The sequence below is a fragment of the Lycorma delicatula genome, chromosome 3, assembly GCF_047948215.1.
Source record: "Lycorma delicatula isolate Av1 chromosome 3, ASM4794821v1, whole genome shotgun sequence".
In the NCBI taxonomy this organism is placed as follows: Eukaryota; Metazoa; Arthropoda; class Insecta; order Hemiptera; family Fulgoridae; genus Lycorma; species Lycorma delicatula.
In genome coordinates this window covers 46,456,705-46,967,897 of record NC_134457.1, presented here as the reverse complement: position 1 = coordinate 46,967,897, position 511,193 = coordinate 46,456,705, and the positions used below count along the sequence as shown (strand labels likewise).

Below are 511,193 nucleotides of genomic sequence, written 5' to 3'. Positions count from 1 at the left end.
ATATTGCATAATATTATTGTAGTACATGAAAAAAGCATATAAACTTGGTTTAGAATACAAACTCTAGGCTATATAGGGTTCAAATCTGGATTAACATTTATTTCTACCGCGAAAATCTACCCGAATTATAGTTTTTCAGGAATATAATATACAAATAGGATAAAGGGTTCAAATTAGGGGCTATTACATTATGATTTATTTTTAATTATTAGCAATAAATAAACATTCGTTTATTATCATTGTAAACCGAATGAGAAAACGTACAGCACGTTTTCTCATTCGGTTTACTAATAATCATTAAGAAGTTAATCAAGTTTTTAATTATTTGCCAGAAATTTATAACGGTAATGCATTCAATAAATAAGATAATATATATGTATGTATCTAGGCTATATAAAATGACAAGTCACCCGTTTATGTATTAGAGGACCATCATTTATTACTTTTATGTAGCGCTTCGGACAAGTAGTTTTACTCGTATAATGAATGGTACAATCACTGTTACTGCATGTATACGATTAGGTTATGTCTAAATAAATCATTATTACACAAGTGAAAGCATTTTATATATATAAAGCAATAAAAAAATTTTATTTTTCATGTAAAATACATGATTTATTAATTTGTTTTTTAATTATGTGAAATAGACGTACGCCAGATCAATAATTATATTGATAACCTTAAGTAAAATCGATTGATATTGATTTTTTTTTAAATTGAGACTTTCCCAAAATCATTAAACATAGTGAAAATATTAATTTCATAATTAATTTACTTATTACACGACTGCTCAGAAAGTAGTGTAATATATTTAGATTCGGAGACCGGAAGCTACACGGGCGACGACGTTCTCCGCGAACACGATGCTCTTCGCAGCATGGAGAAGAAAAGAAAAAAAGGATTGCCGAAGGGAAAACCTAGGCTATAATTTAATTTAAAATCAGCAAGTCGATTGTACAATGGAACATCAATGGATGTTTTTCAAACATCCATGAGTTCCAACGCTTGGTACATGATGTAGACCCGATTTGTATATGTCTGTAAGAAACGCATTTCAGCCGAAATGAAAATTTTAAACTAAAAGCATACGATATATTTCGGCGAGATCAACCGCCAAATGTAAGAGTTAGAGGTGGAGTAGCCATGTTAACATCGACCAGAGCTACCACCGAAGCTGTTGATCTAAATAAAAACCTACAAGGGGTCACCGTTAGAATGAAGCGTCCGCTTCAGGTCACTGTCTGCAGCATATACTTACCGAATTTTGATTGGAAGGAGGATGACATAGCGCTATTAATATCTGAGCTTCCCCCACCTGTCTTATTGGTGGGTGATTTTAATGCTCATAATTTTCTTTGGGGATCGGATCGAGTAGATCCCCGCGGAAGAGAATCCCCGCGGAAGAGAACTGGAAAGGTTCCTGATAAATTCTGAACTTATTATTTTAAACGACGGATCAGGTACCTTTTTCAATGCCAGAGATGGATCGACGTCCTGTATAGATATTGCACTTATAAGCGGATCGATAGCACCGAGGTACAGCTTCCATGTCTTAGACGATTTGCATGGAAGTGATCATTTCCCGGTGCAAATTGTAACTGATGTCACAAGAAAAACACATCCCATCTCTAAAAGATGGTTGTTTGAAAAGGCAGATTGGACGAGCTTCACGGCTAGAACAATAATCCCTGAAACAACTGGAATTATCGGGGACGATGTCGACGCTATAACAAATACGATACTTGAGTCGGCATCGAGATACATTCCCAAAACATCTGGGAAACTTACCAAGAAACCCGTTCCATGCTGGAACGATGAAATTAGTGAAGCTATTAAAAGAAAGAAAAGTGCGTATAACGCCTTTAAAAAACGTCCAACCATAGAAAATCTTACTGGCTTTAAAAAATACAGGGCGTTTGCAAAACGTCTTATGATAGATTCAAAGAAACGATCCTGGCATCAATACGTGTCATCCATTGACAGAACTACTACTGCAGCAGACGTTTGGAGGAAAGTGAAGGCGATTTGTGGGCGTAAAAACTTTGCTTCCATAAATAGCCTTCAAGATGAAGATGAAATTAAAGACACTCCAAACGAAATCGCAGAGCTATTGTCCAATCAATTCGAGAAGGCCAGCAAAACGGCCAACTACGAAGAAGGTTTTCGGACCAAAAAAGAACAACTTGAAGGTCTACTAAATTTTAGAATTGAGAATAATTACTCATATAATGTACCATTTAAAATGGAAGAATTCGTGAAAGCGTTGGAAAAAGCAGGCAACACAGATGCTGGTCCGGATGAAATCCATTATAATATGATCAGGCAGCTGAATACCACTGCAAAACGCAGATTATTAGAATTGTATAATCAAATATGGCGGGATGGAATGTATCCGCAGCAGTGGAAAAAAGGTCATGTTGTTCCAGTACCAAAGAAAAAGAAAAATTTAACAGATCCTAATAGCTATCGTCCTATCTCCTTAACGTGCGCTATGGGAAAAATAATCGAAAAAATGATTAATAATCGACTCGTTTGGGTTTTGGAAAAGAAAATCTGATATCACCATATCAAGCAGGTTTTCGTCAATACCATTCTACCACTGATCAAATGATTAACTTAGAGAACGTTATATATAACAGCTTTATTACAAGGAAACATTGTGTCGGAGTCTTCTTTGATCTTCAGAAGGCTTTCGATATGACCTGGGGTCATGGTATAATGCTCCAGACACATGAATGGGGCATTCGTGGCAAACTGCCAATCTTATTGAACAACTATATGAATGACCGTACAAGTACGTGTCAACAACGAATATTCATCTGTAAAAATCTTGGAAAATGGCATACCACAAGGTCCACCGTTAAGTGGTACCTTGTTTATGATCGCCATTAACAAATTGATATTAGCAATTCCAGTAGAAATCAACAAGAGCGTCTATGTTGATGATTTGGCAATTGTGTATGCCAGCAACAAGACTGCTATGGTGAAATACAAATTGCAACGGGCGATCGACGCCTTAAACGAAGTTGCGAGGAATAATGGATTCCAATTTTCACCAGAAAAAACGTGCTGTGTACACTTCTGTAGGAAGAGAATTCCTCATCAAAGTCCTACGTTGACAATCGGCAATGATCCAATACAATATAAAGACAACGTTAGATTTTTAGGACTAGTATTGGATAAATCCCTTACGTGGGGATTACACATACAGGACTTAAGGGTTAGATGGAAAAAAGCCCTAAACATTATAAAATGTTTATCGAACATTAATTGGGGCTCAGATAAAGACATATTATTACGATTGTATAAGTCATTGATTCAATCGAAACTCGACTACGGATGTATTGTATACTCATCCGCTAGGAAGAAGCATTTAAGAAAGTTAGACGTAATTCACAATAGCGGAATAAGATATGCGACAGGCGCTTTCCGCACAAGTCCGGCGACTAGTCTAATGTCTGAAGCCGGAATACTGCCACTACATTATAGAAGAGAGATCCTTTTTCTAAGATACGCAGCAAATATATGGGCATTTTCTGCCCATATAAATAACAGACTTTTCAACAAACATCCTATGGCTGCATTATACGAACGTCGTGCTACCTATTCCAGACCAGCCGAAATTAGGTACCACGAGTTAAAAAGGAAATACGAAATTGCTATTCCAGAGACACTAGCAATTTCTACTAGAGAAATACCGCCATGGCTTTTGCCAGCGGTAAATACAAGGTTAGATCTCTCTCAGGGAGAAATAAAAAAGAAGCCAGCAGTTATCATCCAACAGGAATTTTTGGCAACCGTCAGTAGTTACGAAGAACATATTAGAATATTTACTGACGGTTCTAAAACCGAACACGGACGCTCCATATATATAAATAGAGAAGCTCATTGTTGGAAACTGCCAGATATGGCCAGTGTCTATACGGCAGAACTTACTGCCATTCAGCAAGCTCTTCGCTACATAGAACATTATTGCGAAGAGACAGTGCTAATATGTTCCGATTCTTTTAGTGCACTTGTTGCAATTCGAAACAAGAACATTAATGATGTCCTAATTGCAAACATCCTGTCCATTTTATACGTTCTAAATCAACGAGGACAGCGATGCGTATTTGTATGGACTCCAGGACATGCTGGTATTACAGGTAATGAAAGCGCAAACGAAGCTGCCAGAAAGGCAACAGTCTGCGATAATTTGAATGCATTTCCTGTAAGAGTGGGAGATGTTAAAAACCGTCTAACTAACATAGTAAGAAACAAATGGAGTATAATTTGGTATTTAAACTACTCCAATAAGAACTCGGTGAAAACTTCTCCATATAAATGGAAAAGCGACTTTAAGTTGACTCGCCGTGAACAAGTAGCTGTGACCAGACTTAGAATCGGTCACACGCGATTAACAAATTCATATTTGTTAACCGGCGAAGAGAGACCAATGTGCGGAGTTTGTAATAAAACACTGACAGTCAAGCATCTAATAGAAGAGTGTACCATATATGAGGACCTCAGAAAGAGGTTCGGTCTTAGAAATGATATTAATGCTGATCTGGATAATGGAAATGAAGAAAAGATAGTTGCATTTTTACACGCCAGTTGACTTCTTAGAAGTCTGTAAAAGTGAAAAAATTTAAAGCTGTGATAAAGAATCTCTAAGAGGTAGTTTCATTTATTTATATAAGGGAGTCTCGAAGCGTGGCACGTATAGTGACGGGAGGTAGCCCTCTTGCCTAGGCCACCCTGGCTTGTCTGCATTTAAGAGCAATGAGTCGGGGTGTGTCCGATGATTGCATGGGGGACTCTCAAGGGTGGACTGAAGGCGCGAGGCTATGGGTAAGCGCAATGGATGCCTGTAGTCTGTTTGTAAGGAGTCAACTGCCACGGCATCCTGGCGCGACTAATATACTGCTTCACGGCGGTTCTTGTCGCCCCGACGGTGCTAAAATTAACAACTAAACGAGACGTGTATAAGAAAATAAATGGAATGGTATGGTATTGTTTTTATAGTTTAACTTTTACCTTCTTTGAGAATTTTATCTCAAATTTTAATTTTGGGGCCCTTTACACCCCATAAGTGTTGCTTTTTTTGTTTTTGTGGTGTTTTAATGTTTCTGTGTAGTTTGTGTTTTTAAATAAAATGTAAGGGCCTTTACACCCTTATATATGACGATCCCGATGGTGATACTAATTTCCTTTAAGAATGTGACGAGGGCTAATGACCTTAGTAGTCGATGCCCGTAAAAATTCAAGAAAAAATAATAATAATAATGATACGTTAATGAAGTTTCTACAGTTCAAATAAAGAATATATGTTTCTGAAAATAATTGCGTAATAAATAATTATACAAGAAATCATGAAACAGTACAAAAATACATAATCTACATCATTTATGAAAAATCCCAGACTATTTGTCATGGTCAGATATTACTATTAGGTACGTCAGATTTGTTTTAACTAGTTTAATTCTCCTAAAGGCTGATTTGCCGACTTAACTTTGCCACGTAGTACTTAAAAGCTATTAGTAACTAAAAATAAGTTTTTTTCTGGTGGACAGTATGTCTAATAGTGTATTAGAAACATACTAGTATCATTAAATATTCAGGATATATTATAATGTGATTTTCCTAGGATTTTAGAAAGAGAGTGTAGTGAAACAATGAATACATTAAGCATATCGATTTATCTATCTTAAACCGTCAATAAATCGAATGCTAAAACTATCCATTTTAAATTATAGACAAAACATCAGTCTTTTACCAAATTACATAAGAGAATTTCTATATAAAAAACATTACAAAGATTTTGTTAAATTTATTATTGTATGAAATATTACATTATGCTCCGGGCAATTTTAGTAGAATTATTAAAAGAAACATAAATTTGTTTACTGAATTATTTCTTGTGATTTTACATACAGTTTTCAAAACTTTTACCTACTGAATAAATTATAAAAAAAACATACTTTAATGTAAAGTGAACTAACGAGGGAAAAAATAATTATTTTTCTTTAAATTTTGAATTTACGTCAAATTAAAAACACGAAACTACTGACAATTTAGAATTAGAAAAAGGTGTGACAGCTCTAACCCAGTGAATCGAATTGAAATCGTTTATTATAAAATCAAGCCCTACTATTTTACTTTTAAGCGCTTTTTATCACTTTTAAACGCGTAACTTATCATTATTAAATATTTATTATACTTCCGTACATTCTCGTCTTAAATATAATATCATACCTTGGGACTCGTTTAAAAAAAACAGAGCAAGTCTTCAAAACAAAAAAAATAAAATTGGATATTAGTTCATTGTTCGAGGTTCATAAATATGAATCATGCAGACGGTGTTAAGAAAATTGTAAATGTTAATTTATACTTTTATTTAAATTTATGAACAGAATTATTTTACTTCCCTTGACATTTTTCGTAAATTACCGTACTATTTAAATGCAAATTAAAACTGATTTGCAAAAAAATATTATTCTGTAAGTAAATTCTTAAATAGTTCAAAATAAAAAAAAATTTAAAACCCTTAATTTTCTGCATTCAATTCAATGTGTTCACAAATTTTTGCCCAAGAAGGGGAAAATGGAAAAAAGAAAAAGGGCAAAACGGGGAAAAGGAAAAACGGGAAAAGGGAAGTAAAGGAAACAGAAACGGGAGAAAACGGGAAGGGAGAACGAAGCGAGCCATGACCCTCTGATCGTGACGGGAAGCGCAAGTAACCATAGAGCACGGGCGAAGCCGCGATGGGAATGCTAGATTTGGGATGTAATAAATTTTTTGTTTATCTTTATTGGATTTTTATACTGAACTATTTTAATTCATTCATAAAATGGATTGGTCTAACAAATATTGCTCAATTTTCTTATCTTCCTTTTTTTGTTTTCCTTTATTTAAGTTTTGGGCAACAGTTCATTGGTTATCGTATATTCCTTCAGTATTTATAGTAACAATTTTTATTTACCGTTTTATCAGGATTTAATGAAAATTTAAATATAATATTGTTGATTAAATATATTTTATTTATAAAAAAATAATTTTGCTATTAAAAAGCATTGCAAGCGAAACTACATATATTGTAGGCGAAATCGCGACGGGGTACGCTAGTTAATTATAAATACATGAACTGTCTTGTTCTTATTCATTTGTAAAAGTAGATAAATTTATTTATATTCAGCTAGCCTATTTTACCAACTGATATTTTATATTTATCGTTTTAGTAATTATTAATGTATTGTTCAGTGTAGATTTACTTTTCATTCTGTCATCATACACTCTCATCAACTCTATCCTTGAGCTTTATAACTATTATTCATTACATAGTAATAGGTACAGTACAGGCTGATTATTAATATTGCATGAATAATGAATGTGAATATAGTTAACTACTTATGTAATAGGCTAGATGACAGTAAGGAAAAACCCGATAGAATTTAGTTTTCTACAATTGACCTTAATCTAAAAATAATGAAAATGAAATTAATTTGTTAATTTATTTAAGATATTTAATATTTTCAAGAAATAAATATGTAAAAATAAACCCCGTTGGTCACGTGACATAAAACATTAATTAGAATGCAGATTATTGTTTACAGCCGTCTATGTAGTCCGTTGATTTTGTACTCTAAAACACGTTTTTTCGCGTGTTATACGATTTTCTGTAATTGTACTACGACTACAAGTCTTTGCAATGGAAAGTTTGGTTAGATTATATTTATTTATTTATTTTCTTATTTCAATACAGCGTTTCAGTGACGACATCTAAGAACTAACTAACTAACTAATTATTGGTCGACGGGCTATTAAGCGAACGGCTATTAAGTAGGCATATAACGAATTTTGACCGCATTGTTTTTGAGGTTGCATTGCTTTGAGAAGAAAAACGTATCTCATAATTTTTAGTTATAATAATGGCTAAATTTGACTTTAGGTCCTCAAGAGAATCGTATGGAGATGATGCTGTAAGCTACGTGCAGCTAAAGCGTGATGGCAAAATACGTACAATAAAATGTAAATTATGCCCGGAACCTAAAGTTCGTACGAAATTGTATACAGTTTGTTGAATAAACATGTATACAGTTTAATAAACAATTTGTTTTGAGTTTTAATGGTAGTAATTTTACATTGAGTCACTACACAGTACTTGTAAAACTTTGCTATTAATTTTAGACTTAGTAATTTTCGAAACACCTGAAATACTCCACTCAACATCTGATTGTTTTATAAGGCGTGACGTAATACGAGAGGCCATGGCAGTTTGGAGTTTTTTGCGGGAAAATTTTAATTGATTTATAAAAATGCAAAATATATCGTGTAAATGATTGTTTATGTGTTACAATGTTTAAATTTTAATAAAATAGACGTCAGGCATAATATAAACCGGTTTCTCAAAAACAGTCAACTAGCATATACTTGTATAAATAATATACTATTATTTATTTAAGCGATATGCATAATTAAACTCTTGTTTGTTATTATTTGTTAAGATACAACATTATAGGTTATATTAGTTACTTATTATCCACAATTTTAGTATTATTAATTACACGATCATCTATATAACTTAATATGATTACAAATCAATGATTACTAATATTATTATTTTCATGTTATTGTTTGTTATATGTTCACTTTCAATAAAATAAAAAAAAATCATTTGATTTTTTTTCGGGCAGTTATGTTAAGACTCATCCTTTTCTTTTCATTAATTATAAATAAAATTTAATAAAAGTATATAAATTTGTTTATATTCAGCTAGTCTCTTTTACCAGGGATATTTTATATTTATTATTTTAGTAATTATTAATGTATTGTTCAGTCTAGAGTTACTTTCATTCTGATCATCACACACTCTCATCAACCCATACCTTAATGAACAATGTAATATTCATATAATATACAATTTAAAATAAATATTAAAGATGTAATGATCATTACGACATATTACAAATTATATTTAACCGTGAAATGGACAATGACCTTTATTTATTCGACATTTGAACCCGGATGAAACCCTTGTATACAGTCTCAGGTCGAAAATTCCTGAGATGTTTGGAAACCCAACCACCGAAGAACACCAGAATCCATGATCTAGTATTTAAATCTGTATAAAGGTTGGATCTGAACTTTAGAACTCTCGAATTCGAAATCAGCTTATTTGCGATGACTAGTTCTCTATTGCTCTCTTTTTCCGTTTACCCTCCGGAAACCGTAATGACGTAATCCTCTGAAATAATACCTATGATGATGATATGTATGAATGTAAATGAAGTGTAATCTTATCAGTCTTTGGTACTCACGTCATGACGAGTTTACGAGAAAGAGCGAAGTGGTTTCCTGTTGTTTTCTTTATTAAGTCGTTTAATTCTGATTTTTACGTATTAATAGATTATACAGATCACATCAGCGACTGGTAGATATGCTTCTCCTCGAATAATAAACAAACTAAACCGGAATTTCCTATTGGATAGAATCAAGGGAATCCGCTGTAAACTTAATCGGACCGGCAGCACGAATAATCAATTAATTATAAAAACGATTATGTGATCTAAATCATTATTAATTATTTGAAATATAAAATAATGAAATAACGTTAAGGTAAATACATTACACTTAAAAAATTTACTAAAAAATGAATCACAATGTAGAAGCGGTAATGAAAATTATTTAAGTATACGTTGAATGTAATTCAGAAAATATTTAAAAATCATTAGTAGTATTTGAAAATTCATCAACAGAGTAATATTATTTCTGTAAAAGAAAATCCTTTATTGTATTTTAAATAAATTGGTAAAAAATTATTACTTTTTTAATAACTTTTTAGTTTATTTACTGATAACGGAAGTACGATAAGGTTCTTTCTCGTAAACCGAAGCGAAGTGTTGAGTTACATGAAAACAGTTCTGTTGTACGGTTTGATAGACATAGATATTTCTATTTTTTTTTAAGAATTAAGAACTATTCTTTTTATTAATGATTCAAAACTCACAAATGTAAATACAAGGATAAGTATATTTTATTTTATAAATATCGATTCACCAAAGGAACAGGTTATATAATGAACACCATTACTCGCAGAGAAAAGAACCCCTTAATTCATACTACTTGTACTTCAGTTACTTTATCTGCAATACGACCATTAGAAATTAAGTTAGTTATATTAAATTTTAATTAATGTAAATTAAAAAATAAGTACTCTTTTATTAAAAAAAATAAAGTAACAAAATACGTTAAAAGATTTATATATGTTCCATCCTTCCTCTTTTATTTCTTTTAATAAAACTTACTTTCATTATCGCATTTTTACACTTAAAATATATATATATATATATATATATATATATATATATATATATATTTTCTTTTTGGTTCATTCGTGAGTAAAACTGATAGAGGAAATAAAAAAATATATAAATAAAATGATAATAATTTTAAGTTTTGGTGTACATTTTATAAAATGGAAAATCTTTTAATTTTTTATAAAAAGATTTGGACTTTTATTAATATTTTGTAGTTTTATAATTCGGTATATATATAAAAATGTTATAGATAACGCTCACGCATTCAGGATATAAACGTAACATAACTACATGTAGTAAAACGTGCCCACTCGCACATATATACATAAAAGTTATATTAACTCCAATAAAATATATAATGTATCGGATGTTCACATGTGCCCATATATAACTAATATGAATGTCGTAGAAAGGTAATGACATAGTAAGCGAGTAGTATACAGAAAACACCTGTGGGAGGAGATATCTTAGTTTGTTTGTCTGTTAATAGGTGTTGGAGGGAGAGAGGTGGGAAGGAGAATGAAATTAAAGATGATGAGGGGGATGGTGCCGCAGGTGGTGTCTGTGCTCTGTCTAGACTGGATAACCTCGAGGCTGGATTGTTTAAGGCGATCCTACCTCGGCCATTTCTTTTTGCGTGTGAATTCTTATTTAATGTTTCCTTCTTTTTTTTAACAGAAAATATTTAAAAAAGAGAAATCATCTGACATAATATAATATTCACATCCATGTGAATGTAATTATATTACACGATACACGGTACAAGGAAAAAGGTCACATTATAATTATTGTTTAATTCGTTTCAAGAAAATTATATAAATTAATACGTAACTCTTCGTGTATAAAATTTAATTACATGAAGAAAAATTAAATATTCGGAATTTAAAAAAAATTAATAAATATAAAACAAGTATTCTTACGTACAAGTAATTTTTAAATCAAAGTATTCTTTGGTAAATTTTAAACGTAAAAAAATTACTTCATCCTTAGGCAACCGGTATATTGCAGTATTATGCTAATAACCCGGCTTCTGAATCGATGGAAATCTCCGTAATGATGTTAAATATGATCTTAAATTTCATGAATATCGATCGATTTATCTTACAACAGTTAAAAAACAATAAAATGGAGCCGCAGTAATAATAATATAATTTCAATGATAAGAAAAATATTATTTTTAAGTAATAATGGAATTTTAAGTCCAGTTTACTGTACTTTTTTGTTTAAGAAAGATTCATCAAATTTTATTGCTAGTTGGTACTAATAATTATTATCATCTTCATTATCGCTCCATCCTTTTGACCAGTAGTAACATATTAAAGAATAAAAACTCAACATTGAAATTATTTTTCAGTATAATTAAGAAATCTGATGATATTTTAAGCTAAATTAATTATTATTACGAAAGATGATATACGAATTCGTTAAAATCCGGCTAAAATTGAACAGACGTCTTGATGTTTTAAAATTACATACTATAACGTAGTGTTCATTATAATTACGCCATAATCAGGATAATGCAAACTAAAAACGCCGTGAAGCTTTAAATTGGAAACATTTCCTAGATTTTTAAGAATGTTAAAAACATTCTTAAAAATCTAGGAAATGACTTTATTCCATTCTTGGGCACAAGGAAATCTTCATGCGATTATGCACACGATAATTAAGCAATCATTTTAATTTCTACCTTTGGGGGAAAAACAAAATGTCAGAAAGCTTAATTTTAAAATGGCAGAAAACTGTGTTATTAATAATTAAGTTAATTAACATTTTTTTAAAGAAATTAAAAGGTCTCCATGTTACAGTGTAAATTATTCTTCAGAAGTTAATTTATTTACAACTAGTTTAATTAACCAATATTTAGCAACGACAGTATAGAAAAAATGTAAGCTTATTCAAAATAATTAATTTAATTAAATTAAAATAATTCAAATATTAATTTAAATGGAGATAAAATCTGGGTGAAAATTATGTAACCGATTTTCTGTATTAATTCGGTTGTTTATTGATTGATTTTCAATAATAAGGTGTCATTTTGTTTGTTAAGAAAGGCTTAACACTACAGAAAAAAAATTATTTTGATAAAAATTAACGATTACCGAGATATAAAGGATTAAAAAATTGAGGTAGTGGCCATTTTGAAATTTGTATAAGTGTTTACATCCCAATTATTCATTTTAAACAAACGCTAATGTAAAAATGTGTCAATTATTTATTATTATGTGTATTCAATTATTATAGTGATTCCTCAATCCGATCTTTAGATATAAATTCCCTTTAAAATAGCCAATACTTAGAATAAGAGAAAATGAAGAAAAAAAAATCACCATTTTTTAGTACAATATTGATTGTTCACTTAGAATCCGAAAATGAATAGCTAGGAAAATTTTTTGTTACATTGTATACAGATACACGTTTGCTTGTATCTGGTAAGACATGGTCTCTTCAATTAAAGAGACGACTGTTTTCTTTCTTAGCTTTCTTTTATATCATGTACTATTACCGGGTGAACTGTTTAAGACATGTTATGTATGGTTTCATTATTTTTCTAGGTAGCTAGTTACGTAATTTATGATCCAAGAACTAGAAAATAGTTAACAAGTTTTATTTGTATAATGACAATGCGATTTAGTTTTATCATTTTTTTTTTCTTTTCACATAATATGAAAGAAGTGTCAATTATTTTAATTATTTCTGTTTTTTTAGTTCATACAGAAATCACAAGACTTAGCAATAACTCAATTGAAATCATGGCGATGACATTAGATCAACCTTTGAAATAATTCCATTCCTTCGCATGATGAGCTTTTTTACTTTTATTTACTAGGACTATAATTCTGAGTAAACCTCAAATGTACACACACACACACACACACACACACACACACACACACACACACACACACACACACACACACACACACACACATATATATATATATATAAGAAAAAATAAATAAATCAGGTTTCCTTGTAACGATGATTTTTTTTTTATTCCCTTAAGATTCATTTTGGGCAAACTTTCGCAAATAAATAAATCTTTTATTCTGACTGGTACAATAATAGATTGTATATTCATGTCAAGAAGTAGGTAGATATGCTACTCCACAGATAAAAAACTTTTGCAGTATATGAGTCAGAAGGACGGATTTCCAGTTTTAGTTAACTATGAGAACGTAATCAAAAACCCAGTTTTTTGCGTCTAACTCTGGTTCCTACCAACCGATTTGCTTGAAAATGAATAGAATTTTATTTCTAATAGGTTTACAGAATCCTCCCAAATTTCATCAAAATTGGTTAAAAATGTGCCCAGTAGAACGATAAAAAGCTGAAAATGTACCCAAAACTCGTTTTTTTGACTTTAACTCCGGTTCTTGTGAATCGATTCGCTTTAACATCAATAGAGCTCTAATCCTGATAGGTTACATCACCCCACAAGGTTCATCAAAATCGGTTAAGATTTGCATTCGGTACAGCGGATAAAAAAATCTTATACATACATTCATCTATATATATATAAAAATGAATGTTTGTCTGTTTGTATGTCTCTTATGCCTTCCTGAACCGTTCATCCGATTGCGATGAAACTTTGGTAAATTGTTGTTGTGCACACGCCCACGAAGGTTTCTGAATTAGTTTGGACCCGCTAGGTGGCGCTGTGATCGAGATATTTTGAAAAAAATGTATTTACGGTCCTATTTGGCTCATATTCAGAATATGTTTTACTTACATGGAAAGAAATGCCTCTGCAAAACAATGGACACGCTAGATGGCGCAGGGGTTGAGATATTTGGAAAAATTATATTTATGGCTCGATTTACCTCATATTAAGACTATATATTAGATACGTGAAAGGAAATATTTTTACAAAAAATGGACCCGCTAGGTGGCGCTGGAGTTGAGATATTTGGAAAAATTGTATTTATGGACCGATCTGGATCATATTCAGAATACATATTAGTTATGCAAAAAGAGAATTCTTTTGCAAAAAATTATATCCACTAGGTGGCGCCGGTGTCGAGATATTTACGAAACAAAGAAAGAAACATACAGACTTTCTTCTTCTATAGATATAAAAGGCAATGTTCGTATGTGTGTCCGCTATAGACTAAAAAACTACTAGACCGATTTACGCTACTGGTCCGATTTAAAATGAAAGAGGGGAAATGGGTAAAAAGAGAAGAAGGGAAAAGGGAAATAAGGGAAAAGGTAAAAAGAGAAAAAAATTGAAAGGGAAGAAGGGAGATAGGGAAAACGAGATATAGTGAAAGGTTAAATTTTAGGAAGTTCCGTAATGTTAATCTTTTTAATGTTTTACCAAATTTTCAATTGTATTCATTTAATATATATATATTTGTATCTTTATATTGTATCTTTATATATATATATTTCTTGTGTGCGTGTGTATGAAAGTGAAGTATGAAAGTCCTAAACGGCTGGACTGATTTTGATGAAATTTTGTGTGTGTGTTCAAGGGGATTTGAGAATGATTTACATTCACAATTTGGTCCAGTGGAAAATGTTTTTTTAATTAATTTTTTATTTACAAGTAGTTGTTGATTTTGGAATGTTTTACATTGGATCCGGCAGACTGCACTACCATCGCAGTATCGAATATTCAATAATATTGTGTTATAATAATATTCAATAGTTATAAAAAATCACGAGAAAACAGTTTTTTAATAAATAAGAGGCTAATAAATCAGATGGAAATGTAAACAAAGGAAAACCAATCAGATCAATGCATGATGACCGCTGTCAAACACAACGACCAATCACAAAGAGCCCGTATGGCCGTTGCCAATGTAAACAAAATCACAACTGATTAAGTAACAAGTAGCAGCACTGCGATCGCGTTTTAGAATTTTTTTTTAATTTTTGGTTTATCAGTCAAACCCGGTAGTTGGTGCTGCGATCGGATTCTAGGAATATTTTTTATTTTGTTGCTTTTTCGATATCAGTTACTTGCGTCGTAGCTTAGTGTTGTTCTTACATTAAAATTCGTATTTAGAGAATAGTTTGAATTAAATCCGATAGGTAGTGCTGTTGTTTTGCAATTGGATTTATTTACATTCTGACTTTTATAAAGTGAAAGGTTAAATTTTGTTAAATTGCTAATGTTCAGTTTTTTAAGGTTTTATGAAACTTTCAATTGTTGTCATTTAATCTGTATGTATACTCAGATCTAGTAATAGCAAAGCATTGCCGAGTCTACTAGAATTGCGCGCTTATTGAGAATATTATATTATATTATTATTTATTGAAATAACGTTTTAAAGTTTAATTAAAAAATGTACATTGTGTACATTTGTAAGGTGCAGTATTGAAGTGAGTATTTTACATGATTTTTCATGAATTTTAATGATGTATACACGTGCATTCAATAACAATCTACTTAACCTACAAATTTAAATTGTCAGTTCTCATTTGATTCTATGCAACTAATGAAGTATTGAAGGGCTCTTTGAAAATAAAAATTTAAGTTTGTAAAATAAATTATAACATTTATAAAATTAAAATATAAGTTACCTATAATATAGTTAAAACTATATTTAAAAAATTGAACTTATAATGTTTTAGCTGATTAATTTTATAAAAAGTTTTCTAAAATTATTTTTAATTTACAATTATCTAAAATTTGGTAAAATAGTTGTTAAAATAAAGAATGATAAAAATTTCTACTAAAATTTTAACTACGTTGCTTTTTTACAGTGCTTTAGTTTTTTTATTAATTGATTAATTAAGCTGTTACATGGTTATGAAACTTCAAAATTATTAAATAAAAAAAAAAATATGTAGGAGGTATTTTTAGAATGATTTTAAGTGAAAATTAGTAGTAATGTGGTTGAAAATTTATTAATTACACTAATTATTAATTTTACGACGTTTTGATTTTTTAATTCAATTTTCATCAGACATCTCAATATTTAGTGAAAATAAATATTAACCATACTACACATAATCAATTAATAAACCCATTACAATAATCCAACAATCACAAACTAATAATATCACACTAATAGTCATTTTAATGAAATTAAGAACACATTCCTGCCAATTTTAACTTAATTAAGTTACTTATATTTATGTGTGTGCATTTATTACAGAATAATGCCGCGTCAGGATAACGTCTGTCGGGTCCGCTAGTATATACTCAAATCTAGCAATAGCGAAGCATTGCCGGATCTGCTAGTATGTATTTAAAAATAACCGATCGCAATAGAGATTTCCAATTTTTTGGAAATCCGCAAACATCTGTTCCAGGATTTTTATACGGACTGATCAATGGAAATCAAATAATAATAGAAATAAAAAAATAGATTTGATTGAAATGTCTATTAATTATGTAATACAACCACATGGAATATTATTAATGTAAATTTGTGAATATTTATAGAATATAAAAAAAATGATTGCAAAATAATCCACAATTGAAAAGGCTTAATGAAAATTAATTGGGTTCATATTTAACGTTAAAATTTCAGCGTTTATTTAACATTATTTAGTTAGTATTATTTAAACATGCATCGATAAAATAATAATGTTGTTTCTATTAAATAACATTTTTTAAACTAGTGAATGATTTTTTAAATGGTTTGCTAATTTGATTTGATAATTGATTTGTTAATTTTTTAAGAGCAAGGAATTTGTTATTAAACAATGCTTGCATATTCATAAATATAAATAAAAGGATAAGATTACATTTTTAACTTTCTAAATATCGGTCTATATGATTCTTACTTATGGACCCCAATCAATGATTTGACAGCCCACGGTTGTATTTTGAAAACTCATTCTGACTTTTCGAGGGAGCACAAAAATATGATACTTAGTCGGAAATTTACGAAACCAGAATAAATATTTAATGATGTGGCAAGCCTGACATTTTATTAAGAATTTTCAAAACAAAACAGTACGGTTTAATTTTGTTACAAACGAAATCACTTTGAATATCCCGTGGTAATTTTTCATCTAATAAAATAAATCAAAATTTTGTTTTATTGGCAACAGAAATACTATTTTTAACATTAATCGGAATTCTATCAACGCGGTCAGAAATGATACGTCTGTTAGAGATGAAAAATGCAACGGTTTTATTCATATTTGATGTTAAACGGTTACAGTCAATCCAATGTAGAAATTTTCATTTTGAATGTGTTCCACTCGACTTTCTGCTGTAAAATTGGTTTTATGATTTACTAAGACAGGATGACTTTTTAGTAAAAGGTTTGAAGTGATAGAGTAATTATTAATTAGGAATTATAAAAAAATTCACAGATCTTTTGAATTTTTTTCAATTTGATGTTACGATAATAGTTTTGTGTGATTTACTCGCTGTAGATTTATTCTATTTTATATCAGAATTCAAGGGAAAAGAGATTTTTAAAAAATACTGAATTAATTCTCATTCAAAAACTTTTGACGGTATATTCCGTTCCAGGTAACATAAGAAATGGGATTATCGTAGAAACAATGGATAGTTTAGCTCGTTAGTTATAAATGTAGGTTAAGTACTCTTTTTAATTAATTCTTACCTCCACTCTATTACTTCCTGACCGATTTGGTTTTTCAGTTTTAAATAATGGTATTTTCTATTTTTTCTTTCAATTATAATTTCGATTTATTTTTTTGTGTTTATAACAAGTAAATCTATATTTACTTTAAATCAGGTCTTCATGTTTTCCTTCAATTTATTAATTGCTATTAAGAAATATTTTCTTAATTAATCCAACCATCTTCAATATGTGATCTCCACGAACCTTCAGCGCAGCCCTGTTTCTCTTTTGATATTTCAAAATATTAGATATTGGATAACTGTGGCGATTTTTTTCAAGACATTAGAAATATATCGTCATCTAGATAATATTTTTAACTTGTTCTTAATCTAAATCGCCTAATTAAGAAAAAATAATGAGAAAAATCGTTCCATGACTTTTGAAAGTACAAAAAATTAAAAAAAAGTTATAAAAAAATCCTAATTTTAGGGATGGGGATAGTCTAAATTACCCACTAATATTGGGCTTTGAAAATAGTTCTCGTACTGATTATGCCTCGTTTAAAGAAAATATAATAAACTTAATGAGATGTCAAAATATCGATAATAGCAAAAAGTTTTTAGAGGTGTGTAAATTTTGATAGATTGCAGTAATTTTCCTTTTTTTATTGTATTAAAACAACGGGGAAAGTAAAAAAGATTTATTTCTTATTTAAAATATTAATAAATAAAAATTATTTCAAAACAGCTGATTTTTTAGAGCTTCTAATTGAATGAAAGATGGGTAGAATGACAGCAAAAAAAAATATTATACAAATTTTTTTTTTGTTCACAAAATTATCCAATAAAAATTCGTGTTTTTGTAAAATATAAATCACATTTATTCTGAAAAATTTGTTGAGGTTTACTGAAGTCTGATAAGAAAAATAATTGCAGGAAATTGTTTTTCTTCCTATACACATGTAATTAGAACAGAATTTCTGAATTTCTTTACGTTTTTATTTGCTTATTTACTAAGGGAATTAAACGATTTTGGCCGGAAACTGATCTTTCTCTGTTACCTTAAAGAATACTTCGGTTAAAATACTAATTCTTGTCCGCTGAATTTTTTTTACTAAATTCCATACAATGGGTTCAAAAAGAACAACTTTCCCGAGAAAAGTTGTAGACAAGTTGGTTATGAAGGAATATGAAGTTTACATAAGGGTCTGGTACCCGTATCTAAAATTTAAAAAAATTACTCCTTTAAAGATACTTAAATTCTATTTGCTTAAATTTTTTATTTCTTCAATTTTTTCTTTTTAGAATACTCTTTCAGTGAGTAAATATACAAAACTTTTTAATGACTTGAAATACTCGATGATCTCTTCAAATTGAAAATAAAAAATTCTTAGAAAATTGTTTGAAAGTTTACTTGTTAAAAAAAAAAAATTGTTTGAAATTTTAATATTTTGATAAAGTATGTGTTAGATATATCGTTTTGTTTTTAAATGGATATTACTTAATCATACAAACTCAAACTTACTTTTACGAATATGATATGAAATAATTTTCACGTATGAAATACGAGGCTCGGCTGATAAATTCTGCACATATATGCGTAGAATATGAATGAAAAGTAACATTGGAATGAAATAAAACAATGAATATAAGTAAAATACCTTAGCTACAAAATGCAGCATTTATTTTTTAATATAATCCCTGTTTGTTATGATACAATTTTATCAACGAGTGACAAGTTTTTGCATTCCGTCACTGAAAGGTTCTGGAGGTCTTTCTCCGATCCAAATGGCCACAGCTTCCTTCACCTCATCGTCGGTGATGTAATGATTACATGTGACATACCTCTGGATGATGAGCGAAGAACTGGAAGTCGCAAGGAGCCAAATTCGGCGAGTATGACGGATGCAGAATAGGTTCAAACTTCAGCTTGCGGAGAGCCACCAGAGAGTTTGCGCGGTACTCATCGTGCATAGATTTTACGGCAACCTAGTTGCTCGATAATATGACCTTTAACCAAATAGCGGTGCGTTGCTGGGTGATTCGCCGGTCATTTTGAAGCAAATCGTCCATCTCCTTTCGATGTTTCTCGTCAGTCACAAAAACTGGTCGTCCGGTGTGAGGTGCGTCCTCAATTGGCGCTTTACCAGCTTCACAATCGCAAAATTTCAACGCCCACCTATTCACAGTACTCCTGAACAGTTTCACTACCTTACACCGCTTTTAAACGATGAAAAATATATGTAGGATTCACATTTTCTGCTGTTAAAAATGTGATCAATGCGCGCTGTTTTAACTGCGTTGACATATTGACCGTACTCGACTCCATTTCAACTGCTACTGAAAACAAACAGGTAAACGGATTTCAACGCATTATCGCAGGTTTGTAGAGGAGGACTTTTTGCTATCATGTGCTGCTACGCCCAACTCGATCGTACCTTTTGTCTCTGTGTAGCACGCTAATGTGCAAGATTTATCAGCCGAGCCTCGTAATTTCAGCGTATGTGAAGAGATCCTGTTTTGAAATTAAAGTTCTATAAATATCGATTCAAATTTGTTTTTCGAAAGAATGAAGATTTGTAAAAGTTAAAATAAAAAAAAATATGACTTGTGGCTAATTTTAAATTCTTTAAAATTGTTCGAGTAGTTTTGGAAAAATTAATTTTTAATGGGTAAATTGGACTGTCACTTTTTCTTAATATAGGGAGAGTCCCAGAAAATATTTTATAACATGAGATTTTAGTAAGATTTTAAGTTTTTCTGTTAATTTTTTTAAACAGAAAGGACGATTGTGCATGCTCCTCAGACAAAAATTACAAACTCTCAAATAAAAAAAAAATAATGAGCAGTTATAATAATGAAACTTACAATTTTTTTATGTGTAGATAGAATTCGGTCACGAAATTATATAAATTTCTACATCCTAAAAAAAGATTATAAAAAATATTTTATTCGGTATGTTCATTAAATCACGTAATCCAAAATGGAGGCCGTTAGTTCACTTGTATGTTTATTGCTATTAAACTGGCGAGGCAAATATTTTGCTTCGACTACTAAAGCTCAAAAACATAGATTATGGAAAAAAACAGATAATGAGGGATGAGTACTCATCCCTCCATCTGTCAGAAGTACAAGAAGCATGTCGTTTTCAATGCCAGCGTCTATTTATTGTAGAGCATTTTTTAATACTCGGTCTTATTCTGAATGCCAGAATTTTCTAATGACTAATTTTCTAGATCTGCAGTAACCAAATAAATCAGTTGTGTTTCATTTAATATCTAGATTTCGTGAAAAAGAAAATCTAGCTGATCGTAAAACGCAGTGGTCGTCTGTTAGTCTTATATGAGGATAACTATCACGACATTCAACAGTATATTATGTTCTCCAAGAAATTCATTCAGGAAACTTTCTCAACAGACTGACTTTTAGTCGTGGTCATTCACAAGGCTACGAAAACCTCGAACTATACTTGTCTCCAATTCGATAAGTGTAAGTACTTGGAGAAATAGATGACTTCGGTAATAGATGACTTTCTCTTTAATAGATGACTTCGGTAATGTAGATGGTTTAAACATTTTATTCGAGAAGCTGTGCGTGTTTTGGACAATGTATTTTATTCATATGAAGCATGGTTCATCTTTCTGGATGCACTAATCGTCAAAAACAGTAAAGTGAGAAGCTCTAAGAATCTTCCTGTTTTTCACGAATAGTCATTGCAAACTAAATAAAAAAATCGAAGTTTAGTTTTGCCACAAACAGTAGTCGAAACCTATTTCTTCAAAACAAAAACATTATTTGCAAAACTTTATTCAGAAATTTTTACAAATTTCATAACCTTATTCAAAACGAAAGAGCGAAACTGCTGGTTACAAATGTGATATATATGCTATACCGTGGATTTTTTACGTGAATTTTTCGATAACCGTGTAATAAACACAATGGGTTCCAGAACCCCCAGATCTCTCACTAACCGATCTTTATTTATTGGTCATTTGAAAGAAACTAAGATCGACTAGCACACTTTGGACGAATCTTAAGAAAATATTGGAGATAATTAGCATCTTTGACACGAATTAAGCAATTCTCTCATTTAGAAGGTAGCCCTGAGCATGAAGAAACAAGTTAGGATCTGCATCAGTGCTCAAAGTTGACATTTTTAACATTTACTGCGGTATCTTAGTGTAAAAAAATTAAAAATATTACCTGCTTCCTTTCTGAATCATGTAATTAAGCTACTCTTGGCATTAAATAAACAAAATTTGTTTATATACATCAGTCGGGTGACTTTTATAAATATCCTGTAATAAATCAGATCGATATACCAAACTTTGTAAATTAAAAACCAAACCAATTTGTAAATTCCACTCCAGTTAAACGTATACCTCTCTTTTTCGGTACTTGATTTAATCGGAATCTTAATTCCACAACTGCAAATATTTTCCTTTCGAATTATTTAGGGAAAATAAGATTGTAGCATTTAATTATATATAAAAATATCATTCGGATCGAATCACGATTAAATATATTTAAACAGGACAAAATCTTAATATGTGTATGAATCTATTTTATATTATAAATTTATTTTATAATAAATATCTTGTATATTATAGTGTCTCACGAAGAAACGAAGTGATAAATAAATAAAAAGTTCACTAACATATATTTTATCAATGAATATATATATATATGGGTTTGGAAATCTATCTTTTTTTTTTAATTGCAATCTAAGAAAAAATTACTTTGATTTCCTCTACAAGGATAAAATGAAAACAGTAAAATTCTTGGACCTGTGAATTAATGGGTAAATTTTATTTTCTGTTTCATATCGTTTTTAACTTAAAATATTGAATAAAAACTGATCGAAAACCTACATTTTTAGCATTATTTTTTTTAAAATTATTGTAAAACAAATAATTATTATTATAGAACACAATTTTTTAGGTTTGACATCTTCATTAAATTTCAAGATAAAACAAAAATTTGAACAAGGTTTGAAGAGAATTTTATTCTAAGAAAATCTATGCAACTGATTAAAATAATGTGAAAAACAATTTAAGAAATTTGACTTTGATTAAAAATAAGATAGAACGAAATGTGACAGAAAAATACTGTATTATAATTTTAAATCAAAAGAATAATCATTTCAGTACTGGAAATAGCTAGAAACAAAACAAATTATTAAAAATAAATAAAAAGGAAAATGAAATAAGATGATATTGATTAGCATTACTTAAATTTTATGTTAATATTAAAAAACGAAAAATTCATTATTCAGAAATAGTTTTGGAAAAATAAACTGAGAAAATTTTATTTTATAAGTTGACGTATCCTTGAACCTACATTTTAACATCAAACCTTCATTTTAATTTACGTTCTAAGAGTTGTAGTTAGCCTTAATTTTACCTTTGGAGGAGGAATCAGAGGAAATTTTTTCGCCTGCTATAACTTAAAAATGAAGGTTTCCAGACCCATGTTAATAAAAACTTTATTTTCATTTGTACAAGTCCTGAAATTTTTCGTTTCTTTGTTACATGTTGTATATAAAACAGAACGCTTTACATTTGTATTTTTACTTTCCTGATGTCATAGTTCTAGAGCTACGTTGCAAAAAGGAAAGCATGATAATCAATCAAAATATGGGGTATGATTTTTTTTTTATTTCTCAACGTTTCATGACCCAGACATCCAAAAAAAGTGGGGGTAATGTTATGTACATGTTTTGGCGTGTTTGAAGGTTAATAACTTTTTACTGATTAACCGATTTTGATCAAATTTTGTACAGAAAACTGTATATAAGGGGCAATTTGTTGATAGAATTTTGAGGTCAACATCTGCAGGGATGGGATAGATTTTCGCAAAATTTTGCAAACATCACCGCTATATATATTAAGGTCAGTACTTGCATGCGTTTTTATTACACATTTTATCTATTGCACATTTTAACCGATTTTTTTATACGTCTTTCTAGACATAGTAGTAGTGCATGTGACAAAGAAAATTCTTTAGGGACAATATTAAGGATGGGGAGAGTCGATCAATGTTTAAAAATATCAATTTTTAAAAGATTTTTGATTTATTTTCATATATCATTTTTTTCCAATATATAAGAATAAATAACTAATGCCAGGAAAGTATTACAACTCTGTTGTCTTATTATTTTTCTGCCTTAAAATGATTTTTATTAATCGTACTTTTTATTAGATACAAAGTAAAATATTGACATGAATTTCCGTTCAAGTCTAATGTCCTTGAAATACCACAAAGTTCAGTTTATTTAATGATAGCCGATAATTAACTAAGGTATATAAGTTTCTTTTTTCTTTTTCATCAATAAATTGACATTTTATTCTCAAAAATCATAATACCGTTTTATTTAATTAATAAATAATTAAATTTATATCATTACAATAAATGAAGGATTTTTATAACTTAACTTCCATTTTATAATCATATAACAGAAATTAACCAAAGTTATTTTAATTTTAAAGAAATTAATTAAAAGACTGATTGATTTATTCTATTATATTTAATCTACTTCTCTCTTTATTGTTTTTACATCAGTTGTAATAAATTTAAAAAGAAATTATTTTATATTTGTACGTTTAACAAAGAACATTGTTTTGTTTCAATAATTTATATTTTTTTTATAAGAGTTTTATGTTTCATTTCTTTTTTTTTTATGAGTAACTAAGTAAACATTTGTTGAATAAAATTTAAAAAAAAATTTTTATAACATATTTTGTTTCCTGTTATTTTATATTTTCTTATAATAAGACGAATAATTAATTTAAAATTTTACTTTTGTTTGGTAAATGTGTTTATTAATTTGGCATTAATTCAAATAATAACATACCGATGATGCAGTTGGCATATTACATTCGAATCATAAAATTGTTTTCAGAGCAGTATCTAAGACTCTAAACCTTTGTTGTAACAAAAGTTTTGCAAGAATATTTATCTTGCCAGTCTTCATTTTCAGAAAAATAATTCTTTAAACTTTTACAAAGTTCTCTATTCAACTTTATATGAAAAAATAAAAAATAAAGCAGGTTCTTTTTTTTTTTGAGGTTTGTAGGAGCATCGACTACTTTGGTCATTAGCCCGATCAAACTTCAAAAAAAAAAAAAAAAAAAAAAAGGTTCAATTATTCACATTCTTATGAATAAAAAAAAAAGGTTCAAAAATTTACGTTCTTCTAACTTCGAATCCAGAATATTACTTTCTAGGCTTTCCTTTCGGCCATTCTTTCTTGCGTTTCTCCATTCTTCTGACGGCCTCAACCTCTGATGACAGCGTATCTGAGACCTCAGACATGGCATCGTCTTCCTCTATTTCGGATGCCAGTGTCGTTCTGCGGCTGACGTCAGTTGATGAAGGTTTCGTCGGTGCTGTTAGCATCTTTGCTAAAGAATCTAAACTAATAAGCGATGATGTCTCCGCGGCGGATAAGCCGGACTCTATCTCTACTGCAGTACTGGGTCCAGCTGAAATAGATGCTCTCACCGAAGCTGATCTTTGCGCTTTTGGAGGCTCTATTGGTACAGGTTTTATATTCTATACGTCTGGTGGTTTCTCAATAAAAACTTGTACCTCCATTTCCGTAGATTCAGATTTTCTTGTCACAATTTCTTTAAGCTTGTGACTAGACGACGGAGTGATCCGTTTCTCTTTGCTAGATAAGTCAAGATTTTTTATTCTTACTTCAGTTGGTGGCTTAGTAATCGCAGGTTTAGCTGGTGATTTAAACTGTGCTGGTGGGTCTCTCATATCAACGGCGTCAGTCCGGGGATGAGCCTTCTCATCTTTACTTTGTTTTCTCTGATGAGTCGACTCAATCTTTGAATCAATGATTCTTTCAATCATCGTCGTAAGACTTGGAGCCATCGTGTTAAGCAACTGCTCCACATTAATTTTAGATGTGGAAGGGGCAGCCGCTGCTTCTGTGTAAGAAGTCGATGGTCGTGGTGTACGTTGATTAACAATTTTCTTCGCTTCAGGATAACTGACCTTCTGAAGCGTTTTAACTTCCTGAATCGCTGTTTCTAATTTATATGTAGGGCAGTTTCTTGAACGACAATTGTGATGGCCTTTACAGTTAACGCAGGTCGGAGGGTCTTTACATGGGTCACCCTCATGTGTTTTTTCTCCACATATACATATTTCCTGCGCTTCACATCTAGCTGCTGTGTGTCCGAATCGTTGACACTTAAAACATTTCATCGGCTGCGGAATGAGTGCTCGTACATCAAGCCGATGGATGCCAGCTCGCACTTTTTCAGGAAGGTTCGGCCTATTAAATGTTAAAACATGCCAGACCAAAGGTAGAACTTCACCATTTCTTCGCATGGTTAGTCTGCGACACTGAGTCATTCCTGACTCGACATTTCTTGTACAATTTCTTCTTCTGTACAATTTAGAAGATCGCGACAAACAACAACTCCTCTGGATGAGTTAAGTGTGCTATGTGGTTGGACAGAAACCGCAAATTCACCGATCTTCTTTAACGCCTGAACTTTCTGGCTTTGCATGTCGTTGATAGTTTCGACGTGCAATCTATTAAAAGTCTTTCGGATTTCTTTAACGGGACTACCAGCACAATTAATAAATAATCTCTCTAGCGATTAAGAATGGACTAACTTTTTGGAAGTTTCCATTCTCCTTTGTAATAATTAAAAATCTTGGCTTAGGTACGTTATAGCCAAATAAACTTTTATTTAAGTCTTTACTGATTCTTTCAGCATCTTTCTTTATCTGATCAGATTCCTTACTTTTTTCCTCTTCGCTTGTGGCGAATCGGAGGTTTCTAAACGAGGGTGTTTACGTGCACCCTCTGCCACGTTTGTTTGTTCATGTATGTTCATTGTGTTAATCCCTTCTGTAGCAAGGCTAGCCGCCGGGGTACACCCCCACTCCAGGGCTACTAACCTTGGAGGTCCGATTCGGTACTCCGGTGGAACCGGCATATGTCCTGGCAGAGAGCGGATGCGCAGTCTCTGCACTGACTGCAGGCTCCTACTCACCGAAGCTTTCCGAGCTCCCATGCACCGACATACATGGGCACCATTGCTACATGCTTGCCATCGCAGGAGGCATGTGGACAACGGAAGGGTCTCCGTTACACCTGCAATAACATTGACCCTGGCCGCCACATCGCCAGCTCTAAGAGTGGTATGAGTCCATTTCCAAATCGTTTATTATTCCATTTCCTGCAGTTAGCCGAAAAATCCAGTCCGTTTAGTGACCTGAAGTTGGAAACAGGTCAAACTTAAAAAAACATAACCAAGGAATTTACTCGGAACCACGTTATTCAGCTATATGTAATGTACGTAAGTACAGCTGTTGCCGCCCTGGACGTGGAACATAGATGTTGTGTTCCGGACGTGGGGATTATCTACTTCAGGGCAGCAGGTTCTTGGTAGTCGAGTTAGAGATTCTGTCGCGTTCGGACGTATTTTTGTACGCTCTGCTAATATTCTGGTTTTATCGGTTCAACGGTGTTTGTTTCTGATTTGGAGGATTGGCAATTGTCGGTGGAAATTTACTGGAAGCGTCTTTTAAAGTTTATGATTTTTGGATACGGACTGACCATTTTATTTGGTGTTTTTTAGTTGATTAACCTTATTGCCTTTGGTAATAAGGTCTATAGTCTGCTGGTTGCAGTAGCAAGTTAGTGGGGGTTGTAGTGTGTCAGTAGATTAATTTGTTTACCGCTCGGGGAATTATCTTTAGTAGATAGTATTGTTACAGCTGTTATCAATTGCAATAGTGGATAGGGAACTATCATAGCTTAGACTGACAAGCGCTGTTTGAAATTAATTTTATTAATTACTATAGTAACTGTTAATATTTTTAAATTTAAATTTTTTTTTTTTCTTATAATATATTTATTTTTATTTATTTAATTAAATTTTATTTAATTTTTATTAATCACTCAGTGACACATCATGAGAAGACGGGGATCGCTCCCGCTGGAAGCTACAGCCACGCAAAGCACTAGTGCACAAAAGTTACCTCACGTCAAGAAAACTGACGTTAAGGGAAAAAAGAGGGCGCGGCAAGGGTCCACAGATGAGGAGGATCCTTTGCCAGAGACATTGGGTAGTCTGGTTCCCCAACTAGGACTCACGATGGCGGTACTTAAGCAACATATAGGACCCGGTTTGCCTAAGTATATAGTAACCCATGAAATGGAACTCAAGAAGATTTATGAAGGCTTAAATGCTTTGACCGAGCCGTCGGCGCCTGTGACTTTAATCACGGAGGCCACACAGACGATGTCCACCTATAGAGAAGATGATATAGAACAAATACTCACAAAAGAGCTAGAGGATGAAGAACTCATTGAGTTACTACATAAGAGATGGCCGAACGTACTTAGGGCTAAATTGAGTTTGGTTTCTGAATTACCCGCTGGAGTAGGAGATACTTGTAGCCTGAGAGATGTTTGCAGAATCCGCGTGAGTGAAGATGACACAAGGAGCCCCAAATATAAGGCGGGAGATATTATGAGGGATGAGCAAACTGTCTTCGGAGAGGAGACAGAAGGGAAGCGGAGGAAGTATAAAATTTTCTACGACTCTAGCGTAAAAGAGAAGAACACTATGCTTACTATACTGAAAGCTCTGAGAAGAATTAAAGGAAATACTAATGAATTAGCATATATACTGCCGAACAATAGTATAGGAAATTATACTAAAAAGATATTGTCGTACCTCTATAGGGAAAGAGAAGAAGCTATTAAAGTTCTGACTCTACATACAGACGGCGCAGACTCTCAGGTTAGGCCTGGGCAAATGCGTACTAAGAAGTCAACCCCTCCTGTGGAGGATAGTAGAACGTTAGTCGTCAAAGCTGCGGGCAAAACATACGCTGAGCTTCTGGGTGCCATGAAGACGGCGGTTGCAAAAGATGATGCTAAAGATGTAATTTCACTGAAAAAAGGAAGAAATGAGGAGGTACTGGTAAGAATACAGGGTTCCAAAAGTGCTGAAGAATTTACGAGTATTCTAAAAAATAAATTTGCTGACCTAAAAGTGGATCTTAAAACAAGAGCCGGGTGTCGCACTATTGTACATATTAGAGACGTCGAAGGAGACACCACTGAAGAAGAAATCTTAGCGGCTATAACGGCAAGAGTTAGTGATATGGAAGATGTCAGGATCTCTTTAATACGACCCGGATTCGCGGAGACCAGGAATGTTACGGTGATCACATCCTATAGGGCAGCCTGTAGGATGGTGGAGCAGCGTTTACGTATCGGGTGGGTGAACTGCCGAGCATTCATACGAGAAGATGGTGAAAAATGTTACAGATGCTGGGGTACGGGTCACAGTCGTCAGGATTGTAAAGGTCCTGCCAGATCTGAATTGTGTTTTAATTGCGGGGGCAGAGGCCACTTTATTGCGAATTGTCAGGAGCCCGATCGATGAAGTTAAAAACAAGGCAAACGCTGCATTAGAGACAGTTGGTAGATGGCTCATTGATAGGGGATTGCAGCTTTCGATTGAAAAATGTAAATACATTAAATTCACTGGAAAACGTGTATTGCAGGCAGTAGATATACGAATTGGAGACTATAATATTGAGGAAGTAACAGTATTAAAATATCTTGGAGTCATCTTACAGAAAAACTGCAGATTTACTGAGCAGGTACTAAGAGTGCGGAGAAACTGACTAAATGCCTAAATATAATTTTGTCAAAGCAGAGCGCTCCTCAGGCATCAGAAAGAAGAGTTTTAGCGACAACCGTAGTGTCAACAATGATGTATGCCGTGCCGGCATGGAGTTGTGCTCTCACTATTAGCAGAAATAGAGACAGGTTGAAGAGAGCACACAGGGGGATACTACTGGGAGTAGTATCTGCCTATAGAACTGTTTCTTACGAGGCCCTCTGTGTGCTCTCGGGAATGTTACCGATTGACCTTATCGCCAGATATAGAACTGACAGGTTTTTAGGGAGAGCAGAAAATGAAGTCAGGGAAAACATACATAGAATCTGGCAGGAGAGATGGGCAGAGGCTGGAGTGGCTGGATGGACAAGAACCTTAATTCCAGAATTAACAGGATGGATAAACAGGCGGCATGGAGAAACTGACTATTGGATTACCCAGTTCCTGACGGGACATGGGTGTTTCAATGGTTATCTCCATAAGGTGGGAAGAAGGAATGAACCCACGTGCATGTACTGCAAACAGGACGATGATTCTGAGCATACGTTTTTAGTATGTAATAAATGGATAAGACTAAGACACGACGCGGGTATTCATGGAAAAACGCCGAAGGAAACCATGGATTTCATGCTCAGCAGTAAGGAGAACTGGAGGAAGATCGCTGATTATATAAAGATAGCACTAAAACAGAAGAATGAAGATGAAAGAAGTATGGGTTTCTAGAATGTTAGGTTGGGTGCACAGCCTCAGCGGTGAGAGCCAGCATGCTTAGGTGTGCTGGTTTCAATGATCCGCTGAGGACTTCTTGGGGTGTGCTGTAAGGACAAGAGAGTATTATGAAAGATTCGGGGGGTCACATCACGACTTGTAGGTATGATGTGGTTCCATAGAGGACATAAGAGTATAAAAAATCTCAAAAGAGCCACCGGTAGGCCTGACCTGCCATGCCGGTATATAGCCGGTAGGCGGGGAGGGCCTATTAGAGTAACGGACACTCCCCTGGGTGGCGTAATACCATCAAGTCGGTCCGGCCCAGGGGAGTAGAGAAAAAAAAAGAAAAAAAAAAGAAAAAAAAAATTTGATTTCTAGAGATTTGATTGGTGTTAATGACTGTAGCCATTATTTCCAAGAAGGAAGTAAGTCATCCTTCTTGGTGGCTTTTCTTTTTGTTTTGGTGTTTTTTTTTTGTTTTTTTTTAATAAAATACAGATGTTTTAGCTGTTAAATATAATTCAAAGAAATTTGTTACTTAATCAGTGATTTTGTTTACATTGGCAACGGCCATACGGGCTCTTTGTGATTTATCCTTGTGTTTGACAGCGGCCATCTTGCATTGATCTGATTGGTTTTCCTTTGTTTACATTTCCATCTGATTTATTAGCCTCTTACTATTTAAAAAACTGTACAAATTAAAAATAGATAGATAGATTTATTAAAAATAGATGAAAACAATCTTTGATGCGGGTTATATATCGTGCTAAAATTTGAGCTCAATCGGTGCAGAACATTTTGAGTTTTTGAAGCCGTACACAAACGAACTTAACATTTTTATATATATAGATTATAAAATATTTAATAGCGATTCCGCTAAGCATCGAGTTTCTTCGATGCTTTATTTCAGTAGATGAAACATAGATTCATCTTTACACTCAGACCATATAGCAGTCCAAACACTGAGTAAGAGTAGGTGAAAGTAAGCCCAAAAAAAACGATAAACGTTTCATCTGCAGGAAAAGTCATGGCTACGGTTTTTTGGGATTCTCGTGGTGTGGTGCTTATAAACTACCTGGAAAAAGGCAGGACCATCACCGGGGATAACTCTGTATTACTCTTTACTATTGGATCGATTGAAGGGTGCTACGTCAACATTTGGCCAAAAAGAAAGTTTTCTTTCACTCCGATAATGCACCTCAACATACATGTGGGGCTGTTGCTGCAAAACTCCATGACCTACACCTCAAAGTGAGGAACTGAGGAAAAGGCTTGCTGGACAAATCCATTTCAAACGTAAGGTTAAAGCTGAGACATCCAATTATTTTGCAGTGTCGGACAAATGACATTGTATTGAAAGTATTAGAAGTTGAAAACTCGTAGGTCTAAACGTATTGAATCGCAAAGTTCATTGAAAAATAAAAAAAAATCTGTCAAGCTGAAAACTTTCTGAACCACTCTTATAAATAGTAGATTCACCCATTTTCCCCTGAATGTAACAAAATGAATTTTATAATACGACTAAATTTGAAATAAATTAAAAGAAAAAAAAATTCTATTGTAATTGGTTGTAAAGTTTTATTCAGTGTCAAGATAATGACATACGAGTACATTAGCGATATGGTGAAACCTTTAACCATAGATACGACAAACAATCACGATTAATAACTGTCGAGAAAATACTTTTAATATATCCCAAGTTTATTAAAAAAAATACTTTTTTGTACATTTAAAATTATTTGTTAAAAGATGGCGTCTAAGGTAAGAAAAAAATGTTTATGGAAAACCACAATGAAAGTACATATGTTTTACTACTATTGAGGAAGGCACAATATTGTACAGTAGCAAGAAAATGGTCTTAAACAAAAAAAAACGTTAGGCTAAAAATATAATAATTTATAAAATATTTATCGTTGAGCCTATGGGAGTCAAAACTGAAAAAATAATGGGTGTTATGATGAGTGGAAACGAAGTCGTTTATTCATCACTTATTAAATAATTTATTGATCACTTTTCCACTCTACTTAAGGAATAACAGCCACTATTATGAATCGAAAACCTTTATTATGAATCGAAAACCTTTCTCCAGCAATAATGCACATTTCAATTTGATAATTTATGACCTTCTTCAGCATTCTTGAGCTGTTTTTGAATTTTTGGCACTTAAATATGATTCTTTGTAAAACCTGATTTTCATTATTAGATATTTTGGTCCTATGTGCCCTCGTATAAGGAAATCTAAAGGATTCAGTCTGGAGGGTCTGGCCGTTACATTTAGTGGCTTGTTATCTATGATTACGTATTTCACAGTAATAATCTACATTTAAAGTTTTTGAGTAAACTTTTGAGATGTAAAACACATAACATCCATGTTACCCTCTCTCTTGATTGACTCTAACCCAAATTAAATGGCATAAATGTCCCACATAAGCGTGTAAAAATTAATTGAAATCGATCCATCTAGTCTGGAGATATTAAGGAAAAAACAGGTCACTTTACATATATATGTACCTACATACATCCTTTTTTTCAATGATAAAATTGTATTTTTTGTTAGAGAGGGGTGTCATGAAATGTTAGTATCTACAAAAATTCTGATATACAAAATTTGACTCGATTAACATACTTTCCCTTTCATGGTATAACTGTACAGCTGGAAGAATAACAACTTTTTCAAATATAAACTTTTGACACATAAGTGGTATTTTCCAAACTGTTTTAAAACCTATTTAGAAATGAAAAAGTTAAAAAAAAATTAGCTTTAGTTAAGAAAATATAAAATAATACTGTAAGTTTTAGGTCCGGTTCAAGTTACACTTTGGTTTTTAACACGAATGCAAAGAATTTACATAAGCTTATTTATATTTTTTTTTTTTTTGCCGGAAGGCTGTCAGAAATTAATCGACTGCTTTTATGTTTGTTTCTAGTCTTAGATCGGAAATTACTAATCTTATTGCAATTGTTGGTGTGGTATCAGCCTGTATTATAACGCAGTATAATCAAGTTACACAGTACTGTGTGTATATCGTGCGTGTTTTATTCAAATTCTACCCTGAGGAGATATTTTTTCCCCTTATTGCGCTCTTTTACTAGGATTAATCTTCAATTCCATGTTATGTAGTACATGAATGCAACATCAGGTTGATTATTTTTTAAGAGCTTTTTTTAAATCTCTCATGTAACTATGCATTTCATATCAATCGGTTAAAGAAGCGTGCTTAAACTAGTGGGCGTGCTAGCACAGATACAGCTGATGTACTTTCCGCTGCATTCCTCCGGGTACCATTCTTATCTATTACCCGGAAGAATAACTCTCGGTCAATATTCTCAATAAAAAGTCTTATCTTTCGCCTTGAAATTCAAGAGCACGTAATAGGTTATTGTAAAAAAAAACAAATTAATAAATGCATCACCAATTATAAAAATTACAATATTTGGATTGGGCAAAAGGTTTCTTCGTATTCTTCCGATAGATGGCTTTAGGACGCATAATTCTGATAATATTAATCAAATGTTGCAACAATTTCGTCATTTTGAAAAGTGACACATCACTGATTGTTATTAGAAAAGTTTGATTAAACATGTTTGTTGAAATAATTTATTAAAATGAGTGAAAATAATGAAGAAATACGATACATTTTTTAATTTTTACAAAAAAAGGAAGAAATGCGACTTAAGTTGATAAATTGTGATGTTTATGGACGTGATACAGTATCATTAGGTATGGAACAAAGCTGGTTCAATCGTTTTCAGTTTGGAAGTTTTGATGTCAATGATATACCTCGTATATATTGGTATAATGATATACCAAAAAATTGTGAGGGACCGATACATTAGCAGTGTTGATGTCAGTAAAAAACTAAATACCGACCAAATAAGTTTTACGCCGTTTAAAGAAAAATAAAAAAATTTCGCTATTTGAATGCCACATGATTTAACAATGAAAAATTTAATGAATTGAATTTTCATCTGCGAATCGTTAGTAAAACGGAACGAAACCGAACTACTTTTGAAACAGCTCATAAGGGCGTTGAAAAACGGATCATGTACAACAATAATCTTCGAAAAATGATTGTGATCGAAGCGAGGTAAGCTTTGCAAACGGTAGCAATACTAGGATTGACGCCAAAAAAGTGGTAATGCGTGCGTGCACTGACGCGCGTGTGTGTATGACATAAGAAAAGAATTTTTTACTATGAGCTGCTTTCCCGCGATCAAACGATTTATTCTAACCTCTACTGTCAACAAATGGCAAAATTACCGTAAGCGAGATAAATCAACCAGAAGTAATCAATAGGAAAGGTGTCGTCCTCCATCACGACAACTCCAGATCTCACAATCTTTGGAGACTCGGTAAAGAATGGAGAGAACTTGGCAGGGAAGTTTTGATGCATCCATAGTATAGTCCTGATATTATACTGTCAAATTACTATTTTTTTCAATCAAAACACAACTCTCTTAACGGTATAAAGTTTGCTTCAAAAGAGGTTTTTAAAAATCAAAGTTTTTCTGTCACGAAAACGTAGAAGCTCTACAGCGACGGGTTTATGATTTTACTTCAAAAATGGCAAAAGATTGTCAATATCTGGTGTAATAAACTTTATTTATAATATAAAAAATATACGTTAAAATGCTTTTGCGTACATTTTTACTTCCTTTTACGAAGTAAAGGAAGTATTGTGATCGCGAAAAATCTCGGTTTTCAGATTTCAACGGAAATATCACTTTTGACCATCCTTGAATCCATTTTGACTAGTATCGGCGTGAGGTTTGTGTCTTGCATAACTCAAAAAAGAATAGCTGTAGAATGTTCAAAATTTTGGATTTAGGACTGTTGTAACATCTAGTTGTGCACATCCCCTTTTGATTACAACCAACTGAACCAATAGTGTCCAAAAAAAGCCCAAAATCCAAAACATTTGTGGATTGTGGACTTATTTTCTTAATTGCAGTACTAAGACCTCATTGAGAGCTTTTCAACGATGTGTCATAATTGGTACTTATTTTAATCGGTTCCAGAGTTATAGCCAAATAAAATTTTAATAAATGAAATTAAAAAGAATTAATTTAGAATTCTAATCTTACTAGGGGAAAGCTCATTGGTTAAAATCCAACTTCATCTACTTTTTTCTTAACTTTTTTTTTAATATAAGTATATTGATTTATTAATAATTATTAACCTCTGATTGTAAAAAAAATATACAACAAATAATAATTCAATAATATCAATAAAAAAAATACGAAAAAATATGAAAAGTTATTAATGAAATAAAATTTTACGTACTTTTAATTTGAAAAAATGTCTATATGTAATTTAATAGTCGTACAAGGAAGTTATCTGGTGTCCATACTGAATTTTTTACTTTTGCATTAAAATACTAAGAAACGTTTTCTCCAAACTTATATTTTATAAATAAATACATATACAAAAAAAAAAAATTAAAACAAAAAAAAATCATATTTTATTTAAATCTAAATTATATTAGAAAAAAAATATATATCCTACGTACAAATCCAATCTCAACTCGTTCTTTTTTCCTGTTTAGCCTCCGTGAATTACCGTTCAGGTATTACTTCAGAGGATTAATGAGGATGATATGTATAAGTGTAAATGAAGTGTAGTCTTGTACAGTCTCAGTTGGACCATTCCTAAGATGTGTGGTTAATTGAAACCCAACCACCTAAGAACACCGGTATTCACGATCTAGTATTCAAATCTGTATAAAAGTAATCCATTCTCACCTATTTAATTATGGAATGGTTCCGACGGAACTGTATTTGCGGATATAATATTTATTTTTTTATAAATAAAATCCCGTAAACAGTTACTTAATTTTTTTTTTCTTTTTTAATATTGTGTAAAAAGGGATGTGTCATACAAAACGCATAATTAACTGATAAAATTTAAATATGTTTAATTTTCATGCTCAAACAAAAAGCCAAGTCAATAATACACCTACAAACAGCTGATTCTGTTTTTACTTTGAAACAAGTAGTATATTAAATCATTACTTTCAGTAGAGTTGTGTTGTGTATTAAATTTTAATAATATTCTAATATTTTCCTTTTTATTCTTATTTATTTAAAATAGGAAAGAGAAAATAGAATGCAGAAAATGATTCATCAATGCACGGTGTAACACAAGTTAAATTGGCAAAGATAGAAACATGTGAATTTGGCAGTGGCATTAAGTAATTACTCTATTAATAACTTTAATTTCTTACAAAAGATATAATAAAGAAAATAATTAATATATAATTTTCAATCAAATCTATGAAATAAAATTTATTCATAACTTTAAACTTTCATCTTGACTCTCACAACTGCTGACCGAATGCACTACTCCAGTAAACATGAATCAGACCGAGCATCTGCGAATATAATAGTAAATCAAAAAAAGCGCTCTATACTACACATTTTAATACACAACTATATAAAAATTGAGTGGATCGTATATTCTTCTTTCATTTACTTAGGTATTTTATTATATAAAGAAGCAAACGATTACAGTGGATCTTTTCAAATAATTTTTACGTAACTCATCTTTGTACACTCTTATTTCATAAATAACAGTTTGTTGTGATGTCCCATTGTACCATTTCTTCTCTATCGAGTCGGTTTGTAAATAAATGACTTCTAATGATTATTTTCTAACTGAAGTCACAATTAACGTGACCTAACCACACATTTTACATTTATGTGTAGAATAGATAAACAAAATATTTTATAAAAGTTTTTCCTAGTATCGTATTTATCATCGATGTATTTATTGATGTTCTAAAAACATTGCACAGTTGTTTTAATACCATGTTATTGCAGCGGTATTATTACCTAAACCGCGCACTGAGCAGTACTGGACTGTGTACAGAGAGATATCTGTCGGTTTACGATTGTCTATCAAGACGACAGTTACTCAAGTAATTCTCGGAAATGTATTTTTTTCTTGTCGTCACCAATTATATACAGATTCTTTCAAAGTAATGCCTTACAACACTCCCCTGTAAACTGGACTGGCTTTAGTAATTCTAAGAATTCATTTTTTGAAATCGTTTTAAGAACCTTTGTCGCAACTTTGAGAGTACAACATTACCTTTTTGTCAATTAAATGAACCCCAATTCTTTACTTTAATATATAAATGGATCGTTTAAAAAGTTTTGTGCTCATATTAAACGAATTAAAAATGGGTATTAGCATTTAAATATTTGGTTGTGTAATGTAGTACTGATTTTTACACAAACTATACTAAATTATAAATTATTTTTGCATTATTTTATGTTTCAGTCTCATTTCAAATCTGTTATTTATATTTTTTAAGCGTTTTATTCTTTTAAATCGAAATAACGGGCTGAAAATGGAAGCGAATGTGGAACGCTCAGAGAGGATGAACAAAATTTTACATCAGTTTACGAGAAAGGTTTTTATTATATTTCTGATGTCATTTTAAATAAATTGCTGAACGATTTTTAAATCGTTCGGCAAATCGTTCTTTTTACAAATTTATTTAAAATACAAGTTTTTACAGAAATAATATTATTCTGTAAATGAATTTTTAAAATATACTTAGTAAATATTTAAAAATAACCATTAAAAAAAACGAAAAAGAAAGATAACTCTATGCTGAATTTTCTACATAGCGATCAACTCATTTTCATTAATGTTTCTTTCTTGCAAATTGTGTTTTTATATTTAATATCTTCATGCACCTAATAATACCTTAATATCAATCCTTAATATTATTTCCTATGTTTACATTTTAAGTAAATAATGTGGGCATTTATCACATTATTACTTTCCAGTCCATAGCTCTATTGCTGTTGCAGCAGCAGAGCTGTTAAAGGAAAGCACAGCGATCGGAGAAAATTTTGAATTTTTATAAAGGTTTTTGTTAATATCGACTTTTAAACACCCACTTAGTCAAAAGATATAAAAACATTTGTAGAAAATTGAGCTTTAGTGATAAATGTACTTATTAAGTTACTTAACATTTCAAAGATTTAAGTCGATCGGATTTAGGGTTCGGGATTATTCAAGTTATTTCTAAAAGTTTTGAATGTGTCTCAAAAATTCACTGACCAAAAGAGTAGAAATTTAACTGTATGTATCCCAGCATTTAGTTTTTCCCCCTTCAATCGGGTTTTGTTTTTAAGTAAATTATAATTTTTTTATCTTTATTGAATAAAATTGTTCCAAATTGGGCCAGTTTATTGAAGTAAATAATTTCTCCAATAAACAAAATTTTAAGGTCCCCCAAAAACAAACAAGAAGTTTGAATGGGACATGAATTTAAAATACCAATATTTTTAATCTTTTGTTTTCAAGATTGAAAATCCAACTGTATGTAGTTGGATTTATGTAGACGTCACGGGAACGTTTTAAAAAAGAAGGTCTCGTGCGACTCAAATTACGATTTTAAAAATTTTAGCAACGTTCTATAATTTCTGATATTTTTTCTATTTTTTTTTTAGTTTTGGTTGTTATTAAAAATTACATAAGGTAATGATGACGGGCAAAGAAGTCAAATAAGACCCGAATTTTTTTGCTCAAAATTTTGATTTTTTTTTTTTTTTTTTTTTTTTTTTTTTTTTTTTTTTTTTTAGCAGTCATACTCTAAATACAGAGGTGCAAAAGTAGGTATTAGTTACTATGCTCAAATGTACTATAATATTAATATTATATATCTGTTATTGTTCTATTCTTTTGTTCTGTTATTGTTGTTTTCTTTCCTTTTGTATGTCTTAATTGTATTAACTTAATTACAATTTCTATGTCATCCTTATTGTGACTACATAAAGCTATTGTTTTTTTTTTTTTTCATAATAAAATCTGCATACCTACTGTATATCTACATTTGCACCACTCTTTTTCTAAATTTTGATTTTTTCATAATTATATTTTATACTGCATAATTTTTTTGGTAAAAAGTCATTTGATTTTATTTCCTCGATTTCTTATAGTTCATCTTTGTTTACCACGCGGTTAAAACTTCAAAAATAAATCACTGAGATGTCCTGAGGATAGAAGAGCCTTACTTCATTTAAATTCACCCGAGTCTGATTTGGAATTTTAAAGTGAAGGCTAGACGTAGAAAAACTTAAAATATGTTTAGCTAATTTTCAGAGCAATCCATCTTCTATAGACGAAAATCTTTAGTTATAGTGAAACAAAACTTTTTTTTTATCCGTTTTTTATTCTCTTGTAAGAAGCTCTTTCGGCCGGATGCCGAGATTTTCACAAGACTCCTCCGAGTCATACTTTTTCTTATATCATTTATCTTATTAGAAAAGGGATATATCGGACATCATATATTGATAAATCTGTCTTTATTTAAAATAAAAATCTTTTTTTTTGCACTTCCTTTAATTTTTTGACGTATGTAAAGTTCGAAAAATAAAAATATATATTGTGTCATTGCGGTTGATGAAAAAGGACCCTCTCAAATTCAGAAGTAATTATTAAAAAACCCGTTTTTCAAATATTTCTCAATTTACATCGCAGGAAATGTTATTACTTTAATTACTGTACACAGTTGAGATTACGTAAACGAATACTTAACTTTTTTCTCAATTACGTCTTATGAATTGTAACAAGGATAGTGTTACATGAAAGAAATTCCTATTATATGAAATCATTATGAGTCGCAAATATAAACATGAAAATTAAATTTTAATAAAACAAATCGTAGTATTAAAGATGAAAGATGTAAAATTTGTGTGAAACCAATTTATAACTTCCTACTTAATGGTCCCCCTCCCTACACCCCATTTAAAAAATTACCCTTAGATTACTTAGTAACCCCTTTAGTCACTTTTAAACGAGCTTTGTGAACGAATATGTTGTCAGGTTGCAATAAATTTAATGTCACAGTAGAAATATTCTGAAATAATATAACAACGAACAATTAGTGGCAATAAAATACACATGTGGCGATTTTTAAAAAAATGATGTTTTGATTTCCAGAATCTTGCGGTTATGCGAAATGTGTAAAACAGAATTCAAAGAAATGAATACATTACAATAAATTACAACACAGATAGAGAAGATGCAGGTCATATCGACTGAATGAGTTAATGTGTTAAAAGAGCGAAAAAGTTATGCCTCACGGAGGTTTCGAGTAGGTATAGCAGTCTAGAGATCTCGCACCGTTGTCAGTTGACATTAATGTCACAGAAAATTATGTAGATATAGAAATGTTAGATTTGTTTACACAACTCGATGTGATGACAATCGATCAAGAACATGAGTTTAAAATTAAATGGTCTTATTGAAATAGACACTTCGAAAATGAGCTTTTAAAATATGAATTCTGTCAAGGATGGGATGTTTGTCATTTTTAGATTCATTTTGTCATTTTTAGATGGGATCCTTTTTAGGTTCTCAAACCTTATTTACCTAAATACTTGCGGGTGTAGCCTATCTCAATTTACTACTTTAAAAAAAATGATTAGTTAAAAATGGCTGATTAAAATAATGCGATTGGTTAAATTCTTTAAAATTGGGCCAGGAAAATTCGTTATTAAGGAATTAATAGGAAAAACTTTTTTTTTTGTTTGTCTAGCATCTATGTAAAATCATGTTCGATTAATAAGTAAGGATCGAAATAGAGATTTTTATTTTTTTTATATTTTGATGAAAGATTCCTCTAACGAAATTAATAGCTTAGATTAACCGTAAAATAATTGAGGGTTAAAATAACCCTTTTAAAATCTTTATAAATATTTAAAAATTCTGTAGGTGGTAAATAATTAAAAACTTTTCTAAAGTTATGTGTCTGTTAAGTTTTAATTAATTTGTTTAATAAAATTTAAATAAAATGTTGTTATTTATCGGTTAAAAGCGTTTATGAAAATATTTTCGAAAAATTAATTATTCAGAAGTAATTACAGAAAGGAAGGTTAACGTATAATCATAAATTTCATGCAGTGTAAACATAAAATACGACACGACTTTCCTTTCCTAAGAAAGGTCTTAACACAATCTTAAGTCGAGCATTCAATACGAGCTAAATTTTCGGGTCATGACGACGGTGAAGTTTTCTCAATGGTGCAGTCTGTAAACTTTTCCCGATGAATAGAATTTGAAATTATACGGTCATTTAGTAAAGAACCGAGGAAGATGAAGGGGTTAAAACCGGAATAGTTGTATTAGTATGCGAGTGAGAAATAGACGAAGGGGAAATAAAACGAGATAAAGGGGTATGCTCGCTAGGGGATAGAAGTTTTCCAGATAAATTAGAACAAGATGAAATAAAAGAGACTTGGCTTCATCACCGAATGCATTGTCTGGTTCACCTTACTGGCAGGGGATCGTTTTTCTTACGGCAACGACCTCATATGTTAAAATCCAGAACTAAATAGGCCATGACCGTACATCATTAACGCACTTTTAAACTGCTGCTATTCAGAACATACATAAATACACCTAAACTGTACCAACACTGAATAATGTCTGTACGATACAGATTAATGTAAAATTAATCTCGTTGCGCATTCAGTCTTTTACACCAACTATGCAATTGTAAAATAAAACGTGGTTTAGTTTTTATTGAATCATTCATATCTTTACATAAAATATATACATATTTGTACCGAAGGAAACCTTAATAACCGCTGGGGCGATCGGAAAATTATTTTACAATTTTATTTATTTTATTTTTATTTATTTTACAACTTTGAGAAAGGTTTCAAATCTAAATTTATACAGATAATTCCACTATTGAGTAAGTTGCATCTACTTACTCGATACGTTGCTTGAAATGCATTGATTATCGTGTTATAAAATGTTAATATAATAGCCTAATAGATTAGGTCGCTGATTAATTCACGAGATAGCGTTAACTACAAATAAAAACTATAAAATAGGACAATTTTACTTCGGTTTTTTAATTATCTGTTTTATATTTATATGTTTTTTCTCATTTTTAGTATCTGAATATCCTATTTGAAGTATACAGGGTGTGCAAAAAGAGACGCAACCTGATTGGAAACTCAGTAAGGTACAATAGTTGTTGAAAGTGACCTCCATTATGCGATTCACATACTTAATATGACGTTGCATGCTTTTAAACCATGTTGTAACGTTTGTTGAGGAATTGCGGCGACATATCGTTCAATTTTGCTTTGTAATTCGGAAATTGTATGAGGATGAGTTTTCTAAGCAGCATCCTTAAAGTATCCCCACGAGAAAACGTCCGGAGGGGATAAATCAGGAGACCGAGGGAACAACAACCCCTTCAAAATCACTTGTCCAAAACATTGATCCAAGAAAGTCATACTGTTATGGGCTGTATGAATCGTAAAATTGTCCTGCTGAAACCACATGTACTCTATCCGACGTGCAGGTATAGTATTCAGAAATTGTTGCACCAACGTATGAGCGCTCACTGTTCATTATGCCATGAAAGAGTATCTTGAAGTATTGCCTACGTGAAATTGAACATCCACTTTTTGTCCGTGGAGAGGAGACTGGTGCAACTGATGTGGATTTTTCGTACACCAAATGCGGGAATATTGTGTATTTTCGTATCCATTAAGATGGAACCATGCCTCGTCAGACTAAAATCAATAGAATTCTTTTCCATCTGGCATTAGGAATGACATGAACGCTACACGTTTTCCAGTGTCTGCAGATAATAACTCGTGAACAACACGAATTCTGTTCGGATGCATCTCTTGCGCAATGTCGTGTGGGCACTACCAACAGAAAGATCAGACTGGCTAGATAGGCGCCGCACAGACTTCTTGGGACTAACAGAATATGCAGCTTGCACGTCGATCAATTTTTCTGGTATTAGGACTTTTCATCGACCACTTTTGGGTACATCTACCACATTCCCTGTCTCTTGGAACTTGTCGTTCAGCCGCTTGATGGAGGACTTGTTTAGTGCATCTACACATAATTTTCTGTGAAGGCATTTTGGATCTGGGCATAACTGATACATCTAATGTATTGGGAGACAGTGAATATTCTCTGCTGTAGTGTATAACCCATTTATTTTTCCTCATTTAAACCTGGAACAAAAGGAAACATTCTTGCATAAGGTGCGTCGCTTTTTGAACACTATATATTATCGCTTAGGGTTTTCTCAAAAAATCAAAATTGTTTTCAAGATACAATAATGGGCTACCAAATCGTTATTATCTGGCGCCAATATGAATCGTGATATGATTCACAAATATGAATCGGACAATTATTTAGAAAATTAAAAATGGTAATTTATCTTTGTGTTTATTTATTTAAAATGAACCATCTTTGTTAAAAAGCAATAGTTACTTATTCTTAAAAAAATTAATATCAACTAATATTAAACCAAACAAAATGTTTTTCGTGCAACTGAGCGCAATACTTAAGCTTACAAGGCCAGTGGCTGAATATGCTTCCGTTGCCATTATTAATAAATTTCCGAACCATTTATTAAAATCATTCTACCAATCTTAAAAATAATTGAAAGAATTTCTTTTAAAGAAAATGTATGACTCTGTCGATGAATTTTTAAATAACTATTAAAAAATGTAAAAAATCTAATGTGGACATCACATGACTTCCTTGTACGCCTATTAAATTACATACACAATATTTTTTTCAAAATGAAAAGTACATAACATTTTATTTCATTAATTAGTTCTGATATTTTTTCATATATATTTTTTTTATTGTTATTATTATTTATCGTAAAAAATTATTTTACAGTCAGTGGTTAATAATTATTAACAAATGAATATATTTAAATTAAAACAAGTTAAAAAAAAGGAGGTGAAGTTGAAAAATAATTAAGAAAAACTATACCCAATCTTGTTTCAGTGAAAAGTTCCTTTTTACACACTTATAACCCACAAAAATTTGAAAAATCTTTTCTTGACTTTCCCAATCATACTAAATAAATATTTATATATATATATTGTATACCTATTCAGTATTCTCTATAATGGAAAGTATTCTAATCGGGTCAAATTTTGTGTCGGGTTTTTTGCGTATTTCATGACCGCACTAAATAAAAAACAAAATTTTTGTATTTGAAAATTTCGAAAGGATGTAGATATGTTGACCTGTTTTGTACTTGATATTTCCAGACTGGATTGAGATATTTGCATGAAATTTTTCTAGAATTATTCTACACGTAAATAGATTTACAGATGCCATTTAATTTTGGACTCAATCGGCGAAGGCGGCTCTCAATAGCTGAGTTGCCACTGTTTTAGGTTCACCGGAAACATTATGAAACTCTTTTCCGAAATTTTTTCATTTCGAACCAGGAACGCAGTTTGCCAAAAGGAGAGGGGTTTTTCGTATGTTTTTCTAGCTGAAGATGGAGAATAGAGAAAATTTTCAAATAATGAAAAGTAGAAGTTTAAACAATATTCATCAATTCTTCTTTTGGCGGGAGAAGAAATTAAAAATGTTAGGAGAAATTAAATTTTTTTTTTTATAAACTTGTGATTTACTTTCATAAAATACTCGTATCTCACTGGAAAAATAAAAAATGTAGAAGAGCAAATAAAAACTGAAATAATTTTCTTACGGAATATTTTTCGTTATTTTGTTCTAGGGTTAGCTTCCAAGTATAAATAGCGAAAATAACTCCCAAAGAAATTTTGAATAATTTAGTTATAAAAGCCCTCCCCCCGTTATAATATAATGCTGATAACGAGAAACCCCTCATTTGTATGCTTATTATTAATTGTACTGAAATTTTTAGAAATCTGAAATTTAACATAGCTACTATTTAGTGTAGGGTTTTTTGAAAATGAGAAAAATTCATTTCTTTTAATAAAATCTCCAAGAGGTGTAAAAAAAGGATTCATAAAATTATTAATTCAACTACGATCGTTCGGAAAGTTTTCGGTCTGACAAAGAAAACACAAGATTTTTCAGAAATGTTTTCTAATTTTTCAACATAGTCACTTTGCAATTCAATATATTTAGACTATCATCTCTCCAAATTTTAATACTTACAGTATAATGCGATTTTTACAACTCCGAAAAATCAGCTGTGATCTTTGATCTCATCATTTGAAGGAAAACTTTGTCCTCCGACCCTTGTCGTGAATACGTAAGCATTTCCAATCATAGGTTACGGAGTTTTGCAACAATCCAGACGTGTGTACAAGCCTATTATTGTATTGAAAGGACGCTTTTTTCTAACCAAATGTGGACTTTAATCTGAATAGCATCCTTCAAATCACTATTTAAACCTAGTACTCCATGGTGATAGTCCTGTCTTTACCCTGGAAATTTATGAGCATTACATTACGAGTATCCCAAGAAAACCGTAGCAATGACTTTTTTTGCAGATGAAACCGTTTCCGCTTACTTTGGATCACTTTCACCTGTTGCCATCCACTGTTTGGTCTCTGGCATATGATGGTGAATCCATCTTTATCTAATGTTATAAAACGTCGAAGAAACTCAGCGAAATCTCGTTTTATCGTTTAAATACATCTAAACACCCTCGAGAAATATTCAGTCGAATGAGTTTTCGGTCGACTTTTAACAAACCCGGCACCCATCGAGCAAAAAGCCTTTTCATACAGAAAACCTCGTGTAAAATATAGACCACTGCCTCTCAAGATGATTGCGATGTCGGCAAGCTCGCGTATCTTCAATCAGTGATCATTTAATACGCCATTGTAGATCTTTGTGAAGAGGTCATCGGTCTTAGGACGTTTCGAGCGTTTATCATCTTGAATGGACGTACGACCACTATTAAATTCAGCAACAAACTTTTTTACCATGGAAAACATAGGAGAAGAGTCCTTAAAGTGAAATCTAACGCCTTTTATTATACGCCAACAGGATTAAGCCTTTTAAAATAAAGTGTTTTATTACAGCTAGAATTTCAATTCACCCAATTTTCAGAAAATTAAATTTTTTTTTTTTGTTTTACTCGAGCCCCACATTGAATCAACTAAATGCAAGCATCTGAAACTTCGCATCCCGTCATCTAAAGGATCATGCTTGCAAATGTATAGTGATTTGTGAATACTTGTGCCCTCCTCTCTTTGTCAGATTGAGAACTTTCCGAATGACCCTAGTATAAAAATTCTATGAAAATCTCTTGAAAATTTTTTGGAATTTGCTATCATGTTAAAAAAACATGATGGGAAAGATATTAGAAATTTTATAAAGCTCACATTACCAGAGTAGTGTTTCCAAAAAAAATAATTTTTAGTTTCACTGATCTTTAAGTTGCTGATCACAAATGACACTGATTCATAATAAATTAATATCTTTGAGAAGCTATTTTACCTTTGAAATTAATTATTTATCAAAATTGTTTTAATAAAACTATTAGAAATTTAAATTATATTACTGTTTAACAATCAAAAAGTCAGTTAAGGATATTTCTTCTACTTGCTAATTAGCTATATGTTGTAATCTGCCTAATCAACATTTTACGTTAATTTTACGTCATAATGTGGGAGGTGAACGAACCAATTTACGTATAAATCGTATTTTTATTTTTAAAATGTAAAAATCTAAATTATAGAAAAATAATTTTAGCAGGTTTAGAAATTCTAAAGGATAACATTACATCTGAAACAATATAAAATAAGTATACATATTAGTATTAGTGTACAACAAAACAAACTTTAATTCATTAATATCTTTTTCGATATTTAGGCAATTGAGTAAACGGGGTTCATTAACTTACCACTTGAAGCGCTCACGTTACGTTCTGTGTCACCACCATTCAAAATGCCGGTTGACAGAACATTCATTGTTTTTTATTTCCTTTTTAACTATTACATAAACTCTTAATTACTCTACATTTTTGTTAATCTTTTTTTTCTATAAATCATATTATCTTTAATAGCTGAAAAAAATATTATATTTTCTAAATTTGAATAAGTAAATAAATATCATCGTTTATTCTAATGCGGCAGATTAAATTCATCACTTCAGGAATGAATAATGTACTACACGAATAAACAAAGGAACTGTCACAGCATTTGTCTGGATGAATCAAGAGAAATACCATGTGCAAAACAGCCTTACAAAATACCCAATTTATTATAACCTAAAAATACAGGTGATTAAACACAATATTAATTATTTAAAATATAAACACAAGAAATAATGTTAATCCAAATAAAAAAAATAAGTAAAAAATAATTCACAACTTAGAAAGCGTTAATGGAAATTATTTGAGTACATATTTATATACATGAAAGAAACAGAAAATTCAGGGGTTTTTAAACATTTTAATCTATATTATTTTAAAATTCATAAACAAAATAATATTGTTTATGTAAAAAAAAAAAAATCTTTTAAATGTGTTTTAAGTAAATATGATTTTTTAAACGGTTTGGTAATTTATTCAAGATCCTAATGGAACCGTAATAAAGCCATTTCTAGAAAGCTGAAATATTGTGTTGATATTCACTAAAATAGTTCTAGTTCTAGTTCTATCTGGTTTGGTAGAAGTGGATATTGTTATTTTTTTTAAGAATAAGTGAAAAGTGAGTGATTTTTAAAGAATAAGTGTTTTTAAGAATAAATATTGCGTATTGATAAATATAAATATATGGATAAATTAGTATTTTTAATCGTATCGGTATATTTTTAATAACTTAAAAGTTCGCTACTGCTTTTTTGAATAATCATATTTAAATTAAAACTTATACATTTTTAAAGTTTATTTATTTCCTAATGTGTACGTTGCAATCTGTTCAAATAATGGGCAATAAACAACCTCCCCCCCACTTATTGTGATGATGTGTAACACTCATTGTGTTCATTGACATGTAAATGAAGTGTAGTCTTGTAGAGGTTCAGACTGACATCCCTGAGATGTGTGGTTAATTAAACCCCAACCACAAAATTACACCGGTATCCACTGTCTAGCATTCAGATCCGTAAAAAAGGAACAAATCTTTACTAGAATTCGAACCTGAGAACCTTCGATTTCGAAAATCAGATGTTAAGCAAGTGATTTGCGTCGACGAGTTTACCACTCAACAAAACTTTCATCACTCATCCAAGATGAATTTTATATTATTTTAATTTTTATTACCTTATTTGATTTTGATATACAGAGTGTGTCATATAGGAAAGAAAAAAATAAATTCAGTAAAAATTAAAATAAAGAAAAAGTTAATATAAACATGAGTCCGGGTACGAGTTATTTTTTTGCGAAAAATTACGCCCTGATTTCTGTTCCAAGGGTAAATTTAACTACACAGAACTTCTTGGAACTTATATTGAGAGATAAATTTGATAATTGCCTGTGGTATTTGACCTAAATTATTGAATAAAAAAAGCTCCACAATTGTATTTAATAATTTTTAAAAAAATTCATATTAAACACAAAAAATATGAGCCGCAAATACAATTTATTTTAGGTTCAACGTAAAATAATTTGAAATTTCCAGTGAACACATAAAATTTTTAAAGAACTTAAATTTGAGATAATTAATGTAAATAAATTAAATATGAGAAACAACTTAAGAAATTTGAATTTGTTAAAAATAAAAACGTGGCAGAAAATATTGTATTTTTACCAAGATTTCAAAACCAATTTTTAATTTTGATAATTAACAAAATGTCAAAGATAGAATATAAAATCAACTTTAATAAAAATAATAATAAACTTAAGTTATTATTCAACAGTCGTATAGCCGTAGACAATAAAAACCGAAAATATGATCTTGTCTTACTGAACATTTAACATCGCTTAGAAAATATTCTGCAGAGAAATTTCTTGCCCAAAAAAGGAACGAAAAACAATTATTTATTTATTTTAATAGTTTTTAATAGAAGCTTGAAGTTCAAGGTACTACTGTAATTTAGTAAGTATTTTCTTTTGATGTTCAATTAGAAATACTTAACAGTTCAGTACCTTTTTTTCTCGTTTTTCCTTAATATGCGGTTTATATTTCGTATTAAATTAAAAATGTGAGTAATTTTTAAATGTTAGTAATTCATTTAAACGACGTATTGTCTTTATTTTTGTATTTCTTAGAGTGCTCATTTTAAATTTTCTCCAAAAGCCTTTCCTCGATTTTTAAATGCATTAAAACTACTCTATTAATATATTTAAGATATCCGGAATTTTTTCATTATGCCGGACAACTTCATTTTATAATGAAAACCTAAAATTTTTATATTTTCGGATTCAACAATTAATTTTAAAACATTCTTGGATATTTTCCCTTAAATGCAACTGTTCAGAATCTACACACCTCGTTTCCAGTTGACAATACACGTATTATATCATTAAGATGAATATAAGTTCAAAATATTGAAATTTTACTCTTTTATTACTGTTTAAATGGAATTGTATTTTCGTAATATTTCTTTATTTTGGTTATATTAAAAAAATATATATATAATAAAATAAATTTTTTCAAAAAATTCTTTTAATAATTCTACACCTTAAATCAGCGATCTAAATTCAGTAATAATTTGTTATTCTAGTAAATTAGTAAAAAAAAAGGTAAAAAACAACGCAATATTAATAAAATATGTATGATTTATTTCATTTTATAAAAATCATTAAATATTAATTTAATAAAATTTACATTTTTTTTTTCATTACAACTTACGAAAAGAAATATTTCTTTAGACGAAAAAAGAAAAGAAAAATATTGGCAAATAATATTTAGTAAATTACAATTTAGGAAAATTAAATAATGTTGTTACTTTTCAGAAAAAAACATTTAAATATTGCCAAATAATATAATTGTTACACAATTAAAATTTATCAAAATAAATTTAGAATCATCTATGAAAATTTGAGCAAGCTTCACTTTCGAAAAATGTGCTCTAGTATTACATATAGTCGATAGGTATAACGGGAGATGAGATGTAGCTCTAAAACAGTTTACTTTAGGAGAAGATGTAGAATAAAATTGAATATCTATTATATACGAAAATGCTGTAAAAATGGCAAAGGTTTTTAAATAAGCCAATCGATTATTTTTAATAAACAAAAACATTGTGGAAAGATTCCCCATTTAAAGTACTTCATAGTTTTTTTAGTTTACAAAATTCTTATAACAACAAACTTAAAATGAACTCTATGTATATTACTGGAAAAAGTACAACCGAACAAAATTTAAGAAAAACAAATATTGTACTAAGAAAACTGTCGGGAAAATTTATTGACCGATTCCATGCAAAGAAAATTGTTTCCCAACTTATAAATATTCTTATAGAATAAGAATTCTTTTATCCATTATCTCATTACTTTATTTTATTAGTTTGAGTCTTAAAAAGTGATATACAAAGCATCCCGGAGGATGTTGGCTAAACTTAAACGGATTGATTCAAGACATCAATATAAACCAAAAGCATTCATATGGACAAATCCCTATCTCGCTTCATTTTGCCTGTCTGTTATTTTGTTATTTCAATAAAAATATATTGAGTTTGAATATCAATAAAAAAAAAAGGATTGAGATATTTCAATAAAATGTGATGTATATGTACTCAACAACATCTTTTACAAAAGAAATAAGATTAAAAAGTTTACCGTTGAAAATTCCAAAATGGAATTATATTAAAGATTTATAATCATAAATAGCTCCGAAAGTATTAGGTTTATCTTATAAGCTTTTTATATTATGAACAAAATGACTTCTCATTTATTCAAATCAGAAATGGTAAAACAGCTATGATGCAGCTGAAATTATTGAAATGAAACGCAAAAATTATGCAGCCTTAAACTTTTTCCTGTTCTACTATTACTAATTATAGAAATTAATTTTAATTCAATTGCTGAAGGAAGTGAAAACAGGCAAAAAATTGATGGTTCAGATAATTAGTGCAACCATCAATTTTTTGTCTCTTTCCGGCTGTATTTCTTAAGGTCGCCTATTATTTCTTTCATTATTCGTAAAATAGGGTACCGTCTCTAACTCCATCAACATAAAAATATATAAATTATAGATTCCGCTTACCAACCGATGTAATTAATTATTTATGTACTAGTGCTTTCGAAAATTATTTTCCATCTTCAGGAACACGTGATGAACTTGAATATAAGTATTTACTTCACATATTAATTTGATATAGATTAAAATAAAATAAAATAAAATCTCTATAAATATAACAATTGATAGTCAAATTATAAAATAACTTATAAAACGAGTATCTTAGAAAAATTTCACATCTACTTAAATAACAACAAATTGATAAATGAACAAACGAATTTTGAAAACGATATTTTATTCAAACAAATTTTAAGTAATAATTATTGATTCTTATGTTGACCAAACTGCTTGAGACGCTTTTATCGTCTAGACGTACAAATGTATGACTTATTTTATATGTTACATTTAGAGAATTTTTATTTTATTTTAATCTATATTAAATTAATATGTGAAGTGAACACTTATATATATATATATACACACACACACACACACACACACACACACACACACACACACAAGTTCATCGCTTGTTCCTGAAGACGACTAATAACTTCCGAAAGCGCTAGGAAATAATTAATTACATCGGTTTGTAAGCGGATATTATAATTTATGCATTTTTATATTATATATACCACGGCCATGCTAAATAAAATTAATCTGTTAACATAATTTACGAGTATAAATGTTATACATAAGAAAGTATTTGAATAACAAAGTAATATGCATTCAGATATATGAATGTCTTCAAACACATCGGTAAATATTTTTTGAGACGTTCAGAGTGAGCATAACTTCTTTATTATTATAATTAAATGTATAAATAAATATATATATGGGGAAAGCGGAGGCCATCGCCCTCTGTGATCAAACTTCCTCAATTTGATGAGGGACATATTGTTCCGATTTGTTGGAAGAAGCCATACTCTTTTACATGATTTGTTAACTGACAATAGAATTCTTGAAAAATTGTGTACTCATAGACTTGTGTTTTGACAATCCAATCAAAAAATACTGGCCCCGTTTTACGATTACCAGAAACAGTGCAAAATTTACCGACTTTCTCATCGGGAAGTGGACGCTCAAACATCCGGTAAGAACTTTCAGTTATCTGATATCTGGTATCGTGCAAATTAATATGTCCGGATAAATGAATCGTGCCTAGCCTGAAATGAAATACGGCATCGAGTCTATCTCGTAATCGACAATGTTTTTGAGAAGCCAGTGGCAATAATTAAGACATTTCGCCGTTTGTTTGTTGCTTAATTTCTAAACGATATAGTTTCAATCTTAAATTATGAAGAATCTTACTGTAAGATGTGTATTTTACACCGCTTTGCTGTGATAACTTACGTATAGATTTTTTCGGAAGACAGAGATTCCTCTTTGAATATCGGCTCTAGTTCTTAACAGAAGGTCGTCTATTTAGTTTTGCGTTTGAAACTGAGCCCGTTATATGCCTTTTTAGTTCCTTTTACAAAGTAAAGCAAGTATTGTAATGGCGAAAAATTACGGTTTTCAGATTTCAACAGAAATATTCATTTTGACCATCCCTGAATCGATTATGAATAATTTCGGCGTGAAATCTGTACGTACGTATGTGTCTCACATAACTCAAAATCGATTAGCAGTAGAATGTTGAAATTTTGTAAATTTCGTAATTTACGCGTAAAACTACGGTTTTACGCGTTTTTAGGTAAGGATTTTTTTATTGTAAATGTTTCTTGTAAGCTATTTCCAATTTTTTGTGTTTTGAATTTTATTCCTTCTTTTTCTAAAACATTCCGAATAATATTTCACTTAAATATTTAAATTTTTGAACTCTTTTAATTGATCCATCGTATGAAATTTTCATTTTATTTTTGTAATTGGAAATCCATTTTTTTTTTTTTTTTTTTTTTTTTTTTTTTTTTTTTCGTATAGTATTTGTTGATAAATCTTGCTTGCACATTCTTCTAATTCTTAAATTTTGATTTTTATCGTCTCTAATGTCTTTCGCCTAAATTCCGATATCATCAGTAAATGCTAAAACGTTTATTTTAAAGATTTAGATTTTATCTCTATTTAATAATTTTAATTTATTTGTTTTTATAATAAATATTTTTTTAATTTGATGAGGTGATAATAATAATAATAATGATGATGATGATAATAATAATAATAATAATAATAATAATAATAATAATAATAATAATAATAATAATAATAATAATAATAATAATAATAATAATAATAATAATAATAATAATAATAATAATAATAATGCCCTGAGGTAGATAATCCCCACGTCCGGAACACAACATCTATGTTCCACGTCCAGGGCGGCAACAGCTGTACCTTTGTACATCACATATAGCTGGCTAACGGGGTTCCGAGTAAATTCCTCGGTTATGCATTGTTGAGTTTGACCTGGTTCCAACTTCAGGTCACTAAACGGACTGGATTATTGGCTACCTGCAGGAAATGGAGTAACATATGATTTTGGATATGGATTCATACCATTCTTAGAGCTGGCGATGTGGCGGCCAGGGTCAATGTTATTGCAGGTGTAACGGAGACCCTTCCGTTGTCCACATGCCCCCTGCGATGGCAAGCATGTAGTTAAGGTGCCCATGTTCGGAGCATGGGAGCCCTGAAAGCCTCGGTGTGTAGGGGCCTGGAGTCAGTGCAGAGACTGCGCATCCGCTCTCTGCCAGGACATATGCCGGTTCCACCGGAGTACCGGATAGGACCTCCAAGGTTAGTAGCCCTGGAGTGGGGGTGTACCCCGGCGGCTAGCCTTGCTACAGAAGGGATCCATTGTTCATGAACATTGAACATTCAAACGTGGCAGAGGGTGCACGTAAACACCCTCGTTTAGAAACCGCCGATTCGCCACAAGCGAAGCGGAAAAAAAGTAAAGAGAGTGATAGAATTAGAAAAGATGCTGATACAATCAGTAAAGATTTGAGAAAAGCTTTGTTTGGTAATAATGTTCCCAAACCAAGATTTTTGGTCATTACAAAAGAGAATGGTAACTTCCAAAAGGTAAGTCCATTCTTAATTGCTAGAGAGATTACAAATTGTGCTGGTGGTCCTGTCAAGGATATCCGTAAGACGTTTAACGGATTACATGTCGAAACTATAAACGACATGCAAAGTCAGAAAGTCCAGGCGTTGAAGAAGATCGGTGAATTTGCGGTTACTGTCCAACCGCATAGTACACTCAATTCATCTAGAGGAGTTGTTGTTTGCCGTGATCTTCTTAACTGTACTGAAGAAGAAATAGTGCAGGAAATGTCTAGTCAGGGAGTGACACATTGTCGCAGACTTTCTATGAGACGAAACGGTGAGATTCTTCCTTCGGCCTCTCATGTATTGACATTCAATAGGCCAAGTCTTCCTGAAAAGGTACGAGCTGGCATCCATCGGCTTGATGTACGGGCATTTATTCCGCAGCCGATGAGATGTTTTAGATGTCAACGTTTCGGACACACTGCCGCTAGGTGTGAAGCGCAGGAAATTTGTATATGCGGAATGAAGACACATGAGGGTGATCCATGTAAAGACCCTCCAGTCTGCATTAATTGTAAAGGGCACCATAACTGTCGATCCAGGAACTGCCCAGTATACAAATCAGAAACAGCCATTCAGGAGGTTAAAACGCTTCAAAAAGTCAGCTACCCTGAAGCGAAGAAGATTGTAAACCTACGTACACCTAGACCATCGACTTCATACGCAGAAGCAGCTGCTGCTCCCCCCACACCTAAAATCAACGTGGAGCAGTTGCTTAATACGATGGCGCCAAGTCTCGCGACAATAATAGAAAGAATCATTGATTCCAAGATCGAGTCGACTCATCAGATACAACAAAGTAAACATGAGAAGGCTCAATCCCGGACTGACGTCGCCGACAGAAGACCCGTACCAGCGCAGTTTAAAAAACCGGCAAAATCCTCGATTATAACTCCAGCAATAGACGTAATGAAGAAAAATCTTGATTTATTCGACAAAGATCTAAAGATCATCCCGACGACGAGTCATATAGCTAAGGATACTGTGACAAGAGTACAGGAAAAATCTGCGTCAACCAAAATGGAGGTGCAAGTAACTATCCAAAAAGCACCGGACACAGACGATATTAAAACTGTACCTACAGAGGCCCCAAAAGCTCAGAGAACAACTGTGGCGAGAGCATCTGTATCAGCCGGTCCAAGCACAGCCTTAGATATCGAATCGAGTTCATCAGCCGCCGAAAGTGCATCGGTTGCAAGTTTAGACTCAATTGCAACGATGCTCACAGCACCATTGAAGCTTTCATCGCCTGATGTAAGCCGGCGAACGTCACTGGCGTCAGAAAGAGAAGACGAAGCCATGTCCGAAGCCTCAGACACTCTGTCGTCGGAAGTTGAGGCCGTTCGCAGGATGGAAAAGCGGTGTAAAAAAGGTTGGCCGAAAGGAAAGCCTAGGCGGTAATTTGTGGATTCGAAGTTAGGAGAACATAAATTTTTGAACATTTTTTGATTCAAAGAAATGTGAATAATTGAACCTTTTTTTTTTATTTTTTTTTGAAGTGGGATGGGGCTAATGACCAAAGTAGTCGATGCCCCTAAAAACCTCAAAAAAAAAAAAAAAAAAAAAAATAATAATAATAATAATAATAATAATAATAATAATAATAATAATAATAATAATAATAATAATAATAATAATAATAATAATAATAATAATAATAATAATAATAATAATAATAATAATAATAATAATAATAATAATAATAATAATAATAATAATAATAATAATAATAATAATAATAATAATAATAATAATAATAATAATAATAATAATAATAATAATAATAATAATAATAATAATAATAATAATAATAATAATAATAATAATAATAATAATAATAATAATAATAATAATAATAATAATAATAATAATAATAATAATAATAATAATAATAATAATAATAATAATAATAATAATAATAATAATAATAATAATAATAATAATAATAATAATAATAATAATAATAATAATAATAATAATAATAATAATAATAATAATAATAATAATAATAATAATAATAATAATAATAATAATAATAATAATAATAATAATAATAATAATAATAATAATAATAATAATAATAATAATAATAATAATAATAATAATAATAATAATAATAATAATAATAATAATAATAATAATAATAATAATAATAATAATAATAATAATAATAATAATAATAATAATAATAATAATAATAATAATAATAATAATAATAATAATAATAATAATAATAATAATAATAATAATAATAATAATAATAAACAATTATTAAATAATGTATAATTTAAAAGAACAAAACGACAGGTTATGTACCAAATTTTACTTATAAACAACCTTTGTCTAATTTAATCGATTAACCTGTAATGTACAAAGTACAGTGCATTACCATAATATGTATTTTGCCGCCCTATATCTGTCAAGGGGTGCACCCTTTTAATAACCGGTTCATTTGTCATTTAGACAAGCAGTGATTGTTTAACGAAAACTAATGTTTCATTTCCATTTATCTTTAGATTGAGGTTATGCCAACGAACCCCGACGAACGGTGTAACATCACTTACTGCATATGAAAATAATTTATTTTTCATACTGAAATATACAATGGAATTATTGTGTATCATCCGATATACAAACACGAGCACAATATTATATTTAAAATACGCAATATGCTAAATGTATTCCGACTGCATTATTTACATGAATTAAATTCAAAAATTATCTAGCGCTAATTTAACTTAAATATATTTCTCATGAATTTATGATAACTGAAAATACATTTAATTTCATAAGATAAAAATACAATATAATATTTATGTTTAAGTAGAATTATTGTATTTACTTTTTACAAAGTATTTTCCTATTTTTTTTAAATCTCAGTGCTTAGACTAGTTCAATATTGTTTTCCATTCATTTATATTTTGCGTTAATCTTTTAACTTCAAAATATAATGACGAAACGTAACATAACGAACTGTCACAAGAGTATAAATAAATACATTCAGAAAATTTCGACGATACAAAATCAGGATTTATTTGGGTCGTAAACCTAACAATGAAAAATTAAACTTTAGCAAAACAATTTGTATATCCTTTTAAAAATAAACGATAAAAGATTTTTTTGAAACCAGGTTCGTACCTTCCACTTCCCTCCTAACTCTCACGCGCTTCACAAATTCGATCCGTTGTTCGATTGGAGTAAATTTACAATAGGAAAACTCTGAAATATAAAAAATAACAAATAGTGAAAATAAAATAAGTTTTATGAGTTTTTTGTAATTTTCACAATTTTTTTTTTTTTGAGAATGTCACGATATATGAGCAGTGAATACAATAAAAAATAAAGGAAACGGACACAGGAAAATAGATTACGATTAGACGAATCAAGAAAAGCAGCGCTTGCATAGACTGAACGAATTAGAGCTATTGACAGCGAAAGAAAATGAACTCAAACAGCTGAGTACGTCTCGCATTTATGTTAGTTGACAGTAATAATACTTCTTAATGTTAGTTCTGTTCACATAATCCGATGAGACGATATTCGATCAAGAACATGAGTTTAATACTCGTATTAGATAATCTCACAGTAACAGACAATTCGTAAATGTGTGTTTGATATCCGAGCGTTACATTTTATATACTGGTCTGATGATTTTGCGTTTACGTGTAATAGGATTAATATATAATACTTTTAAATGCGCACCGGTAATCGGAAAATGTCATTAATGTGAGAAAAGTGTTGCATTTTTAAAATCAATTCCAAATATCGTTCAATATGGGATAGATCGATCACAAAAAAGGTTTATTTGTATCGATCTAACAATCTGGTAAACCTACTCGTATTTATTTTTTTTCATATCATAATGTTTAATTATGTAAAAACACTAAAAAATTTTTAATTCTCTTATAAGTAAATTGATGATGGGAAGATCTTTTAAATGGTTTGGTAATTTATTAAAAACGGCAGTAGAAGCATAATAAGATTCTTTCTCGTTAAGCAAAAGTACTGTGCCGACATAGAATAAAATAGTTGTATTGTTTGATATTTTAAAAGTAACATTGTTGTCATTTGCAGAATAAACGACTATTTTTTTTTTTTTTTTAGCAAAGATTATACATTTAGAAAACGAATCGGTGGATAAGATAAAGAGAATTGCAAAACCTCAAAGTGAGCTATTGATCTTAAACGAAAAGATTATTTTCTGAAATCTAGAAATAAAGAATACTGGATGGGGATCAAAACTTTCAAGGAAATAATAATAATAGTAATAAAGTTATATCAAGCATGTTATTAAATAGGTGATTTCACTTACGTGATCGGTGATTTCACTCTTCTCGACAATCTTTCCAGGCGATGTCATCAGGTACTGGAAAGCATCAACCATTTAATATCAGGATTCAGACTCCTTGTTCAAGTTGACTACAGAGGTCAGCCCAATTAATCTTTTTTTTCTTTTTAACTTTTTTTTATATAAATACGTTGATTTATTAATAATTAATTATTAACCCGTGATTGTAAAAATAAATTTTACAATAAATTAATTCAATAAAAACAAAAATATAAAACAAATCTGAAGTTTTCAGTGAAATAAAATGTTACGTACTTTAAAACAATTGTGTGTATGTAATTTAATAGGCATTATTACATATGTGTATATGTAATAGATTTGTTCATACTTCTGATTATTTAATACTAATTGAAAATTATAATTAAAATCGTATTATTTTCGGATTTTCTAGTTTAATTTCTGTTTAATTTTATCTACGTTAAAGTTATTTTCAGAGAAACTGAAAAATAGACCTTCACAACAGCAACATGTCCTGAGCCATACATGCCTGATCTTTAATAAATTTCTTATGTCTTAGTTCATTACTTCTCTGATATTGTTGGAAAATATTCTTCCTAAATCAGAGTTGATTATTTCGTTTATTTGTTGCCAATCATTTAATCGCTCTTTGGTTTGATATAATTCTTCTGATTTTAGTTTGTGTGCACGTTCTCTAGTTTTCAAATTATCTCTCTTTATATTCATCATCCTCTCTTAATCTTTTTATTCTTTCGTTTGTCAACTTTTTCTTCCTCTTTATATTGATCATCTCATCTTAAATCTTTTATTCTATCTTTGATTTTAGCATTTTATTCCTCTTTATATTTATCATCGCTTAATGTTTTTATTCTTTCTTTGTTTGCAACATTTTCTTCCTTTTTTTTTTCTTTGGTTTTAACATTTTCTGATCTAGTAATACGAATAATAAAGGGACTTACTCTGTCCTAATATTTCATGTAAGATTGTTGAATTAATTATTGTATAAATATTTGATGTTAATAAAAACTTATATTTCAGCAATTGTGTAACTGTTCTCTTTATTAAAGAATTGGAGGATCGTATCTCACTTTCAAATGAAATAAGTTTAAATGAAGTGCAGCAAAAAATGTGTATATGTAATTTAATAGGCATGCAAGCAACTCATATTGTGTCCTCATCAGATTTTTTTAATATAATAAATTTAAATTCGTTACGTAAAAGTTCTACAAGCCGAAAAAATTCTTAACATAAATACTCTAAAAATTATTTACATGGTTGTAATTCAATCTATTTTGCAATATGACATCATCAGAAAAATTTTTTGTTTAGAAAAAACAAATAATAAAAATTCCTATTCCCGAGTTTATATTTTTTTTAAATTTTGGAAGCAATACTGAACTACATAATAAAACTTCATTACATTATATTTAAAATCATTTTTTTAGTTTTGTGCCCGTTCAAAATGAAATCTATAGGTTGTATAAAACCTGGAAGTCGAGCGTTCCAGCGTTCAAGTCCAAGTAAAGGCAGTTATTTTTTTACGGATTTGATCATTAGATCGTGGATACCGGTCTTCTTTGGTGGTTGGGTTTCAATTAACCACACATCTCAGGAATGGTCGATCTGAGACTGTACAAGACTACATTTCATTTACATTCATACATATCATCCTCTGAAGTAATACCAGACAGTAATTCCCGGAGGCTAAACAAGAAAAAGGAAGGAGGTTGTATAAAACCATAAAACATCGGACTGTGTTTTTTATAAATTCAGCTCAAATAATTATATTATTTCTACCAACATTTTAGATATGTATAGTTAAAGGGAATTAATTACTAAAATATGGATAGTCCGACTGTGTAAAATATTAATTATGACCTCCATTTCCTCCCGAACGGACGTTAAGTAAATCGGATTAATTTTTTATTTTCATTAATAAATACAATCCTTTGTAATTTTACATATTCTATTATATTTATCAATATTTCTATAAAAATACCAATCAGGTGGTAGAAAAATATATTTAGGATATGTTTCCTTATTTTCTTTCTGTATCTAGTAGTATTATATTTAATTTTTGTGTTGAAGTAACGTTTATAGTTTTCTTTCTTAATTTTTTTTCTAATTTTAATTTTGTAGTTTATTCTTATTAAAATTAAGTTTTTAAACTTTACATGACTGAATTATGTAAATAGTGAAAACAGTTTAATTTCACTTGGTAACTTATTTATCAACTAACAATAAATTAAAGGCTGATTGCTAACACCGATTTACTGTTCGAAAGATTTTTTTTAATAAAACTACAAACTTCCAAAATAAAATTTCAGTTTTCTAAAGTAAAATCAATCGTAAAATTTTAGCGTAAAAGAGCAAGAGAAAGAAAAAAATAATTTAGTAAACTTTACTACTGCCATTAGCATATAAGATTTCTTTTGCTAATTGTCCCAAAAACTTACTTAATATTCTACATTATATTACTCCGCTTAAACAATTTAATATACGATTCCGTTTATAATTTTTTTTTTTTACTATGTTATTGTTTATTTTGGGGTCATAAAATTTAAATAAATTAATAAATAATGTTTAAGTAAAATTTTATTGGAGAGATTTTCTTGTAAATTTAAGAAAAATAAAGAATCATTGTTTAACTCCTTTTTTTTAATTTGACCTAATTCTATTTTAAAATAGTGTGAAACACAATTCAAATAATCCAACAATATTTACTAAAAGCCTTACAATTTTTATTTACTCTCATTCTTCTACCAAATTATATTTTTTCACCACATAACCGAAGCTTTTCCAGTTATCCATTATTTTCCATGAGTCAGTTATTTAGGTTAAGAATCTTTATTTTTGAAAATTTGTGTGATCGTTTAGGTAAACCGAACAAGAAAATCTGTTTAATAATGACAAACAATCATCAAGTCGTCCGGATTGAATTGATATTTGAAAATAAAAACGTAATAATTTTAGTAATAATTTGAAAATAAAAAATACTTTGCTTCAAGAGTCAAATTGTCAATATTAACACTGATATTCGAAAAATACAAAACATTGTTTTTTATAAAAAATGTAAGTCCAACGTAAAATTTGAAAAAAAAAATAACTGAAATTAATTAAAGATTTAGCGTAATAGAGCCAAGAATAAAAAAAAATAATTTTCACTACTGTCATCAGCGTAAAAGATTTCTTCAAGTGATTGTATCATAAATTTATTTAATCTTTTTTATTTAGCACACCGGGCTGATCTAGGGGTTAAACGTGTCGTCGCAAATCAATTGGTTAACAGCTGATTTTCGAAGTCGAAGGTTCAAATTCTAGAAAAAAAGAAAAATATTTGGTTGCCTTATACGAATTTGAATGCTGACAGTGGAACAGGGGTACTTTGGTGGTTGGGGTTCAATTACCTACACATCTCAGGAATGGTCGGCCGAGTCTGTAAAAGACTACACCTCATTTACATATGATTCTCATCTCATTGGACCGGGGGGGGGGGGAGCAGGTTGCTTATTGTCTACTAGTTGAACAGACTTCAACTTACACACCAGAAATAATAAAAAATAAATCTTTTTTATTTAAATTGCTTATATAATCTCATTTACAATTCTGAAGTGAATTTTTTACTTTATTTTGACAAATAATTTGTGTTAATTTATTTTAAATTACAGGATTACTACGAATTCTTCTGTTATTCCTTTATTTGTTCTCAGTTAGAACACTGAATATTCAAATAAAATAGATATATTACATTTTTGACATTATTCGTAATCAGATGGTTAAATAAAAAAAAAAAAACATTAAGGTTTTTATTTTACTTTTTAAAGTAATTCCTTAGTATATTCCGATGATGATCGTTTAACAACAAAAGTAAATCTAATTTTAGATTTTAGTTACATTTTTTTTTTTTTTTATATAAACGGTTTTTTGAAAATTTTTAATTTTTAAGATTTAATCAAAATTATTTATGAACTCACCAGAAGCAATTTCATTCATTGTTTTTTTTTAAACAAAATATTTTAATTTAATTTTAAATCATATGATAGGAATATTATCGCCAAGTAATTTATTAAAAACAGAAAGTGAAATATAATATGTTATTTTCTTGCAATTATGATATTTTATCTGTTTAACACAAAATTTCTTAATGTAATAAGTATTGTTACATTTTCTAAGAATAAATTACCTTTACTTTCCTGGTTGTATAATTATACTGCATATCTATATTATGTAAGGGAAAGTACGCTAATCTTATCAAATCTTATATGGCGGTGTTTTTACATATCTTGATATTTCATTACTACCACTAACATAAAAAAAAAGAAATACTTAGAATTGAAAAATTCCTGAAAGATTTATTAATTGCTACCTCCATGCTGGATACCGATCTGAAATTAAAATTGATTGAAATTTGACATTACTGTACACACGGATTATTGATGTCACACAGAGGAGTGCAAAAGTAGGTAAACAGTTATACAATTATAATAAGTATTATTTGATTTATTATTTGTTACTTAATTACTTACATATTAGTATTTTTCAAATAATCATGGCTGGTAATTTAATTACTGACCAACGGAAGTGTATAGTCAAACAATACTGAAATACTGAGAATGTTGAAATCGTTCGATGAAAATGGGCTACAGAATTTGATACACCTCCACCAAGTAGACTAACAATTTACAGATTACGCAATAAATTTGATGCGATTGGCTCCATATTTAATGTGCGAAATAGCGGTTGACCTGTCAGTTTAACTACCCAAGACAATGAAATGTTAGTTGCGCAGGCATTTATTCAAAAATCAAAAAATATCAAAGAGGAGAGCTTCTCGTGAGTTAGTCATTCCTCGAAGATCTTTGGGGCATCTAATGCAACGTTTAGATTTGAAAATGTATCGGCCAAGATTACTTCATGGATTATTAGAAGTTGATCCAGATCGACGATTACAATTCTGCGAGGTAATGTTGAATGCAGAAAGACAAGGCGATAGCATCATTCACAAAGCGTCTTAGTCCGACAAAGGGATTTTTAAACTTGCAGGCGCTGTTAATAGGCATAACTGCATTTATTACACAGGAAACTTCATAACAGACGCATGCCAAGAAATTAATAATGATAAAAAACTCTGTACAAAAGTGAGCTTGAGTGTAGAAACTACACTGCTGGAATGAGTAAATGCTGAAGGCCGGCAATTTGAATATCTCACAGATTGTACCTAATTGTTATTGTAATTCTGATCGTGTCCTCCTAAAAGTAGTTTTTTCATAATAAATAACGCATTATGTATAAAACATTACAAATACTAATAAAGAAAACTTTAGACCTCTACAACTGTATACCTATTTTTACACCCTCCCGGTATAATTTTGGTTACAATCGATGAAGAGGACAGGGAGAGAAGGACGGATCCCATATATGCCATATGGAATGGGTCCCATATTTTAATATTTTACTCAAGAAGTAAATAGATATCTTCACATGATTTAATGCCCTTCAATAGCTAAGATACTTTCTGATGGTGTTTGGTGTTACTGAAACCGCCAAAAAGGGGTGGGACAAAAAGCACTTTTCTTTCTTTTTGTCGTTTCAGGATTCAAGATCATATTCTGGTATTGATATTTCCATTACATTAGTATGTCATTTATAAATTTGGGCGATTTCATTCATGGGTAGGGGATAATAAACCCTCCCGAATATGAGTCAGACATCCCATGTAAGTTTAGTTATAACTGGTGAAGGGAAAGAGAAGATGCAATTACCATGGGTTACATATCTCATAATTTTACTCAAAGAAAAGAATTATTACTTTATAACATTTTTTACTTTATACCTACATTATTTTCTTTTAATATAAACCTTAATTTTTCACTTAATTTTCCTACTACGAAGTAGTAGCAAGAGAACGCCTTACCCCTATTTTATTTTATTTATTTTAAGGAAGGAATAGTTGATTTTTTTTAAATTTAATAAATGGAAGTGGTAAAAATCTTAATTTGCTAAAAATTAACTGAAGTAAGTAATAAATATGACTCATATTAATTGTTTGTTAACGCTAAATAGCGGTAATTGATAAAATAGTGGGTTCTGACTTTTAAAAATAGCAGCAAGATGAAATATTATATAATAATCGTTAATATATGTTGGTACAAGTATGTGCTTATTTTTTTTTCTTGGTTTTTTATACAAAAATTTCACTTTTTTGTTGTTTTTTTTATTTTAGATAAAACTGTTATTTTTCTAACAATATTTCACAAGTATCAGTGATACTTGTGAAAACTGTCAATAATGTTGCATAACTAATTCGTCATTTATATACAGCTTAAAATGTAATTATCCGCGGTAAAATTAAATAATTATTTCTGTTGTCAATATTCTAGAATTAATAAAAACTATTTTAATTTGAATATTTTTTCAATATATTCGGCCTAATTGTATCAAAAAATAAAACTGTATGAAATATCTAAATTAAAATATTGTAAGTTGTTTATACAAAAATAGATTTTTATAAATGTTCAAACATTTTATCTTTAACACTATTATTAGATATGAAAATATTTCCGATTTAATAAGGCTTCATTTAGAAAACAAAAAATGTTTCTGAAGTTTGGAACGTCCTGATCCTCTAGTGGGAAGATAGGAAATGTGACGATTCCGTTCATCACATTTCCTTAAACGCTGATTATCTACTGCAGTCATCGTCTAAACCTTTGTCAGTATACACGCTTTGCTTACGATGTCTCGGTAATCATTAATATCAGTTACTTGTTTCAACTTTTGTCTTTGCTAAGGCAATATCTTTTCTACCTCATAATTATTAACTCCAGTACCGGAAGTTCTAACCACGCGCCTGACACTATTTAACTACTGAAGAGAATTTCTGTCTTCTTTAAGGTTTTATGTTTTCTTAAAGATTAATGAATATATTTAATTAAATAACAATTTTTATTGCATTTGAATAGTTTTTATAATTATTACTTTATTTAACTTTTGTCATATTTTAATAAATAAAAGGTAAAATATTTATAGAAGTGATAGCATTTAGCCTAGAGAAGGATCAGTTAGAATTATTTAATCTAATTTAATCATTCAATAAAAAAATAAGTGTTTTTTTTTTTAAATATGTTTTTATTTAATACGTGTAAAATAATGTATTATCTCTAGTAGATAACTTTTATAATATATATCATAAATTATCATTAAGGACGCTCCACGCTTTTATTATTCATGAAATAAAACTGACGATGGATATCGTAAAGAAAATTAATTAATCCCTCGTTTCCATGAACCTAGATGATTTTCATAAAGAAAATCATTTCAGATATAATTTTATATTAGTATAGGTGAATTTTATAAAGAAAATAATTTAATATTTTCTTTCTATTAAATTTAAATGACATTACTTTTCACATTTTAGTGCATACATTGATTTATAGATTTTAAATAAAATTATTTTTTTCTATTTTAAAATTTTAGTCATACTTCCTTATGACATTAAATTATTCAGTAAAAAAAGATTTTTATAATAAAACTTTTATGATCAGTCATAGTCTCTAACCCTAAAGTATATAAACACCATATTCATAAATAAGATTATTGCGTTACATTTTTCAAATGGAAAAAAGCGAAATTAAAAAATGAAGAATTAAAGAGCATGTGAACCGAATGAACAACGCGAGAGTAGATTACAACATTCAAGAGAATATTTTTCAAAAACTTGAAGCAGCTTCAGATTCAAAACACTAACGTAACGATAGATTAAAACGTGTTCGTTTATTTCACTCACAAGTAAGACCAGCAGAAAAATCAGATCAACGCGAGCTACGAGTAAATTGGAACGGGATCGTTTACGTAATTTTCAAATTAGACTGAATGTACTGTAAAATTCAATTCAGACAAACTGTTTGGAGAACTTTTAAAGAAAACGAATTACTTATCGACCTCAGATTGAGATTATATGTGGAATTTAAGTAGCTTATCTAGCGTAACACCATTAACACCAAGAACAATCATGGAACTTTTGCAGTGACATGGAGCTGACCCCGTAGGGAAAACACCCTCTGTTACCCACCCCCGTTCCAAGCCCTTATGGACTTTACCGGAGATCATCTTCGAAACCTCGGCTTTTGACATATTCCAGTCCGCCTCGGCCAGGATGCCACCGATGCGAATGCCACGAGTGACATTCCCATCGATATACTACTAATTAATGAACTTAAAACAATGTCACACAGCTCACCAAGTCTTAAGTAACACTGAAAACACCTAACAAAGGAAATTAACTACCTACCCGTAGACGGGAAAAGTGAGTTCAACACGAAACATAAAATATTTAACACATAAAACAAGAAACATAAAAATATACATGGAACCATAACAACCCAGTAACATTAAAACAAGACAAAACAAGGACAAGAACAATAAAAACATAATTTATAAAACAAAAAGAGAATAAAAGAGAAATCCAAGCAGAGCTCTAGATCCCCTCAGCAATCCTTTCCTTTGCTAAATATACTACAAAACTCATCACTATTGCCTATTCAAGAATGGGAAATAGTGGAGAATGCATACCACTTGAATGCACACCATTGAGTAATAAAGCAAATCAATATAATATCACACGAAACATATTGCAAACAAACATTTTGCATATTGCACCATAGTATGATAGCACATGAAGTATGTTGCATGATGCAAACGTCAATCTAACTCTTTCTCTCTCTCTCTCTCAGCCAAATTCGAGATATTTGAAATCGTAAATCTTTGAAACAACTAATTTTCGACTGAAAAAAATTTATTCGTAAAAAAACTTGTGTACCACATTTCGCTAATATCCACAATGAATGTGTATACCAATTTTGTTAGTTTATCAGGAAGTAAATTAAAAATTGATGGCAAAGTTTTGATTTGCCATCAGTCCGCTGACGGAACGACAGACACGAAAAGTGAGTTAAATAATATTATTTAATAACCGATAATATTTCAAATATTTTTGAAATTTACAGGGAGTAATAAAGTGCCAAATGATTGTATTTTAAAATAATTACTTGAAATAAATTTTTAACAGGATATTTTAAATTAAAGAATTAGTCGGTGAGCCTTTTATTAAGGAATCAGAATTAGGTAGTAAAATAAAAAAAAAGGTATTGACAGATCGGATGTACGAGTAAAAAATAGTTGAATAAGGATTTGGTAGATAGAATTTATTAACGAGTCTTTCAAAAAGAACGCAACCCTAAAATTAAGAAGGTAAAAGTCATGCTTAGGTAAATTTTATTTCTCCCTCCATATCAGTTGGCAACACTGTACTCAAGGTTAGCTGGTTATAACAGTTGAAATGTCCTTCTTATGCACTAGTGTTATACCAGTTTCAATTCGTCTCTATTGTGTTAACTACGTCGTTTTCCAAGGACGAACGAGTGATTATTATTGAGACTTATTGCGCGTATAAATCTTACGAACGAGTGAAAGACTAATTTCGGATAAAATTTCCCAATTCTTCAGTCCCTAATAAGTCGAAACTATCGCGTTTGATTAATAAATTTCATGTGACTGGAAGCGTACATTATCGGAAATGCACAGGTCAACTATCACTGTTAACAATAGAACTTCTGGAGGAGATAAAATAACGTTTTACTCGTTTACCCAGAAAATCTACCAAAAAGTTATTTTCACAGACTGGGCTTTTACTATCTACATCTTTCAGAACTACTAAAAAATTATACTGCGTGCTTATGGAATCGGTGTCGTTCAAGAACTGAAAGAAGTAAACCACGGAAAGCATTTACAGTATTGTCGTCGGTTCGTTCTCGTGTAGATGACAACAGTATTGAAATTTTTGAACGTGTTTAGTTCAGTAAAGTGGCATAGTTTCACTCGAATGGTTACATTAACAGCCAAAACTACCGAATATGGAACGCTGAAAATTCTCACGCGTTTCATGAACGACCATTAAACGCACAAACAATTGGTTTTTGGCATGCCATCTCCCGGCGTCGTGTAATAGGCTCTTTATTTTTTGATAAATCTTTAGACGGTGTGATTTATCGCAACTTAATCGAACAGTTAATTGCCATGTTAGATTTACACGAGCGAGACTGTCGGTTCCAGCAGGATAACGCAACGCGTTATAGTTTTTGACCATTGTTTGATATCAAATGGGTTTTGGCCTCCAAGATCCGCAGATCTTCAACAGCACACATTTTCCTTTGGGTGGTATTTAAAAGTGTAGTTTTTAAAAACAATCCTCATATACTTGACGATTTGAAGGCTAACATTGAAATTGAAATTTCAAACATTACTGAGCAAACATTACGAAAAGTGGCAGAAAATGTTATGAAACATGTACGAACCTGTATCGGGATCACAAGAAATCATTTTGAACGTCTATTGTAAAGTTATTTAAAGTAATTTGAATATTATCGTGTTAGCATTTTATTAACATTAATATTTTTATAATAAATTCACGTCGGCAAACAAAGGGGTGCTTCCTTTTTCAAACATCCGTTATAAATAAATAAAAGAGTGTATCAAACCAGTCAAATACCTGACGAAAGAAGATGAATTGATTTTATTTCAGTTTAAAAAGGAAAATCATAATTCTAATCAGATCTTATATTTGTTGAATTTGAATTTTAATAATTCACTTCATTATAACGGTAAAAAATCTAAAATGGCGATAGAACAACGATTTTTCAAGTTTTGAGATTTGTTTCAGATAATACCTATATGTTCAGGAACATATATTTAAAGAGAGAAAATATTTTTACGTTCGTTTTGTTAAGGTGAATAAGAGAATGTCTATTGTAATGAAAAGTGAGGAGGAGGTTTTATTACGTCACGATGTTGTAGTAACACTATTTATGGATAATTATAAATAAAAATGAGATTAAATGTTTCCTTCTACCATGTACACTGTACCGTAATTCAAGACAAGAAAAAGATCCGTCTGCGTATTTTCTTATAAGCACCTGTCCACAATAGCAACTATGTAGCCTATGTTATTACGTGTACGTGAAAGTTACAGCATTTTTTTCTCCCCATAACAGTTAAATATAGTAGAATTTTGAAAGAGTCTTTTTTTATCTGTTTCATTCTCAGTCCATTAATACCAGTGACGTACGTTTTTTGTAATTAAATTTTATCAAAACGAACGTAGGCCTACCAGATATTATTTCATAAACAGAAATTAGAATTCTAGACTAAAATAGGTAGACTATAATTTTAAAAATTACCGATAATTGGAAAAAAATATTGGTCCAGACATACTAACAGTGTGAAGAAAATGAGATAAAATTTATTATTAATCACCTAATAGGATAGATTTTTATTTATGTTGTGCGTTCACACGGGTTTAAAATGGAGTACGGCTAAAAAGGACACACATTTAATCGATTTTGCTTAATTTTTTTTTACTGCAGATTTCATTAAAAAAAATTGTATTAATCAACAGAAAATAAATGGCGAATAAAAAAAAAGATAGTTTTCGATCATTTAAGTTTACATTGAAGTGATTTACTAAGAATAAAGCTCTTCCAATAGGGTAATTGCTATAGGTTATTTTTATTTTGTTTTTAATAAAAATTTCAGTAACGAATTAAAATTTAGAAATGTGTATGAAGAAAGAATAAGATCACTGAAGACGCGTAAAGATAAAAGTCGGTAAAAATAAAATTTCATTTTTTTCAGCTTTTTTTTATCAAAAGTTTCAATAAAAAAATTAAACTGTAAAGGTTAACAAAAAAAAATACGATTATACTCAAATCTTTACCGATATTATGAAGCAATTTATGAATCTTCAAACTCATTTGCAAAGATAAAACGCGGCTAATATAGATCTGGACATAAAATAACCTTTAGTTCTCCCGCATAATAAAACTTTTTTCGTAATAGACTACACTGGATCGTTATAACATCTTAGATACATAAATTTAGAGTTTTTTCATTATCTTTTGATTAGATTTCTTAAAATTGTTTATGTTTCCACATTTTTATAAGTCTATAATCTTACTATTATATCATTTCCTGTCCTTTCAATTTCTTATAGCCTATTTGTCTTTTCTAAGATGTTATTTTTTGGTTATTTTATATTCAAGTTATGTGCCAATTGATTATTTGTTTTGTATGTGTACATATACCTATATATATACTTCAAACGGGAGGAAATTGGCGTCCTAATACAAGCAGGTACTATTTTTAAATTTAACGACATCCGGAAAGAGAATTTCTTCGTCTAGAATTTTGAACGGTGAATTATGTTGTTTCACATAATATATTATTTCTTTAAAAAATAAATTAGGAAAATTTGTAATTAATCCGAAATAATTATAATACGTTATTCGTTATAGTTAATTAATAGGTAAATTAATTATAAAAAATTATTTATTTATAATATTTTCAAATCATATTTTCGGTACTAAAGTAAAATTGTTAATCTATTCGTAAATTCATACTAATTCTTTTTTTGTAAAAAATATCATACTTAGATCTGTACTCTATATTACTTAACCTGTATTTAATGTCTATTCGCGTTTCATTCATAAAAATTAAACAAATTACTAACTGTTGGATTGCCTTATCAACAAATCATTCATATCGATTAAACTGACTTTCATTATATTTTAATAATGTATTTCAAATATGTTTTCTTCCATTCGGTTGATGGTGGATACATTTTACCAAATTAATAAAATATAACAAGTATTAAAATTGTAAATGCTATTTATTAAAAAAAAATAAAAGTTAAAACAAACTACACCAAAAATTTAGCAAAATATTTCACTGGAAAACATTGTAAAATAAATTTAAAACTTTCAGTACTAATCACAAAAAACCAATCTTAGAAATTAAAAAATAATAATAAATAAAAATACTTTCGCAGCTCTTTTTTAAATTTAGATTTCGTAAAGTCACTGTCAATTAGAAATTAAGTACCGACAACTTATAACCCTTAATATATTGAAAAATTCAACTTATTTTTTTTTTTTTTGTCTTCAGTCATTTGACTGGTTTGATGCAGCTCTCCAAGATTCCCTATCTAGTGCTAGTCGTTTCATTTCAGTATACCCTCTACATCCTACATCCCTAACAATTTGTTTTACAATTCAACTATTTCCTAACAATTTCATTCAACTTATAATTAAATAGAAATTTATCGCACGATATTTTAATTTTTGAAGTACCTTTTATTATGATTTTAATTATTTATTTATTTTTTAAATAGAAGAAGTTTAAAGAACTTTAAATAGAAAACCTTCCATTGATTTTTGAAGCTTTAAAAATATCCTATTGCCATGTTTGAAATTAAATCATTTAAACAATTTTTCCAGTATGGTGACCAACGTTTTGTTTTTTAATGAAAATCCCCAATTTTATAACATTTTCAGTTACAACACATAATTTTAAGATGTTTTTATTCTTTGATATTTGCCTTTAAGTACAATAGTTACGGAGATATATCTTATTTCCAGTTGTACCTACTGTCAATTTATTCAAAATGTTGAACCTAAATTTCTACAGAGTGTCATCTTACCCTTTTTTATTGTTTCAATTAACTTTACTTCGTAATATTTCGTTACTTTGGTAAAATTTTAAAAACTGTATAAGGTTTTCAACGTAACAGTTTTATAACACTTTAAATTAGCAGTCCAAATTCTGTATCAATCTTGTTACTTTAATAAGTACAAAAAAAACGCAACATTGAAAATATTCACTAGTAATCTTATTACAATATAGAAAAAATGAATAATTTCTTTTTAAATACAATTTAAAAAATTTATTACACAATTAAAATAAATTCCCAGCCATCTGTGAAAGTCTATTACAAGTCTCTCTATTTAAACATTGTGTTATATTTTCCACAAATGTGTTATATTAAACTGTGTTTTTAATTCACCCTGCTTACCACCACTTTAAAAATTAAAGGCACACTTAAAAAACCCTATAACGTTTTAATATCGATAGGGACAACTGGAGATGAGATATAAGTATTCAACTGCTGCATTTAGGGGAAAATGTGCAAGAATGCAAATGTCTTATAATTACATGGTGATCTCGAAACCGTTATAAAATTGGGGTAGGAGTTAATTAAAAGAATGGAAGTTTTCTGCTGGAAAAATTACGGAAATTTGAAACATGTAACTAAGGTATATTTTGTATTCAAAAACCAAGGAATAGTTTCACAATTTAAAACTCTGTGTAGCTTTTCTTGTGGTAATACTTTGGTGATTAACACCAAAGAATAAATCATTTCAAAACAAAAGGTTTAATGAATTTCATTTCATTCTATGTTTAACAGTTGAAAAGCTATTTAAGGGTTTCCATACTTTATTAAAACTCTTTATAATATAAAATTCGATATACGGGTAACTAAGTATTGCATTTTCACCATCCGCTGATATTAAAACTAAATAATTAGTTTGATTGTCACTCCATTCTCGTCATAAAATGATTAAAACTTCTTTAAAAAGATTTAAAAATAATATGTGTTACTGTAGACGAAAAATTTATAATATGAATCCACAAATTAATAAATCTTTATATAATAATTTGAAGTTCATTTCGTATAAATTTTATAAACTGAGTAAAATTTTAAGTACTTAAGATTGAATTACTAAGTACACATGGAGGAATATTAAATTATACTTTGGTAACTCCGGGGTGATCCACTTTAGAATGGTAATTTTTTTTTATTTTACAAAACTGCTAAAATCACTAAAGCTCGAATTCGAATTAAAATATAAAATAAAAAGGACAAAGAATTTAATAAATTGTTTTAATAGCTTACATAATTATTATCAGTTTATTACATTTTTACGAGTAGGCTGAGATCTACAGAAATTTTTTGACGCAAATTTTGTTAAAATAGATTATAGAAAAATTGATATTTTAATTTTTATCGAGTAATTGTCACAATTTCATAATACCTATTATTGAACGTATCATTTATTAATGTACAATAACTATTTTTTTTTATTTTTAAGCAGCTTAATAGGATCAAAATCATTACTTTTCTAATCTTTATTACTTTTATCTTAATTACTTTTCTATTCTTTTTTATATTTTATTCATTTTGTCGTGTGAACACTTCTATCTCTTCTGGTATTTTTTCTTCCTTGGAATTTTGCGTTATACACATTATATCTCTGAACTTCATTATATCCAAACAGTTCTCCTCTTTTATCCTTTGGTTTTGAAGTTTCTCTTCCATTTGGTTTATGTAAGCTGTTTGGTTTTTTAGTTTTCAACATTTTTTTCGAAAACCTGTTTGTTTAATATTTTTGTTTGTTTGTTTAATATGTTTGTATAGAAATTTTAATCTTCTTTTTCTAGTTGTGGGTTTTAATTCTTCTTAGGTTTTTTAGATTTTAGTCTGTACCGTTCTTCTGGTTTTCTGGGACTGTACAGTCTTTTTAAGATTTTCCTTTTGATTTTGAGGAGATTTTCTTGTCTGGTAAAATTTGTTGCTTTAATTCCGAAGAAGATCACTGTACTGACTACAGTATTGTAATCACTCAATTTTCCATTTATAGAAAGATTTTTTTTTTTTTTTGTAAATTTCTTCGGTTAGGAAATCTAATTAGGATTTCCGATCTGTCCGTTTTTACTGATTATTTCTCCTAAATATTTTAATCGGGTTGTAACATTTTGCCATATTTTATTTCTATTGATTTTTTGAGATAATGTTTGAGTTTTGTAATGATTTATATTTTTGAGAAGGAATTTGAAAACCTGGTTTTTTTATGTTTCTTTTACAACGGCTATTTGGAAACTGATTTCCCGATTTTGCGAGAAATGTTAGATCATCTGCGAAAGTAAGACAACTGATTTGTGTATGAGCAATATTTACTTAGTCTTAAAAAATAACATTATCCACCATTGTCAAAAAAATAATTATTTTCGTGTAACTCAATATATAATTTGTCTAAGCAGAAAGGGTCTTATTATGTTTATGCTGCCTGTTTTTAATAAATTACAGGAAAAAGATTATTTAAAATACAACTAAAATTTCTCTTTTATAGAAACAATTTTACTCTGTAGACGGATTTTTAAAGAAAATTAATTGATTTTTTTAAAAAACCTTAACTGTTTGCATTCGGTTCAACCTGTACATAAATAGGAATTAAATTATTTTTATTAACGCCACATTAATTGTGTATTATTTTCTCCTCGTTTTTACCTTAATATTATTTAAAAATTTTTTTTTTTTATATTTAAATAGGTAATATGCACTTTAATCATATCTATTTTTTATGTTGTAATTAATTGTGTATTTTATGATGCTACATTGATCAAGATTTTACCACGGGTTCTTTTGATCCATTTAAGCAAATATCACTTCGTTGTACGAAATAAAGGACGTATTGTAATCGCGAAAAATTTCGGTTTTCAGATTTCAACGGAAATATTTATTTTGACCATTCCTGAATCCATTTTGACTAGTTTCAGCGTGACATCTGTACGTAGTATGAATCTCGTATAACTCAAAAACGATTAGCCGTAGAATGTTGAAATTTGGGATTTAGGACTGTTGTAACATCTAGTTGTGCATCTCTCCTTTTGAATGCAATCGACTGGACCGAAAGAGTCCAAAAAAGCCCACAATCCAAAAAAATTTGAATTTTGAACTTTTTCTTAACTACAGTAATAAGCCCTCATTGAGAGCTTTTCAACGATATATCATTAGCGATACTTATTTTCATTGGTACCAGAATTATAGTCCAATACAATTTTAATTAATAGAATACCTGGATATTACAAGGGGAAGGCACATCGGTTCGAATCCGACTTCATTTTCACATATCTTTTTTTAACTGTTTTGTTTTAATTTAAAAATTTTGATTTATTAATAATTATTAAACTCTGTAAGATAATTTTTACAATAAATAATAATTCAATAATAACAATAAAAAAAAATCAGAAGTTATTGGTGAAATAAAATTTTATGTACTTTTCACTTTAATTCATACATTTTTACAGAGGTTAATAATTATTAATAAATTAATAGGTTGAAATGAAAAACAATATATATATATATTCAGTCTGATTCGAAGTAATGAGTGCATGGTTACGGATCCGACACGTTCTCACTTACACCACATTATTACGTAAAACAAAATTAATATATAAACTAATATAAAATGCTGATAAGAATACCTCAAAAAATGTGTCCTCCACAATGCCACTGTATAACTGTCCACTTTATTAAAGAATTGGAGGATCATATCTCACTTTCAAATGAAATAAATTTAAATGAAGTGCAGCAAAAAATGTGTATGTAATTCCATAGGCATACAAGGAAGTCATATGGTGTCCACATAGAATTTTTCCTTTAAGCATGAAATAGCATATCTATCCGTTGGTGACAAGATCTGTGTAATGTATTATTACATCCCGATCAGAATAAAATATTTATTCTTTTTTTTTTAATATTTCTCTTTATAGTCGCATGAAAAATTAAAGTCATTAGCGACTTATCAGTGAAACGCAAAAGTACCAGTAAATGTGTAATCTTGAACAAACTCAGGCCAACCATTTCTGAGACGTGTGGTTAGTTGAATTCCACCACCAAAGAACACCTGTATTCACGATCTAGTATTCAAATCCCGATAAAAGAAACTTCCTTTGTAGGATTTTAACCTGAGAACTTCGACTTCGAAATCAGCTGGTTTAAACTAAATCAGCTGATTTAGTTTGTGTAAGCTGATGTGTTTCTAAACGACGAGTTTACTTATTTTTTGGATTGTTAATATGTAACTTAATTACAGGATTCTTTATTTTTGTATTATTTTGGAAAATAATTGTTTATATAAAAAATAATAAATGAATGCATTTGCCAAATTCGTATCATCTAAATTTATAATTTTTAAATGAATAATGAAAATTATTATTTTTATCGCAATATATTTGGTATAAATTTACTAATAAATAATATAAAACAAATAGATATCAAAACAAATTTAAATATCTTGTTATAATGGAAAGTAATTCCTGATTTTTTTTTGTTTTAATAAAATATGGGGCTAGTATATTGTTATGATGTAAGTGATGTTTATTTTAATAATGAATTAGAAAGTAGTTTTAACATAAAATCAAACTTATAATTGCAGGTAACATGTTTATTTCCTGTAAACAAGAAACTATTTTAATTAGTCATTACTAAAACAATATCATAAATAAAATAAAAATATCTCATCTCATTTTATGACCTAATATATCAATAGATATTACGTCATAAAATTTGTGCGATTTTTTTTTTATAGTATAACATTTATTTTGTTCAGTTATTATTTCCGGTCAACATGAAGCCGGTCCGTGTGACATGAGGTAATGCGAGGTGGACCGATAACGCTAAGGAAGCGGTTATCGCAGTTAGATCATAGAGACTCATATGCATATATGATCTACATATATCGTCTGAATGCGCTGGTAGCCGCTGGCCGAAGGTGCAGCATGCGTAATAATAGTGTAGCTGCGGCTGTTATCCCGTCCGGTCCGTCCAGAGATCGTCTCGGGCTTTAATGGTCCGAGACATCGCAATTTTCATCGTTGCATTCCGCGTCCGCAAAAATAAAAAGGAACTTAGCAACAATAATCTTGAACGGAAATGCACCGACGGCTCGGCTAGGCCGGATAGATTGAACAGCTCGGCGAGCCGCCGCACGATATCCCTAATTATTACGTGCCGACCGAGTATACGTTCTTTCTGAAACGGCGAGCGACGTACACGTCCTGTGGCTGGCCAGAGATATCCGAGCGAGCAACCGGTCTGTAATTCTAAATTAACATTCAACAAATAACATCGCTAGTTAATAATTCAACCGCTTCTAGTAACTCGGTAAAATGAAAATAAAAAGTTGCGACAAATTAATGTTGATTAATATTTTCGTAATTAATGATAGAAAAGTTGTAATGAGAGATAAAGAAAAAACTTATCTACCCACACGCGCGTGCATATATATATATATAAAATTCTTGTAAGACCTGTGTATCGATGAGAAAACATTTACGTGCACCCATACCTTCTATTATAACCTGTTATTAATAGAAGGTACATTTCTTGAGTAAGATAAACAAGAAATTTTTCAATTTTATTAAATTTATTAGAAAATTTTTCATATAAATAAAACTTTCATACAATTAACAGTACAAACCGTGAAAACTCCATTTCCTTTCTTTTTTTTAATATCAATCAAATATCATTGAAGTTTAAAAATTTTATTCATCTGAAATAAAAACACAAAATATTGATTCAATATTGTTTAATTTATAATATAATTGTACTAGTATGAATATCGTGATAATAATAGAATTAATGTGCAAAGAAAATCATAGAATACAAAATTATTAAATAACTGATCTTTATATTAGAAAAAAAATTGATCTCAATTAAACAATTCATAAAATTATAGTAAAATATTAGGATTTAAAAAATAAATTTTCTGAATTACATTGCTAATCGAAATTGGAGAGCTAGTGGTTGCGTAGATTATCTTTATTAGGATAAACGGTAATTATTTATCTTGTATTAATTTAAAAAAAAAGGAAGTAGATTAAAAAAAAGCTGTTAACGATGCTGCTTTTTTCTAAAGAGTAGCGTAGAGCTAAAAATTTAATCCACCTTCTCTTAATAATATATAAAATTATTGTTAATATTTGGACCTTGCTTGTCTTCTCATTTATTAAAGAATAAATAAAAATAAATTAAAAAAACAATTTATATGGAGTTTTTTAAACGATTAAATAGTCACAAAATTAGTAAAAATTACCTGCTCAATAGCGTGTTTTGATATTTAAAAGTTAATTTAAAACATATTTAAATACGATTTGACAATTATTCTATACAGTCGGAGTTCAAAAAATTACTCACTAAATGGATTACAACCATCTAATATTAAATATGGATAAAATCGTTACATTGTGCTGTTCAGGTAGACGTAACATCGTTCATGGCATGGGTAGAATGCCCATTAATGATATCATCACAGTATGTCTGTTACACTTAAAGGGAAATTTCGTGGTGTTTTATTAGATGGCAAATTCTATACGAAAATAAAATTTATTCTTTTGCAATAAAATCAAATCGTACTGGTTTGCTTTGAAGCGTTTTATAATAAAACGGTAACCTTGTAATGATTAGTAAATATTTATTATGCTTATGTATTTTTTAATCTAAACAATAATATAATTTTCTTCGGTCCTCTTAAAAGTCAGAACATATTTACCCGTATGAAGGACGGGTAATAAGCTAAAACTACTATTTATAAGATGGATACCAACAATTTTGTCTCGAAGTTTTCAGATCACTCAATGTTTCGGGTCCTGTAATGGCCAAACTGTTGCTCCAAAGAAATTACTATGCACTGATAGTTTGGATAGGCTTAATTTTATTTATCACTACTATTTTTACAAGTGGTGAGAATTTTTGTAGCGTGTGAAAATGCCTTGCCTGACTGGGATTCAAACCCGGGACCTCCGGATGAAAGACCGGGCCGACACCACTCGCGCCACGGAGGCGTACGCCCATTAAATTACATTTATTCATTTTTTTAAAGTGAAAAGTAGATAAATTTTTATTTCATTAAAAACTTACATTTTTCATTTTTTTTTTTGTTATTGAATTATTATTCATCGTAAATTTTTTTTAAATTAGAGGATAATAATTATTAATAAATCAATATATTTAAATTAAAAGCAGGAGATGATGTCTGATTCGAGCCGATGTGCCTTCCCCTAGGATTCAAATAACTCATTAATTAAACTTTTATTTGGCTACAACTCTGGAACCAATGAAACTAAGTACCACTTATAGATACATCGTTGAAAAGCTCTCAATGAGGGCTTATTACTGCCGTTAAGAAAAAGTCCAAAAACCAATTTTTTTGGATTTTAGGCGTTTTTGGACTAGTTCAGTCGATTGCAATCAAAAAGAGAAAGGTGCAGAACTAGATGTTACAATAGTCCTAAATCCAAAATTTCAACATCCTACGGCTAATCGTTTATGAGTTATGCGAGATACGTACGTACATCCATACACGTACGAACATCCCAACCCCGTAGGGGAAGACACCCTCCTAGTGACGTTCCGGTCGCCACACCAACCCTCCCCTTCATTGCTCTGAAGGGCTTTAACGGGAGTCGTCTATGCCCTCTGACTTTTTACATCTCATAGTAATAAGCCTGGCCTCATTGGAATGCCACCGATGTAAATGCCTCGGTAGACATTTACATCGGTGATTTATTAACTCAGCTTTTGCCTTCGCTGTAGGCCTCGTCCGGACATCTTGAATGTCATACACATACGAACAGACGTCACTCCGAAACTAGTCAAAATGAATTCAGGGATGGTCAAAATGGATATTTCCGTTGAAATTTTAAAACCGAAATTTTTCGCGATCACAATAATTCCTTTACTTCGTTGAAGGAAATAAAAATAAACTGGGTTTTTTTTTAGGGTGGCGGAATGAGGCTACATCAAGCAACATTTTGCATTCATTTCTCTTACTTTTGGGCGTTTCTTTTCCTGGTCTTTGAACGTTCATTCTTTAGCTTTATATTTTTTATTTACCTTCTCCTCTTCTGACCAGACATTCTTTTGTCTCTTCTTTAAAACTCTTTGGAAATCTTGTAAAAGTTTTCTGAACGTTATTCTATCTTATACTATTTCTTCAGATATTTTCATTTCTTTTATTTCTTTTTAAACCATTGATTTCCCTTCTTTTCTTATAAATACGGTTGAAGACTTGTTTTGTGAGCCTGTTATCATTTATTTTCATAAGATGGCCAAAGAATTTGAATCTTCTTCTTCTGATGGATTCTAATATTTTCTTAGTTTCATTGATTTTGAAATATCTTTATCACGTCTGAATTTGTATTCGTTTTCGCCTATTTTATTGGTCCTAGGAAATTTTTAAGATTTTCTTTTATTTTTTTCCCCCGATTTCATTGTAGCTGCATTCTGATGAGTACAACCTTCTGGTTTGATAACCGTATTTGTAATGCCTGATTTTGACTTTAGCTGAAATGTTTTTTTTAAAAATACCTTTTGTTAGTTTTTAGGCCAATTCCATTTTTGTAGTTCTTGATTTATCGGCTTATTTATCGTTGATTTGGATTTCTTGTCTCAAATATTTAAATTATTTTGTTGACATTTTTCATATTTCGTATTTAGGGAACAGGGAAATTTTTTATATGTCATGAATTCTCTTTTTTAGAGGGATTTTTAACCCTACTAACTTTGCGATTTCGTTTAGGTAATTTATTTGTTCTACTGCCGTTTTGAGATTTTCAGAGAAAATTGTAATATCGTAGTCAAATACTTGACAGATTCCAATTCCTTTCAATTTTGCACCAAATTTTTTTTGGTGTTCCAATTTCTTTCATCTTCTTTTTGACAAAGTTAAAAAGAGTTGGTGATAAACCAATCATTTGTGTTACTATGTTTTATTTTTATAGTTTTTTTTTGTTTTTAAGGAAAATATTATCAAGTTAAATCAAACCCGGGGATTCATTTTAAATATTTTGGTCTTTAAAAAAAATAATTCAAAATGACTAGTAATAACATAATTTATCACATATAGTATTATTTTAGAAAAATGTACCCTATTAAATTAATTTTAAATTAGTATGTAATTATATACATTTTTTTTTTAATGGAGTCGCGAGAAATGCTGTTGGGTATTATTTATTCATTAATACAGAAAACCCAGTGACTATGTAGGTATGCAAATGAACTGTATAACTAATAAAATTTAATAGATGAAATAAAAATACTGAAGTTGCGCATGAAATTTATAGTGAATGAGACACTTGCTTTAAAGTCTAAGGCGTGCCTTTATTATATTTAACAATTTACTCTCGGCCTGCCAGTGTCACTCGGCTCTATGGTGTAACTGTGTTATACATTGATAAACCGAAAAAGGTGGGACTTTTTCCTTAGACAAGGACATAGGCTACCGAACCTCATCGGCTTCTCATTTTACTGCTTTTACAATATTAACCCGGGATAGTAGGTTTTATAATATATATCCATTTCTTTAAAAAAAAAGAAGATATTTAGTCGTCTAGGCCGTTGTAAATAATGTAATGTAACCTTTTATACTTTACCTTATTCATTTTAAACTCTCTTATTACTTTTCGCTTTTATCCACCTCATCTTATTAAGGTCTCATTATAGACTCGATATTTAAATACTTTTTAATTTATACCGAAATTACAATTTTATTCAAATATTTATTTCTAATTCCTACATAATTTCACATATTACCTTATCTCCTTCATAAAGTTAAGCTTTAAGTGTTAGAATTCCTGTTAATAAGCATAAAGACTATTTTTATTTTACAATTAAAAAATCTTATAAAAAAAACTGCTCCTATTACTTGATATAATAAAATATTTTTTTCCCAAAAAAATTATCCTGTAAAAATCTTTTATTTAAAAAGCCGACAAAGGGTTACACAACTTTTTAGATTAAACTGTCGACAAATTTTTCTTTCAAATATGAACATAGGGTTTATTGTTTTTATTTAAAATCGATGTTATGAAATACAAAATGAAATCAGTTTCACATAACAAATATAGTATGCGATTTTAGAGAATGACTTTATAAATCGATTTCTAAAGAGTGCTTCTAAAGGTTCTGGCTAAATTTCATTAGAAAACAGAGTGCACCAATTATTAGAAGAAAACTATTAAAGTATGAAATCGGATACCGTCTTACCAACTCTTCTGTAGGGTCTAAACCCTAAGACAATTAAAATATCCTGCACACAAATTCCATGGCCTAATTTGTTCCTTAATTATTAAGCCGGTTTATAAATTTTAAGAAAAATCTCAAAAACAAGCTATTTCGGGTACCTAGTTTTTGGACCGAGAACAAAATATTAACAGATGTTAGAGCTTCTAGACGAATATATTTTTCCAAGTTCAGGAGGTTTAGGTGCTGGCTGAAAGGGAAATCGCTGAGCGGCTCTAGAAGGAAATTTCGAAGAAAATGCAGGGCGTCACGGTGACGGCGGGAAGAGGCAGTAGGCGGCTTCACATTTTGGTGAAGGATGTGGATCCCCTGACGACTGAAGAGGAATTTGTACGGAACTTCCGCCGGGTTGCTGGTGAGACCGTGACGCTTGAGGTGATTTTCATGCGGCATTGTCACTCATCCTGGTCGATACGTTATTGGCGGATAGTCGGGTCCGCATAGGGTGGGTGGTCTGCAGGGTGTTGGAGCGATAAATGGAGAAGCAGTGCTTTCGCTGTTGGGGTGTGGAGCACCGTGCGAGGTCCTGCAGCGGTCTGGATAGGACCGGACAGTGCTTCAATTGCGGAGAAACAGGACATTTGCAGAAGGATTGTCAGAAGGAGGCCAGGTGTCCTTCTTGTAACGAGATAAGGCACTCGATCGGGGGCTTCGGCTAGGAAATGAGAATCGTGGGCTGGCACTCTGAGAAACCAGGAGGTATAGAGCTGGGACAGCCCGTTCAGAAGAGATGGGATGCTCCGGTATCTTACCTTTGATGATTGAAAAGGGACTTCTTGGGGAATCAGATGGTGGAAAAGAGAAGACCGTAGTCCCGGTGAGGGATCTCCTTGGAGGCTCCCCTATTTGAGGCAGGGCTGTTAAAGACCATAATTCCGGTGGGCGATTCCCTCGGGGCTCCCCCACTTGAGATCAGGCTCTGGAAGACCATAGTTCCAGTCGGGGATCCCTTTGGGGTCCCCTAATTGATGCATGGCAATGTAAGACCGAGTCCCTGCTCTTAGAGTGGGGATGCTGGAGACGGCTTTGTCTGACCTTGCAGAACTACATAAGGGACTTAATATCATTGCACTTCCCAGGACTGTGTTAATGCTTCATTGCAGGTCCGGCCTTGGGAAGCGGGGAAAAAGTTCATGAGGTTTTAAATTCATTTTGTAACTACATAAGAAAAACTCTGAAATAATTAAATTAATTGTGTGTAATTACCATACCTCAAAGTCCGATCAACCTAAAATCTCAGTATTTGAACGAATCATACAGTACTACCACTGTATCGAATTAAAAGTGCTTATGATACTCCTGCAGAAAGTTTAAATTTTAAATGGTAGCAAATAATCTACTGTATTTTCCAATTAAATTGAAAATTAATTGGCATCAATAACCCAAACATATTAATATTTGAGTAAAATTTCAAGTTTTATCATGCATAAGTACGTACCGAAATTTTCTGTGGGTTATTTTTTGTGTTTTTCAGTTAGAGAAGCCATGAAAAGTCGAGATTTGCAAATACCTCCTCTGCAAAACTGACCGATCAAAATTACTTAATTATTTTCCTTAACACCTATTGGAGCAGCTATATAGTTTTGCCAGTAAAGTAAAAATACTGTTTTTAGGTTTCATCAAGAATAATAATGAAAAAAGTGTGTTTAAAGTGTTGGTATCCTGACCCCCGTAGGAAAAGATACCCTCCTTGTGACGATCCCAGTCGTCACACCATTCTCTTTGTTCTTACCCCTGATGGACTTCACCGTAGGTCGTCTAAAAAAGCTATCTTTTTTTATTGCATCCTTTTTAACCGAGTATTTTTAGATTTCTTCCTAGGCATAGTTGTAGTATAAGCCACCAAATAAATTAAAAAATACTTTGGGGCAGTACTGCGGAGGTGCGGGAGCCGATCAAACGTTAAAAATTTCGATTTTTTTTTTTTAAATTTTTCAAAATTTTATTGAGTTTATTTAAACTTTAATATTAAAAAAAGTTTAAGACAATTTAAAGTTTAAACTTTTAGTAATAATATTACAATAAGTTTCATCATTATTCAAAAAAATGATAAGTTTCATCATTCATTATCGCCAAAAAAGAAATCTAAGGTAACTTTTTAATGGTTGTACATTTTTTTAGTAGATTTTTTTTGTTTCTTCCACTTAACATAGTAAAGATAGTAAAATCAAAATCTTTCTTGGAATGTGATTTTGACGGTTGGTAGCAGAAAAAATGGATACCGAATATTTGAATTTTTTAAGCCTTTTTGTTTATTTAAATATATATAATGATAATTTTACAATAAAACTTCATCAGACATTATCCCCGGCCCCAAAAAATAAACTTAAGTAACTTTCTCGGGTGTAATTATTTTTCCATTATATATAAGTTAACAACCAAACCAGAAAAATTTTACAACCTTTTTATGTTTAACTACTGAAGTTATTTAAGAATGGCTATACTTTGTTAACAGTTAGTATATGTTCAAGTAAGGTATATCTAAGGACAGAGTTTTTTTTTTTGTTTAACCTCCGGGACCAATCACCGATAGGTATTGCTTCAGAGGATGAGATTAATGATTTGTAGCGTGTGTGAAAATGTCATGCCTGACCGGGATTCGAACCCGGGACTTCCGGATGAAAGGCCGAGACGCTACCACTCGCGCCACGGAGGCCAGCTATAAGGACAGAGTTAATTACTTCTAACGTCTGTAATCATAATTTAAGTGAAACAGTAATATCTTCTTTATGGATGATCTTATTATAAGAACTGATAGAAAAAATTTCAATAAATTAAATGAAAATTTAGATTATTTTATTAATTTCAGTTGAAGGAACTTTATAACTATCTTTAACCGAACCTTGTTTATTATTACGAGAAAAATTATTCTGTAAATGTGATCAAGCGTAACTTAATCTGAGAGTTTTCTTGATTTAAACCAAATATTTCTTGTGATTTTTTATTGAATTATCAAGATAATTAAGTATTTGTTTATTAATAAATGTTCGTTTAATCATAAAATATGTTTACGATATTAAAAAAATACAAAAAAAAAGATAGTTTTTATATCTGTTTAAATTATATCACGTAAATATTTAAAAATAAGAAAAAATTTAACTAAGTAAATTGCTTCTAAAACAAATAATAAAATAATAAGTAAATTTAATTATAGAATTTTTAATAAAACAGGAGTTTATTATTAGAATCGAAGAGAATAATTATTAAAAAATAAGTACATAAATATAATAATCAGAAATCTAATTATGTTGATCACATTAGAGACAAAAACAGACATTTTCCTATATAAATTAATACATGAAAATATGAAAAATAATTATTTATATGATTACTATCGAGAAAATATATACTACAAGAAACAGCAACGAAAATATAATTAATAAGCAAGTAAAATTTGAACAGGATAATTTTATTATATTTAATTAAAATAATTAAAACCCGTATTCAAATTAATTGGGTTATCTGAGTAACAGTTGTAGTTCGTTATCAGACATGTGATAAATATTTTTATTATGCTTTAGTGGGGAGTCTCGCGCCCTTCTATTTCTTTCCGTGAACTTTTTATGCTTCTGCTTTGTTTATTTCTATTTATATATTTTTTTATAATGTTGTAGATTCTTTTACAGTTTGTTTTTTCACTACACTATTGCGATCTCTTGAATCTTTGCGATCCCAATTAATGCAAGAATATTTATTTATGTAGGCGTTTTAGGTATATGTAGTTTATTTATAACTAATCTTTATACATGTACATTTTGTTGAAGGTGTTCTCTGGAAACCAATCTTCACGTGCTTTTTACAATGAAATTAGCTTGAGGTTCCTTAATCGGAACCGATTGTAAATACGCGATTTTTTAGACAAAACGAATTCAAATTATAATCACGATAACAATAGTTTTATCGGCCATCAATCCTAGTAGAAGTAGAAGCAGAATAATTCTTTTTTATTATCATTTATTCTGATATAAGTGTTATGGTATGTATACTTTGCATAGTTTAATTTTTTAAAACACATTTTTAATTTAAAATATATAATTGTATACGTTCTGATGAAACAGAAATTTCTGTAAAAGTGTTGAGAAAAAGAGAAAAGGAAAAGAATATGCACTAATTATATGAAAATTAATTTTTATAAATAATTATAATCTATTGCTAGGAAGTAATTTGCTAAGATATTTAAATATTCATTCTTATTATATTTTGTATAGAAAATCTGAAAATGGCTTAATATTGTAACAAGACGGGGTATAGCGGATCTGAGTAACGGATTCCTGCCAATTTTTAAGAAAGTAGTAGAAAATATAATGAAAGGATTCAGAAAGGGGCTAAAAGAAACCCTTTTATTACAGGTAACAGCTCGTTTAACAATCATCTTTTGTAATACTGCCCAGTGACACACTAAACAGATGTCGTTCCGTAAAAAGAGTTATCGGACCAAGGCTTGGAATTTCATGGAAAAATGCGAGGGCGGTCGATCATTCTCACGCTTCGAGTTGGGTCCGGTCCGGCAGGTAAAGATGATAGGAGTACAAATACTCCGGGAAAGACCAGTTAAAAATCAGTTCTGCGAAATCAGTCTAAACGAGACCTTATGACGTCAGTTTGTCAAAGTGCAAGATGTCAGTCTGCGAGGAAAGTCTACGAGATGAATTCTGTGGGAAAGAGCTACGATATAGTTCTGCGAGAGTACTACGATAAGAGTGCTACGATAGGAGTTATTATTAACTCCTTTATCGCGATTAGGTTGACGTTACAAGTAATTCCAGTGCACGAAAACAAGAAATAATTCGGTGAATAAGACCATAAGTGAAAGAGATAATGTACTAAATTTCATTCATAAATTGTTAGGGTAGATCTATTGTGAAACAGCAAAGGTATTTGCAACAGCAGAGGTATTTGTGAACAGCAAAGGTATTTGCAGTTCAAGAACTTTATACTTGTCTTATCTATTGCACTATTGTTGTTAATACAAGACTAGTGGTAAAAGTGTTAAGTCATGCAATTTCTTTTGTCAATGGGACTGAATTCTGCTTTTTATTATTCATTTATCTGTGAATAAATTTTGACAATTACTTTAAATTCTGTTTTTATGTAATCACTGTTTATTATTATTATTTTTATTATTGTTATTGTTGTGGCTATGATTACTATAATTAATGTTTCTTTATTATTGACATTTATTATTATTATTATTATTATTATTTGCTGTTTTCATCATCATTATCCTGATTATTATTGTGGTTATGATTACTATTTTTGTTACTCTTTTTATTATTGTCGTTTATTGTTACTGCTCTGTTCTTGTTTTACTTATGTTTTTAAACCAGTAAACTGTAATTTTATAAACATTTTCAATTGTAAATTTCACAGTATACTGATCGAGCCGCGAACACGCGACAGTATTACAAAATTGTATATGACTAAACTGTAAAAAAACATTCTGATCTGTACAGGTAAAAAAATTCTTTAAAAAAAAATTGAAGTAACTGTCTGCTACTTTTAAATCGCCCCATTTTGGGTAAACTGTTTTTTACTTTCCCGGGTATATAATTGTAGTGTATCACTATAAAGTTTATTATATAAAGGAAAGTGTAGGAAGGTATGTTAATCGAATCAAACTTTGCATGTCTGAATTTTTTGCAGATCTTGACGTTTCATGACGACTAATAAAAAAAAAAATCACTATTTTAGTATTGAAGAATTCTTTTATATTAATGTGTCATTTTGGTTTTCCCTAACTATACTTGTAATATAGGTTACAATTTGTATGTACAATAAAGAATCCTATGATAATTCATCTCATAAAACGGAATAATTTATTTTCCGTAATTTAAATTAACTTTGTTCAAGATAATTCAACTGTCAATTGTTGGTGCTTGCTTATTTTTTTAACCTATACTTTATTCATTAATTACCGAATTCCGCTGCTTTATTTACACATCTGTTATTTATTGCTATAGAAAATTTAATAAGTGATCGATGTGTCTTAATAAAATAATAACGACCCGGGAATAATAACGGGAATGGTCGAACTGAGACTACACAAGACTAAACAGTTCATTTACATTTACACATATCATCCTTCAATAAATACTTTAGTTTTTTTTAACCTCCGGGACTACTGTTAGGTATTGCTTGAGAAGATGAAGTGAATGACAATTTTTGTAGCGTGCGGGAAAATGCCATGCCTGACCGAATTCAAACCAGGGACCTCCGAATGGAAGACTGAGACGCTACCACTCGCGCCACGGAGGTCGGCTGTAGTAATACCTTGCGGTGGCTCAACAGAAAAAAGGCTAAACAAAAAAATAATTTGCATACGCCTAATGAATTCTGAATTTTTTTATTTATTCATGTATTTACCCTAATATTATTTTTATACTTTTTTTAATATATGGGATTACATGGTACTTATTCGCACCAATTTTGTATTTTATAATTTTTAACGTTCTGTACGACATTATTCTGATCAAGATTTATCGCGGTTTCCCTTGACACATCCATTTAAATGCTTCAGTAGTGTATTTGTTTATGAATTAGCATATCTACTCAGTCCTGACATGATCTATGTAATGTATTATTATTTACCGATCAAAATAAAATATTTATTTATTTATTTTTTTATGTTATATATATATATATATATATATATATATATATGTGTGTGTGTGTGTGTGCGTTTCCCTTTTTCCTTAAAGTTTCTGGAATGTATAAACGAATAATCATCAAGTTGGTTTCGGTGGTACACGGGACGTTTATGTAAATAGATTTTTATGAAAATGGTAAAATTATATGGGGTTGTTTCCCTTCAACCCTTGGAGACTAGCACTACCATTACTAGGTGCAATTTTGTAAAACTTCAACCTAAGAAAGTTTGAAGATTGTAATTAACAGTAATAATTTATGTTTTAAATCATCCAACTCACTATTCTAACGCATAAACAAAAAAAAGGACACGAAGTTTGGGGTGACCGCTTTATTTTTAGTTCATGATAGGGATAAAAAAACCGGGATTGTTTTGCAACCAAGTTGCCAGCTTTTTTCTCTAATATTCTTGGTTAATTTTTTTTTAAATGAGCTATCTGGAACCAGAATTTTTAAGTTCATTTTAATGGATTTTTTTCATAAAGAGTTTACGTTGCCTTGCTTTAAGGTTAATTAAAAATTAATTATTTTTATAGTTTGGTATTGTTAAGCGGTATAAAATTAATTTAAGTTAATATACTGTATATATAATTCGTGTGAATGTGGTCGTTATTATTTTATTAAGACACATCGATCACTTATTAAATTTTCTATAGCGGTAAATAACAGATGTATGAATAAAGCAGCGGAATTCCGTAACTAATGAATAAAGTATACGGTATAGTGTAAGGTAATACAGTAATTGTGTAGAACCGTATCAAAAGAGGATGTTGTCCTCTTTGCAGCCCTGAATTCCAGAAGGGATAAAATCTCCAGAGAGGTGCTTTGTGTCTTTATAATCAAGCTTTTGATAGTCACTTATAGCTTCTTCCATAAAAATACCAGACGCGAGTTTATAGCTGCGCTAAGTAGCACTATAAACATTACGGAACATTTAACCACCGTTCTCTTCTATACTCCATCTTCTAACACAGATTATGTCTTTTTTTTATTTTTTGTTCCTCATTTCTTAATACTTTCTTTGGTATAAATAAAGTAAATTAAAAAGTCTAGCAGAGAGTAGTTAATGTCATACGATAGACTGTCGAAATAAATAATAATACTTCTCGTAAATATTCAAAACATTAGTATTTCTGTTGAAACTTTTCTAATTATTACTAATCACGATTTAACTGAATAAACAAGCAAGCTTTGTATAAAACCATGTCCTTATTTTAAGTATCACTGGAACATTAATAGTATAAAATTAAATGTACACACACACACACACACCGCACACACACGCGCGCACACACCACACCACACTCACATAGATGTTTGTTATTGAACAGAATTTAATTTCGTAAATTTAATCTTCTTATTGTACCGAGTGAGCAATCGAACCGCTACAGACTAAAGATAGTTGCGATATGTAACATTTTATATATGAAATGAAAAAGTAAATTACATTGAATTCTGTATTTACGAAGGATATCTCTAAAGTAAATACCACTGGGAAATTTCTGTCCTTAAGGTTGGCGAACCTGTGTCGTTCATGGCCACGCTAGTAATGTATATACTACATTGGTGTCTGTAAGTTGTCGCATTGTAGTATCTTTGATTACGTGTGAGTTATTACGTTATAAAATGAATAACAAAATCGATGTTGCCGCCGACTATGAAATAAGTGGAATCGTTTTTTAAACCATCAAAAATTTAAGCCGGCTGAAATTCATTAGCAGTTAGTTCTGTGTACGGTGATAATATAATGAATAAAAGAAACGTCCGAAAATGGGGTGAAAGGTTTAGAAATAACAGAATTAATGTGCACGATGAAGAACGTTCGGGGAGGTCCACGATAATACCGAGAACTTGTTGAAACGCGTTGACGATGAAATCAGAAAAGATAATCGCTCAACGATTTCTGACCAGGCTCTTCTTTTACCTGATGTTTCAAGAGCTGTTATTGGTCGCATTGTTAATGACCATTTAAGCTTCAGAAATCTTTGTGCACGTCGGGATCCGCACGTCTTAACGGAATGTCACAAAAAAATCGGAATGGGATCTGCTTTGGAATTTTTGATACGATACACAGAAAAAGGTGATGAGTTCCTTAATTCAATTGTTACCGGCGATGAAAAATTAATTTCTTATTATACGCCAGAGAGAAAACGGCAGTCAAGTGAATGGCGTCATCCTGAATCACCAACCAGGCCGACAAAGGTCAAGCCTCAGTCATTTGGACGCAAACTGATGGCCACAGTCTTTTGTGATCGGTTTGGTATACTGTAGATTGATTTCATGCCGCGTGAAACTATAAATGCAGAAACCTACTGCGAAACTCTACGTAAGTTACGGCGCGTCATTCAAAATCGGCAACGTGGGCGGTTGTCCGACGGTGTCATCCTGCTGCACGATAATGCACGTTCACATGTTGCGGATCCGACACATGATTTACTGAGAAAATTTGGATGGGAAATTTACGATCGCCCATCTTATAGTCCGGACTTTGTTCCTTCTGATTATCATTTGTTTGGGAAATTGAAAGAATCTTTTAGCGGTAAGGAATTCGCGGGTGACGATGAACTTAAAAATGCTGTTAAGCAATGGCTAAAATGACTGGTGGTAGAAGAATACGATGAGGGTATATTAAAGCTGGTTTACATTACAATAAATGTCTTAATTTACGTGACGATTATATAGACTAGTAAAATGTATATAGTTTATGAGAAATAAAAAGTATTTCTAAAGTTTTCAGAATAATGTTTTTTATTATGAAACAAGCGGTCTTTATTTTAGAGACTATTATTTATCACAGATTTGACAGCATGAAGATGCATTTGCGTGAGATAAAAATTCAGTTGGCGAAGAATTTCCCGGAAGATAAAAATAATTTCTCGAAGAAACGTAAAATGTAGCCGAACTAAAATTCTTGGAACTTAAATTGTATGATTTCAGGTAGTTTGTGATTTCAAAAGTTTTAATAAAATACATATTTTTGTCACATTGAAACGATTATTGTTTTAAAATAATAATATATCATTTTTATGCCACGTTTTCGGTGTGCTTTGTTCTTAACAAAACTGAAACTTCTTAAATTCTTTTTCATATTCAGTTGACATTACTTAAATAACTTTTCTCAGAATAAAATTTTTTTGCAAAACAAATGACTTGTTTCCACGAAATTTAATATAGTTATTGTATTTCAAACTATAAAATTGTGTTTTATGACATAAAAATTTTGTACTTTACAATAATTTTTTAATCATTTTCTGGAAATATAGTTCTGGGACTTATTTTATTAAATTTTTTCGGGTCAAAAACCGTACGAAACCGCATAATTTAAAATGACTCCTCTTTTTTTAAATTCCAAGAATGCAACTTCACTTACCCTTGGAGCAGAAATCATAGCGTTTATAAAGAAATTTATAAGTATAAAAAAAATTTTTAAAAACAAAAAGTTTTTTTTCTCTTTAATTTATGACCTGACTCCTCCCTTAATCATTTTCTATTTTACTTTATTTTAATTTTTTTACGAAGTACATTTTTTTATATTTAATTCAGTCTTTATAATTTATAGATATTCATAGAAGATGAATTCATCTTTTTTACATATATATTTTAAAGGAACGTATTATTATGAAAATAAATCATGATGGGAGATGGATTTTTTTTTTAATATAAATAGGAATAGAACTTGATTAATAGAGTATAATGTTATAAACAATTGAAACCAGGTTGTTATCTTAAAACGTTATCAAAATCTGTAACAAAATAGTTCAGCATAATATAAGTAACTTAATAATGTATAAGAGAATGGTTGTTAGGTCAAAAATTACAGTAAGAAGAAAAAAAATCTCTTATTAAATATATATCGTATATTACCGAGTGAAATAAACAACAGGAACAAGGATTGGAATTTGTGAACTCTTTTTAACATAAAAGAATACAGTTTGTAATACATATTAATTTATACTTTTTCTTTTTAATTTAAAATTCCTTAAACTTACTAAATAAATAATATATACTAAATTTTTATTTTAAAATTCGTTAAATTTATTGGGATTTTAATTTTCATAGTCGTGTAATTAATTTTACAACAGATACATAGAAAAGCCGGAGAAGGACTGCATACCCAGTCAAGATAGATTTTGATTTCAATTACGCCATAAACTTTTAAAATATTAAAAAAATAATTATTATTTCTAAAATAATTGATCAAATCTGTATATCTAGATCTATAAAGCAAATTATTCTAACTGACTGACTGATTCAGTAACACCCAGCAAAAACCGCTGAAGATAAACTGATGAAAATTTGTATACCTGTTCTTCTTACGGTTTAAGTACTCATTAAGAAAGGATTTTTTTGAAATTCCGAGTTTAAAGATTAAAAATTGAGTAAAAACGAAATTTACTATCTTTTTAATTTCTCGATAACAAATGATGATATCAACTTAATTTTTGATGTGTGTAAACTCGTGTGAACATTTAAAAATTATTTCTAGATCTTTGAAATTTCTAGATTTTTCAAAAATTCGACCTTCACATTCGAGTGAAGAAAGATAAAAAAAATATTTGAACAATAATTGCAAATTTTCCCCATTTTCAACTATACTAAACGAAATATTCACTCGAATTGTGCTTATAAATACTCTTCAGAAAAGTATCTAAAAACCATTTCGGGTTTTTTGAATTTCACTTTTTTAAGGGGTGGCTCAAAACAACACATCCACTGCCTCTATTATTATAAGTGCGACGCGATTAGCTGCAACTGTCTTCGGTTACTTGACTAAAATCATACAATAAAAAAAAAAATTATACTTTAAAAAAAGAGAAATAAAGTACGGCCACTTTCCACTGGTGCTTGTCGGGTACCGCTAAAAACCGGGCAAAATACATTTTTACCCGTACGAAGAACGGGTAACCAGCTACAAGTAATAGAAAAATTAACAATTAATATAATCCATCTTATTATCACGTTGATACGTTCTCTAGATCTTTCGGCTTACTGGGAAGCCATCATCAGTAGTTAAAATTAATGCGTTAAAGTCAAAGTTTAAAAATCATAGTTAAAATTTAGACCAGCACTATCCCGGTCCTACTAGTAAACACAAAATAATATAGTATACTAGTAATAGTTTTAAGATGGAGGCAGACCATTTTGAAACGCGCATTCTTCAGATCATTCAAAGTTTCCGTCCTGTACTGACCAAACTGTTGCTCTAAAGAAATTACAATACACTGATAATTTTTTTATAAATTGACCAGGCTTTAATTTTTATTTATCATTATTATTCTCACAAGCATGTGTTTAAAGAACACAGGAGATTCGAGAGGATAGACCCTCTGGCTAGACGGGAACTGTTTCCTGACTTGCTAAATATCTTCTGGCCGTGACGGGAAGCGCTAGTAACCACAGAGCACGGGCGAAACCGCGATTGATTGCTAGCAATCATATGTAAAACAAGTAAGTTAGCTATTAAAAAAGTATTGCGGGTGAAGCCACATTGATATTGCGGGCGAAGCCGCGACGAGGAAACACTGGTATAAACATATACGAGTATATAAAAAACTTCCTGACTGAGTGATTCATCAACACTCAGAAAAAACTACTGACGGTAAGTTGATGAAAATTTGTATACACATTCTTCTTACGGTGTAAATCCTAATTAAGAAAGGAGTTTTTGAAATTCCGAGTTTAAAGAGTTAAAATGGAGGAACATTGAATTTTACTACTTTTTTTAATTTTTCAGATAATATAAAGAATCAGCTTGAATTTTGATGTGCATAATCTTCATGTGAATGTCTAAAAAGCAATTTCTAGATTTTTTGAAATTCGATTTTGTAAAGAGAGAAGAAAATTAAAAACGTTTTGTAGAATGATTGTACATTTTTCCCATTTCCGATTATACTATTCGATTATGAATTATTCCGGTAGCTATTCCATTGTAGAAATGATTATACTAGTCTATTACCACGACGAGTTGATTTCAAAGTCGAGAGTACTAAGGCTTAAATACTAACAAAGAAATAACTTTTATTCGGATTTTAATACTAGATCGTGGGTATCAGTATTCTTTGGTGGTTGGGTTTCAATTAACCCGTACGTCTCAGGAATTTTCGGCCTAAATCCATTCAAGACTATAAGTTTGCTGGCACATTTATATAGCTATTAATGAATCGGTAATGACTTTAAATTGTTAATGCGGCTATAAATAAATATTTTTAGAAGTAAAATTTATTACCCTAAAAACCCGTTTGAAATATATTATTTTGTTGTGTAGAGTGTCCCATAATGATAGACAATTTTAAATACAAATATATGAAGTTGCAATAATAAGTTTTAATGCAAACTGTGGTGAATACGTAGGTGACATGCAGGAGTTTTGCACAATATATTAAGTTTTGAAAATCACTTTCTTCAGATGGCCACCACTACAACGAGAACATTCTTAGGCTCTGTCTTTAAGCTGCAGAATGGTGCGGGGACAGTGTCAACTGGAATGGTTGCAATTTCCCTTCTGATTTTTTCTTTATTCCATCAATCGTTCGTGCTTTGTTGGCATATACTCTCACCTTCAGGTAACCCTTCGGAAGAGTCTGCCGGTGATAGATTTGATGATGTAGTTGGCCAATTAATGTCACCAAATCGTGAAATGAAGCGCCCTGGAAAGTGTTGGCGGAGAGTTGCCATAGGCTGTCGTACTCTGTGACAGGTAGCGTCGTCCTGTTACATCCACATTTTTGACAGACCACGATGTTCAAATTCAGGAATGAGAAACGTATTGAGCATGCGGTTATAGCGTTCACTATTACTGGTGACAGTAGAAACATGTCTCTGCTCAAAAAAGTACGGACCGATGACACATGCATGAGTGACGGCACACGAAACGATAACTTTGACACTTTGCAAAGGTTTTTCGTGCACATTGTGAGGGTTCTCTTGACCTCAAAATCTACAGTTTTGCTTATTAACGTAACCAGATAAGTGGAAATGGGCCTCATCTTACGATATTATGTATCAAGAAATGTTTCGTCCTGGTTGGACTTATCGAAGCGCGTATCACACAAGTTTTACGACTAAGTCCATCTGGCGGGAGCTACTGCTGTGCTAACTGTATCCTACACCAATACAGGTCTCATAATCCTTTGAACGCTGCTACGGGGAAAACTCACTTCCTGAGACAATCGACTAATAGACTTGTTTGTACATTTTTGAATGGCATTTGGAACACGTCCAATGGGCATGGGAACAAGACTGTCGAGGCCATCCAGGGTACTTTTTTCTTGACATTTCCTGTTTCCTTCCTCTCTGCACGGAGGATCACTTTCCGGGATGGTGGATCTTGATCACTGAAGTATTATCTGAATTCCTTTGTGCAACATTGATCGAGTTTTGAGAAACAAAGTACGCTTCTAAACGAAGCAATTTCCCTTTGGGTCCACGACATCAACAAAGACTAGGCACCTGCAAAAAATTTCCCATCATTATTGGCACTCTCTATTTAGCAATATAATTGTTAATCCTAAATGTTTGATTAAATTCTTTTTTTCAACATGATTGACGAGAAAAAATATCGGTTCAACAGGTTAATTGGGTAGGGTTTTATATGAAAATAAATAATTTTTGAACGAGGTAAGGACAAAATGTTTGTTTTAGATTCAATATAATTTATTCATTTTTCAGATATTATATTTTCTGGTAGTATACTTTGTGAAATATGAAACCGGATTTCTGACTTATAAATCATGCATCATTCTTCAACAATTAACAAAATTCTTTACATTTTTCTAAAAAAAAAAAATGTGATAAACTTACTACTGCTCATAAAGTATCAATTAATTAAATTTTAGATAAAATTCAAATAATATTAAATTTAATCACCCATACTTCTGGAACAAGTTCATATTACATCATGAAAAAAAACTCTTTCCGGCCTACTATTGATTGTTATTGTTAAAAATTAAACTATTATTTTTTCTTTTCAAAATGAATTCAATAGTTATCGTTTTTAAATTCTATAATTTACATAGGCGTGTTTCTGTTCCTTAACTATATATAAACATTTATTGACCTAACTTTAACTAATTGTATCTATTTACAACAATAAATTCGTTTTAAAAGAAATACTAATTTGGAATCTTTCTTTGATTTTTAATCTTTCTTAATATTATTTTAAAGTAATAGAAATCTTTTAAAAGATAAACAGGAGATTTTTTCGTGATTAACTTTTTTTTATAGTTTCTAATATTTTAGATATACACTAATACGTTAAACAAAATCGAAAGAATCCCGCAATGAAATCGAATAGGTATCATAAAATTAGGTCTTCCGTAATAAAAATTGATGTAAATTATTATAATTGATTTCATTAATGTTGAGGATTATATACGTAGACTAAGATTAAAAAATTAAGATAATAATGAATTTAAGTTTAAATAAAATTTGATAGCCCATAAACTGTTTTTTAATTAATTTTATTTTTTATCTAGTTATTTGAGTTAAATATAATGATTACAGATAACTCTAATTACTTATTAAAATGGTCAAAGTTATTCAGGTAATTTCATTTATATTAAAGTAACATAATTTTACACAAAGTTAATAAAAATTGAACGAAATGATATTTTTATTTTTTATTTTAGTTTAATCACAAAATATATTTTTAAAAACTTTCAGAGATAAAATTAAAAGAATAAAAACTTTTTATTTTATTGTAAATTAAGTATTATTTATATATATCTCATCACATTTAATTGAATTTAATTATTCATTGATCCGAAACCGTGCTGGAATATTTTTTAATACTCTACTAATTACAAATTCGCTTCGATTACAACAAATCACCCATTTTTTTTTTCATATACTTCGTATATATAGAATTAGGTTCATATTTATTAGTTTTGTTTTGCGATCTGACCTCCTTAGGACACGTAGTCCTCACTTCTTGCTATTTCAAAATTATTTCATTCTTCCCGTAAAAGTTTTACTCGTTTCTTCGGTCCATCCATTGTGTTTCTTTTCTATTTCTCTGGTAGTTTAGATTCATGACTAATTTGTTTTTTTCAGATTGCTGTCGCAAATTTTTTCTTTGGAAACATTTAATAATTTTACATTTTTTCAATTTCTTTATACCAGCTTATTTTGATTTTCAGTTTTGCAAAAAAGTTAAATATTTGTTTTGTTAGAAGTAATATATTTTTTTTGTTTTGTTATTTTTGGGTGGGATTGCAGGCATCGACTACTATAGCCATTAGCCCTTGTCCCAAACTAATACACTTGCATCCTGCTCAAAGATAGCGACAAAGTCAAAAGAACAATCTTGTCAAACAGATGATTTTGAAAACAGACTTGTCATAAACCATTTAAGCTTAAGATCCAAAAGAACGCTAGATGACGAGGGTATATAGGGCCCTTACCAATTAAAAATATATAATCCATTTCTAAAATAAATGTTGTCAAAACTATCAAAATGGCTGTTAAGGGCCCCCAATTGTTAAAAACATATTTTAAAAATATGTTGGTCAGTAATTTAGAAAAATTTACTTTATAGCATTTACAGCCAAGGTTTTTCGTAGGTCAATCTTTTAGGTAGATTTCATAAGAAAGCTACCTATTGTAATGGGTACCATGATTCAACTTCCGGAAAATTTCGACATATCTTCGCGTTTCACATTCCCCAGACCCCAAAACTACCGTCAGTTCAAATGTTTATATATACATTTATATTTATATATATATATATATTTCACTTTCTTGTGGACACGATAACTGCCGTAATTTTGCGGCAATCACTTTCAAATTGATAAATAAAATAAACGACGCAAAATCACGGTCGATTCGTTAATGGGCAAAATCAGACTATGGGCATGGAAATGAGCGGGCTTTTTCGAAAAAAACAAAATATCGCTAATATTTTCTTATCAAGTAAAATATCGAATTCATTTAAAGTTCTTACTATTCTTTGGATAAAAGTTTAACCCTTATTAAAAAAAAACAAATTTTTTTATATCACCAACCAGGGGGTGAAAAAATAGGGTTTTGAAGACAAATAAATCATATCTCTCATAATAGACACAATATTGAATCGTTTTAAAGTGGTCGTTAGTCCTCCAAATATTACCTAAAACGTTTGTCTGAAACAATTTTTGTTATATGCATGTGAAATATTTTTTCACGTGCAACCATTGTCGTATTGAGTAAATTTGAAATTATTCTTAATTTTAAAGGGGGAATCTTTTTTATCCACTACCTATCACTCGCGAAATCTACCTCCGCCTTCCGGCGTGCTAAAAGGGATTTTTTATGTTTTTCTCGTTCCTTCTTACGATCTCCACCTGTGATAATAAGATATCTGCACAGCCTTGGAGATGGATGAAGATTCCATCTCCAATACCATGGAAGATGTTTTGCGCTCGGCTTCGGATGATACCTGCTTAAGTGGAGCGGGAAATATTCCAAGTCTAGACTGGGTGCACTTCCCGCTGAAATTTTTGGGATAACTAAAATGCTTATCCTTTGGAATTCTCTGTGTTTTCGGAAGCTCCATGCTATTCAGTCAACAGTCTCTTTATCTACTATCATTGTTTCATCTTCTTTCTGGAATCCCTGAATTAAGACTTTCTCTATCTAACCTTTGACCTGTGGTGCATTAAGTTCAGTCTTCTTCTGTTATGGTTTGATTTTCCTTCATCTTATGATTAATTTGAGGCTCATTTTAGTCTGTAACGCACTCTTTTGTTTGGATGCATCTGTTTTGCCGGTTTTAGGCTGCTTTTTCTGCATGGCGGAGTTTTCAATTTCTCATTGAGTGTAGGTTCAACCAACCATATAAGTTAGTATAGGGCCAGTTGAGAGATTATATCTATTGGTTTAAAGGAACCTGCAAGAGCCGCAGTAATATATAAATAAGATGTAACCTATGGCGGTTTGCTTAACACAATTTTCCTAGTAAATATTTTTGGTTCGATTTCCATCAAACCAAAAGGTTCCACCAAAGGTTCCAACCTTTTTTTTTTGTAGGGAATGATATTTGTTACAACTATGGATTTCCAGGCAAGGATGTATTGTAAAGGAGAATCAGAATGAAGGCTGGGCTATAAATATTGGGGGGGGGGGGGGGATACAGTTAAAATTAAAGTAAAATAAATCCTTTATTCCGATCGGTTCAATAACTGGTTATACAGAATATAAGAAAATAATATTAAAAAAATATTGTTTTAAAATCATTATTTTAAAAGAATATAAAAAAATTATTCTTTTTGGAACATAATAATGTTATATAAATCATGTAAGTGGGTTGATATGATATTCATGAATAAAAAGAGGAATTTTTCTAAAACTTTCTTGAATGAATCAAGAGAACAATTCCAAAACCTTGATCAGAGCAGCATCAAGAAGTAAAAAATGAATTATAAAATAAAAAATAAATTAGTTGAAGTCTATATTAATTATTAAAAATACAAACACATTAAATAATGCTAAGGTGATTAATCATAAAAAATATAGAGACATGGAGATTAATCATAAAAAATAACTACAAAATAATTCTCAGTTGAGAAGGCGTTAATGAAAATTATTTGAACACGTATATATGGGCTTAAGATATAGACACATCTTTTATTTCTTTATGCGGGGAGATTTGCAAAGATATCTTCATTATCACTAAACGTCTTCATAATTTTTCTAATAAGATTTGCACTAATGTAGCGTTACTTAGATAAGGTTTAAAGTGTTATATTTGCCGGCCTCCAAGGCGCGAGTGGTAGCGTCTTGGCCTTTCCTCCCGAGGTCCCAGGTTTGAATCCCGGTCGGGCACGGCATTTTCACACATGCTGCAAATCATTAATCTCATCCTCTGAAGCAATACCTAACGGCGGTCCCGGAGGTTAAATGTGTTCTCGGAGTGTTATATTTATCTCCCTCCTACATTGTACAGTTTTTATTTAAAAAAATTTAGGCAATCAATATTTCTTATACATACATAATCATATCGATTTTCATACTTGTTCATTTGTATGAAAAATAGTCTCCAACCAAACTCTAAACATACACGTATATAATACAAACAATACATAAAGAATGGTTGTGAAAAATGGGCTACATGATGTCTACCGGTGTAACGCCCCTGTTCAGCAGGACACTTCCTACACAGAAAAGCGGACTGGCCTATGTTTACTAAAATTCTATCGGCTAGACTCCGAGAGTCGGATCGAAGTCTGAACTGTTGGAGGACATGGCAGAGAAATTTTTTTTTGCCATTTGTGGATTCCGATGAAAATTCCATTCCTCGAAGTACTATCGAGAGACAATTGCTGCTTGTTGAACTCGGGAATTAATAGCAATGAACCAAATTCAGGTATGCTGCTCAACATTAGGGTGATCCTGACCGGCGAGCAGTACTAATTGTTGATTATCATAGGCAAAGGACTGTGTATTTTCATAAAAAAGTTCTAAGAGAGATTAATGGCGATTATTTATCAAGAAGGAGGGAAATAAAGACCAGTGGGCTGTTGTGTATGCAGTCCTTGGACATAAAGAGGAAGAAAGACATTTTCCGTTGGCTGTCACTACCTTTCTTTTCTGTTTAGCCTCTGGGGCCACCGTAAGCTATTACTTCAGAGGATGAATGATAATATACATATCTGAATGTAAATGAAGTGTAGTCTTGTACACTCTCAGATCGACCGTTCCTGAGATGTCTGGTTAATTGAAACCCAACCACCAAAGAAAACTGGCATCCACGATCTAGTATTCAAATCCGTATAAAAATAACTAATTTTACTAGGATTTGAACCCCTTAGCTCTCGACTTGGATGTCAGCTGATTTGCGATGACAAGTTCACCACTAGAATAGAATGCTGTCTGTTGGTTATTTTTCTTCTTTGTTGGTTGGAGGGTAATGTAAACGTTCTCTTTAAAGGTGGAGATAAGAACCTGGCCGTAACTTCTTCTTATAGGCCTCTGACACTGTTGCCAGAAGTTGGTAAGATTTTCTAAAAAAGTCTAAACCTTCGTATTAATGAGAGATTGACTTCTGATAGACAATCAGTATGATTTTTGCCAGCCAAGGACAGAGAGAACGCTATTCTCAAAGTTATAGATACTGCTGGCTTTGTCAAATTTCTAGCCCTGCGGAAAGCTTGTGAAAGGGTTTGATTCTCAAGTAAGTGATGGAGCATCAAATTTGAGCATTAGTGATCAAGCTTGAGATAGAGCAGTGAATGGAAGGACGAAGGCATTGTCCTAGCTTCCGAAAGAGAACTAGATTGGAGATTTTTAATAAATTAAATTAAACTCAGTTGGTAATTTTCTTGGAATAATTGGAAATTTTAGGAAACGAGTTCACGAATTTGTTTGGAAATTAATCAGTTGGTGAACCATGGGGCAGTTCTAAATCAAAATTTTCGCTGTTGCAACAAAAAATATTTATGTGGTATGAGATTGGCATTTATTCAAACACTCAGTTAAAGTAAAGTTTGTCATTGCAGTCTAATTGGTGTTGCAGTTTGTATTAATTATGAAGTCTTCTTCGGTAATTCAGAGCGAGGAGTGAGGTTCGTGCTTCCGCGAAAACGGTTATTAGTTAAGAGAGTGAATTAAGACAGAAGAATGAAGGTGTTCAAAGAAGCCTAAAACGAAGGCAAAAGCTGAAATATTTTTCATGACTTTTATATCAGTGATATCCTAACAGAAACCTAGCTGATAACTACAATATGTAATCAATGTCTGAGAATAAATAAGACGAATACGAAAGCTTATCTGGGCTAGGAACAAAGGGGGTGGTGTAGCGCCCGGAATTCCTACACGGCGGGTATCTTCCCTGTAGATTATCAGGATATAGGAAGAGGGGAGATACAGTCACCATGTGTCTTCTATCTCAAAATTGTAATATATTTACACATATCTTTTAGGCTTATATACTTTTTATTCAAGTTTTTTGTCAGAATTGAAGAAATAACGCCCCGTATGTGAAAGGAAAATACAATTAATTAAAACGATTTAATGATTAAAACGATGATGATGATGATTAAACAGCCAACTCTTTAATAATCCGTTTTTAATCAGTTGTGTATATAATTATATTTTCTTATTAAGTAATGTTCATTTATTGCCTCCTCTTCTTTGATCGCATTCTATATCTACAACTTTCGATTCCAATATTTTGTAAGACTTTTTTTGATCTACTTTACAATTTTCGTCATCAACATTTCCAATTTATTCTTAATTTATTTATGTATAAATAGTGATATACAAATCCGTATCTAGATTTTTTTTTTGGGGGGGGGAGGATTATTTTTATAGTGTTTTCACATTATGATTCTATATCAGAAATCATTTAGAATAGTTTTTCTTTATAGATTGTATAAAATAAAGTAAATAAGTTGTTTATTTTCAAGTAATTTATTACTTGTGTAAATATTTTTAATTTCAGGCATACCCAGAATTTAACAATTAAAATTTAACTATTCTTCCCGAGTATAATTAATTAAAGATTACAAAAAGTTTTTACTCTTCAATGAAAGACTGCTTGACTGTTGCCGTTTAGTAATAGTAAACTTTGTAGCCGTGATATAATAATATGTAAGTTAAATTTGTAGTCTTTGCAATTTGTGATTTCGTTTTTCCACGAATCTAATTTACATGTCGAGAATTGTAATATAATGATAATGATTTGGAACATGCCGTGGTGTGTTGTGGCATGGCATGGCGTGATGCCGATGTTCTAATTTGAAGACACCGCAAGCCTGACTAGTACAACAACAGATAGATAGATAGTTAGATAGATAGGTAGTAGTTTAGCCGCTTTATGGTTGCGGCACGAACTAAACTTACTATCCGTTGAGTTACATTCTACATTAGTACACGATGAATCGCGCGAGCTAAAAACTGGAATTTTATTATTCTATTTAGATTCCTTTTTTCTATTACAAGCCGACAGCCACCAACCCACTTAGAATAATCAATCAACGCAGATTATTTTTAAAAAATAAGTAAAAATGTTTCTTTGTATTTTGATATAAGATTTTCAAAAATTCATAATAATAATAGCACAAAATATGAAATAAAAAAGCATCGTTTCATTTGTTTATAAAACAGTTTTTATAATAAAATACTTCATCGGTAATATAATTTATAAGCGCTAAACATAATCTGCTCTATGATGGCCAAAAATAAATCACTTAATTTATGATTATAATAGGAGAAAGATAAACAATCGTAAAGATGTCCTAAAAACTTCCCGGCATTTGTGTCTAGCTTAGCATTTTCTTCCTTCGGTAATAAATAAATATATCCTTTATTCTGATCGGTACATAAAAATACATTAAACAGAGAGTCGACCTCTAGTATAAGGTTTTTTTTATATAACAATGGTTTTAATTACCTTTTTTTTTTTTCAGTAATTTAATAACATTCTTTAAATATAAATTTAGTATCTACCGATAGACAAAGTTTCTTTTTTCATACCTGTGAAGTCATTTGTTTCTTACATTAATATTTTCATCTTTGCCACTTAATACCATACATTTTGTTTTCTTTTTATTAATTTTCATCCCTAGATTTTCACAAGCCTCATTCAGATCGCTAAGCATTTCATTTAAGTTATACTTTCTGCCAGTACCACCATGTCATCCGCAAATCGTATACATTGCATTCTTCTACCACCTATTGCCACCCCTCTATTATTCTTCAATCCACTGTTGATGATTTCTTCTAGACAAATATTGAATAGTGTAGGTGATATGCAGCATCCTTATCACACTTCTCTTCCTATTTCTATCTTTTACGTTGTCTTACTTCCTATTCCTACTTTTATTTTCTGGTTCATATACAAATCTTTCATAAGTTTCCTATTTTTCCAATCAATTCTTTTCTTCTTCAAAATTATCATCAATTTATCCTATCTTACTCTACCAAAAGCTTTTTCAAGGTCTACAAATGCAACATATATCCTTCTTCTCTTTTCTACATATCTTTCACCAATAATTCGAAGCAATCCTGTGGCATCCCTAGTTCTAACTCTCCTTCTAAAACCATCTTGTTCTTATATAATGTATATATAAGCCACATTGTTCTTATAAGTCATATTGTTGCAATATTTTCATCTAATTTGTTTTACAACCTCTGGTTCAGAATTCTTAGTAAGACTTTTGCTGCATGCAAAATTAGACTAGTAGTCCGATCTTCTTCACACTTTGTAGCACTGAATTTCTTTAGTAACGCACCATTATTGTATCCAGATAGTCTGTAGACCATCTACTCTCATAATGTATTTTATTGCACCGATCCAACAATATAATTTCTTCATTCTCTCTAAGAGCTTTAAATAACTCAATCTGCAATTCATCATATCCTCCAGCGTTTCCATTAGCCGTCGCTTTCATCGCCATACCTACTTCACATTTCAATAAATTTGAAATTTTGATCTTCATGAACTTTGATATTTTCTTCTATGTCTAGATCTACTTCCTTTGGCCAATCATTCAGCGCGTATAAATTCATAATGCATTTTTCCCATATCTTTTGTACATTAAATCGTATCTCCCTTCTTTTTCTTGTTTTTCTATTGCAGCTAACTTTTCCTGCAACCACGTTTTTATTGCTATTTCGGTTGTATTAATTCATTATTAAGCTTTCTTTAGTTCTTTACCTTCCTCTGTCAGAAATTTTTTCCATTTCTCCTTTCATTCATTTTTTCTATCATTTCTTCACTGACCCACTCCTTCCATATTCTTTCACTGTTCTTAATTACTCTCGTTTCCTCAGCTGCTCCTTTTATACTGTTTTTAATTTTTAACCAATGATTATTCACATTATTTGGCTCCCTTCCCGTCCTTTGTTTTTTCAAGTATTTATCTATAGTCTTTGTATCTAATATCTCTTTCTTTCTTAGTTTTTCCAAATCATAGGTACTTTGTTTCTGACCAATCTTTATTTTCTTGAGCTTCAAGTTGATTTCTGCTACTACTAAGTTGCGATCGGAATCTATATTTGTACCTGGGTAAGCTTTTTCATTTTTCATACAGTTTTTTTATCTTTGTTGTATGAGCATGTAACAATTTGATACTTATTTCCATCCAATCTTGACTCCCATGTACATCCCTTTCTTTTATTATTTTCAAACCTTGTGTTTCCTACTATCATATCATTTTCCATGCAGAACTCATTTAATCTTTCTCCTCTTTTGTTTCTATTAGCTAAACCATATTTTCCTATTATCTTGCCTTCTTGTCCTTCACCAACCAAACAGCATTCCAATCTCATATCATCAATACACATGCCTTTTTCCTTTCCTTCTCTAATATATTTTTCAGCTTTCCGTATTACTCTTCAACTTCTTCTTCAGTAAATTGTTATGTTGGCATATATACTTTAATTGGAACAAGATCTTTAACTCTACCTTCTATTCTTATCATCATCAGGTGATCATCAACATATTCCACCTTAATTATCTTTCCTACTAGTTTTATTTTTATTAATACACTAACTTCATTCTAATTCAATACATAATTAGCAAATGAATTAGAATCAATGAATCCGACCATTTGTGGACGGTTTAAAGATTATTAAATGTTTAATATTTCATTTTTAAAAGTACGAGAAAATTTACTCTTTTCTGTGACCGATGAGAAAAAAGATTATTGGACTAAAGTCAACATAAAAATTGATGAGTATCCATTTTCAGCGGATTTCCAAAGAATTTGAAAATCGCAACTGCGCCAGGTCATGTTTATATACATATGTACGTAAAGATTTTTGGTCCGCTCTACCGAACGCAAATCATAACCGATCTTGATGAAACTTTATGGGGTGATATAAACCAATTTGGAGTAGAGCCTTATTGGTTTTCAAACGAATCGGTTTACAGGAACCGAAGTTAGAGGTAAAAAACTGGGTTTTTAGGTAAGTTTTCAAGATTAACTAAAACCGGAAATCCGCCCTTCTGACGCACTTACTGCAACAGAATTTTTTAATCTATCACGCTGACGAAAGAAATTTAATTATTATTTATTTATTTAAAAAATTTTTCTATTTCTATATTGAGTAATAAAAAACAACTCGTACTAAATTTCAGTATCTTACTTTATATATTAAATTAATCAAAATTAACCTAATGAACATAGATTTATAAGTAAATAAATTTACATTTTAATGCCGAACATTAAGATAAAAATTCAAAATTTTAATCTAAATGAAAGTAGATTATTTAAAAATTTTAATGGCAAATTTTTTAAAAACCAGTTTAAAGAATTTTTAATGCTTAAAATATAACACCTCATTTATTATAGTGAATTAATTAATAAAAACGATTTCAATTTTTTTTTTTTACCAAATATATACATTCCAGTTTTTTTAATGATTTTCACACAAATCAAGAACACAACAGGTAATCTCATTAATAATGGTAAAATATAAATTATAACATCATTAACATTTTTTCCCCATAAATAATTATTAAAAGCAGTCACGATGTAATGTACAATTTCCGATACGTAGATTAGATGTAATATCAGTATTTAATTTTAACAAATAATCTGTCTTCCGAGCAATGTTATACGCGTAGTTATGTTTTCAAGGTTCGAATTTGTGATTAATTTTTATAATACGTGGCTGTTGAATTACAACACATTATATCATAGCAACAAATAATCAGCTTAACCCAGTAATACCCAGTAACCCTAAGTAACACACACACACACACACACATATATATGTGTGTGTGTGTGTGTGTGTGTGTTGTAATTTTCAATAGGATTTGATCTATAAACTTTTATACTTTTAAGTTTTATTTATTTTTATTTTTTATAATCAATTAATTTGTACTTTTTCCTATGCATTCTTATAAGTACGCTTTTTTTGCACCGAACATGATTTATAAAGGTAATTCTTTAGATAAAATTAAAATTTAAAAAATCTGATATAGACGCTACTTCCTAGTACGCCTATTAAATTGCATATACACATTTTTAAAAAATTGAAAGTTCATAAAATTTTATTTCATTAATAACTTCTGATATTTTTTTATTTTAATTTTATAATTGTAATTACGGAATTTGTTCCGTTCCATGCTCAGCCGGTTGGTGCTGCACTCTAGCATCTACTAGCGCTGGCTGGGCGAGTTAATCTAATATGACCATTCTACGTAACAACCCCTCACAGTCATGTTTTCATTTCAGTCCAAGGGGACTCATAGTTTCTTGATAATGTTCAAGTTCAATTATGACTAAAGTGTCATACATTTTTAAGTTTAATGTAACTATTGTAATTCAATCAAAATGTCAAGGGTGACAAGAAATTAAATATAACGATTCAAGAAGAATATGTTTTAGTTAATTTCATCATCTACCATTTCATCAAAAATACAGTTCACACCAGCTCTAAATTCTACCAGAATTATTATTTATTGTAAGTTTTTTTTACAATCAGAGGTTAATAATTATTATTAAATCAATATATTTAAATTAAAAAAGGAGATGAAGTCGGATTCGAAACGATGTGCCTTCCCCTTGTAAGATTCAAATATTTCATTATTTATAATTTTATTTGGCTATAACTCTGGAACCAATGAAAATAAGTACCACTTATGATATATCGTTGCAAAGCACTCAATGAGGTCTTATTACTGCAGTTAATAAAAATGTCAAAATCCTGATTTTTTGTTTTGTTTTTGGGCTTTTTTGGTTCAGTCGATTGCAATCAAAAAGGGAGGTGCACAACTAGATGTTATAACAGTCCTAAATCCAAAATTTTAACATTCTACGGCTAACCGCTTTTGAGTTATGCGAGATACATGCGATATACGTACATATGTACCTACAGACATCACGGCAAAACTAGTCAAAATGGATTCAGGGATGGTCAAAATGAATGTTTCCGTTAAACTCCGAAATTCGAAATTTTCCGCTATCACAATACTTTCTTTACTTTGTACAAGAATGTAAAAAATGACATATAATAGACTAAAGTCCAGAATACTCATTTTAATTATGTCATCATTGGAAGTAGCAAACTAGAAAAGCTACAAAGAGTTCTAAACGAGGAACCTTTCCTTGATTTTTGATAAATTTTTCGGTGCTACTAATAAACAATTGGCACTCGAAAGAACATTGAATAACCTCATTTGTATAGCTAACAGGTCACTAAAAGAACTTGTTACCTCACTGAAAAAACATTTTTCTCTTGTACGCTGTTTATCTTTATAACATGGATAAAAATGTATTTAAATAATAATAATAATAATAATAAAAATGTTTTCTGAGAGAAAACATTTTTCTCTCAGTATAATATTTAATACTGAATATATTCTAATATGAGTGATATTTATTTATTTTTATTTTTTTAATAATAATAATTTTTATGATTCTAAAAAAAATCAAAATTTTTAACAAAAAATATTTTATAAATTATACATTTTTCAATATTTTATTAATATTACATTTTTTTTATACATGACTGGAAAGAATTTATGATGACTTATGAGTTGAACGGCCCCATTAGCAAGTTCATCCAGCGTGAATAACGAACACGGATTTATTAGGTAAAGTCCCCGCAGGATTCTGATTCAGTAACATTATCTCTGTTTATTTATTTTTTAATAAATGACCTAAATCTTATTTTAAAAATCAACAAATTTTCATTAATTTTTATCAAAATTAACGATTATTATTTATAATATATCAAGTGTGGATCTCGGATAATAAATGTAATCGCATGATATACTTTCTAGCAATCGCATGTTCTAACTTCACTTTTTTAGCTATATATGAGAAATGTTTCTAATCCAAACTGGATTCGTCATAAAAATAAATAAATAAATAAAATTTCAAAACTATCTATTAGGATACTCACTTTTTTATGTACACCTTAAGTTATAGTACAGAATTAATAAAGAAATTTAATCTTTCAGAAAGAAAAATAAATAAAAAAACTTTGTTGACCTTTTGGAATCAAAATCAGCCTTCAGCTTTTATTTTGCTTACTATTAAATTATTTATTTTAGCAATTATATATACTAATCACCCTGTTATAGAGATACCAATTAATAATAATTTTGTAGCATTTGATAAATGTCAATCCTGACATTCAAGGACCCTGTTATTCGATCCAAAACCTTCCGAATAAGAGACACCACCACAGAGGCAGGTGAAGTGGCGTGGTTAGTGTAATATTTCTTTGATTCATATCCTAATTAAATTTAAATAATTACGTCGTTTGATTGTAAGTATAAACCTATGAACATTTGTATAGGTAATACTTGGCTTTAACTCAGGCAACTGTTGGTGTTATTTATTTTTCTATTACAAATCCTTTTTTTCATATTTATTTTTATTGTACAAAAATTTGTAACAAATTAAATATCGTATCTATATATATATTGCATTGTGCCCAACTTCATCCGAAATGGTTAATCCAGCCTGAGGATAACGAACAAAAAACAGGTCTACATATATACAAACATACGTGCATACTTCCCTCCGGAATATCTCAATCCAAAAATTGAGTGTTTGTAGATTGGTTAAGATATGCTAAAAAACCCTACTTGTAAAATTTTATCCGATTAGCATACCTTTTCCGTACTTAGTATAATGAATAGCTATACATACTACAACTATTTAGTAGAGCAAGTAAAAATAATTCAAAACTCAAAAGACGATAATGAAAATTATTTAAGCCCGTAAACGTTGAACGAGATATAAAAAAAAATTCAGGGCTTTTTAATTTTTAGAAGTAATATTATTTAAAAATTCATTGACTGATTAAACCTGTTTGCGTAAAAAAAGTCGTTTAATAACCTGGTGGAAAAATTTTTTAAATTGTTCGGTAATATATTAAAAATTTCAACAGAAGTATAATAATAGGTAAGGCTCGTCTCGGATTGTATCGAGTTATTCTGTTAACTGGTTTTTATACTAGAGGATATTATTGTTTAAGAATAAGTGACTGCTCGTTTTAGCAAAGTTGTGCATTCGTAAATATAAACACAAGTATAAATTAACATTTTTAATATTTATAAAAATTCGTTAAAACATGATTAAATTTTTTAATTTATTAAGTATAAATTAAAGCATTAAATTATTTGAGATTATATAAAATCAACTGTGGTTAGATGCTAAATGAAATAAAACAAATTTTTATTCCTTAATATTTTTTTCGATATTTAGGCAATTCAGCAATCGGGGTTCATTAACTCACCACTTGGAGCGCTCATGTCCGTCTTATATTTTCACCGAAAACACTTCCTGCCAAATTAGGAGTAGGAATAATCATACCATTATGCTTACATGTTTTATTATTTTATAAAATTATTAAATACATCTCTGACGTTGTTTAGTTGCAGTAAATAATTTCGTTTACTTTTAAAAATTCTGATATAAAAGCGAATTATTTAAAAAAATTCAAATATTAATATTTCTGAACAAATCAAGTTCTATAAGAGATAGCTTCTTGAGATTTCATGAATGAAGCATAGATAAAAATCCTAATTTAATTCTTATTTATTAATATTGGAAAGCAGAGAAATTTTCTTTTTATGTTAGTTAAAAATTATTTCTCAGCGACTTTTAGGGAAGACTAGTGTAGATAGCCGACTGAGAATTAGACGGGGAAATAAAAATGAATCATTACTTAAATAAAACTTAAAGTAATTAGTTTACGGACTTATGCCGAAAGGTCCATTAAAAAATTTAGTGTGAGGATAATAATAAAACTTTTTTTTGTAGCATTTATTAAAATAGCTTTAAAAATTAAAAGAAATCATGTTGTGTTTTTTAAACAAAATAAGTGGAATTTAATTTTTTAATTTGTGTACTATATTTTACTACAGGTTGACTCCCGTGGAATAATTTTTTTTCAATTTATTTCATGTAAAATAGTAAAGTATATTTTTGTGACCCACGAGGGACAGAATATTCCCTCATCGTATGCTGCCAATAACTTTTGAAAAACTTATTCATACCTCATGCACTGTTTTAATTCACCTCCTGTGGTACAAATTGTGTGCTCGGTTCCACTTGACTTTATATAAATTAAAAGCAAAAGGTTTACTGAATGTTTTGCTATAGATAGGCTTCCAAATAGTATAGCAGTTCGTTTTATACAATAACTATCTTGTTATACCTGCAATTCTGTGTAGTTACAAAAAAAACTGAAATAAAGGAATATAAAACTGCGCAGAAAAAAATGCACAAAGCAGAATAAAGATATAAGTTATATTATTGTCTGGAATGTTTTCTTTTAAAGATCATAGAGCAAATTATTATTTTTTAAATAACTGGGTCAAATGTTTGAATTTATTTATTATTTTCCCTAATCATTTATTTTTTTTTTTTATTTTAATAATTGTACTTGCCTGTATTTTTGTAGTAACATAATTTTTTATTTGTATTTTTATTACTTTATTTCAACTTAGATGATTATTTTAATGAAGTACATCAGGTAGAACGAAGATATTTGTATTTTTTTCCTGAACGACTGTACTGATATAAATCAGGTAAAAACTAAAAAAAATAAGTTTATATCGAGGTAATTTTGCTGTCATAATTATGTCAATTTTCTTTTATTTTGTATTATTTTTCAAAAATTGGAGTAACGATAACAGTGAAAAGTAGTAATAATTTTATCAAATACATAAAATAATTAGAATTAAATGTTTTTTGTTTTTTTTTAAATGCGAAAACAGTTTTTAAATGCGAAAATAATTGAAAAAAGAAAAGTTTATTGTTTTTCTTTTCGATCAGCACATTAGTCATTCAGAGTTCATTGCATAAAAGTTATAAATAAATTTTAACACTTGAAGGACAGATTTATCCCTCTTTGAAGATGGTAAATTAACATTTTTGTGGTGTTTATATGTACAGAATCTCTCGGGAAGTGTTGGCCAAAGTTAAAAGACTGATTTAGGACGACAAAATAATCAAAACATTCATGTATTTGTAAATGAATTATCTGGCTTCGATTTTCTTTAAGAATTTAAGCCATTTTTCAGATATTTTATGAACCGATTTGAACAAATGAGGTGAAATTTTGTTCACAATAAAATTGTCTTAATATTTTATTTTAAAAACATAATTCGATAAAAATAATATTTACGCTAATATTATAAATAAAAAACTTTAATAACAGCAATTTCGGACTTTTAAAAAATAAAATTTCCAAGCGTATATATTTTTAAAAAAATGATGTTGAGTATATGTAAAACAAATTTCATTAAAATACCTCAGTTTGTGTTATTTATGTACAATTATACACTGAGCGCTAATTTTTTTCGTATTAAGATGTAACTAAAGAAAGTTTAAGTTTAAGTTTAAGTTTTAAAGAATAAGTAGTAAGAGTCGGAGATATGGAAAAAGCATTAATTTTTTCACAAACGTCGTCTTTGAGTGTCACTATCCTGGAGTTGATCGTTCTTCACAGTTGTATATCTCGCCGAAAACTTTAGATAAAATATGAAAACGTAATTTATATTCAAGACTTCACGATACAATTAAGCAGTTTAAACCATACTGCTTAAGTGGTTCAGCAGTATGACCACTTAAATGGTGCTTTCTGTTGCCGTATTTTGGTATGGTTCCCCGTACCTCTCACCATGTCCTTTCATTGGTTTGTTGGTTTGTGTATGGATTATTTACATGCATAACGCCATTTATACGCTGTAACTAACGATTCCGTTTATTTAACTTCCTACAATATCATCAAATATAACTTAACGCTCGTTTCGCTCGTTAACCTCTCCTAGACAACCTTAACTATTAAACTGGTCGATTGTTAGGCCGGTGTTTACATTTCCGATCTTTAATAACTCTTCCTACCTCATATCCGTAATCCTCTAATTAATACATCTTAGCATGAATGATATTGGAAATGACTCCTTTTTAGAATGAACTGTATATAATAACCCAATCCCTTCCTAAGATATAAGTTTTGTTGAAAAAATACAAAACCGTAGACAGAGGGAAAATGAAACGATATAGAACATTTTTCCACACCAACCACATTTAGCTCTCTTAAGTAGTGTGACCTTTGTTCTCTTATTTAGTGTGAACAATTGTCCATAGTGCAAAAAAGGGAAAAAATTCTTGGAGGTAGTAAAAACACTTTTCAATTAAAAATGGAAAAGTTTTATTTTTCTTTAAAAATACCTTTTTATCATTGCAGTTACAAATATGATGTGATAATTTTTCTACATTGACCGTATATAAGATAGCTAATAATATATTACTCCTCTAAATTTAGAGAGTAGTCTACGAGGGTAACTGAAGAAGTATCGCGACTACTAATAGTACAATGGTGGGGTGGCGCACTGCTATAGGACGTCCTAGTTAACAAAACCCAGTCGTCGATCCAGCAATCCTATCCCAAACCTGCGCGTTAAACGAGCTGAGTGAACTTTAACGAATAATAACTTTATGGAATTCTACTAACCTATTTGATCCGTTTCTAATGTTATAATATTAAATGTACAAATTTCTTTTAAAATCTGTCTGCTTGGAATTAATTATTTCTTCATAAATAATTCTTTTAGAATGATCAAGCTAATTTCGTTTGTAATAAAATCAAACTATACTATTTTTATTTTAATAGCCCTAATAAAACGGAAGACTTGTCATCATTGTTAATTATTTATTATACTTACATACATTCTCGTTTAAACCATAACATCATTTCTTGAGTCTTTCTCTAAAAGCAGAATGATTTTCAAGATATAAAAATTGCGACAACCAGATTGTTTGGCGCCAATAAGTATGACTTGTATAGACCTACGTTTAGAAAATTAAGATTATTAAAATGAAACTATATATTAAGAGAATCAATTAATATAATTATTTTATATATATATATACATATATATAATAACATAGCAACTCACCTAATTTTACTGTAATGTAATGTCTGTTAATAGGAAAAGCGCTTCAATTTTTTTTTTAAATCGTCCAGATTTCGAGGTTTTCTTTGGTATATACAACTTTTAATAAATCCCAAAGGAAAAAAGGCTAAAGGAGTAATATCTCGAGATCTAGGCGGCCATGCAGTTGGACCTCCTCGTTGGACATTCCATTCAGTTTGTACACGCCGTTGAACACGCGTAACTGTTTAAAACTCTGCTAACCAAAGCGTACACTAAACCTGTTGTGAGGTCCATATCTTACAACTGACTACAATTACATTGCAAGTCGGCTTGCCTGCGCATGCATATTCCGCTGACCTTGAGACTGTAGAAACAAATCTTGGGGATATTTCCTGTCGACTGAGCCTACGTTTAAGAGATTATGACGACTGGTTTTCTAAATATAAGCCATTATTTATGTACGCTTTTAGCCCGGATACTATTATTTATGTATTTTTTTTTGTCTTCAGTCATTTGACTGGTTTGATGCAGCTCTCCAAGATTCCCTATCTAGTGCTAGTCGTTTCATTTCAGTATACCCTCTACATCCTACATCCCTAACTATTTGTTTTACATATTCCAAACGTGGCCTGCCTACACAATTTTTCCCTTCTACCTGTCCTTCCAATATTAAAGCGACTATTCCAGGATGCCTTAGTATGTGGCCTATAAGTCTGTCTCTTCTTTTAACTATATTTTTCCAAATGCTTCTTACTTCATCTATTTGCCGCAATACCTCTTCATTTGTCACTTTATCCACCCATCTGATTTTTAACATTCTCCTATAGCACCACATTTTAAAAGCTTCTAATCTTTTCTTCTGAGATACTCCAATTGTCCAAGTTTCACTTCCATATAAAACGACACTCCAAACATACACTTTCAAAAATCTTTTCCTGACATTTAAATTAATTTTTGATGTTATATGTTTATGATGCCATAATTATTTATGTATATGCAATCACTAAAAAGAATAATCTCTTTTCTTAAAAAGTAACAATATATAGGAGTATCTCTATCATAAAAACAACGGGATTGTTTAAATGCAACATGGTGCGATACTTGGGCTTGATATAATAGGACATTATTATTTTGCGTACCCATTTTATTTATTAAAGAATCATTTAAAAAATCTTCCAGAAATTTATTTAAAATAAAGTTACAAAAAACTTTTATAGAATCAGTATTACTCTGTTGATAAATTTTTAAAGAACTCTATCAAAAAATTTGAATTAAAAACCCTACATTTTCTGCAATCCGTTAATTCAATTTATGCATAAATGTTTTAAAATAATTTCATTAACGCCTTCTGATTTGTTATTTATTTTGTAGTTATTGTTCATATTCAATATCTTCATGTATTTAATGCATTTAGTTTAAAATTTTTTCGTATGTAAATGAGTTACAACGGTTAACTCCTATGCTGAGCGCAGTATGTTTTACAAAAACTTGTTTTCTTTTTACTGTTAATAATATTAATAAAAAAATAACATCATGCTCAAAAGCTGTTACAAAAATTTTCCTGAAAAATTCTAAATCGATTTCTAAACAATCATCAGTAGACGCTGAAAAAAAACATAAAAGAAAGAGTAAATAATTTTCAATAAAGTAATAATAATAAACTAGTGGCCCGTTGTTGCTCTTCAGTGTTATTATTACAAATGGTATACATTCGAATTTTAAAAAAAAACCAGCAAAAAACCTAGTGGACCCGTGCTGCTTCACAGTGTTATACAAAGTAATGTTATTCCTTTTAAAAGGTCGGCTAAAAACCGACTAAAACCGGCTAAAAACACTTACAACGTGTCTCACTCTCAACCGCATTGTTTTTTCTCTTTCCTTTCATATCACAGGTAAAATGTAGCAGGAAACTCTATTTTCAGTCTGTCCAGACGTTCTACAGAATGGATCGGACAGATTTTTTTTATCCTGCTCGAAATGGCTCGCAGATATGTCATACATCTCGGATGTTCAAAGTGATTTTCCTTTGAGTATTAACCTCGAAAAATTCCTCAATTAAGTAATGGATGAAGATTTTTTGAAAAATTCTCGGATGAGACTAAAGTTTGGGGTCCGATAGCGCTTGATGACGTATCTATGGAGCATTCTAAGCAGAATAAAAAAACATCAGATTAATTCGTCCAGTAGAACGCCCAGACGGACTGGAAAAAAATGTTCAGCCTAATTTTTTTAATATATAAGATAATATATGTATATATAAAAAAAATTGGTAAACAGATTAAAAACCTAGTTTTTCTGCAATTACTCAGCAACTAATTTACTTACATTCGGTGGGGTTTTAAAATACTCATTACATCAGGCCAAAGATAACCAGAATGCACTCAATACGCTCACTCAATTGTGAGAGGAGTTTTAAGGGAAGATAGCTTTTCTCATACTCAAAACTTTACCTTTATGGTCTTCAACAAGCAGGGTCCCATCAGGCATATACATGCTAGACCAAAGACGCTAGCACTGATAGGCCTTCAGAGAACGGACTGAAGGGGAATAGTGCCGAGAGAAAGATGCAAATATATTGCTGGTCTTCTAAGTAACGATTTTTTAGGTTGATCTGTAAGGATCGGAACGTAATTCACAATTCTGTTCATATAAAAACTAATAAATATTCGATATTAAATAAACAAATACCTGCCAGATAAAAAGAAAGACCCAGCAGCAAGGAATTGTTGTCTAGGTTCTGTGATTAGTATGGGGATACTTCCGCTATCCTAGCGTTTCGACCTGCATCTCAATGGAATTCAAATCAAAATATCTCAGCAACTAATTAAGGTATAGAATTCGTATAGGTCTTAAAATACTCACCATGTCAAGCGTCATCAAATTAATCTACACTGACTTCGATCACTCAATTTCTAAGAAAGTTTTAAGGGAACGTTAATTAAATTAACCAATAAGAAAGTACGTACATTTGCTCTCTAATTAGTTTAACGGATTGAGAAATGACATAGCAACTTTGTCTCTTTAAATATAACAATGTTATACTATATAATATTATATCATAGATACCGGTGTTCTTTGGTAGTTGGGTTTCAATTAATCACACATCTCAGGAATGGTCAACCTGAGACTGTACAAAAATACACTTCATTTACATTCATGCATATTATTGTCATTCATCCTCTGAAGTAACACCTTACGGTGGTTCCGGAAGCTAAACAGAAAAAAGAGAAATATAACAACACATATGAATGAGGATAAATATGATACGGAGTTTAAAGAATAATCGATATGTGTACATCAAAATGGGGAAAGAAGAAATCCGTATTACTGTTAGTTATCGTTTAAGCATTTACCATTAACGCCTCGTTTTCTAGAGGGTCCTATAAAGTTTCCTAAGTTTTAAAGATATTTACTAAAGACCCCCCCCCCCCACTGAAGTCTGTAACTAAATAAGTTAGTGACTAATTGCAGAAAAACTACATTTGTTTAGTTTATTTACCAAAAATGTTTTAATATGCAGATAATTTATTTACTGATCCTGGAGCAGTACTGGTTCCCTAGTATATTAATAATATGTATTATGACATAATTTGTACTTACATATTAAATTCTTCTTTGACAGTAAAAGTATTTAGTTCTATGTAAATGATCTTATTTGTAATGTACCTTGTACATAACTGGGCCCGTAATTCTTGGTAAAAAATATATTATTCGTTCCTAATACCAATAAAATTTTAATAAAACATTTTATTGTGTAGTGATAATTTAGAAACTTATCCAAAGAGCCAAAAGAATTTATTGAATTTTGCATATGGTTGCTTTCGTTTATGTCGGAAGTGTTTTTACTATTAAGTCTTTTATCCGAGTGTAAACCAAGATATTAGCGGTGTCTGTGTGTGGAATTTTTACTTCGTAGAAAAATATATTAGGACTCTTATCGTGATGGAGAGTAAGTGCAAATTTTTTACTCTTTGCTTCGTTGATTCTTAAAAGCCATTTTTTCATGCCAGTCTTGAAAATAAAATTTAAAGTGTTTTATAAATTTAAAGATATTGGTCTTTGTCTACAGAGAGAATGGCAATATCATCTTCTAAAGTCACTGTTGTTTTGTAAATGCGTAGTAGATTAGAAGTAAATACAAGGTACAACATTTGAGCTAATAGGCTACCATTAAGGACTCTAGCTAGTATTTACTGCAAAATTGAGTGGCTGGTCTGAATTTTAACAATAAAAGCGCGATTACAAAAAAATTATAAATATTCAAAAAAAGAGTGAAGTAACTTTTTTTTTTTTTAAATGTTCGTGTCTATTAATGATGTTTTATCATTCGAATGTTTTTTTATCAATCGAAATGACCATTTAATTTTAAATTTTAAGTAAAATTTTATAAACGGTTTTTGCGAGTAATCTTGTTTTCAAGTTTGTTACTTAACATAAATTGTTTGTAATTATTTACAATAATAATAATAACTCGGTTATAATATAAAAATCTATTTACATTTTTAATTTTGAGCTTCGCCTTTATTATTATTTTTTTTTGTTAGACGGACATCGACTTCTAAGGTCATTAGCCCTCGTCACATCCTTTAAAAGAGGTTTTAATCATCATTAGGTTCGTCATATGTAAGGGTGTAAAGGGCCCTTACATTTTATTAAAAAATAGTTTAATTTACAATACAAAACATTTAAACACTCACATATATTAAAACACACTAAAAACACTACAGAGTGTAAAGGGGCCTGATATTAAATAAAGCATAAAAGTAAAAAGAATGACGTCACAATACCAATACTCTTTTTCCCTTTTCTTTTTTTAGCATCACCGGGGCAACTGGAACCGTCGTTAAGCATTACATCAGTCGCCCGAGAACTCTGTGGCAATTGACTACCCTCCTATAAATCATCCCGTAGGACTTAACCTATCGGGTTCCCCCCCCCCCCCCGCGTCATAGGAACAATTCAACCACCTGTTCAGGACGGCCAAAGAACCCCTTGGCGGGGATACTGCCCTTACCGGTCCTGACCTACCTGGCTCCAGGCATGCCCTGCGCATACCCTTTATCCCGCGCCCTCCGACTACCTTCGAGAAAACCCATATTCCGTATAGTTCAAAAATGCTTAAACCACAGTTATATGAATTCGTAAAGTTACATAAAACTAAAGTACAAAAATATCACTTGGATAAACTTTTAAAAAAACATGGACATCGTGTTCTTAGACTCCCACCTTACCATCCTGATTTGAATCCGATTGAGATGGTATGATCAGTCGTAAAAAGATATGCGCCGAGTCATAACACTTTTTCTTTCGCAAATGTTGAAAAGTTAACAATGGACAAAATTAATTACATGAATGATGATGACTGTAAATCCTACTGTGAAAAATTAAATATATTGAAAAAAGTATGAAAAACTGGAACTATTGATAGATGAAATGACAGAAGTTATATTATACGTGTAGACTCTGTGATAGTGAAAATGAAAGTGAAAGTGACATTGATAAAGATTCGTTTAGCGAGGATATGAACTTGCTAGAGGTTTGAATTCGATGCATGAAGAAAATTCAAGTAAGCTTTTGTTTATTATTAAAAATTAATAATTTAGTACAAATAAAGATTATAAAAGAATTCATTACGTATTTTTTTATAATAAGTAAAGGTAAATATGACCGTTATTATCGCGTACAGTATGATAATAACTAATACTTCGATTTGATACGCGGAGTTGAAATTTTCAGGCAAAGTAGTAATACGTAGTCTGCTCGTGACTTCAAAAGCTCGTACATTGGCTGGGCCAAGTATAACTATTGGGATCTGTTAGATTTTTATCTTTCTTTGGAACTGGAACAATATTTGCTTTTTTCCACTGCTCCGGGTATATTCCATCCCTCCATATGTGATTATATAGTTCTAACAATCTATGTATTCAGCTGCCTGATAATGACATAATGAATCTTATCTGGATCAGTAGCTGTGTTGCCGGCTTTCTCCAATGCTTTCACAAGTTCTTCTATTTTTAAAGGTACATTATATGAATAATTTATTTCAGTTCTGAAATTTAGTAGACCCTGAAGTTTTGTTTTCCGCGTTCTAAAATATTCATCGTAGTTAGACTTTTGCTGGCTTTCCCGAAATGATTGGCTTGTAGCTCTGCAATTTCGATTGGAGTATCTCTAACTTCATCTTCATATTGAAGGCAAGTAATGGAGCAAAGTTTGTACGCCCACAAATAAATAGCCTTCACTTTTTTCCAAATCTCTGATGCAGTTGTGTTTTTTTTAATGGTTGACACGTCCTGCCAAGATCAGGTAATTAATTAGGTGTTCTAATGTTAGACTTTCTTAAAGCATTATACGTTTTTTTCTTTCTTTTAATAACTTCACTTATTCCATCGTTCCACCACCCACAGCTTGCTTCTTGAGATACCCGTATGTTTTGGGAATATATCTTGATGCCGAGTCAAGTATGGCATTAGTTATAGCGTCGACATAGGCTTCGATAACTCTAGTTTTTCAGGGAATATCGTCCTAGCTATGAAGATCGTCTAATCTGCCTTATCGAACAGCCATCTTTTGGAGATGGGATATATTTTACTTGTAACGTCAGTCACAATTTGCCCCGTAAAATGATCGCTTACATGTAGATCCTCTAAAACACGGAAAGTGTATCTCAGATCTATCAATGCATTTATAAGCGCTAGATTTATACAGGATGTCGATCCATCTCTGACACTGAAAAAAGTTCCTGAACCACTATTTAAGATAATGAAATCAGAATTCAATAGGAACTTTTCCACTACTTTTTCTCTACTTCCATGGGGATCTACTAGATCCGATAACCAAAATTTCCCCACCAGCAGTATACGTGGGGTAAGTTATGCAATTAATTGAGCGATTAATTGCTTAGGAGTATGTTATCCTCCTTCCAATCAAAATTCGGCAAGTATATGCTGCAGATAGTGATCTGCAGCGAAGCTTCATTCTGATTGCGACCGTATGGAGATTTGTGTTTATTTCAACCGGTTCGGTGATAGCTCCAGTCGATGTTAATATAGTTACTCCACCTCTAACTTTTATATTTGGTGGTTGATCTCGCTGAAATGTATTATATCCTCTTAATTGGAAAGTTACAATTCGGCCCAAATGTATTTCTTGCAGACATATACAGATTGGATCTACATCATGTACCAAGCGTTGGAGCTCATGTATGTATGACAAACATCCATTTAAGTTCCATTGAAGAATCGACTCACTAATTTTTAAAATTATTTAATCTTTTGGTTTGCCTCTCAGACATCTTTGTTCCTCTTCTTTTCCATTTTATCGAACATCTGTGTGTTCGATAATTATGTCATCGCCCGTATAGCTCCCGGCCTCCGAACCGAAAACCATAAAAGCCGCGGACGATGACGGGTATTAATCGGCGCTTGCTTTAGGCGCCGATTAAGAGGCGGGAACCTGGGAGACCCCTGCAACAGGAGTCGCACCAGTCACCGCCTCAGGCAGAGGGGAAACAGGCCTCCCTGTGTGGTTTTTTGTGGCTTCTATGGTTTAGAGGCCACCTCAGTTGCAGGAGGCTTGGGATCCTACCTAAAAGACTGAAAATCAGTCACTTTCTTCGCACCATCCAATATTTCACTCAAACGAACTTGGACCTCTGGCTTGGTATCTATTTTCTTCTGATCAAGAGCACCACCTTTCTTCTTAGTCGAAGTATCATCAGGAAGCTGCATTTTTATCGTTGGCTCGTATATTTTCGAGTGAGAGACTTATTTTCGAGCCAAAGTGAACGTAAGTTTTCCAAGAAGTTGATTTGCATCAACAACAACTGAAACAGAAACCTTTTTTTTTGTTATTGATAAGTCGCAGAGAAATTCCATTTACGCACGCGCCATGAATGGGGCAGTGTGAGACTTGCACAGGCGTCTGCTAGATGTTGTTAATAGCGTATGTATACCTGCACCCTACCGACTAAAATTCCTATCTCACCACTTCTCCTCACCAGGGCCGGGTCTCAATGAAGCACACTCAGTCCCGAGAGGTGCCTTCAGGTTCAGGCGTTCGAGAGTCTCAAAGGTTCGTGCATCATCACCGTAGCCCATCCACGCAAGCGCGAATGAACTACGACTCCGCAGAAGGCTGTTCACCCCCCCCCCCCGCTAACGGTCTAATTCTTCACCTAGAAGCTGAAATATTTAGGACTTTCTCAGGCTATTCTGTCTTCGCATCTGACTACATACTCCTAATATTACATAAGTTGCTGTTGTTCTAGGCTTGTGGTCATTTACAATCTTCTTTGCCTTAAAATAGATGACTTTCTGCAGGGTTTTGACTTCCTGCACAGCTACTTCATCTTTGTACACAGGACAATTTCTTGATCTGCACGAATGCTGTCCTTTACAGTTTACACATGAAGGAGGATTCTTACGTGGTTTCCCTTCACCATACATGCTAATTTGCGGTCTCTCGCATCGGGCTGCGATGTGGCTAAAAGGTTGACACTTGAAGCATCGCATTGGTTGTGGTACAAAAGCCCACACATCCAATCGGTGTATTCTTGCACGGACTTTCTCCGGCAGGGTTGGTTTATTAAACGTGAGGACATGAGAAGCAGAAGGTAGAACTTCGCCGTTTCTTTTCATGTTCAACCTGGGGCACTCTATCACTTCTTGTGGTGTCAGTTCCTTAACTATTTCCTGCTGTGTGCAATTAAACAGATCCCCACATATCACAACACTCTTTGAGGTATTGAGTGTGCTGTGCGGATCAACGTGTACAGCAAATTTGCCAGTATTCTTAAGTCCTAGAATCTTCTGCGACTGTGCATCATTAGTCGTCTCTACATACAGACCATTATATGTTTTCCTGATTTCTTTAACTGGGCCTCCAGCACATTTACTTATATCTCGAGCAATAAGAAAAGGACTTACTCTCCAAAAATGTCCATCATCTCTCGTAATTACCAGATACTATGGTTTTAATAGATCTCTCTGCAAACTGTTAACCTTCTTTTTCATTTTTGTATCAAAGTTCTTTCTCCGTTTCGCCTCAGGTGAAACGGCTAGTTCAGAACGAGGGTCTTTACGTGTTTACGTGAACCTTCTGTCACGTTTGATGATTGTTCAGGCTGCATGATATTTTATCCCTTCTGTAGCAAGGCTAGCCACCGGGGTACACCCCCACTCCAAGGCTATCAACCCTGGAGGTCCAGTCCGGTACTCTGGTAGAATAGGTGGAAAAGGGTGTGGGGCTACCCCCCATCGCGGGGGGCATATAAGCAGAAGGACCTCCGTTACACCTGCAATCACTTCAATCCTGGCCGCCACATCGCCAGCTCTAATGATGGTGTGAATCCATTTCCTTAATCATTAAAGTTTTTCATATCTGCAGAAGGCCAAAAATCCAGTCCTTATATCACGGCCTGGTAGGTGGAATCAGACCGAAGAAAATTCCACCTACGAGGGAAAACACTCAGAGCCCCGTTAGCCAGCATAGTACTTATGTACAGCTGTTTCCGCCCTGGACGTGGAACGTAGGTGTTGTGTTCCGGACGTGGGGATTATCTACCTCAGGGCATTATTTTTATTATTTCTTTTTTACTATAATATTTTTTAACATAAAGGTTAATTTCTATAAAAAATAAATCATTAGCTTTCGCTGATGATATGGAAATTCTAATCCAAAACATGAAATCGTCAGATATTCAATTTATTTTTCTAAAGAAATAGAGGAAATAGAGGACCCACAACGTGTACGAAACCTGAAGAATAAAAAAATATTCCTTAGAATAACAATAAAAAACAAAAAATCTTTCCGATCTATATATAAGAAAGAATCGATTAATATTTTACGGGCATCTTTCAAGAATGGATAAAAATAAATCAACAAAAAAATATTCAAATTTAAGAATTAAAAATTACTAACTGATTCTCGTAAGTCAGATGAGGTATGAAAGAAAAACAGATCTAAAGAAACAAATCAAGCATAGGGTGATTTTTAGAAAAAAATCCAAAAATTAAGATTCCAAACCAAATTAAAAAAACTACGAATTAAAATCCAGTGTTCGAAAGAAATAAACGACATAATGAAGTGACAAAGAAATATTGGAAAAGAGAACACAACAAACAAATTATAGTGAAATAAAATTTGAAAACCATAGTGGCCAAATCGAAAAACAAGTGTATGTTGTAATGCAGTTCTTATTTTTAGCGATCATGAAAGGTGAAACAATAATATTATATACGTGTATAAAATGTTACGTTGCCCTTGAATGAAGTTTTATAAACCAGATATTCTGATAAACAAAAAACATTTTTTTTAACTTAAAATTCTTTTATTAGATATGACTCTTCTTTAATTTTCCATAATGCAAAGTCCACGTAGGAAAATCATTTTTGTATAATGATATACTTATCATTGTATAGCCTATATGAGTAGACCGGGTTAGTTATTTCATTTCATAAAATAAGAGTAAGATTCATCCATAACTTTTACCCGAGATCTCGTGACGAGGCCATAAAATAAAATTGGTGGTCATCAAAATCATTGAATGTAACCCTTCTTTGTCCGTTTATTTCATTCTAAAAATTATTTTACATTCCTCTTGAAGTAGTACTGTTCGTGCTTATGCATAAAGAAATACAGTGAATTTTGGTCGTAATTATTTTTTATATGTTCATTCTACCAAGATTAATGTCATAAAACTATTTTATAATTACATACATTAAAAAATAATAATAAAAAAATGACAAAATGCGTAAGTTTTTTCCTTGATCGGTTTCATTTCATGAATTATAAAACTATATGAATACTTTGTTGTATAAAAATATTTTTTATTGTTTTATTTCTATTTTATAAAAGTAAAATAATTTCCACTGTGTACTAATAACTTTAAAATTATACTTTAAAATACATGCAATCATACTGATATCAATAATTAAATAAATCAGAATCCTGTCTCAAAAACAGAATGGAGATAATATAATAAAATTAGTTATTTTATTATATTATCCACATCCCAACTTCTCTGAGGACTTGGGATGAGGTGATCTATTACCGAAAAATAGATCGTTTTAAAGTATGAGAATTTTTAATTTTAATTTTTCTAAGTTTAACTTTTTGAAAGGTATTAAAGGGTTGCCATAATACATTATTATTCTTATTTTTATGAACACTCATTTTAATCATAATGTAAACTGTATTGTAAACCTTTTGAAAATAAAACTGGATTTCCTACGCATTCTGTAAAAAAGGTTTACTTCATTTGTAGTAGCGTAGAATTGTTTTTGAAGCGGAATAAATCTATAACCGTCTAATAAGATCGATTTTGATCTTGATATCATTTTGTTTAGTAATTAATTTTTATTTTATTTATTTAATTTCACTGTATGTTTCAAATTATTTCAGTTCTCTACAAAATAATCAGGGTCTACAGTTCACAGAATTACAACATACAAATAAACTTTTTAGAGACCTACAGACGCACGAGAATTTTTTCAAGTAATAATTGCACAGGCCAGGCCTAAGGATTTCTCAACACGCCCTCAGTTTTCGACACACGTTTAGGAAAACTTCTCAATGCTCCTAGTCAGTTCAATCTATCATGGCTTCAGATGAAGATTTACTGGCTGCTTTCGGATGTTTATTTACAAAAAATTGTTTTACAACTCGCTTTAAGAAGAATATTAGAAGTGTATGGAGTTAAGATTGGTTAAAAAAATCTGATGCTATTTCTATGTAAAACTGCTTTCTGAATTAAAGTTAATACTTAGATTGGCGAGACTAATTTTAGAGTAACAAAGAAATTTATTTCAATCTGTTATCACTAATTATAATAATTATAAAAAAAAATACTATCATGCGAGCAGTGATATCACCTCACTGCAACATTAAGATTTTTGACAAGTGAAAGATCGATGATTTAGTTTTTTGTTTTGTGCCCTAAATGTACTTCTCAAAAAATTATATTTTTAGTTACAGATTCTGTAATTATTGAGTAACTAGCTCAATAATCTTTAATTGTTCAATTAATACCAAGAAGGAGGCTTCTTTTTGATCCTATCGTTCCTTTTTAAAACCAAAGATTTATAAATCACATTTATAAATTTTGATAAATTTTTTAAAACCTCAGGATTATTCAATGGTTCTTCGTTTGCATTCTGGCTGCCTGTGTAGCCCTTCATTTGTACCAGATTGTAGTATTTCTTCTCATACACGTTCCGAAATACCTCAAGGCCTGGCCTATGCAATTACTTCATAAAGGATTTACCATGTGACTGTGTGCCGCTTTAGACATTTACATAACCGGCATATTTTATGGCGGTTTAATTTTGATCTAACTTAACATTTAATCTAACTTGATAGATTTAGTCCAAATACAATATTTAATTTTACCAGTTTTACACAGATTACTTTTTGGGGAAGGAAGAACAGTTAAATGGAAAATATAATGATATAATTTAGAAGAAGAAGGTTGCTTCAGAGGATGAGATGAAATGGCAATTTTGTAGCGTGTGAAGATGCTATGCCCGGGACCTCCGGATGAAAGGCCGAGACGCTACACTCGCGCCACGGAGGCCGACGTATAATAGGCAACAGATCTAGCGATAATATGATTTTATTCATGATTTTTTTTTTATTTTTTTTTTGTAGAGTTATAACATTTAAATTTATAAATAATTACACAAAAAGACTTTTAAAGCACAAAATGAGGTTGTTAAATGTCATTACTTTTTTCTTCTTCATAATTATATATACACATTCAGATACAAACGACCAGTACAACGTATTATAAAATGCATATAAGTATAATATTTTTATTCATATCAAAGAGAATGCATTAAAATAAGGAAGTATTTGCAGTAAATAATAAATACAAGCATCCAGGAGTATACTTTTTAATTTTATCAGTTTCATCATCTAACTTTATAATTAAACTAAACGGAAGGATTAGAACTATAAGACTGATAAAGAATGTGTTTTATGAGACTAGATAAATTCATTCTCATTATAATAGTAGAATGGCAAATAGCAGCTAATTATCAAGGCCATAAGAACCGCCCTTCAAACAAAATTACTAAGAGATGCAGACAAAAACTTACTAGCTAATTACAGTATTCTTTAATCTCGTCACAGTAATTTAAAACTACAATAATAAAATTAACTTTTTCAAGAAAAATTAAAATTAATTAGATCTATTTAATATACCTCTTATAGAGAATATAATATGAAGTCGGATTTTATAACTACATCGGTACAATACAGTATATATATATATATATATATATTTATCGTTTCGTTTAAACATATACTTAATTAAACATCCACAACACGCTCTTTAAAATTTATCTCACAAATCTTTTATTCAGATCGGCGGTTCATAGTAATAGATTATATTATTTGATCACGTCAGAATTGGATAGATATTATGCTACTCTATGAATAAAAACAGGAACTGTCCTAACAATTGCTTATACGGATCAAGGAAAATTCGTAGTAAAACTTAGATTATAGTAGGAGCTTAAAAAACAAAATTATTAAAAAAATGAATTATGTCATTAAAGTTCATATTACTTTTTTAAAGTATAAACACATGAAATAATATTCAGGTAAACTTACGAAAATACCAAATAATAAAAATAACTACAAAATAATTCACAAGACACTAATGAAAATTATTTTGAACACAAATTTATGTACATGTTGAATGGGTTGTCAAATAATTTTTTCTTAAATTTGTTAGATGTTGTTTAAAAATGTATTAACATAATAACGTTGTTTCTGTAAAAAAAATCTTTTAATTTTAATTCAAATAAATTGATGTTAATTTTTTTTAAAATGTTTTGTTTATTAAAAATGACAATAAAATTAGTGTAATAACAAGAATGTCCTTTTTCATAAACTGAAGTATTACTTTGAATTTTAATTACACAAAACCACTGTCTAGTTTGATATAGGTGAATATTGTCATTTTATGTAGATTTCATAAGAAAGCTATCTATTGTAATGATTCAACTTCCGGAAAATTTCGACATATCTTTGCGTTTCATTCCAGACCCCAAAACGACCGTCAATTCAAAAGTTCATACCAAAAATCTCGAATGAGTTCGTTAATGGGCAAAATCGGACCATGGGGGTGGAAATGAGAAGGAGACGTTTTTGAAAAAAGAAAATATCGCTATAATTTTCATATTAAGTAAAATATCGAATTCGTGTAAAGTTCCTGCTATTCTTTGGATAAGGACCTAAAACGTACCTAAATAAGGTTTTTTGATAACACCAACCATTGGGCTCAGGGGGTGGAAAAATGGGGTTTCGAAGAAAAAACAATTATACATCCCTTAATAGGCTCAGTATCTAATCGTTTTAAAAAGGTTGTTATTTCTCTAAACATTACCTAACACTTTTGTCTGGAATCATTTTTGATATGACCAACCCTTACCGTAAGGGATGACGAAAATGTTGCTGGAATTGTAAGAAGATGGGGCTTGTCATATGCTAAACATGTGAAACATTTTTTCACATGCAACCACTGTCGTATTGAATAAATTTGAAATTTTTCTTAACATTAAAGTGGAAATCTTTTTTATCCCCTACTTAGCACCGGTGAAATTTCTGCCTTAAGGCGTGCTGAAAGGGATATTTTTTAAGAATAAGTGACTAAAAATCTGTTTAACAAAGTTTAAAAAACTATATATTCATAAATAATAACTCAACGATTATTTAACATTTCTAATTTTCTAAATAGGAGTATATATGATTTATATTATGGATTACAAACAATGATCTGTGGTTATTTGATAACTTGTCACAGTTACTAAATGTAAAAAATACCTGAGTTCTATTTCAATTTTCAAATAAGCAGATATACAGAATAAGTAAAATGAGTGGATTTCACAACTATCTCATTTTATTGCAATCGGAATGTGTAATGTTAAAACAATATGTCTCCATTTGTACGAATGTTGAAAACTAGCGCTACAGATTTCATCAGCTTCAAATCGGCAGCGATATACACGAAAATACGGAGGCATGTTTGCTGATTTATAAAATGGTAGTAGTACGAGTACATTACACACCGCTCACCGATGAAATGCAATCAATGAAGTATTCGATTCTTCTGCTTGTATTTTTTTTGTGTTTATCAAATTGCCGTAAAAATCAATATATTTAGAAACAACGCAAACGATATTTTTCATTGAATACTTCTTAATGTAAAAGGATACTTGTAACTGTTCCAAAGGAATAATTACGCTGATATACTATTTCAATACTTGCATTTGGTTACCCGAAATTAATAGCTGCAGCAGGAGCAGTGCTATCACAAGCCTTAAATAGATTAAAAATACGCTGATATTTCTTCAGGAATATTATTACAATTTGGCAATTAACGGAGAGATTAATGATGAAACGGGGCTGTTAATGAAAATCCCTAGAGATAGTGTAACTGATAACCTATTACATTATAATCCTCAACTAATTGTTTTGGTACCATTGTTTTTGTAATTGTTTGATACCCTAACTTGTCTTGGCACTATGGTTAAAAGTTATATTCTGGATATCGCCGGAGAAGTATTTAATATCTGGCCGGAAAATTAAGGTTTGTTGTTCTACTACGAAGCGAATAATTCAGATATATTGATATCGAAAAGTAGGCAAAATCACAGAATTTGTTCAATATATCCTCCGTCGAATTTCAGACAGATCTGCAGGTTGAATTTCAGGTTGTTTAACACCGTAATGATTGTCTATGGCATCTACGTGCAGTTTATTTTCTATGTCAATGTATAATTGTCTTATGTCTATGTACAGTGTGAAGATTTGCCAGGACTAATGCATTAGTCCTCAATCCTTGGGCATAGGTGGGCCCCATCGCGAATCTTCATACTATACACCGGTGACTTCAGATACCTCTAGAATGAAAAGTCCATTGGATTCAAATCTGGCGACCGTGGACCCCATTCAACAGATCCTTCACGACAAACCCAGTGTTCAGGAAAGATTCCATCCAGCCAGTGTTGTACAGCACTCGCATAGCGTGGTTAGCTCAGTCTTCCATGAACCATTAAGAACGTTCCCCAATGATATCCAATATAGGCATCTGCCAATCTCTAAGCATTTCACATTTCCTTCAAAAAGTACGGATCAAAGAATGATACGATCATTCCAGGCGGCACCACACTATTGCACGGTCAGACCTCTGCTGTATGGATGAATTGTACAGATGTGGGTTGTCCTGTGTCCAGTAATGCAGATTTTGTCTCTTGCCTTTACCTTTCACATAAAAATTAGCCTCATCGGAAAACAGTGCAGAGGCTAGGAATTCCGCATTCTCCTGAATCCTTTTCAAAAACTACCCATATATTCCATCCTACAATCAAGATTATCTTTCAACAAGTATTTGAGGAGTCAGAGTTTGAACGGGTGAAACTTTCCTTCCGGTAGGATACCGTGGACTAAGGATATTTCCAAGCAAGTTCGCCGGACTGACTTTTTTGAACTACCGTAGACCTTAGCAATCACGGCTTCTTAAACAGCGTCATTATTTCGTGTCCGGGGAAAAATTGACAGTATTATCCGAATCTTAAATTTTCAAGCAATGTTCTCTTAATTCTACATGATACTGTCTGGCGTTCAGGATGACGTCAATTAGACTCATTATTAACATAATGTAAATAACTTTTTATGGCTACACAACAAGATGATTTCTATACTGTTCTTCTAACGGCAACACCATTACCTGCAACCAGATAAACGAAATAGAAATATTAGAATTTCGACTCTAGTGCTGGAATTGTCGGACTTCTGTAGACTAGACTAACAAAAATATATAAGAAGAAAGGATTACATTGCTCCTGGCACTTTAACGACGACGGAAACGTAATGGCTCAGGAATACTTCCCCAACACGCAGAACTCATTGAGAGAAATCAATTTAGATTTTGCAAAGAAATGGGACTACATTCTGAATACCAGGGACAGTTATACAGTCAGTTTGAATTCGGTTTTGATTTATGAAATAGAAAACTCTGCGGGACTAGCTCGTCCTAATGAAGAACATTTTGTAATGTATCCGCATTATTCTGTAAATCGGAAATTAGATCAAGATGATGTTTCAGGATTATAAAATCATTGTAGCAGACTTTTTCTTCTTCTATCAACGACCATCGAAACTGAAAACAACAAAAGAATCGGCAGCGTACCAGATTTTTTTTACGGAGTATACGTTAAAACTAGCTTAATATTCATACTTCTTCAAAGAGTTTAGTATTATTCACGTCATCAGTTTGCGAAAATCGTTCAGAATTAACGTATTCAATATAAACTGTCGTCGTAGATCATTGGAAGATCGTCGTAGATCAGATCAAAAATTTTATATTCAAATATATAATGTCACAAAAGACGTGAATATTGACAGCAGTCTTACTAGTTGCTTTCAAACGACCAGTGGTTAATTTTTTTAGCAGCCAAATTAGGCCATTATTTTATGAAATCTTAATTAATTTACGATAAAATCTTTCGCTATTAAATTTTATTTAATTTTGCATCAATCGAAATTGCCCTATACCGACAAGGGGTGACATCATAGTTGCCCTACACCGCCAAGTGATTGAATAAGGTCAGGAGGGTAGAACAGAGTCAAAGGTTTTCAAAGTTGTCCTACACCACTAAGTAAATTCGTCCTACAAGAGGTCATCTACACTACTTCTACATCCATCTCTTGAAACCTCAACATATTTCGTGCATCCTATATTCTCAAGCATTTCTTTATATATTCTCTATTCCTTTATCTTCTTTAGTGTCATTTTTTCTGGACGATTGTAACGCCGAATCGTTTATCACCCTAAGAAAACAAAAAAAAAAAATTAGCGTTTACCTTCTACATTTAGTTCTAGAAATGAGTTCACTAAGCCTGGATGCCTTAATATATATCCCATCACGCTTATTCTTCTCTTTTAAACATACTGTTTTATTATAAAATACAAAAGACAAGTTTGTCTTCGTTAATAAATATTTATTATGCCTATGGACAATATTTATTACATCTAAAGTATAGTGTCATCTCTTGGGGCTCCCTCAAAAACTAAAAACGAGTTTTTAAGATACAAAAATGGACTATCAGATGATTATCTGGCGCCCATAACTATGAATCGTGTAGACAGATATTTATCAAATTAAGTATGTTAACGTCTCCTTTTGTTTAGATTTATGAATGTGTAATCTCTGCTAAAAAGAATAGCCAGTTAATATTAAAAAATATAGTTTGTTTCCGTTTGTAATTTTTAATAAATTACTGAACCATATTATTTCTTAATAATCTTCCCACAAATTTATTTAAAATACACTTAAATTATTTCCTTTGATGGAAACAATATAACTCTGACGATGAATTTTTAGATAATACTATTAAAAAATAATCATAATAAAAAAAACCTGATTTATCTGCATCCAGTTCAATGTCTACACAAATATGTGCTCAAAATAGTTATATTGATTTCTGAATTGTGGTTTATTTTTTATGTTTAATATATTAATATTATTTCATTTTTTTGATTTAAATAACTAATATGTACATTAATCAAACTTATTTTTAATCTTATAATTTGTTATAAGATTATGTATAAGAATAAAATATATTTTTATTTATTTACTTACATATTTTACCAGAAAAATTGCTTTTTCCTTACTCGTCTTTAAGAAATCTATTCTGTACATTAACTACCTAATGAATTTTCAACATTATATTTTTGGTATTTTTAACGTCAATTTTGTTCGTGTTTTGTTGCCGTTCCATAAAAATGAATATTTTATTCTGATTCCTGAATCTATGTCTCATACCATCAGAATTATTTTTTGGCTAATTTAGTAAAATTACCCAAAACAATTATCAAGGTTCTAAGACAGATGCTTAACTCTTCTACTTTTAATAAAATTTTTCTACGGCTGTGTTATAACGTTTGAATTACGCGGCTAGAACCTATATAATAATAAGAGTCATTATGAAATAAATTTTTATTATGGTACAGCGGTTCAACCAATCAAATGCCTACTCTTTTCAACTACTGATCAACCAGAAGCAGGTATTGTTTAATGTATCAGCTGGTGTTTTTTACTTTGATTTCAATCCGATTTAGTAGTTACCTTACAGATGTTAATTTGAAAGTACACCAATAGATAACTAACTAGGTTTCTATATTACACTGTTTATGATTTTGTTAATTATGTCGGATTCTGAGGAAGAAATATGTTTAACACAGATCGATATTAAAAAAAGGCAGAACTTATGACTAATAACCTATTGCTGACTATAACGGTCGTAGAAAACTTAGCTTTAGTACGATAAAGTTAAGTTATTTAAAATTCCATTATTATTTTTTTATTTCTATTATTCAAGTGGATCGGATTTAGGGCGGGGAGATTGTTTCTAAATAGTTTTTGCCTCGTTGACAACCCATTGACCAAAAAAGTGGAAATTTGCTACAAATATTTGGCTATATATCAACTTTGGCCTGATTTTTCACCCATCGGACAAAGGAGCATCGTAGTACCTTTATTTCTTTGCAAAGTATAACTTTTATATCTTCGTTGAATAAAGTTAAAGAAATCGGTGTGGTGTATTGAAGTAAATAATTGCTTTGATAGTTAATTAACATTTTAAAATGTTAATAAAGTATAGATGTTTTTTAACTTTTTTTTAAATTTATTTTTAATATTCAAAATCCAACTGTATCTGGTATTAATGAATACGAGATTGAAATTTCTTAAAAAAGGGGAGACTTGAAAATTAATTTTTTTTTAAATTTTTTTATATTTTGTTACTTTTTAAATTTGTGATTATTATTAAAAACTTTGTATGAGATAACTGTTGAGGAAGTTTATCGAATGGAACTCAAATTTGATTTTTTTTTAAGAGTTCTCATAATACTTTAAATAATTTTGATGATGAAATATCATATCGTCAAGAGGTTCAATTAGGGTTTTTTTATTATTAAGGATTAATTTATTTTTCAGTACAGTATAATTTTTAAGGTAAAAACGAAAATTGATCGTCGGTGTTAAATCGGAGTCAATTTTTTGTCACTATTCACGTTGATGTTTTTCTCAATTGTACTCTAAATATTGCATAATTAATCGATTAATATTTAGAAAACCTATGACACACATTTGAAACAAATATCTGTCAAGTGCACAGCCGGGGAAGTTATAGAACACATTGTTGGCTCTTTTTTTAACCAGTGAAAGGATACATTTTTTACTATTATATAAAGAGGAAGAAGGTTTTTTTTTGTTGGGGATATTCAAAAATACTACTTGATCTATCGCAACCAAATTTTTATCCACGTTTCTTGGTGTAACTGAAAAGGTTTTTAAATATATTTCAATTCGATAAATAAATAAAAAATCTGATGTGGACACCGCATGATTTCCTTGTACGCCTATTAAATGACATATACGCATTTTTTTTTTTTTTTTTTTAATGAAAAGTACATAAAATTTTATTTCATTCTTAATTTCTGATATTTTTTTTTATTGTTATTGAATTATTATTTATCGTAACATTTTTTTTACAAACAGAGGCTAATAAATTATTAATAAACCAATATATTTAAATTAAAAAAAAAGAGATGAAGTCGATTTGAACCAATTGCCTTCCCCTTGTAAGATCCAAATATTTCATTAATTAAATGTTTATTTTGCTATAACTCTGGAACCAATGAAAAGCTCTTAATGAGGGCTTATTACTGCAGTTAAGAAAAAGTCCAAAACCATTTTTTTTTTTTTAGCTTTTTTGGACACTTTTGGTCCAGTCGAATGCAATCAAAAGGAATGGTGCACCACTAGATGTTACAACAGTCCTAAATTCAAAATTTCAACAGCCTACGGCTAATCGTTTTTGAGTAATGGGAGTTACATACGTACGCACATTTGTAAGTATGTACGCATACACTTGATGTCATACACACGTATGTATGTACTTACGTATAGACGTCACGCCGAAACTAGTTAAATTGGATTCAGGGATGGTCGAAATGGATATTTCCGTTGAAATTTTTCGCCGAAATTTTGAAAAAAACCGAAATTTTTTGCCGTCACAATACTTACTTTCTTTACTTCGTACAAGGAAGTAAACAGCGGATAGTGGAGATTTGCCGGTTTAAGCACAAACTTTAATTAATTGAATTAATGAACCGTGAACTGTGAGCCTTTATCACTACGTTAGCTGGGCTTAAACTGAATGATTCAAACCAGTCAAATGAATAGTATTAAAAAAGAACGTAATAGAATTAAATTTACGTTAAATAAAATAATATTAAATAAATTTAAAAATTTCTATTTAACAATAATGGACTTCCCTTGGGGGCTGTGTGTGAGGCTAGAGTGGTGAAGTAGCCGAGCATCTCGTGGAAGGCTAGACCGATCAACCGTCAACTGGTAACAAACGGCGTACCCCTGGACCGCTATTTTGGTAGGTGCAAAGGGGTGCTGTTGTAATATCTCTGCAAATAATCTTCTGATTTTCAAAATTCAAACGGTGATTTGTTAGTAGGTTGAAGACTAACTTTTGCAGAGGTACTCTCTCGATCTAACAGAACATGTTATCTAAAAGTTAAAAATTATTTATTAAAACGTAAAAATAATAAATAATCCGTTACCGTGCTGCACTTATCATTCGGGCCGCTAGGTGGCGAACCCCTAAATTCTAATGCTCTTTTCTTACAGCGAGCCGTTTCCAAGATATTTTTCGGTAGAAATATTTTACATAGTGGTCTTATTGAAATTTAAGACAACATATCGTAAGTTCATATGAATCATATCGTTGATTATGAATCAACGCTAAGCAAAAGCTACTGAAGATAAATTGATGAAAATTTGTATACATGTTTTCCTTACGGTGAACGAGCACACTAAAAAAGATTTTTTGAAGTTCTGAGTTTAAAAGAGTAAAATGGAGTAACAATGAAATTTACTATTTTTTTTTAAATTTCTTGTAATAAATGAAAATATCAACTTGATTTTTTGTGAAATCTTCTTGTGTACCTCTAAAAAACCAATTTTTAGATTTTTTGAAATTTCGAGTTTCAAGAGTTAAAATGGATTTTTGAAACTTTTTTGAATATTTTTTTTTTTTAATTTCTCGGTAACAAATGAAGAAATAAACCTGATTTTTGATGAGTGAATCTTCCTGTCAATAAATCAATTTCTAGATTTTTGAAATTCGACCTTGAAAGGGGCGAAGAAAGGTAAAAAATTGTTGAACAATGATTGTAAATTTTCCCAATTCCGAATATATTAAACGAGATATTCAGTATATATGGGCTTGCAAATACTCTTCAGATAAATATTTAAAAACCATTTTCTGGATTTTTTGATTCCGATTTTTTTTAAGAAGTACGAAGTTATACGGCGCTGTGGCTCAACCAACACAACTACTCCCACCGTTACTGTGTATTTTGTGACTGGTTGTACCTGTCTCCGGTTACTAGACTAAAAAGTATAAAATAAAAAGATTGACCGCTACGGGAAACGCAAGTAACTATATAACGCGGGCGAAACTCCGACGGGGAGCTAGTCAATAATAATTTAAATATTATTATTTTAAGAAAATCTCCTGTTATTTTCATAGCACCAAGCTAACCAAATCTAAAGTCCAATCAATTGTGAGTCGAGGTTGATATTTTTTTTCTTTTTTAATTGTTTATAAATCTCCTTCTATCTTCGTGTTACTTCTTTTTCTGATCCCTTTCTAAGTATTAGATTTTCCAGTATTCATCATCAAGTACTATTCCAACTCATTTTAGAATAAATATTGAACTTTATTATTTAATTTTATTCTCCTCTTATTCACATGCAGCAATACTTTTTATTTATTTAATACCTTTTCTTTTTATCAATTCTCCGAGCTCCGAGTATTTTTCAGGCTGATGATCATTGTTAATAACAGTAATGTCGAGCTGTTCCCAACTTCAGGTTACTATAGGATTGGACTTTGGTCACCTGCAGATCATTACTAAATGATTTTGTATACGGACTTAAACCATCTTTAGAACTGGCGATGTGGCGGCCAGGATTGATGTGATTGCTGGTGTAACAGACTTTCCGTTGTCCACTTACCCCTCGCGATGGCAAGATGCCATGTATTTCGATGCATAGAAGCCCTGATAAGCTTTGGTAAGTAGGGGCCTGGAGTCAATGAGATTGCGCGCCCGCTCTCTGCTAGGACAAATGCCAGTGGAAACAGGTCGAACTTCCAAGGTTAGTAGCCATGGAATGGGGGGATGTACTCGGCGGCAGCAAGCCTTGCTACAGAAATTTCATGCAGAATCTTGAGAAACCAAACATGACAGAAGGTTGACATAAACACCCTGGTATAGAAACAACCGATTCGCCAGAAGCGAAGAGGAAACAAAGTAACGATACAGATAAACTTGGAAAGTAGTTGAGAAGTCGACAAGCAATGTTTAGTAATAGTGTGCCAAGGCATGTTATCATTATGAGAGAGAATGATAGATTCCACAAAGTCAGCCCATTTTTGATTGCTCGGGAGTTAAAAAATCTGTGTTCATGGACTTGTCAAGGAAATACGTAAGGCTTTTAACGTTCTGTATATTACAACCCATGAATGACGGTTAAACCCAAAAAGTTCAAACTTTAAAGAAGGTCAGAGAGGTCCTTGTGTTTGTTCAGCCTTATAGCACTCTTAACTCATCGATGGAGTTTTGTTTGCTGCGATTTTCTTATATGCTTGTGAGAGAAAATAGTTGAGGAATTGTCAATTAAAGGCGTGACACAATGCCAAAGGTTGACCATGAGGAGAAATGATCAGTTTCTTCCTTCTGATTCGCATGTGTTACCGTTCAACAGATCTAACATGCGCGAGAATGTACGTGATGGCATAAATTGTCTAAACGTGCGTGTGCATTTATATGGCAATCTATGTAATATTTTAAGTACCAGCGTTCCAGACACACTGCAGTAAGATGTGAACGGCAAGAAATTTGCTTGTGTGATGAGGAAACTCATGAAGGCGATCCGTGCAAAGATTCTTCAGTTCGTGTAAACTGCAAAGGGCACCACGACTGCCGTTCAAGAAACAGTCTGGTTGAAGAAATGGAAACGGGTATTCGGGAGGTTAAAACCCTGCATAAACTAAGTTACCCTGAAGCAAAGGAAATTGTTAGCAGTCGAACCTTGAGCGACAACAACTTGTGCAGAAGCAGTTGCTGCCCTAAAAAAAGAGCCAGTAAAACCCGTGCAGATGCAGCCATCGATAGATATTGTACACAAGCATTTTAAGACATCTGAAAAGGCTAAAATCAACAGTCCTTCAACCAGTTATAACGTGATGGAAGATGTGGAAAGGGAGCAGAAGAAGTCTGAGCTTGGTGCGGTGCAGGTTCAAGTTACGATAGAGAAGACCTTTGATACAGAGATTGAACAACATGCAGCTTTGGGACCTCCAAAAGCACAGAGAGCTCCGAGGAGCTCTCTGGGTTCCGCCGGAGAGGGCGATTACTTCAGGCGCCCCAAAAATGTCACTGGGGAGTACATCAAGTTTGAGCTCTGAGACAACAATGGTTAGCATTGTTGTTCCATCTAGGTCGCTATCGCTTGATGCCGGCCGCAGAACCTCCCTAGTATTGTAAAAGGATGAAGATGCCATCTCTGAGCCCTCAGACACCCTGTCATCCGAGGTCGAGACCCTCAAATGGATGAAGAAAAGAAGTAAGAAGAGATGGCCTAAGGAAAAAACTAGGCGATTAACAACTGTGATATGTTTTTAATACAGATTTACTAACGTTTCTAATATATTTTATTTTCAGAAATGTTTTAAATAATTGTTATTTTCTGCTATCAGGATGGGAAAGTTTTTCCCATTTTTATTTTTTTGAGAAAAGGGCTCCTTACCAAAGTATTCGATGCCCGTAACCTCCTCCTCAAAAAGTAATAATAATTGCAGTAGTAGTAGTAGCAATAGTAATAATAATAAAATTGAAAGTATTCTGTTCAAGTAATTTATAAAATTTTATTGAACAACCCACTATATAAATTACGCATTTATGTAATGTTTTATGTCGCTGCCTTATGTTTACTTTAGGTATAAACCTTTAATAAACTGTTTGTCTTTTAAAAACTGTCTATAAGCACTATTCTAATTTTAGATCGTTTAAATATAGAAAAAGTTTATATATAAATAAATATAATGTATTTTTGTACATCTTACGTTTATTTATCTAATGTTTTTCCTGCTCATTTTATTAGATACTTAAATTGTACTCACTGATAGGTAACAGCAGTACAAAATACTTTTAAAAAATAAATAATAATAATAAATAAAAAATTCTTGGTAAGGATTCAACTTTTATTTGCTTATAAAGTCAGCTGATGTAACTACCTTTTCTCGGAATAGAAAACTTGTGTATAAATTTAAGTAACATTTTTTTTGAAACGATATGCAGTTTGTGATGAATAATACTTCTTTTTTCACGTATGGAATGAAACGTATATCAGTGCTACTACTGCATGATAATGATGGTGATGTTGTTGACAGGTTGATATAATTAAATATTTGTATAAATATATAAATAAAATGTACCTAACATATATGTTTGTAGTACGTGCATTATTTTAAACAAGTTTGAATGCGTTACTTTTATATAAAATCACTCAAAAAAATAAATAAATAAACAAAATATGTAGAAATAAAAAGGTATAAATATTGATAAATTATTTATTTTTTATGTTACATCATCTAAGTAACTGTAAATTAAAAACACTCCAAGTCAATAATTTTTTTTACAGTTTTTTATAGTTTATTTTTTCAACTCTCTTGCTGCTACAGCAGGAGAGCTATAAAGGAAAAGTTTAGGGATTTGCGAAATTTTACGTGTCGAGGTTTTTGTAAATGTCAACTTTTCAGTATTCCCTTAATAAAAATAAGCAAAAAAATGTAATAGAAATTTCTGGAAGATTTAATTTCTGTGTCGGCGTGTATTTTAATTTATATCTTCGGACCGGTTAAACAAAAAAATCTTAGAAAATAGCTCAAGAAATTGTTATACGAATATAAAATAATAATTTAGATGATATGATGGCATTACATTTTGGGCAAAATTAAAAAGGTTGGAGTAATTTTCACCATTTTTAATTTTTGACATTTTATTATAATGGTCGAAGGAAGTTCAGGTTTAGTATGATGTAATTATATATTAAGTTATTTAATTTACCACGTTGTTTTTTTTTCTAAAAATATAATTTTTTTAACTTGCTTTATAACGCTACATCAAACTGAGCCAATTTATTAAAATAGTTACTTCGATAAATAAATTTCTAAGCCCCCCAAAAAAGGGGATTGAATAGAACCCGTAATTAAAATATTAAAAATTTTATTTTATTTTTTAAACTTTGAAGACTGAAAAACTAGTAGTATCTGAGATTAATGAAGACGACAGGGATTCGCTTACGAATTCAAAAATTAGTTTGAATTTTCAAAATTTTTTATTCTTTATTTTTTATCAATTTGTAGCTGTTACTACAAGCTTTTTAGCCCAAGGGGTTCAAATTGCGCCATATATATTTTTTAAATTTGTTTTTTTGTACTATTTAGCAATTATGATCTGTATGCATACGCTCTGTATACATATGCCATACTTTGCAACTTTTATAACAACATTATAAATGGTTTTGATGTTAAAAACTTCATTTGCAGGTGTTGACTGACTCTCAAAATATTTTATAAGAATTTAGTTTTTTTTTCAATTTTACTTTTAATACTGCATAATTTTTAATGTATAAATGACAATTTATTAAGGTGCCAAAGGGGTAGGATCAAAATTCAATATTTTTTTTTTACAGAAAATTAATCCTTTTAGAATTACAATAAATACTGCATAATCATTAATATTTAAAAACTGTTTTCAAAATAAGAAATCCATCGTATTTGAAATAAAAGTCCGTTAAGGACAAATCTGTAAGAGGAAGGATAGAGTTATTGTTATTTTTTTGTGGTTTGCTGTTATTGTTTCTAGTATGGTTATAGATTTTTTTTGTTTTTCGTTAGTTATATTTTATGTTACATTATTTATTGTTATTTTTAGTGTTTTTGAATTGCGTTATATGATTCCTTGCGTGTCGAACTCATTTTTACTTCCTTGTACGAAATAAAGGAAGTATTACAATCGTGAAAAATTTCGGTTTTCAGATTTCAAAGGCAATATCCATTTTGATCACGCCTGAATCCATTTTGACTAGTTTCAGCGTGACGTCTGTATCTCACATAACTCAAAAACGATTAGCCAAAGAACATTGAAATTTTGTATTTAGGACTGTTGTAACATCTTATTGTGCATCTCCCCTTTTGATTGCAATCGACTGGAACAAAAATGTGATTACAGTCACACCTCTAACTAAAGCGGAGTTTCAATTTTGGAACATTTGGATTTTGGACTTTTTCTTAAATGCAGTAATAAACCCTCGTTGAGAGCGTTTCAATGATGTCTCATAAGTGGTACTTATTTTCATTGGTTCCAGATTTATAGCCAAATAAAATTTTAATTAATAAAATATTTGGATCTTACAAGGGGAAGGCAGATCGGTTCGAATCCGACTTCATATACATATATTTTTTTAACAATTTTTTAATTTAAATATAGTGAATTATTACTAATTATTAACCTCTGATTGTAAAAACCGTTTTGACAATAATTCAATAACAAAAAAAAAAATATATATATATATATATATGAAAAAAATAATCAGAAGTTATTAGTGAAATAATATTTTACGTACTTTTCAATAATTAAAAAAATTCTTACAAAAGAGGCTAATAATTATTAATAAATCAATGTATTTAAATTAAAAAACAAAGTTAAAAAAAAATATGTACACGAAGTCGGCTTGCAACCAATGTGTGCATGGTTACGAATCCGACACGTTTTCACTTACACCACGTATCTACTTCAGCGGCGTGAAACAAAATTGATATATAAACTAATATAAAATGCTAAGTAAATTTTTACCAGCAAAAAATGTGTATATATAATTTAATAGGCGTATAAGGAAGTCATGTAGTATCCACATCAAATTTTTTCGGGTAGGTAGAGTTCAGTTCCTTCGTTCTTAGAAAGTCATTCAGTCTTTTTGAGACTTAGCTAGATGTATTTTGTTTGGAGTTTATGTTTGTTAGTAGTACACCGATAGGAATGTCGTTCGTGGCATTTGCATCGGTGGCAACCTGGCTGGGACTTGACTGAAAAATGTCATTGCCGAGGTACTGAAGATGACCTCGGTAAAGCCCATAAGGGCGAGCGAGATACGGAGGAGTTGGCATGACGATCCGAAATCGTCACATGAAGGGTGACTTCTCTATGGGATCAGGATGTCACAAACCAATACTTTCTATTTAAAATTTTTGAGTTCCTTCTCCATCATGGGGGTCTGAAGAATTTAATGGTTCGTACAAAAAAAAAGTCATTTCGAGGTCGGAGCATTTGCTAAATATTATTTTTCTATGTTAAAACAGTTGAAAAGATATTTAAGTGTTACCATAATATGTTAACACCCGGTATGTTATGAATTAATGAGCGAAACATTTTTCTGTAACGGTAGTTTTATTTGACGGGTGCAATGCACTGTGCGTAGTATTGTTATGCTCTGCATTGTTTTACCATCAGACAAAACAATTGCTATCGTATCGGTAGAGATCTTTTAAAACAAAATAAAACACATTCTACTTCTATAAGATGGAAGTTTAACCGCTCGACTCGAATTACGGAATTATTTATCTATATTCAGTAAATATAAACGTAAACATAAGTTCTTAATTATTTTTACTAACAGTATTTTTAGTGCGTAAAAATAGTAGTCTTTTGGAATGCGGTTTTGTCGTGTGGAAATACAATGTATAACGACGTGTTGGAATAACAATTAAGGCAAAGGAAGCATGCGTTAGCGGTTAAAGTAACCATTTGACCGGATAGGATCAATTTGTGTAAATCTCGCACTATCTTCGACCACACCTGGAGCGACTTCTTTATTGGCACGAACTATGTTTCATACCGTGCCGTACACCTTTAATCCGATCTCCCTCTATAAAATTATATATATATATTAAATGAGGAGATAAAGAAGGTGTTAAAAAGTAGAGTAGGCTGTAAATATATTTTTTATCATTTCATGTTCTGTTTATTAATTCGTTAAAAATAAAATATTTTATTTTAATTTATATATTTGTCACCTTTTTAAAATGAACGATATTAAATCTAGAATATCCTAAACAGAAGTACGTTCCATTTTTTTTCTAAATTAAATTTAGAAAACAAATACAGTTACATTTTGGCATTTCATTTATAAAAATCGAGTAAACTTTTCTACAGATATCAAGGATTTAAAAAAAATTTGTCTGATTCCAGTTTGTCGTAGATAGACCAGTGACATATTTTTTTTTAATTAACAATATGAATTATGACAAATAAATAATTAAATTTACTCTAAATTTCCATATACATCTTACGGTCATGTTATCTTTACTTTTCTTAGCGTCCTTTTCAAAATACCAATGACCATATCAATCCTTTTAGAAAGTACAACGAAGTATTGTAATCGAGAAAAATCTCGGTTTTCAGATTTCAACGAAAACATCCATTTTAACCAGTTTAGCATGACGTCTGTACGTACGTATGTATCTCGCATAATTCAAAATCGATTAGCCGTAGAATATTGAAATTTTGGATTTACGACTGTTTTAACAACTGTTAACAACTGTTTTAACAGTTGTCCCAAAATCCAAAAATTTGGATTTTGGACTTTTTCGTAACTGCAGTATTAAGCTCTTAATGAGAGAGTTTTTCAACTATATATCATAAGTGGTACTTGTTTTCATTGGTTCCAGTGTTAAATTCTAATAAAATTTTAATTAATGAAATATTTGGATCTTACAAGGGGAATCCGACTTCATTTCCTTTCTTTTAATTTAAATGTATTGATTTATTAATAATTATTTATCTCTCGTTAAAAAAATAGTTTTACAGTAAATAATAATTCAATAATAACAACAACAAAAATGAAAAATGTAATAGGATATAAAAATATATGTAATTTAATAGACGTACAAGAAAGTCATGTGGTGTCCACTTAAATTTTTTAATTTTAAGTTTTATCATTAAAAAAGATATAGGAGAGTTATAGGGGCTAACAATTTGTTTTAAAAATCGGTTAGTGTGAATTTATTATTATTAACTTATGTAAAATAAAATCATAAAAAAATCATTTTTATCCAATTTAATATCGGCTGAAAACAAACAGTTGGAAGTTTTTTTTTTTTCATTTAAATCAATAAACCGATTCATGAATTGATCTGCCAAGAAAATATGAAAACAGTATATTGAGAACCTAACTGATTCATTTACTGTACTAGTTTGTTTTCTGACAATATAAAACAGAAAATATGCCATGCAGATTTTCTAATCTATTGTTTTATTCGTTGTTTATTATGTTTAACATCATCATTTATTGTGTTTAGATTATACTGTCTATGTATGGCCTTATGGCCTGTTATATATTTTCTACCATCCTTTATTGTTTTTTCTACTATTTTACTTATTTCCTCTTAATTGTTATTTATTAATGTTTTAACTTGTATTTCATATTATAAAGGTTTCTACCAAAAATGTTTTTATTTGGGGAAATGTTTCTCCAATTATGAACTAATATTTGTGAAAATATATTTAAATACGCCCTTCTGGTACGATAGTCCCTTCGTAATCAGATAAAGCTATGATATTTTTATATAATAAATAATAAATTACACTATTACGCTACAATAATTTCATTTTTCCTCTCTACAGGCATATTTATTAAGTAAATAAATAAAAGGATGAAATATTTATTTATTCAACCAAATATATCAGCAGCATTTGACGCTCAAGGACTAGCCTGGATGGATCAAGGGAAACTGTGGTAAAACATTGACCAGAGAAGAATCACAGAATAAATAACTATTTATAAGATAAAAAGTAGATGTGATTTAAGTCCTTATTAATTATTTAAATATAAACTCATGAAATAATGTTAAATATATTAAGATACTAAATATAAAAAATATAGCTAAAAAATTATTGAGAAGGCATTAATTAAAATTATTTGAGCAAATATTAATGACCACATTGAGAATGAGATACATAAAATTCAGGATTTTTTTAAAAATTAATACTATTATTTAAAAATTCATTCACATAGTAATAGTGTTTTTATAAAATCTTTTTTTTTAACTGCATTTTAAATAAATTTGTGGGAAAATTTTTTAAATGGTTCAGTAATCTATTAAAAATAGCAACGGAAGTTGGAATTGAAAAATAGCATAATAAGGTTCTTTCTTGTAAACCAAAGTATTGTGTTTCCGAGTTACATAAAAAAAAGTTTTATTGTCTAATTTGACAGAGAAGGACATTGTTTAATTTTTTTTAAATTAATAAATTTTTCTTCTTTTTTTTAAAAAAGACTGCACAGTTAAAAGTTTTAAACTCAAGGATAAATTAACATTTTTAATTTACTAGTTATCAGTCTCTATGATTCACGCCTATCGAGACTGATTCACGCGTTAAACAAAGAACTGACACTTAAATTTTATATCTTGAAAATTCGTTCTGACTTTTTGAGGGTGCCCTAAGAGATGACATACTTTAGATGGAGATATAGCATAATAATGATGACAACTTAGCGTTTTATTAAGGCGCTTCAAAGTAAAAACGGAACAGTTTGATTTTTTGCAATATTAAACATTAATTTGAATCTCTGCCAAGACAAGGTTTTATTTAATTAAACGTCAAGAAATTTCGCTTTATCATTAATGGGAATTCAATCCACGCGATCAACAATGTTACCTCTACCTGAGAACAATGTAACGGTTTTACCGAAGTGGATATTATGAAAAATAATAATATCGATAATCCAGATGAAACACAATTTGAAATTCTAAAATATGTATTTTTTTCAAATTACCAGTATGGACTACATTACGTGAAAGTAACTCTTAATATGTAAGTAAAATTATTTTTTTTTAAGTTTTGTTTTTATGTTAATTTGTAACAAGATTTATAATTTTTTTCATTTAAAAGAAATAATTGACCGATTCATTTTTATATCCGAAACTTTTGAAATACTTAATGCAGCTTTATAAAAAGAGACCCGTAAGCAGCTGCATTCATTATTATTGCCTTAGTGAATGTATAAGAGCTTCTTACATTGCTAAACTACTACAATAGGATGTATAAAGGTTGTTGCATAATTAAAGAAAGAAATAACTGTAGAAATATTATTATTTATGAAAATATTATTATTATTATTAAAAGTAATATTACTATTAATGAAAATGAAACTAACATTACTTTTCAAGATAATAGTCAGCTACATTTAAGTGCTTATCAGTGGAATGGTAATGCATTTTTCGAACCATTTAAGTACCTTCGATGGTCACAAATATATTTTTAAATCCTATCTAATGTACATTACTAACCAAAAACAAATTACTTATTTATTAATGTTTGTAAATTTTAATAAATCATACAAATTACAGAGATTCGATTATAAATCAAAAGTGGTTACTTTTGATTTATAATTCGATCGGTCGTATGCAAAAGAGAATTTTGTAAACTTTTTAACTGTTGGTAAAAATCGTAAATCAATCGTTAAGACGTTAACGTACGATTTTAAATCCCTAAGCGATCGTTCTTAAAAACTAAAAGTTTAAGATTAACAAAAAAATAAATAATATTAAAAAGTACTATACTAATCACTCTTTATAAAAAAGGGTGTTGCCTGGGTTTGTTTGTTTGCTAAGTGTGCTCACATTTTTATTTTAGCTTCTATTTGCGCAGAGCGGACCAATGGTGGTGCGCTGAGCGACTGCGCACGGCGACTCTCTCTCAGTCGACTCTTTCCCGCTAGAAGCAGTTCGTTGTCAGTTAATCTACATATTATTTAATCTAATTTCTAAACGTAAATTATTTTTATTTATATTTTTTATTTGTATTTTATATATTTATTAATATTTTTTAATTGTACTTATTTAATTTTATTAATAAAAGAAAAGGATTATTTGTTAATATTTAGCAGTAAAAAAAAGGATTCTTTATTTAGCGGGAGAGAGTTGTTGCGCGCACCCAGCCAGCCCATCACGTGGTCCGCTCTACGCCAATAACAGCAGCTCGACTGGCAACTAATGCAACCTCACATGAACATACACAAGATTAAAGGAAGAAGTCGGTGTTCCCAAGCCAATTAATTCCCTGTTATCAATATGGCTAGCGTTAAACGTTATATTTCTATTAAAAATTATTAAAATCTATATCTACTCACCCATTAACCCTATTTTAAATATAAAAATATTCTCAGAAAAATATTCTCTACACACTAATATTTCTTTCTTAAAATATTTCTTTGAAATACTTAATATTCTCGCAAACATGAGATACGAACGCGTTTTTTACTATTTTAAAATAGTAAAAATACGATGAGTTTTCTCCTAATAAAATATACTGTACTGAAACGACTATTTAAAAAGGATAACAAAGAAAACTGTAAAAATGTATTATATTCTAGTAACACCTTTATCATTTGCATAGGATAAAATGAAAATAGAGAACCGGCACATTCACAGACAAGGACAAATTCCAGCGAATCTACTATTCCATACAACTGCCAACTTTATGCAACTTTATTATTTAATTTACATATACAATTTTAATTTAAATATAATAAAAACAGCAACAAAATTACAAACCATAGAAAAGTGACTTATAAAGAGTAATATTTATTGCCTTACTGATATTTGTATTATGGAATGAGTAATTTAAACCTTTCTTTGTTTTGTTCTGTTACTTCTTTTTGAAGCTGGACCTGCTTTAATTACGGACACAGCCCCCTGGGAAAATTACGGGTATTCATCCCTGAACTTCTTTCGCCATCTTTTGCGGATAATTAACACTTACATTCTTGACACGCGCCACACCCGTTTGTTTTGCAGCATAATCTCCATGATGTTATCAAAGGTTAGCATATCAAATTCTGTTAGGCATGTTTTCCTTTGCCGCACAAGGTATCACATTTAAACAGTGTGATTAGCGGTAATGTGCCTTCCACAATAACCACATTAAGCGAAGGGTTTCAATGCTAGCGCATTACCTACGTGCTACCGCTTCACAGTTTAATCATCTCTGGAGATTCAGGATCACTCTATGGTTCATATTCCCTTGGTCGACTGATCCCATCTCTCCTACCATCTGCAAATGCCTCCGGCTTACTTTCTCCCTGGTATATTTTCTATTCCAAGCAAGGAGGTTCAGGGGTGCCCGACCACTACCCCAACGGCAACGCCCGAGGTGGTCCTGAAGACGCAGCATACCCGTAGGGAGACAACCGTATGACTTTTCCCTTTTCGGACATAACAAAGCAGGCTGGTGCTTCGGTAACAACACTTTAAAAAGCATTATCTGTGAGACGACCTTCCGCTTTGTTCGGGAATCTCGTTGTTGGTCATTATCTGACAGGATGGCGGAAGCCTTTTAATCGGCCTTCTAAGACACCTCGATCAAGACCCTTAGAAACGTGGCGATTTTATCTATCCACAAACTTCACTGCAGGAAAAGAAGGGATGACCCATGTCTCCAGCCCTAACTGAAATCGGAATAAGCTTCCGCTTGCCCGAGACGAAGACCAATCGGGTCTTCTAGACCGGAAGCTGCAGTTCGACATCCTGCAAGCTAGAGAAATGTAACTAAATCTACACGTACCATTCATTACTGTCTAAATAAAAAAGTATAAATTTTCTATTTTTGATTTTCATCTCTTTTTATTTGTTTTTAATTAAACAATTAAAATATGTTATATTTTTTAAGTATTTGATTAAGAACATTATACACAGACTTTCCTTATTTTTTTACTTCTATTATTATTTCTTTGAAGTTCTTCACTAAGTCAACAAACCAATAAACCTATCTTGAAAAGTACAATGTTTACTCTCTAACAAAATCTCCATCGTAGTACCACAGGAATGGCCATCAAATTTTACCAGCGACTTTCATTTCTTTGGGAAACCTTTATGCTTAAATATCTTACAAACACGCTTTCCTTATTTTTCGTAAATACTATTTTTTTATTTCCTTCGTTTTTTACTGATTTAATAAAAGAATGAACGTCTGAAAATGGAAACTACGTAAATATTTCTGAAAATGTATTATTCGGTCAGAGCCGGCATTAATTTATCATATATTTTATCATGTAAAAATAATTTTTTTGACATTATATAATAATCCTCTTCTGGCCAATATAATAAAATATTCTAGACTAATAATTTACGTTAGAATATACTTTAAAATATTTATTATTACTACCGACTACCCTGTATCCATCGTACCAGTTTTAACATCTGTCATCATTACACCTTTAATGTAAATCTATTGAGCAAACTGCATTCCTCATTTTTTTTTTAAAACCAAATATGAAGAGGAAGGATAATAGTCTGGAAAAGAAAAATCATCAATATTATTTAAGCCACCCTGTAGCATTCCACTAAATCTTACGCAGATATTTATAAATGCTCGTTCAACAAATTAATTTGATTTTAGGAAGTTAAAAGTAAATATGTGAATGATATTTATAATAAATATTATGTATACATCTGTCCTAGAAGATAAAATCGCTCTCTAGACGGGAAAATATAATTTATCTATAAGGACAATCTTATAAAATATTTCTTCGGGCTTTCTTACATATATAACTATTGTGCGTTACGTTTGGAAAAAAGTGTACAATATTTCCGTTTCATCATCTTTATCCCGACATATTCCATGTTCAAGTAAATTTCTTTCAACAATATTATAGCGTATTAAATATATTTATTGTAAAATAAAATGGATATTACTGCTTGTTATAAAGAAGAAAAAATAAACAAATTTTTCCAAAACTGATGAGAGCTCAGTCAATCAGTAACTCTAGAAGCGGGGAAATTAATTTTTCATTAAGAAAAAAGATATACAGTAAAATACTATGGGTTTGCAAGAAATTTTTTTTTAGAACAACAGAATAGAAAAAAATATGAAAAAATAAAATTTATCACCAGTAAAAAAAAATTTATCTTTTTTCAAATGGTGAAGATTCCTGTTAATGATTAAAAACTGAATTTTTTAGTTGTATTTAATGATTGTATCACAGCAAAACAAAAGAAAAATCAAGAATGTCATGTAGGTCCGCGTTATAAGAAAATATTCTGTATTTATTTTTGTTAGAATTCGCAAATGTTGATATACAACTTATTCGAGATAATTTAAACTTCTTGTGAGTTTTCAAACACGATTACTACATTCAGAAGAAGATATAATGATTTTTTTTTGGATAGGTTATGCCTTATAACGAATTCAAATATTTTGATAAAAAGAATTTTAGGATGATGATTTCGGGTTTATAACGATCGATATGACAAAAAAAAACTGCACAATTGACATTATAAATGTATGTTGAAACGTTCTTTTAAATTTCAAAATTACGTTGGTTTACGTTTGACGTATTTTTTTTTTTAAATGAAGATGAATTTAGTTAAAATTATTAACGTTACAAATAAATTTACTGTGCTTGTTAGAGGTGTTAAAAATATTACTGAAATTGATTTGCCAACTGGTTGAAAATGATAAAATTGTTTTGAAGTTCACTGATGGAATGAATTATTTAAAAATATTGAATCTATTAGCACAAAGTTATAAAAGCGATTTAAATATCAGTAAATTAATGCTAAAATTGTTTTTCTAAGTTTCGTTTTAAAGGAATAAGTTTTAAAATACACATTATAAATTTTTAGAATAAATATTCAATTTTTTTATAAAATTTTCAATTCCTCTAACATAATTTTGTAATTAAAAAAAAATTATCTGATGTGGACAACACATAACTTCCTTCTACACCTATTAAATTACATTTACAGATTTTTTTTATAATTAAAAGTAGATAAAATTTTATTTCATTAAAAATATCTGATGTTTTTTCTTATTTAATTACTTTGTTATTATTGAATTATTATTCATCGTAAAACTGTTTTTGCAATAAGAGGTTAATAATTATTGATAAATCAATATATTTTAATTTTTAAAAAAAAGTAGATGAAGTTTGATTCGAACCGATATGCCTTCCCCTAAGATTGCAATACTTCATTAATTAAAATTTTATTTGGCTGTAACTTGTTAATATAATTTGGCGATACATCGTTAAAAAGCTCTGAATGAAGACTTATTACTGCAGTTAAGAAAAAGTCCAAAATTGCATTTTTTTAAATTTTGGGCTTTTTTGGTCACTTTTGGCTCAGTTGAGTGCAGTCAAAAGGGGAGATGCACAACTAGATGTTACAACAGTCCTAAATAAAAAATTTAATTTAATCAAGACCTACAACTAATCGTTTTTGAGTTATGCGAAATTCATACGTACACGCATACATACTACATACGTACTTACAGACGTCACGCCGAAACTAGTCAAAATGGATTCAGGGATAGTCAAAATGGGTATTTCCGTTGAAATCTAGAAATCGAAAATTTTCACGATCACAATACTTCCTTTATTTCGTACAAGGAAGTAAAAAGTAAAAATTTTTGAATGTTTTTTTAGGTCAAATGGTACTCCCATTTTAAAAGTTTCCCATGTCGTCTACATTAATTCTATACACAGTTTGATTATCAGTCTTGGAAATTAAAGATAAAAATAGTGTTTAAAAAAAAATTAAGTGCGGGTTTCATTCAGCCTACTTGTTTCTTGGGGCCTAAAATTCTATTTATTGGAGCGAGTATTGCTTCATTTATTGCGATTATTGCTTCTTTTTTTTTTTGCTAAAAATATTATAACTCATTTTAAAAAAAAGGAGTACTGTTATATCCTTTATCCGATTAAGAATCAGACGGAATAGGATATATAAAGTTTATTTTTACGAATATTATACCAAAAGTCAAAAATTAAAAATGGGAAAAATCACTCCTCCCGTTTTTTTTAATTTTCCCCAAAATTTAATGCCATCAATTCTCAACAATAGAGATTCTTTTAGCCATTTCTGAAGAATTAATGTTGAGCTAGTCCGAAGATGTTAATTAGAATACCGGCCAATACATGTAAGAAAGTGTATTCGGAAATTTCTATGATTTTTAAAAAATATTTTTTCGACTCACGAAGTCGTGAAACTCTGTCATTCGCGAAATACCAGTTATAGAAATTTTTTACTCATCTGTATACTTTCCCTTTATTACTATAGCTGCAATAGCAGCGATAAATTTATAGCCGGAAAGTAAAAATCAATATCTCATCAAAAATGCACAATATGTATTATGTTTTTTAGTCGAGTAACAGGAGGCAGGTGCAGCCAGTCACGTCGCGCAGATAGTAACAGTGGAAATGGCTGTGTTGGTTTAGCCGCGTTCGCTATATACTGTCGCACCCTTCAAAAAATCGAAATTCAAAAAACCCGAAAATTGTTTTTAGATATTTATCTGAAGAGTATTTGCAAGCCCAGATCTACTGAATATCTCGTTTAGTATAGTCGAAAATTGGGAAAATTTGCAGTTATTGTTCAAAATTCTTTTATCTTTCTATATCCCTTTCAAGGTTTTTTAAGAAATCTAGAAATTGTTTTATAGATATGAAAATAAAAATTATACACACGAAAAATCAAGTTGATATCTTTGATGACATTTTTACCGTAAAATTAAAAAAATATTGGAGATTCAAAAAAATGTAAAAACAATTTTAACCTTTTAAATTCGGAATTTCAAAAAATGTAATAAAACTTTTAATAAAATCTTATTATCTTAATTATCCAACCTTATGATAGTTTGTTAAACCCTTTTTTTTTTTAATTTTTTACATTTTATTCACTAATACACTGTTTCACAGTTCTTTTTCTGACCACTTAATAAAACGACTCGGAGCTTAGTTATCTTTGCCTGCGAGATCTTCAGGTTTCTTTTTCTTGCTTACATACGTTTTTGCTGGCGAGATCTTCCGGATGAGTTTAAAAAATGTAAAATTTTGTAATATGTATCTTGTACGCACGGGTAATCTTCTATAATCTATATATATATAAAGAAGAATGTCTGTTTGTATATTTTTTTTTGTTTCGTAAATATCTCGACGCCGGCGCCACCTAGCGGGTATAGTTTTTGCAAAAAATTTTCTTTTCACGTAACTATTATATATTCTGAATATGAGCCAAATCGGAACGTAAATGCAATTTTTCCACCTTACGTTAGCGCCATTTAACGGGTCAAGCTTTTGCAGAGGTATTTCTTTTCATGTAAGTAACATATATTCTGAATATGAGCCAAATCGGTCCATAAATATAATTTTTCTAAATATCTCAACCCCAGCGCCACCTAGCGGGTCCATAGAATTTTTCGAAATATCTCGACCCCAGCGCCACCTAGCGTTCTATTTTTTGAAAAAATATTCGTTTTCACGTAAAAAATCGGACCATAAATAGAATTGTTCGAAAATTTCGACCCCAACGCCACCTAACGGGTTCAAACTAATTCAGAAACCTTTGTGGGTCGTGCGCACAACAACTCACCAAAGTTTCATCGCAATCGGGCGAATGGTATAGGACCGCATACTTCCTCCATTTTTACTTCCTTGTATGAAGTAAAGGAAGTATTGTGATCACGACAAATTTCGGTTTTCAGATTTCAACGAAATATCCATTTTGACCATCCCTGAATCCATTTTGACTAGTTTCGGCGTGACGTCTGTATGTATGTGTGTGGTGCGTACGTATGTATCTCGCATAACTCAAAAACGATTAGCCGTAGAGTGTTGACATTTTGGATTTAGGACTGTTATAACATCTAGTTGTACACCTCCCTTTTTGATTGCAATCGACCGAACCAAAACTGCCCATAAAAGCCCAAAATCCAAAAAAATTGGATTTTGGAACTTTTCTTAACTGCAGTAATAAGCCCTCATTGAGATTTTCATCGATATAGTGATACTTATTTTCATGGTTCCAGAGTTATAGGCAAACAAAATTTTAATTAATGAAATATTTGAATCTTAGTGGAAGGCACATCGGTTCGAATCAGACTTCATCTCCTTTTCTTTTATTTATTTATTTATTTTTTTTAATATATTGATTTATTAATAAATCAAAGAGGTTAATAATTATTAACCTCTCATTGTTTGAAAATGTTTAAGTGAGTAATAATTCTATAAAAAAAAAAAAATATCAAAAGTTTTAAATTAAATAAAATTTTATGTACTTTTGATTTAAAAGAAGTGTAAATGTAATTTAATAGGCGTACAAGGAAGTCATGTGTTATCCACATGAGATTTTTATATATATATATATATATCGTAGATTACCTATAACTAAAATTTACATAAACTTATTAGACAAAAGTGTGCTACATCACTCATGAATTCTTTTGAATTTAATTCAGTTTTAACAATTTTGTGTTTGGAAACAAAAAATAGTTATTTAAGCTTTTATTCAGTAAAGGACTGAGTTTGAGGTTGAAAATTCAGTTCAGAATTACGGTTGTATAAAACTTTATGTAATTTGGCAGCATTTTATAGTAATATTTTCTTTCGTTCTTAGAATCATAATGTTATTAGATTAACAACTTCTCCTGAATCTTGTAACGTCAAAAAACAGCTACATGATTATCTTAATGGAATTTAAACTCAATTAATTTTCCCTTTTTGAATTAATGTTTTTTTTTTATCAATTAAATACAAAAAAGCGCAAGATAATTATAAAAATTATGATAAACATAAATATCCAGTAATTTGCTTAAAACCTATTGAAATTACAATTTTTTTAGCTACACTTGCAAAGTGTAATTTGAGCGCAGATGGGATGGAGCAGTCTAAATCATCGTATAAAAAATTAACATCGTTTAAACAATTCAGATAATAAATAAATAATAGTCAAACATCAAAAGAAAAATTAAATCAGATGATCGGAAATGAAAAAAGTACTACGATTTATACTCAAAGAACTTTATTAACAATCCAAAACTCATAAACATAAATAATACAACATTCTTCATCAGGTTGCATTAGTGAAGAAATGACAGATTAAAATAAAACATTTTACAAACCCACTTATTTATTTCTCGAACTTAAATAAGCTGCGAGAAGCTACCAATCCGTTTTCTGGTAATAAAATCACCACATATAAAATTCAACACAGAATAATTTATAACACGAGCATCGGGTCTGCCTGCGGCATATAGATAGATCGATACGAAGTACGCCAAATGATTCAGTTATCTGAGATTTCAAATTATATGGGGGACACCCTGAAAATTAACTTTATTTGCGTTAAAAGATTAAGTTTTCTAAACTCTAACATAAAGTTAATAATTAAAAATTCGGCATATATATTTTTAGATATAAAATATAATCTTGTTTCCACAAAATTTAGCTAAAATATGTTTTTTTTCAAGATAAATATATTGTTAAAATGGTATTTCTTCCATCCCTCTGTTCATCAATACAAAATTCCATCCTCGTTCGGAAAGCGTTTGGCTTGACGCAGACATGACCTAAATCTGAGCAAATGACACTGATATTAATCAAGTATGATTCTTTAGATGATATGTTGCAAAGTTGCAGACGAGTGCTTTAGTTGCTTTTTTGTGGCGATCGAGTAAACTCGAAAAAGTTTTCGCATTTTCTGATAAATGAATAAATTGAAGTTCGAACTGTTTACTATTATGTAAGTGTTATAAAATACTTTGTCTACTTTATTACGAAAGTAGTAATAAGTTCACTTTATTACGAAAAGTGTTATAAAATACTTTGTTCTAAAATGTTTAATCCTGACGGATATACAAAAATAGTTAGATTTCACTTTAAAGGATTTTTCCCCTTTGATTTTGACAGTAAAAAAGTGAGCTGCTTAATTTAAACACGGCCGTATTTTTTCCGTACAGTATATTTAGTATTTATATTCATATCGATTGTTTACCTGTACGGGAAAATAATAAAACATGTAAATTAAGCGATTGTGGGAAAAATATTATAATTGTTGATATTATTGTAAATATAAATTGATCCAAAATATTGGTTGCGTGTTTGAAAACCTTGGACAGAGATAGTTAAAAGAAAAGAGAAACTTTGGGGTTTTTTGAAAGCTCATGGTGAAAAATTAGATGAATTAGAAAAATATTTATCGAAAAACGTTTTTTATAATTTACAAGCAAAAGGAGTTAGAAAACTAACTATTAATAAATGATAAAAGTTATCGATGAGAAAGTTTTTTAAAATGGTGAATTAAATCATTTAAGTAATTTTAAGTGAAGGTCCCAAAAATAACTGCCGTCAAAAATCTAGAGTGGGGACAAAAGTTTCTTTGTTACTGCTACTTCTGGTAAGAGGAAGAGGAAGGATTTTAAAGTACGAAGCGAAACGAAAAAACGATTACAAATATTTATATATAATAACTTTTATTATAAAAACGTTACTGTTTTTAATGCCAGATTAAAATAATTGTTTTATTTATTTTTTTTAATTTTATTTATTATTACTAGTAAAAATTTAGAAATTTGATAAGCTTGATGGAGACGAATTGCTGGTCCAGTGACTGACTTTTCACTAGCTAGACGTTTTATTCCGTATACAATACCTTTAATTACATTTTAGCAGTATTAATACTCCTTCAGACACTCGTGGTAGAATTGCTGCGCATCTATATGTTTACGCTTCATAAACTTCGACGAGTAATACCTACCTAAGTTTGGTTAAAAAATATAGTAATAAATATAGTAAGTAATAAACTGCAGGGACAGTTTCTTTAGCCAAAATCTAACGCAAAATTTTGTATTCAGCTTATCTGTTAATTTAAGCGGAATTTTATTGGTACTTAACTCCCCCGAGTACGTAAAAAAGCAGTGAATATCAAAACAGGGAAAATTATGCAACTTTGAGTAGCATAATTTGCCAGGTTTCTTCTATGAAAAGACTTCACCCTTGACAGACTACTACTTAGGAGGACACTTATTCTGCATGTAAACTGTAACCTATATTACACGTATAGTAAGGGAAAATTAAACTGTACATACATAAACAAACTGAAATTGTATTCTTTTTAATTTGTACAAGTATTGTAACCGCGAAAAATTTCGATTTTCATATTTCAACAGAAATACGAATTTTAACCATCAAATCCATTTTAAACCATCCAAATTAGTTTTCGCATATCATCTGTGTTATGCAATGTATCTCGCATAACATAAAAACGATTATCCGTAAAAAGTTGAAATTTTGAATTTAGGACTGTTGTAACATTTAGTTGTGCACCTCCCTTTTTGATTACAATCGACTGGACCGAAAGTGTCCTAAAAAATCCAAAATCCAAAAAAATTGAATTTTGGATTTTTTCTTAACGGCAGTAACCAGCGCTCAATGAGGGGTTTTCAACGATATATCATAAGTGCTATTTATTTTCATTGGTTCCAGAGTTATAACCAAATAAAATTTTAATTAATGAAATATTTTGATCTTACAAGGGGAAGACAAATCGGTTCGAATTAGACTTCATCTCCTTTTCTTTACCTTTTTTTGTTTATTTTTTGTTTTTTTAACTTTTTTCTTTAACTTAAATTTACTGATTAATTAATAATTATTAACCTCTGATTGAAAAAAAATATGTAAGTTATTAATGAAATAAAATTTTGTGTACTTTTCATTTTAATTCAAGAATTTTTACAGAAGTTAATAATTATTAATAAATCAATATATTTAAATCTAAAAATAAAAAGTTAAAATAATATATGAGTACGAAGTTTGATTCGAACCGATGTGTGCATGGTTACGGATCCGACACGTTCTCACTTACACCATATAACTACTTCACCGATGTGAAACAAAATTAATATATAAACTAATATAAAATCCTGATACGAACACCACAAAAAAATGTGATGCATATGGTGTCCACCACGATCCAATTGTGTAACTGTCCATTTTATTAAAGGTCTGAAGGACTGTATCTCACTTACAAATGAAATAAGTTTAAATGAAGCGCAGCAAAAAAATGTATATATGTAATTTAATAGGCGTACAAGGAAATCATGTGGTATCCACAACAGATTTTTTTTGTAAGGAATGATATGTTATTACGAAAAAATTCAGTTTTAACTTTGTTATGTTTGTGTGTTATATTCTTGTTTCACGTGCTAGTGGGTGTATAGCCGATTCAACTGTTGACGAGTTATTATGTCAGTGAAATTAAGATGTGACCTATTTTCCTTCTAGCTTAAAATTCTAAAGATTACTAATTCTATAATGTGCCAACACCAATATTGGTCACACACACACACACACACACACACACACACACACACACACACACACACACACACACACACACACACACACACACACACACACACACACACACACACACATATATATATATATATATATATATATATATATATATATATATATATATACATACATATACACACACACACATACACACATACATACACACACACACACACACACACACATATATATATATATATATATACATACATATACACACACACACACACACACACACACACACATGAATATACAAGAATAAGCTATTTATTTTTTATTCTTATATTGTAAACGGCTAAAATTAAATGTTTTTTTACCACTCAAAATAAATCAAATTATATCTTACTTAAAGTAAATAAAAAGAAATTAGATATCACTCTGTTCTTATAAATAAGCAAACCCTATGAAGATGCAGATTAATTCTAAACCTACCGGTCTAGGCTTCGATTCCCTCCCAAAATTAAGCAGTTTCCCTCTTCTCTTCAATTCTGTCTATCTGTAAATGGTTATATGAAGCCGATTAAACATATAAAAATATGTAAAGAGTATGTCATGGAGAAAGGTATTTCAGGATATTTTCTGTAAGCGAGAACAAAGAAAAAAGTTATATATTCGTGGGTCCAGAAACTCTTCTTTTTTTTATATTGGTTAAGAAAAAGTTTGGTCTGATTTTCGCTCCGAGGGTTAAATGAAACCGTACTGAAATTCTTGGAAATTAAATTAAGGAGTAAATCTGATGATTTCGAGTGATTTTTGATCTGAAAAGTTGAATAAATCAACTAACTACATCTATAGTAATTTTTTTAGAAAATTACAGTAAAACATAATTTTTAAGGTTTGAAATAATAGCTTCGTTAAATTATAGGTAAACAAATAAAATTGTTACAACAAAATGTAAAGAGAGTTTAATTGTGAGAAGATTTAAATAACACAAAACGGGAAATGAAGAGTTTTAAACACTTGATTTTTTATTAAAAAGAAAACAGACGGAAACGTGGCAATTAAATACTGTAATTATCTGAAAAAGAAAAAGAATAATTTTTACGTTGGAAAATATACAAATAAAAGTAATAATTAAAAAAATAAATAAAAAGAAAAATTAAATAAGACGATAGTTTAATAGCATTATTTAAACTTCATTGTGTTACGTTAAAAATATTTTTAAAAAAATAATTACTTATAAATTGTTTTTGAACTCAAAAATAACTATTTTTCTAAGGATACCGGACTTAAGTCGTTGAAGACTACACATCCACAATAATCCACACATCCAAAATAATCATTCTTTTTTTGTTGTATTTTTCATCTTTTTAACTATATATGAAAAACAATACTGCATTTAATTACATCTGATTGATACAAGTTCTATTTCTTTTTTCTTTCTTTTACAAAAAAGGAATTCAATTTTTTATACCAGACGACAGCCAGAAGCCTACAGATAAGTGGGGTGTAGATGAATGATGCTACATTTGAATTTTCTAATTAAAAATTTAAAAAAATAAGTTTACATTATTACGATTTTTATTTTATTTTACAATTTTTATCAGCGGAAAGTACTTTTGAATCTAGCTGCGCGCCAGCAAAGTAGATGAGCAGTTACAGTAGATCTCCAGTTGCAGAGATAGATACGATGTCCAAAAATTGTTCAGAAATAGGGCACACCCATCAGGCTAGGATGTAAACAAAGAAGTTGGTGGGGGTCCGTCGGAAACGTGGAAGGGAGAACGCTCGTATAGCGTACAGCTCCGCGAGACAGTTAGCCCTGTGCTGTCAAGCGAGCAGGTTCTGCTGGACGCTACATGATGGGGTCGTAGATGCCACGTGGTTGTGAAGACAGCATGTCAACGCTTCCCATAGCTCTGGCTATCACCACTCTCCTGCAGACGGCGTCCGTCCTAGGTCTGTCTGCTGCTAGTAATTCAATCTACTAATTCACTCTTCTCCTACTAACCCATCGTCTAAGATATAAAATTAATTTGCTAACAAATATAATTCACCCGTCTTCTTCAGTACAATTCATCAACTGTTATTCGATTAACCCGCTTCTATATAAAAAAGTTTCTCTAAAAAAAGAAAATACAAATTAAATATACAAGTTTTAATTATTTAATAATAAAATAATTTTTTATTAAATAATCGTACAGAAATTTTCAAATAATAAAACTGATGCTCGATTTCGTTTTCAATTAAAAAAAAAAAATTAAATTTAAAATATACAATAAATCATTTAAATATAAAATAATAATCAAATTTTTCTTTAGCTGAAAAATTAATATTTCTATGTATACTTTTCATTCATAACCAATTATTAATTAGAACAACGTTTAAGTGAATATTTATTTAATGAATATAATATTTTTATTTACACATTCTTATGAATATATACACGTTTTATTACTGAAAAAACTTTAAAAAAGAAAAAAGGCTTTTTATTTATATTGGAAACAAGAATTACGCATTTTGGTTTAATAAACTTGTTTTAAATAATTATTTATATTATAATTAAATTTTATTTTATTATTAATTTGTATTTTGTTAATATTTTTAAATTTCATTAACATTTAAACGAAATATTTCTTATATGTTTCTAAAGGAAATTCATGAAATAAAATTTATTTTTAATTCTACAATATAATTTTAGTAGTACATTATGACTAATAAAAAGTCCCACTTTAATGAATTAATTAAACAAATAAAAATATTAAAATTATTAATAATTAAATACGGTAACACGTTTTTATTTTACCACACTTTTATTTGGTTTATTTGGATTGGAGTTATATATGTAGCATTAAATAATCGATGAAAATGTTTTATTTTTCTTTTGAAAATGTTTCCAATGAAATTATGAAATCTTGACTTCTCTTTTTTAAATGTCTTATTACGAAGGTAACACTTTTTCTTTATCTCAAGATACATTTACATCTTTAGATCTCTCCTTTTAGTTATAAATAACTACAATATATTTTTAATGTTATTTCAGATCTCTTCGTTTTTATTTATTTATATTTTGTAAATATGTTTTAAGTATTTTTTCTATTCACAATATTAAAAAATAACTATTTTGCAAAATTATTTTTTTTAATTGTAGCATTCCAATCTTTGAAGGTTAATACAAATATTTAAATATGCCGGATAAATTAAATTAGATGCTTTTTTTATTTTTATTTCTGAAGATAATAAAAAGAATATTTGTATATAAGCAACAATTTTTTCCAAATTAATGGTGACATAAAATATTCGTAAAACGTTTATGCCCTAAAAATAGTTTTTACATACTAAGTAAAATCTGACTTAATTTTTTATAAAAAAAACTTTTTTTGAAAGTAAATACACAATATCTCTATTCTAATAACTAAACACTTATAAAATAGGTCGACATTCTACTTTTTAATATTATTAATAAAAGTAAGTATTATTAATTTATGTTATGCTTTATTATTGTCATCAAATTTTCTATTATTTATTTTAGTGTTGTTGTTTTAATATTAATTAATTAAAGGTAACTACAGTTATTAATTCCTCTCTCTCAACTGATATCTTCTGATGACCGTTTAAGACCTGAAATGCGCATTTATTTTTTTTGTATATTATTTTTAGATATTAAGATATTTTGGTTAAATTTTGTTAGATTTAAGTTTGTCATAAGTTTTATAATAATGTTTTATTAATATTAGAATAACTAATTCAAGGTCGTTGATTTTGCATGAAAATATAATTTAAAAAGTTTTTTTTATAAGATATTAGATGCAAAAAAAAAAAACATTTTTACGTCTTTAATTGTTGTTGTAAGAGGTATCATAGTGTCTTGGAAATTTGACATCGGTAATCAAAAAAAGAGCTTACCTTTTACGATAACTAGTGACATAAATATTTATTACGCGGTTTGATTTGCTTTAATTTAGCTCTTTTTTATGTACTCAGTAATCTTATTACATTATAAAACCAGTTATTATTTCTAGAAATGTTTACATATTTGGTAAATAGTTCATTATCAGCTCTTTATGAAATTTTTTTTCAATATTTAATTTATTAATATTTTGATAAATTCATAGATATATAAAAATTTCTACGCATATTTATTAGATTTAATTAAACAACATTTTGATTTTTTATGATTATTAAAATAAATATAATTTTTTATCAATGATAAAACCTAATCTTTTAATTAATACAATATTTAAATTACGTTAAATTATTGAAAAATATTACAAAATTTCTTTGAACATTATAACAAACTGTATCTGAAATAATAATTAGAATAAGAAAGTATGTCGACGTAATATTTCAGTGATATGTATTTGTTTTTTTCCTAGAGATAACTTGTATTTTAATTAAAAAATAATTATTTTTATTCAAAGTTTTATTTTATATAAAAAATGGATAACGGTGTTTTTTTTAAATGGTGTTAAGATTATTTAAAAATTAATTTAAATTATTGTTTTTTATGTTCGATAAAAAAATGAGAAAATATTCCAGCTTTATTTTTCATTAAATGGAAAGGAATTTTATCACATTTCTTTAAAAACGTTCTACTAATAATTCCTTTAAAAATTTTGATCGAAAAATTAATTTATATTAAAATATAATTAAGAGAAAATTAACATTATTTACATAGACGATTAGCATATACATTTTATTTTATTTTTTCATCGTCGTAACTTAGTACTGAATTTCTATCAAATAATGATATTTTATTGAAGTTGAATACTTTGGGTAAAAAATTTATGCATATTCTCACATTCAGAAAAGCTGCTTACTCTTGGTAATGTTATTTTATAATTTTTATAAAATTATACATTTTATTTTATATTTCTGTTAGTTTTTGATTACCTAATGTTTTCTGCATTTCTTTTCAGATTTTTATTAAGATTTTGCCGAAATTTTTGATTTTAAAACGATTGATTTTTGGGGGGGCGATTAAAAATAAATATCGTTTAGAAATTAAAAAAAAAAAATTATTTAGGCATTTTTACTTCCTTCCACGAAGAACAAGGAAATACTGTAATCGAGAAAAATTTAGGTTTTCAGACGAAAGTATCCATTTTGACCATTCCTGAATCCATTCTGACTAATTTCGGCGTGATGTCTGTACGTACGTATATATCTCGCATAATTCAAAAACGATTAGTCGTAGAATGTTGAAATTTTGGGTTTAGAAATGTTATAACATCTAGCTGTGCACCTTCCCTTTTAATTACAAAAGGGGAAGAACTGAAACAAAAGTGTCCAAAAAAGTCCAATATCCAAAACAATTTGGATTTTGGACTTCGTCCTAACTACAGTAATAAGCCCACATTAAGAGCTTTTCAACGATATTTCATAAGTGGTACTTATTTTCATTGGTTTCAGAGTTATAGCCAAATTAAATTTTAATTAATGAAAAATTGGGTCTTACAAGGGGGAAGGCATCGATTCGAATCAGATTCATCTGGCTTTTTTTTATTTTAAATATATTGATTTATTAATAATTATTAACCACTGATATAAAAAAAATTACGATAAATAATAAAATAATAATTCAATAATAACAATAAAAAAGTTTATGAAAAATTAGAAGTTATTAATGAAATAAAATGTTGTCCTTTTCATTTAAAAAAAAAAAAATTGTGTATGTAATTTAATATGCGTACAAGGAAGTCATGTAGTGTCCACATCAGATTTTTTTTTTTTTTTTGTAAATCGATTTAATTGTTACAATTATTTAATGGTAGTTTAAATAATAAAATTACTAAATAATAATGTTGCAGTAACAAAAAAATATTTATTGAAATTTTTCTGATAATTAATTAAATATTTTAATCTGAAAATAATTATAATTTACGAAAGGCTTTTTTTTAATTAGCCAATGTTTTAGCTAAAGAAAATAAATTGTTTAATGAAATGTATATTGGCACACAAAAATTTTCATTCAAGGTTCTAGAACCACGTAAGAGTAAAATACGATGCGATTAAAAAATACACACATACACACACACACAAACACACACACACACAAACACACATTTATATATTACTAGCATCCTCGTCTCGGCTTTGCCCGCTGTATATATTTGCGTTTTCCCGTAAATAACTTGCGGTAGCGGTAAATATTCTTTAACTTCTTTTTTTTTGTAAAGTAATCGGAGGTAGGTTCAGTAAAGTTGCTGTATATGCGTCGTACACACAGAAAAAGTGGCAGTGGATGTTTAGTTGAGACGCCGAGCTGAACAACGTCACACCCCTTAAAAAAAATCGAAATTAATAAAAATCAGAAAATGGTTTTTAATATTAATATGAAGAGTACTTTCAAGCTCAAATCTATTGAATATTTTGTTTATCGGAGTTAGGGAAAATTTGCAATCATTGTTCAAAATTGTTTACCTTTCTTAACCCCTATTCAAGATCAAATTTCAGAAAATCTAGAAATCGGTTTATAGATATTCACATGAAAATTACACACAAAAAAAAAATCGAGTTGATATCCTCATTTGTTACTGAAAAATTCATAAAATAATCGGTTTCCAAAGAAAATTCAAAAATACATTTTAACCCTTTAAACTCGGAATTTCTATAAAATTATTTCTTATTCTCTACTTACATCGTAGAAGAACGTGTATACAAATTTTCATCGTTTTATCTTCAGTAGCTTTTGCTGGGCATTGATTACGAATGACTCACGAAATGTTATTTTATATGTGTAGATAGAGAAAAATGAAATTTAGCAAATGCTCTAAGTTCGAAACCATGTATGTTTCAGTATGAGATCACTGTACCCTAAACGAAAATTTTAAATGAAAGGCGGTTTCAATTTAAAAAGCTTTGATAAACTAAAAATTCAACAAAAAAACATCAGGCTACAACTCTAGCTAAAATGGCCATTCAATATTTTCATTGCTAATTTCCGCAGTGATCTACAGAACGTAGAATAACGTCATGTTATTTTATATAAATAGCTATACATAACATTATGTTCAGTCATCTTATGATTTAACCCTTAGCGTTTAAAGTTGGAGGATTTTTTAAATTGTCATTATAATTGTTATAAATTTAAAATATTCAAAAATTTTAAATGTTTTAAGGATAGTTGTCTTTTGTCTTTTTTACATAAAGCCTAATACGTTATTAACACATCAATCTGAATTATAATTATTTATCAATACTATCATTATTATTATTATTATTATTATTATTTTTTTTTTAGAAATAACAAATCACAAATATTTGAAATATTTTAATATAAAAATTTACTTAAGTGTTTACCTTGTACAATACTCTCTTTGTACGAGTATATATATATTATATATAGTCTAATCAAGGAAAAAGCGGCGTGGATACATAGGTTCGAGTCTAGAAGATTTTAATCGCGTGTTCTTAAAGAAAAAATTCTTTTACAATAAACCTGAAATTTGTCAAGAATATTACGGGTTTATTTTTTCCAGTAATTACAGCTAATTATTTACTCTTTTTGTATGATGATAAATTGATTTGTTAACGAGTAAAATATTCCAACTTTAATCGAGATTCGAGCCAAGAACCTTCCAGATGAACGATAAAGAAGCTACCATTCCGTCAAGGTCAGCATTATGCATCCGCCCAGTAACTTACAATTACATCGCCTACATTTACATTAACCTTAACATTTTTATCGTCTAAATATACAAAGCAATTGTGGAAAATGAATTTAACTAATATAAAATCTAACTATTTATGTATAAAAATAGAACAGTGAGCATTTTTTAGTGTTTTTCTTTTATAATCATATCGGTTAATATAGAAATAACTTTTATAATTTTCGTATTTCTTTCTTCCTGTTGATTTTATAGATTTTATTCATTAATACCTCTGATCTGTGATCGGTTTGTGGTCTTATATGTTATTATCTTCCCTTACAGTCTGCTCCCAGTAATTCCTGCCAATTGTATTTTCTTATTTTTCGGCCACCTTATTCTTCCATTCATTAGAATAGCTATGATATTCTCCAGTTACCATTTCCCTTCACCGACCCAAATTATTTCCTTGACAATTTAATTTCAAAGGATACGAATTTTGATTTCAATTTTTTTTAATGTTCAACTTTGTTCCCCACAAGTATTAACACTGATCTTATGATTATTTTGTAACATATATTTAATATTGTAATATTTTACTTATTTCTCAAACTAGTTTCTCATTTCTTTAAAACGAGAATCGTTCATTACTTGGACGTTTGGAAATGAGGTCTTCCTTCCCTTTTTACTTCATTGTAAAGTACAAGGAATTATTGTAATGGGGAAATTTTCGGTTTTCAAATTTCAACGGAAATATCCATTTTGACTAGTTTCAGCGTGACAACTTTACGTACGTATGTATCTTGCAAACTCAAAAACGATTAGCCGTAGGATGTTGAAATTTTGGATTTAGGACTCTTGTAATATCTAGTTGTGCACCTCCCCTTTTGATTGCAATCGACTGAACCAATAGTGTCAAAAAAAGCCAAAAATCCAAAAAAAAATTGGATTTAAAGCCCTTATTGAGATCTTTCAACGATATATCGTAAGCGGTACTTATTTTCATTGGTTCCAGAGTTATAGCCAAATAACATTTTAATTAATGAAATATTTAGATCTTACAAGTGGGTACATCGACTCGAGTCAGACTTCATCTCCTTTTCTTTAGCTTTTTTTTTATTGATTTATTAATAATTATTAACCTCTGATTATAAAAACAAATTACGATAGATAATAATTCAATAACAATAAAGAAAAAAATATGAAAAAATATCGGAAGTTATTAATGAAATAAAATTCTATGTACTTTTCATTTTAAAAAATGTGTACATGTGATTTAATAGGCGTACAAGGAAGTCATGCGGAGTCCACATATAAATTTTTCAATAATTTTTCATGAGTATTTTATTTAATCACGTCATAAATAAGCAACAATTAATGTCCATTTAATCTCTGATAACTCTTATTATCATTATTCACAATCTCAAGACAGAAGTTCTGTCTTTTGCTCTGGCAAAACGGTTGAATATCTTTTTCATTTATTTTTCCTTTTATAAAATAAAAGTAGATAAAAAAATTAAAAAAAATATAATTTAAAGCACCTTCATTCCTAGGTTCGACATCTGATGCCAGTCTTTGTGGCACGAATGGTAGCATCTCGGCCTTTCATCCGGAGGTCCCGGGTTCGAATTCCAATCAGGCGTGCCATTATCATACGCTATAAAATTGTCATTTCATCTCATCCTCTGAAGCGATATCTAACGGTAGTCCTGGAGTTAAAAAAAAATTATTTTTTATTTGTTTAAATATTTAACAATATAAGCTTATTTTAAAATACCTGTTTCAAACAATTTTTTTCGAATAGATTCCATAACTATTTCGATGTGCACCTTTAATTAAAAGAATAGTCACTTAAAAATAACAATATCCACCTTTATAAAACTAGAAAACATAATTGTTTGTTTAATTCAGCACAATACTTCGGCTTACATGAAAAGACCTTATTACGCTTCAGTTGTCATTTTTTGAAAATTTACCAATTTATTTAAAATTTAATTAAAAGACTTTCTTTTAAAAAACATATTACTCAGTCGGGGAATTTTTAAATAATACTAATTTAAAAACGAAATCTCTGAATTCTCTGCATGTCGTTCAATGAGTACAAATAAATTTTCATTGTCACCTCTTCAGTTACGAATTATTTAGTTGTTTTTTTTTTATTTAGTATCTTCATGTATTTATACTAAATAATTAATATGAATATTAGTTACATGTATTTTTATGTTTTTTATTTATAATTAATTATGTTTATTTGTAATGGGGGCTTTGATCAACATTTTTTCGCGGTTTCCTTTGTGATCAATCCAGATAAATTTTGGAGTAACGTATCTATTTATTCCTGACCAAATATATGCTATGATGAATTATTATGTACCGACCAGAATAAAAGATTTAATTGCGAGATAATATGCCGATTATACTTATTTCTCATGGTCCAATTTTTAAATGTATATTAATGTATCTCAATAATACTTTTGAGTAAAAATTAATCTTTGCCCTACAAAATAAAAATTCTCTTTGATTGACATAAATGTCAACAAGTAACTAATAAATATATGTAATCACTAGGCGCGTAATACATAAATATGTTTATAATATTTTTGCTTTGTTTTGCATTAGACTGCGGGAATAAAATAACCGAGTGGTTTTAGGTGGAGTCTGATGCGTTACGTAGGAAGGAAATTTTACATCTTGAGAGACGAGAGTTAACAGTCAAATTAAGTTAACGAGATCGATATAAGAAAAGCAATTGAACGTTAACTAGATAATCAAGAGAAATAGATTTATAGCCGATTAAGAAAATTCATATTCGTTACCGACTATAAAATTATCAATCAATATTTTTAAAAAAAATATTAAAATAGAATTATATGAGAAAAAAATAATTTGATTCGCAATATAAAAAATGAGGAGCACACTATTATCATTTAATTAGTCATGAAAATATTAATTCTATTTTTATAAGGAAATGTTATTGGGCATATTCATTTTAATTAGTAGAATGACCTACATTAACCCATTCTGAAGTAATCTAGCTTTAATAAAATGACTCTTTCTCTCTCTCTCTCTCTCTCTCTCTCTTTCTCTCTCTCTCTCTCTCTCTCTGTGTATATATATATATATATATATATATGTGTGTGTGTGTGTGTGTGTGTGTGTTATTTCTATCTACATACCAAACATGAGATAAGAGGTTAAATGCTTTGAAACTGTGGATAAATTGTTTAAAAGAAAAAAGATGTTGGATAGGTATCACGTAATACATTAAAACAATTGTATCATATTGTTATGAACATCTAATAATGAAATACTAACACTTTTCATAAATTCGTCGCTTTTTTATATAAAATGAAATACTGTTTCCTTCATGGGACAAGTCCCTCTTTAAAATTATAAAAAAATTCCTTACAACATTTATTTAAACTTGGCTGCTGTGATTTTTACTGATTAAATACATACATCCTTTCCGAGTAAATCATACAAAATTTATGCTAAGCGATCTAATCTATTTTTAAAATTGTAAAAAGGAGAGGAAGGATGAATCCAAAAATCCCAATTTAAAATTTAAAACTGTTATTTCTATTAAGTGGATTTAAATTTTTTTAAATTATTTATTACTTTGACGGCTATGTAGTTATATTGCATAAATATAGAGTGAGATACAGTAAGCACCCCCCCCTCCCGTAACCATTGACAATGAGAGGAGATTGATACGTATGATTTGTAAATAGGTAAAGTCTTGTACAAACTCAGACTGACCATTCCTGAAGTGTAAGGTTAATTGAACCCCACCCAACAAAGTACACTTGTATTCACAGCCTAGTATTAAAATCCGTATAAAAGGAACTAACTTTTACTAGGATTGAATCTCAGAAACTTCGACTTCTTAAATCAGCTGTTAAAAGGTTATTTACTACGACGAGTTTACTATTAGACTAGCATGGTGGGCTTCATGGATACCGCTGTTCTTTGTTGGTTGGGTTTCAATTAACCACAGATCTCAGAAATGTTGATCTGAGACTGTACAAGACTATACTTCATTTACATACATCACATATCATCCTCATTCATCCTCTGAAGTAATACCTTACGGTGGTTCCGGAAGCTAAATAGGAAAAGAGAGCCTGGTGAGTTATATAGTATTTAAGGATCAAATTTAAAATACTAGGGTCAAATTTTGTACGTCGAATATGCAAAAACTTGATATATCTTCACGTTTCATGATACCGTCTTACCAAAAGACGCAATTTTAGGATTTCAAAATTCCAAAAGGATGTATTTAATTATGTATTTTTTTTCTTTAATATATTCAGAGTGGATGATCGATCAGGATGAGATTTATACAATTCGGAAAATTTCTGTATATACATTGACATCATTTAATTTATGTCAGGGGGTTTTCCTATCAGATTTTGTGGGTAGGGAAATAAGGATGACCTTGTAAGTCTCATTATCATTTGGTGTAATGAGACGGCTGATCCATTATGCAACCGTTGTCACCATCCATCTCTCTACCAAGACTTCTCATTCATCTCCATGTAGTTTGCAATCTTCACATCATCTATTCTTCCCTCTATTCTTCCCTTCTTCTTCCTCGCTTCCTTTATCCTTCTACTGACTCTTCTGATGGCGTTATGAAGATTCCACTTCCTACAGTTGTGGGTTCCGTTCTCAAAACTATGGGAATAAAATTCTCAAAATTATACTGAAAGAGTAAGTACATTTTTTCATATAATTTAATGTCTCTTAGGTAGTTAAAATACTTTCGTAGTGTTTAGTTTAATTAAACCCTCACGTACGGGAGAGAAATAAACCCTTTTTTGTCGTTTTGGAACTCAATCACATTCTTGTACTAACTAGATGTTACATTAATAAATCAGTTTGATTATATATTCGGGGAATTTCATTTAGTGGTGAAGGATAATAAGCATAATGTTTTTTCTTATGGTAGTCATCGGTTCCGTATCACAAAAGTTTACTTAAAGAGAAGCAAAAATTGTTTTACAAAATTCTTTACTTGCATTACTTTACATTATTAATGTTCCACTTAATTTTCTTCCTAATTAGTAGTCTGTCAAGGGTGAAGCTCTCTTTCGCCGGAAGCTCTTTGCCGGCTCTTTTTTCTTTGATGAATTTTAGCAGTCGATCAAAGGAAAAACTGGCAATGATGTTATCGAATATTTCCAGATTCTGCAAAAAGCTTTAAATTTAATTTTTCTGTCAGTGACAATTTGAAAGTTCTTTAACCTTACTTGTTTTCCTATCTATTTATTTCCTTAATTAATGAAAAATCTTTTTTTAAATCTAGATAATTTTTAAACTAATGAATAGTTATAATTTATTTTAATCTTGACTATAGAGAGGGCTTTAACCTTCGCTTCTTAGATATATATGTCTCATTTAAATTTAAAAACCCCATACCTTTTAGGTGGGGCGTAATGTCGTCGCCACTAGTGGTGAAGTTAGGTAACCCTGCAAACGTTATTGAAAATTTTATGGTAATTATTTGCTTTCTGATTTTTTTCTTCCATACCCTGTTCAGTTACCTTTTTTTCTTTTGAATGAAAAGAAATAAATTTTGTTGCTTATGAAAAATTGCTTACTCTAAATGGGTAATCTAGCAAACCTTCCAGATAAAAGGTAGGACGATATTTATTACACCTTCTCGGAAATAGGCGCATTGGCAAGCGGTACCTACTGAGAAATTTCTACTGAGAAAAACAATTTATCAGCAAAAGGTGAGTGGGACCGCTGGAAATACTTTACATTGTGTTTAGCTTTAGAACTATCGTATTGTTAAAAGATCGATTCATATTTAGTTTGAAAAAAATATCGATAATAAAGACCCAAAAGATTTGGCAGTAAAATAAGGATTGACAGCTTTTATTACACAACAATATGTAATTCCTATACGGAAAGTTTAGAATGGTTATGATTCCAAACCGAGTTAAATTTACAACACATAAGATAGTTTTCGTGTAAAATTCAACGATCTTACGATGTAAGCTTGTTCTGAACGTTATATAAGCAAAACATTAATTTATGTATATATATATATATATATATATATATAATTTCTAGTATTAATTGGAGAAAATGTATTCATTGTTCTCACAGAAAGGAGTACATTTACCTCTTCATACTACAGCACCCAGCGTTATTTATGGCAAGTGTAAATCAACTAAAGTACCATTTGCAGCAATCACAATTGCTTTCTCTTAGAGTACTGATGTTCACTGTAAAATCTCTCGAACAGTGAAGATAATGAATCTTCTCGAAATTATTATTGAGTACGCTTACATTGCGGAGGATATTCTCATATGAAACACTGTACTTGATTCTGTGAAGAAGACAATTAAAAACGACTTCACTCTTTAACTTTGCATTGGATTCTTTTTTATCTATTTGATATCTTTTATATACATCGATGCCTATATATTCTGATTATAAAATGATAAACATATCTGATCAAAGTATTTATATATAATTTATTTTCTTGTTTTAAGTACTTAATTATTCAAAAAGTCGATCAGCTATTGGTGATACTAAGCCGTACAAGCTACACTTACTTTTTACTACACGTACTGACTGTTTAATTAAAATAATTATTCTCAGAGAAAACAATTGATAAGTTCTATTTATACTTACGTATTATATTGAATAGTCAGTTTAACGGTTATGCACACTTTTTTGTGAATTGATGACGTGGATATTAACTGAACTTAGATTGTATAGGAGAACTATGAAAATGTATTTTTCCAACATGTAAAAAAAATAGTTAATATATAAACATAATGAAAATATCTCTATGATTTTATAATCTCAAAAAAAAAAATTATGTATGTACTAGCATCCCCGTCGCTGCTTCGCTCGCTATATGTGGTTTCCCGTATATGAGTTTTCCGTCGCGGTCAATCTTTTTATATTTTGTATTTTTTACTCTAGTAACCGGAGACAGGAACTAGCTAGTCGCGTAGTACACACAATAACAGTAGCACTGGCTGTGTTGGTTGAACCGCCACGCTTAACACCGTCGCGTCCCTTAGAAAATCGAGATTTAAAATATTCCAAGAATGGTTTTTAGATATTTATCTGAAGAGAATTTGCAAGCCTAAATCCAAAGAATATATTGTTTAGTAGAGTCAAAAATTAGATGTGGACACCAAATGATTTCCTTGTCTACCTATTAAATTACATTTACACATTTTTTTTTTTTTTTTTAAATGGAAGGTACATACAATTTTATTTCATTAATAACTTCTTATATTTTTTCATATTTATTTTTTTGTTAATTTTTATTATTGAATTATTATTTATTGTAAAACATTTTTACAATCAGAGGTTAATAATTATTAATAAATCAACATATTTAAATTAAAAAAAAGTTAAATAAAAGGAGATGATGTCTGATTTGAACCGATGTGTCTTGTAAGATCCAAATATTTAATTAATTAAACTTTTATTTGGCTATAACTCTGAAACCAATGAAAATAAGTACCAGTTATGATATATCGTTGAAAAGCTCTCAATGAGAGCTTATTGCTACAATTAAGAAAAAGTCCAAAATCCAAATTTTGTTGGATTTTTGAACACTTTTGGTTCAGTCGATTGCAATTTAAAAGGGAAGGTGCACAACTAGATGTTACAACAGTAATAAATCCAAAATTTCACCCACCTACAGCTAATCGCTTTTGAGTTATGCGACATAAATACGTACGTACAGACGTCACGCCGAAACTAGTCAAAATGGATATTCCATTGAAATCTGAAAACCGAAATTTTTCGCGATCACAATACTCCCTTTACTTCGTACAAAGATGTAAAAAGGGGAAAATTTGCAATCATTCAGAATTTTTTACTTTTTTTCACCCCTTTCAAGGTGGAATTTCAGAAAATTAAGAAATCGGTCTTTAGATATTTTGATGAAGATTGCCTACCCAAAAATCAAGTTGATATTTTCATTTGTTACCGAAAAATTAAAAAAAAAAAAAAAATAGCCGGGTTTGAAAGAAATTCAAAATCCATTTTTAACTTTTAAACTCGAAATTAAGAAAATCAAGAAATTAGTTTTTAGATATTCACGTGAAGATTACACATAACAAAAATAAAACTGATATCAACATATTTTTTAACAAGAAATCGAAAATTTCATTGGTGCTGAGTGCTCATTTTAACTCTTTAACTCGGAATTTCAAAAATACCCTGTGTACATTTACACCGTAAGAAGAACGTTTATACAAATTTCAGTAGTTTTTGCTTGGTGTTGATTATGAATGACTCACGACATGTTATTTTATATATATATGTATATATATATATATATATATATATATATATATATATATATATATATGTAGATGGAGAAAAATAAAATTTAGTAAATACTCCAACCACAAAAACATATATGTTTCAGTATGAGATCACCATACCCTAAGCAAAAATTTTAAATAAAAAGCGGTGTCAATTAAAAAGGCTTTGAGAAACTAAAATTTTTAGGTTATGACAACTCTAGCTAATATAGCTATTTAATATTTTAATTCCTGATTTCTGCAGTAGTCTACAGGACTTCTTAAATAATTACTTTAAAAATAACTAATGTTCCTACCTAAAACGATTTATTCTTAGGTGATAGACCACCACACCGCAAGCCTCCACCGTATGAACTCACTATTCTACATGGAACGGAAGAGGTTATGACATACCATTTTAAAAGGACATTAATATCGCTGTTAATTTTTAATTTAAAACACTTCAGAATATGACAACCCAAACCAAAAATTTAAGCAATTAAATTTTTGAAATAACCACCTCCAAGGTGGCTTGGGTTGTAGTGCTCGGGTTGTAGAAAAATATAGTTTTCGAGATAGGAGCATTTAATAAATTTAATTTTCTGTATTTAGTTGGTGAAAGGATTCTCATCATTTATTAATATCCAGCATACATATCCATTAATGAAAAACGATTGCGAAACGAAATCTTATATTTAGAAGTAAAAATATCTCCTTATAAGACCTTTCCTACTGGTGTATTTTTATTTGAAAAAGATTATGTACCGTACACTATATAATATTACATTTAATCACATCAATGGATGTTTGATTAATACGAACGCTCAACTAATAACATCTGTTTTCATGGTTATCCGTTGTTATTTAATGGAATATGACCCTGATTCATATCCAGCAGCTCTATTGCTGATGTGTTTTATCATTTTAATTGGGGTTCAATTAACAACATCGATTACGAAATTTGTCGTACTGAGATATTTAAAGATTAAATATTTAATTTAATATAATATACATTTTAAATATGAGTAGTAAAAGTTTAATTTATATCTCATAAATTCCATTGAAAAATATTAGTTTTCTGATGATAATCTCTTTGATGCCATTTTTACCTAATACGTTCAATAAAAATCGCCTATACAAAGAATTTTTACAATTAAAAAAGAAGAACGATAAAAGAGCTCACAATTATTCTGCTAATAAAAACTTTTACGATATTTACACACTTCTTAGACTTTAACCCTTCATACAGTGATTTCTAGTAAATTATTTTTAACCCTTATGAATTATTTATTAACTAAACTAATTAATAACTAATTTATTTTTACATATAAACAATAAAAATAATTACAGAGTGATTAGTTATGCAGATGAAAATTATTTAAATTCAACTGCGTATAGTAGTAAATTCATGAATAGCTGTGCATTATTAAAATTCCATGCCTGATCGAGATTCGAACCCGGGATTTCCTGATGAAAGACCACAGGGCTCGAAATTTATCTTTCGTTATTTTATTATCGTATAATATTATTAATAATAAACTACTGTAATTAATTATAATCAATTTTTTTTTGGGTCGTTTCAATAAATTAATTTTTTTTAATAATTTTTTAACGGTGTTTTTTAACAGCTGATAAGGATAAAAGTAGAATTTCCTAATATTTCACACAAGTAAAAATTTTATCTTTATCCTTGTGATAAATTTAAAAATATTAACCTCTGGATATTAATTAATTTATTTACTAATTACCTTAATTAAAAAAAAAAAAAAATTTAATTTTAAAATGTTTTATTAATCAAGGTAATAGTTGTAATTTTTTTATATTACATCTCCCCCCAAGGGTACATCAAGGATGGATAGTGTACCCCCTACGGCACATACATAATTTTTTATATAAATCGAAATTTAAAAATTAAAAAACACATTTGAATTTTTTTTTGTTTTGAAAGGAATGAGAGAGGTTAAGGAAAGCTGTTCAATTTTTTCACACTGCTGTAAATAGTTTTTAAAAGTGTTTCATTGCACTGTTTATTAAAATTGCACTTGGACTGAGATATTAGTACGGGTCCCAAAAGATTACCCTCTCATTTTTCCCTTTCTATGTTATGTACTATAATCCTGGAAAGTAAATATTTAGCTGTGATACAGCCTTGTTAAATCCTAATACAGCCTCGTTAAATTCTAATGAAAAGATATAAAATGTAGCAAATTTTTTTTTTTTTTTAAAAAACTTCCGCAGGGAATTATGATAATTATTTTTTCCATAAATTATTGATTTAAGAGAGCATTAAAAGATTTGATTGGCAGAAAGGCTCCTAGAACAGACTGAATACCTGTAGAATTACTGCGCAGTGCAGGTGAGGAAGCGATTGATAGATTATATAAACCGATGTGTAATATTTATGAAAACGGGGAAGTTCCGTCAGACTTCAAAAAGAGTGTTATGATAACAAAGAAAGCAGGAGCAGGTGAAGAATGCAGAACAATTAGCTTTACTAGCCATGCATCAAAAATCTTAACTAGAATTCTGTACAGAAGAATTGAGAGAAGAGTGGAAGAAGTGTTAGAGGAAGACCAGTTTGGTTTCAGAAAAAGTATAGGGACAAGGGAAGCAATTTTAGGGCTCAGATTAATAGTTGAAGGAAGATTAAAGAAAAGCAAACCAACATATTTGGAATTATAGACCTAGAAAAGGCATTTGATAACGTAGACTGGAATAAAATGTTCAGAATTTATAAAAAATTAGGGTTCAAATACAGAGATAAAAAAACGATTGCTAACATTTACAGGAACCAAACAGCAACAGTAATAATTGAAGAACATAAGAAAGAAGCCGTAATAAGAAAGGGAGTCCGACAAGGATGTTCCCTATCTCCGTTACTTTTTAATCTTTACATAGGACTAGCAGTTAATGATGTTAAAGAAGAATTTAGATCCGGAGTAACAGTACAAGGTGAAAAGATAAAGATGCTACGATTTGCTAATGATATAGTAATTCTACTTGAGAGTAAAAAGGATTTAGAAGGAACAATAAACGGCATGGATGAAGTCCTACTCAAGAACTACCGCATGAAAAAAACAAGAAAAAAACGAAAGTAATGAAATGTAGTAGAAATAACGAAGATGGACTACTGAATGTAAAAATAGGAAGAGAAAAGATTATGGAGGTAGAAGAAATTTGTTATTTGGGAAGTAGAATTACTAAAGATGACGAAGCAGGAGCGATATAAAATGCCGAATAGCACAAGCTAAACGAGCTTTCAGTCAGAAATATAATTTGCTTACATCAAAAATTAATTTAAACGTCAGGAAAAGGTTTTTGAATATATATGTTTGGAGCGTAGCTTTATATGGAAGTGACACTTGGACGATCCGAATACCTGAAAAGAAAAGCTTTTGAAATGTGGTGCTATAGGAGAATGTTAAAAATCAGATGGGTGGATAAAGTGACAAATGAAGAGGTGTTGCGGCAAGTAGATGAAGAAAGAAGCATTTGGAAAAATATAATTAAAAGAAGAGACAGACTTATAGATCACATATTAAGGCATCCTGCAATAGTCGCTTTAATATTGGAGGGACAGGTAGAAGGAAAAAATTGTGCAGGCAGGCAACGTTTGGAATATGTAAAACAAATTGTTAGGGATGTAGGATGTAGGGGGTATATTGAAATGAAACAACCAGCACTAGATAGGAAATCTTGGAGAGCTGCATCAAACCAGTCAAATGACTGAAGACAAAAAAAAAATTACTGATTTCATCACTTATTGGAAAAGTATGTTTTAATCAAGGAGGGATTAAAAGATCTGAATTTACCTCGTAGGTACGTCAACAATTTGACTGAATTAAGCAACCAGCCGATTGGAAATAGTGTTTGCAAACAAGCCGACGAGCAGCCACTCCCCCAACCCGATCGCAAGCAAACGTGTAGAGATTTTTTAATTCCTTACATCCTTTAATAAATTTAGTACATCCTTAACTACTACATAGAATTCAATATGCTGAAGAATGAGTCAAAATAAGAATAATGAGGGTGCCGTTAAAATTTATAACAGACTTCCGTGGGATAAACTTAAGATCACTCTAAGCAACAGTACTTATCCCGTCGACAAAACTCTGAAAAGGTAGAAGCATTGTTACCTTAAAATAGAATCTTCATTAATATTTATGGGAAAATTTCCAGCCCCATTTATAAGAAATTTTTCATTTTTTATGAATTCTTTGACGAGTCTAATTTTTACAACAGATTTCGATAAGAAAAATTAATAAAGTTTCATACGAGTAGGAACTCTGTGTATTTCATTTAGTTAGGCATGACCAATCTGTTTAAAAACATGAGGAATCTTGATAACTAAAAATACAACTTTACTAAAAATATATTCAGTTTTTAAAATAAATAAATAGATAGATAGTTAGATTTTAGATGATTAAAAACCTACCTTAGATACTCTATAAAGTGTTTATAATATATGTGCACGTGTTGGAGCAAACACGTACCCCGTCAAGATATTCATTGAGATTGACTTAATATTTTTATAAATTTTCATAAAAAAGACTCGACATTCTGATTGGTATTTCTAAAATGGGAATGATAGTGATGAGAAAAACGTTAATTTATGAAATGTTTTTACGTAATTACGTAAAAAAAAACTATTTTTTCCTTGCTTTTATTACTGCCTATTAATCTTGAACAATTCTCATTGTTTCTCACTCCGTTGACGACACAATTCTATCTACATCTGAAGATAATTATTTTAAAACATTTGAAAATGTTATGTAAATAATTTAAAGCATTTTTCACTGGATGGTCTGTAACCATCTAACTTTAAATATCGATAAAACTGTTTTATTATGATTCTCAAGTAGACGGAATTTTGCTGATAGCGTGTATAGAATTTCCATTAATGATAACGATGACATTTCTATTGCCCACATAGCAAAATTTTTGAGTGATTTATTAGTTGATAAAAGTTTTTTTGGGTTGATTAAAATGATTGTATTTGCAACTAAATCGAACCGTACTGTTTTACTCTAAAGTCCCTTAATAAAACGCTAAGTTTGTCATCATTATTAAATATTTATCATATTAAATATTATATTTTATTATAATATTACATTTTCCCGTTTGAAATATAATATCTCCTGGGATCCTGCAAAAAAGTCAGAATATTGTTTAAGCAAACAAGAATAGGTTGTCAGAGCAAATTATATTTTACATTTAGTATTTGTGATTTTAAGTAAGAATCATGTAAACTGATATTCAGAAAATTAAACTGTGTTAACTTTTCTATTTATTTTTATTAATGAGTGCAATCTTCGCTAAAAAAACGAAAAATTAGATATGTTTTCGTTTAGCACAATACTTTATCTCACAAAAAACACTTTATTACGCTTTCGATGCCAGTTTTAATAAATTACCGAATCTTTTGAAGAATCTTTCAACCATTTTATTATACAATTATATGATTGATTTCCTTTTACGGCAACAATATTAATCTGTCGATGAATTTTTCTATAATATCAATTAGAAATAAAACCTGAACGTAATACGTGTACGTAAATATATGCTCAATCGATTTTCACTAAAATCTTCTAAATCGTGAATTATTTTCTGGTCATTTTTTTGAAGCGAAGCTACTTAACGCAAGCTTCGGGATGGGGAGTCAACTGAGAAAAACGAGTTTTACCAAAAAACGTCACGCACTAATTGATAACACAGTTCTTTCAATTATCGTGTTCAAAGAATGATATATTTACTCTTTTGTGAACGGTTTTTGATTACATTCGTATTTGTTATTTCTATTTTTAATAACCGATACATTCTTTGTATTACACAATTTTTTTTTTGTATACAATGCATTTCATTGTTAGTTCATATTTCTTATTAATAAACATTAAAAATTTTTATCGTTTGTACATATTGCGTAAACGCTATTTTATTAATAATTCATATAATATTGCGTAAGAAGCTTCTCTTCCGTCGAATGTCCACGCACCGACGCACTCGTTTTTATTTTTTTACATTTAGTATAATTAATATTACTTTGAATCATATCTATTTTTTTTTAGTATATAATTGATCGTGTGTTTTATGACCCTGCTCTGATAAAAGGTTTACCAGATTTCCCTTGATCCATCCAAGTAAACACTCTGGCAATTATTTTTTTTTATCCGAGGAGCAGCATATATACATCCCTGAAATGATTTTTATAATATATTATTATGTACCAATCAGAATAGAATTTTTTTTTTTACATCGGTGAACCTTAAATCATTAGTCATCAGCTGAACGCGCACAAAAATTGTACTGCCATTCCCAAGGCTAACTATATATATCTAATTAGGTTTCTTCTAGAACTTAATGGATGAAGTGGTTTTTGATTGACTTCTTTCCAGGTCGGAATCTATTATATCTGCATGCTTAATCCTTTAAAATGGAAAAAATATTTGGCCCCACTAGCAGTATCATTGTTTAGTTCAAGGGCAAATTATATACATCATACATAAAACTATCATTGCTCTAAGAGCAACTTTTAACTTAGGTAATACTTGTATGCATCAAAGTCATAAGATAGACATTATTACAGTAAAACAAAAAATTAGCGAACTTCTTTTTTTCTAAATTACTCTTCAGTAATGTATTTTATAAATAATACTGAAAATATCGACTGTAATCTTAAGCAAAGCGTGCAGCCATTTATAATTCTACTTGAAAACATGAATATTTAAAGTTTTTGAGAAATTCAGTTTTTAATCTGTAATTTTTGTTCTCAAAAACAGCAGCCAATTTTTTTGTATCTTCTCAGAAAACGGTTTATTTATTTTGAGACGACCAAACACAGAATTTCGTTAATACGGGTCAGTTTTAAAAAAGCAATTTCGGATGATGTGAAAACCTTAGTTGAGTATTCAATAGAAAGTTCATATGTATATCTGATTCTCTTTTCTAATCCTGATTAACTATTTGAGATCGATTTTCATTTGTTTTTTCTTTGGCTCTTTTTTGTTGATTGAATTTACATCGAATCAAAATAACTTTTTTCAAAATAATATTTTTAATAATTAATTTTACAAAACAAATTTAAAGTGAAAAAGCGAATTTGTGGGTGTTTTTTATAATTATATGTAAATGCTGGCGAATACACTCCAAAACATTCATCATTCTACATAACAATAAGAATTATATATTTCTCAAAATCAAACGAGCTTGTTTCAAGCATTTAAGCTTTGAAAGTTTAATATTTGTACTTACATTATAGAGCAGTAAATAAATATTGCGGTTAACTTAAGCACGTGATTAGGTTAATTATAGTTAACCCACCGGGTTGGTCTAGTGATGAACGTGTCTCCCCAAATCAGTTGATTTGATAGTCGAGAGTTCCAGCGGTCTTATCCTAGTAGAGTCAGTTATTTGTGCACGGATTTGAATACTAGATCGTGCATACTGGTGTTCTTCGGTGGTTTGGTTTCAATTAAACACACATCTCAGGAATGGTCGAACTGAGACTGTACAAGACTACACTTCATTTGCACTCGTACAAATCATACTTATTCATCCTCTAAAGTATTATCTGAAAGGTAATTACCGGAGGCTGAACAGGAAAAAGAAGAAGAGGTTAATTATAGTTGTACAAAAAATTGGTTGGTAGGATTTAAAAGTATTTTAACTAATATAATAAATGAAAACATTGATTATGTGGGAATGTTTAAAAAACAAGTTATAAAAGCTCTTATCATTTTACTAACTACATTTATTTTTAGACATTTCCTTTAAAAAAAGTCACGTTATATTATATCATTTTATTTAGCACTAATGAAAACATCCTCTGCTGGGATTATTCTCAACTAATATCTAAATTTATCATGTCAGTATATGTTAATGAATTTCCGCTAATTCAAGGACATAATCTCATAAAAATGTAGACTATAATTTTCTTACCATAGTATAAAACATTATGCTACATTAAGAGGTGATCGTAATTAGCTGTTTCAATATACAGAGTGTCCCAACAATTTCCATACTTAGTAAAGTAAACGAAATTTTTTAATGAAAACCACTTTTATTTATATATGTTCTATAAACTACCATTACTTTGAAAAGAAATTTTGATGGGTTTTCACCACTGCTTAAAAATAAACATTTTTTATGAAGGTCATGGTGTATCAGGAAGAGCTACAAAACATAGATCATCTCAAAGAACGTTTCTTGCAACTCCATTACCAGAGTACAGCTGGAGTATACTTGTTGATACGTTTCTTGAGATGATTTATGCTTTGTTCTTTTCCTGATACTCTACGATCTTCATAAAAAAATGTTTAATTTTCCTTTGTATGAAAACTTATGGGACACTGTATTTTGGTAAAACTACTATTTTATACAATTAAAACTAATTCTATAATTTTATTGTATTGCATCTAATTCAATGTTTTTGGTTTTATTTTTTGTTTTTCTTTCTTGTATAAAAATGTAATACACAGAGTGATTCCAAATTGTACGGCAATCTCTCGGAAAATGATTCTATAATCAAAAATAGGAAAAAAGAAGTTCATATAAACATAAGTCAGAAAACGGTTCATTAGCGAGTTTCGGCACCCGAAATATTTAACCCTGTTTTCTGCTCCCTCTGTGAAATTAAACTGTACTAAAAATTCTTAGAATACAAATGAGGGGATAAATTTGGTACTTCCTTATGGCTTTTGATCTAAGAAATTGAATTAAAGTGGTCCCAGACTTCTATATTACTTTGGTTTTATGAAAAACGGGGTAAAACATGAAAGTTTTTGTCGGAAAATACAATAATAAAATAATTAAATCTGGAATAAAATAATTTTGTTTGTCAATAAACAAATAAAAATTTCTAGTTAATTTTGTAGAGAATTTAATTTAATTAAAAAATTGATGTAAATAATGTCTATTAAAATTAAACACAAATTTGAGAAGTTCAACTTTAAAAAAGAACAAAACTCACAAACTGGATTAGAAAAGTCATACAACTTTAAAAAGAATAATTTTTATCAAGGTTTGAGAAAGATCGTATAAATGAAAACAAATACAAAACTTATCAATAACAAAAAAAATGAATAAAAGATAGATTTAAAAGAGCTGACGTTACAGTTGTAGGTTTTTCCCGTCACGCGGCTAAAGCCGCTTAGGGAAAGTCCTATAACAATGGATTGTTTCTTATGCACGGCTTGCATACACAACTTAATTAAAAATATTTAAATATAATACTTTTTCGTTTATTTAATTCGATGATTCTAACTAAAGCGCGCGCGTACACCGTATTTAATTCTCCCGGATGTGGCGGTACTAACGGTGACGGTCGACAGTAACTAAGCTAATGTAATTTCACAATTTACATAGAACAAATTTCGCTTGTACGGTCGGCAGACTGGTGTAGCCGCGAGGCTTAACGCATCAGGTTACCGAATCATCTGGGCGATCAAGTTCGAGACCCAGCCAGACCGAATACTTTTTTACACTTTTAATATTATTCATTTATTTAATTCTACCTCTCACCCGTGACTTCACAACATAGCAGACGACGACTACTGTACGTTACTGCTAACAACCTTTAAAAAATGAAATAAATAAAATAAATAATTAATATTTAATGTGTACAGAATAATTGGTTGGCAACCCTGTGAAATTTTCAATTTCCTGGTCTAAGAGGACGAGGTAAAAGGAAATTTCCCCCTGGGGAAAAGAGAAATTCCAAGATGGCGGACTGCGACACTAGCGCTTCTTTTGGTGACAGTGTGTACTATTCACGCATCATGCCCACTTAAGCACCAGTTTAGAGCATTTTTTGGGATGGGTGCGATTTTGCAAAAGATCTTTTGAAAATAGTATTATTTTTTAATTATTAACAAATATGCCTAAGAAAAATATGACCTTAATTAGGCGAAATTTCGAGATACTGAGATATTTCAACTTAAAATATTTCAACTTTTAAGTTGAAAATTTAATGGCATCAACGCCCCTTGTATAGAAGTAATCTTACCAAGTTTGGTCAAAATTGGTCTAGTAGTTCTGGTGATTTAGAGTACAGCACCGAACACACACACATGAATACGAACATTAACATCCGGAAAATTTGCATCCGGTTTTTTGGGTTCCTTAGGTGTCAAAACGTCAAGATCCGGTGAAAACTGCATATTAAGATTAAAATACTTTCTCTTCTAGAGCTCTGCTATAGCGTTATCTAGACGAAAAAAGAAAAAAAAAATCACATACTTTTTGGTTTTTTCAAAAATTATTAAATATCAAAATGGTTACCCCAAGAATTTTACTACTATTTAATTTCAGAAGGAGCAGCAAGGAGGGCAAAACGTTTTGCGAACCGAAACTCACTAACGAACCGTTTTCTGACCTATGTTTGTCTGAACTTTTCTTCTTATATTTGGCTGTAGAATCATATCCCTAGAGATTTCCGTGCAATTTGGAATCTCGGTAATAAGTAAATGGACCAGTGGTGTTAAGTAAAAAATTATGATTTACATGTGTAATCAGACTACCCTTCGATGAAGAGTTTTATAAGTCTAAAAGTAAAAAGGAAAAATTGAGTCATATTCATGCGCCCGTTAAAGAATAATAATAAAATTAATTACTTGATAACACAAATTTTAATTAAGAAAGAAAGTAGTTAAAATACAATGACAAAAACTGGAAGGGGAATCCTATAGAAGTTATTAAAAGAAAGATTATGTAGGCAAATTACTAATCTTATACATTAAAAAAATTGAGCTGAAAACCTATTTTCAGTCCATATGGGCGTTCTACTGGACAGATCGGACTGAGGTTTTTTATTCTGCTCAAAATTATCCACAGAAATGTCATCTAGCGTCATCGGACTCGAAACTTGAGTCTACTCTGAGAATTCCTCTACAATCCTCATTTATTACTTAATATTGAGGAATTTTCCGAGGTTATTACACATAGGAAAATCACTTTAATGGTCTGTCGATGTTTGATGCCCATTCGGAATAGGAAAAAAATCAGCCCCATCCGTCCAGTAAAACTTCTGGACGGACATTGGTTTTAAGCACGCATTCTACTTGTAGTAGGGAAGGTAAGAGAAAAATGTTGAGGTTGAAATGTGTCGTAAATACAGTAGGTTTTTAAGTGATTTTTTAAAATATTTAACATTATTTTGTGTAATAATGCTGTGGAGCAGCAAGGAAATTTATTGAAAAGCGTGGGGATCATGTAATCACAGATACTACTTTTCTACTTAAAGGTGAGGAACCACCGTTTGAAGGAAAAAAATATTTTCCACAAAAGTTTAATTAAATTTTGTTTTATCCTTTCTAATTTTCATCTCTTTTAAATTTGTTTTCCCATAACAACCAGATTAATTAAAAATAAATAATATACGATCGACGTATGTACTGCTGAATCACTCTTTACAAGTAAATCATCTAATTTCCAAATAATGGCTGCTCCATTAAAATAATCATTAATTGCATTACATTATTACAATTGCGTTACATCATTTTAATACTATTCAAAAAAATAAATTTATGTCAAATTATAGAAATGTACCAAGCGACAAATGACTTGGTGAATGACTTTGCTGTGTGCTATATCGTCAAAAAAATTTGTATAAAAAATTTAATTACACCGTTAGAATCAACATTATTATGTGGGTCAAATATAAAAAAAATAATAATCGCGTATTCCGTTTTCTTTTATCGGCGTAAAAAATTAAAAAAAAAATTTGTTTTTTTAGGAAATTACTGCCATTTGCCATTTTGTAATGACAATAAAACAAATAATAAAACCATGTCATCAACACTCAAAAAGATATAACAGATTTCAATATTTAACAACTTGGATTGCACTTTTTTCAGTAGAATTTCATATCAGAAATTTCGTATAATATATATATAAATGTTATTTTATAGTAAACTACAAAAAAATAAAACAGTAAAGATCGTTTTTAACTGGAAAGAGGAAAATTTCATCGAAGTACAGTCAATTTCTGATTATCAATGAGCGGTTTAACCGTGATGCCTCTAGGAAAAAAATTATGTAAAAAACTTATAAAGAAATTAAAAATTAAAGGGTTTTTTATCGGTAATTTTAAGGTAATATATGTGTGTAAGTTTAATGTTTACATCTTCATCAATGTGAAACGTTAAAATCCACGTATGACGCGCGCAGGATAATTTTTCAGCCGTCATTCCGGACAAAGTGTTGCACGTATTTATTACATGTGTGTGTGTGTATGTGTGTGTGTGTGTGTGTGTGTGTAGTATAAGTTTTGAAGTCTGAGAAACTCGAGGGATACGGAAGAAATCACAATTCGAATAATTTTGCCGTCGCAATCGAAGAAGAATGAACCGTGCATGGTGAAATAAAACTACTTTTTTACTGACAGAAAAATTTTCAAAAAAAGACACCCATTTTGTGAACAGTTTTCGCATATTTACATATTCATATAAAATATGATACGCCGTTTAATTGAGATTTGTTTGTTTTCTGTCTTAGGGATCTCACACACTCGGGCTTTACTAATCTCCATCACCGAATAATGGATTTTTTTCAATATTTTGTGCACTTGTAATTTTAATAGACAGTCTGAAAAATTTAGCGTTCCCCACTGAATGCTCATATAAATAAGCTTAAAAAAAAATCAAACCGCTTGTAAACTATTCTAATCGATGAAGCTAATTTATCCAGTTCGGCTTTATTTTTTTATGCGGTTTTACATATCACAAAGTAATATTTGATCACTACACTAAATTTTCTTTCGCCTATCTTTCACAAATCAAAATACTTGATCCACTGAAAATCTGATATCTATCAGCATAATAATAAATTTATCTGACTGAAAAATTGGTATATAATCTTGGCGGAGTTGGAAGCTACTACAATAATGAATTACAAGAACCATCGCTTGACTTAGTGAGCTTATCAAATAACCCTAGCAAAGAAGACATTCAAGAGGTGTTTTTTTTTTAATTAAAATTTTCATTAATTTCCAAGTTACATTTTAGCAGTTTGATTTACTTTAAAACGTTGTAGAACAAAAAAATATGAACACTTCTATTTTCTTTTAAATGTGCATATTTTAAGGCGTTTTAAAAATATAAAAATACTGTATGTTTGTTAAAATATTAAAAAAGGCCTAATTTTGTCTTCTTCGGTGACATAACTACAGAGTACATTATTTTTATATTTTTAATGAAGGTTCAGTACTCATTTCTGAGTATAAAAATTGTTCTTTTCATCACCGTAATCAAAGAAGCTTCTCTCTAAAACGACATATACGAGTAAAAAGTCGGGCCACTTATTTTATATAAAATTATATACCGCTTATTCTGTCGTAGAATATTTACATCATACTAGTTTTCAGCTGAAGCAGATTATCTCATTACAACGACTTGCATCTACTATACTCGTCTTTTTCCGTACATCACGCAAGAATGAACAAAACTCGTCGGTTGTACTTATTTTAATCTTGAATAAAATCTAAGATTTTATACTTCACTTGTGTGATTCTTAAATTTCCATGTTCACATGGTACCAAATCGCATCTCAGTAAATAAACAAATTTATCTTTTATTAGCATAGGGTGAGCTTAAAATAAAAAAAATAAATAAAAAAAAAACTATACACTCTTATAGGAAAGATTTTTCTAGTAGCAATAGTTTTTATGATTTACTTACTGAGAATGCACATTTTCAGCTTCTTTTTCTTCACCCTCTTCTTGTGATTTTAAAAATAATAGTTACACTTTTCATCAGAATTTAAAAAAGTAAATAAAATAAAAGTTTGTTGTTTTTATCTTATCTAAAAAGCTTTCATCGATTCTCCTTATTTTTATTTGCTTGTTTTTCCTTGTCTTTTTAATTTCTTCTTTTACTTTCTTTAAACCATAAACCCCCATTAAATACGGTATTGTGATATTTATGTAATTTTTTAATATTGTTTATTTAGAAGGTTATTTTTTACCGTTCCTTTAGAAAAATAATAATAGTAATGGATTTACGTTTTGAGCATCGATAGGCTCTAAACTTCAAACGCTTATTAAAATATTCTTTATTTTCCCGGCTATTAAGTTATTACGTAAGCAAAAAATGCAAAAAAAAAAAAAAAAAAAAAAAAAAAAAAAAAAAAAAAAAAAAATAAAACTTAAGAATATTACTGCATAAAGGAAAATATGCTAGTCAGGTCAAATTTAGCACGTTTTTTGTATTTCATGACCCCCTCAAATAAAAACACAACAATTTTACCATTGAAAAACTCTTGAAAGATGTATTTATGTTGGTCTGTTTATTATTTTATATCTCCAGAGTGGATGAAGCGATTGATATGTAATTTGTCAAGATGATTTCGGAAATGGAATATTGATACCACTTAAGTTTGGTAAGTTTGGTCAAAATCAGGCAATAGGCAGGGAGATTTTGATATTATGGATCCCGTATCTCAATATTTTACTCAAAGAGTAGCTAAACTTTTTCACATAATTTAATGTCCCTTATGCAGCTAAGATAAGCTGCATAATGGTGTTTTTAATAATGTTTTGTGGTATTTAAACACAAATTCATCCGTAAACAGGTGGGGAGCAAAAAATCTTCTTTTTTCTTTTTTTGTTTCTGATTTAATATTAGATTCTTGTACTAAATAGATGATTCCATTGTATCAGTACTTTGATTATGTATTTGAACAATTTCATTCAGGTTAGAGAATAATAAAACTAATTTTTTTTTCACTTTATGACATAATAATCAGGAATTAATGAGTTAGATTAATAACTACAAACCCCGGGTCTTAATCCAATAGAAAATTTGTGGTCACATTAAAAAATCCTATTGCTTACGTGCAGCCAGTATCACAGATCAGTCACTATCATATTTTTGTAAAAAATATCAAAGATCAATGAGATTCCAGTAAATAAAATACGTAATAAAGTAATCTGAAAATATACTGTAGCGAATCAACTAGATTATTAAGCTAATGACTTTTTTTTTTTGTTAAATTTTTACGGGCATCGACTACTAAGGTCATTAGCCCTCGTCACGTTCTTAGAAAGAAATTAATATCACCATTAGGATCGTCATATGTAAGGGTGTAAAGGGCCCTTACATTTTATTTAAAAGAACAAACTACACAAAACATTAAAGCACAAAAGACAAGGACAAACACAAACACTTACGGGGTGTAAAGGGCCCGATATTAAAAAAATTGAAATAAAATTCTCAATGAACATGAAAATAAAATTATATGTCTACAATACCATTTCCTTCTCCTACCCGTCTCGTTTGTAGTTTGTTTAAGCACCCTCAGGGCGACAAGAACCGCCGTGAAGCAGTATATTAGTCGCGCCAGGATGCCGTGGCAGTTGACTCTTTATAAACAGGCTACAGACATCCATTGCGCTTACCCATAGCCTCGCACCCTCAGTTTACCCTTGAGGGTCCCCCATGCCATCATTGGACACACCCCGACTCACCGCTCTTGAATGCAGACGATCCAGGATGGCCTAGGCAAGAGGGCTACCTCCCGTTACTACATTTGCCACGATTCGAGACTTCCACATTTAAATGAAACTACCTCCTAGAGATTCTTTAACACAGCTTTAACATTTTTCACTTTTACAGACTTCTCGGAAGTCCACTGGCGTGTAAAATGCATCTTTTCTTCATTTCCATTATCCAGATCAGCAGTAATATCTTTTCTAAGACCATATATGGTACACTCTTCTATTAGATGCTTGACTGTCAGTGTTTTATTACAAACACCGCACACTGGTCTCTCTTCGCCGGTTAACAAATATGAATTTGTCAATCGCGTGTGACCGATTCTAAGTCTGTTCACAGCTACTTGTTCTCGGCGAGTCAACATCACGTCGCTTTTCCATTTATATGGAGAAGTTTTAACTGGGTTTAATTTTGTATTTAAACGCCTCCATTCAGTATTCCACTTGTTTTTAACTATATTAGTTAAACAGTTTTTAACATCTGCCACTCTTACAGGAAATGCATCCAAATCATCGCAGACTATTGCCTTTCTGGCAGCTTCGTATGCGCTCTCATTACCTGTAATACCAGCATGCCCTGGAGTTCATACAAATACGCATCGCTGTCCTCGTTGATTTAAAACGTATAAAATAAACAGGATGTTTGAAATTAGGACATCCTTAATGTTTTTGTTCTGAATTGCAACAAGTGCACTTAGGGAATCGGAACAAATTAGCACTCTCTCTTCGCAATAATGTTCTGTGAAGCGAAGAGCTTGCTGAATGGCAGTAAGTTCTGCCGTATAAACACTGGTCATATCTGGCAGTTTCCAACAATGGCCTTCTCCATTTACATATATGGAGCATCCAACACCATGTTCGGTTTTAGAACCGTCAGTATAAATTCTAATATGTTCTACGTAACTACTGACGGTTGCCAAAAATTCCTGTTGGATGATCACTGCTGGCTTCTTTTTTATTTCTCCTTGAGAGAGATCCAACCTTGTATTTACCGCTGGCAAAAGCCATGGCGGTATTTCTCTTGTGGAAATTGCTATTGTATCTGGAATAGCAATTTCGTATTTTCTTCTTAATTCGTGGTACCTAATTCCGGCTGGTCTGGAATAGGTAGCACGACGTTCATATACTGCAACCTTTGGATGATTCATGAAAAGTTTATTATTTATATGGGCAGGAAAAGCCCATACGTTTGCTGCATATCTTAACAAAAGGATCTCTCTTCTATAATGTAGTGGCATTATTCCGGCTTCGGACATTAGACTTGTCGCCGGACTTATGCGGAAAGCGCCTGTCGCATATCTAATTCCGCTATTATAAATTACGTCTAACTTTCTTAAATGCGACTTCCTAGCGGATGAATATACAATACATCCGTAGTCTAGTTTCGATTGAACCAATGCCTTATACAGTCTCAACAACATCTCTTTATCTGAGCCCCAATTAATATTCGATAAACATTTGATAATGTTTAGGGCTTTTTTGCATCTAACACTCAAGTCCTGTATGTGTAATCCTCATGTAAGGGATTTATCCAATACTAGTCCTAAAAATCTCACGTTGTCTTTATATTGTATTGGATCATTGCCGATTGTCAACGTAGGACTTTGATGAGGAATTCTCTTCCTACAGAAGTGTACACAGCACGTTTTTTCTGGTGAAAATTGGAATCCATTATTCCTCGCAACTTCATTTAGAGCGTTGATCGCTCGTTGCAATTTGTATTTCACCATAGCAGTCTTGTTGCTGACATACACAATTGCCAAATCATTAACATAGACGCTTTTGCTGATTTCTACTGGAATGGCTAATATCAATTTGTTAATTGCGATCATAAACAAGGTACCGCTTAACGGCGAACCTTGTGGTATGCCATTTTCCAAGATTTTTATAGATGAATATTCGCTGTTGACACGTACTTGGTAAGTACGGTCATTCATATAGTTGCTCAGTAAGATTGGCAGTTTGCCACAAATGCCCCATTCATGTATCTGGAGCATTATACCACGACGCCAGGTCATGTTTTAAAAAATACCATGACGCCAGGTTTTAAAAAATCGTTTAATCACTAGGATAGAACGATAAATAAAGGTTACACAAAGATGAAGTAGAATACAAAACTTTTAATATTGTTGATTTTTATTGTATTATCTAAATTTTACTTTCCCAAAACGTTTTTGTAAGCCCGTGTTATTTTTCAACTTTCTTGTCGATTTTTTTATTAGCGATTCTATTTCTTTTTAAATATATCAAATTACAGCAAAGTATTTTTTTAGGTGATTATAATGGTGCGGTTTTTTTTTTTTCACTGCACATTAACAGTACAGAATGAAACCTCATAGTTATATGGTGGTTAGTATAGTCGGCGTATTTTTGTGTTAAGCTGCAGTGTCACAATGACAACAATGTAACTTATATTTATTATTCGTAGATGTTTACAAAGCGTAGTGGATTTACCTGGAGTGTGTGAAGTATTTTTGATAATGAAAATCGTACAACGGATGGGATAGTGTATTCCGATAAGAGGTTGCAGGTTGCAAGAAGCCAGCTGTCGGTCTGGCAATCCATCACCATCCTCGCGTTAATTGAGAGCTTTCTAAATTTTGATAGTAAGAAATAATGATTTTAAGGAATTATAGATAAAAGATTGTCGTATTTTTTTTTAATTTTTTATTTTTTTAAATAACTGTAAATGTTGTTATCAAGATAATAATTACTATTATTTTTTCTGCTAACATCAGTATAATTACTTTGGTAAGTACTGTTTACCTTTCTTAGCTTCATTCTTTTATTATATGTTAACGCGTATCGGAACACTCCATTATCAAAACTTACTGGACGGGTGCTTTTAAATTTCTGTTAATCTTTATGTAGCGTTTAGTCAACAGACCTCCCTTTATTTGACGTCATTTCTTATCTTGCCTTCTTCTTGTTTATTTGTTATTAACGGATTATTTATGATTATTTGTAAATAGTACTTAACATAAAAATGACTGTAATTATATTTAATATAAAAATATACTTTCTTATTCTATCCACCACTTCTTAGCTAAAATAAAAAAAAAACTATTTCAAATGAATATTATTTCCCGAGACATTATATATCAAAATAATTGATGATTATAATTTTTATTTATTTTTTTCCAGTTATGTAAACGAAACAAATATTTTCCATATTATGATACGTATTATAAATAATTTTAGAGGAGGAATTATTACATAAGACTTTGGCATTCATCACTTTATTTTAGGATTGTCATTTCTACTGCATTCTACTAGAATAGTTATTGTATCCAGAAAAATATTTTTTTTCTACAAGATAAAAATATTATTTTTTGATCTCTTTTATACTCTGAAAATAATAAAATATTTACAATTTTTTTGAAACGAGTTTACGTTATCGAGCTCTATTGTAAAAAAAAACCTAGGCTTTATTTTTTTCTAAAATTATCTGTTTTTTATTAACGATTATACATATTTTCTATTCACCTTAATAAATTGACCAAGCTGCCCCTAGCGAAGTAAAAAAATGTACGTTTGGGCCAAGATATATTGACAGCCACTGTCGTGTATAAATAACAATAACGGCAAGCCAAGGTTGGTTTTATATACACGCGCTGTGTATTATTTGACAAGGTGCCATTTTTTTAAAAGTACTTTAACCCTATCAACTTATTCTGACAAGTTAAACATTATACGATTTTAATAATTTTAAATTTAAGTTTTAAATATACAGAGTGTTTCTAAAACGGTGGGCTGGCTACACTTTTTCTGATTCTACTTGTAAAACTAAACAAAAATTATCCTTGGGAAAAATGATAGATAATCTCTCTTTCGTTCTCCTCCTGTCCACCATTTTGTTATTTTTATATAAAAATTTACATCTCAAGTTCAGATTTTATGATAAAATATTAAAGCTTTTTATTTTGAACAAAAAGACTTTTCTTTAAATCGGTTAACAAATAGCCGAGTTATGGCAGAAAATTGGTGTTGAAACTTGTTGTCTGTTTTCATGTCCGCCACCTTACGTTCAGTTCGATTAAATATTAACTGTTTTTATTTATTGTTAATTCTAGTATTGTAAATTAGTATCAAATTAAGTAATAATTCTCTCACAATAATAGACCTAATAATTAGAATAATAAAACTACCTGTGTCAATCTTACGTTAATCGTTGTAGAATAATAGGTGCACATTTTTTTAATAAACAGTTAACAATTGTTTAGAGTTATGAGTTGTTCAAAGTGCTCACCATTAAAAATTACACAACTCTCCAGTCTTTTTCTGAGAAATTATCTTAACCGTTCAAAAATTCCGGAAATATTCCTTATTATTTGATATCCATTTTGATTCCTTTGTTGAAGATCCTCAATGTTGAGTATTGGAGTTGAATAAACAATATGTTTCAAATGGCCCCATAGACAGAAGTCAAGAGGGTTTCAATCAGGTGATCGGGCAGGCCGGGGCCTACCCGCTTTTCATGGAACGTTTCACGCAGGAAATCTGATACCAACTGACTGATATGTTTTGGAGCTCCAACGTGGTGAAACCACATATTTTCTCTTAGTTGTAGAGGTAGGTCTTCCAACAAATGTGGTAGATTTTCGGTCAAATGAGCATGATAATTTTCTCCATTTAAACGATTTGGTAGAATGACAGGACCCAAAAGATAGTCATTAAAAATACCTGCCCATATCTTCTGTGAAAATTATTGTTGATGTCTCCTTTGGAATGTACCATGAGGATTCTCGACGCTCCAGATATGCTGGTTGTGATAGTTTTCAACACCTTTCCTGTTGAAAAAAGCTTTATCTGTGAACAGAATCCATGCCGAAAATAAAGGGTCTTCAATTAATGTTGTTCGAAACCAGTTACAGAAAGCCAATCTACGTGGAAAATCATCGGTAGTCAGCCCCTATACCCGCTGCAAACGGTAAGGGTAAAGACAGTTATTTAAAATTCGCCACACAATCTCACGGCTCACAACCTCTTGTATTGCAGAGAACGTGTATTTTTATCAGGGGATTCTTCCACTCGATTTACAACACTTTCATCTTATTTAGTAGTTCTAATTCATAATTATACTCTTTATAATATTAGTTAAGTTTAATTAATATATGTAAATTTTATTTATAAAATTTTAATTTTTTATTATTTTCATTGCTTCATAATAACGATTTTCCAGCATTAATTAAAAACATGATATCACTGGCATTCAAAGTTTTATCGTACAATTTTATTTAAAAAAATAAATTTTACATGAAATGTTAACATTCTTAATTTTATCTAAATTAAATTTTTTAAATCTTGAATTTAAATAAAATTCAAGATCTATATGCAAACGTGCAAAACAAATTGGATGTAATGAATGATATTTTTTTATTTGTTGTCTTGCATTCTTAAAATTAATTATAGAATTATTAACTGAATTCATATAATCAAATCCCCGCAGTTCTTTATAAAAAACCCTTTCTATTTTGTTAATAGCTATCATTAGATTTTGTGTCTGTTCATCTAAAAAGTTCTGTTCATCTAAAAGAATCTGTGACAAAATAAAAGAATGTAAATATGTATTTTTACTTTCCCAGCTACATAGTTATACTGTATAGCTATATAGTATATTGCATAAAATAAAGTATACTAATCGAATTGTATATCGCATGTCAGGGGTTTTTCACATCTTCACGTTTCATGATCCTTCCTAACCGAAAAACAAAATTAAAAAATTTCGGAAAGATGTTTGAAAGTTTGTACGTGTATCGGCCAGTTTTTGACTTAATATTTCCAGACTGAATCATCGATTTCGATGAAATTTGGTACGATAATTTCAGTATATAAAGCATCGATGTCATATAACTTTGGTCACAATCGGTCAAGAGACAACAAGATACGGACCTTATGGATCCCATATCTGGAAATTTTACTCAAAGGATGGGTAAATTTTTTTCACTTTATATAACACCCCCTTAGGTAACTAAGATATTTCTGATGATGTCTTGCCTATTCAATATCTCATAATGGGGAGAAGATAAAAAATCTTTTTTGCCACTTCTGGACTCAGAATCACATTTTTGTACAAATTAGACGATCCCATTACATTAAATTCTCACTTTATTTATTTAAGCGATATCATTCAAGGTTGCTGAGGTTAAAATAATCCTTCTTTTTTTTTGTTTATCTTGATATCTTCAGACCGATTAACTGATTTTTATGAAAAATTGTACGATGACTTCTGAATAAGGGTCATTGATGCCATTTAATTTTAGTTAAGGGGTAGGGAAATAGCGTGGATCCAGTATCTCAAAATTTTATTCAAATAGTAGAATAATTTTTATACAATTCTTTTTTTGCATACTTTCATACTTTATGAAAGATAGTATGTAAGTGCTGTCGTACATTATTATGATGCAAAATTTGCATCACAATGCCTAAATTCTTTGTTATGCATCTCTTTGCCTGTTTTTTATTGTAAAACATTAAAAATACATTTTTTCTTTTAATTAAATATACGAAGTTCTTAGGAAAAATTTATAGCACTTCAAATGTAAGCATAATACGGGTATTAAAACGAATCAATTTTTTTTTTTTATTTTTAATTCAACTCCCCTTCCAAATGTAGACAATGCTTTTTTGATGCTTTATAATACATTTTTCCTAAACGCTTAAAAAAAAAGTTCTAAAAATTTAAGCGACATTGTTCAAAGTTGATTTTCAAAGAGTAGTGATACAATACATTTAGTCCCTATAATAAACAGCAACGAAGATGACGCTGACTAGATTGAGCATCACCTGTATGTCATCGGACATAGGTCGATGTCAATACAAGTATTCCTGATTTCATAATGAATACAAGGATGAACAATTTCACTTCTAACTTTTCCTAGTTAACTTGACAGGCATAATTGTTATTCTTGGAAAATAGGTGTATAGATTTACGGGTGATTTGCATTTCATGGCAGGTCATTTAAGATATTTTAGGCTACTTTTGGTATAAAATGTATGTATTTCAAATTCAAGTAGAAATACTTCACCTTGTACTGAATTGAAGTTTTTATTTTCACCTGAAATATGTATACTCAGTACTTTTCTATAAACATGATGTCATAAAATAATTTTATTGATTTTATATATGGAATTATAATTATTATTATTTCCCTAACCGGTGGAAGAGCGGGTGGGGACACTTTGTTATCTCGTCTCCGGAACTACAGTTGTAGAAACTCCACAAAAATCTAAAAAAGAATTTTATTATATTTTATTTCTGTTGAATGGATATATTTTAATTGGCAAAGATCAAAAGCCCAGACTTTATACGATTTCTCCTTCCTCAGGTTTTTTTGACTATACTCAGATGGAAATACCGCGTTAAAAGTTTTGCGTTGACCGGCAGTGCAAGAAAAAAAAAGTTATATACAACTATAACTTCGAGAGGGAAGGATGACCACAATAATGTAAAGCCCCAGCCGTACCCGCCAACCCTTACCATACCTAATCTTCTGGCCGTAACATAGTCGTGATTTTTATGGCATAGTGGTAGGTAGCCTTCAACTGGATTTCGAATCCCGGTCAGGTTGCCATTTTTTCACACTACAAAATTCACTTCTGAATAAACGAAATCATTCATAATAATAAACGTTTTCTTGCTAAATAAATCTCAGGAAAGGTTAGGTAACCCATTAAGACTAGATTATAAATACATTCCTCATCCCTTGATCAAATACGCATCTGTAATATATTATCGCTAGGCAGGAAGAACAGGAATGAATCCTGTTGAGGTATCAATAGAATATCCGATCGGTACTTGCAACAAAACAAAAAAAAAGTAGTTGATTAAATATGTTTTTAACCGGATATTTTGGAATTAATCGTTTTAGATAATCCTTAAAAAATTAATGAAGAAATAACAGCATAATCCTGCAAATAAAAGAAAACAGTGCACATAAATAGGTTAAATGGAATGTAAAATTTCAGGTTAAAAAACTAATATTATCTAAAAATTATTCGAGAGAGTAATATTGTTTTTGTAAAAGAAAAACTTTTAATTTCACTTTAAATAAATAGATGAGATATTTTATGTGGTTCGATAATTTATTAAAAATGAAAACGGTAGCATAATAATGCCCTTTCACGTAAACCGAAGTGACTATGTTGAGTTACACGAAAATAGTTCTGTTATCTGATTTGATAGAGCTGGATATTTTTATTAAGAAGTGATTATATATATATATATATTTTTTTTTTCTACAGTCGCATTAACAATTACAGTCATTAGCAACTAAAGTAACACTATCATGTATTGTTACATAAAACAACAAACATAAACAATAAAGATTAAACATAGACAAGCAACAACAAAAAATACAAACTAAAATACATAAATCAAACAAAAATTAATAAATCGTATTGTTTATTCCACTGTAGGAGAGGAACCGACAGACGTTTTACATCTTTCTGGTTTAATAGAAATTTCATATCTGAATCTAGGTCTAAGTTTTGTCGGATGGTTCCAAAGATTAGGCAGTCAAAGGACAGATGGTGCACAGACCATTTGACCTGGCAAGCCTCACAGATCTTCTGAGGAGAGCCAAATAAATGAGCGTGGGTAAGCCTGGTGTGTCCAATTCTTAGCCGAGTTAAGATGACTTGGTCTCTTCTGTCGCTCGGGGAAAGAGGTTTCTCGAGCACATTCTCCCGGATGTTATGTAATGCCGTGGGAGAACTCCCAAGGTAGGAGTTCTCCCACGGAGTAACCGTGGAGAACTCTCCACGGTTCTGGAATAGCCAGAACCTATTCCACTGAGCCCGCAATTTTACACGGACTGATCTCGTGAATTCTCTCTCAGATGTGGATTGGATTCCATTTATTGCAGTTCTCTTGGCAGCCTCATCGGCCCATTCGTTCCCGAAAATGCCAAGATGGCCAGGAACCCATATCAGTACCACAGTCTTATTTATCCTTGAATGGATATCATGAATAATCTGGACGATGGATTCAGAACATCTGTAGCTCAAGCTCTCAAGTACACTCCTAGTGTCAGTAATTACTAGGAAGCTGTCATCGCTACGGGTTTCGATAACTTTCAAGACGGCGTAAATTGCATACATCTCGCAAAAGAACACAGAACAACAAACATTAACATAATATCTTAGTGTCAGGGAGTACAATAGAACTCACATCCGGCGGCCGAGACAGAGCCGTCTGTGTAGATGAGAGTGTATCCATTGTACTTCTTAGCCATGTTGTTAAATTGGTCTCTAGCAGACTGGAAACCTCGGTCCTGTTTAGGACTTCAAGATTGAAAGTATACGATCTCTGGAGACACGCGTAACCAAGGGGCGCCGTATCCTATTCCCTTTTCAAAGATCTTTGGGGCAGGCAGATCTAGTTCTTGAAGATAGCGAAGCAGCCTGAGGCTGATAGACTGCGGTAAGGATGCCCTTCCTTCAAGTATCGAAGTGCGAGAGTGTCTGGTCATTTGCCGTGAGCAGTTGATTGCGTATTTGATAGTCTTGTATTTCTTCCTGTAACGCAATGGGAATTCGTCGGATTCCACCAGTAAGCTTGGTATAGGGGAAGTAGCGAATGTCCCTATTGACATGCGAATGCAGGTGTTGTGTTGTGCAAGGGGTCAAGTATGCCCTTAATTATCTCTTTCTCCAGAGTCCTATAGTACAGACCCGTATTCTAGCTTCGAAATAACAATGCTTCTATCCTTTTTTTTTTAACAAAGATTGCACATTCATAATAATATAAACACAAGGATAAGTTAATTTTAAAATACATTTTCAATTTTATAAATATTTATTTGATTCATACGTACGAGCGCTAAACAGTGATCTGACAATTCATTTGTGTATTTTGAAAATTCGTTCTGACTTTTTGAGGTGCGCCAGGATTTCATACTATACTTCAGACTGGAATATGCATAAATAAGAACAGTGAAAATAAAATGTTTTTTGATGGAGGCCCCAGAGATGATATTATATATCAGACGGGAAAATAAGTAAAAATAATAATATTTAATATTAATGACAAGCATAGAGGTTTTATTAAGGCTCTTCAGAACAAAACAATACGGTTTGATTTTGTTGCAAAAGAAATCAATATGATAATTTCAAGAGAATTTATCATCTAATAAAACATCCAAAAATTCTCCTTTATGGGCAACAGAAATACTACCGATATTGCTATTGGGAATTCTATCCACGCGTTAAACAATAAAAATTACAGACTTAAGTCTGGTGAAATATGAGACAAATTTCGTATGAAATATTTTTTTGGGGGAATTATGAAGAAGAATTCTTTCTGTGTATTGGTAAACGTTTTAACAAGATTAAAACCCTATACATCTGCTTGTAATTGCGAACAATTTTATTTAACCTCAATAGATATAAAATAGTTCTAACATTTGCATTACACTGTAAATTTATGCGGAACGGAGGTTATTCACACTGTATTTATAAAATAAATTCTTTGAATATAATATTAATGGCATAATTGTCTAAGAAAGAGAGGTAATCGACAAATAGGTGAACTCAGTAAATAATTGACAGTAACAGTTTTAGTTGTACTTATTACCCCGCCTCCTCTGTAGGAACTATTTCGCACGTGTTTTCTCTGTTCATTTCAAAGCCCAGATGTAATTCCTTTAACAGTCTCCCCGGTTCAGTGTTCTGTCTATGTGTAATCAGCACAATAACTACAGTTTCCAAGAACGGCAAAAGATGACGCTGCCTATGATACAACACAACGTACTCCTGTAATATTTTGTTTTCTTTTTACATATTAAATAAAATCAGCAATTTTGTATGTACGTATATACACTCAAAGAGTTCTCTTGAAGAAACAGAAAGAATTTCAGGTCAATTTCTATAAATAAAAATAAAGTAAAATGGTCCGCATCAATATGGGTCCGGAAACGCTTCCTTTTTGAGTTATAGCTTGCAAAAACTTTTTGCCTTTTTCTATGCCAAGGGTAGAATGAAGGGTAATACTGATATTTTTTGAACGTAAATTAAGGAGTAAATTTGTTTTATATGGTTTAGACCAGGAAAATTAAATAAAATAAGACCAAGAACAGCATATTTAGCAATTTTTAAACAATTATTGTAAAACAAAAAATTGATAAACACAAGGATTACAGATCGTTCTGTACACTGATTCGAAACCTCCTAAAATGAAAAATTTTGTTTTATTCTGCCTTCAAGTGACACCGGTCTGGTCATGACACAGACTGGTTGTATAATGAGCACCATTACTCTCATAAAAGATCTGATGTGGACACAACATGACTTCATTGTACGTCTATTAAATTAGATATATACATTTTTAAAAGTACAACAAATTTTATTTCATTTATTACTTCTGTTTTTTTTTCTTTTTTTATTGTTATTGAAATATTATTTGTTGTAAAAAAAAATTATAGTCACAAGTTAATAATATTTAATAAATTAATATATTTAAATTAAAAAAAGTTAAAAAAAAGAAATGAAGTCGAATTCGAATCGATATTCTTTCCCTTGAAATATTAAAATATATCATTAATTAAAATTTCATTTGGCTGTAACTCTGGAACCAGTGAAAATAAGTACCACTTATGATATATCGTTGAAAAGCTCTCAATAAGAGCTTATTACTACAGTTGAGAAAAAGTAAAAATCCAATTTTGTTTTTATTTTAGCCTTTTTTGGACACTTGTGGTCAAGTCGATTGCAGTCAAAAGGGAGGTCCGCAATTAGATGTTACAACAGTCTAAATCCAAAAATTTCAACATCCTACGGCTAATCTTTTTTAGTTATGCGACATATATACGTACGTACAAACGTTACGCCGAAACTAGTCAAAATAGATTCAGGGATGGTCGAAATGGATATTTCCGTTGAAATCTGAAAACCGAAATTTTTCGCGATCACAATACTTCCTATACTTTTTACAAGGAAGTACAAAACACTTAAGAAAAAGTATATCAGGTAACGTAAACAAAAATGAATTTACTGATTAATTTTTATCATTAATTCCACGCTTTGGCAAACAACTTGTTACAGGCATTGTCTCCATTCATCAGCAGAAATGAGTAAGTTCTAATATTATGAATCCACATATTATTGTTTTCAAATTGAAATAAATCGGTATAAGATTAATTTTATCATTTCAAGAGTCGAAAAAGTAATATAATTCATTTTTTCTCTGGTATCAGTATGTACGTGCCAAGTTCTCCACCCGGTACCATTACAATCTTCATTCTGTATCGGGTCGTGGCTTTGAGAAATTACGACCCCATTTTTGCTTGTGGCAATTACTAGTTTACTTAAGTGATTTTGTCAGACAAACCAAAACTAAACCGCTTTCTATTTTCACATCGGAACTAAGCGGTGCTGCACAAAATGCGGTAACCGAGTGTTACTAGTAAACGTTGGGATTTGCTGTAAGAAACGCTTGATGATAATAAACAGCAAACGAACAAAATTTCCAAACATTGTGCGGTTTTGGTAAAATACGCTGTTCGAAAAGCACAACTTAGTTTTCAAAAAATAAATCAAATTGTAGCGTTGTAAACCATGCGACCAGCTCCTCGACAGAATTTTCTGTGAGCGAGTTAAAAATATTGATGCCGGCTTATAGACTAGAATACTACTTATGCCAGTTATTTATATATTATATACGCGAGTATTTTGTGATATGAACATCACAAAATCATGTAAAATAATGTAAAATGGAAGGTACCGGTAAAAAAGATGAGTTTTAAAAAATCGATAAAAAAAATTGTAACCGAGGAAAGATAAATCGGGGTATTCAGAGGAATTGAACGCTAAACGTGAAACTTTGTTTTAGTGTGGGTACCAGATCGAGGAACCGAGGTATTACTTAACATTATCACCAAGCATATACGTACTGGGTTCACAATAATAATTAGTGACTGTTAGCATTTGATAATTGCATAAATACGGTAAGCTTCATTTATCTGAGAGTTACTCTCAGATAAACGAAGCTTACTTATAATTTCTTTAATTTATTTATAATTTTCTCTATCAGAGTTTATTCACATCCAGATTACCGAGAGGTTATGGTTTGAAATACTGTCGAAAGTGCCTCTATTTTGTGACGGAAAATATTCATTTTGAGGGTCACGTTACAGAACCTATGTTTAAAATGAAATATCCTGAGATACGATATTCGTATACATAACCAACTAGTTCTCAACTATGCAATTCCTAAACGTTTAGTTCACAGCAACCATGGAAGTGGATTTATCATCAGACACTGTCGTCTCATCAGTCTAATAGTACGCGTAATATTGTTATTATGCATTGTGATCTACGAAATCATTATAAATATTTAAAAAGTTGTCCTTTTGTAATATATTTATATTTAAATTTGAGTAGAATTGATTAATAATAAATAAGATAACAATAATATAAAAAATAAGATATAATAATATAATTATTATAAATTATTCTTAATTTATAAAATTAACAAGAATAATGTAAATAGTACATAAGGTTTTTATGTATATCTGCAAAATACTCGGTGAGATAAAATGCATTATGACTAATTTGGATTGATTTATTTGATTTTGATTTGATATTTATTTGATTTTAGGAGAAATTATACAGATATTCTGTGAACATTTTTTTTTTCTGTAATTCAGATAAAAGAAAACTTTAACAAAATCTACCTTTTACAAAAAAAAAAAAACTTTTCATTATTTTGCCATCATTTTTTCTTAACATTGGGTTATACCGTAGCCATATATTCAAAGCATTTTTGTTATATTTTATAAGCATTAGGCTTTATAATAATGAAAAAAGTTCATATCAACACGTCTGGAAAGCGTTCTTTTCGATTTACGGCTTGTGAAATGTTTCGCCCAGAATTCTGCTCTAAAGATCATATAATGTTGAATTAGCACTACTAGACGGACACAAATATTGAGCAATATTTTTTGGTTTTTTATATACAATCTTACATGAAAAAAATTTAAAAAAATGAGTCAAAGAACTTTATCTTCAATAATTTCTGAAAAAAATGAAGTAAATCCCAGAAAATAGTAAAAAAACACGCTTTTTTAGGTTTGGTATAAATTTTACTTCGTTAAATTGCCAATAAGCATTAAAAACTTCAACATAAAATTTTTAGAAAATTTAATTCTGAGAGAATTGATATAAATTATACCGAATACTTACCGAATAACATTTTTAAAAATCCATTTTTATTGAAAACTAAACAAAACAAGAAAAAAAAACTGTGTAAATCTTGCACCATAAATGAGAAAAAAATTCTGTTTACTTTGCACTATTTAATTTTATATTTATCGTTTAGTTCATTTTTTTTAGCCACTGGAAACTCTAATCTGTATAATATTAGCGATCTATGTTCCATTTCAAAAAATCAAGTAGTTTAACATCTTAAGCATTGTTGTAATGAACTCATGTCGATTAGATTAAAGTTTAATGTAAAATAAAAATGAGAACAACAGTAATGGTTCCCACAGTTTTATTTTTTATATTCTAAAAAGTACTTTCACTGATTTGGACTAATAACAGAAAAATTTCGAATAAAATCATAAACGAATAGATATATATACAAATATTTTACGTAACCGTAGTGCTAGAGAAACTGTAGAAGAATATTCGATCTTTAGATCAGAAATTTTGGTGAAATCTTTCGCTAGCCGTAATTGGAAATCAAAGCGTTTTTGAATTAGATTTATTTTTACATGAACGGTTTACATTATTTTGGTGAGACGATTTCACCTATAAAGTATGAAAAAAATTTTGAAACATTCCTGTATTTGTCTGTATGTTTGCATGCGCCTGCATATGATCCTGATGAGATTCAAATATTCGAAATATTTATACTATTAAATAGTAAGTATTTACACTATTTTCAGACAATAATCCCAGAGAAGTTTGAAAAAAAAAAGAGAGTAAAAAGATATCTGCACATTTCAGTATAGCTTTGATTAACGTTCAGTAGGATTCATATAGTTGATTCTTTACATTAATTTTCTTATTTTTATCAAGATCAAGACAAGTCCTTTTTAGAAGCAATTCATTATTTTCATTAAAATTACTTTCTTTAAGTAAATTAAAGTAAATGAAAATTAAAAGTCTACGTGTAATTGAGGGTTAATAAGTAGTCGGATTTTTTTTTTTTTTTTAATTAAGATGATTTGAAAAAGAAGTTTATTATATTTTTTCTTATGCTAATTTTATATTTATATATTAACTTTAATATCGTTACGATGAACAATTTTAAGATCGCCTTTGTTCACATTCATTCATTTAATATACTCCTATATAAGCCTTTACAGAATTTGATTTGAATAAGATTATTTTTTTCTCTTTTGTAATATTTTTAACTAGTAATATATATAATTCATAATAATAAAAAAACAATAAAAGCATTATTCGAAAGATAAATCTAATTTATTAGGAACTATCTTTTATAAAAATTTTAAAAAAGAATATTGTATTTCAAAATAATAAATAAATTTAATTCTTCCCTTTTTTTAAGATCGTATAGAATTAATAACTTATAAAGTATTTATATACATATAAAACGCTTTTATTGACTATTTCCTGTCTTAAGGTCAAACGATGTAGAGATTAGAAAAAAAGGAACACTAAAATGTAAAGTAAAACAAGATTTATCGACTGACTCTCCGCTCTTAAAATTTGGTTACGGTATAAAAACGTTTGTTCTTTATTTTTATTAGTTATTATTATTACTATTATTTTTATTATTATTAATTCTTCTTTAATACTTATTTTAAGCGTTTTGTAACAGTAACGTCCTTCTAAACTCTAATATACTATATAATCAAATTTCATATGAAATAATAATAATAATAATAATATCTTTAAAATATAAAAATTAAGTTATACCCTGAAACTCATAAACGTGTTATATATGAGTGCGGTAATGAAAAATAATAATAAAGAATAGTTGTAAGCTACGTAGAATTCAGGTTTCCTAAAAGTACGTAGTAGTCTGTCCCTAAAATTATGCGGCGCATGGATGGCGCGGCGATTCCTAAACCCGTTCGGCCAAACCTCAACTGGAGGTTCGATATTAGCATATACACCATGTTTATAATCCACTATAATTAGCGGTAAAAATCTGTGGTAATTATTCTTTTTTCTAGCAGATTATCGGTCAGAAAATGATAATAAATTATTGTTAATATTTAATACGAATCTTTTTTTGTCGAGTACCTAACTCGTAATAATTATTTTTATTGTCTGCTGCAGTTATTTCATACCGTTTAAAAGTTATGCTATTGTTTTACTGTATACTTGCATTAAAGGTTTAGAAAATATAGGTTATACATATAAAGAGTGATATTAAAGTATAAAAACGGCTTCATATTTCAAAACTGAGGTATACTGGGAATGCGGATCTAGATAGTTATAAAATTACTACTTTATGGTGCGTTTGAGATTTTTGTCTGCCATATTGAAGGCAGATTTGTGACACATTGTTTTCATTGTAAAACTTTATGAGAAAAACGGTGGCGAAAACCGTATTTCGATAAATGACTTCGTTTTCAATTTATAAACAATCAAATTTGCAAAAACGGAAAAATCATGGTAGTAATAAAATAAGTTAAACGCTCCGTTGTAACTATTTTATTTCTTATTACCTTCAGAATTACATCCATTATCAAACTTTAAACAATAATATTTAATAGCCCAAACGCTAATAGTAATAATAACAACAATAATGGCCTTCTCAATAATAATTATAATACACAATAACTAATAATTTGCAACACTACTGTAAATTAAATGACTAGATCAACCGATATTTTTTAATTTAATTAACACAATATTTTATTTCATTTTAAAATTCAGTTAAATATTTTCGATCCTAAATTAGTTAATGCAACAAATTTTGAAAATTATTTAAACTATTTAATAAACTGGAAATTTAAAAAATGTATTACATATTTAGAGTAGTAAGTATATCAGTTGAAATTTACAGTGCAGTTTGTATTATAACAATGCATGTTATTAACTTTTTATTTTGGCATCTTATTTCAACCTAAAAGTAATTTGATTGTCTCTAAATTAATTACGTATAAGAGAATTAAGTTGAAGTAATTCAAATCATTGTTTAATATTAAAATTTACATAATCTGCAAAAGTTGTTATTCGAGAGGTCAGAATCCGTTATGTGTTGCAACATCAACTGAAATAAATCGCTGTCTACGTGCCGCCTCCACCGTAGTAGGTATTCGCACAAATATAAAGAATCTACTAATTCACGGAATTTCCCAGTTGCTCGAGTTATCTTCGTACGGCAGACGCCGTTAAACCAGATGTCCTTCCTTTATTCTATCTCTTGCCTGCGGACCTAACATGGCACTTCCAACGTCTTGTTTGGTCGGACAGCGTAACAGTTATCGGGTGGATATTTTCAATACACACCTTTGGTGAAGATTATCGTAATAATTCAACGGCTTTTTTCTTCGACTCAATTTTCCTTAGTTAGTTTAAACAACGGCATTTCTTGAATGACATTTACAACTGGCGTACACAGTATCCCGATAAGAATAAACATTATATCGGTTAAATAATTTTCTTTCGATAAAGTATCAGTTGTGATGCTATGTTGGATACGCGACAAAGGAAAAAATAAAGGTTATCTTTAGTTAATTAATTTTTCTTCAGTAAGTAACCGATAAGATAATAAAAAAAATTAAGAGAATCTGTAATTGTGTTATTATTTAATTACAAGATAAACAACAGATAAGACATAATAACATAGTGTAGCAGGGATATTTATTGACCCCCAATACTTTTCCGGCACTGAGAAATTGAAGTTGTATTTTGAAAACTGGTTTTCCGAACGATTTCAAGATTTTCCCTTACAGCTATTTTTATTTAAAATGATTTTTTTTTAAATGTATTACACATATTTTGAAATAAAATTATGAGTTACATCATATAATCAAAAAATTAAAACAATGATAAATTTTTAGAAGAGGGGTGGTGAAGTTTTTCCAAACTTTTATTATCTTTCCTGATTTTGAAGCGTACACTTATAGTACAGTAAAACTTGGATTTAAATACTTTTAAAATTTTGCTTAAATTCATCACAAAATATTTTTGAATTATGATACGAATATTCGGAGGTCAATAAAAATTTTCAAACAGGAATGACAGCCAATTTTATTAAGAGATTCCCTGTGTGATTTTTTAAACGTAATTCCGGCTGAGATATTCTAAAAACAAACTAAAATTGTACATTTACAATTTTTGTAGAAGAGGTAAAAACTTTGAACATTTTTATGTGCATGTTATTTTAAATGGTTGAAACCTCCACCATTTTTCCAGTAACAGCAGCAAATTTTTTTAAATTACAAACCCCAAATTTTTATAACATTTTTACACACAAAAAATAATTCTGAGACATTATTCATAGATATTTTCCCTTAAAACGCAGCCGGTCAGGAGCTATACACCTCATTTCTAGTTGAAAATATGTAATCGTAAATTAAATTTAATTCCAGACTGTGATTTTACGGTTTTATTATTTTTTCAATGGAGTTCCATTTTCGTAATATTTCATAACTTTTGTTAATTTTTAAAACTGTAAACGTTTTCCATCTTTAAAGTTTTCATCACCATCTGGTGTTTTGCCTGGCTGCAGGTCCCTTATGTCACCGGTGTCTCGATCAATTTTTGTCCAAACTTTCTCCTTGGTCCTCTTGCAGTCTCCAGTCTTCACCTCATCTGTTAACTTCATCCTTCTTCTTCTTCTTCCCTTCTTTTCTTCTTCTACTGACCCTTCTGATGCAGTTGTCAAGATTCCACTACCTCAAATCAAATGATCTAACCGGTTACCTTTTCTTTTGTATACCTTTCGCATGAAAACCCTGTTCATTATTTACTCATTACTCAAATTACCTGTTCACCTTACTTTCTCCACCTTTCTCCAGATCCACATCTCAAAAGCACATCTAGTTTCTGTCCCTCTTCTTTATCGTCCTCTTTGTTGTTTATTTCCATTAAATGTATTTTTCCTACATTTATTTTCATTTCTTACTACTTAATCCTTAAAGCATATGTTTGCCGAGAGCTAGATTTGCCAAATCATCAGCAAACTTTTATATCTTATATTTCGTCCCCCCTATACTTATTCCTTCTTCTCTTTCTTCTAATATATCCCTTATAATATCTTCAGTATAAATATTGAACACTGCCGCTGAGAGGCAGCATCCTTACCTAACACCTCGACCTAGATCCATTCCTCAGTCATATTTTTCTTACTTTCATTTCTACTGTTTGTTTTATTTATAATACGTAAATTAAACAATTTTGTCTTTCTATTTTTCTTTTTTCTCTTTAAGAATCTCCATCATTTTTTCCAGTTGACTCTATCAAATGCCGTCTCTAGACCTATGAAACACGTACTCATTTCTTTTCCTCTCTCTAAATATCTCTCCCAATATTCCTTTAGTAGCCCAGTGACATCTCTAGTTCCTTTCCCTTTCCTAGTCAACCGGTTCCTCACCTGAATTCTCTTTATTAGTTTTACTGACATCGGTTTAGTACTTTTAACATAAGAAGCATGGGCTATTAAATTTACTGTTCTGTGATGTTCTGTACATTTAACAGTTTTATAGCATTTTAAATTAGTTGTCAATTCTGTTATTAAACTTTTTACTGATCCAGTCTAAAGAAGATTAGTATCTTGTTTGTAATATGTGAAAAAAAACACAACATAAGATTTATAGTTGTTTTACTTCAGTTTATGAAGAAAAAATCGTAATAGAAAATAGTTTGGGATTTTGTTGAAATTATAAACTGATAATTTATTATCATTGAAATAAAACAAAGAAATGAAGTTTTCCGCTAGATTGGAAAAACAGCGGGGATTTCAAACATGCAAATCGTATCTTTAACGCACTTAAAAATCGAGGAAAGATTCCTAATCTAAAAATTCCTCGTAGCTTTCCTACCTTACCAGATATCAATGATTACATACTTAAAATTAATATCTGACTTTATCCAGGTATCATTATGATATTTAAACTGGCTCTTTGCAAAAATAGAAAGAATATTACTTGAAAACCTCATGGTAAAATGTAAAGGCTCTATGAAATCTGGAAAGTTATATTTGTTCACCCATCAGCATAGATTTAAGATAGTAGAAAACACTTTACCTCTTTTTTCTGAATTTTTTTTAGTCCCCATGCAAGTTACTCACCTTACCTTGCAAACAATTTCTTTTCTTATAGGAAGCGTCTTTTTAGATCTATTTATATTTTAAACAGATAATAAAATTAAATCAAATAGTATTTATTTTTAAATAAAACTTCAAAAGTTCTTCAAGATTCGACTGTTTGAACTGGGCACCACGTTAAGTATTAAAATAAGGTAAAAAAAAGATCAAAAATTAAAGTAAAGTTTAAAAAAAAATTATTTATGTTTGCATTTACATAAATGATATATGCTTATTTTTCAACACAATTCCTTGTTATTTCTTAGCACGTTCATCTTTTAACAATTCGTCTTTTGTATTACTTCCTAGGAGAAAATTTTCGACCTGGTACCTAGTTAATATTGCACCACTTCCATGATTTCTTCATGAGAATAAAAATAATTTCCAGTAATTTAAATATTTGAACATTATTTATTATATTAATCTATTTTATTAAATGGTTGAAAAATTAAAAAAAAAAAAACAATTTATTTTTTTGGGTTTTTTAAGGATTATTTTGCTAGCTTTATAAAGTCAACCTTATCTTGAAGCAAAATCACATTTTTTTGGGCTTGATTTTTATCTATATTTTTGAAAATCGTCATCAACTTTCCTGCAAATATGTACATTTAAATTTTTTTTTTTCTAGTTAGAAATGAAGATATTTTCAGACTAAACGTTTTATCTTACTGTTAGATGTAAGGTGACAGGCTCATGTCTTTTTTTTTCATTGGAGGAGGCAAAATCAGCAGCCCGTACTGCTGGGTGTATGGGGTTTCCTGCCAAAACAGGGACCCACAAAACCCCTCCACCACACACGACGTGGTGATGGAACCATTGCTAGGTATGTCATCATCATCACGTGTTTCTTCGGGATCTCCCAGTGTCATCCTCAGGTGACAACTTTCAGCGTCCCCCGAAGGCACCCAGCAGCGAAAATCCTGTTGGACCTACGTTGCCCCCGGAGGCTGGCCTTCCACCGCCACCGTAGAGCTTACTCCTTGTTGTCAGTTTCATTCTTCTTCAAGTTTCTTTGCTAGGGCTCTCCTGAACCAGCTCCCTCATGGGTTTCATCCTCATCCGAACCAAGCATGGCATCCATTATCTTCTCCGAAGACATTTCCCTCTCGAACGGGCTCTCTGACATCCATCTAGAGCATTTTAAAAATGTATGCACCATGTCATCATCCTCTTCGCAATATTGACACACCGGCGTCTCACGCCTCCTCCTGGTGTGGAGATAGACATTGATCGCCCCAAAGCCCGTCAGCCACTGGGCTGTAAAAAAGCCCCCCCCCCCCCACCGTGCCACCTCTTTAACCAGGTCCTTATGCACGGGATTAGCCGTTGCGCTTATCTACCTGTGTTATCACCATCGCATCTCTCTTGTCATCGTTCTATCAACGCATTCCTGGTTTCCTTAGGATCTTTACCCTGATGCCTTTCAAGACGCTCCTCCGCCATCAAATCTAATGGTGGAATGCCATTGATTACTAAAGCTGCCCCAAGTGAAGTCGATCGGTAAGCCTGTGCTACCTGCAGCGTCAGTCTCCGGTAGACGCTATGATGGCCGACACGGTCAAAAGATGGAGGGGATCGGATTTCGGAATAGATCCGGAAGGATTTGATTATATGAGGAAGGGATATGAAAATACCAGAAAAGGAAATTTCCCCCTTGTAACAGTGGCTAGCACTTAGAAAAACTTATAGCTAGCTCACATGAGTAAAATTCGTAAAAAAGTTTTGAAATCCTTGTTTACTCCGTTCCCTGTCGTCACAATTCTGCCTAAACTGGTCAAACTGACTTAGAATATTTTTCTACTTTACTATAGCTTATATTACATCTATACAATGCTATTCTTATGAAGTAAACACTCACTTCACCAAAATCTCAATAAAATATATGTTCGTCGTCCAAAACTCTTAATACTTCACAGGAGTGTCAATTATATATCCGCCTACAATAATCGTATATCCCAACCGAAATAAATAAAAAAAAATAAATCCAAAAAACGCAGAGAAAAAATTACACTACTTCACAGTAAGAAACCTACAACTCGACTCCAGGTTCATGTCTTGTCAGTGGTTATTATCCGCGTCAGAAATGAGTCTTCTTTATCTTCATAACGTTTTAATCGTTTTCAAACGATTCTTTATGTGGATGCCTGTCAGACGATGTGGACCCAGCAAGCATAAATTTTTCGAAAGTTTAAAAAATCGTAAAGATTGAAAATGTCGAGCAATCGCTTTCATACAAGTTCATCAATTATTAGCTCGTCGGTTACTATGTTATATAGTTTGTATAGTTGCTTCGATTTGTTATAATTCTTTAAGTTGAAGACCTATGATTACGTTGTTCATCCCAGAGAGAAATCCAACCTTTTGTAAAATAGTGAATCCATTCTTAGATCTTGCTTCCATTCAAACTATTTAATTCTACGAATAATATCTAGTAATTTCACAACTTCTGAATTAAAAAAACCCCATTGCTGCTAATATTTTTCCCCCATATCGCTGCTCATACGTTTTCCTTGGTGCAATCCTTGGAACAAAGGAACCTTCATTAACTTTTAAGTCAATCACAAACAGTTAATAATGAAACAATAACTCGGATAAAACTGTATAAAGCGCCGGAACCTTACCAGTTTTATCAGCTTTAGTTTTAAAAATTATACATAAGACATTCTTCCAAATTCTAATCAAGAACAATGCCGTATTCAGTATTTTTATAATCTGAAGGGTGAATAATTTATTGTACCTTTATTGTTTTTTTTTTGTTTTTTTTAATTAAAGCAAATATCGAACAGCATAAAGAATGGCCAGTAGTAGTTAATATTAATTCTGTAAATCTTATATATGCAGAGCTTCTATTTTGTAACTTCTAAAGAATGAAAACATTTTCAGTAATATCGATCACACCGCTTAAAATCATAAAGAAATAGACAGATAAATATTGTGTTTCAAAACGATTATCGGGGTTTTAAAACTATGTAATATTTATTTAGTGTTACATACGTACACTGATAAATTATATATGAAATAAAAGAATAACTCAAACAGTTTTGTCAGTTATTGTTCAATGTAAGCACCATTCGTTACACGGTACACAGCCGATAGAAGAGTTCATCCCGTACTTTAATCATCAAGTCTTAAGTAGTTGATGCGACAGCTGCTTCAATCCTGTGCCTCAAGTCGGATAGGTTAACTGGTAACGGTGGCACATACATTTGATCCTTTATAACCCCCAAAGAAATAAATCGCACGGGGTCAGATCGGGCGAACGTGAAGGCTACGGCAAACAAGCCCTGTCATCTGCTCTCCGGCGACCGATATAGCGGTCGGGAAAAATTTCATTCAACCGACCAATTACAGCATTATACCAAGGATTTATTGCCAAATAAAGCTCTGTGGTTTGTATTACAGTCGAGGAAATAGCCATAGTTATAGCATATCAAGGTAGTTTTTTCCAGACACACTTTCTTCTGCGAAAAAGAACGGCTCGTTAACTTGCCGTTGGAAAACGGCACAAAAAATATTCTGTATTGGAGAGTCTCGTTCGCACTCCAATATTTTGTGAGGATTTTCTGATCCCCAGATACGCACATTATGAGTGTTTACTTTTTCCATTAACATGAAATGCTGATTCTTCACTGAATACGGCACGATAAAGAAATTATCGTCACGGTACATCATTTCATTTGCAAAAATAGTACGCGAACATAAACTTAAGAAATTGCACACAGCTAAAACTGTTTAAGTCTTTCTTTCATTTTCTGTATAACTAATGAAGGTACGTAAAGCTTGAGAAATATTACATAGTTTTAAAACCCCGATATTCATTTTGAAATACACAGTAAAAAAACATTAACAAAAAAATTCTAATTAAAGACCAAAAAATAAATATAAGTGGGAAGGATAAGGTAAGTTTGGAACCGATGATTAATTATACAGAATTGAATAAATATAGCTTAAGAATGATTTAGATAAGGCAACTTCTTCCAGAAGTTATTTTCTAACTTCGAAAAAGGCAAGTTTTAGTAATGATATAAGTTTTTAAGGCAAGAAAATTAAGCGATAAAATTTTACCTTTTCCTGCAACAATGTGGAAGTATAATTATATGTTATCAGCGAAAATTTTGGGGTGTGGGGTTCTTTGCAAATATCGACATTCCATAATAAAAACGAAAAACACATAAAAACCTATAGAAAATTTTGAAAGGATGTAAGTGTGTACGTACTTATGTAAGCTGCTCTGTATTTTAATAAATATATCAGGCCTGCTTGAAGAAAAAACTTGAAATTTGGCTCAAATATTTCTATTTATGAGGCATAGATTTTGAACTTTTGAACTTAATCGGATGGAGAATTTACCTTCAATTTAAAATTGTAACTATCTGTGAGGGCATGTAGGAACTTGAAATTCGGTACTGTGGTACAAGTTTACGATTTGTTTATAGTACTGAAATTTTAATTATTTCCTACTTAGGATTGGATATTTAATTAGCTTAATTATTTAAGCTTTGTTACATATTTTCAAAACGGATTATTAAAATTAGTAAAATCTCATGAAACTCTGAAAAAAATATTCGTCAACGTATAGTTCTAATTTCTGTTAAATTATACCTTCGATCCAACAAGGGAGTAAGCCGTACCTAAAATAACTGCTTTTTTTGTTTTTTTTTTTTTAACTGCCGGGACCATCGTTAGGTATTGCTTCAGAGGATGAGAGATGAATAAGTAGCGGGTAACAAGAAGCGTGTGAAAATACCATACCTAACCGAGATTGTATACGTTGCGTATGAATCACTGTTTTGCTGTCATTGTAGTCAGTAGCTGATTAGCGCCCGTGAAAGTAAAACGTGTGAAAACTGTTTTTCATGTTTTTATTTCTGTTCAAAATGACTGACCTGGTTGTGCAGAGAATCTGCATTCTATTTTGCCAGAAACTTGGTGACACGTAAGAAAAGACAAGAAGGAAGATTCAAACAGTTTTTGACGATCAAGCTATGGGTGTTATGCAAATTGAAAAGTGATATCGCCGATTCCATGATAGCCAAACGTTTGTCGAAAGTAACGAACACTCTAGCAGATCTTTTACCTGCAAAAATCTCGAAAAAAGCGACCAAGTTCGACAGATGGTGATGAATGATAGTCGAATAACAGAGAGATGGAAGATAAAGTAGGAATTTAATTTGGCTCAATACAATCGATTTTGACTGAAGATCTCGGAATACAGCGAGTATCAATAAAATTTTCCCAAAAATTTCTCACTTCTGATGAAAAGGAAAACCGGCTTTAGGTTGCGCAAGACATGCTGGAATGTGCTAATAGTGATTCTGATTTTATGCATAAAGGAATAATCGGAGATGAAAGATGGGTAAATGCCTACAAACCTGAGGCAGAGGCACAGTCATACCATTTGAAAACTCAAAGTTTTCCGTGGCAAAAGAAAGCCAAGCAATCACCAAACAATGTGAACGTCGTGCTCGTAGTTTTTTTGATTATCAAGGCATAGTTCATCAGAAGTATACTTCTCAAGGTCAAACAGTCCATAAAGAGTACTACATATATGTTCGTTGACTACTAAGAGACGCAAGAGACCACAGTTTTGGGAAAATAGAATTGAAAAATTCATCATGACAACACTAATGCATTACAACTTATTCACAGATTCTTTGCAAATCACGAGCTTGAACAACTTCAGCAGCTCCTTACTTACCAGATACGGCTTTCTGTGATTTTTGGCTCTTTCCTACACTTAAAATTCCGCTTAAAGAAAAGAAATTTGAAGAAAGAAAAGAAAGCAAAAGAAGTACAAGAGACTTTATGATGCTCACTAAAACTGATTTTGAAAGATGCCTCCAACAATTGAAATATTTCTAAGAAAAGTGTGTTACATCAGAAAGGGCTTACTTTGAAGGGGACAAGTCGTTGAACTAAATATGATAAGTATTTTTGTTTTTATGAGCCAAGGTTGGATACGTTTTGATCACACCTTTGCATAAGTATGTATTTTTTTTTTTTATATAAGTTCCGCATATGAAATATTAATGGCTGCTTCTTACGTTTGAAAATATTCAAACTTAAATGTTTAAAAATAACATCTATTTATGAATAGAAAAAATTATTATAAAAGTAAAATGACAATTTATAAATAAATACTATTATTAATATTATTATTATTACGTATACCATCTGATATATCAAGTTGCATTTAATTATTCAACTAACGCTAACGTTAATTGCCAAACCAAGGAGATAAAAAAATTACTTCATTGCCAAAAAATATCACTTTGTTTAGAGTCGTAGGTCATGATGTGTTGGCATCAGTTATTAATACATTACAATCGTAAGAAACGCACACTTCACAACCTCTGAATACATTTAAATGAAACTTTAATGTTGTTTCATGCGATGTTAAAACTTTTTCTTGCCAATATTTTTACTAAAATTAACTTTTTTTTGGTTATTTTTTTTTACTGCTATTATTGTTAGTATTCTTAAGCATGATGACTTTTTTTATTAAAAAAAAATCAAATATAAATTAAACAATACAAAATACCGCAAAGAACTGCTTAACTTTTCCGGCTAAATCGGAGAGGTTATATAAATCTGCTACGGAAGACTTTGCCTCCGATAGACTACTACTTAGGAGGAGAAATTAAATGAAACATTAAAATAAGGAAGTATGCAAGTGAAGAATTATATAAAATAATTATTCTACTCTTTGTTTAAACTTTTGAGATGCGACATCTGTAGTGATCCTATCTCTCGACCCTAAGACCAGTTATAACCTAAATTAAATGGCATCATCGACCAGTACCCAGAAATCGTAAAAATTTGATAAAAATCGGTCAGTCTTGTCTGAAAATTTCTAAAAAAACGATAACTGGTAAAAAAAATTTGGCTTATTATTCCCCATCCTTGAATGAAATCGCCTGAATACGTAACTAAAATGGCATATTAATGTAATTGAATCACCTAATTAGTACAAGAATGTGGTTTCCAGTCCAGAAACGAAAAAGAATAAAAAAAAAGTTTTTACTCTTACCCCTTTTTAATAGTTTTAATAAGGAACTATCAGAAAGTATCTTACCGACCTAAGGAGCATTAAATTATGTGAACAAATTTAGGATATCCTTTGAGCATAATTTTTAATTACAGGATTCGTAAAATCCGTATGTCCCTGCCCCCTAGACCTATTGTGACCAAAATTAAATTGCGTCTTTGGCTCGTGTACAGAAAACATCGTACCAAATTTCAACCGAATCAGTCCATCCAGTCTGGAGACGACATGCAAAATGTACGAACAAACATACATATTAATGTGTGTATTATATAAAAAGGAAAGAAATAATTTAAGATACTTGTGTTACTTGATGAGAAAGTACTTGTATATGTACCCAAACAATGTGTAATAGATTTTAACCAACTTCAAAAAATAAGGAGATTATTGATTTAAGCAGTAAATAGCCTTTCAATGGTCGAGTTTAACTGATTACCGAATGAACAATTTACAAAGATTCTTAATTTAATTTAACGATTTCTTCTTTCTACATGTCGTTTTTTTTATATTCTTCTATACTATATCTTTGTTGAGATTAACACTGATATTTCTGTTCGCCAATCATTTTGAATTAAATCCTTACAAGGTCATCCTTTCAGTTTTCTTAAGAAATCTTCATTTCCGCACGTTCCCGATAAAAGCAAAAACTCTCTTGTTAATATCTAAATAAAAATAAAAATGTTGAATAATATTAAATAAAAGCTAATAATAATAATTATTAATTATACATATATATATATATATACTAGGGTTATTTTTTTTCAAGGTCCGATCGGTCATGAAATTAAAACCACAGTGAAAATAAAATATTTTTTATGTAACAAGTACTTACATAGTTACGCTATTTCTCTTCATAGTCGCCACTCCGATTTAGACATCTGTCGTAGCGTGGTACCAATTTTCCAATACCCTCGTCATAGAACGGAGCCGCCTGTGTTTTTTTCTACGCTGGTCTGCAACTCGCTGTCTGTGCCAAAATGTTGTCTTCCTAGCCTGCGATTCATGAGATCAAAGAGGTGAAAATCGGATGGAGCCAAGTCCGGGCTGTATGGTGGGTGATCAAACAGTTCCCAACGAAAACGCTGCAGGAGCTTCTTTGTTACAGTTGCAGTGTGCGGCCGACAATTGTCATGGAGAAAGACAATGCCTGATGACAACATTCCTCTCCGCTTATTCTTATTCACCCACCATACTGCCCGAAATTGGCTCCATCCGATTTTCACCTCTTTGATCTCATGAAACGCTGGCTAGGAGGACAACATTTTGGCACAGACATCGAGTTGCAGACCAGGGTAGAAACATGGCTGAAAACATAGGTGATTTCGTTCTATGATGAAGGTATTGGAAAGTTGGTACCACACTGTGGTATTAATTTCGTGACCGATCGGACCTTGAAAAAAAATAACCCTAAAAAAAATAACCTTATGATTGGTTAAAAAACAAAGAATACGATTGGTTGGAATTTTGTGTTTGATAATGATAAGAATTACTCTCACCTTATGATTGGTAAAAAAACAAAAAATTCGATTGGTTGGAATTTCGTTCAAAAAAAAATTATTTTCACTGTCGTTTCGTGACCGATCGGACCTGAAAAAAAAATAACCCTCTTATATAAAACATAAAACAACATTTCCTGAATGACTGTTAATCAACGTCCAGCAAAGGCTACTCTATATAAATTGATGATATATATAAATTGTATACACTTTCTTCTTACGGTGTAAGTGCACACGAAGAAAGGATTATTTAAATTCCGATATTTTTAGGGTTAAACGGAGTAAAATTAGATTTTACTATTTTTTTATTATTTCGGTAACAAATAAAGATATCAACTTGATTTTTTGTGTCTATAATCTTCATGTAAATATTTAAAAACCAATTTCGAGATTTTCTTAAATTCGATCTTGAAAGTAGTAAAGATGATATAAAAATTTAAAAAAATTTCAAATTTTCATCATTCCCGACTTACTAAACAAAACATCCACTCGATTTTGTTTTGAAAATATTCTTCAGATAAATATCTAAAAGTCACTTCCGGTTTTAGTTGAATTTTAATACTATAAGGGGTAAAAAACATAAATTGTTTATATTTTTGCCATTTTATGTATCCGTTATTGAATCAATCTTTATGAAATTTGGTAACATTGTGGTGCTAATTTATGTTTTTAATTCTGATTATTTATCTATTTTACGAGCAAAGCCGCGACGCAAAATTCTAGTTAAAAATATTAGTGAAAATGTAACATAGATACACAATGTATAAAAAATTACAAAAACTACAAAACGTTTTTAAAATTCTTATATTGGGACTTATACCACTTTTTTAATAAGTTTCCATATCGCCTACATTAATGTTAGGTACAATTAGATTTCCAATCTTAAAAAATAAACAATAAAAAATTGATACTTCAAATATGGGTCACGTTTAACCGTTTAATTTTATGGGATTAAAATTTTATTTATAAAAACGAATTATTTGCTCAATAAGTCGGCCCGATTCAATGCAATGTGATTTTCAACAAGGTTTAAAAAAATTATAGTTTTCTAAAAAAAAAGGTACCGTAATGACTTCTTGTCCAATGGGGTAAAAAAATCAGACCGAAGCATGAATATATATATATATTTATATATAGGCAAATACGGATTCCGTATTTAAATATCTTTGGTTAATGGGTTTTCGAAATATGAGGCAAAAACTGTTCCAAAAATTTGGATGTTAAATAATTAAATAATGTTGGATAGTTAAATAAATACGATAAAAAGTAGTTTTATCGTGCAAACGATCAATTTCCTATGACCACCATACAAACAGTCAAAAATTAAAAATCACGAAAAGAATTCCTTCCCTTTTATAATTTTGACAAAATTGACATCAATACGTAGAAATTTGTTAAGCCAATTTTGAATAATTCTTGATGAGCCAGTTAGGAAATATTATTCAAATACAAGCTAAGACACGTACGTACGTACATCTGGAAATTTTTTTGTCTGGCTTTTGGACTAAGGGAGTGTTGAAATTTAACAATCGCAAAAACTCTTTTACCCAAAAACTAGCCCGATATCTTTATACTACTTACCTTTTATAATTCTGCTGCAGCTGCAGCAGCAATTGAACTATAAACGGGAAAATAAAAATTAAATAAATTAAAATAAGCATAATAACAATTGTATCATAAAATGAACGTCGAATAAGAAAACGTTGTAGGTATTAATGTACTTTGTAACTTGAGACAATCCATTCAAGCAAATATGATAATTGTTATTTACAAAGTGTTTTTAACATCTTATATTCTGTTTACAAACAACATTAAACCATGTTTACATTATCGATCCTTACTTACGTTCGAAAATTATTTTTTTTTTTTAGTTATGAGAGTTCATTCGCTTTTAAGAGATAATATTGTAATCTCTCATACAGAGATAACGGATTGTGTAGGTGTGCACGTTTACCTGCGTGTATGCAGAATAAATAATTATTTTATTATGGTGTACTAATGCATAATTTTTCAGTTTACATAGTTTTCTTAGATTTTGTATTTTACGGGAGAGGACATAAAATATGGTTAAATCTCTATCATTGTTAAAACAAATAGAAAATTTGTAACCTTACTGCTTACACGTTTTTGAGTAAAGCATATAAAACTACGTGCAATGATGATGCATCTTTCTCAAAATTAAAAAGAAAAATTATTTATAATTTCACCTGTGTATTACAGATACTACTATACAAATGCAAATGATCAATTCAAAATGGCCACGATTGGTTACTCAGAAACATAAGTTTTATGAGAAACATTAGAGAACCTTCCCTAGATTTTTCCCTAAATTAAAAATACAGCAGTATCATTTTTGAAATCTTCGCCCGTTTTCCTATATGGCGGCCGACTTCATTATTTATAACGGAAAATTTATGATTTTATTGCATTTTTCAATAAAAAATATTTTTTTAAGACTTTTTATTCTTACCTATTTTTCTCTAAACGCAGCCTTTACAGAGTTCCGATTACAGGCAATTATAAACTTACAAAAATATAAATACTAATTCTAATGCTAAATAATTAACAAATGTTTTCCTCATTTTGAAAACTTTTTCGAATTTGACAGTACACACATTGATGGTTAATGTGTCAATCCCGGTCAGGCATGGCATTTTCACACATGCTACAAATCATTCATCTCATCCTCTGAAACAATACTCCGGTGGTCCCGAAGGTTAAAAAAAGTGTCATTCTTATTCATTAGTTCTTTGAATTGCTGTCAAGAGGTTAATACTGTACTTAAGTTTTTAATACTTTTTATTTGTGTTGTCATTTTCAAATAGTTTATTTATTAGTTGTTTGTATAATTTTTTTTTTACTAATACAGTTTGTTAATAAGGAAAGAGTGGATATGTTGGAAATAAAATTTTTAAGTAACAGGAATTAAACATTCTTAAGAAATAGATACGTATAGTGACCCTTTTTTCCCCTCTATTCCTCTAGGTCTGTCCGGACTGATGGGTATAACTCCACCCAGAGGAGTATCTGATTACTCTAACGAACCTTCCCAGCTACCGGCAGTGTATCCGGCACGGTAGGTTAAAATAAGTCTTATCAACTGTTCCAAAAGAATTTCCATTACTATAACGTCTTCTGTTTATTTCAAAATATCGGTTCGGCTTGAAACGTATATCGTGGGATAATATCATTCTGTGATAAGTTTTTATTTTCTGAAGGTGTAAAAAAGAGCTGAAATTCACCTGCGGATGTTAAAACAATATGATAAAAAGGTTATTAACCGTGAAAGTTTTTTTAAGTAGATCGAACAATTTAAATTGGGCAGGACAAGTGTCACCTATTTTTATCGCAGCGGAAGACCGACGAAAGTTTCGACTGACGCTCTGTAATATCACATTAATCACCTTTTTTGCAAGGACAACAGCACTAAAATTTGAGAAATTCCTGAGATTCGTAGTACGACTGTTGGCACTGTTCATTCCATTATTCATGAAAGTTGAGTTGCCGAAAAAAGTGTTCAAGGTGGGTTTCGAAACGGTTGAAATCATAGACAACTTTAGCAGAAGATAATGTTTGTTTGTAGGTTGTTTAATGATGATACTTGATAAAAGTCCGTTGTCATCTGAGTCGGAAATCAGACGTCAGAATATGGAACGGAAATATCCGAGTTCACCGACCAAAAAAAAATTCAAAACCAAAGATTCAGCTGCTAAAACCGGCTTAAGGTATTTTGGGACTACAAAAACCAAATTTACTGCGATTGAATATTTGGAAGAACAACTTACATTCAACAATGAGTATTATTGTGACATGCTATAAGATAAAGCGAAACCCACAATAAGGAAAACCCCAGGACGTTCCTCCTTATTGTGGAACGCTTTCTCTTTTAAAAAATTTAATTCTTCTACATGATAATGACCGCCTTCATACCGTTCAAACGAATCGGTAAGCTGCTCAAACGTCTGGTCAGGAGGTGTTGTCACATCAACTTTATAGAACCGATCTCGTACCTGTTTTTTTTTTTTGGTGCAACAATGAGCAGGATAAGTGTGGTACCAGAATGGTTTACACACTTTAATAATTCTGTACTACTGGTGTAAGAAAGCGCACAGAAAGATGAACAAGTCCTTACGTAAAGCAGTGGATTACGTTGAAAAGTAGCGTTAGTTTTATTATTATTGTTGAATAAGTAATAATGTTTATATAATCATTTGTCTCTATTACTGAATGACCCTCGTTTTACAGACTGTGGTCACATCTACTCTTGGTTTTGTAATTGTGTATTCTGTGATGTTGCCCTGATCAAGATTTTAACACGGTTTCCCTTGATTCATCAAGGAAAATGAGAAGATTTTGTTTTATTCGTACAGTAGCATTTATTCACTCCTGACGTTTATTATTATGTACAGATCAGAAAAAGATATTTATTTTATTTAAGAAGAGTACTTTCTGTTAGTTTTCTTCTATGTTGGAAATGAAGGAACCAACTTATTTTCTTAACAATGTCATTGTTTATCACCGATCTGATCACATAATAATATCCTTATTTATTACTCCTCAAAGATTGGAAAGCTTACTTGATGCGCAGGGTGGGGATAAATTGTTACTGCGACATCCTATCGCGGTGCACTATTCCTTCCACTGTACTATTAGCAATGACAACAACGCTTTAAATATCCCGGTGAAAACATCGTTTGTTTACCCTTTCTAAACTTTTACTAGTAATATAAAGGTTTCCTTCAAGTTTTATAAAGAATACCTTGAGTAAGAAACGAGATTGCAAAAATTGAAAGAAAAGCGATCGGGTAATAAGATATAGTGCAGTCTTGATTTTTTAACTTTATTATGAAGCGAATTATTAATATTAAAATTCATAGACAAAGGACTTCTTTATATACCACATCGAGAATAAAATATCTTCAGATTAATTTTAAAGATTGTTTTAAAAAAAATCTCTTATCAACCAAATGTTAAATGTTTCTAAGGTGATAATCAGTGTTTTATATGGAGTTCAGAACTGTAATAATTTTGCTCAAAAGTTTATGGTTTTTCAGGTTAATATAATTAAATGATATTAAAAAAAAAAAACCTTTAAAAATGGTACAAAATTATAAATTACATACTCGTAGACAAACCGGTTTTTTTTTATGAAGGAATTCTACATTATCTGTTACGATGTTCACATAAAAATAATACATTAAAATGAAATATGTCTACTATTTTAATAAAATAAAGTATTTTATGTACCAACAAGAAATACCGCGAAAGCGGCCAACATCAGGAATTTTATTCTTAAAATTATATTTTTTCAAATTACATATCTAAGAAACACATTTTATTACGTTTCTGAAATATTTTAGTCATTAAAATTATTTTATTTATATTTTAACAAATCTTTGTTCAATTACATTTAAATAAATTACAGCGCGAATTAGATTTCTTGCATAATTTTACTGATATTTGATTTATAAAACGGTTGATAAAGTTTCAAATAGTCTTTTAGAAATTTAATATAAAAAGAATGTTTCTGTTTCTGAAAGAAAATAATAAATCGCAAACAATGTAAAGAATTTTTAAAAGCAAAATTTTATAATACTGAGGTATCTTCCGTCAGTCCTATAATAAAATAAGAATTTTTAAAGTAGAAAGATTTTATTGGTATCGTTTTATCTAAAATTAAATTAAAGATTATATTACATTCAGAACAATATTAGTTGTTTTTTATCTTTGCTGATGAGTTTAAATTTTTATTATTTAATTTATAATAATGATGAAAAGTCAAAGTCTCCTTTAATTCCAAATTATATTTTATTCTGCGCCATGTCATTTCATAACTAAAATTTTTCTTCAAAAATAAAAATAAATAAAGTAAAATATCCTTTTTTTACTACTTCAACCGAACATTTTACGCTTCAAAATTTGTTTACGCCCTAAAAAAATAAAAATCTCATGTGGGCACTACATGACTTCCTTGTACGCCTATTAAATTACATATACACTGTTAAAATGAAAAGTTCATAAAATTTTATTTCATTAATAACTTCTGATATTTTTTATATTATATTTTTTAATTATTGAATTATTATTTATAGTAAACAATTTTTTACAATGAGAGTTTAATAATTATTAATAAATCAATATAATTAAATTGTAAAAATTTATTTAAAAAAAATGAAGATGAAGTCCTATTCGAACCGATTTGCCTTCTCTTATGAGAAGGCACATCGATTCGAATATATTTCACCAATGAAAATAAAAGTACTACTTATGAAATATCGTTGAAAAGCTCTCAATGAGGCCTTACTACAGTTAACAAAAAGTCCAAAATCTAATCTTTTTGGATTTTGGGCTTTTTTGAAAACTTTTGGTTCAGTCGATTACAATCAAAAGGGGAGGTGTACAAAAGAGGAGATGTAACAACAGCCCTAAATCCAATATTTCCACATCCTACGGCTAATTGTTTTTGAGTTATGCGAGGTACATACTTACGAACATATATACATACATACATACGTACAGACGTCCCGCCGAAATTAGTCAAAATTGATTCAGGCATGGTCAAAATGGATATTTCCGTTGAAACCTGAAAAACGAAATTTTTCAAGATCACAAAACTTCCTTTACTTCGTGCAAGGAAGTAAAAAATTATCTGGTCAAAACGTTTTATCTAATGTACATTTCATTAGTACCTTCACCAAATTTGGGAGTTTTTAAACACAAGTTTTTCCAGTTTTTGACCATATGCAAGTAACAGGTAAAGTATGCTCATAATGTCACGCAACCCGCGCGTTAAATGAACTACATTTATTAAATAGCAAGATTAATTTAATTCATCAGAATATTTTTTTTTAATTTTTTACACTTTTATTTCACAATAACTATTTAAAATATTCACTTTGAGTGTTGATTCAGACGTCAAGTCGTTTTTCCATTTCTCTTACAGTTGCTGCACTGATGTTAAGAGATGCTGTTTTCTATATATTCTTTAGGTTCAGGAAAAGTGTGTGAACTGTTCTTAAAGACAATATCCTTCAGATGATCCTGTAAATAATAATCTGGTGGTAAGAGATCCGGAAACCGTAGATGCCATGGGAAATTGAAAAATTTCAAAGGTCACTGAAAAATTCGCGTATCAACCGCATAATGGAATCGAAAGTGCAGCATACAGCTTAAAATGCAAGCTTGCTTTAACCGGCAGTTTCACTCTTCAGTTTCTAATAAGTCTTCTTTATAATAATTTCTGAATAACGTTTTGCAATTAATCTTTTTGTGAAAAAATATTTCGATCGTTCTTCGTCGCAAAATCGTTCAACAAATACTTTTAAGAATGCGATGTCCTTTCATGATAAATTTTAGGATTCTCAGAAGACGATACACTCTTTTGACTTTTAATGTAACCAGAAACATGAAACCATACTTTAGATGAATAAAAAACATTGACCCACACACACGCACCAGCTTGATGAAAAATATCTGTACCACCTACAGCATTGAAGTCGTCACTACTCGATATGGTTGTAACTTGGATTCTACAGCCTTGTGAACAATTCCGACCGAATGTCCAGTCTGTTGAGTAGGTTTCCTGCGCGACTTTCCTGGCCATCGTAAAAGCGACTGCAGACCATCATCGTTAACACTGTCAGACGACCACTAAGTTTACTACAAAATATTTATCGTTGAATGTTAAATGATGTATCGTTGAATATCTAATTTGTGGATGAAACATTAGAACTATTTTACAAAATCTAGACCTTAAAGAAAAACAGTCGATATTTGGTAATACACTACCGGAAAAATTAGCCATAAAACAATATGGCACTAAGAATAAGACCGAGTAATTAAATATTGTTTCATTACAAATATAAGCTGCGTTTGTGAAAACGGCATGCTTGTTTTACTGCTAAATAACTACCACAGATAGTGGGAGGACGAGTCATGTGATCTATACATTTTAGCCCTTTAGTTACAGTTTCAGACAAATGTATTATTTTAAAAGTCTTACAAATTTTTAATTACTAAAAGTATCACAATGGTATTTAAACGGTATTCCTTTTTTTAATATATAAATTGTGTGCTTTATGATGTTTTCTGCTCCCCGTAAATCCATCCATGCAAATTCTGTAGCAGCTTCTTTCTTTTATCCGTAGAGTAGAACACCTACCTATTTCTGACGTGGTGTATTATTATTATTATTATTATTATTATTATTATTATTTATTACTACTACTGCTATTATTACAAATCTTTAGAAGTTTGAATAAAATACTTATTTATAAATGTATAATATATTTGACTAATAAATAAACAACTGAAAGTAAGCTAGGAATGTATGCTGATTAATGCATGGCACGAGCTGTGTAGAACCATTGCTACAGTCTGATTTATAATATTCAACTCGTCAGTTTGACAGAATCCATTCAGTTCACAGTCGATGTATTACAACTAACATAAATATAAGAAAAAGAAAAGTTTGATTAGTAATGAAAATAGTATGTAACAAATTTAAAAGACAGCTTACATTCGTGTAGGCTAATAAACTTGTTCTTTCCAATTCAAATAAATAAAAATCGATAAATGATTGATATCTGCAATTGTCTTCGCTCATAACTGCATGACTGCATCGGAATATTATGTATTATTTATAAGAAACCAATAGGTTACACGTTCAGGCTCCCTCGCTTCATGGTGAAGTTAATATTCACAAGTCATGTCACGCCGTGCCACAATTTTTATCTTTTCGGTACCTTATTGTTTATGGCTTTTTAATTTACTTATTACTTTTTGATTCACAATATTTACTTTTAATTTTTCGGCTAAGTAGTTGTACTATATATTACAGTACACATTACATAAGGAAAATTTACTAATCGGATTAAATTTTGGATGTCGCGGTCTTCGCACAGTGTTACGTTTCATGAACCCCCTCTAAATAAAAAATACAATTTTGGCATTGAATAATTTCCAACGGTTGTACGAAGTATGTATGCATGAATGTAGGATTCCTTTTCTTGATATTTCCATAACAAAAGAAGCGATTTCGATTAAATTTGGCACGATGATTTCTGTATGTGGAGCACTGATGTCGTTTAATTTTGATCAAATCGATATAAATGAAAACGAATCTTATAGATCCAGTATCACAACATTTTAATTAAGGCGTAGGTAAACGTTTTAATTAATTTAATGACCCTTGCGTTATTAAGATTTTCTGATGATGTCTGATGTTATTCAAACTCCCATAAAGGGGTGAGGTTAAAATTTTTCTTCTTTAATCTAAAAATCATTTACGACAATTATATGATTTTTCTATTCTGAAAATTCAGTGATTCTGCTCTGAATTAAAGGTTAACGCTAGCTGGAGATGTTCCTTTTTTCCGTTCATTAATTGTTCGTTCATATAAACGTGATCTACATAACGTACATTAAGTACTGATTAGAATAAAATATTAATTTATTTAAATGAAATCCTTTTGAAAAAAAATCTAAAGTCTGGTGTATTATGTTATGATGTCAATAAATAATATCTGGCGTTATAAAAACAGTGAGTGAGTTAACCGACAACGAAAAATATAAATACAGTATGTCAGTGCAAAAGAAAACAATTCAGGTAGTGCACCAAAGAATGGATGAAGAGGTGGGGGAGAACAGACCTGTCTACAGAGCAACTTTTGTTACCGGCAGTATTCTTACGAAGAAACACAGTCTGCGGAGGTGGCGGGGCTAAGCAAACCTGATGGGCCCACATTCCAAGAACGTCGTCATAAATCTGACAGCATACATTACTCCCAGTTTCTTCATATCATCATTGGATCTCTGTTCTGCTGTACTTAACATTACTTCCTGGTTAGCCTTCGTATAAGGCATTGCGGATCCATTCCAAATGTACACACACACATCTTACTGATGTAACAATTAAAAGAGAGCACTTTTTATATATTTATAATTGTCCGATATGTATATACATATATAACTTGTAAAGTTCTCCTTTTAATTTAAAATATTTTTAATTTATTTTTACAATTATTATTTACATTTTATTTTACAAAAATTACCAATGACACTGCATGCTGTTAACGGTAACAATCTATAATTAAACTGGAATAGCCTTTTAAAATCTAAAATTAATAAAAATAATTAGAAATTTTTTTAAAGAATAATAAACAGTTATCTCTTGTATTTTTCATTGATCGGATAACGGCTAATCCTTTTTACTTCATTGTTCGACGTAAAGGAAGTATTGTAATCGGGAAAAATTTCGGTTTTCAGATTTCAACGGAAATATCCATCTCGACCATCCATGAATTCATTTTAACTAGTTTCGGAGTGACGTCTGTACGTGCGTACAGTATGTATCTCGCATAACTCAAAAACGATAAACCGTAGAATGTTGAAATTTTAGATTTACAGCTGTTGTAACATCTAGTTGTGAACCTCTCTTTTTGATTGCAATCGAGTTGATCAAAAAGTCCAAAAAAGCCCAAAATCCAAAGCAATTGTATTTAGAAATTTTTCTTAACTGCAGTAATAAACCCTCATTGAGAGCTAAGTGGTACTTATTTTAATTGGTTCCAGAGTTATAGCTAAATAAAATTTTAATTAATGAAATATTTGGATCTTAGAAGAGTAAGGCACATCGGTTCGAATCCGACTTCATTTCATCTTTTTTTTACAATTTAAATATATTGATTTATTAATAATTATTAACCTTTCTCATTGAAAAAAAAAATATGAAAAAATCAAAATTTATTAGTGAAATAAACTTTTATGTCTTTTCATTTTAATTCAAAAATTTTTAGTGAGGTTAATAATTATTAATAAATTAATATATTTAAATTAAAGGTAATAAAAATATATATATATGAAATCGGATTCGAACTGATGTCTGCATAGTTACTGATCCGACACGTTCTCACTTACACAACTACTTCAGCGGCACAAAATGATTAATATTGAGTGAAACAAAATTAATACATAAACTAATATAATATGCTGATACAGACACCACAAAAAAATATGATGCACGTGGTGTCCACCACAATGCAATTGCGTAACTGTCCACTTTATTAAAGAATTGGAGGATTGTATCTCACTTTTAAATGAATTAAGTTTAAATGAAGTGCAGCAAAAAATGTGACGCTGTGACAGTGTTCCATGGAAAGTATGTAAGCTTCCGTGAATTATAAACGATTATAAAAACTAATATTTAACCTGGAATTATTCATCAAGTTGAAATATGTTTGAAAATCAGAGCGCAAGGTTGTCGATCTTGCATATAGCGGCAGATAATTTTTAAAATTGCAAAAAATAAAATTATCGTTACAAGAAAAAAATATTACAATTTTCAATACAAAACATAGAATTGTAGCCTTAAATATGAAATTACAATTCTGGATTTCTACCAATGAATAAAATAATTTGATTATGTTCTCACCTCCCATGAATTTTTGATCGAAGTAAATTCTAAAGTAGATAAAGAAACTACTAACTATTTTTTTAACATTTTAATTGTTTTCAAACAACCCTTTAACTAGACCTCACTAGATGTTTAGTAAGTACAACTAGATAGATTGAAATCCATTTACAATAAACTCAAGTTAGCAGCCTTTACTGTAAGAATTATTAAAATCTAATCGAGTTAATTAGTTACCGTTTACAACAAAAATACAAGGAATTGCCTTTAAATAATTTCTATACAAATTAAACAGAACGTTGGCTATTCTAGCATATCAAAATTAGCTATTTATGTTTTATATTTTTTACATGAAACGTCTTTAAAATCACACCGAAACATATGAGTACCAGAACGGAAATTTGAAGCGTAACGAAAAGGTCTATATCGTTCTGCCATATTAACTCCCTAACTATTGGTCTCAGAGACGTAAATATGTGTCATTTTATAACTTACATGGTCAGATCGTCGATATGACTTTGAGTTTGCGCCATTGGCAAGCGGGTTGGCGGGGTGGGGGACAGCCCAGATCGGCCAAAACTGGCGCTCTCGCTCATTTCCATTCAGTGTAACTGACGACTTAGACGTGATAGCGCAGTGATTCGTGTGTTTTTGTTTAGAGTTTGTCGAGATAGATCGATTTAAGTAATAAGTATATTTTAGACCACATGTATGTGTAAAAAATTAAAGTAGACATATGAAAAAGTATAAAAATTCAATGTGCCAGCCTCAGCCCGCGCAAAAGCTAGCCGAAAATATAAATTACGCATATAGTTGGAAAGGGGAGGTTTATAAACCACGCACAAGTACCCCAATGTCCAGTGCCGAGCGAGCGAAACTGTTTCGGGAGCGTCGCGAATGCTTTTTTTTTAAGAATAAGTAAATTTTTTTCTTTTTAGAAGATATTGCACATTCATAAATACAAGGTTAACATTTTTAATTTTTTAAACAACTTGATTATATTGCACTTCAGACATACATAAGCATAATAAATATCTAACAGTGATGATAAGCTTAACCTTTTATTAAGCCGCTTCAAAACAAAAAACTTTATTCTGTTTCGTTGCAAAACAAAATCAATTTGATCATTTCGAGAGAATTTGTCACTTAATAAAACTCCATAAATTTTACTTTATGGGCAATAGAAATGCTATCGCGATTAGTAATATTACGTTTACCTGAGAAGCATTATTTGACGGTTTTATCCGTAATTAAATTTAGATGGTTACAATTTATCCAATGAATAATTTAATAGATTGAATTATAAAAAATAATTAATAATATTAATTCAGATTATATAAACGAGTGATTTTATAGACTATTTAAAAAATTAGCTAAAATAACTAAAATCACTACTTAAACAAGGTCTACATTGATGGTATCGGTATGTCGATATGTAAAACGTTATTTATTAATGGACACAGGCTTATTAAGCACGGCAAAAGATTGTTTGAACTAAGTTAGAATTATTTATATGTTGTAACAGATTTTCGGTTGACAATTCTTGATGGAAAAGTTTTATTTTTTTATAATTTGAATTTACTCGTCTGTTTAAGAAAAGTAATGATAAAGTTTATGTCTCTTGCTTCTAGTCCACCCGTATACTATTTCTGTGTTTTTGTGGGTGTGATCAGGTGATTTACATTTAGAAATGGTACGTGCAGACGTTACTACATTAATACATGCATTATAATTTTATTACAGTACTGCTTTTCCTGTTTAAATTGCAGATATTACTGCTTCATATGACTGTAGTAATTTTGCATAACTAAGAAATTACAGAATATATACGTACATATGTGTTTATGTATATTTATGCATAAACATGCAGCTTAGCTCGATTACCGTGTTAGTCATTGTAGGTGAATATATACATAGATATATTGTATTTTATGATTACTTGCGTTTTATAATAATAATACCCATCAATATTTACGCAACATATATTATTCTTTGAAAAATTATTGTCCTTGTCTTTAAAAACATAAAATTATTCGTATTCCTTGATGTGATTACTGAATCGTAAAATTTATTTTTTCCATGTTTGTTCAATCGATCTTTGATCTGGAGGTAGATTATTAAAAATTAAGATTTGGTTTTAAAATTTAAATATAAAATCTTCGTTTATGTACAGTTTAAAATTTAAACTTCCCTGCTTATAAAGACTGAATTTTTTGTATGATGCACTTCAGGAAAGACATTTTAACTTCAGAAAAATGATATAAAAATCTTAAAAAGTAACAGAAAACCAATGACAGAATCTCTTGTTTGAGAAAATGAGAAGTGAAATGTTTTTCCATTTCCTTCTTTGTTAAAGAAATGTATGACTGTACTATATCAGCATGCCAACAACAACAAAATGCAAGCTACATTGAACACTATAAATAACACCCTCATTCTCTTCACCACGGAGATTTGTTATACAACAATGCAACTATACCTGATGCCTTCAAATACATTACATAAAGCAACAGGTTAATAATGCATTCTTTATTTCTGGTGAAAAGATAAGTTAATAAAAAAAAAAAGTTGAAAATAAAATAAGTTAATCCACAATTATTTAACCGTTATGGGAAATGAAATCGGTTAGAAGAAAAATTACGTAATAATAATTTTTAATTTTTTCATCAGCAAAGCAATGATGTTTATCAGTTAGTTTTTCAAAAAATTAAATTAAAATTATAAAAGGTGTCCGTAAAATAATGGCTGGGTTTATACAACCACATTTTTGGAACAAAGCATAGCAGAAACTTGAATTATACGTCAAAATGAAGAGAATCTCTCTAAAATCCTTTCCTGTTTCAACATGCGCTTCTTTAACTGCCCTCCAGACATCAACGGGGTATTCAATACATCATCCCATTCACGATAATAAACTCCGTTGTAATAGACGAATTAGTCTCTGATCGAATCGGTCCAAATATCTTATTTAAACGCTACAAACCCACAAACGAAACTCCATAGGAGGTAAGCTCTGGAGACCGTGGAACCCGGATTATCCGTCCTCGTGTAACCCACCGCTAAGGAAATATTTCGTTTAGGTAATTCTGAACAAGTTTAAAAAAATGTGGGAGGAACTACGTGTAACTGGAGAATGGGTTTCTCCAATATTTGTTGTACACGGTACCACATCTTTTGAACAAATCGAGGAAGTTGATTTCCCGTTATAGTTTTTCCGACAAAAAAGGGACCGATAACTCTTGTCTCGTTCACACTCTCGCAAACCACACATTAATTTTTAGGCGGTCACACTGATTTTCCATAATGACATTTGTAGGTTCAGCACCCCGAATTCGAATATTATCTTCATGTAGTGGTACCAAAACATGCTATATAGTTTTATCGCTGAAAATATATTATTAAAAACTTCCCGTTGCGACGTAACGTATTTATAATGTCTGTAATATACTCATCGTTTATTTTTTTCTTATGGATAAATTCTATGTATTACCTGAACCATACAACGGATTCCCAAAAAACCAAACCTTTTTTTGATTTTTGTGAATTTTTAAAACTTTGAAAATTTCCTTTAACGAAACAAAACAAAGAAGCGTAATCTCGTTTTTTTCTTCGAAATAACCTGTCCGTACGGCTTCTTCAAACACGGATGAGCGTCCTGGTTGTGACCGTTGTCAGTTTCTCTGTATCGTTTGTAACATCGGTGAATGTTGTTTTCATACGGTGTCCTTAATCGAGCACAGAAGGTTATTCACGTCTAACAAACGTAACTGAATCTAACTTATCAAGCCACAAAACAAATTAGACTTTCCTTTGCATCGTAGTCATGGTGGCTAACGAGCTTCATACAGCTATCGACCTTGTAACATTACGCGCATCGCTGGTACTAAAACTTGTTTACGTATTAAAAGCCTGGACTGTCTCTTCACCTTTAAGTATACTTCATTCATGTCTCTATCATGCTTTGCTCCAAAATCATGACTGTTTGAAACCTTACCCCATTTGTGTGTTTGTATTATTTTACGAACACATTAACCATAGTTAAAAAATATATTTTTTAACCATTATATATATATGAGGTGTGTTTTTAAAGTAGTGTCCGTTGTGAATTTACCGCATATATACGCGATGTAAACTGCTGGCGCTTGCGTAGCTCCGTTATTTCAATTACTTTGAAATATAAATAGATGAAAATATTGCCACTAACAGCAACAGTAGAAATAACAGTTTAGTAATGTTTTTGTTAGTTGTTTATATTTATCCATTTACAATGAGTATTATAAATCGTGATCCCGCCGAGTGTGAAGTACGAGGATTAATCTAATTTTTGATGCCAAAAAAAAATTCTGCCGTTGAAATTCACAGGCAAATTTGTAAAGTTTATAAGCCGAATGTTATGAATGAAGCTAAAGTAAGACGATGATACCGTTCAATTTGAAAATAGCGAACGATCACTTATGATAAAGAACGTAGCGGCCGTCTACCGGTGATAACAGATGATTTGATTGAAAAAGTTGACGAAAAAAATTCGAGAAAACTGATGCTTTACCATATCACAATAATTGTATTATGTTTCCTGGTGTTTCACGATCTTTGATTAATGAAGCTTTGACTAAAAAATTGAGCTATAAAATATTGTGCTGCCGGATGGGTGCCGAAAATGTTAACCGAACAGTTGCTATAAGGCCAGAGTGGTATAAAAAAACAAACGACATGGGATGCTATTCCATGGGATTTTGTTTTTACAAGACATTGTCCAGCCACACACAGAAAATCAGACCGATCGAAAAAATGCTAAAGAAAATAAACAAATATGTGAGTTGATCTTCACAAAATTATTGAAAAACCCAGAATACCTGAAGTAGGAATTATGTACCGGTGCACCTTCTTTAGATGATTCAAACAGAATAAGCTGTTTCGTTTTTTTAATAATAATTTTGTAAAAATCAAATAACGTATTTGTCTTTTCTTTTATTGATATGGATTTTCATCAAATAGTGGCTTCATCCATCGATTATTCGAAAAACATTTCGTTGAAAAGACTTCTTCAGTCTTCCACCCTACAATCCTTAATTAGCTCCCGGCGATTATTATCTTTTTCTTCATCTTGAAAAAAATGGCTTTTATCACAAAGGTTTTACAAGACGTGACGAATTTAAAAATGGCGTTACTGCGAGGTTTAAGTCACTGGCATCAGAATTTTTTGGTAAAAGTTTTCAGCTAGCAATAATAGCACCTCAGATGAATTTCACCGGTTACGACATCACCACTGTGCAGTTTTTTCTGCTCAATAGTCAGTAAGGTATTAGGGAAATATCATCCAAAAGAATACCCTGGAAGAGAAGCGAAAGATAGGGAAGGGATGTTAGCGTTAAGGCAGGGAGGACAGCCCCGTTCAGGAGGGGTGGGATGCTCCGGTGTCACACTTTCAATGAACGGGGACTCCTCGGGTCTTTAGATGGGGAAAAGAAAGACCGAGACCCGGTCTGGGGTCCGGTAGGGGATCCCGGATTAGAGGCAGGCGATTATTAAAAGACCGAGACCCACTCACTGGGGAGTGGTGTCAGGAACGGCATAGCCGGGTCTGGCACGGCCTCCCAGGGGTGTAAGGCAACTGGCACCCTCAAGGCCGTGTTATACGAGATCTTAGATAGGGCCTTGAGGAGAAGGAAATTATGAAAAAAAGCAAAATTTTTGAAGAGGGAATGAAGAAGCTAGTGAAACGGCTATGTAAAATGTGTTAAGTTAAAGGTACTTACGTGGAAAAGCAATAAATAAATGTAGTTTTTACGTATATGTAATAAATTTTATTCATATTTTTCAGTATTGTTCTTATTTTAAAAAGGACTTTACTTCAAAAACACGCCTTGTATGTATTATTTAAACAATCACTACATTTTCTTGAAATAGACTTATAATTAACATGCTACAATTAACTGTTAACTATTAATTTTTTAATTTAAAACTGATTATCTGACTTGCGTTGAAATGCGTTTTTAACATATATTTAAAAAATAATTTAATTTTTTAAAATGGCATTTTTAAGGTCACAAGATTCTGCGATAGACGGTTCTTAAAAGGCAATTTAGTATAAATTATACATTAATTAAATTGTTTATTTAATTGAAATTTCGTAATAGTTTTTTTTATCGGTTGCATAAAAAGTGAAAGGTTACACTTACTGTATGCTTTTTATAAATATATATTTTTAGCTTTCAGTCGGTAATAATAATATTCTATAATTATTGTTCAAGTATTATAAAAGTGCAGTATTAATCGGGTTAGAAGAGTAGAGTGTAATGTTCAATGCTTTCTCACTCGATTTATCTCTTTTTATCATTTCATCCTCCCCCTATTTCGCTTAGTTATTACTGCACGTTGCCAGGACTACGTTCAGTCTACATCGTACAATTACAAGAATAGCGAAGGTCTCGGTCTTTCATTTCATCAATCATCGGTCGATCCGATTTATTCTGAACTAGATAACTACGTAAAAATAAATATTTCACTTAGCGCAAAATAATAATAACACTAATACAATACGGTACGGTTTACATACGCCCGCACGAAAGGCGCACTCTCCTATATGATATGTGTTCTTTGAGATAACTTAAAATTTTGATTAAAAAAATTTACCAAGTAGAACCGTAAAATATTATGACAAGCAGGAATACCGATCGCTTGTGTTTATATCACGCATCTGCATCTAATTTTATTTGTTGCCTGAACGTGTAACGTCTGTTATATTAAATTTTTTTTAGATTATCTTACCGATTAATAGATTTTACACTCTGGGTTATAGTTTAGTGTCATCCGATCGTTACTTTAAGCCCGATTAATAAATCAAAACAGTATTACATAATTTGATTCATCAAAAATACATATTTATGAAATTGAAGAAAACAGGTTTGTTAGTACATTAAAAGGCACCTATAATTCGATCGGCAGATCTTATTTAAAATAAATCGTCTAACTTCTTTAGGGACAAAATTATCTGTTCCTTTCTTATCCCGATGAATTATAGGTATGTATCTATTTATGGCCTGATATACTGATCTATAGTCGGCCTACACGGCTTAGCAGAGACAAAGGATTTTCCTATGAAAAAAGATTCCTACTGTTATAGTCGATGGGTTGGTTCGGTGAATTACAGCTGAGTTCCGCATCGAGTTACCCCGAACATAACCCAAAAATGACAAGCAGAAGGTCGGAAGAAGGATCTTTTATGACTACTGTCCAGCTTTTCCATACGACTCTGACCGAAAAATTTACCGATCGATAGGCAATTATCTATCATTAGCTCTTCTCCATACACTTTAGTCGTACAGAGTGTATTTAGTATGTATCGATCGATAAACTAAGGATCTCATCCGGTGCATTCCTACAAAATCATCCCGAGTTCTAGCACTAAAATAGGCCGAAAGGAAATCGCACCGAGAGAATGAAGCTATAATTATAACTCTCTCAGCGGATTCCATCCTACTCGGATCTCAAAAAGATCCGAACCCAATCCTTCCTTAAACGCATTCAAATATTTAATACCCGTTAGTATTAAAATGTATATGATAATTACCATCCCGTATTAACGATCCGAAGGCAAGATACAAAAATCTAGGTTGTGCAATACGTAGAGTGGTAACACTCCTCCGACATACTTGCGTTCCGTTCCGGTCAAGTTCTTTCCTACAACGGTTGTCTTTCTCTTCTGTATTATATAGGCAAATGTAGACGCTATACTATTTAAAAATCTATTATAAAAATGATTTATTTGTAAAAGTTGTATAAAACTGAATTTCATTTCTCTTTGAAGATCATTTATTTATTTTTTGTATATATTGTTTCACACATCATTTAAAATAAAGTAAAAATTAGAACGAATCGATCGATGTGCGTAGAATCCAAAAGGTGTGTAAGTAAAAATTCTTTTAAATAAACTGGGGAAGAAGGAATCTACAATGAAATGAAAATGATATAACTCCACATAGATTGCAAAATAAGACAAACAAATGGATATAAAAATAAATTCTTCAAATATTTCCAAACAAATAAACACCGTTCTGCCAGTATTCCTTGAAAGAGACGGATTAATTTTACACAAAATGAGTGCATTCGAAAATTAAAATTTTTTTAGTAAACAAAATCTTTTATTCCAGTACGAATAAATTAAAGATTTTAAATATCTTGAGATTATTTAAAGGAGTCTCCGAATAAAACATTTGGAAATCTGTGATACGGGTATTTTTTTTTTTAAACAGAATGGCTTTAAATGAGACGAAAACTATTTAAATTATTATTAACCTTTAATGAAATCATGAATTCCTATTGGTATGCCGTTTTAAACGTAAATCTTTTTCAATGTACATAGATAATGGAAAATACAGTTTGTGTGTTTGTGTAATATATATATACACGAGTATAATTATTTTTAAACGTGTGGTTCAAAATAGTGTATAATTAATCATTGAGATCTGAGTATTAACTAAGGCTCAGATGTTATTTACGCTCGCAAAGAATAGCCGAATATTCCATTATTTGAACTATTCACATTGCTGAATATTATATTAAAATTAATTTTGACAAAAAATTTGTTAGAGAAGATGCAAACAATATGTGTCCAGTATCTCAAAATTTTACTCAAAGAATATTTCTTACATAAGAAATATCTTTTTTTACATTTTTCAATACAAAGAGGTTTGTTTATACGTTTAAGTTTTTTTAACAGGATAACCACCGTATTATAGAAGGAAAGCACAATTAATAAAAATCTTTTTTATAAAAGTTAATTTAAAGATTATTATTTTTTTTTATAGCGCGCGTATATAATTAAGTTTTATTTTCTTATTAAGCCACCTTCATTTACTGCCTTCTCTTGTTCGACCGAATCCATATCTTCCAACTTTGGATACCAACACATCGTTAAAAAATTTATTTTTATCAACAAATCAAAATAAAATAAAAAAATAAAAAATCATTAATAAATAAAACTAATAAGATATATGTATATATATAAATTAATCAAATATTAATAAATGAAATTCATTCTGAGCAAAATGGTAATTTTCGTCATGAAGTTTTACAGGATTTTTCTCAATTATTAATTATTCGACCGACATGTTAATTATAAATGTTTTAATGCACGATTAAAAAATGTGTCAGAAATGATCGATGGAATTTGACACACTTGAACTAGTAAAAAAAGAGGTATTTACGTGCTTCGTAAATTAGAAAATGTTTTATATAACGGAACAAAAAAATCATTCGTTTTAAACTGTCTTATAGTAAACAATTTAAATTTCTAATAGGTTTAATTTTGATTTTTTGTCGATTAGAATCATAACGCTTTCTTAAATGTTTTATTTTTAAATGCTAAATCGAATTTCTTAAACTTGTTTTTATTTTCGATTAATTATATTTACATTAATTTTCTAGGAATTTCGATTTTTAACAAATGTTGAAAAATTGTATTTGTTTGTTTGTAGTTTAACGAGGTTAATTTATGCCAAACTTAAATCAGTGTTATTTTTTCTGACTTCAATTTTTATACTTATAACAATCTTCTAGGACACAATGGAAGATAAAGCCTAGGGACCAAATATTTAAAACTTCTCCAATTAAATATTGCGTAAAACCACCCAAAATTTATATTTCAAAGATTTTTATATAGTTAAGTAAATAATATTAGAGAAGAAACTTACTGAAATTTTCGACATCTATAACTAGAAAACAGATCATTCCTGATTTATGTGAACGTCTTCTTTTAGATAATCACAAGGAATCCATTCAAGGATTGGGGTGGAATTAAACTTTGTAGAAAATTCTATAAAATCATTAGTTTTTGTTTTTATAAAGATTAAAAAAAAGTAAATAGGTAAGAGAATTCGATAAACCATATTTCATCGAGTAAAAGTGACCGTAACGTTCAAAAATTAAAAAAAAAAAAAAAATAGCCATAAATTGTGTTCCCTGTAATGTACGATAAAAAATTAAGATAAGTTTTTCATAAATTTTTTGATAAAATTCAAAATAAAGATTATGGAAAATACTTTTTTTTTATTCTCATCAATACCATCACACCAAACATTAACATAAAATCTGGGTATTGGAAATTACACTTGCCACGTACATTTTCGAAACTCCCTCCAATGATACAATTTCGTGAATTATTAACTCTGCCTCTTGAAAAAAAAAATAATAATTTAAAATTATGAAACAATATTTTTCTGTCCCATTTTGTTATTATTAAAAGTCAATTTTTGTAAAATTTTCTTGTTTAATCGGTATTATTTTCTCACAATTAAATTCTTTATTAATTTTGTCGCAAAATTGTATTTTTTTATTGATAATTTAACCAAGATATCATTCATCATATCTAAAAAATTGGGTTTCACTATAATTTTTTTCCAAAATTACTAGAATTACAGGTCTGGAGCCTGTTGTATTCATTATTTCTGATAAAAACCTTATGAAACTATCAAATTTACCCCCTAATTTAAGTTTCGTAAATTCCTTTGTCTTCATTTTACCTTTGAAGCAGACATCAGGGCAAAATTTTTCGAAAGTTATAATTCTAAAACAAACCGTTTCCTGGTCCATGTTTAATGTTCTTTCTTTTTTATTTGTGGAACATGTTCTGAAAATCTTTTGGTTTCTTTGAAAAGGACCTGTATAAAAAATGAATTATTTAATTACGAAATCTATGAATACTTTTTCTTTATTTATTTAATAATGATCATTAAAATAACAGTTATAAGAATTAAATAAAATCACAAATAAAAGATAGAAAAAATATATAAATTACAATCAGACTTGCTCTGTTGTGACTAGAGCAGGAGTTTATTTTAGAAATTAAATCTTTTAATCTAAGAGAAAAAGTACAATACACTTTCAAATTAAAAACTGCAGCAAACTATATCAAAATTTTAAATGAAAAAAATAAATCTACATTAACAGCTGAATTAAATACTTCAAATTTGCAAAAGTACAATTTAAAAATCAAACAAATAATAACAATACCAGAGCGAAATCTGAACAATGATCAACCTTCAAACATCATTACCCAAAATAAAAAAGAAATTAACAGGTCAGTATCGACGACTTGATTTAAACAAAATCAAAAAATCTGATGTAGGCAGCATATGAATTCCTTTTACGCCTATTAAATTACATATAAATATGTTTTTAAAATTAAAAGTACATAAAATTGTATTTCATTAATAACTTCTGATATTTTTTATTTATTTTTTTTATTGTTATTATTGAATTATTATTTATCGTAATAGTTTTTTTACAATCAGAGGTTAATAATTAATAAATAAATATATTTAAATTAAAAAAAAAAGTTAAAAAAAAAGATAAATGTATATGAAGTCAGATTCGAACCGTTGTGCCTTCTCCTTTTAAGATCCAAATATTTTATTAATTAAAATTTCATTTGACTAACTCTGGAACCAATAAAAACAAGTACCACTTAAGATATATCGCTGAAAAACTCTGTATGAGTGCTTATTACTGCAGTTAATAAAAAGTTCAAAATAATATTTTTTGGAGATTTGCTTTTTTGGACACTTTTGTTCAGTGGATTGCAATAAAAAGAGGAGGTGCACAACTAGATGTTACAACAGTCCTAAATACAAAATTTCAACATCCTACGACTAATCGTTTTTGAGTTATGAGAGATACGTACGTACAGACGTCACGCCGAAACTAGTCAAAATGATTTCAGGGATGGTCAAAATGGATATTTCCGTTAACCAAAATTTTTCGCGGGCACAATACTTCCTTTACTTCGTACAAGGAAGTAAAACTTATCAAATAACAATAACAGTATTTAAGTGACATTAAAAAAAAAGACATTAACACCTCAAGTGACAGTATTTAACACCTCATGTTTTAAACCGTAAGTGGTCAACAAAATAAGAGTGAAAAATTAAGTAAACAAAAAAAAAATAGGAAATATAGAATAAAAATTTAATAAATTAAAAACGTTTTATTAGACAAGGCAAATTTTACTTATTTACTTAATCAATTATTTGTAATTTACTTATTTATTTATTTTGTATTATTATTCATCGGTCATGAAGAATAATATATTCAACAGGATTTCTAAAGAACTTTCAAGGTCAGTTTAATGCATCTTTTTTTTTTTACAGAATTAAAATTATTCCCTTTCACCAGTTTAAAGAGAAACACTACATATCTCCTTCTCTTATAATTGTATATTGTTACAATAATCTTCTGACACGTACTTATAAGCGGTTTCTTGATTTTCCTTTTAACCTTAGTTGTGGTTATTATAAATCGTTTGGTAAACATTAATTAATATAAAAAAGGAATTAGCACGAATAAACGAGAAACATAACTTCGGGATAAGATTCAGGGAATTAAAATAAACAAAAAAAAAAGGTCTTATGAAAATACATACGTAAACTTCGTTTTTCTTCAATCCCCAATTTTACGTTTCTTAAACAAGAATTCATTTTTTTAAAAACACAAAAAGAAATCGTATGTTGAGATTAGGGGTCATATGTTTAATCGAAAATTCTGATGAAAAAATATGTAGAACGAGATGTTTGTTTAGTTTCTGAGGATTTTATTCATACCACTTTACTCAGAATTAAATTGTCTACAGGATTTCTTTAAAACTTTTATGTGTCTCTTACTTATCTAACAAAGTTATTTTAATCTGGTTTAATTTTACTGACGGCCAAGAAATCAGGGCGAATTCTTTCACCAGCCGACATTCACCAACGAACCTTTTCCAAACCTATGTTTCTATGAACTTTTTCTTCTTTATTTTCACCAGCTGAATATGTCCTGAAAGTTTTTTTTTAAATTCTTTATGAATCGGTCTGTATAAATCGTATTTTAATAATTTCACAATTATAAGATCGTTCACTCTAATTAGATTTTCGTTATGTATAATGTGAAATGTTTTTCTAAAAAAAAATACAGTCTTGTGAATTCGAATTGTCTCGAAAGAAAACACCGTAAAATTAGAAGGGTAAATTATAATGTTATTAAGCTACCAATATTACGAAAAGCTAGTTTAATTAGTGAAGTACTAAATGATATTTTTTTAAATATATTTAAAAGTAGAATGCTATCCTAAATCTATACTATCATATAAAAAAGGAAGAGGATTTTTCTAAAAAAAATCTCGATCAATTGCAACCAAATTTTTAGCCATGTTTTTTGGCATAACTGAGAAGATTTTTAGGTATATTTCATTTCGAAAAATATTGAAAAAAATATATATATATATATATATTTATATACAGATTGTTTCTAAAATGATGGGCTGGCTATATTTTTTCGGATTCTACGGACAAAATATCCTTGGGAAAAATGGTAACTTCTCCTTCGTTATCCTACCGTCCGCCATTTCGTTATTTTTACATAAAAATCTATATCTCAAGTTCAGATAGACTAATCACATTAATATTTGGTAAGCGTCTTTGTAATAAATTTTTAAAATTAAAAAAAAATTAGGACTTAAATACTTTCGCAGATTACAAAATGGCGGTCATGTTTATTTTTCACTCCGTTATATCTCCATAAATATGTTTTATCAAAATGCATGTTATGGTAAAATATTATTAACCCTTTTATTTTGAGCAAAATGACATTTTATTTTTCAAAATTGTTTAACAAATAGCAGAGTTACGGCAGAAAATTTATATAATTTTGTGTCTGTTTTCATGTCCTCCACTTTATGTTCAATTCGATTAAATATTGTTTTTTTATTATTATTATTATTATTAATTCTAGTCTTGTAAATTAGTATAAAATTAAGTAATAATTTCTCACAATAAAATTTAATATTAAAAAATAATAAAACAATTTATAATAATTTTCCACTTTTCAATAGTTTATACAGCGACTATAACAAAGTAAAAATGCAATCCACATTATTTAAAAATAAAACCATACGATTTTAAAGTAATTTAAACTCATTTTTTACTTGTTAGTTTTTTTTTTTTAACATTCAGTGTCATTGTTTTTTTTTTTTAACTTTTGTTATTTTATCATCATGAAGTTTGAATATTCTTTTTCGGAAATGTGTGACATGGTTTTACTGTATGGTTTTGCAAACTGCAACAGAGCAGAAGCAAAATGACTGTATGAAAACAGGTTTCCTAATATATGTGTGCTAAATGAAAAAACTTCTGAAAGACTTCACATACGGCTTAGGGAAACAGGTTCATTTACATCAGGGATCATGACCGTGGTAGACCAAGTAGTACTAGGTCTACTGAATTAGAAGAAAGTGTTCTAAATCGTGTGAAATAATCCCTGATAAAAGTACACGTTCTCTGGCAACACAAAAAGGTGTTAAGCCACGTGACTGTGTGGCGGATTTTAAATGTCATCTCTCTTTATCCGTATCACTTGCAGCACGTACAGGGCGACATCCAATGATTTTCCTTGTAGGTTGGCTTTCTGTAAATGGTTTCAAAGAGCATTAATTAAAGTTCCTTTATTTTCGGCTAGGATTCTGTTCATAGATTAAGCTTCTTTCAACAGGAATGGTGTTCAAAACTACCACAACTAACATATCTGGAGCGTCGAGAATCCTCATAGCACATTCCAAAGTAGCCATCAACAAAGAATTTCCCTGAACATATGGGAAGGTATTTTTAATGACTATCTTTTGGGTCCTGTCATTCTACCAAATCGTTTAAATGGAGAAAATTATCTTGCTCATTTGACCGAAAATCTACCACATTTGTTGGAAGACCTACCTCTACAACTAAGAGAAAATATGTAGTTTCACCACGATGGAGGTCCAGTACATTTCAGTCTGTTGGTATCAGATTTCCTGCATGAAAAATGGATAGGCCGCGGAGGGCAAGTGTCCTCCTGGCCTGCCCGATCACCTGATTGAAACCCTCTTGACTTCTACCTGTGGGGCCATTTGAAACTTATTGTTTATTCAACTGCAATACTCAACATTGAGCATATTCAACAAAGGATCCAAAATCGATTACAAGAAATTAGGAATACTCCCGGAATTTCTGAACGATTATGACAATTTCTCAGAAACAAACTGGAGACTTATGTAATTTCTAATCGTGGACACTTGAACATATCTTATATATAACTTTTAACAATGTTAACAGTTTATTCAACAAAAAAAGTACACCTATCATTCTACGACGATTAATGTAGATTATCACCGGTAGTAGTTGTTTTATTCTTTTAATTATTAGGTTTATTATTGTGAGAGAATTATTGCTTAATTTGATACTAATTTACAATACTAGAATTGACATTAATTAAAAATTAATATTTAATCGAATTGAACGTAAAGTGACGCACATGAAAACAGACACAAAGTAACATCAATTTTCTGCCATAACTGGGCTATTTGTTAACCGATTTTAAAAAATAAAATGTCTTTTTGTTCAAAATAAAAGGCTTATTATTTTAACATATATCTTGATAAAACTAATATTTATGTAAATATACGGATTGAAAAATAAACATGGCCGCCATTCTGTAATTTGCGAAGGTATTTAAGTTCTGATTTTGCTCTTATTTTAAAATTTTATTACCAAGACGCTTACTAAATATTAATGTGATTCCTCTATCCGTAGTTGAAATGTAAATTTTTATATAAAAATAACAAAATGGCGGACAGGGTGAGAACGAAGGAGAAATTGCCATTTTTCCTAACTATATTTTTTGTTTAGTTTTACAAGTATAATCTGAAAAGACCAACCCATCGTTTTAGATACACTCTGTACATTAAGTAGTAGTGGATATTTGCCGGTTGGAGTACAAACTTTGAAATCATTGGGTTCCAATTAACCACATATTTCAGGAATGGTCGACCTGAGACTGTAGAAGACTATAATTCATTTACATTCATACATATTCTTATTCATCCTCATAAGTAATACCTAACGGTGGTTCCGGAGGCTAAACAGAAAAAGAAAAACCAAACTTTGGTGAATTGAATTATTGATGAACTATGAGTCTCTATCACTGTGTGAGTTGGATTTGGACTGAATGCTTCGAATCAATTGAATGAATAATATTGCAAAAATAATATAAAAAAATTTACGTCAAATAAAATAATATTAAGTAAATGTAACAAGTTTATGTTTAACAACAATGGGTTTCCCGCGGGGAGTGCGTGTGAGGAAGAGTGGTGCGCAAAGCAAGCACCTCGTGGGAGTCTTGACCAATCATCACCATCAACTGATAGCAAATAGGATGTCTCTGTGACGCTGTTTTGGGAGGTGAAATGGGGTGCTCTTATAATATCTCTGCAAACATTCGTCCGATTTTCAAAATTCAAGCAGGGTATTTGTTGGTAGGTTGAAGGCTAACCTTTTGTATGCATCAGGTACATTCTCGATCTAACAGATCACGGTTATTCGGAAATATGTGTATATAAATATAAATTTTGTCTGTTATTTTGTTATCGCATCACGCGAGAACCAACCGACCAATAGCTTTTAAATTTTCAGAATACATTCTTGTTACCCCAAGGAAATTTTTAAGCCACCGGCCGATGCTCTAGCTTCTTTGAAGGTTAAGATATTAGGGTGTCCAGAACGCCGGTCCCCCTGGAAAATTGGTGGTGGTGAGCGAAGCGAGCTCTGCGCCATGGGGTAGGCCCCTTTTCCTTGGGAGGCGCCGACGAACCCCTGAGTTGGTTTCGAGATTCGTCTAGGTTGAACTGAGCCCCGAGGGTCCAGATTCTGGCTAGATGGGCTGGCAGTTACATAAATAAAATTAATTGTAAATTTAATAGCACCTTAGATTTTGTTTTTTAGATAGTTCATTGCAACGGTTTGTTTTCTGGAAGAAATACCGCTTCTTTGCTGCAATTTAACTTCCTCTTTCAAAAAATAAAATTTGATTTGGTTTAACGTCCAGTTGCTGCGTCAGTCCAAAGAAGACGCTGAGCTACATGTACATCCACACCAAAGAACGTACAGGATAACTTTCTTGATCTCGTTTTCCCTTTATGTTTCTAGATGTTCCTTATTTGTTGCAGTAATGGAAAAAAAAATTGCTCTGTGTTTCCTATTTTCAAAAGAAGAGATAAAGATCAAACGAATTATATTAAGTAAATATGTTAGAAGTTTCATTGATTCGGATGATGGACCCCTAATCCCTTTATTTTCTTGACAGCTCATAAAACGTAGGTCGTTCCGGTTGAAGTTACTATAATTTCGCCTGAAAAAAATGAGATTACAATAATTTCTTTCACGTGGATCAATGAGAATATTATAAATTTTATAGATAATACAAATTCGGAGTGTTTCTTTGGAATACCCTACTTCGATTACAAAGTTCTAAACAAGAAATATGATCCGCAGATAATGCGGATCATATTGCTTAACAAAATCGATGCAGATGTGAATGAAATAAAAAAAGAGTAAATAAACGTTGTGGTAAAATTTCACAGAAAATGATTAATATCGGACATAAAAGAATTATGTTGAGAAATAAAAGTAGTTGTATTGGTGATGGACAGAGCAAACAATAAAATTAATTACTTCATTGCAGACAGATTATTTCTGTTTCTAGAAACATGTCGCAATAATTAAAAACACGTGAAAACAAAATATTTCTGTATGTTTCTTTTGGTTTGGACCTATCTTTAAGCGTATACGTTACGTAAAACGATTTGAAATGGAAAAATACTTCGGTCTGAAAACAATAAGGCAAATAGTGATCTTAGGTTAGATTTATGTGTTAACTGAATATTTAAATATACAGCCCGCTATTTATCGAAACGATATTTATAAAATGTTAACTAAACTTTGATTTTAGTGTGAATTATGCTTTACGCATGTACAGTATTGCATCGTCCTTGTCAATCCTTTCATTCTATTCTACAGGATTTCTATTTGCATAATTATAAGGCTGTTCAAAAACGAAACGAAAAATTCTATATAAAAGTATTTCAGACTTTGAATGTTTTTCTATAGACTTGTAGCGATCTTAACTGACCTAGGTGAAGTCGATTTGGTGAGTCCGTTACATATCATTATTGGCGAGAGACGTAGAATGTTTTGCTTATAAATTTATTTGTCCTTGAAATATTTATTTACGTTAAATCTATAACTAAACTCGTTTTGTAAATAGTTTTATAAGAACAGTACAAAAAAAAGCTAAATAAACACGGTTTATTTAGCAACAAAGAATTTCGTATATATTATTTTTTACAAATAATATATATGTAGTTTTAACCTTGTGCAAATATACAGTAAACAATATGGAAACAAATTGTTAACCGCCCACACTTGTCTACAAGCGGTAATATAAAGACTTTCCATTAAGCGAGCCAAAGAGCCGGAGCATACATGTTGATGATCTCTATCTAAAAATATCTCCAATATTACGTTTATTTCAATGATTTTTTTTTTTGTCCTAATTTCATATCTACAAATATCAGGGAGCACTTTGTCCATCTGCATTCACGCATATCTATGTACATAATATTGTTTTTTAAACCTTTTGAAGAATTTAACAAAATGTCAGTATTAACAATAAAATTAAATTAAAAATAAAAATATGAAACGAAAAAACAGTCCCAAAATTAAAATTAGAAAAAAATTTTAAAATATTGCTTTTTTAGATAGTGTTCCATGTCTATTTAGGGTGGGTGACCTTCCTAAATTATAAGTGCCAGTTATTATTTTCTATTATGGAATTCTGTTATTTAAGAGAAGTGATATTTTCAACTGTGTTATTGTAACTTCTGTTTGGATCTCTTTCGTTCGATCTAGTTCTTTGCTCCTTCTCATCCTCAGGACTTTTGTTAGTCCTCACTATATTCATTGTTTCACAAGAACGAGTCCTTTTCCAGTACCTCTAAATAACTAAGAAATAGATTTTTTTAAATAAAATTTCTATCCTTTATCCAATTAAAATATTTATTTTATTAAAATGAGATATTTTAGTGAAACGGATTTTATTAAATTAGAACAAGCTTTTTTTAACTTTTATTAGATTTTCATTCCCATTGGAATCTTCCGCCGATCTTGTAGCGAAGAAATAGCGTCAGTGATTTCATTTGGAAATTCCGGGTTTGAATCCTGCCCAGACATTGCATATTTCACAGGCTACATGGTTCATTATCATCCATAAGAAACTGTAGCTGCGTAAATATATAAATACTCGTAAATAGAATCATTTGGGAAAAAAAAATCAGGAAGTTGTTTTTATCCAAAAGTGGGAGATCACATTTCAAATTACAAAAAAATATATTAAAATAGATATTATGAGTAATTCATGTAACTTTTAGTTTAATTACTATTCTGTGAATCTATTTTTAAAAGCGTATCCTTAGGTAGTACATCATAAATGACAGTTTTACTAAAAGGCAGGTAAATTCATTTTCAAAATTTAATTAATAAAAAATAAAGCAAATTCTCAAGAAACGAAATTAAATTTTATTTACTTTTTGCTCATTGAAGTAATTTTTCCCTATATGGGACTCAATTTTCATACATTAAAACATTTAAAACATTTTCATACATTATATTGTTATTTTTCTCTGAGAAATCTTTAGAACGCAAAAAAAAGATGAGTTACATATCTTTCCTGGCGACACGTGTCTCCACGTGTCGCCGCCACATGGACAGGGAATGGGGAGACACGTTATATAAGATATGTAACGTATCTCCCCACTCGATCAATTGCAAACGAAATTACCCTATTCAGAATTCATCGTACAAAATTTCATAAAATTATTTCCAACTTTGAATGAAATTGCTTAAATACATAACTACTACCTACCAATATAGTGAATTCACTTAATTATTTCAAAAATTTCACTTTGAATCTAAAACCTAAAAAAGAATGCAGAGGTTTTACTACACCCCTTTTTCGGTGGTTTAAATAAGATCAAAAATAATTAAAGATATCTTAACTACCTAAGGAGATTAAATTATTGAAACAATGTACCTAACTGTTGAGTAAAATTTTGAGATTCGGGCCCATGTGTTTTTATCTCCTAGCCTCCTTGAACGATTGTGATCAAAGTTAAATTGAATTAATGCTCCATACACAAAAATCATCGAACCGAAATTTTATCCAAATCGATCGATCAAGTCTGAAGATATTAGGTAAAAAAGTTATACAACATTTATACAGTACATTCTTCCGAGATTCTTCATTGCTAAAAATGGGTTGTTTTGATTAGAAAGCTCATGAAATGTTAAGATCTGCAAAAATCAAAACATGCAAAGTATAACCTGATTATAATACTTTCACTTATATAGTATACTGTATAGCTACATAGTATAATTAAAAATTCGGAAAAGTAAAAAGCAGACGTGTTTGTCTTAATTCGTAGTCTCGAATCTCCGTTTAATGTAATAACAGTTACTAAAAATTTCTAACAAATTTTGTATATTGTTTTTAATTAATGGTTTTTATAAATTTTATCTTCATTGAAAATAAACTCCATGAAAACTTTCATCGATAAAACGGGGGAAAAGTTTATTTGTCGATATTTTAAGTAAAAATACAGTTACCAATTCAATAACAGTAAAAATAAGTTCACACAGTAAAAGTAATCAAAATCTGTTCGATCATTCATGCGTAATGCTCAGGGAAACAGATGGATATGTTGAAATAACATGAAACTAGTTTGTTTCGGTTTTATATAAAACTCAAAATTATTACGAACCGTAAAGTTTCCTCGGTAATTTAAAGACAAAATTTAAAATCTTCTAAATTGAAATTATTTTTTTCATGTTAATTTTGTTATTGAAAAACGTATAATGCAGTAATATAACCCAAATAATTAGCCACAGTTATATTTTAGTAAAGCTTTAACTTTTTTCCAGCGACTAATTACATATTCAACTTAGTCATCCACTTCTTAGAAAATATACTTTCTAAGAATATAGGTTCCTGTTTGAAAAATGTAATAAAATATAATTGTTTTATAAGAAAGTTACCACATTATAGTACTTTGCACAATAAAAAAGTCTGAAAATTTGTCCTTTACCAATAGTTGAACCGTCTTACCCGTGTGGTTCGATATTTTTCTTGAAAACATATTATTTACTAGTCTGCTGAATAACAATTATTATTAATAAATAGTCTAGCAAACTGCATCCTAGCGGCAGAGTATAATTTTATTTTTTGTTTAACTGCTTATTATTTTTTTCTTTACGTTTAGCGCTTTCCGGCAATGCCGGCAAAGTTATGCAACTCTAGCTACCAAGGGCTTTGTCCTCGACAGATTACAACGTAAGAGGAAATTTATTAATAAGATCTTAGTCTAAAACCTTATCAGCAAGCGTAAACGATTACAAATAATGCTTTTAATCGGTTACAAATATTGACAGGATTATTATATAAAGAACATTTTGCTCTGGTGGGAAAAGTATATAATAAGGCTTCTAAAAGATATTTATATTGAATTATATAAAATAATTATTCTACCCTCTGAATAAAGTTTGTAGATTAAAGATTCACTGTTCCATAATCTGTCAGTTTCAATCAAAATTAAATAGCATCAATGACTCTATTCAGAAGTTATCGTACAATATTTCATAAAAATTTATTAAACCGGTCTGAAGATTTCAAGCAAATCGATAACTGATGAATAAAGCAAAAAGATAAGGATTTATTATCCTACACCCCTGAATGAAAGTTCAAAAATACATAACCGAAGTGACATACTAATCTAATTGAATCATCTAATTATTATAAAAACGTGATTTTGAGTCGGAAACAATAAAAAAGATAAAGGGTTTTTATCCCCTTTCATTTATGGATGTTTGAATGAGACCAAACACCACCAAAAGGTAAATTACCTAGAAGTTAATTTATTTATTTTTTTATTTCTGGACTTAAAGTCATATTCTTTACTAATTAGATGATTCCATTACATTATTATTCATTTTGTGATGTATTTGAGCGATTTCATTCAGAGATGTAAGGGAGGGAGTAATAAGCCTAACTTGTTTGCTTTTTTCCGTCATTTATCATTTTGCTTGATATCTTAATGTCCGGATCAACCGATTTTTATAAAATTTTGTACGATGTCATTTGAATAAGGAGTTTTTTTTTATACCGTTTTCGTTTAGTTAAAATCGGTCGACGGAATGAGAAGATACGGTCTCACTATGATTCAATTAATAACATTTTAAAAGACTATAATAATTTTTATATATTATTCTCTACTCCTCGCATACTTACATACGTTAATGTTCCACTCAAAGGTAGTCTGTCAAAAACAGAGCCCTCGGTAGCTAAACATAACTTTCATGGCTAAGTCGAGCGGTAAAGTTATGCTATATATATATATATATGCCTTTTTTTAATACAATAAACTATTTTTACTATTAAATTAAGGACTGATAAGAATAGATTGTGCTAGGTGTACAGTGGGTATCAGTTAAATCTCTAAAATGTGTTAAAAGGTGAGGGATAGACCAAATGTGAAGTAAGTTACAGGTAAATTGAAGTAAGTTACAAGAGAATCAAAAATAAGCGACTTACATTAGGGATCGAAGAGAAGCGATCCTTGGAGCGTGACAGATGGAGGATGGTGGTTAGTGTAAGCTAAAATATTAAGAGCAATCCTGATAACGATGAAAATGATGTTTAAACCAAATTAATGAGTGTATTAATGTCATTTTTAATAGGAAAAAGAGTTCCTTTTTGTTCATAATATGAATAGTTAAATAAAACATCAAAACGATTATTTAAGAAATTTAAATACAGCCAAAACTGAAATAGCGTATAAATAATAGCCTACTTTTCGGCAGAATGATATTTTCTAGTCGTTAATTTAATTTTAAATTACTCTATAAATAAAATTAAACTAACGAAATAATTTGGGAATCCAAAACGTTTTAGAAGAGTATATTATAAGTAGAATAAAGTGGTTTCTTACGGTGTCATCAGAAGACTACTGGGAGTAATGTACGGTTGTTTGCATTCACAAGCACCTGCCTATCAAGGTCGTTAACCTTTTCGTGAGATACAATATGTTATTATAGAAATAAACGACCGAAAGAAGATAGAATTTACTTTTGCATTCGTACAACAACATTAAATGTTTTTATAAGTATTCGTATCTAGGCTAAATTCTGCATCCGTGTGTATCTAATACGAGTACATTACGTAGGTAATGTAATAATGATTTCGTAGGTCATCGAGCGATTAACAAAAATAATAAATGTCGTTCTTCACGATTTATCACTTCTAAAATTATTTTATTATTATTATTATTATTATTATTATTATTACTTTTATTATTATGCTCTTATTATTTATTAAAAAATAAAATAAAAATTGGATAAAAGAGAGACTAGTCCCACATCAAATATTAAAAAAAAGTTATTCTGCTCAGTACGTAAATTAAATAGATTATGTCAAGAACGAGTAGATAATGTTACTCCGTTGATAAAAGAGTAACTCTCCTAACATTTACCTGGATGGACCTAGGGAAAATGTGGTAAATCATCAATCAGATCATTTTAAAATATACAATTAATTATAAAATAATAAAATAGATGCGATTAATATTTTTAAAGTATAATTAAATGGAATGATTTTAAATTAAATAAAGGTGATTAAATAAAAAATATAATTCACAATTAGAAGGAGTTAATAAAAATAATTCCGCACACACGTATACTGAACGAGTGCAGAATAAATTCAGTTTTTTTTTTCTACTTTTTTAATTAGTATTATTTAAAAATTCATCGTAAGAACAGTAATATTATTTCTGTAAAACAAAATTGTTTAACTATATCTTAAAGAAATCGATGGGAAGATTTTTTAAACGGTTTTGGAATTTATTAAAAATGTCATTTGATGTGTAATAAAGCCCGATCTCGTAAGGTGAAGTATTGTCTCGAGTTAACATGAAAATAGTTTGCTATTTGGTTTGATAGAGATGGATAGTACTAATTTCTTTTTTTTTTAACTATAAGTAACTACTCTTTTTTGAAAAATTGCACATTCATAAATATAAATAAAAGAACAAATTTACATTTTTAATTTTCTAAATATTGGTGTAAGTAATCCACATTTGGGGGTACCAAACGATGATCTAACGATCCATTTCTCTATCTTTAAAACTAATTCTGACGTTTTAAGGGAAACTCCAAGAGATGATATGTTAAAGAATGAAATATGCAAATAGCCATTATGATATGCGATCGTATTTTTAGCTCGGTGAAGGAAACAACGCGAAACCAATTCACACTTCAATTTATTTATAATAATCAATTATGTTAGTATATTTTATTAAAATAATAAAATTCGGTAATTTTCAAACCAAAAAATACTAAAAAAAAACTAAAATAATAAAATTCGATAATATCAAAACATAAAACTAGATCTAATTATGAAAATTACTTTTCATGCGAAATAATTTATTTATTTGTTTTTTTTTTAGCAACTATAAGTTGACTCCTAAATTATGAAAATGAATCTTAAAATAATTGAAAAAATCGAGCCTGACCGGGAGTTGAGTTCAAAAATTGTTAGATGAAGCACGGTGACGTTACCTCTCCACCACGAAATTTTCAATTAAATAAAAGAATCTTTTATTTACTATCGTTTTCAATAACTATTATTTTTTTAAAATACCTCCACAACAATAACCAAACTAGACTTTTACACTAAAATCTAATAATTTTGTACTCTATAAACATTTTTCAATAATTATTTTTTTTTAACACATGTTGAAGTTTTTATTAGAACAGCTGTTTTTGTTAGAAGTTGTGTTTATATAATGTTCCATGAATTTTTTTTTTTTTTATTAGAAGATAAAACAGTGTATCGTTTGTGTGGGTTGTTATCTTGCAAACTTAGAAAGGTATTGTTTGATTTTGATTCTTAATAAGGCTATTTTTTAGTCGGTCTTTTAAACGATTGTGCAGGTTAACCTCTGGGCCTGCATTGGCAGATACCATCATGGATCAGCTATCAGCTGATTTAGGCGATGAAAATGAGAATTATAGTGGTGATAATTTCCTATCTAACAGAAAACGTGGCCTGTTGGTGTCTTCAGATAGGAACCCCAGGAAGCTTTCTAGCCGAAAACTAATCACAAATAGTTTAACCTTTGACATGGGTGACATATCTGAAAGCGAAACTGATCCTGAAATTACTGATTCTCAGACTACGTTTCTGCCATGGCAAACAATACCACTCCAAAGTCGCGTCGTCCAAGGGAGAACTATGTTAAGCACCCACTAATTGCGCTACACGGAATAACGGATGTAACGAGGCTTTACGAGCTACTTGAAACAGTCGTGACCAAGAATGACTAGTGCATAAGAGTAATTATTGCTAAGAAACTTACTAGTTTCTTGTCCTGAGGGATGTTGACACTTACAAGAATAAAATTGATTTGGTGCGTGCGCAAGGATTAATTGGGCCCGAATTATTTCAGTTGAGATGTGATCTGCAGTCTACTGTTCTCCCCGACGTGTGATCCGGATGACTTGTTCCTTTCGACGCTGGGTACCCATTTTATAGCAGAGGGTGGCTGGAATGCGAAGCATCCTCTCTGGGGCTCACTCGCTCAGGTCATCACTACTCAGGGAGAGCTCTAAGGAATTGCATTATCAACATTTGCCTGAATGTCATTTCTGGGATGTAACCCTCGTATTGGCTTGGATCCAATGAAGGTTCCAAACTTTTTTTTTTTTTTTTTTTTTTTTTTTTTTTTTTTTTTTTTTTTTTTCCCTGGGCAGGACATCCAGTTAAGTATACTCTGCCCAGGGACGTGTCCATAAACTCTAAGGGGGTCTCCCCACCCACCGGCTGTATGTCCGGCACGGCAGGTCAACCCCCCCGGTATCGGATCTTAACGTGCCTGCCTCTAATCCCTGCCATGGGGCAGCATGGCCCGACTATGCCGTTCCACGCCCCCCCCCCCCCCCACAGGGACCGGGTCTCGGTCTTTATGCCATTGCCTCTAACTGACGAAGCCAACCCCAAAGGACCAGCACCGCCAGCCGGGACTAGGTCTTTTTTTTTTTTCCCACAGTTGACAAAGTCTCCCTGGAGTCCCCGCCCCATCATCGAAGCCAGCACACCTCAGCATGCTGGCCCTCCAGGACGAGGCTGTCTGCCCTACCCCGCACCGACGTCACTATCTTTCGCGTCCCCTTGATTCCCTCTCTTTAATACGGAGAATAGTGGCTGCAAAACTCCTGAATCTGTCCCAGTTTTGTTGATTCGCTATCAGCCATTCAACCAGGTTATCTGCCGTCAAGTTATCTATACCCGATGCAAATCTGTGCTGTGCCCACCTTTGACACTTAAAAATTGTATGTTCTGCATCATCGATTGCTGGGCAGTAATCGCAGTTCGGGGTCTCCCGCTTACCTATTCGGTTAAGATATTGACCGAAGCAGCCGTGTCCCGTCATGAGCTGAGTAATGTAGAAATCTATTTCTCCATGTCGACGGTCTATCCAGGCGTCCAGGTCACCGATCAGGCGCCTGGTCCAAGCAGCCACCGTCAAGCCGGCCCACCAGGTTTTCCACTCCTGTCTTATAATTGCCGCTATTTCATCCTTGCTATGACCCTCATCCGTGAGCCTTCTTCCCCTGACCTGAAGGTCTATAGGCGGGACCGACGCTAGGACACACAAAGCATCATACGATATGGTGCGATATCCCGATACCACCCCCAAAAGGGCCATCCTGTGCATACTCTGCAACCTTCGTCTGTTACGTTGAATATTCATGGCCTCAGCCCAGACTGATGCCGCATATAATGCAGAAGATACCGTTACCGACATGATCAATCTTCTTGTCGAGGTTCTGGGTATGGAGCGTCCAGCGAACAAGCCCCTAATGGCTTTAATGGTGGGCACCACGCGCTTACACACCGACTCAATATGACCGCCATATTTCAGGTGTTTATCGATTATCACGCCTAAGTATTTAGTGCTATTGACCTCAGCAATAACCTCACCCCGGATCCTGACATTGACTCCCCGAAGTCTCCGTCTCCCGGTGAACAGGATACACTTGCTCTTGCCGGGGGACACCTCCATATTGTTGCTTGTCAACCAGTCATCTATTATTTGTAAGGAGCGATTGGCCTTAACCTCTACATCATCCAATTCCCTGTCCTCGACCAACACCGCCACATCATCAGCGTACGCAGTTACTTTAACTCCATCTGGGTAATCCAATCTGAATATTTCGTCGTAGAATATATTCCATAATAAACTTCGAATTATATTCCAAACTTATTAGACGTTTTTGTCACCTTATGTACTTCTCCAATGTACACTAAAGCTAGGCTTTGATTCGACTTCTGATTATTCAGCCGTACTTCTTACCATTAGCACGGTTGTAGTAAAAAAAAACAAACTTACTGTCCTACACAATAACAGGACCGACTGAAGCTCCTGGTAGAGCTGGATCGAGGAGGACAAACAAAGTGTGTTTGTACGGTTGAAAAGTAGTACTGATAGAGATATTGTGACGCATTACTTGACCACAATCCTGCAGGAGGCCGTTTGGCGGTCAACATCACTGGTTAGACATGGTGGAAAGGAAGGCACTACCTACTCTAACGAGAGGTTATGCATCTTATTTCTACCAAGAGGAGACTTAGAAGTAGGTGGCATTATTACAAAAGACGTGAGGATAAAACATATTGAACAGGCTGCTGTAGATTAAAATGGCTACTAAGTTTATTAAATCGAGACGTTTAGAAACTTCTTTGAGAATCTCTCCCCTTTGCAAAAGGAATTATTACTCACTATGGAAGGCCACGAAGGACTTCAATAGACCACCACCACTGTCCCCACATTTGAAAACATTGGATCGGTCGTGGGCTCGAAGCGACAACGAGTTTGCCTTGTATTAGCAAGGCAACTTGGGTCTTTCATTCAATGTTTTGACATATGTGAGGCTGATGAGGGATTCCTGAGTAACTCGATTCCTATGTGTTCAATCCTGGCTATCCAGGATGGAACACATCTCTTAAAATGACATTCTTTGAACTATGAACTTTCAACGGAATGGAAGATGTCGCAGATGTTAAAAGTCCCGAAACCAGGTAAGCCGACCCATGATGTAGCCTCATACAGGCCGATAAGCCTATTACCTGTTCTACCAAAGTTATTTGAAAAATTACTTCTTCTGACCGATTTTGGAGGAAGAGCGTGTTATTCCTGACCATCAGTTTGGCTTCAGACGTAGTCACTCAAAAATCGAACAAACACAGGATTCTCAACGTTATCAGCAACTTCCTAGATGTCCTTTCTTACCTTAATCCTTCTCAGTAATATTATTTTTATGTTCCTGATAAAGAACCATTGTTTGATCCGGCAACTAAAATTCACAAATGAATAAATTTCTATAACCAATGCAAAAATAAAAGATTTGAATAAAAGTCGGCTAAGAGTCGCATAATTTTCTTAAAGTTAATATGAAAAAAGTAAAAAATAATTTTTGCTCTTATCCTTTTAATTAAAAATCTGATGGGAAACAATACGAACCAAAAGTAAAGAAGTCTCCTTAGAGATGAGTAAAATTTTTTAAATATTAAGCGTGGTGACCTCATCCCTTACACCCTTGATCGATTGACTGAAATTAGATGGCATGAATGATCCGCAGTATTAATCGTAAAAAGTTGAAAACTGATTAATCCGGTCTGAAGATATCGCTCAAACGCAGATGATTAAATCATCTGGGCTTATTCTTCCCACCACTGAATGAAATTACTCAAATAATTAACCTATGTGATATACTCTGTAATGGAATCATCTAATTACTACAAGAAAGTAATTTGAAGCTCAGATATAATAAAAAGAAGAAAAGGTTCGTTTTCCACTACAAATTTATGGGGATTTGAATAACATCATCAAAAAATACTTTATTACGTTGGAATTAAATTATGTGAAAATATATTCCTACCCTTTGAGTAACATTTTGGGATAAAAGACCTTTCCTTGACCCATTATGACCAAAATTAAATAGCATCAATATTTCATACCTAGAAATAATTGTACCAAAAAAAAATTGCAATTTTTTTTTATGTAAATCTGCGTATCCAGTCCTGAGGTAACAAGTAAAATCAGGTAAATATACATTCATACGTACCATTCGTACGGACACGTGTCCTTTTACAATACTAAAATTATGTTTTTGGCATGAAAGTCAAGATCAGTAAAAATACCGACATAGAAAATTTGACCCTATTTGTATACACGTTTTCTCATATAATATTCAAATATTAAAAAGATTTCATAACGAAAGAGCGTAAAAGCAAATACAGTTTGAAACTAAATTTTATAATTATAAAAATTATTTTTTCAAATACAGATTGTATAAATTTCTTTTTTTTAATTTACTTCGAATAAAGTTCTATTACATATTAAACTATCTTATCTTTAATTGAACTCAGCGTAACTGTGAGTAAATTATTATTTTTTACTTTCTTGTGGGAAGTACTGTAATCGCGAAGAATTTCGGATTTCAGATTTTAACGGAAATATCCATTTTGACCATCCCTGAATCCGTTTTGACTAGTTTCGGCATGACGTCTGTACGTACGTACAGACGATTAGACGTAGAATGTTGAAATTTTTGATTTAGAACTATTGTAACATCTAGTTGTGCGCCTCCCCTTTTCATTAGAATCTACTAGACTAGAAGTGTCCAAAAAAGCCCAAAATCCAAAAATTTGGATTTTCAATGATATATCATAAATGGTACTTATTTTCATTGGTTCCAGAGTTGCAGCCCAATCATATTTTAATTAATGAAATATTTGGATCTTATAAGGTGAAGGCACATCGGTTCGAATCAGACTTCATCTCCTTTTTTTTAATTTATATATATTGATCTATTAATAATTATTAACCTCTGATTGCAAAAAAAAACCTTTACGATAATTAATAATTGAAAAATAACAATAAAAAAAAAATTATGAAAAAATATCGAAAGTTGTTAATGAAATAAGATATTGTTTTATCATTATAAAAAAAAATGTGTATATGTAATTTAATAGGTACAAGAAAGTCATGTGATGCCCAAATCAGATTCTTTTTAGTTTATTTATTTTAAAATTAGGGAATAATTATAAACTAAAAGAATTGAATCAATAAAATTCAATCAAATTTTGTCAATAAAGGATAGTTTGTTCTCTGTAGATATTTATGACTATGTGCAGACGTGTGTGTATTTATTATAAGAGAATCTTAGAGCCCGTTTTTATTTTCACTAATACCCTTATTAACTTTCTTCACATCACCGATTAGTTACACTTCAAAAAAAAAAAAACCAGTTTAACCATCAAAACTGACAATATCGTTAAAAAATACGTTAAAAAATATTTTTATTTTGTTTAGTATACAAAATAATTTATTTAAGAAAAAAACTAATGTATTGTATTTATCTAACTTTGTTCTCATATCATGGATTCTATTATAGTAACGAACGCATTCTTACGCATACAGACAAGAAAAAATTAGAGAATGACGAACCATATAAATCCTTTTTTTTATAATGAATTATTTGGAAAAAGAAATTCAGAGTAATGTACATGTTGGAAAGTTTTTTCGTTTTTATTATTTAATCTGTGCATTCGGTAAACGATCAAAATTTATCGGTTAATTTTTTCTCTTAAATCATTCCCTCTTTTCTCGGTATAAAGAGTAGACGCCCTCCCTAAAGCCTTCGTTCCAATTAATATCTCTACATGCATCTTCGGTATTCTTTTTCTTTTTTTTTCTAAATCGATCACTTCTGAGAAAATTAGCCTTTTAATATTCGATCGAATTAGCAACTGCTGTAAGAACTGATGTCAATGTCAGTTTTTCTTTCGATGGCAGCGTAAAGAAAAACATATTTATATACATACATAAAAATGCTGTCTATATCTTCTTCAATTCTATCCGGTGTAAGACGGACAAAACAATCCAGGACCAGTTTTTAAAAGGTTCATTTTATTATTGTCTTTTTTTCTTAATTACAAAACTTTTTATCTTTTATGTATCTGTATTATGAACTCATACTTTGTGTAACCTGGTTTAAAAAATAAAAAATACAGTATTTTAGTGAAATTTATGAATACATTTTTTTTTCATTAGCAGAACATACCGGTTCCTAATAAAGCCATTTATAAAAAGAAAATCATACAAAAAATTATTTATTAGACTTCTGCCTCATACTCTTAAATATACGCATTCTACACGTAATATCTTCTAAACTAACAAAATTGATGAAATAAGTGAATAACTTATACAAATCGATTCATTATAATAATAATAACAATAATAATAGTGTATTTTATTATTCAGTTTCTCACGAAAAACCTGAAGAAATTTATTTTGCGGGTTTAAAGTGAAGCCGTACGTACTAAAATTCTGGTAAATTTTATTGTTGGGATAAACCAAAAAACATGGGATAGTCAAATTCAATATTAATGCTTTAAAAAAAATAATTACGTCAATTAACAATAAAATAAAAATAATAAATAAATTAATAATTACAAATAATAAACAATTTTGAAAGTTTTAAAAGAAATTATTGGGAAAATATTATTCGTACACGACAAACAAATAAGAAAAAAAGGTATTTTTTTAATTAGTACTCTTATTTATGCCATGATTTTAACCGTAGTAAATAGCTTTTTGTATGCTTTTTCACTTCCTTGTAAAGAAAGTTCACTCACGAAGTAAAGAAAGCATTGTGATTGCGAAGAATTTCAGATTTCATTAGAAATATCAATTTTCACCATCCCTGAATCCATTTTGATTAGTTTCGGCGTGACGTCTGTACGTACACGTACGTATGTATTTCGCATAACTCAAAAACGATTAGCCGTAGGATGTTGAAATATTGGCTGTTGTAATATCTAGTTGTGCACCTCCCCTTTTCATTGGAATCTTTTTTCCTGTTTAGCCTCCGGTAACTACCGTTTAGATAATTCTTCAGAGGATGAATGAGGATGATATGTATGAGTGTAAATGAAGTGTAGTCTTGTACATTCTCAGTTCGTTCATTTTCATTTCATTGGAATCTACTAGGCTAAAAGTGTCCAAAAAAGCCCAAAATCCAAAAAACTTGGATTTTCAATCATATATCATAAGTGGTACTTACTGTCATTGGTTCCAAAGTTATAGCCAAATAAAATTTTAATTAATGAAATATTTAATTTGAAATATGCCTTACAAAAGTAAGGAAGGCATATCGGTTTGAATTAGACGTCTCCTTTTTTTTAACTTTTTTTTAAGTATATTTATTTTTTAATAATTATTAACCTCTGTAAAAAAAAAGTTTTACGATAAATAATAATTCAATAATAATAATAATAAAAAATTAAAAATATCAGAAGTTGTTAATGAAATAAAATTTTATATACTTTACGTTTAATAAAAAAATGTGTACATGTAATTTAATAGGCGTACAAGAAAGTTATGTGGTGTTCACATGAGATCTTTTTATTAACATTTTCGTAGATGAACGGATCATTTTAGAAAATTTTAATTTCCTTTAAATCAGTAAATTTTTCACGTGGATGACCTTACAGGTTTCGTTTAACAAAAACGTCAAACACTTAACATAACAATTAACGTCACTTAACATAACGTTTAACAATTAACGTCAAAATTATCAAAAATTGTTAAAAAACAAAAATAAAGAATAGTTTTATTAATATTTAAACATTTTGATATTTTCATTTTTGTCCTACAATGATTTTTTTTTTTAACGGTAGGAAGTTACAACAAAACAAGTTTTACAAAACAACAAGTGTATGTTGCTGTGTATGTGTCAACACACACACACACACACACACACACACACACACACACACACACACACACACACACACACACACACACACACACACACACACACACGCACACACACACACACACACACACACACACACACACACACACACACACACACACACACACACACACACACACACACACACATGTACACGCGCGCACAAAAATGTGAAAATATCTCCATATGCGAATATTTTTATTGTTTATACCGCTATCAAGCATAGTAACAAAAATAAATACGAATCTACATCGCACTCCAATTTCCTCCTCCCACCACAAAAAAAAATGATCAACAATACTATAAACGTTGGTCAAGGTCACGTTCATTCAATTCATCAATTCACGATGTAAGCGTGCATTTTAACTGTTTTTTTAGACCTAAACGGAAGCTGTTGACAGTTGATTCTTTAAGAACAACCTCTTCTTGATGATAAAGATAAACGCTTCTTCATGTTCTCAAGTACTTCTGACGATTTCATACTGACGGTCGATCTTTGATTCTGTACAAGGTTCTTTGTTAAAAAATAAATAAATCTGATAGTTACATAATACAATAAATAAATCATATAAGGAATGGAAAGGTATGCTAATCCACGGATAGGAGATTTCCCCAGCGTATGCCTGGATAGATTATTAGAAGCCGTGGTAAAAACCTTTATCAGAGCAGCATCACAAAATACACAATTAATTAATGTATTCTGTTATCCGGTTTGGTAAAATCGGAAGTTGTTATTTTTTAAAGAATAAATGTCTACTCTTTTTAGAAAAGATTGGACTTAAATATAAACACGATTAGTTAAAATTTTTAACTTATTAAATATTAGTTTATATATTTGTAATTACGGGCACCAAACATGAATTGGTGCCCAGTTTTGTTTTCTTCTTGTTAAAAAATTTATTGTGATATTTTTGAAGAAGCCCTAAAAGATATTACGTATATTTTAGACCGAAATGTACGTAACCAAATAATGAATTTAACCTACATTAAGTATAATATCTTAAACCCTATTTTATTTTATTTTTTTTAAATTATTCTAAGTGTGATATGTATGACAAGTTAAATAAATTCTTCATTTTATCTATTGTAGCTGTGCTAATGAGATGGGTTTTTTTAGATTTTCTCTCTAAGTGCGCGCGTGTAATTAAATTAGAATAGTCTTTCTTTACGAAAAAATCATTTTAATCGTGTCAGAAAATTTAGCTTAAATTAAGTATTATTTTTTGAAAAATATATATAACATAATTTTACAGTTACAAATAAGTTCTAAATAGTTTAAATTTAATATATTTATAAAAAAATCTATATATATAAAAATGTTAAGTTCGTTTGTGTACGCTTCAAAAACTGAAAATGTTCTGCACCGATTGAGCTCAAATTTTAGCACGATATATAACCCGCATCAAAGATTGTTTTCATCTATTTTTAATAAAACTATCTATCTATTTTTAATTTGTACAGTTTTTTAAATAGTAAGAGGCTAATAAATCAGATGGAAATGCAAACAAAGGAAAACCAATCAGATCAATGCAAGATGGCCGCTGTCAAACACAACGACCAATCACAAAGAGCCCGTATGGCCGTTGCAAATGTAAACAAAATCACTGGTTAAGTAACATATTTCTTTGAATTATATTTAACAGCTAAAACATCTATATTTTATTAAAAAAAAAAACAACAAAAAAACAAAAAGAAAGGCCACCAAGAAGGATGACTTACAGTAAATAAATTAAAACACCCAACTTTCTTATAGCCCAGCTAGACTTAAGATTATATAAACAAAAAAACTCGAAATAACCAAATACACAGAAAATAATATCTCTACATAACGACCAAAAAATTTTTTGTTAGGTTAAATATTCACTTTTGTCTGAATTTACAGAAAGAATTTACAACGAAGCATTGATAAATATTGAAGACAAGTGCTTAGCTAATGCAAATAAAGTTCTTAGTCAATTGGGAATGCCAGCACCCACCCGAGCTGCGATTGCTTCATTTGATGTGGATTTACGCCGTGAACAGAGTTACAACATTGGTAATCTTCAGTCATATGTCCAATCAAGCATTCCCAAATTAACGCGTGAACTGAAAGGCATTTATGATCGCATAATGCAAATGATAAATGACGGAGTTGGGGGGACCTTCTTCTTGGATGCGGCAGGAGGAACTGGGAAAACATTCCTCATTAGATTGATTCTAGCAACGGTTCGATCAAAAAATGACATAGCCTTAGCTCTTGCTTCGTCTGGAATAGCTACGACATTGTTACCAGGTGGAAGGACTGCGCTTTCAGCTCTGAAGTTGCCATTAAACATGCAAATCATCGAGACTCCCACGTGCAATATTTCCAAAGCATCCTGTATGGGAAAAGTATTACAAAAATGTAAACTCATTGTTTGGGATGAATGCACGATGGCACATAAAAAATCGCTTAAAGCTCTTGATCGATCGTTACGAGATTTGCGTGGAAACGTTCAACCATTCGGGAATGCTTTGATATTGCTCGCAGGAGATTTTAGGCAAACATTGCCTGTAATTTCTCGATCGACACCAGCAGACGAAATAAATGCTTGCCTGAAATATTCAACACTGTGGCGACACGTACGTACATTGCAGTTGACTACGAATATGCGTGTCCAGTTGCAGAATGATCCATCAGCTGAGGTATTCTCACGACAGTTACTGGACATTGGAAACGGACAGCTGCCAGTCGATGAGACGTCTAGACGTCATTTCCTGATAATTTTTGTAATTTAGTAACATCGAAAGAAGAACTGATCGAAAAAGTATTTCCTGATATTCAAATTAATCATAGAAATCACGATTGGCTCTGTGAACGAGCTATCCTTGCCGCAAAGAATAAAGATGTCTATCAACTTAATAATGTTATTCAATCCAGCATTCAAAGTGAGGAAATTACATATAAGTCGATAGACACCGTTGTGGAAGCAGATGAAGTAGTTAATCATCCAACGGAATTTTTAAACTCACTTGATCTGCCAGGGATGCCACCACACATATTAAAATTGAAAATAGGTGTGCCAATTATCCTGTTGCGGAATATTAATCAGCCAAAACTCTGCAACGGGACGCGACTTGCAGTTAAGAAATTGATGAATAACGTAGTGGAAGCAACGATTTTAACGGGGCCTTTCAAAGGTGAAGATGTCCTCATTCCTTGAATACCCATGATCCCGACCGATACACCATTTCAATTTAAAAGATTGCAATTCCCAATTCGATTGGCATTTGCAATCACAATCAATTTAGCTCAAGGTCAATCTTTAGAATTGTGTGGTTTAGATTTAGATGCGGATTGCTTCTCACATGGACAACTGTATGTGCGTGTTCCCGAGTCGGCAAACCAGATAGCCTTTATATCTACGCAGACAGTGGAAAAACAAAAAATATCCTAGTCCTAAAGTCCTAGTCCTAAGATAAAAAATGTCCTAGTAAAGTCAGTTATTTTTACACGGATTTGAATACTAGATCGTAGATACCGGTGTTCTTTGGTGGTTGGGTTTCAATTAACGACACATCTCAGGAATGGTTGAACTTAGACTGTACAAGACTACACTTCACTTACACTCATACATATCATCCTCATTCATCCTCTGAAGTATTATCTGAACGGTAATTACCGGAGGCTAAACAAGAAAAAGAAAGAAGCTTATCGGGTCAAATTTTCCATATATTTGGAAAATACGGATGTGGGATTTTGCACGTTTTGAATTTCTCTATGACTATTCTTTTAACAAAAAATTATACAATTTGCAGTGAAAAATTTCAAAAGAATGCATGTAGGTAGGTATGTATTTAGTAGGTGGGCGTATTTGTTCCTTCACATCTCCAGACCGGATGGATGGAACAAATAAATAAATATTTTATTCTGATCGCTACATATTAAGTACTTAGATCACGGTATTATACGATAAATTATAAATATAAAAACAAATTATTAGAAAAAAAGTAAATGTGACTAAAGTTCATATTATTTATTTAAATATAATCACATGAAATAACGGTTAGGATAATATATTAAATATAAAAAATTATTTCAAAATAATTTACAGTTCAGAAGCCGCAACTGAAAATTATTTTGAGCGTATATTTACGTACACGTTGAATGAAATGCAGGCAAATTATGTTATTTAAAATAAGATTTTTTTTATAATTCATCGACAGCAGGTTTTCTCATCGACAGAGTTTCTATAAAAGAAAATCTTTTAATTGTGTTTTAAATAAATAGCGGAAGATTTTCTAACAATTCGACAATTTATTAAAATGATAACGGAAGCATAATAAGGAACTTTTTATTATGTCGAAGTACTGTGTAGAGTTATACGAAAACAGTTCGTTATTTGATTTGGTGGAGTTCGATTTGGATTAAATTTGGCACGATTATATATCTGTATTGGGGGATCCATGATACTTAATTTTGGTCGCAATCGATCAAGGGGGGCAGACATATATCTATTTTATTGGTTCCGTATCCCAAAAACTTTCTACATAATTTAATCCCCCTTATGCAGCTAAGTTAATTTCTGTTAGCATTTGACTTTATTCAAGTCCATTAAAGGTTTTTATGAAGGTTTGGAATAAAGTTGATTTGTTTGTTTTTTATATGTTTCTGGGCTCAAAGTGCGCATTTTTTAATATTAATTAGATGATTCCATTACGTCAAATCTTTGGTTATGAATTTGGGCAAATTCAATTAACGGTGGGGAATCCTAAATATTTGCTCTTTTTTCTTCAATTATATCTCTTTGCTTCATACTTTCATAGTGTCATCACGAGTTTCTATCTCAATCTTTTATCAGAAGAGTAGAACAATCTTTTTAGATTATTCTTTATTTACGTATTAAATTTTTCTTTATTCAACGATTTTCCTCCTTTGTAGTAAGCTATATAGGGCGAAGCGCTCCTAACCGGAATGGCATGGAACTCTTTGCCGCCTTTTTGAAGTAATACTATTGTATGTAAATTACTTAATTAAGTAATTTTAAGTAAATTTAATATGCGAATAAGGTTTTCAAAGATTACATGTTTAGTTAGCAATTTATTTTAATTCTTTAAAAAAGAATCTTGATATTATTTAGAATTATTTATCCAGTTAAGTTATTATATTGTCGTTTTTTATTTTATTTATACATTTTCCTTTATCATCAAGTAAAATTAAAGCGATTATGTACTGTAAATTAAAAATAACATTACTTTTATGAAAAATTTGTTATAAATTATAACTTTAAAAATTTTTGTCTCATCAAGTTTTATCTATATAATGCAATATAATAGCGCTAATATTGTTAAAAGTTCTAAATAATCCAAATTAAATTTGTAAAAAATATCTGTTTAGACGCAATTTCGCAATATACGGGTGTTAAACGAGTTCAAACGTATCGCAAACTCCTACGGAAGAGTAAAACAGATTATGGCAATTCTAAAGCAAAAAATGACCAATGCCGAACGTCAGAGAGTTTAACGACAATGTCTGAAAAACAAGATGTTGTCACTTGAGCATCGCGTGCTGCAAACGAGTACCACCGACCCGCAACCAGTATAACTGCTGCTATTGATGTTTGTACGGAAGACGACGGATATAACGTAAATGACTTCGAAAATGATGCTGTGGAGTTTATGAAAATAAATACTACTACCGAGTTAGACTATGAAGTGCGCCCCACGTTACAAGTGAGAATTGAAACAAAACGTAGAAGTTAGCTGCAAATCACATCCACAAAACGTTCTTTAATAATGAATTTGGACAATCGTGTGATATTTATGACAGATTGTCGTTCCAAACGGATCTGACAACAGTGACTGTTAAGGTGATATCGGTGCTTAAGCGCAAATTTCCCAACGAAGACGTCGCAAAGTTTCCACAGTGCTGTTACTGTGTCATACGAATTTGTTTAAGAGCAAAATATTACCGATGTCGAGATCAAACGGGTGTAGATATCTACCGTAGTCAGATTTTCCGCCTCTAGATCCGATAACTGAAAGATTTACATTGCCACGATTATATTTATACAACTTCGTCGACTGTGATACATTAATATCGCCCAATGATAAATGTGCCTGTAGACGTGAACAATATTGCTTCTCTGCCGCAACAGTTAGATGATTTAGATGATGAATAACGTTAAATGTGAATATTAAGAAGAAGCTTGTTCACAAAACTGTTTATTTGAGTAGATTCGGTTAGAAACGAGTTGTGAAGGCTTGGTTGAGTTATCTGGTTGACCGGCAGTTATACAAAATGTATAATGTTCAAGTTGACATGGATAAACTTGATCGACGCTATAACACTGGCAAACTAATACATAATAAAACTAGTACAAGCACTGGTGATGCTATTGACTCTGGAAAAAATTATTGATGAGATGATAATTTAGGCGAGATTGAAGTATTAGAGTCCAAAAGATGTTGGATCTGAAGCGCTGCTCGCCGAACCTTAGAACGTAGTATATTTTTAAAGGTTTGCGGCCGTAGTTCCGACACACCTGCCGCCGATGTTTTTTCACTTTCACTCACAATTTAATCTGTTGAATTTTATTATATATTCTAGTTGTGTTAATAAAATCTGTTATAAAAAAATAAAATTTCCGATTAGGTATAAGTACATATTTTATTCTTATTGGTAAGTAATAATAAATTTTATAGATCTCTTGGGTAGATATGCTGCTGAACGGGTAAAAGAAAGCAACTGCCCTGAGATTTCCTAAAGATATCAAGGAAAACCGTCATAAAACCTTGAACAGAGCAGCATCAAAAAATAACAATCATAAAATAAAAATATTAATTGCCGCTATTGCTCTAATATATATATATATATATATATTAGAACATATGTATATAAAAGAACATGTCGTGAATGATTCATAATCAATGCCAAACAAAAGCTAGTGAAGAAAGTTGATGAACATTTTTATATATGTTCTTACGAAGTAGGTGCTCATTAAAAAAGGATTTTTTTTTAAATTCCGAGTTTAATGGCTTAAAATGGAGTAACAATGATTTTCTTTTCATTTCTGAGTAAAAAATTAAGATATCAACTTGATTCTTATGTAATTTTCATGAAAATAATTTAAAACCAATTTCTAGATTTTTTGAAATTCCGAATTTTAGGAGTTAAAAAAGATTTTTGTACTTTTTTATTAAACTTGGCTATTTTTTTTAATTTCTCGGTAGAAAAAGAAGATATGAACTTGATTTTTGGTATGTGTAATTTTCAACTTTAAAACAAAAATTAAAACTAATTTTTGGTTTTTTTTTTAAATTCGACTTGAAAGAAATAAAGAAAGGTAATAAAATTTTGAACAATATTTGAAAATTTTCCTCATTTTCAGCTATACTAAATAAGATATTCACTAGATATGTGCTTGCAAATACTATTGAGATAAATATTTAAAAACCAGGTGTTTTTGAATTTCGATTTTTTTTAAGGTTAAGTGAAGGTGTACAGCGCGGCTGTTCTACCTACGCAAGCGCTGCCTCTGTTACTGTATGTGTGACGAGACTGTATATGCACATGCCTCCGGTTACTTGACTAAAATTATAAAATAAAATAAAAAACGAAGTATGGGTCACCTCTTAGTGGTATTTGTTGGGTAACACTAAGAACCGGGAAAAATACATTTTTACCCGTACGATGGACGGGTAAGCAGCTACAACTTCTGTTTTTAAATTGGAGACCGACTATTCTGAAATCCGCATTCTTCAGATCATTCTTGAAAGAAGTTTCGGGTATTGTGCTGACCGACCTATTGCTTTACAGAAATTACAATACACTGATATTTTTATAAATTGAACAGGATTTAATTATTATTTATCATTATTATTCTTATAAGCACGAGTTTAATGAACATAATGGGGTCCAGGGGGGCAGAGGCCGTGGCTAGACGGGACGGGCGAACGAAACGAACCCCGACCTGCTAAACGTTCCCTGATCACGATGGGAAACGCAAGTAACCATATAGCTTGGGCGAAGCCGCGACGGGGATAGTAGTTTATATGTTGAAAGGATTCAGAAGAAAGTTCAGCTTTTTTTTTTTAAATTTTTTACTGGTAACATTAAAAAATTTATCGACAGAATAATATGCTTGATTAAAAGAGAATCTTGTAATTAGATTTTAGATAAATTCGTGGAAAGATGTTTGTAGACGGTTCGGTAATTAAAAATGTCTAATGGTAGCATTAAGCCTCGTTCTCCTAAGCTAAAGAATTGTATTGCGTTGCACGAAAACAGCTGTATTTCTGATTTTACACAGGTGGATATTATATTTAAAAATAAATAACGATTCTTTTTGGCAAAAATTGGACATTATTATATATAAACAAAAGGATAAGTTAATATGTTTAATTTTCTAAGTATCGGTCTACGTAACTTATAGATACCAAACGATCATCTGAGAACCAGTTTTTGTATATTGAAAACTCATTTTTGACTTTTGAGGGAAGCTCAAGTGTTGAGATAATTTTACAGAGAGGAATATACGTAAGTCTAATGAATATTTAACAAAGTTAGTATTATATTAAGACGTTTCAAAGCACCTCAAGATAATTTTCATCTAATTAATCATCCCTAATTAAACTAACTTTATTCTCAGCTTAGTAATACATTGAAAAAGAAATCATTACGGTGACCGAATAAGAATTTTTTTAAATAAGGTGAGTTTTTACTAAAAAATAATATTTATATAAAGTAATAAAGAACTTCGCAAATGGACTTTCAATCATTTTTTTTATTTCACAAAATATTTGTGGAATAATTTTATAATTAATTCTAAAGAATTATAGTATTTTGTTCCTAGCAGGTTTTTTGGTCATAAAAAACACTATCGTATTCACGTCGGGTTGGAAACTGAAAAGTTTTGCTAATAAAATTTAAGGATAAATCTCCCTATTTTTTTTTACTAATGACGCATTGAAAATCGATTTACTGACACGAAGAAATTATTTCAAATATGATGCCTACTAAAACTTCTTCAACCATTTTTAAACTTTAATAAATTTTTTCGCAAAAAAAAATATTTCATTATAATAAATTTTACTAAAATAATTGTATTTTTAAAGAAAAAACTAATTCTACAATTAGCTGTTCTTTCAGCTCCAATAGTTGCTATTTTCAGCATTCCACTGCATTGCGAAGTCGTAGTCGCGGTCGTATGCCAAAAGTGAATGCACTGTGCAGTTATAAATTTTAGTCGGTAGAAACACAAATCATATCCAAGGTTTTAAATTCTAATTTATATTTCAAAACTTTGTGCACGAGTGGTTTTAATTATTTATTGTATATCTATGTATATATGTAAACAAAAACCAACAAAATATAAACCTACTTATATTTATTTACCTATTATAATTCCTGTGAGATTACCTTTAATAATATAACTTAAGAAAAGTTTTACACAAAACATTTAACAAAAGTATATCTCCTGTAACAACATACTGTTTAAGCATTGTATTATAAAACTTTACATCGTCCAAATAAAATAGTTAAAATTTTAAAATTAGATTAAATACCCAATAAAAAAACTCGTATTTTAAGAATGATAGTTATTAAAGATTATATGCTACATAATAAAACTTTCTACCTAATTTATAGACTAATAGAAAGCAAGTGTTAAATTAGACTCACAAGATAAAAAATAGTTTTAAACAAATCCAAGTTTTATGCAGTCTGATAATTTTATTCCTGTTTTCACACTGATAATAGAAATTATTAATTATTTTTAATTCAATTAGTGAACCAAGTGAAAACAGCCACAAATTGTCATACTACATACTTTTTGACATTCATTTTAACAATGTCAGTCATATTTCAACAATTTAATAACTGATTTGAATAAATAAGATGTCATTTTGATTACAATAAAAAGCCTTACATATTATTTAATAAAACATAATTCGATAAAACTAGTACTTATGGAAATATTAGTGTTTAAAAAATTTTAATGGCCCCTATTTTGTAATTATCAAAAGAAAAATTTTCAAACTTATTTATTTTATATAACATGTTTTTGGATACACATACGCAAAATTTAAAATCTCTGTCGCTGTAAATGCGTCAGAAGGGCGGTTTTTTCGATTTTAGTTATAAAAAAGAAACTTGCACTCCTGTAATGATTTTTGAAAATAATATTACCTTCGTATTTTTTTTGTATTTCATGTTATGTTAGTATCATTTGTTCTTTTATAATACTTACAGTTACTGTGTATTCCAATAATTAAATTATACTTGTGTATTTGCGTTTTTTCTTCCTCCTTTTCACATAGTTGTTGAGTTGTGACTGAATCAACTGCTTACCACTGATCCAAAACGATTAAAATTATTAAAAAATTGATTTATTTGACTCCAACCTCTTTCATACACACACACACACACACACGATGTGTGTGTGTGTGTGTGTGTGTGTGTGTGTGTGTGTGTGTGTGTGTGTGTGTGTGTGTGTGTGTGTGTGTGTGTGTGTGTGTGTGTGTGTGTATAACAGGAGATTCCAAAACGTAAAGAAATATTAGTCCCTTCTCCTCCCGACAAGGACTTAGAAAATCTGACCAGGCGCAGTAACAAATTTTACGGAAACCCGTTAAAAATATCTCATATCTTTCTTAAAATGTAATTTTTTATTGAAATAAACACAAAATGGCGGACAAAGGAAAAATTAAGATAAAAAGGGCATTTCTCCACATGAACACTTTTTTTATGTTGTCCTGAATTAGTCTCTTAAATTTTTCGAAATCTAACGGGACACTCTCTGTACTTGTGTAGCTGGGGGGTGGCTGGGAACGGCATAGTCGGGCCTGGTTCTTCCGTCGGAGATTAGAGGCAGGCAATTAAAAGATCCCGAAAGGACAAGTCTCCAAGCCGAGTATACTTAATTGGATGTCCGGCTTGAGGATGTAAGGGGAAAAATGTACAAACCTTTACCGCATTCAAACGAATATTTGTCAGCCCAGGCCGTCGTGTACTCAAAATTTATTATAATTTTTTAAATTATTTTTTAATAAACTAATAAAATCGGACATTTTTAAAATAATTTTAACCTTTTATGGATAACAAAATCCATGAATATTTTTTTTGGAAAAGTATTAAAATAAAACGGATAAAATTTTATTGAAATTTATTCTCAAAGCAAAATGTATTACCGAGCAAACATCTAAAGTGCTTTGTTTTTGTTTTTTTTTTTTTAATTTTTATTATAAATTAAATCCATTCAATTTTTCATTATTAAATCGTGTGCAACCAAACATCGATATTTTTTCGTATCCAGCCTTCTACAGTTTAAAACTGGTTCTTTGTCGATGTTTAGTTCGTTACTGTCATCTCGACTGTCAATGTTCTTTCTGGTTTTGCTAAAGTTTTTCCATGATTTAATCGAAATTTTCTGTTACGGCTGACCAGAGAGCGAGGTGCATCATCGATATGAAAATTTCCAGTTAAAAATCATTTGAATCACCTTTCTGCCGCACGCACTAATACTGCATCATGTCCGTAAATATCATACATTTTTTTAGCAGCGTAAATCGCATTCTTCCCTTTTTACACCACTGCCCAAAAAGGAGTTTAATGTATTTAAGGTGTATATATGTACTCGTATGTTTGTTCAACCGCAGCACCTCAACGGCCTAACCGATTTAGATGTATGGCTCCGTGTTGGAAACCTTATGTTACTAGGATTTTCATAGGTTGTATTAATATATTTACGTATTCGTATATATATATATATATATATATATATACGTATATATATATATATATATACGGTTTAACAAACGGGGTGTTCCTGGGGCACTGTTATGGGAGTGTAATGGGGTGCTCTTATAATATCTCATCAAACAATATATATATATATATATATATTGTACATATAGGTGTATATATACACCTATATGTACAATATATATAGTAGTGGAGGTTTGCCGGTTGAAGCACTAACATTAATGTGTTTTTTTTTTAACCTCCGGAACCACCGTTAGGTATTGCTTCAGAGGATGAGATGAACGAAATGGAATTTTCACATGAAGATTCCATTTCATGTAGCGTGTGTGAAAATTCCATGCCTGACCGGGATTCGAACCCAAGACCTCCGGATAAAAGACCGAGACGCTATCACTCGCGCCACGGAAGCCGGCAATTTAATGAATTGAATTAATGTATTGTGAACTGTGAGCCTCTATCACTGTGTGAGCTTGGTTTGAATTGAATAAATCGAATCAAATAGAATGAATAATATTATAAAAATAATAGAATTACATACGTTGAATAAAATAAAATAATATTAAATTAATTTAAAAAATTCTATTTAATAAAAATTTCTGTTCAATAATGACGGGCTTTCCGTGGGGACTGCGTGTGAGGCTAGAGTTGTGAAGTAGCTACCTCTTGCGAAGCTAAACCAATTATCACTATCAACTGGTAACAAACGGGGTGTTCCTGGGGCACTGTTATGGGAGTGTAATGGGGTGCTCTTATAATATCTCATCAAACAATCGTCCGATTTTCAAAATTCAAACGGGGTATTTTTTAGTAGGTTGAAAGCTAACTTTCGCGTGCATCAGGTACACTCTCGAAGTACAGATCACGGTTATTCGAAAATGTTGTTACATTTTTGCAACCAGTTTTCCGATTTTCAAAATTCAAACGGGGTATTTGCTAGTAAAATAAAAAATCACGATAAAGCCAAACCAGAAAAAAAGAACAATGTCAGCAATGTTTTTTCGGCAGTCGTGTTTTGTAAGTTTTAATAGTTATCTCTTGTTAATAAAAAAATTTCAAAATTTATTAAATTTAAAATAAATCAACTTCAAATAGCATCGATGAAACAAATAACATCGTGAATGTAAAAATACGCTTTCTCACATTCTAAATTATGTAGTTTTTTCTTATATAATGAGAAAAAAGAATTACAAACCTTATTTCATTTGTTATTGTTAATCTGATTTCATCCATTTTAAATATTTACAGTAAATCTAAAAAAAAAGAGAAACGACATATTTGTATTGAATAACTAAAATTCTTGTGCTACTGCACGTAGTGTGTTTTATATATATTAGTATTACATTAGTAAATAAATAAATAATAATAGACAACTCCTTTTAATTTTTAAATCTGTACGTGTTAAGAATTCTTTTTGTTGTTATCAAAGAATTTATTTATTGTACGATAGAATTTTAAGAATTAAGGTCAATGAGTATACATGTATTATAGAATGTGATTAAATTGTATGTTTCAGGAAACTTCACTTCACAATGCAATTTACTTTTAATGATTATATTTATTATGTAAATATGTGTGTAGAACCTGCAAATCGTATATCAAATAAATATTTAATGTATCCTCGACTATCGCTTTTTAATATAGGGAACATAAAATCATTCCCTTGGTAAGAAAAAACAGTTTCCTATCAAAATCATTTTACATTTTATCATATTATTTTATCTTTCTTACGCATATTGCTTTTTATTAAAAGGATTACGCCGAAATGTAGCTACATCTCACCGTGAAAATCCAGACCCTTGCCGGTAATCGTACTCGGGACCCCAGTTTAATATTCAAAGATGCTACTGAATAAGTATTTGTTTATTTATTTTTTTATTTTTATTTATTTTTTCCCGATCCCCGTTTGAAATATAAAAAAAAACTTACGAAAAACTGTTTCAAATTGTATTAACTATATTTTTATAGGTAAAAACAGATAGTTTTATTATGATATTTTAGATTGAAAAAATATGCATACAAAATTTTCATAAAAACGATAAATTAAAAAAAAAATTAACTGATATGAAATATCATGGGGAGCTTAGCATTTTATTAAAATACTACACTTTAATCAAAACTCCTTTTTTTACTATTTCTACTAAAATAAATTTAATGATTTCAATTAAGAGTATTTCTATTTACAAAATAAGACCTAATAAGATAAAAAAATTAAAAAAAACATTAAACTAAAAAATAGTCTTCGGACTATCCAGTCTGAACATATCAAGCAAAAAGGCCAACATCCTTCGAAATTTTCAATGACAAAATAGTTAGGAAAGTCAAGATGTGCTAAAACCTAGATATGCAAAATCGATCCAACAACATACTTTCTGTTATATAGTATACTGGATAGTTATACGGAATTGCCGGGAAAGTAAAACATTAAATTAAATAATATTTTTTTTAAATCATTAAACCGATTTAAAAAAAAAATAATCTAAAAAAAGTTCTACTTTCGGCTTTATATACCTTACCTTATATTCGGCCTTATACCGTATATAAAATAAGGTTAAATTTTTTTGCACCGAATTGTATGTCAGAATTAAATAATTTAAAAACTATTTTCTTTTAAGTGTATTTTTTTTTTAAATCGGTTTAATTTATTATTTTTTTTATTTATTTAATTTTATTTTAAGCCTTACGATCGAATGCAATCATTCTATTATTTTTATAACTACCTGATATAAAAAACGGATAATTTTTAATTGATAGATTATATGGACAGAAAAAACGTTTGGCAAAAGTTACTAAATTTTCCCGGCAATGAAAAACTGAAGCACTGTATTTTGAAAACTGGTTTCTTTACCAATTTTATTTTTTCTTTCAGCTGTTTTTATATAAATTATTGTTTAATGAAAATAAGTTAAAAAAAACTTTTTTTTTTAATTTACTGTATTTTATTTTACAATAAAATAAAATGAGTTTCATTATAAAATCAAATAACTAAATTTAATAAAAAATAGTTCAATAACATATGATTTTTAACACTAAATTTCCCTATATGGTTGTTTGAAACATACTGCAACTTACAATAAAGATATTAAAATAAAATAAATGAAAAAGTAAAATTTTATACTTCCAGATTTTGTGGTTGGAAATAGTAATTTTGAAATTTTTTCTATGTATTACCTAAGAGCTACATTTTCTACTAAGAGAATTTTTTTCTAAACACTTATGTAAAAAATCAAAAATGAATGATTCGCAAATTTTCAATACCCTTTGGGAAAATTTGTACTCAAAATTTTAACACGTGTGTGTGTGTGTGTGTGTGTGTGTGTGTATATATATATATATGTATACAATATAATATATATATATATATAATATAATTTCAAAATAAAGAAATTTCGGTAAATATAATGTAATCTGTTAAGGTCATTTCTTATGACCTATTATTTAAAAATCATTTTTTAAATAACTTATCAGACAAATGTGTTCCATTATTTTCAATACACTGTTCTAGACTTTCCCACAGATTTTGAATCCCTGCTTGCACTATACGTTTTGTCTGTGTTCGCTCTGATTTTTTTTTTTTGTATGGATGCTTCGAATTTTAAATGTTATTAAGTCTACTAATGAACATTCTTGATTAGAGATAACCCCGAAGAAAATAGTAGCATACTGAAAGGTCTGGAGAAAGTTTCGGCATGCAACACGCTGGCCTGAGAAACATCTCTCTAATCACCGCCATGAATGCTTTGCAGAGTGGGCTGTTGCTCCATGCTGTTGAACTGTTCCTCTTCGGAGAAGTAAGGAAATACGTTCCAAAACTTACCGTAGCACATCAAACAGTTATCCGAGGACTGTAAAGAAGACAAATATATATATATATACAAAGAGAAGGTAAAATTAACATATATTTCCGGATTCCATAAGAACTCGGCTTACGTAGTAGGTACTCAGCTTGCGGCGGTAGTAGGTACATTAATTCACGTTAATATAAGTTTATTATTAAAGACCATTCTATTCCTGATCTTTATAGAATAATTTATTGGATGTAAATTTTTTTTCCAGAAATTGCATTTCAACCGAGCAATTTATTTTTCCAGTATTATCCAGACATACCCATCGGGCTGGTCTACTAGTGAACGCGTGTTCCAAAATCGATTTGGAAGTCGAGAGTTCCAGCGTTCAAGTCCTACCTAGTAAAGGCAACTGCCTATTAGAATTTATGCATATAAAAGTAACTACTTTTGTACGGATTTGAATACTAGATCTCTTTTACCGGTGTTCTTTGATGGTTGGGTTTCAATTAAACACACATCTCAGGAATGGTCGAACTGGGACTATACAAGACTACACTTTATTTACACTCATACATAATATCCTCATTCATCCTCTGAAGTAATACCTGAACGGTAATTCCCGAAAGCTAAACAGGAAAAAGAAAGAAAAGCATTATTCAGACATAAAATTTAATACATAACAACGAATTCAGTCAGGATTAAATAAACTTTATATTTTTTATTAAAATCAATTAAGCGATTGCATTTATCCAAAATAAAAATAAAACCGCAGCACATAGAGATAATAGAAATACAGTTTTATTAAAAAAGACAAAAAAAGCTCATAAAAATGTATGAAATATCTTACAACTAAACAAATCATTATTGTTGAAATACAATAAACTTCCCTTCAGGCTGATTTGATCATGTTAAGATTATTTATCAATTAATATTTCTAGTAACTTTCCTCACCGTAATTGGTTAATAGCAGAATACAGACTTCGATATCTAGATTTTTATTCTGTTTGGTGTTTTTTCCTCATTATTCTAAAAAAAAAACTTCTCTTTTTTTCATAACAAAGTACGAGATTTTATAATCAGGTTATTTATATTCATAGAGAGATTAGAAAATAAATAGTAAAAATACATTAAATAAAGTAATAAAACAGTGTAAATTACTGCTACAATCTCATATTAATTGATTTTCTGATTAATTATGAAAGAAATTATTAATCTGAAAAAGTAAATAACAAAACTGCAGGTATTCTATAATAATTTAAAATATGTATTATTCACTCAGATCACGAAGTCATTCTGTTTAAATGTCGGATGGGTTGGAATTTCAATTACATATAATATAGTTATAGTTGCAAAACTATACAAATACACGTACACACATGCGCGCGCATATATATATATATATATATATATATATATATATATATATGTATGTGTGTGTTTATTATTTTATTATTATTACAAGGAAAACTACATGATAATATTGACGTACGGAAAACCGAACAGTTGTAAAAACCTTCAGAATGGAATTTGAAGGGCAAAAATATGCTTTGTTATCACAACGATTCAAAAAACCTGTCGATTTTAAAAATGAAATAAAATTTCAAAATAAAGAAATTTCGGTAAATATAATGAAATCTGTTAAGGTCATTTCTTATAACCTATTATTTAAAAATCTTTTTTTAAATAACTTATCAGACAAATGTGTTCCATTATTTTCAATACACTGTTCTAGACTTTCCCACAGATTTTGAATCCCTGCTTGCACTATACGTTTTGTCTGTGTTCACCCTGATTTTTTTTTTGTATGGATGCTTCGAATTTTAAATGTTATTAAGTCTACTAATGAACATTCTTGATTAGAGATAACCCCGAAGAAAATAGTAGCATACTGAAAGGTCTGGAGAAAGTTTCGGCATGCAACACGCTGGCCTGAGAAACATCTCTCTAATCACCGCCATGAATGCTTTGCAGAGTGGGCTGTTGCTCCATGCTGTTGAACTGTTCCTCTTCGGAGAAGTAAGGAAATACGTTCCAAAACTTACCGTAGCACATCAAACAGTTATCCGAGGACTGTAAAGAAGACACATACGTCACTCAATAGCAGGAAAATTTCAACGATAAACACGTTAATAAAATTTGCACAAATGTTACCCGATTCGCTTTATCACGCTCATTCAGATTTTGCACCATCATCACTTTATACGAATGAAAGATCAAATCCTTTTGTAAAATTCTTCTGTAAGTGCTGTGAGATAAATGAAGAACCCCAGCGTTATTTCTAGCGTGACGCTGAGGGCCGCTCATCATCACCTGTCTAAGTCGGTCAATTGGACTTTAACGGATACCAAAGGACCTAATGCTCAGGTTAAAGGGCCAAAGGCTCAATAATGCCCCCTCTCATAACCCGATCCAAAGTTATACAAAATTTGAGTTGGAAGATTTCGCCCTACATGCTCGATCTCGCACCATCAGATCTGCTTTTTTTTGTCCTTTCTAAGACTTTTTAAGCGGCAAATCAGGATGTGAAAAATGCAGTACAAGGTTGCTCAGACACCGAGATGATCAACTCTTTACTACTGACATGAGAAACTTCCAGTAAGATGGAAAGAATGTCTAAATATAGTTTGGAATTATATTAAAAGATAGCGTTAGTTTCAAAATTTCAGATTTCAACGTAAATATCCATTTTGACCATCCCTGAATCCATTTTGACTAGTTTCGGCATACCGTACCTCGCATAACTCAAAAACTATTAGCTATAGAATGTTGAAATTTTTTATTTAGGTCTATTGTAACATCTAGTTGCACATCCCCTTTTGATTGCAATTGACTGAACCAAAAGTGTCCAAAAAAGCCCAAAATCCCCAAAAATTTGGATTTGGACTTTTTTTGCATTAATAAACCCTCGTTAAGAGATTTTCAAGGATATGTCATAAGTGGTACTTATTTTCACTAGTTCCAGAGTTATAGCCAAATAAAATTTTAATTTATGAAATATTTGGATCTTACAAGAGAAGGGACATCGGTTCGAATCAGACTTCATCTCCTTTTTTTAATTTTTTTTTAATATAATTATATCGATTTATTAATAATTATTATCCTCAGATTAAAAAAAAAAAAACATTTACGATTAATAATAATTTAATAATAACAATAAAAAAAAAAATATCAGAAATTATTAATGGAATAAAATTCTATTCTTTAAAAAAAATGTGTATATGTAATTTAATAGGCATACAAGGAAGTCATCTGGTGTCCACATCAGATTTTTTTTTTAATTTTGTCGGATGACTTCTGAGTACTGGTCAATGATGATGACATCTGATCTCGGCTACAACTTATTAACGAGGTGAGGAGATTCTCACCACAGCGATTAATTTTGTTACATTTTCTTTATTTGAATACTTAATTTTCCGTCTAATCACTACTCTGTTGAGGGGATAAGCCAGAATTGTAAAATTTTACCGATGAAGCCTGGACAGTTATGCGACTCATTACCGGCTTTTTTTTTACCTTCAATCGTTTGATGTAACATTTTTCATTCTTTTTAATTTGTTCTTATCACTTAACGTGCTTATTACATTCTACATTCTTAGTTACAGGTTGTAATTATTGTCTTTCCCTCCCCTTTACTGTTTAATGTTATCCATAATTTTTACATTGTAGAGCAAAATTTATATATGATTAAGTAATTGGGTAATACTTTAAGACATCCATCCTGGATAAATAGTATTCACTTTTTTTTTATCTTTAAATAACAATTAGAGAAATTAAAACACCCAAATTTTCTGTATCTATTCAACGTGTATAAATATGTACTAAAATATTTTTCACTAACGCTTTTTGAACTGCGAGTAATTTTTTTAGTTATTCTTTATATTTAGCATCTTCATGTTTTACCTTAATATTGTTTGAATTCATATGGAATTTAATCGCTCTAATTTTCATTTTATAACTGACTGTATATTTTTTGATGCTTAGATAAAATATTTATTTTATTTTCAATTTAAAAATTAACATAGCGGGAGTGACTACATCTTTTTGTTTTCCTTTTTTCTGTAATACGGCTTATCTTATCTAATTTTGATGAATTAATTCATCAGACAAAAAAAAAGCTTAAATATAAATCTCTTCAAATATATAAGAAAAAATTCCATATTACATCTAAATGACACCGGTACAAGTTGTAAATAACTACTACTTTTACGATATTTTAAATAGTTTAAACGCTAAGCTTGTTATCGTTATTGTATTGTATTCTATCTATTGTATTGTATTATACATATCTATTGTATTCTCATCTCAAATACTATGATATCTCTTGAGGCGCCCCTAAAATAGTCAGAACGAGTTTTAGGGGAAAAATGGCGATACAAGATCATTATCTGGCGCTTATAAGAACGAATCGTGTAACCGATATTTAGAAAATTAAAAATGTTAACTTATCTTTTTTTATATTTGTAAATAAGCTATCTTTGATAAAAATAATCTTTTTATTTTAAAAAGTTTCTGATCTGCACAACACATGACTTCCTTGTACGCCTATTAAATTACATTTACGCATTATTTTTTTTTTTTTAATGAAAAGTACATAAAATTTTATTTCATTAAAAACTATCAGATATTTTATCTTTTTTTTTTTTTGTTATTGAATTATTATTCATCGTAATTTTTTTACAATGAGAGGTTAATAATTATTAATAAATAAGTATATTTAATTAAAAAAAAAAAAAGGAGATTAAGTCTGATTCGAACCGTTGTGCCTTTACCAAACATTAAATTTTTCATTAATTAAAATTTTACTTGGCTATAACTCTGGAACCAATGAAAATAAGTACCACTTATGAGATATTGTTGAAAAGTTCTCGATGAGGGCTTATTACTGTTATTAAGAAAAAGTTCAAAATTTATTTGTTTTGGTTTTTGGGCTTTTTTGGACTCTTTTGGTTCAGTCGCTTGCAATTAAAAGGAGAGTTGCACAACTAGATGTTACAACAGTTCTAAATATAAAATTTCACCATCCTATGGCTAATCGTTTTTTGAGTTTTGCGAGATACGTACGTACATACGTCACGCCAAAACTAGTCAAAATGGATTCCGGAATGGTCAAAATGGATATTCCGTTGAAATCTGGAAACCGAAATTTTTCGCGTTCACAATACTTCCTTTACTTCGTATAAGGAAGTAAAAAAATAACAATATTCAATCCTACCGAACCATACAACGGAATTTTTTTCATGCAACTTAGCATTCGGGCTTACAAGAAAGGGCTAATTATGTTTCCATTTCCATTTTTTCTAAATAATTGGACTTTTTTAAAACTTTTTTCACCAATTTATTTAACATGCAATTATTAGATTTTCTTTTACGAAAAGAATATTATTCTGTAATGAATCTTTAAATTACACAATTTTTTTTTTAATTCCAGATTTTTTTTTTTCATTCCGTTTAATATGTACTTCAGATGTGCTCAGAATTATTCTTAATAGGCTTTCTGTATTGTGAATATTTTTTTTATTTTATTTATTTATTTACTTTAACGTTATTTTGTTTTTTATATTTAAATAATTGATATGGACTTTAATCACATCTTATAATTTATGTTTTTATATTTACAATTTATATTACAATGACGTTATCTATATAATATATTATTATGTATCGATCAGAATAAATATCTGTAATTTTTTATTATTTTTTTAATAGATTAACTCTTATTGAATTTACATTTCACTATACATAAAATAAGCATAAAGAATCCTAAGTCAAGATGTGTATCTTACCGCTACGACACTAAACAGGGATTTAATTTCATCTATATTTTTCTCACACCAAAACAATGTTTTCTTCAATACTTTTGATATTATTGTTGTTCGATGCGCTAAAAAGAAATCAGAAAGCGGATAGACGTAGTGTGTAAGCTGAAAATAATATTATTGTTATATATACATACATACATATCACCGACCTTTGCGTTGACAGAAAGGTGCATTACAAAGCGCCGTGCTGTGAATTCACGACCATTCATTCTATTCCTTGACATAGGTCGAGTTAGTTTTGTCCCTTCGGTCTAGTTTATTATTTGTTTCTATTGTCCGAAGATCTGTTATATTTTTCTTAGAAAAACTAATACTTTACGTTCGTTCAAAAACGAAATCTTTGACTGTATTTTTTGTTTACGATATCCCAAATAAAAACGAAAGCATATTATTGTGATAAAAATTTGTTTATTCTGAAACCGGCATACAGGCCGTACTATATTCAAAGAAAAAAATTCACACCGTTCTATACCTACTAGGAAAAACATTTTTTTTTTGGCCTCCCTTTGTAACTTTTAACATTTAGGTGAAGAAAGAAAGATATAACCAGAAAAAATAATAAGTAAACTACTTTAATCTTTTAATTTGGATTAATTTAATTATATTTAATGAAAATTTATTGATATAATTAAAAAGTCCTTGCAGAAGCCCACAGTATTTATTATCGATTTAAGTTTCGTATTGCGATCATCACCGAGTCCCTCAAGTGGCCTCTTTACTTTTTCCATTCACTCTGGTACGCTCTAATGAGCGTTTATATTCTCAAGGATATTTATCATTTTCTATCGACCCTTAAATAATTTTTCAACAGGTAAATTTAAAAAAAAAAGAAATTTAGTGAATTCTCCTACCTAGAAATGATCTAATTTTATGGTATGAGACCATATCATATTTCCAAGTCCTTATAAAGAGAAGGCGACACAAACTTTCTAATAAAAAGAGTAGAGTTGTAAAAAGATTTTTTAGAGACATTAAAATAATATTTTGACGTAAAACGCTTTAAATTTCAATAACCCTAATCGAAATGGCGGTTATTTAATATTTTTAACAGCTACTTTCAAAAGTAGCTCCCAAAATACTCCCAAAAACTGGTCCCTCACTGAAAACTGGATCGTTTCCAGGTAAAATTATTTTCTAATTTTATTCCTTTAGTGTTTCACTTTGAGCAGTTATTTAATAAATACCGTAGACTACTTCTGAAACTAGGTTTTACAATATTAAACGGCTGTTGTTCATTATTATTACTATTATTTTGATTGTCACAACCCGATGTGCTTTAAGTCAAAAGTTTTGTTTTTCAATGTCTTTTATAATTACGTATCACACAATTCTTTCCCTTTCCATTTACAATTTTTGAGTTGTTTCATGTGAGGGCGTGAGGTGTGGTTGTCTCATACCGGGAAATAGATTCAAGATAGTAACATTTGTTTAATTCATCTTTTTATGTTTAAGGGTTGAAAAGTTATTTAAGGACTGCCATACACGTTAATATCCTGTAGAAGCGATAATTAAGTAATTACTTTCACGTACTCTGGTACTGAGTAACGCATGCAGCAACTTCCAAAAAAAGAACGAAGTTCGCGTTGTAAAAAGATTGTCACTACTAACAACAAATACTGAAAATCAAGTAGAATAAAAAATTCATTACACAAGAGATATAAATGACTATGATAGTCGTAAAAAAAACTGACGTACATGAATCACCAATATTTGAGGAGAAAGTGGTGTGGTCAGCGAAAAAATGAAATGAACAGAAAATAAATAAAACGAAAAATTTTTAAGAAATTCGATTTCGTCCTTATTATTACCTAAAACAACGATTTTTGTGCTTGTTTAGCTAGCAGCTCGTTACCGTAAAACGTAAATGATGAAATAGAAGTTGATGCCTGCTTACATGGGAGTAAAATATTTGAAAACCTTCAGATGACATAAGGAATCCAAGCATTACCGTGGACTGGAACGTAGTCGACAAAGGACAATTTCACGGTAACCATCTCTCACTGTCGACTTCCAAAATAAAAACAATTTTAATACGATACAACTTATTGTCGACGACAGTCAGTGGCTATATAATTAATGATAATTATATAAATAATAAGGTAAACCGATCGTCACATAACCACCAAACAAAGTAATTTGATTTTTCGGTTCAGAAGCGTATCACCATCTTAGGTTAAAACATTTCAAACACTCGTAATCCCTCCTCTGTTCTAAAAATTTACGTGGGGAAAATTGAAATATAGCAAAATTTAAACTACTTTTTTTTTCAAAATTTGTCCTACTTCATAAAAAAATTAGCAACTATAATGATGCCCAAGAGTTTTAAGCCCCCATTTTCAACATGTACTATTCGAGCGATACAGAACTAAAATGCGAGTTGCAATACGTATGACGATATTTAAGCTTCTCTAATGCCCATCCGCTACGTTGCTATGAAAATCGGTTTATTTATAACGCCCGACTTGAAGTTAATTTTTAAATACCCTACATAAAAATTTATTATAGTTTTAAAACGCCTATTAGTGACTGACATACCCATTTCTTGAAAAATAATCTATAATTAAATAAAACTGATCGATAACGAATTATTCAAATTTGCGAGAAAAATAAAAAGAGATTACTCAGTCATTAGGCAAATAGAAGATGTATTATTTAAATAAATAAATTTTTGATGAAAAAATTTCAGCAATAAAGATATATTTTTAAAACGAAGTAACGACAGTAAAATTAAACTTCGATCGTTTTTTTTTATTGTTAATGTGAAGCGATATATTAAGTTTCAAACTCATCAACAAAGATTTAATAAACGTTTTATGGTTGTTATGCAATTAACTCTGCGGTTACTATTTCATATATGAAGAATTTATTTTAAAAAATAATAATATATATATATTTTAAAGCTCAATGATTTTTTTTGAAACAGCAACTCAACAGAATCACTTTGAAATAGTGGTAAGAAATCGATGGTGATTTTGTGAATATGAAACTTGAACAGTAATTTTACATTTTAAATAATTAAACACGTGTGGTGTGTGTGTGTGTGTGTGCCTTCACACATGTGAAGGCTCTTCCACTAACAACAGGTGTCACTTAAAATTAATAATAAAACATATACTATTATGGAAAATTGTTTGATTTTATTTCAATCTAAATTATAAATTTTACAATTATCAAAATGGGTATCTCGGTTTCAGTTATAAATGTTGATTTTATGAAGCAAGTTCACAGAATCAGTTTTTCACGTAATTGAGCCGTTAGTCTGCGAATAGCAGCTTGAATATTCTCTTCAAATGCTTGAACTATTTTTATATTATTGGGGTAAACCTTTTTCTTCACAAAGCCCCATAGGAAAAATTCGATAGGTGTTAGGTTGTATGATCTAAGCGACCAACTGATGTTTCTTCGTTTCAGGAGGCAAACAATCCTGGAAATTTTTCACGTTGAACATTCGTAGCGCCAACCAGGTGGAAATAAACACCGGCGACGTCCATTTCGTCCAATATAGTTCATAAGAAGTGAATTAGCTTGCTGAACGTTTTACACCGTACACATACACATACACCACATCACAAACACTACACAAATTACAACATATACCTTTACACAGCAACACAAAAACATCTTACACTGTTTCTTCTTATACTTATACCTTACGAAACGCAACCGTAACCCAAGGTGGAAACTTTCGTGCTGATGGGTGAATGGCTTTACGTAGTGAGTCTCAAACGATCTCCTCTGAGCACCAGAGTGAACCCATTTGTATGCAACCCTAGTTCCATACCCACAATTTCCGCTGGAATGGTCCGTTAAATCGCTGGTACTCCTGAGAACCGTATAGCAGTCCCAAATAAAATCTTACAGGGGTTATTGGACACTTGAAAAACCAAAAAAAAAGGGAATTTGAAGAGACTTCGATTGACCTTGCCTGCCGAATTTACATCCAGTAACGAAGAAACGATAAACTTACTGAGCGGGTCAAATATTCATGCATAAGTTTTCTTTTCGCTAAGTACCACGAGGACGGTAAATTCTTTACTAAGGATTCTCCCTTCCTAATTAATAAATGCATTGTAACAACTTGTGAGTCTGCGAAATAGATAAAAGAAACTTACTTAGGAGTGGTTACCTATTAACTGAACTCTCTAATGAAGATCAGTATCGAAAACACCTAGCCCTTAAGTATATAAGAACAGACTGAGGGATAATAGAGAGCCATAACACGTTAAATTTGAGCAAACTAGTGATCTTTTGCCGTGACTTGGCTGACGTTGAGTAAACCGGTAATTACGGAAGTTTTGTCATCTCAGTCAGTCAGTCACATCTTTGCAGAAGATTATGAGAAGGGAGAATGCTGTAAAACATCATCGCTAGTTCTGACATTTTCCAGTCCGACCGTTCCTGACCGACTAAAGGTTGGTTACATTTCTGTTCGTGTGCAACTGTAAATTCCAAACCCCAGACGTTGCTTCCTCAAAGTTTTGGTCACATCAAAATCGGTTGTAAAAAAAACAGGTTTGTTAACGTTGGAGCCATACGGGAATGATATAACATATGCGCTGAAGAGTAAAAATCTATAAACTGTAAAGGTCCATATTCGGTAAAGTCTCGGGAATGCCGCCTTTTTAAGGAAGTAAAAGCTATACTTTAGATCTGTACTGAGCAGAAAGTATTCTTTCCGGTGAGACGTCGGGAATATAGAAAATCCCTCAGCATGAGGAATCCTGTTCAACCTGGTATTATTTTTGTATAGAATATCTCAACCAACGTACAAAAAGAAAAAGAATGCCCATCGTGTAAAGAACTGACCAAATTGATAGAAGCTTTGTCAGAACAAGTAAAGCGCCTCACATCTACTATTGCAACACTGAGTAATGGCAAGAAGGTAACTTTTGCAAGAAAGACCTATAGCGGTTTACCAAAGACCAGTTCAGTCAGTACACCACCACATGAGGTTCCTGCTTCACCGAATATGTGGCAAACTACTAAAATCCCTATGAAGGGATTTATAAAAATATCATCGCTTGGCACGGCATTTCCTCCCAGGCTTCAAAGTCCCCTCCATTATTTCGAGGTCTCTAGGAGGATATGGTGGCGGATGAAGAGCCCGAGGAGGCAAAACATTTCCTAAAGGTTATAAAACCAAAAAAGAAAGATTTGAAAAAACTGTATTTTTATTTGATGGATTCTATTATTTTTATCAAAAAAAATATTTTATTTGTTAAGTAATCTGTGCGCAGAGATTATAACAATAAAAAATATTTTTATGAGTACAAATATTATTCAATAGAATGTTTGTGGTCTCCGTACTCGGTGTAAGGTTATCGAAATCCTTCTAAAGGAAGAAAATCCTTTAATACTGTGTCTACAGAAAACTCACTTTCATCCCCACCCAGGATGAATTGTCTTTTCGCGGTTTCGTTTGCGAGATACGCGAGTGACTATCCACATGAGGGTAGAGGACGTGAAGGAATGGGTGTTCCCTTAAAAAATCGTATTAGTCGCGCGGATTCCGCTGACTACAAACATTCTGCAGCCTCAGTGAAGATATTAGTGTCATTTAAAATTGATATCTGTAAGTTACATATCAGTGAGGATGATTTGTCCAATCTGTTTTCACAGATTCCTTTGGCCTGTTTAATAATTGGCGATTTCAACGCCCATCACTATTCGTGGGGCTCGTCATCATGTTCTTCTCGAGATACTATAGTTGATCGACTGAGACAGAACTTAAATCTCTCTCTGCTTGTTGAATGATAGATCGCACAAGTTTATACCATCTTCATCAGGTGTTAGATTTTGGCTGTGCTTTTGTGGTTGTTAATATAACATACCTGTTTGGCCTTCCCAGCATCCCTAGTGTTTTCGTTGCGGGGCTGTATGCTATTAAGAAGGCCTTAAATATACTTATTTTTTGTTTAACACCGGGACCACCGTTAAGTATTTCTTCAGAGGATGAGATGAATGATTTGTAGCGTGTGTAGAAATGCCATGACAGACCAGGATTAAAACCCAGGCCCTCCGGATGACGCTACCTTTCGCGCCACGGAGGCCGGCTAAATATATTTAGCCCTACAATCCGACACGTACTTTACCGTTTAGATTCCATGAAGGCCTTGTAGGCGATTAGTGACATGTACTCTAGACACCCTGTTGCCTGTGATATACAGTCTGTTATCTCTGAAATGACTCAGCGTAACACAACCGTGAGCTTCCGCTGGATTCCTACTCATATCTGAATTTCAGACAATGAGCGCGCCGATCGTGCAGCAAAAGAGGCTTTTTTTCAGCCTCCTTTCACTAATCGCGTTGTTTCGAAAGATCTTGTCTGTTTTCTGAAGAGAGTTGTTCGTGATGAGTGGCAAAATGAATGGAATGCTAACATCAACGATAAACTTCGTCCAGTTAAGAATACTGTGTCACTGTGGAGCTCCTCATGAAGGAATAACCGTCGAGAGGAAGTTATTATTTGCCGTTTGCGAATTGGACAGACTAAATTTATTCACGGACACATCATAAATGATATCGTTGTACCTATCTGTGTTCGCTGCTATTGCCAACTAACGATACACCACATTTTTGTGGACTGTGTCTGTTATGTGGCAGTGCGTCGGAAGTTTAAACTACAGCCTAACATTCGAAATATCTTAAACAACAACGTGTCAATGTTGTTGTTTAAAACAAAAATGTTTCCGAATATTTTAACGATTTCTTAAGGCCGTGCACGTGGATTCAAAAATTTAATTATTAATATTTTACGTCTGTTTATGCCATTTGTCATATGCCAGATAATAATTTTCTTCTTTTAGGTTACATTTTTAATGTTACATTTCACTGTCGTTTTATTTCGTTATTCGTATACGTCATAGACATTTCGATCTACGCTGTGTTTTATATTACTGTTATTTAAATGTTTAAGTTAATTTTTAATATTATTTGTTACTACATAAATAACTTTTTCGGGCGCTGATGAAAATTCGTTGTGCGCCCGGGAAGGAAACGTATCGACTGTAACAGTTTGCTGCTACATCGTTCTCGAAATACTACGCGGTCCCAAAAAAAAAACTATCTCGACGACTCAAAATTCGCATCAGTCACTGTTGTGAATAGAGACATTCCTCGACAATCATTCTAAGATTTTTGAGCCTCACACGTATTAGTTCTGTTTATTCATAAACGCTTCGACAAAGTCTCTATGAAGAATTTTCTTTAAAAAATTAGTGTTACCCACCTGCATTTCCAATACTCAGATCACTATCTCGTAGTCGAAACTGTTTCGTCAACTGCAACTTTGCAAGATCTTTACACAAAATGCGATGTGCATGTCTTTGTGAGTATAATGAAATTAATAAACCTGGATTTTCAGTGACGGGGGTAATGTTTTCAACTAACCTGGCGCTACGTCGACGGGCTTGAATTCTTCAAATCAGAAATTTGATAATTTTTCTCAAATTTAGCGAATAATTTTATAATTAATGTAAGATTTCATTACAAAGACTGAAAACTCTACGAATTTTTCCACGACATTTTTCTACGAATTGTCTCCAAGACATTTTTATCATAGTTATGGTGAATTTTCTCAAAATGTTTTGTATTTTCGGTAGAGTATATACGTAAAGTTCCATTTTCACTTTACAATCTGAATACTATTAATAAATAAGTTAGACCTAACAATAGAAAAATTTCAAAAATAAAAGAAATAAAATTTAGTTTAACATAATTAGTTTAAAATTAATAATAACGTCAATAATTATTTCATGTTTTTATTTGACCGAAATTAGTAAATAATATGTACATGCGATTGTTGAAGAATACCGGGAAATTCAATGCGACACCCGTTAAGTGAATAACCCGTTATTTATAATTCTAAAACAATTTTAATTTTATCTTTCTTAAATGAGCAAATTTAATTCTTTTTATTGTTCAGCAATTTGGAAAATTCAAACTAACATTTTCAAAAGAAGATTACTTCGAAAACTTAACAAAAAAACTTAAATTCATTATAAAAAATTATGAATCCTTTAGATTAAAAAATAGTTTCGAACATGCTTATTAAAAAATCGAAAGCACAGTCGTATTTATTCACATTATCCAGTTAAACAGAATTCTTCAAAATACAAATTAATTATTACATCGTTTTAATAAATAAAATTCACTTACGCTAAGATCAACACCTGTTCTATTACACCAAAAATTAGAAATTAGGGGGTGATCATAGATCAATAATAAATCTAATAAATCGTATAAATTAGCGATGTACAGACCGCACTGTTATAACAATATAGATAGGACATAGCTAATTTATACGATTTATTAAAAACAACTCTAAAGTCTATAATTTGAAATATTATTTTTATACATGATAATTAAATTAATTTATTAAAAGAAACTATTTCCGCTTGATATAATGTTAGTTAATATCGTACCAAAGAGACATCGATATGTATTTAATTCCATCTCACGAAATTTTACGGAAAGGTGCTTGATGCATGTGATCTGCATACTTCTCCCTTCATTAATGATTTAATAGGCAAGCTAAATTATCCAGCTTTTCTCAGAATGCAAGTATACACCACATTATTAATATAAGATTAACTATCAAAAGATAGGCAGCCTGATTTACTGGTAGTAACACATCCACTTATCTGATGATAAATATCAGAAAAAAGACGTATTTTAGAATGTCAAGATCAAATATTTTATATATGTATTTTCAAATGGAAAGGTCTAAAAAAATATTTTTTCTTAATTACTTAACTATATATAATATATTATACTACATATATTCACATGAAAGATCTAAAAGAAATATTTCTTTCTTACATTGTAATAGAGAAGCAAACAACCGCAAAAAGTAAAATGTTTTAATGTTTAAATACTCTCGGCTATTTTTTTTTTTCTTTCAAAACGTAATGATAAAACTAGAAACTGTCGATATTATATAGTAGAGGTAGAAAATAAAAAATAAAAGACTTGTAAAGCCTATAGACTTAAACTTTTATTGATTTTGTTTTTTTTAGCAATCTAATTAAATATTTAACTGCCTAGGTTTAGTTTATACTGTTCCTACTACTTAACCCTGTATATAGAATAAACTTATTTACTTACCTACCGACAAAAATTCTGCGTCCGTATATAAACACTTTCAACATTTGAAAAATGTTTACATTGAAGTGTTGATTCGATTTAAAACTACTTGAATTGACTTTTTGGTAACGAACATTTATTAAATTGTGCTTTTTTTAAAATTAGGACAGTTTATTTAAAAAATAGTCTTTTAATTCCTTTTCCATAATAAAATTTCACAATATTTTAATTAATTTTAACCAAAAATGCGTATAAATCTAATTTTCTAAAATAAAAAAATATTTATAAAAAATTTATTAATACAGCAATGTTTTATTAAACGAAGTAATAATATAACGAATAACTGTACAATAAATGTATTCCCACGAAGAAAGCTCTCAAAAAATGTTTATAAAATAATTAATAATAATAAGAAATAAAAATTTAAAACTGGAGCACTCATCGGTTCTTCGGTAATACTTATCAATAGACATAAAAAAATAATTTATATACATTTACACACGTGATGGTCATTCGGAAAAATCTTCTTCTGCCAAAGAAAACACAGGTTTTTCAGCAATTTTTTTTTTTAGTTGTCACCTAGTCACCTTGCAATTTGACACATTTTGACCAAAGATTTTCCAGATTTTTATTACTCTCAATATAATGCAGATCTGTCCAACTCTTCAGAGTAAGAGATTGTCACGGATTTGATTTTATTATCTGAACTAAATCTTCGTCCAGAATTGGGAAAAAATAATCACTGGGAGCCAAGTCCGGTGAATACGGTGCATGTAGAACCACTCCAAAGCGTACATCATGAAGTTTTTCAGCAACAACCTGAGACAATTGTGCAAGCGCATTATCATAGTGAAAGAACACTTTCTTTTTAATCCAGATGTGAAATTTTAAGCTAAATAGAATTCTTTAATCGGTCCATAAATGAAGATTAATACTCTCCAAAGATAGTCCTCTCTTTATCCGTTAAATCTATGAGCACCACAACACGATAATCCCAACAAAAAAAAATTGTAGCCGCGACTTTTCCTGCAAATGGAGCAGATTTTATTTTCTTCGGGGAACTTTCACCTGCTCCCACCCATTCTGTTTGATCTTTGTGTGTAATGATGAACCCATAGCTCATCTACCCTTATAAAACATCAAAAAAATTCTGTGGAACCGCGTTTAAATAAGTCTAATCACCCTCAAGAAGAATGCTGTTTTCATTAAAATGCATTTTTGGTCGATTTTTAACAATAGGGGCACCCGTCGAGCGGAAAGTTCCATACCCAAAGCATAGGGTAAAATGTGTGGAGACGATCAATCAGAATGTTTGTAATGTCAACAAGATGACATACTTTCAGTCGGTGATCATTTAATACACCATTGTGACGGTTTTGTTGGTGGTAGCGGTTTTTGGGCTCCCGAGCATACATCATCTTGAATAGACGTACGACCACGTTTAAATTCAACAGACCACATTTTTACCGTCAGAAGCGAATGGGAAGAAATTTTTTAACAGAAAGCTCTTTCTTTATATCCATAGAGATTAAATCCTTTTGAACAAAGTATTTTATTACAGTTCGAGCTTTAATTTTATCATTTTTTTTAGAAAATGACAAAACTTATTTGTTTTATTCGTTTGCTAAAAATAAGCAACTAAGAAGAAGCGTCAGAAACTTCGTAGCATGCCATTTAAAGAGTCATATCTGACTAATATCATAGTCATTTGATCACAGTTCTCATTACAGTACACATTTCCCTGAGGCATTATTTTTTTTTACTCCGGTGTGAAACCCTAGGGACCATCTCGGCACAAACGTTTTTTAAATTGCGATCTAATACAAAATTTTCAACGGAGGGCCTTTACCAATGTTCTCGCTTCAGCTATCATTTCAACATTGAATCAGCGGTCTTCTGGAACAACTAGGCTATTTTTTTCTATAATTTCTTCGGGTTTTGAAGTGGAAGGTCATCTAAAGAGTTCATCATCTTCAACGATTTGATATACTTCACTAAATCTTTCGTGTTCTCAAACACAAGTACACGTGTTATGCAGACTTCCTGTAAGCTTCAGTAAGCATTTGGGAACTTTCCGTTGGTGTTTCAGTTCAATTTTATTAAAATTTTCAAATCGATATGTCGCTTAATGACGTTACATAAATCGCGTCAGGAATGGGTAGATGTGTCACTTCATATATAAAAAATACTTCCTGGCATTTGCCTGGATGTTCAAAAAAAACTGTGGTAAAACTATGATCAGTGCAGCTTCATAAAATACACAATTAATAATAATAACATGATTCGTAACTTATTAAAAGATGGTAATAGAATCACAATAGAGGCCTTTTTCGTAATCCGAATTGTTTTGAGTTACGTAAACATATCTTTCTGTTGTCAAGTTTGATAATTGTTTGTTTTTCACTTCCTTGTACGAAGTAAAGGAAGTATTGTGTTCGCGAAAAATTTCGGTTTTCAGATTTCAATGGAAATATCCATTTTGACCATCCCTGAAACCATTTGAATAGTTTCGGCGTGACGTCTGTACGTATGTATGCATCTCACAGAACTCAAAAATTATTAGCAGTAGGATGTTGAAATTTTGGATTTAGGACTGGTGTAACATCTAGTTGGGCACCTCCCCTTTTGATTGCAATCGACTGAACCAAAAGTGTCCATAAAAGCTCAAAATCCAAAAAAAAAATTGGATTTTGAACTTTTTATAAACTGCAGTAATAATCCCTCATCGAGAGCTTTTTAACGATATATCATGTGATACTTATTTTCATTGGTTCCAGAGTTATAGCCAAATAGAATTCTAATTAATCGAATATTGGATCTTACTACAGGAATGCACATCGGTTCAAATCAGACTTCATCTTCTTTTTTTCTTTTTTTTTTTTTAAATTTAATATATGATTTATTAATTATTAACCTCTGATTGCAAAAAAAAAATTTTCGATAAATATTCCAATAATAACATTAAAAAAAATATGAAAAAATATCAGAAGTTATTAATGAAATAAAATTTTATGTACTTTTCATTTTAAAAATGTGTATCTGTAACTTAATAAGCGTACAAGGAGGTCATGTGGTGTCTACATCAGATTTTACTTTTAACAATAAATGATTATTATTTTGGTAAAAATTGAACATTAATAAAAATTATACACATGGATGGATAACTTAACGATTTAATTTTCTAAGTAACTATGCACATGATTCATACTTATGTACGCCAAACAATTATCTGATAGCCCCATTTTTGTATCTTGAAATCTCGTTCTGACGTTTTAAGGGAGCCTCAACAGATGACTTTAATACTTTATAAGAGAATATATTTAGGATAAGTATTTAATAATAATGATCACCTTAGATATATTAAAGCCCTTCAAAGAAATGTATATAAGAAAAGATTTTTGCGTAATATTTTTTTTTTATAAACATGGAGAATTTTTCACCTATTAAAGATCTAGAAATTTTTCTTTAAGGGAAAACACTCAGAAATACCATCATTATGATAAACTACGTAGAATTCTATCAGCAGTGCAACGCTAATATTGTTTGATTTATCAACATTTATTAAGTATTAAGGATTATTATTTTTTTTAATTTTTCAACAAAAAAGCTAGTCTTTTTAAAAAAAATTCGGCGTAAAAGATTTTAAAAAGTTATTTTGAAAATTTGAAAAATAATTTTCTTTCTTTTAATATATTGCTTAAAGGTTATACATAAAAAATATAAGCATCAAATTTTAAATCAATATTTTATGTAGATGAATTGTTATTATTATTTTTTTTTTTTTATAAGATACACAGCAATTGGACGAAAAACGAAGAATTTTAAGATTTGTTTTTTACTGAACTCTTTGTATATTTCGTCGTGTATTTAGAATAATTTCTCGAATCATTTGGTTCCAGCTTTGGTAAACACCACAATACCGGTCATGAAATTAAGAAAGTTATGCAACTTATGAAAATTTAAAGTTTCATATTGTCATTTACAAACGTATATCTCTTTAAATATTTGTAAAATGCGACTCGTTTATTAAAATGCGACGTTAAATTGTTTCGAATCGAGAATAAACAAACAATAAAGATGATATTATTAAATATAAACGTCTGTCATATTTAGCACGCGACTGTATTAATAAAAACAAAGTAAAAAGAGAATTTCCGTGTCGCTTTTTAGTCGCATAAGGGGATCGGTGCAGAATAAATGTCTCTTACTATAGAAATGTCAGTCGAGACTCGTTCAGTCCTTTCATCGTTCTAGGTTCAATGCTATTGAATAAAGTAACCGGCTACAGTTCATTAGTTGCTAGCATCTTTAAACTGTACATACTCTTGACATTTTCCGAGAACAGATAATTTGCATTCAAAGAATTTTCAGTTCGTATTTAACTAAATAATAATAATGGTAACAGATAATTATTACGAAATACCATAAGAAATACGAACTAGAAAAAATAAAATAGTATATATACCTTCTTTATCAAACAGGAAGAAATGTATAAAAAGTGAAAAAAAAATCTATTCGGATTTTACAATTTTTTTTTACCCTATAATTTTTCTAAAAATTGATAAAGCACTTCCATGCTTCGTCTGTAATTTTATGAAGAAAAACCGTTTCCAAGTAGTTTATTATTGGAAAGAAACTAATTTATTTTTATTCAAAAAGAGAGAAAAATTCAATCGCTAACAATATTTTTAAATAGATGATAACAAGAAAATGAAGACGAATTTGAGCAATACTTGTTATATTTTTTGATGAAACACACAAGACCACACCAACAATTTGTCATAATCACGTAATTGATATCTGAGCAAAGCGAGATCGTTTTGAAAGTCGGCATATTCTTTTTATTTATTTATTTATTTTTTTTTTTACTTGATGAATTAATCCACACAGAAGCTTTAATGGCATTGGAATTTGTAGAGTATAAAAGATACCATTCCTGACCGGGACCATATCCTGTATGAAAGTTTAAGACGCTATCACTTTGCCCCCGAAATCGGCTTTCATCGGGTTTGCAAGACTATTACGACCAAACATGTTTTATAAATTTATTTAAGTTTCTTTCCTATTTAGCGGAATGATAGTGTAACTTATATGTAACAATTTTTTATAAAATATATCCGATTAAAAATGGCGAATAACTTAAAAGTGTATATGTCACGTTTAAGTTGATGCAGTTGATACTTTCCAATATTGAAATGATAGTTTATAATACAATTTTTTCTGTTACGTCTCAGTCTGTTTTGTTTTTAATAAAAGTCAAATTACTTAATTATTTCTTCATATTCAATCTAAATTTTTTATATAATTTTTTTTAGTATTAGACTCTCTATAAATTTTATTTGTTCGTAGCAATTTAAAGAAGTTATTTTACGTCAGATCTAAAAAAATGGGTTTTGCACCATTAAACTTTTGATTTTTTCAATAACTTTGATGGTTACTTGAGAAATAGTTTTTGGACCTGCTTTATTCAATTTTTCAGGTCGTCAAAAACCACATGAAACTGTCAAATTGATTCCTTCTAAGAATGACAATATGGCTTCATTTTACCATCAGAATAAAAATCAAGATGTAATTCGAAAACCATTTCCGGACTCATCTTTATATGATCTTTTTATTTTGACAGATGGAGCATGTCATGAAATTCTTTCCGTTTCTACGCGATACATCATGATGATAAATAAAACATTTTATCTGTCAGTTGCGAATCGTTTATGTAGAATTAGTTGGGCGTAATTAAGAAACAAAAAAACTTAAATATTGGTTCGTTACATTTTAAAACATAACATTTTTTCCAAAGAAATTTTAAGTCCTGTTTTCTGCATATAAAAAAGTAAGTTTTCTCTAAATAGAAGGTTTTGTTTTTCATATCTCCGAATAAGAAAGATATTTATAAAAACATTTCCGTCGGCTGAAAATGATTTTTAAAAGAAAATTACATCAATTCCATTTTCGTTACGTAAGCGATTGTTACAAGCGGTACTTTTTAGAGGTAAAGCTAAACTTTCATCTTTAAATTTCTAATATTTTATACGTTTTATTTTCATGTAATTTTTTTTTTAGTAAATCTTAGGATTTTTTATCTGTGAAGACACTTCGAATAATGAAAATTTAAGCGAAGAAAATTAGAGAAACCATTTTTGGATATTCCACTGAGGATTTCATTCCCCGTTTGTTCCTGCAAGAACAATTTTCTGTGATTAAGTTTGAATAAAAAATATTAGGAAAACAAAAAAAAAATAAAATAAAATTTGAAACAAATCACTTACGAAAACATATTTTGAAACATTTTCCTGAGTGTTTTCTTCCAGGTAAAAGAAATAAACACCGGTACCCGGAGGAACATGGTATAATTTATCTTACAATTAATAGACTGAAACCTAAAATTTGTAAAACAAATAATTGCAGATTTTTATCCGAATTAAAAACTACTTTTTTAGGACTGTGAACAGAATTAACTATAACTAACCCGATTGAGATACCTTAGCTTGTCAATAAACGAGTAACATTTTTATCTATATACATGTTATTATCTTTTTTTTCATTCTTCTCTTTTGTATTAATTTTTTCACATTCCTTACTGGAAAAAATAATAAAATAAAGGATTTTTTCGGTTTTTATCTCCAAAAAATTTTTCAATCTAGTTTAGGTAAACCTGTTTGCATCTTCTGAAATGTAAAACCTGAAAATATTTAATTTTCTCTTTTATAATTAATAAGGTAAACGTGAATTAACTATTAACGTTTCTTTTTTATCACATTTTATGTCATACATAAATTTATATTTAGGCTTATTATTTATATTATAAATTCTAATATTTAAAACCGAATCAGATATTTCATGATAAATAAGTCTATATCGGTGAACTAACTCACCGATATTGTAGGGAGGTTTGTTTAGTGGGTGCTGAATGGAGGCGTTCTCCTCATACACGTATGTCAGCTCTCCAGTAAATGACCTACCTGGTATGCTCGAGTGGGGCGGCATGTTCGGGGCACTGACCACATCTCGAACGTGTCGGTCGCTAATTTTCTTTAATTTTACTTTTCGTTCTATAAAAACAATAATATTTTAAATGTTTCGAATGGAAATTATTATTAATAAAATGGAAGATGTTAGGTGAAATTTAAATTATATGTATTTATATGCGCATTACCGGCACTGAACCGTGTTGAAATTGAGTGGATAACTTATTATCCACTCGATTTCAAAAACTTGCCAAACTTTTTAAAAATAAATGAAGTACGATTTAAATCGGTGTAATATTTAATGAGCATTCTTCCTGTCTTTCTGTCCGTTACACATTTCTCGCATACATCTTGGAAACAATTTGTAAAATTTTGGTACTTATGTATTAAAATCAAAACACAAAAAAAAAATTGAATAACAAGTATCCGACTCAAAATAGCTTTCATGTAAAAAAGAGAATGACGTTTTCTGGTATCAAATATAAATCCAGAAATTTGATAAGAATTCTTGAAAGTACCTATAAGGAGTGTAGCATTGTACGGTAGCGAAATACGGGCACTAAAAGAAATACGGGTAACCGAAAAGTAGAATAAATAGAGGGATTCACGAACTCAGTATTCTTCTTCGGACTAAATTAAAAAAATTAGTATTACAGAGGTACGTATAATCGGTAAGTTCATTACGTTCGAAATGAAAACATCTTAGGAAAAGAAATGAAAACAAAACTGTAAATATACATAGAAAAAAATAAATTTTTACAACAGAACCATTCAGTAAGATAAGGTTTATCTAGTTTACTATTACAAAATAAAAGAAGTAGAACAGTACTAAGATATATAATATGTAACTAAGAATGTAGAAGCTGATTTGAGATTTATTTTTTTACTCGACTGCAGGCTAACCGTCTAATTACAACAACCGATAAGAGATTAATTTTTTTATCGCGTGAAAAAATGCGAATATCTGATTCAAATCGAAGATTTAAAGGAACAATGGTAGAGACGGTAACACAACGCCTCAGATTTCGACAAATATAATAGAACAAAAAGATATGGAAATTAGAATCAAACCAGTCATATTTTTAGTGGAAAAAAACTTGAGTTTTATTAAATCTTTTATTTAGCATTATGTTAAATAAAACATTTTATACATCAATTACCAATCGTTTATATAGAAAATGTTGGGCAAAAAAAAAACATAAATAAATAAAATAACTTAAATATTGATGTTGGTTCGTGTTACACTTTAAAACATAACATTTTGTCCAATAAAATTTTAAGACTTGTTTTTTATGTATAAACAAGTAAGTTTTCTCTAAAAAGAAGGCTTTATAAAGTCGGTGTAAATAACTAAAAAATTAACTTTTTTTTAATTTATCGTTTTTCTCTGGAAGGAAGGAATGTATTTTATCCGCATTATTACTTTTCTTGGTTTAATTTTTACGTTTTTCAGCCGATCGAATATTTTTTTTTTATTCTGGAGATGAGTAAAGGTTTTCCTAAAGGAAATTTGTACCCATTTTCAGACGTATCTTTACCTACTCATTTTCTCCTTTTTTTTTCTCTTTTTTTCACCTTCTCCCCGGCTATAAGTCGGGGCTGTAAGTCCCGCTTCTACCGGCTGTAAGTCCGGCATGACAGGCAGGCCCGCCGGTAGGATCTTGATTTTCTCGCCCGCCTCTAACACCGAGTGTGAAATCACCAGGTCGGATAAAGTCGTGCCCAGCGATCCACCCGGGAGCCGGGTCTTGGTCTTTCATTGCCTAACTCAAACGGAGGCAACTCGAAAGTCACCTCCGCCGGGACTTGGTCCTTTAAGTGCCTGCCTCTAACAAGCCGCACCTGCTGGGACTCGATCTTACCAGCTCAGAATTGATTACATGGCCGCACAATTTCCTTTTGGACGACCGAGAAACTTCATCTTCGAGCAGAGCAGTCATCCATCTTGTGGCCCTCCGAACCACAAAATGTACACCTCCTCGGGCAGGTGTGCTGGGCCCGCTGGTGTGCTTATAATCGATGCGTTGATAATGGGAGAATATATCGTTCCGTTCTAAATAAAGATATCTCGATTTCTATGCTAATTTTGGGCGGAATGATAGTCATCTTTTAGAAATTTCTAATCATTCTTTCGAGAAAGGATTGATTGTCTCTTTTTTACCTCTTCGTTAACATATGTCATTTTTTTTATTTTTCTCCTTATTACCTTTCTGTGTTTTATCTAGACGCTAGATCTTTACTAAGGTTTCGGAAAGCGTTCACAGTGTTTTTAACGGTTAATATTTTGTATTTTGTAACGGTTAATATTAGTTTAGAGCAGGTGATTCGTTGATGGATTTGATATATCTGTTTTCGAATCCAAAATAATTAAAATGAAATTGTAAACCGTACGGTAAGAGTCTCGCAGATATCATTTCTTCCGCTCAAAAAACAAAAATTTCTGTAATACCTATAAAATTTCTGTGTGCCTATAAATAAAACTGTTTTTAACAAAACGATACTGATATCAAAAAAGGTAACAACACACTACATTTCTATTACCAGAATCTGTTATTAATTTAGAATTTTGTTTAAAAATAAATACATATTAAAACTCTAACCGGCCCGATTTCATTTATATGTAAGACATATACAGACACTTAAATTCGTTGTTTAATAAATGGAATCCGGCCGGTAAGCCGGATCCAAAATTCTAAATTAATAACAGATTTTTATAGTAGAAATATAATGTCTTACCTTAAGTAAGTTTTAACTTTTTTTTTATATCAGTGTCATTTAGTTAAAAACAGTTTTATTTATATAAATATTTGTTTTTAGTGGAAGAAATGATATCTGCGATACTCTTACCGTAAGGTTTACAATTTCATTGTAATTTTTTTTTTATATCACAGCGTTTTGTTAGATTATTCTTTTATTTATTTCTTTATGAATTATTGATTGTTATCATATAGATTTACGTATTATTAATAGTTATTCCCTTTCTAGAACAAACAAATATACATTTTTCGAATTTCTCGGCCAATTTTTTTTGTTAATAGTCATATTATTCACTTCATACTGTATTTTTCCTTTTTTAATGAAACTAGCATAGTGACCTTCACGAATCAAAGATCTGTGATGCAATATTGCACTTATTACTTTGTAAGTGTAACCCTCGATTTTTATCGTATCCGTGAACACACTTTTTATGTTATTTATAAATGAATTTTTTTTTTATTTCTCGTTATTATCATTTATACTTTATCATGTTTTTGTACTCTACCTAGTACTATCAAGTACTTCTAGCTAGCGGCGCGATTCGTAAACCCACCTTTTTGAGGAAAAGTGACATATTCGGGTCCCGCGGTTCATGAATTAGAAGACAAAACGTTGTCTAACAAAATTCGAGGTATTTTTTGAAAGTATTTTTTACAAATCCAATTGAACTGAAACATATTGTTTTCATGCTTAATTTTTAACTTTTTCCCCAATTTTCATTTCACTTTTAGGTTAGGTCACGTTTAGAACTGTAAACATAGTTCGTTGACTTCGCCGTGCCGTCCAGTTCTGCGGACTCTTACCGGCGAAGTTCGAACGAACTTCTTGATAACGTGTGTTTACGAAACAAAAATCCCGACCCCGAATAGAAAGTGCTTACGGGGTAAAATTGAGACTCCTAATATATACATACCTATAGTGGCGTGGTTTTAACAGTGTAGATGGCGAAACCGTTATTGGGAATCGGTGTTCGATGACTGGTCACCAATAACGGAATTAAATATGTTTTATTCGCTTTTATTAAACGGAAAATGAATTTCAGGTCTACCTCATAATCTTTCTGATTTTGATAACGTTATCAAAATCGATATATCGATATATTTTTAAAATATTTTGAAATATCAAATTTTTTCCGATGATATTTTTCTTAATTCATTATCCGAATATTAGAGTAGTTCTGTTTTAAATTACATATCTTCATTCGTAATCCTTGACTATAATAAATATATTAAGATGCTCGCTCGGGTAAACTGTCGAGCGTTAAAATATCTTTAAAATCCCATCAGACCGAATATTCATGAAATTTTGTTCTCTAATTTCATATTATCCCGGCTTTGCAAATACTCATTATCGTTATCCTCGTTCTCATAATATACTATTGTCGAATAACTTTCACCGTTTACCTTTATCGTCTTCACGCGTATATGTATATATATTAAAGATAAAGAGTTAACCCGACCCAAAACTTCGCAGCTTCCTGCGAGACGGGTGAATGCACTCCGGTTTATAAAATCAGTTTATACAAGATCGTACCAACAATAAGCCGCCGCCCTCTTTAAATACGGTTTCTTAAGTGAAATTTTATAACGTCTACAAAATTTACTTAGTATAAGTTCGGCTATGAAACTGTATTCGGAAGAAAATCTCTAGTTTTAAGTTCACAATTTCCTATGTATTTTACTTTCGTCTTCGCTCGGTATATATTACAAAAAGTTTATTTCGTTAGTTCGTAACAGTATTAAAAGTTAAAGTGAAGTTTTGTCTAAAACTAATAGTAATAAATATAAGAGTAACTAGATTAAACTAGTTATGCCTTGACGGTGTTGAAATAATACGGTTTATTCCTTAAGCTGTCACGGTACAGTGATGGGTTTTAAAAGATTTATTAACTTTGCAGCGACGTACAAAGTTGCATTGTATTTTTCTTAAAATAAAACAAAACTTTCAGTTTCACTAAAAACTTTTTACTAAAACATTCGAGTGAAAGTTTGTTTGTTTTGAGAAAATGAGATTTTCCCCGCCTTCTATAGCACCGTAGCTATGCATAGTTTAACTCCGGTCTAGACTAAATTTAACATAATTGTTTTAAACAAAATATGAAATCTTCATTGTGACTGTCAAAAATAGTTTATCTTACTATCCTTTATAAGAACCGGTATTAAGTCGTTCCTGTAAAAGAACAGCATCTTGAGCGGTCTGGAAAATTGAATATGCTAAAATAGTTCAACCGACAATTAAATTTATTTCTTTGTGTAATGTCAACGTACCGTACCGTATGTAACTGCAAAATTGTATACTAAAGTTTTTACGAAATGGGAATACTAACTATATAAAGCCATTCAAATTTAATCTCTGATTTTATGAAAACTTCAAAATAAACTTTTAAATCTTATATTTCGAAAATTTTATAAATTACTTTACGTAAGCGATTATATTTTACCTCAGTAATAAAATTAATCACATGTAAAATTAGAACGATTACGGACTTGAAACCGATTTTAAATTTTCGTTTAAATTACAGTTATGAACATTTTGTTTTTATAATCGTGTGATACCTTTAAAAGTTCAAAAACTTATACTCCATAATTTTTTTAATAAAAAATGTTTAAAAACTAACAATTAACTAAATTTTTTTATAGATTTTTTTCTTTTCATCAGTTAATCGACCGGTTTCAGGCTAGTTCACACTACCCTCTATTTTGTACTAATTTTTGTTATCTAAAATAAAACAGTAAATAACTAAACCTTTCTTTCTAATTGTTACGCAATAATTCATTATAATATCTGGCATCAGAAATCATAGATATGCTTCTCCACAGAAAAAAAATGGGGTTTTTGTTCATGAAACCCCATTTTTCCATCCCTTGGCCCTTATCCAAAGAATAGTAGGAACTTTAAACGAATTCAATTTTTTACTTATAAGTAAGTTATAGCGATATTTTGTTTTTTTTTCAAAAAAGCACCCCTCCATTTCCCCCATGCTCCGATTTTGCCCATTAACGAACTCGACCGAGATTTTTGATCTTTGTATTTTATGTATCAATTTGAAAGAGATTGGCGCAAAATTACGGCAGATCGTGTCCACAAAAAAGTGAAATATATATATATAAACTTTTGGACTGACGGTGGTTTTGGGGTCTGGGGTATGTGAAACGCGAAGATAAGTAGAAAAAAATTATTATAATAATATATATATATATATATTATAATAATTTGTTCAGATATTAAAATATCCCCTGAGAATAAGTTCAGGCTTTCTAAAGAAACAACTTTACCTAATCAAACAATTACGTAATGGATGGAAGTTTTCAACTTTACTTTCTTTTCCTGTTTAGCCTCCGGTAACTACCGTTCAGATAATACTTCAGAGGATGAATGAGGATGATATGTATGTGTGTAGTCTTGTACAGTCTCAGTTCGACCATTCCTGAGATGTGTGGTTAATTGAAACCCAACCACCAAAGAACACTGGTATCCACGATCTAGTATTCAAATCCGTGTAAAAATAACTGGCTTTACTAGGACTCGAACGCTGGAACTCTCGACTTCCAAATCAGCTGATTTGGGAAGACGCGTTCACCACACTGAAATATAGAAATACTGGAATGGGCACTAGCGTTAGAAATCCGTGCCAACAAAGATAGCTGATTTAGAGGTATACCTCTCTTTGTCTACAGTCCGTTCAAAAAGTTTGTGACGATCTCTCTCATCACTAATCACAAGTTATCTTACATAATTCAAGTTATTGTAGAAAGTTTTTATAAAAAACATTTATATGATACAATGACTAACTCAACATTTATTTAATATTCATAAGCATTGAAATTTTTCTATTAATTAAATATAATTATGAGATTTTATCACTTAATATTAACTACAATTAAAGTTTTATGGAATCACTTTCTGAAGGGACGGTACGTTAGGTACAATGCGCATGCGCTGCACTGTGCGACAATGAAGACTATACCTCTAAATCTATCTGTCTCACGTTCGTTTTCCGCTCACGTTGGACATAGGCAGTGCCCATTCCAGTATTTCTATTTTTCAGTGGTTCATCACTAGACCAACCCGGTAGGTTCTTCTTTCTTTCTTTTCCTGTTTAGCCTCCGGTAACTACCGTTCAGATAATACTTCAGAGGATGAATGAAGATGATATTTTATGAGTGTAAATGAAGTGTAGTCTTATCAGTTCGACCATTCCTGAGATGTGTGGTTAATTGAAACCCAACCACCAAAGAACACCGGTATCCACGATCTAGTATTCAAGTCCATGTAAAAATAGCTGGCTTTACTAGGACTTGAACGCTGGTGGGTTGGAAGTTTTCAACTGAACTACAAGTCATTCACTCAGAACGAAACTAAAAGAGGAAATTCGAGCCTAATTTAAATTATTTATTTGAAGGCATTGTAAAAAGTTTACTTTAAACAATTATTTTGAGCAAAAGAGAAGAGAAAATTTTCCTTTTATTTCACACTATCATCTTGAATGATTGATGATCGAAGAACAGCGAGTCTGGTTCTACTTAAGTTCATTTGAATGAGTTCATCCAAAATGAATAGAATTAACCTATGAATCCTTATTTAAATCAACCAGTGATATTTAAAATACGTATTTATCGGTAATATAATAGAGCTTATGTATTTACTGTGCTTATGTATTTATTTTATATCGTATACATACATAAATAATACAATTTTTCTTTTGTAAGAAATTTGTAGAAAATCGATTTTTAATTTAATTATGAATGTAATAAAAGGTCATTCTAAACAAAAATAATTAAACGGCTGAATTTAGAATTAAATACCGTAAACCAGCTTGTTTAATTCCTTACTGGAAATCAACCGTGTATTAAAATTATTTTTGTTTTTTTCTTAATGAAATATGGATATAAAAACTTTTATCAAGAATGAATCATCCTCGATCCATGATTATTCTATTCTGCAAAAAACATTTCAAAAAAAATTACACCAATTTTTGTCATGAATCATATAATATTAATCTAAAAAAAAAATATTTATCGACAGTTAGCATCAATAATTAATTCATTTTTAGTTTTATCTATACCCATCACGATATATATATATTTTTTTCTTTGAATACTCACTGCTTTGATCTTATTAAGAAAAAACTACCATTCAGATTAGAATCGGACTTCAAAATTACTAAGGAAAAATAAATACAAAGAAGATTACTGCCAATTAATAATCAATAGCCAATTGTATACATAAATAGGTGATAAATTTTTAATTAATGTGATTAGATATTGATAGTGATTATTGATAAAAAAGTTTTTTATTTTTCAGTAACTTTTAAGTAAAAAAAAAAAACAAAACATAATTTGTAATAATATTTTATAATAACGCGCGCGCGCGTGTGTGTATATATATAAAGATATTCCGAGAGGTGTTGGCCAAACTTAAGGGACAGAGTGACAACGTTAAAATTAATAAATAAGTTCATATGGAAAACCTGCCACGTCTCACTTCTTATTCTCTCTACCTGTCATTCTGCGTTTCTTCAATAAAAATTAATACTTTAACAACGGATTGAGATACTTTAATGAAATTTGGTATGCATATATCCAGCAACATCTACGAAAAAACAAGCTTGAAAATTTTACGTTAGAAAATTCCAGAATGGCGGCATTAAAATTTTTTTATCATTAACATTTCCGTAAATATTAGTTTTATCAATTATGTTTTATTAGATAAAATGTTAACCTTTTTATTGTGAACAAAATGACAACTCATTTGTTTAGATCGCTTACAAAGAGCTGAGATATTGTTGAAATTGTTAAAAAGGTTCGAAAAACTATGTAGTCGGACAATTTTGCGCCAGTTTTAACTTCCCTCATTAAATGAATAATAAAAAATTAATAATAATTCCTATATAATAACAACCCTGAAATTTTTATGTAACTTTGATTTGCTTAATTAGTCCCTTAACCTTGGCCAACATCTCCCGGCATATCGGTATATCTAGTTAAAAAAAATTTTAATTATAATTTTCTAAAACAAGTAAAATAAAAAAATAAAAATAATAATTAAATTAATTTAATAGACGTCGATCATTACAAAATTATGCTAAGAAAACAATTTATAACACGGCCCAGTGAAAAAAAAGTTAACACATTTAACGAGATGAAGTATCGCTAGATCATGGCTTTCCTGTAAACTAATTCTCTCTTTTTTTGTGAACTTTTACTATTCCATAATAACCATCGATTGTAAGATTAATAAAAATATTTTTTTCAATTGAATTTTGAAGAAAATATTAAAATTTATTATACTAATAATAATAGTAATAATAAATAATTTTCATCTAGGAAAATAAAATTAGCTGATTTTTCAGTGATCAATGCTACCCAATAAAAAATTTGTTTACGTTTGTGTATCATAACCGATTAGATTAGCTTTATTTATTTCTGTAATTAGCATTTCTGGTGAAGAGACCAAAATAATTATAGGATTTAGTGGGGAAATAAAAAAGTACAGTAGAGTCTGGCTTATCGGACATTTAGTATTATCCGCGTACCACCGCAAAAAAAAAATCATGTCATCAACACAAACCGCAAGTCGAGCGCAGTTTATTTTTTGTAGCTCCCGACTCTACCGCGTGGCGTCCTTGTCTTCACTATGACTCACATGTCTGTCATTCAGTGCAGTGCATTTTACACTGAATGCTGATCGGTTTATCGTCTGCTACTTTTCATGCATATGCGTTTGCGTGTGAGTAGTAAGGGTGATGATTTGGAACATTTTTTTTCTGACTTTGCATTCCCTTTAAATAATTCTCACTTAACACCCTCTTTAAATAATTTTGACTTAAATTCTCTTAGTTTCTTACTTTGAATTCACATAATTTAAATTTCCACTCCGGGTTCCCTTGCTTAACAATTGCTACTTTATTTTGTGACATTAGTGTACACATCTTTTAATTCTTTGGGGTCTCAGACCCCCCCTGATAATTTTAATGGACTGCAATCCATTATTATCCAATTTTAGTACCCCCCAAGGTAATGTATCAATCATTCCATCTTTCTCTTCTAGAATCATCCCTTTGTCATAATCAAACGGAAATTTCTTTGTAATCTTATTATGTACTATATTTTTAGCCCTTACTTCTCTTGTTATTTGATTATAAGTTACAGCTACCGATTCGGTTTCTCTTTCAACCAATTTTTGAATAACATTCATATCTAATATTTTTGAATTTGTATAGTTCAAAGTAAAACCTTTTATCTCAGTCACACACTTACTTTTAGAGTTGTATAACTATAACTTTTAGAGCCTGTTGAAACAAATTCAATTAATCATCTCTTCATAATTCATCTGTCCACTCACCAAGCAAACAGCCATTCAAGCATAGAGACCAGTTGTATGCTTGGTGAGTGTATTTAAGCCTTGATTTTTCACCATCAATATACAATATATATATATATATATATATATATATATATATATAACTGAATCAGTGTCATAGTACACAATATTCTAGCCAATTCTATCCAACATATCATACAGTCTCATTCTCACATTAGCTGTTGTGAAAAAAGCTCTACCAATACATTAAGTAGTTTTAAGATCTTTTATAAAACAGTCTCTCAAATTTAATGTTATTTGTACTATATTATCATTTTGTAAAGTCCAGTTTATTTGTCCAGTCTATTGTTTAAAAGTATATTATAAAATTACAATATACTGCATTCATACTTAATTTGATTCATATTTAGTCTTTACCCAAACTTATAAACTATTCAGGCATCTTTGATACAGCTCTCTTATTAGGATTTGGCTCAATTTTTTCAGTATCTAGTTATGTTCCCAATACCTCTTTAATATCAAGAACATATTCTTCTTTTGTTTTGTAGTTAGGCTGCCAAGGTGAAGTTCCAAGTTTAATCTTCATAAAATCTCTTACGTATCCTTTAAACAACTCATTTGATTTGTTTTTAAATATTCAAGCCTCGTACACTTCTAATATCTTGTAATCTTTTTCTAAAGGCTTATTAATCTCTATGATCACCCAGGTGACCATAACCTTAGAATAGCCGTAACCATAGAATTTTTAAGAAATTATTAAAATTTATTATACTAATAATAATAAAAAATAATTTTCATCTCGGAAAATAAAATTAGCTGATTTTTTTCAGTGACCAATGCTACACAATTAAAAATTTGTTTGCATGTATAATAACACTGTTTACATGAATCATAACTTCCATTTCATTTCTTTATTGTACAAAAGAAAATTTTTTTTAACACGGTTCAATTTTTTAATCATATCCGTATTTTATTATATAGAAGAAAATTTTAATAGTTCAACCAATATTAAAATCACTTAGTTTAATCACTTTCGCTATCAAATAGGTAAAACTTGTATCTCGCAATGTTCAACTACTATACATTTTTAACAGAAAAGATTTCTATTTTCGATTTAAATTTCAGCTACCACAATTTTAAAGTGAAATTTCATCTACCCTTTTAATAATAAAAAATTAATGAATAAAAAATAAATAAATAAAGCTCTTTAATATAAATAAGGGAAAAAGAGAAAAGTAAAATGAAAAGTAATAAAAATTATATAGCTAAAAATAATTATACCATGGTTGTTAGAAACATATAATATATAATAAACATAGATAACATAAACAAAAATTAAAACCACCAGAAGAAAATTTAGGGAAATAATTATTCCAGCACAAGAGATAAGATAGGGTTATAAGACAAGAATTATTGGAAAGAAGAGAAAGAGAGAAGCAAGATAAAAGAGCAATATAACCAATAAAGAGGTAACTGAGCATACTCTACATGTTACTAGCAATATTATCTAACAGAGAACAAAAAAATAATCCATAACATATTATACCGTAATATTAATTAAAAAAAAATCAATGTTCATGAACAGTATAATATCATACAAATGTACTCTATAAATTACACTGTTACTTAATGAAAATCTTTCATAAAAAAATAAAATAAACAAACATATTAACAAATATGTTCTCATAACATATTTTTATTTTCTTTTGTCATATGAATGTGATTAAAATTTGCGATGAAAGCTTCATATGTAAAAAGAATCAATTGATCAAAACAGATGAAAAAAAAATTTTACATAATTATGTCATGCCTACCTGAACACTAGAATCTTGGATAGCGACTTATCATATGAGGGAACCTCTACCAAAAGAGAGAGAATGTACTTTTTATAGCTAAATAAGGCAGAGTAATAAAAGGATTGAAACAAAAATTATAAATTACTGGTGGATCATGAGGTTACAAAAAAGCAAATGGGATGGATCAGTAACCAAGATTACTTATGGATTAATAGTGTGAGAAACACTCTTAGCAAAGATATACTACAAGTTAATATAATACCCGTTAATGACGTGATAGAAATAAGCTCATAAAATTTGCTTTTAACACAAGTATACATGCTAACTGGTAAATATGTAGGTATACAGTTGAATGTCTGAATAGATAGAGAAAATTATGGGAGAGGAAGATGAAGATTATTGAAGGATAATAATGGTGGATTGGAATGTTGTGGTAGGGGAGGACATGATGAATAAGTAGCAGGAAAGTATGGACTGAGCAATAGAATGAAAAAATAAAGTCTTATTGAGTTTTGCTAGATAAACAAAATTTTGCCTAAAAATACTTGGTTTAAAAGGGATAAAAGAATGTGTGGAATCAGCAGGAGATAAAAACTAATTTAAAAAACATATACGGGTTGCCAGAACCCAACATTAATAGTAATTTTATACTTCTAGTAGCTGAAATAAAAGTAATATTGAAAGAAACAAATTAACTAAATGGAATTTATAAAAAATAAGAATTGAAAAGCAAACAGTATGAATGAAGGCTAGGTAAGAAGCTCAGACATTTGCTGTAATGAAAGATATAGTAAAAATGGCAAGGAAACAAACAATTGATGCCATGAGTTACCACAAAGATAATTAAAAAAATGGACTGAAAAAATGTAAGTTTAGGAGGGTTAAAGAAGGTAAGAAGCTCTTAGAAAACTAAATAATGAATTAAGAGTAACTACAAAATCAAAGAAGTATCTTGCAGATGAATGTTGAGACATAGAAGAATTAGAAAGAGGTGGATGGTATCTATAATTTATAAAAAATTAAAAACAATAACAAGATAGGTGGAAGAAGAGTATGGGCAGTAAGACAATTGTCAGCAGAAATGTCAAAATGTTTTACAAAGAACAAGTTATACTTAAAAATTGATATGAATTCAGTGAGGAACTACTCTAACCTAACAAATAATAATATAACCTATCCACAGATCAGTTTGAAACAGAAGTGGATGAAGAAAGGCAGTAACCCTAAAAATTGGAAGTTATACAGGCAACAAAAAATATGAAGAATGGAAAAGTTGTAGAAATAGTTAAACAGCCAGAAGAAGTAATTAAGTAATATCTTTGTGAAGAAAAATTACTTAAGATGGTAAAACTTTCTGATACAATCTATGGCTGTATCCATAAAATTCTTAAAACAGCTGTGATTCCAATTCCTAAAAAGGCAAGTGCATTAAAGTGCCATGGGTAAAGGATGATTAGTTAAATTTCAAAGTAAGAAAAGAATCTTCTGCAAGCTCTGAACAGAGAACTAAGTAAAGAAAAAATAGACTATATATATTTTATGTGATTTTTTTTTTGTCTTCAGTCATTTGACTGGTTTGATGCAGCTGTCCAAGATTCCCTATCTAGTGCTAGTCATTTCATTTCAGTATACCCTCTACAACCTACATCCCTAACAATTTGTTTTACATATTCCAAACGTGGCCTACCTACACAATTTTTCCCTTCTACCTGTCCTTCCAATATTAAAGCAACTATTCCAGGATGTCTGTCTCTTCTTTTAACTATATTTTTCCAAATGCTTCTTTCTTCATCTATTTGCCGCAATACCTCTTCATTTGTTACTTTATCCACCCATCTGATTTTTAACATTCTCCTATAGCACCACATTTCAAAAGCTTCTAATCTTTTCTTCTCAGATACTCCAATTGTCCAAGTTTCACTTCCATATAAAACGACACTCCAAACATACACTTTCAAAAATCTTTTCCTGACATTTAAATTAATTTTTGATGTAAACAAATTATATTTCTTACTGAAGGCTCGTTTAGCTTGTGCTATTCGGCATTTTATATCTCTCCTGCTTCGTCCATCTTTAGTAATTTTACTTCCCAAATAACAAAATTCTTCTACCTCCATAATCCTTTCTCCTCCTACTTTCACATTCAGTGGTCCATCTTTGTTATTTCTACTACATTTCATTATTTTTGTTTTGTTCTTGTTTATTTTCATGCGATAGTTCTTGTGTAGGACTTCATCTATGCCGTTCATTGTTTCTTCTAAATCCTTTTTACTCTCGGCTAGAATTACTATATCATCAGCAAATCGTAGCATCTTTATCTTTTCACCTTGTACTGTTACTCCAAATCGAAATTGTTCTTTAACATCATTAACTGCTAGTTACATGTAAAGATTAAAAAGTAACGGAGATAGGGAACAACCTTGTCGGACTCCCTTTCTTATTACGGCTTCTTTCTTATGTTCTTCAATTGTTACTGTTGCTGTTTGGTTCCTGTACATGTTAGCAATTGTTCTTCTATCTCTGTATTTGAACCCTAATTTTTTTAAAATGCTGAACATTTTATTCCAGTCTACGTTATCGAATGCCTTTTCTAGGTCTATAAATGCCAAGTATGTTGGTTTGTTTTTCTTTAATCTTCCTTCTACTATTAATCTGAGGCCTAAAATTGCTTCCCTTGTCCCTATACTTTTCCTGAAACCAAATTGGTCTTCTCCTAACACTTCTTCCACTCTTCTCTCAATTCTTCTGTATAGAATTCTAGTTAAGATTTTTGATGCATGACTAGTTAAACTAATAGTTCTGTATTCTTCACATTTATCTGCCCCTGCTTTCTTTGGTATCATTACTATAACACTTTTTTTGAAGTCTGACGGAAATTCCCCTTTTTCATAAATATTACACACCAGTTTGTATAATCTATCAATCGCTTCCTCACCTGCACTGCGCAGTAATTCTACAGGTATTCCGTCTATTCCAGAGCCTTTCTGCCATTTAAATCTTTTAATGCTCTCTTAAATTCAGATCTCAGTATTGTTTCTCCTATTTCATCCTCCTCAACTTCCTCTTCTTCCTCTATAACACCATTTTCTAATTCATTTCCTCCGTATAACTCTTCAATATATTCCACCCATCTATCGACTTTACCTTTCGTATTATATATTGGTGTACCATCTTTGTTTAACACATTATTAGATTTTAATTTATGTACCCCAAAATTTTCCTTAACTTCTCTTAATTCTCTTCTTAATTTCTCTTTCCACTTCTGAACACTTTTCTTTAATCCACTCTTCTTTCGCCAGTTTGCACTTCCTGTTTATAGCATTTCTTAATTGCCGATAGTTCCTTTTACTTTCTTCATCACTAGCATTCTTATATTTTCTACGTTCATCCATCAGCTGCAATATATCGTCTGAAACCCAAGGTTTTCTACCAGATCTCTTTATTCCGCCTAACCTTGCTTCTGCTGATTTAAGAATTTCCTTTTTAACATTCTCCCATTCTTCTTCTACATTTTCTACCTTATCTTTTTTACTCAGACCTCTTGCGATGTCCTCCACAAAAATCTTCTTTACCTCCTCTACCTCAAGCTTCTCCAAATTCCACCGATTCATCTGACACCTTTTCTTCAGGTTTTTAAACCCCAATCTACATTTCATTATCACCAAATTATGGTCGCTATCAATGTCTGCTCCAGGGTAAGTTTTGCAGTCCACGAGTTGATTTCTAAATCTTTGCTTAACCATGATATAATCTATCTGATACCTTGCAGTATCGCCTGGCTTTTTCCAAGTGTATATTCTTCTATTATGATTTTTAAATTGGGTGTTGGCAATTACTAAATTATACTTTGTGCAAAACTCTATAAGTCGGTTCCCTCTTTCATTCCTTTTGCTCAGCCCGTATTCACCCACTATATTTCCTTCCTTGCCTTTTCCAATGCTTGCATTTCAATCTCCAACTATTATTAAATTTTCATCTCCTTTTACGTATTTAATTGCTTCATCAATCTTTTCGTATACACACTCTACCTCATCATCATCATGGGCGCTTGTAGGCATATAGACATTAACAATCGTTGTTGGTTTAGGTTTTGATTTTATCCTTATTACAATGATTCTATCGCTATGCGTCTTGAAATACTCCACTCTCCTCCCTATCTTCTTGTTCATCACGAAACCTACTCCTGCCTGCCCATTATTTGACACTGAGTTAATTGCTCTAAAGTCACCTGACCAAAAGTCGCCTTCCTCTTCCCGCCGAACCTCACTAATTCCTACTATATCCACATTTACCCTATCCATTTCCCTTTTTAAATTTTCTACCCTACCAACCTTTTTTTAAGCTTCTAACATTCCACGCTCCGACTCGTAGAATGTTATTTTTTACTTTTCTGGTGACCCCTTCCTTAGTAGTCCCCACCCGGAGATCCGAACGGGGGACACATTTTATGTGTAGTTATTCTGATAAAAATAACTCTAGAAGATAAAGGAAACAGTCAAGGACAAAGGAGTACAAACTATACAAGGTTCACAGATGATGAAATTTATTTTAGCAGCCTGAAGCACACAATATTCAACATATGATTTCAAAATTAGGAGATACTGTTATAGAAATAAGAATGCAAATGAATTTTGGAAAATTTAAAATAGAGAGTAATAGACTGTATGAAAAAAGGATGGAAGAATTAACATCAAGGATATTAACAGATATACAAACTAAAACAGGTACCAGATTAATACAAGTTTCCAAAAGTATAAACAATATAAAAATAAGAATTACAGTGCCTAAGCAGGCATGGGCAACACTTTACTAGTTCAGGAGCCGAATTATCATTTTGTCTCATAGTCAAGGAACCAAACTATTAAGTAAAACAAATTAATATTAAATTTATTAAAACAAGTTGATACTTCATTTATAATATATTAATTTATTTATAATATAATGCTTTGGTACAAACCTTTACATAAATTTTATAATATAATGAACAAACAATGTTGGCGTTACTATTACTTAAATATAATCTCAGAGAATTTTTGAAATTTTTGTCTGTTATTCTTGTCAAAATTTTTATTTATTGTTTTCAACCTCACAAAAACTGTTAGCTAACTGTTAGTTAATTTGTCTTTTTAGCAGCACATATATGTGCTGCTAAAAAGACAAATTATTCTTCTTGAAAAGGTGCATAGATTTGTATATTTTTCTTCCACCAAATAAAATTTATAAAAATAATATTATTAAATTATGATTTTAGCACAAAATCTGACTGAAGCTCAATAAGTTCCATCAGTAAATTTTCTGGCACATTATTTACATCAGCAGCCATAGAACAAGAAAATATAGCGTTGTAGAATCTTAGTTTTGAAAGTTGGCAAACCTTGTATCAGATTGCTCTATTAGTGATTTTAGCTCATCTCCATAACAATTATAAGGGAAATTTTTTTGAGTTGCTAAAGTAGGAAAATGATAAAAATTTTTGGCTCTTATCTGACTTTTCAACAATCTTAATTTATTACAAAAGGCCTTGGACATGTCCATGCAGCTCAGGTACTAATTGTCCTTGTTTTTGCGATTAAAGATTCAGTTTATTTAGGTATCCAACGACATCTATAAGGAATGCTAAATCACACACCCACTTATATTTTACTTGGTAAATTGTATTTCCTTTTATGTCCATAAAATCTGCATTGTCTTGTCTCAGATCATAAAATCATTTTAACATTTTACCTTAACTCAACTACCTCACTTTACAATAATAAGAGACATCTTCATAATCTGAAAGTAGGTCTGTCAAATACTCCTTAAATTAGCTGTGATTAAGAGCACGTGATTTAACTAAATGTTAAATATTTTAACTAAAGTTAAAACAATTTAGCTAAGTAAAATATCCATAATATTTGTGAATTTATTTGATTCTGCACCATGATTTTGTTGGTGGATAATGCAGTAAAAATTTGTTAAATTTTCTGAATGGCTCTGTAATTCTATTGCAATTTTATTAACTACTCCAATAAATCCCTTTCAAGCACCAACCCTTGCAAGGGCTTCATCATTGCATATGCCAAATAGAGAAACTCCATTTAAGCCCAAATCTCTCGAAGACCTTTGACTGTATCAAATATGTCTTCCTTTTAATGACCAAAGCACCACTCCAAACCTATATCTACTTACTTACAAACTATACCTACTTACTTATTTAAAAAAAATTAACTAAATATTAGAATAGACATATTCTCACAATGACAATGACAAGATTATTTAATTAAGTCTTTATGATTTTAGGATCAAGAAAATTGTTCTCAATTTCACCAAATGCATTAGAGTATATAATTGTATTGAAAATACATAAAAATATTTTTTGCAAAAACTATAACTCAATCCCAAAATAAAAATATTATTTAATATTATTTTCTGATCTTAGTATTTTTATGTTGCAAATATCCCTCATATTTACTATTTTCACAACACATATGTATACAGACATTTGATCTGGTAAAGGAGGCAATAAGGACAATCGCCTATGAAAATTTCACTTTCACAAAGTATTCATAGATCTGCTACACGTGAACAGCAAAAAAAAATTCTCATTTTACCTGAATTCAACCAACCCTAAACGGGAACTCTGGATTAGCCTACTACTTAACACAACTCCACATACTTACTAGATTGAAATTAAACTATTAAATAAATCATTCTCTTAACCACAATAAATTTACTAGCAAGCAGCAATAATAATACATATATATATTATTTAGACATTTTTTCTTAAATTAATAAACAGCAAACTACACCAGTACAACAAAATAGTTTTCTTGCTATTAAAAACAAGTATTTTTAGTTCTAGAAATCCAACAAATAACCTTTCTTTAAAAACTCAACACTTCCATAAACAAAACAACAATAATCTAGTGTTTATTTGACACTCTTATAACTACACATTTAATTTAAAAAATGCATAAAGAACGAAAATAATCAAAATATTTAAAATAATGAATATTCTATTTGTACAAACATACATACATACAAACACATACACACACCCATGTGTTGTGTGTGTGCGTGCGCGCAAATGTGTTTTTATACATGCATGATATAATTACAAATCGGTTGTAGACACCATGACTTACTTGTATGCCTATTAAATTACAGATACACATTTTTTTTAAATGAGTAGTACGTAAAATTTTATTTCATTAATAACTTCTGATATTTTTTCATAATTTTTTTTTATTGTTATTATTGAATTATTATTCAATAATAATAATAATATTATTATTTATTGTAATTTTTTTCTACAATCGGAGGTTAATAATTATTAATAAATCAATATATTTAAATTAAAAAAAAGGTTTAAAAAAAAGGAGATGAAGTTGGATTTGAACCGATGTGTCTTCCCCTTGTAAGATCCAAATATTTCATTAATTTAAATTTTATTTGGCTATAACTCTGAAACCAAAGAAAATAAGTACAACTTATGGTACATCGAAAAGCTCTCAATGAGGGCTTATTACTGTAGTTAAGAAAAAGTCCAGAATCCAATTTTTTTGAATTTATGTAAAAACGCGCGCGCGCGCGTATGTGTGTATTTTTATACATACATACATCATATAATTACACAAGATATCATTTTTGTAATAATAGCTTAAATTAAACTAAAAAGTTATTGAATAAAATTATTTTGCAATGCGGCAAATTATTAATTATTAAACAACTGTTAATTATAAACTACATTAACTTCTACACAGAAGTGTAAATTTACACAGAAGTGTAAATTTTGAACATTTTTGATTCATAGAAATGTGAATAATTGAACCTTTCTTTTATTTTTTTTTTTTGAAGTGGGATGGGGCTAATGACCAAAGTAGTCGATGCCCCTAAAAACCTCAAAAAAAAAAAACTTCTACACAATTTAGGCAAACTACGATATTATTTGACATTATTTGACTTTTACACACAATCTTGAAATTTTCACACTAACAAATTAAATTAACAAAAGTCTTACACTACTTACAAAACTGTTATCGTTCTAAAGTTTTGATAATCTAAAAACGGCAGTTAAAAAATAAAAAATATCAAAGAAAATAACTTATAATAAAAAAACTTTTTGAAAAAATTTTTAAAAATCTGTAAATAAAATTTCTCTAACAACTAAGATACTATTAAAAATGTTTTTTTTTTTTTTTTTTTAATTATTTTGGTTCAGCGACAACTGCCTCGATTTACCCTAATCAGAGGTAGTCTCTCTGGGTTCATCATGCTCATCCTCTTTATTTAAACTGTATTCCTTTGTAACACTAAAAGACGTCTAAATAACGCTTAACTGGTTTTAATATAATTTTACTTAATCCTAATCCAACAATAACTTAACGTTAATTAAAAGTTCATTAAACGTCAAACGAACATAATGAATCTTAATAAAACGTAAACGAACGAAAATTGCTACATATGGATGAATAATATTTAAATAGTAACATTAACTGCACTGGAGATATCTGTAGTATTGTGTACGATACCTAAACATTTTTAAACCGTTTCGCTTTATTTGTATGAAATCCTATCAAAATGAATTTATTAACTTTATCCTTAAAAAATTCGTCAGATACATTAAAATAACTGTAATTTATAATTTGCTTAAGACCTATGAATGATGAACTTCCCGACCATATTTAATTTCAATTATTATTCCAGTTAAGCCTCTTCTTACTAAAATCGAGTGAAACTGTGCGCCTGGGAGCCGCGGCCTCTTCAGAGGGGCGCCGCGATATTGTAAAAGTTCATAATTAATTGAAACAAGACATTTATAATTATTAATTAAATGTTAATAAAGTAAAAAAAAAAGTAGATACAAGAGTTTATTTATTTTTATCTCTTATTTACGAGTAGTCATATTTTTACTTAGCGTTGGGCGCCATGGAAAAATTTTAATTGAAAAAGGGCGCCGCGACTCGGAAAAGTTTGGGAACCACTGCTATAATCAAATCACTCAATACGATTAATTTGAGTTGAACTTCAACGTGAATCAACTCAATAGCGTAATTTTTGCAAATTACTCATGCTCTCTTCTAAATTAGCTTCTTTTTTTAGAAAATGGTTTTTGTGATTCAATCTATGCTTGCTGTACTATTTAAAAAATTCTGTATTAATTTTCTTCTTTTGCTAAGTCTATTAATGACTGAGCATATGACTCGAGAAACGAAAGATCTCGAATTCCAAATTTACTTTTTATAAATTCTATCTCGAGTAACTGTCTAATCTTTACATTCTTATTTCCAAATTAGAAATTTAAAAATTTCTTTATCGTTTTAGCTATTTTAATATGCTTTCCAACGCAGTTAAAATAACCTAAATGTAACGTAAAATTCAAATATAAATCTGCGTTTTTTAGAATCTAATTTATACTATTTGAGGTACTAAAAATTATCTATGCTCACTGTCATAGTGCTAGTTACGTTTATCAAATTATTCCAAACGGCTGAATTAATTTTATGGTATAATTTAATCCTTCTGATTATTTCTACGTTAAACCCGTAAAATTCGTTAAAAGGATGATTGTCATTAAAACAAAAATAACCAGTATTACTATCTGAGAGTCTTATGGAACCGGTAAGGAGTGGTTATTCTACAAATTCATTGCATTTTTGAAAACTGCTAATGAGGTTTTAAATAAATTTTTCGGCTTACAATACATAAATCAAAAATTCAAAATTATACAAGACGTTATGTTGACATTTGTTTCATTTTACTTTTCTCTGATTTCCTTATTTATATTTAGAAGCATTCTTTTATTAATTTATTTTTAATTCCTTCATTTTTCTTTATTATTATTAAAAGGATAGATAAAATTTCCCATTAAAACCGTAGTAACTGAAATTTAAATCGAAAATGGGAACGTTTTCTGTAAAAATGTACAGTAGTCGAAAGTTACTAGATATGGTAGAAATAGTATCTATTTGATGATAATGTAGTGTGATAAAAAAATTTGTTATAGATGATAATGGAATTCCTGTATGTATTAAATATTTTGTGGAACAAGTTTTTCTAACAACTAAACATGAATACCATTATAAAAGACAATATCTAATTCCTGACTGCTTGAAAGACTTGCGAGTTAATAATTTACTGTGTTCTTAGAAATTTAGGATTCGCGTGTTATCTTATTGACTTTAAAATAAATCATACATATATACCCAATTGCAGGGAAGTGGTTGAATAACTCGGTTGAAAAAATATTTTTCCTCTGTATAATAAAGATAAAACGGAAGAGATGATTAAAATGTTTCTTAGTCAATTAAAAATATTTAATTAATCTTTAAATAAGGGGAATCTTGTGAAAGATATCAAGGATGTAGTTACACCTTATGTTATCATTACAGAAAATACGGTTGAAGATATAATACGAAGATGTGATAATGTTTTTAAAAGGTTCTAAAAAAGATCAGAAAGATTTTTGTCATAAGCACGCAAAGAAAGAGATATGGAAACAGGAAAATGTGTAGATAATGGTCTGTTGTAAGTCTTTTAGCTATTTATTAAACACTGTATATATGCAATCTATTAATTCATTAAATTATTTTAAATAAATAAAATTATTTTTAGTGAAAATTGTTGACAAAAATTATAAGATATTTTTAATAATACATTTATAATTTAATAACTTAAATAAGTATTGTTAAAAGTAATTTATTTTCAATCAAAACTTCTCACTGTTACCGTTTTTACATAACAAAAAGTATATAATGATGATTTATTTAGATACTGTATAGTTGTGTTTTTCATAACTTGCTCTATTATTAAGGACACGTTCGATGTCAACAGATCACTCATGTCTTATAGCGAGTGGCTTTAGATATATGACAATGGGTGTTGCTGGTCTGAAGGCGTGAGGCTACCTAGAGGCGGTTCCTCAAAACTGTTCTTTCTTTCTCTCCGATTTCGCATCACCCGAACAGTTAGTACCATAGCTCACTCATCTTTCATGCGCCGGTATTAGATTCACAAACTGTTCTCATCTATCCTTTTTTAAAAAAATTATTTTGTATAATAAAGAAATGGATTTAGTAAAAAAACCATTAATGTTACGAATAATAACTTTACCGCGAAATTTCACAAATTAAAAACAACACAAAAATTGTTTTACAGATCGGTAGTGATCGAATTGTTTTGGATGCTGATCGGTGGACTGAATTTTATAAATTAGTTGATACTATTAACACAGAATATTAAAGACGGTTTAAGTATCAACATGAAAATGAATTTGCAGTATGACATTAGTGGGCTGCAGTCCATTAAAGTTTTCAAGGGGGATCTGGAACTCCCAAGAATTCAAAGATATGTACGTCAGAAATTAAAGTAGCGATTGTTAAGTATGAGAACTCAGAGTGACAATTATAAATTATGTTAATTAAAGTGAGAAACTGTTTTAAGAGAAATTAAAGTCAAAATTATTTAAGAAGAATGTAAAGTGAGAATTATTTAAAGAGAATTTAAAGTCAAAAAATAAAAACTTTTCCAAATTATCATCCTTATTACTTGTGTAGTATGTCGAATTTGACAAACATTATTGTGGTGTTTAAATGTTGAAATTTACGCAAGCACAGAAAGATTGGCGACAAAAAGAAAGAATTACATCGATGGAACAAAACCTTGAGGCAATCAAGAGACTGAACAAGGGGGAGACAAAGCAGAAGGTAGCTGACGACTTTGGCGTTGAACGGATAACAGAAGAAGACTGGAAAAGGAAAATAATAAAAATATAAAAATAGTGAACATGAAGAGTTAGTGGCGGTGGGGGGGTGTATTAAAAGAAAGAAAAAATACTAAAAATGTGACTTTGAAAAAGTAAGTGAAACTTTGTATGTTTGGTTTACATAGTTCAGAGACAAAAATGTGCCTATTTTTAAAAAAAAAGGCACATTATTTTCGTAATGAATTCAGTGAAGGGGACCCAGATTTCACAGCAAGTGTCGATTGGTTCGACCGATGGAAGAAACGCTACGGTATCCATCAATTATGTGTTTGTGGTGAAAAACTGTCATAGAATTTTGAAGAAATGGAAGCAATTTAAGAATACATTCCAGGAATTAAGCGAAACTGAAAGCCTAAAGGGTGATCAGATATTTAACATAGTCTTGCAGCCAGAACTGAAGCAGCGGTCCGCGGCTACAAAGCGTAGTAAGGAAATTATGACAATTTTAACATGCAACACTGCTATAGCAAACCTCAAAATGGAGCTTTTTTATGATTGGAAAGTCCCAAAGCCATAGAGCCTTTAAAACAGTTTCCAAAAACGCTCTTCCTGGAGAATACTATAGTTAGAAAAGCGGATGGTTGAGCAGTGAAATTTTCAAAGACTGGTCCTTTAAGGAATTAATTGTTCAACAGAGAAGTTTTTGAAAGAAAATAATATACCCAAAAAAGCTGTTTTATTGCTAGAAAATGCTCCAACGCACCTTGATGCAGAGGAGTTTCAGAGGTGATATTAAGGCAATGTTTCTGCCCCCCCCCCCCAATATAACCGTTATATGCCAACCTACAGGTCAGTAGGTTTTGGAACAATAAAAAGAAAGCTAATGTCCACAGTGATAGAAGAAATTCAAGAAGACAAGCCATGATTGAAAAAATGAAATGCATAAATGTAAAGGATATCGCTTATTGGGTTGCACGGGCCTGGGCTGACGTAAGAGCAACAAAAATTTTCAAATCATTGAAGAAGCTGCTAGGCGATGATGAAAGTATGAAAACGGAAAGCACAGATGAAACCGTAGAAATCATTCTACCTTTGGTGCAACAAATCCTTGGATGTGAGGATGCATTTTTGCAAGAAATCGAAAGTTGGATGAAGGATGATGATCATTATGAAATAACTGATGAAGATATTATCGCTCTTGTCAATTGCGATAACGAAATTGAAGATCAAGATCAAGCATCAAGTGTTGAGCCTCGCAGAATTTCACATAACGACACTGTTAAGGCTGTAGAAAATTTAATTACAGGAATCGACATGATGCTCCAAAATGGCGAGGCTTGGTAAGGAAGAAACGGCACTCATCAGGAAAGCAGTCTATACTGAAAAATTTATTTCAATCATCACAGAACTGAACTTTTTAAGTACTGTAATAAACTTCAGACAATTCTGTTACTGTAAGTCCATTTTTTCAGTTAATTTTTCCTATTTTGTTGTAAAACATGATTATTAGGTTCGTAATGTGTAAAATTATAACATAGTTTTATAACCTATTAAACCTTTTTAATAGGTTTTTCTTAACACATTCCTATTATACGACGTTCTGCCGGACCATTTATGTCGGATAAGCGAGACTTTACTGTATTTAAACAGTTCTCTGGAATCGCTTTTTTTCGACTTAGTCTCAACGGTAAAATGAGACTATATTAACATCCTTGAGGTACAAATTATGGAGCAGAATTGGTGGTGGATGATATACTGCAACAAAGATTTATCGCACTTTATTTGCTTTCGCATTTGAAGAATTAAAAAAAATATATTTTTTTTTGCATTCTAAAAAAAGCATCTACCTTCCGTTATTTTGTATCATTTAATTGTCATTTACCTCCAGTACCATTCCGTTGATTAATTCGATTGATTTAATACCTGCTTAATAAAACTAACCCGTTCAGAAGCTACAAAATAAATAAAGTATACGAACTTACCCCGTTGGAGTAATCTGACAAAAAAAAATTTATATGTTATTTTCTTTTAATTTTTCTTTACACGATATCCGCAACCACTAATTACTGAAGAGGACTATCAATTAATTATATATATATTTTTTTCTTGCTGAATATTTATTATCTACGTGTAGAGTAACACTTAAATTTAAAAGAGAATAAACAATTCGGTAATTCGGCAACAGGATATTACAGAAACGACCTGTCATCTAATATAATGAAAACATACGTCATTCTACCAGTTAGTCGGTCCTTGGAATTCAGGCGTGATTATCAGATTGCTATACTGTAGTCTTTGAAGTTCTCCAGACAAATCGGGTTTCTCTACTACATCCTGTTTATTATTGTTTCCCATTTACTATCCATTATATTAATATTAAACAATCTTTACATCCTTTTTTTGAAATCAAAAAATTATCACGTGTACAAAAATATTGTCCAATTATACAAAATTCTAATCTATACCGATAAAAATGAATTACCTTGAAATTTTATTTTTGTTTTAAAATTGTTTCTTTTACAACCATATCATAATACACGATATTTACAATGTAGTATATTTTGAGTGGAAAAATTATGTGTATTTTAAAGTAAATTTCAGTATCAGAAAAAAGACTACATCCGTTCAGATGGAAGTAACATTCCTGACCGTATGGATAAAATTCTCATTAATAAAAGAAAGACTGTGATATATGTTATGGTGTTTGTTTTCCATAAAGCGAAATTTTTTATTGTTTTATTAGATCATACATTTTCTTAGGATCATCAAATTGATTTTGTTTGAAAAAAAAATAATATAAAACTAAACCATAGTGTTTAGCATTGAAATGCCTTAATAAAATTCTAAGCTCGCTAATATCTTTAAATATTTATTATGCTAACGTATATTCCCGTTTGAAGTACATATAATACATTTCTTGGCGTTTCCTTCAGTCAGACAGCCAGCTGGTACATCATTGTTTGCGTGAATCATACAGACTGTTGTTTATAAAATTAAAAATGTTAACTTATCCTTATGTTTATATTTATTAATGTGTAATATTTGCTAAAAAGCATAATTACTTATTCTTAAAAAAGAAATAATATATCCCTCTATCTAACCAGGCAACAGAATTTTTTCGTATCAATATTTCAGCTTACGGAAAAGGATCATATTTTGATTCCGTTGCAGTTTTAATAAATTAAGAAATATGGGAACTTTAAATAATTTTTCAAAAGGACTACGCAAGATTTTTTTCAATTACCATCTCACAATAAACGTTTATAATATCCACAATGAGAGTTGATGGAAGTTTAACTCGTTGCTTCATGTTCAGTACAACTTTCTTAGAGTTGATGTACTGATGTTAGAAATGCTGTCTTCAGTGTTTTCTTCTATTCATCCTAAGCTCGGGAATCGTTTTTGAACTACAACCCCGTAAATTAAACTTTGGTAGCGAGAGATAGGGGGTTCGTGGGGATGCCATATTTGTGGGAAATTACTCGGTCACCGAAAAAGTCCTTTAACAACTCCATAATCGAATCGGTGGTATGGCATAGAGCACTATCTTGTTGTAATTAGCGCATTCTTACAACAAATTCAAGCAAGGCTACAAAATTTGTAATAATTTCTGAATAGCGATTAATATTTCTGAGGAAGAAATGGGTTCGATCCTACTTTGTCGCGAAATTACTCATCAAATACTACCTTGTTGAAAATGCTCTGGCTTTTCATAACAAATTAATGGATTCTCAGAGCAAAATTGTCTTGATTGATAATGTATCTAGAAAGTTAAGGCTGCGCTTCATCTGGATAAAAAATATTGTCCAAAACACGTCACCACCTCTACTGAAATATTTGGATCGCCTACAATATTAAAATCATCTGTTAAAGTCAGGTATTCCGAGATCTTGCACAAATCAAGTTCCACGCGGACGTAATTTGAGTTTTATTGTATTGTAACCTCGTGAACATTTCCGATCGAAAGTCCAGGTCCTCGATAAAGTTTCTCACGTGACATTCCTGGAGAATATAAAAGCGAACTGATCTCGTACACAGTATCATCATATAACACCGACAGACGACTATTGTTATGTTTACGATTCACGTTGCATTTCTTCTTTAATGAAATTTAGACAATCAACGAAAAATAATCGATTTGTTTGATACTACATTAAATTAAAAATTAGGCGTAACAATCTTCATTCAGAATAAGACCGAATTAAATAAAGTTCCGCAACAAATATACACTGGACTTATGAAAACAGCGCGCTAGATATACTGCTGCGTAATTACTTTCACAGACGCAGGGATGAAGAGTATTGCAATATATTTACTCATTTTGACATCGTCAAGAATACGTACTTTGTAAGAACAAAGTTAAAAGTATAGGATCGGCGTCCGAGACCACCGTTAGGTACTGCTTGCTATAAAGAATGAGATGAATGATTTGTAGCGTATGAAGAAAATGCCATGCCTGACCGGAATTCGAGCCTGGGACCTCCGGATGAAAGGCCGAGATGCTATCACTCGCGCCACAGAGGCCGGCAAAATATTTGAATATGCAATTAAAGAATTATTTTTAAATGGTTATCCTACTCTTCGAATAAAATTTTGAGAGACGGGACCCACGGTGAGCGTATTTGCCCACTCTACCTATAACCAAAATTAAATGGCATCAATGACTCGTCATCGTACAATACTTCATAAAAAACGGTTAATCCGTTCTAAAATATAAAAAAAATAAACGATAACTGACGAAAAAAGTAAAAAGAGAGCTTTATAATTTTTTATAAACCCCAATTCTGAATGAATTCGGCCAAGTACCTAACCAAAGTAATGGAATCATCTAATTGGTACAAGAACGTGATTTGAGTCCAGAAACAGTAAAAAATAAAGAAAAGGGCTATTTTCTTCCATCCCTATGGAGTTTGAATAATACCAAAATGCCAAGAAGCATTAATTTGAAAACATTTACCTATCCTTTGAGTAAAACTTTGATATATGGGACCCATAAGGCCCACATTTCCCTGCACCATTGAGCGATTGTGATTAAAATTATTCATGGAATATCAATGCTCCGTAGATAGAGATCATCCTTCCAAATTTCATCCGAATTTGTCCACTCGGTCTCGAGGTATCAAGCAAAAAACAGGCCAGCATACGTACAAGCATTCTTTTGGAATTATTTAATGTTAAGAATGCGTTTTTTAGATACAGAAAACGTCGTAATCTGCAAAATTTCTGACAGGCAAAATTAGACCAGCTTAATATTCTTTCCTGTATATACTACGTAGGTATGTAATTTACCTATATATCCGGGAAAATAAGAATATATATTAGAAAAGTACTTAAATTTGCTTTAAGTTTCATAAATTAAAAATATTTTTCTCTGAAATGCATTCTTAGATGGTAAATCAGAAAAAAAAACATTTTACAAAACGAGTAAATGAACCCCTTCCTTGCCACGGCCGCATTGAAAAGATATAACGTTCTACAAAAGTAGTTTTGCATTTTTTTTATATTTAATTTTTTTACTCACATCATTTGAGTACATAAAAAAACTTTTCACCACCACAGGAGGAGAAGTTTTTTTAAGCGTACAGAGCAAGTATTCCAAATATCTATTTTTAGTCTAGAAGGGTGGATCAATGATAAACATTTCAACTAACTTTTAATATATAAAGCATAGGAAAAGATTTAGTCTTTACCATATCCGGTTAAAATAGGTTCATTCACCGACCCTCGCTTAAGAATTTTTTTTGTTCATCCGAATTCCATACAAATATAAAAACAGATGTAAATCAAGATGAGATAACATTAATATGATAATACGCAAAATTACATTTAAAAATTTTAAAATTTAGGTTAAAAATAACGTTTAACGTAAGTTTTCTATTGAACGGAAGGATAATTAGAAAATACATATTCTTTTAACGAACTTTTTCGAGATTTTAATGTAGTATATTCATACCAACGATAAATTACATTTGCTAGTGCATGCAGCAAACGAAAAATTTCGTCAATCAACCTACGAAAAATGTGAAACGATTTAATTTTTTAATACGAAACAAAAGATCATTTTTTGAAAAAAAAAATTAAATTACCTTCAAAATTTCATTCGCGCAAACCATGCAGATATTTACTACAAAAGACAAATTATTCGATGAATCGAAAAATATCACTAGCCTTTATAGAAGGCTAAGCTTTTCATCAGTATTGAATGTTTATAAAATATAAATTCCCGAAGAAAATGTCAGAACAGAGTTTAAAAATACACAACTGACCTAACAGATGTTTGGCTTTGATAAGTATGAATGGTGTAGACCTATATAAAAAAAGAATTAAAAATATTAACCATTTGATTATATTTTTGAATGTAAAATCTTTGCTAAAAGAGTAGTTACTTATTCTTACAAAATTACAATATCTGTGAAACCAGACAACAAAATCGTTTTCGTTAAATTAAATATTTCAGTTTTCGTGAAAGTGGTTTATAATTCCTTGCAGTTTAGTATCATTATAGCGTAAATCTTTCGTTAGTCTGAACTCGAAAACAAAACGTTTCCATAAGTATGATTGTATGAAAAAGTTTCATTAACTTCTTTCATGAATGGAATACGCCTATAAAGAATGGCAGTAATTACTGAAACACTATATATATATATATATATATATCTTTATATATATATATTTTGATGAAATTTTGTGTGTGTTCAAGGAGATTCGAGAATGATTTAGATTCACAATTTGGTCCACTGGAAAATGCTTTTTTTAATTAAGTTTTTATTTATAAGTAGTTGTTGATTTTGGAATGTTTTACATTGTATCCGGCAGACGGCACTACTATCGCAGTATCGAATATTCAATAATATTCTATTTTAATTTTAGTTTGTCCCGACAGTTGGTGCTGCGATCAAATTAAGAAAAATATTTCGTAATTTTGTGTTATTATTGTGTTACAAAAAATCGGGAGAAAACAGTTTTTTCATTAATAAGAGACTAATAAATCAGATGGAAATGTAAACAAAGGAAAACCAATCAGATCAATGCAAGATGGCCGCTGTCAAACACAACGACCAATCACAAAGAGACCGTATGGCCGTTTCCAGTGTAAACAAAATCACAACTGATTAAGTAACAAGTAGGCAGCACTGCGATCGCGTTTTTGAATTGTGCGCGTATTGAGAAATATTATATTATTATTTATTGAAATAACGTTTTAAAGTGTAATTAATAAATATACATTGTGCAAATTTGTAAGGTACAGTATTGAAGTGAAAATTATTTTTAATTTATTTATGTGTTGTTGATCTTGGGATGGTTAAGGTTCACAATTGGGTCCGGTAGGCAGAGCTGCGATCGCGTTTTAGAAGTTTTTTTTTAAATTTTTGGTTTATCAGTCAAACCCGGTAGATGGTGCTGCGATCGGATTCTAGGAATTTTTTTTATTTTTTGCCTTTTCGCATATCAGTTACTTGCGTCGTAGCTTAGTGTTGTTCTTACATTAAAATTCGTATTTAGAGAATGGTTTGAATTAAATCCGATAGATAGTGCTGTTCTGACAATTGGATTTATTTACATTCTGAATTTTATAAACTTAAAGGTTAAATTTTGTTAACTTTCAATTGTTGTCATTTAATCTGTATGTATACTCAGATCTAGTAATAGCGAAGCATTGCCGAGTCTGCTAGAATTGCTCGCTTATTGAGAATATTATATTATATTATTATTTATTGAAATAACGTTTTAAAGTTTAATTAAAAATGTACATTGTGCAAATTTGTAAGGTGCAGAATTGAAGTGAGTATTTTACATGATTTTTCATGAATTTTAATGATGTATACATGTGCACTCAATAACAATCAACTTAACCTACAAATTTAAATTGTCAGTTCTCATTTGATTCTATGCAACTTATGAAGTATTGAACGGCTCTTTGAAAATAAAAATTTAAGTTTGTAAAATAAATTATAACATTTATAAAATTAAAATATAAGTTACCTATAATATAGTTTAAAGTATATTTAAAAAATTGAATTTATAATGTTTTAGCTGATTAATTTTATAAAAAGTTTTCTAAAATTATTTTTAATTTACAATTATCTAAAATTTGGTAAAATAGTTGTTAAAATAAAGAATGATAAAAATTTCTACTAAAACTTTAACTACGTTGCTTTTTTACAGCGCTATCATTTTTTTATTAATTGATTAATAAGGCTGTTATATGGTTATGAAACATCAAAATTATTAAATAAAAATAAAAATATGTAGGAGGTACTTTTTTAGAATGATGTTAAGTGAAAATTAGTAGTAATGTGGGTGAAAATTTATTAATTACACTAATTATTAATTTTAAGACGTTTCGATTTTTTAATTCAATTTTCATCGGACATCTCAATATTTAGTGAAAATAAATATTAACCATACTACACATAATTAATCAATAAACCCATTACAATAACACAACAATCACAAACTGATAATATCTTACTAATAGTCATTTATAGAAATTTAGAACAAATTCCTGCTAATTTTAACTTATATATATATTTTAACTTATTAGCTACAATGAAAGAGGAATTTAAAAAAGCAGTCAAATAAATTCATTATAATAAACAGGACTTCTTACCATTAGAATTTTAACCTTTCCGGTTGTTATTATAAACAGATTGTATTTATATCAGAAAAAATAATTTTTTTATTTACATACAAAAGAAAAAAGCACACAGGAGTGATATAAAATCATATTGATAGACAATATCAAGGTCCTTGAACCGTCTCAGAGGTTGACTAACTATTTAAACAAAAGAAAATAATAATTGTATTCTTGAATCAAATTGAGTCGATTAGTCTATGAATCTGTGCAAAATTTACTAACTAAAACGCAAGTACAATCATTCAAATAATCTTCTAACTTAATTTTTTTTTAAATAAATAAATTATTGTTATTAACATGAGTAAAAATATTACTTCCTTTCACCGGACTTTTCATATATCACAACCTTTGAGTTTTTCTAAAAAAAAAGCCCAGCAAAGTGTTGCATAAGTCTTTGAAAGTTATTAATTGTTATAGAAAATTTTATCGTTGATGACGAAAAAGATAATGTCGATCAAAATTACCGTATATATTTCAGTACCCCCGCCCATTTTTTCTTAAAACTGGAGAGAAAAAATAAGGATGCGGGACTTACTTGAAATATAACCTTTATCCAGAATAATTTATGTAAAGTAAATGTTTTCTTAGAAGTACCTAAATTCAATCACATAAGTATAGTTACATTAGGCTTTCGTTTATAAATACCAGATGCCGCTTACACAGAATACATCCTTAATTATTAACATCCAGTTCATATTATCGATAGGAACGAAGTTACGGTATTTTTATAAAACTTATTCATTCTATACAGGCTGCATCCCGTTCTAATGACACTACAGTTACAGTATCAGTTACCCATCGTCGTTTTGTCTATTCGCCATAGTCATTGTACTGTTTGTATATGTGGAAGGTTATGTGCATTTTATCTGTTTAATTTATCTTGTAAAGTTTAATACGTTGCTTTTTTTTTAATTACGGCATTAAAATGAGTACAAAAAGACAGCGTCTACGATCTTAAACAGTAAATGAAAAACTGCGAGTTATAGAAGAGGCTGAAAAAATTGGAAATCGGGCGGCAGGAAGAAAATTTGACGTAGATGAAACCTGCATTCGAGACTGGCATAAGAAGAAACAACTTCTGGTGAAAGGCATTGGTAATAAAAGGGCTTTTCGTTGCTTAAAACCAAAATACACAGATATAGAAAAAAAATGTATGACTTTGTTATGGAAAAAAGGAAATGCGATTATGTTGTCACAACAGAAATGTGTCAAACATATGCTCGTGAAATCGCTAAATCGTTGAATAAAGTTGATTTTAAAGCAAGACGTGCGTGGATAACATGATTATTTGCACGAAATGATTTGTCAATAAGACAAAAGACGACCATTTCTCAACGACTTCCAGGTGCTTATGAAGAAAAAATATTACATTTTCACAAATACATAATAAATCTTAGAAAAGATAAAGGCTATTTGACTTCTCAAATAGGAAACGATGATCAAACCCCAGTATATTTTGAAATGCCATTTGACAAAACCGTGAACAAAAAAGGTGAAAATGTGTTACGATTCCCACCGGTGGTAATGAAAAACAAAGGTGTAATGTTATGTTTTGCATTAATTCTGATGGATCAAAATTACCTCCGTACATTGTTTTTAAAAGAAAAACTCTTCCTACCGTACAGGTCAATGGAGTTATTATCAGAGCACAGGAATCAGGTTGGATGGACGAAACCTTACTTTTAGATTGGATCAGGTGTGTATGGAAAAAGCGATCAGGAGATTTACTTAATAAAAATAATACCGGTGTGCTAGTAATGGATAGTTATCGGGGGCATACGATTGATAAAGTGAAAGACATTTTAAAAAAGGGTATGACAGAAAAGTAATAATTCCAGGCGGATTGAAATCTCTATTGCAACTACTAGATGTCTACATTAATAAACCGTTCAAATCTGCATTAACACAACTGTACAGTAAATGGATGGCTGATGAAAATTTCTTTTTCACGCCTACACGAAGAATCAAACTCCCAGATTTGTGTTTGGATAAAAGATGCTTGGGAAGGTATTTTCACGGAATTAGTAAGGAGAAGTTTTAAAAAATGTGGTATATCTATTGAACTTGATGGTAGTGAAGACGATCATCTTTGGCGGAGCGTCGTGGAGACTACCGGTAACTCTTCTACCGACATTGACAGTGAAAGTGATTAATTAAAAATAAAATCCCATATTAAAAAGCGTATTGAAATTATCCTTTTCAACATGATACTTTCTTATCATTTTACCGGCCTACTGATTCTGAACTAAACTAGTACTTACCGTAATTAAATATTAATGCAATATTAATATTGTAATTTAAATGAACGAATTAAATGCTTTGCTTTTTGAATATTTACGTATTTTTTTATCATATCTGCTGCACTTTAAAATATCGGTATATGCTTGATTTTTTAAAATTATTTTCGGTCCGGAAAATCGTGGTGCGGAGCTTATTCCGTGGCGGGGGGTACTCGAATAAATACGGTACTTTCTTAAAGGAAAATTTGAAGTTAGATAGAAATGAATAAAAGGAAACAATAAATGAAAATTTCCTAATAAAAAAGAGAACTTAAATATATAATTTATATAATGTGTAATCGATCAAACTAAACAATCATCTAGTCGCTTTTTAAAGAATATTTTTTACGAATTGTGCTGTCCTTTAGTAAACGATGTTTATCCCTTTGATTGAAAAAAAATTATATATAAAACTTCAACCAATTAGATATATAAATAAATTATTCTACTCTTTAAAAAAATTCTTATATACGGGACCCACTGTTATATCATATGATATCTCCCCACATCTTATACCCGATATAACCAAACTCAAACAGCATGAATAATCCGTATTATTCATTAAATTAATTAATTATTCATTAAATAATCCGTATTAGTCATCGCACAAAATTTCAAAAAGATCAGTTAATCCACTGTGAAAATGTAAGCCAAACTTTGAATGACATCTTCAACAAACAAAAAAATATAGGTTTATTATCTTCCATATCTCAATGAAATAGTCCAAATAAATCACCAAAGTGACATAAAAATTTAATTAAATCATACAGTCACTGCAAGAATGCGACTTGTGAAGCAAGAAACAACAAAAACGGTTCTTTTGCTTCTATTTAGATTGTGGCCGAAATTAAATATCACATACTATATTTTGATTATCAACATAATATATATTTTGATTATAAAATCTTTACCTCGTATATAGAAATCATAGAGGCAAATGTCATCCGAATCGGACCGTCCTAATTGGAGATGTAAAATACAACACAGGCCAACAAATTATGTCGGTTTGTACATACTTAAGTACATACACCCTTACAGGAATTTTTATTGATGAAGTTGTGTTTTTGGTAAGAGAAGAATCATAAAACGTCAAGATATGAAAAAACCTAAGCAAAATTTGACCCGATTAAATCTTATAATTAAACAAATATCCGGGGAAAAAATGTCAAAAAAAAATGGGTTACAAAATTTTCCTGTACGTAAGCATACGAGTATACACGTTGGCCTATACGCATATGCATGTTTGGCTGTACTTTTCAGGAATGGTTTAACCCACAATTAAGAAGTTTAGTGTGTAATTACTTCCTTATACGATATAAAGGAAGTATTGTGATCTCGAAAAATTTCAGATTTCAAAGGGGAAATATCCATTTTGACCATTCCTGAATCCATTTTGACTAGTTTCGGCGTGACGTCTGTACTTACGTATGTATCTCGGATAACTCAAAAACGATTAGTCGTAGGATGTTGAAATTTTGGATTTAGAACTTGTAACATGTAGTTGTGCACCTTCCCTTTTGACTGCAATCGACTTGACCAAAAGTGTTAAAAAAAAACCCGAAATCCAAAAAATTTGGATTTTGGACTTTTTGTTAACTGTAGTAATACGAGTAATATAACTCCTATGCCCTCATTAATTGTTTTTCAACGATATATCATAAGTGGTACTTATTTTATTGGTTTCAGAGTTATAGTCAAATAAAATTTTATTTAATGAGATATTTGGATCTTACAGGTGGTAGGCACATCGGTTCAAATCCGACTTCATCTACTTTTTTTAACTACTTTTTTTAATTTAAATACATTTATTTATTAACTTCTGATTATAAAAAAAAAATTTACAATAAATAATAATTCAATAAGAACAATAAAAATTTAAAAAAATAAAAATGAAAAAATATCAGAAGTTATTAATGAAATAAAATTCTATGTACTGTCCATTTAAAAAAAAAATGTGTATATGTAATTTAATACACGTACAAGGAAGTCATCTGGTCACCACATCAGACTTTTTTTATATTAGCGAGATAGGCTTAATTTTTTTTTTTTTACATAACAGGGTGATCACAAGAATGTTTATCACATATTTACGTATGTTTCGTTTTATAATTTTCTATATTATGTGATACTTAGAGAACGTTTCTTAGAAATGTAAGCATTAGAGAAGCATTTGAACAGTTTTCGAACACTTTGTGTTCGAAAAGTAAAGTCTATTTAGCTACCAATATGTAATATAGCGGATCTATTTCACACCAGAGAGCAACGGGTATTTAAAAAAATTGTACCTTTATATTGTTTTCTTTTTTTGTGTTTTTTTGTTGATATAAGATCACTGAACTTAAATGAGAAATAAACGGTAAATGATGCAACTTGTATCTGGGTGTTGCAGCCTGAAGCCCGATATCATGTAAAACTATTATAATTGTATTCCTTGCAGGTGAATTCCGTTTGGATGATTAATGTGTTCGTAACCACTGATCAATTCAAGCATATCAATTTTGTTTGATAGTGATCTGTCTGTGTATTAAAAACATGTTCTTGATTTTCTTTCTCTTTTTTATAAGGAAATTTCTTAAGGTTATTATAATCTCCAATAAAAAAGAAAGCTGCTTTTTCATATTTATATTTTTATTTTGTTTTTTTTTATTTTTTATTTTTTATTTTTAAACGAGTAGTTTCATTTTATCTCCGCAATGCACTTTTTGATATATCTATAACCAATATACATTACGCGTAAATTTATTAATCAGGCTCCTTGAAAAAGATTTAGTACCAAACCTAACCACCAATATTATTATTACTACGTATCATTATTATTGTTTTATCATACTAATAATGTCACGACTAGAATACATATATATATATATATATATATATATATATATCTGTGTGTGTGAATGTGTGTGTGTATGTGTGTGTGTGTGTGTGTGTGTGTGCGTGTGTGTGTGTGTGCGTGTGTGTGTGTGTGTGTGTGTGTGTGTGTGTGTGTGTGTGTGTGTGTAGGTGGTAAAATCTTGAGATTACAAAAAATAAATCATGAAAATCATAAATTTAAAAAAGAAAAAAATATATATGTATATACTGGTTGTCCAAAAAAAAAACTGGCATTTTTTGAGCCATTTCCTCATCATCATTTCCAGAGCGCAGTTGAATAGTAGCGGTGAGAGTCCATTACCTTGGCGCAGTCCTGTTTTGTTCCCAAATGGTTCCGAGAATTCGCCTCTGAATTTTAATTTTGACTTAGTGTTTGTGAAAGTCAATTTTTATCATGTTTTTAAATTTGGGATGTAGTCCGAAGTGTCTTAGAATTTTTAGTATGGAAGCAACCATATGTTTACAAACGTTATCACCATGTCTCTACTTCTCTTTCGTTGCAATCCATTATTAGCTTGAGACTCTTGATCTGGTGATCCTAAAAAATGTTCCTCAAATTTCAAAGTCCACTATTTACTATGCACGGCGGATACTTAAATGACTTACAAATTTCCACAGACGAAAAGAATGGGAGCGATATCGACTTTTCTTCAGCAATAACAAAATATAGGAAAAACGTTTCTTGACAGTATTATTACTGGAGACGATACAAAAAAAAGATATAGTGATAAAAGAACAGTCGAAACATTGGCTGCACAAGCTTGACCGAACAAACCCAAAAAACTCAAACGAACCGATTTGAACAAAAAAAATTTAGCTATGTGTTTTAGGATTTTAAAAGAATTTTTTCGCCTGAATTTATGAAGTACAACAATAATCGTGCGTACAAAAAGGTACGGCAAGATCGCGTAGACGGTTTAAACATTGGCAAAGCTTACAGAATACGGAATAAACAAAGAGGGGATCATCATTTTTATTTCTTTGTACGAAGTAAAGGAAGTATTGTGATCGCGAAAAATGTCGCTTTGCAGATTTCAACGGGAATATCCATTTTGATCATCCCTGAATCTATTTTGACTATTCGGCGTGACGTCTGTACGTATGTATGTATTTCGCATAACTAAAACACGATTAGCCATAGGTTGTTGAAATTTTGGATTTAGGACTGTTGTAACATGTAGTTGTGCACCTTCCCTTTTGATTTCAATCGACTGGGTCAAAGATTTTCCAAAAAAAGCCCAAAATCCAAAAGAATTTGAATTTTGGACTTTTTCTTAATTGCAGTAATAAGCCCACATTGAGAGCTTTTCAAGGATATATCATAAGTGGTCCTTATTATCATGGTTCCAGAGTTACAGTCAAATAAAATTTTAATTAATGGGAAGGCACATCGGTTCAAATTCGACTTTATCTCCTTTTTTTTAACTTTTTTTTTAAATTTAAATATATTGATTTATTAATAATGATTGTAAAAAAATTGTAATAAATAATAATTCAATAATAACGATAAAAAATCTATGAAAAAATATCAAGTTATGAATGAAATAAAATTTTATGTATTTTCATTTATAAAAATTTTTAATTTATAGGCATACAAGAAAGCGATCTAATGTTCACATCAGATTTTTTTTTCATGAAAATACACGGCTTCGCACCACTTCTAGCACTAAGAGTGTACTACGAAACGAGTTTAAGCGGCAGATTTTTGACAGTGCACTGAGTTTCATCGTCTGATTTTCATCCGTATGCAAAATTGAAAAATCGGCTAGCTATTGAACAGTTCAAAATTATGAACTCACGGTTGGAGTACTTTAAAGCTGCCGTTCTTTGAGACTAGCTGGTGGTCACGATACAAGTGCTTGGTCTGGGCTGGGACTCTTTCGAAAAGTAATATAGTACGTGTGTAACTTCTGTATGCTGTACATTTAAAAAATTTTTTGTTTAATTTTATTATTTGATCAAAGGGTTAATTTAATTAGTAAACAAAATTTACACATACATATTCTTGATGATTTTTAAATAAGTACCAAACAATGATCTGAAATCTAATTTTTATCTTTTGACGTAAGAAAAAAAAATCATATTTAAATTCAGTTTTTTTTTTAAATTTACCACTTTTTTCTATTAAATTTCACCGTCAATCAATATAGATAAAAATTTAAAAAAAAAATAGTAAACAGGTTTATATGTATATACAGTTCACTTAATTTATAATAATATAGAAGCCATTCGTTATTATTAATTAAATAAAAACAGTCCTCTTCAAAACTTCACTGTGTTCTTGTTTTCTATTTAATAGTATTAAAACTATTAAATGAATCGCCGTTATGCAGGTACTTGTAACCGCAGTTACTAACAATCGTGATGTCTTCGACCCCCGAATGAGGCATTGCGGTATGACACACACTCGTAAGTCGTAATAAAAGGAATTCTTGCCCACTGTTTTAACGTGACTCAAACGTTCTACTATACGAGTAAAAGTCAAGTTTTATGAATCTACCGAGTAGGCTATCTTTAGCACGTTTCACGATCGTATCTCATGTATACAGTTACAATAAACTAGACGATTTATGTAACCTAAAATATTTTATGAAATCTCTTGAAACCTCTCGCTTGTATAAACGTTACAGTAAATAAAAATATTTGTACTTAGCATAAATACATACGTACGTACACATCAGTTCGTTTCGTATAAACTCACGACACACGACGATATCAAATATGCACACGTACAAGCGTACGTGATCGCAAACTTATTGCAGCGCTATGTGCATTAAGAAAGACGCCCGCGCATCTGTACACTCTTACAATAAAATAATTACTATTCTGTAACAAATGTATATGTATATTCTAGTTATTAAAATAACTAGAATTCACATGTTATTTTAGATTCACTATTTCTATTAGCGGTAAATTAATCTTTATGATTTTATTATTGTTTTCAATTTGTGTGAAAATTACAATACGATCGAACAAAGTGGACTATTTATCCGATTCTAGTAGTTCTTTTTACGTTGTACGAAGAGAGTGATAATCTTTTATAGAGTGGTACAGTCGCTTTTTGACTGCCTGTACACTATTAGATTATATCTTAAATCGTTATTAACTAATCGCTTAATACCAAAATTATTGTAATCAATAAACATTATTCGTTATGTAAAATCGATTTTTACACTACACAGACTGACATTTTATTTTTTATTTATTAAAATCTATAACAAGTTATACAACAAACTATTATTATTTTATTTAAAAATGAGTGGTTTACATAACATGCGTAAAAAAAGTGGTTAATCAGTAATAGATATTGAGGTGTTTTCGAGTGTTGTGTTTTATAAGTCCGTGCAAAGTCAAGAGATGCCGTTTGTAATCCATTAAATACCTCATTCTTAATTCCACGCAATTCTGATAGAGCGTACAACAAATTTTAGTCATATACATTCATAATTTTGTTGTCAGTCGTCTGAGACGACCAAATATTGTGAAAAATGGACGAAAGAGTATTTCATGTGGTAGTTAAACATTTTTTTAAAAGGAAAACCGTACAAGAAAGTAAAGCTGATAATTATTATGGTGAGTCGGATCCATCGACTAGAACAGTTTAGTAGCAGTTCAGTTATTTTCGCAGTGATCGTACGAGTATAAAAGACGCTTAATGTTTCGGATGTTGAGGTTATAACTACAGAGAATATTGAAAACAACTTGTGATATGGTGGTGTAGGACAGGAGATTGAAAAAGCTAACATCGCTAAGATGATAGCTATCTCGAATGAACGGGTGGATCATATTTCATATAAATATTTACCTATGGGAAAACTGTCCACAAGTGGATGGTGAAGGTGCTCACGAACGGTTAAAAAACGTGAACGAGTAAGCATTTCTGAGCATGTTTTGGGACTGTCTTAAGAAATCAGGAGGAATTCTTGCGCCGTTCATCAATAACAATTAATTAAACTCGTGTACATATATATATATATATATATATATATATACACACACACACGATTTAATGTATATATATATATATATATCACTACCGATGTGAACATCGGTACCGAGGAATTGTCAAAGCTATGCAAACGGAAAAATCGTTCCAAAAAAAGGGAAAACCATTCCATCGACTATAAAAAGGTGATGCCTATTCTCTTTCGGAATGCTCATAGACTATGAGTCTATGAGCATTAGTCTTAATGATCATAGCATAGCATTAAGCGTAGTCTTCATCGACTTTCTGGAAAAGGGTAAAACGAAAACCGAGCAATACTAGAATGTTTGGTGGATCATCTAAATGTGAAAATAAAGAAACCGATTACATTTGACGAAAAGAGAACTGATCTCTTTTTCACAGAGATGACGTACCGGTTCAATTTTCTGCGATTACGACAGTAAAACTGTTCGAATTACGCAACGAAATTTTTTTGCATCCTCTCTAAACAGGAGACTTAGCACCTTCGGACTATTTTTTGCTCTAAAATATGTAGAGATGGCTTGCTAAAAAAAGATTTTACACGAAATAATTTTTTGTTATTACCGAAACATTTGCCTAATTAAAAGACTTAGAGATAAATCATACTAAAAGGATTGGATCAACAAAATTGAGCATCGTCGGTCTAAGTTATAAACTTGAAAGGAGACTACGTTAAGAAATTTTAGAAATATAAAAGATTTTTCATGCCCTTATCATAAACACTCTAAAAACTAGTCGGTCAGATTTATAAAAAGAAATTCGTAAATCGCCGGTTCGCTATTTGGCATCGCCCCCTAATACACTAACCCAAAGAATATAAATAGGAATTTTAATTAAAACTAGATTTTACTAAAATTGTAAAACTTTTATTATTATTACAGCTCCATTTTTCCTTTAGCTAATATAAAATTTCGATTTTAATTCATTTATACATTTATTATCTCCTTTAAATGATCCTTACGTGGCACTACAAATCCTCTGATTTTTTTTTTACTGAGTAGCTCCACAACGATTGTCCGAGAGTGATATCGGTAAGTCGCGTACAAATCTGTTTTTGTGGAGTTTGGTGTGGTTAATGATTAACAGGTTAAGAATGGACCAAGCAGAAAAAGTAGATCATAACCTCTTGACATTTCATCGGTCGGGTTCGTAGGAAGGCGATAAGTTGTACAAAGACAACTTATACCGTAGGAAGCGGTCCATTTCTTGGTTCCAAAACATAGCTGTCTTAAATTAAGGTTTTCATTTATTTCGCCATTTTTGTTCATCGATAATCTAGCAGAATTTTCATAGACAGTTTATAATCGGGAAGGCATTTCTGGAGATAAGTTTAAGTTCTTGCCGCTGTATGCCGTCTAATAGAATGAGGAACAAAGATGTTACACGATACTTGAAACAACTGACACGAAGTCGATTTAATTATTCCACTTATTAGTCTCGACGTGTTGTTCAGTTGAACGTCAATAATAATGGTGTTTGTGCAACTTAAACGTGGTGGAGTTAACATTCTACGAGTATCTACTTTTGCATCCCAAGCGGAATCAGCGGTTTTTAAATAAAATTACTCTTCTTTTTAATAATATAGAATATTTTTAAAAAGTATCTGACCCAAATTTTAATATATATCTGTAGTTTAACTATTTTTTTTTTCAAAACATAAGAAAGACTCCCAAAAAATGAAAAAATTTCTGAATAAAGAAAATATATTTATATGTACCTTTAAGTTTTAATTTCACAATATTTATTGGAAGTAGTATTTTTATTTTTTATTTGGATATTCAGCAATATCTATTTCATGATATTTTCAGCCAATTCTCGTTTATATAAAATTTAGCTTTTCGTGTTAGTTTTGACTTCCTAAATTTTATTATAATTACTCTGATGTAATGAAACTGTACATAGGATTTCTCGCGAAGAAACAGAAAATGATTCAGGGTAAGTTTTTACAGCTAAAAATAAAGAAAAAGAATTCATGTAAAAGCAGGTCTGGAAACGATTTGCGTTTGTGTTCACCGCAAATGAATTTACTTGAGTAAAATTCATCCTAATTTCTGCTTCACAAATAAAATAAAACCATACTGATATTTTAGGAAAAGTTAAGTTTGTCGATTTCATGTGATTTATTCAACTGAACTTGAATAAAACTGGTCCCAACAATTGTATATCTTGTAACTTTCGAAAAAGCTGTTGTAAAACTCAATTTTTTATGTTTGAAGTACGATAATGTCGTTGAACTGATGGGGTAACAAATAAAATTGTGCAAGAATTTTAAGAATTCAAGAATTAAAAATTTTAAAAGTGCAATTAAGATTACAAGAGGTAGGCGTGTGTGTGTGTCTGTTTGCGCGCGTGTAGATAAAATGAAGGAATAAATTATTACATCATTACTTATATTTCTCTTAAAGCAACAACAAAATCACGCTCGAACGCAATCAGTTACCCAAACGCAGTTAGTGTAAATGAATGTAATTGTACTGATGAATTTTGATACGTTACGAGAAAATACCGAACCTGACCGAGATCTGCCAGAAACCTTCGGATAAAAGAAAAGTGACGTTACAACTCCTCCAATCTTCGTGGCGAAGTATAAATAATACATTTTTAAAAACCCAGAAAGGAATACCTTTAAGAAAAAATACAGTGAAGAGTTTTAAATCTTATAGAGGGTTAGCCTTCGCCAAATTTCAAAATAAAAATTAAGTGAAACATTAAGTGTAAGTAGGTGTATAGGCAAAAAATGATCGATTAAAAAAAATTATTCTATTCTTGAGTTAAATCTCCGAGATACCGGATTAATGGTGATCATATCTTCCCATCCCCTTGACCGATTTTAACCTCGTTTTAATTTGAATATTTTTTACGAAATAAAAATAAATGTTTATAACTTAATAAAATAATTGTTATATCTTTATAAAAAACAGTTATAAGAAAACTGATAAACTCAATTATTTCCTGAAGTTTTGTCTATTTAAGGTAACATAAAACGTAATTTAAAAACACTTCAAAGGATTGCATTTAAGCTGTTAAAACAAGATATTACTTCTTTTTTTTATTGTAATCTCCCTCTACTTCTGTAATTGTCTAGCCCTAGATCGCTTATTTTCGAAAATAAACATAAAATAACGTCAAGTCGATCGTTTGAAACAACCAAAAGTCGATAACTTTCCCGACAAAGTTACGGGATCCACAGTGACATAATCTGACCATTTCCTTGACTTACTGCAACCAAAACAAAATTACATCGATTACCTGTAATCATAAATCGCTGTAAACAATTTCATGAAAATTAATTAATCCGGTCTGAAAATAACAAGCAAAACTGACGAAAAAAGCAGAAATAATAAAAATATTCTTAAATCCCCACCAGTGAATAAAATACAGATTCAAAGTGACAAAATCGTCGAATTAATACCAGAATTAAACATACCAGTCCAGAAATAACAAAAAAGAAAAAAGGTATTTCTGTCCCACCGCATTATGAGTATTTGAATAAGATGAAAACACCATCAGAAAGTATCATAGCTACTGAAGAAACAAAATTAAGTAAAAAATTTACCTACTCAATGAGTAAAGTTTTAAGCTACAGGATCTGCCATAAGATCTCTCTACCCTCTTCGACAGATTGTGACCAAAATTAAATGGCATCAATGCCTCATATTCAGTAATTATACTGCCAAATTTTATCCAAATTGCTTCATCCTATATGGAGATATCGATATAAAAACACATACCAACAAACGTACTTACATACATCCTTTCCGAAATTTTTATTTTTATAATCGAGTTGTGTTTTATAAAAAGAAGGTCGTGAAACATGAAGATCTGAAATAATTTTCATCTGAATTTGAAAGTAAGCATATTTTTCCTTACATAATTCTACTGTATATATATACATATATATATATATATCTTGGAAATTAAATAAGAATATTAGAATTTTTCGGGTGAGTTGGATGAGAAAATCAGATTATAACTTAAAGATTTTTTTTAACTCCATTTCAACGAAAATGTGTTTTTGTTACTGTATTATGATATATTTTTCAAAAATACTTAATCGGTTTCAGAAAAAGAATAACTACTAGAAAGCGACGGGTAATTCAGATATATGGGGCTACTGTATGCAATATAAAATATCCGCAGACGTACAAAGTAAGGTATATAGTAGTAATATGGTATATAAAGAAATGTTACATAATAATTTACTCGATAAGTACATCGATACATCGATAACTACTTTATCATCGATTCGATTACATTTCTTTCTTAAACATTCTATTCCATATTTCTCATTATTTCATATCACACTTTCCACCTCATATGTTATACTTTTCGGTTTACTTCAAGATATTACTTTCAAAAACTTGCATCGTTTATCGACACGGTACTCTTCGTCGCAATCTTATTTATTGAAAGTATATAACCGACGACAATCCTGCAGCTTATGTAGTTTGAAAAACAAAATAATTCAAACATTTATTATTATCGTATTATTTTTTTCTTTGTTAATTTATTACAACTTATTTCTAATACTTTTTTCACGACTTTCCCGACAAATAATACAAATACTAGGTTAAATAACAAATATAATATCGTTTAATCGGATAGACTGGATCCGGATAATTGAAAATCCGGTTAACCCGGAAAATCAGTGGTACTGATTGTAAATATTTTGTATATAGTTTGGTAATAAACATATGCTTATTCTAACTCACAAATTCCTTATTTTTTCATTATTTACATTCTGTTGAGAAAATATATTATAAATTTTAGTTTCTATTTAAAAAGAATTTGTATGATAAAATGTACAGAAAATACATTAAGAAAAAACCAAAATTAGTTAAAGATATATATTTTCTTTACACTTTTCATACTGTTGTAGAATATTATTAAAGAAATGTTTTTCTATTGAATCAAAAATAGCTCGTATATATTTCTTTTTTGGTTCAGGAGACATCAATAAAAACAAAATAGATATTTTATTCTGATCGGTGTATAAAGTAATTCATCGTATGAACCACCTCAGGAATAGATAGATATCCTACTCCATTAGATAAAAAAAGAACTGCCCCAGCATCTGCTTGGATGGACTGTGCTAAAAAGTTGATCAAAACAGCAGAGTAAAATATGCAATTAATTATAAAATAAAAAAATAACGATGATTTTTTTTTTAAATTTTATGTTTAATTAGAGATATTATTTAAAAATCTAATGATAGATTAATATTGTTTCTGTAAAAGAAAATCGTTTAATGACATTTTAAATAAATTGGTTGGGAAATTTTTTTAATATTTTATTAAATCATAAGCCCTTTTCCCGAAAACAGAAGTATTGTGTCAAGTAGTGCAAAAACAATTTTACTGTCTATGAGTATACAGAGATATGTTACTAGTTTTTTTTAGCAAAGAATATACCTTCATAAAAATAAGCAAAAGGATATGTTAACATTTAAAAAAATCTTGTGTAGTTATGCGCAAGGAGACCGGCTTTTCGTTAATTTGATTTGGTTTCAATATTTTAATATTTTCTTAATTTGGTTTAATATTACAAAAAATAGATATCGCAAATAAAGAAACGTCAACGTTTCAACTTGCAGTATCATAACCAATCACGCTTCTAATTTATCCCGCTCAAACTTTTTCAACCTTAGATTGAGCGTAACACTAGGACGATTCAACCAATCTATCAAATTTTCACATGCACAATTTCAGATACACTACTACAGCATAACTAAATTTCAATGAAATTGATCAAGTAGTTTTGGAAAAGTTTTGAGCCAAAAAGTTTATTTCCCCCCCCCCCCCCCCACACTAACACATGCGTCCGAAAGTAATACCGTACTTTCTTCGAAAAGTCGGTAAAAACTGCCTACAAAAACGTATATATTTTTATATATATCTTTATTTTGTTTAATATCTTAGGAACAGGCATAAACTTAAAATTTATTTTCGCAGAATAACTTATATCGTTTATGTTTATATTATATGATTTGTTATAATCATTATATAGATTTAAAAGATTCATCTATTAACTTTTTTGTTAATCCATCTAGGAGGGTGTAAGATATATTAGTAGGAGTTTCATTCATCCACAAAAATACCTGAAGTAAAATTCTACATTTTATTACATTTTTTTTAATACAGTAATATTTACAACAAAAATTCTAAAAACCAACCCTTCCCTAAAAAATTTCAATTTATGCAACATTTTACAATGTTTTTTTAATTATTTTAACAATTAATTATCTGTATAAAATATGCATTAAGGAGTCTCATTTGACAAAAGTTTCAAAAAGAATTGAAGTAACGAAATTCAGTAAATTTTATATTTCTGAACTGTCTAAATATAAAAAGTCAAGATTTACTCAGTATTATAGAAATTAGTACATCATTATTGATTAATAATATCAAAAAACAATAGAGCGTACAAAACAGAATATCGGAATTTGGATTCCTACTTTTATTTTCGAGTAATGAACGACTGTACGTTAAATTTTAACTACCCCTCGTATATGAGCTGTTGATGTTAAATTTTCTACTTAAAAATAATTGTTTGGTAGTGTGTGGGAGAACTCTCAAAAAATTTGGATTCGTTGCCGGTTTTTTTTTTTTAATTTAATGGTAGGATTCAGTAACCTGGAAATAATCAACTGTAGGTTCTTTAAAAATATTTGAACAATAATACTTTAGACTTAACTTTTTTTTTTAAATTGGCATGCAGCCATTGTCACACATGAGACACGCACAGAGAGCGATTCATTATTCATTAAATTCAACATTTTACAAATTATATGAAATCACTATTAAAACTACATTTGCATTAATTTAATTATTTACAACACGTACTCTTATGTAATATTTTTGCAGTATGTATTTCAGAGTCCTTTAAATTTATTTACATTCCTGTTTATATTAATCGTTATGAGTGCTATGGGTTTTAATTGAAATCGTTATGTCCATGATATACGTAACATGTTTAAAAATACACAAAAGGTTTTTAGATCATTTACAGTATAGTTTATTTTGAGGTAAAAGTTATAAAAATTTACTCGAGTCAGCTTACTTTCGCACTAAATCATACTCATTTCAGAAAATAATGCTGAGAAAATTTCATTGTTTGGATATGGTGCTGGCAAAGATGAATCAGATTTCAAAGAATAGAGGTTATTTAAGATGTGTTCTAAAAGGGTGTGTGATATAACGTGTGATATTCATTTTTAAATTAAATTCACTTTTATACACTTTTAAAGTGTATTTTTTAATATGTTATTGTTTGCACATTTTAAGTTTTTTAATATGATATAATTTTCATCTTTTAATATGTATGTTTGTAATCAAATTTAATAATAGATGAAAAATTCTCATGAAATTATCAAATTAATTTTTTAAAAACAGAATAAAACCGCATTGTTTAGCTCTGAATCTCCTCAATAAAGCCCTAAGCTTATCATCATTAATTTATTATTCATTATTTATAATTGTTTCGTACATTCCCGTCTAAAATATGTCAGCTCTTATGGTTCGCCTAAAAAACGTCAATACGAGTTTTTAAGATAGAAAAATGGATCGTCAGATCGTTTTCTGGCGCCCGTAAGTATAAATCGTGAAAACCGATATTTAAAAAATTTACTAACTTAGCCTTGTGTTCATATCTATTTATATATGTGTAATTTTTCCCGAAAAGAATAATCATCTATTCTTAGAAAAATAACAATATCCACACCTAGCAAATCAAACAGAACTTTTCTTTCTTTTTTTTCCTGTTTAGCCTCCGGTAATTACCGTTCAGATAATACTTCAGAGGATGAATGAGGATGATATGTATGAGTGTAAATCAAGTGTAGTCTTGTACAGTCTCAGTTTGACCATTCCTGAAATGTGTGGTTAATTGAAATCCAACCACCAAAGAACACCGGTATCCACGATCTAGTATTCAAATCCGTGTAAAAATAACTGGCTTTAATAGGACTTGAAAGCTGGAACACTCGACTTCCAAATCAGCTGATTTGGGAAGACGCGTCCACCACTAGACCAACCCGGTGGGTTAAATGAAACAGAACTGTTTTCTTATAACTCAACGCGATACTTCGGCTTACGTGAAAAAGCCTTATTTTGCTTCTGTTACAATTTTATTAAAATTACCGAAATATTTAAAAAATTTTCTTATCGATTTATTTCAAATTAAAAGATTTTCTATTACAGAAACGATATTATTCTCATATAATTTCTAGATAATAATTATTAAAAAGCTTTTGCGGAAGCAGACTGAGATTTGGTGTGAAATGTTTTGATATTCACTTTAAAAGGGTGCCTAATTTTTTCTTTGTGAAATAATTTTACTGTTAAAATAGTCGAGTTTCTAGATCAAAAACGAAAAATTAAATTTATTCGATTGTTTATCTGAGTTTTGTCTATGTGTATTTGTAATTTTTTTATAATGAATTGTATAGATAGCGGTTTTTAAGAATATTCTACGACGGAACATTTTTCGCATGTTGAAATTTTAATGCACACCGATAGACATAATTACAGATACAGTCACAGATAGACATAATTATAAACAGTAAATAAATTTAAGAATTAAAAATAACAGATATTCATTCTTGAATCTTAATTACCGTATTTATTCGAGTACACCCGCACTTTTTTTCTTGGAATTGGAGAGAAAAAATAAGGGTGCGGGGCTTACATGCAACATAGCCTTCAACCAGGATTATTTATGTAATAAATTTCGTTGCTTGGCCTTTCGTTGCTTAAAACCAAAATAACAGACAGAAAAAAAATTGTATGACTTTGTTATAGAAAAAAGGAAATGTGGTTATGCTGTCACGACAGAAATTGATCAATCGTGAAATCGCTATCATTGAATAAAGTTGATTTTAAAGCAAGCCGTGGATGGATAACACGATTTTTTGCACGAAATGATTTGTCAATAAAACGAAAAACGACCATTTCTCAACGACTTCCAGACGCTTATGAAGAAAAAATATTACATTTTCACAAATACATAATAAATCTTAAAAAAGATAAAGGCTATCTGACTTCTCAAATAGGAAACGATGATCAAACCCCAGTATATTTTTAAATGCCATTTGACAAAACCGTAAACAAAAAAGGTGAAAATGTGTTACGATTCGCACCGGTGGTAATGTAAAACAAAGATTAATGTTATGTTTTGCATTACTTCTGATGGATCAAAATTACCTCCGTACATTGTTTTTAAAAGAAAAACTCTTCCTACCGTACAGGTAAATGGAGTTATTATCAGAGCACAGGAATCAGGTAGGATGGGCGAAACCTTACTTTTAGATTGGATCAGGTGTGTATGGAAAAAGCGATCAGGAGATTTACTTAATAAAAAAAATCCGGTATGCTAGTAATGGATAGATATCGGGGGAATACGATTGATAAAGTGAAAGACATTTTAAAAAAGGGTATGACAGACCAAGTAATAATTTCAAGCGGATTGACATCTTTATTGCAACTACTAGATGTCTACATAAATAAACCGTTCAAATCAGCATTAAAACAATTATACATTAAATGGATGGTTGATGAAAATTTCTTTTTCACGCCTACGAAGAATCAAACTCCCACATTTGTGTTTGGATAAAAGATGCTTAGGAAGGTATTTCCACGGAATTGTCAAGGAAAAGTTTTAAAAAATGCGGAATATCTAATGAACATGATGGTAGTGAAGACGATCATCTTTGGCAGGGCGACGTGGAGACTACCGGTAACTCTTCTACAGACATTGACAGTGACAGTGATTAAAAAAAATAAAATTCCATATTAAAAAGTCTATTGAAATGATCCTTTTCAACATGATACTTTCTTTTCGTTTCACTGGCTTACTGATTCTGAACTAAACTAATACTTACGGTATTTAATTATTAACGTAATATTTATATAGTAATTTAAATTAACGAATTAAATGCACTACTTTCTGAATATTTTCGTATTTACGTATTTTTTCATCATATCTGTTGCATTTTAAAATACCGGTATATACTCGATTTCTTTTTCGGTCTGGAAAATCGAGGTTAGGGACTTATTCGGGTGGGGGGGGGGGTACTTGAATAAATACGGTATTTAACTTACTTAAAATAGCAAAATAAACTAAAAACGTATTTTATATATTTATTATTATTTTTTTGTTGAAAAATTACGTTCTTAATGACTTCATTCTTTTACGGTCTCTGAACTGCAAATTCATTTGATACAGGGCTTAATATTAGACGTTGAATTTTCATATCTGGGTAGCGTCGAATCTGTTTCTAGATTTTTATTTGGCAGCAGCGTAATATCATAATCGCACATTTTTGTCATAATAGAATGTAAAATAGAATATAAAAGTTATTTTTGCGACGCTAGGATATCCTATTTTGCTGTTAAATTTGTCTATAAACCTTCAACGGTAGTTCTTGTATCTTTTTTTTAAAATCCGAGTCACTAATTACATCGATTAGATTTTGGTAGTCGCTTGCGTAAAACTGGCTTGGCTGTCGCTGTGAATGTATTCGAATCCAGGAGTTGTCTTCACTAGATCAACAAAATATTTCAGAAAGGAAGTTTGTAAGTCATGCAAACGTTATATAAATTTTTGTAATTTCATCATCAACTTAAGAATTTATTTCAGTTAAAAAGTTTATGCCAGGCGGACCCAAGTTTAAAAATTCAAAATTATAATTTTCCATCAAACCTGCAATATCTCTTGTATTAAAAATTGTAATATTCTTTCCTCGTTACCGTGAGTTTATTTTACTGTTCTTAAAATATCTATCAAATACACAAGATTCATCGACCATAAAGAATTTATTAACAATTCAATAAGGTTTTTGTTTCCTAAATTATGTAATATGAAGAATGGATGCTGCAAAGAATGGGATACTCGTGATTTCATTTGTGTTCAGAGGAACCAATAACCTCGGGTATCTGATTTTCAAACATTTTTTAATTTGTCCCAGTATTTCAAACATTCCAGGCTCATATTTATTTTGAAAATCTCTCACGGTTCATGGAACAATAATTCAGTTTCCACGGAATACCGCGGAGCATAGTTTGGGTACCGCCGATATCAATGTTCATATGTATATCGATCTGAAATGTTACAATATTTACTTGGTATGGCACAATATTCAAATCACCAAAATAAATCGTAAGATCGGTTAGGAGTTATGAAAAAATATTAAAAAGTATTAAATCAATCAAACGAGTTCAATTTTTACAATATATTCTTCTAATTAATTATAAAACCAATTTCATCTTGCGGTTATTTACATATTTGATTTCCTCATCGATTTTGTTTGCAATTATTCATTAATTAATTGATTTTGATTTCGTTTCATGAATGTTTGGTTATAAACAACCCAACAAAAAAGAAGTATTAACACGTTCGCGCGCGCGCGCGCTCACACACACACACACACCAAGCATAGAGTTCTTGATTGCTAATTAATGTTTCTATTTCAAAAAATCGACCGACCAGAAAGACATTTTTAATAAAAAATCCTAGATATTCTCATATACTCTAACTTCTTGCTGGACCGATAGTCGTTATTCTCCTTCTGTAAAGTCGTAATTAAACAGTTTTAAGTATTTTTAGGATATCAGCATGCTAACGATGTAACTGTTATTGTTTGTTTACTTCAAACAAATAAGGAAGAATGTAAGTTATGCTAGATGAATATAAGAATAACATGAAATAAATAAATGATTTATTTTATCTGTATATATTATACTGATTAAACGGAATGGTAGATATGCTACTCCGGATATAAAAAAAAAACACTGTACCAATGATAAGAATAGACGTGATTAATTAAAATATAAACACATGAAATAACGTAAAGGTAGTATGAAGACACTAAATATAAAAATTACTACAAATTCTCAAGGTGTTAATGAAAATTATTAGAGCACATATTACTGCTTGGACAGAGTTATTATGTCAATAAATTCAAAAATGGCCAACAGTACAGACCAGGTAATTGTTTCATACTGAAGAATTGATTGTTTTGAAGTATAAATATTTCTTAAATTTTATTATTATTTTTTAATGTTTCACTGTCGAACAGTTATTTAAAAGGTAATGTAGATAATTTTTGAAACTAGCTGTATAAAAACATATTAAATTACCATCGTTTTGGTTGGGATTTTCATACCCCGAAGATTTTTACATCAACATTTTTTGTTTCACAATATCCTTAAAATGATGTCACAATCCTCTCCTTTTTATTTGAGATGTTTAATCATTTCCCTCCTTGGATTTTTGGAATGCAATGATCTCATATCAAAAAGCAAAACGTTTTGAGACAAAACCACTTGCTAAATTTAATTTTTGTATGTTTAACAGTTAAAAGGTTATTTAAAGACTCCCGTGCTTTATTAACACTATGTATATCTATCAATAATAATTCTCGTAAGTGGTTCTTCAAAGATTCTAAACGATACACAAATATTTTGTAATATTCAGTCTTATATTTTTGTAATTTGTCTTATATTATTGATAGGCCAAATATTTTGTAATATCAACTTTAAAATACTTTTTGAAGACGATTTTAAAAGACGTCAATACTATTATTATTTTTAACTATCGATTTTTTATAAGAAACACTAAACACGCTAAGAACGATAAATCTTAAACATTTATATTTTGTCTATGACAAAATTTAGAATTAATAGATCCGAGTATAAAATTTTATTAATTATAATTTATTTTAAAAATAAATATTTAGCCGGAGTATATTTAAATATAACGGCTTATCTATTATTCGACCACTTAAATAAAGCCGAAATGAGTTTTGCAGATAGAATGATGTCGTGAAGTACACACTATAAAGACCTAAAATTTTATTTTATTTTTACCTATACGTATACTCGTTTCATTTCGTTTTTGTTAATTATGTGTCGGTTGTAAAGCGTGAAGCGGGGAGGATCTCGAAGAAGAGAGATAGCTGAAGGGTTGGGCGGACAGGTGCAGTCGTCTGTGCAGCGCGGAAGAAGTGCATTGTGCAACGTTCACTCCGTGACCTTGAGATGTTATATCCACAGCCCACTGCGACTCACCTCTACTCTTTATTACGTGAACGTTTTGTTCGTTCATAATCTTTTCGCAGCATCGCATCACCGTTGTCACAACACCGTTGGTTTGTTCTTTTATAATACCCACTCTTTAATTATTAATTTAATGCTCAAAGTAAAAACTTACCTCGTTATTTTTATTTATCATAATATTTTGTAAAATGTTATTATGATTTTTATTATATATACTTTTTTTTTATTCTATACGTAATTCATGGCTTGTAGGTGTTAATTTGAGACGATGAAATTTTTTTTTTTTATTTGTTTCTTATTATTATTTTTTTTTAATATCATGTAAAACATGGAAACTAGTTAGATTCTAACTGGAATTAAATTCTGATTTTATACGCAGCTTTATATTCTGTTAAGTATTGTTTATTATATTCATATTAAACCGTGATCACGGTAGCATACAGACAAATTGATAATCATAACTAATTATAATGTTGGACTTACTTCAAAAGATATTCATATTTTTGCATTGACCATGATTTAAATCTATCAATACATATTTATCAAGCATTAATTATATTGCATAATACCATTTATTTACGTGGGCACTACGAAAATAAATATTCTTATTTTAAAATAATTTTTAATTTACTAGAAAAAAAAAATATATATATATATATTTTTAAATTTATTCTGTATATTTATACCACTTCAAATTTAAATTAACTGTATTTACTAAAAAAAGCAATGAATACATGAAAAAAGATTATTTCATGCAAAAAAAAAAAATTCTCTCGGATATTAATAGGTTATCTTTACTCAATATATGAGTATCAAGAAAAAAATAACTAAAATAATATAAGGAACTACATAAGAATCTGTCTAGAAGGATCTAGGAAGATGGATGGAAAACTTTGCCCGTAAAGATAATAAAAAAATTATATAAAATAAGGAAGATATTTTGTAGTTCATATTAAATCAAAAATATTAATTGTACAACAAAATAACCATAAAATGTCCGAATTTAATGAAATAAAACAACTTTAAGACTATTATTGAAATATTATTACTTAATTGTAGGTAACGGTAAATAAATGCTACTAAATGGATAAAATAACTGTCCCAGGATATGCCTGAATTCTTCAAGGAAAACCGAAGTAAAACCTTGATCAGAACGCTTCACACGATACGCAGTTCTTTCCGATAAAAACACATGGTGTGTTGGTTTGTTTCTTGTATGTGCTCACATTTTTACTTTAGCTGCTATTGGCGCAGAGCGGACCACGTAATGCGCCAAGCGGCTGCGTGCAGCCGTTGTTGAGCACTGCTATCTAGCTGAAAAAAGTTGAATCAACAGTTTTATAATAAATTGTATTGTACTATAAACAGTACGTTGCTTACAATAACAATTATTAAACTTATTTTTTTACATTTTCAAAAAACTATTGTAAATGTAAATTTTTTTTGACATTTTTTATAAAAATAAAAAGTATAGAAGCACTATACTTCTTGTACGAATGATGTATATATGTAATATGTAAATGTAAAACTCAATCTGACTCTAAAGGAGCTCCGAGGAATGATATATTTGTGACGGTAAAATACATAAGAATTATAAGTATTATTAACCATGATAAGCTTCAAGTTTTATTAAGACGCTTCAATGCAAAACAATGTGGTTTGATTTCGTCGCAAACAAAAACGATACGATTGTTCCAAGGGAACCTAGTCATCTAATAAAACACCCAGAAATTTCATTTTACAAGAAACAGAAACAGTCTCGTTCTCGTTAATGGAAATTCTATCTAAGCGATCAGCAGTTACCTTTATCTGAGAACAGTGTAAACGTAACGGTTTACACGGTGTAACGGCTTTATTCATATTTAAAATTATACAGTTCATCCATCTATTCAGAGAATAATTTTTTGAACAGCTTTGTTAAATTTTCTTATTTCTTGTAATAATTATCTTCAAATGTAGATGAAGTTACGTCATCTGTGAAGAGATAAACAATGAATAGTTCAAAATTTTTATAATAGAAATAAACAGAAGAGGTAATGATTTTAAGCAACGACAAACATTAAGACTAATCGAATAATCGTATTTAGATACACACTAAACATATTGCGTTTAAATAATTAGAGCAAAGTATAAATCGATAAAGAAATACATAAACTATCGATCGGCTGAATGATGATAAAGAAATGATGAAAGGAAAGCAAAACTACCTCAAAGGTATCGTTTAAAAATTTATATGAAATAAATTAAATATGATATCACTCACTTTTAGTAGATGAGCAATATGTAACCGATCTAGGTTACATTACAGCTTTTAGTAAACTTCAGCATCGGATGATATAACTGTACGATTCAGTGCGATTGTAGAATATTCGAGAGACAACACATATAAAATAAATTCGTAGAACTGTGACTGACATTGACCTCCGATGAACAATACAGATAAGATATTAGTTTAATGAAGGTATTCCGTATTCCATCGCTGTAAACGATTATTCTTTTATATCGAACCGACAAGTCATGTATATATGTAAATTTAATTTATATCCATTCATTTAACCATTAAGATAAACAATATAAATACATCACATAAGACTGTTCCGAGCAACAGCAGTCTTGGGTATTGTCCAGAATACAGCTATGCAGTACGCACATTACATACGTACACAAATTTCCAGTTCCGTGACACAAATACTGTATAACATACAGGTATACTATTACTAGACTATTCCCGCAAATTAAATTTAAAGAAGAGGCTTAATGAATTAATTTTGATACTTCACTTACTAAAATTGAATAAATTTTTCTCAAGAGATCACAGATTTTGTTGTACAACGATATTCGTACGTATTTACCAAGTAAAAATAACATAATGTTTTATTAGCGAGTTTTATGCGTCCATGTATAATTAAATTTAAGTATGCAAATAGTTATTAAGATTCGTTTTGTTTTCTTATTTAAAACTTTAAAAAATATCTGGGTTGGGACTTAATTATTGGAAGTATATCGAAAGAATTACCGCAACAAGCATTTAGATTAATTACTTTGATTTTTAACTCCGTTCTCAGAATCAATATTTCCCGGATCTACTGAAAAAAGTAAAAAATTATTGCGATTCCTGAACGAGGTAAATCGTCTGTACTTACAAACGTTTTTGAGAAACTTCTACTTAAATCCTTAAAACGTTTTAAGTTAACGTATCCGTTTATACAACAAAACGGATACCTGGCTACCAGCTTGGCTTTCGAGCATCATTGTAGCTTCGAACACATTTACAGAGTTGTTTCTAATATTCTGACGGCTTTAAAAGAAAAGAAATCCTGTGCTATCGCTTTTCTTGACGTCTGCCAATTCTTCAAAAAGCGTGACATATTGGCCTTCTTTTTAAAACTAAACATCATCTGTCTTATCAGTATTTTAATATTTTTAGTTCTTTTTTAAGTAATAAATATTTCAAAGTTAAATTCTAAACTGAATCTTCTCAACTACTTTCAATAAATGTAGGCGTTCCTAAAGGAAGCGTTCTATCTCCGGTCCTGAACTCTATATACATCTCCGAACATGTCCATATACATCTCCTTCATGTTTTAGCCTACAAGGTCTATTAAAAAAAGTACAAACGTTACGTTCACTATCCGAACAAACATCTGCCCATCTGTTACACTCAATAACATTCAGCTTCCGCGATCAGATTCGACAGAATACTTGAGTATTCACCTTGACAAAAGATTCTATGGGAAATTTACGTTCGGACAAAAAAGAAATAGTCGAATACTAAATTTCGTCCAATTATCGGATTCTAAATGGAAATTCAAAAATTATCTCTGAACAACAACTAATAACTTACAAAGTCATCCTTAAAACGATCTGGACCTACGCATTCAGATACGGGAACGTAAACAAAATCCATAACTTTATTACAACGTTTTCCATCCAAAATTTTACGCACCACCATCACAGATTTACTTCAGTACATTATAAATAATATTATATATCGATACTTCAACATACAGTCGAAGAAGAGATTCCAAGATGTGCTTCATTCAAGACTCAATAACCGTCCAAATGTTCTGGTAATTAACCGTTTGGATACTTAATAGTGACGATAGTTGACGTTTACATCCTACTAACCGTTTTTAAAAATCAAGACTTCTAAAGACTAAATGCACATATAAGAATTAATTGTTGTTGAGTTTCTTCTCCTTCAAAACAATTGCGATCATTCACCTCTCATCTATTCATTGTTCCGACGAAACAGAATACAGATATCTAATTGTGTAAAGCAAATTCTCACTATTTTTGTGTTCCTTATAAAACTAAGGTAAAAGACTATTGCTTCGATAAGTTATTACTTTTGATTCAATCTGTACCGTTAAGTAGATTCGTTTTTATTGTTTCCAAAGGATTACGCATGAACGACATAACCTATTTTAAACGAACTTTACGAATGAAATTATTTAAAAAAATCTAGCAATTCACACGATTGAAATTTTAGCAATGTCTGGTATTTCTTAAATTAAAATATTTGATAACGTGCCATTTCTTTTGAAGATTAATAGATTTTGGTAAAAAAATAAAATTTAGACCACTTTGCATTGAGTCACTACACGTGTTCCGAGCTCTAAAACCAAATTTTCTTTTGTAAATATTTAAAATCCCTTTCGATACGCAGGAAGACGAAGGTAGATTTCACCGGTACTAAGTAGGGGATAAAAAAGATTTCTACCTTAAAGTTAAGAAAAACTTAAAATTTACTCAATACGACAATGGTTGCATGTGAACAAAAGTTTCATATGTTTAGCATACGACAAGCCCCATCTTCTTAAAATTTCAATAACATTTTGGTCATCCGTTGCTGTAAGGGTTGGTCATATCAGAACTCGTTTCAGACAAACGTTTTAGGTAATGTTTAGAGGACTAACGACCACTTTAAACCAATTCGATACTGAGCCTATTAAGGGAGGTATGATTTTTTTTGTCTTCAAAATTCAATTTGGTGATATCCAAAAACTTTACTTAGATAAATATCCAAAGAATAGTAGGAACTTTAAACAAATTCTATATTTTACTTAATAAGAAAGTTATAGCGATATTTTTTTTCGAAAAAGCCCTCGATTTTCACCCCCATGGTCCGATTTTGGTCGTTAACAATCGACCGAAATTTTGGGACGAGTTATTTTTAAAGAACAACTTGAAAGTAATTGGCGAAAAATTACGGCAGTTATCGTGTCTAGTGGACACGATAACTGCCGTACATCTACTTTGTATATACATACATAAATGTATATATAAACTTTTGAGCTGACGGTGGTTTTGAGGTCTGGTGGATGTGAAACGCGAAGATATGTCGAAATTGTTCGGAAGTCGAATCATGGTACCCATTACAATAAGTACCTTTATTATGAAATCTACCTAATATATAAAAAAAGTTAGGTACATAATGATATGGTAGAATGGCAATCTGGACATAATATTATCCTACTAGTTAGATAATATTTTGACTACTGATTTTGAAATAATTATTAATCTCTGATGATACTGTTATCTTCTGTAAGGTCGTCATACTTTCCCTATTTCTTAGGAATAGCTTTTGGTTTGATGTTCTGTCCAAATATGTTTCAATCACAGATGTGGGAATTTGAGACCTCCAAGTTGTAGATATTTAAATAAGCATGTATACCTGAATTGAAATCTTTACTGATATATGAGTATATGTATTTATATATATATAAATACATGTATAAAACAAAGTGTCCTATTGACTTGACTTAATTAACAACGCACACATCTAAAACCGCTTAATCTAGGTACGTGGATTTTGGAGGGTACATTGTTTTTATACCGAAGGCATCCGCTAAGAAAAGATTTTGAAAACACAGTCTGTAAGAGGGTGACAAGAGAAAGGCAAAATTTAAAAAAAATTCTATATCTCAAAAACCGAAGGCGTCAGGATCGTGAAATTTTGAATTTAGACACTCCTTGGAAATTAAATTATACATATTTTACCATTTTTTAAAAATTCTATTTGAGGGCGCAAGGTGGCAGCCCAAAATTTTGTATAAAGATTCTAAATCATAATAATTGTATTCGAGGAGACGGCTCCGGTTAACTTTCTTCATTGTTTTATTGTTACGACTAGCGAAAGATTTTTCCCTGATTCCTGGACAAAGAGTTAAATAAAACCAAAATGAAATTCTAGAAACCCAAATCAATGGGTACAATTGATGGTTTCTTACGGTTTTTACCTGACAAATTGAAGAAACAGGTTTCATAACCATATCTTCAGTAGTTTTCATAATACCCGACGTAAAACAGAAACATTTTTTGGCTAAAAACAGTTTTTTTACGTTTGTAATACAAAAACTTTGTTAAATGATTTATAAATGCTTAAAATTTATTATAAACAGTTAGCGAATTTAATTCTGAAAAAAATGACGTAAAATAGGCCATTATACATAATGTATATATTTATACATAAATATATACTTATAAATTTATAAATTAACTTAACATCTGAACACAGTGTTCATAAATAATGAAAACCGTTAGAAAAATAAAACCACTGTTTTAGTCTATTATCTCCGATTGGATCTCTAAACCTGAAAACATTAGTTTGAAAAAATTGTACAATTGAATTTTGCTTGAGAAATTTCAATAAAATTATTTATAACTTATAATGCGTTAATTTTTTAATTGCTTAATAGAACATGTGATTAAAATAATCCTTAAAAATGAGGTGTGAAACATTTCGTGTGGTGTGCTACAAGGCTCTGTTTTATGTCTACTTCTGTCCTTAATTTACTAAATGGCTATTACAGGTTTTGTAGATGAGGCAATGGTTTTTGTAATCACGGGATAACCTCGTTGGCTAAAATTTCAATTTAGAACTAGACACGAATAAAATCACCTTGTGGTGTAACATAATTAACATGATATAAATTTATTTAATTAAAGTTAAATCAAGTTTTCTCTCAAGTTCTTAAAATCTAAATTCATCTTTTATATCAATTATCAAATTTTGAAATATAACTGTTAGTATTACATAAATTATTTGAATTTAAATAGTTGGTCTTACTAATGCAGATATAAAACTATGGAATATAGAATATCTAAATAAAATTAATAAGTACATTTCTAAGGATAATTATTCAAAATCGGTAAATAATTCATTAAAGATAATACATTTTCTTATATCCATTCTAAATTATAAAGGATTGTACATAAATTGACCAGGTCTGTAAAACAAACTATATTAACTTAATGACAAGAGTAATTTAATTATATGATTCAGGAAACTTAGCAAAATATATTTTTAATTTTTTTTCACTTTTCCGTCTTAATAAACGTTCAAATTGTCTATCAAGCATAAGTGTTAACTCATTTCTTCAGGTTCAATAAAACTTTCCTTAAAGTCGCTGCACTAATGTAAGAAATGCGTTCTTCGATATTTTTCCATTCATTCAAAGTGTAAGGAACGTTGTTTGAAAACAGTATCTTTCAAATGAACCCACAAGTAAAAATCTGGTGAACAGACCCAAGAAGGTGGAACCCATAGTTCGCAATAAATAACAATGACATCGATAAATTCGCCTAAAAATTGCCTACTTAAATTGACGATAGTTTAGCGTGTAGTACCATCTTGCTGCAGCCAACAATTTCCCTCTTCAGTTTCAAGCGAGACTACAAAATTTGTAACAATCTCTGAATAACGTTCTGTAGTTAGTGACCTTTCAAGATAAATGTGAGGAAATCACTCTTCATTCGAATAAAATACATCGTCCAAAACACGCACACCACTTCGAATGAAGCGTTTAAACCACCTACCGAACTGAAGTCGTCTGTTAAACTCAGGTTTTCCATGTTCTTGCACTATTGAATTTTATAAGGAAGTAAGGTTAGCTTTTTTGTAGCCGTTTGAACAACTCAGACAAAAAAATCCAGTTTGTTGAAAGTTTCCTAAGTGACTTTCCTGGAGAACTAAAAGCGAATGATGCATGTCGTGCAAACTACCATCATAATATACTGATGGATGAGCAATATGTTTACTATCAGATTTTCTGTTTAACGATATTTAGACACAAAACGAAAAATAGACGATTTATTTGATACCGATCTTTCGGAATAATTACCCCAAAAAATTATTTTCGCATTCACAATAACGGCGAGTGATTAAATAATATTACACAACAAACATGCGCTGGGTTTGTGAAAACTCTGTTCACTGCTGCAAGACTACTGACATAGACAGGAACGACATAGCTTATGCGTTTGAATTTGTCTAATACAGTCACGGCAAAATATATGCCTCGCGAAGAACCCTCTAATAACAAACTTACAAGCGTAGGTCGGCATTGATTTTGGGTGCGTGAACGCACTGCAGTAAAAGGAAAATACTTTTACAGTAATATATGTTGATTTTAAACAAATTTATCCATCCGTAAGATGTATACCTATAATATAAGATGTATATATATATATATATATGTACTTAATTAGCAGAGATAAAAATCATTTTTTATATCTCTCGTAGAAGGTGAATTTTTTCAAATTATCAGACATCGTAGGGTAAATTTTATGCTATTTAAGAAAATTCTATTTCGAGCTCAAAATTTTTTAGCTTAATATCATAACTATTTTCAATATTACGACAAAATTTACGGTAGCCTTACTATACTACACAATCATTTTCTTATTACACTGCGTAATTTAATTTAGTTACTGAGATTTGTCTGCGAAAAAATGAAAAATAATAAAAAGGAATTAACAGTTTTGAATGTCTTTTGAACTATTTCGATTTTATACACGTCTAAAATGCACAAAAAGTATTCTAAAAATATACTTTATAATCTAATAATTATTTTTTTAACATCCTCATCCAATAATTAGGGCGTTTTTACATAAAACGTTTTCCAGTTATCAGTTCCTTTTATAAAATTAAAAATATTTACGTCAGGAACGAAGGACCTGCTAGCCAGTATTGGTTTTATTTAGATTACAAAAACTCTGTATTAACTCTGAATTTTAATTCTGGTATCAAAACAGTTGATATTTTTATAAAACAGTTAATTCAACAAGATTTATTTTTAACAAGATTTCGGATCCTAAAAATAGCACAATGTGTTGCTCAGAAATAATTTTTCGCTTACGGTTTGATAAAAAAATTTAAAAGTATTAACCTTACTGCAATGCAAACAGGAGCAGTTCATTTTTTTCCTAAATATTTTTTTAACCGTTCTTTTCTGCTCTTACTAAATGAATTATATTATTTCAAAAACACCATCGTCAATATCGGTAGCTTTGTACTATTTTACTTTAAGCGTAGAAAACTAGCACAAACTATCTTGAGAGGTTTTGTGAAACTTAAAACGAATCATAATTAACAGCAAACTACTTTAAATCTGATCTGACTGAAAAAGTTAAAATATCAATCTTTAATACTTGATCGATCAAGTTAAAAGAATAATATGAAGAAAAAGCTCTTTACAATGTTTTATATATATTAAAGTACGAGTACCTCCATACAAAACTTACCACCAGTTTAACGAAATATTGGAATTCAAGAAATCTTGTACCTTAACAATAATATATTTTACTAGTATGAGACTATTACACTCCAAAGCCTCTGTGTGAGGGGGTTAACTAAAACATTTTACAACTGAAACTGTTTAAAATGCATTACTACTCAATAAATTATTCTAGGTACATATATCAACCTCTTATTATATTTTTTCTGTGTTTTAATTGTATAAAAAAGATTTATCTTTAAGTTTTAAGTTTTTTTTAAAATCTAATTCACTCGTATTATTAGAAAAACTTCCTTTTATTTAAGCGACTTATTTTTTACTTCGTTGTACGAAGTTAAGGAAGTATTGTGATGGCGAAAAATTTCGGTTTCCAGATTTCAATGGAAATATCCATTTTGACCATCCCTGAATCCATTTTGACTAGTCTCGGCGTGACGTATGTACGTATCTCGCATAACTCAAAAACGGTTAGCCGTAGGATGTTGAAATTTTGGATTTAGGACTGTTGTAACATCTAGTTGTGCACCTTTTTTTTGATTGCAATTCACTGAACCAAAAGTGTCCAAAAAGCCCGAAATCCAAAAAATTTAGATTTTGGACTTTTTCTTAACTGCAGTAATAACCCCTTCATTGAGAGCCTTTTAGCGATATATCATAAGTGGTACTTATTTTCATTGGTTCTAAAGTTATAGCCAAGTAAAGGTTTAATTAAAGAAACATTTGGATCTTAGAAGGGAAGGCTCCTTTTCTTTTAATTTAAACATATTGATTTATGAACCTTTGATTGTAAAAAACTTTTACAATAAATAATAATTTTTAAAAAATATGAAAAAAACAAGTTATTAGTGAAATAAAGTTTAATGTTCTTTTAAAAATGTGTATATGTAATTTAATAGGCATTATTACATATGTATGTATGTAACAGATTTGGTGAAACATCTGATTATTTAATATTAATTGAAAATTATAGTTTTGAATCGTATTATTTTTAGATTTTCTAGTTTAATTTTTTTTAATTACTCTGGAATTTCTGTTTAATTTTATCTATATTAAAAATCACTACAGAGTGACTGAAAAATAGATTCTCACAAGAACAATATATACACTGAGGCATGCATACTCATTCTTTAATAAATTGCAAAAACCTTTTATCTTTTAGTTCATTACTCCTCTGATATTGTCGGACAATATTCTCCCTAAGTCAGAGTAGATCATAGTTTCGTTTATTTGTTTTTTGTTGCCAATCATTTAATCGCTCTTTGGTTAATATAATTCCTCTGATCTTAATTTGTGTACACATTCTCTAGTTCTCTAGTTTTCAAATGTTTTTTTTATTACAACTCTTTTTATTCTTTCCTTGGTCTTAACGTTTGCTTCCTCTTTACATTTATAATCTTCTCTTAATATTTTTATTCTTTCTTTGATTTTAACATTTTCTTCCTCTTTTTATTTATCATCATCCCTTAATGTTTTTATCTTTCTTTGTTTGCAACATTTCCTTCCTTTTCCCATTTTCCTTTTTTTTTAATTTAAATATATTGATTTATTAATAATTATTAACCTCTGATTGTAAAAAAAATTACAATAAATAATAATTCAATAATAACAATAAAAAAATTAAAATATGAAAAAATCAGAAGTTAGCGAAATAACAGTTTTTGTACTTTTAAAAATGTGTATATGTAATAGGCGTTCAAGAAAGTTATGTGGTGTCCAGATCAGATTTTTTTCGTAAGTATTTTTACTGTAATGTCCAAGATATTCCATTAAGATCAAAAGTTGTGTTTCTGATTCTATTTAAAATATATATCTTATTCGTTAAGTGTGTTTAAAAAATCTTTTTTATCTGTTAATATACTTTCCTTGCAAGTTTATACGGTTAGTTCAACGATGCTCAACTTTATTGATTCCATCCTTAAAATGTGGTTTATCCTAATCTTCAAAATAAGGAGGTATTTCTTTGATAAGTTAATCGTTCTGCGTAAATCTCTTTCCAGCAAACTATTTATTCACGTTTGGAAAAGATATTCATAGTCTGAAGGTAATAAGTCTGCCGAGTAAGTCGGACGGGGAAGAATTTTCAAGTATAATTCGAGAAATAGTTTGATCGCAATCGCAGAAAAGTGAGCTGGCGGTGAGTCTTCTTTTTCGTTAATGCTGGAAGTTTTTCTTTATTTTAACATTTATACGATGCAGCAAAAACCGCATATAACTTCCTCGTTACCTTTTTATCCTTTTCCAGAAAATTATGTACCTTATGCCACAAGCATCCCAAAAGAAAGCGGTCGTCACTTTTTCTGTACATGTGACGGTTCCTTCCTCCTTCTTTGAAGAAGGCAAAAACCTTCTTTTCATTAATCAGACATCGATTGCGAGAGTTGAAATACGGGTATATGAAATTCTGTCCTCTCGTATGAAACAACATCTTACCTGTGTACTAATATAGCATTGGATTTTTATGGAGGGAAGCCAAAGAACGTTCTCAGTAACACTGTTTTTACGAGTTACCGTATTAGATAGTTAATTTATTTCTTTGGGAGTAAAAACTATTTATACAATTTAAAAAAATCAGGGATTAATTTGTTGGATTACAAGCGGTGTAATTTATTTATTTCATTATATATAATTTTATTAGTTAATGTAATATTATACGGAAAAAACGAGCGTATTATTGTTTATTGACTAAAAGAACTTCAAATTTTTGAAATTAATGTAGATTGTAAATCTATCGGTAAAAAAGATATTTAATCGATATTATTCTTTTAGTTCATAATTTTTAGCGATTTCCGTTTTTCATCGAATAATATTTTACTACATTAAAATGAAATTTAACATTATGATCGAAATAATTAATTTTATATTGAAAATAAAAGTTATCGACTTGAATTATTTTGTGCTTTACGAACTGCATTCGACAAAAAAGAGTGAAAACATACGGACGTCGAACGGAGATGAGACACTTTTTGTGAATCGCATGGAGTATCGAGCGGTGTTGCGCGGTTGCCGGTGGCGGGAAACGAAAGCAAATCAGAAACATTCGTTTCCAAGTTCAAGGCTACGTCGCACAGGTCGGGAGGTGAGGAGTCGATACTACGAACTCTTTGATAAGCCTACGCTATAAGGGATGCAGAGGGGTTATACAACAATCACCCTTTGCCGACACACCCCCTCGACTCGCATCATCATCAGGCAGTTTGCGCGGGAAACATGTGCGCACGCATCTCTCCGGGCTCTTCACTCATTTTACTGCAATCTACAATACGATCGGTGGAGAACAATTTGTAAGAGGGAGATTTATGAAATTGCAGTTATTTTTCAGTTTTACCAACACTGCGAAACAAAAAATCTATATTTTATTTTACAACATAACGAAACGAATAAAACGCCTTGCCCTTTTTGTCAAAAATGCGACCCAGGTTCTATAAGATTCTTATTAAATAAAAACTACCGGTTAATGCTAATATTTAACACTTAAGTAATATTTTTAATTTTTCAGGCGTATTTAAAACAGCGGCTAGTTTATTAAACTTCCTTCAGAGAAATTAGGCGCGGATACCTATGTTGCTTGTACAAAAGTATGCGTTTTTTCACTCGTTTAACAAAAGCCTTGGCAGTAAGAGAAGTATTAATTAGTACAAATAATATTAACATTAATAATATTTCTATCTCCATAATTATTACTTTAAACTGTTACTTATTAGACTAAAGAAATTTCATCTCGTGAAAATTTTTGCTGTTGAATTTAGAATTTTTAACTTTCAATGAAGAAGAAACCAGAAAACCACTTTCCTTAGTACGTCTGGCACGGGGTGCTTGTTATACAAACGGTGAGCGAATTGTATCTTAAGTCAGGTTGCCTGCAATAGTTACGTTATGGCACAAAAATGATACATATTATCCCTACGCCAGTTCTTGAAACCTAAGAGGATTGGGTGTCATCCTTTTTACATTACGGGAGATCGAAATACTTCGGTTATGCAATTCAGTTAAAAAAAAGATTCTATAGATCATATTATCAACGAATAAAAAACTATCATTCGTTTTCCAATTCAGATAACTCTGTAATAAGAATAAAACAGAAAATATTCTAAGTTTACATAAAAACTTATATATCCTTAAAATGATTTAGCTATTTTTTGCCTTCCGTCAATTTGTATATTTTAACTTTTTAAACTGCTATACACAAAATATAATTATTAGCTATTTTTAATTATTATTATTATCATTAATTATAATATTTAGTTATTAATTAAATTATTACTTATTTTATAATTATTAGTCCACTAGATTCCGTAACGAAATAGATGTTTTACGTAGATCATTAATTGTTTAGGATGTCGCTCATTTCCCTCATTTCTTTAAAGAATACTAAAGAATTTCCTTTGCACTTAGTATAGATTGTCTACCTAGTGGTGAGCTCTGAGCTACCGACCGTCATCATATAAAGTACAGTCTTGCCATATCCACTCTAGACTACTAGCTATTGTCAGAAAACACGTCTCAATCAGAATCAATGAATCCATTGTTACAGGTTTGAACCTCTAACAAAAGCACGAAAATATGACATTAAAACTCCGGTGAACACTTGCAATATTATTATATTAAAAAAAATCAATACGAGTTATATTTCCACATTGTGAAAAATTCTGGATTGAAATTGATTTTACTCCGCATATAAACAATAATTTTTTTTCTTTTTTTTTAGATAAGGTAATTTATTTCGTTCCGATTAAAAATGTCGCTTCCGTGTTCCCTTAGCTGATAACGCTTTTTAATATTAGTCTATGTTATGGTATCCTTGGATTATTTTATTATCAGGTTTAATAATTATAAAAAATAATTTTTAAATAAAATTAAACAATTTAATTATACTAAAAAGTTTTCATCCGCTGCAATAAATAAATAAAGTTTGAAAATTAGTACGGATACACATATAATACACAAACTTTGAAGGAAAGCTATGTAAAGATTCACTAATCGTGATAAAACATATAACATAAACAATTCACATACATTATTGTTTATTCTTTAAAAAGCCATCGTTATATGATTCAAACTCGATTACTAGGTAATATTTCTAATATTATTTTATTTTTCCTCATTGAATATTTCGTTAACTTCATTTTATGTACCTATTAAAAAATAATAAAAAAAAACACACTTCTTTAATAGAAAGAGGAAACTTTCACGTTATAATGGATTCTTAGAAACAAAATCTAAAAGAAATTCTTCTGCAAGAAGTTATTTCAGGTTCTGTTAATTTTTTCAAAAAATTTTTCCTGACAACATTATTCACATTTTTATTTAATTACAAAATAATTTTTTTTGTCAATAATGAGACCTACTACAAATGTTTTAAAAATCACAGCTGTAAACACGTTGTAAAGATTAGTAAATTTTTTAATTATCATTAAGATCAAATCGATAAAAAATCAAATCATATTCTATCCGATACTATACTTGAGTTTTACGCTTTTTTTTAATAGTTTTAGAATTATTATGATGCTGGTCGATGGACACAGTATGCAGTATAATACCCGTACCAGCTCTTTAACTCTGACGAAGCGAAGGAAGACAAAACAAGTACGTTGATTCGTAATGGTTTAATCTATTTCACTCCCTGAAAACCTTAGTCATCACCAACGTACCATTTGAAACTTTTAGTGACGTATTGATTCGTGCTTTAATGCTCCGTATATTATTGCTATGTAAGCCATAAAAATAATAGCTACAGATGAACCTGCACGAGTGACATGTCGCTTTTTAGAATGACCTCATTCTGAAGAACAACAAGAATCCCACATTCCATTTGATTTTGTTGGCAAAGTGGCTTATGAAATAGTTTCCCGTTGCTTTTTTACTGATCTGAACATATTTTTGCACGCTAACATGTCAAGTCGGCCAAAATCCAATGCTAAAATCGACACAATTTTACTCTGTCTACCACAGGTATTTATTTATTGAACATCGTTGATGTCTGAGAAAGCAACTCTGATCGGTATCTGGTAAATCGATGTCAATTGCAATCGGTGGTTTTTATGCATGACTATTATACCTCTTTCTGTTTGAAAACGTTTTTGGAATTTTAACTAGAAAATAATATAATGGTTGCGGAGTAATCAAGAAAAAGAACTATAAAAACAGTTTTAAAAAATAACAATCTAAATAAAATATTTGCCATAGATATACAAATATTTTTCAAAATTTTTACGAGGGTTCCGTTTCGGGTTATATATAAAAACAATAACAGTAAAAAAAAGTTATACGTCAGTAAAAAACAGTAAAAAATTATACGTCAGTAAATCTTTAATACACAAATCTGAAATTAAATCCAAAATATGACTTCTTTTGAGTTTCAGTTCAACATTAAACACCCCGTAAATTTTTATTAATTGCATTGTTTTTGACAATAAGTTTGAAACTTTATAAACTCGCTTCATAATAACGTTTAAAAATTAATACAACGCTTGTTTTATTCCCCAGATAATCATTTAGTAAATTTACGTTTTTTTTCAAATCTATTTTTATAAATTAAAGGAAAATTAAACAAAAACAACCTTTTCTGATTTATTTTTGGTAGTTTTCATTTGTAAATGAAATAAGAAAAATTGCCCTATTACCTTCCCAGTTACTTTCCTTTCTTTATTACGCTGGCATATTTGGACAATCGAGTAAAAACTATTTCTTCGTTTCGAGTTTTTTTTAAATAATAAAAAACTCATGTATCATACTAAGAATGTGTACAAAGTTAACTGCAACTTTAAATCGATTACAAAGAATTTATATAATTTGAACAACCAAAGACCGAAAAAAATTAGACCGTTTTTACTTTTTTGTACGAAGTAAAGGAAGTATTATGATCGCGAAAAATTTCGGTTAGCAGATTTCAACGGAAATATCCATTTTGACTATTCCTAAATCCATTTTGAGTAGTTTTGGTTGACGTTTGTACGTACGTGCACATCTCGCATAACTCAAAAAGATTAGCCGTAGGATGTTGAAATTTTGGATTTACGACTGTTGTAACATCTAGTTGTGCACCTCCCCTTTTCTTTGCAATTGACTGGACGAAAATTGTCTAAAAAGCCCAGAATCCAAAAATTTAGATTTAAAAATTTTTCTTAACTGCATTAATAAGCTTTTATTGAGAGCTTCAACGATATATCATAAGTGGTACATATTTTCATTAGTTTCAGAGAAAACCAAATAAAATTTTAATTAATGAAATATTTGGATCTTACAAACAAATCGGTTCAAATCAGACTTCATTTTCTTTTTTTAACCTTTTTTATAATTTAAATATATTGATTTATCATTATTTATTAAACCTCTGATTATAAAAAAGGTTTTACAATAAATAATATTCAATAATAACATTAAAAAAAGAAAAAAATATCATAAGTTATTAATGAAATAAAATTTTATGTACTTTTGATTTTGAAAGAAATGTGTATATGTAATTTAGTAGGCGTACACGGAAGTCGTAATACAAACACAAATATTTTTAAAAAGTGAACAACTTAATAAGCAGTAATAATTACATTTTTTAATGAATATATAGTACTATTTTAGGGTCTACTGGTACATTCTTTTTTTATGAAAAAATAATCTAAACATGTGTGGTAGTTAAATTTTGTTAAGTTCGGTCTACTTTTATCGTAGGCGGTAGGTGTAGGTGCGAATCTCACCGCTACTGCATCTGGATCGGACATTAACTACGGAGAAAATCCGGATTTATATCATCATGATCTGATCTCCGACGGAAATAGCGTTAACGCTTTACTTTGTTTATTAAGTAAATCTCGCTAACGCTTGACTTTGTTCATTAAGTAAATTCCAGCAAATTTATTTTTAACGTAAAACGTATATTATAAACAAAATAAAATTACTTTATGCATCAGCTGAAATAAAATTTTGCTTCATTATTATGTTGTTAACAGCATTAATAATTTTTTTTTGTAATTTATTACTATTATTTTTGTTAGATGTATTTAAAATAATAGATCCGAATATTTGTGTCAAAGATTTAACAAACAAGGGATTACTCATATGTAACTAGTAAAAAGACATATATATATTATATATATATAAAGGGGACGGTCTCTCACCACTCCTTTTTAACTGCGCTCTCGAATTTGTCATGAGAAAATGGTATGAAATAAATCCCAAAAATATAAAAATTGGTACTAAGAAAAACTCCATCACGCTAAATTGCCTGGGATTTGCAGATGACCTCGCTCTTTTAGCAAATAATATTCAAGAAGCCAAAACACAAATCATGAGCCTTCAAAACCTAGCACAAAAGATAGGGCTTCATATCTCTTTCGATAAAACTGAACTAATGGCCATAGATCCTCTGGTAATAGAGCACATTACGGTAAACAATCAAAAAATTAAAATAGTAAAACAATTTAAATATCTAGGGGAAATAATAACTTATAATTTAAATGAAAAAGTGACATGGAAAAACAGGACAAATAAAATGATTAAATCCCGAAAATTAACTTGCTCAACATATAACAAAAAATGCCTTTCGACTAAAACAAAACTTAAACATTATAAAACTGTAGTTCAACCAGAAGTCACCAACGGAAGCGAGACCATTTTCAGAATCACTCAGAAAAACCGAATTGATAAAATTCTGAAATTGTCAGAACGTGTATCAATAAAAAACACCAAAAAGAAGGCCAATGGTGGATTGTGCCAAATGAGGTGGTGTATCGAAAAATAGAGCCTGTTACTGATACTATGCGGAAAAAAGAATCTCTTTCTTTGGTCCGGTGTCCTTATGAGATAAGGACACCGGAAACAAGACTGTCGAGAAATATCATTGAAAAGCTCTGGTTCCAAAAACTAGAAGTAGGATGGATCATAGAAATTAGAGAAGATATGAAAGAATTGGGAATTTCCCTGACTGACCTACAGAATAAAACTGGAAAAATAACAAAGCTAAAATTAAAAAAAATTAGATTTAAACAAAAAACAGACAAACGACAAAATACAACGAAGAGGGTGTTTACAGATGAAGAAAAGAAAGCAAGATCTGGACGGATGAAGAAATACTGGGCAGCTCGGAAGAGTAAAATAACACGCTTTTCTCAGAAAAGATTTATCTAAAATTGACTTAAGTGGTCCCATGTTGGCCGTAAAAGCATAATAATAATAATAATAATAATAATATATATATATATATATATATATATATATACTCGTTCATCTTAAATCTATAAATACATCTTATATCTTTTACGATTCGTGAATTAAATCTTTCATTTTAGCTGTAAAAAAACAAAAACCTTTGTTAAATTTATTAACAATTCCCTTTAAAATGCTGTGTCACGACCCTACAATTTCATTTACATTTTAGGTTACTTCCTCCCCCATAAGGCATCCTGTGTACTTTGGTGTGATGGTCTCATATCGAAGAATAGATTATTTCGAGGTAGAAGCGTCTAAAAAATGATTTTTCTTCGTTTAACTGTTGAAAACTTATATAAGGATTCTCATATTTTATTGACAGTATATTTGATAACATGTGTAATTATTATTCATAAATAATGTATTAATAATCTATTTTAAGGCGTCGGTGTACGCACGTTCTGTGATATCACAATAACTATCGCAAAAAGTCTGATATTAATCAGACTACTACAGGTAAGGGTTGCCATACTTTATTAAAATCCTGCTAATAATGATACCAAATGCTTCATTAATTTTATAATTTTTCTCCGCTGTAAAATCGTTACCCTGTAATTACTGAATAAATTCAAAACAACTAAAAATACAATTCTTGCAAATTAAAAAAACATTCGAATGAGAATATATTTGTACGATCTAAAAAGGTTTCATTTGCGTTTTCAGCTTTATATAAATAATCCGTTTACGTTCAAGTATTATGAATCGGTATACTTTTTACTTCTTATCTGAATAAATTAATTAATTTCTTTTTTATGATACGTCTAAACTTTTTCTTTCTTTTTTTGTAGAGGTGGGGTATCCATTTTACAGACGCCGTATGGCAGTGTCGGAATCGCTAACAGGTTCCGCAAGATGTTGTTAAATGCGTATGTGCACCTGCGCACTACCGACTAAACCTACATCCCTGGCTACCCGCTCTTCCTCGAATTGCTTAAAGAAGCATTACTTCTGGAAGCGGGCTGATGCGCCCACTAACACATTTATACACCACAATGCAATACATTACCGCCTTGTCTTTACATCACGACTTTACCTTTAGATACATTTATATAGAAATGGGTTTTTTAAAAGTTAGCTGAAAAGTATTAACATTTTCTGCACGTTTAATTAAATTCATTAACGGCCGAATTTTTCCTCCAAAAATGTTTAACGTAAAATAGATGTTAAAAATATTTCATTTATCCGTTCTATAAAATTACTTTACCATATATATATATATATAGATTTAATTTAATAAAACTTATATATATTATTATATATGTTTTTAGGGGGTAATTGCTGGTCAGCGATGGTCCGCAACGGGCGTTGCACGGAGCTTCTAGCGGAGAAGGTTTCCAGGGAAGAATGTTGTGCATCCGGTAGTGTCGCCACAGCGTGGAGCACAGATGATCTGGATGCGGGTGCCCTCTTCTTCTGGCGCGTTTTGGGTGGTGGAGTTCCTTGTTCGGCCTGTAAAGGTAAAATATATATATATATGTACATTAATAATATTAAAAAAATTATTAAAAAAATAGACTAAGAGCAAATTTTTTCTTGAATAACCATAAATTAAACATAATTCTGAACACGATTTTAATCAACTTAAAGATAATGCTACTGTTCCGATTAAGACAACAAAATGAATAAATTTTTTCAAAGTTTATTATATTATTATCAGAATATTACATCGGTACTTATAAACCAATTAATGTAGCGGTAAGCATAACACGAACTTTTAGATAGAAAGATCTTAGTTTCGAATCCTGAATATAGCTCTTATTCTTCCGTTTAGGTGTAACGCATTTTTATTTTTTAACGTTTCCCTCAAACGTAACCGTTCAGAAGTTACTCCTTATCTTCTATTGTACCTATTAACAATATGAAATAATAAGTTTAACCTAAGTGCACAATGTTATAATTTTATTTTTTATTGTTTTCAAAAAAGTCGTATTTTCTTGATAATTTTTAAGTTTTAACACCTTTATAACACTTAACATCAATAACACAACTGGTGCACTAATCTCTGCATTCTAGTAAATAAGTGGATATAAAAGCAAAAATGACAAAATAATTCTTTTTTTTTTTATTTCATTTTACAAAAATGAACTAGCCAGAATCCTAGGTCCGTCTAGCCAGAACCTGGACCCTCGAGACTCAGGTCAGCCCAGGCGAATCCCGGACCCGACTCAGGGGCTACTCGGGGCCTCCTAGGGTCAAGAGGCCTACCCCAATGCCGCAGAGCTCGCTCCGCTCCCCACTCCTAACTGGCTAGGGGAAGCAGTGCCTGGACACCTGCAGAGGTTGCTTCGGTCGTCATTCCCATCTACCTAGAAAACTCCACTCCCTGGACCCCTGCACTGTACATTATCCTCATGGTTGTGAGAAACCATGATCTGTTAGATCGAGATTGTACCTGATGCATGCAAAAGTTAGCCGACAAATACCTTTTTGAATTTTGAAAATCGGAAGATTGTTTTTTTTCTCTACTCTCCCCGACCGGATATCCATTTAAGTATACTCAGTCGGGGAGAGTGTCCTTCTACTCAAAGGGGGAAGATTGTTTGCAGAGATATTACCCCACTGCACCTCCCAAAACAGCGCCCCAGTGGCACACGGTTTGTTACCATTTGATGGTGATGTTTGGTCTAGCCTCCCACGAGGTGCTCGTATGCCACATCACTCTAGCCTCACACGCATTCACACGGGAAGCCAATTATTGTAAAACAGAATGTTTTTAATTTATTTATATTATTTTATTTAACGCAAATTTAATTCGATTCTTTGTAAAGTTGTTCATTTGATTGATTCGAATCATTCAGTTGAAACCCAGCTCACGCAGTGATAAAGACGCCACTACTACATACGTATATATAATTTTTTTCTTTTTTTTCGAGAAGAAATTTATCTAAAATCATTTCAGTTATGGCAAGAAACATGGGTAAAAATTTGGTTGCGACTGATCGAGTAGTTTTTGCTTATCCTAAACAAACAGAAACTCTCTTTCTCTTTATAGAATAATATAGATTATTAATTTCATGAAACAAACAAATTATTTTTGTTACAATTTACCAAAATAAAAATAAAAATATAAAGATATTGGCAAATAATCTTTTATTACAATTTACGAAAATTAAATAATATTACTTAAAAAAAATTAAAAACTTAATATTGACAAATAACCTTATTATTAAACAAGTAACATTTAGGAAATAAAACCTAAACAAGCAGCACTATTCGGAAATATATTACACAATGTTACGCGTTATAAGTAGGCACGACTGGTGATTTAAGTATAGCTCCTGAACGGTTCATTTAGGATAAAATTTTCAGAAATAAAAATGTCTTAAAAAAATATTTTATAAAAATACACATTTTCTAACCGAAAATCTAATAAAAATTATGGGTTTTCGTTTAAAAATGAAGTTGGCCACTGTATCAAAAAAAAATTCAAAACTTTCAACAGCCAATGGGGTATTTTTAATGCACTCAAAAATCGAGGGAACGTTCTCCTGAAAAAGTTCATCGTAGCTTTTCTAGTATACGAAAGCTCAATGTCATACACTTAAAATAACACTTTATACGTGTAAAAATATACTGAAGATTAATTAAAAATAAATAAAATATATCAATATTTTTCTTTTGAACGTTTAGTTTGTTACTTTTTTAAAAATAATTCCCGAAAATAATTAATTTGATAGTTATAATGTCACACGTATTAACACTGATGTATTACACAATGGATTACTTGGATAAATGATACTGTAATTACAATGATTTATATTACTGATTTATTATCACTGATGTATTACACGATGAAATTTACTTTTCGTTTGTAATTCCAGCATTTTTTATAAATGGCATGCTGGAATTCGTAGAATTATGAATCATTCAAGGTTGAAACTGAAATCATCAGATCGAATTACCGGTTATATTTTTAATTTCATTTATCTTTTTTTAATTTTATAGACATTGCATTTTTTAATATTTTCATTAATCTGTTATCTAATAAAACTATTTTTTTTTTATTTTAATCATTTTACTTTTTTTACTGACTTTTCGAAGAAAAGTACAGTATTATTTTCGGTTGCAGGTGATATTTTGGAATGAAACTGAATTTTCTTAACGCTTAGAAATATGAGGAGAACGAATACCCAATTCATATACAAAATTTTGAAAATCTCAAATTAACATTCATGTATAAATTTTGTGGCTTGAAAATCTCCGAAACTACTAGGATCAATTTCACTGAAATTTATATATGCTGTAGTAGTGTATCTGAAGTTGTACAAATTACTAGAGATATACTTCTAGGACCTGTTTTATTCACTTTTTAAGATCAAAAACCATGTAAAACCGTTAAACCTATCTTTTAAGTTCCAAGAATTTCAGTATGGCTTAATTTTTGCCTCGGAAAGAAATAAGTGTGAAATTTTTCACATGCTATAACAGTAAAACAAGGCGTTCCAGAACCCATATTTACAGGAAGCTTTTACTTTATCTTCACTTTTAACAGATCATAAAATTCTTTCCGTTTCTTCATGAGATATCCTACATATAATTTTATTTCAAAACGTTGTTTCTGAAGATCGGGGATAAAATGGGAATAAAGTGAAAGGGGTATTTCGTGCTTGCGATTGCGTTTTGAATAAGTCTTAATCGACATATTTTATGTCGATTATTATTTTATAATTATTTATTTTATTATTTTATAATATATCTTTTAAAGATAGAAATTTATAATTTTATTATCAGCCGGCTTAGAAACTTTATATTAAGTAAATGATTTGTGAGAAAGAAAACCACGGTAAAATATTTCACAAGCTATTACTTCTTTCTGACTAGTAAAGTAATCGTTAAATAATATACAAATATATATTTTTTTTTTAATAACGAAATTAGTATGATTTTTATTTTATTTCAATCCGATTATACAACATAAATTTCTGATTATACTCGGCAAAATATGAAAGACTTGACTAAGAAAAAAGAATTTTAGCAGTATTGTAATATCTCGAATTTACAATAAACTTAAAGAATTTACATTACTCCGGAGATTAAACTGATTTATAAGTATAGTTCAATTGAGTAGTTTATTACAAAAGAGCTGCTGAAACATTCTGTGATAGACTAATAGTCCTAGGAAATTAGTTATATTTTTCCATAATTAAAAGTATGCCAGAAATCTTTTAACATAATAGTGCACAACATGTTCCATAATTGTTGTAGCTTTAACCGCACCAAAAGATATCATAAATTCAATGTGGAATTGCTCTGTCTTTTTTCATCACACTAAATTATTTTGAGAAATTTTGATATTATTGTTTTTTTCATCTGATTTAAATGTTTAGAAATAGGTTGCTTTAAACTTTTACTAATTAAATATATTTTTTAGATAATATGTTTGAATTCATGTGTATAACATTCATGTTTAAAATAGTAAAATTTTTATTTTAATGTGTAATTAAAATATGTAATTACATATATACAGTGTGTGTGTGTATGTGTGTATACCGGTGAGATAAATACACCTCCTTTAAATAATAAAATATATTTTTTTTAGAGTCGTGCACAGGTGTGCAATGTGGAGAAGGCAAGAAATGTACGGTCCGAAAGGGTCAGCCCAAATGCGTGTGCTCGCCGGACTGCAGGGGTCGTGCCAGACGTGTCAAAGGACCTGTATGCGGTACAGACGGCCGATCTTACAGCACGATATGTCGTCTACGCAAGCGTGCTTGTCGCAAGAAAAATTCTTCCTTATCGGTCGCTTATTACGGCCTCTGTCAAAGTGAGTTTTCATTTTTTAACGAAATAGTATAATTATCATTTATGACTACTATACATATCATTATTCTTAACACGACAAAAATATTTTAAATTAGAATTATTTTTATTAACCGTTCAGAATTGAATATAAGGTGACGATCTTTTTCTGTCGGAAAATGTTCTCGTAAAGAAAAGGAATAAGAGTCCAGCTTCAGATGTCGTGTAGTTGTCGTATAAACAGGAAGGGGTAACTTCAGGAAGGGGTACATACATAAATGTATGATGTACTAATAATACTATTCATATCACTAACATTAGTCGACTATTGAATAACAGCATATGTAGTAGAACAATTCATATGTTAGCAAGTATCTACCACAATAAAGACAACTGTAGTAAAACATTAATAATATTAACCCAGTCGTTCCGTACAGTTTTAACAGACTGCATACGGACTGCAGAGCTTGGAATCGTCCGGTAAAATTTCTTTTAAGTCCACTCGGTCCCTGAAACTGAAGAGCCATAATTCTTGCTAAACATAGCATTTTATAAATAATGTATTATATCGTTAATATCACTATGAGTAAAAATTTGAAGAAAAAAACACAAAAACGTATTTTTCTTCGTTTACATTTTAGTACAGCGGAAAGAAAAAAGCACAGATTTCGGATAAGTCAAGTTACATATTTAGTTATTTATTTACAATAACTAACCCATAATGCGGTTATTTAATATTTTCGCAGCTAGTTTCAAAAATGACACCAATTTTATATAACACAGTTCAACAGTGAAACTGTAAACGAGTTACATATAATAAACTACTACGGTAAACCCTTATCTCGTTCCTTTACGCACTGGACTAGGAGTGCTAAGCAAAACCGAGGGGGAAAGTGCTATTAAACTTTCAAACTACCACAGCTTTGGTATTACAGGGTTGAACAAAAAAAAATACTATGAAAATTTAAAAGCCCTATAAGTTTTAATCATATCATTTTTTGATCCGAAGCTTAGTTAAAAGGTTATTTTGCGAATAATGAAGCTAAAATATGAGTTTTTCAAAGGATTTAAAACAGCGGTAAACTTCAAAGATGGTAAGATAATTCTATATAATTCTCTCGATTTGTATAACAAGGGAATAATTCGTCACAATGAAACTTTGGGAAAATCCTTTCTTGGCATGTAATTTAAGAAACTGGTTGAATCCCGAGTACCATATGAAAGTGGTTCTTTTATTGAACGACTTTCCAAAGTCGCTCCAAAAATGGTTTTCTCGGGAATTTGATTCAGGTTAAAAAAACGTAATTACCTAGGATTTTTATAGTTTTTGAGTATCCACAAAGAATACATTTTTTTACACGATAAAAAAATTACCCTAATCTGGTACTCGGGATTCAACCAGTTTCTTAAATTACATGCCAAGGAAGCATTTTACCAAGGTTTCATCGTGACGAATTATTCCCTTGTTATACAAATTCTTTATGTTAATTTTTACTGTACCAATACTCTTCCTTGCAGCAACCAGATGATTCAAACATTTAAACTGAACAATTTAAGCAAGTGATACCGAAAAATTTAATTTATTAAGATTTTTTTAAGATTAATGAAAATTAATTTTTTTTTTTACTAACGCAAATAGAAAATGTCTTTTTGTTCATAATTTTAAATATATAAATTAGATATTTTCTTAAAAATTACACATTTATTTCAAAATTTAAATTATTACATTCATTTCGTATTTATTTGTGCAATTTTATTTTTTTATTATGTTATTTATTAAATCAAAATATAAAATGTGATTGTCGCCTTATATTCTGCTTCTGACGCAACAGTATAAAAGTTATACAATATATACAGGATATAAAATTAAAAAAAAAAAAATCAACAAAATTTAAAGAATGCGTTTTTTTAAAAATAATCTTCTAAGGAAATAAATTATTTCCCTGAATAACAAAACACCCACAATGTCCGGTGGTCGTTGTGGAATTCTTACGCCTACCTTATCTCGGCTTCCTACGTGGAATACACGTAATTTCATACAATTCACCCAGTAACTTAGGCACATTTATTTCATTATATACTTTTCCTATTAAAGTATGCTTGTTATTTGTAAATTCATTGTTCGTATATCTTTTATCCGTTTATTGAAATATGATATGTATAACACTGTTTAAATTAAATTAATCTAGACTAATGGAATTCTAAAAAGGAATAATACATAATCTGAAATATGATCTTATTATGTTATTTTTTAATCAAAATAATCAACTGTAATGAAATAAAACGCATGTTTGTCTGTGTGCGTGTGCGTGCGTATTTACGTGTGTGTATACTATACACGTAAGTTACATACTGTCAATTCATACCTACATGTCTTGACCGAATATACATTTTTTTAATTCACAGTTTTAAAATAAATATTATTACAGATAGGGATAAGAGAACGACAGTACTACTCGTTTTTTCAATACGGTAACATTTCAAAGTTATTTCGAGTTCAACTTTTTTTTTCTTAACACGAACCAAATGTTTTTAAAAGAATTTCATTATTTTCTCTACATATTGATTTATAATTTAATTTAAGTGTCTTTAAGTAACGACTATATTTAAATACAATCCCCTTCTGGATTAAAGAAATACGTATAGTTTCAGAACACAAAATAATTGATTTCTTACTTAACACTATTTCCGTCTGAGAAAAACAGGAACCGGTAAAAATTGTTTTCTTTGAAAGTAATGATGTCCATTATACAACCAGTAGAAATGAATGCGGTTGCATTTTTGGTATCCTCGTAATGCTGATATGAAACTGTATATTCGATTCTGTGAAGGCGACGGGAAACCACTTCCTTCCTAATTTTTTCTTTAATGCCCTTTAAAACTATAAATTCTCACAATCCTATCCTTTTCACTATAACTTTTTCTGCACCTACCGACAAAGGCTTAGTAGTGTGGTGGTCTTATACCGAAAGAAAGGTAGTTTTGTGGTAGGGTAGAGCATTTGATAAATATATATATATATATATATATATATATATATATATTTACTTTTAACGGTAGTAAATTTATTTATTTAAGAGTTTGTGTAATTTGTTAACACCGTACAAACTTATTTTAATAATTTTATTAAATTTCTTATAATTTTTTTAAAACTATAAACTAATAAACAAAATAAATTACAAAACATTATCGAGACAAAAGTTATTTTGTTAGCATGGACTATGAAAAAGAAATACATCTATAGGAATCGATCTTAAATTGAATTTGAAATTTTTATCAAATTGAATATTAATGTTACTGTTCCCTTATATCTAATTTTAGGTGATTATCCGTGATTTAAACGTAAAATTAAAATCTGTTAAACTAGGAAATGAATATTACAAAATGTATAAGTAAAAGAAATACGTTGCGTTTTCCTAACTAATTCAGATAATTTTCTGTAGAAATGATTTTTTTTTCCTTTTAATGTTAGTTTAATCATAGCCAATATAAAAATACACGGTAATTTAAAATTAAATTATTCAGACATCGCTTCAAAATTTTTCTACTTAAAAGTATCGAACCGGTTTAAACATCTGTTTAAAAACCTAATTTTTACTATTATTATCGTAAGTAATCGATTAAAGTGAATTAATTAGTTTTGTTTGGTAATTGAAAAGAAGTGAAGTGAATTGAAGCAAACGAACGGCTAAGAAAAATAGTCTACTGTGTAGAATTGCTTTCATAAAGTTCATCTACGTAAGCCGATTATCGATAGCCGAATGAATCGACAGCATAATAACCGCATAATACCATAGAAACGTTTCAAATAAGGATAACAAAGCGAAGACCCTCAGTGTGATTATTATAATTAAAGCCTTAAATAATATTGTAACCGATATTGACTTCATGAGCCAGCAGTCGTATACGATTGCCTCTTAATTTATATCTCTTTCAAACACAAGATTTATTCTTAAAAGGTAATTAATAGCTAATATTAAAGACAGTAGAAAATAAAGAATATTATAATATTGTAAATTAATCAAAATATACAGTCTAAATAACTTAATCCAAATTCTATTAACGCTGGAATACATTTGAAATGACCCAGATATTTGTATATATCGCCAAGGTTATGTATCAATTGTAAGATAAATTTATAAGGTAAATATTATTAAATTACCCATAATAATAATAATAATAATAAGATAATTATTATTATTTTCTAATACGAGAGGTGACTAAAATGTAATGCACAGTCGTTCATTACTCGCAAATAAAATTAGATAGTCAGTCAAGTATGGCTAAAACAAAATTCTATTTACTACAAAAACTTCTACGGTTACTATTTACAGCTACACCTATCTTCTAACGCTGAACCAGTTTTATTATACCAACAATGAAGAATGCTTGCGATCTTTCCTTGATCCACAATCTCACTACGTCCTTCATTTCACCATCCGTGGTGAAATGAATAAATATCCTTAACGACCCCATATTTAATTAATCTTCTTTAATTGCTGAAAGAGGTGAAAAACGCCAGGCGCCAAATCCGATGAGTATGGAGGATGTGAAATAGTTAAAATCTCAACATCAGAGGTGTATGTGGCTGAGGAATACCGTGTATTATTGACACACACATCTTCTAACGTGTTTTAACTTATAAATATATTTATAACACCGAATTTACAGTCGATCCAACATCCAGGAAATTAATTAGGGTACACGTATTTGAAATCCCTCTACACTGTCAAGTAATCTTTTTTGCGAAAGATTGTGTTTTGATTACGGCGAAACACAACGCCGATATTCTATCTTCTGCCGTTTTTCCTCTGGGTTGTAATGATGAACATAATTTCGTCTCCCGTCACAATATTGAATTGTAAGTTATCTTCCTCGATAAGAACTGCCATATAAGCTATCCTGAATGTTTCAAATCTCGATCTCAAACGGCTTAAAAATTAGAAAGCGGTTTGAATACTTTTTATTTACTCTGTATATAAATACACACAAGATCTTTTAATGGAGTTATAAAATATTAATTGTACTACCAGAAAAATAGGAGAAAAAGGATTACCTTGATGTGACTTTTCCATAATTCTTTAAGATTTTATTCGAATAAATTTTAACTCAACAGTACGCACAAAGAACAAAATGCGATAAAAAATTAATTTTTTCCATTACGCGATTTCTCAGAATACAATTCGATAAAGACAAGCTTCTTTTTTCGTGACCTATATTATTATTAATACATTTATTATTATTAAATTTATTAGTACATTTACATAGTATATAGTACATTCTCATTATACGCGTATAATGCGAATGTACTATTGCTGATCGTTTCGAAGGCTAATAAGTTGCTTCATAATAATGGTAAAAAATTTAGGATTTTATTTACTAATTACTTTTCCGTTAATTTATCCAATTTTATTTCATTAATCAATTTTTTAAACTTTATAAACCTGCATAGCTAAAGAAAAACTCTAATTTTATTATAAAATTATCTTTCTACACCCGAATGAAACGCTCAAATAAATTAATAAACGTGTGTTAGGAACACATTTTTTCTTTCATTACCATCGCCAAATAAAACCTTACGAGGATAATGAGAAAATATCGATTATTTAATAATAAAAGTCGAGAAGAAAAAACGGCAAATATTTTTCCAAACAATTTAGAAATCGCTACTGCACCCGGTCATGTTTATATACACACGAATGTATGTATAAGAATTTTTCGTCCGCCCTGTCGGACGTAAATCTTGACCGATTTTTGACGAAACTCGGTGTGGTGAAGTAAATCAGTTTAGAATCGAGATTTTCAAGCGTATCAGTTTACAGAAACCGGAGATAGAGCAAAAAACTGAATTTCTGGGTACGTATTCAAGGTTTACCAAAACCGGAAAACCGTCCTTCTAACGCATTCACTGCGACAGGTTTTCTTTAGTTTTCTTTTAATTACTTTTCTAAAAACAAATTTCAGTAATGGAATTAAATCGCATAGGTTAACAGATCAAGTCAATGGAAAATAAAAAAGTTCAACCAGGATTATTTACCTTCTTTTATAAAGCGAATTATTAAGCTTCGAAATTATCGGCAAAGAAATAACCATTAGTATAGCCAAACCTTTTGAACTGGCGCACGTATATATTGCCTTTCGTTAAAAACAAAATTTTATTTGATTTATATCAATAAATTAACCGGTTTATCTTATTAGTTACGCACAAGCGAAACTTACTTAAGAATCACACGTTTAGTACAAAAAAAAGTAAAATAAATTTTAATAATTCGCTACTTAGAAGCACCGAAGAGATGGAAATATTACTTAAAATTTCTTATAAATTAATATCTTAATTAAAATATAATTATGTTAAATCGATTCATTTCATTTTTTAATTATTCAAACGATATATATTCTGAGTTATATGCGTAAGTACGCACGCTTACACACGCAAACAGATTTCTTTAAATATTTTTGTGGCCAACGTCACAAATCATTCCGACAAAATTAACATTTTAATATTTGTTTTTATGAAGGAGCTGTCCATTAATTACGTAAGCTACAAGGGGTAGGGAACTAACAAAATTTTACCATATTTTTCGAGAGAGGGGCGTTTTAGATATTCTTTTACGTAAGGTATCTGACAGAAATTTACAGATAATTAATTTTTCTAAACAAAAATAAATACAACCGAAACGTCAAAATAGTCTGTATACTATGTAAATAATATTTATTTTGTAGCCGTATTAATTCGTGCGAAAAATATCGTTTCCTAAATAAATTATATAATAATTTGTCGTTTATCTTTTTATCTGTCATTATTATAACTATGACGCATAAAAACCATCTGAGGAACAATCATAGTCGCCTTCTGTGGGAATAATGGAATTTTTACATTGCAAGTTCTGTGATGACTTGCACCGCTTTGCTTAAGTAAATGTATTAGTTTTCGGGCTTAAAATCAGCAGTATTTTGGTGAATTAGGCGAACCTTATACAAACAGTCAGTAAACTCTGGATCCGTATCGAATTAAGCGATGGAAATCGCTTCATTACACCTCTCCTTGGTAAGCCCTACAAGAGACGCTTGTTTTTCTTCAAAATGAATATGCTGTTTACGTGAACTGACTTCGACATATATCAGGTCACCTACGACCGCTACGGTACGGCACCAGATATTTCTAAGATTATGATAAAATTAAAATGTTTATAAGACATTTACATAATAATTAATTCAAAAATTAAAATACCCAAGTAACATTTACGGTATAGTAAACAATTAACTATTGGAAATATTAAAATAATTTAATTTCTTCAAAAAAAGAAATAAAATAGTTTATGCTGCTGCCTATTATTATTATACTTTCAGTAAAAATTACGTTAGAGCTGCGGGAGCAAGTTTTCTAAAATGTGGAAAGATTTTACGAGGATGTAAAGTGTTAAAAACCTTAGTTTTATTGCTATTCAATTTATGGACTCCAAATTCAAATAAAAACAGAAATTAAATTCGTTTTCATTTTGCGACGTAAATGTAGAAAATAGGTTTGTATAGAATATATTTTTATCACGTTTATTAATTAATTTCGTTCTAAACACAATTTATTAAAACTCCTTTTTACTTACAATTACATTAAAAAGGTGAATTTAAATGGATTCTCAATATTATTTTATTGTTTTTATAATTTATTCAAATTTTGTACTGATACACTTAAATTTTTATTTTTATTACATTAAAAACAAACAAAAGTAATAATGCACAATTAGCAAAGTTTTTTTGACAACAGCTCGAAATCAGGTTGAGTTACTCAATTATTTTCATAAATTGTTAATTTTTTCAATGCTATTATGAATTTTTTTAAAGTATAGTATTTCGAGATTTTTGTTACAGTACATTATTATGGCAATTAATAGGTTTTTATTTTATAAAAGTTTTTTTTATCAAAGACTATAGTCTGTAATTTAAATCTAATTAGAAAAAATTCTTCATTATTTATCTAACGAACGACTACAAATTTAAAAATACAAAAAAAGGCCCGACTACTTTAAAACTCCGCGCTACATTAGATTTTTACATCAGAAAAAGTCAACTCACATTTCTGAACAATAAAAAAATTATATAAAAAACAGAATGAATATGATTTATTCTTATAGAGAAATTATGCAGCCAAGAAATGGCAATGTACGTTTCACAAATACCAAATAATATCGCTAGAAAACTGTAAAACATTCAAGGTTTTTCTATTAATTTCGAAGACCGGATGAGCAACTTCAACTGTATTTACCTAATCAGAAGTAGGTTTGGTTATTCCTAACGAATAATTCATATCGATTTATATAAGAACTTATGTCAACCGATCAGCTCAGTTAATTCACCTCTAGTCACGGTTTTTTAACTCTACCTTCACCCTACGTTCAAACCAAATCATGCCCGCTTTGAAAACGCGTTAACTTTAAATTTCTTACCGAACTAAAAAAATATCTACAACTGAATCTTTTCAAAAGTTGAAAGAAATTGCAGGGATTAATTTTATTAAGTTACAACTGGGATAAAAAAACTTTTTGAACAGAATGAAACGGATCGGAAAAAACTCGCGTTTTAGATGTCTAACCGTAAAAATCCCGGATGAAAAAGTTCAAAAAATTAGTAAAATCGTTCAAAATTACAGACATCTAATCGACCTGACCAAAACTCACAGGACGAATAGTCCATCAGTGATCCGTATACGCCTATCGTAGTAAAGAAAGTGTATATAAACAATAAAAAAAGGGGCTCGATCGTGTGGCCTATTTGTTTGTTGTTCGCAGAACACAAAGAACCTCCAGAGAGATCAACTAAACAGAACATTAAACGGTGTAGAGTACAGACACTCCAATATTTAGGATGGGTAAGCCGTTTTCGAAACTAACTGTGAAAAAAAATAAATAGCCGCCATTTTGGTTAAAATTCTTTAACCTGATATTTTTTTTAGATCAAAATTGTTGTTTTTCAGCGCCCTTTAAAATTATTTATTCTTTTCACTCAAAATGTTTGAATTGCAACTCTCCATAGAGGCCCTAAGTCTTGGATATACGGTGATCTCATATCAAAAAATAGATGGTTTTATTTGATTAATTTCAAATCATTTTGTTTTTCTTTTGGATCGGAATACAATACACTGGTGTCCACCGTCCGTATTTTATCGTCATTACATATATCCCGTGTAAGTCGCGTGGTCGAATATACCCTCAATGAAACGGTAACTCACAGGGGTACAATTAAATAGGTATAAGAGCGTGTGGGATACACACACCAAATCTACCGTGAAAGTATATCGCCTTTTCGACGTAGTCGGGTACAAATAAAACGATTTTTATTCAAATTTTATATTAAAGAATATTTAAAAACTTCATTTAACTGAACAATAAAATAATCGTTTTTATAATGAATTTAACTATATCCTGATAACATCTTTATTAAAAAAATAATTAATAAATTTTGTTTAGAAATAAAATTGAATAGTTTTCTCTTATAACTATAGTTTGTAAGTTAGTTTGTAATGAATTAGATTAAAACCATATACTGTTAACCACACACCTTAAAATATATATATATTCCTCGACCTGTACTATGCTTAACCTGTAAAATATTTGTTTACCCTAAATCATTTCTTGCGCTTTTTATTACCGTAAAAATTTATAATAGGGGAATTCGATTAATTTTTATAGGGGATAATTTTTATAGGGGAATAGGGGATAATTTTTAAAACACATGAGGCGCAATAGTTAATGTGTAATAATTAATAATGAACAGTGGCACTCTTGGTAACTCGGGTTACCAAAAGTACTCTAGCCCTTAATATTCATATGTAAGTACCGTGTTCTCATAGTGAACAAAAATTTAAGTACTAGCGCCTTGAACTTCACTACGCTTATCTTTGAACTGTTGTATCTTACACGAGGTAAAATCTTATGAAAAAAAAAATTCGTTATAAATATTACGTATATATCGATATAATACTGTGTAAATTGCGCGTATTTCTGCGTAAGTAATTTTATTCATAATGTTTATTTTAATTATTACTGGCATAGAAAGAAAATTTGTCACGCATGTTTTAAAAACATTTTTTGAAACTTATTAACATTAAACATTTACAAAACGATAAGAGTATGTTTAACATTTGTAACAGTTCCTTATTTTTTCGTTAAGATGTACAAGGTTTTTACTCGGTCGAATCAATTTTTTAACTTTACTACTCGCTTTTGGATGATTTCATTACATTAATAAGCTACTTTGGTAATATATTCGGCTAATTTAATTCGTTAGGGGGGGGGGGGAATTTAACGTAATTTTTTTTTGTCTTTTCCCCAGTTGTCGTTTTTCTTGATATTTTCAGATTAGATAAACCGATTTTTATGAAATGATTATACTTATGATGACTTCTTAACACGGGTCATTGATGCCATTTAATTTAGGTTACAATTTTTTAAGGAGATGGAGGGATAGTACCGTATTTCAAAAAGTAATTTTTTTACGTAATTGTTTATTTGCATACTTATATGATTTAGTGTTCCACTTAATTTCGTACTTTTATAGGGTTTTTATTTATACCATTCAGTACTAGTTGTTAATTTTTTTCATTTCTTTAAAAAAAATGTAAAAAGATTTTCTTAAAAAAAATAATGAAAAAACGTGATATTTCTTTAAATCTTGAAGAACGCATTTTTCTTGTAAGATTTTTCATTTTTACGATATTTTAAAACCATTAAAGTATTTGTAAAACATCACAGAAATAACAACGTAGCCTACTACATTTAAAAAGGTGACCAGTAGTACCTAATGACCAACCATCCTACTGTAGAATCTACTGCTCCAACTACAATAAATACAAACTTATCTTTTTACAAACGATAGTAAAAACATATTTTCCTTAATTTTTTTAAATATTTGACATGCAAATAATAATTTTAATGATATTTATAATGAATATTTTTATTAATTTCTCTTAGTATTAAAAAACAAAGTTGTAATACTTTCCTGGCAACGGTTATTTATTCTTATGTAACTGTAAATAATGATACATGAAAAAAGTTCCCCAGATTTCTTTTTGGGGTGGATGTAATCTATAATGTAATTTTATTGAAAAATTATCATTATAAATTTAAAAAAGAAAACAAAAAAGTTTTAAAAATTGAGAAAATCGGTATTTATTTTCTGCCCCCCACCACCAAAATCACCATCCAAGAAGTTTTTTTTTCATTTTTCTACGTTTAATATATTAATGGAAGAAACTAAACAAAAATTCCACTGAAAAATGTACAACCAATAAAAATTTACCTAAGATTTCCTTTTTAGTGGTAAGAGGTGGTGTATTATGATGAAATTTTATTGTAATATTATTAATAAGTTAACCATTTAAACGTTTAATATTATTAAATAACCAGAACAAGTTTTCACAAATTCAAAAAACGATATTTTTAAATTTTGATGGGATTCCCCCCCCCTAATATTTTTTTGCACTACTAATATGCCTAGGAAGACATAAAAAATTTGTCTTAAAAAATATGTAATAAACAAAGACAGCTTTTCTCGATTTTTGGGAAAGGGCAGGATTTGAGGGCAAAAATTTGTTTTAATAAGCATTTTCGTATGTACTGCATTTAATATAAAGCGGGGGTATGTTTGCAAAATTTTGATAAAATTGAACCCTAAAAACTATCTATACCCAGGAGATAGATCCCAAAATTTTATAAACGAATCGCCCCATGTAAGCGAATCTCGCGAGTCTCTGTACAAAATTTTATCAAAATAGGTTTTTCCAGTTAAAAGTTATTAAGCTTCAAACATACCAATACACGTACGTACGTACATGCATACGAATGTTACTCTCAATTTTTTTTTTTTGGTATCCTTGTGTCATGAAACGTCAAGAAATGCAAAAAACGTTTTTCTAGTGTTCATCACCTCAAGAGTTTGAATAGCTCGGCATATAAGAGAGTAAAGAATCGAGGTAATCTTAATTTATTCTGCAAGCACTAATCTATGCAATTTCATTTTATTAATGATTTTTTTTTTAACTTTGAAAACTAAAATATACCCGAGTTCTGAATCCTATTCGACTTTACTATCTGTAAAACGTATGAATATAAAATTAAAAAATACCCTTTATTAACATTTTTTTAATTTTCATCCACCAGAAAATTTTCCTGTTTCTCCACGAACGGTTTACAGATACCATCCATTATCCAAGTAACAGCTATTTCAATCAGAATTGGTAATTTTAGAAATTAAAAAAAATCTATTCAAATATTAATTTGAATAAGATAAAAGCATATAGTAATTAAAAATAACCATTATTCCTGCAGGGATGATAAGCTATTAAAAAAAGTTCTTTTAAAACAATTACTGCATTAATTGCTCCAGAGAGCAAAAGACCACAACGATCGTGAAACATAGATTGCATTGTAGACCGCTGCTCATAAGACAATGTGTCGGTTAATCGTTTTCTTGCTAGAGTATCGCCGTACATACCCTGCATCAAATCTATCTTTATTTACAAAGATCATTCATTTCATGCTCGACGCAATAACGGTTATTTTATTTTATTCTTATTCGATTTACCAAAACGAATACGTCACTTTTTTTTAATAAAAAAATTCTGAATGAAGTAACTGTCGCTTTAAAAAAACGGACTGTAACTAAAAGGATCATTCAGTCTAGAAATGACCAAATCGGGTGAGGAAAATTAGATAAGATTAATAATATTCTATTAACTAATCATTAATAAATTAAGCTAATGTAACTACTTTTACATTTCCTCCTTTATAGGTATACGTATAATTGTGCAGTATAAGGGAAAATATCCTAATCCATCAAATTTAACATGTCGGAATTTTTGTACGTAATACGTTTCATGATTTCCTCTAAACAAAGAATTCAATTTTAGCATCGAAAAATTTCGGAAGGATGTAAATATAATGGTCTGTTTTTTGCTTGTTATTTCCAAATCGTGTGTCATATTCAAGAATACGATACACGGTTTCTATGCACATTGGGCTTAAAAACCGTATTCGGATTAACCGAATAAATAATAAAATGTCAATACAGATAATATTTTTTTAGTATTATTAGATAATAACTTAATAAAATACACTATAAAATACTTAATAAAATACACTATAGTCCAATGGTGCTTAATTTACATTTCTATATGCACAGAAACAAATGCATAAATTAGGTTTTACTAATTACCGTCTCTTTCACCCTACCAGCGTGTTTTTGGACAGATTTGGCAATCAAAGAGCTCTTGCTTTGAGCTATCTTCACTATTGAAAAAACAATTAAACCACTTTCATATTCTTCCCACCGACTAAACTAGAAAAGGGCACGAACAAGGAACGTTCCATACACACGCGAAGTAAAAAAAAAACCTACCTTCCACCACCACGCAAGGGTCGGAACTGCGGGAGCGACAGTGCTCTCTCTTCCTCGCAGCGTCGCATGCAGCTTCTATGTGCGCATGCGCATACGAGCCAAACACCACGCCGCTGGAATTGTGAAGCACACAGTTTCATATACAGATTTTTGTATCTTTTTCATAAACTGGGGATGACAACTGACATTAAGCATAAGGATTATATACGAGTATTGTACAAGTATAAAGAACGAATTTAAGAAAAAAGGACTCATTATATTAAATTTTATCGATAATATCGAGTGAAAATAGGGGCTGCTGCAGGTTCTACAGTGCCTATATGCGAGCCGCCACTGCTCAAAAGGTACATCATTTTTTTTAATAATTCAATAATAGCCCTCAGGTCCGGCGTGGCCAACAGTTTTTGCCTCCGGGCTGAATTGGAAAGAAAACTTTTTTCTCGGGGAACGAAATAATAAAATTAAAAAATTTTAAATACAAAAACGTTGTTTATGAATAAATTTAAGTAATTTAGTACAACAAATTAACAACAAAAAAAACTAATGTGACGTGTTAGGTTTTTTAAATTTCCGTTTTCCATTATTCAGTTGTTTATAAAAAAAACTAATATTGAAAATTTTTTGTGGGCCGGATCATTACGCGGGCCGGATCCGGCCCGCGTAATGTTGGCCATGCCTGCCTCAGGCAGCAAGATACTTCTAGACGGTGTTTTGGTCTTATTCAAACTCCCATAAAGGGGTGGAAGCAAAAAACAAGTTTTCCTCTTTTTGGTAGAAAAACTTGTTGAACTTGAATGTCACATTCTTGTTAAATTAGTTACTTCAGTTATGTATTTGGGCATTTTCAATCAGGGATAAGGGAGAATAGGCCCAGTTCTTTTTTGCTTTTTTCATCAGTTAACGTTTTTCTTGGTATATTCGGACTGAGTAAACAGATTTTTATGAAATTTTTACTATGACTTCTCAATACTAGTCAGTCATTGATGCCCTTTAATTCTGGATGCAATCGGTCAAGGGAGTTGTATAGATACCCTAATCACACAATAAAACATTTTTTCATGTATTGTAAAAATGTCCTTATTTTTAACCCTAAAAATAGTAATCTGCCGAGTTAAGAAGCCGACAAAATTGTGTAAATCTTTGCTGGCGTTTTAAAATTGTAACGAATGAAAATAACTAAATGATAATTACAATTAATAATCCATATTTAAACATATTGCATATTTATTATGTCTTTTCCAGTTCTTTCTAGCAAGAAATATGTTTATCAGTTAATATTGTTATCAGTTTTGTATCCAGTTACTAATTTATAAAATTTAATCTCAACATTACAAACTGATATACTAGAATACTTCAAAGTGATTCGAAAACAATTTTTTTTATGTAGATTAATAACTTAAAATACAATACTGTCATATAAATTTCTCTGTTCGTTTTGGTAAAAGTTTAATATACTTTTTTTTTAAATTAAATAATGAACTTATAAATTACAAAAAAAAAAAAATCATTTTAATCTAGCTTTAAGCTAACAATCCACAAAAAAACTGCTGGAATGTTTTGTCTTTCCATGCCGTAATAATTATTAAGCCGAGAATGATTTTTTTAGAAAAGTTACTTTAATGCATACGTAAAAATTCGACCAAGTTTTTTATTTATATTCAATTTTTTTTTTTAGAAAGATACAACAGTACAAATATAACGTTATTTTTAGCGAGATGTATTGCAATTAGGATCTATAAATGTACTCGAAAATGTTTTTAAAAAAAAAATTGTTAAACTATACTTTGTAATATTTTAACGCCGTCATCAGAACCATAATTTTCCGTAGTTCCACTGTTTTACAAATCAAACTATAATACGGTTGGAATACGGTTTCAGTACTTTTTATTTTAAAATACGTTAATTTTTAGTAATCGCACGTTTAATCGCTTCAATTTAAACGCTTAAAACTTATATTAAATATCATAAAAAATACAATTTGTTTAGGAGACGATGGATGATCGATAGTTAAGAGATCTTCAAATCGATTCGTAACGGGGATTTACCGATAAAAGAGATTTTGTTTTATAGTAAATTATTCTCTTTAGTTCCTATCCGCATCCTTTCTTGTCTTGTGGTTTGTTTGTCTCGCCTTGATCCTTTTCCTCGCTGGTCCGCCTCCTGCTCCTGCAGGATGATGATGAGGTGGTCCGGGCTGACGCAGGCTCCTGCGACAGGATCCTCTGCCCCGAAGGGAAGTTCTGCCTGCTCGATCAGAACCTGAGTCCACACTGCGTACGCTGCGATCGACACTGTCCTCCTCCCAGTCCGCTTCAACCGGCGGCTTCTAGACAGGTCTGCGGTGCTGACGGTCAAACCTACGACAGTTCGTGTCATCTCCGAAAAGCCGCTTGCCGCAAAGGAAAAGCCATACCTGTCGCATACAAAGGAAAATGCAAAAGTAAGTTAAAAATCAATTAAATTCTTTTAATTATAAAAAATTGCATGATATTATTTTTTCTTTTAAATTATGATAAAACTTCTTCAGAATTATAGTTCGTAAAATATCCGTAAGAGTATAAAATAAGAAGTATCCATCTTGATTATCAAAAACCATTATAATTTTTGCAAAGCCTTTCCACAAATTTGTTGTAGTAAAGCCCTATAGTTTTTCTGATGAAAAATTTAATTTAATTAATTAAATCCATGTTTGTATGAGCCCGAAATTTCGGATTTTATATCGAAAAATATAGAACTATTTTGTTATTTATATTTTGAGGTCATGTTCAAAGAAACTAGAATGTACGATCAAACTTCTGTGTGCACAACTGTTGTGTGAATAAGTGTTGGCATCTATTTGAATTTATAATTTATCTATTTAACGCAATTTAACTAGCATTACTTAACAAACAACCATAAAATTTGATACGAAAAATCTTATCTATTACCGTAGATTAGTTTAATTTATTATTTAACAAAAAACCTTAAACCACAGCACGGCAAGTTTAATTAACGGAGCTGTCTACACCAAACAGCGGAGAGAGGGGTTGAATTAATGAATGCTTTATTGCGTTTAATATTTAGCTCTTTAAAAAACAATACCAAAAATGCAATGATTTTGTTTTTAGTTTTTATCAAATTATTAAAATAAGTTTGATTTTTTATGAATCTTAACTATTTCATACATGGGTCGGAAGAAATAGCTTAATTATTAAAAAGTGAAATTTCTTAAACCTTTCTATTTGAGTAATGTCGAATAAAAATGAAAATTTTCTCAGAAAAAGTTTTGTTGGTAAATTAAATCTGTTTACCGGCAATTTAAGAAATTATTGAAAGTTAAAAAACTGTACCTAAAAACTGTTTTATGACATCAGTTTTAGCGTTTTACAATAATTTTTTCGTAAAAAAAGTATTAGTTGCAGGACCTGTTTTAATCAAATTTTCAGGTGAAGCTCCATCAAATTTATTCTTTAATTAAAATTTTAAGAATTCATACGCTTCTCCATTTTATGTTGAAATTCTTCGCAAGCAATTAATTTGAAAACGAAGCGTCTCCCGATCCATGTTTATTTATATGATTTTTTTTGTATATTTTATATTAGTATAACACGCCCTGCAATTCTTTTAGATTCTTTAAGACACTCTACAATCTCTTTTTAATAAATTTAAAAAAATAACTGTACGAAATACCGATTGAAAATAATAATCACGATAAATAAATAAATAAAATCGATACAGAAGAATAAATAAAAACAAAAACTTGAAGGGTATAAGACAACACGTTAAGAATATGTAGAAAATTCAGATTTATTTAAAAATAAATTAAGAAACTAACAACGTTACTGTAAAAGTACATCTTTTAATTCTGTTTTAATAAATTTACGGGGCGATTTTTTAGAACGTAAGAAAATCCATCAAAAACTAACGTATTATAAGATCCTCTTAGAGAAAATTTCTTCTGGATAATGCGAAAGTATTCTTTTTAACGGTCGCTCATCCGTGAAGTGCGTATATTATATTTAATACATACAATGCATTCTAATTCTCTACGGACATATTAAATATAATTAATTACTTACAAGAAACTTAACACCCGTTAAACTTTAAGTTCTAAAAGTAGTTAGGATGTAGAAAATATTACGGTGTTCTCTTAATGAAGGTAAAAATAAAAATTATGCTATCTAATTCATAATTACGTCTAATTTATGATAGTTCTGCTCGAGTTTCTTACGTTTTTTAAAGACTGCACAAAGACGGATTAAAAAGAAATTTTGAATTAAAAGTATAAATTTAGAAACTAAAAGAAATTATATTAAATGTAACAGTTTAATCTTATTGCTGACAAAAATAGCCGAACTAAGAGATATTGTTGAAATAAAATAAAACATCAAAGGATTCCTTTTTTTAACACTATGACTTAGTCTAAATATAAATATTTGGCGATTAAATATGTTTTATTCACCATACAGTTCGTTCATCGTAAAATATGTCGTTTACCGATACCGGTTATAGAAAATAAATAATTCTTTTTTATTTGAACATCTTATTTAAAGATAAATGTAGTCTGCTATACAGATTCAGAATCGGATGTTACATACATTAGGTTATTTTCTGACCCAAGAAATCACGTGTTATAGTAAAAAAAAAACCCTGTCAGTTCTTCCTGTTCTAAAATTTCTACGTCGTTTATAATAAAAACAAGAAAAAAGTAATTTGAACTGTCATTTTCATCATTTCCCTATTCTATTTTATAATAAATTATTATTCGATATTATTATGATCGATTATTTCATTCAATTTAACTTAACTTCAATTTATTTTATCGACTGTTTCTTTGTGTGTGTCTTTCTTTTCAATTGTAACTATTATCATTATTTTTTATTTTTTTTATTTATTGTCAATTGAAAATTACATATACAATTTTATTCAACATATTTATCTATGATGCAGCTAGCAAAAGAAACCTTGAGCGCTAGCCGCGAGTTCATAATAACAGGATGATTATTAAAAAGAATTAATTAAAAATACGAAATTTAACTAAATGATATAACATGATTTTTGTAACATGGTACATAAAAAAAATATATATATATATATAAAAAAAAATTTATTGTAAAGTTAAGTTAAATAAAACAGACTTAAAAGAAGAAATACATAGAACCAGAATGTAAAATTATTTAAATTGACATTGAAATCAATAAAATAAAATACAATAAATTCATGATCTAAAGAACTAGAGAAAAAATAATAATTCCATATTAAAGAAAAAAACTACATTATAATATTTAAATATATATTATAATAAACGATATAAATAATATAACATTATAATAAAGAATATTTTTTTTAATAAAAAGTAACTTCTGAATCATATTGAAAAATTTCCTCTTACAAACATTACATACGCGTATAAAATCGACTTATTACGTAGATATGCTTATGGCGTTAGTATATATCACAATCACCAAAAAACTGTTTCATTGTAAAGGTGTTAGTAAATTTTCTCAATACAACAACAAAAAATAACAAATCGTCAACAACAAAAAATCGTCAATTTTTGTTCAAAAGAAGCTGAAGAAACAATTGTTTGTCCTGAATACTAACATGATATAACAAAGATGGTGAATAATACAAACTGCTGACAAACACTTACAGTGTGAAGGTATCCCTCAAAAAAACATTTTTTGCACCGTAGTAGGTGCAAAATCTTTTTCTTTTTGTTCGAATTGGTTTGTTTGAATTTTTAGGCTTGTTCGATGAGTGTGTGTGTGTGTGTGTGTGTATGTATGTATTGTATGTATGTGTGTGCGTGTGCGCACACTGTTTGAACTTTTGTCTCTGTATCGATGAACCGAATCTTATGTCTCGCCTGGTATCACTGAAGAAAATTCAATGCCGCTTCTATTATTTTCGTCTGCGGGCATCTGCAAGTCATTTCGGTACCCGCCGTGCAGAGTACTTTTTTTTTTTTTTTTTTTTTTTTTTTGTTTAACCTCCGGGGCCGCATTTTACGGTCTTCAGTAATTTTGACGCCACATTTATCACGAACCGAATATTTAATTTTTTCAACAAGTTCATCACTCACAACAGAATGTCGCCTTCCTCGTCGTGCGTATTAGTTCGTCTTTTCCTGAATTTCGTTCACCAAATTCTCCCATAGTACGCACTTCGAAACAATCGAGTGGAAGCCACAACAATCGCCTAAATATTTCACCATGTACTGATGGAGCGGTACAGAACAAAACGGCGATTGACTACATACGTGACGATATTTAAGCTTACCCGATACCTACTGTGCAAACGCTACGTTGCTGTGGAACCGGCTAGTCTGTAACGTCCGACCGGAAGTTAATAGTCCCCGTATTATAAAATATGTATTATTATATATATGTAAAATTTATGTATTAAGTTTTATTTTTTTTATTTTATTATTTTAATATTGTACCTTATTCTAATAGAATTTAAAATTATTGAATTTCAACCGAGAGTCAAAGTTACAAACATTGAATTATGTAAATAATGAAAACGGTTAAATATCTCTTAGTAATTTATTTATAAAATAACAAAATTAAAAGCTTTGTAACTCTGCTCGCTACCAATGATTTGTATTTGAAAAATACAAAACATTGTTTTTATAAAAATGTAAGCTTCCTGTATAAAACTTCAGTCTATTATTTAGAGTAAAATCAATTGAAAGAGTTTAGTGTAAAAAAGCAAAGGGGAAAAATTTCAGTTATGTCATTAGCGTGTATGATTACTTCTGCAAATGATGCCATAAATTTACTTAATATTCTATATATTACTCTTTGTATAAAATAAATTGTACGAGCCTCTTCTTAATCTTTATACAATATTTTTTTGTCATATAAATCTTAAATAAATAATTAAAGTTCAAATAAAATTTTATTGTAGAAATTGTTTTGGAAGAGTTAAGAAAAAAAAACTTGTAATAATCTTTGTTGACCTAACTCTACTCGTATTCAAAGAATCTAAAAATATTTTCCTGAACGCCTTATAGTTAATCATCGCCTAAATTCGGTTATTTTATTCACCGAATAACCGACACTTTTCCAATAATCAATTATTTTCCATGCTACAATTATTTCAGTTACGAATTGTTTTTTTTTTTTTTTTAATTTGTATGATCTTATAGATTAACGGAATAAGAAAAGTGTTTACTATTGAAAAACAACTATTACTTCGTAAATATGGATTGATATTAGAAAATAAAATTGAAATTAAATATTTCTCTCCGGTACAGTCGATATTACAAACTCTCCCCCGCAAGAAAAAGCAAGATATTTTTCTCAAAATCTTTATATAATATCGATTTCAGAAATATTAGATGTCGATTTCACAATCTGTTTTACTTTTTTTTAATTTAAAAGTTTTTACTGCGTTAAAGTTAACCGATAAAGACCTCAAAATTGTCTATTATTTTATAAACTTACTACAAAAATGATATATCTACTATTAACGCGACGCCATTATATTCCGAAACTGTTTGTTTTTTAATACACATCTACATATAAATAACAAAGTATTATAATTTAATTTTTTTAATAAAAAATAGTTAAATACAATTAAATAATTTAAGTCAGAGAATTACGTTTAAAAGAGAACTGTTGCTGTTACGTATTGCTGTTGCTGAATCGTATCGCAAAAATACACGTGGACGGTCTAGTATTGTGCTCCGATGACCTTCCCCAAGGCCACTCAAGGTCACTGACTCACCGAAATGCCCTAGCACAGCCGATGCCCCCACCCAAACAATCCCCCTCGTCTTTTTGCAAAACCTTATTCCTATTCCAGCTTCTCCAGTGCTCACTGTTAGCTGTCCTCCCTCTCTCTTACTCTATACTTATTTATACTTCATTAACCGATAGCTAAGCCGTTATATAAAGAAGAAAAAAAAGTAGTACCGGGTTTATTGCAAATTAAAAAGTTTATATTTAAAGTAAAACAGAGGATATTTAAGAAGTGAATAATATAAAACATACGAGCGGCGCGTCCGGCATACATAAACACACACAGAATACAGAATACGATGTTACAATTACCGTAACAATTTTTACATAAACTCAAAACTCCTTAATTATAATAAGGCATTTTTGTTGAACTTTATTTTCGTTAAAGTTTACGTCTCGTAGAGTACCAGCAAAAAAGGTTCTCAAGTAATTGAAACTCTCAAAAATTTCAATAAAGTTTGTGTTTTTTTAATTAGCGTTATTTTTACTTACTTTTACGAAGTAAAGGAAGTATTGTGATCGCGAAAAAGTTCGGTTTTCAAATTTCAACGGAAATAACCATTTTGACTAGTTTGGCGTGACGTCTGTAAGTACGTACCTCGCATAACTCATAAACGATTAGCCGTAAAATGTTGAAATGTTGGATTTCAACAAAATTGAAATCCAAAGTGCGTGGATTTGAAATTCAAAATCCAAATCAATTCATTTGAAATCAATTCAAATCGTGAATTTGAATTGAAATCACGTGCATAGTACGTACGTATCTCGCATAACTCAAAATGGATTAGCCGTAGGATGTTGAAATTTTGGATTTAGAACTGTTGTAACATCTAATTGTGCACCTCCCCTTTTGACTGCAATAGACTGAACCGAAAGTGTCCAAAAACCCCAAATTCAAAAAATGTTGATTTTGTATTTTTTCTTAACTGCAGTAATAAGCCCTCATTGTGAGCTTTTCAACGATATATCATACATAAGTGACACTTATTTTCATTGGTTCCAGGGTTATAACCAAATAAAGTTTTAATTAATGAAATATTTGGATCTGACACGGGAAAGGCACATCGGTTCGAATCATACTTTATTTCCTTTTTTTTTTTAATTTAAATATATTGATTTATTAATAATTACTAACCTCTGATTGTAAAAAAAGTTTTACACTGAATAATATTTCAACACCAAAAAAAATACGAAAAAATATCAAAAGTTAATGAAATAAAGTTTTATGTACTTTACATTTTTTAAAACGTGTATATGTAATTTAATAGGCGTACAAGGAAGTCATGTGGTGTCCACATCAGATTTTTTTCAAATAAGTTAATAAAAATCCAGTATTACCTTGCCCAGAAAGAAAACTATTCATTTTCCATTAAAGACACGATAATTATTTTCAGAATTTTTAATTTAAAAAATTTATTTTTAAAATTGTATAATTATGGAATAATATTACTTTTTACTCCTCTAATAGAGAATGAATCTATATTGATTTCGAGTAAAATGTTTAATTTTTGTACCATTGTATTCGTATAAATCGCAACTCGATTAAACAAACTTTAATTCGATACGGTTATTTATCTCGAATGTTCAGCTGTTAAAGAATCAACACAAATAAAAGTTTCAATTTACTGGAAAACCCTAGCATGTTTTTTCCTACAGGCGGGGCACTTTCGCGTTCTTCAACACATTTTTATTTGCTTCCACTCCTATTAGACTACTGACTGATCTGACATTTAATGATGAATCTAAGTTTCATCTACTGATATAAAAAAACGAAAATACTCAGCGGAATCGCATCTAAATAATTCTAATCAATTTTAAAAAGTGTTTGCTCGACTGTTAACAAACGCAGCAACCACCGATTGAAACATCGTATAAAATGATGTTCATCACCTTGAATGGGTGTACGACCACATTTAAATTCACCAGCCCACTTTTTTACCGTCGAAAAGAAAAGGGGAAATCCATTATAGAGGAATCTAACTGCACGTCCGTCGAGTTTAGACCTTTTAAAACAAAGTGCAAACAGTTTGAACTTTAATTCATCCCTTTTTTAGAAAATGCCAAAACTTATTTTCTTTATTCGATTGCCACTAACAATCAACTAAACTACCCGTCTGAAACTTCGAAACACGTCATTTGAAGATCATATGTGACAATCATCAGTCATTCGATTATTGTTGCACCATCTCTTTATCAAGTCGAGAATTTTCTGAACGACCCTGTTGTAGAAGTATTATTTTCATTAATGAAAAAAATTCGTAAAAAACATATGAAAACGTTCAAGTTATGGCTAACAAAAAATTTCGGCTAGATTTCTACTCTTAAGGCAAACAAAAACTTTTCAGAATTTTTTATCCTATTTGATTTTCAACAGAAATGAATTTTCTAAATTTTATTTACTTTTTACTGACCTTAATTACATCAATTTTCCCAGAATTATTATTTTTTTTTTACAAATTTTTTCTTAAACTTTTATTTAGTTACAGTAATTTAACAAAGTAAATTTACGCCATACCACAAAGAATTGTGCTTTTCGACTCTTTTTTCATTACAATTTTTCCTGAAACTACTGGAAATATAAAGGTCAGGGATCAATTTTTTCATAAAAAATTACAAATGAAATCTCTAATTTTGCTTAATAATTTGAGTCTCTAAAGTTTTAGCGCACCTGCCTTTACAGCAAAAAAGAAATTTTCCGCCATGTTTTCAGTAGTACTGTATTTTCAAAACACTATGTTAAAATATGAACTAGGTAAAAAAAATAGTTATTATATGAAATAACAATTTCATGAAAACAATATTTTTTAAATTCACTCTTTCTTCCCGGGTGTTAAAAATGAATTACCTTTACTTAGTCATAACAATAATCAAAATGTTATATGTTAATTTTATTTTAAACTTAAACTTCTCTAACAGTTTTACATAAAAAGACACTTTTCTTTTATATTTTTACTTAATCTAGTTCTCTTTGAAAAATTTTAAAAGAAATTTTAAAAACTCTGTAGCATCAAAACAAAACCTTCTAAAACAAACGTTCTTCTAGTATTTAAACATTGAAATCGTATTCTTCCCTTTATTTATTTTTTATTCATATTTTCATTTAAGCTTTAAGAATTAATACGGCAACATGCCAATTTTACCATTACAATTTTTTCTAGGAACCCAATGAATGAAATAATTCATGAATCGTACAGAATCGGTATTAGATAAATAAATATTTAGTAATAAATTATTTGAAAGATAAATAACGTGATTTATATGTTTGAGTGCATTATAAAAAAATAACTTATCGGTATCTGCGTTATATATTATTTTAAACAATTTAATTTCTTTTTCTCCATATACGTACATTTTCTCCAAGATATTTTATTTTTTGAACAGATTTAATTTACAAATTAATTCATTTTTATAAAAAAAAATTAGGCTGCATCAAGGTACTCCCGAACTTATTCACATAAATACGTCTTTAAACGAATGATGTTTGGATGTTAATGAAGTAAAACTAAAGTCATTTCGGTTATGTTAGTGAAACTTTCTTATTATTCATTCAACGCTAGGCTGCAGGTTATCATCATTTTAAGTTAATTACATCTTGATTTTGAATACGTCAGCTAAAGCCGATGAAGACAAATTTTTTATCGGTTTTATATCTTTGAGATCACAAATATCGTGTGTCTGGTAGAATCCATTTTTCAAGAACACATTTTCAAACTATCTACTACTGTGAGCCCAATAAATATTTAACTCGTGTTCTTGATATACCTTTTCATCGGCTTGTGTACACGAATCTAACATTAAGACATTGTTTTATATGTTATTACCGACCGAGGGATATCTGTGACAACGGTGCAAGATTATCGCGAGACGTATTCGGCGGTCAGTTTCTTTCTCTGGATAAGCCCTCTAACCTGTTCAGTTGATGTATGCGGGACCTATCTCTTTTAATATAGTCATCTATTCTCTTCTGCCCGTTTCCTTAATTTCTGATCGTATTTACTGCGCATATATTGCAAAATTCTGACAAACAGATTTTTTTCCACGAAGCACTAAATATTTCACAAAATTTATTTTATTCTAACTGTTGGTTTTTTTATAGTATTTAAGAGTTTTCCTTTCATTTACATTTTTCTTTAAATCTATTTCAAACAAATAACGTTTGTTTGAAAACACTGTATGATATGAAATCCAAACATAATTTGCGAAACACAAGTTGCAGTGTGGTGGGGGGAAGTAGAAGGGTATACAAAACTGGTTTCACACAAATTTTATATCTTCTATTTTAAAACGATTTAAGATTTGTTTCTCTAAAGTTTAATTTTCACGTATCTTTAAATTTGGAAGTCAAGTCTATTATGATTTCGTTTGGTTGAAATTTCATGCATGCACCACTACCTTTGTGACAATTCATAAGAGGTATTCATGTGAAAAAAGTGTAAAACTACCTGAATCCGTTACTCGTGGCATTTGTTTCCAAACAAACAAATTATAAGGTATTTATTTTTAAAATATATGATGAGTCTTTACAAGTAAAATTTGTTTATATTTTTTTAATTTATCTATCCCTATTAATAACAATTTATCTTATTTTGTACAATAGAACAGCAAACCCTTGGTATGTGACACAATAAAGACAAGTGACACAAATTATATTAATTACATTAATAACAATAATTATTATTATAAAAATATAACAATTAGGTTATTAATGAATTATTTATTTTGAACGAATATAAAAATGTAATGGCATCTAATATAAGCTAAATGAATTTATTACAACTATGATACCTGGGTATACCGTCCAATTTTGATGTTTTAGTTGGCCACAGAGGATCCACTATTTTGAATTTCGTATTTTTAACTTCGTATTCTTAGCCTTAAAAAACGACATAATATCGTTACTCATACTTATATTTAAGAAAGAATCGCATTATTTTATCGTTGTGGTTGGCCGTATTCAATCTGTAATTTTCAATTATTTATCTGCGACCTCAATGTAAAATTCTGAAGGAGAAAATTATTCGAATTGTAAGAAATACAGAATTTTGAATAAAAATAAGATTTTTTCGTTTTTTTTTTCAAGATCGGAGTTAGATCAAATATTTCAAATTAATAGGTTTGAAGCAATTTAGTTAGGTTTAATATTATTCTGAACCATGCACCTTTTTGATCTAATTTCAATCTAATAATAATTACGTCATGATCCTAATTAAATATTTATTTACAGTTATATTATCTTTCAGTTCATAAAATAAAAAAATAAATAATGTATATTTTGTACACATATTTTGTATACAATGATGTACTGTTACTGTTAAGAAAGTACGGCAATCCTTATAAAGCTTTTCAGCACTTAAATGAAGAAAAGTGAAATATCTCAAAACGATATTTTTTCGGTAGGAGACTATTACTCCTACACAAATGCCAATAAATGAGCGATTCAGAAATGTTAAACTCTACGCAGAGTTGTTAAAATATCATTTTAAAATGGCGAGTAACAAAGATTTTGACGTAAAAGTGTTCTGACGACAACCACAATCAAAATGACGACCGATTAATGTTTTTCAAAACTAGTTTCAAAAGCAGAATACAGTACCTCTTAAATAACTTCTCGACAGTGTAACAATAATAAAAAAAAGAAACAGTTAAATTTATCGTATGCTCCGATCTCAAGACCTTTTTCGATATGATATCATTACTTGGAGTGTAACCCACTTTTGATACTAGCCATGATAAATATTAAATGGCGCTCATTTTGGTTAAGATATTCGTAGTCTGAAGTTTGTTTCGTCAAAACGTTTAATTTGCATTGTCGTTTAAAATTATGTATCACAATTTTACCTTATCCATTTAAATTTTTGCGTTGCTCTTCCCTGGCGGCTTGGGGTGATGCATCTCATACCGAAAACAAATCATTCGGACATTTGTTAAAATTCATTTTTCTATGTTTAACTGTTCAAAAGTTATTTCAGAGTTCCTGTACATTGTTAATACTGTATACATAAAAAATTATGGAACATATTTTCACTTTGTGAACCGCCATAATATTATTATTTTATAAATAACTTAGTTTGAAAAATTGCTAAATTCAGAAATTAATATTAAATTATTAGTCTACAAAAGACGGGCGAGTTACATTATTGCATTCGTACACCTTAACTTTTAGAGCGAGAAGAAATTGTTAAGGTGCATCCAAACTCATATCTGTATCATTTACCTAAGGGCCGTTTCATCGATCCATATCAATTAGCCGTACATGATGCGATCGGTATCGTTATCTCGTTTATTATTTTGCAACAGAAAAACGAAAATGGATTTTTTTAAAGAGTACCAACTTTTTTTTAATTTTTTTTAACGATAATTTTTCTTATAAGTTTTACCCGGTGTCGATTTAGTTATCGATTCTGATTTACTATCCGGAAATGAATCCTCAGTTAAAATTCCAAAAAACGTTTCGTACGAAAAATATTTTAAATTCTATTTGCTTTAATGCTTATTGTTTAAAATATTTTACTAAAATACATTCTCGTCGATTAAATCAGAAAAGAATGTTTCCGCAAGGCTATGATAATCGATTAAAATTCTATTCGCCTCAATCTTTATCGTTTGTAATTTTTTACTAAAATTCTACATACTAAAATTATAATTAAATTAAGTTTCACCGGAAAGAGAAACGGGTTTAATTTTTTGTCTTATTATTATTATTATTTTATTAAGTTTATTTAAACGTTAATTTAATTTTTTTTTTATTAAGATGGATTCTGGGCGAGTGAATGCCAAAAGAGGAAACGGCTGATCAGTAAATATTTCAATGAAGAAATAGCACACGCAGTTAAGATTTAAATAATCTAAATTGTTATGTCTGGTTAAAGTACGTTCATTCAAAACCGGTTTTGCCTTGCAAACGTAGTAATCCATTACAAACAGAAAATATACATAAATGTAGTAACGGGTGTAAATTGAAATAATGGAATTTTACTTCAGTCTTGAAGGATATTATACATAGACAATATAAAAAAACCCACTCTTAGTAATTAACAAATACATATAATTTAATATTATATTATAAAAAACTAGATAGCAATCTGAATGAATCGCCTAATTTTGATGAACGATGAACCAAAATAAAAGGCGCATTGGTTTTGAATTTTATTTACGAGAACAATTACTTTTTTTAATCAAAAATTAAAAATATTGTTTCACTTAAAATTACGCTAGAAAGTAGGATACATTTTTGGTTCAACTTTTAAAAACAGAATTATTTGAATAATGCTTGGTCTAGAATAAGATTGATTTTTTTACCGGTAACAACCATTTTAACTCGTTAATTAATAAGCCCACCGATCTAGTCTAGTCTAGTGTTAACTCAACTTCGCAAATCAGTCGTTTAACAGCTGATTTTTGAAGTCGAAGATTCTGAGGTCAGATCTTAAGCTTTAGTTATCATCAAACTCACACTGATGATAACATAAAGCTTTAATAAAGTTTTCTCTAAAACGCCTCTGAAAAAAATCGAAATTGATTTTTCGCGATATCCATCCCCCCCCCCCCCTAATGAATTTTGAAAAAATAATTAGATCGCTGTTTTATATATAGAAATATTTGGGTCAAATTTGAAGAAAATAGGTTTGACCAATCCTCAGATAAAAGGCCAAAAGCAGTACGACACACATACATACATTTTTTTGGTTAAATGAACTATTTGGACCCTAAAACGTAAAAATTTACAAAACAAAACCTCGAAATCCCATTTGTGACGTGATTACGTCTCGCGATTACCATTGTGATACTTTTCCCTTTAATGTAGCTATTCTTACTATATTCCCCGGAAAAGAAAAATATCGAGTAGTAAAAGTAAAAAGTAAAAAGTAGTTGTCGAAAGAAAGGGTCAAACTGGACACAAATATTTTTATTAAGAATGATTAATATTTTAACTGTACATGATATAAAAAAAATTCTAGCATTTAATATCTATTAATTGTGACTTATAGTAATGAGTCGGAAATAAAATGAAAGAGACGCTTTACAGTTTTCCCCGCAAGTGTTCAATGCGAACACCTTTCGTCATGTGGCACACATCCGACCGATAAGAGGGTTTGTCCCATACTTTAACCGGTAAGTCTGGACTAATACAATCGACAGCTGCTTTAATTCCAGTACCTCAAATCGACTAGATCAGTAAATAGCAGTTAATTGTAAAGTAAAATTGTACCCGGTTGTATTCATAAGCAGTTATAATAGCAAAATTAATTACTTTACGACTTCATTCATAACTAATATTAAATTTTATCATATGATATATTAATAAACTAAAATAGATTAGTTTGTAAACTTAAAATTTTACTTTTATGTTACTTATTCATCGTTAAAAAAAAAAAAACTAAATAAAAAAGTGAATAAAAAATAAAAATAGCGGTGAAACAAAAGAGCTTTTACAAATCGTGTGTGATGTTTTATTTAAATTTATTCAGCTAGGAATATAAAACGGAATAAACAAAAGTATAGTGTATCGCAAAACAAAACAAATAATGAAAACTATGAAGAGAAGCCAAGATTTGATAATAGTTAAAACGTAAAATATACATACAGACATACGGTAGTACTCTTCTTTTTTCGTTTTGTTAATTTTTTTTCTGTAAGTATACAAGTTAAAATGTTTCTCTTCTTCAAAAAACAAAAAAAAAACCTCGGCGCAATAAATAAAATTAATAAGATAATTAATTAGCCTTTTGTGATTTTGTAAATACAGAATTAAAAATTCAGTTGAGTAAAATTCAGTTAACTGATTTCATAATTTATTTATGATTATTAGTTCGTATAGTGTGCGATTAAAAATAATTAAAATTTAAATAACGAAGGGGTTTTTTAATAATTTTCTTATTGGAGGGAAAATGTAGGAAAAATTACAATTTTACAAATAGATTCCCTAAAATAAAACTTTGAACCGGTAGAAGAAATTGTACCTTATAAAACCAAGGTTCTATTTTTTCTTTTTCAAAAAATAGAAATCTACCAAAATGTATGCCCTTTACGTATATTTTGCCTGCATGAAGATAAAACAAATATATATAATAACCACCAACTTAATGCCGCGGTTTTTTTTTGGAATGAACGAAATCTTACATCGGTTACCAAAATATCAGTTAAAAAGAAATTCTTTGGAATACGTCCTATAATTTAATGCACCGCATACTCACAACTGTAAATAAAGAAAAATAAAAATATTTTTAAACAAAATATGGTATTTAGGTATTAGCCCGTCGACCATAACCATAAAGATTCCGTAACTTTGAAAATACTTCAAACCAAACTTAACCTAAGCTTTCTTCGCTTGCTAATCTCGACGTTGGTCAGATCACTGAGCTGAGAGCCCATTGCTATATTTTGAAAACTCATTTTGTTACTTTTTGAGAGAGCTACAAAGAATTCTATTGAAATTAAACATCGTATAAGTGAAATACAAGTAAGCGTTATAAATATTTAATAATGGTGATATGCTTAGCGTTTTATTAAGGATCTTCAAAGAAAAACGGTACGGTTTGATTGTTTTACCTATAAAATCGATCTGATCATCCCAAGAGAAGTTGTCATCTAATAAAACACCCCGAAATTTCGGTCTATTGGCAACAAAAATACTATCATTATCATTAATGGGAATTCTATCCACACGATCAAATGTTACGACTACCTGAGAAGTACAATGCGACGGTTTTAACCGTACTTAAAGTTAGACGGTTACAAACCATCCACTGAATAATTTTTCGAGCTGCTATCGTAGAAATTTTCAGTTCCTTTTAAATAACTACTTTCAGATATAGTTACAGATTGTCACTGCAAAGAGGGTAACAATGAACGGTTCAAGATTTTGAGACAACTCACTGATAAACAAATAAGAAAAGCGGAGGGGCCAAAGACACTTCAATCGCAACTAGAGTTAACAATAACAAATACAAAGACAGACTCGAGTAGTATTCCGAAATAAATAACACAGAATTTTTAAATTCGATGATGATCCTGATCCCCTTGGGTAAGACACCCCTTCCGTACCTAGTCCTGATGGGCCTTACCGGAGGTCATCTTTTAATCTTCGGCATGTGACATCTCTCATCGCTTCGGCCCAGGATGCCACCGATGGGAATATCGCTTTTGGCATTCGCATCGATGTAATTACGAGTATTACTAAAAGTAACAAAACACATCCACTGAGGATGAGCCTTGCAGTAGTCGACCGGTTTCTGTGACCGAGATGTGATGAGAAGTGGAAATATTTCCTTTTCATGTTAAAGCACCTTGGTTATTGTGTGTGTCGCATTCGAAAATCCGCGGAGTCGATAATTTTGGAACACGATAATGCTCGACCACACACATCACATGCAGTCGCCGAGGTTTTAAGAGGTCTTAAGAGGTTGAAATCTGGACCTTCTTTTTTTTCTATTTAGCCTCCGGGAATTACCGTTCAGATATATTACTTCACAGGATGAATGAGGATGATATGAATAAGTGTAAATGAAGTGGTCTTGTACGGTTTTAGTTCGACCATTCCTGAGATGTGTGGTTAACTGAAATCAAACCAACAAAGAATACCGGTATCCACGATCTAGTATTCAAATCCATATAAAAGTAACTGCCTTTACTAGGACTTGAATGCTAGAACTCTCGACTTCCAAATCAGCTGATTTGGGAAGACGCGTTCACCACTAGACCAACCCGGTGGGTTAAACCTATTCCACACGCTCTGTACTCACCGCGTTTGGCGGCCAGCAATTTTCAACTCGTTCTTCAATTAAACAGTGATATTAAGGATATTCATTTCACCACAGGTGATGATGGATAAAGTGAGGTCGTAGATCAAGAATAGATCGACAGAGCATGAAGGAATGAGAAAACTTGTATAACGTTGGGAGAAATATGTAGCTGTAAATGGTGACAGGGTGGAAAAATAAACGTAAGTTTTGTAAGAAATTTTTTTGGAGGTTTTTTCTGGGCAAAAAACGCTTCGTCGTTATCATTGCCCGGACAGGACACATTTGTTGCAATAAACAAACAGATATCACATTTTACTTCTTAATCAAAACAATAACAATTTTAACTACTGTACGGCAACTAGCATGCCGTGCAGTAGCCGATACGCACTACACCTAAATCAAATATCCGAGTATAAACGGAGCCTTAAGAAAAAACAACACCCGGCCTAAAATTTCTTAATCGTTGCCAACATGATTTGTCGAATGTTTTTGGGCAATTTATATTTAAGACGCAATGCCACGTAACTTATGCAATCCACAAAGATGTGGCGCACAGTCAAGCAGCTGTCGCATCATATGCGTAATGGAGCGTTTTCTCCTGACATCAAAACCCCATGAGTAACTCTCGTATTTCTCAACCGTAATCGGCAAAGAACTCCTTGAAAGAAATACAATGTACTTTTATGTTGCATTCGTTTCATTTGACTATCTCTTTATTCTCCGAGTTATGAACGACTATACACTACATTTCAGTCATCCCTCGCATACTAAATCTTACACGGTTACTAAATCTCTTTTTATGTTAAGGACGTGATAAAGGATAAAAATAATTGAGTAAGACTATATTAAATAAAAAGTTAGAATAATAATTTAAAAAAAGGTTAAATAGTAATGAAGGATTTGGGATCTAAAATAACAGTTAAAACTAGGAAATCTGCTCGGAGGCAAACAAGGGTACCACAAAAGAGCATGGACTAATATTATTAGGAAATTTACTTGGAGAGGCTACAAATGTAGAATAGCGTTCTACAAATTATTATTCTACACATTACAAGTTATAAAACCATAATTAAAAATTACAAGATTTCCACAAAAATATTAGTTTTAGTATTCTACTTTTAATTTCGTAACCAACTTACACGAGTGAATACAGTTTGGTAGAAAGCGCTGATTGTTTTTGTTGGAAAGGTTTGTGTTTTAAAGGTTTAAATATGTAGTCGAATGACAGTAGATATAGTGAAAATGAACCAAAATTATGAGTAAGTGACATAAAGTATACAAACACTGAATAAATTTTTAATTCACTAAGAACTTTCTTTTTTTTTAACCTCCGGGACCACCGTTAGGTATTGCTTCAGAGGATAAGATGAATGATTGGTAACATGTTAAAATGTAACATGTCTGACCGGAATTCGAACCCGGAACCTCCAGATGAGAAGGTGAGACGCTACCACTTGCGCCATGGAGGACGGCACTCAGAATTTGAATTTAATGAAATATTTAGATTAAGTCGATCGAGTATCATTAGATTTCATTATTCAAGAGATCGAGTTTAGTTTTCAACATCCCAATATTTTAAATCATGACATGGAGCCGAAGCAGAAGTTTTAATATTATTATATCTGCTTGGAAATGTACCGGAAATGCATGGCAATGTTAAATCAACGTTTTGCCTTACACTAAATTCAGTAGTAGGAGAGGTCGATGCACTAATGTTTCAAAAAGTTGCCTGTCGGTCTTAACACTATTGTACTAATTGTTTATTGATTTTATAACTTTTGAAAAATGGGGGGTGTGGCTCAAAAACTTGATTTTAAAAACTTATGAAACTCGGAAAAAGTATTCTTCTACGTAAATTCTAACCCGTTTAAATTTTACCCCGATCCAACACGGGGGTAAGCCGAAATCAAAATAATTGTTTTTCAGTAACAGTCAGTCAATAGTTCTTTCCTTTCTTTTTTTCCTGTTTAGCCACCGAGAATTACCGTTCAGATAGGATGAATGAGGATATGTATGAGTGTAAATGAAGTGTAGTTCAGTCTCAGTTCGACCATTCCTGAGATATGTAGTTAATTGAAACCCAATCACCAAAGAACACCGGTATCCGCAATCTAGTATTCAAATCCGTATAAAACTTACTGCCATTACTAGGACTTGAAGGCTGGAATCCTCCAAATCAGCGGATTTGGGAAGGGCGCGTTCACCACTAAACCAACCCGGTGGGTTAATACGTAGTTCTAAACGGGTATTAGCACTAAACCACAAGCACCGAATTAAGCTATATTTCTGGACATGAGATCTTAATGGTATTAAGTTTAGGTCCGTACTGACGACTGAGTAAGGTAGTACAAGCTACTCAATCTTTAAGAGCAACATCTAATTTGAGTAACATTACTTTGCTATTTCTTATGTTGTAATTGAAACAGCCCGTAGCGAATGAATTTTAGAAATGTTTTACAAGTTTTTGCACGACTTAATTTATTAAATATTTTTTCTTTGTGTTTGAATAAAAGAATTGTGTTTAGAGAAATCGTCTAAAAGACGACCTACAGTAAAGCCCACCACGGCTAGGAACAGGAGTGGTTTGGCGACGGGAATCATTACAAGATGGGAGTCTTCCCCTACAGGGTCAGGTTGTTTTAGGGAAATTTGGGAGTAGCAAATAGTATTCAGTTTCTTTGTATACCAATTCTTTTTCGGATTCGGAACAGACAAGATTATTTTTTTGAGGAATACCTTTACACTGTAAATGTTTTTCGGGGATTTGTATCATTCATAAATTTTTTTTAATCATTCTGTTTTTGGGATAATGAGAATCACTAAGTTTTACAATGAAACCATTTTTTGATAGTTGTGACTAAAGTTTAGGCCCCTACCGACAAGTGGGTAAGATAATAATAACCTATTCTATTTATTTCTAATTTTTTAGTAATGAAAAACATAGTACTTATGGTATCAGAGAAGCTCCTTAGAATTCATAAAGTCATACTTTACTAACCGTAACAAGCAGCTAAAATTCCATCTTTTGATAAAAACATACATGTAAAATTAGGTCCTCACTTCAAGATGTAGAACGCGAAGTGCCTTAGGGAGTGTTCTCAGTTCCTTGCTCTTTTTTATTGTTTATAATGACCTGACTCAGAAATCTTGAGACATTCATTTTAACCTCCTTCGCAAACGACAGAACTGTTTATAATGACCTGACTCAAAAATCTTGAGACATTCATTTTAACCTCCTTCGCAAACGACAGAACTGTTTCTGGTTGTTTTACTAGAAAACAGTTGTCGTGGGATGATCAAATTGATTTCGTTTGTAACAAAATCAAACCCTTATTACTTTGTTTTGAAGCTCCTTAATAAACAGGTAAGCTTTTCATCGTTATTAATTATTTATTATACCTACATATATTCTCGTATAAAGAATAATGTCATCTCTTGCGACTTTCTTAAAATTCAGAACGAGTGTTATTTTTTAACATAAAAATGTGGGCTGTGGGATCATTACCTCGCTCCGTATATATGAATCGTATAGACCTATATTTAAACAATTATAATGTTAATATATACATACTTTTATACAATTGAATGTGTAATTTTTCTAAAAAGAATAGTCACTCACTGTTAAAAAATAACAATATCATCAACCTTTACCGAACCAATACGATACTAACTTCGTATAACACAATCCTTTGGCTTATGAGAAAGGGCCTTTTATTATGTTTCTATTGCCTTTTTAATCATTTAACGAACCGTTTGAAAAATACAATTTAAAGATTTTCTTATATGGGAACAATATTATTCTAATGATTAATCTTTTAAAAGCAATACTAATTAAAAACAAAAGAAAAGACTTGCTTTACCTGCATTCTGTTCAACTTGTACATAAATAAATGCTCAAAAAATTTTGAATAGCGACTACTGAATTATGAATTATTGTAATAAATTTTATCCAAAAAAATATTACAATGAAATTGTAAACAGTACGGTAACAGTCTCGCAAATGTCATTTCTTCCACTTAAAAAACAAAAATTTCTGTATATAAATAAAACTGTTTTTAACAAAACGAAACTGATATTAAAAAAGGTAAGACAAATTTCTATTATCAAAATCTGTTATTAATTTAGAATTTTCTTAAAAAAAAATACATGTTACTAGACAATAGATATACAATAATAAACAACGTTTAAGCGTTCCATATAAACAAAAAATAGAAGAAAAAAATTTGTTACAAAACTCTTACCGGCCCGATTTCATTTATTAAACAACGAATAATCATAAGAATTGTATTATTTATGTAAATGCGATATGTATTACATATAAATGAAATCGGGCCGGTAAGAGTTTTGTAACAATTTTTCCTTTTTCTTTTTTTTTGCTTACTATATTGAACGCTTAAACATTGTTTGTTATCTACTATTGTACATCTATTGTCTATTACATATATTTAAAATATATTTTTTTAAAGAAAATTCTAAATTAATAACAGATTTTGATAATAAATATGTGGTGTCTTACCTTTTTTGAGATCACTATCGTTTTGTTAAAAACAGTTATTTTATATTACAGAAATTTTTGTTTTTTGAGCGGAAGAAATGATATCTGCGAGACTCTTACCAAACGGTTTACAATTTCATTGTCATTTTTTTGAATATCACTGCGTTTTGTTAGATTATTCTTAAATCTTTTTATGAATTACTAATTGTTATCTTATGGATTTATTATTAAAAATTATTGCCTTAGAACAGACAAATTGAATTTCACGACCAATTTTTTTGTTGATAGTCATATCATTCACTTCATACCATATTTTTCCTTTTTTAATAAAACTAGTATAATGAATAACCTTTAAGAATCGAAAATCCGTGATGTAATATTGCACTTACTCTGTCAGTGTAACCCTCCATTTTTATCGTTAAATTCGATTTTATCAATCGAATTTATTTCTGTTTTATTTATTCCTTTTTTAATAAAACTAATATAATCTCTTGTAAATTAATACTTTTATTTTTTTTTTTTAAATTGTTACATCTTCAATACTTTCATTTACATAACAGCATTTACTATTAAAACAAGCTGTAGGAAATTTTCTTTTAAATTTTATTATTTCAAGTACATTATCAAGTTTTTTGTACGCTACCTAGTACTATCAAATACTGTTATCTAGCGGCGCATTTTGTAAAGGTACATTAAAAAAATGAATAAAATGACATTCGAGTCCTCAAATGAAAAAAAAAGTTGTCTAACAAAATTCAAGGTATTTTTTGAAATTACTCTTTATTACTAATCTGACTGAACTGAAATATAACGTTTTCACGCTTATTTTTTCCCCATTTTCATTTCACGGTCATGTTAACTGTTAACGTATTACGCTGACTTCGTCGCCTCTTACCGACGAAGTAGTTCTAACGAATTCCGTGATATTTATTTACCTTAACATTATTTCATGTGTTTGTTATTAAATAATTAATATACGGACTTGTAAACTCATTTATTTTTAATATAAATGTGTGATTTATATACTGTAGTTTTGTAATCCTTTTCGCACATCTGCAACTCATTATTTCTGAAGATAATTATTTAAAATGACTTCAGAATTCTATATTCAAAAAATTAGAGGGATTGAGACCATCGAACTTTAAATATGGATAAGACCGTTACAATGTTCTCAGGTAGACGTAACATAGCCGATCATGATAAAATTCCCATTGATGATATTGATTTTTTTTTTTGCCCGCAGAGTTATATTTCTGGGTGTTATTGGACAACAAGATCCCGTGGGATGATCAAATTGATTTTGTTTGTAAAAAATCAAGCCTTTTATCTCCTAGTGAAATATCGCTAGAAACCTTTAGAGACTACAGAAATCGAGTTCCAAAATTGTTTTCCATTTTGTATTCTGTAATTAATAACGAAACGCAAGGATGTAGGGGGATAATTTACCCTCCTAATCGTTACAGAGCCTGGGGACATTACTCCTTTGCTGTTGGTCTTTCTTTATTTGCCGGGATTTTTATTTTTACTGACAGTTATATATTTATTTTAAGTTTGTTTTTAAGGTGGACGAAATTTAAGATTGCGTATAATTGATTCGATATTAGAGTTAAGTAGTAGTAATATATTTTTTAATATTAATATTTAAAACAGGTATGGCATATTTAAAATAAAAATTAAACAAATTCTTTTTTTACACGCTCTGTAATAAAAATCACTAGATTCACTAGTAAATTATTAGTGTAATCAATAATTTTTCTCAGCTATTTTGTGGAACGTTACATTAATAGATCATATTTACCAGTACCAGTAACTTTTATGTGGAATAGCCCCAAAACGTCCACTAAACCGGTCAAATAACTGGGGACAAAGGCAAATTTTATAAAGCATTTTCAAGTTATAAACTTCATATTACTGTAACCGGTAAAAAGATTTAATATTTTAAGCTCCCTGTATCCGACCGCTTTGTTGTTTTACTCGATTATTGGCCAAAAGACGAAAAACTTAGAATAGAATCATCAAAACTTTGTCTAAAATACACGTGTCTATCGGAGAAGGTCTAACGGTGGTTAAGCTACGATGTTACTCGACGCCGCTTTATTATCTTTTTTCATTCCGTTCCAGTCTGTAGATCGGTAAATTATCTCGTAAACATTTTTACAATAATAATAAAAAATTTATTTTTACCTTACTTCACTGTAATAAAATTTATTTTGACTCGATTCTTTCTAAAATTTTTGGTATTATATGCACTATTAAACCTATACGTAGACAAATTATATCAGCATTAATTATATGCCGTTTGTTATCTAATCTGAATGAGATGTGAATAAAATACCAAAAAATTTTACGACCGCTGTTAAATTTTCTTCGGTTAGTTAACAAATAAGTAAAAAATAAAGTACATTAAATTGTTTGCCTGATAATTTATGTTTGACAAAAATATACATTTTTATACAAAAATTCAGCACTTTATTCATAAAAATTTTAACTGATAGTGAGCAGTTGTTAGCCATTTCAAATGTTGTAATAAAAATCAGCTTTTTTTTTTTCTTCAACATAATTTTAGATATGGAAAAGGTGATATATTTTAGTAAACCGGATTGTTTTGTTGCAACACACTCTCGTTAAAAAGAAAGGTTTAGAACATTCTAGTCTAGACAAAAGCATAAAATTTAAAATAATACAGTCTATAAAAAACTTTTATATATTAACTAATTAATAAAATAACTTTTTATTAACAATAAATATTGTATTTAATAACTGTACTAAGCGCCACTTAACTTTGCGGGTGTTTTTGCCGAGTTACTATATCATACAAAAAAAAATTATATAAAATAATTAAAATGTATAAAAAATTCCTTACCTATCGTTATCGTTTTCTTCTTAATGGCGTGAAAATAGAAATAAATTTCGGTTTTTTTAGGAGATATTTGTAAAAGTAAAATTTAGACAGCAGTAAAAAAAAATAACCTTCAGCGACAAAAATTGAATATTCTAACATGATTTTCATCAACGATTTATTTATCACTTTACCGAGAACCGCTCCGATTAAACAGTTTTTAAAACGCCTGGCGTTTTATACAAAAGAAGCGCATTCACACGATTTTACTTTATTTCACTTTCAACGTTTCAAATTCATTCTACAACGTTTCCTGAATGTGTATCAAAAATAAGTTAATTCGATTGCCCTGTTGTTATTATTGTGAACGAATAAATACCAAAAATATATTTTTTCAGAGGGTACCCTCCATCGGTAGGGGGTTTCCAGGGAAGAAGCGGCAGTCAATTGCTAAAATTAAAATCACATAAATTGTTATATCTAATTAAAATAAGTTGATTATTCAGGTTAAAACAGGTTGAGTCGTATAATATGTATAAAACCTAACGGTAAGATGAAAATACGCGGATTAATAAATACAAATTTAAATAGAAGGTAAATAAAAAACGATCAGATTTCAAAAAACTTCAACTCGGCAATCGCTAACGACCGAATCAAACGACATAAAAGAGAAGAGATTCTAGAATTTCACTTGATTGCCGGCAGATATCTCTTGTAACATACTCCAATTACTCTGTGTCAAGATGGGGATCCGGCAACAGATAGCACTCCACATTCCGCTTATGCAGCATGATTTTAGTCGAAAATATTCCGGTTCTGCATATAAGGCTGCTCAGAGCATTCGACTTTGCCACCGACTGTTTCAAGAAAGAGTACGTTTGCGTAAAGGATGTTTCCGCTGGTCGAATGAAGACTTGAGCGCGTGCGATAAAGTTTTCACAGTAGCCTGAAAAAATTCACTAGTTGTACCACCCGAAAACTAGCCGTTCTTCAAATTACTGTCTGACGCGTTTTGCAAAGACGTTTGTTATTCAAACCGTACGGGATTCAACTGGTAAAAGCCCAACAAAACAGGTGATAAATAAAGACGCGAGGAGTTTTGTGAATTCATCCTCGACAAGCAAGGAAAAGATGACACTTGCCTTTCACATTTAGTTTTTAATGACAAGAGCACAGTTAATCTAAACGGAAAGGTGAACCGCACAACGTAAGGGTATGGAGATTAGACCCCACCTCGTGCAACAGTCAAGCACGAAAGAGAAACTCTCCAAAAGTAAATGTCTTTGCGCCAGAATGTAATTCTGGGAATGTTGCACAACCGGCTTTTCCCGTAGTAACAAGCAGATTCTGATGAATTCATTTTCCAACAGAACGCAGCACCACCGCGCAGGCATCTGCAAATTCGTCTAGCATTTTTTAACAATGCGCTTCGACAAGAATGAATCTACTGTAAGAGTCTACCGATCTGTATTTCATTACTAGCCACCTAGGTAATCCGATCTCACATCTGTGACTTTTTTTTTGGGAGTCTCTTTGTAAAAGACTATTTATGTTCCCTCATCTTCCAGCACTGTGGACGTATTGTGAAACCCCATAATAACAGCAGCGGCTGCAGTAACATCAGACTTGATCGCTCGAGTATGGAATGAGTTTTACCATCGTGCAGATAGAAGTACGCGGTGAACCCGGAGTAGAACATATTCAGAATTTGTAAATTTCATATTCAAACACGTATTTTATAATTCATCGCAAGGTTATACGTTCAATCGTTTAAAAATTAAAGCCTTTTGAAATCAGTTTATAAAGCTGTTTATAAAGCCTCCGAAACCACTATTACCTTTATAAAACCACTTTTACTTCACAGTATCGTACGAAACGTAAAGATAAAAAGAAAATAGAACGCATAATTTTCATTTAGAGGCGTAACTTTAACATTGAAAACGGTAATTTAAATAATTGCATCGACTTCCGGCCTTCAAAAATCACTGTAAATCTATTAAATCATTGATATCTAAATGATTCTACCAAGATTAAATAGAGAAATAACATTTAATTTCACTTGATCCTTCCAGGCAAATGCTAGGGGGGATGGGCAGTTCTTTCATTTATCCATGAAGTACCACACCTATATCTTCTTAACATGACCTGTATAATGTATGTAACTATCAAAATAAAATATTTATTTATTTATAATTTCCTATTTAGAATAGTCGTTGATTTTCTGATTGTATGATTAGAGAATGAAAAATTTTTTAAAATAATTTATTTATTAATAGTTTTATAAATGAGGAATTCGAATAACTGAAAGCAGTAATAATAGTATCTTTTTTTTGTTCTTTTTTTTTTGTTCTCGACAAACGAAGAATAATTGAGTTTAATAAAATTTAGACAGTTCATTTATAAGTTATAAATCATTTTCTCTCATTAGGCAGTGTATTGGATCTGCTTTTAGTTATTTAAGTACTTTATTTTTATACTTTTGATATACGTTTAATTAATTTACACTTTTTGTCACCGGATGTTATATATAAACCGTCACTTTAATGAGATCATTAATATAATTAAGAAAATGGCTAATCCTAATTATTATTCAAATATGTTTTATGATTTTTAAATTTAATTAAAATTTTACGGAATTTTTTTCCATTAAAAAAGTTATTTAATAAAACTTTTTACAATATGGCCTCAACATACTTCTTTTCTTCATCAAATTTAACAATAATCTTTGCATCAATATTTTAATTTAAATAAGAAACTAAACAAAATCATAGAAACTAAATATTGTAAATATAATTTTTATTCAAAGACTCCTTTCTGTCACAGAATCGGTATATTGTATAGAATATTTTACCACTGTAACAGAGACTACAATTTAGCCACTAAACTTAGAAGATTCAGATCCAAACTACGAGAACGACCGATTCTTCTGACGATGACAACAAAGAAGTCAGTGATGAAGAGTCTGTTATTCCGATTGAAGAGTCGGCTTTTCCAATAGAAATAATTACATTTGGTTACTGGTATTATGTTCATAATTAAAAAGATGATAAATAACGTGAAAAATAAAAACTCTTTACTAACAAGAAAGATAGATTTCTATTTCTTAAAATTTTATTGAATCGTCTAAAAATAATAAAACAAAATATTGTCTTACAATATGGTCCTTTCCTGTTTTTCTTTTTATAATATTTGTACCTACTTTTTTTAGCATGATTTATTTTCAAATCAGAAAAGGTGATCATCAATATAACCTACAGAAAACTATATTTATGAACAAGCAATAAAATTTATCGTTATTATACTTATTGTGTTTTGAATTTGTTTAAAGCTAATAATTAAATAAAAGTATTTTCTTTGATTATTAAGTATTTATATTTAATAAGCCAAAAAGATCCGCATTTTATAATAGTTTCAAATTGATCTACATCACATGTCTCCGTCATTTTATTTTAATTTCACATTGTTATAGTCGAATTCGTATCGAATTGACAATTTCAATGATACCACATTTATCACAAAACGTCCATCAGACCCCGGAAAAACTTATTTTGCAAATTTGCTTTGCTTATTTTGCAAAAAACGTCACGGACGTTTTAAAAATCGTTTAACCGAACCGCTACTTGACAAGAGTAAATAACGGTTAGACAAAAATATTCGAATATCAAATATTTATCGCCGTCGATTATTTTTTTATACTTGTATAAATTTTTACTTTTCCGAAAATTTCCTGAAAAACTGTGTTGCTTTTCACGACAAGAAAAGAAACGGAAAGCGAAACAAGTATTATTTTACTTATTTTATCTAGAAAACACTGATGATTAATAAATAGTGTAATATTGATAAATAATTAATTGATAATAATGATTAATTACATTTTTTCTAATTTTTTTTTTGACGACATAGTAATGCGACAAAGTCATCTGACAAAATCGCAAAAAATACCCGAATTCCCATTTGTATAGAACTTAAACCACAGTTTTTAGCGGTTAGCTTTGAGTTATTATGAAAACTGTAAAAGTTTTCATAATAACTTGTGACGAAATTTGGATTCATCATTTGCAGCCGGAATCCAGACGTCAGAGTACGGTTTAAAAACGTGCGAGTTCGCCGGCCAGAAGAAAATTAAAACTGATGCGTCAGCTGTTAAATTGTTTTGGGTCTATAAAGGCCCAATATAAAATATCGGCTTTTCACGAAATTTGAAGGAAAAATCAACAAGTGACAATCGACAGTGACATTCTAGAAAATAAAGTTAAACTCGCAATAAGGAGGAAACTTCCTGGTTCTCTCTCAAAAGGCATAATTCTTCTGCATGATAACGCCCGCCCCATACCGCTCAAAATACACCGACGCTATTAAAACGTCGGGTCGGGAATATTACCACATCCACTTTTTTTTGGGGGAGGGATGGAGGTGGAAATGCCTTTATGCACGAAGTGTCGGACTCCTGCTTCCTGCTGATGGTCTAATCCAACCGCAATCAACAGACTACAGACTAAAACCACCCCCCTTTGGAGTAACCCTACGCATCCCGGGATCACCCGGAGGCATTACTTCGAGATGTGTAGGCCCCCTTACGAGCTCACTCGTACCAAAAACACGTCCAGAATGCTCCAGACCAATATAATACACTAATAACCTGTCGCGAAAGATTATGAAGGCGATAGGCATGACATGACAACTAGCCAGCAAGGCGTGCAACGATCTTACCATTAACCTGGACGGAAAGGCGAACATCTTCAACTGTACTTCGTATAAGGAAGTAAATAGATTGGTGAAATTAATTTTTTTCTTTTTTTACCTCCTCCATCATCCCGTAATTCATATTTAAATAATATGAAATGAATATAAAAACAGTTTTATACGTTAAATTAAATCCGTAAATTTTTTTATCCGTACATGCTTCGCTGTTGCTAGTGAGTATATATATATATATACATTAAATGAACACAATTACAAGTTTGATAAAACATTAACAAAATTAACATTACGGAACTTCACGAAATTTAAACTTTCCCTTTTACCCTTCCTCTCTTTTCCGATTTTCATTTTACCACATTCCCTTTCCCCTTTTCTCCCATATGTCTCTTTTCCTTATTACCCTTCCCCTTTCCTCTTTCACCCTTTGCTTTTTCCTTTTCCTCCTTCCTTTTCCTTTTCCCCGTTTTCCCCTTCTTCCCTTTTACCTTTTTCGATTTTTCCCTTTCTTCCTTTTTTCCTGCGCGTAAATCCAGTAGTCCAGTAGTTTTTTAGTCTATAGAGAACCACACATATCAGAAACATTGAAATGAGGAATCGTAAAATATTTACTATAGCGTGTGTTGCTTTTACGTCCAGCGTTTTCACCTGTCACAGGTGTGATACCTTAGGTATATAAATAGTAGGTAGGTATATAAAACACGCGCGTATTCGAATTCAACGTTGTTTAAAAATTTCAAAGCAATCGGTGAGAAGTTGCGGAGATTTAAGATTTTGAATTAAGGAGCATTTACATTTTTATATATAGGTAATAAGGAAAATAATTTTATAGATAAAATGAGCATGAATATAGTCTGATTAATTAGTTCCTAGTAGTATTACTAAACATCTAAAATTATGTTTATTTATCCGTATCGGATAAATATATGTTTTTTTTATAACAAATATAATATATAACATATGTGTTTTTAAAAAATAACTATATATTATATATGTTTTTTTTAAATAAGTTAATAAAAATGTGATAAATTATCTTTTCATTTTGTAACTATCTTAATAACAATAAATTTGCGGAATGCGAATATAAAATTAATGCCAATTGTAATTAATTCTATTTTATGTCATATCATTTAAATATCCTGAAAAGGGGCGTTTTTTGCGATAGCTCTGAGAAAAGTAGTTGTTAGGTCCGCAAGCATGTCTTCGGAGAAGTTTCGAAGTCGCGGCTCGGCCACTTCAGTCGGAAAGTCCGACCGAAGTGGCCGGTCGGACTTTTGGTCTTCAGTTGGCTTTAGCGGCAGTTAGTTCCCCACTAGAGCGTGGCAGTGATGGCCCCCAGGGCCCGCAGTGTCGGGTCGGCGTCCGGTCAACTTTCCCGGTCGGACAGTTGGTCTTCAGTTGGCTTTAGCGGCAGTTAATCCCCACTAGAGCGTGGCAGTGATGGCACCCAGGGCCCGCAGTGTCGGGTCGGCGTCGAACGTCCTTCGCCGGCGCGGCCGAGACAGTACTCTCCGAGCGATCCCACACTGGGCCGGCTTCTGCTGCTGAGTCCGCCGCGGCCAGGGTGCTCGGCCAGGGCGAGCTGGAACTGGAGCGGGAAGGTAGCGTCCGCGTCCAGCGGCTCCCTTGGCGGACCGGCCAGGCCTGCTGCTCCGGCGGAGATGTTGGCATCCACCGGGGAGTCCAACGTTGAGCCGGCCGGGGAACTTCTTCTGTCTTCTTCAATCTTCTTCTCGGTATTCTCCAGGTGGTGATCGACGATGAATCGCGTTCATTCTGGTGGTGAACGCTCTTTTATTAGAGCCTGATAGTGGTGGAACTGCAGCGCCGCTATGGTGGGAGGACTGCGCGGTGGTAGCGATGCTTGTACCAGCGCGTCCGTATACAGTTCGCATCGCTGCTATTGAGATCGCCCGTAGACATTAAATTAGGCATATACGTGGTAACAATATATATATATATAATAATAACTTAGCGACGAAGTGGCAACGACTGTGGTTGTAAGCTCCCTGTGACAAGAATGGGTTAGCCTTAGTCCTGCTGCGCTGTTTTCAGACCGAGGGCCTTAATCTGTGTTGCATAATTGTTTACACTTACGTAATCAATCCAGCGTTGGCTAAGGTCGCCGCTAGATCGATTACGTGATGACCGCGATCCTCTAAGATGTAAATAGTGGTAAGGGAATATTCAGGCCTCCGGCTGTCTGTAGCTCGCTGTGGTAGTTATTACATTTGTGGCGGCCTTGCCATCAACGACAGCGAGCGACTAGATAGATAAGTCAAGTTATCTGAACCTAGGAACCGATTGTCGAAGATATCTTTGTTAAAATCCAGTGAGATAAAGAGAACCCAAGCGGGATAGAAATGAAGTGACTGTGATAATTAATCAGATTTAGAATGTTTAAAAGACAATCTCCGGTAAAGCCCGTCAGAGCTAGGAACAGAGGGAGTGGTGCGGTGATCGGAATCGTCACAAGGTGGATTTCTTCCCCTGCAGGAGTCACGATGGATGTACGACCATGTTTAAATTCACCTGTCCGCTTTCTATCCAAGAAAACGAATTTGATTAATTTTTTGTTTATTATCTTCACGTATATAAATTAATATTATTCACGTGTTTAAATATTAAAAAATCAATGGATTTTAATCATATTCATTTTTTATTTTGTAATTAATAATGTATTTTGTGACGCTGTACTTATCAAGAATTTTCTATGGTTTTATCCAAGGAAATGCTGGGATACGTTTTTCATTCGTGTAATAGCATATCTTCTACCCATTCCTGAGATCTCCTGTATAACATTATATTATGCCAGAATAAAATATTTATTTACTTATTTATACACCAGACATAATAAAAATAAAATAAAACAAGTCATAGTTTTTTGTCTTATCTTAGTAGATGAAGAATTTAAATGAAATAAAGAATTTCACTGGTATTTTGAGAAACGGATGTCTTTTTTCATAAATATAAAGCTATTTGTTTTATTTGTAGACACTGATAAATAATTTCTTACAGGCTAAAAATTATCCAAAGCAACATACTATAAAGTTCCACTGAACTGGAGAGTTTTAGTTGCAAATATTAAATACAATTCATTCCTTCACGGACATGACATTAACTTAAAAGAATACATATATTACAATCGTCCTAATTTTTAGTCTATAATACACAAGTAAATGATGCAGTAAAAAATACGATGCCCAAATACCTTAATCCTGTTTTATCCACTGACATGATCGTTTTAAATTATTTAATTAAACAATAAAGACTAGATTGAGGCCTAGATAGAGACACTATCGAGACCGGGGATTCATCGCACTAAATTACTCCTGATGTTGCACTTCGGTTTGATACAAATTAAGCAAATATTTTCATGCACAACAGTAAGCAATATATCGACAGAGCAATTAATTTAGCGGTGTGTACTAGACTATCATTCGCATTTCATTACAAACATAACAATCACTTTCCTAGTTCCTTAATATAGTTTATCTCATAAAGAAACTGAAATAAGTTCAGGGCGCACGTTCTAGCGAACAAAATAAAGGCAAAAGTTTTTATAAACATACGAGTAGATACAGAAACGCTATGTTCTCAAGTAAAAGCTTGCGAAAAATTCCAAACCTGATATTCGCCCCGAGTAAAACGAGACTAGTCTGAAATATTTAAGGGAAAAAATTATAGGACAAAATTGAAGATTGTATTCTCGTTCAAAAAATTCTCATCACTATACTATTTTTTTGCATTAAAGTCTTTCGCATACTTTTTAGTTTTCAGATGACCTCCGCAAGTCCAGTAACCACATTAGGTCAGTTGACCTTGGAAAACACTTAATAATAGGTTCATCATGCTTTCCAATAAATAAAGAAAAAAATAGATCTTTAATTTTGACTCTTCACGAATCACGTTAGGAACGGGCAAATATTCTACTCCGCGGTTAAAATAAAGGAATCGCCCTAGCTACCCAGCATTTGCCTGGGTGGATCAAGGGAAACTTTAGTAAAACCTTGATCAGATCAGTATTACAATTAACTATAACATAAAATTTAAATGTGATTAAAGTACATATAAATTATTTAAAATATAAACACATTAAATAATATTAAAGTAGATGTATAAAGATAATAAATATAACAAATAACTAAAAATAAGCCACAATTCCAAAAAGAAAATTAAATTAATATTATTTAAAAGTCCATTGACTAAGTGATATTTTTTGATTGTATTTTAATTCAATTTAAGGAAAAATTTGTTAAATAGTTCACTAATTTTAAACAGTGGCAACAGAAACATAATACAGCCTTATTCGTAAACCATTGTGTTGAGTTATACGAAAAAGGTTCTATTCTCTGATTTAATAGAGACGGGCATTATTTTTTCTTTTATTAACAAGTAACTATTCTTTCCAGTAAGTACTGAACATTCATAAATATAAACGGGAGAGTAAGTTAACGATTCTAATTTTCTAAATACATCGATCTACATGAATCATATATATCAGCTCCAGATAACGATCTAATACGTTCTAACTTTTTGAGAAAGCCCCGTGAGATGATATTGAACTTCAGACGAGAATACACATAAGCATAATAAATATTTAATAATGATATAAAACTTAGTGTTTAATTAAGACGCTTTAAAGAAAGCATTTCGGTCTGGCTTTGTTGAGAACTCAATTTGATCTTCTCAAGAAAATTTGCCATCTAACAAAACAACTCAGATATTACACTTTACAGGACGAATTAAATAATATTAGTTATTAATAATAATATTATTATTATTGACTGATATTTCTTGTACCTCATACGCTTCACGAGTTTTTCAAACATAAAAATAACCAGTGCAGATGCTATAAAGCAACAAATTTATGATTGTAATTAAGGTTCACAAGATTTTTAAATAAGTATTTCTAAACAAAATATTTTTTTTCAATGTTTTTATTTTAGTTTACATTTACAAACAGAATATCTCATTAAGAAAAGAAAATAATTTTGGGATATGTTCTACGGGTGAAAATAAAGAAAAAACTTCAGATCTAGTTTGTTTTTGAGTTACAAAGAGAGAAAATTCTTCCTGATCTCTATTTCAATGGTAAAATGAGATTAAACTGAAAATCTTGGAATATAAATTACGGAGTATAATTGATGGTTTTAAATCATTTTCACCTGAAAAAAAAATTGGGTGTATCTCCAGTAATTTCGTAGAAAATTGCTGTGAAACACCTTTTTCAGGGGAAAAGCTTAGTTTGTGTAATTTGCCTATAAACAAATAAAATTTTGTAACAAAATCTGTAGAGAATTAACTTCTGTAAAGCTTAATTAAATAAAGTCAACTAAAACAAAGGTTTTTTAGCTAAAAAATTTTGACTTCACATTGTTTAACTTGGTGATGTACAGGATTTTTTTTTATTTAATCTGGTTTCATCCATTAACATTTCAACTTTATTTGCATCCGGAATGTTACTCGCTGTAATGTTCAAGATGTGCCAAAACCATCATATTGTTAAAAAGAAATGCTCCTTACTGTCCTAATAATAGTGCTTATAGTAATACTACTTTATATTACTACTGATATAAAATGCTCATGGCTTACGAATAGGGCTGTATTATGTTTCTGTTGCCACTGTTTCAAATTAGAGAACTATTTAAATAAATCTTTCCTTCAATTGATTTACAATACAATAAAAAAATATCACTCTATCAATGGACTTTTAAATAATATTAATTTAATTTTTATTTTTTTGAAATAGTGGTTTATTTTTTAGTTATTTGTGAATCGCACATCAGTTCTGTTACAACAGAACTGATTCGTTATTTTCGTTGTATTTATTTGAATTGTAAAATACTGGATTAAACTTAAATTTAAGTCATATTTATGTTAGATAACAGGTGACCTGATGTAATACACCACTTACTCCCAAGAATGGAATAACAATCATCCCATGCCAGGTATACACAGATTTAACGAATAGATTTTCTTTAAAAAATCAGTTCTTGAAAAAATAACTTCTTTATTTTGCGAAATATGATTAAACTTTGTTCATTACAAAAAAAAAATCTATATTGAATAGAGAGAAATGTCCAGGTCTTCTTAGAATATTCTGAAGCTCTTTCATACGAGGTTTGTGATTCTGTGTTGTACACATATGAAACTAACGACCAACTGGGATAAAGAAATGCAAAAGGACTTGGAGGAAATGAAAATTATAGAAGACAAGATATAGATGAATTCAGGAAAATAATCAACAGATTTAAGAAATTCAAAGACAAAGATCACACAAACCAAGGGCAGCCAAGAAGTGGACTGACGGACAGAAGAGGAATCATAGAGAAAAGATGAAAAAGTCTGGAAAGCAAAGAAGAACAAATTGAACATCAGTCTACGAGTTCCCCGCAGACCAAAACGAATATGAATGAATATATAGCATTATAATAATGTTAATACTTTTTAATTAAAAAAAAAAACTACGAAAAGCATATTTGAAAATGTAAATTAATTAAATTGTTCTGCCGTTTGTTTAAAAAAAAAAAAATCAAAATTTTCATATTGTATTTAATCTCTTTTTGTTTTTAAACAACCAACTTACACAAATATGAAAAAATAAAATAAAATATGATGTTTTATAAAGTAAAATTGTAAAATAAATTCAAATAAAAAGTTGAAAGTTCTGCAATCGTCATCGCTTAAATTAGTATGAATCATCATTAATATTTTAATAAATAAAAACCAAATATTTTACAATTTTTTTATAACGATTAAGTATAATAAAACAAAATAATCTTTGGAGCAATGGGAGAAGGGAGTGCATTAACATCTCTTTGCCTCGAGTGCCAACTATCTTAACTAACGTAAGTTCAGGTCATTGTTTAACCAGTCCTAGATATAAAAACCGGACAAGCATGCATATATGTACACATAATTTTGTAACCATGATTTTTGTATTTTTGAATCATTACCCATTACCTCAAAACATTCAATAGAGATAATTTAGAAAGCTAATATTTTTTTTTAGGAATAGCATTACTTCAGTACGTTATTTTTGTTTTAATATCAGATGATGAAATAATTTTTGTATAATCTGTAAATAAGTGTAACGTAATAGTATTTTTTTTAAAATATTTTTTTTTATTATGTAAACATCATGTATTATTACTGACTGCTTAACTCTTTTACTACCACCTACATCTTTAGCTCCAGCCAAGTTTCAAAATAAGGTCAACACAAGTGATATTTATATCTACAGTAGTTGGAATGAAGTTTTTTATTTTTGTATTTATAAGGTTAACACATTTATTTTATTACATAACACACACACACAGCCACAAACAGGCATCAGATTAACAAAACCTGTTCATAAAAAGCACTTAAAAAATTGTGGGTTTTGGTGACAATATAAATTTTTAAGGAATGGTTAAATTTAACTTGCAAATTACAATAAAAAAATAATTTTTATTAACATAAATTATTATTAATAGATAAAAAATATTTTTTTTTTTTAGTTCATAATAATGGAGTATGTAAATCATGTAAATCCGTTGATAGGCTATTCCAAGGATAAAGGGAAACCATGGTAAAACCTTGATCAAAAATACAAAATTACTTATAAAATAAAATATTATGTAATTAAAGTACATATCATTTACATAAAATTATTTTTGTTAACATAAAGTAAAAATCTGATGTGGCCACCACATGACTTCCTTGTACACCTATAAAAGTACATATATACATTTTTTTAAATGAAAAGTACATAAAATTTTATTTCGTTAAAAACTTTATTTGTTATTGAATTATTTATTATTCATCGTATTTTTTTTTTTTTTTTTTTTACTATTATTAATAAATCAATAGATTTAAATTAAAAAAAAAATAAAAGGACATTTAGTCGAATTTGAACCGATGTGCCTTCCTTGTAAGATCAAAATATATCATTAATTAAAATTTTATTTGTTTATAACTCTGGAACCAATGAAAATAAATACTACTTATGATATATCATTGAAAAGCTCTCGATGAGGGCTTATTACTGTATTTAAGATAAAGTCCATAATTAATTTTTTGGGCTTTTTGGTTCAGTCGATTGCAATCAAAAGGGGAGGTGCACAACTATATGTTACAACAGTCCTAAATCCAAAATTTCAACATCCTACGGCTAATCGTTTTTGAGTTATGCGAGATACATACGAACGTACGTACAGACGTCACCCCAAAAATAGTCAAAATGGATTCAGGGATGGTCAACATGGATATTTCCGTTAAATCTGAAAACCGAAATTTTTTGCGATCGCAATACTTCTTCCTTTACTTCACGCAAAGAAGTAAAAATATATGAAGATATTAAATATAAAAAATAATTCACAATTCAGGAGGCGTTAATGAGAATAATTAGAACACTTATTTATATATTGGTTGAACAGGATGCAGAACATTTTTTTATTTTCAATTGATTTTTTTTTAACTTTTTAATAGTTTACTTAAAAATTTATCGACAGAGTAATTTCTTTTCTGTAAAATATCTTTTAATCTTATTTTAAATAAATTGGTAAGAAGATTTGTCAAATGGTTCGACAATTTATTAAAAATGAAAATAGAAGCTAATTTTTCTTTCTCATAAGCCGATTGAATTACACGAAAACAGTTCTGTTGTCAAGTTTCATAGAAGTGGATGTTAGTTTTAAAATTAAATGACTATTCTTTTTAGCAAAGACTGTTCATTTATAAATATAAACGTATTTTGTATGATATGCTAAGTATTGTACAATAGTTTTTTGTACAGTGCGCCGAACGAAAATACAAGCTTGGCTGCGAGAATGTTGTGATACTACTCTTTCTGTAACATTGTACTTCTACATCAACCGTGTGTTTTTCATGAGTATTGTTTTTAATAATAAATAAACATATTTGAATAAATGAGATGTTTTCGCTTCAGTTTTTTATTGATTCATTAGTGAATAAGAAATTTTATCTCAAGTTTACTTAAGATTTATTTTATTTGACAGTAATCAAAGCATTTATTTTAAAATGCAGTATAATTTTATTATTTTCTTTAAATATGTTTAGTGTTTAATGGTATTCTTGAACAAAACATAAATACTGTAAAGAATATGTCTACTCCCAGCTGAAACACACTTATTATGGACATTCATTTAACAGGTGAGCTCCTACGTGTGTGTTTCTGTATTTCACCATATAAGTGTAAGCTATGTACGATACTCACCCGTCTACGCGAGCCTATGGTACTTCAGTATAATTTAACTCAGGATTTCGTCGCATAGTTAAATGCGTTAATCTACGTACACAAGATGGGTGAGACGCGATCCTACCTTGTAGTACTACAGTCATGCTAGGCGTCTTCGTACCTTTTTTCCCTCCATCCCTTCCCTATCGAAGTGCACGTTTAATATGATCAATGTTTTATCTACGATTATAACCCCACCCATCTACGCGAGCTTATATCGGTGTATACATGGAAACGTGATTGATCTACATACAACATAAAAGTGAGTTAACACGAGCCTATAAAAAAAGATCATATTTACAAAGCGTGAAAAATGCCCACCCGTCTTCGCGAACCTAACTTGTTTGTGTTATGTTTCTGGCACAACAGGATCAGAGAATAAAATCATCTTAAAATTCATTCCAAAGACAAAAGCAGTTCTACCTGTGACATCTTAACTCCTATTGAGAAATGAGAATTTATTAACAAATTTTCTGTAGCAACAAAATTAACCGATTATTATTTGAATTTTTTTTATAATTTGAGAAAGTTTGTAATAATCATATTCGGCGAGTTATATAAAAATTAAATTTAGTAATTAATCGGTTCTATATGTACCTTTCTCAAAACAAAATCGGAATTAGAATTAACATAATGATATTGTAAGTTGAATATATTCAAGTAAAAGTAAACAATCGCCACATAGCTCAATTATAGAAGAAATGGCTTCTGTGGGTACATGCATGCACTGCAGCCGTATTTGTAATCCCCTAAACCCAGCATACGTGCGCGCATACACATACATTTAATAAGAAAGTAATTTTTTCTACGGTTTTTTTTTTGTTTCATTTTTAGTGTCAAGTAAAGGCATTCGAGCTGCGTCACAAAGGCACATAAACACATACATACTCTTGTACAAACTACATACGTCTTACGTTTCGTAGTTTTTATTTTTTAATTTTTTTTTTTAACGCCAATTCAAAAATGCTTGATTTTATATTTTAACTTTTTTTTTGTTTTTGCCTTGTTATAACAGAATTTAAATTCGTAATTAAGAAAAAAAAACATCAGAATCAAGCACGTGAACAATAATATTTATGATTTAATGAAGAAAGAATTTTATGAAAAGATCTTAAAATTAATTCCTAATCATCCTACTCAGTCAATGGTACTCGGTCAATGGTAGTTTTCGATAATGCCCCATATCATAACTCGGTAGATGATAAAGCTCCGAATTCTAACTCATAAAAATTTTTGCAAAAACGATTTAATGTCTATTTTTAAGATGGTTCAGACGTCGCACAAACAAGTTCTTTGTATTCTAACTGGTCAACAAATTTTTCTGCCTGTATTTTCAAAATGGATCCATTTATGAGAACGTTTTCACTCCTTTTCAATTTGAACCGCGTAATAAGAGCTTCATCCAATTTTTTTTTTTTTTTTATTAGTCTTATCTTCTTTATCTGAGACTAATTTTATTCGAAAGCTACCCTTCTTATCACAATTCTTCCAAATAGCTGAGACAGTGGAAATAGAAAGAGCATTTGTTATACATTCCTCAGAATTAGATCGCCCGTTTTCTAATTCAATAATCTTTAATTAGTCGTAAACTGAAAGAATTTTTCTTTTAACGTCCGACATTAATTCTGTGCTATAAAAGTTTATCACAACACTCTCCAGTAACATAAACTAACTTCAGCCCGAGTTCAACACATGAATGTACTGTACAACGCAGCAAAAAACCCATTTAAGATCGACCACCTGAACTTCACTGTAAAATTACTCACATTTCCCACCGCCATACTACCCGTATAAACTTATAATAGTGGAGGAATGGAATTTCCCAGATTCCAGAATTAGTCAATACAAAACTGTACACGGCTAACTAATGCATCTACTTGTTTATTACCCACTTTCACTTATTGTGAAGAGGTCATCGCCTTCCAAGCCTAATTGAACAACGTCGTTATAACATTCAATAATACAAACACGCAGTACTAATGACTTTAACATTTAATTTATGTACCTGTATTTTAAAATCTTTCTTGCTTTTAATTACTAAGAAAAGATTTATTGTTCGAATGAAAATAATTTGCTCGTTATAACAGACTTCTAACTTCGTTATCAGCTCGTTAAAAGAAACTTTACCATAAATTAAAAATATAGGAGACCAACAATTTCTTTTTTATATTTTCTGCTCGTTACAAACAATCTCGTTATAAGCGATATCTACTGTATTTGAATTCTCAAATTATAATGTTAATTTTTAATTAAAAATCAAATTTAAGCTTAATAATTGGTTTGTAAACTGTTGTGGTCATTCCAGAAAAAGTTAGTTCTCGTTCGGCCTATTATAAACTCTGAATGTGTAACATGATATTTGCTAGTACGGTGCGCATGTATGAAACAATCTGTTAATCTAATTATCCTGATGAAAATTTTCACGGGATGTTTACCTGTTTCTGTGTGTGATATTTAACAATGTGTAAATGTTTTTATAACTAATTTAATTTGTCAGAAAGAGACAGGTTATCTACATTATTATACATTCATTTCACTCTCACTTTTATACAATTTTTCCTCTTGCAACCACAGCACTTTTATTAGTCGTCATGTAATTTAAATCACTTTAGAGTAAAAAAAATCATTGAACTTAACTTTAACTTTGCGCAGTAATTATCGATTATAAATTAGATTAATGTATTTAAGTTAATTTAATTACTTATTAAATTGCTAACGAATTAATTAAATTATTAAATCTTCTGTACTCATTTGACGCTATTAAAAAGGACTTTCTTTAGTGAGAATCCATTTGCGCTGATGCTAAATTGCTTGCCTTGCTGCCAGATACTCTACTGAAGCCGGCCTCCGTGGCACGATTGGTAGGGTCTCGGCCTTTCATCCGAAGGTCCCGGGTTCAAATCCCGGTCAGGCAAGGCATTTTTCACACACGCTACAAATCATTCATATCATCCTCTGAAGCAATACTTAACGCTGGTCCCGTAGCTTAAACAAGAAAAAAAGAGATACTCACTGAAATTAGGCGGTTCCATAGCTGATAACTAGCTCTGAAAGTATTTGAATAAAAAATTAATTCATTTAAAAGCGACTTATTTAATATTTTAACGCCGAATGATTTTTTACAAATCTTTACCGTAGGAGCCAGAAATAAGAAAAATAATCATTAATGATCCATTACAATAATTCCATTTTACATGTAATAAATATTATGCAAAAAAATAGAGCGAACATTCTTTATAAGAGGGGAACAAAAGACCGTAACAGGGGATATACAAAATGATTCCAAATTTCACGGCAATCTCTCTTGGAGATGATTCTGTAGCCAAAAATAAGAAAAAACATTCATATAAGCAAAACGGTTCGTTAGCGAGTTTCGGCTCGCGAAATATTTAGCCCTGCTTTCTGCTCCCTCTGTGAAATTAAACCGTACTAAACTTCTTGGGGGTACAAATCGAGGGGAAAATTTGGAGTTTCCTTATGGTTTTTGATCTAAGAAATTGAATAAAATTGGTTCCAGACCTCTATCTCCCTTATATGTTAAGAAAAACGGCATAAAACATGAAAACGTTTTGTCAGAAAATATACTTTTTAGGTTTGGAATAAAATAACTTTGTTAATTTACCAATAAACAAATAAACATTTTTAGTTAATTTAAATTTAATTCTGAAAAAGCTGATGTAAATAACGCCTAATAAAAAAATTAAACACAGATTTGAGAAGTTCAGCTTTAATTAGAAACAAACCACACAAACTGGATCGGAAAAGTGATACGATTTTAAACAGAACAATTTCCATCAATGTTTGAACAAACATTTGAATGTAAATGAAAACAAATTGAGAACTTATCAATTATAGAAAAAAATTAATAAAAGACAATCACATACAATTTGTTGTTTACTTTCTTTTTTTTATTATTAAATATCAAAATGGTTTCTAGATAAAGCTGCAAACATTTCTTCATTGCAGTTACTCAATGTGGCCGCCATTCTGTTCCAACGCATAGTTCAGCTCGACAAATCCGTGCTAGCCAGGCACGTCTAATAGCATCATTATTACTTCTAATAGTAGCTCCAGCTTCTATTATACGAAGTCTCGATTCTTGTAGTGCGCCAGTACGAGCGGAATATACTAATGACTTCATCCATCCCCAAAGAAAAACGTCCGTTAGCGTGAGATCGAGGTGGCCATTTTACTGGTCCGTTTCGACCGATCCATCGCTTACTAAATGTGTTATTTAAATGAATCATCACATCACAACAGTAGTGAGCTGGTGCGCCATCATTGGAAAACCACATCTGCATTCTCTGCATGTGGACTAATCTGCAAGTGGAATATCTTGCAACAGTTCCAACAGATTTGTTTGTAAAAAATGCCAGTACCGCTCTCCATTGAGCCTTTGCGGTAAAAAAGAAGGACTATGAGACTATCACCAAGAAGACCACATCAAACATTAAACGAAAAAGTGCGTTGGAAATGACTTGCAGCAGTCTCATTAGAATTTTCTTCTGTTCAACTATGAGCGTTTCGATAATTTACAACGCCGTTTCTTGTAAAACAATATTAATTAATAATTAGAATATTACTTAGTAAATCGGGATGATGTTCAGATTTTCTAATCAACAATCGATAGAATTTCATCCGTTTATAAAAATCAATCGGTAATAACTCCTGTATACGTGTTGTACGGAAAGGGTATAATTGTTACCCCCATAACGTTCGCCATGTATTTGATTGCGAGACAGAGAAGCGATGCGACAACCTTCTGGTGCCTGTGGTACTTGTACCGTATTCAATATTGTTTCTTCATCGTTGGCATTTCTCACAAAACGTTCACTAATATCGAATCGTTGTGGTTTAAGCATACCTGTTTCTCGAACTCGTCTCTTCAAAGCCTCAAATGTTTTACGATCCGGTACTCTTCGATCTGGATAATATTCCCGGTATTCATGCGCAACAGCCAATCCAGTTTTATCCAGTTTTATTTACTTAACCGTAAATTAACAACATGTCGTCAACTCTAAAAATGAAAAAAAATTTGTGTTACCCGTTGTGAATGACCCAAACAATATCAGCACAAAAGTCCCGGGTTCGAATCCCGGTCAGGCATGGCATTTTCACACACGCTACACAAATTATTCATCTCATCTTCTGAAGACTAACGGTGGATCCGGAGGTTAAAAAAAAAAAAAAAAAAAAAAAATATCAGCACAAACAGTTGAATGAATATTCAAATGATACACAGTTAACTTGACTGTTGATCAGCTGTAATTGCAAATGAAAAGATAAACGTTTTTAATATATTTAGAAGGATGTCTTTCAAATTTATTTTTATAATTTATAGCACTTGTATGTAAATTCTTCTGTTTAAAATCGTATCGCTTTTCCGATCCAGAGTGTGTGTATGTGTGTGTTGTTTCTAATTAAAATTGAACTTCTCAAATCTGTTTAATTTTAGTAGAAGTTATCTTTCAATTTTCTAAGAATTAAATTTAAGCTAACTAGAAATTTTTATTTGTTTATTGGTAGAATAACAACGTTATTTTATTCCAAACAAAAAAAAAATATATTTTCTAAAAAAAACTTTTCGTGTTTTAATCCATTTTTCTAAAACCCTAACTGAAATAGTGGACCACTTTTATTCAATTTCTTAAATTAAAATCCATAAGGAAGCGCCAAATTTTCCCCTCGATTACTACACCAAGAATTTTATTACGGTTTAATATCACAGGATAAGCAGAAAGCACGGTTAAATGTTTCGCGAGCCGAAATTCGGTAACTAACCGTTTTCCGACCTACGTTTATATGACATTTCTTTCTTATTTTTGATTATAAAATCCTCTCCCGAGAGACTGCCGTGCAGTTTGGAATCATTCTGTATTTGTTAACACAAAATAATTTCATGTGTTTATTTTAAGTAAATAATATTTACATTAATTAAATCATTTTTTATATTATAAGTAACCAGTGGAACTATCGTGGCTTCGCCCGCGCTATATGGTTACTCGCGTTTCCCGTCGTGGTCAAGGGATATTTAACCGGTCAGCGCTCGTTTCACTCACCCTTTCGTCTAGCCAGGGGCTCTGTCCCCCTGGAACTCTCATCATCATTAAACTCATGATTGTGGGAATAATAATAATAATAATAATAATTATAGCCTGTTCAATCTATAAAACCAGTCATTGTATTGTAATTTCTTTACAGCAACAGTTTAGTTGGTACAGGCCTTAACTTTGATCGATCCTGGAATTTGAGTTTCAAAACAGTCGGCCTCCATCTTAAAAGTATTAGTTATAACTGGTTATCAGTACGAAGTACGGGTAGAGATGTATATTGCCTGGTTCTTATCATTTATCCGACAAACAGGAAATGACCGTACTGTTTCTTTTTTTTTTTATGTTTTTCAATCAAGTAACCGGAAGCAGATGCAGCAAGTAATATACAGTAATAGTGGCTGTATTGCTTGACCCGCCGCGCCGTACACCGTCGCATCCCTTACAAAATCGAAATTCAAAAAATCCGAAAACTGTTTTCAAATATTTATCTGCAGAGTATTTGCAAACTCTAATCTAATGAATAACTCGTTTAGAATAGTCGGAAATAATAAAAATTTTCAAAAATTGTTCAAATTTTTTAAATCTTTTTTCACCTCTTTCAAGGTTGAATTTCGAAAAATTCAGAAATTGGTTTTTAGATAATTACATGAAAGCTATACACATCGAAAGTCAAATTGATATCTTCATTTGTTACCGAAAAATTAAAAAAAAAAAATAGTCGGGTTTCAGAAAAAAAATCCAGAATCCATTTTAACCCATTAAATACAGAGTTTCAAAAAATCCTTTCTTAGTGTGCACACACTGTAAGAAGAACATGTATACATTTTCATCAATTATCTTCAGTAGTTTTGCTGGGCATTGATCAGTCAGTCAGGCCATGTTCTTTTATACATACACCAGCTGTACCCGCCACGCTTCGCTGTGACACATTGTGGTTGCATGGGTGAGAAATGAGAAACAAAACATACGTTTCATACGTTTAATACGTTTCATAGAAGTTTAATTTTGCAATAATTGTGGATATACAATATTTTTTGTTTTTCCACTGTCTGCTTAGATATAAAGGCTGTCTGGCTTGCCGACTCGGGAACACGCACATACAGTTGTCCATGTGAGAAGCAATCCGCATCTAAATCTAAACCACACAATTCTAAAGATTGACCTTGAGCTTTATTGATTGTGATTGCAAATGCCAATCGAATTGGGAATTGCAATCTTTTAAATTGAAATGGTGTATCGGTCGGGATCATGGGTATTCGAGGAATGAGGACATCTTCACCTTTGAAAGGTCCCGTTAAAATCGTTGCTTCCACTACGTTATTCATCAATTTCTTAACTGCAAGTCGCGTCCCGTTGCAGAGTTTTGGCTGATTAATACTCCACAACAGGATAATTGGCACACCTATTTTCAATTTTAATATGTGTGGTGTCATCCCTAGCAGATCAAGTGAGTTTAAAAATTCCGTTTGATGATTAACTACTTCATCTGCTTCCACAACGGTGTCTATCGACTTATATGTAATTTCCTCACTTTGAATGCTGGATTGAATAACATTATTAAGTTGATAGACATCTTTATTCTTTGCGGCAAGGATAGCTCGTTCACAAAGCCAATCGTGATTTCTATGATTAATTTGAATATCAGGAAATACTTTTTCGATCAGTTCTTCTTTCGATGTTACTAAATTACAAAAATTATCAGGAAATGATATTCGTCTAGACGTCTCATCGACTGGTAGCTGTCCGTTTCCAATGTCCAGTAACTGTCGTGAGAATACCTCAGCTGATGGATCATTCTGCAACTGGACACGCATATTCGTAGTTAACTGCAATGTACGTACGTGTCGCCACAGTGTTGAATATTTCAGGCAAGCATTTATTTCGTCTGCTGGTGTCGATCGAGAAATTACAGGCAATGTTTGCCTAAAATCTCCTGCGAGCAATATCAAAGCATTCCCGAATGGTTGAACGTTTCCACGCAAATCTAGTAACGATCGATCAAGAGCTTTAAGCGATTTTTTATGTGCCATCGTGCATTCATCCCAAACAATGAGTTTACATTTTTGTAATACTTTTCCCATACAGGATCCTTTGGAAATATTGCACGTGGGAGTCTCGATGATTTGCATGTTTAATGGCAACTTCAGAGCTGAATGCGCAGTCCTTCCACCTGGTAACAATGTCGCAGCTATTCCAGACGAAGCAAGAGCTAAGGCGATGTCATTTTTTGATCGAACCGTTGCTAGAATCAATCTAATGAGGAATGTTTTCCCAGTTCCTCCTGGCGCATCCAAGATGAAGGTCCCCCCCAACTCCGTCATTTATCATTTGCATTATGCGATCATAAATGCCTTTCTGTTCACGCGTTAATTTGGGAATGTTTGATTGGACATATAACTGAAGATCACCAATGTTGTAACTCTGTTCACGGCGTAAATCCACATCAAATGAAGCAATCGCAGCTCGGGTGGGTGCTGGCATTCCCAATTGACTAAGATCTTTATTTGCATTAGCTAAGCACTTGTCTTCAATATTTATCAATGCTTCGTTGTAAATTCAGACAAAAGTGAATATTTAACAAAACAAAGGATTTTTTGGTCATTATGTAGGGATATTATTTTCTGTGTATTTGGTTATTTCGATTGTTTTTGTTTGCATAGTCTTAAGTCTATCTGGGCTATAAGAAAGTTGGGTGTTTTAATTTATTTATTGTAAGTCATCCTTCTTGGTGGCTTTTCTTTTTGTTTTGGTGTTTTTTTTAATAAAATACAGATGTTTTTGCTGTTAAATATAATTCAAAGAAATTTGGTCGTTTGTTTGACAGCGGCCATCTTGCATTGATTTAATTGGGTTTCCTTTGTTTACATTTCCAAATTAAAAATAGATAGATAGATTTATTAAAAATAGATAAAAACAATCTTTGATACGGGTTATAATTCGTGCTAAAATTTGAGCTCAATCGGTGCAGAACATTTTGAGTTTTTGAAGCGTACACAAACGAACTTAACATTTATATATATATATATATATATATATAGATAATGTATTTTATGATGCTATTTTGATCAAGGTTTTACCATGATTTCCTTTTATTATCCATCCAGGCAAATGCTGTAGCAGTTCTTATTATTTAATCTTGGTGCAGCCTATCAAAGCATGTACATGATCTACATACCCTATCAGTTATGAATTTCTCTATTACTAATAAAAAAATTATTTATTTTTTATCTATTAATAATAATTTATGTTAAAATAATGAATTTTTTATTGTAATTTGCAAGTTAAACTTAACCATTCTGTAGAAATGAATATCCTCACCAAAATCCCCAATTGTTAGGGAATTTTTGATGATCAGGTTCTGTTAATTTGATTCCCTGTTTGTTGCAGAGTGTGTGTGTGTGTGTGTGTTATATAATAAAATAAATATATTAACTTTATAAATACATAAATAAAAAAACTTCATTCCAGTTACTGTACATATAAATTTCACTTGTGTTGGCCTTATCATTTTGAAACTTAGCTGAAGCTAAAGATACAGATGGTTGTAAAAGAGATATCTTTGTCTTTTTACAATTAAATATGTGAATTCAAATCAAAATTCTGTGAGCATTTTTCAAACACAATTGATAGCTAAAAAAAATATATAAATTATAGCTTTGAAATTTAGTAGAAAAGTTGTTCAAAATTTATTTTTATAAATTTTGATTAAATTTCATTTTTCTAGATTACACTTTCCACTCAAGGCTTCCAAGGCAATCACAACCCCATCATTTGCCACCTTAAGACTGGGTTTGGTTAAACCTCTAATTCAATTGTTATAACGGCTCTGTTTGATAAGGGGATTGATTCAATCAAATTTTTTAAAGATTGGGTGATAAGTTGAAGAGGTAGGAGTAATATATCTAAATGAAGGTCGAACTAAATAAAATATCCTAGTCTTTTTCCTTAAAAAGACTAGGAATAACTGAATAGGCTTATTAGCCTATTCAGTTTTAGTGTTTCCTCAGTTATCTTTGATATCTTCTTGTGGTTGGTTTGTAACACAGCTGAAAGTAAATTATTTCTGGCATTCATAATGGAAGTTCTGGCCAATTTCACTGTAAAACATTTATTAAGCGGTTATAATGCTAAATCTTTCTGGTTATCATTCCTTACCATATCTCTTCTTGCTTAATCTTTTGCTGAATGTACGAGCCAGTACATACCTCATGTAGTTGCCTGAACACACGACTTTTCTCTGGTGAGTGACACTTACATCTTGCTTTCTTTATTGCCTTTTTCTACTGATGATGATTTTGTTTTTGTTTACAGATTTTTCTTTTGTAACCAATTATGATGAACAATTAACGATTATCGAGTAATTATCGATTGCACTGAGCTAAATGTAATTATTATTTAATTTTTAAGCTCTCTAATTGTTATCTGATCATTTATCACCATCTGTTGAATTAATCTCTCCTCAAATGAAGAAATTTACATCTCTAATTAAAAAAAAAAAATTTGTGAGTGTTCTAAATTAGGAGTGTAGAGAAACAATAGAGCAGAAGCATTCTTTGTTGTGATCTGGTGCTGGTGGTAGTAACCTACAGGCATATGGGTATTCTATTTCCTGTTTTATAAAAAAGCCGTTATGTGTAATGTCTAAAGCACCAAACCCAAACTCCTAAACTTTCTAAATTACAACTAAAAGGGAATCAGTTTTCTGTTTTACCCAAGAACAATTTGTATTACTGATCATATAAAAGCAAATGTATTTGCTTTTTAAATTATTCATGGATACAACAGGATGTGAACTACCTTTTTACCAAAGTAGGTAGACTACATTGTAAAAGGCATTTTTTCTATAATAATTCCTTTGTAATCAGAATAGCATATATTTATAATTTTTTTAAATAATTTTTTTTCATTTAAAAATAATTCATTAACTATTCTTTAAAACTAACATATAACAATGTTTGTATATTATGTAATTTATTACGTAATAATTATTAAATTTATATTATATTACATTATTATTAAATTTATACTATTACGTAATTTATTATTATAAAGACCATTTATTAAGTAATCATAGGCGAAAACTAAAATAATACATTTACAAAAATATTTTTCACTTTTTCTTTACTGTTATTTGTTAATAAATCATTTTACATGCTAAACTATGTTTTAGCAGCATGTAATGCACGAGATCAACAACAGCATGATTTTTTTTGTTGCTTGTTTATAAATTTTCTATAAGGAGGCATGACAACATTTTTTGTTTGTGTATAAAAGCATGAATGAGAATACACATTAACATTTTATTAATTCTAAATATTATAAATTAAATGCGGTTTAAACAGAAAAATTCTGAATTCCAAGATAATAAATTAATTGCATTTCATAGCATATTCAATAACAATACCTATCGATGTATAAACTCTTTTTAATCTATATGCCTTTACATTCTTAAAGGAATGAATAATGAGCAAGAGGACTCCCTATTGCCTGTATAAATAATACATATACATGAATATATTCATGTATGCATGCACATATGAACACATTTAATTTTTGGAATTATAAATTAAATATATATAAAGGCAAAGCTGTATAATAAAAATATTATATTTCTTTTTTTATATTACTTTATATATTATAATTATACTATATTGGTTATTTATTTATTGATCTTTTTACTTGCTTTTCTTTAACTCACAATGTTTTTTTTTCATGTTTGTTCTCAAATATTGCATCCTAAATTTAACATACTTCCTGACACTACCTACTGATAAAATTTTACACAGTTACTAAGGTCGGATGTCAATACAATATTCCACCATTATTTTTGCAAACATCCCCTGTGCACGGGTAAATTAAGGATGGAAATTGTGGGTGAAGGTGTAAAAATTTTACATACTTCCTGACTTTGCCTTTTGACGAAATGTTGCAGTTACTAAGCTCAGGTGACAATACAACACTGTAACATTACTATTGCAAACATCTCCCTATAAAGGAGTAAATTAAGAATGCGGGTGTAAAAAATTGCAAAATCTGCAAAACAGCTATGCAGAGTTTTTGGGGTCACAGATGACAAATCCGATAGCTGTTTGACATAAAAAAATGACAAAACTTTGTACGGGAATGATTAAAGTATGACTAAAAAGTATAACGCAAGTTTTTAGAAATTTAGAAAAATTTCTGTAATATTATTTTCATTTAATTGAGAGAGAGATGTTTATTCATAAAAAAATGAAATTATAATACATGTATTGTATGTAATTAACTTTACATTTGGATATACACCAGAATCCATATGAATCAAGCACTGTTACCTTCTTCGCAGATGACTCGGCTGTATCTATATCTGAAGACAACTATTTAAAAGGACTGTTATGTTAGCAATTCAAAAAATTATTCAATAGATGTATTCTAAACATCCAACATTAAATATGAATAAACTATTGCACTGAGCTTCTCAAGTAGAAGTAAAATTGCTTATTCCATGGATAGAATTATCAATAATGGCAACAATGGTAATTATATTGCTCTTAAAGGGGATTTCTGGGAATTTTATTAAATGGCTAATTTGTCTGGAATGATCAAGTTGATTTCATTTATAAAATAATCAAACCATACTGTTTTGCTCTAAAGCACCTAAATAAAACATTAAACTTATTGTGATTATTAAATATTTATTATGTTTACGTATATTCCCATCTGAAGTATAATATTACCTTTTGACCTCTCTCAGAAAACTAGCTTTAAAGATAAAAATGGGTTGTCAGATCCATTTTTTTGGCTTTTTTTTTGGCACCCATAAATATGAACCACCTAGACCAATATATAGAGAATTAAAAATGTTATTCTTGTATTTATATTTATAAAACTGCAATCTGCTGAAAACAATAGTCACTTATTCTTAAAAAATAACAACATCCACCTTTACTAAATCAAACAATGGAAATGTTTTTTTTTTTTTTTTATTAATCAACGCAATACTTTCAGGTTACATGAAGACTTTTATTATTTTAAATAATCTCTCATTTCCATTTTAAATACTGTAAAAAATATATTCCCTTCTATTGAATCAGAGAATAGAACTGTTTTCATTTGAGAAGATTACTCAATCAATGAATTTTAAATGAAAATTTAAATGAAGACATAGAAAAATGTTTTTGTTTCCCCTAATATTATTAGCATAATTAGATTCTTTTACTATTTTCCTATCTTTGTAAATGTTCCTGAGTGTTTTTTTAAAATTTCTGTTTGTCATTCCTGTAGAGCGTGTCTCATAATTTTGAACTTCACATTGAATTTTATTACAAATATTAGAAAAAGTTACATTATTCATATTTAACATTTTGTTGATAATTTTAAAAAATCTATTGCGCTTCTAATTTACCCCAATCAAATTTTTTTGAAGTAAATTTTTGAATTTTTTTGAGTAACACTCAATTTAACGAATTCAATGAATCTTCATCAAATTTTCCCATGCACAACTTCAGATGCAGTACTATAGCACAACTAAATTTCAATGAAATTTATCAAGTAGTTTTGGAAATTTTTGAGCCTCAAAATTTTATACATAGGTTTATAAAGGTAAGGAATCAATTTAAATGAATAGTACTTTCGTATTACTCATACCTCAAAATGTACAGAAAGTTCATTTTCACCCCCTACTCACAGTACACAATTGAAAATAATACCATACTTTTCTTTGAAAAGTCTGCAAAAAAAATATAGTTATTTAATGTCATTTAAGAAATAAATGTTGGTATAATAATTTAGAGGAGAATGAAAATTTTAATTTACTTTATCTTATATTGTGAATTTAATTTTATTTTTATATTTAAATTGACATTTATTTATTATTACTTTATTTTTGTCATTTATATTATAACCACTTTCAGTTGCTAAGTATTTCATTGAATTAGATTTTTCAATTAACTCAACTATATTGTTCAGGGTTTAATCAAACTATAGCAGGGTTGTTACATTTTGGTGGTATGGGTATTTTGACTTATTGTTAATTGTTGTTATTGGCAATACTGGTTTTCAATAAATACCCAGTTTTAATTTATTTTTCTATTACTTTTTTATACTGTACCTAGAAATAACTGCATTGTTTTTTTTTGCCAGAGTATACAATATTTTTATAAAAAATATTTAGTTTTTCAAAGTAATACACCCTGCTCTAAACTGGTCTACTTAATGTATATTAATAAAATGTTGTCAATATATGTAATGTATAATTTCATTTTGGGGATATCCAAAATACTTAACTATTCTGACTAACATGTATTATAAAAGTACTTCAAACAGTTTGCAATCAAAGGTAAACCATATTGTAAAACCGTCTTATAGAAAATAGTAGTTACCATTAAATGTAAAGTAAATCTGATGAGTGCATCATTTTAATAATGAAATTATTTCATAGATTATTTATTTATTTATGCTGATTTTGGTTGCATTCCATGATACCACCACCATGGTTATCATTTTCTAATCTGTTATGTTTTCCACGCTGGTCATGTCCATATATTGTTGGTCTATATAATCTTATATAGACAAAAAAAAAAAATTACCAAAAAATGTCTACCTTGTGACAATTTGTTAACATGAATTACGAACAAATCACAACACACCGCCAATCAGAGTAATTATCTTAAGAAATCTGCATATTCAAACTTTTGAATAATAAAGAAATAATCCGGTGATCCAGGAATGTCTGTAGTGGTTGATAAATCACTCCACTCAAATAAATTCAATACAGAATGTATATGGCATGTGAACAAACGGCATATGATAGAATCTGTCGTGAATTAAAAAGTATTCCTTATTTCAATCAATAATAGAATGGCTAAAACTTTGACATAAATAAGTACTGAAAGAATTCTACCCGGCACCAAATCTATTATAGTTAAAAGGCATGGATATAATACAATCAGAAAAGCTAATATGCATTAAGCTCATGAAATGAGTTTATCATTAACCGTTCAGAAAATTCCTTTGACCCTGTTATGGAGTGCTAAGTACTTAATACAAGGGCATGCAGTCTGTAGTAAAAATGTTTTTAGAAACCATCGTTTGACTTATCAAAAAATGTTAGATAGCTACTTTCATGTTAGATAGCAAATTCATATGGTGGAAAAACAACCTACAGGCACCGACCTTGTTTATACAATTCTAACCGATACTGCAACTTTTTCACTGCAACAATAATTAGAATGGGTAGATAAACTACATAATCATAAGCAATAATAAAAATTATTTATAACATTGATAATAACATTTTTAAACCTGTGGAGTTATAATGACGCACAACCTTGATTTTTTGTAATAAATTTCCATACCACACAATGAACTGTAAAAGACTACAAATAGGATTCTGATCATATATTGGCTTCAATGAACTTATAAATTTTTAAAACAAAAAAAATTAAATAAGAACAAAAAGATTAGATACTGAGAGGTTAAAAAAGAATTAAATTAAATTAAAATCTGAACAAACCATACTAATAAAGGCCTACAAATTACTACAACAGAAGATTCAGTTAAAAACAAATGGATAAAAATAAAAAGGTGAAAATTAAGGCAGGAGAGGAGACAATAGAAAGAAAAGTAACAGCAGCTACAAAACAGTGAATAAAAAGAAGTATACTAAAGCTACTGGATGAATTCAAAATAAAAAAAAACTCAAAAGTTGATGAAGACAAAAAATCGTATCAACATATAAGAAATGAAATTAACAGAAGTACAAAATGAGCAAACAAATATCGATCGAAGAAGAAATGTAATGAGTTAGGGAAAATTATGAATATCGGAAATGTAGATGTAACATATAAAAAAATAAGAGAAATTTGGGAATAGGAACTGAAAATATGATAGTACCACAAAGAGGTCCAAATGGAAAACATTTCTTACAGAAAGAATTAATAGGTGGCAGGAATATATAGAAAGATTTTAAAGGAGAAAAATCATAACAGATTGCTTACAGAAGCAAAAAAAACCATTCATGATTTAAAGAGACTTTATACTGCAATTTGAATTTTATAGCTCTAAGAGGCTTAAACAAGAATAAATAAGTAGATATTAATGTTATACCATGCAAATTACTGTGCTGTTTGGGAAAAGTAGTTTACACAGAAGTATGCAAGATTTGAGATGAACAAATTCCCATATATTTTAAAAGGAGTGTAATTCTTATTGTACCAGAGACCATAAAGGCTGATAATCAAAGACCTATAATCACTATCAGTTTAACATCTCAAGCATCAAAAAAAAGTATAATTTATACACAAAATAATAATGTCAATATAAATATTAAATCAATCAACAAATTACTACTAATGAAAAAGTAAAAGGAATACATTTTTTAAAAATAAAATTTGTAAATTACTTAAATTTATATGAAATTGAAATACTTCTCAGTTTTGCCTTTCATCCAGTAGATTTTGATTTAAGGTCTTATTCAAACTACTATAAATGCAACTAAATTTATCTCTCTACTCATCTTACAGCAAAAAAAAAAAAAATGATTGTAATCGTATGATGTAGTTATAAAACTACAGGAGGAATGTGTCCAATGTAATTAAATGTATAAACATATATATATATATATATATATATATATATATATATATATATATATATATATATATATATATATATAAGCTTTGATTGAAAATATAAATTTTGAGAAGTTAACTAATGAAATTATTGCTCCTCATAAAACTAAAATGTACAAATTCCACTGATAATCATGTATGTCTATAATATATTATAGGAAATATATTATAATATTACAGGAAAAAGCATTGTTCTCCATTCAAATTGAAAATATTTAACAAATTATACGTAGGTGTATAAAACATTCATCTTCAACAGAAGAACTCAGTCAATATTTGCATGGTAAATGAAATTATGTGGGCAGTACAATTCTCAGTTAATGTGAATAAGATTAATGTGATCGCAATAAGGTACAGAAGATTCAACTCTCAACACGTGGGTCTGTAAACCACCCACACTGATTTTGGTGCATAGTCTATTTGATGCTAGTACAGGAAAGTTTGTTTGTGAGAAGGTAAAGCAGACAAGTTGTAGTTAATGTGTGGTCTGAAAGAGCAAGCGGAAAATGGAAGCAAGGGTATATAATCCAAGAATAGAAACTATAAAACTAGGTCAGACTAAAAAAAAATGATTATTAAAAGAACATTTTACTTATGATAAAGATGTAACATTATTTTAAAAGACATGCCAAAGAATAATAATGAGATGAAATTTATCTTTCAGTAAACCTTTAGTTCAATCAAATTCTGTATTAAATAAAAATATATATTTTTATTTATTTAATTTTTTTTTAATAATTTATTTAACAATTGAATCTATGAGATTCAAATATTATCAACATAAAATTGGTACTCTGGCATTCCTGTTACTGTTCATTCTCAGGATCACCTATTGATGTTGAACCAAATCTTTTGAAAAAGTTACAGGTTCAAAAAATAATAATCACTTATTGTTAAAAAAAAAGAAAAATATTCACCTTCATCAAAATAAATAACAGAACTGTGATCGTAACTTAAAAGGTATACAGCTTACAAGAAAAGGCCTTATTTTGCTTCTGTTGTCATTTCAATAAATTTCTGAACTGTAAAAAAAATGTTTCCACCAGTTATTTAAAATTGAGCTAAAAGATTTTCTTTTACAGGAACAATATTATTTTGTTAATAAATTTTAAAATAATATTAACTAAAAAATGTTTTAAAAACCCTTATTTTTATATCATATTCAATATATACGTAAATATGAGCTTAAATTATTTTCATTAATGCTTTCTAAATAGTGAATTATTTTGTAATTTTTTTTTCTATTTAGTATCTTCACCTCAGCATTATTTCACATATTTACATCTTAAAAAACTAATATCACCTTAAATCACATCAATTTTTTTTATTTTATAATTTACTGTATTTTGTAATAATGATTCGATTAAAGTTTTACCGCAGTTTTCCTTGATCCATTCAACTAAATCTTGAAGCAGCTTCTTTTTTTTAACTATGGAGTAGCATATCTACCCATCCCTGATGTTATCAATATAGTGAATTATTATGTACCAATCAGAAAAAAATGTATTTATTTAAGCCAGGATGTTAAAAAAAAAAATACTTTAAATTATATCTGTAGACCATGTAATTTTCAATAAAGAAACAATTATCTAGAAAAAGCTTACAGCACGACTGACTACCCGACAAGCTTCCTCTATAGATTTTTTTTAAAAAATCTATAAAATAAATTCAATTTTTGAGGGCAGTTAAAAATAATATCTATTTTCATAAATTAATATTTTTATTCTACTAAATAACTTAATAGAACTGTAGTGCTGTATACAGAATACTCCATAAGAATCTGTAAGTCTCCATAAATGTTCAAGAACTACTGTTTTGAATAAATTATATTTAACATGAACATTTGACTTTTATTAAGAACATATTTATGAAAAATGATTAAACATGGGATGTTAACTGATAAAAACTCAAGTTTGTTAATTGAGAAAGTCTGTAAAGAAATAATCAATTATAAATATAAATTATGCTGTACTTAAAATTAGCTGTACTATAATTATTAAATTACAAACAAAAGTTCAGCTGCAATTACAGCTTGCATTATGGTTTATGAATAATATAAGCTGTGCTACTTAGAGCAAGTTTACAAGCAAATTAACATTTTATACTGTCACATTCTTGGCATAGTATTGTGTTTTATAGCGAGAGAGTTGTGAACACACAATATTTTTGTAACTGATATGAAACATCTTTCCACACAGTAATATTTTGTACATGTTTATTATCTTATTATAGTCAAAGTGGAAATAAAATCTGAAATTATTTTATTTTAATCCTTCAAATTACCTTCAACATATTAACCCGAATCAAGCTTACATTTGATTTACGATTCAGCACATACATATATCTTCTTTTTTTTTATATCTGAAGATTAGCTGGCAGTGATTATTCCACTCTGTTTCTCATCAATATCTTCATAACTTCACATAAATATGCTTTTATATCTTCAGTAAACTGTTTAAATACTGTAGTGTTGGAATATGTTTCTCTCTTCCCAATCTCATCATAAAGTTGTTGTGCCCAAGTAATTATTCAACAAACTGGTACCTACTTTTTATATTATTGTTTTATAACAGTATCTTCTTCTATTAATTCTTGTAAGAATTATTTTAAATTAACAGCTTTTAAAATGACAAAAGGAACAATTTTTTGTTAAATCTAATGTTCTTAATATACTCATCATAATGTTTTCATTTGCTCTTGAACCCACCTTCAGTAACTGGTCTCATCCTGACGTTAGCTTATATACTTGCTGGAGGTTTTTCCTTTTTTTACTTGTGTATAACTATTTAATGTGTAATGTGTATAATTAATTAATTTTATACGTGTGTATAACTAATAACTGTCAATGATGATGGATTTGGAATTTACATATATGAGTTAGCTTATAGTAATGATATGATGACTTAGATATTCACTGTGATCTTTATTTGAAGCTGCTTCCCCTAAAACTTAGATGTGTCCACCTCTCATATTAATTTGATGATGATTCATGCATTTATGTTTATTTTAGTAAATATATAATTTTTTTTTCTATTTTCTCATTCATAATAATTATTAGTAATTTCAAAAATGTTATTAGCTTTGAAATAAGTAAAAAATTATTCCTGATTGGTACATAATACACCAGATAGATTACGGCAGGAACGGGTAGATATGCTATTCTTATAAAGGTTGGTAGGTTAGAAAATTTAAAGAGGGAAATGGATAGGATGGTAGATGCAGTAGGAATTAGTGAGGTTCGGTGGGAAGAGGAAAACGACTTTTGGTCGGGTGATTTTAGAATAAATAGTTCAGCTTCAAATAATGGGCAGGCAGGAGTAGGTTTTGTAATGAATAAGAAGATAGGGAAGAGAGTAGAGTATTTCAAAATGCATAGTGATAGAATCATTGTAATAAGGATAAAATCAAAGCCTAAACCAACAACAATTGTTAACGTCTATATGCCTACAAGTGCCCATGATGATGATGATGAGAGTGTGTATACGAAGAAATTGACAAAGCAATTAAACACATAAAAGGGGATGAAAATTTAATAATAGTTGAAGATTGGAATGCAAGCATTGGAAAAAGCAAGGAAGGAAATGTAGTGGGTGAATACGGGCTGGGCAAAAGGAATGAAATAGGGGACTGACTTATAGAGTTTTGCACAAAGTATAATTTAGCAATTGCCAAAACCCAGTTTAAAAATCATAATAAAAGAATATACACATGGAAAAAGCCAGATGATACTGCAAGATATCAGATAGAATGTATCATGGTTAAGCAAAGATTTAGAAATCAACTCCTTGACTACAAAGCTTACCCTGGAGCAGACATTGATAGCAGCCATAATTTAGTGATAATGAAATGTAGATTAGGGTTTAAAATCCTGAAGAAAAAGTGTCAGATGAAGCGGTGGAATTTAGAAAAGCTTGTGGAAGAGGAGGTAAAGAAGATTTTTGAGGAGGACATCGAAAGAAGTCTGAGTAAAAAAGATAAGGTAGAAAATGTAGAAGAAGAATGGGAGAATATTAAAAAGGAAATTCTTAAATCAGCAGAAGCAAACTTAAGCAGAAAAAAGGGAACGGGTAAAGTAACAAGTAAACCTTGGATTAAAGAGGATATAATGCAGGTGATGAATGAACGTAGAAAATATAAGAATACTAGTGATGAAGAAAGTAAAAGGAACTATCGACAATTAAGAAATACTATAAAAAGGAAATGCAAACTAGCAAAAGAAGAGTGGATTAAAGAAAAGTGTTCAGAAGTGGAAAGAGAAATAAACATTGGTAAAACAGATGGAGCATACAGGAGAAAGTTAGGGAAAATTTTGGAGTACATAAATTAAAATCAAATAATGTAATAAACAAAGATGGTATACCAATTTACAGTATGAAAGGAAAAGCTGATAGGTGGGAGGAATATATTGAAGAGTTATATGGAGGAAATGAATTAGAAAATGGTGTTATAGGGGAAGTCGAAGATAATGAAATGGGAGAAACAGTACTGAGATCTGAATTTAAGAGAGCATTAAAAGATTTGAATGGCAGAAAGGCTCGTGGAATAGATGGAATACCTGCAGAATTACTGCATAGTGCAGGTGAGAGAGCAATTGATAGTTTATACAAACTTGTGTGTAATATTTACGAAAAAGGGGAAGTTCCGTCAAGACTTCAAAAAGAGTATTACAGTCATGATACCAAAGAAAGCAGAAGCAGATAAATGTGGAGAATACAGAACAATTAGCTTAACTAGTCATGCGTCAAAAATCTTAACTAGGATTCTGTACAGAAGAAATGAGAGGAGAGTGGAAGAAGTGTTAGAAGAAGACCAATTTGGTTTCAGGAAAAGTATAGGGACAAGGGAAGCAGTTTTAGCACTCAGATCAATAGCAGAAAGAAGATTAAAGAAAAACAAACCAACATACTTGACATTTATAGACCTGGAAAAGGCATTCGATAACATAGACTGGAATAAAATGTTCAGCATTTAAAAAAAATTAGGGTTGAAATACAGAGATAGAAGAACAATTGCTAACATTTACAGGAACCAAACAGCAACAGTACTAATAGAAGAACATAAGAAAGAAGGCATAATAAAGAAGGGAGTCTGACAAGGATGTTCCTTATCCCTGTTACATTTAATCTTTACAGAGAACTAGCAGTTAATGATGTTAAAGAACAATTTAGATCCAAAGTAACAGTACAAGGTGAAAGATAAAGATACTATGATTTGCTGATGATATAGTAATTCTAGTTGAGAGTAAAAAAGATTTAGAAGAAACAATGAACGGCATGGATGAAGTCCTATGCAAGAACTATCACATGAAAATAAACAAGAACAAATGAAAGTAATGAAATGTAGTAGAAATAATGAAGATGGAGCACTGAATGTAAAAATAGGAAGAGAAAAGATTATAGAAGTAGAAGAATTTTGTTATTTGGAAAGTAGAATTACTAATGATGGACGAAGCAGGAGCGTAAAACGAGCCTTCAGTCAGAAATATAATTTGTTTACATCAAAAATTAATTTAACATAAGAAAAAAATTTTTGAAAGTATGTGTTTGGAGCGTAGCTTTATATGGAAGTAAAACTTGGGACGATCAGAGTACCTGAGAAGAAAAGATTAGAAGCTGTTGAAATGTGGTGCTACAGGAGAATGTTAAAAATCAGATGGGTGGAAAAATAACAAATGAAGAGGTGTTGCGGCAAATTGATGAAGAAAGAAGCATTTGGAAAAATATAGTTAAAAGAAGAGACAGACTTATAAGGCCACATATTAAGGTATCCTGGAATAGTCGCTTTAATATTGGAGGGACAGGTAGAAGGAAAAAATTGTGCAGGCAGGCAATGTTTGGAATATGTAAAACAAACTGTAAGGGATGTAGGATGTAGGGGGTATGGTATACTGAAACGAAACAACTAGCACTAGATAGGAAATCTTGGAGAGTTGCATCAAACCATTCAAATGACTGAAGACAAAAAAAAATGCTATTCTTGAAGCAAAAAAAGAACAGCCCCAACATTTACCTGGATGGATCAAGAGAAATCAGGGAAAACCTTAATCATGGGAACATAAAAAATTATACAATCGCACATAAAATTAAAAAAAACAGGTGTAATTAGTCAATAAAAATTATGTTTATTTTTTTAAAATTACCTGAATCATGCAATATATGGCTTGTTTTACAAAATGTCAGCCAGAATTGGAAACTTTTACAGAAAAAATAATTAAAGAAAAACATAAAAGTACATGAAATAGTAATTATCAATGAAAAGTCTAGCAAGACTACATTCTTAATATTATTATAGTTTTGTAATTATTAATCCATTTCTAACAAAGTTTTAATTTCTAACTTCTTCTACACTAATTTCTAATGTCATACACTAAGTTAATATAATTTATTTATCTTGTCTTTTAGTGGTTTTATGGCATTTTTTTTTTTCAATAATTAAAACGTTAGTTTTTCTGCCATTTTGGGGTCTTACACTTGATTTATAAAATTCATATTTATATGAATCCTATGTACCTATGTACTTTCGTAAGCCTTACATTAGTGCATTTAAACCAACTTAATTATTTACACCATTGATTCTCAAACATTTTTGCCCACCACCCAAATTGAGAATTAAAAATTTTCTAGTGTACCAAAAATTTTTAAACTTAAAGGAAGTATTTTTATTACACTGCTTTCACAAAAATTACGATCTTTAATGATTAGACTGTTACATGATCTTGGGTTAAGCTGAGAGCGGGTGATACATGTTGCAGTTTCAATCTTTAAAGATTTCAATACCTCGGCACAAAATGCACAAAAGCCAAAGACTGCAATGCTACATTAAAGATATCACAATTTGTCATTAAGGCTAGATCAGCTAGATCAAAACCCTTTAATTTCCATATTTATTTGTATCAATACATTGCTTAGATCAGGAGATATGCAGCATTAAAGATAAAAACTGGCCTTTTCTCTTTAACGTGGGATATTTTGGATCAGAGAAATCATAGAGAGACATACCAAAACAGAAATTAAGCTTAAAAAAGTCTTAAGCTTTTAAACAATTTTAATGCAGTTTACTAAAAAAATTTTGTTACCCTCAAGCGCTCAATCAAACGCAAAGAAAAACTTTCAAATGTTTAAATCTTTTCTTCTCACAATTTTTTTTTTTAATTTGATGATTTTTAAAATCTGAAGTATACTATCAAAAAGTAGAGTATTCAGGCTTATTATTTTTTTATTCATCACTCTAAGCCTCTTTTGCAAAGTTAAAGTAGTTTGAATACAATCATTTTTTATCATAAAATATAGGTGTTCCTTTAATTTTTTGTACTAGTGTAGTAGGTATTTAATTTTAGTTTGAAATATCTGGAAAACATCATTTTTGCCTTTATTTTTTAATCAGCTATTGCCTTCCTGGACTGCCTGAACACCCCCAATTTTCTTTGGGTTTTCTACCACCTCCCCTGAAAGCCTCCAGTGCCCACAAGAGGGTGTTATCGCCCACTTTGAGAACAAATGGTTTACACTGTCATTACATAATGATTATAATTTTAATTTTGGTGGCCATTTTGAGGTGAATCTGACAGCTGACCATGGCCAATCATGTATTAATGTAATCATCTAACAATGATTAATTCAAATTCAAAGTCAAAACGTGTATCACATGTTCACGTGCGCACTCTCACACACACACACACACACACACACACACACACACACACACACACACACATTGAATTCAATAATGAACTGTTCATTTGTTGAAAATAATATGAGATACAGTCAGTAGTAGAGGGTTAACATACTGGTTTTAAGTACTATATAAACTCAACTATATGCTGTAAAACACTTTTACAGGTCAATTTTCATGTTAATTCTTTCTTAAAATGAAATCAGTAGTCAAGCTTTCTGCAGTCTTTCTTTTTTTTGTTAAATTATTATTACATCTAAGAAAAACTATCAATCTAAATGAAATTTACTTCAAACTATTTTTTATTAACCTGCATCAAATTGTAGTAGCCATCTGAATGGTGTACATCGTGAGATTATGCTTGAAGCCATCTTCAGTGATACTTTTCATCGCTGTTTCTTCACTGCAGCATTAGTTGATGGTGAACCCAGTGATAGTTATATGAGCAACTGAAAGCACAATACCAATAAATATAAAAAACTTAAGAAGAAAGCAGCAAATAATTGTAAAACTTTCATGGTGATGCTGTGAAGCATGTATTTATGTTGCCAGGAAAGGTAAACACAATTTGGAGTTATAAATAATTCCCCTTCCTATTCATTTTTTAAATATTTATCAAAATAAGATTTTACCAGCCCTAAAAAATATTTTACATCAATAATTTTTTTTTTTTTTAACTAATAATGTTAATTAATTATTAAACAAGAATGGAATTGGCAAGGGTGTTTGATAAGTCCATACAATTTCAAAAAGATTGTGCTCATAGTATGAGTATATTGTTGAGGTCATCTTAGTTTTCTGTATCTCTACTAGGAGCGTACATTAAGATGCAATCATAATTCTATTGTGAACAGTAGTTTAAGAGGATTAAGAACTGTGATATATGGTTAATGAATGAGAGAGAATTTTGTGTTGTGATCAAACACTATGTTTTGAAAGGCAAAACCACATAGGCAACTAAAGTTGAGCTGGATTAATACTGTGCTGAATTGACTCCATCAATTAAAACAGTTTACAAGTAAGTTTGTTATTTTTAGAGCAGTCGTATAAAAGAAAATGGCAAAATGTTCTGGACCCTCTCAGTTAAACTTAACAAATGCAGGAATATTGAACAAAATCCATGATATAAAGATGAAGAAAAAATTTAAATAGCACGAGATCGCTAATTTGGCTCACATTTTCTTCATCTGGGTTACCAAATGAACAAATACATTATTATATTTTACACGAATATTTTATATTGGCGAAAAATGTCCGCAAGAAGGGTGCAACATTTGCTCACAGCTAGTCAAAAGTGTGAAAGAGTAAACTTTTCTAAGCACAGTTTGTGACTCAATATAACGAAGAGGAATTTTCTCCTGTTTTGTAGCAGTAAATGAAATTTGGATACATCTCTACTGAGATGAAACAGAAGTACAGTTACTTGAGTTGGCTGGGCAACTCGCCCCAAGGAAGGTAAAAACCTTTCCAGCAAGAAAGGTGGTGGCCACTATCTTTTGAAATGCTAATAACACATAATCTTCATTACCTTTTGGAGAAGGGTAAAATGATAATCAACCAATATTGTCCATTTTTGCATTGCCATCTAAAAGAAAAAATGACCACATTTGATGAAAAAGAAAATTCTTTTTCACAAGACAATATACTAAATCACTCTTCTGTGATAAAGATGTCTTTCTGTGAATAAAAATGTTTGAATTATGCATGAAACTCTTCTGTAACCTCTTTCTTTCTTAGCAGCTTTCTGTATTTCATCAAACTTAGCGCCTTCAACTATAGCTGTTTCCAGATATGAAGAAGAGCATCCTGGAAACAGATTGACATGAAATGATGAAGTTATTGCTTAAACAACTGCCTATTTTAAAGAAAGATAATAATGACACTATAAGGAATAGATTGAAAACTTGAGCATCACTAGACTAAGTGTACAGCCTTGAAAGAAGATTATATTGAGAAATAAAAAACGTTTTCCCAAAAAATTAATTTTCTTTATTTTTGCAAAGACTTATCCAACACGTCAGATGGTAAAAACAGCATTCATTGAAATTTTTGCTGAGGGCAGTTTTTTGAAAAAAAAAAATGCTTCACATATTAATTATATCAAAAAAAGAACCTATTGCCATCAAATTGAAATAAAAATTTTGTTCTTTGAAATTTCCCTACATTTGTACATTTCCCTACACCTGTATTCCTCGTCACATAATGGATTTTTTTTTTTTTAATTTAATGAGATTAATCCCTCATATATAGAAATCATCTTACCAAATTTTAAGTCTATGTCATCCCTTTTGTGGGATATTAACAAAGTAGAACCAAACACATTTTTATAAGACAATTTTTATTGGCTCTTGACATTTCATGGTCTACTCAATCAAAAAATAGCTAAAAAAAAATAACTCACAATTCATACGGTGCTACTGAAAATTATTTTCAGCACATATTTATGTACATGTTGAATGGGATACAGAAAATTAAGTATTTTTTTTAAATTTCTTTATTAGTATTATTTAAAAATTCAATGTCAGAGTAATGTTGTATCTTAAATAAATTGGTGAAAAGATTTTTTAAAAAGTTATTTAAAATGGTAACAGAACTATGATAAGACAAGACCCCTTTCTTGTAACCTGTAAGTATTTGTATTTGTTATATTAAAACAGTTCCATTGCTTGGTTTGCTAAAAGTGGATATTATTTTTTTTAAGAATAGGTGATTTTTTTTTCAAACACTGAATATTCATAAATATAAACATAAGGATAAGTTAAAATTTAAAATCTTCTAAATATTAGTTCACATGATTCATATTTATGGGCATCCAACAATTTCTGACAGCCCATTTTTTTTTAATCTTGAAAATTCATTCTGACTTTTTTAAGAAGCCCCAAAAAGACGACATACTTTAGATGAAGTATAAATAAGCACAATTATTTAATATAAATGAAAGATATTTTATTAAGGTGCTGCAAAACAAAACAGAACAGTTGAATTTTGTTTGAAATCAATTAGGTCATCACAAGAGAATTTGTCATCTAATAAAGCATTCACAAGTTTTGGTTCATGGGTAACAGAAATAGTATTATTACTAACATTATGGGAATTCTCATGTGATTACCAATTTTATATTGGTAACTGCATGGACATGAATCATGTTACAAAAGAAGGATGAAACCAGCACTTAATTTTGGATCACTTATAATTAATATTCTGGGTAAAAATTGTAACATCAAATTGCAATTTTAGACTTTTTCTACAATAGAATTATTTTTGAAATAACAATAAGTACGTAATACATCCTCATAAGAAAAGATATGTTGGTGGTTAACCTGTACTTGACAAGAAGACCATCCAAGTCCTTCCCACCAATCCTTCTGTTAGCAAACTCACTGCACCGTTCTAATGGTGTATTATTGTAGTATCATTATTCAAACTTAATTTATGAAAAAATAATTTCTTAAAGATTTTAAATTGGTATTACTTATGACTGTTGTAACTTTGAGACAAATAACTAAGCAGTGTAGTGTACAATGCACATGAATGTTTGGTAAAAGTCGATGACATTAATTGTAATTTAATATTTCATAAATTAACTGTATTAAAACACCTGACTGAATTGACAACTATATTGAAATACAGATAATTTTAACCTCTTGCACAGTCATCTTGGAAATACCAATATTCAGACTTCTCAAGAAAAAGATTTTGCTGGGCCTAGACATACTCATTAACTTCTCTACATCATACATGCTAACTTCTCTAGTCAAAAGAGATTTATTAAACAGACAATTTTAGCAGATTTTTTTTAATGAATTTTTTATGCTAAAATTCAATACAAGTTCAGAATTTATCCTAACATTTTAACATGCACATGTTTTTTTATAAAATTAACTTAAAATCAAATTACTATTTGTGTAGGTCTTTCAAAACATTTTTTATAATGTAAATAAGGTAAATCTTTAAAATATTTAACTCAATTACTCACCAAGTGAGTAATCTTGTAATTTTTTTTACTATAACCTATAAATGATTTGCTTAAAATAAAGCAAAAGAACTGTTGTTTATAATATGTCTTAGCGTTACATCAAACAATAATTGTATAATGCATTTCTTATTTATAATTAGTAGCTTCTAGTTGGTTGATTACTTGTGTCATTAAGTGAAAAAATAATTGCATAGTTCTGCAACAGCATAATATTTTTCATTAGGATTTGTCATGTTTTATTCTGGCTGTGCAAAACAAAATTTTTATACATTCTTTTTATTTTGAAGCGGAATGTTTTATAAATTAATGAGATAACATGTTAGTTTAAAAATTTTTAGATTCACATTTCTCTGATAGTGAATTTAAAAATGCATATTTTCCAAAAAAGTTTAAAGATGTAAATGTTAAAACGTTGCATCCTTCTATAAGCACATTTCAAAGACAGAAACGTGCTAGGAAACGTAACCCAAACCTAGACGATTTCTGCTCAACACTTGAAGGGATATATACTACAATGGAAAACAAATTTTAGGGCAAAAATTATGAGTAATTTTTATAAAATTAATCACTACAATTTTTTTAGTTTCATGTAACCCAAATGCTCAGCTATATGCGACATTTTGGCAGCAATTTTTAATCACACAAAAACCTACTGTGAATCAATTTAGCAAAAAAAGATTACATTGTATTAACCAGCGCTTTCAGATTATATCAGACAATTGTGCCTTATTAATTTATTGTAGTGAATTATTTTACTTTATTTGTTTTTCATTAGCAATTACTCACCCGGTAAAGAAATTTACGTTCCTTATTTTAATGATTTTGTTTTAAATTATACTGGTGCTCTTACATATTTTGACTACTTTACATTATTAATCTTTACAATGAGTTCATTTAGTCACTGTGTCCATGACTTTTTCTTCTACTTCATCGAAAATCACTAGGACAAAGGCGCGCGGCTTACATGAACGAAAGCAGGAAAGGTTATCTATCTGATTCAGGAGCTCTTATTTCATTTGATATATTTGATCGGTTGTTACCCAGCATAATTGAGTAAAAACGTATCATTGGAGACCCAAGACTCGTTCATATATCTTGTAATGCTTTCGAAACAGCGATGTCATTAATACTCAGGATGTTGTTAACAGTAGAAGCTACAATAATACAACTGGAAACATCTAAATGATTTCCACACTGATAGACATAACGATAAGCATCAATTAATTAAGATATGGAATTGATTGTTGGGATGGTGCGTATTTTAATAAAATCTGACCTATAATGATAGGCCAGAAACATCTTATGCATATAATATGTAGAATACTTTTTTCTTTTTTTTTGCGTCAAAGGAGGGAAAATCTGCAACCAGATGCCCAGCAGCCCGTACTGCTGAGTGATACCGTACTGCTGAGTGTGTGGGGTTTCCTGCTGATAGAGAGACCCACTAAAAACCCTCCTCCTCGCACAATGTGGTTATTGAACCACCCAAACGATATTGCACCATTACCGCGCGTGTTCACGGGCTCACCAGTACCGACGTCAAGCAACGGCTTCCAGCGTTGCCCGGGGGCACCTAGCAGCGGCGATCCAGTTAAACCCCCGCTACCCACCCCGAAGACTGACCTTCCACCATCACTCTCCGCCCGAATACCACTCAATTGTCTCACCTCTTCTACAAGCTTCCAGGAAAGCATCTTTACATCCATAAACGTAATACATCTTTAAATCATACAGGACAGATATTCTATATCTCACGCAAGGCCAACATATGTTCCATGACGTCTTCCAGGAAGACCTCTCTTCAACGGCCGCTCTGTAGCCCATCTTGGATACATTAAAAATGCGTTTTCCATATCCTCTATCTTGGCAGTATACACCAATCGATGTCTCCTATCTCTATCTGGCATGGAGGCAAAACCAGTGCCGACGTCAGGCAACGGCTTCCAGAGTTCCCCTGAGGCACCCAGCAGCGGCAATCCTGTTGGACCCCCGAAGGCTGGCCTTCCACCGTCACTCTCCGCCCGAAAACCACCTAACTACCTCTTCTCTTCTGCAAGCTTCCTAGAGAGTACATCTTTAAACCATGCCACACAAATGTTCCATGTTTTACGCGTAGCCAATGTTGGCTACGCGTATTATTCCCTACCTCCTCTGGGGAGATTACTCCATCAAACGGCCGCTCTGTAGCCCATCTTGGACACATTAAGAATATTGTTCTACATCTTCTCTTTCATAGCAGTACACACATGTCGGTGTCTCCCGTCTCCCTCTAGCATGGAGGTAGACATTGAAAGACCCATGCCTCGTGAGCCACTGGATCGTCCAAAAATCCACCTCCCCGTGTCTCCTGTTAATCCAGGTCCTGACATACGGTATTAGCCGATGCGTCCACCTACCAGCGGTGGCCGCACCCCACCTCTCTTGCCATCGATCAAATATCCTGTTCCTGGCATCCAAGATCTTCATACACCAGTATCTATCTGACCGCTCCTCCGCCAGCATATCAATCGGAGCCATACCGGATATCACGAGGAAGGCCTCAAGCGACACCGATCGGTATATCATGGTCGCACGCAGCGTAAGTCTTTTATAAGTGCTATGTATCTTATTACAATTACGCTTAACCTTCAGATCTTGAAACCATACCGGAGCTGCGTATAAGATGACCGAGGCTACTGTGGACGTTATCTGTCTTCTCTTGGAAGCGCGAGGGCCACCGACGTTCCTCATCAACCTAGAGACTGCCGATGACATCTTCTCCGCTTTCTTGCACATCTCATCAATATGGACCTTGAAACCCCTCGTACGATCCATCCAGACCAAGAGAGCGAGGTATCCAATCCAACGGTAATTCTCGGGATCCTCTTTCTTCCCGTCATCTGGATCATTTTAGTGTTATGAGGTGCAACCTTCAGTCCTCGCCTTTTACCAGTCCACCACCAGGGCTCAGTTGGCCCAAAGCTTAACCTCACTTGCGTTCCTTCCCCTCACCATAATGGCGAGGTCATCCGCATAGGTGAGTAACTGCACCCCTGCCGGGACCTCAATGCCCAGGAGGCCGTCATATGCCACATTCCATAACAGGGGGCCCAGAACTGACCACTGGGGCACCCCTTTCTCCATAGTTACGACGATCTCTTCAGCCTTTTTGAAGGTGACAGCATCTCCCTTCCTGTCAAGTACTCTGCCCCTTCCTGAAAACATATTATCTCTTGAACAGTCCACCACGCCACTCCAATTTCAGGCCAGGTCTCCTAGCTAGGAGAGATCAGGAAAGATCTTTCCAACAGTACTAATCAGGAATATAGGTCGATAACCACCTCCCACCGTAAGTACCATGATCAGCCTGGCCGTTTCTAGCTACCCAGCATGACCTCACTAGATAAGACCTGATTGAACGCCTCAGTCATAATTTTTAACACCTCCAACGTAACCCCGTCTGGTCCTAGACTCTTGTGGGATCTAAGCTTGTTGACAGCATATTTCAACTCCTCCACCGTGAATCTCGGGTTCTCTCTGGCCACGATTTCTCGTCTGTTACATTTCTCCTTCCGAGGAAAAAACTTTCGCAGAGCCCGCGTCAGCTGATCCACCAGCAGTCTGGATAATGCCCTCTCAAACCTACCCATGACGCATCACCAAAAGGATTTTCATTCAATTCCACACATAACTCACGCCATTTTTCTTTCTTAGAGCTTAAAAAACTATTCTGCGATAGTTTTTTAAGCTCCCTTCTGGACTGAGGTTCCACCAATATACTCGACGACGATCAGTCCAAACCCCACGTTTAGTCAGGGTCTCTGTGCAGGCTTCGTGTATCGCCTCGTGCAGCCTCTCGAGTTTATTCATATCCAGATCCGACACTTTCTCTAAAAAACTCTTCCTAAGTGCCGGTATCTGGGACTCTGTCATCAACCAAGGTTGAAAACTCAGAGGGTGCCTACTTAGTTGTCTCTCCACTCAAAGAGCGCCCAACGATCAACGCTACACAGCTATGATCGCTGAGCGTCTTGCTGACTAATACCCGCCACTGTACACTGCCAGTGTAATCCTCCCCAACAAATATCAGGTCCAGCGTGGACCCTCGACCCCTCCCTATGGAATGTGAGTGCGCCAAACTCATTCACACACACACCATTCCAAGGGGGGCCATCGTCTCAACCAACAATCTACCCCTTTCATCAACCGCCACGCTACCCAACTATGACTCTTAGCATTGAAATCGCCACCAATGATAGTTGGATCCCGCGTTCCCTAATCTCCAATCTCCAAGGCTAATCCCTCTATCACCTCTGAAAATCTGCTCAGGGGTATGTTAGGGGAAACGCAGGAACTAAAAAAAAAAAAAAAAAAAAAAAGGTTTTTTTTTTTTTTTAATCCCTGCTACAGTCACCCATATAAATCCCTTACCTCTTCACCACTTGATGATGGCCAGTCCAGTCGACTGGTTACCATAGTGACCACACAAATGCCATCTAGATCCTTGTACCATCTATCGTCTGCAACAGCCTGACAATTAGGCTCAGAGATTAGGAACAAATCTGCTCCCATGTCCCCAGCCATAAACCACAGCAGGTCATGCAACTGGCGGCAGCAATTCGTGTTCAGTTGCAGAATCTTCATGACTTGCATTGAGGGCTGCCAAATCAGTGGCCCTCCGCACTACCCTTCTTGCAGGTCGTGGGTTCCCTGCATCCTGTCTTTAAGTGCCCTTCCTTGCTGCTACTGAAGCAGCATCGGGACCTATTGAGGCCCTGACATTTAGAAGCTGTATGCCCCACATCCCAACATTTATAGCATCTTTCCTCATTCATCTGAGGGACACCCTGCAGGAGACTCAATCCACCAGTATACTGCCCTTCTTCAATGATATATCCGCCTGAGTGTTCTGTACCATCAAGGTCGACACCTGAGTGCCAGAGAAAGCAGGCTGAATTTTAAGGACTTCTTGTGTTCTTCTAACACAATGAGTTCCACAACAGCATTTATAACCTCCTACTCCGAGGTTACAATGAAAAGGGATAAACATGGCATGAAGAGAGCAGAGCAGAAACCCCCAAGAAGGCTCTTAAAGTGAATTGAGTGAAGGCCCTGGACATTCCTGATCTCAGTGCCCTGACTCCAGATGGTGTTTAAGGAATTTGAGGATGGGGTAGGAAAAAAAACACCAGTAAGACATTCAAATGAGTACAGAAAGTTGGCCAATTTGATTGGGGACTTTGTAGCATATCAGAAGGAGAAGCAGTCATGAGCAGATTGTGCCACTCAGACTGATCGGGAGGTTAGTCAGAATAAGGTGTTGCAACTACTGGAGGATGGAGTGCACAATGATGATCTAGATGAATTAATTATGATGCAATAGTCGAAGTGATGTTATACCCATATGGCCAAGAAGAAGGAAACCTGTTTTGGTGAATGTGATGGTGACATGGTCATCCTTGACCTCGTGAAGTTGAAGGGTGCCTTTGCAGCCTCTCTTTAGAAAATGGTCACTGATGTTAGAGTCCGAATGACTGGGGGACAGTTAACCACTGATTAATTGATGGCATTCACAGCCTCCACGAAAATGCTTCTGGGGTAGAGTTCGGAGGAGTCAGACAGGACAATGTTTGTCCTAGTTTTGGATTCCTTGATAGATGAGAGGGAGAGACTTACGTAGTTGAAGAAAGGTATTGCAGGCATTTTCATTAATGCAGGGAGTGATGTGGTATTTGGAGTAGAGGAAGATGTGAATGTGCTCCCATGTAGGAAGCTGGTGGAGTACTCAGCTAGGAGGATGCACTGCACCACACTGGCATACAAGTAGGGCTCCACAGGAGGAAGTGGGAAGATCAGGATGAACCTAAGATCTCCTTGAAACGGTGGTTATAATGGCGACGTTGTTTGGTTTCCTCCTAAACAGGCTCAATGGCCGCTGTTGCCTTTCATTGTCGAACTGGCACACTCTCACCCCGTGTCGACGATCTCACCACCACCCTGGATGGTTTACATACATCTTCCTTATCAATTTCACGTTATCAAATCGTACCCAGTACTGGAAAATAAAAATAAAAACTAAATCCAAATTAAAGGAAAATAAATCTATAAAATTATAATTTATAATATCACCAACAACAAGCAGTAGCTTTACTTGCAAGCTATATAATAGCTTATATACCTAAGCTAAATAATAGTCTCTGTTATCAAGAAGATAATCTGCCTTCTTGTTTACCACTAAAATTAAAATTAATCTACGTCTAAAAATGTTTCAATGTTATCAGCATTGATAACAACTTATTGCCTATTGGCAATAAAGCTTTAAAACATAAAAATCACAAGGTTGTCCGTTATCTTCAGATATTTAAAGAACACATCCAATTAATTAACCACCACACTTGCCCAATGTTCAATCCAGTAAAAAACCTGCAAAAACTCAAAAAGCACACGTAGCAACAAAGACCATGTCTTCATGCAACAAAAACTCTCACTCAACTCATGTAAAATACCTGCTAGAAATTATTAACATGAAACATACATAACAGATTTTCAAATGTATTGTTGTCTTTTTTTGTGTAGGTTAGAATCATCCTTTAATCACAAAAAGAAATAAAACAATTACATGAAATGAAGTGAAAATCACAAAACTTCTACACGAATAAGTGAAATGAAATCGAAGTGAAATTTGATTTTTGTGAAGGAATGATCTTTGCTAATTATAAATAGCATGATGTTTATTGAGAAATTTAAGTTGATTTCCTGCCTTTAAATAAAGGATAATCCCATCATCACAGAGTACATATATATATCGCAGAGTACTGGAGATAGCAAAATGAGTGTGAGCTCAACTGAATAACAGAAACCTCGCAGCGACCAGCATGTGGCTACATATATGTGCATATGCATTTGAACCAAGCAGTCAATTAACTCAATGAAACCTGATCCTCTAAGCATAAAAAAATTCTTTTGAAGATAAAAGGAAGGTCATTGTAAAGTAAGCAGATAATACTTTTTTTAAGAGCAAACAACCAAGCAGATCATTGACAAAAAAAAACTAAAAATAGAAAACTGTACACTAGCAGAATATCATACTGTATAAAGTTAAGAATATAAAATAATTTATAAAATTTCTTGGAAGAGCAGTAAACTCATTTTACAAAAAATCAATTTTGTTAAACATGATGTATAACAAAAATCAATAATTATGAAATAAAAATAACAAATTTTTTAAATACAGAAACTCTTTTTTTTGTTTCTGATTTAAACACCCCTAAGGCAACCAGTCTAGCAATTAAGCACCATTTGGTCACCTCAAGGTGTCTTTATACCAGTGTGCCTCCCTGTCTAGCCCCCTGTAGAGGCATCCCACTGGGGTCTTCCTAGCGTCATCAGGACATGCTGACTGACAGCCCATCCCTCAGCTAGAGAGCTGCCCTTCCTGTCCCTAACCTACGAAGAACCAGGTGTGTGTTTCACACATCTAGTGTTTACTCCATGTGACCAGTCTTCTCACACCTTGAGGGTCCCCCATACCATCATCAGGTATCTTTTCCATTCTTGCATGTGGGTGAACCAGAACACGTTAGGCATGGGGGCTACATCCCTAGCCCTAAACGTTGCCACACTTCATCATCCCATGATTCATCAGATATTTGAACCTAAAAACTAAATACTTCATACAGTGTAATGCATTTGTTACATTCCAGTCAATAGACGTAGGAGTTGTAAAGGATCTCCAAGAACAAAAGGATTTATGAAATTAAAAATTGAACAAAAATCCATACTCATATAATGAAAAACAATAATATTTAAATTAAATAAGCAATAGTTTATATACATATAAATCACAAGTAAGCAAGATGTGAGTGAAAAGAAGTCTCAGATAAATAAAAATTAACACAAAATACATTAAAACTCAAGTAAATGTTTAATTGATTATTAAAATTTGAAAGGATCTTCAGTTTCGACTGCAAAGTTACCCAAAACAATATCAATTGTGCATGCTAATTTAAAGCTACAACATAATGCAGAAAGACACACTACCAAGTAGAATGATGCACCGTAAAGCGGCAATTACCCAAGGGGAGCACTGTTAGAGGACATGAAGGAACCATGTATTAACCTAGTGCACATCAAATATAGAGCGCATAATATAACTTCATCAAGGTAACTTTCTTCCACTTCCAAGGCAGTTCACTAGATTTAATATGACACAGCTTATTACTAACAATTGTCAATCATTCATTCTGCCAGAAATTAATGACTGACAGTTGTTAATAATAATAATAATATGTTGACTTTAACCAACATTTGACAATGAACATATCAGAACATGTCAGAATCAATAAAATTATTCTCAAAAATTGGCTGATTTCAAACTTCCTTAGCAGCTAAAACAGTTATTTTGCTGCCTAGGATTCCTATGTAACCCAATGAGAACTGTTCAGTTCATAAGTGTAGAAACAGGTGCATAAGTAACCACAATTAAAAGATTTGTAGAATACATCAGATTGTGCTTCAAGAGCATTTACGAATTACAACACCATAGAATACAGCAACAGCCATTGTAACATGAAAAAGGATTATGAGTATGGCATTGAATTCAACACTAAATAACCGCATTAATGAGGCAACTTGAGCATAATCAGGTATAAAGGAACAGTTAACAGACCACCCATCAATGTTAATGATTACATTTGGATTCATCTAGGAAAACATTTTGCAAAATTTTTGTTGTAACCATGTGATTTAATTGGTTTTTTATACCATTATAGGTAACATTTTGACACAACTCATTTTTTGTTTTTTGTCTTTTAAAAAAAAAAATCATATTTATATTCAAGTAATTAAGAAGTTAACCATTTTTGAGGATAGAACATATTTTAACAAATGAAAGCTTGATTATCAAATTACTTTATTTTTGTTTAATTTAGAGAGTAGGTGCTAGTGAGGGGCAACCGTTCCTGAACCTCTCTCTTCTTTTGTTATCTGATATTTTCTATTTTTTTTTTTTTTTTATTTTTTAATGATACAATCATTTTGAAAAAGAAAGATTTGAATATCACAATATTTCAATTTTTACAGTAGTTAATCAGGGAGTTATAGGAATTTAAAATATTTTCAAATCTAGTGGTGATACACTGGTACCAGAGAACACAGTTATAAAATTTTGCAAGATGTGAGTTTTGTCATAATCAGACTTAATTTTTTATCTGTAGATTATTAATCTTACAATTATGAAGGATAACAAAAGAGGATGAAACTAGTTGAGTATGTGTAAGCTACACAATTTTTATACTTTATGACATTTGAAAAGCAGTATGCTTTAATCAGTGGAAGAATTATCACATTATTTCTTGAGATTATCCTGGACAAAAAACAAATTACTCAACTGAGTCTTTATACAGTTATTTTTGGAGGTTCCTGCCAAATTTTACATGTATATTCTTGTGATTACAATAATGAAAAATGTTCCTATGAACATAGGTCTGGGAAGGATTTCTTTGAGTTAGGTTAGTAAACCTTAATTTACTAAAGTTCTTTAATTAAGATTAGTAATTAAGGTTTTCTCCTTTTTTGGCTTAAAAGATAGTAAATTTCAAACACTTACTTACTACTTACTTACTTACTTACTTACTTACTTCAGTGCAGCACTGCACTGAATGCAGTGCTGCACTAAGGCAAGTACAATTTGCAGAGCTAAATTTATGATTTTAAATTTAATTTTGCATAATACAGAATGTTCATCTTAAAAAAGGCCTTGTTACATACTTTAGTCTTTAAATAACAGTTTATTGGCAAACACTTACATAATAATTTACAGGTGTTGAAAATAATTTCCATCAACTTCTATGCACTTGTCAACATGTTTAACGATATTCCTAGCTACTCTTGTCATCTGTACCCTGTCTATTTCCTGAATGGCATTGGTAATGTTTGTTTTTAATTACTGCAGATTGCTTCTATAAACTATTTCTTTTAAGTAACCCCACAGAAAGAAGTCTGGACAAGTCAGATCAGGACATCTTGGTGGCCACAATCCTTTAGAAAAGATTCTTCCACAAAAAAAACTCTGTAGCATCTCTATAGTAGAAGTATGGTAATTGGCACTTCCTGTTGCAACAAGCAGTCACACTCATCCTCTTACAATAAGGCTATGAACTGTTAGTTAACTTCTTGGTAGACAGCAGCATCCACAGTGTTTTTTAAAAAAACAAGATTCCATTTATTCATTGCCTTGAAACCACACACAATATGCCTATGTTTTTGTGGATGCAGGGGGGATTCAAAGAAAATGTGCAGGTTTTCAGTACCTCAGGTCTGATAGTTTTGACTATTAAATACCTACCAAGGTGAAACCATGCTTCATCTGTGAAAAACATATGATCTAAAATGCTAATGTAACCTCTAATGAAGTTCTTGAGCCATTGCAGTACTGAACTCTTTTAGCAAAATCAGCATTAATTAGCTCATGGAAAACAAATAACATTTCAGCATTTTTCTCACTGCATTGTGGACTGAACCTAGTGAAGGTTTTTTTTCTGGCTCTTCTCAAGAACAACAATCATATTATGCTAAGCTTACTAAGGAACACGAACAGTAAAGTAGTTTCCTGTTTCCTTCTTCTGTTCTGTGTTTCTGTTGAGCTAAATATATGGCTGAATATCAACGTATCAAGCCCACTGAAATCTGAGTGATGTTGATGTCATTCCTACAAGACACCTTCACTCTTGATCATCATAGGGATTGGCTGTCTAGTGAATATCTTTCTCTAAGAGAAAGCAATTCTCTTTGATGGCTCTTTACTTTAGGTGCTGTACATGCACCATAGACATAAAAAAGGCCATGACAGTGTAAAACAACAAATTAATGAAACAAAAACTCTTTCTGTTGGGAAACAGTACATCATATACCCTCTCTTTTCTTTCTTTTTCTGTTTAGTCTCTGGAACCACTGTAAAGTATTACTTCAGAAGATGAATGAGGATGATGTGTATGAATGTTCATGAAGTGTAGTCTTGTACATCGTATATCCTGCTTCAAGTCAGTTGGGGAGCCTTGTAATTATAGCACATTACATTTTCTGAATAATTTTTTTTCAATACTCATTTCTCTTTATGTTTTTATTCAGGAGGCTTCCCTGTAGGTGACACACTAGAATTGTATATAAATATCTTTATATTTTGTTACTTGAAAATATATTTTACTTTTATTCTGTCTATTGTTTTAATATTCAAGCAAAATTTTAATATATACATCTGAATTTGTATTTCAATAAAATTGTAATGTAGTTTCTCATAAGGAATAAAAACTAATATCCACTATGAATTACAAACTTGCTGTGTCAAGAGCATCGTTTTCCAGTGAAAGCAAATTAATTTTTATTTATTAATTAATTATTTAATCTTTTACTTTATATTTTTATAATATACTCTATATTTTTATAATCTTATCTCTATATATTTTCAAAAATTTACATTTTTGAAAATATATAGAATAAAAATTGATTATTTAACAGTAGAGAACATAATTATACTACAATAAAATAAAACAATAATAATCGTATTAAATTAAAAACAAAAAAATACCAAAAATGCAGTGCTTAGTTCAAACATATAGAAACAGACATTTTATGCTTGCAAGTTTTACATACATTCTTTTATTTTAATGTTTGAAATATCTGACCTTCAGTGAAGAGAAGTGCAAGTGCTCTTAACTTTCATAAAGAATGGTGCTTAAAATAGATACATTTATATAACTTTTAACTTACAAAAATTTTACTCACTTCTAGCAACTACATGCAGAATAAGGTAGCTCAGGCTAAACCTTGAACATTGTGTTTTTACATTATGTATTTCTTAGCGTGAAAAAAATTAATAAAAATTTCATTTTATGTTTTATAATTTTTTACTGAATGGAATTAATAATTATAATAACATTCTCAATTTAAAATTATATTTTACTAATTGAAGGTGAGTGTTTTTATTACCTTTATTACTTGATTTAATTGCTTTCAAAAATAATTAATATTGTATTTCTTTTGTCCATGATAACTGGCTGTTAAGAATTTTCTTTGGTTTATCATTAGACAATAGTAATTTGTAGATTATATTTCTGTTGCATCATGATTTACATTCAATACAACATAATGACTATTTTCATAATTTTGTTCAAAAGGAAGCATATCTTGATTAATGACCGACATCAAAATCTTCAACCATTTATATATTCGCAGATGACAAAACTGTATCTACATCTGAATATAATTGTTTAGACAAACTGGAAATTTTTATGTTAGCAGTTAAAAAAATTATTCTCGGGCTGGATCATAACTTTATAATTATAAATATGAATAAAACATTGTACTTCTCAGGTAGACATAATATTGCTAATCACATGTGTACTCCCGTTAATGATTTTAGTAGTGTTCTGATCCCATAAAGCATAATTTCAGTGTGTTTTATTAGTTGACAAATTTTCTAAGGATGATCAAATTATATGAGGTTATCTCTAAAGTAACGACAGTTTCATTGTAAAAATCTATTCTCAAAACATTGTAAATATTTTTTATTTTTCTTAAACTACATACCTTATACAACTTCTCTATATAATCGCTACATGAATTACGACATTTATCGTAGCAATACACCAGCCTCAATATACCCTCGTCGTATTCTGCCGCCAGTCCACATCGGTTTTTTTTGTGACGTTCCATTAAGACGTGCGGCACCGAATGTGCACAAACCTTTCTGAAGCCTAAATGATCATGAACAATGACCAATAACAGCTCTTGAAACATCAGAAAAAAGAAGGGCCAGGTCGGAAATCGTTGAGCAACGATCTTTTCTGATTTCATCATCGACGCGTTTCAACAAATCCTCGATGATTATCGAGGGCATCACCGAACGTTCTTCATGATGCACATTAATTCTGTTATTTCTATACCTTTCATACCATTTTCGAACATTTCCTTTATTCATTACATTATCACTGTACACAGCAACCAACTGCCTGTGAATTTCAGCCGGCTTAACGTTTTGATGGTTTAGAAAACTTATGACTCCACGTATTTCACAATCGGCGATAACTACGATTCTTCTATTCATTTTATAACGTAAAAACTCCAGGTAATCAAAGATACTACAACGCGACAACTTACAGACAACAATGCAGTGTGTACATTAGTGGTCATGAACGACACAGGTTCACCAACCTTAAGGAGAGAAATTTCCCAACGGTCTTTACTTTAGAAATAATCCTCGTAATATCATTTGCAACAAAATCAAACCGTATTGTTTTTCTTTGAAGCGTCTTAATAAAACGCTAATCTTTTCATAGTTATTAAATATTTATTATGGTTAGGTACATGCCAATCTAAAGAATATCATCTCTTAGGAGCCTCTCTCAATAAATAAGAACAAGTTTTCATGGTACGAAACTGGACTGTCAGATTACTATTTAGTTCCATAAATATTACTCATGTAAACTGATATTAAGAAAATTAAACATGTTAACTTTTCCATATGTTTATATTTATGAATGTGCATTATTTGCTAAAAAGAAAAATAACTTATTCTTAAAAATAACAATATCCACGTTTATCAAACCAGACAGCGTTTTGGGTACTTCACACTACTTCAGCTTATATGAGAAAGGGCCTTACTATCCCTCTATTGCCAATTTGAATAAGTTCTTGAACATTTAAAATATCTTCCCACAAATGTATTTAAAATACAATTTAAAAATTTATTTCACAAAAACAATAGTTTTCTGTCAATGGAGTTTTAAATAATAATTAAAAAATTGTTTAAAATTCCTGAATTTTCTGCATCTCATTTAATATATACCTAAATATGTGTTCAAATGAATTTCATTAATTCTGATTTTTTTTTATTATTTCATGCATTAATACATTAAATAATTAATATGGACTTTAATTATATCTGCTTTTTATTTCAGAATTGACTACTCTGTGATGTTCTGATCATGATTTTACTATTCCCTTGATCCGTATCAGAAAATACCCAAGCAGTTCCTTTTTTCTATCCTTGGAATAGCATATCTATCCATTCCGGTCATGATTTATTAATATTATTATGCTGATCATAATAAAAATATCTATTTATCCTCAATCTTATAGGAAAGCCACAACACACATCTTAGCAAATAACAAATATTATCTTGTTTACTGTGTTAATGAAGACTTATTTGATACTGACTGACTGTTATAAATTTGTATAATGGAATCATAAAATCAGGTTGTGGATAAATTAAGTTGTTATGTATTTTATCACATGTGATTAGATTTGTATAGGATTCAGTAAGCAATTTATTCAATAAATGATAAATGATTTGCATAATTTTTATATTGGTATAATAAAAAATTATTTCAAAGCATCACCTATCTGTCAGAGAAGTAAATAAATGTAATTTTTTTTCATTAAAATATTACTTAATTCTCATTCATTAATTTTTTATGAAAATACAAAATACAAGTATTTTATTTGTAAGTTTTATATATGCAGTGTTACATATTAAAAGTAGATTGATCACTTTCTTTTAATAACTTACAAAATTTATTTGCTCTATTTATATACTTTCAAAAATATAGATTTATTTTTAGTTACTAGAGGTCATTGACAGCAAAATTTTTTATTACTCATAAAAAAAATTAAAAGAAAAAGAATCACTTTCAATAACAAAAAAATAGTGTGAGAAGAAACCAGAGGTGATGATCAGTGGATGAAACTTATATGAATGCTGTATGTAGTGAGTAATGGATTTTGCGAGGAACATAAAATTTTTATTTTTGGTACAAACATCTTCTTTTTCTTTTTACTTGTTTGTAAAAAGATGAATAACTTACTGTTACTAATAATAGTTAAGTGGATGTGTTTTTTTTTTTTTTTTTTTTAAGTACATAACATGTTGGTTAAGAACAAAAATTATCACAATACAAACATTTATTTTAAAATCATTAAATGAATATCTTTGAGTTCAATTACTCATTAGTAATTGAACTCAAATTACTAATGAATAATTTGAGTTCAATTCAAATTGAGACAGATAATGATTTTTCTCAAATCATTATTTGAGAAAATTATAAAATCATAATAAATAAAAAAGTAATATTATTTGCTTACTGTAATTACACAAAAAGATATAATGTTTAAGATCAGAATTTTAACTTTTCCCCAACTTTAACAAAAGTCAAATCAAGCCTCCACGAGGTACACCTGAGTAGATCCAGAACAAATAGGAGAAATTTGTTTGGTGAACTGAATCTAAACAAACTTCACAACTTCATGTATCAAGTCATAACCCACTATCACCTCACTAGATCACATTTAGATTTGTAACTTGGGACCTTGTCCCACCACAGGTGACCCCTTGACAGTCAACTACAAAAGATCTTTTAAGGGACACTCCACCAGCTGAACCAAGCAATACCAGAGTTCTGAGAAGGCAGAGTGGGCTGCCACTTAGAAGACAACATGCGACCGGAGGCAATGGAATGCCCTAACACCACACACACAAAGAAGAACAATACAAAATCCAAAGTCAAACCAAAACAAATCATCTGCTTTTCCACACACAATGTAAACTCACTCATGCAGACTGGTAAACTAAAAATAATAACCAACCTAATGGATCAACACAAAATTCTTATCATGGGACTGCAAGAAATAAGAAACACCAACCTGGACACCCTGGAATCTCAAGGATATAGGCTGTACAAAGATATGTATACCTAGGAAGAGAGTGATGAAAAGTGTGCCTCAGTTTGGAATAGGTTTTTTGGTCAGCCTCAAAATAATAAACTCTGTACAAGAATTCAAGTCACAATCCCCAAGAATCTCAACACTCACCTAAAAGTATTTAATAAAATCTACATCATATAAACCCCCACACCCCCACTAATAATAAAAGAAATCTCCAAAGGACCATAAAGAAACAGAAAAGTTCTGGGACTACTTGATCAGACTATAAATAGCATCCCCAAAAATCACATTAAACAACTAATCGGAAACTTCAATGCTCAACTAGGCAGAGAAAGAAGATTGCTGCAACATCATCAGAAAATGACCCACGCAAAAGAGAACATATGAAAACAGACAGAGACTCATCGATTTCTGCAGAAACCACAACCTAATCTCAAAATTCACATATTTCAAGAGAAACCTCAAAAACTTGCTTGCCTGAAAACACGCTTGCTACATTAAAGGAGAATGGCAACTAGATCATGCCTTCATGGACAAAGAGATTTATAACATAAAAGTCCTCTGAGGACTAGACACAGGCTCAGATCACTACATAGTCAAAATTAAAATGAAATTCGCTTTCTATGGAAGCAATAAAACCAAGCCCCTAAAACTAAAAGCAAAATAGATTTTACCCAACTATTGTTTTCAAGAATGAAAATTACTAACAGCTGAAAATGAAAAAATAACAATCATACATTTTTTTAAAATAAACATTACAAAATTTTTTGGACTGATGTAAAAAGTTCAGTGTATATATATATACAAACACACAGACATATATATATATTACTTTTACTTATATTTTATATATATATATATATATATATTAGTAAAAGATCAATGTATAACTGATGTAATATATTAAAACATGCTGTGAGTAATTCATCACCAACACCCAGAAAAAGCTACTGAAGATAAATTGATGAAAATTTATTACATGTTCTTACAGTGTAAGTGCACACTATGAAAGGATGTTTTGAAATTCGGAGTTTAAATAGTTAAAATAGATTAATAATAAGATTTATATATTTTTTTTAATTTCTTGGTAACAAATGAAGATATCAACTTGATTTTTGTTAGGTGTAATCTTCATGTGAATATCTAAAAATCAATTTCTAGATTTCTCAAAATTTGATCTTGTAAAGGGTGAATAAAGGTAAAAAATTGTCGAACAGTAACAGCAAAATTTCCCATTTCCAACTATACAAAACAAGATATTCAAGAGATTTGACCCTGCAAATATTGTTCAGTTAAATATTTAAAACCCATATTAGGGTTTTTTGAATTTTGATTCTTTAAGGGGTAAGAGGGTGTCAGCTCAATCAACAAATCACTGCCACTTCTGTATGTGCAACAAGACTGGCTGCACCTCCAGTTACATGACTAAAAAACATAAAATAAAAAAAATTGACTGCAACAGGAAACGCAAAAACTTCTATAGCGCAGGTGAATTTGTGACGGGACGTTAGTGTTTTTTTTAAGTAAGAGGTTCAAATAGAGCCCAAAATCTTTTACTAAGAATTTTGTTTTTTTTTCTCCATTATACTTAATTGTTGGATAATTTTTTAAGGTAAAAAACATCATTTGATCAAGAAAGTCAAATGCACCCAAATTTGTTTAATGAAAATTTGGATCTTTTTCTCAGTTGTACTGTAAATATTGAACAATAAAGTCATTAATATTTAAAAACCTTGAAGTACTTTTAAAAAAAAGTTTGTCAAGAATTAAGCAGGAAAGTTATGCACCCTTTGCCAGTTTTTTTTTTTTTTTTACTTTTTAATATATTTTTTATGTTGGTTTTATATTTATAATTTATTTTATTTTCTTTCAGAATGTATGGTTTTTTCATTAAAATATTTTTTAATTTTTATTCTTATCATTTTTTTACTAATTTTTTTCTAAACTGAAAATAATTAATTAAATTTTTTTTAATAAAACATTGAATTTTCTACAACTTATTTAACATGCACATAAATACAAATAAATTCTCAAGTAATCTTCACTAAAGTCTTCTGAATTGTGAAGTATTTGCTATGTTTAGTATCTTTATATATATATATATATATATATATACATATATATATATATATATATATATACACACTAACATTATTATTTCATGTATTTATATTTTAAACACTTTAATCACATTTATTTTTTTATTTTATAACTGATTGTATATTTTTGTGATTCTGTTCTGATTAAGGTTTTATCGTGGATTCTCTTGATCCATACAGGCAAATAGTAGGTAGTTCCTTTTTTTATTTATGTATCCCTTTTTATATTTACCAATCCCTAACATGACCTGTTTAATGTATTATTATATACTGATCAGAATAGAAGATTTATTTATTTAAAATATTTCAATAAAATAATTATACATTTTTGGCTAATCAGTGGGTTTGGTTATTTGAAAATTTTAAATACTATTTATTTAGCCATAAAAAATGCAGCAATAAGTAAAGCTAAATTGTAAAACTTTACAACCTAACCAGTTTCTTTGATTTAAAGTCATATGAAAATAATAAAAAATAAATTAAAAAAAACAAACTTTCTTTTTTAAAATCTGCTGTTAATATTATTGAATTTTCAATAATCATTAGGAGTAGCTAAAACTTATTTTGTGTCACTATGTTTATTCAGATAATAAAATATTCTTTTATGGACTCGAGATCTACAATAATATAATTATTTTGAACTACCACTCAACCAGATCACAGTTCAAACTTTCTGCAGTGTTAGTATATTCTTATAATAAATGAATTTTTTCCATTAAGTAGATAAAAATTCTTAGCCTATAATAAATATTAAGATATACACTAAGGTGTCATTTTTTCAATAAACTGGTATAATATTAAACATGTTTTTTTTTTTTTTTTTATAAATACGTCAATTTCATACACGTTTTATTTTAATTCTTTAATCTTACTATATACATTAATATAATATTATAAACACACACACTCACATACAAATTTTAGCTTGTTATGAGGTGCATGACATCTTAATTGATACTAATCTGTCATCTCACAAATTAGTATAGCATATAAAAGTTATTGAGTGAGAAAAATACTTTTAGTAAAAGTGATTGAACTAAGCAAAGATGACTTGGAGAAGACGAGAATAAAATATTTTTAAAATAGAAAAGGATGTTTAGAAATGAAATATAGGCAGGGTGGTTTGGCATTCATTCTCTTTAATTGCAACCTTGCGGTCCATTTGAACATTTGCCAAGCGTGTGCAACTCTAGTTTTCAATTAAGCTATCGCATGTGAACAGCTGGAAATAGCTAGACTAACCTACAGAAATTTTACTTTTTTCTTTTTTTTTTTAATAACATAATTATTAGGAATTGATTATACTATTACTGTTTCATAATCTTTTCTTTACATCCACACTATGTATATAAAAAAATCATTATATTATTGCATTTAACAGAATAAATTGCATATATATTTTTGTAAAATTATTTATAAAGTCGTTAATTTTATACTTATTTAAAATGAAATGTTAGACATGATAAATAGTTGTTTAACTTTTTATTATCGTACACTGCTTATTGTTTTTTTGTCTCATTTTTTAAATGTTTGAATAGTATTAAATCTATAATATAACAAATATTAATTAATTGAAATAAACTATAAAACAGAACAAATGCTTCTTCTTAATTCCAATCACAAGTATATTCCACCATTACAAGTATATTTTTCCACCATTGTTATTATGTTTATGTATATTCACATCTGAAGTATAATATTATCTCTTAGAATATTCTCAAAAAGTCAGAACAAGTTTTCAATACATAAGAATTGGCTGTCAGATCATTTTTTGGTGTCTATAGTTATGAATCATGCAGACTGATATTTGAAAAATTAAAAATCTTTATTTATCCTTATGTTTATATTTATAGATATTCAATCTTTGCTAAAAATAATAGACTCATGTTCTTAAAAAAATAAACATCAATATAAACTTCTATCAAACAAGACAACACAACTGTTTTCATTTATCTCAACAGAACACTTCTTAAAATACCCTTATTATGCTTCTTTTGTTGCCATTTTTAATAAAGTACTGAAATATTTTTTTAAATCTTCCTACCAGTTCATTTAAATATAATTAAAAACTTTTTTTGTACTGAAAAAATATTACTCTGTCAAAAATATTTTAAGTAATACTAATTAAAAAATGTTAAACCCTATGAATTATCTTAACCCCATTCAATGTGCTCAAATATTAATACCTTCTGATATGAGCATTATTTTGTAGTATTTTTTTATTTTTTTTATTTAGTATTCTCATATATTTACCTTAACATGATAACCTTAACATTTTTTTTTTTTTTTTTAATGTATAAACAGACTGAGTTGGTTAACTCCTCATCACAAATTATTTATTTAACGGCTGATTTTCAAAGTTGAAAGTTCTGAAGTTCAAGTTCTAGGAAAAGTTAGTAACTTTTATATGATTTGAATACTAGACAGTCGATACCGGTATACTTTGGTGGTTGGGGTTCAATAAACGATGCGTCTCAGGAATGATTGGCCTGAGTGTGTACAAGACTTATTCATCATTTCATGTCATACATATCATCCTCATCTCACTGGACTGTGCTCATTATTTTTATTAGAATATAAATAATTAATCTACATTTTAGCCACACCTATTTTTTATTTTACAATTAATTATATACTTTGTGATGCACTCTAATCAAGATTTTACCATGATTTCTCTTGAGCTATCCAAGCAAATCCTGTGGAGTTCCTTTTTATTCATGTAGTTGCATACCTAACCATTCCTAACATAATCTATTGTTCATAATGTATAATTATGTACAAAATCAGAATATATATGTAATCAAAAAAATATGTATTATGTATTCTGATCAGAATAAAATACTTATTTATTCTATTACTAGATTAAATTATATTTAAATTCTATTAAATAAACCACCTAGCACAGATTATTCAGGAAAGACATGTCTTAACTTAATTTATCATGAAAGTACTTTTGCAGGACTCTGCATCTTCAGTCATGGTTGAAATAATTCCATTATTACATAATAAAGATTTAAAAATAACAGTACTAAAATAATGAAAATTGCATATTAATTTACACGGTTGCTACTATCTGTTGCAGTTATAAAAACTGCAATAGGTAATAGCACTCATGTAAATTAATATACAATTTTCATTAATAATAAATTTTCATATTTCAAATATTCATTATTTTTATTTTAAATTTTTATTATGCACCAATGGAATTAGTTCAATCATTACTGAGGATGCGGATCCTGTGTAAGTACTTTCATGAAAAATTAAGGTAAGATATGTCTTTTCTCAATATTCTCCACTAGGTAGTTTAATTAATAAAATTTAAATATCATTTTTTACCGCGAATAATATAAATATTAAATAGATTAATTTCAGTAAAATAATAATTTCTACATTAAAGGTTAAACAAAGCAAGCTAAGTAACTTAATTAACAAATAATTAGTTGAGCATTTTGTAATTAGTTGTATCATGTGTTTTTTTAGAATTGTACCTACATGTGGTTATACAAGAAAAAAAAAGCTTAAAGTAAAAAGTTTTACTTTAAAAGTTCAGATAATAAAAACTACAGAGCTGGAATTGGAAAAAAGCATAAGATGGCAAAAGAAAATTTATTACACATCTACAATTAGCTGTTTACAAATGGAAATACCGTTATACTTTTTTATTATTACTTTTAGTTCTACTCTATTGAAATTTTTTTGAAATACTTCACCTAAGATGTGAAAAGTTTTCTAAAATGTAGATTTTTGTGATGTGATTGACTAATGCACTGAGTCATTTGATGCTGAATATTTATTGATGCTAAAAAACAACTGATTTTCATTCTTTGTTACTTTTTTTATTCAAGGAATCAGCATGAAAACTGCACAAGTTATTCATTCTAAAATCTAAGGTAAATAACTAATAAAAAAAAATATATGCTTAACATATTAAATGGACATTAAAATTACATTTTTCACCCAGTATTTTCTGTACATTTTAGACATTTAATCTTATTCATTAATAAATTAGCATGACAAAATCCATTATACTGTCTAGAATAATTTTAAAAATCGTAATTCACTATCTAAATTTAAAAAAGTAGTTTTTATTATTAATTCTGTATTTTTTGTTCTTAGAGGGAGCAACATGCAGTGTAGTGCAGTGTAAAGAAAAGCAAGCTTGTTTAACCGAACTACCTTCAGGAGATCCACGCTGTGTCACTTGCAGCTATAGATGTCCAAAACCAAAACAGAATTCATCACAAGGAACAATATGTGGTTCAAACAACAGAACATACCATTCTTGGTGCCACATGCTCAAAGATGCTTGTGCCACAGGTTATGTAATTGAGACTAAATATCCTGGCTCTTGTTCTCTAGGTTTGTAATTATTCGTTATTAAATTTTAACTAATTTTAAATTCTTGTATTCCAGAAATCTATTTAAATTGCTTTAATAAATTTCATCTCCGCCATATAACAGAGAGAAGATATTTTTATCTGACTGTTTCTTTTTATTTTCAAAACTTATTTATTATTACTTATTTTTTAGATTTTTTTTATTAGATATTACAGCTGCATTTTTAGAATTAAATATTTTTACTTTCTTAGCTATATAGTAATATATTCATATAGCTTTATAATGTACTATGTAAGGAGAAGTATGCTAATTGGATCAAATTTTGTGAGTTTTTCAGATCTTAATATTTCATGATGCCCTCTGAATTAAAAACACATTTTAGCATTTTAAAATTCTGAAAGGATATTGACCTGTTTTTTGTTTGATTACTCAAAAGTGGATCAATCTATTTGAATTAAATTTTACCAGATATTTTCTATGTATAAGGCATTGATGCCAATTAATTATATTTAAAATCAATCAAGGGGGGAAGCCATATGTGACCTTTGGGTCCTATATCACAAAATTCTACTCAAAGATAGGCAAATTTCAATAATTTAATGCCACTTATGTGTTTGTTCTTATTCAAACCCCCAAAAAGAAGTTGTGGCAAAAAAACATTTTTTTAGTTTTAGATTCAAAATCAAATTCTTGTATTAATCATAGGATTCCAACGCATTAATATGTTTCTTCACTTATGTAATTAGTCAATTTTATTCAGAAATTGGGGTAATAAGCCTAATTTTTCTGTTTTTTCTTTAGTTACCATTTTGCTTAATACTTTCAAACAAATTTTTATATGATTACTTCTGAATATGGATCATTGATGCCATTTAATTTTGGTTACAATTAATTGACTGAGTGGAAGGATGTGGTCACCATATCTCAAAATTTTACATAAAGATTTGAATAATTTTTTACTTGCATAATTATATATTTTAATGATCCACTTAATTTCCCTCTTAAGAAATAGTCTGTCGAGGTTGAAGCCCGCTTGGTAGCTACACATGCATAATTTTCCCAGAGAAGCTGTAAGAGTTATGCTACTTTTTGCCATCTTTTTTTAATTTAACTTATAATCTGGAATTAAGACTAAAGCTGGATTAAGGAGCAAAAGATATTTCTCAAGTGATAATTACTAATCTATTATTGTATTGGAAATTCACATACATTTTTTACACTATAATTTATTTACAGTAACTATTCTATTCTACTGATTCATCACATGGTTATCTACGGTGAAACAAGTTCCTTGCACCATGTCCATCTCCAATTTCTTTAAACTAAACTGTTATGTTCTTGAAAATTCTCATTACCTTTTACAACATAATATTTAGAACATCTTTTAGATGTTTTCATGTATAATTTTTCTTCTTTTTTGTATTTTTCATGCTATGCACCTTCAAGCACTGTTTTAACATGTTGGGTCCAGCCAGTATTTTTTTAATTCACATCATCTTCATGCGTTATAAGTTCCCATAGTCTGGTATTTGTGGTTTCACTGGTGTGTTACAGGACACCCCCATCTTGTAAACTTTCACCTCTTCTAGCACTATCTCTTAGTCATTGATAGAACTATTTGTAAATTTTATATTCAAATGGTGTGGTACCAGTCACCCAGGTCCATTATGAATTTAATCCAATATCAGAATTTAATCTTTAGAATTACAAAGTATAACGTAAAAAAGTAAATGAGAAGAGGTGAAAAATACATCTGCTATGCAGAATGGAAATTTAAGGGAGAAAGACACCTTACTATAAATTTTTATACAGGACATATGCAACCGTTACCGCAATGTATTAACTGGCACAGTGTGTTAGGTCAGTCCTTCTTTTCATATGACATATCCAAGCAAATTGGCTATCCCATTTAAATTGCTTTGATTATGCTTCTATTCTCATTCATTCTCCTTATTGCGTTACAACCTGTTAATCTGCATAATTTTCTCTAATCTTCTTCCATGCCCATAATTCAACTGCCCCAAGTTTTCCTCATACTCTTTCCTTAATGTCTATGTTTTGAATTAATACAAGAATACATTCCAAAATTTACTTACTAGACCGTATATTTTGGGAACTAGAATGACAGATGTTTTGAAAATTATTCTGACCACATTCCCATCATTGTAGATCAAATTTTATCACCTCTTGTAATTCTTCTTCATTAAAACTATTTATCATTTCTATTGGCAGTTCATATGTCCACACAACTTTTACATTTTTTATGTAGTGTATTGCTTGAATAACTTCCAATTTTAGGACTGAAATTCCTATTTCATCCTTTTCCATTTCATCTTGATCTTATACCAGAGATAGTTTGGCTTTCTGTTGGCCCATTTCATCCATGAATCAATTTAAACATATAAATTCATCATCTCTTCCTCTTTCTGCAGCACTTTTCCACCTCTACTGAAAATTTATTTAACACTAGTATTATTTCTTCCATTATATAATTTTACTATTTTCATTTTTAGTTTGTTCATAGTGTACTTATTTTCTACATTTTCAAATTCTGTGCACTTATCTATAAGCTATCACCTTTTTTTTTGCATTTTTCTTCTTAATACATTATTTAATTTATTGTAGAGTCTTTTGTCTTCCTCATCCTTCCTGTTCTTCTACTTTCTTGTTCTCTTCCCTTAATTGAGCCAGTTTTGTTTGTTCAGCTACTATTTTCATCTTCACCTAAAATTCATTTCAATTATTGTTCTAGCGTTAAATATTATAAGTTCAAACATATTATATATATTATTTTTCTAAAATTGATCCTTTTGAGAAACATATTCCTCTGCACTATACAAATTATATCAGTCCGATCAACCTAAATACAGAAAAATAAAATAAAATAGGATGACACCTTTCTTTTTTCTTTTTCTTGTTTAGCCTCCGGTAATTACCTTTCAGATAATACTTCAGAGGATGACTGAAGATGATATATGTATGAGGTGTAAATGAAGTGTAGTCTTGTACAGTCTCAGTTCGACCATTCCTGAGAAGTGTGTTAATTGAAACCCAACCACTAAAGAACACCGGTATCCACGATCTAGTATTCAAATCTGTGTAAAAATAACTGACTTTACTAGGATTTGAATGCTGGAACTCTTGACTTCCAGATCAGCTGATTTGGGAAGAAGCATTCACCACTAGACTAAATCGGTGGGTTAAAATAGGATGACACCTACCTTAATCCATAGTTTTTAATTTAATTTTATTAAATGATGTCATATTTTTTTATATATGTGCAATTTTTAATTTTAATTTTAATTTTTAAAAAAAATTTGAATTAAAAACTTTTTTGTTTTAATTTCTGTTTTGATTTTAATTTGATAAAGGATCTTTTAACATCATTAAATTTTAAATCTTATGTAAGTATAGGATTTTTAATTTCAATTTTAATGTGTAATTTGTTATGAATGATTTGAAAAATTTTGTAGAGCAACTGATGATGCGAGGGACTTGCAAAAGCATTCTTGCTTTAATCATGGAATAAGTTAGGTGTCATCCTATTTTATTTTATTATTCTGTATTTAGGTTGATCGGATTAATATAATATATATACTAAAGCTTGGCAATCTAACTACCTTTTTTTTATATTGTTTCTGAATTCTTCATTCACAATTATATTAGATTATATATTATGTTAGAAGTTCAATTTACCCAAGTTTACATCTGTTTTTATGTTATGTTATTTATATAAACAGTTCTCTTTTATGGTTTCTAAGTATTTATTGTAAAATTGTTATTTCCTAACAAAAATTATTTTTTTAAAGTAATTTCTCATTATGTCATTCCTTTCCCCCTCATAATCTTACAACAGTTTTTACTTCCCTCTTCCATAAAATTATCTCTGTTAAATCATTACTACTTCAATTATATCATTTGATTAGTTGGTAAGTATAATCATATTACAAACAAATCTTTTGGGTTCATTCCTCTCCTGTTATAACAGGACAGCATATGTCCTACCACAGTGTTTCTCAACCTTTCAGTATTTGCAACCTAATTTTCAATCATAATTTTCAATGCGCCCCCCCTCTCATACAATAATAATGTATTCTGAGTATTTTGACACTGAAACTTATTATGACTATTATTACAAATACCAAATTGAGATTGTACAAACTATATTTGGCGATAATTTTGCCAAACAATTGCAGTCCATACCTCTATCAAATGACATTAACTTCCTTGTACACCTATTAAATCACAAATACATTCTTTTAAAATAAAAAGTACATAAAATTCTATTTCATTAATAAATTCTGATATTTTTTTTTAATTGTTATTATTGAATTATTTATCATAAACATTTTTTACAATCAGAGATTAATAATTATTAATAAACCAATATATTTAAATTTAAGTCTAATTCGAACCAATATACCTTCTCCTTTCTCCAAATATTTCATTATTTAAAATTTTATTTTTCTATATAATGGCTGCAGTTAAGAAAAAGTCCAAAATCCAATTTTTTGGGATTTTGTGCTTTTTTGAATACTTTTGGTTCAGTTGAATGCAATCAAAAGGGGAGGTGCACACAACTATATGTTACAACACTCCTAAATCTAAAATTTCAACATCATACGGATAATCGTTTTTTAGTTATCCGTGATATATACGTACGTACGCAAGTACAGACGTCACGACGAAACTAATAAAAATGGATATTTTCGTTGAAATCTGAAATTTTCGCGATCACAATACTTCTTTTACTTCGTACAAGGAAGTAAAAAGGATGGCGCATGTGTTTGATGTATGTGCTCACATTTTTATTTTAGCTGCTATTGGCGCAGAGCGGACACGTAGTGCGTCAGGTGGCTGCACACTGCGCAAGAACGATTTATACTTCTTTAGACGAACGATTTATTTAAAATTATATTTGTGTTTTGGGGATAAAAAAGGAAAACACTGGAGTTAGAGCTGTGTTAAAATTCACAACTCAAGAAACAGCTAAAAATTTTCAGGATTTTGAAGCTTTTCGTTGTTGTTAGAACGCTAAATTCATGAACGTTATTTAGTTACAATTATCAAAAACATTTAACAAAATCATGTGTAATGAAACATAATACATGTAATATTTTCGCAGCGTGCAATAGGTCCGCTATTTCCTAGTCTATTTATCATTCTCAATTGAACTGAACAACAATTTTAATTGCTTTTAGAGATATCTAGTGTGAAAACAACAAAACAAATTTACGTGTTTGTTAGATCATTAGAAAGAAAAACCTTTTGTAGAATCAGAAACGATGGTCTATTTTGACAAAAACTGGTATTTAGTTGATCGCTTTATATGGTTACTTGGGATTCCCATCGCAGTCAACTTTTTTTTTAATTTTATGTTTTTTAATTAAGTAACCGGAAGCTGATGCAGTTAACAGTGGTAGAATAGTTGGGTTGGTTAAGACGCCTCGCACACACCGTCACACCCCTTAAAAAATCGAAATTCAAAAAACCCCGAAAATAGTTTTTAGATATTTATCTGAATTGTATCTGCAAGCCCAAATCTAATGAATATTCCATTAGTATAGTCGGAAATAGGGAAAACTTGCAATCATTCTTCACATCTTTTTAACATTCTTCACCCCTTAATGTAGAAGTTCGAAAAAATCTAAAAATTGGTTTTTAGTACACACACCAAAAATCAAGTAGATATTTTCATTTGTTATCTAGAAAATAAAAAAATAGTAAATTTCGTTGTTATTCTATTTTACCCCTTAAACACGGAATTTTAAAAAATCGCATTTATGCATACAAATTTTCATCAATTTATTTTCATTCATTTTTGCAAATTATTGACTGTGTATGACGCACGTATATATATAAATATATATATAGTAATAAATCAGAACTCACCACTGAAAATATGTTTTTTTTGGTATTTTGACCATCTTTTCTCGGATCTTTAATTATAACTTACATTAAAAAACGTCAATTATAATTAATGAAGTTATAATTTTATATAAATAAAGTCTATGTAAATATTATATTTTTTTTTTAAATTACTTCCTTAATAAGAAACAACATCAAATTATAATCAGTCTAGAATCTGTACTTATCTTTAGTATGCGATTGAATGCAAAAGTGATAAGACCCAAAATTGATTTTCTTCTTATTAATTTATTTGTAAAATTAAATATGTATTATAAGTGTATTAATAATGGTAATAAATATAAAATAAAAATAATTTTATTGTTAGTTATAAAACAAAATCAGGATAACTTTCATGACTCAATCGCCTGACTGTAAGGAATTCAAAACACAATCTTCGTCTGGTAAGGTCATGTCAACCATCAGACCATCCCATGGTCTGATTTTCTGTGATTATTTGGGGGAGCAACGCACTATCAATAGCCTACACTGCTTGGCCATGATTGTGAACAAAGTCAAGCCCATGTCAAAGAGGAAATGTCTGAAATGACAGAAGAAAGGTGTGTTTTTTTTCAAGTCAACACTCGACCTCATACAGCACAACTGATACTGGAAACTATTGTCAAAGTGGGTTGAGAGCTCCTACTTCATCCTCCTTACAGCTCTGACTGTGCCCCTTCGGATTTTTATCCGTTTGGTTAATGAAAGAAGCTTTACATGGCATCAAGTTCAATGGCAATGAAGGGGTAAAGAAAAAAGTATAAAACTGGCTTCAAGATCAAGGCAAAGAATTCTTCGCTGAGGGACCAAGAAACTTGCAAAAAGATGGGGCAAGTGCAGACAAGTTGGTGGGAATAATTTGGAAAAGTAGACAAAAAACTATGTTTATTTAATAAACCATTTTTTCTGTATAGCTATTTACGAGGTGTGTGAGAAAAGTAATTTACTTACCAAAGTGAGTAACTTTTTACTTACCAAAGTTTTTATTTTTTTCAAAAAACAATATTATCCCCTTTAAAGTAGTTCCCTTGGGTAGCTATACTCCAGCGGAGTCGTTGTTCCCACTCCTGCTAGCAGCGCTGGAAAGCTTCAACTGGTAAGGCTTTTAACTGGTCGGTCACCGCTTTTGAATGTTCTCCAGAGTTCCAAAAGACGTCCTTTTAAGACATGTTTCAATTTCGAGAAAAGGAAAAAGTCACAAGGACTCAAATCAGGTGAATAGGGGGGGTTGAGGAACTGTAGGAATGCGTTTTGAGGTCAAAAATTCCCTGATGGAAATGGCCGTGTGACACGGGGCATTGTCATGATGAAGCATACACTTGACTGCAATGTCTGGTCTCACGTGAATCACTCTTTTCCTGAGCCTTTCAAGGACACCTTTGTAAAACACTTGGTTGACAGTTTGTCCTGAAGGAACAAATTCTTTATGCACGATGCCCCTACAGTCAAAAAAGGCAAATCAGCATGGTTTTGATCTTTGATTTGCTCATTCGTCATTTTTTCGGTCGAGGAGATGACGGAGTGTGCCACTTTGTTTCAGGATCGTACTCAAATATCCAGGATTCATCACCTGTGATCACACGATTGAAGAATTCTTGGTCATTGTCAATCCTCTCAAGAAAATCAACCCACACATTTCTTCGATTGTCCTTCTATTCCGTTGTGATTTTTTCAGCACCAATTTCGCACAAACCTTTCGCATGTCCAAATCGTGTGTCTAAATTTGATGTACGGTGAAAGTGTTTAAATTTAACTGTTCACTCATCATCTTTATTGTTAAACGACGGTCTGATCTCACAAGAACCTTCACACGCTCAAAGTTTTCGTCAGATTTTGAAGTTGAAGGTCTCCCTGGACGAGGTTGATCTTCAACGTGTTTTAGGCCTTCCAAAAATGAATTGTGCCAGGGGAAAACTTGTGTTCTTGATAAGCAATGTAGGCCTGTTTCAACTTTTCAAAGGTCACACTCGTGGATTCCCCAAGATTAACACAAAACTTGTTTGCACAACATTGCTCTAAATTCTGATGCTCCATTTTCGTAACACACAACAAAAACACAACTTCACTGATGGCGCTGTTAAAATAATGTGTTGGCTGAAAGGAGTTGAAACTCATACTGAGCATGTGGAAGGGATGAGCAAACTGATAGACACAGCGTTGCCAGATCGCTCGCAGTGTTAACAATCTCATTACTTTTCTCACACACCTCATATCTGTTTAATTATTGAATGAACCTCATGTATATATACACACACAAACACACACACATACACACACACACACACACACACACACATATGCAGAAACTGCAGAATAAAAAAAATAGGGCTATAATTTTTTACTTCAATTTAGTATGCAGGTTCCATTTTTAAGTTACATCACTAAATGCCACCCAAGCGACAAATATACTTGTATTCTTTTGTTCTGTTCATGGCATACTTAACATTAACATCTTTTATTTCAGCATAATGGATTCTTTTAGCTGTTGCACATTTTATGGTGGTGTAAACTTTTGATTTTAAGTATTCCCAAAAGAAATAAGTCCAGTGCTGTTAGGTGTGGAGACCTCACTAGACAATTGATTTCTCCAAACCTTAAAATCAAAGCCCTGTTAAAAGCAAACCATTATTTCAATTGAATCGTGAGATGTGTGTACTGTTCCACCAACCTGTTGTAAACAGTGCACTATCAGGAAACTCCAGTATTATAAATCTGCTGCTGTTACTCACATTTCAGTTATTCTCCTTAAAACATTTTAACCCGATGATGACAAAAAATGTTCCAGATAAAACTCTGGAATACTTTTTTGCGATGATTTTACACATTACCCCCAACTCAGCTAGTCTGATCAATCAACCTGTTGGATGTGACCGACAGGAGGGGAGTGTGCACACCACAATACTTTTGATACAGTTTCTGTATAAGTTATGATACAATTTCTGCATAAGTTATGATATAATAACTTAATGAGTTGAACATTCTCCATGTCTCTGACAATCTAAAATCCAAAAATTGGAATTACTCTAACAACTTTAAACTTCACTTCATTCTCAAGAAAAAAATGAAGAGTTTGGGAAAAAACAGAAAAACAGAAGTGATTCAGTCGTTCAAATTTATTTCCTGAATTAGATGCAGGTGATTTCTGAATGTTTTTATGAGTATATAGCAACTGTTTTACCGAATAGTAGTTTGATGAAACACTAACTGAAACACCTACTAAGTGTAGCATGAAACCATTTATTTGAACCTTAAATTAAAGATTTTAAAAACAAATTTCCAGAAAAAATGAAGACATTGTCTTTCTAACATAGTAATCTGGACGGCCGGTCCAAAACTACTAACATCACTTAACATTGGGAGAAATGGTGGGGAATCCTGTAATTTTATAAATCAGATGATGTTTTGTTCCTCCCTTACTGCCTTAAGATATCAGCAACTAATACTACTGTATAGTGTACATGCACATACAGTTGATGGTGGGCCCAACTATTATGACAAAGTTCGGTAATGTATGACTTAAATTTAAAGTAATATATGCTGTAATAAAAGTCATAAAAACTATCCTTTACATAATTTTATTATTATTTTTTTTTTACAGGAGGGGGTGAAAATGTTAAAGCAGTGATGAACACTGTGCTTGATAATGGACAAATCTTCTCATAGCCTTTCTACAACATGAACTGAATAACACTATTAACATTAAATAAAGACTTTTAATTTATTTTTGTGTTGCATATTGGTAATAATAAATTTGGCCCAATAAAAAATAAGTATTGTGCTCTCTTATCAATAGGCCAGAAATTAATTAAATAGGAAAGAACCTATAGAAAATTTTAATAATAATAATTAATATTATTATTATATATAAATATATACATATATATATAACTTTGTGTGTAACTGTATATAGTTTAGTATTGTAATTGTTAAGTATTATAATAAATATATGTATATTTGTTTAATAAGCATATAAGGCTGATGTCTAAGTGTAAGAAACAATACCCTATGGTAGTATATTTAATAGTTATACTAAATATCCAACTAACTTGTAATACAAGCTAATTATTTTTTTATTTTATTTATTTATTTATTTATGATTTTTTAATACAAAAGATATTATCAGTAATTAAAAATAACTAACATAAGCACCAGATTATGTGCAAGAAGTATGTGTTAATGTCTTTCTACATACATTTCTTTTTGCCAAATACGCAATTGTAAAAATTCAATATTTTAATTGTTTTGTTCAATACTCTGGATAAATAATTATAATAATGATGAAAAATAGTTAAAATTAAATGCTTCAATTTTTTATTTATCAACAGAGATAATCATTTAAAAATTATTTTGAAAAAATAATTAAAAAATTATGCTCATATGTTCAGTGTCATATCACAATTTAAAATTCAGGAGAATATTAAACAAATTTAAATTAATAAGATACCAAATTATAGAATTTTAGTAATGGAAGCTGCCTTTCAATTTGCTGAAGTATTTAGCATGCATTGTATTATAGAAATTAAATAATAATGATGATAATAGATCAAAATATTTTTCTTTTGTAAAATTAACTTTAAATTAATAATATATATTTTAAAGAAATGTGTTACTACCAAATGTTATTGATGATGATAAAACAATGTTACAAATATCTGTATTAGCATCAAAAACTTATCTTCTGTAACTTTCTTTTAATATTCAATTGCACTCAATAATTTCTATGAAAATAATCTTGAAGCTTCAATTTGATTCATGAAGTAGTTAGCATTTTCAGTGCTTTATATATCTTGCACCAGATTTTATTTGCCAGATCTTCAGTTACACCTTTCTTCTTTCATAACTTCCCATTTCTGCCTATCCCTTGTCCCTATCACCAACTATCTTCTCTAATTGCTCAAAGAAATGATATCACAATCATTCATAATAACAAACCAAACATTAGCAAATCCATTCCAGTTTTTGAATTTATATATATATATATATATATATATATATATATATATATATACTGAATATTGAATATATATACAGTATAAACTAAATTTTATATACAGGGTCCGGCATATAAACCTGACGATTTTTGAGGGATACTTATTAAACTGCGTCTCGTACTATTAAAACATTTAATATATCAAATTAAATATCGATTTTTGCAATTTATAGTGAATTACTTACATAGATTTTTTTTATTTGAATATTATGTCATCCAGATGTTTTCCATTACTCCTCACACACTCACTTAACCTCATTCTAAAATTTGACATGCTCGCTCAATCATCACTTGTGGAATTGCTTCAATTTCTTGTTTGAATGGCCTCCTTGAGTTCTGCAATTGACTGTGGTCGACTACTGAAGACTTTATGTTTGACATACCCCCACAGAAACAAAAAAAATCACAAACAGCCAGATCAGGTGAATGCGCTGGCCAAGGAATGTCGCCAAATCAGGAAATCAAACGTCCAGGAAAGGTTTCTCGCAGAGCATCCATTTCGATTCTCGCCGTATGGGAGGTGGCACCATCCTGTTGAAACCAAATTTCATGTCCTTGAAAGTCATTCAGTTTCGGTCGCAGAAATTCATTCAACATGTTTACGTATCGATGAGATGTTACTGTTACTCTACGATTTAACTCCTCAAAAAAAATATGGGCCAATTATGCCGAACTTTGAAACCGCACACCAGTCTGTAACATATTTACTGTGAAGTGGTTTTTCAAGAATTTGCCATGGATTATGTGAAGCCCAATAACGGTAATTTTGTTTATTCACAAATCCTGACATTTGAAAATGTGCCTCATCACTTAAACAAATAATACAAAACGAATAATAGCATCCTGGTGGACATTTTCGAGGATGACCTCGCAAGCTGCTTTGCGAGACGCCCAATCATTTGCATTAAGTTGCTGCACTAACATCATCTTATACGGATGGAATTTCAGGTCGGCATGAAGAATTCGTCATACACTTCGATCAGAAATGGCTAGCGCAGCAGCATGTCTCACTGCTGAACGTTGTGGAGACCGCGTAACAGCTAACTTTACAGTGTTAATGTTTTCAGGCGTTCTCACAGTCCGTTTTCGTCCAGTTGGTTTCATTTTTAAAGCAGACGATGTGTTCCTAAAATTCTTCACCCACAACAATATCATATTACTACTAGGAACAGACGCGTGTCTATTTAAATTGAAATGTCTGCGAAATAAACGCTGTGTTACAATAACCGAGTCATTATTTTTAAAATAGGCTTCAATCACAAACGCTCATTCTTCACCCGACCACAACATACTGGCTACTGAAATAGCATGAATAGACCTGTCGATGTACAACACTCCTGCCTTCTCATTCACAGTGGTGCCAACAAAACAAATACAGGGTGCCGGACCCTGTATTTGTTAAATTTATTTAGGCTAACTTTTTTTATCATTTAGTAATGATTTCATTTTTACCCTTTCAAGTTTTAAAATTACACTTAAGACATCTAACATAATAAAATGGCATCAGCTAATCAGTTATTCTAGTAACATTGCTTGTTAATTATATTTTGAATCTACATTTAGATTCAAATAATAGTATGAAATTTTACATAAGATTTATACAAATGTGTAGTTCAAAAGAAAAAAACTTTTACGGTTCTTTATCAAAGTAATAAATGTAAATGAATAAGCCATATATATTCAGTACCTAAACAGGGTATCATAAGTCAATGCAAGACATATTTTTTAGTAGGCTAATCCATGCACAGGTAAGAAATACAGTATTGTAGGAAAGCACCTATTACTTATTATATATATTACTTACTTTATATATATATTATTATATATATATATTACATTACTTATATATATATATATAAGTAATGTTGTTATTACCATTATTATAATATATATTATTATTTATTCATACAATTGAAGAAGACAATGATAAGTTATTTCATTCCTCATTTGCCTAGCAGAAGATTATATCTGTAATTCTTCAGGCTGACTATAAATATTTTCAGGAGTTACTTGTACCTTATGTCAAATTTCCTACTCCATTTTGGTTAAGACATCTAACAAATAGGCACTAAATCACAAGATTTTAGAAATGAATTTATCTGCTCTGCAAAATATTTGGTGTAATTATCACAGATCTTTTTATTTATGATTATTCAGACAAATGAAGTTCTGGTAATCGTAACAACAGTTAAGGCTGCCTGAAATTTTTGTACTAGCCTTGTTATCTACACTTTATTCTACTTCTAGATTATAACTGTCTGAGATGTACCTGTTCTGTTTTCATCAATTGTTAAAATAAGCTAATAAAAAATGAAATTTTTCCACTGATCTTAGCTTAGCATTGGCACCAATTGCAAATTAAGAATTAGAGTGATGTAGTTGGACTATACTGACGTAGAACATTCCCATTTGTCTGAGCCTAAGTTCATCAAACCTGAAAGTAAACAAAAAAAATAATAAAACTTACAATTTCAAATAAATAATTTGAAATATCTAAAAAATATGGTTTTCAATGATTATTTCTTTATCTAAACAGCAACAACTGACTGATAGCCAATAATAATTACGTTAATATATGACAATGAATTTTATAGTAATTAAAAAATGTCATGACTGACTGGAATTAGAACCCACAACTTTCAGTTGAAAAGCAGAAATGCTATGACTCTGCAATAGAAATTGGCAGACAACAATAAAATATCTATAAAAATGCTTAATTTGAAAATACTAAATAAATGTATACAAGCTTATACTCGTATTTTGTTGTTTAGTAGAAACATAAAATTGATGTTACAATACATTTATTTTATATTCTTTTGTAAATATAACATAAATGTTATTTATACATTAACCTCTTCTATAGAATATATTTTAATTTTTATCACCTGACCAGTATACACATTTTAAATATTACACATTATTATTATATAATCCAGTGGTTCCCAGACTTTTCTGTGGCACCCTTTTCCAAATAATTTTTTTCCATGGCGCCCTACCCTAAGTAAAAATATGTCTACTCATAAGTAAGAAATAAAAATAAATTAAACTCGTGTATCTTCATTATTCTTTTTTATTTTATTAACATTAAATTAATAATTATAAATGTCTTGGTTCAACTAATTATGAAGCTTCTACAATATTTCATGGCTCCCCAGTTGCTGTGGTGCACAGTTTGGAACTCCTGATATAAACTGAAGAAATTTTACAAAAGAAAATATGAATGAAAATTAAATAAAAAGCTTGTACTTGTTTATAATGATTTTGAATATACGTGTGGTTACTGTACGTGAATTAAATAATTTGCAGAGCCATGTGTAGTGCATTAAAATGAGAAAAATCAGATTACAAGCAGAATAATGGTGGTTTCATTCAGAGTTGAGGCAAGGCAATACCATGCAAAATTGTTGAATCACAATATTATATATTAACTAGTTAGACTACATTTGCAAAAATTATCTTTTCTAACATTTTTTTATCTCATTATATACAATTTTATTGTCACATAATTTTTGTGATTTTTAAAAAAAATATTTTTTTGACAACTCTGTGTACATAGCCATTAAAAGTGTTGTTTATTTTCTCATATTTTTCTAATTTAAAAGAATATATATCATTTTAATTAACAACTAAGTATGTCAAAGATTTATCTGTGTATTGCTTTCTCCATTTTACAATAAGTTAATGAAAAAAATATGTTTTATTTATCTTGTTTTCGAAACTTATAAGTTGTAGTACGTACCCAAGAACAATAAATTTCTATGTAAAGAAAAATATCAATATTTCAACTATCATTTAAGTAGGGTTAATTCAGTATATTTTTTTTCCTGTTAGAAATAAAATAAAAAACACAAGACTCTATGAATAAATTTCAAACAAGAATGAAGAAAGAACATAATCAAAATCATTTTAGTTTTAAATTTCTAATTTAAGGTTTTTATAAATTATAGAAAATCAATGGTTCAATTTTTTTTCTTTTTTAACTAAAAGAAGTAAAACATAACAGATTACATTAAATGCTGTAGTCTGTTATTATAAATGTAGAGAAATATATAAATTATTGAAAAGGATTATTTTTGTAAATTTATGTGCTGTATTTATCATTTTTTATATGAAATTTTCATATAGTTAATTAAAATTTGGAGAAAAATTGGTATATAATCTTAATATTTCTAACTGAAATTGTATAATACTACTAAAATTTTAAATGGATAAAAAAATTCTCTATAGTTACAAGGGAAATGTTTTTATTATAAATTACAGCCGTATGAATCCACATTACAACTATAACAAAAATAATTTATGTTATTAAAATATTTAATGTAAATATATACTGAATACATAAATTACACAAAAAAAATATATTTTTTATAATTTATTGTACTATATTTATAATTTTTTTAACATTTTACAAAGATATTTATATTGTTTAATTTCATGTATACCTATTTATCAAATACCTTTTCATTATACCTGTTTTTATTAAATGAGTAACATAAGATTATAATCAAATTAAGTCTTTGTATTTTTGGCATTCAGAAACCACTGGATTGTTCACTCATTAAAAAAAGGAAAAAAGACTTTTTTAACAAGTTGTTTCTATATTTTTTTATTTACAGAGCAACTATATTTTTGGTACAAATCGTAAGAGTATAATTAAAAATTTTATTATGTAAAAATATGTCTATTACTTTAAACATTGCAGCTTTTTTAGTGTTAACTAGTTTTTTAATTAAAAAAATTGTTAAAAATATAGTAAAACTAAATTCAGAAAAATATAATTAAGAACATTGCCAGAGAGTGCTTTTCAATATGCTCCAGCAATCAGTTACTATATTTCAGTATTTACTTAATTATAAAGAAGGAGGAGTATTCAATGTTTTAAAGAACTTATTCAAAGTTTCTAAAAAAAATTCCCAAAAATTTTTAAATTAAAAAAAGAATAAGGAAAGAAAAAATGCCTTTCATCTGAATCAACCATTTATTCAACTGTATCAGCCAATTTGCGATACAAAAGCCATCATTACCAGTATAAATTGAATCCATTTTGTACTGAATGAGGCAAAATATTCATTACATAATTGAAATATTCTCAAATATTCCCAAAGTTAAGAACACTGCATGTAGTTGAACATATTTAAGTGGCTAATGATCATAGCAGTCAATGCCACTAAAGAAAGAAAAAGGAATTTTTTTTAAATTTACCTCTTTTCTAAAACTTTACTTTAAAAAAAAAATTGACAGTTTGATTAATTCTTATACTGTTTGGCAGAATTATCTAATAAATGATCATTCTGTTTTACAGTTAACAAACAGTAAACTCTAGTCTATTATCAAAAGAACTTGCTTCATTTGCAATTATAGTTCAATTACACCACTGGCTTCCATGGTGGAATGGTAGCACCTCATGCTTACATCCAGAAATTCCATGGTTTGTCTTTCTTCCTTCCACTTAATCCATCCTTCCATGTTCTTATGCAAAAGCTTCAAGTGGTGAAATAATCACAAAAAGAAATTGCATTGTAATATCCAGTCAAGAGAAAAAAAAGTTGTTTCAATAATTTACATAACAATAAGATGTTGTGAGGCTTTTTTAACTGGTTTTGTTTCAATACACTGTTATATTTAGTATGTAAATATAGTTTTACATTCTACATTTTCTTTAATATAACTAATTCATTTTTTTCCCAGCAAATGTAGCTAAAATAGCTATATTAAAGGAGAAAGTACGGCGATCATGCCAAAAATGGGGTATTGGGTTCTTTCAGTCTTTATGTTTTACGGTCCATTTAGTTCATCTAGATCAAAATGCATATGTATATTTATATGCATGTGCACCACCCTGTTTTTGGGCTTAAATCTCACGACTGACCACACTGATTTTCTTCAAATTTAGTTCAATTATTTCTATATATGGGGCATTCATCAATTAATTTTTTTCAAAATTCATTTAAGGGTGGGGATATTGTAATAAAACCAATTTCAATTTTCTTCAGAGGCATTTTAGAGAAAACTTTATTAAATCAAATTTGTTATCTACAATGCATATATATATATGTAATCCAAAAAAAAAATGATTTCCAAAAATCAACCCCACCTCTTAAAGTTGAAATACGATTTTTGATCTTTGCTCCATTCAGTTTAAATATTTTTCAAAAACTTTTCGAAAGTTTACTTTCAAAAATATTTAATAATTTATGAAGTAAAATTAAATATTTATAGAGATATCAAGACATGTCTACAACATTTTAAAATTGTAGGACCCTCACCTAAAATGCAGAAACGATTTTGGAAAATTTTATTTTGTTTTTATTTCAGCCTTTACTGAAGGGGATTTTAGATTTAGAGAAAATTCTACTTAAGCACATTTGTTAAGTTTAATCTACATATGAATATTTTTGGAAAAAAATTCTTAAAATTTATTCCCCACCTCTAAAAAATATATAAATTCTGATTTTGGCTCTAACTCTTTTAATTTTATTATTGAAAAAACATTTTTTGTATTTTTCTTCATCACTTAAAGAGCTATTAAAACTAAAGAAGCTTTAGCACCTATTTTATATTTCAGACCCAAAATGAGAAACAATTTTTTTCATTACTTTCATAAAAGTTACGCTTTATTTTTTTCAATATTTAATATTTTTTTCAATAAGTTCATTTAATATGAACTTATTGATATTGAACTTATTTTAGGGATAAAATGCTACACTTTATGGACTATTAATCTTGACTGTTAACATATATTCTCTAAAATCTTCATTCAGATATAACAATAAATTAAAAAAAAAAAACAGTATAATAATAATCAGAATGACCAGTTTTTAATGCATAGTTATTTTTAATGTTAGGTCTAAAAGGAAGTTGGTGCATAATTTTGATAAAATTAATGGAAATAAATTATGCTGTATGTTTTGTTTTGGATGGCCAACCACATTTTTTCAAGAATTTATAATATCTATCTTTGTCATTATTTATGAGTTCCTTTTGAGTCGAATAAAATGCAGGACATAAGTCTTTTGACATAATATTCTTATTGAAACTTTTTTGGCCAAAGAGTTACAAAATTTTATTATTTTCATTTTGTAGCAGTAACCTATAGCTGCTTTGTTTCAGCATTTGATATAAAGTATTCATTTACAGCAACAATGTGGTGAAACAATTAATTTTACCTACTTCATTTTGATAATCCTAAGCAAACTGTTGAGTTGTTAGAAATTTCTCCAAATGTGCATTTTCTTAACATTTTCTCTATAATCTGGTATATAATTTCAAACAATCTAGCTTTTCAATCAAGTTTCACAGTTTAGTGTTTATAAAACACTTGAATAAAATAATTCAAAAGCAATATTTTTCACAAACAGCTTTATTTATTTATGCTATTAAAATAAAATTTCCATGGGGTGACTGCTCAATCTTCATAACAAATATTAATTCATGTTTTTTCAAAAGAAACAATTCCATTGTATAATTGAACATTTTGTTCATAATAATAAATAAATAAAAATAATAAATTGAAATTTATTACTGAAATATTTGCAGTAAAATCTAATTTTACTGTAAATTTCAGTGGCAGAATGTAGTTCATTATAAACTGATAAGGTAAAGCATTTTTATCAATGTCATGTACAAGATAACAACTAATATATTTAATACATATTTTGATACCAAAAATAAATTGGTAATTTTTAAAACAAACTGTACTATAAAAAAAAATTTTTGTATCTCAAATTTAATTAGTTATTAAAATTATTTTAGTGATATTTGTTTAATAAAGGTTTGAAATCAGATTTATAAAGATAAATTGTTAACTTTTATCAATGAAGAAATGTAAAATTTATAGTAAAGAAAATAGATCTCTAAACCACTTCTTTTTTTGTTTGTTACAGCCTGCTGAGGACCATGCCTAAGTATTGGTTTATTTATTTTTACAACCTTTCTTCTCTTCTCTTCCCAGTACTTCCTGATCATGTGTTTGGTTGTTTCTTTACTATTATCTCTTGCTGATCACTTTCAGTTATATGTTGAGTCTTTCATGTCCTCAGTTACCTTCTTGTACTTTCTAAATCACATTACTAAAGTAAAAAAATAATAGTATACAAATTTTTATAATTTAATCAATAAATTTTACACTGAGTCTTATCAAACTATAATAAATTACAGCCAAATTTTTATAACATGTATAGAACCTCCTGATAGTCCTAAACCTTGTGGTAGAAATCCCAGAATCCTAATCAGTTGTCTTAAAAGTTAATTAATCCTTATTCCCTTATGGTTTACATTTATATTATGGTTCTGGAGAACCGTATCATACAAAGGTTAAAAAAAATTTATTTTGTTCAATTCAACAAAAAGCTTTTACATTTTTTAAATGTGAAAATTTAGTGACACACACAGGAGTTAACAGTCTCATTATAAAGGGATAAAAAATATGTGTGTGTTCATACATATTTTGTTTTGTAAATATACACACTTCTATTACAAGGAAGTGTGTATGTGTGTATACACACACACTCCCTTGTAAAAATCAGCAACTACAATAAAAACTCAATCAATAAAAATAAAATTTCTATCATGGGTATTAACCCAATAAATATTCATGATCACAGACCACATGTTATACTCAATAAAGTAAAATCACCACTAGTTACATAAAATGCATAACTTTTATATATTATATAAACTAACAATCATAAAAATTCATCAATATTTTAAGGAAAGAAGATACAAATAAAATGTACAATCTATCATCTACTAACAATACGTAAAGTAATCCAGGAGTTCATAAACTGTTGGATAACACTAAATGTTACATGGATAGTCTAGATGTATACATCTGTACCTATACTGATGTATAGGTACAGAAAATATATATGAGCATTATACACAACAAATAATCAACTTTTGGCAAATTACAAATATTACATTAACAACAAAGTGCACATTTTACAAATATTCATGATCTGAACCAGACAGAATATGAGATAGTAAAATAAATTAAATTTGACAAAAATAACAAATTAAAAAAAACAAATACAATATAGATCAAATATAATAGCAATCTTCAAGTGAAGAGGTTTTTTGTCAGCCTCTTCAGGAAAGGTATCATTAAAAACAGCAACCTGCACAAAATGACAAAGACATAAAGACTTCTGGAAAAGTAATTTCATGAATTTTGAAAGCAAATTGTTCTAATTTTCTTAATAAGTGTTACCACATTTATGCTGATCGTTTTTTTTGTTGTTTTTTTATGTTTTACTCTTTAATGTGTTTCAGAATTTAGAATAATTCAATTTGAATTGCAAAAATTGGTCTTATTAAAATAATTAGCAAATCAATATTCAGCAATATAAAAATATGACTATATTAATATCAGAAATTTAGTTTATATAAATATAACAAACATTAAGTTTGACTGAATTGCTGCTATTATTATTAATGAAATTAATAAATGTTTACTTGTACTCTTTCATATACTGAAAAAAAACCTTTGTAGATGAGCATGAAGTTACACGTGACATAGCATGGCACAGAAAGAACAGAAATATATTTTTGTATTTTTCTTTTTCTTATTACATTTATTAATGATAATACATTGAAAATATAACTTAATTACAAAATTTAAAATGCATATTTATTATTATGAATGTGCCGTTTCATTCCACAAAATGTAAATGAAAAATTGTAAGAAATATTTAGTCTATTACTTGATTCTGAAACAATTAATAAGAAATTTTTAAATTTGTATAATAAATATTATTATATTAAGCATTTCATAAAAGTAATTTTATCTTAAGAATATTAATCTACAGATAGGTTGTAATTAGTATAACAATATGTTTTAGGTAAAGTTTCCTAATTGTAGTTTTTATTAATTAAAAAGAAGTACTTAGAATGGTGAATCATAATCTAAAACATATAAATATGTATGTATGTATGTATGAATCTCTGTTTGTATGTATGTTTGATCTGTCAGTTATATCAATGTCTATTGTATGTCACATTTACTTAATGTTATAATTAAACAAAATATAATTTATTGTAATAGGAAACTTATTAAGGTTTAAGGGTGTAATAATCTACTGTCATAATTTCATATGTATTGTTTATAAACATATCTTTGATTAACTTATAGTATTACAAAGTAGTACTTCTGAATTGGCTATAAAAATTCAAGAAAATTATTAATGAAATATATACTAATAATAATTTTCTAAAAGAATTCAGGCTGACACATGTGGAATCAGACTATTACAGTGCGAGAGAAAACTCAAGCAACTCATATAAACTATGTAGCTATACGATTTGAAATTCATTCACTCGGTTTTAAGGAACCCATAATTTCTTTGTGAACACTTCTGTACAGTATTGTGATCTGCTTAGGAAGCCTTCTCATTGACTTTTGAGGAGATCATTAAAAGGATGCATAAACATGTTCTAAAGATTAATCATGTAAAACTGCTGGCCAGCCAGACAATTTTCATTCTCTACACTATCGATTTATCAAAAACGAGAGACTAGGTGTGTAATTATTGACCTACCGGACATGTTTGATTGAGGAAAAGCTACAGCAAAGTCTTGCTGGCACTTTAAAACTGACTGAGACTTAAAATAACTCTCAAGAATAAATGCACATTGATTGCGTAAAACACACGATAAGTCTTTTTACAGCACACCTGCCACTGACAAACAATGTAGGTTGAGATTACTTGATTCTGTTAACATTATTGCTACAAGGTCAAGTATCACCAACCTATTCATTAGTGCCAACCTTAAAGGAATTTCCCATTTTTCAGTGGATTAATGAATTCAAGGTTATGCAACTTTTTTCTCACCTGTATATGACCAGAACAAAGTCTCATTACACAAAATCAAGCTGAATAAAACTACACCAAAAAAAGATAATAACCAGCAATAAAGAGCAGTACAGTTCTATATCTACAGATACAGAGTACATAGTATATGAAGTAGATTGCTTCATAAGTTTTTGTCCTAGGGAAACCAGATTAGAATGTGAATTGATGTCTTCTTGATACTGCCAGTGTTCTGATCTCTAAATAAAAGTGATTCAGATGTATCTGAATAGTCAAAACAATAATAAAAAGTAATTTAAAAATTACATTTATTTATTTTATATAATGGAAATAAATTTTTAATTCTTTTTGTAGAATATCCCAAATTTTTCTGTTCTTTTTTAACAGTCAGAATCCAGTCAATGACAGTGGTTGAAGAAAAATCATTCAACATATTTACTTTCATGTCCTTTCAGCATCAGTTATGTTTTTCTATAAATGCTGCTGTGCTTTAGGATTATTATAAAACTTCTTTAAAATTTCCCTAAAAAAAGAAATCAAGAGAACATATGTCTCAATCTCATGAAAAAAATTGATCATTTCATGGGAGGTGTATAACAAATTGCACTTATTATTGAAACCACCAATATGCATTAATAAAAGTAAAATTAGAAACTGAATCATATATTTTTATAAAAAAATTGATCCAAAAATTTTCTGTTTAGATATAATACACCATATTTTGCCAGTTAAAGTAGGATCTTAATATAAGAATTAGCAACAATTTAAAAGAAATATTTTAGGCAATAACATCTATTTAAATAAGACTAACCTCATCACCACAAAAAAGGTACTAAGCTTATAATTATTTTGTTACATGTGAATCACTTAAACCATTCACATGCTAAATATTTTTTTATATCATTGTTAAATGGCTTAAACTTGCACAACTACAGCTTCAAACATTTAGTAGTCCTTTGCCAGGTTGAATAACACAATTTAACCCACAGAGGTTTAATGATGTAATCAGAGATTGCAGAAGGTTTGTTCAACAAGCTTGATAAACTCAGGTGTAACATATTTGATTGGCAGCTTCTATATCTATTCTTAATATTTCAAGCAGTATGAAATCAGTATCTAAGACTGTGCAATGATTTCATGAGTCTCTTGATAAATAATTGATTTCCCTGGAATCATGGGTTTGGAAATTTCTCTTAAAAAACTCAGTGACGATTTTACTATGCAATACGATTTCCAAAATGCATCCCTCTGACCTCATATGAAACTTGCAGTAAATTGATGTCAACACTACATCACATTCCCTAGGAGTCTTTATTAGTTTTACTGCAGACAGTTTCAAAATTTACAGTCCATACATATCTGAACTAATCTGTTCACATAATACAGAGTTAAACGTGCTAATGCTAAGTTAATATAGTTCAATCATTTTTTGCAAATTTTAATAAAAATATCAAATTTTTCTATATTTTAATGAAAATATAGAAAAACACATTTAGGAATATATTTTAATGTTACATTTCTAAGTAATTAATAAGGATTTTATTAAATAAAACAAATTTTCTGTGTTTATTACACCCTTGTACATTATAATTTTAGGAATAGAATAATTTAAAATGATGTACTAATAATAATATTATTATTACAATCACAAAATGGACTGATCAACCAAAGAAATTATTGCAAATTTAGACTTGAAACCAGTATTTTATTGCCTGTGTTATAATATACAAATTATTCACAATGCAATGGAATAACGCTAAATAATAGAAAAGGTATGATAAAGCTATTTTATATGTATATAATGAGGTATATATAATAATTATAGGTTAATATACATAAAATATTCAACTACATAATGTGTTTATAATGAATGGTGTTATGTTTTTATTATTATTATTATTATATTTTACAAGAAAAAGATATGTTTGATTATCAATCTTAAATGGAAATAATAAATGTATAGTTGATGTTTTGTGTGTTATTTCTATTATATATATATATATATACATAAAAAAATATATATGTGTAGTAATTTATCCACAAGTAATTAAATTAATTGAACGTATGTGTATATCAAATGAATCTTTAATTAAATACTAAAGAATATTGATAGTATAATTTTACAAAAAACAAGAAATTAGCTTACAAAATAATCATTAATGAATAATGGTAATTTAACTTCATGAATTTATTTAGTGTTATTAAATATAAATTAAGTATACAAACAATTTCTCTGTTTATTTATTTATTTTATAAAAATATATATAAATAATTATGTGCTTAAAATCAAATTTGTTTTTTTAATTAATTAATCCATTAAATAATTACTTTTAATTATTACAAAAGCATGATTTAATAATATTTACTTACACATTAAATAAAAAATTATTAATTTTAATTTTTTTTTTTTATTAATGAGAGTAAGGTGTAATAATAATATTATTTCACTCATTACCCTTATTATCAATCAAAAAAAAAATTTGTTTCAATTTGACCCATCCATATTGCGTTTTTTCCTTAATGTAGATACGTCTTGTTTTTGGACCAAAATAGACCAATTTTCATGATTTCTATTCTTTTTTTGAAGAAGTTATTTTAAAGGTCCCACAGCTTTTTCCAGCTAACTTAAGTGGAACATTTCTTAAACAAAAAATCAAAGCTACTGTGCATTACCCAATATAGTTGGACCAACCTCAACAGATTGGAAGTGCGTTTGTTTGCACATTATCCTTGGTTGGTTAAACCAACCAGCTTGTGACACACAACAGGTTAGAGGTGAGTCTATACATCACAATATTTTTGAACCTTTTTCTACATAAGGTATGGTACAACTTCTCAGTTGTTATTGAGTCTTGTGAGTTAACATTTACCATACATCTGATTCCAAGATTGAAACTTCATTAACAACTTTTCTTTGGTCTTAAGACCAAATGAACAGTTTGAGAAAAAATTTGTCAAATTAGAAAAGATTCAGTCACATAAATTTGTAGCCCAAATTAGACAGAACCAAATTTAGACAATTTCTAAGAATGGACAGAAAGTGTTTTTGTGAATTACTAATCTTTTATTAAAAAACAAAATATAAAACCAAGAAAAACTGTGTCTCCTGAATAATAGTTGATTTCATAATTGTTCCTTGCCACAGGAAGAAACTACAAGGATTTAAAATCTAGTTTTGTTTTCTAAAAATTTTTGATAAGCCTCTTTCCCTACATTACTATTGCTGTACTGAAGATGTATACTACAAAAATGCATAAGTTACAAAGTTTCCAAAAGTTGCAAAATAAGGTCATTACCACATTCATTTCATAATTTTTGTATATCATAGATGATTTTAAAACTAACAATACCTAAATTAATAAATTAATTAAACTAAAATTTTTAAATTAAAAATAAAAAAATTCACAAATAACATCAACACACTGATATTTCAACACTGTGTGAAATTGGTTGGTTATCTGACAATCTATTAACACCCTCACCCTTTCACCCTCAATGAGGAGAAAATGTTGAGTTGGATGTTTGTTCCTACCTACCATCCTAATTTAAGGACAACTAATTCAGTTATGCAATAGACCTACACACAGTACAATTTAGCTGGAACCATTACATGGCTGACCCAACTTTACTGACTGAGTTGGCTAAGATATAGAGCCCTTTAGACCAGTGTCTCTCAACACAACTGATACAGTGAACTAATAAAAATTTTAAGCTTGTAATGCAGACCACACAAAAAGATTACATATCAGTTTCAAGAAAGTGCAGGTTTTTCATGAACTAATTACCTAAAACGTTCAGACAGTACTCTAAACTCGCAGTTGTACAGGAAGTAGTGTTCGGTTTTCTCAATTGTGTGCATAATTATTGGCATTAAAAAAATTAGTAATAATATATTAAAAGGCTGCAAAAATTATGTAATAAATATTCACGAACTACTAAAATTTTTCTACTAACCATGGTTGAGATACAGTGCTTTAGACTATCAAACATAAATAATTTAAAGATATAACTGTTAATCACTGCGGAGTACTGAATTGTTATAGTATAACATTGCACAGACAAAGTCATTCTGATTCTAAAGTATACTCTAACAAAAGTGAAAAAAATTGTTTGGAAAACTTAAGGTAAAAAAATAGTAATACACAAACATTGCAGAGAAGCTTAGATTGTGCTTGAGTGCCTGGACTCTATTATTGTTTTTAAGCATTCCTTTTTTTTGTTTTCAACAAGAACCAATTCTCTTACAGTTACATGATGGGTGGTAACTGCTTTATACAATGGTCAGCATTTTTTGTAAACTTATCCATATTTTACATTAAAAGTACTAAACCTTTTGAAAAGATAATGCAGTTGAAAACTAAAGAGGAATATAGGCTATTCCTCTTTAGTTTTCAACTTTTTGTAAGCACTAAATTGACAGTAAGATATTTTGGTATTTTTCTATTATTATCTCAATCTCCTCTCTTTTCTAATAAAATAGAAGAAATTTCATCATTTGATATTATCACTAACAGAAAATTGGATAATTTTTTAATTTGAAAAGTAATTAAGGACAATGATTTCAGTACCTTAAGAATAATAATCACAATTTATTCAACAGTGTAACCAGGGATCAAAGATAATGGGCATGTACACCAAGGCATAAAGTCTAATAACTCAACCTCACTATTAAAGCATTTCTATGTATAGAATTTTTTTATACTTTTCTGTTAGTTGTCCCCCACTATGAAATCCTTCCTCTTCAAGTCTGTATGCTTATTAATATTTAAAAATATAACCTTTCATATTAAGGAGACTACTATATAATGAAAAATCTGTTCAAATTGGTTGATGACTGCATCCTAGAAATTAATGTCATGCCATTGTTACTTTTGTGCTGAGATTTGGCGATCTCTGCAATCTTTTAATGGTTTGTGTATTTTGAACAGATTGGTTGTGGTTACATTGGGAAACAAAAAAGAATTGTTTTTTTCTCAGGAAGAAAAGTATATGATTCTGATAGTATATTTTCCCCTGAATTCAAATATAATATCAGTTTTCCTCATACTCAAGGTTTCTGAGAGACAGGTATTTATAATTTCAAACATTTTAATACTTTCTGCATTTTTAACTACACAATATTCAACCATTTGACTCATCTAGAAAGTAAGAAATGACGATTTTCTGCTATATTTTGCTTGTGGAGCATCCCTCTTGATGGTCCAACAACAATTGGGTAACATCTTAGGATTCAATTTGCCTTGACAGCTCTTTTCCATATCTGAAATCTCCTGATGAAAGTGTCCCTGTGCTTACTGCGCCAAGATCTTCCAGGAAGAATCTAGGTGCGAGTGCAGGACGTGTACTTTTAAGAACATATTACAACCCAAATTTTTATAAGATGATACAAGATCGTTGACAATATCACGATAATTTTCCACCTTTCAATTTCCCAAAAAACCCTGAGTAACATTTTTGAATGCTTGTCAAGCTGCTTTCTCCAGTGGATTCAATAGTTCCTCAAACTTTTCATCATGCATTAGTGATCATATTTGTGGACCCACAAATATTCTTTAATTTTAGGAAACCTCTGTTTTAAGTACATGATACAAGTTGTATTGTCCATGGACAATACTCCTGGTCTCCAGGACCAGGAGTATTGCTATAGAGTAAGGCCACTGGTACTATAATGGCCTTGACGAAATTCTTCATTAATCCTAGTTTGATGTGTAACAGAGGTAGAAATACATTTTTATTTTTACACAAATAATATTTCACATTTTTTTGTTTGGGAATGAGTGATTTGTTTTAGGCCATTCTTTTCTAATGAAATGTTTTTTCTGTCCCTACTATCCCATTCACACAAAAAACAACAGTACTTTGTGTAACCAAGCTACAGACTAGAATAAGTGCAATTACCTTCAAATCATCACAAATATTTCATTCATACACTGCATATTGAAGCTTTTCCAACATAAATTTAAAGTTTTCATATATTTCTTTCATATTACCAGAGTGAGCCACAGGTACTGATGGGGATTTATTGCCATTAAGCAGAAGCACAGCTTTTAAACTAACTTTGGAGGAGTCAATGAACAAGCACCTTCTGTTGGGTTACATTCATTACAAAGTGTATTCACAAGAGAAGAAACATCATTACAAAACACTAAGCCATTTTATTCAGCAAAATAGTCTTTAAATTCAGAATGACAGATAAATACATATCTTTGTATTCTTTTGAAGAAAATTCCATCCTTTTAGCCAATAAGCAAGCATTTCAGACTCTTTTTTTAACTTTAAATCTTGTATGAGATCGTTAAAATTTTCTTGAGTCAGTAAATGAGGCTAAAATGAACTGCTTTGTTCAAACGTTGTACCACTAGAATCTGTTTCTTTTTCTCCCTTATTTCTATCAGACTCTGAGCTCTCTTCATCTAATATCACATGTTCTGGAGGCTTTGGTATGGGCAATTCTTGGCAGTGTGGAACTGGCCTCACTGCAGATTGC

General features: G+C 30.4%; 1 protein-coding gene, 1 long non-coding RNA gene and 1 pseudogene across 4 annotated transcripts; 1 reads left to right on the top strand and 2 right to left on the bottom strand.

Moving 5' to 3' along the window:
- The first annotated feature begins 160,742 nt into the window (after nucleotides 1-160,742).
- Fs (Follistatin) lies at nucleotides 160,743-506,969 on the top strand. Of its 2 annotated transcripts, none has more exons than XM_075359743.1 (6): nucleotides 160,743-160,873; nucleotides 374,953-375,141; nucleotides 379,224-379,448; nucleotides 395,019-395,255; nucleotides 482,780-483,022; nucleotides 501,782-506,969. In XM_075359743.1, exons 1-6 carry the CDS (start codon nucleotides 160,789-160,791, stop codon nucleotides 501,787-501,789), a joined length of 987 nt encoding a protein of 328 aa, XP_075215858.1. In that variant the 5' UTR covers nucleotides 160,743-160,788; the 3' UTR covers nucleotides 501,790-506,969. The 2 variants fall into 2 exon arrangements, with proteins under 2 accessions (XP_075215858.1, XP_075215857.1); XM_075359742.1 differs by lacking the exon at nucleotides 501,782-506,969 and adding an exon at nucleotides 492,507-493,087.
- On the bottom strand, nucleotides 235,567-235,734 carry LOC142322539 (U4 spliceosomal RNA; annotated as a pseudogene).
- On the bottom strand, nucleotides 395,102-461,836 carry LOC142321564 (uncharacterized). Of its 2 annotated transcripts, XR_012755661.1 has the most exons (4): nucleotides 461,654-461,836; nucleotides 457,202-457,340; nucleotides 450,138-450,242; nucleotides 395,133-395,228 (listed from the first exon to the last, which is right to left on the bottom strand). It is a non-coding gene; the product is annotated as an uncharacterized LOC142321564 (long non-coding RNA). The 2 variants fall into 2 exon arrangements; XR_012755662.1 differs by lacking the exon at nucleotides 450,138-450,242 and having other exon boundaries at nucleotides 395,102-395,228.
- Nucleotides 506,970-511,193: the final 4,224 nt, after the last annotated feature.

Excerpts from the sequence above, each read along its gene's own strand:
- Fs (XM_075359742.1), top strand. The coding sequence starts at position 160,789 with ATGCCACGTGGTTGTGAAGACAGCATGTCAACGCTTCCCATAGCTCTG. Across the intron at positions 375,142-379,223 it reads TCCTTGTTCGGCCTGTAAAG|AGTCGTGCACAGGTGTGCAA; the intron begins GTAAAATATATA and ends TATTTTTTTTAG. Across the intron at positions 379,449-395,018 it reads TTATTACGGCCTCTGTCAAA|GCTCCTGCGACAGGATCCTC; the intron begins GTGAGTTTTCAT and ends GGGCTGACGCAG.